General features: G+C 38.1%; 3 protein-coding genes and 1 non-coding gene across 9 annotated transcripts; 2 read left to right on the top strand and 2 right to left on the bottom strand.

The window, feature by feature from the left end:
• Nucleotides 1-1,330: 1,330 nt before the first annotated feature.
• PLPPR4 (phospholipid phosphatase related 4) lies at nt 1,331-44,923 on the bottom strand. The gene is made up of 7 exons (XM_045801709.2): nt 44,702-44,923; nt 20,199-20,384; nt 13,364-13,493; nt 11,007-11,202; nt 9,322-9,379; nt 8,402-8,575; nt 1,331-5,239 (listed from the first exon to the last, which is right to left on the bottom strand). The coding sequence occupies exons 1-7, from the start codon at nt 44,921-44,923 to the stop codon at nt 3,914-3,916; spliced, it is 2,292 nt and encodes a 763-aa protein (XP_045657665.2). The 3' UTR covers nt 1,331-3,913.
• Nucleotides 44,924-237,417: 192,494 nt separating this feature from the next.
• PLPPR5 (phospholipid phosphatase related 5) lies at nt 237,418-356,062 on the top strand. Of its 3 annotated transcripts, none has more exons than XM_045801715.2 (6): nt 237,418-237,730; nt 277,696-277,828; nt 281,109-281,359; nt 315,841-316,017; nt 324,439-324,558; nt 355,322-356,062. In XM_045801715.2, the coding sequence occupies exons 1-6, from the start codon at nt 237,494-237,496 to the stop codon at nt 355,352-355,354; spliced, it is 951 nt and encodes a 316-aa protein (XP_045657671.1). In that variant the 5' UTR covers nt 237,418-237,493; the 3' UTR covers nt 355,355-356,062. The 3 variants fall into 3 exon arrangements, with proteins under 3 accessions (XP_045657671.1, XP_045657670.1, XP_087722244.1); XM_045801714.2 differs by having other exon boundaries at nt 324,439-324,573; XM_087866118.1 differs by lacking the exon at nt 355,322-356,062 and adding an exon at nt 344,957-346,416.
• On the bottom strand, nt 332,520-540,558 carry SNX7 (sorting nexin 7). Of its 4 annotated transcripts, XR_015726359.1 has the most exons (12): nt 540,325-540,558; nt 515,697-515,879; nt 509,900-510,010; nt 509,395-509,559; nt 507,130-507,328; nt 502,328-502,527; nt 499,217-499,303; nt 469,109-469,261; nt 387,197-387,571; nt 384,097-384,229; nt 344,640-344,800; nt 332,520-340,389 (listed from the first exon to the last, which is right to left on the bottom strand). XR_015726359.1 is itself a non-coding variant. In XM_045801713.2 (9 exons), exons 1-9 carry the CDS (start codon nt 540,502-540,504, stop codon nt 387,545-387,547), a joined length of 1,305 nt encoding a protein of 434 aa, XP_045657669.2. In that variant the 5' UTR covers nt 540,505-540,558; the 3' UTR covers nt 387,115-387,544. The 4 variants fall into 4 exon arrangements, 2 of the variants coding, with proteins under 2 accessions (XP_045657669.2, XP_045657668.2); XR_006780356.2 differs by lacking the exons at nt 332,520-340,389; nt 344,640-344,800 and adding an exon at nt 380,698-382,272; XM_045801713.2 differs by lacking the exons at nt 332,520-340,389; nt 344,640-344,800; nt 384,097-384,229 and having other exon boundaries at nt 387,115-387,571.
• LOC123795458 (U6 spliceosomal RNA) lies at nt 387,655-387,756 on the top strand. The gene has a single exon (XR_006780506.1). It is a non-coding gene; the product is annotated as a U6 spliceosomal RNA (small nuclear RNA).
• Nucleotides 540,559-576,716: the final 36,158 nt, after the last annotated feature.

The following is a 576,716-nucleotide window of genomic DNA, read 5'->3' as shown; positions in this document are numbered from 1 at the left end:
AAAGGCAGGAGACACATTCAAAAAACAGAGGAAATGAAATGTCCAGTCACAAACAGACCTTTATCCATTTTCCTTTTAGATGAAACCACTTCAATTCCTCTTGATTTCCTTCAGTCACATTATTTTTATTAAATTACTCTCTGAACCACACTCAAATTTTCACATTCCCTTCGAACTATAGTAGAAATGACCCACAGATATTAAGTAAAGACTTGACCTATAAAGACAGAAATTATATGGTCCCCTAATGGTAGGTTCTTGTGTTTATGATCCAGAATGCACTCACCTGATACCTGATGAGGAAGGTACTAGGATCGGGGTTACTTGCATACCAATCACCTATTTTGACACATGTAATGAAATGGTTGGTGTAGGCTCTTTGCAACCCCATTGTCTTGCTTATGTTAGCTGTAGGATCAAAGATGACAATACTCATTAGTTAGTCATGTTAGACCAGCAAGTTATTTCCTATTCCTGACATTAGTTTTTGCTCTCTGGATAAAATAGTTAATAATTATATATAGAAATTTAGAAAAGACTTTAGGATATCTTTTAGAAATGATAGTAGATCTGAACATCCCCATTTTAGAGATGAAAAATCAAGACCCAGAGAGTCTTAATATTGTATTTCAACCATGATAAGATACACACCATTATTCATATGTTAACATCTCCAAAATCAAAGTGTTTCTGTAATAATAGCATCGTACTATGATTGTTGGCCAGGTGGCAATCATGATGTAGTTGCCTGGTATTCATGAACTTGATGGCATTACTGGAGAGCTGTAACTTCATGTTTCAGTAAGTGGGCCACTTCAGGATCGAGTAAAGCGTAATTCCCGGTCGAGGTCTAAAACTGTGTTAATACCTTCTAGTGAAACATGTATCAGCAGTAAAACTCTTCTAACAGATGCTAATGGCTTGGAAAACAATCCTGGAGTTAATAGTAAAGCATTCTTTTAAAGAAAAACTGCCACAGAGGGCAATAATATCGGGGGAAAGAGGCACATCAGCTACTCTTAGTCAAAAATTGATTCAGAACAATTGGCCCTGACATATTTTCATTTTTACACTTTATAACATTGATATGTGAGAAATCTATGTCTCAGTACATCTAAAAGGGCTCCTGTGATAAACATAAACTCAAAATTCTAAGTGATGTGGGAATATTATGGCAGAGTTTGACAAACTTTTCTTTGTGAGCGCAACACTCTTTCTTCTAAACAATTATGAATATAATCAGCTCTGATTCATTCTTGTTTCTTCAGCTGTTTTCCTAAAGCCAAGTTATTATCCATTCATACTCTGTTTGAAGTAAAATACCAAAATGTTCCAATTTTGATGAAGAAATCTAATCTTTATTTCTATGATGTTAGCACAATATACTCACACAATAGCTTTAATCTGTACTTAACAAAATACATTGTAGCACTTTACAAACTTTATCAGTTTGGAAAACATTGCATAACATTTTATTAAACACAATACTTTATATATATATTATATATATTTTCATAATTTTATTTACTTTAAAAAGATAATTACTCTCTTTATTCAATACTTCGTTTTCTCAGTAAAGCACAGCCTAACAAAGGAAGAAGTGCTCTCATTAGCAAATCAGATAAATAGAACACTAAGAATAGATACCACCTGTTAGTCTCATTTATTTTAAATTAAGGTACCAGTGGAATGTAAACAAATATTTTTTTGTAATTTTTTTTACAAAAGATGTATTATCAAATATACATGCAGAGGTCTGAGTTCTAGCGACTATCATTTTATTTCCTTAACAATGTGGTACAATTGGTTCAGTCGTTAAAAACTGTAGCCTTTGGCACTTTGAGTAGAAAAAGAATATATCAATATTTATGTAAAGAAAAAAAAACCCTCAATGACTAGAGAAGTACTTTAAAATCTTTTGTTAAGAAATAGGAAAGATTAGGAAACATCTTACTGCACCTGAAATGCTGCAGCTTTTTTTTTTTCTTCAGAGTACTAAAACCAGTCCACCTTTCTCTCTATGAAATGGCCGAAGCCAGTAGGAGTGTGGTGACGGTGGTAGTGGCGAGAAGTGGGGAAGGCAACATTTTACTCCCACTCCCCTCTCTGAGAAGGAAATTGCCAGAAGAGATATAGTTGAATCATATTTTATTGCCAGAGTTTTCAATTCTGCTGGTTTCAGCTAAATCCCTAATGCTTTTATGCTTTTAGGAGGTTGGTGACTCGAGAAAGCTTTGCCCTTTTCCTGTAGAAGCTGATAATGATGTGGTAGTCTTTATCTCTAAACAACTCCTTCTGTTCTCATGGAAAACGAAACAGATCAGATCAACCAGCTTTGTTGTTACCTTCTATCCCCTTGGCAATCATCGAGTGTATATTAGAATTCTTAAGAAATGGTGTAAAAAAGGTTTGATACTAAATTCCAAGAACCAAATATTTTTCCATACTTAAAATTTTAAGTTGGAAAACACCTCCAAATGTTTTGGTTTTTAACTTCTTCTCATTGGTAGTATTGGTTTCCTTTGATTTAGGCTGAAGGCTTTATTCAGGATAGGTAGCAAAACTGTTGTTTGCATATTAAGCACTAAAATGGTGCCTATTTAGAGATTTTGAAGAAATACATTCTTAATTTATACTGAGATATTTTCACTTATGAATTTGCTTTTTTTTCCAGATTTTTCCTGTTGACGTAAAATTAAGAGAAATATCTGAGGGAAGAAGGTAAAACCCAACTACTGTTGCTCTAATTTACTGATTATTAGGATATCAAAAACTAATAACCTGAAACAAAATGAAGATTTTGGATTACTTGTTAAGATAGCAACCAAAGCCAGCTGGCTGGAGACTTCCAAGGGTCGACTCAACCAACAGTGCTGGCAATGTAACCCACAATGTCAAGTGTTGGTTCAGATTTCTTGTTTATAAATTCACAGCGATATATTTTGCTCAAGGAATGTCAACTGTTTTTCTTGCTTTAAAAATAGAAAAACATATCCATAACATCAAAAAAATTTTAATTAATAAATAAAGGAGGAGCCATAAAATGGAAAATATGATCACAACTATTTCAAAAGACTCTAAAACAATGTGCTTTTAAAATTATGCAAATTTACTCACTAAAAAACAGAATCATTAGTAGTACCTATACTTAAATAAAAAGTAAGCAGCAAAAAAAAAAAAAAGAGAAACAACTATGTAGAAAAGTACTAGTTATTCCCTCTCACTGAAAATATTCCTACACAATTTTCGTTGTTGAAGAAAGCATAATTTTGAAGAAATGCACAAAACCTTTTCGTTTTTTGACTGTGACAGAGCCACTACAGAGAAGCTGCGGGGTGTCCTATTCTAACACAAAGCAGCCAGCATCTTCTTAATACAATAGCATTTCTTTGACAAGGAATTGCACACCACTATTTCACAGCTAAATAGAATTTGAGAGTTTACATGGTATATGTACTATAATAATCAGCACCACCCTTACTGAGCTGTAGGTGCGGATTCTGCCAAATGAATATATAATACCGCATGGCCTCTGCCGTAGGGAAACATGTGTTCTGGATTCCCACAGCTAATTATAAAGAAAAATCCCTAAAGTTGGCACATTCAGGAAGTAAAATAGTACACACTGAAGGAAACCACTTTCTTCTGGTGTTGCCTTCTGCAAACCTTTTGAGTTTGAAGATAGGTCTTAAGATTCTTCACATTATCACATTGATTAGGTTCTTGCATTGTGCTTTTCCCTCCCCTTGATGTGAAATCTACAAGCTTGAGTGTAGTAGTTCTCAAGAGTCATTGAGTGCCAGGCTGATGGTAGATGACCCAGTTTGATGAGAAGGCTTCTCAACCCGCTGGAACAGAGCACAGGTAGAATCAACACGTGGCCTTAGGGGGTCGCTCAAGTGATTGCCATCACTCAATCTTTGTAAGCCCGTGTTGGGGAGGTTCCCTTGTAGAAGATATTTCTAGTGTTTTCAGGGCTGTTACTTCTTTCAGGGATTAAGATGATGTTGCCCTTTCTCCGCAGGGTAGAGTCGCGGGAGGAAGAAATGGACAGCGTCTCTGAACCAATTTCGCTGCCCTCTACTGGGGTGACCCGGATGGTGGTGATTCCATGGTGGTGGTGCTCATTGTTATCTATATTGCTTCTCTTGCGGTCTCCAGAACCAAAACTGTCTTTCAGGGACTCACAGCTTTCTGAGTCCCTGTTGAGATCGTTGAGCTCGTAAGTTTGGCGAAGGCTGCCCTTTTCAGGGGCTTTCCATTTCCAGGAGCCGCTACCTTCGCCTTCGGTGGACGGGATCTGTATGATGGGCCTGTTGTTCTCTGGGTGAGCCTCAACCCTTACGATCCCACTGGGTTCGTGGTCTGTCAAGGTTTTGTAGCGGATGGAGCCAGTGCAGGTGACCGTGCTGCCTTCGGTGTTCTTGGGGCTGCTTTGGAGCACGCCCTGCTGCTTGGACATAGCGATTACTTGCATGATTCGGGGCTGGCTGTTGCTTCTATTACAGGCCACAGTCTTTTCGGCAGCTTTCAGCCACTTGGCTCGAGCAGAGCTGCTTTTGGGAGAGGTGCTTATGTTTTCCTGGGTCTCCTCGGGAATGTGCACTAACTGTGAGGACCCGGGGCGGGACTGAATGGACACTCTGGGTCCCCCAGGCATGCTATTGTTACACCCAGGGACAGTGCCAGGCTGGACCTTGAGGTACTGATTGCTAGGAGCATGGTGGTCTCCATTCACCCCCACCCTGGAGGGCTCTGAGCTTGACCTCATTTCTATGGATCTGGGTGGTGACTGTCCAGGCTCAGTCTCTATAACTTGCAGGGACAACTTCCGACTTTCATTCTTATTCTTCCACTGGGTGAGAAGCTGCTTTGATCGAGCAGAATCCATAGAGGCATGAATGGTGGCATTTCTTCTGACAGGGTCTTCTACGGATGGTGTGTTGGCTCTAGGCAGGGTATTGCTAAAGGTAACCATGTTCTCCTTCCCCATGGGGCTCCGTGGAGTGATGATTTCTACGTCGGCGTTTGCCCTTTTGAGGTTTGTCAACGAGCTAGCATCTCTGTGGTTCCGGTTGAGGATGCCTTCTGTGTGAGCAATTCCATCGCTGCTGCTACCATTTTTAGCGGATAAAATTCGGCTGGGGTCTTGGTTGAGGTCTGTCAGAGATCTGAGGGCGTCTCTGTGCGGAAACATACTATCTTCACTAGGAAGAAAATTCCCCACAGCATACAGGCCCTGGTGTTGAAGAGAAACAATGAAAATCATGCCCTAGAAGACGTGGTTACTAGGAATTTGTTTTAGAGGGACCACTGCGCATATAAATAAGGTATGTGCTCTCTATACACCATTGCCTAATACAAATAACAAAAAATCCAAACTACAATTACTCAGGAAATTGTTTGAAAGTTAGATCATAAATCACTGAACTAACTGTTCAGAAATAAGGAGCCCGCTATTTTTTATTAGTTGGATATTCTCTCCTTTCTCCATCCCGCTGGATGTTTTTGTGAATCTTATCCTTTGTATGTTTTGAGAAAAAAAGACAGACAATGAGAGAAATAAGGACATTCTTCTGTTTTTCAAAGCACTTCATTTTTCTGGATTTAGGAGCCTCTTGTTAAGTGACACCTTGAATAGCTTAACTGATTTATTTTACCTTCCATTTTCAATCACGCCTTCTGATGGAAAGCAGGGGAGGTGTGAAAAATATAAAACAACGAATCATTCATAAAACATGCTATCAGGTCTTGCAGTGAGGTCAGGGACAAATGTTGTTACAACTCAGATCGAGCCCAGCCCTGTGTGTTCAGCATTGTACAGAGTATCCTCACTAATTTGGAGCCCCCACGTTCTTCCCTCTAACTTGGTCTTCGGTTTGGAAGTAATATTTGATCAATTCAGTGCTAGTACACTAAATTTGAGCTAAATTTTTTTAATCTTGTCTTCATACTCAACCTAGCAATTTTTTGTTATTTTAGATTTGGGGGATAAAAATTTGGATAAGGCAAAGTTTGGATTCAGATTTTTATAGTTTTTACACATAGAAGACTAAGTCCCTATTGGATTTTCAGTTTCTGAGATGCTTAGTTTAGAGATAAGAGCAAGCAGCAGATACCCGTTTGGGAGCTAATTTCCATAGATGGTAGCCACTTTTCATATCAAACCAAAAGAATCCCATGGATTTAACATTTTATAGAGTGCTTAACGATTTACAAAAGTATGGGCTTAGAATTGATGAATTTCCAATTTCAGGGCATAGAGTGCAAACAGAAAAGAAATAAGTCCAGCTTCTGCCTCTCAGACTACTTTAATTCTTGGTTCACATTTTCTTCTACATAGTATCTATCTTTGCTCTCACTGCCAGAGTTCTCAGATGTGCAGTCCCTACCTAATGCTCTGTTAATAATTGTATTTAAAGTTGTAAGTTTGGGGAAATTATCCATCAGACCGTGTAACCTCTGCCATATTGTTGGACATGCAGTGCCTGGCACCGTGCTCAGTAAATATAGTTGCTTCATCCTTGTTATGATATGAAATATCTAGTTATTATTCTCATTTAATAAGTGAAGAAACAGGCTTCTGAGAGACTATGTAACTTGGCCAAATATAAGATCCTTGAGATTCAAGCCCAAAGCCTTCAGACTATGGAGCCCAGGCTAATTCCAGGACACCGTGAAATCACACTCACACAAAGGCAATGCATGAACTTGAGAGAGGCAGTTCTCAGTCTTCCTTGCTTATTCTGTAACGCACATTGCCAATCAACACTCCCATGGGGAACCCAAGCCAACTTTACTTTGATCACTTTCTCCTCCACTGAAGAAGGCATGAGATTTAAAGTGACAATCCTGACCACGCTAGTTTATAAAAGGGAAAGATAAATCATCGCTTGCTTCAGTGCTTTACTACTTTTTGTCATCATTGCCTTGTAAGACCTTCCACAAGGGCACCAAGATCCCATGATTGAACTGCTGCGATAGATGATTTTCATTTCTCTGTCAGTTTCTCTCAGTTTCCTTGGCAACTGCCTGTTTCTCTGCATGCTGCCGGCATGTGGGTGTTGCCTGGCTTCCTTTCATTCTTATGACCTGGCAATTTCCTATATCTCTGTAACTATAATGGTACTTCCACCAATAATGTCCATGGCTTCCAAATCTATTTCTCCATTACCGATTGCCCTTTTGAGTTCCAGATGCAACTCTTCAACTGCCTATCGATCCTTAATTTGAGCTCATCAAACCCTTTTCCTCCACCAGTCTGCCTCCTCCATCATGTACCTGGTCTGCTAAAGAAGCCACCATCTGCCTCGTCTTCCAAGCTAGAAATCTGGCCTTTATCTCTCATTCCTCCTGTTCCCTCACCTTCCACTTCCACTTGCTCTTTAATACATCCATCTTCGTGCATGTGCAGTTTCCTTGCTTGGATGTCCTTCCTCCTTTCCTTACCCTAAGAAAAAAATTCTTGGGGCGCCTGGGTGGCTCAGTCGTTAAGTGCCTGCCTTCGGCTCAGGTCATGATCCCAGGGTCCTGGGATCGAGCCCCGCATTGGGCTCCCTGCTCCTCTGGGAGCCTGACTCTTCCTCTCCCACTCCCCCCACTTGTGTTCCCTCTCTCTCTGTCTGTCTCTCTCTCTGTCAAATAAATAAAATCTTCTAAAAAAATTTCTTATTTGTTAAAAACCACATCACTTCTGTGAAGGCTTCTCTAACTTCCTTCCTTAGTGTGCTATTCTCAAAGCATTTTGTTCACACCCTAATATACCATTTAACATCCTGCAACTATCTCTATTTTTATTAGTTTTGTACTGAAAACTCCTTAAGGCTGTCTCTTATTTCTCACTGTTCTGATGCTTAGTATAGTACCTGGCAAAGATCAGATATTGAATGAGTGAATGAATGAATGCATGAAATAGGAAATCTCAGTTTCCTTCTGCTGAGAATATTTCCTCTGAGGGAAGGTCGGGCTTGAAAATAGAGTACTGCTCAAGAATTCAGTATTAGTTGGTGCTAATATATCCAGGAGCTACATTTGTGTTATTGGGCACATTCTATAATCTTCCACCAAACCTTCACTGTCATGAACTTTACTTTCACTAATATTCATTTTCCTCATCTGTAAAATTATACTAGCAAAAATAGTCCCTGACTCTTTCTGGGGTGTGTGTGTATATGAGGATAAAATGCAATAATCCTGAAGTTGCAGTCTCTGGTCCATGGTAAGGGTTTAAAATATTTTGCTAAAAGTGGGATATGTGTTTTGGCTTAGGGTAGAGATGCATTCAGAGATTTTCTCATGAATAGGAACTACATTGCAAGTAAATTATTACAGGGCAAAAATGCTCAGTGCGTGTTTTCCATTTGAACTGTGACTTGTCAATTTGGAATAGTAAATTATTTACCAAGTAAAGAGCAATTCCTCCTCCTATTAAAAAGCCACAATAGACGTCAACGGGGTGGTTCTTATATTGGGTTATCCGCGTGAGCCCGCAGATGATCCCACAGATGATAAAGGTGAAGACCAAGAGTGGTTTGAGAAGCTTGGAGGAATCCGTTAATGTGGAATTAAAGTACATCTGAAAAAGGAAAGCAATCTGGTGAGTATGTTAGAAAGGTCATTTTACTATTAAATTATAATCAAATAAAAAGTTAGACTCAAAGTCTAACTCGTACACTTGACATCAATTTTACTGCTCCATTCCCCCAGCTATGGCTAGGTTCTATACCTGAAAAAGAAGAAATACATAGCAAATTTCATCAAATAAAAAACAGATCTTCTTTAATTACATGAAAGTTTGAAAGATAAATTGAAGAAGAATTAGCCAGATAACTGTTTAGTTTCCATGTTACTTGTCACATAATCTCAGTCCACTTTTCTCACAAAAGACCTCATGGACTATTGTATTAATCAGATCCAATGAGGATTCACTGAATATCATTTATCAAGTTTACACTGACTTTGAGCTCACTGTTACATAAATACCGAAAGTAAAGCACGTATGTGTGCACTTCACACAGTTCTTTCAGTTTGAGAATTTATAACATTCATGTAGTTCATAATCCCTTGCCATGAGATATAACATTGAAGGGTTACCAGGCTGAATAAATATTATGACTGTATAGAAAATGTCTTTCACTGTAATATTGTACACAGTATCATCCAATTTCTGCTTTCGATGCAATTGTGTTGAAGGACTGCTGTGCTGGAGTTTACTGTTCTGTTCTCACACGGCTATATAATCTAATCAGTCACTTGGAGACAACACTCATTTCTCTGATATTCTCTAGGACACAGACTGATGACAAAGCGCCAGGAACTTACCGAAACGTACACAGCTGCGAAGGCAGCGAGGGTCGCATGTTGAGAAGGGAATGATTTTCTGCCAAAGGAAGATAGTCAAATTATGCCTTCTATTTCAGATCCACTGCTAACAATCATCTCAAGAACGCTGGGTGGTTAAAATGTTCAACTTAGAAGCCTCGAGGCAATAAGTGAGAACTTTAATTTCTCCTTAGTTTTCTGGAAAAAGATCTGAGTGATAAAATCAACACTGCTAATCACTATAAGAATTAAAGAATAGTAGTAATGCGCTTTGCAGTAGAAAGTGCCGGCTTTGGAGGGGATCACTTTGTTACACCATTGGAATGATGGTTGAAAGTAGAAGTGGATTGGAAAACATTATAATTGTTCTTTGGTATTCAAATTATGTCGGTTTAAAGGAAAAGCCATAAAACCTGGGATTTTAAAGCTTTGAAACTTTTCCTGTGCTCCTAAATATACGGTTGCATTTACATAAAACATTAAAAGACGAAAATATTTTCTCACAGCAATGGGTCTAAATGTAATTTTTACACTCCAGAAAACACAAGAAGTCCAATTTTAACAAAATGTGTCTCTGTATATTCCACTTTAACATAATTATCATCTTGAGAATCGCAGAGCATCTTATTTAGTTAAATAATTTAAGAAGCAAGCAGGGAGAGAGGTGGAACATAGGATATGGGAGAGACACTGAAACGGACAGGTGAAGCAAGAAAAATAGAGACTTCTTTTAATGGAGAAAAACATTTAAAAAGATAAAATTGAGTTATATTAATGTCCTCCTAATTATTTGGTACCCAGTAAAAAGGATTACCATTTAACACAGACAAGTTATGTAAAAAGATTGAGAAAGAATAGAGGACATAGGTCTTAAATGTAGCTTCAAAATTATTGAATGGACCATGAGAACTTGAATGCGTAAAATTACACACTATCAGGTTCTGCTTCTTCAAGGGTACTTATTAATGTGTTTTTGACTCTTAAATTCATCTTGAGAACTCACTGAATGACGAATGCAATTCTTACAGCAATTGCTTATTGCCCTTCGTCCTTCTCTAATTTATTTCTTTTGAATTTCCAAAACATTATCTCTTGCCGAAAAAGTTTAATTTTTACTTTATTGATTGAAAAAAACTTAATGTATTGGTATTTTCTTGAGTTTTTCTGTCTTTTATTTTCTAAAATGCAAGGTTAGAAGCTATACTGATCTTCTGGGTTTATGCAAAGAAGACGTACGTATAAAACTCTACCGAAAGGAAAATTCACATGATTTTTAAAAATAAAACATTCAATGGAGATGTAAATATATATATTTCATCTTCCACTTAAGTGAATACGGGACATATGTTGACATCCTAAAGTAAACATCCTAAAGTAAACCAACTGGGATAACCTAAAACCATAACGAGTCTAGGGTAGATCACAAAGCATGAGTAGAATTTAGTGATATGAAGATCAGTGGCAAGAATGAGAGGCTGAAACTTGTGAGACAGAGGATTTGGAATGAGCTACCAAAGAGTTTCTATGGTGTAACCGCTAAAGAAATCACTGGATTGAAAATAAAGAAAAGAAAAAGAAAACCAAAATCATGATGACTGAAAAATGTATGCCTAAAATGATATCCCACGCTATTCATGAACATTAATAATACGGACATGGGAAGTTTTAAAATCTGAATTTCTGACCTGCCGCTGTTGATAACTGTAAGGTCAGATCCAGAGCAAATATCTTCTACAATGTAGGAATTTTCTTTGCAAGACACATTCAGAGAGGTGTAGTTTGGCTTGCACACGGTCAGAAAGTATGGTGCCTGATACCCTGTGGAGAGCTGTATGATATCTGTAATGAGAGCTGTAGAGCACAGTCCAAACACATGAACACCTATACGCACAGGGAAAGAAATTGTTGTCAGGTTAGTGCTTCGTGCCGCATTGTGCCATCATCAACCATGTTTATTACATGTTAACGTGATGACCTGCAGATCTGTCATGATCATTTTCTCTGAGTTTATTTAGAGAAAATAAGGATAGGAAATTCCTAAACCCTTAAACTAGGTACTTAATGCCAAAATAAGGGCAATCAGTATCTCCAAGGTAGTCATTTGGGGTATTTTTTTGTCAGTTTGGTTAAATAGGACCTATTCTTAATATTATTACCACAGGTCACTTGACAGACACTTGGGACATGTGAGGGTGACCAACTGTGTGATCTGAGGAGGATTAAATATGAGGAATGAGGCAAAATTCAAAATAATTGAAAACTGCTGAGCATGTTTGAGCTTCCAGGACTCTCTCTCCCCAGTACTCCCTACCTCCAGCCACAGTTGTCAAGCCCTACAGAACTGGTTCCAACTCCCTACAAGCTGTAGTCATACCAGGAATGCTAATTAAAACAGAGAAGAGGGCAGGCGGGCCCTGTCACGGAAGTAATCATCATAGCTTGGGTCCAGGGCTGTGGGAGACTGCCTGCATATTTGCAATTCAGAGATGATATCCCTGTATCTCCCCATCCAGATTCTTTCTTTTGTCTTCTGGAGCCATTCTCAAATCATAAACTCACAAACTCTGATTCAGCCTTGTTCACTCTACCTCCATTCCTGCTCCAAGTCCCTTGCGTGGGAACCTAGCTCTGCTCACATACACATGATCTGAATTCGCCAGCTTCTTCTCCATTGTCTTGACACCCTTGATTCACTCAGACTTGACAGTCTGGATTCTGATTCATGATGTGCTCATAGAAATCAATACAAGAGGCAGCTGGGTAATTCATCAATAAACTCCGCCAGACCGTGATCGCTGGCCTGCCGGTTACCCTGTTTTCCACTTTCCTTTTCAGCTTATCCCCACCTAGCAAGGACTCTCCCAATTCCTTCACCACCTGATTGCCTGGGATTCAAGACATAGGACCTTTATTTCTACATTCTAATTCCTAGCGGAGTGTGGGTCCTGGAGAGGAGTACGCTTCAGTAGGGAAGCCCGTCCATGTTTACCTCTGGAGAATGGGGATCTCCAGACCCTCAGAGGATGGGGTTGCTAACTCTGCCACACTGTTCTCTAGGGTGGAATGGACCATCTTCACAGGCACGAGGCTTTTCACAGAGGTTATATGCCCCTTTGTCCAAAGCGTTTGTTACATTAGCAAATTTTTTTTATCTGAGATCTGCTATATATCCTGAAGATTTCTTTTCTTGCCTCAATTTGTGATCCTGCTAAGGGGCCTATTCTTGGCTTCCCATCTGCAAGTACCTTGATTAGTGGAGCGTAGTCTAGGGCATGGTTTAGACTAGATTTTTCCTCTGGTGGGAGAGAAGGTTGTATTTAATTATCATCTAGATATTAGATAAAATTACCTATTCTTTTGAGCTGAAAGATTACAGGTGAAGTAATTTTTTACTGACTTACTGGGAATGAATGTAAAACATTCATATTTGTGTGGTATACTGTGTTCTGATTTCTGAAGTTGGTTAAAAAACCAAAAAGGTCTGTGACTCAAACATTAAGGTGGTCCCAGGCTAATCAGAAGAGATGAAGGTTTAGATAAAAAATAGGAGGTACAGTTAGAAGATATAACCAAGGAAAAAGAGATTCAGTTCTCTATGGTGACATTTCCATGTGCAGTAACTTCGGGATGAAAACACTCCAGCAGAATTCAAATGGAATCATTGATGTGGCTAAACTAATTTCTGAAGAGTTATCCATTCATAATGGCCTGCTGACATTTATTCTCCATTTTAAAAAACGAACACACTTCCGGAGAAACCATTTTAAGGTAAATTTATGCTTCCACCACAGCTAAGACAAAAATATACTGAAATGCATGGCATGTTAGCTCTCAAAACAAGGACTATAACTGTAAATAACACATTACAGATACAAAGCCCCAATCTTAGTGTTTTAACAGTTTTTTTATATAATGTAAAACTCATCATGTACCCGAAATTATACATCTAAATTATAGCTTTAAAGACTTAATATCTGTAATTAAATATAACATTTCTATTTGAAAAAAAAAAATTCCTTTCTTTGTGGTTCCCCACACCCACCAACAAATCTGACGGCTCTTCTAAGGAAGGAGTTGAAATTGCAGCCTCCGGCATTAATGTTGGGCTCCAGTCCAACCCCATTTCTTCTTTTGGACAGGCAACAGTAGAGAATTCCTTCCCCTACCATAATCTGCAAAGACAGGATGGTGTTCAGAATGGACTCGATGGCTACAAATGAATTCTAAGTTATCTCTTAACACATCATCAGTTCAACAAGGTAAAGATATATTTTTCTTAAAAGCGTTAGAGATGTGAGCAATTTCTCTTGATTAGTTGAGTGAGCAGTGAGCAGAAGCAATCAGGGCACTGTGGGGAGCACTAGCTGGATCTTCTATGTGCCTATGTACTGGTCAAGGGTGTGATATTGTCCTGCCATATTCTTACGGTTGTAACACTCAGTCTTTGGCCCTTTGCTCAACAACATTCCAGGGATGATTAATTGATTAATTATTGATTAATTGCACAGTGACTTATTCTGTCCTAACTCTTAGAGTCTTGGCATTTCATCTCTTAAAACATAAAAACAAGATGGCTGGGGGGTTGGGGAGGAATAAAGAAAGCACCAGAGCTAGGATTAGAAAATTTTACTAGCATATTATTTCAATAAACTGATTCGGAATTGAGCAGAAGGTTCAATCCGTGGAAAGCATGCATGAGGTTACAAAGGTGCGATCTAAAGCCAAGGTGTCCAACAAAAATTTCTGTGATGATGAAAATATTTTCCATCCTGTCCAATAGGGTCACCACTACCCACATGTGGCTATTGAGCCTTGAAGTGTAGCTATTACAACTGAGGAGCTGAATTTATTTCATCTCACTGCATTTAATTCAGTATTTAAAATTTAAATCAATTTAGACTTAACACGGAAATAGCCACACATGACTGGTACCTATTTTGTTGGAGAATGCAGACTACGAGAGAATTTAGGTAAGCAGGGTGCTATTTCATAGGTGTAAGATTAGAAAATGTGTTTACAGGGGCGCCTGGGTGGCTCAGTTGGTTGAGCGTCTGACTTTTGATTTTGGCTCAAGTCATGATTTCAGGATCCTGAGACTGCACTCCGCGTGGGGCTCTGCACTAGGCATTGAGATTCTCTCTTAAGATTCTCTCTCTCCCTCTTCCTCTGCCCCACCCCTCTCATAAACAGAAAGAAAGAAAGAAAGAAAGAAAGAAAGAAAGAAAGAAAGAAAGAAAGAAAGAAAGAAAAAAAGAGAGAGAGAGAGAGAGAGAGAGAAAGAAAGAAAGAAAGAAAGAAAGAAAGAAAGAAAAAGAAAAGAAAAGAAAAAAGAAAAGAAAAAATGTGTTTACAATGAACAGAGAGCCATACTGTAGTATCAGAAGGATTCACATGTTAGAGATGTTAAGATAAAGAAAAGTGTATTTGCTGTAGGATTCTAGGACCTAGGACATCACGGAAGGGAGCCAATACATTTAGGCATCATTTCTTCAAGAAGTTATCCTTGAAACACCCTACAGCACCCTAAATTGAATTATGTCTCCTTCTTTGTGTCTTAGCACCTCAGCCTTCTCTTTTTGGCATAGCTTGGTTAAAGGACATTTCAATTGTTCATTTGTTTGTCTCTCACTAGACTATAACCCCCTAAGGGAAGGGCCATTTCTTATTTACCTTTTATTTTCACTGTCTAGCACAATGGCTGGCATGTGGGATTTGCATTTGTTCCCTTCACTGTGGGATTCTTGTTGGCTAATTACCCTGGGCATTCAGGCCGTTAGTTACGCTATACAAGAGAAGCAAGATTTGAAATTATGAGTTTTATTTATGTAAAAAATTTCAAATATTTAAGATTAGCATACTTAAGAGATTATTATGGAATGCGACATTGATTTGTAGAAAAGTGTGGAGCTGAGAAAAGGTCAATTAAGGAGATACTGGCAGTCTCTTAGATACAAGTGATGATGTCACTTTAAAGGTCATAGTCATGATCAAGGGCTCAAACAGATTTCCCAAGGGAAACTTCCCAGTTCTCATTACTAGCTTAACATTTGTTTTATGAAGTATTTAAAATTGCAGTTTTTTTAAACTAATGACCTTAAGCCCACGACCTTCTGCTTTGAGTGTTCAATCTGCTATATGTAATTCTGTAGGTATTATGGTATGTGTACAATTATAAGGAATCTTAAATTTGTATAAAAAATTAATTTTCATAATGGAACTCTACCAATAACCACACATGTGTGAAAATCATGTGGCATATATAATAAACATCCTGAAGATCAATTGTATAGAAATCATCAAAAAGCAGTGGTTTTTTTTTTTCAAATCATTGAACAGTGAGTTAATTATTTGTACTTCTTGAAAAATATCATCCTACATTATCACTTTAAGTTAGACACGGAAACACAATAGGTCCTATATTCTGCATAGATATATGTGACATGATATAACACACACATAGAATAAGATAATGGTTATCTCAAATTCATCATTTCAAGAATTAACCACTCATCCATGAAATGCACTGTTTTATGGTTAAAAGATATTGATTTCATCTTCACTTCCTCAAAAATAGTTCTGTGAGTAATTTTTTCTCCGCTTTTCAATTATATATGTAATGATTCACATTTTGTCCATGAATGCTAAATTATATAAGAATTTATTTGTGTAGTGCCTTTAGGGAAAAGTATCTTATCATACAACACAATCGTCATTATCTCAAATGACCTTGAGATTTCAGGAGTTTTATTTTAGTTGTTTAATATGCTCAAAACTCATATGTCAAGAGAGTGCTTTAATACTATTTCGCTTGATTATGGATAGAGGTTTCTTGTCATTATTTTGACACCACCCAACTGTCCTCTCTAAGAAACACATCAATTTTCTCCTCACACTTCTATTCATTTAACCTTGATCTGTATGTCATTGCATGAATTTTCAAAAGTGGTTCAATTTTGTCCAAAGATGGAGGTCTCCTCAGGGGGAGCGGAGATGCTTCGTGATGTATTTCTAAATGCGCTTGCTCGTTTCCTCATTCTGAATGGAATGCTGTTGTGTTAAAATATGGTTTCGGAGTTTAGGCTTTGACAATAAAATTATTTGTTCCTATGTCATTTGTAAACAGAAAACAGTTTCTGACAGGTATCTTTTCACAATATTCTGTTTAATCTGTACACAGACCAAAAAAGAATTTTTTTTTTTCCTTAACATCATGGACAGGTTTTTGGAAGAAATTCTGAAGTGGCTCTGCTTTGGGGGTGACACAATGAGAACTATATTTCTTTTTATTAATCATATGGGTACTGCCCTAGGAATAGCCACCACAGGGAGAACTCACAATCAAAGTCTTTGTTGGGGCGCCTGGATGGCTCAGTCCATTAAGTGCCTGCCTTTGGCTCAGGTCATGATCCGGAAGTCCCAGAATGGAGCCCCACATCTGACTCCCTCCTCAGAGGGAGTCTGCCTCTCTCTCTGCCCCTCCCCTCCACTCATGCTCTCTCTCGCTCACTCTCTCACTCTCTCTTTCAAATAAATAAGTAAAATCTTAAAAAAAAAACCTCTGTGTTGTAAAAACAACAAAAGAGGATGACAAAAAGTATAATATTTATCATAGGATCTTCAGTGTTTAAATCTGCAGTGAATGTCTTTTGGAAACCTTAATGCATCTAATATTGTACATTTCGATTGTCCTAAAGCTAAGGTTATCATCTAGGAACTATAATCAAATTCCAATAGAATTCTCCTATAAAGTTAGATATACTTATCCTTTAATAATATGTAATAGAAGTTTACTTCTAGCAAAGAGAAAATATACATTTGTTCTATTCATAGAGATTTCATGAAGATTTATGATATCCTGTGTTGTTTTCCCTGAGACACAATCTCCAAAGGACTGAACAAAATGCTTGTTTCATTATCACTTTAAAGTAAATGAAAAGTGAATATTAAGGATGAAATTTTCCAATTTAAGGGCAATTTCAGAGACATAAGAAAATGTATTTCACAGACATGAAAGGAATTTTTACAGTTTCTGGTATAAGATCACAAAGACAGGTTATTTTTAAAAGTCTCTCAAAGCATTTTAAAAAAATCTGAAAAGTAAACACTAAGTGATTTATATTTAAATGCCTGTATCAAAAATCAGTTGATCTTCTTTTGTTCATGCAAAGATTCTCTTAAAGAATATTGCTGACATGAGGTCTTTTGTTATACTTGGTCTGCTTTCCAGATGAATGGGTGAAAACAAGGAAATGCCCCTCCTCACAGAAGTGTTCTTTATTTTTTTTAATTTTTTATTTAAATATAATTTAGTTAACATACAGTGTATCATTAGTTTCAGGGGTAGAATTTAGTGACTCATCAGGTGCATATAACACCCAGTGCTCATTCCATCACGTGCCCTCCTTAAGGCCCATCAGAACTGGGCTTTAAAAACCATTTCCAAATGAAGGATTCCTCTTGCTTCCCTTCCTCCCTCACCACATCATTTTGTAACAGGTTTATGCTACCATATAGATAAAAAGAACACAGCATCCGTGAAAGTTGGCAATTAGAGTCTACTTGTTATTTTTCATCCCCAGGAAAAGAGGGGAAGGAGATTAGAATAGTAACTATGTGGTAAGATTAGAGACAGAATTATGGGTCTAGAACAAGATGACTATAGATCCCGTAAGACCAATGTTGAAAAAATGAGTGTTTTGGGAGAAGTCCTTAAAGACAGAGGAGAAAATGAAATTGGAAAGGAATCTAGAAGAAGTATGATATATGTTTGGAGAGAAAGGTGTGAAAGCAATATTTGATGTGAGCAAAGTCAAGATTTGTTTTACCACTGAGTTGGTTATCCAGAGCTACGAACCCAGTGTGGAAGAAAAGAACTACTGACTCCCTAGAGTATCATGGAGCTCTAAGTGATATGGGGGAATTTAGAGACCCCAGAATATAATATTTCCCTAGTCTCCTTCTTGTTCCATTAAGAGGCATGCAGCCACTATGGAGGCCCTGTGCGGAGACCCTGAAATTCAGTGGGTCCCTTGTGGAGGGAACTGGCACTGGGCTTCCCAGGTCCAACTTGGTGAGAGGCAGCCATGACAGATTTGCCCTGTCATCTCTCAAGCCTCAAGAAAGAAAGCTTTGGCCTGGAAGCCCCGGGAAACATGTCTAAATTGCATAATGAGAATTTATTAAGGAAATGAAGGAGTCACAGATGCAGGAACACAGTGATGAGGCCAAGGTCATTGTTCCCAGGACATGGAATAGTGTTAGCAAAGGGATCGATGGGACATAAACGGTGTCAGCAGCAAGTGGCATAATCAGACTTGCTTTCCTGACAACTTAGTAAAATGCCCTCGGGAAGAAAGGCTTCTGGATATATAAAAACATATTATTTAAATGATTAAATATCAAACATAGTCTTGCGTTAAATATTAACACAGTCATGAACATTTGTACAGAATTTTATTTATTTCAAGTATTTTATTATAATAAATTTGGGGGTTACACCCTAACGAGGAGAAATGCTTTCTGGTGTAGTAGTTTAAAGCATATATTCTTTTTGCTCTTGTCAAATGACTGATGATATGGATTTTTTAATAAGTTGTTAGAGAAATGACAGGAAAATGCTGTTATTCTGAGCAATACTGCACTTTAAATATCTTTTATTAGTTTCTCGGCTATTTCCAAGCACATCATTAATCGTTCCAATCACTCTGGAGTTAACTGGAGTTCAAATAACTCATTAATTTACAAAGTATTTGAGACCTTTTAAGTATGATAAAGTTCTATGGAATATTAAGTTCTGATTTTACCTTCTGAGAATGTTTTGTATAATCTATTTAGAGCGTAAACATATGCTATAATTATTTAATGCAGGGGAAATTTTGAAAAAACAAATTCATAGCTACATAAAAGTATAGACTTTGGAGGGTTCATGTATAGATTTTTTAAAATTGCTGATGTGTTGAACCAGAATTGACCGATTCATTAGGGAATCTTATAAAAACTCCATTCAAATACAGCTTTTCATTTAAGAACCACTTCCTCTGACATTCATGAGCATGATAAAAGCAAAGTAAGAGCTCCTGCTGGTAGAAATAAATATTATTAACCTTGAATTATGCTTCTTATTCTTTATGTGGGATTCTGGGGGCAGAAGAGATGGTGGAAAGGCTTGTCCAGTCTTACTTATTAATGGATTAATGAAAATGTGTTTCTTCATAATGTTTAAGTTAGAAAACTAAAAATAACAATGATTTAAAAAAATTCAATTCTAGTAAGTTAGGGCATTTCTTTATATTATATATTTTAAAATGCAAATGCCTGTTTTGCATCTATTTTATTTTTGTGTATGTGTGCATGTGTGAACCAACGTGCCAGGAATGTGAGTCCTGCCCTTTTTACTTTATAATTGTTGGTGCTCAGTGCTCCTAATCAATAAAAAGTGCTAATCCATTAAAAACTGAAACTGTAAGTGATATCAACATGCCTTTTGAGAAGAAAGTTCTTGGCTATATAATTATTTGTTTTTCCCCTCCAGTTTTCCAGACTTCAGATACCAAATGAACACAATAGTTAGGAAGTATATCTGAAATGTCATATTAGCTATTCAAGGGGAATTATGCAGTTACAAACATTTTTTAGAATGATTTATAAAACTGAACATTAGAGACCCATCAATTCTGCAATTATTCAATCTTAACTTTTAATGCCAGTAATTTTCAACTATTAAGTCACATGACATTTTCAAAATATCTCAAAGACATGATCTTTCCGTTCCAAGATTTCGGGTTCACTTTTTTTTTGTTTTTAACCCATTTATTACACAAATGTGGTCATTCTTAGTGTTGGGGGACTGACAAACATAATTTGGGGGCAATTCTTACCGTAATTGCAGGTCCAGCAAAAGCCAAGCTCAGCAGCATGAGGAATGGAATTGCCTCCTGGGTTGGCTCAATATACGGCATGCTAAGACTCCGGTCATAGCAGCTAAATCCAGAGTGCACAGGTTTGAAGACATCCGTCAGTTCAAGGAAATACAGGCTGACCACCGATGATGCCAATATAGGCAACTGAGAAGGAAGGATATAGGATAGCAATTTATTATTGTGCACGGGTCACACATAGGATTAGTGCGTCTTTAAGCAGAAACAAATGGCTATTTCCCCTTCTCTCACCACTCTCCTCTGATCTCAAGACTTAAAACCTTTCATAAATGCTATGGCTTCTGCTTTCAGAACATCTAATTCACCAACCTCTGTCACCAGCCTGCAATGAGCCCATGTCGTTTCCCTCACCCTTGCTCTCAGATCACCCCCTAACTGGTGTTGTACTTTCACTCTTCTCTTCCCACCCCACCTATCCATTTTCCACCCAGCAAACCAAGGGGTCTTTGGAAAATATTGTTGATCACATCCCTCCCTATCTTAACCACTCTAGTGCTTTCCATTCTACTCAAATTATATCCAAATGTCACATCATGGAATACAAATTTCTGCATGAACTGACTCTTCTTTCAGTCTCTTACATCGTCTTGTACGATGTTTATACAACTCCCCAACCTCCTGTCCACCATAATCTAATTGGTTTCCACCCTTCTCCTAAACAATCACATTCATTTCTACTTAGGGTCCTTTGCATTTGCCGTTCCTTCTTTTTGTGCTCTTCCTCTGGCTCTTTGTATGACTGGCTTCTTTTCATCATTTAATGATGATTTCCTGTCATCAGGCCTCCCAACAGCCAGACAAGGCCACACAGGCCCTTACCAGTGCCACTGGGCCCAGTGGGAAGTCAAAAGTCAAAGGGGGAAGGAATAGCCACGGTGGTGAGGCCCGCAGGAAAACAAAAGCTGGGAGTCAGAGTTCAAAATCCATGGTCCCCAAGGGCAAGAATGGTGTTGCTTCTCCAGCCAAAAAGAAGGAAAACCACGCCCCTGAAGAGGTTGTTGCCCATGCGGCCAAGGAGGGGCCCAAAGCCAAGGGCGCTGCTTCTCCTAGGCATGGCGAGTCTAAGATGGTGCATGAACCCCTGGCCAGGAAGACAGAGGCCCCCAAGGGCTCAAGGAGGCTGGCCACACCCACCAAGGCCTCATTGTCCAAACTGGCCAGTAGCAAGGCAGAGGCTAAAAACCAGAGCTGGGGTGGAGACACAGAGATCTGCTTGAGTTTTTATTCCCCAACAAACCATCACTCTATTTATTGCATTGTAACCTAAATATTTATCAATAAAGGTTTTCTCTCTCTCTCTCTTTCTCTCTCTCTCACACATACACACAAAAGAAAAAGGTCGCCCTTGATCCAGCCTTCCCTCTCTGTCCTTATCATCTTGCTTGATTTTCTTCATGGCCTCAATCATCAACCACAATTACCTTGTCAGTTTAATACTTCACCTGTTTATTTTCATCACCGTCTCTCCATCTCCCACCGAAACACACACTCCATGAAGTGAGAGTCTGCCAATGATATTTATTTATTGCTGAGTCAGGGCATAGAATTGTTCCTGGCACATGGTGGGCATGTAGTACATCATTTAATAATTTAATATTGCAATAAATACTTGTTGATAAATGACTAATTAAATAAATTAATAACTAGACTAGAGTTACCAAATTTAGCAAAGGAAATACAGATCACCCAGTGAGATTATAATTTCAGATAAGCAATGACCAATTTTTAGTGTAAGTATGTACCATGCAATATTGGGGGGATACTTATACTAAAAATTATTTGCTGTTTATCTGAAATTGTAATTTCACTGCATGTCCTTTGGTTTGTCTGGTAAACCTAAATTACCCATTTACCTTTGAGACTTTGTGCTATGGATTCAATTATTTATTCACTCAACCTACAATATGCCAGGTACTATGTGGAAGCTGGCTATAATATGGTTGAGCAGGACATGGGCTTAGCCAGCAAGGATCATAAGATTATGAGACACCTGCTCTCAGCTTGAGAAAATACTGCATGTACATTGATGGTAGGCCTTTCAGAATCTGAAAATTCAGATTAAATCACACATATATTAAGAATTGTTTAGCTTAAGGCTTTGTTACTTGCAGAGGATATAATATTTCTTTGCTAAACAGAGCAGATTTTTGATGAGGACATTATTGACCGTCCGTGATATCTGGTTGTTCAGTTAAAAAAAAATAAATTTACAAAACAGCATTATGCCTTCTATTCCCATGGGTCTTTTTATAATGAGGTGAGAATTAGGTTTATTAGAAAAACTAATTATATAGAGAGATTAATCTGGCATTGTCCCCCTGTTTTTCAGATTGATGCTTTTCAATAGGATAAAAAGTACATCAAAACAGTCACATCTCTCTCATTAGAACCCATGATCAGGGGCGCCTGGGTGGCACAGCGGTTAAGTGTCTGCCTTCGGCTCAGGGCGTGATCCCGGCGTTGTGGGATCAAGCCCCACATCAGGCTCCTCCACTATGAGCCTGCTTCTTCCTCTCCCACTCACCCTGCTTGTGTTCCCTCTCTCGCTGGCTGTGTATCTCTGTCGAATAAATAAATAAAATCTTTAAAAAAAAAAAAAGAACCCATGATCATTTGATCACTCCAAATGTCTGATCATTCCTCCTCACCGCTCCCCTCTCCTGTAACACACGACTAGGAGCTTTCAGTCTCAACCAATAAAGCACCACTTCATGCTGCATGTTCATGATTGAGATTTTTCACTTAAATCCACTTAAATATATTTTAATTCTCATTTAACTAATAATGCATATAGCCCTTACTATGTGCCGTCAACTTTCTGTGTTAGAAACCTTAAATAATTGTATTAGTTAATTTTTAACTCATTTAAGTTAAGACTTTTTATTATGATATAACATAGGTGCTATTATTCTTGTTTTGTAGGTGGATACGCCCAGTCTTCTCTAGTAAGTGACAGAGGTAGATTTTGAGCCCATGAATTGTAGCTCCAAAGTCTCATTTCTAAACCACTATTCTATGCTTTTTTTTTTTTTCCCCAAAAATGGGATTAGAGTTTCAGGATAATGAAATACAACTAGCATCAATTAATGTGGGGGCTGTTTGCTTAAAGCTCTGTTTAACTAAGGGTTTCTATTTGCAAATCTTTAGTTAAAAATATGTATCACCTTAGCATAAATAGACATTATCTTAAAGCTACTGTCTCCATAAAGTCAGTAAAAGTTTTCCCTTCGTTAATGTGATTGTTAAGTATTTCACTTTTAAACCAGATTTGATGACCCATCTTCTTTCCTCTTTCCTTGATGCCTTTAGTTCATATTTTAGGTCTTATAAAGGTACTTTGTAAATGGGAGTCAGACCTGAGACTCTTGATGCCCACACAAGTGACATTTGATCATCTCAGTTTAAGATACTAATGCTCCAGTAAAGCAAGTTTGATGTCTTCTGCAGAAAGATGAACAAAACTTAATCAACGTGACCAACTGAAAATTAAATAAATTTTCCCTCGTGAAGACATTATTTGTTATTGAATTTCGTGGATGATTACTTTAGAATCGGCTTAACTATACCAATGGAGACAGAGCCATGAAATGAAAGTTCTACTTCTATAGTGTGCGTGTGTCTGTGCATGTTCATGTGTACGTGCGCCTGTGTGTAAATAGGGAGGGACACTCTGAACTAGACATACTGTAGTCAAACCAATGAGGTCATATGGTTTTCAAGGGAGGTTCTAATATCAGCTCTTCCACTCACTACCACCAATGTGACCTTGGAAATGTTTTCCTTAAACCTCAGTCTTCTTGTCTGTGAAATAGGTACATTGACAGTACGTACCCATCATCACAGGCAGTTGAAAAGATTAAATGAACTATTGCAAGTAATTTTCAAACACCTAGAATGAAGAATAGCTTATAAATGTTAGTCTAATTATTGTTTTTTTGCTGTAACTATTAATAATATTATTAATTTTTCATAATTCATGATATGCTAATCCTTTTTGAGGGTAATTTCTTAACTCTTAATTCCCTAATACTTCTTTTTAGGAATTAAAAAAAAATTTTTTTTTTATTTGAGGGAGAGACAGAGCATGAGCATGCGAGAGAGAGAGAGAGAGAGAGAGAGCAAGCGCGCGAGTGTACAACTGGGGGAGGAGTAGAGGGAGAGGGAGAAGCAGGCTCCCCACTGAGCAGGGAGCCCAACAATGCTGGCCTCCATCCCAGGACCCTGAGATCACGACCTGAGCTGAAGGCAGATGCTTAACTGACTGAGCCACCCCTGTGCCCCTCTTTTTAGGACATTTGTATATGCTGTTCTTTTATTATAGTTATCTGCTATATGTTAGTTGGAGCCTTTGTTCTGCTTCCCAAATGAAAATCTCCTTAAAGTGAGGGCCTAATATAACTCATTTCTACATTTCCACTAATATTATACATCAGAGTGACTTCCAAATATGTATGCATATATATGAATATAATAGATTAATTTTTGAGTGAAAATAATTTTCTTCAGTAATGTTATGCACCTTAGTCATTTCAGACCTCAGCCTTCTTTTAAGATTTTCCCAGTGACACCATGTTTCTACTCATGTATTAACAGCTTTTACCGTTCTTTAGAAACATCTTTCGAGACCCTCATCTGTTTTCAAAATAATGGTCATATTTTTCTTCTTTTTGATGTTTGTTTCTCTGGGTTTTTTAAAAAAATCTTTTGTTCTTTGTATTCTACTTCAATTTGTTTTTAAGAAATAGTGATTTGGGGATGCCTGGGTGGCTCAGCCAGTTAAGTGTCTGTCTTTGGCTCAGGTCATGATCCCAGGGTCCTGGGATCAAGTCCCGCATCGGGCTCCTTGCTCAGCAGGGAGCCTGTTTCTTCCTCTGCCTGCCACTCTCCCTGCTTGTGCTCTCTCTCTCTGACAAATAAATAAATAAAAATCTCTAAAAAAAAAGAAACAGTCATTTGAACAAGATATTGATAATATTTGAGGAAAAAGAATTTTATACATTGTTGTCCTATATTGTATTTTACTACCAGACAACATAATGAATTAAATTACAATGCTTCTTTCTAACACACTTATCTTCAGAGGTATCTTTCATCTTCTGAAATGCTCATCAACAAAACTTCTTTTTGAATGGAAGAACGTTAACAGATGCTTTGTACTAATTTGGGCACAGATATAGAACTGATATATATATACATAATAAAATCGCACAGACATCTTTCGATTGCATTTAAAATGAGATTTAAAAAGAGATTTTAAAAGATCCATATAGGCAGGCACTAGGAATTTTATTCTCTAGTTATGTTGTAGCCAAGAAAAAAGTGTGAGCTTGTTATTTTTATGCAGCAATACAGAGGAGGGAAATTACCTGAAGATTAGGAAAATGATTTTCAAAAAAAAAAAAAAAAGAGAGAGATTGATTCTTATAATTACCATCTGCTAAGGAACTTGTGAGTAAAAATAATAGAAGCAATTTTTAAGAGAAAATTGCAAGCAAAAGAAATGTGTTTCAAAAGATTACATTCACTAGATAATATTGATTTTTTTGAGGACTTATTTAAAAAAAACAAATTGACGGTATAGATCAATTTTAGCAAAACATTTTATGGAATCTATCATGACATTTTCTCTAGGTCAGATAACTTACTTGCTTTTAGCGTGTTGATGATAGGAGCAAGCTTTCCTTCTCATTTGGGGGAGTTTACTCTGCTCTTGGCCTAGAGTAATACAGGTCAGTTCCATTCTTTTCCTTTTTCATGGCTGTCATGAATGTAGAGTCTTATGAAATCCTCTTAAACTGGTGGGATCATAGTTGCAAAGAGCCAATTAACGTATATAATATTAATGCCCCTTTGTTTATTTTTTTATTCAACAAATATCTACTGAGAGCCTGCTAGCGCTAGGCCTTGTTCTGTGCCCTGGGAATACAGATGGAATAAACCAAAGTCCTTGTTCTCATGAAGATTTCATTCTCGCGGAGGAAAGCGGATAACAATTTAAAAATTATAATATGAGAAAGAACATATACTCCAAAGAAGACAAAAGAGAAGGCTGTGGTAACTGAGTGCCTGGATTGTTCTTTTAGATCAGAGAAGACCTACCTAAGTAGGTGTCATTTAAGCAAAAAGCTTAACGGGGCAAGAAAGAACTAATCATCTAAAAACCGGGTAAAAGGTAGACTCAGGATGGAGACATGACATAAGAAGTCAGAGAGTTGGATTTGGGGCCAAGCTTTGCAGAGAATTAAAGGCTGTGGACGGAGTTAATACTGTGTGCAAAGTATGTCCACAATAGCAAAATCCTGGAAGGAGCCGAGATGCCCTTCAACAGATGACTGGATTAAGAAGATGTGGTCCATATATACAATGGAATATTACTCAGCTATCAGAAAGAACGAGTTCTCAACATTTGCTGCAACATGGACAGCACTGGAGGAGATAATGCTAAGTGAAATAAGTCAAGCAGAGAAAGACAACTATCATAGGATTTCTCTCATCTATGGAACATAAGAACTAGGAAGATCGGTAGGGGAAGAAAGGGATAAAGAAAGGGGGGCAATCAGAAGGGGGAATGATGCATGAGAGACTGTGGACTATGAGAAACAAACTGAGGGCCTCAGAGGGGAGGGGGGTGGGGGAATGGGATAGACCGGTGATGGGTAGTAAGGAGGGCACGTATTGCATGGTGCACTGGGTGTTATAAGCAACTAATGAATCATCGAGCCTTACATCGGAAACCGGGGATGTACTGTATGGTGACTAACATAATATAATAAAAAATCATTAAAAAAAAAATACTGTGTGCAAAGTACATTTGGAAACACTTTGGAGAATTTAAGCAGAGGTGTAATATGATTTGAAATATATATATATATTTATATATTTTTATATAATATACTTATATATTTATATATATTTTATTATGTATAAAATATATATATATTTTTTATTGTTACGTTAGTCACCTTACAGTCCATCATTAGTTTTTGATGTAGAGTTCCACATTCATTATTTGCATATGACTTGAAATATATCTTACAGACCTCACTCTGGCTATTGGCTTGAGGATGGATCATGGGTGGTCAAAAGTAGAAGCAGGGTGAACATTTAGAAGGCTCATCCAAACGCGGCAAATACTTCTTGACTACACAGTGTGCGCTAGACCCTGCTTTGTGAGCGAGGAACACAGCAGTCAACAACAGAAAGTTCTCTGCACCCAAGGAGCTTCTGTGCTAGTGGATGCGCGGCCCTTGCAGCAAGCCAGCCAAGACACGATTGCAGGTGCAGTGCTGGAGATGGGAGAAGTTGCCAGATCTGGCTATGATTTTGGAGATGGAAATGACAGGACTTACTGATTGTCTGGCCCCTGAAGGAAAAAGAATAAAGGCTGATTTCAAGGACCTGAGGCTTGAGCGATCAGGTCAGTGGCATCATTTATTGGAAGAGGGAAGGCTGAGAAGCTTGAGTGGGAGAAATCGAAGGTTCTGTTCTGGAAACATGAAAGTTGAGATGCCTCTTAGGTATCAACATGTAGCTGTCAGAAAAGAGTAAGTTGCCAATCTGGACCAAGGCTGCTGGTGAAAAGCGGCACATTATTGATAGAGGATGATTTAAACAACATCACACTCGCTTTTTTTTTTTTTTTTAAGATTTTTTATTTATTTATTCAACAGAGATAGAGACAGCCAGCGAGAGAGGGAACACAAGCAGGGGGAGTGGGAGAGGAAGAAGCAGGCTCATAGCGGAAGAGCCTGATGTGGGGCTCGATCCCATAACGCCGGGATCACGCCCTGAGCCGAAGGCAGACGCTTAACTGCTGTGCCACCCAGGCGCCCCTAAACAACATCACGCTCACTTTTGAACACTTGCACAAGAAATTTCAGAGTGAATTTGCTTTGCTTTTAATATGAATAATGGCACAAGAAGTCAAAGAACGCAATTATGTGGCTTCATACCACTCGTATGCCAGAGGTAATCTACAAGAAAAGGAACATTTTTAACTGTGAATAACAAATGTAGTTTAATGTAATTTATTTTTTTGTCAATAACAAAGTTTAAATGGGAGGCTGGGAACCAATTCTGATAAAGTATCCCTAAATCATATAAAATGTGAAATTTAAAACATTAATACAATATATTAAAATCAAGTTCAAACTGGAAGAAATATTAGCAGATCCAAGTAATTTTACTAAAGCTTGTACCACAAAGGAGGTTGTCATAGGTCAACATGGTGATGATAGACTTTTCCACTTCCTACAGTGCAACATTTAATGACATTTCTAGTAATTTTTGCCTTGTAGTTAATACAGATAAATGCTTCCTTAAAATATTGGCAATGATAATAACTAATAACAGATACTATAATATAGTACAGGGCTTTGTAGTTTACAAGGTATCTTAATTGCAGCCTATTTAGATGAACTACAATGAATCTCAAAAATAGGGGTTATAAAAAACACACTGGCATGTGTGGTGTTGTTAAGGGAAGGAAAAGATCAAGAATGAGTCTATAACGTTGTTCAAGGTCTAGGTATCTAAATTAGTTTTCACAAATAAACTAGCTGTGGTTTAGATGGCATGCATAGATACAAATTCAAACAAGGCAGCGTGATAGAATTCAGCTTCAGAGCCAGGAGAGGCCAGTTTCTCCCTCATTTATTCCACTAGCTTCTGGAATTTGAGGCAAGTCACTTAACCTTTCTGGGCCTCGTCTGTTCTCAGTGAAATGAAGGGCTACTTACTTTGCCATCTAGTTCTAAAAGTATCCATGTGCTGGCATGATCCCAGAGACATTCCACTCATTCCTTTCACATGGTCACTACCTGCTATACAATATCAGGTCTTCGATCTCTATCGTCCGCAAGATTCATTGCATCCTCCACAGTGTTTCTGGCTGATTTTTCTAGAGTTCACATCTGATCATGCCTCTAAGAGTCTCACTAACAACCGAATAAAGCACCAATTTTTTAGAATGGCACTTACGACCTTTTATATTATAGCCTAATCTACCTTTCTTGTTTAATTTTGCTCTGTACCTACTTTCCACTGTCCCAACCCACAAACAGCCTATGTTCCCATTACACTTATGTCTCAAAAGACATTTTCTAGTCTCTGTTTTACATTACATTTTCACATTCGTGTCCCATAAAAATTGTCCTCAAAAGGGTCAAGATGACATGATTTTTTTCTTCCTGAAACCTTCTCCGTGCTCTTCATTCAGAACGGAAGACTCTGACTCCTGTACTCCATATATATCTTATTGTAGGACCTGTTTGTCTGCCTTGGACTATAGCTTTTTTGTATATTACCAGCCCTGGTCTTAAGATTAAGTACTTAAAATTGAGACCTATATATGCCACACAGTGCTCTGAATGTTTTAGGTGTTCAATAAATGTTCACCAAATTTAATCAAAAGAAATCAAGACATTACTATTAAACAGAAAACACGAATGATTTCCTGACAATCCCATAGCATATGTTTTGGGGATGTGGGTGCCAGATACCATGCTTTGCTCTATAACAGATTGCTACATTCGGTTCACAACTTATAAAGTATCTATTGATATTTCCAATTTATAGATGAGAAAACTGAGGCAGATGTCAGTTACATAAATTGTCCACGGGTCACAAAGCTGATGAGTGGGAACCCCCCGATTCTACCCAGGTGCCTGAGTCCAGGAAACATGCTGTCAACTTCTTTGCTCATGGCTCTCAACCTACTTTCCCCTCAACATTGCTGCAAAGGCTGTGATTGCCAAAGGGAAAAGGGTGTTGCAGGGAATATGTGCCATCTTAAAAATTCACCTATTTCTTCACTCTTAAACAGTTTCTCTACCAACCTCTTTAGCTTCCAAACATGAAAATTTATTGTTTTTAGAAAAAAAAATATTTATTTGACCGACAGAGAGAGAACACAAGCAGGGGAGTGGCAGGCAGGGGGAGAAGCAGACTCCCCTGCTGAGCAGGGAGCCCAATGCGGGACTTGATCCCAAGACCCTGGGATGATGACCCGAGCTGAAGGCAGATGCTTAACCGACTGAGCCACCCAGGCGCCCCAGGAAATTGCTGCTTGGGCTCAAATCTACCACCTATCTTTTCTACAGCTCAGTTCACTTTCAGTTACTGAAAGTAGCATTTATTGAGCAGCAATTCATATCTAAAAAGAAAAGAGCTTTTATTGGGTTCTTATGTAGGCATTTCCCCATGAATTATCTAATTTAATGCTCATGACCTCTTTGGGAATTGTAAGATACATTTTGAGAAAAGACGTTGCCCCAGATCCGTTAAACGGCATGCCTGGCTTCTAAGTACCAAGCCAGAGCGGGGAACCTTGTTTGTTCAATTCCGGGAAGCACGAGCCCCACTCCACCCTGCTGCCACTCTGGCACATGTCACCATCTGGCATGAGTCCGGTGCTTTTCAGGAAAGAAAAGCGCCAGGCTTCTGTGGAAATGCCACTTAAGGACAGAGGCGAGAGTTGGCCATGTGTGCGAGGGGTTTCAACAGCGGCACCAAGGCTGAAAAGCGCTAGGCACTTTCAAATCACACTCTTCATCATCTGATATTCCAAGGTCTTAAAGCTCTGCCCGGTGCAGTTTCTCTAATGTAATTCTTTTTTTGGAAATATCTTGAGAACCCTTAATTATATCTTGGGTGTTTTCTGCTCTTGTCTTCACTTTCGTTTTCCCTCTTAAATAACTTCTGGCATGAAATACCAGGGATTGGGGCAGTCTTAAAGCTCCAGATGCTTTCTTGTCCTCAGTGTTTTCTTTGACTCGCTTTCTCCGACGGCACAGAGATGGACCAATGAATGCCTCTGTCATAGCGATTGTCAAATGGGATGGGAGTTGTTCCTTCACTTTTCTCTTTTATTCAATGATATGACCCTTGAGAACAGAGAAATGGTTTTATTCACTTCTCTATCCCCAGGGCCTAGTATAGCAAAGGACATACTCAGTAGCCTCAATGCGGAATAAATACATACTTGGGCAGATGGCTTGACCAGAGATGTTAAGGGTTTTACACAATTCCTGTCGTGTGGTTAATATGATAAAAGAAAAATACCCATGTGAAAAGAGCCTTGCCTACTTCTCTCACAGAACATGCTCCTATCGCAAATTTCTAGAATTATAATAATGATTTTTTTTAAGCATTGAAGAACACAAGAAACTCAAACTAAGTCCTTCAAATAGCAATGGTAGTTAATAGGGACAAGCAACCAGACCTAATACGTGTGTTCGGTTTAATGGGAAAACCCTGTTCTATGTCTTTATATCCAAATATAAATTACATCTTTATAGCTCTAAAAACACTAATTACAATCATTCAATGGTCAAATAGTAAAGTTTAAAATAATAATACATGTCTGTTTTATTACCTGAATATTGATCCAGCATTAGGCTTGGGGTAGTAAGCTTTGTAATCACCAGTTTTAACCTCAGGTTTTGAAGATCTGCTCCTCTAACATAATTAGACAATGAAGTACGTGCATTGTCTTGGAAAGCGTTTTGTTCTTTAAACCAAATTAGACACTAAGACCTGAGGCTGGGGACCTCTACCTCAATTGCTAAAAGTAATTGCTTTTAAATCTTTCTAGAGTAGTAATTTTTTTCCCCTTAGAACATATACCTGACTTTTAAAAATATGGGTACAAGTAGGAATTTAATGCACTAATATTTTCCAGGTGCCATTGAAAGTAGTTTACATTTCTGAACTCATGCAATCCTCATAAAACCTCTTACTGTTATTATTAGGTACTATTATTATCCCCACAGACGAGAGAACTGAGGCATAGACAGATGACACGATTTGTGCAAGATTATACAGCTGGTTAGCTAGATTATAAACTCCAAGAAACCCAGCACCTGAGTTCATGTTCGTGATCACTATACTTACTGCCCTTTGTTAAAACTTCCACTTCCGAACTTTGCCTTCACAAAGACATTGAGAATCAGAAAAAGTAAACTAATATAAAGTACATTTTATCTTTATATACCATGGATCCCTCCCTACAATTTCTGCTGTGATTGGTATCGTGCATGTATTTTTGATAAGTCCTAAAAAGTTAAAATTTTAATATACTTAGATTAAATGACATTTTCACTATTACTTGGATTATTTTATTCATGTAGAGAAAGCATACATATTTTCACCTCTATGGTCTTACAAGGGAAATACATAGTACATTTGGGGTCCAATATGTATTTCCTAATGTGATACAACATAGGAGTAAAAGAAAAATAAATAAACATTGTCATGCAATGTCAAGGAGATGAAATGTAACTAAAAATTACTAAAATTTTGAGATATGGAATAACAAAATCAAAATTCTGATTTTGAGAACTAAAGTGACATATAATTTTATGTTATAAACAGAAATTATAAAATTAGAGACATCAGTCTTTTGAAAATTTTTTTGAGTTGTTTACTAAATTCAGGTACCAAATTTATCGTGTAGGCACTATAAAAGTTTATACTTTTTATTAGGTAATAATTAATGATTTAAATCTTAACAAACATTTATTGAGTATATACTTTGTGGCTGATATATTTTATTTGGCCTATCAATTATCCAGCAAAGGGATTTCTAATCTATTTTTTTAGATAAGAACTTAACAATCTTGAGCCACTCTTCCCTTCAAGCTTGTCTCCTACATACTCAAATATATACTAAAATGCATATTATGAGCCCACCCTCAAGATTAAAGATTTTCCAAGGCTGCTAAGGGTTTTATTTACTTGAATGTATCTGTGAAAGATATTAGTGAATATAAAAGGAATATTGGAGGTAGAATATTAATGTGGGACAGGCCATTAATAACTTTTACTTTCCAATATCTTAAGGGTATGATTAAATTAAGTATAATTGTATCATGTGTTTCATTTTGACATGCATCAAAAAGTCAGATGAATAAATATACATGCCAAATCAAATGTAACCTGGCATACAAGTAGATCTGGCAAAGAGGCGCATTTTTTTAAAAGATTTTATTTATTTATTTGACAGAGAGAGAGACAGTGAGAGAGGGAACACAAGCAGGGTGAGTAGAAAAGGGAGAAGCAGGCTTCTCACTGAGCAGGGAACCCGACGGGGGGCTCGATCCCAGGACTCTGGGATCATGACCTGAGCTGAAGGCAGACGCTTAAGGACTGAGCCACCCAGGCACCCCGAAGAGGCACATTTTATTTTTCAAGTTTTAAATGAATAAATCTAATTACTGCTGGATTGCTTGAACAACACAAAAACCTGGGAAAGTAAGTAGTTTGAACCAAAAGTCAAAGAGCAAATGAGATCGTGTGTGTGTGTGTGTGTGTGTGTGTGTGTGTGCCATTTGGAAGACTTATTAGAGTTTCACCTGGTGCCATGCACGGATCTTTGGAAGGTGGCCCAGTAGGATGGAAATGTCTCTGAGCTAGAGGGACCGTTAGCAGTGTTGTGGCTGATGACATTTTTAAGCAACCTCCCCACACATTTCAAGATGTAGCCATTCATTAGAGATTTGGTTGACCCCTGCTCATATGCCAAGATCTGAGCAGCCTCTGATTTTGGCAACCCAACCATCTGGTCTGTGTAGCTAAGCAGCCATATCTTGCTGTTGAAGAAGGGGAGGTCCTGCCTCACTGCCCAAGCTCAGTGTCTACCCCTCTGTTATGCTTAACTGCCTCTGTCTAGCTTAGAAATTGTTGTCCTCATTATGGTTTTTAATATGGCCTGGAAAATGAAGAAACAACACAAGAGAGGATGTGAGACTGAAACACAGCTCACTAAGGTATTTGTGCTTCTTGGGTCATCTCCTATTACCCATCTTGCCTCTCTGTTATGTTGACCTCTGCAGTCTTAAAATGCAAGGGTGGTGATGGAGGAAGGGACAGAGCCTGTCGAGCCAGGTGGGCTGGGAGCCTTGAAATGAGTGGTCTGTAAAATCTTTTATAGTCCCATAGAGCAGGCATCTTCTGGGAGGTGCTGCACTTGGCCCTTTTTGGACATGTTGGAACACATATCTGGGGGATGAAGTCTTAGCAATTTCTTCCCTTGTTTCTGAACTGGGCTAAAAGGATTACTAGCCTTTGGAATCAGCCAGAGGAGACTGAGGCTGAGGCTAAGACCAAAGCTGAGGCTCAGTACAGTCTCTCTCCCCCTATCTCCATTAACTGACAGATTTCTTGACCAATATGACATTAATGCAACACAAATTTATGAGAGCCTATTATCCACTCCCTGCTGTTTCTATTGCTCTAGAGGTTGGAGTTTTTTTTAAAAAATGGAAAAAAATTAAGTATCTTAATTATCTCCTGGTCTAATTATCTAAAAAGTCACTAGAACCAATATTGTCCATGAAATAACCATATATGCACGAGACTTAAGTATCAAAGAATCTAGCAAATTGAATAAATTTCTTCACACATGTATAACATTCAACTGGAAGCTAGAAACCCAATGAGAACCTAGGGTAGAAAAGTTTCAAAAGTTCATTTCTTTCTGGTATACACTTTACAACAGATTGTTGCCTATCTTTTTTATGTGTTCCCATGGAGAAAACTCACGATCTAAACCCAAATCTTTACAGTTGGAAGCTGTGTTTTAATCACTCAAATCGCAGTTGCTACAGTACAATCATCTTCAGATCATCACACAGGAGGCAAAAAACTTGTTAATTCTTTGGGGTATCCAACTGTCTCAAAAAAAATTCCAGTGAATTTCACCCTAATAGCCTAAGTGAAGTCATTTATTCCCAAAGATTAGATTATCCTTTGATTCATTTTTTCTTGTAGAACATAATTTTTTTAATTTCATAGATGGCTGAAATGAAACATGAGAAAATACCTAATTTGCACTGGATAGCTGCTGCTGAGTTCATATATGGTACCATAGAAATCTAAAAAGATAAGAATGGGAGGATCTCACAGAGTATGGGCCTACCAACATCCTTGGAGTGAAGACTTGCAGAAGAGTGTTACACTAGTATTTGGAAGACGTTCAGTAAATGTGAATTTTCTCCCACTGACAAGGTCAAGTAAGGATACTCAAAGCAAGTGGGTTCCATTTTGTGAGTGTGTGTTTTGGGCGTGTGTGTGTGTGCCTCTATCAATAAAAAATGAGCATGCAATCCAGTAAGCTTTTTAAATGTATTTATATGTTGAAGTGGATTACTTTATCACTGTATGCACATTTAAAACATACCAAAATGTGTGATACCAAAAAATAATAATAATAATAATAATAAGGAGAACAAACTCCTTTCCGGGGAATCTAGTAAAGTCTGAAGCCACATAAAAATTTACTTAGACAAGATGAGGGGTGGGTGGGTATTGGCAAATGGGAAAGAAAAAACTCATTTACTAAGCACTCAGTTTCCATCAGAAATTGCTAGCCACTGTGTATCATTTGTACACAATCACAGTCACAAAAACGAATGTCCCCACAGTATTTTCACCATTTTGCAAATGTGAAAACTGAGACTTGGAGGAAGTGAGTTACTTGCCCAGAGTTTGCTAGAATGTGTGTCTTATGCAACTTCAAGTGTTATCTATGAAAACTAAAATGATGAGTTCTTTGTTTAAATGATACCGCTCCTTGAAGTCAAATCTGAAAAACTCCATAGGTATGCCTTAGATCATAAAATGAGTGTAAGTATAATTAAGAGCAGAGGACTCATATAGACCTTGGAGATTGATTTAATTTTCCATTGTTCAATAATTCAAGAGACAGAGCAACATATTTGATGGAACATTTATCAGCACTTACTATATAAATAAAAACGTCTCCATTAGCTGAAAAAAAGAAAGTTAAGGACAAATTTATGTTCGTGTTAGTGCTGTTTTAGTCCATCCATTCAGTGAAAATTTATTGAAACTGTACTATGGACTAGGAAGTATGCCAGTAATGGTTCCATATTATTGCCACTAACTTGACTAAAAGGCACACAATAAGCAATCAATAGATATTTATTCAATGAATAAATGAACTGTCATGAAGTTACAAACAAATTACACCCTAGTACTTCATTTTAGCACCCCTTTTTTTGGAGACTATTTAATATAAAATCGGTCTCTTTTAGGCTCTGTCCACGTGGGCCCAGTTTCTGAAGCATGATTGGGACTTCATAAAATGGCAGTTTTAGCACTAAGGCAATGACATGGCCCACTCTTTTGGTGAGGACATTAAATTGTAAACAACACATTCACACGTAGTTCCATGTTCCCACTCCCAAGTAACAATCTGCTAAACAAACTAATACCTCATTTACCTTCTCCTGTAAATACATCCTTTTTAATTACCTATATTTCTCCCTCTCTTTAATTTATACGTCAGTGGTCTAAGGCCAGTTCTGGAAAAATATACAGAAGCCATCTTGTTACAGCAAATAAGGAAGCAATTATCCCCCTTTATGTTGAGTTAACATAAATGTTTTGTGATTTGAAAACAACCAAAGAATAATGGAACTACAGGGCAATTGATTCAGTGTCTAATTACTGATAGGAAAAACACCTCCACATTAATTGTGTCAAAATTAACATTTCTGTCCTTGGCTTCCATATTCCCAAATCCACTTGACCATGAGAAAATTATTGGAAGTACATTTCTCAGCTAATTAATTCTAGAAGAAACCATAGAAGCTAAAATGCTCATAAATAAACAGACATTTCACAGTCTAAATACAAACTTCTTTTTTTTTTTCTTTTGCCCAACACAGGAGCATAGTACTACTTGGGTTTTAGGCAATTCTTGGAGTCTCAGTTACTTCCTTTGTAAAATTAATATCTACTGCTCAGTTGTATTTAAAGGATCAAAAAAAGGCAATATATGTGAAAAACTACATTACACTATAATAGAAAACTCAGTTGTTTTGTTACTGATGATGTAAATTATATTCTTATTCCTTCAATGTTTCCTCTTTCCTTTCCTGTCTATCAGAGACCTCATGTCAAAGGAAGCAATTGTGAAACTATAGGTGGGCAATTAGGCAATGAGAAAGAAAAACATCACTTCCAAACTTACAATCTTTAGCAACCATGCTTTTCAAAGAGCCTAACAATTTGGAAAAGCAGAAGATCATTCACAATTGCTTTAACACGTTGACTAACACAATGCGATGTCATGAAACGTGCACCCTAGGTCTCGAGATACAACTTTCAAACAACTAGCACAATTTGTTCACATGTAGAGTTGGAATGACCTGTATTTTAAGTGTTATAATCCAGGGGGGAATTTTCTAATATGAGGAATTCTAGAAATAGTAATAATTAGGACCGAGCACTAGAACAGGAGGCAGGAGGCTCAGGTTCTATTCCCTATCTGATTTGATATTAACCAGAGTGTGTCTTTAGGTAACTCAGTTAACCTTTTCAAGCCACAGTTTTCTCATCTTTGATAGAGGAGCCAAACCAGGTATTCTTGGGGTGCTTGATTTTATTAGACTTAATTCTGTAATACATTTCCTCACTTTCTTTTTTTAATTAGAGGTTGCCTGAAAAATAGCCTGGGCTGTATACATACCCTAGAAGGAAATCTGCTGTGCGTAATATCTGTAATACATTCCCAACATAGACACCTACAGTTGTGCCTTCAATGCTTTGTATTTAACAAGACAGCTTAGATGACCCAAATGCCTAAAGGAGTCTCCATGGTTTGTTCACATGCACTTCACACCTACTTTCTATTTTCTCATGCATCTTCTCCTAATCCCCACCACGGCCTGGCCTCTCTCTGTTTCTGTTAGCTCTTTGGGATTCCTTCTTCCACAGACCTGCAGATTCTCCTTCGCTAAGCTTTATTTCAGTACCAACCCCTCCTCTTTCCATCCCTAGCTGCTTGTTCATTTGGTCTCCATGGGAGACTCATGGGTGCCCTGTGCCTTCCCAAAGGAAGTGCCTTAGCCCATGGAATGGGAGAATATATTTGCAAATGACACTACAGATAAAGGACTGGTATCCAAGATCTACAAAGAACTTCTCAAACTCAATACACGAGAAACAAATAAACAAATCAAAAAATGGGCAGAAGATATGAACAGACACTTTTCCAATGAAGACATACAAATGGCTAACAGACACATGAAAAAAATGTTCAAAATCATTAGCCATCAAGGAAATTCAAATCAAAACCACACTGAGATACCACCTTACGCCAGTTAGAATGGCAAAAATAGACAAGGCAAGAAACAACAATTGTTGGAGAGGATGTGGAGAAAGGGGATCCCTCCTACATTGTTGGTGGGAATGCAAGTTGGTACAGCCACTCTGGAAAACAGTGTGGAGGTCCCTTAAAAAGTTAAAAATTGAGCTACCCTATGATCCAGCCATTGCACTACTGGGTGTTTACCCCAAAGATATAGACGTAGTAAAGAAAAGGGTCATATGCACCCCAATGTTCATAGCAGCAATGTCCACAATAGCTAAATCATGGAAGGAGACGAGATGCCCTTCAACAGATGACTGGATTAAGAAGTTGTGGTCCATATATACAATGGAATATTACTCAGCTATCAGAAAGAACGAGTTCTCAACATTTGCTACAACATGGATGGCACTGGAGGAGATAATGCTAAGTGAAATAAGTCAAGCAGAGAAAGACAACTATCATATGATTTCTCTCATCTATGGAACATAAGAACTAGGATGATCGGTAGGGGAAGAAAGGGATAAAGAAAGGGGGGGTAATCAGAAGGGGGAACGAAACATGAGAGACTATGGACTATGAGAAACAAACTGAGGGCCTCAGAGGGGAGGCGGGTGGGGGAATGGGATAGGCTGGTGATGGGTAGTAAGGAGGGAACATATTGCATTGTGCACTGGGTGTTATACGCAACTAATGAATCATCGAGCCTTATATCAGAAACCGGGGATGTACTGTATGGTGACTAACATAATATAATAAAAAATCATAAAAAAAAAAAAACAAAACGAAGTGCCTTTTTAGGCAGACAGATACCCTGTCATCTACACTTCCAGGTCAGGATTAAATCACTTCCTGTGACTAGGAGATAGCACTAACCGAGCCAAGTTCGGTAGCCAAATAAAAGAGAAAAACTTTATTCCACAACTCAGAGGGAGCCCCCACCAGACATCTTTCAAGGACCTGCCTTTAGATACCATGAAGCTAGCCCAGGCACGGCAGAGGCCGGTATCCCCACCCCACTACTTTGTTAACATCTCGTAGAGCATGAGTGAGTGGGAGCCGTGGGATGGCAATGCGAGAGTGAGAGCACCAGCACTCAGACCCTGGCTGCTTCTCTTCATTGACATTTAGCTCTCTGAGCTCCACTGTGCTGATTTAAAACGTAAGGATAATAATCCTTTCTCAATACGACCTCAACACAATATTAATAGTACCTTCTAGGGTAGTTCTCAGGATTAAAGATAATGTATGGAGAGGGTCTGTCCCATAAAGGAGGACTGAAATTGATTATTCTGTTTTATTACTATTGTGTTGTTGTTATTAATCTCCTCTGAGGTTGGTAGAAGCCAAATGTTTTGGGTTTTTTGTTTTTGTTTTGTTTTTTTTTTTTCCTGTTAGAGAAAAGTAGACCGCAGAACATTATGAGTGACTTGACCGTGGACACACAGTGGGATGGTGATGGTGCCCAGAACAGCACAGAATTCCCTAATAGCGGGTTCCGCATATTTACCAATACTTGGTATTTGTGGAAATGTCCTCATTTAGTCTCTCCAAAACTTAGGAATCTATTCTCTATTTCCTTCTGGTTTTTCACCAGAGGACTTTGTGCACTGTGACTGGAAGAGAGGAGGAAAAATTTGTCAGCTCATCTCCGTTGGCAGGGTTTGCAGGACTACTTTGAGCAGACTATTTCGCCATGCCATCCAGAAAAGGGAAAAGCCTCCAGCTACTATTTTGGTATGTGCAATGCAGAAATGTGATTTTGTACTTCTTATTGATGCCAAAGTTTATGGAGAAGGAAGTAAGCGAGCTATATTTCCCAGTGAGAAGATCAAATGAGTTATATAATTTTTCATACACATCATGAGCTAGAGCAGAAATCTTGTGAATTAAGGTTTGCTACAATTAAGAATCTGCGGATACTTTCCAGCAGGAAGAAAACAAAATTCAGATTAGCATTTTATCAGGACACCAGAATGTCTGGGCATGGTGTTCAGACTGACCTAACCAGGGTATCTGTGCTCAAACAAAGGCTTCTGGAAGTTCTCCAGGTAGGTCAGCAACTGAGAAACAATGGCTTTTACTCTTTAACCCACTGTCTGGTTACCAACGCTACAGTAATTAACCTGTGTTAACAAAATCCTGAAACATAGCCATTGTTAAGTACAACATTCAAACTAGCGAACACTTTCTGTATAATTTCAAGTTTGTTGTGTTTGAAATATTCTGAATCTGGGATCTTCAGATACTGCTATTTGATGCTTAATGGCAAGAGAGGATAGTCTCACTCGACCTGGGTTTGTGCCTGTCTATGTGTGCAGTTGTGTGGGTGTGTGTAGAAAAACAAGAATTTCAAAGGATCTGTCTCTGTGTCCAAGATCAAGACCTCCAGAACAAGAACATTAGATTAGTAATAAAAGTGTATGCCATAAAACAGAACATTTAAATGAAAAGAAGCTCTTTCCCATTTATTTATTAAGAACTTATACCTTTTTGGCTTAAAAGGTGTTTGTCATTTGTTTATATTACCCACTGAATTGATGTGACCTCATACCTTTGAACAGGATGACTAATGAGAGCAAAATGGTGAGTCTGAGCGCTATGATGACGCCTTGTATAAAGGAAGTGCATGAGGCACACATCAGCCTTATCCCATGTGATGTCGGGTGATTAAGCCTGAGAGACCTTTACTGATTCTAGGTGTGCTACCGGCTGCAGTTGCCACTGTAAGTGATACAACCATCAGTTGGAGAGTGCTTTGGAACTTTTAAAAGCAAAAGAAACCTTTTCTTCAGTGGAACATTCCTTTTTAACCTGCTTTTCTGTTCAACCTGATAAGGCCTTGGATAGTCTTGTTTGAGAGTTCCTTTCAAGTTGAACAGTGCAAAATTAACAAACTCGTTCCTAGAGTGAGGTACTGTGCTGGAAATCATCATGTGTTTTTTGAAATCACCATGTAATATTAATGTATTTAATTACTGTCAGCCATAAACCCTTTCATCAGCAGACAGTTGGCAGCATAAACCACAGATGTAAGAGAAATGAGTTCTCTCCATTAATTTAATGTTTGCTTAACATTGAGTTTGGTGGTGAACTGGGACAAGAATCCTTAATTTTAATGGCTGAACCACTTAACCCAGCGCCCACAAGAATGTAATTTCCACCCTCTGACATTCTGCCCCTGGACTGCCAGGGTCTCCTCTCTTTCTCTGTACCTGGTCATGGGGACTTGTTGAAGGGACCCTAGCCGCTAACTAGTGAGTCAGTATGGGGAGTGGACACTGCCCACCAACCCTGTGGGCGTAGAGGCTCCCTGTGGAGGGGGAACTCAGCTGAGGAAGTCGGTCTGTTATCAGGCAAAATGGTCATCTTTGTCGATGTGCCCTTATTTGAAACTACATATCCCTATGTTTACTAGTGGGAAACCATAGGCAGCAACTTTGCCCATTTGAATACTCTTTCAGCGAGTCGAGAGAGACAGTTGGTGCGGTGGTTAGGACCCCATGCTCTAAATCAACGCCCAGCTCTACTTCTGACCTTGCTTTGCAAACCCCGGGCAAGCTGTTCAGTTTCCATGAGTTTCTGTTTCTTCTTCTCTGAAACATAGATAATAATGGCATCTTTCTTAATGAGAACCTTTGAAAACTGAATGAGATGGTGCAGGAAAAGCATTTAGCTTACTTTATTCTTAGTATCTAATAAGTGCTTCATAAATGGTTGCCATTATTACTGTACAAACTGTACAAACAAATAGCATTCCGTTGGTTACTCTCTCCATTCCTGTCCATTAAAATAGGTCCATTTCAGGAATGCTCTGGAACCCCAACCACCTCTAGAGAGTGGGAAGGAGGTGGGGGCTTAAATTATTGTCTGAAGTTATCAGAGAAAGGCTTGAGATACAGGATTTGGGCTGATCTGTGATGGAAGATTCACTCACGCTTCACTTTTCCATTTTAATTACTAAGGTCTTGGGAAACTATGCTATAAAACAAAGTGTCATTATTCTAGAGCATTCTACTGACATGTTAATTCCTGCTATTTATTCAGCCTCCAAAGGAGATATAAAGCTCATTCTCACTGGCTTCAAAATGAGTCATTCCAAAGAAGCTTGGTAGTGAATCCTGTCAACCCCTTAAGTAATTGGTGTACTAATGTCTTCTCCAATTTTCTAGAGGCTCTTTAGCGGTCCATCATGCATTGAAGTTTCAGGGAGGTAATTTGCAATCCAATTTTTGTGGCTCTCACTTTGAAATCTGTTACGCCCAGGATATAATGTCATTAATGCTCATTCAAACTCCATGCATAGTCTTCAAGTACTTATTCTATAGAGCTCGCCCTGCTAAGGAATTTGTAGAGGGTTATCTGAATGGGTCAAAGAGAACGTAATGATTTGCGGCTATTTCCACTCATGGAAAAGAAGTGACATTTGTGAGATGTTTGTTCCTAAGACACATTTCAAATGCATTATGAGGCATTTTTACTTATAAAATTTTAGATTAAAGGATATGTATGTACCCCTGTGAAAGGTACTTCAAAAGTGCACACATAGACTCTTTAATTCTCTGGTTTGCATCCTCTTTCATAAAAGTGTTTTCCTTGAAGCCCTACAGCTGCAATCCATATGAGGTCAGCTTCTAGCTGACCTCAGGTGTGCTCCATCCTGGAGGTGGAACCCAGAAATGAACTGATTTCTCCTAGAACACACAAGGGGTCCAGACATGGATGAAAGTGCTTTAGTATAAAACCACAGTGGCTTAGCAATGCGACAAGTGGACGGACATGATTTAGCTTAAAGTCAGGGATCCCATTTTCTTTCTATTTATTTTCCCTTTTTCATCATGGAATCTTCTGCTGCCCATATTTTTCTGGAGAAAACTATTATCTTTCAACAAAATTATCTAAATTATGACCTCAAAATCCCTTGTGAAAGAGAAAGGGCAAAAATAAATGAATCCACTAATTACTTTAAATAAACAGGAAACCTCTTTTCTTTTTCTTTCCTTCTTTCTTCCTTTTCCCCCTATGGGTCATGGATGAAGGAGTCACCCATCATTTTTCTGAGACTTATGCAAGTCACATACATCTTGCTTAAAACCGAAACCATTTTTAGAATTTGGGACACCTAAGAGAAATTTGCAAATTTGTCCTCTACAAGAACAATCTGACAATGTCCCTTCCCCCAAGGTTCAAGGCAGTGGCTATCCCTCAGTACAGATAAGCCTCACCATCATCAAATACAGAATCTATCTGTACTTGGAAGTGCTAGACCTCCATATTTGGCTGAAAAGACAGCCAATGAAGGGTATTTATAATTAAGCAACAGTCCAGTATTCTCTTTTGCAATCCAGGTTTTAATTATAGAACATAATTGAATGACTAAAACCATCTAATTTCTCTAAACCTATCCAATGCATCTCTTTTCTACCTATGACTTAATAAATCTCTTTCCTAAAAAATGTCTTCCTAATGCAATGGACCACGGGGCATGGAATCACTGTACCTATCAGTCTTTGTAACCCTCCCATACAAATTGTTCCTTTCTTAAATACTGCATTTTGGTAAGTTGGAGGTTCATAATGATTACATCTGCATGTTAATTGTTTATCTGTAATACTGATCAGCACAAAATAAATGTACATGTAGAAATCATGCAAAAGCAGATGGTGTCACATATTTTAAAAATATTATACATACATATATGCATACATACACACATGTATATGTATAATTTTTGTTAGCCATGGATAAGAGCCATAGATTGATGCCTAGAGATGCAGACCCAATTTTAGAAGCAGATGTGAGCACCATAGTAATTATAATAGGGGAACGGTCTTTTTTCTTGTTTTTTTTTTTTTTTAATAAAGCAGTGAGTAATTCTAAAGCTTTATAAACATCCACTGACCTCATACATTCTGAGCATGGCTGTGTGCATTTGCATTCTTACCAAAAGCTCACAGAGTTCTAGATACGTACTTGGAGACTGAAAACAGAAATCCCGGAATATCGGCATCATGGCCCCTGTGGGCCACGGACGCTGTGCACACCGGCTGCACAGGAGGGCCAGGAACTAGCCCCACACTCACTCACACAGGTATCTCTTCCCTGCAGGCCACCCAGCAGCGACACCACCAGTGATAATCACCCCCGGCTGGCAGACACTCACAGGCACACTCGGGGGAGCTCCGGAGAAACCTAGGGGAAGGGGCGGGAGGGGGGGATGGTCGGGCATTTAGGGCAGCGGCGTGCACCCCGGCACCGTCCAGGACCCGAATTCGCTCCGGAGCCGCCCGCAAGATCTGCATTAGGCCAAGGAGCCGGACCAACTCACCTCCACGAAATAAAAGCAGGGCAAGAGGGTCACGCTGTCCTTGATCACTTTGCCCTTTGGCCTCTCCTTCGCCGACATCCCGGCCGCCTGCCCGAGTCCGCGTCCTCCCCCGGGCGAGGTGTGCACGGCGCAGCCGAGGCGAGCTGCCTTCTCCAGCCGCAAGCGCCCGGCGCCGCTGATGTCACATTCCCCGCGGGCACCGCTAGAGCCAGCGCGTTGCATGCAGCGCCCCCGCCTCTCCCCGCCCCTCTTTGCAGCAACCCGGGCAGGTCCCCTTCCTCCCCCTACCCTGGCCCCCCGCTCCCGGTTTTGCTCCACCGAGAGACGTCCAGCTCCCTCCTGCAAGCTGTTGCTGCAATGGCTTCCCCCTCGCTGCCACCCTCCCTCTGCTCTCCACCTCCCTTGCCAGGCTCCGCGCTGTCGGAGCTTGACGTCAAGAATCGGAGAAGGGGGGACGCACCCCTGGATATTGCAGCAGTGAGGCTGAGGAGCTAAGACACCCACGCCCCCTGGAAAGCCTCCTGGGCTACTGGAGGCGCTTACTTAAGGATCGCTGGAGAGCAGAAGCCCAGCTCCTGCGCACTGACCCACAGCCTGAACACAGACCTTTACCTGCGTGGAATTAGAACTTGGATCCCACACTGAAAAGCAGGCCTTGGTGGGAACTTACTGAAAGCTGGCTGCCATTCAGGAATGACGGCCCCTTCTGAGGGAGGGTTCCCTGCCTAGGCGACTCCCTGGCTCCCTACAACACCTTCCTGCGGATAAACACTGTCACCTGTCTGGGAATGGTGAGGGTTCCCTGCATCAAGGGAGGCCCCTGTGTGGGCATCCTCACTGAGCCCAAAGGCCAGGGCGTGTTCTAACCGCATCATCACACCTCCGGAGCAAAGCCAACATCGCAACTGTAATAGGAGGCACCTCTTCAGACACAAACAATCTAGAATAAGTCCTTCACCTTGTTGACAGTGAGCTTGGTCGGTCTCAACTTTGTGATTATTCTGACCAACCTAGAAGGGTCAAGTGATACAGAGGAGAAAAATAGCCAGCAAATATAAAACACTGTATATACTGTATTATACTAATAAAGATAACCCACTTCCATGATCACGTGCCCCAGTCTCTTCAAGGTCTCCATTTCAAGCATGTGACTGCCAACGCCAACATTCCCACTCCAATTCCAATTCGCTCATGACCTCATCTAAACAGTGACCTCTCAGATGCCCCTGCCTCCAAATACCATCGCACTGGGGGCTGGGGGTCAGCCTAAGAATTTTGAGGGTCCGCAGAAAGTCAGTGCACAGCACACTCCAGGAGATCTTTGGCAGCATGGAGACATCTGGTCCACCGATGTCCACACTTCACTGGCCCTACCACCGTATGGCCTCAGTTTCTTGGGTTCCAGAGCCCAGCTGTACAAACCTTCATTTCCTCCTCCCTGTGCACCACACTTGGCAAGCAAAATCCTAGCCCCAATTAAACCCGATTCTCTGCCCTTGCCAGAGCAACTGAAGGTGGGGGGAGAGAAACACACAGCCATGTGGTGTTGTGTCACATGAGACTGATGACCACAAACTTCCACCAGGCCCCGCTACTCCACAGTCCTAGCATCTTTCCATAGTCTGTTCACTTTCTCACTCTCTGGCGACCAACTCACACTTTTCTTTTTCTTCAGATCTTGTCAGTCTCAGCTAGTGACATCAACTCATTTCACTCAGAGAGTGGAAGTAATCAGAAGAGAACTATGTTACCTTCCAAAGCTGACTACTAGCCCCCTATCCCTCACCCTCCACAACTATCACCATCTCTTTCCTGGACTGGCACAATAGCCTCCTGACTGTTCTACCAGCTTCTACTCGTGCTCGCCCTAAAACCTACAAACCATTTCCTGTACAGGAGGAGCCAGAATGATCTTCTGAAAAGTAAATCCAGTGTGTCACTTCTCTGCCCAACCCCCCCAAGAGCTCTCCATCACACTCAGGAGAAAATCTAACCTCCCCAAATCTTCCTTAAAGCCCTACCCCCACGGCTCTGCCCGATTTATTGCTCTATGCCTTAATGATCTGGAAGTCCCAGTTTAGTTTGGACTGCCTCAGGGACTTTGCACTTACTGTTTCTTTGTCCGGGAATGTGCTTCTGTCAACATTGCATGGCTTAACCTCTTAACTGAATTCATACCTTTGCCCCAATTTAAACCCTTCACGACCACTCACTCCACCTAAATAGCATTAATCACCTCAGGCCTCCATTACTCTTTATCCTTACACATTATTTTGTTCTTCTTCATAGAATCTGTCACTATCTGATAGTTTATCAAGTATTTATTGGTCAATTTTTCATTGACTTTTATTGACTTTATCTCCCATTAGAATATAAGCTCTAAAAGGTCGGTAAGTCTTGTCTAGTAACTGGAAATGTGCCTGGCAAATAGGCGTTCAGTAAATATTTGTTGAAGAAATGAAAGACTCAATTAAATTAAATGATGGAGGTGGTTGGGGTATGAGTGGAAAGAAATAAACAATGCATATAAAACCATGTGACGTAGTTTCTTGCACATACAAAATGTTCAGTAATTGTTAGCGGATTCTGTTTATCAATCATCGTGCTACTAGTCGGCAATTATACTTCTCATTACTACCAAAGTTCTTTTGTGGGTGTTTCCTTTTTTCAACTCTCTTAGTAGCTCAACAGGATTTGCAATTCTTGGTAGCAGTAAAAAATAAGTTAGAAGATTTCTGAATCTATCATCCGGAAACTCAGCTTTTCTGTGTGAAGGGGAGGTAAAACAGAGGGCTAAAACTGCAGCTCTCTAATATCTTTAGTCAAGGGCTGAAAACCTGCGATAAAATGTCAGACATGCATGCTGACCACACCTCAATAATTCAAGAAATTATTGAAACATTAGGAGGGTACTTTTCTTTTCTCTCTAGGTGGTCTCACCAGCATGACCTGACCACATGGTCCAGGATCAGGAAACGCTTCAGAATTCAAAACCAGTTCTGATTGTAAATCCTTTATGCCTCCCTTGACCAGATTCTCTTTTCTTCTCTCTCACCTCTTATAAAATATTTTCTTTTCCTTCTAAAATCATTTCACAAAACAATCCCAGCTACCTTTTGCAAGCCCTCAAATGCCAAACACAATAATAATTTTACATTGGGGTAACTGTGATATATTTTACCTACTGTAACTTTTTTTTTTTTTTAAAGATTTTATTTATTTATTCGACAGAGATAGAGAGAGCCAGCGAGAGAGGGAACACAAGCAGGGGGAGTGGGAGAGGAAGAAGCAGGCTCATAGAGGAAGAGCCTGATGTGGGGCTCGATCCCAGAATGCCGGGATCACGCCCTGAGCCGAAGGCAGACGCTTAACCGCTGTGCCACCCAGGCGCCCCTACTGTAACTTTTGATGTTCAAAACAATGTAACGAACGGGACAAATTATTTCCCTCTTTTATAGAATAATCTTGTAGATGGGATTCAGAGGTGGAAAACATTAAGAAATAAAAGATTGAACCAGAAGAGAATGAAATTTGGAGTCAGACACCAGAGCTCAAGCCCAGGATTTATATTTGAAATCTGCTTTCAAGCAAGTCACTCCACATTTCGGTTCCTTTTTTAAAAAAGATTTTATTTATTTATTGAGAGAGAGAGAGAGCACACATGTGCAGGGGGGGGGGCGGGGCCATGGTGGGGAGAGGGAGACGCAGAAACCACACTGAGCAGGGAGCTTCAAACGGGCTGGATCCCAGGACCCTGGTATCATGACCTGAGCTGAAGGCCAACACTTAACCAACTGAGCCACCCAGGTGCCCCAACATTTCAGTTTCTTAATACATAAAATGAGAAACATACTGGGGCCATATGACAGCCGCACTTGGGAGCGTGAAAATATATCTAAAATGTGAAATGTGAAAATATATCTAAAAGCACTTGGGATATTATCAGATTGGTCCATCCATTCATCTGTCCATCCATTCAACCTACAAATATTGACCGACACCCCATTATGTGGGAGGTACTTTTCTTACTGGATACCCATTGGATAACATAAGAGATATGGTTCCTGCCCTCACAGAAATCAGAGTCTAGTGCAGGTGGAAGGGAAGAGACGCAGGGCAATAAATTAATCATGACAATAGAAAGCTTGCATGATACTCACTACAGATAAGTCACTGTTAGAAATGCTTTGCACCAGCTAACCTCATTTATATCTTACAACATCTTCAAGAACTGCCTACCACTGTGTCACATTTTTCGGTTACAGGACCTGAGACGCAGAGAGGTTAGTTATTGTACGCAAGGGCAACAACTGCAATCAGCTAAGATTTTGAACCCAGTAGATTACTCCAGGCTCGGTGATTTTTTTTTTTTTTTTTTTTTTGCAGGCTCCATGCCCGGTGTGGAGCCCAACACAGGGCTTGAACTCACGACCCTGAGATCAAGACGTGAGCTGAGATCAAGAGTCAGATGCCCAACCAAATGAGCCACCCAGACACCCCTCCAAGCTCTATGATCTTTTTTTTTTTTTTTTAAGATTTTATTTATTTATTTGACAGAGATAGAGACAGCCAGCGAGAGAGGGAACACAAGCAGGGGGAGTGGGAGAGGAAGAGCAGGCTCCCAGCAGAGGAGCCTGATGTGGGGCTCCATCCCATAACGCCGGGATCACGCCCTGAGCCGAAGGCAGGCGCTTAACCGCTGTGCCACCCAGGCACCCCCCGCAAGCTCTATGATCTTAAGGGCTGCTACACTCACTACCTCTCGTAGGAAACACATGATTACCTCTTGTGATGTACGCTACTAAGGAAACAATTAGGATGCAGCTGTAATTACTGTGGAGAAACTTCTTAAGGGTGGTGGCCAGGAAGGCTTTGGGAAGGGTTGACCTCTGAGCCACTTCCAGCACCGAGGCTACTAGAGGACATTCCTGAACTAAAAATGCTCCATCCCATACTCCCCATGTACGTCTGTGTTTGCAACATGTTGAACGTTGCTTCAGGTTTGCTGGTTGCAGCTTCTCCTAATAATAGTGTCATTAAAAACAATTTAATGTGCCTCACGGAACTTGAATATTTTTCGTTGGAAATCCTGTTCCAGTGCATTCAAATGAAAAACGGCACCCACTGAAAACACAGCACTCTGACATTTCCCAAGACAGAGTACTTCACAGCACAAACAACCTGGAAAAAATATGCCTGAAAATGCATGTGACATGGTCATTAAAACTGTCAGACTCCTGAGGTAAGAAAGAAGTCGTTTCCCTATATGTTGGTTTTGGGCGCTCACAGCCAAATACGAACTCCTTCTCAGCGTCTTGGCAACCATGCCATCCCTGGGATGTTTGTCTGGCATTTATCTTTAAGGTTGAAAAAAAGTATATTTAATTTAGTAATGTATTTCTCAGACATCAACCCACTTCACGGCAGTCTGGGGAGGCAATGTAAGATTTTATTTCATTTTCCTAAAAGAGAGAGGTTTAAAAGGACTGAATGTGTGAAGGAGAAAAAGTAGTGAAATGAGGAAAGTCCTGGCAGATGGGAAAGTGATGTTCTAATTCTGGCCTTGTCGTGGACTGAGGAGAATATTTTACCTCAGGGACTCGGTTTCCTCACCTAAAAATGGAATTAGAATGGTAAAATGAACATCTGTTGTTTTTGTTGGTCCGAGACCCATTGTTCCTTCTTAAGACAGGGCCTTGAATTTTCATAAACTGTCTACTCCTTCAGTCAAAGCGATAACGAAGGTGTTCAGTCCTCTCCACGCCACCTGGGGGAGTGGGGATGGGGAGCCAAGTAAAAAGGAACGGAATCAATTCCCCAGGAATTTGAATTCTGAAGAGAGCGATAGGGAGATGGAAAACTCTTTGGTGTCGATTCATGGCAGGCGCAGAGAGAACAGCAATTCGTGTTGGTCTTTCAATTCTCAGAACTGACCTGTTCCTTTCCTTTCAGAAGTCTGGGTTTCTTCTTTCTTTTGTTCCTTTGCAAATTCCCATGTCCTTTCAAGTAAATTCTTGTCTCTGTCTCTCTTTGTCTCTGTCTCTCTCTCCCTTTCTCTCATAAATTTAGCCAGAATCCACTTCGGTGGCTGCAACCAAAAACCCCTAACGAATACAAGGGGATCACAAGATGCTTATTTAGTAAAGGATTAACTTAAGACCTTTTAAAAAAAATCTGACACTTAACAGTATTCTCTGGCAGGAGATACTTTTTAGTTGAGTTTTACATTTTCCTGCTATCAAGGACTTTTGCCCACCATGGTCCCCTGTGATTCCCTCTGAGGGCGTGGTCAAAGGTGGCTTGCACAGTTCTAGTGAGCCCCATTCCACAGGAACATGCCTGAGAGCAGTGGCTATCCTAAGAAATCCCATAGCAGTGACGGAAAGAACCAAACAAAAAGTTGCGTTGCAGAGCTTTGCTGTGGCTGTGCATTGACATACGAATGCATTGAGGATAGGTTACAAATGCCCCACGAAATATTGCAGTGTGGCAGGGACTGTGCGAGACCTTCAGTGCAGGATGCTTCTGTTTGCAAGCATTCTGCTCAGGGTAGAGCATCACATGACAGCAAGCCCAAAGAGCTGCAAGCCAAAGGAACAGAGGAGGAGCATCAGAAATTGCTGCCCCACCCCAGTGCGCTGAACGGAGCCAGGAGGGAGCCCCACCACCCGGAAACCCACTGGACATACTCCCCAGACAATCAGCCGCAGAACACGTTACTGCCCAAGGGGCACTGGGCACAACGCTGGGTGTGTTGGGCTGGGGAGAGAGTGGAGAGACCCAGCGGCTTCCTTGAGGGTACAGATAAAAGCAGTGACAAATACCTCTGTCTGATATCTGTTAGTTTTGTCCATGGTGACCAATGTCTCTTTTATGGGGTGCAAATGCCCTAAAACCACACGCACATTTTGGAAATAAGAGCAAGATTTTTGTTTTGAGACATTTGATATAAAAATTTTAATTGGATTGAAAAACATCCAATTATCACAAGAAATTTAAACATGACTTTGGTCAATGAAAGCAGAGCTATTGGATTCTTTCAGTGTCATTTCAAGGGTTGTTCTATTTTCAATGATCGTAAAGCAAGGATTTTAGATTTTTATCAGCTACTTGTGGAGTTTTTTTAGTGGCAGCTATCACAAAGTTAGATCAAAATTTTTAATTGTATATAGCCATTCTCTGTACAAAATCATATTTACAACAGTAAGCTCAAGTTTCTCATTAAAAAAATAGGATAGATTTTATTTGGAAGTTTTATATTTAATGTATTCCCCTAAAATTTGATTTGTCTTCATGCTTATGCAGTGTAAAAATATAATAATTTTTGCCACCAAATTTTATATAGCTGTCCTTAATTTTCTTTTACTTTACCCTAGTGTGCTGTATTAATACACTATTCTATGTGTGAAAAGGTTGAGAAATACATGAATATGTATTTCTCTTCCTTTATTTCAGTGTCACACTGGGTAAATCGTTCTCTACTATCTTACTGGTAAGTAACAAGCAACAACTAATTAAAGTGTACTATAAACTCAACCACTCAGTCTAAAGAGCTCGCCAACATCTTGGATTTATTTATGCCTTTCATCCCTTATATTTAGTCTCCAAATCCTTTTGATTTTCCAGGGAAATTTTGTTCTTTCTTATTTGTGTCTCTGCTATTTTCACTGGCATCAATTAATACCTGGTTTCCTACAAAAGTTTGCTGTGTCCTCTGAGCTCTTTTGGCCATACAGCACCCCTCTAAATAAGGGCTCCGCTGGATACTCCTTTTCTCTGTTAAACAGCCTCATTTTCCTCTCTGCAGACTGTGTCCTCTCCTGTGATGAGCTTGTTTGAGCCATACTTGGATCATGCTCATTCTGCCTCTGAGCCCACTCACATGCTGTTCCCCTATCCTGGAACTCAGACACACCTCAAATTTCTGAGTTTCATTCATGCTACTCCATGCTTTCAGTGACCTCCGTCTGAACAGCAGTAGACCTTATTTTGCCCTGCACAATGTAGCACTTGATTATGACCTTGATTATTTTGTTTTATTTAGTATATTGTAATCTTGTATTCCCACTTGTAGGACTGAATTGGGGGAATGACACATGTCATTCCTCTTCTATCCATCCCCTCTGTTATATTTCTGCTCTCACCATTTTGTTCAAGTCTTCATTATCTCTATGATGTTATAATAGCCTCTGGGTTGATTTCCCTGGATTCATATCTTCATTTTATGATCAATTCTTTAATTTTGCAGCAAGACAATTCCCTGAAAGCACAGTTTTGATCATGTCACTTATTGGCGAAAAAATGCTCCATGGTTCTCCAGTCTCCCATCTGGCATTTAAGGTCCTTGGTCTGGCCTCCACCAATCTTGCTGTCTCATCTTCCATTGTCCCCTGTGTGGACCCTACACACAACCCTTAGAATTGTATTTCATACATTTCAAGAGTTCGGTGAATACTTATTGAATAACTAAATTCCATAATTTCTATTCTCCCCGACAGTGGTTGGTGTAACCTTGGAACAATAGAGATTCTGAGTAAATACTTTAATTAATTTAGGGTTTCATAATTTATGATCCTGCTGGAATTAGCACTCTCTCTCTCTCTTTTCTTCTCTCTCTCAACATTTTGAGCACATTGGCAATTTTCACAAGAAGTGTGAAAGGCATCTGACACACAAATAAGAACCTATTTTAATTAGTCCAGAGCAACTTCTGTTCTCTCGATCCTTCTGCAATTACCCATTGACTGAATAGCGTTATTATAATAATTAGTCCAACATGAGAATTTTGAGCCTCTCTCTGGAGCTGTAGAAAAATGTGCTCCAATAAAGCAGCTAGGCATCCTCTTCTCTTCTCCTCTCCACTCTTCTCTTCTCTTCTCTTCTTCTCTTCTCTTCTCTTCTCTTCTCTTCTCTTCTCTTCTCTTCTCTTCTCTCCTCTTCTTTCCCTTCTCTTCTCTTCTCTTCTCTTCTCTTCTCTTCTCTTCTCTTCTCTTCTCTTCTCTTCTCTTCCCTTCCCTTCCCTTCTCTTCTCTTCTCTTTCTCTTCTCTTCCCACTGTGTGGTTAACCGTGCACTCTCTTAAATACTGCATCTCAAATTCTCAAGTCTACTGAAGACTTTCTTCCCCTATGAAGTTTTCCAGCCTTGTCTCCAGGCTCTAACAGCTCCAGATATTTTCTAGAATCCAAATGTGAGCTGTCCTCTTTTTCCTCTGAGCACCTGTGAATTTAGGTGCCTTTTGCATATATCTTTCCACTTTTCCTGGTCTCCTTGGCTGTTGAACTCTTCTGTGGACTGGGAATTATATTTTATTTGTCATACTAAACTAAAATTTCTTTATGTTTCCTCTTAATTTGAATGTTATGATGATAACCGCTATATTTTTTTTATTGAGGTATAATTGACATAGAACATTCAATTAGTTTTGGGTATACAACATAATGATTCGATATTTGTATATATTGCAAAACAGTCACCATAATAAGCCTGGTTAACATTCATCCCTATACATGGTTAAAAATTTTTTGTGTGTGATGAGGACGTTTAAGATCTACTCTCTTACTAACTTTCAAATATGTAATATTTCAAATATTCCATACAGTATTTTTAACCACAGTCACCATGTTTATGTTTTATAACAAATTATGAGAAAAATTAGGACAGGAGTCCAAAAGATTTTAGAAGGAATTATTAAGAGACATGGAAAGCAATGTAAGACAATATAAATCAATGGTTCTTAACCTTTGCTGCCACTCACACCATTTTTGTTCTTGCAATATGTTCTGGAAACAGTTATGAAAAGAGCTAAAGCAAGATAGTCTTAAAATTAAGATATAACATAACTTTAAAATAAAACAAATAGAATTATAATTTAATTTTGCAATAATATATAAACTACATGAAAATTATACACTTAAAATAATTTTTACCCCTCAGTTATACCTTTGATAAAGATTTGTTCCTTGGTATTTGAAAAATAGGTATATTAATGCTGGATTTTATTTTGATGTACAAAATTAATACAAAGTTGATTTCACACAGGTATGGAGACACAAATGACAGATCTTTGCACATATGGAGATGGTACTCATTTAAATGCTAGAATTCTTAGATTTATTGGTTCACCCTTTGCATTGAATTATATGTCACTGATTTGTAATTTAGTAAACTATTATTTCATCAATTGTTTATCTTTTGTAGATTCCAAGCATTGGAAACACCTGGTGCTTTGGTTTACATCCAACCCTCCTTCTCTAAATACAGACCAATATCCCAAGGCATGGGGACCTTTACTGTCCCAGAATTCATCATATTGGTCATAGAGTGAACACATGACTGAAGTGAGACATATTATATATTATACCCTATCTCCTGGCAATGAAGATTTGCCCAGAGATGGTCATAAAACTGACAAGAACCTATCAAAGTACCCTCGCAGGGGCTTCCTAACTAGAGTCGAAGGGAGTGTGCCCTTCCCTCCCTTTAAGGTATCAAGACTATGCTGGTGTAAGTCCCAAGCTGCCCATGGTCTTGTTTCCTCTGCCAAATGAGCAAAGTCTTACAGTAGTAGAAGAAAATAAAGCTGACATTAAGGGAGAAGAATATATAAAAGATATAGATTCCTGAGAGTTTTGAATTCTCGAATTCAAATACCACAAAACCAGCTGCAACACAAGCTTCTCAGGGATTCAGCTCCATGAGTCAGTAATTACCTCCTTTCCAAGCCACTTTTGCCCAAGTTACTTTTCTTTGAGTTCCTGTCACTTATAAACTGAAAACTACTGTATAATACACGCTCTATAAGATTGATACTAATGATATGGTAAAAGTTTTTCTCTGGGAATGAAGTTTGAGGTGTTAATAGTCAGTATCTAACTGACGGCAAGCCGCAATCCTACCATGCCATCGTCATGAAATGTACCCCGGTAGACTATACATTAAACCTCAACGCAAATTGTCTACCCCTGCATCTGTCGCTGCCACCCACCATCTGCAAGAAGGGTTGACGACAAACGTGTCCGTGAACCCCTCATATGCTGTGGCTCTGAGCTTCACTCCTTGCTGGCATACGCATCTTGTCCGCGTGCGGAACTCGCTGGGGTTAACTGAGGTTGACAAATTTTGATTGGTGAACTGTGCAGATTGTGTGATGGGCCAGCCCATGTGAGATGATGCCAGAATAAGGATAAGTGGTGTACTGGCAATTTAAAAGAATCAAGATATGCAGTGTTGGTCTAATTTGCGTGTTAGATAATTTAGCTTCTATTCAATTTAGAAAATCTAGCTCTTCCAGAAAGAGCTGCTTACATCCCAAGAAAATGACCTCACACCTGAAAAAGGGCTTCTTTTAGACAGAGCTAAATTTTCTTTTTATAAAGACAAACTGCACATTCATTCTATAGACAAAGAAAGGAGTCACCTTGGAGCAGATCTCTGCTTTGAAAAGGGTTGACATAGGCAAATGTAAATTGAATAGAACCCACTGTCCTTAGAGAAGGACATCATACAACTTCTGTTGCCAGGGGACTACTTTTCTATTTTCTTTGGTATGTTAATAGATGAATCAGCTTTATAAAAGGCTAGAGTCTTGGTGGAAGAAAAAGACCCAGACTCTGACCTCAATTTAAAAATGAAGGGGGAAAAAAAATAAATAAATAAAAATAAAAATGAAGGGGGAAAAAAATTTAAAGGCGACTCTCAAGATGATATGTGATGTCTCTAAACAAGAGGTCTTCTGGTGGGAGGAGACATAAAGACTCCCAAGAGGAAACCACCAGAAGGAAAAGTATTTCCAGTTTCATGACCTGAATCTAAAACAATAGGACCCAAGGGCTGTTAAGGAAGAGCTAGTTCTGGAGGGGTATGTAACTAAGTTTGGAAGGCCCCTCTGGACTTGGTCCTGGCATGGTGCTGTGCTTTGAGAACAATGAATGTTCCAAGGGGGCAATGCTGCAGACTGTGCAGGGTTCCAAGTCACTGAGAGAAGCTCAGCAGCCTTGGGCGAACTTCCACTGGATTATGGAGGACCAGGGTCTGGCAGCAAGTGGAGCCAAGATGCCACAAAGTAAGGCTTTTGATTCTCTCTCTTCTGGCATTGAAAGTGGACTGAACCCTTCTAGCAACAAGTTAGCTCCTGGGGTCCTGGAACCCTCTTCAGCAGGGGTTGTGAGCCACAAGCTCACAGGCCAAATCCAACCTGCTTTTGTAAATGTTGTTACTGAAACGCAGCCACACACATCCTTTCTGTGCTGTCTACTCCTGCTTTGACGCTACAGCGACGGAATGACAGAGTCAAGTAGCTGTGACAAAGATTATGTAGCCCTCAAAACGTAAAATATTTACTCCCAGTTTCTTTATAGAAGACTGTCTTGATGCCTGATATAAACAGCTTTCAGAATTTCCCTTCACCCCATCTATCCTATTTCTCACTAATTCCCAATTTTAGCTTCCGTGTTTACTCTGAACCCACTTGGTTGATCTTACTGTCTCTAGGATAGACCCTGACTTTTTCCGCATATACCATTTCTCACCAATCACTCTCTCAGCAGAGTTCGTAAACAACCTTCTACCCCCCTGCAATATCTAGTTTTGACTCTTTAATGTTACATCTATGGATGTGAATTCATGGAGATAGCGAACTTGTGACATGACTTCAGATCATAGGAATAACACACACAGAATAGTCTATAGTTTATTTTTCACAAAAGATTTGACAGAAATTAAAAGTATCCCCTAATATGCCATAAAAATACAGTAGAGAAAATTTTAATATTATATTTAAATTTCAGATATCTATTTGCCTTTAAATATTATTCAGAGGGGCCGCCTGGGTGGCCCAGTCGTTAAGCATCTGCCTTCGGCTCAGGGCGTGATCCCAGCGTTCTGGGATCAAGCCTCACATCAGGCTCCTCTGCTGGAAGCCTGCTTCTTCCTCTCCCACCCCTCCGCTTGTGTTCCCTCTTCGCTGGCTGTCTCTGTCAAATAAATAAATAAAATCTTCAAAAAAAATATTATTCAGAGGAAATTTTAAACCTTAAAATGTCATAAAATGGCAAAAGCCACATTATATAAATATCTTTCATTTGTTCAACCTGTGCTGAGTTCTTTCAAGGTTACTTAAAATGGCATGCAAATTAGAGTAAATTAACCAATATTTCAGGAAAAGCAGATGGAACCTTGGTCTTAATGTCATTTGAATACTGAAACCAACTGTTGTATTGATTAGAAAAGAAAATGACGGGAGTTAATGAAAATAATGTTGTTTTCCATTGCTGATCAGTTACTCACTGACATCACACACAACACAATTTTAAAATTTGGGGAAAAAATAAAAATTTAATAATTCAAGAAATATTTGTTGAGGGGCTATTCTATACAAGACACTGTCCCAGATACTAAAGGTATAGAGATAAATGAGCACAGTTCTGTTCTAAACATGTTTACACTATACTAACGGAAGTTATGTGAAATCAACTAGTTAGAAAACAGACACTAACCTTCAAAATTTCTCTCACATGCCTTTTAAAACAATATGAAAACAAACCTTTCCTTGTCCATTTTATGTTAGAATCTTAAATTTTAAGATATTTTTAAATTCGTGAAAATGATACAATTTTGGCATGCTGTAAATATTGGTAATATTAGATAAATCTGTGAGATCATTTTAGAATGTGTGACCAGTGGAATCTAAATGCCATTATGATTTGATACCTACCTCCATTCACTAGTAATAAAATGAAAAAGATGCTTCCAGTAGTGGTTCTTTAGGTGATTTGACGAATACTTGCTGGGAATAAGTAAAAGAGCTAGACGAAGTACAGAAAATATCTTCCTTTCAGTCAACAAGTTAGTGAAAAATAACCAGTCTTGGACTAGTGAGGGTGAATACCACAGAGAGTGAAGTAGAGCTGTTAACACCAGAGGCATTTGCCCAAGGGAAGGAGGCAACCCGCTCTTCAGTGAAGAGGACTGTGTTTCGGGCAGATCTCCCAAGGTGGGGGCCTGAGCCTGAGCTCAGCAACTGTCAAAACTGGCAATAACCCATCTCTGTTATGAGCAATCACCTCCGAGGGCTGAATTCTGGAAGCAGGATGTAAAGATTGCTCTGGGGACTCCCTAGGCAGCTCAGAGATTCCTTAAACATTGATCCTGTACTGCAAGTGTCCACAGGTAATTGAAAGGGGGACATAAAATCCTTTCTGAAGAAGACAATATCACACAAAGTGACACACTTTATCTAAAAGATATTTTTTCAAATAAAATTGTCCATCAAATAATTTAATATTACAAGGCATATAATAAGATAAGTTTGCGTGAGTCAGAATCAGCAGAAGCAATAGATAGACCCAAAAGGACTCCAGACACTGGGTTTATAAGACACATACTAGGGTAAAACACTTGCTCTGTTTATAGTGATAATAGTCAAACTTAATATTTTTCAAGGGATTGAAGTATATGAACTCGAAGAGCACCTATCTGAAAATTATATAACTGAAACATGATACAGATAGGTTTAACAGCTGATTAGACCCTTATGGACCTTGGGAGCTTGTTTGGAGGTTCTAGCAGGGGAGCGCAGCTACTCGTATACCCTTGACCGAAGAACGGTCCTCCTCTATCGGGGAAGGTCGTCCTCTTCGACCGAGCGCGCAGCTTCGGGAGGGACGCACATGGAGCGGTGAGGGAGGAAGGGGACACCCGCCTAGCCAGCCAGATCAGCCGAATCAACCCTGGCGATCAATGGGGTGACAGATGTCGCAGCCAGATCGCCCTCACATCCTGATTAGACCCTTATGAAAGTATAAGGGTGGAAAAAGAAACATGAGCAAAATAACATGAAAGTCCGGAAAGAGTCAAGGTTCTAAGGTTCTTTCATTGTATTGAAGGAGGAAGAAAAGAGGAAAGGAAAATGTATCAGGTGAAGAAAAGTATATGAGGTGAAACAAATAAAAACATAGGAAAATGGAAGATGCAAGTACATAATATATAATTCATAATGTATATGCCACATCATTACTTATATATAATTGCAGGCCTTCAAGTTGACTGTTATTCAGCTAAAACATGAGGACCATACATCAGATTTAAAAATTAATTATGTCCTATTTACAGAAGATTTTGAAAATGGAAAGAAGAGAAATAATACATCATGTAAAAACTTGCCCAAAGAAACTGACATAGCTGTATTAATTTACAATGGAATAAAAAGTTATCAAGGTCTTCTAGGAATTAATCTAAAGTTTTGCAACATCTCTACAGGAAAGGCTAAAACACTTTAATGAGTGAAATTAAAGGCCTAAATAAATGGAGAGCTATACATGTTTATGGAGCAGGACACTCAATACTACAAAATTGTTGATTCTCTCTGAAACCACCTATAAATTTAGGGCAGTTCCAATAAAAATTCCCAAATATTTCTTAGAAGAACTTGACAATTTGATTCTGATATTTATATGAAAAGAATTTTGCTTATCTTGAAACGATTTGTTAATTATTTTCGATTGTTTTCTCAATTTCTTATGAGTATATCAAAATATATTACCAAGACATAGCAAAGTACCAACCTATACCTTATTCATTCAGTTAGAAGCACTTTGTCTATCAAGTGAAATTTATAGAAGAGTAAAAGGAACTCTATAAAACTAGAAATTATTTATTTTTTGAGTTTGTCCATTAACTTCAAGTAAAAACTTATATGTTTGTGCCATATCTATTTCAAATGCCACTCAGGGTACTTTATTTTTTTTTAAGATTTTATATATTTATTTGGTTATTTGAGAGAGATAGAGAGCACATGTGCACACATGCGTGAATGGGGGGAAGGAGCAGCAGGAGAGGGACAAGCAGACTCTGCTCTGAGTTGGGAGCCCTACACGGGGCTCGATCCCAAAACGCTGAGATCAGTGCTTGTGCCACCCAGGTGCTCCACCACTCAGAGTACTTTAAACTTTAAAACAAATGAACAAAGAAATGGACATGAGAATTATTACACGAAAATTGGTTAATAGCTTTTGTAGTTAAAAATGATTACATTTACAGTTATAAATTTGAACAGCACATCTTTACCCTAGGAGGATAAAATGATCTTAATTAATTGAAGCCGGTTGTTTAAATTCATCATATTAAATTCTGGTTTGCATTGTGGGATGTGATACACCACAAGAGTAAAAGTGCGTGAAAACCAGAGCTGTCTTTTGTAAGGTGGAAAGAATGGCATACTTCTTATTCTCTGGAACCCTGCTGAGCAGCTGTGTAGATGAGCCTGGGCTAGCCTGCTGGTTGGTGAGAATCACATGGACCTCTTGTGTCAGCCTATCCCCAGCCAAACATCAGAAACAGGGCCTCCAGTTCATTGGCGTCTGATCACGTACCCGTGAGAGAACCCAGTTTAAATTGTTGAACCACAAAATTGTAAACTAAACAAATGGTTGCCACAAAATTTTGGAATGATTCATTATACAGCAAAAGCTATTTCAGTTGGAATGATTTTGCCTGGAATTCTGGCTACAAAATCTTTCTTTTTTCCCAAGCCTGGTTTTCAGCTTCTTAAATAAGTTCCTTTGCTGCTTAAATCAACTAGAAATGGTTTCTGTTGCTTACACCTAAGGACTTTGACCAATACACTTGGAATAAGATGGGGTTTTGATACTATAATGCATTTTCTCATTTTCAGTAATTTATATAATCTCATGACCCTTTCTTTTATTCCAAATAGCCAATATATTATATTCTAACTTATTTGGAGAACAGATAAAATATATTGCAGTGAACTAGAAAGGCAGTTCTTGGTATAGAAAAGAAATTAAGAATGAGTAAGAAAAAGCTTATCATTTCCCCGTCTTCTCTACCACCTTTGGCACCCTTACCAAGCCAAGAGAGAGAGATTGAGAAAAATTTGGAGGAAGAGAAAAAATTAGAAGTAGACCAAAGTGAGCTTATTTACTGGTAGATCTCAATAAAGAGGCTGAGCTCTGACCCCTCACACCTAGACTGACATTCACGAGGTTGTAGGTTAATAGAAACTCACATGGTTTAGCTATCTGGGAGCAGAATATACCTGCAAATCTCAAAGGGGTATTAAAATCTCAGCATTCCAGTTGTTAACCCAGGAGAAGAAAAAGTGTGCATGAGATGGGTCTAAAGAAATAGGTCTCAGACAACCTAATACGGTCACCCAGCAACCACCAGTCCCTCATGTTACTGAAGCACATGGGTGAACTTGTGTACCAGGGAGGGCATAAGACTGTAGTTTCTCAGTCTATGAATCACAGGAGAAGTCAGTGGCTTTCACTTGTCCAGGATAGCTCAGACACGGCAGAAGAACAAGCAGGTCTTAAGAAGCCTCATCTTATTATACAAGGGCAGTCCCAGCCATGACCAGTACGGCTTCTCCATCCAAGAGTAGGGCAAAAGGCTTAATTGTGTGGGGGCCTGGATAACGTAGTTTTTAAGAGGGGCACATTGCCTTCCCCGACAAAATCACAATTCTGATCTTTGGGTGCGTGATTAGCAGTTTCTGTCAAATGTTTATGCAGGTGATTTGTGAACACTAAGGAAGAATTAAATGTAAGACAGTGTTTTTATATTTGTAAAACACGCTTTCTTTGAATCAATTTCAGGTGTATTTACTGTCAACAGGGTATAAAATTGGAAGAGAATGTAAATGTTACCTGATTCAATCTAGGAATTAGATGCAGATTTTTTTTTCCTTACCATCACTAACAGATGTTTACTAGCCTCTACTTGATAATTTCTGACATTAGGGCTAAAAAAGCATCTGGTTAATGAATTATAATATAGCTTGGCATATTTTTCAGAAAACATATCTGTGAGTATTAAAAAATAAATGATGAAATAGTGAAAATATACCAACATTGAAAGTGTTAGCAATTTTTCATTAGAACCAGGGTGAAATTTCCATTAATTGAGAAATGTAATCAACACTCATGCTTTGCCTCAGGAAATCAAGTAATTCTTCCTATTTGAAAGAGGATGGAAAGAAACTAAATTCTTCTCAACTGCGTGGTTCCAGGCTAAAGCAATAGTTTTTGTTTGTTTTTGTTTGTTTTACAAACCAAGAAACTGAGGGGCTTTTCCTTTCCTTGGATTTGCTAATTTTTGTATATCTATCCTGATATTTTTATTTCATTTAGAGACTGCAACTCCCAAAATGCAACAGGGAGAGATTTGCAATGGCGCGCTGCATCCTGGGAAATTAATTCCCCACAGTAAAGTACTGTGAGCAGAAACAGAGAAGTCGAAAAAGCCTAGATAAAAGTGTATGCTGAGGACTGCAGTTTTTCCTGGATTCAATGACCTTATTATGGGAGAGAATCAGACAGCAGGAGTTTGAAAAGTCCCACTTCAGTACAGTAGCACTGCACGAAAATGCATGCCTTGTCCGCAATGACTGCAGTCCGGGGGCCGTGCGCTTACACTAGCTACCAGCCTTCGGCTCATTCATTCATTGAGCAAATATGTACTGAACATCTATCACATGCAAGAACAGTCGAGGCACAAGGAATACAGAGGTAAACAAAGAGACTAAGTCCCTGCTCTTCAAAGGAGCTGCACTCTAATGGAAGAAAATAAACAAATACAAAAATAAATACATGTCCTGTAGTAAAGGTGATGGAATTGAAAGTAAAGGGAGGCTAGAGCAGGCCGGGCGCGTGAGGAGTGGTCACTATTTTCTATATGGGGGTCAGGGAGAGTGAATTGAGAAAGTACATTTGAGAAGGAAGTTGACGGGGGGAAGAAATCCAGCAGCCCAGGTTAGTTTGTATGCAGAGCGGAAGCCAGAGCACTTCCCACTGGCCAATTTTCTCGATCCTGCACGCTCGTCTCTAAATTACCTGCGTGGTTTCTCCCTTACCTTCTTCAGCTCTCAGGAAGGAAAAGCAGATCATCTACACACAAAAAAGAATCGGGGCACTGAAAATAGGCTTTTCAAGAAGGAATCATGTCTGTCTTCAGTTTTTGTAATTTGAGATAATGATGCTTTTGTTTCATAAATCATAAACCTAGGTTTTTGCAACCAAAAGCATTACTAAGTGATAGGGCTAGGAAGTGGTGGATTCAAAGCCACCGCCTGCCGGTCTTTGCAATGCTCTGAAGGCCATAATGCGTTCCTTTTCTAGGGCTGCCACGCTGCATAACCGCAGGGAGCACTAATCACAGCGTATTCCATATCGTGACCAGAACTGCGAGGCCACACGGCTCTCTGCCCACTGCATTATTACCCAATGACACAAACAAAGACAGGAAAGGCCATACACAGTTTGTCCTACATGTGCCATTTGTCACTCTCTCACTTCTCTGCCCGTAGCACTTGGTATCTATTTTCATAATCCACTCTAGCACCTGGGGTACAATTGTTTATATGCTATTGGTACTTCTTGTTAGGTTGAAGGTTACTGGAGGACATGTGTAGACCATTAGTCATCTTTCCCGCCTCAGCCTTATATAAATAATTGACATGTGACTCAATAAATTTGAAAAATTAGAAATTTTGTTAAGCCTCCATTTCCTTTTTGGGGGGAGGGGTCCACATATTCTTTTTCTCACACATTTCTGAGCCTAAAACATGTAACAGAATACAATTTAGCACCAATTGCCAAAACAGCTTCAAAACAGTTGTGTCCACTTATTTAGGGCATGCTTGTGAATGGCCTTTCATCTGGGTTAAGTAGCCATTCTTTTAAAAGAAGACGACATTGTAATTGTAACCATACATCTGGCCAGACACAGACACTCCATTGTTCTCCTAAGGCCAAGGAAAGAGCTTTTCGAGCCCTTCGTCAGAACCTTTGGAAGCAGAGTGTGTGAACTCCCTTTTGGGTACCAGAGGTATGTGATGAAAAAAATGCACCAAAAATTTTAATGATTCCTTTTCTAGGCATCTTATATTCTTTATTCAAAAAGCACAGGTTCAGTTAATAAGTGTTTAGTATATAAAATTTAGCAAATCGAGGACAACAGAAAAATGCACGACGCTGTGATAATTACGTATTAGTAGATATACTCTTTATATTTTGTAGGACGTTTGAGTTGTTACCAGATTTCCTTTATTTTAAAAATCTATAATTATTTCTTTAGAATTCATTATCAGAATAGGGAGGAATTTGATTATCTAGTACATCGAAAACACATTATGTAGTTTGTAGACAGTTTGGCCCACAAGATTTGGTGAACAAATGCCACAGGAAGTTATGCAGCCTCCTAAAGCCACTGTGGTGACTGGAGTCTAAGGCAATGGCTGTTTTTAACAAGCTAAGGCCCTGTGGGTCTCAGTAAATACAGTCCATTCATTCTACTGCAGCAAAAATGACGCCGTGGGCCCAGCACGCTAATAGCTCCCATGGCAAGGCCAGCTGAGACGGGTTTGAACATCAGGACGTCTATCATTATGCAGGGTTTCTATGTCTTTTTGGCACTGGTGGATGGAAGAGGTTTTGCTGGCTTTATTTCATTCTTATCTAGCACTTTAGGCCAAAACTTTATAACAGAAAGACAAATAAGATTCACATGGTGCTCAGAGCCCTAGTGCATGAGATTCAGTTAGAATCTGAAATGTGAAAGGCCAAGCATAGGTAGTTGGCCCTTAGGTTGAGAGCCCAAATTCTGTTCTTCTTTATCCTGCTTTAAACTTTATTCATGGTCAAGAAGGAAACCTTCTTGTGGAAGGGCTAACCCCTTAAGGTCTTATTCTGAGGCTCTTAAACTCAGCAGTAGTGGGCTCATGCTGGCTGTGGGTTGGATTTTAATTTCGTATGTTCTATTTATGTTTTGTTTATCAGGGGCCCAGAGTTTAGTGTTATAGTCAGTTTGGGCTGCCATAGCAAAAGAACGTAGACTGGCTGGCTTAAACAGCAGAAATTAATTTTCTCACAGTTCAGGAGTTTAGAAATCCAAGACCAAGGTCCAGCAGACTCACTTCTGGTAACAGCCCTCTTCCTGGGTTATTGACAAGCCACCTTATTTCTGTCCCCTCTAATGGTGGAGAGAGAAGGGAGAGGGAGAACTCTTTGATGTCTCTTCTTTATTCTTTTTTTTTTTTATCTCTTCTTATAAGGACACTAATCCCATCAGATCAGGGCCTTACTCTATGACTTCATTTAACCTTAATTACTTCCTTATTCCAAAACAGTCACATTGAGGGTTAGGGATTCAACATGTAAATTTGGAGAAAATAGAATTAAGTCTGTAGCATTTGGGTTCTAACACAAAGGGATTTAACAATATCAGAAAAGGGCGGCAAAAGAGATATTTTTTGAACTCAGACAGAATTAAATCAATGCAATTATTATAATCCCTGATAGACTGAGAAGGAATATAAGCAGGCTGTAGTTGGACAGTGTCTCAAGGAATCAAGTTTGCTTAGATTTTCCAGGACAAACTCGGTTGCTTTGGGGGGGACAAAAGAGGAAATTTTGAAATTAGAAGGATGGAAGTGGGTAAATGAAAAAAAAAAAAAAAAAGAAAAGAAAAGAAAGTACCTTCTTTTTTAAAAGGGTTAAAATTTTAGTGACCAGGTTTGAGGTTTGGGAGTGCCTAGGGTACAAAGTCATGAAAGAGAAAAGAAGGACCCAAATCAAATAGATGCCAAAGATGACATTTCAAAAAAGGGGAGATTGTAGCCATTGATCAATCAGAAAGAGTGCTTGGAGCCGAGTGTGGCCTCACCTAAGAGAAACAAGACGACATCTTGGAAAGCAAATGACTCTCAGGAGGAATCAGAGACAGGAAGTTATCAGGAGACATGACCTTAAAGCTACAGGGATAGAATCAGTGATAAGAATGATTGAAGAATCATCTCTCCGTGTTGGAAAACACAGCAAAATTTTATGTGGGAAGTTAAACACTGAGTGAATTTTCAGTATAACTGTAGCATGCCTTCGGAACTAATTTTATTAATTTTTCACCCAATTAAATTTCCTGAAATATTTTCCATTTTTTCAGAAGAACACAGAATTTTTATAATTAGGAAGTGGGTTTATGAGGGCTGAAACTGATCTATTCCAATAAATTCTTGATGTCTTCTTCCAGAAGGATACAGACACATTCTTGGTTAAGATATGGATTAATAGGTATTTATAATACTTACATTCAGGTCACCTTCTATGTAATAGGAATTTCATAAAGAGAAGAAAGACAAGAGAAGGAAAGACATTCAAACAAATTATAGGAGAAAAAGTGCCCAGATTTGAAAACTTGTTTTTTTTTTTTTTTTTCGGATGGAAAGAGTTGGGGAAATGAAAAGACTCACACCTGAACACATTGTTGCAAAAATTGAAAACCCTAAGCAAAAAGTTACCTACTATGTTAGTCAGCTCAGGTGTCCATAACAAAATACCACAGACCCAGTGGTTAAACAAAGGACATTTATTTCTTTGTAGTTCAGGAATCTAGAAATTCAAGATCAAGGTGCCATCAGGGTTGATTTCTGGTGAAGTCTCTCTTCCTGGCTTGTAAAGACACCAGTTTTGTGGGATTAGGGCTCCAACCTTCTGACCTAATTTTACCTTAGTTATCTCTCTAAAGTTCCTATCTCCTGCCACAGACTCATGCTGTTTTCTCAAAGATTTAGTACATTTCCTTGAAGGAATGCTTCTTCATTTGCTGTCTGTCCTAAGGACAATTTCTAGAAATTTTAAATGATTTTAAAATATAATTTTCCCTAGTTATGTTTGTTTTACCCAGGAGAGGGTTTGCTGAGCTCCTCACACTGCCTCTAAGTTTTGGGGTGTTTGTTACAAAACAAAGAGTATCAGAGACAGCTGTTATTGTTATTATTACCATGATTGTTATTACCACCATTGCCATTTATTTCACAATTAAGGTTATGCAATGGAAATAGAAGACACTACATGTATACCTACATACTTAACAATTCAGTTGAAAGATATTCATGAAATATTTGAGAAAGGGACACAGAGTTAACGAATATTTATTACAAATATCCTGTGGTGCAAGAATTTCATATACACTATTTCTTTGTTTTCTAAGAAGCAATGAAGTAAGAATAATATTCCCATTTTACATATGGTGAAAATTTAGCTCAGAGAAGTTGAATTTTGTCTGCGACTGGCTACTTAGCAAGTTAAATTTAGAGTTTGGATTTTAACCAAGGATTTACTCATCTCAGAGTCTATGCTTTTCTTACAGCTTAGTAGAGATCAATTAACTAAAAGAAGGTTACAAGCAAGTATATGATAGACTCATCTAAAATAGAAATGTAAATTTTACAGGAACGTATATTAAGTCCATTTAGAGGTATAGCCTTATGGAGATTTAATGAAGGAAATAGGAATTGAGTTGGGTTCAATGGTTATCAGTTGAGAATGGGTTGGTGGAGATTTTTTGTTTTTATTTTTGTTTTGTTTTTTGAAAAGAGCACACAAGAAGGAAAGGAACATTACTCATTTGTGGGTACTGATAGGACATGTTTGGACAGAACAGAAATTTACCTATGATAGGTATTTGACAAATATTTGGGAGTTCATGAAGTAATAGAGAAAAGGTAATATAGAGGCAAAAACAAAGCTTCTTGCTTGTCTGCGGAATGTAAACTCTATCTAAAAATGAGCAGGACGTCCGAACAAGACAGGGTGGTATAGGAATGGCAAGAAGAATGTACTGTTTAGGTGGGTTAATTTGGAAACTTGTGATGGTCGTGATGGAAAAGACAGAGCCTGTAAACAGGAGAATCAGATATCTACGTCTGAGGTTCAGAAATGAAAGAAGACTGATCAGAAGAATAATCTGAAATATAGATCAGAGTAAACAATAGAATTTTGTGACTAAGTGTAAAGCAAAGAGAGAATGAAAAGACAGAGGGAAATTTGCCAACTTGGAGGGACTTATGGTAATATTTAGATTTCCTTTAATCTAAGCCTTTAGACCTAAAATGAAGACATTCAAGAAAAGGGTCTATTTAGGGGAAAATAGCTGTTTTTTGCCTTAAAGATGTACAAGAACATCCAAATAGATATAATGCCCCGTATTTTATTAACCCTTTACAAATGTTTAAAGTGCTTTCATTTGCTGTCGTATCATTTAGTTGTCCCTAAAATCTTATGAGTCAGTCAGATATTATTATATCTATTGTGTATTTGGGGAAAGACTCCAGAAAGCCTAGTTCACTAGACCAAGGTCAGCTAATAACTACTCCAAGTGGAACTAAACAAGGTTTAGTATTTAGGTTAATTCCAAATCTTACTGATTAGAGGGCATGGTTCTGAAAATTCTCCTGCCAGATACACTTTGATTGAATCGGAAATTAAATAAGAACCATGCTTACTGCCTTCTGCTGTGTGATCCTTGGGGCTTAGAGACTAAAGCTTCCATTTGGTCAATAATTGAAAGAAGTGATTACAAATGCATTTCCTGGTAATAACAATGGGAAATAAATGTTATAAAACTAAATCAGTTGTGGCTGCTCACTTAAGTGCTTGTGGTTGTATGGTCTGCCTGGAATATGGTCTCGCTGATTTATGGTATAAATGTCTACTATTAGAGTAGAACATTTATTCCTCTGAAGGCAGCAGGGTAGTCAGGTTGTCCGGTGGAAATTCAAACTCTTTGCCTGAGCAGAGGCAGAGAAGAGAACATGGCCTTTAAACAAAAAAAGCCACTTTAATATGACATAAATCACTTGGCTTACTTGCTACTTCAATCTTGTTTTGCTAAATGGCTTTTTTTTTTGTTTGTTTTCTTGGTTTAACCTGCCACCAGAAAGATTTATCCATCTCAGACTCTCATAAGTTGACAATTGTTTGACCCTCGATTCCTAAATTCAGGGTCAAGTCTATGAATTTCCAGCGGGCCCTGGAGAATAAGTTAATGGAAGCCTAATCCGTTCATGGGAATCTGGTGGAGCAGGAGGGAACTAAGTGCCCAAGTAAATTGCTTGCCTTTTACCTGCAGGCAAGGGATTTGCTGAAATTAAATAAATATCCTGAGTTGGGGCCAGAGTAAGCTGGGGAACGAAAACATAAATCAGAGAAGGTAAGACTGAACTGTTCATCAAAAATCAAAACAGAACAGGGAAATAAAAAAGACCAGGGGACTGTGAGTAAGAGAGGAGCCTGAAGCTTGGTCTCTGGCTGCAGGGGCCAAGCACTGTGGCTAAGATTGGTTTGCAAGTATTCACTATAAAGTGATATGTGAGAAACAACGCATATAAAGCCTTGTAGCAAGAAAGAAAAACACCTTAGTGTTGTAAAATAAGCAACATTTTCTGGTAAGAAGTAGCTTAATGGAGAAACATTTCCAGTAATTAGAAATGTATTATTTTATGAAGATATCTTGCCCATTTTTGGACATACCTAACTTTAAAAATATCTGCCTTGTATTGAAATGAACTTCTCCCCGTCATTAAGTGGACCAGCTATCTGAAAGTTCTTCCTAAATGATAGATTTTCAATATTGGATGGCAGCTAGGGTGGTTCAATTTTAAATTTTCTAAGTGCTTTCTTCATCCCTTTAAATGTTTTCATGTGATGTAACTCTTTCTCTGGGGTCATTCAGTATGTATTTTTTTTTCAATGGCACCTTCCACCATAATATGCGATCAGCCTTTCTCACCTTGATCTAAATACCACATCGCACACAAAAGTAGATATAATACATGGTTAAGTTAGTGGGTGTTAGATTCAGAATTTGAAAGACAGCTCAGCCACGTGTTTGCTTTGTGTCCTTAAAAAAACCCACTCCCCCAATCCACTCTTTCCTAATCTACAAAATGTCAGTATATGTGTGTGGTCCTAAAGATTACTCTGTGGGTGCTGTTATTAATAATAATCCAGTGCATTTTTAACAGTTTAATGCCATTGATGTGTATTGGCTTAATGTCTTTTTAAACCTACAAATTTTTCATGTGACTTGCTCTCAAGCTAGATTACTCACATCCTGCACTTTTTTTTTTTAAAGATTTTATTTATTTATTTGACAGAGAGAGAGACAGCCAGGGAGAGAGGGAGCACAAGCAGGGGGAGTAGGAGAGGAAGAAGCAGGCTCCTAGCAGAGGAGCCTGATGTGGGGCTCGATCCCATAACGCTGGGATCACGCCCTGAGCCGAAGGCAGACGCTTAACCGCTGTGCCACCCAGGCGCCCCACATCCTGCACTTTTGAAATTGAGTTTTTAATTTATAAAAACAGGGATTTACCAGGTTCCTAATTCTGTTTTGTTTTTGGCAGTTAAGTTCACACTTGCCTTATATTTAAAAATTTATGAATATTGATCTATCATCTTCTAAACTGGCTATCCCTAAAACCATTATGGGATCTGCCGATTTCTTTCTTTCAATGCACATTTAGGGAGCGTCTTCTATGTGTTAAGTACTACAATAGACATGAAAGACAGAATTAAAACAAATACAATGTGATAAGTGTTAAAAAATGAGTTGTTGATGCAACAGATATTAACTGAACTCTGTACCTACAACTCTGCTAAAGATCTCCCAAGTATTACCACATTTAATCTTTCTCTCACCCTGTGAGGTCGGTGCTATTATTATCCCTTCCTCCTAGATGAGGAAACTGAGCCTATGTGCCCGACTCTAAAATTCTCCTTCTTAATTATGAAGTCCAGGGAGTTGAGGTGAAATTTCCACTGCTCTGTGGGGGAATGAGTGGCATTTGTGGCATGTATTTGGAGTACTAACTTCATTTCTGGCTCAAATTTTCTCATTTTGTCTCGATTCTTTTTTTCTTGTTCTAAATAATGTTTTCATGTTTTAGGATAGGTTATAGGCTATGTCAAATTTCTTTTTGGAACAAGAGTAAAAATAAATAATCATAGTGTCTGATTACAGTCATCTTCCCATTTTCAAGCCAGGGCCAAGAAGTCTTGGTGGATAGGAGTGATTTCCTTCAATGACATGACTCCGTTTCCTTGGTTTTCATTATTTAATCCACTACATAGCCATTTAACTCTACTATTACTTGTTTTTATTCTTCTCCATCATTTATCACAAAAGACCATCCAATGCTTTGCTGAAATCTAGAAACGTTTTAATTTCCCTCATCGACAACTTGAGATACTCTCTAAGAGAAGAAGAGAAAGGTTAATAGTGTTGGATTGCTTTTTTTAATAATTCCACAAAGAAAACAAGCTATCACTCTTCGTGTTTTTAAGATACACAAACCATCTGTTTGTGTTTCAGGGTTTTTTCCAGAAGCATTCATTTGTAGGATGATATTCTTATTTTCAAAATATGGTGTTTTGTGCTGCTTTGAACACAGTGAACTAGATTATCCTTGCTGGTAAACTTCCCTCGGGAACCAAAAGGGATACTTTGGGAAGCACCAGTAACTCTCAAGGCCTATTAGGGCACTACTTCTGAAACTGCTTCTCGGAAGCTGAGGAATAAAGAGCCTTAATGACTTAGAATAATAGTTTAGGAAATGATACCTTGGTGATCCACCAGTGTTTAACTTGCAGGCAGAGCAGAACTTACCTACCAGCTCCCTGTCTAGGAGTCAAGCTCCGTAATTTCTAGACAGACTCTCTGCCATTAACTGGTTGTGTGCTGTCGCTAATCATTAACCTTTCTAGGGCTTCATTTCTGCCTCCGAAAATAAGAGGATTGGATCATATGATCCCTGGGAGTCCCTTCCTGTTTCCAAAGTCACAATTAATGAAAGACTCAGCATTAATAGCAAGATCAAAGTGTTACATGGCAATGCTGTGTGTGTGTGGGCAGGGCAGCGTGGGTGGGTGTATATATACAAAGTAGAGAACAGGTCCATAGAGGGATATTATGAAAAAAGAGCATCTTTCAGAGGGTCTTTCTCAAATAATAACCCAACAATTGTGACAAATTATTCTGTTGTATATATATTGTGTCAAACATAATATACATGTATAACATATATATCATATGAAACATATGTAACATGTATAAAACAATATATGTGTGACACCATACATATACATAGGAATATAAAAACACAATATATTGTATAACACAGTAAATTAAGTGTCACAATTTGTGGGCTATTATATGAGACAGACCTTCTGGAAGAAGCTCCTTTTTTTCAGTATTCTCGCTGGATCTGTTCTTTACTTCTTGCTTATGTCAAGCACTTTTTTTAAACATCTTTGCTTTTAGCTGCAGTGGTAAAACAACTACCCCCCAGAAAACACTTGCATAGAATCTTCAAAGAAAGAACAGGTCCTTCTTTCACCACAGATTGGTTTATTCTATTAGTTATCATTGATCGAAGACTTGGGGGTGGCAAAGTCAGAACAGATTTGAGCCCCATGGGATGGGTATAATGCAGTCAGTAAATATAAGTAAGTATATATAAAGTACAAATAAAGTATAATGCAGTCAGTAAATAATGGTTAAATCTTAACCTCGGGAGTAACTTGACTTTCTTAGGTTTTGGGGACCTCAAGTTGACATTCTGAAAAGATTGTCCCCGCTGAAGTTCATTAACGTTGGAGTTCCTCTTAAGAATCCCCTCCAGGAAGATGCATGTGATTGAGCTTAACTCATTTTCTGTATGTGCACTCAGGAGACTCCACCATTGGTCTTTCATGCCAATGTGCGCTTTGCACTAGTTTGCACACCTGCTGTCATACAATTGCCCTTCTCTGGATAGACTGCTAGTAATACCAGCTCTGCCTACGAACATTCTGGAAGCATTGATTGTACTACCTGTATTCTACAGGTTGCCAGAGGTATTTTGCAGAAAAGCTAAACTTGATATATATATTTTTAAAATATTATCTCTATCCCTGGGCTAGGGCGTCTGAGAATGCATCAACCAGAAGCTGCTGCAAAACTCCTCTTCCCCAAGGGAGTACCCTACTGGTTGAGTCAGTAAGGGCTTTGCAGAGATTAGTTTATCAGGAAGCCCATTCTCCTGATGTCTCACAGATAACTCACACTGCATTGAAAGGCTGCAGGGATTATAAAGCGTGAAGACATACAGATGGTAATTCCAGATATGCAGATATGCCTACAATATGGTTCATAGAAAGCATCAATAATCACTCAGGTAGTAATTTTAGTAGAAATGTAATAATGGCTCCACTCTTTAAATTATTACCTGCATTTGTTGCTATTGTTTTTAATAATGACGGGAAAGATGCTTAAAGTATTTTGCATCCATAGCTGAGAATTAATACTGAGTTTCCAAATATACACTTCTCTAGGAGAAGATGATATATACTACATTCCTTTTAAACCTGGTTTCAAAGAACAATGCACTCTTTGCAAATGAATTAAATAAAAAGTAACTTCTTACTATTTCATGTATGATTTTGTCTTAAAAATATGAGAGAAGGTACCATGTAAACAAAGTGGAAATTTAACAACATCCAAGGGAGCTGCAGAAAAATACAACTTTGAATAAAATCTCTGGTGCAGTGTATTTATAATAACAGCACATCCTAACAAGATGCAACAAGGGTGCCTGTAGCAAGAATTCCATTAGTCTCTCCGTTTTTAAGTAAAACTAAGTTTGACCAAATGAAAATTTATTTCATTTGATTCTTAATAGTAGAAAATACAAGCAGGGTCTAAATCGACCAAAACTAGCATTCTGAGAACACCTATTCAATGTTCAGTAGCTTAGTTTCCATTGTAATAAAAGTTACCAACCATTATATTTCCTGGCGGTGGCTTAAATCCGCAATGGCATTGGCCATTATGCAGCTTAAGGGAAATTATGGAGTAGAATCTGTCTGCACAAATCTTGAGTAGGAGGAGTAAATGTTTCATAGCACACTGTGTGATCCATGTCCATCTGGTGTTCTGAAAAAAGAAAAGCCAGGGAGGTCCACAAAATGTGCTTGATGGCACATTTGAGAATGAGAAAATCAGAAGATAATACATATTCATATTTTTGCTTTATTACAATACCTATTAGCAAAGGACACCAGACTGAACAAGATATAACTTTATTTTGTCTAAAAAAGATTTGAGAGATACTTTTCTTCTCACTTGATAAAGGTAAACATGCTGCTTCCACATACATTTTATTTCTTAATGATAAAGAATTTTCAATTCCAAATGAAATTATGACTCTAAAGGTGTCAGGTGACCACTTTTCTGCAACCATTGCCAAAATGCAGATATATACTCCTGTGCATGATTCCGATCTTAAATTGTTTAATTCTATCAAATTACTTGTGTATATAACATTTTGATAGAAAATCCTCAATCCAACAAGAAAAACCACTTGAAAATACAGAAAATCACAAAGGAAAAACACCTTTACTCCCATTGCCAAAAGATGATCACTTTAAACATTTTGATGAATCCTTCCAGTATTACATATATTTACACATTCAAACTGTATGTACAATTCCTCCCCAAAAGGTTGTTTACATATTACTTTGTAGGCTCTTCTTTCCCTTTAGTAATAGAGCATGGACATTTTCCCATGACCATAAATATTTAGTTATAGCTTTTATATCAAATACGTTTAGAAATTAAATTTGTAAGTGGATGTTATAAACTTGATGTCCATCCAGTCATTCTTGAAACATCATTTGCTTCTTTGCTGGATGCAGCCCTACTGTTCCATCACTGGGATTGTAATCAAGAGATACCACTTCACAAGGTCTCCTCCAGGGCATCCGACGTACGGCACTGATGTACACCAAGAGCGTCTTCTTCCCCATTGTGCCCACTGGCTAACTGATGGGCAGCAGGTGGGCAAAGTCCTCACCAGGTGCTATTCCCTGAGTCAAGTTCCTGGACGGTGGGATACACCCAGGCTTGCAGAGGGACATTTCAGTCTTCAACTGAACTAGTAGGTTGGAACTCGCCTATGTCAGGGCTGTTGGGGATCCAACAACAGCAGCTGGGAGTGGGTAGCAAAAGACCAGCCCATCTGATAGAGGAGGACTTTGCAGGGAAAGTCTGCTAAGTTTTCATTTCCTGAACACTTCACTACTAGACATGGCTTTCACTCAAGAAAGACTTTTGCTGAACAAATGAGCAGCACCCACGCTTTTCTGCGTCAGAGCTTTTGCCCTAATTTTGGTGTCTATTTCCTCTCTCCTCCAGACCCAAATTCCAAATGTGGTCTAGCTGCCCCAGAATCTCTGGTCACCAGGCGCAGGCCATTTGATACTTTCATTCCTACAAAAGCAAAGTAGAAATATGTATGTTGTCTTTCTCAGCACTTTTTAAGACTCAACTTTACCGTCACCTCTCCAAGTCTTTCCTGTTCTCCACATCTCTCCTCAGTCCTCTGAAATCTTTTATTCCTAATGTCAGCTATACTGCCTGACTCACAGTAGGATATCAATAAATGTTTGTGGAACTAATGATTAAATGAATGAAAGAGAGATGTTAACAACAAAACAACAACAACAACAACAGCGTGGATTTCCAGTGTTGCTGCAGCATGCTTTTGGCTCCAGCTTCTTCCCAAAGTCTCTCAAATCCAAAATGGAGTTTTGTGTCTTATTCTAAGATCAGATCTGACTAGACAGCAGGTTTTGCCATGTCACCGAGTTGGCAGAAGACCTTAACCTGAGTAGTCGGAACCACATTATTGTTGCTGAAAAATTAAGAAAGTCGAATTTATTCTGACATTTTTTTAAGGATATTTATTTATTTATTTATTTATTTATTTATTTATTTATTTAACAGAGAGAGAGAGAGAGAGAGAGAGCAAGTGCACAAGCAGGCAGAGCGGCAGACAGAAGGAGAGGAAGAAGCAGGTTCCCAGCTGAGCAGAGAGCTGCCATGGGGCTTGAGTCCAGGACCCTGGGATCATGACCTGAGCTGAAGGCAGACGCTTAACTGACTGAGCCACACAGGCTTTATAATTATAAAATTATAATTTTTAAAATATAAAATTAAAATCTAAGGCCATTCTTCTGTTATCTGTCCCATTTCATCTAAACAGGATAAAACCTAAAGCTCTTGTTCATCTACCAGACAGGTCTTCTCAAAGAGTAAGAACATAAAAATATCCCCAAGGTTTTTAATACATAAAGCAGGGTGAGGGAATGCTAGATGCGATAGCAATACCCACCTCTTTCTCTAATGTTTTCTCCAAATTGTCATTCCAATGACTTTAGAATTGTAGGTTTTCCTTGATGGATATGGAGGTGCCCGAAGCAGTTCACACCCTCTTTCATTTACTATCCATTGATTGTGCTATGCCTAGTATCTCCCTTAATGTTTGGACAGTGTCTAAACCTTTCTACTAAGACCAACCAACTAAATGGTGAGGACTATGTCCTATTCAGTATTATTTCATCTGCTCCTAGAAAAGTACTTAGTACGTAAGATGAGTTAAATAAATTTATTTTCCTTAAATACTTTGCAGATCTCTCTGTTGCTTTCTACATAGAAGATATTAGCTCTGGGGCACTTCTTTTGAAAAGGAAAATTGCTATTCCTTTTTTTAGGTTATCTTTTATTGGAAAAAGAAGTTATTCCTAATGTTACAGTATTGTTTTCCTTTTTAAGGAATAATTAATTTGTTTTAAGATAATGAACATCATGGCATGCTTTCACTAAAATAATCATTCCATAGTCTTTCAAAAATGGCATCACTATGGTTATAGATCAACCTCATTTCCTTACCAAGAATATTTAGTTATCTTTTATCTCTCTACTCTTTCCCTCCACCCTGAAAAAAATTTTAAACATGAAATTAGTAAATATGGCTATCGATCAAATTTTAAGATACCACATGGCAAAAGTTCTTAGAGAGGATTTGAAGATCCTAGCCTAATATATAATCCTAGCAAGGTCTCCTTTGAAGACACGAAAAACCAGAGTGGTTAATTGGCTGGGCTAGGTCACAGCGTAAGTATATAAGGGCTACAAAACTAAGGCAACAGAAATAATTTTGTAAAATTTGGAAAAAGTGTCTTACGTAGAAAATTGAATAAGATAAAGATAGAGAGATCTCTTCTTACATATAACTCAACTCTACTCTCAGAAAAAGAATGCATGGGAAGAAAAAAAAGCCACAGCATCCATGTCGATATAGATTAATTTAGTTCCTACATTAATCATTCTCCATTCCATAAATAAGACCCTCAATTTGGGTATCAGAAATATGGAAAGGAGCAAAAAGACTGAATCCTGGGGTGGGGAAACATGTCTTTTGCTTTACTTTCAGATCCTGTTATTGAGAATGGTAGCTTTCAGTAGTATAGATATCCTTTGACTTGAAAAATTTCAGCAACTACTATGGATAAGATCTTAGGAACTGTCTCAAAAATTATTACAATGTATGAACAACTCTTTATCTGATGACAATACTCACTTACCTTTAGCATTCATGTAAGTTAATAAAATCTCTTGAAACAAGAAAATTTCATTGCTTTTATTTTGGTTTAGTGAAAAAAAAAAGTTTTGCCCTTCTGGATTTCAAATCTGTCCTCCTCACATTGGAGAAGAAAGCAATTTGGGGGACATTTCTCAATATGTTGCTATTTTTCATGAAAAACTATAAAATTTAGCACTAACGATGAAAAACGTTTAAGTGTAAAAGACCACAGGAGACATTTTCTCAGTCAGTCAACATCCAAGTGATACAATCACATGGAGCTTTCTGTATAATTTTCATGTAGAAGAGTCTATTCAAGCTGATTAGAGAGGATTTTATATAAAATTTAGAGGATTTTCATAACAAAGCATTTATTTTGAATAACGTGATTTTGAAAACATTCTGTTTTTTCTTTGGCAATACTACTGTCTCAGTGCTTCTTTAGGTCAAAGATTTCTGACAGGAAAACCAAACTTTTTTTAACCCCACAGATGGGCAATAATCCTCTTAATGCAGCCATGGTCCTCATGATCCTTTTAATCTAATATATATGAGATTTCCTCCACAGTAATAACATATACTTATGACCTCCTTTTTGCTGCCTACAGAGTGAATTAAACATCGATATTGTTTCTATAAAGATATATTTGAGGAATATGGACAAATAGGGCATTTTGGAATAATTTGGAAATTCAGGAACATGTGGCTAGGCACAAGTCAATAGTAGATAAAACCTCTCGTTTTAATAGATTTCAGATGCTGGCAATACATAAATACATATCAAGCCAAAACCATTATAATTTTGGACTCCAGATGGAAGTTGTTTATGAACAACTAGAACATTCAGTTTATTTATAGTACAGAAATCAAACACTTGAAAAACAAAAAGCAATTACTGTATCTCCAACCGTGTAATGACCATGTTAGGCAGAAGAATCACAAATTTAGCTTCATCATTCTTAAATCAAAAGCTGGATTGTAGAGATTATGGCTGTGTCTGGAAAATTAGAGAAAACTAACACTTTTGGAATTACAACACAAAAAGCTAATTAAGCTACTACCATTATTCTCCAGAACAATACATTTCCATTTTAGAGAAGACATAAAAGTCATCAGAGAAATATTAAAATAAATTAATCAGATGACAACACAGTCTTCTTTTTTTTTTCAAGATATTATTTGTTTATTTGAGAGAGGGAGAAGGATAGCACAGAGGTAGAGTGAGAAGCAGAATCCCCACTGAGCAGGGAGCCTGACGTTGGACTTGATCCCAGGACCCTGAGATCATGACAGAGCCAAAGGCAGACACTTAACCAACTGAGCCACCCAGGCGCCCTGACAACACATTCTTATTTCTTTCTCTCTTCCTTCTATGGTAGGTATCTTCTTATACCTTCCTTTTGTTTCCAGTTTTCCTTTTCCTTCACAGTCACAATTTCTATCGCTTTTAATTATTCACTCATTTTTTTCTTTACACATCCTTTTTCGTTGCTGTGTGATCTGCCACTATTCTTTCCCTCCCTCCTCCTCTCCCATCCTTCCTATTGGTTTCTTCTCAATTCATTCTTTTTGTGTCTGCAGAAATAAGACCATTGGAAGGCTCTGAGGAAACCATTTTCTGTTCAAAAGAAGGAAGAACCTTCTAAATCTGAGCATGAACTGAAATCGACATGAACAACTTTTCTGGTAGTGACCCTCTCACTTTAAGAGGCACAGAAGAGGATGAAGAGCCGCTTATCTGAAAAGTTGTAGAGAAATCTTACATTAAATAGAAGATTGAAGTAAACGACCTCTAAACTCCCTTTCAGCACTAAAATGATGTTTCTATAATTCTGTCCCTCGATCAGAGCAGGTCAGGGAACCTCCCCTGAGGCTGTGCCACCCAGCAGGGTTCACAGAGCTGAATGATCATTCCTATCCGGTTTCCCCCCTTCGTTTGGGAAGGTGGGAAAATCTTCCTTCAGGGCAGCTGAGCAAGTGCTTGATTGTGCTCAGGTTAGTTCCATTTTCTTTCTGTTCTGCTTTTCTATTGTATTATCAGTTCTCCTCTTTCTTCTTTCCTTTGCTTTGTTCTCTTTTTCTTGCCACGCGCCCATCTCCTCTGCTTCCCCCTCTCCTCTTCTCGCTCTGTTCTCTTTTTGCCTTTTTCCCTTTATTCCTTGCCCCATTCTTTCTCCTCCTTTTGCCTTCCTATGCTTGTCGGAGAAGGCTTGTTTCAGGACTTGGCATTCAGTCCCAAGGCTCAGAAGCTCTTAGTCATTAGAGAAGGAAAGAAGATACTCTCTGGTCTCTTTCAGAAACAAAGATGACTTCTCAAGCCTCCCTCCCTCCTACCTGTCCCCTTCCTCCTTTAAATATTGATGGTATCACACTAGCAGCCTACTAATGTAACTTTGGCTGGCATTCTGCAGAGGCAAGGGGAGCTGCAGGTCCGGTCATAGGTAAGAGACTTTAGACATCTTTTCCTTCTATCTGTTACTTGCTCTTCTTCAGTGCCTGCATTTCAAGCTTGCCAAGGACAGAAAAACCCATTGAGTGTCAGTAGATTTTCTGCCTGGGGAGAAGCCCCACTTTCCGCGTGAGCTGTAAATTTTTCTGATGCTTATCAGCAGGTGCATAGGCTACTACGGCAGCAGGAGGAAAGCTCAGGCCCTGTTCATGAGGAGGGGCAACCGCGCAGCCAAGATTCTAGGTATAGACGTCTCCATGCTTCTGAGGTGGAAAAAGAAGCACTTTTGGTGTGCAGCCCCCTGCTTTCAAATGTTGCTTATTCACACGACATCCTGATGAACTAAATCCGTGGCTACCTCGCTCGCGGGTTTGGTGGTGCCCAGAATAAGGGCAGTGTATTTTCTGGATTCTCGTGCAGCGCCATCAGGTCCTGGAGAATTATGAAACAGCTGAGTGCTTAAATGTGCACCACTTAATTATGTGCCACATGTAATTTCAGAGCAGTTCTATTTATAGTGAGACTTTATTTTTAAAAAGCTTGTATTTCAGAGTGGGAGGCGATGCAAATCATTTTAGGCCCTGTAATGAGGCTTAAAATGTGACTCAACGGAGCTGTAAAATTGGCCAGAGCTTCAAATGGGTCACATTCAGATCGAGATGGTAAGGAGGACATTAATGGCATCAAAACAAACCCAGGATGCAAAAAAATTTGAGACTTCTCCTGGTCTGTGTATTGGGTGTGTCTGCGTGCATGTTGTGGGGGTGTGTGTGTACGTTTTAGGTAAAGGTGATTATTTATTAGTAGTTAAGATGCAGAAGAAGTCAGAGGAGATTCAGGATGTCTAACAGAAAGTCAAAATTCATATAAACATTGAACAAGGTCAGATTGAGTCCAATGCACGTTCAGGACGTGAGTCCCAGTGGGAAGGACATAAAGGAGTTGCAAGTGGGAGAGCAGGGCAGGAGGAGTAAAGCTCAGAGGGCTCAAGTGAAGGAGAGGGCCTGTCTGGGTTGTCAGTTAGGAAACAACAGCTGGGGAGAGGGAGATCTCCTCCAGTAAGGCCAAAGAGTGTGTGTGTGTGTGTGTGTGTATGCATGTGTATATGGTGTAGAGAATGACTAAAAAATGACCCCCCTATTTTGCCTTCACTAAGTGAAAAAAAGAATGATTAGCATTTGTAATTAATTTTGGGGGGACCTAGAGGTGTAACAAAAAGCACATAGACCTGATCTAAAAGTGGCTATAGGCCCCATCAACTAACGAAGTGTATCAGTCCTTTTCCCCTCCTCTGTCCTCACGTGGCCCAGGCCCCACCCAGAGAAATTAACCTCAAGCTCTCACACAATTCGGCTAGAAACATAGCGATCATGCACAGCTTTAAAGTTGGCACACACCCACAAAACTGGTTGACCCTAAGTCGAGGTCTGTGTGGGAAACAGTGGTCAAGGGTCATCTGTAAAAACAGTCTCATGATAATCAGTTGATAGAATATTTTGATTTTTCTGGGCTTGGTGTTGTATTGGGGAAATATAGCGGCAATATTTCTCATCTTTTCTTAGCTGTTCTCCCTTATACTTATTTCCTACTCATTTGTGCACCTACAGCCAACCTTAATCCTTACACCTACTTTCAGGCACAACCACATTTCTTAGCCAAGGGTGAACCCTAACTCCTCCATCCCACCCACGTCCCAGTGCTTGTGCCATTATTCCTTACTCAGTGCTCTCACACTCAAGTTTGCCAAAGCGAATACATGTCAATGGCAGGATAAAATCTTTTGCTGTTAAGCAATAGCCAAGAGATTAAATAAATGTATTTTCAAGTTCTTTTTTTTTTTTTTTAAAGATTTTATTTATTTATTCAACAGAGATAGAGACAGCCAGCGAGAGAGGGAACACAAGCAGGGGAAGTGGGAGAGGAAGAAGCAGGCTCATAGCGGAGGAGCCTGATGTGGGGCTGGATCCCAGAACGCCGAGATCACACCCTGAGCCGAAGGCAGACGCTTAACCGCTGTGCCACCCAGGCGCCCCGTATTTTCAAGTTCTAATACAATACACTATGAAAATAGCAATGAAACAATTGAATTTAATCCAAGGATCCACAGCAAAATATCTCCTTTTGAATTAAAAAAAAAAAGAAATCAATACCTTTAGATGCAGTTTCAGGGCCTAGGTTGGTAATTTGAAAAGATTGAATGAAATTTTGTGGATTGATATTAACTAGTTATTTACTTACTACTTGTTTTTTTCAATACTGATGAAAAGGAGTATGAATCTGAATACTAGTTTATAAATTAAATTATTGTCATGTATATGATCTTTAGCAATAAATGATAATATTATAATAAGAATTACTACTACTAATAGTAGCATCTAATTTATTTAAGGATTATAAATTCTTTGAGGGCAGAGGTTGTGTTTAGTAGTTACTTAAGTATTTATGGAATGCTAAATGTTTTCAAACATGTGTGCCTTCGTCCTCTTAACAATTCAAGGATCCTGCCTCATTAATGCTTAAATCTTTTACATGCTTGGTACTGTAACTGGTAAACAGTGGAAATTAAGCAAATATTTGTTGGCTGAGGGAGTAGTCGGGTAGGTGTTAACATCTGGTACGTGAATTCAGAACATACACTTAGGCATGACCATTAACAGATATACCAGAAGCTTCTCTAGGGAGCAAATATTATCTAACCCTAAGATCATATATTTTACATTAAATATCAGTAAACTATGATTCTAGGCCAATCTTGGATTTTGTTATTGATAGGTCTTTCTCTAGAGAATCCTGGAAAGGTAGAGTTTTATTGTACTGTTCATATACTTATGAGCATTAAGATTGGAGAAGCCATAATTGGCTACCAAGAGGAATTCTGCCTAAGGACCGACATCTAACAAGGTCATACTGGGAATGTTTCATCAGTCTTGTTGTGGATTATTGGGACACTGCATGGAGTTTCTGATAATGTTTGCTTAGGTGAAGAGTTCCAAAAAGGGTTGAAGTTATGTAAACTATTGTTGATAAACATTTCTGTTATCCTTCGAAGAATTCCCAGAGGGGATGATGGTGCCCCTGTAGGAGCAGGGACGAACACAAACACCCGGGGACTTGCTGTGTGAGCAATCTCTTTGAGCCCTAGTGTCTTCATCAGCAAAGCTGAGCCTGAGAAAGTAAGCAGTGTACTGCCTACCTCAGATGTAACTGGGAAGGAGACCGTAAGGCACTTTATAAACTAGGAAGTGCAGTATAAAAGTTAGTAGTTGTTGTTATCTATAAAATAGAGGTCACAGTTACTCATCCATCTTAAAAAGTCGGTTTGAGAGTCGAATGAGATAGTGTGGGAAAATATCTAAGGAGGATAAGATACTTTTCAACTGCATAATGAAACGATTATTAAAATGTCCTCTTCAAGGACATCAGTATCTTTTTCTCATGGCTAAAAATGAGGGGTAGTTTTTTCTAGAGAGGTTCATGGTACCATCACAAACAGAATGATGGTCACCATTCCGCACTCGCTGATTGAGTGCTACAGCTGCTTCTCCAATATCAATTCTTTGTGAACCAATGGACATGTTATAAAAAAATGCCATCAGAGTTATAAAACCCACATGTCAAATAAGCTCCCTGTTTTCTCAGCATCACTTACACTTTTTAAAGAGTTGCTAACTGCAAAAGCTCTCTCCTTAGAACATAAATCATTGTAATTGGAACTGTGGAAATAGTAAGGTAGCTTAAAATGATGAATAAAGCACAGTTGGAGAATTTCAAGTATGGCAGTTTGTGTTTTCTCTAAGGCCTTTCTTATGAAAAATTGGGAAGTCAGACAATATCTCTAACAAACATATGTCATGAGAAATCCAATTGCATATCAGTGATTTTTTAGCAGTTAGAAAGTCCTTTCATGAATAGATTTCGATTTGCCACAAACCTAAACGACAAACGTTGGTTTGATTATACAGTATCTACTTTCGTAGCTTCCTAAGTCACACTAACCCTCCAATTTTGAGAAGCAAGTATCTGACACTGTTTTTGTAAGTAATGCTTCCATTAATGCTTCACTAGCTCTGAGCATGCTGGAAAGAACAGTTAAAGAGAATCCATTTTGGTTTCCTACTGAGGAGTTTCTGCAAGGGGTAGGAGACGGCGAGACCATGTTTCTGACTAGCTGTAGTCTCCCTATGCTACCTTTTCTCACACAATGTCCCTTCCTTATCAGACTTGGCAATAATAGGAGAGGTTGACTTCCATACTCTCTTCCTGACACACTGAGGTCTATGGTTAACAATAAAATCTGTGTTTAAGACCATGGACACTGTGGACACAAATACGGCTTAATAGATAAAGAGGTCAAGTGTCTGAAAACACTTTTCTTTCACAGAGAGCCTCCATCTCTACTACTGGTTTCTTCTAAAAGCAGCATTCAAGGGACGAAGAATACCTTGCTTCTTTAGATTTGAGGACTAGGGCCTCAACTTCCCTTTTGAGTGGCTTTCTGAAAGCAGCACAATCTCAGCTAATTGTCCAGTGCATAGTAATTACTTTACAAGTGAGTAAAATTCCTTTATGTGCACACTACATGGAAGCAGGCAAATTTAGTATTATCAGGGTTAATGTTATTATGTAAGGTTGATTTTCTTTTCTTGGGTTTGATTCTTTTAGGTAATACCTGTCACTGCTCCTTCTCCCTTTCAGGACCATTTCTGAATTGATTCCTGTAATAACTCGTGGTTCAAGCAATTGGTAAATCTCATAACCTACCCCTGACACTTCTAATTAGCTATTTTTATCTTTAAATACTCATTTCAGAGTGTCCCGAATATCTTACTTTTCTGCAGGGATTTTATTGGATCCATTTCACTGAGTCCTTTCCAAGCTTTGTTAATTCAATTTTTCCTAAGATTCAATACCTTTCCCAGATTCTCTGTTTCCCTGTCCCTTCATTATTGCTTTTCTCCACTGTGCCTTTTTAGGTTCTTTTCAAGCCCATTCACCTAAGGTACACCAGCCAGAGGTTGTTTTTCACCCACTGAAAATTGCAAAGTGATTCCATTAACATGTAAATGACTCCGGTCAGAACAAGCTAAGGGTATGTTTGCAGTGGGGTTAATGAACATATAGGGTACCAACATGCATCACTCAGAAGGGAGAACATTTATTTCTATTTATTTGTGTCCTTAATTTCTTTGAGAAACATTTTGTAGTTTTTATTGTACAAGCTTTTATGTCCTTGATTAAGTTTATTTGTATGTATTTTACTCTTTTTGATGATTCATTTTTTAAAATCTCCTTTTAGGATAGTTTGTTGTTAAAATATATAAACACAACTGATTTTGGTATGTTGGTTTTGTATCTTGCTAGTTCGCTGAATTCATTCATTAGTTCTAATGTTGTGTGTGTGTGTGTGTGTGTGTGTGCGCGCACGTGTGCTTGTGTGACATCTGTAAGGTGTTCTGCGTATAGGGTAATGTCATCCGCAAACAGTTAATTTTACTTCTTCTTTTCTGATTTGAATTCCTTTTATTTCCTTTTCTTGCCAAATTGCTCCACCTAGGAATTTCAATACTATCTTGAATAGATGTGTCAAGACTTGGTATTCTTACATTGTTCCTGATCTTAGAGGAAAACTCTCAGCTTTTCCACCATTAAGTGTGATTTAGTGGGAGTTTTTCATATATGATCTTACTAGAGGTAATTTCCTTCTGTTCCTAGTTTGTTGAGTGTTTTATCATAAGACAGTGTTGAATTTTGTCAAATACTTTTTCCGCATCTCTTGAAATGATATGTGATCTTTATCCTATATTCTATTAATGTGGTGTGTCATATTGACTGACTTGCATATATAGAACCATCCTTGCATCTTAGGGAGGAATCCTTATTGAATGCTTATGTTACAGTATATAAAAAAATTAACTCAAAATGAATGAAAAACTTAGGGGTAAGACCTGAAACTATAAAATTCCTAGAAGAAAACATAAGGGAAAAGTTTGATGACATTGGTGTTAACAATAATTTCTTGGATATGACACCAAAAGTACAGGCAACAAAAGCAAAAATAGACAAGTAGGACTGTATCAAACCAAAAAGCGTCTGCACAGCAAAGGAACAACAGACTGAAAAGACAACCTATGGAAAGAGAAAAAAATATTTGTAAGCCATATATCTGATGAGGGGTTAGCATTCAAAATATATAAGGAACCCCTACAATTCAATAGCAAAAAAAATAAATAACTTGATTTAAAGAAATAGGCAAAGAACCTGAATAGACATTTCTCAAAAAAGACATACAAATGACCGCATGAAAAGGTGCTCAACAGCACTAATCGTTAGGAAAATGCAAATTAAAACCACAATGAGATATTACTTAATACGTATTTAGGATGGGCATTATCAAAATTACAGAAAATAACAAGTGTTGGGAAGGATGTGGAGAAATTGGAACGTTTATGTACTGTTGCTAAAAATGTAAAATGATGCAGCCACTACGGAAAACAGTCTGGAGGTTCCTCAACAAAATAAAAACACTAATGCCGTATGATCCAGCAATCCTACTTGTGAGTACTTACCCAATAGAATCGAGAGCAGGATCTTAAAGAGATATTTGCACTCCCGTGTTCTCTGCAGCCTTTTTTTAAATAACCAAGAAGTGGGGGCAGGGGGAGAACCCTAAATGTCCATTGATGGATGAATGGCTAAAGAAAATGTGGTAAATAAATACAATAGGATATTATTCAGCCTTAAAAGACAGGGAAATCCTGTTACATAATGAATCTTGAGGATATTATGCTAAGTGAAAGAAGCCAGTCACAGAAAGATAAATACTGCATCAGTCCACTTATATGAGGTATCTAAAGTAATCATAGTCCTAAAACAGAGGAGAATGGTGCTTACCGGGGGCTGCGGGAAGGCGAAACGGGGAGGCATTGTTCAATGGGTATCGAGTTTCGGTTATGTAGGATGCAAATGTTCTAGAGATCTGCTATACAGCAGTGTACAATACTACACGGTACACTTAAAAATTCCTTGAGAGTAAATCTCATGTGTTTTTTTTACTACAATTAAAAAAGAGAGAAGAAGAAGAAAGGAAATATTTGATCTGAGAAATAGGTCTGAAACTGGTTGGGGTGGTGGTGGTTGTTGTGACCCTTGTTTTGTTTTAAAATCTGGAGTATCATTTGCCCAGAACAAAAATTCTATTGGCAAAAATACTTTAACAATAGCAAAGTTTTCGTTCAAAAAATTCTTCGGCTCATAAATGACTGTCCGGGTGGCCTGGGTGCCTTAGTTGGTTAAGCATCTGACTTCAGCTCAGGCTGTGATCTCAGGGTCCAGGGATTGAGGCCCAAGATGGACTCCCTGCTCAGCAGGGAGCCTCTTCTCCCTCTCCCTCTGCGGTTCCCCCTGCTTGTGCTCTCTCCTCCCTCTTTCTCTCGCAAATAAATAAATAATAAATAAACAACTGACTCTGTAAAATCTGCCCTTCAAGAGGCTAACACAGCAATTGTCTAAAGGCAACACGGAAACCGCTGGCTATTTGTACATCCTCAGGACAAGAGGAACTGCTCCGGATCTGCCCCGCTCTGAGGCGAGGGAAAAGTGGGGTGGGTTCCGGGCAGGAATAAGCAAACATTTTAGTGCTATAATCACGGCTTCCCACTGAAACGCTGGCTCCCTAGGTGGTCGATTGGACTCTACCTGTGTGAGGGAAATAGAATCAAGAACAAAATCTTCTCCCAACTCAGAAATCCTCTCCCCAAAGGTAGTGGAGAAAGAAAACACTTTTTTATTGAATAAGCATGAAATCAGAATGTGATGTGCGTCACCAGCAGTCTGCTAAGAGATTGTGAAGATGGAAAAAAATCTCCTCCCTTTACATTGCCAAGGGGATATTGCCCATTACGTCCATGTTTTCAAGCTGAACTGTGACAAATCCTCAAGTCGGAAGACTTGGCAGCACCACTTGCCACACAGAGTTCATCCTAAATTCCCCTGGTAATTGGGGTGAATGAACAGCTTTGTTAGCTAATTGGTTTTGTCCAGAGGAAAAACAAACTTTTTGTGTTTTCTGACTGCAGGTAGTTTTGTTTTGCGACCTGGAGCAAGGCACCCTGCAATTAGACTCCTAAGGCCCCAAGGAACCTGGGAGACAGAGGTCCTGTCTCCCTTGATGTGCACGTCTCAGGGATGGCCCCCACGTCCTTGGGAAAGGTGATCCCCGGTTGTAAAGCGTGCAAGAGACCCATCTCGTTTTCAAAAGCATTCTATACATTTCAAAGAGACAAAACGCTTACAATGGTAAGGTTTCTGAGGTAAATGCTCTAAGAAAACTGAGGGCATAGAAATCCTGCCCCCGTCCATTTTCAACAGGAAGAATTAATTTTTCTGATTTTTAATTTGTATTTGTTCTTACACTGGAACTGGCAACACGGAATTGTCAAGGGAACCTGAGGGCATTACCAGGGTGTTGGGGGTCATGCTGGGCCTCAGGTTTCAGGAGGGTCCGCATGCCTGGCTGGGGTAAGCAGTGAAGACTAGGCAGCACCGTATCCCCACTCCAGCCATGGGAAGCACCAGCCTGGAGTGGGGGTGGGGCAAGTTCTTGCCCTTAGCAGCCCACAACTCTTCAGCAGGGCTTTTCAGAATCTTATGCGGTGTCGGATGCTGAGGCCTCGCTGTGTTCAAAGAGATTGAGTTACATAATGGTGTGTGTGTGTGTGTGTGTGTGTGTGTGTGTGTGTGTGTGTGTGTGTGTGAGAGAGAGAGAGAGAGAGAGAGAGAGAGAGAGATTTTTATGGGGATAAACCTAGGTCTTTGGGAAGGGTTCTTTCTGTCAACCTTAACTTTTGATGGATGTGCACTGTGAGTGAATATGACCCTTATTTCAAAAAAACTAGTTTTGAATCCTGCCTGAAGCTGACTTTATACGAAGTTTGCTTTTCTTTAAAAGTAATATTTCTTTTAAATAGTTCTTTTTAAACCCAGTTTAATCAAACATTTGGTTCGTAGGCATAGGTTTTTAGCCACTTACTAGACCAGATTCTATTATTCTTTTCCAGTTAATTTGTGAGAAGAAATCTAGCTGTCATTTGAGATGAGGGCATGTAACAGCCTTGCCTCCGTCCTTTCTCCGTTACGCCACACCACGCCACCGGATCGTTGCTCATTAAAAGCATTTAACCCAGACCAAGTGATAATAGCAGGTGTGTGTATCATAAGACAAGATCAAGTTACATCACCCCCATATCAAACTCTGCTTTACTTTCTTTGGCTATCACCACGATTGGTTCTTGATTTCCCACAGATCAAATGAAGGTGAATGACAGCTGTGTTGGAATTACAATGTAAATTGCAATGTGCAAAGCCCAACTGAACACGAAAAGCTGTTGTTAAGGAGATCCGCCATTATGAAGGTCTACACTGGACTGGTTTGAATTTCTTAGTAGGAAATAAATATATGTTAGTGTAAAAATGGTTAGGGCCTTAACTACTTTGTGCTATCGTTTGTCAAGTTCATTTAGCAAAAGCTTCAAGCAATGAGCAGGTATTTAGTTACCAACAGTCTTAAGAGATAATATTCCATTTCCAAATTATGTTAGGTTTAGGCATCAGAAAATGTAATTATGTTCTTTATATTATTTCCTAACTATGAATCACTTTCATTCCTATTCATTTATAAAGTCCATCAAAAATTTATTTGCATTTGCTCCTTTTCCAGATACTCTCTCTCCTCAACACCAACTGTGTTTTTTAATCAGTGTACCCTGGACTTCTTGTGTCACTGAAGAGAAGTTTTAGCAATTCAGAGCTTTCATTCACATCCTTAGTCTTTTCCTGTATTTGATTGCCCTGCCTAATAAAGAGTTCCAATTAATTTTCAAGCAATAAAGCAATAATCTGGTAATTTTCAGACAAGTAGTAAAGGGTGAAATATGCCTGATATTCTAGGTTTCTCTTCCTATTTTGTACCCTCAGATAGATTTTAAGTTTCCTAATAAAGCATCCGCGTTTTCTGCGTCTGTCTCCCATGTGACTCATCAGGGACTTGAAGCACAGGTGGATGCCCGAAAAATGCCCTGTTGACGAAAAGAAGAAATGGGCCAGAAATAGCCGGACCGAATCCTTCATTATAACGAAAACATGACTCTGAATATCAAAAAAGTGAGATGGGAATTTTTAAGACAATTAATTCACTAAGACGAATTACATCAGCTTATTAGAGTACTTGGCAGCGTATTCTATTATGGACATAATGCATTTAGTAAAGTCATCTATAGTCTGGCTTCCCAGGAAGGACAGAGAAAGAAAAAAAAATAGCCTTTAATTACCCCAGGCTTATTTGAATTTTACTCACCTGACCATTTGGTTTTGATCTGGTGCTAATAGAACGCTAAATATTTGCCTGAAATATTCTCCTGTGTCTTTTGAGAACAGAAACCATTAAGTTGTTAGAAGAGAATTTGTTTTATTTTCGTTTTAGATTTAGGGAAAAGTTGAATGATCACTTGGGACTTTTAAAAACTGATGTCTTTACTGCATGTCGGCTCGGTTTTTCTTCCACATCCCTGAACTAAAAGAAATATCCTCACTACTTATATGTGACATTTTTCTTAATCAGAGAGTGGAAATGAACCTGTAAGCCCTTTTGGCTTTCATAAACTTGAGGAAATTGATTTAACTGGTTTTTAAGAGAGATTAAATGAAAAATGATTTTTTTTCTAATACCCCTTTAAAATCAATCATATCAAATCTTAATTTGGTTTCCAACATGTTACTCCATTACTCTAATAAATTAAAGGATGGCTCGATATTTCCAATTCTTCGTGATACATTTTATGATTTTAATGTAAAGTTCATCACCATGAGTGAAATGGTAACTCAAAAAAATGTATGTATTGTTTAATTATATTTTCTTTCTTCTCAGTATAAAAGAATCAGTGCCCAGGGTGCGTGGTAAAAAACATGTAGGCCATTGAGGAGAGAAAGAAGGTGAAGGGCACTAATATTTATTAATATTATTATTGTATTATTAGTATTTATTATCTGTGTGCTCAACCCATTGCCTCATTTAATCCTTTCCTTTCAAAATAAATTTTATTGACCCTATCTTACAATGAGGAAAATGAGACTCTGAAATTGTGTCCAAGACTTCCTAGCCAGAAAAAAGTCAGGAACCCGAGATTAGAAACAGAATTTCTCTGGCTTTCAAGTATTTCTACTAACCTATGATGGCACAAATATGATTCAACTATGATGCAACTATGGCATAAACATGGATAGGACGGGGATAATTTAGGCCGCAAAACTGGGGGAAATTCGTGCTTCAGCTTCGCAAAGACTAGATACACAGAGGATAATAAAGGAAGATCTCAAAGGACAGGTCAGGAAACACTAAAATAGGAAGTGAAGAATTTTAATTACATTTATGGGAGACAATCTTGACTGTTTAACTTTGACCAGTACAATTTTTGCTTCGACAAATATTACAAATATATCTTCAGTTAAATGCAAAGCATTTCTGAAAAGCTGAAAAAAGGAGCAATTTAAGACAGAAAGCATAGTAACTTTCTGTTGGGGCAAAAAACATAACTAAAACCGTTTATATGATTTCTTAGGTCGTCTTCAGTGAGAAATTGTAAACTCTGTTACCTGTGTTTTATTTTTCATTTAGATTTTAACTAAGCCAATGGGTATTTTACAAATGCTAACATGTCATTTTGTCCGGGTTTTGTGCTAAAAAGATGTGCAATCCCATTATACCTAAGGCGAGTGGGTTTTTTTTTTTTTTGAGAAATGATAACTTGTTCTTTTTCATGTTTCTAAAATTTTTATATAGTAAGCTGCTTATTTTGGGAGGGGGGAATTATGCTGGTAGTTCAGCTTATTTATAATGTTAAATTATTTCATCATTAATCTTTCATATAATTTACCAATGTAGATGTGATATTAGCTTTGAATTCAGAGTCTCATTGTGAATTATACTCCTACACAGGGGTTATTGTGTATCAATTTTTCTGTCTTTAAGCAAGGAATCATGATACACTTGAGAATTCCTTTATATGATATTATTTAGGTAAATATCTTCAGTAAATGACATTCAGCTTATTATTTGGTTCCTTTGGATTTCTAGGAATTCATGCATATTGGTATCACCATAACGTTTTGGAACATTCTTGGTTCCCCAGATAGATGAGTAGTTAAATTATAGTAGATCTAGAAGTGAGATGGTCTTGGGCTAATTCTTAAAGCTAAAACTGAGTCAGTTTCCCATGAATCTTTTCAGGACCAAGGATAAGCTTTAGTTAGCCCACATTCCCAAGTACCTCATATCTTTCACCACTTATTGACAGCTAACAAGACTCACCTCTATAAAATAGAAGTTCATTCTAGAACTGGTTTTGATTTCAGACTCTGAGCCCTCATATTGCCTTCTGGTAAATAACTCTATTTAGATGATTCCATATGACTTAAGACAAACACAATGATTTTTTGGTCAAATCTGGGATGCTTGACTCATGGTCAAGCCATTCACATCTCCATCTCTGAACTTGTCCTTCCTTCCTCTGGTTATATTCTAAAGCTATAAAAGTTTTTAAAAAGAATAGCAAGACATCTCAAGATTGGAATGGTATCCAATTTCAAATATGTCGCACGGTCACTCCAGCAGGCTTATGAGGAGGTCCACATGGGAAGAACTGAGGCCTCTTGCCAGTAGCTAGTGAGTGAGCCATCTGGGAAGTGGATCCCCTGGTTCCAATCATGACTTTCAGTGACTGCATCCCCAGCCAACATTATGACTGCACCCTTTTATGAGACCACTGAGCCGAAACCATTCAGCAAAGCTGTTCCTGAATTTCTGACTCACAAAAACTGTGAGGTGATAGTATTTGTTGTTATTTTTAAGGTGCTTAATTTAGGGATAATCATTTTGCTGCAATAAATAACTAATGCCAAGTTTGTGTGTGTGTGTGTGTGTGTGTGTGTGTGTGTGTGTGTGTGTTTTCTCTTCCCTATGGTGGGCTGTCTTCACTACTCTTGGAGTTTTTTCCAATTAATTGCCAGGTTGGAGGTAGGGACTGAGTTTTGAGAGAGGGGGACAGGATTAGAGATGGCCCAGGGGTATAAGTTGAAGCACATTTTATTATCATATTGTCACAAAAAAATTGATACCTTTGAAGAGATGAGAGTTATGGTCTCTGATTTAATAGGCATGACATACTCAAATTCTTTTTACATTTTGCAGCCAGGAAAATTCTTTTTCCGTATTGCACTTTATGAAGCGTATATCTTACTATCTAATTCCACTGCTTAAAACACTTTGAAGGTCAGGGCCAGAATTCCATACATGTTTGACAAGACCTTTCTTAACCTGGGCTCTGCTGATCTCTCCAGTCACTCCTACCTATGCTTCACCAACAATTTCCACCTCAGGTTTTCCTGGAGGGTGTTCTCTATGTGAGCCACGGCTGCTCCCACTGGCCAGCCTTGGTTAGGCTTTCCCCTGCCTGGAGTTCCACGTTCTTACTCTGCCTTTTTTTTTTTTTTTTTTTTTGACTCCATGTTGCCCACGAGTCACATTCAGTCTTTGTATATTTTGTTTGATCTCCACAACAGTTTTGAAAATTTTGAATGAACATTTTAAAAATACAGATTTCGTCTAATGGAACAATCAAACGATGGGGCAAGATGGAATTGTCCCCCTGCCCTGGAGACACATGATCTGTGCACTGGCCCCCATTCCAGACCCCCTTCTCTCACTGATTGCTAAAAACAATATTTTTCACAGGCAGTTTGAGTTAGGCCAGGTCCTCTAAGAAGCAGACACCAAGGGGGGATTAAATGTGCAAGAATGTCATCAGGGAAAATGCCTATATGAAAAAAAAAAATAGATGTTTTAAGGGTACCCACGATTTGTTTTAATAAGGTATGGTAAGAAACACAGACGTGGAAATGATAGTTTCCTATAAATAGGCGCCATGTCACACCACCCAGGTAAGCACTAGCATTGGTCAGGAGACAGAGGGAGCTGAGAAGAATGTGGGCAAAAGCCTTCACTGTGGTGTCCATGGAAAGGAATAGGCAGAGGCAGGGTATTCAGGTTTCAGATTGGCCAGTTTGAATCATTTCAGTGGGCTTCAGGGGCGTCAGGGACATCCTTAGTTGTTTGGCACTTGGCCTTCAGGTGACTGGGGCAAGTGAATAGTGGCCCGGAATGTGAAAGCCCAATAAGGAGGTGGTTGGGTGTAGGGCCATGGATTAGTTGGTTTGCATTTGAAAGGTAGGCTCCTGAGCCCAGTGTTGATTATCTCTGGAAATGATCTAGCCCTGGGAGGGTCATTCCCTCCAAAGTCAGCGAAGTCCCAAGACGTCAAAATATCAGAACACAGAAAACAAAAAGACACGGTTAACACAGAAGGGAGCATACAAAGGCTGGGAACCGACAGATTGCCATGCAAGTCTGAGCCTGAGAGAAGAGAGAGGGAGAGAAGTTGGGTAGAAACATCCAGAATACCAAACCAATACCAATGGCAAGGCCATTGGGGAGCTTTCAGGCCAAAATTTGCCAGCAAAGGAATCCCGTGTGCCCCAGGAAAAGGACCTAGTGCCCTATCACCTTCTGTCACTTGATGGGAACAGCACATGGGAGAAATGGCCTCAATGCCAACACAGCCATGGGTTTCAAAGTATAGCAGCAGAGACCCTCGGGCCAGTGTGCTTCCTGTAGTAGGGGGTCTGGGAGGCACATTCTCACAGCTGCCATAGGACGTCATCCTTACTTCACAGGTGAGGAAACTGCATTTCGGAAAGTTTAGGGAATGTTCTCAGAGTTACAAAGCTAACAAATGGAAGAGCTAAAAATTCAACACTAAAATTTTTGTTCGTAGCCCCATGCAACGTGTCACCCTGTTAACACACAAGTTACCTATTCATCAAATAGAGCTTTTTAAAAGCTCTCCGGAGACAACAAGGCTGTCCGTGGTAGCTTCGTCAATTTCCTTTATCAGTATAAGTAATCCTTATATTGTTAGTTGAGAACCAGTGGATTCATCATGAAACTGATGTATAATATAATTTTGAACGGTGGTTTTCATTTATCAGACATTTAGAATTTATGTGTTCAGCAGAGTTCAAATAATTTTAATATAATACATCCATAAACAGAAATATTTTCCCGAAAAAGATATAATCATAAACCATGTTCTTTATCACTTCCACATTTTTTACTCTTTAATATTTGTGTCCCCTCACCTGAAGGCTATATAATCACAATGTGCTCAGGCATTGTTAGCATTAGGATCAAGCACTCAGTAGATGAGGGCTTATGAGGCCAAGGTCATTGGCTTAACCACATTGAGGTCAAGTTAGGTTTATCTAGTCCCAAGGTCACAAACTTGACTTTTCAGGCAAGTCACACGGCAAAGGTGTACACAAGAACACCGGCACTTCTTTGCATCATATTAAGATGGATCCACTACAACTTCACTGCCCACCCCCCAGCTACAAGGCATAAGCATCTGTCAGATTCATAGGTGTCAGTCTATTGCATTGATGAATTTCACACATGCCCAGTTTATCTACTGATGAAATGTCATCCAATTTTAGTATGGTAAGCTTTTTCTGTAACACTCTGAAAAATGTAAATTACTATAAAAGTATGTTATTAATGTTGCATGACTGTAATACCGAGGATACTAATAATATTTTTCTTATGGTCTAGGCTTAGTTTGTGTGGTAGGCTGCCTCTAAAAGGAGCCCCAGTGATCTCTGACTCGTGATGTTCACAGCCTTATATAATTATCTGCTCTTGAGTGTGGGCCAGACCTAGTGACTCAACTTCAAGGAATAAGAATAGTGCAAAAGTAATGTAATGTCACTGTCGACATTAAGTTACAAAAAGACTGTAATTTACATCTTGCTCGCCATCCCTTACTCTCTCTTGCTTGGAGAATTTGCTCTGGGGAAGCAAACTGTCCTGTTGTGAAGACCTTGTGGGAAGGAAAAGATGTCTCCATGCATTGAGGATAGGAGGCCTGCCCACAGCCCCTGAAGGGAGCTTGGAAGTGGATCATCTGAGTCCTGCCTATAGTTCTGCAGTTGAGCTTGGAAGCAGTTCTGTCCCTCATCAAGCCTTGAGATGACTGCAGCCCAGGATGACACATTGTATGACAGACACCCTCAGCCAGAGAACCCAGTCAGCCATGCCCAGATTCCTGACCCGTAGCAACTTTGAGAGAATAAAGACACCAGGTTTTGGAGGTAATTTGTTACACAGTAATAGGTAACTAATATACCGGGGACACCACATAAAACATTTGGGATGTGAAGATTTGCTGTGGGTTCATGAAGAACTCAGGCGAGTTTTCAGTGATGCTTCCTCCAAAGAATTGGCACAGCCAAAAGTGGGAGCGGATACTGTTCTTCCTTATAACTTATAAAATATTCATTAAGGGTTCTCTGAACTTCTCATATTAAATTACTCCCATTATTAGCTAATCCTGTACCACTTATGTCAGAATAAACTGGAAAGGGTTAACAAGGGAAAGTATATTTACGTTGCTATGCAAATCAGTGAAAAGTATAAACCTCTATTTTAGACTCGCCAGTGAAAGTAAGAATTGTTGGAGTTTTAGTTGCCTCTGTTCCATAAATATTTTCTATGGGAGCACATTTGCTCTATCCCAAAGCATGGCATGGCATAATGCTATGCAAATACCAAATCTAGCACCCAGTAAAAGGCCATTAGTGGAATATTCACTCAAAATTCATTGATTTTGACATAGATAATTTGCACACTTAATGACCCATTCCCTATCTAGGCTCAGCAAAAATAGTTTCCCATTGCCATGAAAACCTAGAAAAATTATAAACACTTTTCCTTCAGTAAGGAGGCAGTGCAATACACCAAAAAGACCATGGACTCAAATAGACATAGGTTTGAATCCTGGTTCTTCCATTTATGAACTGTGTGACATTGGGCAACTCACTTCCCCCCTCTGAGTCCCAGGACCATGTCTATAAAGCAATGATGACCTCATGGGGTTGTCAAGAAAATTGAGTGTGATATTCTTCATGAAGCACTGGGCCAGGCGCACTGTAAGGATACAAGAAGTGGAAGTTATTGTTGCTATTATTATTGTTCAAAAACTCCCTCGTTATGAAAATTCTAAAAGTTTTTCAGAAGCAGTTGGTCACAATAACCCAAACAATCACCCCCAAATATTCACTGATCTCTTATTCCATCTGTGTATCACTTTTTGTCCACCATTGTAGCCCCCTCTCTGTTTTCTACTGCTTGTCAAACCAAAGTGAAGGGACCATAAATACCTGCCCAGATGTTAAAGTCCCCATGCCGGCATAGCCTTTCCTGGGGAAAGCTTATTTCTCTACCAGAAGACAGAAGAGAAAGAGACTTAACAGGATAATCCCTACCCACAGATTTAGGGTAAGATTTATATGACATTTTAATTTATAGGACATTAGGGTACATGTGAGAGTGATCGTGTGTATTTCACTTCATATCACTAATTAGCTCTAGCGATGTGTTGTATGTTCATGTTCATTTTATGAGAGAGATAGGAATTTTAAAAGACTAAATCGTATTTGATGTGATTATGACAAACATCAAATTTTAAGGTAATTTCGAGAGTGAAGCACACAGTTGGAGTGTGTCACTTGAGACATGATTCTTAAAGCCATAAGTAGGTAATAACATTAACAGGGTAAGATTCAGCCAGAATTTTGTAGAAATCCCCTTATTCCAAAGATGGGTCCAACAAAACTATGAGTTTCCTACCAACACCTCCCACAATCTAAACTCGGGCTTACTGTAATTCTTTTAACTGTATCTGTTTATTTTCACAGCTAACAGGTTTAAGTTTACTTTTGGATTTCTATTTCTAATGATGGTCTCTTCCACTAGCTCTAAGCTCGAGAGGATAGGGAGCTGTACTATTTGTTCGCCATGCCGTCCTCAGGGCAGTAGTCTCTTTCTTTTTTCTTTTCAAGTTTTTATTTGAATTCTAGTTAGTTAGCATACATGGTAAAATTGGTTTCAGGTGTAGAATTGAATGATTCATCACTTACATATAACACCCAGTGCTTGCCACGGTGCCCTCTTTAGTACCTGTCACCATCTAGCACATCCCCCCCCCCACTTCCCTCCTTCAACCCTCAGTTGGTCTCTGTAGTTAAGATGCTCTTGTGGTTTGCTTCCCTCTCTCTCTTTTTTCCTTCCCATAGGAATACCATATGAGTGAAATCATATGGTATTTGTCTTTCTCTGGCTTATTTTGTTTAGCATAATACATTCTAGCTCTATCCACATCATTGCAAATGACAATATTTCATTCTTTTTGATGGCTGGTTAATACTGCAGTATATCTATATATCTATATCTATAGATATAGATATAGATATATATATATCACCTCTCTTTATCCATTCATCAGCTGATGGACATTTTTCAGCCCAATATTTGATAAACATTTGTTAAATGTTGAATTAAAGGGTCAATGTATGTGTTTATGGGTTAGTTTTTGCTGATTTATTTTACATATGTTTGACATACTAATGGTGAACGTTTTGAAACATTTCATTACTTTAGGTTTGATAACTATATATATATAAAACTATATATATTTGATAACTATATATATAACTATATATAAAATAAAACTATATATATTTGATAACTATATATATAACTATATATATAAAATAAAACTATATTATATATATATATATAACTATAACTTTTCCTATATATGCTAGTTTATTGGGGAGAATTATACCTCAATCTAAAGTTTGAATAGTTTTCATATTAAGACTGCAAACTTTAAAAAAGACATCGTTAAGAATGCCAGACTGAGTCTTGAAGAGTGATAGACGATTGGTGTAGGTTTCTTAAAGACTTGGTGCCAATACAGAGGATGGTACTGCGACTGCTCATTCCACCATTGAGTCAACCCTGGGTACCACACAAGATGATTCAGATTAATGTACCCACATAGAGGCTTTGTCTTGCTTGCTGCTGTATCCCCAGAATAAACAACAGTACTTAGTGTGGCGGAGGCACTTATTAAGTGACTGTGGAATACACTGCCCAGTCAGTGTAGAGTGTTAGCTAAGCTAAGTCGAATTAATAGACTCTTCCTGTGTTTAATACAAGAATTTAACAGGTAATTTTGATGATGGCTTTTGACAGCGTTAGGTTATCTATGGATTCAAAAACGATACTCCTGGTAAATAATTTAGAGAAGGTATTATTATTATTAGTTTTCCCGAAGTTTAACAGAAAGTTGAGCAAGAGTTCTATGCACGAGAAGCTTTTAGGTATTCAGTTTGGAGACACAACAGTGACATTCCTTCATTAGAATGGGCATTAGCTGCCAATAGAAAGAAAAGATATTTAAAGAGAGTGTTCATTGTACGTAGAGAAGAATTCACAGCATGACAGGAGTTTTAGAACTAGAGCTTCTTTTAGACAATGTGCTTTCTTTAGAAAGAAAGGTCAGTCACATACTATAATTTCCCTCAAAAGGACGTAGGTAATTTTGAAAAACCATTTTGAAGGATGCAAGTCATAGCGGTCTGACTAAAATGTAAGATTTTTACCACAGTAATATTTATAGCAGACAACTCAGACTCATGCTCTTTCACACTTTACCCATCAAATCTCCCACCCCCAAGTTAAGGAAGGCTTTCACTTTTTACCTTACTCGTGCTCAGATTGTGGGAAATTGTATAGGTGTGTGTTACTTTGCCAAACATGTTTTATGTGAACTGGTATTTAAAGTCTTTAAGGACTAACATTTTTCAGTGTATCTCCTGTTCCCCATGATTGTAAATTACCCTAATGACATTAAATTTAATATTTATACCATTGCTAACTGAGAGTACTGCTAGATTTTTAAAAACTATTTTTAATTAATAAATAAGACTTAAATATATTCCTGTTTTAAAAAATTATGGTTATAGCTAAAATTCAAGCTTCATTTGTTCACCACCTCTGGTTTCAATCCCTTTCTCAGAGGTAATAATAGTTATCAGTGTGGTAGGTATCCCTCTATTTCTTGGGTTCTTTTGTAATACATGTTAAAAAATATACATATATACACCTTTAGGTATATATATAATATATTATATACATGTATATATATTATATACCCTTAGATACATACACCTACAATTTCCATTTTTAAATTTCAGTGCCTTTGACAATTTTTCCATATTAGTACTTACAGATGGAATTTAATTGAGGATTTCCTCTACTCCCATGAATTTCTAAGATAGAACTGATCAGATACGATTAGCATTATCAGGAAACCTACAGTTGGACCCTTGAAGAAAATGGGTCCTTAAGTTAGTTTCACTGCGTAAATATTAGTTGTGGCAAGTCAGAATTTATCATTGCAATGCTTTTGGCTATCCAGCATTACACACTGGGAGGCCACCTTCTTTCCACCGTAATTTCATGGCATATTTAGAAAATTTTATAGAAGAGTGATGCCTCTGAAACAAAAACAATAACAACAACAACAACAACAACAATAAAAAGAATCCCAACTTTATACTTTAGGATTCATTCTTTATTGCATTTACTCATTTATACCTTCATTTAACATTAATCTAGGTGTGTGTTACTTTGAGTATGAGACTTTCTTCTAACACCTAAGAATGAGAATGTAAATACCTAACCCCTAACCCAAAGAAGACTATAGTTTACTACAGGAAAACACCTAAATAACGAATAAATTCAATTCAATGTTTAAAAGCTGCAAGAGAAGGATAAACAATGCCATTATTGACCTGCAGATAGAAATTTTAGACAGTTAATCCTTATTTATTGACTACCTACACGTACTAATCACCATGCTAAGTGTTGCATTGCATGGACCTTTTTTCTTTTGTAATAGTAAAATATTTACCTAAATGTCTTTTAATCCTAAAGCTTTTTTCTGGGTCTGCTAGGAAAATACAGGCTAGTGGTTAAGAGCACAGGTCCTTGTGCCTAGCTGTCTAGGTTCCAACCCTTGTTCTGTTCTTTTGTGATCTTGAATTTAGCTTCTCCATTTCATTATCTACATAATGTGGATATATCAGACCCATAAGATGGTGGTGAGAATGAATACACATGAGGCCCTTAGGAAAAGGTCTGACATGGAGTCATTATTCTGTATGTATTAATTATTGTGATGTCACCTTTAGTGGCTTCGGTTTATTAGATCTCTTCAGGCATTTTCTGCTTGTCTTCAGTTCTTGACGTCCAACCTTTTTCCTTAGGGTGGATTTCATGGAGTGCCATGAAGATTGCCAGCTAGACTAGCTCACTCGTGACTTAGAGATTTCATTTGGATATCTCCAGGATGAGGAGAAACAGTCATAATCTGAAAATAGCTTCAATCAGTTGCACCTTAATAAGCACCAGATTTATTTCTGAAATATATAGTCGCATACAATTCCTTTCCTAGAAAGAAGATAAATACAATGAAGAAGACTTCAGAATAAAACACACACAGGCACACACTTCTGATTCAAACCTTGTTTGAATAAGCTCTTCAAGAAACCTCATGGTACAGACATCATAAATATAATATATATATTTTTTTAATTTAGCACTTTAATCTCTCCCAGGGGTAATGTTGCTGTGTAATTCTACTTCTTGGCACAACTGACTTTAAATCATCTCTAGCAGGAGAGGAGTGATAGGGTTGCCAGATATAGCAAGTAAAACCACAGGACACCTAGTTACATTTGAATTTCAGATTAAAAAAAAAAAAGGAGTATTTTTTTTTTATTATAAGTATATCCTATGTGATTTGGGGGACATATTTATATGAAAAACTTACTGATTATCTGAAATTCAAGTTCACCTGGCCGGGCATCATGAGTTTCCTTTGGCACCCCTGGGGTGGTGGGGGGAGTACATCTCCTATGCTCCTGGGAATGCTTCCACGTGTTGTTACGTGCCTTCGTCCCACTTCTCTCTCACCCTGCCCACTCCAACTCTTTAGAAATATCTCTCTGAAAGCATTCATGTACAGTCATTTTTTTGAACATTAAAATTTGCCGAAGCAAATAGCATAGCGCCACCCACAGTCCAATAATATCAGACTTATCCTTTCCTGCTGGCCCTTACTCTACTGCCTCCCAACCCAAGCCCATGCCCTCTGCTTCCTTTTGAAAGCTTTCTTTTTCCTTTTCTTTTTTTTTTTTTTTTAAGATTTTATTTATTTACTTGACTGAAAGAGAGAGAGTGCGGAGAGCACGCACACAAGCAGGGGGAACAGCAGAGGGAGAGGGAGAAGTAGACTCCTTGCTGAGCAGAGAGCCCAGTGAGCGACTTGATCCCAGGACCCTGGGATCGTGACGTGAGCTGAAGGCAGAGGCTTAACTGACTGAGCCACCCAGGTGCCCCTGGAAGCTTTCTTTTAATAGTTGCTTTTCTTCCGTAAACAATATGACTTCTCATATGTTAAGATTAGGTGCTGCAGCACAAGGACAGAAAACAAATATGAAAAAAGAAAACCTCTTGAGACCAGAAATAAGATATCCTTTATTTCAACCGTTCCCTTGCTGCTGTCCTCATCTTCATTTGTTTGTCCTTCCATTGTTCCCGACTGATCAAATGCAAACACTGGATCAATCCAGATATCCCCTTTTTTTTCCCCCCTGGAATCTGAGTATCATAGCAGGAACCTTTATAATGTGTGGATTGGTGCCACTATAAACTGATAGTTTACAACTGAAAATGCCTATTCAGGGCTGTGCAGTAACATTCTATTATTTTTTTCTCTAGCTTTCTGTTCCACTGTCCAGATTGGCTATTTCCAAAAAAAATTTTATTCATTTCAAAACTTTCTAATTCCAGGTTTCACCCTTCACTCTAAGTAAGTAACTTCATCTTCAGCCTTGCAGAAAAAACAGAAACCATCACCCAAGTTCTTCCTCAGCTTCCTTAAACCCCACATACAATTTGCTGGAACCCTCCTCCCCTGGTGTTTTTGTGTTTACATCAGAAGAGCTTCGTCTTTCCTAAAGTTTTGGATGCTAGGCCTGTTTCCTCAAGGATTGTGTTTAATCAGTTTTCAGCTCTTTTATTTAATTTCTTAACTTTTTTCTTGTTGCTATTTCAGTCACTGAAGAGGATTTAAACACTTCATAGCCTTTTGTATCTTAAGCAAGGAGGCAAACATTCACCCGACTATCCCCTTCACTACACTACTTCCTTTGTCCTCTTCAAAATCAAGCATTTTGAAAAAGAGAGATCTAGAATCACTATTTCTAAGTCTTCATTTAACCATTGACTCTTCTGCATGTTAAAATCTGCTTTAAAATGAAACTGCTTTCACAAAGATTCTCATCGCTTTGTAGCTAGAGCTAATGAAAATCTTCAGTTTTTATTTTACTTGATCTTCCTTTAACATTTGACCACCTCTTGAAATATTTTTCCCTTGAATTTCTGAGATACCACATCTTCTATCTCATTCTTTCGCCCTCCATTGTGCCTACAACTCCGAGAGCTTTAGCTCCAAACCGCCCACATTCATTCTTACGGACACCGTGGAAAACTACGCAAACATGGTGGCTTAAAACAACAGAAATGTATTCTCTTATGTTCCAGAGGCTAGAAGCCTGAAATTAAGGTGTGGCAGAGCCATACCTCCAGATGCCCTATGGGAGAATTTGTTCCTTGTTTCTTTCAGCTTCTGGTGGCTGTTGGCATTTCTTGGCATGATGGTTAGTTTTTTTGCGTCCACGTAGTTGACTACGGTTTCCAGAGATTTAACCAAACGCTAATCTAGCTGCTGCTGTGAGGGCGTTTCGTGGATATGGTTAACATCTACAATCAATGACTGTTGATGGAGTTTTGCAATATAGGTAAGGTTCACTGGAGTGGAGTCCGGAGCCAACAACCAAGAAAGAATTCTTGAGGTGTCTTTGGTGCAAAACGGTGGTTTATTAAAGCACGGGGACAGGACCCAACCCGTGGGCAGAAAGAGCTGCTGCCCCAGGTTGTGAGGGGTAGCTGATTATATACTATGGGGGCGGGGGAAGTAAGGAAAAATGGAGGTTGTGAAAGTACTTTCATATGTTAAAGAAGACTCACAGGATGCGGGAGTTCTCGCCATTGTCAAGTTAAGGTTGTTTAGCCCTCTAGTAAGGCATTAACATCGAGATAGCTCAGAGCTTCCAGGAGGAAAGTTACATTCCTCCTATCATACATCCTTATCAATGGGCTGCAGGTTTAAAAGAAATTCCATTTTATTTACATTTCCTTCTGCTTCAGTCTCCCTCAATTTTGTGGAGGGGAGGGTGATGTTAGAGCTTCCGGAAACTCAGTTACCGGTCTCTGGAAGTTAGGCTATTGATAAGAGAGCTTATTCCTTGTAAATCACTAGGACATGTGTAAACTGAGGGAGACTCAGGTCTTGCAGGATTGTGATCTCTATTAGTTAACTATTTGTTTTACCTTTCCTTAGCTTTAGGGCAGACAGGAGTGCCTGAGGGATGTCACATATAACCCATGGGGGCCGGGGAGGGGTTGTGGAATGTCAGCTTCTGCTTTGTCCTCAGCTTGCCTTCTGTTCCCTCATCAACTGTAAGTAAAGGAAATTATCATGCTAGTATTATATTATTGTTAATTAGAAAAATAGATTGTTAATGTAAATGAACCTTGAGAAGAAGGGAGGTGAATGAATTCCTAGGTGACACTGGTTTTCCTGCAGTTCACCAATACCTCACTATCTTCCAGTCTCCTCTGCCCTGAGGCTGTTCTCCAGCCTGCCTCCTTAATGTGCTCTTCAACTGTAGAGGACCAGGGCAAGCAACATCTGCACACTGAAATCGATAAATGCTGCTTAGAGAAATTATAGGAGGGTCAAATAAATGGAGAGGTGTACCATGTTCATGAATAATATTCATGCTAATATAATCCCAGTAAAAATCCTAGTAGTTTTTGTATAAACTGAAAAATTGATTTTGAAATTTACCAAAAAACCAGCAATACAAACCAATACAATCTTGAAGGAGTAAAATAAAGTTGGGAAACTACCAATAATTAAAGATGCAGCTAATAAGACAATATAGTATAAGGACAGGATGAACAAAGAGATCAATGGAACAGAATGGAGGATCCATTTGTAGACTCACATGTATCTGGTCATTTGATTTAAAACAAAAGCATCAATACATTCAGTCCAGAAAAGGGTGATCTTTTCTATAAGTAGTGCCGGGTCAATTGGATGCTTACATGGGTAAAAAAAATTAACTATACTTCACATACCACAGTTAAAAATTAATTTGAGATGGATTACACACCTAAATGTAAAAGGTAAAACTTCCGTTCATCAAAAACCTCCATTAAAGGAAAACATGATGTCACAGAATGGAAGGAAATATTTGCAACATATATATCTGACAAATGTCCAGAACATATAAAGAATTCCCTCAAATCAATAAGAAAAGACGGTTCAAATTTTGCAATTACAAGTATCTTAAACAGGCATTTTGCAAAGGACATCCAAATAATTAATAATTATATGAAAAGATGATTGATAGCATCACTCGTTGTGGAAATGCAAGTTAAAATAACCATATGATATTCTTCCCTTCACTAAATATCTGGAATTAAAAATACCAACTGTTGCAAGAATTCTCTGCCTTTAGTGCCCGCAATTCTTCAAAGAATGAAAATGTAGAGCAGATGGAGAGTGGTGGGCAGCAAAGCAAAGTTTATTGAGTAATAGTATAAAGCTCCCAGAGAGGGAGGGGCACCAGAGAGGATTGACCCCAGAGTTCCTAAGTTTGGGGATTTTTACAAGCTCTTTTACAGAACCATCTTAAGCAATCAGGGAGTGCTGAGTCATCCAATCAGGGCTTTGGTCTTGTATCTCTGTCTACCTATCAGGTTCATGTCCACGTGTTGATAGTCTTTTTTTTTGCTGACATCTGGGGGCTTATTTCTTAACTGCCCCTTGCCCGTGATATTGACAAATGCTTTGTGGTTAACTGCCTTATTTTAGGATGTTTTACAGAAGTCATTTCTGCAAAGGCTGCAAAGCAGAATGTCAGTGCGGTCCTGTTGAAGCTGCAAAACAGGATGTCAGTGCTGTTTTATCTTAGCTATCCTGACTCCATATTTTCTTGTTGGAGATCCTGGCCTTGACTACCTAACTGTACAACTCATTCCTAACACAACCATACCAACTGTAGATTAAGGTAACAAATAACTGGAATTCTCGTATTTTACTGGTGGGAATATAAAATGATGTAACTCCTTTGAAATATTAGTTGTTTTGCTAAATCGAAACATGAACCTCTCCTATAACCCAGCGGTTCAACTCCTGGGTACAGACTTAAAAGAGAAGTGAGCCAATACTTTTATACACACACATACACACACACACACACACACTCACACACACACACACACACACACGCACACTGAGGACAAAAATGTTTCAAGAAAAAGTAATGTTCCCAACAACTTTATTCATAATAGTTAAAAATTGGAAACTACCCAAATGTCCATTGATAGAAGAATGTAAATTGTGATTAGATCATATAATGGAAATCTACCCAGCAGTAAAAAAGAATGAACTAATGGTACACGAAACACTCTAGATGAATCTCACAGACATTACGTTGAATGAAAAAGGTCAGCTATAAAGGAGTAGATATTGTATAATTCAATTTATATGAACTTTAAAGACAGATAAAACGCATCATTGGTGATAGTAGTCAATATTATTTACTTCTGGGGTCTAGGGATAGATTGGGCAGAGACAAAACCTTAATTTGTATCTTTTTCTAAAGTGCTGGTGGCATGGAAGAATATATATGCATTTATCAAGCTTTTCATTTAAAAATACATGTTTTGTCAGCACCATACTGTAAAGCAGTCACATGTTTTACCTATGTTATTATGTTATGACTTGATTAAAAGCGTAAATACTAAAAACAAACCAACAAACAAAAACAAGTATGAAAAATATTCAAGGTAATCTTAAGTGAAATCAAATTCAGGATCTCAGACTGTGTTATTGTATATTCCTGGTGTGTAGGGGAAAATGCTGGAAGTTAAAAGAGGTCATTCCTTCATCAAAAATGTGTGCCCAAGGTGTCTATTTCGAGAGTGGCCTTTGTGAAATAACGCATTTGTTTTGATTCACCCTTAAGAAGCATTATTTGCCAGTAGGAAGTCAGGTAACATGCTTTTTGGTCTTTGTTTCATTTCAGAAGCTGATGGAAGAGTGATCTGTGTCTGTGTGTTAATTAACAGGCATTGTAAGCAGTCACCTCTTCTGATAAGACTTAAATGTAGACCTTAAGAAGCTCACATTTGGATGCATATGTAACTCACCTCAGGGAAAGGCTACTGTGTACTTCCACTCGAATAGACCAGTTAAGATTCATATTTTTGAGGGGAGGGGGAAGAATTGGTAAGTAGGTAAAAAACGGACAAGTTTTAGACTTGGATTTGGAATCAGAAGACCTTGTTTAAGCTCCAGATCTAATTCATGGTAGGCGTGTTTTCAGGAAAGTACTTCGTCACTAGTTTCTTACACATTTAAAAATCTTGTGGGGATAAAAATGAGACGAAGTAAGATGAAGATATTTTTGAACTGCAAAGCACTGTGTAGATATTAAATTATTATAACAATGATTTTTTTAAATAATGATATATTGTAGAGACTTCAACTCAGCACACGTCAGCTGTTTTACATGCTTATTCCTACGCACGCCATGTTCCTAGACCCCTTAAAATGCCAAGCCTCCTTTTTTGAGAGGTGCTCCCCCTCCCCTGCCAATGTGCTTTCAGGGAGAGTCATGTTCTTACCTTCCCTTACCCCAGTAACAACAGGTGACTGGTCCAGTCCTTGGAAAGGGACCCAAATCTGGACACAGAGAATCTTCCCTAAGAATTTGCAAACTGGACTGAGAAAAAGACTCAGTCCTTTGATGGTAGAAATATACAAATGTAAGACATAACAACCACATTTCCTTTCTAGAAGTATCCAGTCTGTGGTGATAGAATACATCTGGCCAACAAAGAGAAACAGAGACCAAAGTTGGAACAAAAGACAGAAGGAAAGAGAACAAGAAAACCAGAGAGCATGAGAGAGCAGGAACAGTTTCCACGGACAAAGTTTATGGCCTATGTCCGTTGCAGCATCTGGGTTGGGAGATGGAAATGTCTCCTCGTTCAGGCCTCAGCTCCGTATCTGCTGTTGGCAGGGACGGCGCAGCCCCATTCACTCCTAGACAAGAAGGAAGTATGGTTAACCAAAGCCGGGAAGAAACACGGCCATCTGCTGTGGACTTAGTACTGGGAAGACATTTCACTAATTTTGTCTCAACTTACCCATGAGAAAGGCGGATAATAATAATACCTTCTCTGAGCAATGACAGTGTCTATTCGCAAGTGAGCTGGATCAAAGAGCATCTGCCTATTTCTTCTCTCCATTGTCGTAGGATTTTAATGATGGTTAAAATGCATAAAGCAATAGTGCCATAGAGCCTGCATTTCGTACCTGCGAAAGTGTGGGCTGCTGGAACTGAAAGTCCATGAGGAGGCATCTATCCATCCTTTGGATTTCAGGCAGGGTTATACTTGTACATTTATAAAGGCAAGAAAAAGTGTATATGTTTATAATTTTCATGTAATTATATTCTGTGATAACCCTTGGTAATATATTACCACTTCAATTTCATCCTCAGGAATCTCAGAAATTGCCTTAAATTCAACTAAGTCTTTCACGTTATCACTTTCGTGAAAGAACGTAAAAGCTCAGATCCCATTGGTATCTTTATTAACAATTATTTTAAGGAGCAAAGGAGCCGGTCTTCACTCTCAGATGCCATATAAACTCCTGAACAGTCATGAGGTCATAAAATCCTTCACCAGTATTTGTTCTTCATTTACCAAGCTCCTGTTATGCTAAACTTTCTTGATATGTTTCATTTTTTAACCCTTTAAAGATTTTCTTTTAACCCTTCAGGAATTCTGAACAATCCCCTTCAGGTCAGAGGGAACATGAGCCCTAGAGATTTTCTCACTGATGACTAAAAATCCCAGAAATGTTTTCACAAGAGGAAGAGGCGCGCAGGGCCTGGAGATAAGGTTATTTCAGGATTCTGAGGGAGTCCCAACACTTTCCAGACCATCTGGTCAAAATCTAATTGCTAATGGAATGAACAGATTTTTTTCATCCACAAATATAGCCTAAATGGGAATTAAGCCAGGATTTTTGAGAATGCCTGGCACAAAAAAGCTGTTGTCAAAGAAAGCTAAAGAGGATAGTGATAATGTCAGTGTATTAAATTGCATAAAATACATATTTTTGTTTGCTAATGGAGGAGAGAGGTGGGCCTTCTTATGCCAAGCATTTTCAAATCTATTCCCTCCCCCCTATAATTCAGCTGCACTAATTAGAATCAATTTAATTTCTTTAACCCCTTCTAAAAAATGAACACCAGCCAAAACTCCGATATTTTTTCTTGCTGACAAAATGATACTGTAGCTTTAATTGTGCACGCAACTGAAAAGGTTGTCATGGAGATGGGAATCTGTGATGGAGCTGCTCCACTTCTCTGGCCTTGTTCTGAGCCTGAAGTGGAAGGTTCTATTGTTAAAAGAGCAGAATTCTAACTTCTGCCAATAAAACCCGTGTTTACATTTTTAAATGTAATTTTGTTCACGTTGCTATCTTTCATTTCATAGAAACAGTAAGAGTGCTCAAAATGACAATAATGAGAATGTTTTAGAATATTCCGTTTGTGATTGCTGGAGAGCCCAGGAAAGGTCCAACAGGCTCTGTGGTTCAGTATAGTTTCCTGCTATAGTTTGGAAACGTTTGCCACCTAGTGGCGGTGGCTGAGAAGTGCCGAATGAAATGGTCAATGTTTTGTTTTTGATATTAGGCAGCAGAAAGAAAAGAGAGTAAATACCTCCATAAACTGATTCTTCAAATAAATCATTATTTAATAGATTTACAGCCGCTGTTTACACCTTGTGCCTCTCTCCATGTAATTGCCTAGAATACGTTTAAGGCTCAGATCAAAAGTCAATTATTCCCCGCAGTCCGCCAATTCCTTCCTTCCCATTCCTCCTCAATCAAAATTAATTGCTCCTTCTATTGCTCTCTCATAAGTGTTTTGTTCTTACTGATCACATTACGTTATACCTAGGGGTGTGTGTATGTCCATCTTCTGCCAGATTATTAAATAGTTCCTTGAGAGAAAAATGCTTTACCACTTTGTGATTTCTCTGTACCTGAGGCATTAGTGGGGGTGCCATAGGTTCTCAATAAGTATTTACTGAATTAATTGTCTGCCTTCTATCTTTCAGCCTCCTCTTGAACCGTACTCCTCTTTGCTCTCTTTATTCCACTGACCTTCTTTTAGCTCCTCCTCAGCACCATGGTGCCTCCCACAACATGGCCTTGGCATATATATGTGGTTTCCTCTGCCTGGAATAATGTTCTTCCCTGCTTTGCCCACGCGGTTGAAGCGACTCATCATTTAGCCCTTGGTTCAGAAATCTCTTCTGGAAGGAAGCTTTCCCTGAGTCCCTGATCAGGTGATTCTCTTTATGATACATTCCCATTGTATGACATATTCTTAGTGCTTTTCACAGTTGTGATTTTATATTATCTGGACAACAATTTAACTCATGTCCATGTCCCACAGTAGCACAGAAGGCTTTTAAAGGTTGTAACCACACCAGCTTTGGTTCTCTGTGGTATCTGTAGTGCTGAAAAGAATATCTGGTTTAATTATTAATTATAATTACATTTAATATTTGCTCATGATTACATTTTAATATTTATTTATTTTCATTGAGATATAATTGACATATAGCATTGTATAAGTTTAAGGTGAGCAACGTGTGATTTGATACATTTATATATCACAATATGATTACCTCCGTAGCATGAGCTAATACCTCTATCAAATCATATAATTTTCATTTCTTTTTCATGGTGGAAACAATGAAGATTTAGTCTCTTAGCAACTTTGAAGTTTATAATACAACATTGCTGTCTATAACCACTATGCTGTGCATTAGATCTCCGGGACTTACTTATCTACTGGTTTCAAGTTTGTACCCTTAGAAAACATCTTCTCAATCCTACCCTCCCACCCCTGTGCCCCAACACCTGGTAACCATGGTTCTACTCTCTGTTTTTACAGATTCAGCTTTTGTGAGTCTATGTAAAAGTCATATACAGTATTTGTCTTTCTCTGTCTGACTTATCTCACTTAGCATAATGCCCTCAAGGTCCATCCCATGATTACATTTTTTTAAATGTTCCACAAAAATAATTCTAAAAGAAGAGTTGTAAAGTCAACTTGAAAATGTTTAACCTTGCTGAAGAAAGTGAAAAATTTGACCAAATTTACTTGAAAGGAACAGTCCTCATCTGAATACTTAAGTTATTGTAAGATGAAAAAATAAACTATGTATCCTATCTATCTATCTATCTATCTATCTATCTATCTATCTATCATCTATCATCTCTCTATCCTCATCTATCTATCATCTTCATAACACTCAGGTATGTTTCTCAGTGAGGTTTTCACAGGCTCCCTTCAGTCAGTAAATGTACAAACCACCCTGAGGTGTGTAGGAAGTACTAAAACAAAAAGAATACAGGCTCTGGAGTCAGGTCCAGTTTTGAATTGCTTTGCCATTTCCATGCCATGAGATCTTGGTGATGTAGCCTCTATGAATTTCAGTATACTATCTATAAGATGGAATTAACAAAACTGTCCACAGGACAGTTGCGGAGATCAGCATATCTTCATTTTTTAAATCATCCTTGTTAATCCTAGCTAACCAAGGTAAGTACGTACTGTGTGCTAAGAAAGCAAAAATAAATAAGATATTGCCCTGGAACTGGAGTAACTTCATGGCAGAGTTCAATACATAAATCGATGATAACAGCAAGGGGTAAGAGTTCTTCATATCAGCGGTTACAGAGGGAGGGAGCAAGAAGACGACCAGGATAATTCAGGAGCATGGGTAAGGCTGGCAGTGTGCCAGAGCATGGGGGCAAGTCCCCTAGTGCTGGCAATGGGGGACTGCTATGGGGCGGTGAAATTGTCAATTTCCTTCTACAGTAGAGGTGTATTGGTTAGTACACGCTCTGGCACACCGGTTGAGCCGCTAGCCATGCGGTTTGGGGCATGCCATTTAATCTGTGTACCTGTTTTGTTTTCTGTAATAATTACAGTAGTAATGAAAATTTATAAGGCTCTCACTGTGTGCCAGGTGTTCTTCTAAATGCTTTACTTGTCAGGACGCCTGGGTGGCTCAGTCTATTGGGTGACCAACTCTCGGTTTTGACTCAGGTCATTATCTCAGGGTCCTGGGATCGGGCTCCACGGTCAGCTAGGAGTCTGCTTGAAGATTCTCTCCCTCTGCCCCTCCCCCCACTAGCTCGCTCTCTCGCTCTCTCTCAAGTAAACAAATCTTTAAAATAAATAAATAAATGCTTTATTTGTCTTAACTCTTAGTGCTTACAACAATCTCAGTTTACAGAAAAGGAACTGAGGACAGAGAAAGTTAAGTAACAAATATCTTGCCCCAGGTCACAGGAATAATAAAAATGGCAGAGGTGAGACTCAAATCTAGGCACTCCAATTCCAGAAGTCCATGCTTATCATAACTGACTGTGCAAAGAGCAATTAGTTAATTGTTACATAGCCAACACTTAACACACGGTCTGGCTCACAGGAAGCATTCAATACATTTTAGCTTTCGTTACTGTTAGGTAATTCTAATGAGTGAAAATATTAATCTAATTAGAAGTAATTTTTAAAATTTGGTGAATTCTCAAGGAAATATTTAAAAATATTGTTTCTCTCCAGTTTTTACCAATAGATGTAGGCAGATGACTAATCACGAGCAGTATTTTTGCCTTTCAAGAGCCCTCTTGTGGAAAAGTATAATAATTCAGGGTACCATTTTTATTTATGTAAGGATTGTCATATACGTGGAAAGAAATACTAAATATAAAGAAAATCCATTAATATTTTTTAATTTGGTATCACATTTCATTTCACTGAGTGTATTTTATTATTGATGACTCTCATTATGAAATTAAGTAGGTAAAACATTGCCATGCTGTAAAAAATTAAAAAGCAATTCCATAGAAAAATTGAAATCTATTTATTTAGTAAGTCACAGAAGAGCAAACTTTCCATGACTTCAGAAGTAGTTTCTATTAATCTTTTAAATTGTCAGAAAAATTCTAGGAACGCTGCAGGTAAAAAAATCTACTTATCTAAGGAAAATAATTACTGCATTGGCATTTAGTATGAAGTGATAACGTACTTTCCTTTTGTGTCATTTATTCATTTTAAAATAAGTTTGACTAAGGAATTAACCTTGAACAACGGATAACCCTGAATACGTTTACTATGCTACAGTGTTTAGAAGGTTCTTAGAGCAATTAAAGGTATGAACTGATTAAATATTAGTGTCTGGATGAATCATTTATTAGAGGACTCGATTTGATGACTATTTATTCGATGGCTCTAATGCCTGCCTTTACCGGAGCAAGTATTTATGTGTCTGTCGTGTTCTCTGGCTTGTTATTGCAGAAATGAGTAACACAGTGACTTTATCTCTGCTTTCTTTTACAAAAATGATGCTGATATCTGCTCTCAAAGTGAGGCTACAGCTATACTTTCTAACTTGTGCTTCTGAATCATAATGAGTGGTTCTGGCCCTGTGCGTTTTTCTTGCGTTTTTATACACCTCCGCTCTGAAAACAGATGACATGAAGCACTTAAAATCCTCTCCAAATAAAAATACACATGCCCAAGCATCCTCTAAATAATAATAATTACTGTTTAAGTAATCTCTAAACTTTAACCATGTAACTTACCTGGAAGAGCTCAATGTTAACTTCTAACTGTAGGAATAGTCTCCCTACAAAGACATTTACTGAGCTTCTATGTGTTTACTCAGAGAAGGCACTAATGTTCGATGGCCATTATCTCTTATAATCTTCACAATAAGGAAGCACCATCAATCAGAGTATTTAAGTTGCTCAAGGTCCTAAAGCAAGTAGGTAACAGATCTGAGACTAGAAAAAGACTCATCTAAGCTAAATAGATTTATTTAGTTAGGACTCACATTATAACTTGGGAAGTCGCAAGTAAAATACAAAACCTTAACTGGATGACAGTGTTCTGTAGTCAAAGGGTACAGACTTTAGAGACCAAGCTACCTGGGTTCCTAGATGGATTGGAATATCTAGTTACTACTGATTTTGAGTAAATTGTCTCTTAGAGACCCAGTTTTCCCATCTAAAAAATGAAGATAATGACACTGATGTTATTTTGAGAAATAAATGGGTTAGCACATGAATTGCACCTTGTGAAGGGCTTAATGAAGATCAAAATAGCAATTCTCTGCCCTCTCTCTCTCTCTTTTTTCCTGCTAACAACAAACTTGAGTGACTCTCTCAAAATTTGAATAGTTTATTGAGAACTACACCCTAGCAACCCATTTCCTGGCATTGCCAGGTTAATTGTGGTTTCCCAATCAGTTCTCTGTGCCTTTATTTTTTTTTAAGATTTTATTTTTTATTTGACACACAGAGAGAGAGAGAGAGACATCATGAGCAGGGGGGAGGGGCAGAGGGAGAGGGAGAAGCAGACTCCCCGCTGAGCAGGGAGCCCAATGCAGGACTTGATCCCAGAACCCTGGGACCATGACCTGAGCTGAAGGCAGACACTTAACAGACTGAGCCACCCAGGCGTCCCTACTCTGTGCCTTTAAACATGCTTTTTCTCTACCCATATCCTCTCCAATGCCTCTTGTTCATTTTTGAATTCCTCTTCATACTTCAAGATCACTTATATATCATATCCTTGGAGTAATATATTAAAATGAATTAAGCACTCAGCACCGTACAAACATGTTTCTGACTTCTTATAAATATCTAGCAACAAATACTTGACAATTCTGATTTGCTCCCAGATTGTCTAACCAAAATTTACTAATCAACTGGACAAATGTATCACTGGCTGTTTATCTACTGTATACCAGGTGCCATGATAGGGGCTGGGGATACAAAAGTGAACAAGAATAAAAACAACACAAAAGGTGTGATCAAAGACTGTAACAGAATGTCCTAATTTCTATCATGAGTAGGGAATGGAGTGGTAATATTTCAGTGGATAACTGAGGCATGTTTATTTTTCCTTCATACAACTTACTATCATGTGTCCGCTTGTTTTTTGTTGAGCTCCTCCCACTAGAATGTAAATTACACAGAGGCAGGGATTTTGTCTGTCTTAGCTATCACTGCATCTCTAGCCACCCCACACTGTAGCAGGAACATTCTAAGTGCTCAATAATTACTCATGTAATGAATAAATGAGAATCTGGGATCATAGCAGGAGAGAGTTCTTCAAAGAGAGGTAAGAGTTTATGTAAAAATTACTGGTGGGAAAATCTTAGGGCCAGGGGTAGGCATGGCAGGGGCCGTGCTGGAAATGAGGCTGGTGGAGAGGCAGGGTTTTGGTGACCATGTTGAAGAATCTGGATCTTATCTCAAGAAGCTCTCAAGCAACACATTCTTGGGTCCCTTCTCTTAATCTAGTCCTAATGGAAATTTTAAAAAAATAAAAATAAAAATTTTCTATTCCTGAGAGGAAAGAAAATCCTAAACCCAACCACTCAATAATGTAAAAATGGAAATTCAAGGAGGCTGAGTAACTTAGTGAGTGCCACCCTCTGGGCTACCAGTGTTGCTGAAAAAAAAAAAACAAACAAACCAAAAAGCCCAGGAACCTGCTAAGCCCTTTTCCAGTACTCTCATTTACAAAATATGACACCATGGCTAAGTGCCTAATTACACTCATAGAAAAACACCATAGAGGCATATAGTTCAATATTGCTCTAAACGCAATGACATTGAAATTTGCTTGGGAATGTTACTGTATTTCTCTCTTTTGAAGGGAATTTTTGTGTTCGGAAGCTGTCACTTTCTTCTAGTTGCCAATGCATCTTCAAGTTGAATTTCTTTTAAAGAAGCCTTGTGCATGGCAGTTTTATTGCTTGAAAGCTCAATTTGTTCCAGGGATAACTCTCTGAGTAAAACAAATGGTATGTTTTCTGAAAAACCTCACAGCTATAGTTTTTCTTCCTGTTTTATATCAAAAGAGATAAAGCTAGAGAAATCAACAGGAAGATGACCTGGTTAGGGTGGCTTGGAAATCTTATCATTCAATGTAATTTACTACTAGCAATGGGACTAAATCCACCCAAAAAATATGTGAAGGAGGATTCATTAAACTGAGGAGTGAGGTGGTAGCAAGAGAGGGGAAAAGAGAGAAGAAACTCCACTTTTACATAGGACATCAAAAGGCCAAGCGTCCTGCCCTCCTGGGTGGGGAGAGTCCATGGAAAGCTTTGCAATTACTACAGAAGTAAATATTCCTCTTGTTCTCGCTATTAAGCATCTGTTCAGTGCTGGTATCTTTAAGCTTTGATCTTTACAACAGTGTTGCAAGCTCATTATTATTGTCTCTATTTGAAAGAAAAGAACTCTGCGACTGTTAAGGCCAAGTAGCCCCCACCGCCACAGAGCTAATGAGTGTTGGAGTCCATTGCCCATCCTCGTATCTGTTTTGTTCTAAAACCCAAAACTTTTTCCTTAGCTGTGCAGCCTCCGGAAACTGCCACGGGTGTGGCGGCCGCAGCTGCCACGATCAGCCGCAGCAATCCGTCTTCGGTGCACTACCGTAAAATAAACAAAGGACCCACGTCCTACCTCCAGGAGATGGCTCTTTTCAGGTTGTTTTTGTGCACTCTCTACCTCTATCCCTTATGAACATCTGTTACCAATGTGACCATTAGGAATTACAGAAGCTCAAATTTAACTATGACTTTCAACGCCTGGACAGGGAAATACTTTCTCTTACTTAAGAAATAAATTGTTGCCAGTCGTTTCCGGAAAAGTAACTGATTCCAGGATGGCAGACCCCTTGCAAATGCCTTGGGACGCCACAGGAGACAGGCAACCAGACAGAAACTGAAAGCAGGAGAGCTACAACTTCAAATTCTAATCACTTTCATTCACAGCAGATGTAAGGTTCAGAAGTGCAGCCTGCAAGATCCTTGTGGGTAGTAAAGATAAGATCACTCACATAAACCGTGGATTTGCCATCTGGAGTGCATTTTCTGAAACTTGTGTTATCTAAGTAAAAAATATATATATTTTCTTGGCAAAATACTTCTGTCCTGTTACCGTAGTCATAATTGCATTTTTTCTCTTTTTATCACGTGTGTGCTTTTTTTTCAACCTGACCTATTTCTGGGACATACTTTAGAAAGGGAAAGAGAATTCGAGTTGATGTGATGTAACATCTGGTTTTCCAAGATAAATAGGTTATATTTACTACCTTTATATTTTTCTTTCTTCTTCCTTTAATTATTAGTAATAGAAACTCTTTAGAGTGTGTTTTGATTTTAAATATTGGGTCAGTATATTTTGAATCACATTTATAAAATCAAATTTGGTACCCCTGAAGCACATTATCTATTAGAGTTGCTAAGGTAACATCAGCTGTTTCTGATATTGGGGGTAAAAAATATATAGGAAATTCTATTTAAATAGTTTAGTCAAATATTTTCTATGAAAAGATTTATCAGCAAATATTCGTGAAGCCTGGATTCGCTGGCTTTAGTTTGGGTTCCAAGGAATATTTATTTATTTATTTATTTACTTATTTATTTATTTATTTAGGTATGTATGTATGTATGCATGCATGCAGGCTCCATGCCAAGGAACTTTTAAAGCACTGAGTTCATTTTATTATATTCACCAGATAAACAGCTGTTAAATTTCTCAAATTCTACTGTGGGTGCATATGTGAGTTAATGTGTTCTTTGCAATTTGTTTAAGTCTTATTATTTGTCAAACTACAAAATGCCCTGTTTGAGGGAAGAAAATAAGACATAGCCATAGATAATCATATTTTAGAGATTTCTCTGTCAATGATGTAAGAAAAATAAAATCTTGATGTATACATACACACACACTCCTAATTTCTAAACAAATAAAAATCAACTCAATTGACTCTGAAATTGACCAACAAAAATAAAATTCTCAGTGATTAAAAATAATAAGAAAACAATAAAAATATTAGACCACATAAGCCAGGAGTGTTCAAAGAATTTTTTTTGTCTTTCAATATATTCACTAGGTTATTTGGTATTATATTATGGAGAAAGAGCAAAAACGTCTAGTTCTATATTTTAAAATAAGCCCTGCATTTTTTTTTAACATATGTACTCATTTGGAGAGAAAATACCTTAGCATAAACTTTGTCATATAAAAAACTCAAGTTTCAGGGGCGCCTGGGTGGCACAGCGGTTAGGCGTCTGCCTTCGGCTCAGGGCGTGATCCCAGAGATCTGGAATCGAGCCCCACATCAGGCTCTTCCGCTGGGAGCCTGCTTGTTCCTTTCCCACTCCCCCTGCTTGTGTTCCCTCTCTCGCTGGCTGTCTCTATCTCTGTCGAATAAATAAATAAAATCTTTAAAAAACAAAAAAACAAAAACTCAAGTTTCAGATTCCAGTTATGTCAACAAAGAGAGTCTAACAACTTGCATATTGTTTCTTTTAAAAACGTCAAGGTTTTTGGTCCTTTTTATGTAAATGGAATTAATCATTACATAATGAGAGTCGGACCAGTGATTTTGTTGACTTTATTTGTTAAGGTCCATTGATATTAGTAAGATTTTATCAGCAAAAAGTTTTAGTAATGCTTTGTTTTGTAATGTGAAGAAATAACAGTTAATCAATAATTATTATGTCTACTTTCATTGGAACTGGACCCCAGATGTCTAAACAAATATTTTTATTTAATCCTTAGAGAAATTCTCCAAGGTAGTTGTGAACTTTATTTTACAAATGAGAAAACTAAGCATACAGAAGTGAAGTAACTAGCTAAAGTCGTGCAATTCATGAATCAGCCCCAAGATTGACTTCAAAGCCTGTGCTTTTACCACTAAACTGTCTTTCCTGTAAGCTCAATGCTTATTTTCTGACAGTGTCAACTATTTGAGTGTTAACTTTGGGTTACACTGCATGTGCTTATGGTCCCTTCTCTGCTTGGATCAGTCAGGAGCACTAGAATTTGCTGTGGTAACCATTTTAACTCTGAACATCCATGCCTTAAGATAACCGAGGTTTACTTGTCAATCACTCACTGGCACTGTCAGATGAGCCCTGCTCCACAGGTCAGTAAAGGTCCCGGTGCGCCAGAGGCTCCACCACATCGGACCTCAGAGGTGCCACATAAGACTGGAGAGAGAGAAGACCGGGAGAGAGCAGTGCCCTGGCCTGGAATGACACAAGTCACTTCCGCTCACATTTCATTGTCCAGCACCACCTAACTGCTAGGGGCCTACTTAACTACAAGATCTCAGGGAAGACCCGTTTTTCTTAGGCAGGGAGAAAAAATGGAAAAACTATTTATTGGTGAACACTAGTAATGTCTATTATAGCCTTCCTATTATATGCTAATTGATTAGAGTCAAGGGGTCTTTAAGGTATTCATTGATATGTCTAAATAAATAATTCCTGCCAAATTATTTAAGGAAAAGCACATAGACAATATGACAAATGATAGGATGCGAACAGGCAGTGAGGAAGCACAAAACCAAACAAATAAGCAAAAGAACGAAATAGTTGAGGGAAATCAAGCCAAGCATCATCCTAAGAAGATATTAATTAGAAAGTAACACAAAGGCAGAATTAACTACAAAAAAAAATGGTATCGACTCAATTAAAGGGAAAAAAACCACAATTATAATACATGCTATGGGAACAAGTCACGCTTCCATCCAGTGAGTTAAAGTATGAGTAATTCTGTATGAGTCAAATACAGACAAAACAAGGGAGATGAAATCAAAGATGTACACTGAGTAGCGTGTGTTTTTTTAAAGAGATTCCCTCCGAGGTATGGAAGTATTAAAGTCAGTTAATTAAATGTCCAAGCCAAGTCATTAGGAAGGATCACTAAAATAAATGTGACTAAAACAACAGAAATGATTTAATAAGGGCATTCATGAATTTTGGAATAACAAGAAAAAAAAAATCAATCACAAGTTCCCAGACATGGTTCTTAGAAAACAGCAAGCAGCAACAACAATAATAATTTCAAGGACAAGAATGAATTTGATAAAAAAAAAAAAAAGCCCCCACACATCCTCCAAATTAATAATAAGAAGGTTACGTCATAAAAGATATTAGGAAAATTTTTTTTAAAAATTAGAAACTCATACTTTTCTCAACTAATAATATCTGAAATCCAGGATGAAAGGTCATTGTTAGCAAAATATAAATCATTGTATCATTTGACACAAGGAGAGAAACATATCTAGAGTTGAATAAGTGCAAAATACATTGAGAAAGTTGTCAAGAGGTATCCCTGAACAGTATTTGAAATCCAGATAACTTCAAGTGTGGATTCTTTCAAATCATCAATAGAAATAGAAGCATTCTGTTATTTAAACTGTGTCTGATCTCAGAAAAAGAAGGAACTCTTTCCAATTATTTTGTACAGTGAGAATTACACATACACTGGAATCTGACAGAGATAACATAGAATTTAAAAAATTTACCTATGAATATTGGTGCAGAAAATGACATATTCCCCAAATATTTATGCCATATAATAAAATATTTAAAAATTTTGCATTCACAAGTGAAATTATCCTTAAGATGAAGGGATAGTTTATTATCAGAAATCTATCAATATGATGAATTATATTAAGAAGTTACAAGAGAAGTCATATGATCTTATCAATAGACACTGAAAAGTATTTGCTAAAATTCAGTGCCTCTTTCTTCTTAAAAGCCATGAAGAAAATAGGAATAGAAGGATACTTCCTTACATACTAAAACTTATTATGTTTAAAAACAGCATTATATAAATGTCAAATTTAAATGATGATATACATCTCATAGTTGCAAAATGCTTTATAGTTAAGGTATAAAAGTATTCTATTAAAGTCAGGATTTAGAAATACAAAGATGCTTGCTGCCATTTCTATGATTTAATATTGTCATACGAATGCCGAAGAAGTTAGAGAAGAAAATAAAATGCGTGAGTAACGGAAAAAAAAATGAAAATACATGAATGTCCAATGATATCACTGTATCATCTTGGCTTCGAGATGCCAAGAAATTAACTGAAAAACCAATAGAAACAGTAAGAGAGTTCAGTAAATTGCCAAGTAATCTAAATAAGTTGCACAATGCTCTAAAAATCTCCTAAAATTAGCCAGACAGAAAGGAAATAAAAGAAAAAAGATGGTTAGCTATAACAACAATAATAATAAATTTCCAAGGAACTTTAAATAAATGTATAACATGAATAAATATATATAAACTACTGACTTTATTAATAGGTAGAAAAGGAAATTTCAATAAAAACAGAGATATTCTGTATTCTTCATTGAGAAACTTAAAAGACATTGATTTTACAAAATTAAACATTCCAGGCAATCCCACCAGGATGTTTGGAACTCTATTAAAATAATTATAAAGTTTCTCTGGAAGAGCAATCATGGGAAAATTTTAAAATACAATAGTAATGTGCTATGTAATAATAAAGCGGTGTGGTACTGGCCCATAATGGGCAAATCAATAGAAAGGACCAAATAAAAAAGATAAGGCTTGGTCTCCATGGGATAATTTTATCATAGAATGTATAATAAAAATGGCATTTCAAATCAGTGGCAGATAGATTATGCAATAAATAGCATTGAGATAACTACCTAGTGTAATAGAAAAAAAAAATGTAGTCTATAATAGCATGTGCCTAAAGCCTATTGATTTGGCTTTCTAGGTTTTTTTTTCCCTAGTTCCTCCTTTTCTCCCTTCATTCCTGCCAGTACCTAGGTGAAGCCATCATCAGTTTTCTCTGGAACTATTAGAATAATCTTTTAACTCCTCTCCTGAATTCCATTTTTCTGTATGAGTTATTATGTAAATAAACATCAAAATGAACAATTCAGAGTTTAAAAAGGTAGAACTTCAGAGAAAGAAATTTATATCAGTAGGAATTTTCAAAAGTTTTCCGAGACATGTTAGTCATTCCGTAATTTTGTTTATGGATATATTATAAGGGCAATTTTTTAACAACATCTCATCTATTACGTGATTTCAGGCCTAGAGTGAAATTAGAAGATGCGATATAGAAAGGCTTCTGTGTTACATTGTAATCATCCCTTGACTGTTCTCCGATTTCACAGTAAGAAATAAACTTTGGGGTGACTAATATGTAACAGTAGGTGATATAGAAGCATTTATCTTGCTTTGGGAAAAGTTATATGCTGTTTTTGGAAGTAGGTTTTTCTTTGTAATGATCACATTTTACATAGGGTCACATTAAAATTTATTGCATTTTCTGGGTGAGGGGCTAGACCTTGGAACTCACCAAGTATGGTCCCCCAGCCAGTTGTTTCATTTCCTGGGGACTTTAATGGAATATATGGAATCCCAAGCAACACCCCCAGAAACAATGAATTGGAATTGGAATTTTCATCAAATCTCCATGACATTATTTTCAAATAATTTAAGATTATCTTCTGGGATAATCTCAGTTTAATCTGCTATTTGACATTATCTTTCTACAATACCTAAAGCCACCAAGGATACTCAATTCAGTGTGTCTTTCTGCCTACCTCTTTTCTTTGTCCTTTTGCTAAATTTAGACATTACTATGTATTATAGAAAATGAGAATTGACAAATTTCCCCCTCTTCTATCATATCCAGTTTTATCCAGTATCAGCTTAATCATCCAGAATACAAATGTTAATATCATGAGAAGTAGCATATTTTTCTTCTTTCTAAAAGAAACTATACAGGCATATCTTGGAAATATTACTGGCTCAGTTCCAGATCCTCACAATAAAGCAAATATCAAAACAAATCAAGTCAAATGAATGTTTGGTTTCCCAGAGCATGTAAACGTTGTGTTTACACTACACCGTAGTCTATGATGTGTGCAATAGCGTTATGCTTAAAAAAATGTACATACCTTCATTTAAAATTTTTTATGCATAAAAAAATGTTAAACATCATCTGAGCTTTCAGCGAGTTGTAATCTCTTTGCTGGCAGAGGGTCCTGCCTCGATGTGATGGCTGCCGACTGACCAGCGTGGCAGCTGTTGGACGCTGGGTGGCTCTGGTAGTTTCTTATAAGGCAAGACTGAAGGTGGCTGCATCGGTTGAATCTTCCTTTCACGAATGATTTCTCTGTAGCGTGTGATGCTGTTTGAAGCATTTTACCCACAGCAGAACTTCTTTCACCCTTGGAGTCGGTCCTCTCAAGCCCTGCTACTGCTTTATCAACTGAGTGTATGTCTTCTTCTAAATCCTCTGTTATCATCTCAACAATCTTCACAGCATCTTCACCAGCAGTAGATTCCAGCTCAGGGAACCGCTGTCTTTGCTCTTCTGTGAGAAGCAGCTCCTCAGCCGTGAAAGTTTTATGAGATATCACGAGATACCACTTCTTCAGGCTCCACTTCTAATTCTAATTCTCTTGCTATTTCTACCACATCTGTAGTTACTTCCTCCAGAACCCTCCAAGTCATCCATGACGGAAATCAACTTCTTCCAAACTCCTGTTCATGTTGATATTTTGACTTCTTCCCACCAATCGTGAATGTTCTTAATGGCATCTAGAACGGTGAATCATTTCCAGAAGGTTTTTAATTGACTTTGCCCCCAGATCCATCAGAGGAATCACTACGTATGGCAGCTATAGTTTTACAAAATGTATTTATTAAATAAGACTTGGAAGTCATAATCACTCCTTGATCCATGGGCTGCAGAATGGATGTTGTGTTAGCAGGTATGAGAACAACATTAATCTCATTGTCCATGTCCATCACGGTGCTTGGGTGACCAGGTGTGTTGTCAGTGAGCAGTCGTATTCTGAAAGAAATCTTTTTTTTCTGAGCAGGAGGTCTCAACAGTGAGCTTAAAATACTCAGTAAACCATGCTATAAACAGATGTGCTGTCATTCAGGCATTTTCCATTTATAGAGCACAGGCAGAGTGGATTTCACGTAATTCTCACTGGGATTTTTGGAGTGGTCAGTGAGCAGTGGCTTCAACTTCAAGTCACCAGCTGCATCAGCCCCTCACAAGAGTCAGCCTGTCCTTCGAAGCTTTGAAGTCAGACATCGACTGCTCCCTAACTGTGAAAGTCCTAGGTGGCATCCTCTTCCAACAGAAGGCTGGGTTTTTTCTACACTGAACATCCGCTATTTACTGTAGCCACCTTTGTTAGTGATCTGAGCTGGATCTTCTGGATCACCTGCAGCAGCTTCTCCGTCAGCACCTGCTGCTTCACCCTGCACTTTGATGTTATGGACACCGAGTCTTAAACCTCACGAACTAACCTCTGTTAGCTTCAGACTTTTCTTCTGCTGCTTCCTCAGCTCTCTCAGCCTTCATAGAACTAAAGAGAGTTAGGGCCTGGCTCTGGATTAGGCTTTAGCTTCAAGGAATGCTGTGGCTGGTTTGATCTTCTCTCCAGACCACTGCAACTTTCTTCCGATCGGTAATAAGGCTGTTGCATTTTCTTGTCATTTGTGTGTTCAGTGGAGTAGCATTTCTTTTTAAAGATTTTTATTTATTTATTTATTTATTTATTTATTTATTTATTTATTTGACAGAGATAGAGACAGCCAGCGAGAGAGGGAACACAAGCAGGGGGAGTGAGAGAGGAAGAAGCAGGCTCATAGTGGAAGAGCCTGACGTGGGGCTCGATCCCATAACGCCGGGATCATGCCCTGAGCCGAAGGCAGACGCTTAACCGCTGTGCCACCCAGGCGCCCCAGTGGAGTAGCATTTTTAACTTCCTTAAAGAACTTTTTTTTTTTTTTTTGCAATCACAACTTGACTGTTTAGCACAAGAAGCCTAACTTTTGGCCTATCTTGGCTTTAGACATGCCTTCCTCACTAAGCTTAATCATTTCTAGCTTTTGATTAATTGATTGATTTTTTTCAGCACAAAAAAGGTGCTTTTATTATAGCACAGGACAGGACCCATGGGCAGAAAGAGCTGCACTGGGATTGTGAGATGTAACTGATTATACACTTTCTAGCTAATGGGAGTTGGGGTAGGTAAGTCCCTCAGGAATTTGGGAGGAAGGCTACCAGTGAGAGACATACCACTCTTCCTCTTGCTTGAGGACTTGAAGGCCACTGTAGGGTTATTAACTGACTTAATTTCAATATTGTTGTGTCCCAGGAAATAGGAAGGCTCAGAGAGAGAGACAGGGGAATAGCAGTTAGTGGAACAGTCAGAACACACAAAGTATTTGTCTATTAAGTTTGCCATGTTGTATGGAGGCGGTTCGCAGCACCCCAAAGCAATTACAATAGTTACATCAAAAGCTACTGATCACAGATCACCGTAGCAAATATAATAACGATGGCGAAGTTTGAAATACTGCAAGAATTACCAAAATGTGACACAGAGACACGAAGTGAGCAGCTGCTGTGGGAAAAATAGTGCCGATAGACTTGCTTGACACGGGGTTGCCACAAACCATCTATTTGTAAAAAAAAAAAAAAAAAAAAAAGCAATATCTCCAAAGTACAATAAAGAAAGTGCAATAAAAAGAGGTATGCCTCTATTTTACTTTTAATCATTTCAAGCTATATTTCATTGCTAACTCTGGACTATTTTCTTCTGTTGCCAATGGCACTTTTAAAAAAAGATTTTACAGTACAAAGCATTACACAGACGTGAAAACATTGGAACAATTTGTTTCAGTATGTCAACGTGTTACTCCCTATGACATCTACAATATCTATCAGCAACTGTGATTTCACAGTTTATGAATGACCTTGAAAGTAGTGCAAACTGGAATTATACGTCTCAGATCCTGAGAATACGCTTTAAATGCATCCATTATATTTAAATATACGTAAGTATACATATATTTTTTCTTCCCCCCAAAAGATATATTTTTTTCATTGCATTTTATCTCTTCACTCAAAGTAAACTTGGACCATAATTACGGGTGTGCTTTTGAGGGATAAGTATTTTTCTAATCTTTCTACTGCTGTCACAGCAGGAAATTGCTTGTTGGTATCATGTTTCATTTAAAAGCAGATGATCTACTCAATAAGCTGGATCTTATTGATGGCCTAACATAGGCCATATGTTGGTAGCCTTAAAAAAATTCATAAACAAAAGATATATTGTATAAGATACTTACAAAATTGTCCAAACTGCCATTATTTCAAAGGTCTGGCAAAGGTAAACATAAGATATATATATATGTTGTTCTTCTGAATCTCAAAGTACACAATGATTTTTATTTCTTCTAATGATACCTCTCTTTCAGCACTGGAGAGTTTTCTTAATGTGTTTTCTTAGACTACACAAGGGGGAGGAATCTCTTTTTGTTCCAAAGGGAAGATTCAGACTGAGTAATTCCTGGAAAGGAGGCTTCAGGACTTTATGGATGGAGGGAGACCGCGAGTGTTGCAGGTCTCCAGGCCACAGTAGGGGCCACGGGCTGAGTCCACGGAAGGAAATGGCCTCACACATAAGGCCGTCAATGGACAGTTAAATTCTACCTGCAAATGTCCGTTTATTCTTTTAGCAACTATGCATTGAACACCTGCATTGTTGCAGGCTCCATTTTAGGTGCTCGAGACAAAGCACTGAACAAGACAAAGTTGTCTGACCTCAAGAAGCTGTTGTTCTAGTGGAAGAAGACACAAATAAATGGAAAAACAAGGAAATATGTAGAATCCTAGGTAATATGTGTTATGAGGGGGAAAAAGTAAAGCAGGAAGGGCTCACAGTCTGAGGAGGAGTTTCGCTAAATACAGTGGTCAGTCACACTTCAAGAATCTGTTCAACACTATCTCATTCGGGGAGTTCCTCTCTGTGTTGTGAGATGGATGCTGACAAAATGAAAGACATGGAGTCCTGTGTTTCAAGACTAATTTCTTTTTCATTTTTTGTTCATTTACCCAGTTAGCTTCTTAAAAAATATATATGCTTAATTGTAAAATGCCTCTCTTTACAACCTTTTAAGGGTTAACTATCTTTCTTAGTGTAAAATCCAAAATCCTTACCATGGCCTACAACTCTGGTACATGATCTGATCTCTTGCTGACTCTCTGGCTTCATCGCCTACATTCTCCGTGCTCACTCAGTTCCAGCCACCACGGCCTCCTTCCTGTTCCTCAAACACACAACTCCTGTCTGAGGACTTTTGCATGGCTGTTTCCTTGACCTTGAAGTTTTGTCCTCCAGGTATCTGAATGGCCTGTTCTCTTTCTTCAATATGACATCTTTGGAGAAGCCTTTCTGGAACGCTCTAACTAGAAAATACCCACCCTTCCCAGCCACATAAATCTACTCTTGTACTGAGTCTCAATTCTATTCATAAACAGTGACTGATTACTTACATCCTTAGAGTGGATAGTCCATGTAAAATCTCTCCATGTAGGTGACACTTAGGCTGAGAACAAAATGACACAGATAGATTCAGTCATGTGCGTGACAGGAGGAATGCTTTCTAGGCAAATGGAAATTGATGCAAGAAGCCTAAAGCTTGACAGTGTTGAATTTCAAAAAGGTCAGTGTGACTGGAGCCAGGAGGACAAGGGACAGTAAGTTTTTAGATGAGGTTACAAAGGTGGGTAAGGGCCAGACCATGTAAGAACTTTGGTTTACAATGAATGGTTTAGATGTTCATACATCTGATGGGAAGACCTCACAGAATTTTAAGCAGGGTGGTAGTATGTTTAAAGGATCACTTTGGTCACTTTATAGGGCCCTTGACAGAGATGAGGAAGATGAGATGAGGCACTTGTTCAGGGGGAGAAATTAAGAATTTTCCTTTGGCCCTCTTTACTTTTATATATATATATATATATATATATATATATATATATATATATGTGATATCTATATTATATGTAATATGTAGATATGTAATATCTACATATATGTAGATATGTAATATCTATATGTAGACATTACATATATATGTAATATCTATATGTAGACATTGAGTTTGGTGTTCTGGAGAAATATGGCTAAAATATAATCTTAGTGTCTAAACAAAATGAAAGATATCAATTAAGCAAGAAGTATTTACCGGGTATCTTCTATATGTTCTTCATGACATAAGGCACAGAGGGACACCTCATACATCCTTACATAGATATCCCTACATTAGACATATTTCTTTCCCGATATGATGCAAGCTAACTGGCAGTATTACTAAAATCATAAATGAATCATAGGGTATTCAAGTGCTAAACTTGATGACTGTGCCAAGAAGAATTGGGAAAAGAGGATGATCTGTGTAAATGTTAATCACCAAATAAGAACTCATGATCATTTGCTAGTTTCTTTTCTAGTTTAATTACTGTCAGCTGTCAACTCACTCATTCTTTGTCACTGAAACACAATAGTGTGAAAAACAGTGTTCTGCTCTTCAAGGAGCTTGCAGTCTAGTAAAGAATAAAATTAAAATATTTTCTTCAAAAATCCATGACTTAAAACTGTAGTGACTATTTTTTGTAAAGATTTTATTTATTTATTTATTTATTTGACAGAGAGAGGTAGTGAGATAGGGAACACAAGCAGGGGGAGTGGGAGAGGGAGAAGCAGGCTCCCAGCGGAGCAGGGAGCCCGATGCAGGGCTCAATCCCAGGACCCTGGGATGACCTGAGCCAAAAGCAGACACTTAACAACTGAGCCACTCAGGTGCCCCAACTGTAATGATTATTATACACAAATACTCCAATGTGCTATGAAAACATTTAAGGTGCTTGATTTAATCCATGTTATCGGATGAGACTTCTGTGCTCAAGTATTATTTGCATTGAACCTAAATGAAGAGCAGGAAGAGATGATGGAGATAGGAGTAGAGGGAAAATCGTTGCATGCAGAGAAACATGAGTGAAGCCACTGAACTGGTGGAAGCTTGGTTGGTGTCCTTGAGAAATTGATACAAAACCACTGTGACTGGAAGGCAGAGATGCCACACTGGAGAAGGAGAGTCAGGCAGAAGTCAGCCTAGTAGGTCTTTATAAGCCGTGTTAAAAGCAATGGAAAATCACAGAGATTCCAAACTGGCAATGCCATGATCAGATTCTCATGTTTTAAAGATCCTTCTAGCTCTTACATCTGCAATAGGTTTGGGTGAGAGTAGGGCAGCCTTGATAGGTGCAGGAGGTTCTTTTTTTTTTTTTTTTTGGTAGCAGGTTCTTATAGGGCCCTCTTTATATGGCTATTTTATAATCCCATCGAACTAAAGAGGGCTGAAGTATAGACTGGAATGGAATGCTGGTGGTGGGGACGTTGGGAAGCATATAAATTCAAGATTCCAGAGGTGGATGGATGAATGGATAGGTTAAAACCAGCCAGACGCGGTGGTATAGGACATGAGGGCTTGAAGAAGGTGGGAGTGTCGAAGCTGACCAGTGGCTCCCTGGTTTTTGTAATCAAAAGATGATGGCGCCCTTCCCTGAGATAGGGCACTACTTAATATCATGTTGTTGTTAGAACAACAATATATTGTTCTAGTCTCTGCACAGTGACCTTATAAAGTCAAATGAAGGTTTAAAGACCACCCTGTCTTACGGGTATTGCTTATTTTTAAGGACTTTATGTTTTAGATACAGATTTTGCATTTAAGTCAGATACATTCTCTACAAACGGAAACTCTTTTTAATACTTGGCTGCCTTATTTGATATGTCTAGCAAGTTAATCATGTTAATGTCCTCACAAAAGCATATTTATCAATACCTTCCTACCATGAAAACCTTCTTCTTATCTAACAATTATAATTGATGAGGACTAAGGTTTCTTTGCCTCAAATCTAACCTCTGTCTTCTCAGTCTGTAAGCCATCTGTATCCTTGGAGAGCAAAGGGGAAATTTTATTCAATGAGTGGTACGCATTTACCGCTTTTGTACATTAATCTCCAGATAATGAAAATTTAAGGATGCAGAGATTCTTTCCTCCCATCTCGTTTTTTCACCTTATTTCCGGATAGCATGTCTTTCTTTTAAGTGAAATTCTTTTAAGTGAAAGACATTTAGTACTTTCACAGTGTTGTACAAACATCACCTCTATTGACTTTCAAAATATTTTCATCACCTCCCCCCAAAAGCCCCATAGACATTAAGCAGTTACTCCCCATTTCTTTTCCCTCCCAGCTCCTGGCATCCACTAATCTGCTTTGTGTCAATAGCATGTTACTTTAATTGTTCTTATTAACACTCACTTTGAGTGTAAAAATATTATATTTCTTCAGAATATACTTAACATTTAAAGATATGAAAATTTTGCTCTATAAAATATGAAAACCTCACCAGCATAAAATTCACATTCAAATCTAATCTGCAAAGTCTAATTGAATACATAAAATTAAATCTCTCAATTGTTTTAAATATTCAGATTCATTCAACAAATATTAACTGACACCTTCTTTATGTTAGGGATTGTAAAGATATAAAACGAATATCATACATGATCTTTACAAGCAGGGAATAAGTTTCAGTAAATTTACATTGGGTAGTCAGCTTAAATTCAGTCCACAGTAAGTTTAAATTCAGAATCCCTCTTATTTCACAAGTGGAGAAACTGAGGCCCAGATTCTAGGAAATGTTTCCAAGTCATGCATGGTCTCAACCAGAAGCTATTTGTTAATCCGGGGTGTTGGAGATTTATTGCTTGAGTCTGTGCAATAGAAAAGGTTCAAAGAATTGAATCCGCCCAGCAGTCTGCTATGAGCATGATAGGTATACCGGGAAAAAAGACTCTCATTGTCCAATAGGACAATTTCAATGGTTTAACTGGAATAATCTACATCCTAAATAAAATTTAAATGCTGTTTCCAAGAAGAGTGCATTCCAAAGTATGGGGACTGGAGTACATCTTTCTCAGATAAATAGATCGATGATAGATGTAGATAGATGATAGATTAGATAGATAGATGATAGATAGATAGATAGATGATAGATAGATAGATAGATGATAGATAGATAGATAGATAGATAGATAGATAGATAGATGATAGATAGATGATAGATAGATAGATAGATAGATAGATAGATAGATAGATAGATAAATAATAGATAGATAGATGATAGATAGATAGATAGATGATAGATAGATAGATAGATAGATAGATAGATAGATAGATGATAGATAGATAGATGATAGATAGATAGATAGATAGATGATAGATAGATGATAGATAGATAGATAGATAGATAGATAGATAGATAGATAGATGATAGATAGATGATAGATAGATAGATAGATAGATGATAGATAGATAGATAGATAGATAGATAGATAGATAGATAGATAGATGATAGATAGATAGATAGATGATAGATAGATGATAGATAGATAGATAGATAGATAGATAGATAGATAGATAGATGATAGATAGATAGATAGATAGATAGATAGATGATAGATAGATAGATAGATAGATAGATAGATAGATAGATAGATAGATAGATGATAGATAGATGATAGATAGATAGATAGATAGATAGATGATAGATAGATAGATAGATAGATAGATAGATAGATAGATGATAGATAGATAGATAGATAGATGATAGATAGATAGATAGATAGATGATAGATAGATAGATAGATAGATAGATAGATAGATAGATGATAGATAGATAGATAGATAGATAGATAGATAGATGATAGATAGATAGATAGATAGATGATAGATAGATGATAGATAGATAGATAGATAGATAGATAGATAGATAGATAGATAGATGATAGATGATAGAGATGAGCAAAAAGGGAATTCCTTTTCTACTTTGTCACTTTCGAAAAAATAAGGGAGGAGGTGGAAGAAATTTACTGACAAGATACTAGGCGTCTCCAGTATTTTTTAAAAAGCTGCCGAGTCCTCTCACTTAAACCCAAGGACTTTTAGGCTCTGTATCTCTCCTTTCTAAATGTCAAACTCCTGGGGAAGAGTTTGATTTCTTTGTCTTGGGTCAGGTGTCTGCCAATGGATTGATCGAGTATGACAAGGGTTAGAGGGACAAGGAGAACACACATGGCTTTGGGGGAATTTACCACCCAGTACAGGAATCTTTTTCCGAAAAGGGACAATAATGTCAGTAGGATAAATTGCTCAAGAGGTTTCTATTATGAAGATATTCATGTTTGTTTCATGTGCAATTGAAAAATATATTGTTTTAAAAAGAATGTGACATTAGAAGGGTCAGACAAGCCCCATTTTTCAGTTAAGTAACTTTAATCATCAGACAAGAAAAACCAAAATCAAATAGCTTCAAAGCTACCTTACACAATTACCAATTTGATCAGAGATACAAAACTGTAATGAAATTTTTCGATGCATTGTAGCTATTCTTTTTCTGTAATTAGAGTTATATATTTTAGCAATTAGAAAATAATAAAAGAATACTGATGCAAAGTCGCAGACATTGTATTTCTGGATTGAAAAATACGACTCCTAACTGAAAAACTAATCATATTCTTATCACTTTGATCTCTGGTGAAAAGTGTTCATTGTTTCTGCCTGAGCTGATATCCTACCCAGACGAGCCAGGCGGGACGACCTGCAAGCCCAGAACATCTTTCTTGTTCCTTTACCTCAAGATCTAGAGAAAGGCCTGGACAATTTCCTTTTTACCTCCTGGCAGCTGGGTGGTACCTAAGTCATGACAAGAAACAGAGGATGAGGCCCTGGACCCTGTCAATGGGCTTCAACAACTCAGCTCTGGTTTTCTGTGTTTTACTTATTGGCTTCAGCTTCAGGCTTAGCTTGAAGAAAAGGCTCTGCTGCTTAAAAGCAGTCAAGAGCATCAGGAAGAGGAGAGTCGTAGAAGTTTTCATGACGGGGGAAGGGTTTGAGCTAGGCCTTGAAAAACACAGGGATTAATAGATGGCAAGAAGGGGAGACTCAATTCCAGGCAAAGGGAAGAGTATGAATGGAAATGAATCAAGCAGATGTAGAGAGATAGAGATAGAAAGAGCTTTCCTAAACATCCACTAGTTGCCTTCTCCATCTTTTGGCGTGTTATTAATGTGTTTCCTTTTCAAGAATAGTACCTAGGATTAAGAGAAAGGAAAGTAAGTAGGGCCTGGAGTCAGAAAACTAGGGTTGATTTATGGTTGCACTATGCAATGATGGTGACATCTGACAAATTATTTACCCTTATAATCCTCACTTTTCTTATTTGCAAAGAGATCTTATAATAACACGTGGTTTATAGGGCTGGCATTATAGAGCTTACACCCAGTAGGGAATAGAGGCAACAACAACAACAAAATAAACAAGTAAATGTATACCATGCTAATTGGTGATAAGAGTTGTCAAATAAAGGAGACTGAAGGTGGTTTTCTTGGGCAGAACCATGGAAAAGGGTGTGATCAGAGAGTCTCCAAAAGGATGGCATTGGACAGAAGACCTCAGTGAAATCATGGACCAAACCATGCAGTTTTCTAGAGAAAGAATGTTTCCAGCAAAGGGAATGGCAGAGAAAAAAAATCCCTGAAGTGGCAGCACATTTGGCACAACCTGAGAACAGTAAGGAAGCCAGAGTAGCTGAAGCAGAATGACCGAAGGTTGAAAATGGCATCGGAGAGGAAGTTGAGTTGGGGATGGGGGCGATAAAGGAAGGTCTTACAGGTTGTGGTGAGGACTTTAGATTTCACCATGAGAATACTTTAAATTTAAGAAACTATTTGGGCTATTCTATGGACAGTAGATAGCAGGGGTAGAAGAGGCAGGGGGAACAGTTGGAAGGTTATTGCAACAATTCAGGTGGAATGTAATGTTATTCCACAAATTTTATTTGCCAACTCTAATATGAAATGTTATCGTTGTATTTTCCTTTTTCTCCATTGCAACCCAAGAAACTCAGGTTAGCTTTGAGAATTTTCCCCTACTTCTTGCTAGATCCAGGAAAAGAAGGATAAGAGAGAATTGGCCCACAGAATGCAATTCCCATTAAAACCGACTTTTTAGAAAACTAACTTATCCAGGCTCTGGTCTGTCCTCCTTGACAATGATGCATAGTTGCTGGTGTTTGAAAATGGCTGGGACGCCAGAAATCACAAGGAGGTATTTTAAATTTTGCTTTTTTGTTTCACAAGTACAGAGTTTTCTTTGTTGGATAGAGGCAAATAAAGAAACAATTTCTCCTGGGCCAGATTCCTTTTATGCATGCCTCTGTAGTGAGAAGCACCTTGCTTAGGAAGAACTGTGACCTTGGAAAACTACGAGAAAAAAAAAAAAAGCTGGGTTAAATAACAGTTTATTATAAACTTTCTGAAAACATTATCAGTTTAAGAAAAACATAGTATAAGGTGATAATTTTTATTTATTTTTTTTTTTAATTTTTTTTTTTAAAGATTTTATTTATTCGACAGAGATAGAGACAGCCAGCGAGAGAGGGAACACAAGCAAGGGGAATGGGAGAGGAAGAAGCAGGCTCATAGCGGAAGAGCCTGATGTGGGGCTCGATCCCATAACGCCGGGATCACGCCCTGAGCCGAAGGCAGACGCTTAACCGCTGTGCCACCCAGGTGCCCCCAAGGTGATAATTTTTAAATAGCATATTAGTCCTTGCGCTACTTGGTTTTAATAGGTTGTCGACGACATAATCATAAACACATGGAAGCCATAAGCTACAGCGTTAGGTTGTTTCTTGTAGTTATTTAAATTTAAGAATATGACAACTTTTATAGAGGTTGCTCTGTCTCCTTGTCTCTAAATATTTATTTTCCTGTTCAGTGTTTTGCAAAGGTGAACAAGGAAAGGATTCTTCAGTTGTTTCTTTATCTGTCCTTAACATAGATCCGATTTAGGACAAAAGCTTTGATCCAGGGCTGGCTTAAACGCCACATATACCCAAACCTGTGATCTTCTAAAGTTCCAGGTTCAGGGAAAGCCGCAGTGAAGAATATTATTTTGGACTCAGTTTCAAAAACTGCAAATAGTTCTGTTGTTACAAAATAGAATCACCTCATTTGCCCTTCGTTTTAAAAGAAGCTGGTGCTGATTTTAGAAGTTATTTTCCATAGCTAGTCAGTGCTCATTGGCATTCATCCTGCCACTTCATCTTACAATATTTGCCACTGAGACTTCTACGTTACAGGAAACCACACTTCCAAAAAAATTGCCATTTCCCAAATTTCACTAAAATGACGCAGTGACTGCCTGAGTTTTCGGAGTTTGTTACCAAACTGCTCTCATTTCTCTACTATCTCCCTTTTAATGAAAATTGGAGCTGCAAATATTCCATTTCTAGTTCTATTGCTTGCCGAGTAATTTTTTTGAATAGACAGTTACTACTCCAGGTACTCCACAATTTTTCCAGTAAACGCAATTATAGATTATATAGGCATACAGATGGGAGTGGGGAGGGAGGGTAGGGGTATAAAAGTAGGAATCAAGGGGTGCCTGGGTGGCACAGCGGTTAAGCGTCTGCCTTCGGCTCAGGGCGTGATCCCGGCGTTATAGGATCGTGCCCCACATCAGGCTCCTCCGCTAGGAGCCTGCTTCTTCCTCTCCCACTCCCCCTGCTTGTGTTCCCTCTCTCGCTGGCTGTCTCTATCTCCATCAAATAAATAAAATCTTTTTTTTTAAAAAAAGTAGGGATCAAGGTAGAGATAAAGATCAGTAGAAAACTCGGTATAGGTCTGTAAACTTCTGTTTCTGTAGTTCCTATAGAAAAAAACTACCATAGAAAAAGAATCCATTTTCCAATAAATGAAGCACCCAAACTGGATGAAAACACAACTGGAAATACAGAATAACCTTTCCGTTCTTTGGAAGGGTTTTTGAGTAACAAAGGTCAATATTATGGTAAGTTATCTTCATGTGTATAGCCTATGTATATTATTGAATCTGCTAACTTGTCTGAAGATTTCTGGTTAGAAAGAGAGCATAGGATTAGAGCAAAAAGATAGGAGTTTAAGCCTAATTGTATGACTTTGGTTCATCATTTAAGTGTTCATGGATTCTTGGTCCTTTATTTTTATTTTTAAACATATATAAAGTTAACACCATATAGGTATATATATATGAAATGTATGTAAGTATATACATATATCTCATAGGACTGATGTAAGATTCACACGTATTATAGATGTGAAAGCCTTTTGAAAACACCAAAATACTTAATATAAATATTTTGTCTGTTTATTATTACCTTAAAAAAAACTAACAAATGACCTTACGAAAGGAAGGACAGAACTGCCACAATTAAGAAGGATAAAAATTTTATACATTGTCTTCTGGATTTGATTGTATAATTTGTACACAATTTATTTTAGTTCTTTCAAGCATATTTCCGTTAAATTAAGCCTTCTTAAACTAAGGCACTTAAAAAAAGAGATCTATTTATCTTTCAACTGTGGACAGAATAGGAAAGAGAAAAGGCAAGCCTCCTGATGAATTATTCTTCACATTAACTGCATCAGAAGCAGTAATTTATCTTCATACTTCCAGGCGGTATATGTTATTGTCCAACAAATATTCACTCCCTGCCTACACCCAAGACCTCTATGGAGAGAGCATTTCCTTAACGCTCCAGCGTCGCCCTGGCCCACATACTCGTTCCATCCAACTGGCGGGAGTGAGAGCGCGAGCTCTGAGCCTAGTCCTTAAGACACACAGCTCTTCCATTGGCCTTGCAAGGAGCTTCAATATGGGAAGTACACACACAGGTGTTTGCTGCTCTTCCTGACTGGGCCCAGAAGCTGACGCGTGGAGCGCGGCCCCTTTCCCAGCCTATTTGCCACGTGTGAGCATGAGGCTGAGTGGCTGTGGCCGCAAGCTACAGATCCGTAGGGGGGTTGTCAGGCCGCATTATTACGGCAGCGGCTAATTAGTGTACCTGGTGACGACCACCACTTACTGAGAAAACTTTTGGAGACTATGAGACCCAAGTGGGCCTGCTGACTCCTTCCCAATCTCATCTCTCCTTCCCTCATCGAGGGTAATTTTGAGTCTCCGAGCAGAACATTAGTACCCACATCACTCACTTATCTTGTCGGGGAGCAAGAGGTAAGGGAGTGAAGGAAGAGGCTATTAGCGTTTAAGGACCATCCTTCTTCCTGGAAACTAGAAAATTAGAGTTGCAACACACAAACACACACATGCACACACATTTTGTGTCCTTAATACGTTGGACTTAGCTATTAAGTCTATGGCCAAGCAGGGTGTGGCAGTCTCGCTTTTAGCGGGGTTCGGGAACACTACCCCCAAACAGGGCACACGGGCATATTGAACACTTCAAGCTGAAAGAATTTGGGAAATGGCAGGTGCAGGAAGGATTTTTCTGATCTTCTCCTGAAGCAAGTCATGAGCCCCCATGTGAGAGATGCCCTCCTTGTACTTGGAGGAAAGGAGCATCCTTATCTCCAACGGTGGAGGGCCACCAAAAGGAAGGGACAGGACTTGCTGTCCCCCCAGTTTACTACACCTCACTCAGACCCTTTTTCATCCTAGCACATTTTTTCATGACTCTCCACTCTTCATCAAAACCGACATAAAAAGAGTCAGGTTTCTTTAGGGTTTCATTTCCTTGTGAAGTCCCTCCTTTTGCATAAAACTTACATTGAATGAATATGTATGCTTTTCTTTGGTTAATCTGTCTTGGTACAGGGGCCCTAGCCATGCCCTTAGAAGGGTAAAGGAAAAAGATATTTCTCCCTTATACCTCCACCTTCTTACAGCCATTCCCCTGCATGTAACCACTGCCCCTCCCTGGAGCTTTCTGGTGGGCAGTAGAGATTTTGCCCAGGAAGACTCTAAAATGAGTCACTACTCTACATACATTACACCGAACCCAAGGTAACGCTGTGTTAAAGCCAAAAGCTTTTTCTTAAATCGCATTTCAGACTATAACCATCCATACGATCCAATGTAGTAATGAAATTAAGATATTCCAATAATAAATAAAAACATCCTAGAGGTGCTGTGAAATTTCTACTATAAACCTTGTCATATTACCAAATTCCTGGGGAGAAATTACCTCTAAAGTTGGACTCTTTTTAAGTGCAAAGTTAAAGTGTAAAATAAATCCAAGTCTGATATAAAAGTCTCTTGTCGAATGAATAAAATATTCAAAGAAATAAAAGTCTCAAATCCATCCTCTAAAATGTCCTGTTTTGCTCAGGCTCAGCTGGGGAAGTTTTCCATGTTGGGTGGAGTTGGGGTCCTCCCAGCAGCTGAATCCTGAACTGTCCCTTCATGGAATGGGAAATTATATCATGGCCTCAAAAGTAAGTATATAGTCACTGACATTAGTCTAAAGGAGCCCAAAGATTTAAAAAGATGCATAAGATTTTATAGTCGTGCTCCTACACTCAAGATTGAAAAGTGAGTGCCTCCAAGGGTCGCTGAAGGAGCTCCCCCAGCCAGTGCTGTGGCCTTATCCCCTGCTTGTTCTGGGGTGGCCACAATACTAGCCTAGCGCAGGCTCGGTGGTGTCTGGGCAATTAGTGTTCAGGGAGGGGGGTGCAGGTGAAGAAAAATCTTGATTTTAGCCTTATTTTATACCAGTTTGCCCAAGTCGATGACCTGTGATCTAAAATTTGTTTGGGAAAAATCTAGAAAGAGATTCATCTGGGCAATTCTCATCTTTAAAAAAGAAAATCTCCTTTGTGGAAAATTCTTTAATTTCCCCTTTGCCTTTGAACGCTGAGTTTCTGGCACATCAAGACACCCGGATGGTGAGTTCTATCTGCACAATCTCTCACAAGTATTTGCAGTCCTTTGTCCTTGTGGCTGTTGCCCACCCCCCACCCCACCCCCACCCCCGCCTTTTTGCTGTAGATTCTCTTAGGAAGGTTCCTGCTTTTGTTCAAATGGAGAAGACCCCTCCGCAGATTCCTTCCTGAATTGTAGCTGCTGTGAATGCTTCTGAAGTTTCTATCCCTGAGGGCTAGAAGGGCCAATACCTCTGTCCCAGGCTCCGCTAGATTGTATACAAATTGGATTTGAGAAACCTAAAGCCGGGTCAGAGTTTATGTAATTAAGGAATCCAGACCAATTAGGGACCACAAAGCAAGAGGTGACTCTGGAGCCTCTAAACCGGTCACACAAACCCAAGATTTGTCCCTGCCCAGGGCCCCAGATGCAGAACGGAATCTGAGTTTTCTAACACCGCCTCTCTAGGTCCAGCACCAGCGATGGAAGCCAGAAATTCACTGGTTCATGGGGACATCCACCAGCTTACAATTAAAAGTAGCAAATATTACGCCGCCTATCAGGGCATGAAAGCAGTTGAATCCCATGTCAGCCTTCCCTGCAATGCCAGGCCACGCTGTCCCCAGGTAGCTCAGAATCAAGCAGCAACAGCCGAGGGCCTGTGAAGTCTGCCTGCTGTTTGGTTTAAGGCCACTTATCTCTGGGCAAACCTGATGTAACCTCCAGAGGCACCAAGGTCGGAAGCCTGCATGGCTCAGCTGCTCAATGTCTGTGGCTTAAAGCTATTGGCTCAGGCCCCAGCCATTAACAGCCATGGCTACACCTGTAAAAATACAGCGTGATACACACCAGCACCACCTACTAGGGTCAAAAACCCCCGTAGCCTACACTTAGTCAAGCAACAGCAAAGCTTGAAGACACTCGCTCTAAATAGACTAGAAGTCTGCTTTTTTTTTTTTTTAAGCTAAATGCCAGACCTTGTTGATCTTTCAGGGATATTGGCCAATGTATCAAAACACTGCTTATTGATGAAACTAAAGTGGGTTTTCTACCACTGAACAACACCCTTCCACACTGTCTCAAATTAGAAAGGCTTCCGCCCCATCCCAGAAAGCATCACCAGACAGTGGATGCCTCCTAGACGGACATAGGACTTAGTAGAAGTTCGCCGCATGTTGAGAGTAGAGCAGAGACATGCTCTCTGCAGACAAGCCAATCCCAGGGGAAAAGGAGAGAGAAGCAAGCAGAGCTAAACCCATTTCTTGCTGCCCAACCCACGGATGACCGAGAGCAGGTGTTGTGAGCACAGAGTACTTAGGAAAATTCAGAAGAAAGGGAAGAAGTGTTATGGATCACTCAGTGTAAGGGTCCAAAGTGATTTATTTTCTTCCTAGCATCCTCTGTTAAAAAACAAAACAAAGAAGTTTCTCCCACTGACTGGAAGCTCTATTTCTTCCATTACCAAGTTTACATTTATTCGTGGGCCTGCAATTGTCTATCCATTCACCAATTGCAAGCCAGTTAAATCACCGAAGTGTTAAGTATTGTATTTTAAAATATGTAACTAGATCATTCTCCCCTCTTGCTCTTTTCCTCACATTATTTGAATGGTTTTCAATATGTTAATTTGCCCAGATTTAAAAAGAAAACGTTTTGCAGTATTTTGTTTGGGATCACATTACCAATTTGGCATGGAATTCTAATACAATAAACAAATGCTTCATACCATTTACTTATTTGCATTTTTTTCCCCACAGCTTCTAAGTTTGGAGGTCCAAAAGGGCAAGGACCACTTCTTTTCACCTCTGCATTTCATTCAACAGTTCTTGGATATGTTAAGTGATATTATATGTTATTCTTACTTTATAAGATCTTATTCTTTTTATTATATATTATTATATAGATTGTTACTATATTATATATTATTCCTATAATATATTATATATTATTCCTATAATATATATTATATATATTATTCTTATTTTATAAGATTTTATTTATAAGATCTTATTTTATATTTTTATTTTATACTTATATATTATAATTATATATTATATATTATAAAAGAATAAATATATTATTCTTTTTTCATCAGTGCTTTTTTTTTTAAAGACTTATTTATTTGTGTTGGGGGAGGGAGCACGCACGCATGCGTGGGTGGGGGAGGGGCAGAAGGCGAGGGAGGGACTCTTCAAGCTGACTCTCCCGTGAGGAGCCTGATGCAGTGCTGGATCCCAGGACCTAGAGATCATGACCTGAGCCTAAATCAAGTGTCTAACACTTGACTGAGCCACCCAGGTGCCCCACATCAGTGCCTTTAAAAAAAAAAAAATTCTCTACTGAGACACCTTATCTGTTCCCATATTTGTTTATTCTTCCAAACCCACCTAAAATATAACGTCCTATGAAAAGCCTACACTTAACACCTGCTTGGTTAGTGTTAGTCTTTCCTCTCTGTCTCTGTGTACTATCTATCTGTCTCTATTCTGCCCCTACCATCTTTTATTGTGTATTTGTCTCTTCTAGACATATCAAGTTAAACTTCTTGATAGCGGGACTTTTTTTTTCCACTTGGCATATTTCTTGATAATATAACATGGTTTTCAATATGTGTTTGGTAAATGAATAAATGCAATGAATGTAATTTGCTTTTGCTTTGTATTATTTATCCTAATTGAAAGTAATTAAATTTTTTGCGTAATTCTTTTCTTTTTTTTTTAATGAATGTCTTCCCCATTAGATAGCAAACTTTGCAGTCAGAGACCATGACAGTCTTGTTTACCATTGTATCCCAGGGTCTGGTACAGAGTAGCTAGTTAATAAATATTTATTGAATAAATTAATATTATTATAAATTAATAATATTATATTAACATTATGATGAGACTATATAAAATATTCATATGAAAGGTTCACAAAAAGAAATTGCTATACAAGTGATCAACAGATATTTCAGGAAAAGAAATATCATTTTATGATGTTTTGAGGATTCAAATTCATTCGTTTAAAAGTCATCAGGAGACTGTGACCACAGGAGAAGATGTCCTTCAGCAACGTAGTAGCTTTATTTTGCTCTAAGTCAAAATATGATGGGAAATCTACCCATAAAACATTTATATGGTGCATACAAATAGGCTGTTAGCAATAGAAATAGCAGCCAACAGGTTTACCCTGTCAACAGAAATTTATTAACATGGCAAATAGATAAAATAACATATAAAATGAACCATAATCCTGCATCATTTTCATTTCAACGGTCACTTCCAGAAAAAACTTTGCCATCATTGCATTTAAATGTTTATTTATATTTAGAGTTGAATGTTTATAAGTTATTTTTAATAAAGAGGGGTGTGCAGAATCATCAAGAATTTTTTAAATGACATTCCAGGGAAATATATCCAGGGCAGCACATTTGAAGAGAACGTAATTCTGAAAATATGGAAATTACAGGCTCTCTGTAAGACAGAAAAGATGTAGATGCCATTATTGAATAATGGACTAGCCATGAGTCATCAGGAAGTCACTGTTAATACATTATATACTGTACTCAATATATGATCATATATATGATCCTTGTATGATTACCTGCAAGCATAGATCCTAATAGTAATATCCCAGCAAACATTAATTTGAAATAAACCTTTCTAGATCCTATTAAGAATAAATTTGAAAACTAAATCGTAAGCCCTCTTCGGAAAACTTCGTTAAGATTCATTAATACTAATCATAGTTAATATTTATTGAAAATTCACTGTGTATCAGGCATTGCTCAAATCAATTTACACACGTTACATCATTATTTGATCTTTGTTATGACCTATGATATAAGTACTGCTATTATCACCCTCTGGTTGAAAAGGAATCTAAGGCTAATGTTGGTCCATGACAAGGCCTGTGTTAGAAAAGTCAGCAAGTGGCAGAGCTAGAGCTTAAAATCTGTTTTGACTGTCACAGTAGATTTTAACCACTGTGCTCTATTCCGTAAAACAAACTGTTAGTGTAAGGAAGAGATCTGGCTGAAATCTTCATCAGGAGACTGTTAAAAATATATTTGAATTTGAATACATTTTGGCATGGTATCACTTTATAGCTCCTTGCAGTTTTGCATTTTTCATTCTCTCTGTTGCCTGATTACCCAGATGATTTTCCTTGGTATTGATAGTTTATCTCCCTGGCCACCAAAGACATTTGATATTGAGACTCTTGTTCTATCACATCAAAGACGTCCAGGAGAATAATCGATGTTGGAGTCCAGGAGGGAAAATGACAGGGCTTCAGATCAAGAAGACTGGTTGAAAATCCTACTCAAGTATCCCTTTAAGGCTCTAAATAACGTCTATGTTTATATCTGTGTATGTATCCATCTATTAACCCCTCCACCTAAATTGGGCTTTAGTGTAGACCTCATTTAGTTTTGACAGTGGTAGCGATTTTTGTATGCAGATACCTCAATTTGGGATTACAGAAAATGGAACTGATTTAAAGGACACATAGGCGTTTCGTGATCTGGATTAGGAGACATCTGGTAGGGAGCAACTGAATAAAGGTACTATAATAAGAAATGCAAGTATAATTTGAGATACAGAGCTTGAAAGGCTCAGGATTTGGTATCAGGATGACCTAAATAAAAATCCCAGAGTTTCTATTTAATAATTCTAACCTCTGGGAAACACCTTAACCATTCTGTTTTACTTTCGGCTTATTGAGGTATGAGAAGAGCACAACATTCTTTTTCTTCTAGGAAGGGTTTATGGAGTGCTGAAATTTAGTTCATTTCATTTTTTGTACTTTAACTTTTTGGTGGGTGTAAAAATTATGATTTTGTAGTTCACTGGTCTTTTCTTTTGAATTGTCCTTTCTGCTCTTAAGCACATGAAGTGACTTTCATTTTCAATATTCTATTTTCCAGTTCTAGAATTTTCATTTAATCATTTGCATTGTTAATGTTTTTGCTTAAATTCTCTATTTATTTATGCTTATTGTTCACCTTTTTGGCTAAACACATTAACATATTTATAGTAGTTATTTTAAAGTTCTTTCCTGTTGCTTCTAATCTCTGGAATATCTTCGGGTCTGCTTCTATTGACCATTCTTTCTTTGGAGAATAGGTCACATTTTTGTGCTTCTTTGCATGTCTTTTATTTTATACTCTAGGTATTGGTACAATAAACAAAGAGTAGTAGAGACTGAAGAAATGATATTAACCCCCATTGAAGAGTATGCTCCTTCCTGTAATCTGTGATCGAAGTGAGTTCTGGGAGAGGTTACAGTTTGGGTAAATTTCAAGATACCCCTGGTTCCAAATAATTTGAAAATCCAATTAGAATTCTTCCTTAAGCAGGGCTTGGGATTTAAACAACAATAAAAATCTTGTGATATCTCTGGGCTTGATAGTACTGTTTTTAGCTCACCAAAAAGCTTTCTTTGCACTCTAGCCCACTTTTTATTATTCCAGAGATCTCTCTGTCCTCTCTCTGCTCCTAAGCCTTTAGTGAGCTCTGCTGTGCTCTCAGTGAAATCTCCATGAAATTTTGGGATTTCTTTAGACCCTTCTGTTACTTTCCCAGCCTCTGCCCTGTGGTCTGGTGAAAATCCCATGGGAAAGAATTGACAGATGGGTACAGACTCCCTCTGCCTCTGGAGCTCCTCAAGATTCTCGTCTGCCATGCCAACCTATGTAAAAGTTTGGCTTTAAAAGCCTTTAAAAGTTTGGCTATTTTCTCCTTACCCTGCATATCTCACCATCTATGTTGGACTTACATCTTCTCCGGAGATGAACATAATAGGCAATTTATTGTCTCTTAGGAGGGGCTTATGAAGTTCCAAAATTTAGTTCCTTTGATGTTTTTGTGTATCTTGCCTCCCTTATGGTTATTAAAAAACTATATAATTTTTGTAACTTATCCTTTTAGTTGTTCTGTTTGGAGCAATAAGCTCATGATTTTTCTACATTTTGAGTGACGAAATCTTACCTTAACTCTTCCTAGTCACGCTATGGTCCTCTTTGGAAAGGAAAACTTTGCGAAGATTTACATATAGCATATAAAAATTACTAAGTATGGTGTCTGACATTGGTAGGTACTTGACAATTATTAATGTCCTTTCTCCATCAAGTTGGGAAAAAAGGAACAGCTGTGTGGGTTTTGCATGAATAGCCTTTGAAAGGGGTTAAATTTTGAAGACCTAGAGGACAGATTGACAGGAGGAATAATAAAAGCTGAGTTTTTGTCTGCTTCATTTATTTCTTGAAAACCATGTTTACAGAAGGCTTACTTAGGACTGTGCTTATGGTAGGGATTATTCTTCAAGAGACTTCTAAAGCGGAGATCTTGTGCTCCTCTATTATTATATTTTTTAATCCTAGGAATGTAGCCACTAAATCCTACAGAAACAAAGATGGTTATTTTCACTTAGGTGTTTGAAAGGAAATAGGAGATGAAGTAGGGGTTATGGAAACATAACAGGATCTGCTAAAAAGAAAACTGAACTGAGGAGCAAAATAAGCACAATCGGTGACAAATTAAAAGAGGAGGACCTTCCACAGTCAAGGACAGCAGACAATCGCTGACAGTGTTTGTGTCTCAAGGAAGGAAAGGAATTTATAAACACCTTCTTGTTATGGACGAGAAAGACCTACGGATGAGCGTTAGGATTCACGTCAGTGGTCCACACCTGGATGGATGAATTGGCTTACTGAGAAGTGGGGGGAAAGATGAAACGGGGAGGCTGCATTGTCAGTTACATCGAATGCTGCCTGCTTTCTCTGGAGGGTGTGCTTTTGCTCAGCCCAAAAAGAGTCTTTTTGTTCAAACTGCTTTTCTCTCACCGGGAGAGCCAGATGGGTGACCCCAATAGGAAGATGAAGCAAACCTTTATGTATTGGGTTGTTGTGGAACGAAATAATTACATTTTGGGGTGTGTGAATTTCATGTGGTCCAGCTTCATTGTGAATACACGATTCACAGGAACCAAAGAAGGACAGGGAAAGAAAAAGCAAAGGAAAAAAATGAGAAGAGAATCTCGCACATTTTATTTGGGTCAGTAACAAACTAAAAGCTCAATGAATTGAAATCCTGGGGGAGTGGGAGCAGGACAGAATCTATCCATTTGTGATCCTGACCTATCAGCTCTCACGTGAGGTTTCCCAGCTGCGGGCGAAATCGGTCCCTGCTCTCCAGAGGCAGCAGCTGGGCTCTCATCATCCCCTCTACAATTTCCTGTTCAATCTGGGAGCATTTGATTAAAAAAAAAAAAATTGAACAAACCTTAAAGTGTATATGCAGGCCTGATACTTTATCTGAAAGGCACTTTTTTTTTTTTTCTTTTTTTCCCCATGCCTGGAGTTCTGCTGTGTCATCCTGCACTGCAACCACTTTATATCCTTTCCCTCCTTCATTTCCTGTGTCTCCGTGGAAGGAACATTCCGTCAGAGGTCTCATCTCTGTGTAACTCCCTAAAATTGGGAATTAAGAGTCTCTTGATTGTATGATTTTCTTTGCTGAATATCGCACCACAAAGACTCTTTTAATTACACGTATTAGTTCTAGTTAGTGTATCTGAGGCAATCACTACTCTTAGGAAACAGAAATACATCTTGAGAGTTTAACTTATGTGCATGTTACTGACCTTGGTAGCTAATTCATAACCTGCCTTCCTCAGTCTGTTTGAAACCATACTCCCCAAAGCTTACCTGAATCCCAACCCTTATCACATTGCATTTTATTTAATTTTTTCTCTCTATTTTTAAAGATTTATTTATTTATTTGAGAGAGAGAGAGAAGAGCGCATGGGAGCATGGGGGGAGGGGCAGAGGGAGAGACTCCCCAAACAGACTGGCACGGAGCCTGATGTGGGCTGGATCCCACAACCCATGAGATCGCAACCTGAGCCAACACCCAGTCAGACGGTCAACCGACTGAGTCACCCAGGCGCCCCTCACATTGCATTTTAGCAGGGAGATGGGATGTTATAGTAAAAAGTCCATGGGCTGTGTTAACAATACCAACTCCGATATTGTTTGACACTTGGCAAGTTACTCTAAGATTCACTCCCTTTACTTATAAAATAGGCATAATAATAAGGTTTCTGTTCCACGTTTTGGCCATCATGGGAATGGAGTTCATGCCAAGCAGAAGCAGATGGTACCGGACTGGCTGCCTTAGGATTTTTCCTCTTTATCTGGATTCAGTTTCTTTCCCATATTAATTTATCAATTTCTAAGCCTCCTATGGGCCAAACAGGGCATCATTGTCATCCTGTCTCTCAAGACAATGCAGGTTAGTCACCATCTCTCTGGTGCATACCTTCCTTATGTTCTCAGATTGGTGCTGGTTTAAATATTTGATAAGCCCCGATCTTTGGAATTTATAAGAGCCAAAGAGCCAATCTCTTGTGATCTGTGAGGCTTGGATGAGGGACACCTGAGAAGATATTTTATGTTATTTCCCAATTTAGGGTCTTCGGTGGATATTAAATAACCCCTGCCGGTGGCTGTGCCATATTAGAGACCCAGATGGAAGAAGTGGTGGAGTTTATGAATTTCTAAATGAGCAGATGAAGAAGAATGAAACTTGCTACCTAAAGAATGTCGTTTCTACTTAAACAAATTTGAAGGAAAAATGAAATGAAGTAATCCCAAATGCAAAAATCCCAAATTCCATACCTATAGAATTTCATGTACCATTTTAATGAAATGTCTCTGGAAAGTCTGCCCCATTTCCAGAGAATCCTGGCCTCTTGAACGAATACTTATCAATCAAATACCAAGCCCTGGTCATACGTCAATATGGTCTGCTTTATTCACTCTGTATTTAAATAGCACGTAAAAAGGAAATGATAGATAGTAATTAAGAGAGAAAAAGTCCTTAAAGGAACCAGGATCCTAAAACGAACAGTGAATACACCCTTACGAGTTTCCCGAATGAGAGACAGAGTGTTTGTGGGGAACAATATTGGCAAAGAAACACTTTAAAACACTCGATTACTGTCTTAAGTTTCGGCCCCTAATTCCCATATAGTTCTAGGTCTTCAAGCAGTTAAACTTTTAGTGTAGAACCCCAACAAGTCAGTGGCCTCCTCCGCCTTCCCCAAGTCTTGCATCTTACTATCCCAACAGCAAGGAAAAAGAAATCCGGAACACACACATCAGAGAGGAAAGAAAAAAATGTTGACCCCGATGTCCGGGATGAGCTGTCCGAGGCTCTCCCAGGACTGCCTTCACTGGGCAGCCACAGAGGCCCCAGAGCCCACCTCATTTGACCAGTTGTGACTTTGGAAAAAGGAAGCTTAAAGAGAGGGTAATGGCTGGCTGGACCTTCTTCCAAGAAGTAGTGGCACTGGCCAGCTACTTGGAAAAAACTATATCTAAAAAGAGATCTGGGGCCTGGACTTGAATCTATTTCTCCTTTGAAAAAAATCTCCAGTGATTTGTATTGTAGATCCCCATTTTCTATTCCATGTATCTATTTAATCTCTAATCTTTTTTATTTCTGTCTTGTAGAAGAACATGCCAAATTGTCCTCTCAATCACTGAGTTGCCTTTACATAGCCTCAGTTCCGCTGGTGGTGACCTCAATTGTGAATTTAAATTGTCCATATTTCATCTTAAGTTTTCTAACATTTTAAATTAGCCCACTTATATGTACTTAGCAATCATTAATGAAATTTTAAATTATTTTACTGCCCTGATATTGGATCTTGGCCAATTCTACTTGTGAGATTATATACTTGTGGTAAGCAATGACTTAAAATTTAATGATGATAAAATGATGTTACTTGTGCAAGTTACAGCACCTAATTTTCAATGTCTATCTGGACAAAAAGGAGTATAATAACTTATGCACCTCCTCATTGCAATGTGATGTTTCTACAATACAAAGATAGTGAATGAGATAGAAGAAAATCTCCAAGAACACAGAGCACGAAACATAAAAAATACAAAAGAGAGTGATGTGACATGGAAAACCAAACAAAGAAGTCCAATATATATTAAAAAGCATTTTCAGGGAAAAACAAAGGAGACATTAATCAAAGTAATAATATGAGAGTATTTAGTAGAGATAAGAAAAAACACAAATCTTAAAAGTATCAAGAAATAGAAGTAAGAAAAGTCCCAGAGCTAGGTACATAATCCTAATTTTTTCCACATCAGGAATAAAGAGAAGATTCTATAAACTTACAAAAAGGGAAGAGAATAAAATCAACTACCTACAGAGAAGTAAGAAATGGAATTACACTTGTTTTTCAACAGCAACACTGGATGATAAAAGACAGTGGGATTTGCTTCTTTGAAAAAGTTTTAGAATATTAGGAAAATGAAACCTACATGAGAGTAAGGCAATGCCTTACTTAGTAAAGCATCAGCTACAAGGGGATGTTTTCAGCTAAGTTCCTAAAGAAGAATTGACTTTCCTTTAAAAGGTGGAAAATAAAATCCCCTCATTCAGTTGCCAGGGAGAGTGTAGTTAAATAGACACTATATGGATGGCGTCTCAGCCAGAGGTGAACACCCCAGCATGCACCCAGAACAAAAGAGAGAAAGACAGTTACTGCTTTACACGATCCATTACCAGTGAACTATAAATCAAAATGTTGGTGGAAAACAAATCTTTTCACAGACTTTATGTATGGAAATCATCATAAACATATAAGCAAAGTCATAAAAGTTTTAAGCAACTCAAGTCAAGGTGATGTACCGCCATGGTATGGTTAGAGGCGAGACCATGATGGAGCACATAAGAAGAGGGCCAAGAAAGCTGGAGCATCTCCAAGTATCGAGAATCCCAAGTAATTTGCAAAGAGTTTCCCTTCACAATAGTATAGTATCATAGTTGCCAAATAATGTGCGCTTAAGGTAATGTGGAATAAACATATTGGTTCACAGTTTATATGCAGTGAAGAAATCTAGAAGAACGTACAACACAATACTAAGAGGAGTTATTTTCAGATGGTAAAATTATGAATTATTTTTCCTTTCTTTGATTTTATAAAGAGAACGAAATATTTTTATATTCAGAAAAAAAGCAGCTTTTTTCAGTTGATAAAATAGAAATTAGAATGTATTAATAATGGCAAATACATAAATGCATGCTGCCAAGATGACCAAACTCCTTAGCATAGCCAGAAGCACTAAGACTAGTCCAGTTTAGACCACAAGAAAGCTGGAATGATCAATAACAAGCTACACTGTTTTTTTAATCCTTACAAAGTAATGTAGCCTAAGTTTATCTCACAGTTTTTGTTCTTATTGAGAAAAAAAACTAAAGCACTTATACGACCACAGCTCTAAAATGTGCAGTGAGGGGCACCTGGCTGGCTCAGTTGGTAGAGCATGTGACCCTAGTTCTTGGGGTTTTGAGTCCGAGCCCCATGTTGAGTGTAGAAATTACTCTAAAAAAATCTTTTAAAAATGTGCAGTGAGATCTCTGTTTCACTCTAAAGCACCCAGTAAATACTGCTGTGTATCAGCCATCGTATTCTGCTCTGTCGGCTGTGGCTATTGATTTCACATAGACCCTAAAGACGTGGCTTGATTTTCCAACATGGTATTTGCTGAAGTCCCAGGTTCATAGTTTCTGAATTAAGGTCTGCAAAGGAAGAAAAGATCGTCTATTCATTCATGTGGCAGAGATTACCGGTCTCCCGACTTTGTCCGTATATAAACAAGTTTCACAGGGCACGTTTTCCAGCCTCCCAGGCAGGGTCTCCCTTAGCCTTTTAATTATGTTCTGACCGATACAATAGTGATCTGCACATTTCCTCTCCCAGTCCTTTCCGCCTTTCTGTTTCCTAGAAAGCAGACTGGTGAAAAGGGGCCATTGGGGACTATGCGGATAAGGGCGATGCCTTGAGGGCAGAGCCACATGGCAGGGGGAGCCTGGGTCGTCCACACCGTGCAGCTGTCTTCTCAGCCCCAGCCAGCGGATACCTGCACTGTAACAGCTTCTGAAAATTATGCCGAATAATGCACTTCTGTTTTCAAAATTGATGGAATAACAAGGAAATCGCCTTTTCCTGGGATGGTCAATTTAACCACAGATATAACACATACTCAAATGCGCATTTCACATGCTGCTCCCTCCCCTGCTAGGAAGCTAGTGCAGTCACTCATTATTTTAAAATCTCATAAACCTCATTATTTAAAAATCAAGATTAGAGCTTGACAAAGAAAAGCCTTTTTTTTATATTTATATTTTCCTTTTGTCTCAAATCTTTAAGAAAATGCAGCATATAAACTACCAGTTAAGTTACTGAGGGTTGGTGAAAAGACAATTTACCCAAATATTCCCTGAAATTAAACATAACCCATTATGACAGTACCCTAGGCCCCACAAAGTTATTGTGTTATGGAAGATTTTAATATCTTTTTGTGAAAATTTTCAATAGAAGCTGCAATCAATAGTCAATGCAGTTATTATCTTCTGGAGGGTGAGCTTGTATTTATGTACTGCTTGCGGCACAAAGGGACAATAATGTAAATCAATTAATACAGAATAAGGTATTAAAACAATATATAAATGGTAATAAAATGTAGAACAACATTGTAAGGATCTCTGGCAATAATAAAATACATTGGTACACACAATTATATTAATTTTGCCTTGAAAATATTATACCAATTTTTCCACTGATACTCAACGTGCTTTAAGAACACAATGATATTACAAAAGTAGTAACAATGTCTAGTCCCCTCTCAGTTTTTTGCACTAGTGATGAGTAGATGTGGTAAAGTGAAGTCAGATTTCTGATTGTCCTTAAATCATGTCTGATGGGATGCATTATTTGGTTTGAGAGAAAATGTAACAGATTTACCTTCCTAATTATGTTTCTGTGAGACTAATATTAACATTAATTAGCATTCCATTTCCACCCACAAGGAAAATCACTCTAGAATTTAAATTTGCCACAGTTAAGCCATATTCAAATTAAGTAGATTTTTTTTTTCTGTGTACGTTACTTTCCTTGTGAAAAATTTAAAAATTTCCTGAGTGGGGAAAAAAACTTTCAAAATAATTTACATATGAATAATTCTTTCAACTTTTCAAACTATTTGAGAGCCATATAGAAATTTTTCCAAGATTATATAGTTCTTAAGAACCCCCTCAAAAAAATCCAATAATCTTTTCTTGCCACAAAACTGCTACTCAGATATACCCGCCAGTACTAAGTCTATATAGCTAAATGATGATTGAATCTGAAATAGCTTGTGAGATCCCACTTTAGCACCTTGCTGGTTATTATCTAGTGAATTAGCTTGCTAGGGCAGGGTGGCTTAAACAACAAAAATGTATTTTCTCACAGTTCCGAAGACTAAAAGTCTGAGATCAAGGTGTTGGTAGGGTTGGTTTCTTCCAAAGCCTCTCTTCTTAACTCGATGACCATCTTCTCTCTGTATCTTCACAGGTTCTGTTTTCTTTCTAACAAGGACATAGTCCTATTGGGGATAAGGTCCACCGTAATGATCTCATTTTAAATTATTTACCTCTTTAAAGGCCCTATCTCCAAATATAGTCACATTCTGAGTTACAGGGTGGTAATATTTCAACATATGAATTTTGGGAGACATTACTCAGCTCCTAACACCTAGAAAATATAATCTCTGCTTTCTCTTATCACAAAGATCCCAAACATTGTTTCTTTAGATGGAAGAGTACAACCTGTCCACTTGGTTGGGATTTGAGGGCGGGAGAACCAGGTCCCGTATCCACAGTCCATTTGGACTGAATAGCACTTCCTAAAGTTCTCTTCATACAATATTTCATTTGATCCTCAAAAGCAAGCTTTGTGCTATGTATTGTTATTACACTTATGAAATAGATGAGAAAATTGAGATCATAAGGGCTCAATGGCTCGTACAAGATTATACAGTGATTGACAAAGCCAGAATCATCAGACCATACCACCTGCATGGAATTAACTAACCAAATTCCTGAAACAAAAGAATCACTTTAAATATTGACTTCTTATTTTGCTGTTCCATGAAGAAGTTAATAATGAGTTGACATTTAAAGTTAGGTGTTCCCTTCCCCAAGACAGATAATGTTTCTTTACTAAAACAAAACAAGCCAGCAAAAAACAAACAAACAAAAAAAGCAAAGTATACCAACCAAACAAACAAAAAACCTTTTATCATGACTGTTATCTATGTGCAAATAAATCTGTTAATGCTTATAACACTTATCTTGTACTGCATAAAAAACTACTCCAAAATTTGGTGGCTTAAGATAACACAATTATCATCTCACAGATTTGTAGGGGCCAGAAATCTGGGAGTGGTTTAGCTGGATGGTTCTGGCTTAGGATGCCTCATTTTGTAGCTGATGGGACTTAGTGAGAGCTACAATTATAGGAAGGTTGGTTGTGGATGGAAGATCCACTTCCAAGATGCCTCACCCACTTGACTATTGGCAGAAGGCCTCAGTTCTTAACTGGCTTTGGGCAGGAGGCCAAATTCCTTGCTACCTGGGCCTCTCCTCATGGCATGGTGGCCAGCTTACTCCAGACCCAGCCTCTAAGAGTAACAGGTCATAGTGCTTTGTATGACCTACTCTCTTAAGTCACAAACCATCCCTTCTATTATATTCCACTCGTTAGGAGTGAGTTACTAAGTCCAGTGAGGGAAATTAGTTTCTACCTCTTGAAAGGAGGAGCATCAAAGAATTTGTGGACATGTTTTAAAACTACCACACTATATATATGTAGGGTCACGAAGCACTCAAATGAAGGGTCTATAGTCATTGAAGTTCAATCATAGGAATTTTTAGGCCTTAGCCTTGTACATATATGATGGAATCCATTTAGTAGGTTAACTAAGCATTAAACACTTCTGCAAAATAATTTACAAAATGGAACATACCAGTAGAAAATTGCCTTGGCTTATTTAAAAGATCAAGATATTTTGGTTCCTAAGCACAGTATTCGTGATACAGCATAGGTCATTCCTTCATGGTTAGCTCACCTGTAACTGCCATAGTACAGTTCTATCAGCTTCTGACTTTATTTAAATTCCAAATAATTGATAACTTCAATAAAATGCAAATAACATGAGCAGAAATGTATTAGTTTAATGATGAGTATGACAAATTAGCATATGATATAAATTTGTCAAACGCCCCTCTTTACCTTCACTCCTAGTCTCCAAGGAAGAGCACCAAGAACTGAAGAATAATGTCTTCATTATGAAAGAAAGACTCTGGCAACTTATACCAAGATTGAAAAATGTTTTAAATGAGGCTTGCAATATGCCATGGTAGTATTAATGATTATTTTCCTTCTAGTTTAATAAAGATCACATTTCCTTTTACATCACTCATTCACTGTACACTTTAAACTTCATAAAGCATTACCTTATGTTATATTTGGAGAGGGGACGGAAATGAGTGTGGCAATGGCTGCTCCAGGTAAGCCCTCCGGCTGGTCATGCTTACAGTGTGCTGGTGAGTAAGTGCTACATGACCGGCCATGGAAGCCATAGTCCCAACCTTCAGCCATCGGCTTGTCTCTCTCTTCCTTTCATTCTCCTCTTAAGTTTGGCGGATCTCATTTAATTTGTTTTTTGTCATTGTCAGTTAGGACTGGTCTTTTGTGGCAGAACTAATTCACAGTCAGCTTTGATTTTCTCCCAGGGCTCTTGGCAGGAAGCTCAGAAACCCCTCCTCCATCCACATGCCCTCAGCCCCACCAGATTCCTCCCTGCGCTCTCTTGCTGCTGGGATTTCCTAGCCTGACATGGTGGCTCTCTCAGGTGTGGTGCTGGCAAGACCGTCCTACGCCCTGCCACCTTCTTTCACGTCCCTTGTCCCTTCCTCGTCAAATGCGGGGAGAGTGAGGTACTTCCCTGTTCCCTGCTATCCTCAGCCTTACCGTTTCTTTTCAAGACTAAAAATGTCAGAGTAAAACTGAAAAGCATGTGTACCCCCAAAATAAATAATTTGAATATATAATTTTCATCACAAAGTTTCTTTAAATCATTATGCGAAGATCAATGAGATTACTGCGTGTCATGAATCTCTACCAATTTAACCCACACAATGAAAACCTTTTAAATGAAATGCTCTGTGTAAGTAAAAATTTTTGTAACGGCGAAACAATGTCTTTATTCCATTTAAGCTTCCGTATCTATAATAACCTTCTCTGAAGTTACCAGAATTTTCACATAACTTGTTTTGTTTTGTTTTGTTTGTATTATTTCAACTAAACTGCAACGGACATATTTAAAGTGGGTACAAGCCAATGGGACATTGGAAAGTGGAGCTGGATGTAGGAACGATTCTTCATTATGTGTCGAGCTGTCCTGTGCGCTGCAGAACATGTGGTAGCATCTCTGGTCCTCGTCCCTAAACGCCAGCAAAGGGTCCGACCCATTCTGACAACTCAATTTCCATAAACAATTTCCAAATACATCTTGATATGAGGCATTCTCCTGAAAAATACTGAACTCTGGGGAGAGTGGAGGTAGGGGGCTGGTTTGGCTCCCCTCAGTAGGGAGGCAGCCCCCAACTGTTTAAAACAATTCAACTTAGAATATGGAACATATCAATTTTTGGGCTTGATCCTGATATTGCAACCCAGGGGGAAAAATCCACATTTCACTACCACTTCAGCTTTATCTACAAAGGAATGTAAAATTTAGATATTTCTTCTGTCTTGGATGAGTTATTTATACATATTTATTTTTGCATATCATTCTCTGCTAGTAATTCCAAATAAACAGTTAATTTTGATTCTATAAGACCTACACTCTGTAAGTTTTTGCCTTCTCAGCTCTCTGAAGGAGGTTTAACTCAATCAAATATATACTAATATATACAAATATACTAATTAATAATTCTCCATAAACATTTCCACTGTTTTGACTCATGTATACCTAATAAGGTAGTTTTCACATTGCAAATTTTTTATTCTGTAACTTTTCCAAGCTAGGTGGTGGGGATAATGTGGAATGTTCTTGGAATTTGAGCTCCTGCTACAGATCAGAGTTCAGGACATCTTCATCCTTCACCATATTCCTGGGGTTAGGTTAGGAGTATCTTGTCAGGTTATTGACAAAAGGTCATTTGCACAGGATTGGGGAGTGACAGGCACAGAGCCGCAGGAAAGGTGTGGCTATGGAGCCCATGAATTTCAAGGCACTATTTCTATGGTCATAGTGTCTATCTCTCTGACAGAATCAGATGTTGCGTATCTGATTGTGCCTGCCCCAGGGTGGAAGTGAAATGTTTGATGATCTCCCAAGCCAGAGGTAGCATTTACAAGGAAGGATCCTTGTGGATGCCAGGTGCAATACAAGTAAAAGATATTGATACTTTCTAACATTTTAAACAATAACTCAGGATGCAAAATGTCCATCCCTGGTAAAAACAAAGTTACTTTTATAATGGAAATTTATAGAGTTTCCACAGAAGATATACCATGTACAAACCGATTTCAAAATTATTGTATTCCATATTCCAACAGGAAAACATGTTTCCGAATCATCAAAGCCAAGAGTTTAGGAGCTACACAATTTTCCCCTTCTTCTTCTTTGTAGAGGTAAGAAAATTCTGGAAATTCACCTTTAGAATATATATTATTTTTAAAAAATAAATGTTATCCTTTCAAAAATTACTCCATGTATCCTGCTCTGTACGCATTGAAACTAACTGTAGGAATCTGTAACGCCATTGGCTTCTTTTCATCTGCAATGTTTCATGGCCATAGAGATTACAAACATGGGTGCCATGTTTGTGTCACGCACAAATGTCTTTCTAGATGCAGAGTTACAGTTCCATTAACTCACCGGTGCATCTTCTTTTCTCAGTCCCCATTTTCTAATATCATCCCCAACCCCCACAAGCTTTTCCTTATCCCAGGACCTCTCAGCCTTGTTCTGGAACTCTGTGGTGTTGACTCCACTTGATTGGTTAATCTAGTTTTAATCTGCCCCTAAATTAGCCGGAAAACCCTAAGGTTAATGTCAAGAATTTCAGCAATTCTTGGAATCAGAACCGCTCACCTATTTTGGTTCCTTCACCTTCTTTTATCACCTTTTCCCCCCATCTACCTTGACAAACCTCTGGGCTCTCACATGCTCTTCTCTCAGACTCATTAGGTTATCAAGGATTATGAGGACATTGAGCTGATGGGAAATCAGGGTACATGGCCAAGATTTTCATGTCACACAAGATAATCACGTGCTCCCATGAAAGAGATTTCATGGCATCTGGATGAACCATTACTTATATTGGCCATTTTGAATTGTGTGTACATAAACAACATACCCATAGTGCATCAACAATGGTAAAGGGACACTCCCAAGAGGAACCTGTTTGGCCAGCCCAAACTGCTGCTCTATATTTAATTTTTTAATTAAGTATATATACAATATTAGAAATATCACAAATATATTTCACAGTGACTTCATCTTTATCATGTATATAATTTCCATGTTATAATGAATAAAATTAATATGTTAATTGAGCCAGAAATACTAATTTGGTAATAGCTTCTTCAGTGATGGCTTTAACAAGATTATGGCTTAGTGCCTAGACATTGCAATTGCTTTTTTGGAGTCAACCTCCTTTTTTATGATTGCAGTGAAGGCTTTCAGTGTTCCTCTATAAATGATTCAGTGCAATCACATGTAGTGGGAGGCAAGGTTATCCAGATATTAGGGGAGGGAGGATGATGGAATAACCTGGCAAATGGGTTCCGAGTCTTTCAGATGTTTCGATCATTTAAAAATATGCTTTAAAGCTTTAGAACTACAACAGGTGTAACTGCTTTAAGCAACTAGGTTTTGAAAAAAAAAAAATCCAGTAAAAATACAGAAGCATGATGGGCTGAACTATGTTTAGTATTTATGGCAAAGGACTTGAGCCCAAGCAAGAATATTTATATAAAGAAGCTAACAAGTGCTGACCTAGAGACAATGCTTCCTTTATAGTTGGGTGAGAGATACACAACATGCTATTTCTAGCAATTTTTCTTTCATGATCTGGAAAAGAAAGATCAGGGATGGCAGTAGGACCAATCGGAAATCTCAGTCAGACTACAAGGAAAACAAGTAGAAGTTCCAACCAAGGAAACTAAATAGGGCTGGTGATGGGAAGCACAGATTGGGTTTATCACTCAAGTTCTCAAGATTATATAGCGCCAGGGAACGGGAGCACAGCAGGGCAAATAACAGCCTCTGAAGCCGAATCACGGTGTTCTTGACACTGAAACAATTCTGCTGTTTGGGGAGCAATGGATGTGCTTTACAAGGATTCTAACACCTGGAAAAAAAGTGCTTTAGGGTGAGTCGGGGACACTCGCTGTGTGTAAATCTGTGGAATAAATCTCAGGAAACAGACAGTTAAGCAGAGATAGCAGAGTGGAGGCTGAAGGAGGGAAGGCATGAATGGCAGGTGACTAGATGCTTTCAATTAGCTGTAAATGGTCTTTCAACTGACGTCAGTAGATGAGCTGAGATTGCTGGTCTATTGATATACCTGAGGTGGTATTTATTAACTTGTGCTTCAGTAGAGTAAACTAGAGACTAGAAAAAAAAATATTTTGCATAGCATCCATTAATCTACTTACGTTTGCATAGGTAAGGGAGAAAAAGCCAGGCATGTGCCTCCTTTCCCCATCATCTTGTCAGCTCCATTCACCCTCTATTGAATTAGATAGGTCAGAATTGAAAATGATTCTCAGAATTCAGTTCTCAGAATTGAAAATGGTTCCTTGACCCTTTGATAGCTCAACGCCTGTGCTTTCACAGGCTTGAATGCAGTTTTCGTGCCCCCCGTACTTGGCTTCAGCTCTTTTGATCTCTCAAAGCAGCAAGACAAAACCACCTTTCCCAGCTTGACTATCCACTTCGCTCACCTATTTTCTTCCTAGACAGCATTTTTTTCTTGCTCTTTAAAATGGAAACGACTTCTTTCTTTTTTCTGAATTTAAAGTAATCAATGTTCACTAAGTTTAAAAATAGGCATTTTTGCAAAGTTCTGAAAATTTCATTCATTCATTTCTGTGTACTGAAGTTCTTCTATGTAGCAGGCATTGTTTTAGGTTCGAGGGACACAGAAGTGATGAAAATAGATAACATCTCCTTCCTCCTGGGTGTTACATTCTAATAAGCTGGCAACACAACTAACACATAAGTGAGCAGACTATTTAGAGTATCAATTGTGGGTAAGTGCTATGGCGACACTGAAAGTAGGGAATGACGATGGGGTCGGCTGATAGTGGGCAACCTCATAATGTTCCTTATAATGTTGCCTTTCACAGACAATATCTGTTAATACTTTAGCATATCACTCCCCATAAATTTTCTCTTCTTAATTCATTTCACTTTTTATCTATAACTACAAGCACATAATTAAAAAAGTTAAAAGGTGTTAAAAAGTTATAACAAAAAACTGCTGTGTACTAATTGTGTCCCCCTGTCGTGAAGTAATTTTTTACCTGTTTCTCCAAATAATATATGTATACTGCTGTGTTTTGATTCATAAATTTTAGATATCATTGATTGACTTCCTCTTAAGGGACTGAAAACTTCAGCTTTTTGCATTGTCTACTCTTTTCTTTCTCCTTAAATTCTCCTATACTAGATGTGTCACAGTTGTTAACGAAATCTATTCACAACATTTTCATCATTATTATGGCTATGTAGATTCTATTCAAGTAATGTACTATTGGTTCATTTCCTTTCTTTCAAAACTTTTTGCTTTTTTTTAAGTTAATAATGACTTCCTTATTTATGTAATTTTATTTAAATCTTGGCACACAATATATTAGCTCTGTTAAAAATGTCTTATTCCAGATAAATACCCAGCAGTGGAATGACTGGATCATATGGTAATTCTATTTTTAATTTTTTGAGGAATCTCCATATTGTTTTCTGCAGTTGTCTGTATCAGTTTGCATTCCTGCCAACAGTGCACGAGGGTTCCTTTTTCTCCACATCCTCTTCAACACTGTTTTTGTGTGTGTGTGTGTGTGTGTGTGTGTGTGTGTGTGTGTGTGTGTTTGACTTTAGCCATTCTGACAGGGGTGAGGTGATATTTCATTGTGGTTTTGATTTGCATTTTTCTGAAGCAACCCAAATACCCATTGATAGATGAATGGATACAGAAGATGTATATATGAAGAATGTACTATTACTCAGTCATAAAAAAGAATGAGGTCTTGCCATTTGAAACAACATGGATGGATCTCGAGAGTGTAATGCTAAGCGAAATAAGTCAGTCAGAGAAAGACAAATACCATATGATTTTACTCCTATGTGGAATGTAAGAAACAAACCAAACAGGGGAAGAAAGAAACAAACCAAGAAACAGACTCTTAAGTACAGAGAACAAACTGATGGTTACCAGAGGGGAGGCAAGTGGGGGATGGGTGAAATAGGTGAAGGGTATTAAGACTATACTTATCATGATGAGCACTGAGTAATGTATGGAACTGTTGAATCTCTATATTGTATATCTAGCACTAATATAACACTGTAGGTTAACTATACTGGAATAAAATTTTAAAAAATTAAAAAAGAACACATAAAAATGTCAAAATTAATGAATATTTTTTAAAGATTTATTTATTCATTTTAGAGAGAGAGGGCGCACACAAGTAGGGGGAAAAGGAGAGGGAGAGGATCTTCCAAGCAGTCTCCACGGTAAGCACAGAGCCCAAGGTGGGGCTCAATCTCACAACTCTGAGACCGTGACCTAAGTTGAAACCAAGAGTCTGACACTGAACAGACTGAGCCACCAGGTACCCCTAAAATTAATGAATATTTTGTTACAAGAAGTAAAACTAACAATTTCCTTAGAAAAAATTCTTACTACAATTTTCTACGTGACCAAGGGTATCAGATAATCTATTACTCTTCCCTCAAATCCCTCCAGGCGTGTTTCATTCTCTTATTTCAAACTGCTGTATTCTTTGGGCCTGGTCCACAACAGATGTCTTGAGGTTTCCTTTGCCACAATCTTGGATATTATCTTTCCTTCCTCTCTCCTGTGTTGTAGCAGTGCCCATTTTCTGTATCCCAGGTCTCCTGTTGTTGATTTATTCTCCTGTTTTAGTGGAAAACATCTTGCAGTTTATTCTCCAAAGAGTATATGTGCCAATTTTCTATTGTTTTGTACCAAATCACTACCAATTTCATGGCTGAAAATAACATACACTTATTATCTTGCAGCTACATAGATTAGAGATCTGACTGACTCAGATCACATTGGGCTAAAATCAAGGTGGGGCGGGCTGCGTTCCTTCCTAGGGGTCTAAGGGTGAACCTTTGTTCCAGTTTCTAGGGGCTGCCTGCATTTCTAGGCTTGTGACCCCCTCCATCATCAAAGTCAGCAATGGTGGGTTCAGTCCTTCTCACACTGTATTGATCTGACCTCCTCTTCTGCCCACTCTTTCCACTTTTAAGGACCCTTGTGATTATATTAGACCCATCTGGATAATCTCCCTATGTTAAGATCAGCTGATCAGTAAACATACTTCATCTACAACCTTAATTTCCTTTTGCCATGTAATGGAACATATGCACAAGTTGCAGGGATTAGAACACGGACATCTCTGTGGGATTTATTAGCCTGCCTATCTCAAGATACATGGGAAACACGTCTTAAAGTCTTTACTGTACCTGGACATCTGATTAATAGATTGGCTGGCTATAGAATTCTAGGTTTAAAATGATTCCACTCATAATTTATAAAACATTATTTCATTCTCTTACAGCCTGCAAATGTCTCTTCAATTCAGATGAGATTCTGAGTTTCAAAAAGTCTTAAGGACCTTATTATTTCTGGTATTACAAAATCATATAGTTATGTGTGTTAGTTTTATATGTTTTATTTTCTGTTCTGGGCACTTGGGCAGAGTCCCTTCACTTTAGAGACACATATGCTTCAGTTCCTTTTTTTCCTAATTACTTGAAATATTGTGTTCTTCCTCATCATTTTTTCTATTTTCTTTATTTGGACCTCCTATGATTTGGATATTGAACTTCCTGCGTATCATACACACATGAGGAGACATCACACATACAAGTACATAAAAGAGAAAATAATTTTTAAAAATCCACCTTTTTCCCCCTCTAATTTTCAACGTGGGTAAAATGAATAAATAATATAAAGATTCTTTTATTGACCAAACTCTACTGAGTCTCCCTTGAGCTCTTTTATAACCAGGCCTTGACTTTGGGACTTTGGTGTTCATTTCCACATTGTTCAATTTTAGCAAGAGTTCTGCTAAGTCAGTTTAACAAGAATCCCCATCCTCCATATTTGATCACTTGATATCCAGATAGGTTTCTCCTCCTTCCCCGTCCCTCACGTGGTGTCTGATCACGGGGGCCTGCTTTTAGCAAGCGTCCTATCAGATAGGTGTAGCTGGAATCTCCCCTTTAGCCCTGATGTTTCTTCTTACTAATTTTTCTCTTTTTGTTTTTGTTTTGTTTGTTTTTGTTTGTTTTTGGCATTGAATGGCTTATATTTTTATTTTACAAAATGAAAATGACTTTCTTGGGTTTTTTTTTACTATCAATATATTTGAGCCAAAACATATTAAAAATCATAAACGATGTTCTTGAAATTCCCTCCCTCCCCCGAGATGCCATCGCTGTTACCAATATCCTTCAAGACATCTGTGTATATTGCATTGCATTTATTTTTTATTTTATTGTTTTCCTCTTACTAATTTTTGACCCTCCATCCTGCTCCTTAGCTGTCAATTCCCACTTGCCCATGCTATGTTGGAAGCTGAACTCAATCTCTCACTGTAAGCCCCCATTGCAGTGGTTCCTATACCTGTCAAAGTACTCCCCACACCTTAAATAAAGTCCTCCTTGCCCTCTCCAGCAAGTACCAGGACTAATATTTTTTCCTTACCAAGTCTTACGGCCAAATGTCATTAGCCCCCACCTAATTAATACTTGCGGAATAAGCACCTAAATGTCATGGAAAACTGTAGATTAGTGTATGGGCACCCCCACAGTCACCCCACAGCAATGATGAACATCATCAAAATACCTATTAACTGCACCAGGTTTGGGGGCACAGGCGGATGGAAGACCTTTCTGTGGCAGGCAAAAGATTATAATTGATTGGAAGGAAAAGTATATGCCCCAAATGGCAAATGCTGCCTTAGGTCAATATTTCATTTCAGGACTTTTATTAAATCCCAATCTTTTATTTAAAACCAAACTCTAACTAAAATTGTCTCCATATGTCTACCAGCGAAACCTTGCAGATCTTAATTCTTCAAAATCATCAGGACAGAGGAATGTGTAAACAAGTAAAATAAATGAGGAAATGGTGCAACATTGCCAACAGACTACTTTCATGCGTTTGAATTTGTCTTATTTTTACACAGTTTACCAGGTAATGAGAATGCATACTGCCTCAAAAATTCACCATGAAAAGTAGGTAATGCTTTTTATTAGAATTTACTATAGAACAATAGGACATTTATCTAATTCACATTCCATCTGACACATTTAAACTCAGTTAGCTCTAAAATTTTGTGTGGATCCTGCTGATTCTTCACCTCTCCCTCTCATGTTTCTTTTTGTCTGCTGAGACGCACATTTTTTCAAAAGTTCCTTCTAAAGGAACAAAGCAGTGCCGTTGCTGTGTACAATACTCTCTCCATCAGACAATCTCAATTACTTTGGGAACCTGGCAATTTACATTCACTCCCTTCGGGTAGCAGTCAGATTCCACAAAGGCATCTTCCCCAGCAGGCTGATTGCTTTTTTCATTCCTATAGAGCCTTGTGCTGAGACAACTTCAGACCCAGGCCTTCCCCCCAGTCACAACTCCTGGACTCAGTAACGCCCTGCTGTGATTCTTATAAGCCTTGCAGGGCAGCGCGATGGTGGACATGGCCAACTTTCCACAGGACAAAGAACGGAAATGTGTAGAGCATTTGGCCTTTCAAGTCTCCGTAACAGTTGTCCAGTGAAAAATAACTATAAAAAACAGCTTCTACACAAAAGCTTTTCTTCATACTGATGAAAGGTGTTAACAGTCCACCTTGTGAAAACTGCCTCACCAAAGAAAAGTACTCTGTCAAGCCTCGTATAAGTAGCGGGTCGCTAGATATTCTCCTGAATGCTTTAGGTTCATTTTTAAGCAGAAAACAAAGAGTTTACTTTGACTGAGGCTACTAAATACTAATACAAATGATGAACAGACAGTGTGGTAGAGAGAAAAGCCGCTCAACGGAGATGCTCATGATCCCTGAGAAAACTGGGCCACTTGGTGCAGAATAAGTTGTGTTTAGTGGGTAACCATGTTTTGGAGTCAGATCCCTGGGATCAAGTGCATCCCTAATAGAAGGAACAGCTTAGGAATTTACCTTTGCCTCTCTCTGAGACTCAGTTTCCACATCTATACAATGGAAATAATTAGAGTAGTTACTTCACGGGATTGTTGTGAGAAATAATTAAATGATTTTACATAATATATTTAGCACAATATTTAGTACATATTTGGTTCTCCATGTTAGTTGTTAATGTTTTTCATTTATTTAACAAATGTCTATTATGCTGTTTCTACGTCTTGACCTTTTTTTGAGATTTTCAGACTGAGCAATTCCTGCACTCAAGGACCATGCAGTTTAATAAAAGGCATAACCTAATAGTCATGTCATTTAAACTAGCAGGACCCATCCTTGGGAGCCCAGGAAGTTATATTTTTTTCCATAATCTTGCTCTTTTCAACAGGTGATTGTATCAGGAGTTGATATTGATTCAAGTGAATTAGTCAGTTTATGACTTTGGAGAATTTGGAATTTTGATATTAAGAGAGACAAATTAGTCTCTGAAAATTGCCTGAGTGGAAGACAAGCATATCCAGGAATTACGAACATCATGGTTAATTATTTACAAAACAAATCCAAGAAACCTGTTGGAGGAAAATGACTTTACTCTGAGAGAGGAAAAGACAGAGTACAGCTGCCCTGCTTCCTGGGCTTTTCCAATTTCTGACCCCCCATTTTTTTTTTTTTTTGTTTTGTTTTGTTTTGGTTTTTTTGTTCTTTTTTTGTGAAAGCAGGTTGGACTTTCTGCCTATGGAATACATAAAAAGTCTATATCTTAATTTTTTCTTTTTGTTTAAGTTTGTGGATCTAATTTCCGTTACTTAAAACCTAAGTGCTTAAACTAAGAGCCATGATTAGATATGAAAGAGTGAGCTGATATTCAAAGATCTGAAAAACAATGTCAGACCTGCTGAAGGCTTTGTTGTCAGTGACAGTAACAAGAGGAGCAATAGAAACAGAAGGCTGAACACTGAATTACAACTGAATCGCAAGGGTAAAGCGTGCCCAGGGCCCTAACCTATTTGTATTGAATGTGTTATTGTTTGGTCAGCAGATACTTATCCTCAGTCAGTCCTTGCAAAATCGGAGCCTAAGGTACCTTGAAGGAAGGCGTTGTAGGACTTCTAATAATAGATCACAGACCTAAATGTATACGCTAAAACTCGACTTCTGTAAGAAAACAGAAAATCTTAGCAACCTTGGGTTTGGCAGGGATTCTTATAAGACACAAAAAACACAAGGTTTCTAAGAAGTAAACTGAACTTCATCACAATTAAAAATGTTTGCTCTTCAAGAGATGCTGTTATAAATATGAAAAGACGAACTGCTGACAAGGAGAAACTATTTACAAGATGGATAGCATATATATATGAAGCATTCTCGACTTAATAAGAAGAAAATAAACAAACAAAAAGCCAATAAAAAAGGAAAAAAAAAAAGATTTGAAGAGACACTTCACCAGAGAATATGTATGGATGGCAAAGCACATGAAGAGATACTTAAAATCATTAGTTGTCAGGGAAATGCAAATTAAAACCACAACAAGATCCTATTACCTATCCAATAAAATGGCTGAAGACTGACCAAATTCAGTGTTGGCAAAGATATGAAACGATGGATACAATCATTTTGGAAAACAAGTAAATCAAACGTCCCTCAACAAGTGAATGATAAATTGTTGTATATCCATATAATGTCCGGCTCCCCAGCAATAAAAAGGAATAAATTACTTACGAATGTAACAAAACAGACACATCTCAGCTGTGAAAGTGGAAGAAATCACAGCGAAAAAAAGGCTCTTTCCTATATGAATACATTTGTATATATTTCTAGAACATGAAAAATAATTTATAGTGAGAGAAAGCAGATCAGTTCTCACCCCAGCATGGGGAGGAGGGGGTAGCAAGGGGAAGAAGTGATTTATAAAAGGCATGAGAAAACTTTTGAACCGATGGATTTGTTCATTAATTTGATTATGATGATAGTTTCATGGGTATTTTATCGCCCAAACTTATCAAATTGTATATTTTAAATACGTGCAGTATATTGTATATGTTGCGTATATATGCAACATACCGTGCGTGTGTAGTAAAGTTCTATCAATCTTACCTAATACACCTGCAAAATGACTTTGAAAAAAAGCCTTTTGAAATATTAAGTATTTTAGCATTTTTACATTTTCAAGTAAAGAAAAACAATCTAGTCCAATTTATATTAAAACACTTTTAAAAAATCTTGTCTGCCTTTAGGTGGAATGGAAATAGTAGTTATGTTATTAACTACATATCAATACTGTTTCAGGGTAATAATTATCTCTAGCCCTAAATTATCTATAATATTTACTGCTTAAATCTATGTTCCTTACTTCTTTATTATTTACATACAAAATAGCATAGTATTTTTAATTAAAATTGATCAAATACAAATCATCATGGAAATGTAGGTCAAAAGCACAATGAGATATCACCTCACACCTGTCAGAATGGTTAAAATCAAACACACAATTAAGAACAAGGGTTGGCAAGGAAGTGGAGACAAAGGAACCCTCTTGCACTGTTGGTGGGAATGCAAACTGGTGCAGCCACTGTGGAAAACAGTATGGAGTTTACTTAAAATATTAAAAATAGGATTATCTTATGATCCAATAATTCCACTACTGGGTATTTACACAAAGAAAATGAAAATACTAATTCAAAAAGATATATGCACCCTTATGTTTATTGAAGATTATTTACTATAACCAAATTATGGAAGCAATCCAGGTGTCCATGGATAGATGAATGTATACATTCATCTATCTATCTATCTATCTATCTATCTATCTATCTATCTATCTAAACACATACCATGCCATTATATATATATGCTCTATCTATCTATCTATCTATCTATCTATCTATCTATCTATCTAAACACATACCATGCCATTATATATATATGATCTATCTATCTATCTATCTATCTATCTATCTATCTATCTATCTAAACACATACCATGCCATTATATCTATCTATCTATCTATCTATCTATCTATCTATCTATCTATCTATCTAAACACATACCATGCCATTATATATATATGATCTATCTATCTATCTATATCTATCTATCTATCTATCTAAACACATACCATGCCATTATATATATATGATCTATCTATCTATCTATCTATCTATCTATCTATCTATCTAAACACATACCATGCCATTATATCTATCTATCTATCTATCTATCTATCTATCTATCTATCTATCTATCTAAACACATACCATGCCATTATATATATATGATCTATCTATCTATCTATCTATCTATCTATCTATCTATCTATCTAAACACATACCATGCCATTATATATATATGATATATCTATCTATCTATCTATCTATCTATCTATCTATCTAAACACATACCATGCCATTATATCTATCTATCTATCTATCTATCTATCTATCTATCTATCTATCTAAACACATACCATGCCATTATATATATATATGATCTATCTATCTATCTATCTATCTATCTATCTATCTATCTAAACACATACCATGCCATTATATATATATGGATATATCATATATATATACACACATACCATACCATTATATATATATGTGTGTATATATATATACACATACCCACCATTATATATATACCTTTGTGTGTGTATATATATACACACACACACATATATATAATATTACTCAGCCATAAAAAAGAGTGAAATCTTGCCATTTGCAACAGCATGGATGGACCTAGAGGGTATAGTGCTAAGTGAAATAAGTTGGTCAGAGAGCGATGAATATGATTTCACTCATGAGAGGAATTTAAGAAAGAAAACAAACGAACAAAGAACAAAAGGGATTCTTAAATATAGAGGACACACAGGTGGTTTCCAGAGGGAAGGTGGGTAGCGGGAGGGGTGAAATAGATAAAGGGGATCAAGAGTACCCTTATCTTGAGCACTGAGTAACATACTGTTGAACTGTTATATTGTCCACCTGAGACTAACATTAATAATACTGTATGTTAATTATACATCAATTAAAAAAACTGATCCAAATAACCAACCGATTAGATAAAGGCAAAATATATTTTATTAACATGCCATTTATTGATGAGGTTATACATTTATATATTAGATATTATAAGCAAAAGCTTCCTTTGTCTTTTTTAAATCAAATTAGAACAATTTACTTAATTTTATGAATACTGATGAATGGAGAAATAAAGCATAGTCCATCTCCTTATCATTTTCCATTTAAAAACTTCTGTAGGAAATGCATAGTACTCAGCTTGGTACAATAAATGGGGCCCTGAACATAAAGGACAGTTTGTTTCAGATTCTTAATCCAATAACTGTCATGTATCCATACAGTAGAATACTGTTCAGCCATAAAAACTACTGATACATACAATACCATGGATAAATCTCAAAGACATTATGCTAAGTGAGGAAGCCAGTCTCAACAGATTACAGACAGTATGATGCCATTTTTATGCCATTCTGAAAAAGGCATAAATATGATTATATACATTAGGATTCCATTCATATGGCATTCCGAAAAAAGGCAAACTATTGGGTCAAAAAACAGATCAGTGGTTACCGGAAGTTCAGGAGAGGCGGGATCTGACTACAAAGGGTCAGCAAGAGAGAAATCTCTGGGGATGTCAGAATTGTTCTGCATTTTGTTCATGTGGGCAAAAAGCTTTCTTTCAAACTTCTCATGTTTTCAACTAATGAGTTTGAAAAAATGCTGACAGTTTCATTACTCAATTTGTGAATTAAGAGAACCATTTTTCAAGTCAGTAAACTGTCTCAGAAAACCGTACTTAATTAATAAAGAATTTGCTTTCATATTGATAGCATGAAAATTTTAGTGGTCTATTATAAAGTGTTCCCTTTGAATTCTGCAACTTTTCATAGTGATCATTAAATCTACTGTGACATTTTATCAACATGTTCAGACGCTGCCTTTTGTGGATAATACAAATGTTGTGCTCTATCAACCTGTCAATGCATTTGGCTTTTAGAGCTACTACTCAAAGAGATTCATTCCGTGTTATCTTGAGGTGCAGTGCTTATAAAAGGTTATCAGTGGGGAAAAAAAATTACCCCTAAAGCCTTAGCACCTCTCTCTTACAATAAAGTAGCTATCAAAAGGATAGAGTAAAAGAAAGGGTGATAGTTGATAAATAACAAAATGGGAAATGTAGAACTTTTTAAGAATATAGAAACACATACACATAATGTGAGTGAATACGTAGAGGGTCCATCTGTCTACATAGATGAAGATTAATGCAGGACACTGCACAGAACGCGGACTTATCCCCTACAGACATTAAGAAATTTAAGACCTCCTGATCTTGTATTTGAGTAGGTATCACGATTTTTCATAATTAATAAAATACAATGAGGCATTTGCTAGTGTAAAAGAGAGCACGACCTCTTTAACAAGGAGAGAAATAAATCTTGTTAAACAAAATTGACGAAAGCGTGCTATTTAGCTACTCCACACACTACTGAAAGCAGCGACTCTTGACTGTAGTCATTCGTTAGGATCACTCCAATGTATATCTATGACATCAGACCCATCTTCCTGGAGAAAGATAGACATTTTACTAAACGGGTACTCTCACATAAAAAGGAAAATGACTTTCTACCAACTCACTACCAGTCTGTTGGTAGTGGCTGTCTGGAGCATTGCGGTGACAAGAAATCTAAAGTCAAGATTGGGTTTAACATGAAAGAGCAAGATTTTTGTTTAAAGATTTATTTATTTATTTATTTTAGAGAGAGAGACTGAGAGAGAGAGCACAGGGAGAGAGGCAGAGGGAGAGGGACAAAGAGAATCCCTCAAGCAGATTCCCTGCTGGGTGCAGAGCCCGAGCTGGGGCTCGATCTCACGACCCTGAGATCATAACCCGAGCAGAAATCAAGAGTTGGACACTTACCCCACTGAACCAACCTGGCGCCCCAAGCAAGATTTTTTTTAAAGTTTTTATTTTAATTCCAGTTAGTTAACATACAGTGTTATATTAGTTTCGGGTATACAATAGAGTGATTCAACATTTCCATACATCACCCAGTGCTCCTCACAAGTGCCCTCCTTAATCCCCATCACCTGTTTCACGCATCCCCCCACCACCTCCCCTTGGGTAACCATCAAATTGTTCTCTATAGTTAAGAGTCTGTTTTTTGGTTTATCACTCTCTCTCTTTTTCAAATTCCCTTTGCTTATTTGTTTTGTTTCTTAAATTCCACAGATGAGTGAAATCATGTGGTATTTGTCTTTCTCTGACTGACTTATTTCGCTTAGCATAACACTCGTAAGAGCAAGATTCTTCGTTAGCAATGTCTGCACTGGCTCCGCAGGGGAACTGAAGGTTCCTATACTGTGCATTCGCCAGTCCTGGGCTAGATTTTAAAAGATGAAGAGATTCAGATGCAATTTTCTAATTCTTCCTTTTGGGAACTGATGAAAATCCTCAATTAAGGGAATTATTTATCTTCAGTCTAAATTTCTTTTCTTTCAGGTTCTCTTTATCCTTCGTTGTTTTTTTTTTTTATCATGTTATGTTAGTCACCATACAGTACTTCATTAGTTTTTGATGTAGTGTTCCATGATTCATTGTTTGTGACTTTATCCTTCTTTCTAAAAATGTATTTAGCTCCTGTCATTATTTCCCCATGTAGGTTTGCACTGAGTATTTTATTCTTGCAAAAAAAATACCTTAGTACTTCTTGCAGTCAATTTTTGGTCTTAACTTCCAAATTTGCTTTTTCCTGCAATAAATTGCTTTTCCTCATATTTTTGTTTTCTTGGTATTTGATCTCCTTTCCTATGCTCTGTGAATTCTCTATGCTCTGTGTAGGAGTCTTGGTCTTCGCGGTGGGTGGAGTCCGCTTCCCATTTTAGAAGGCTAAATGGCTAGATGCTCATTATCCCAGATTCTTGTAGCACGGGTGTAGGTAGTTGACCTAGGTTCAACTAATCAAACTGTAGGCATTTAAACAGGACTCAGAGTGACCAATAGAGGCAGATGATATGGAGTTTGTGATGGTAGCAACAATAGAAGCAGCCGTCCATTTCCAAGAGCAGCTATGGCAATAGTTCCAGCAACAGTGCCCAGTGTCTGGCACTGGGCTTTGGGGCAGAGGCATGTGTAAGACACACTCTGGCATCTGGTAGCTAGCGGCGGAAGGAGCGGTGCTCTGTAATATGGTGCTGGCAGGAGTCCTTGCTGCTGCCTGGCTTCCTTCGCTTCTGCACATTTTTCAAGCCTATTTCCCCAGCCTTACCAGAAATTCTGCAGAAAATCCAATACACTTTCAATGAGTACTTTTTCTGCTTAAATGAATTAGAATTGGTCTCTCGTGTTTACAGCTAAGATCACTTTATAACAGATTTGTGAAAAGTGTTGGTGATACAACTGGGTGAGTTTTGCCTCTTCACTTTGCTCTGTAGCTGCTTTGTTACTTGGTAAACCTCAGGAAGGGTTTTTCTGTCTCTCTGTTGAAATTTACTCCTCTCTGTAAGCTCTCTGTATGCACCATATACTGTGGTTTCTTCTATCTTGAAGCAATAGAGCTGATAAATTTTGTACCTTTTGGCAAGAGGAGTCTGAGCTTAAAGGAGAAAATCCATCTTTGGAAACATGGATACCATGAATTTTTTGGCATAGTTTCTAATGATGACAAGAATTTATTCCAAATCCAACCAATTCTCACATCTCCACCCTGACATTATCACCATCATTTCTCCAAGCGTGACTCAATAGCCGTATTACTGGTCCCCGATTCCTCTCCTGCCCATCCTACCCAACTCCACATACACAGACTATCTTCCAAGCAACTCTTCACGGGCATCTCAGCGTAACTTAGGGGAAAAAAATCCAGAATCTTCACGTGGTTTACAAAGCTCTACATTATTTTGCTCATGGCTACCTCTCTCACTTCATTTCCTACTACTTCCAATCTTGCCACCTGGCCCTTTTTGCTGGTCCTTTCCCAAGCCAACAATGCTCTGTCTCAGAGTATTTGCATTTGCTATTCTCTCCGACTTGAGGATTCCTTTTTCAGATACTCCCATAACTCATCTGCTTACTTAATTTAGATTTCTATTCCAGCACCATCGCCACAGAAAGGACTTTTCTCACCAACCTTTCTGAATTACTACACTTATCATTCCTTAATCCCTATCCTGTTTTAATTTCTCCCCATAATCCTTATTACAGTCTGATACTACACAATTTTATTGATTTATTGATTTATTTAACTACCCCCCCCCGGGAATGTGAACCTCATGAGGAAGGCAGAGACACATATATATATACATTCATGGCTTACATTGCCGGTCCCTGGTCAAGTGCCTGACATATATAGTATTCAGTGAAGGAATAAACCACAACAGTTCAGAATTGGGTGTCAGGTGAGTGAGAAAAAGTGTCGTATAGACTCTCAGACTTGCTTTCCTACTATTGCAGCAAGTTGTTTTATTGGAACTGGACTCAAACATAAAATCTTGGAGAGAAGCCTAAGCCCAACACACGAAAAACTCTAAAATGTTTGTGCATTTGTGAGTGAGTGACTACATAATTAGTGACAAAAATATTTTATAAAATTATTTAAAAATGATCAAATGATTAAATAACTGAGTGATCAATATGAATTGGACAGTGAGCTTGGAATCCTCACAAACATAGGAATGTCTTTGGTGGTCTCATTCCTAAATTCTAGGTTTTTTTCCAGGATTTTATGTTTTGTATTTGTTCCACTGGTTTAATAAATCTTTTTGCGCTTTGTGTTGAATCAGAACAGCATGCACATTTTAAATTATTTTTAAAGTTATAGCTGTTGTTTGGCTGGTATGTATGGCTTTTACAGAAATTCAGCTAAGCAATTCATTTGTCATCATTTATCATGAGTGTACAGGTCAATGTTATTTACTTCATTCCAAGAATATAGTGTTATCTGGTGATTGGTTCATGTCAATTAAATTCAGAGCACAGTGCTAGGAAATGTGGAGATTCTCCAAAGAAAATGACATATTTCCTGCCTTCAAAGAGTGTGTCAGTTCTAACATTAGTACAAATTGGGTCTCTTTCTGGGTATGACACTTGGTCTGTTTCCAGCTAAGTCAATCTTCGTCTTAGTTTCCCCGGATGAAAAATAAAGCTAATAATATCACTGTCAGAAAAAAATAGTGAAGAATATTGAGGTAATGTTCAGAGTTCGAACTTGTTAGTAAGGTACAAGTTAGGTCAGTACATTCTAGAATGTTTTCATTGTGTGAAACAACAAATTTAAAAAAATAGAGTTTCTTCTAATATCTATTAGAGCTATAATATCTATTAGAGCTGGAATCCCAACAATCCTAACAAAAACAACTAACAGTGTTTTCAAACTTTTAAAAAATTGGAATCACATTTAAATGAGATCTTAAGCAAAATATAAGCAAATAAAAATTTTTAAAGTGGAACTATATACCTACCTGTACACTGCTTAACTAGAATTTGACATCTCTGAGACCCACCTCCTGGGAATCTGTCACATGGATACGACAGTCTGATGGTTTTATGGGCACTGGCACTAATTCAGATACAGTTTTCCCTTTGGCGCCATTAGAGAGAGATTACCCATTTCCAGAACAGCAATATAAGTAAGCCCAGCACATAGAGTTAAGAGCAGGACATTTACCCGCTTTGGTTATAAGAGCTCTACTTTTCATCTCGGCAATCTCCTGTAGATATTTTGAACTATAACCAGCGCTCCTTAATTCATGGTACCTCATCCTTGTATTTGTAATGTCTCTTGAAAAATTAGGAACCCATACTTGCCTAAGACTTGCCTCAGGTCTGATTATCTGCCAACCAAATGTGCGTACACACACACACACACACACACACACACACACACACACACACACAATCTAATCCCATTCAAGTTGTTGGTCACAACCCAAAGCGTACTTGCCCGTATCTTTCTACCAAGAGAGTGTGGACAGAGACCTTGTAGATCTCGTTCGCCATCATATCTTAAACATCTATCACACTGTCCATATTCATCCATGCATGCATTTATTTATTTGTCATTCAATTAAATACATTCATACTTTCTCTTATCTGACACTGTTCTTAACACAGAGAAACAATGTTGACAGAATTGGTTCCTGCCTTCATGGATCTTACAGTCCTACTTACAGTTGGTCCTCTACAAATACATGTTCAGTTAATGAAAACAGCTTCTTTGCAGGCAAATAAACAAAGAACTTATGACTAGGCTTTTATAAAAAATAAGCTTTATTTTTTTTAAGATTTTTTAATTTATTTTGAGAGCGAGAGAGAAGGGGGGGCAGAGGGAAAGAATCCCAAGCAGACTCCTGTTGATCGTGGAGCCTCAGGAGTGGCTCAATCCCACCACCCTCAGATCATGACCTGAGCCGAAATCAAGAGTCCGATGCTTCACTGACTGAGCCACCTGAGTGCCCAGAAAAAAGAAACTACTTTTGGAGCAGATATATGTTCACAGCAAAATGGAGCAGAAAGTAGAGAAAGTTCCTACAGACTTCCCACTCCTCCACCCCCACAGCTTCCCCCACTATCAACATCCAGCACTAGAGTGGTACATTTGTTACAACTGATGAATATACATTGACACATAATTACCACCCCAAGTCCACAATTTACACTAGGACACTCGACCTGTTGTATATTCTATGCCTTCAGACAAATGTATAATCGCATGTATCTGCCATTTTATTATTATACAGAATAGTTTCACTGCCCGCAAAATCTGGCGAGACTTTTAAAACTTTACCGTAAAACTTATAGAAATTAGATTGAGCAAGCATCTGCTTTCAGATTTTCTGGACAGAAGTCTTGGTTTAGATGATATCTGTTTTTCTGAGGAATCAGCCCATTCTGGCTGAAATGTGCTTTCAGATCAGATGATCTCACAAACATGTAAAAGATATGGCTTCTCATCCTCTCATAACAAAGCAGTTGCTAGAGAAGTCATCTTTTTTTTAACGATTTTATTTATTTATTCGACAGGGAGAAAGCAGGAGAGCACAAGCAAGGGGAGCAGCAGAGGGAGAGGGAGAAGCAGGCTCCCCCGCCACCCCCCCCCCCCATCCTGAGCAGGGAGCCTGACACCGGGTTCGATCCCAAGACCCTGGGATCATGACCTGAGCTGAAGGCAGGCACTTAACCAACTGAGCCACCGAGGTGCCCCTTGGAGAAGTCTTAAGGAATGCAGCAGGGCATGGAATGAAAACAAAATCTCTGCCCTTATCATTACTAGGCATGAACATCACTTTGATAGTGTTAACTTTTTTTTTTCTCCTGGGAAAAGAGCCTCAATTGGCTAATTTTGTTTTCAGAACCTGCAAAATCTAGAGGGGATTATTTATTTATTTATTTGTTTTTTATTGTGTTATGTTAGCCACCATACAGTACATCACGTGTTTTTGATGTAGTGTTCCACGATTCATTATTCGCATATAATACCCAGTGCTCACCACCACACGTGCCCTCCTTAATTCCCATCACCGGGCTACCCCATCCCCCATCCCCTCCCCTCTGAAACCCTCAGATTGTTTCCCAGAGTCCAGAGTCTCTCACGGTTTGTCTCCCCCTCTGATTTATAAGTCAGAATTATGTCTGGAATGAACATGGTCACAACACATCCATTAGGCCAAACAGAATTGCCACTGAGACTTGCCTTCTGTGCTTGACCCTCACAAGTGGGCTCTAGACTCAGAGCTTAGAGAGTCTCAGACGTCAGAAAACAAGATCAGTTGCACACTGTACCCCCTGCCCCAGCGATTCCTGGGCAACCAACACAACTTGAAAGTCATATTTCCATCTCCCTCATTTTTAAAGAAGGAAACAGAAATATAGAGAGTTGAAGTTACCTACCTGCTTTAGGTCAGCTAGCTGAGTAGAGGCAAAGATTATGCTAGAATAGCAGGATCTGGACCACTTGTTCCAAAATTATTTCCGATGCTGTGTATTAGTGACATATTTTCTGATGAACGAACTTTCATCAGTCAAAACCAACTAATCATAAACCAAGATTTACTCAATCTTCTATAGAGATAACATTCCTGATTTAGTAAAACATTTTGTAGGAAGATTAATCAAAATTTCCCACTGAGGAAACAGCGCTCTGAAAGCCGAAAGACGATGTTTGTGACCCTGGGAATCTTTCCTTGTCCTAGAAATGTTCAAGACATCCATTGGTGACACTGCCCCTTCCTTCCTGAATTCCATGTGTGGGGCATGAGAAGCCATTTGCAGGGCAGTGGATTTCTTCAAGCTCTATCATTTTGTTTAGTGTGAGTGCTATGAATGTGAGAAACATCATTACTCTACAGACACATTTGTAAATACACACATATGAGAATTCGACTCCATCGTTTGAACTTAAGTGTAAATATGACCAACACAACTCTGCAACTGCTGTAATGAGAAGGGAAGAATGTCTTAAGCAGCTGAGATCCCCGGGAACCTTAGGTAAGCCAAATAAAATTATCCTCTTGGAAGTTGGCCCTGGCATGAGAATAGCCATCATCACCTCAGGGAGAATTGCATGACATTTTTAGTAAGAGGATAGAGTAAAACATTAGTTTCTCCTTCAAAAAAATCATCACATTTAAATCCTTTGAGAACAGTGCAAGAGTTCACCACTACTTCCATATGAATATCGAATTCCAGAATTTTTCTTTTGAAATAGACAGAAGCTGACAAATGCACTGAGCCAAGGGCGACAGCTTCCCTCAGGGTTTCACTTGAATACTCGTAACAGATGGATGTCTAGACTGTTTTTGAACACCCCAGGGACAAATTCCACACTTTTAATTATGAAAACCATTTATATAATGCATTAATATGCCTGTACATGATTTTCCTACTTTATATAGCAATATGAGGATAAAATGAGATAACACATGCAAAATGTTGAACATAGAGTCTGGAACATTACAGAATTTAATACATTTTGCTTTTGCTTCTTTTTCTGCCACTGAAAGTAAACTAAGATAAATAAGATAGTAAGTTAACTGCATGTGTACTTTCTTTCTAATAGATTCTAAGCCCTTAGAGCAGACACTATCCTATTTCTTCCTGCACTCTCTGTGCCTAGCTCAATGCATTGCTAAATAGTAGGAAAGAGTATGAGGTGAATGGAGAAGGGAGGGGGAATAGGAAGGAAAGAAGGAAGGAGGGGAGGGAGGGAGGAAGGGAGGAAGGAAAATAAACAAAAGAAAGGGTACGAAAGAGCAAACAGCTATAGGCTTTTATTTCTCCAATAATTTCCTGACACTTTCAGGATAGACAGACATCCAATTTCATAGCTTGGTTTCCAAGTCCATTCTTTTTTTTTTTTTAAAGATTTTATTTATTTATTTGACAGAGAGAGACAGCCAGCGAGAGAGGGAACACAAGCAGGGGGAGTGGGAGAGGAAGAAGCAGGCTTCCCAGCGGAGCAGAGAGCCCGATGCGGGGCTCGATCCCAGGACTCTGGGATGGTAGACGCTTAATGACTGAGGCAGGCAGGCGCCCCTCCAAGACCATTCTTGCTTGCCCTGGCAACCCCTGTAACCTCAATAAACATACCTCATATTCAGCTTCAGCCACACCCAATTCATAGGATTTCCTCAAACGCACAGTCACAGCCCTGGGCCTTTGTATACGTTACACTTCTAACTAGAACATGTCCTCCCTTTTCTGTCTCCTCACTTGCCTAGCAAACTTCCCCTCATCCATTAAGCCTCAGCTAATGAATTTCATATAATCACAGCAAGTAAATTCTCCCAATTCTTTCCCCTTCTGTCTCTGCCTGTTGCAATAACATGCTTTGTCATTTTTTGTCATGCATTCAAACATGATAGCACATTTGCTTTCCCGGAATATACTCCAAATATTTTTTTTGTTTCCCATCCTATCCAATTCATTTATACCAAATCCACATATAAAAACTCTAACTATAATGCGTGTGACTGTCTTCCTCCTAAATGTTGCTGGTTCCCTTCCAGTCTTTCCCTGCTCTGCATTTAGGAACAAACCTTGCACCCTCCTCCCTTAAGTAGGTGATATCCCTTTGACTTTGGAACTCTGGAATACTCTGTAGGAGAAATTTTTTTTTAACCCTGGTGTTACTTTAAAAATTAAACTTTTTATTTTATATAATTGTAGATGTATATGCAATTGTAAGACACAGTATGGAGAGATACCTAATACCCTTTACCTAGTTTTCTCCAAAAGTAATGTCTTTCAAAACTCTAGTACACCATCACAACCAGGATTTTAATATTGATACAGTCGAGGTACCTAACAATTCCATCACCACAAGGATTCTTTGTGTGGCCTTTTATGCTACAACCACTTACCCCAAGTTTCCCAGCCATACCCCTGACAGGTGGCAACTACTGATCTCTTCTCCATTTCTTAATTTTGTCATTTCAAGAATGTCATAAAAATGAGATCACACAGTATGTGACTTACCAGGATTGGCTTTTTCACTCAGCATGATTCCCTGGAGATTCATCTAGGTTGCTGCATATATCAGTAGTTCAGTTCTTTATATTGCTGTCTAGTATTCCTTGGTGCGGACACATTATGGTTTGTTTAACCAGTCACCCATTGAAGGACATCTAGGTTGTTTCCAGTTTGGGGCCATAACAAATAAAGCTGCACATTCATGTATAGGTTTTTATTCTACATACGTTTTCATTTCTCTGGAATAAATGCTCAGGAGTACAATGACTGGGCCGTATGGTATCTCCGTGTTTAGTTTTATAAAAAACTACCTGTTCCATTTATAGCTACAATGTTACTATCAGCAACATTTACATTCTCTCCAGCAACAGCATAGGAAATCCAGTTCTTCCTTATCCTCACCAGCATTTGGTGTTTTCCTTTAGCCACAGGTGTATAGTCATACCCCTTTGTGGTTTTAACTCACATTTTCCTAATGCCCATGATGTTAAATATCTTTTCATACGTGTTTGCCATTTCTTCATGTGCTTATTTTGCCTCCTATATATCCTCTTTGGTAAACTGCCTCTTTATGCCTTTTGCCTGTTTTCTCTTTGGATTTTTTTTTTTTTTACTCTGAGTTTTAAAAGTTCTTTGTGTTAATATTCATTACTGCATTAGTAGTCATTGAAATTAATTTGTAACGATGCTAGTATTTTGTTGGTTATGTGGTTTGGAAACATTTTCTTCCACTCTGTGGTAACATTTTCATTCTCTTAATAATGTCTTTTGCAGAGCAAATTGTTTAATCTTGATGAGGTTCAATTTATCAGTTTTTTCTTCTCGGTTATTATTATTATTATTATTATTATTATTTGAGAGAGAGAGGGAGAGAGAGAGTAGAGAACACAAGTAGGAGGGGCAGAGGGAGAGGGAGAAGCAGACTCCCTACTGAGCAGGGAGCCCAATGTGAGGCTGCAGCGCTCGATCCCAGGACCCTGGGATCATGACCTAAGCCAAAGGCAGATGCTTATCCAACTGAGCCACCCAGGAGCCCCTGGGTTATGTTTTTGATGAAAAGTCTTAGAACTTTCTGTCTCACCATAGATTTGAGTATTTCCTCCTATTTTTCTCAAAAAAGTTTTATAATTTTATGTTTCATGTAAATGCATGATCCATTTTGAGTTAATTTTTTAAAAGGTGTGAAGTGTAGGTCAGGTTTTTTATTATTATTATTATTTTTTTGCCTATGGATGTCATTGGCTGCAGCATCATTTGTTGAAGAGGTTACCTTTCTTTCATCGAATTATGTTTGAATCTGTCAAAAATCAGCTGAGCATATTTATGTGAGTCTATTTCTGGGTTGTCTATTGTGTCCTGTTGATCTATGTGTTTATCCCTTCACCAGTACCACACTATCTTGATTGGTATAACTATGGAGTAACATTTAATATCAGACAGAGAAACTGCTCCCACGTTATTCTCTTTTTTCATGATTGTTTTAGCTATTCTAGGACCTGTTCTTTTTTATATTAATTTTAGAATACATTTGTCTGTGGCTACAAAAAACCTTTCTGGGATTTTGATAGAAACAGCCATAAAACTATAGATCAATTTGAAGATAACTGACATCTTTATGATGTTGAATATCCCAATCCATGAATATGGTATGTCTCTCCATTTGTTTAAGTTTTCTCTAATTTCTTTTACCAGCATTTTGGAATCTTTAGTATACAGTTTCTGTACACATTTTGTTAAATTTATACCTAAGTATCTCATTTTCTTTGAAGAGATTATAAGTGGTATGGTGCTTTTCATTTCAGTTACCACATTTTCATTTTTAGTATATAGTAAAGCAATTGATTGGTTTTTATTGAGATATAATTCACATATTATAAAACTCATCATTTTAGAGTGGCATACATTTCTTTGAATTTATCTTATTTGGGATATACTCAATTTCTTGAATCTGTATTTCTATTTCTTTTGTCAAATTTGGTACGATCATTAACCTATTATTTCTTTGAATACTTTTCCAGTTCCATTCTCTCTTCTCTCCTTCTAGAATTTAGATGATACGAGTATTAGTTCTTTTGTTACTGGTGCATAGGTCTTTAAGACTCTGTTCGTTTGAATCTCAGTCTGTTCTCTCTCTGTTGCCCAAATTGTGTAAATTCTATTGATCTGGCCTCAAGTTCACTGATTCTATTCTTTCATCTCCATTTTACTATTAAGCCCATCCAGCTCTTTTAAAAATTTGATTACTACATTTTACAATCCTACGTTTTCATCTGGTTCTTGTTTATGACTTCTATTTCTTTGTTGAGATTTGTAATTGCTGCTTTTCAAGCAAAGCAAATAACTAGCAAAAGTAGGAGAAAGCCATATGCAAAACTTTAAATTTCAAAATCACCCAAATTTCCATTTTAAGGAGTTTATCTCTGATGAAATCCAATGAATGTTTTTGGCTCCAGTATCATGTTCACATTTGCATTGTCAGAGATCCTTATGTCTGCTAGGGTGATCCATTAAACAATGGAAGATAATGTCCAAAGTTTGCTCACTGAATTTCTCTTTTCTGCATTGCACTTTTCATTCATTCATTTATTTATTCACTCATTCATTTGATCTGTATTTGTTGACTGCCTGATGTAATCCCCAAAACTGGGGATATACAGATAAAGATACGTTCTTACTCCAATTTTCCCACGTGGTTTAAGAAATGACTTTAGAATTTACTCAACAGCCCTCTTCAAAAATTTGGATATCATCTTTGACTCCTCCCTCTTGATTATCCCCACTTCCATCCAATCTATTAACAAATATAAAATTTTCCCTCCAAAATAGATCTTGAATCCATCTAATACTCTCCATATTTATTGCCAATCTAATCTAAGATGCCATCATCTTTCTTCTGGATTATTGACCCACTTTTCAAGCTGATCTCTCAGCTTCCTCTCTTACCCAGCAGCCAAGTGATCTTTTAAATATGTAAATAGGAACATGCCAGTGCCTTCTTTAAAATCCCCCAATGGCTTCTTATATATGAAGAAGAAAATGCAAATTCCTCATCAAGGGTTTACCTACTTTCCCCACTCCATTTTTTACCACTGTACTTTCTTTCTAATTTCTATACTTCTCTCACTTGCTCAAACTTCCAACCTCCTTTCTACCCTGACTTCTCTTTTCACATAGTTCTCTTAGGCTGAACAACATTCATTCTGTAACCCTTCTCCATCGAATTTTCAATTCAGTGTTTTCCAGCTCTTCTTGAATACAGAATCTCAAATACTATTTTTCAGTTTCTTCATAGACCTCCTTTTACCCCCAACCTAAATGGGGGACTCCCAGTTATTCCCTTTTGGTTCACTCTGTTACTTTTCTCAGACTTTTTACCTCAATTTAGAGTTACAAAGTATTCTAGTGCTTGGCACCCAGTAGGTGCTTACTACATATTTTTGAATAAGCAGGGGGCAGAATCTTGTCTTCAATTTATGATCCAACTAAAGAGAGATATCTACACAAAAACTAGGTATTCTGAGCGTTATGTTTCCTCCTTTCTTCCATATAGGCGTATATCTTCCAAATATATGGAGGATGAGAAGGTAGCAATTGAATAATTCAGTTCTCCCATTCCTTGTGCATGGTGAGTCCTTTTGCCCAATGTCTCCTCTGGGTCTCTATGTTCTAACTGCTGCCAACAACCTCTGACAGCCCATTCCTCTAGCCTTATTTCCCTGAAATCCCTCAAGGCCTTCAACAATTAATTTATTGGACACGTTTATTCAACAATTATTTATCAAGCACCTCCTCTGTACCAGGCACTGTGTTTGGAGCTGGAGGTCAAGCAATAGACACGATGAAGAGACAGAGTCTTATCTTTTATGGACTTCATATTCTGTTAATAAATACAGACAATCGATATGGAAAAAAACCAAATTAATACGATTTCATAGTGGTAAGTACTATGAAAAATATAATACAAAGTTATGTGGTAGAAATAGGCTGGTGATATGTGGTAAGATGGAGTTGATTTTGATTAATGGATTAGATAGGATCTTTCCAAGAAAGTAAGATTTGAACTGAGATGAATAGTTTGAAGGAACCAACCATGTGAACATCCAGAGAGGAAGGCATTCTGGGCAGAGCAAATAACCATTCTAAAGATAGATGAAAAGTAGGTATGTTCGGGGAGTAGATGGAAGGCCATTATGAACTGTGGTGATTAACAGTGAAGTTGTGGGGATAGGCAGAAACCAGATCATGCAGGACTATTCAGTCCATAATGGGCATTCCGAATTTATTCTGAGTGTGAGGGAAAGCCACAGGAGGGGTTTAAAATAAGAGTGACACAATTAGATTTTTATTTAAAAAGGTCACTCTGGCTTTGTTGTGGATCATAGTTTACAGGCAGGCAAGAACAGAAAGAAGCCAGTTATAAGCTATCTTCATAGTCTACACAAAAGGTGATGACCCTTGGTGGGGAGGAGAGAAGAGAAGAGGTTTATTACAGTTTGGAGGTCATGCCAGCATTCCTGAATTCCCCTCATTCCTCCTCCAGTCATAACCCTCTGCCCTATAGGGACACTATTATGCTGATTTTTAACAGCATAGACAGGTGTTTGTTCTGTTTGTAATCTATGTAATTAGAATCATGTAGTAGGTACTCTTGTGTCTTTCACTCACATTTTTCCATATTGCTGCATGCAGTTGTAGTTTAATCTGTCATATATTTTTCTGTTTTGTGATTCTATCAAAATTAATTTTTTCATTTTTCTGCTTATGATGTATGGGTGATTTCCCACATGTGGAGCTATTACTAGTAGTGCTACTAAGAACTTTCTAGTGCATGGTACTTGGTGACCTGCAGTAGAAGTGCTAGGTTTAAGATATACATATGTTTGACTTTAGAAGATGGTACCAGTTATCCAAAGAACTTGCACAGACTTACATTCCCACTAGCACTTGCTAGCAATTCTAGCTACTTGGTGTTTTCTGTGTTTTTATTTTAGCCATTCTGGTAGATGTAAGAGGTATCAATTTCTATTTTCTTTGATATATTCACTCTCTATGTATACTTTTAAAACATTTTTAGGCCTTTGACTTGTACTCTATTTCTTTTATGTTTAGACAGTACCTTCTAAATTTGAATATCTTTCCTTTCATTGATAGGCTTTCATCCTCTGTTAGTCTATGTTACCAGATGGAAGACACCACTTGCTTTCAGTTTTTGCCTTCGTATGTCTTCTTATCATTGAAATACAAAAATATTTCCTTTTTAATAATCCCACATTGTCTTATAGTGACCATGGACTCTAATCATTATTCTATGAATTCCATGAGAGGAGTTTCATCAATAGATGGTTTCAAAGTCCCATATCTTTGCTATTATTTTATTGGAATAATTTTCATCCTTCATTCTTTTTGTGATCCCATTTTCCCTTTGGACCAACCTGTACTTGTTTCTGCCTCCATGGTGTTTGTTCCTTCTCCCTCAACCCACTTTCACCTAGTCTAGGATCCCAAAGCAACTCTTGGGTGTTTATTCTACTTTGATAGGAAGTTATATTTTATACATGAACTTAATTTCCCAGAAATTTTAGAAGAGTTATTTTACTTAGAGAAAAGTGTCATAGAATGACAATCATTTTTAAATGCTTTGAAAAAAAGAGGTATTCAACAACCAAAGAAATTCAAGACTATCTTCACAAATATGGTGGAGTCATGGCCAACGCAAGTCCTAAAGTAACTTACGAGTTAAACAAGTCCTTATACACAGTAGCCAATAAAGTGATTAATGTTCCTGGAACTTTGCTAATTGTGGCAACATGTCAGAAGGTTAATTAGTTCAACTGAAAGTTATGGTCACAGTAATTTAGGATTGGATCTGAAACTCTGTTTGTGGGAATAGCCATTGACTCAGAAAATAAAGGGCGATAAGGATCTCCTAGTAGTCCAATTGAATTTCCTTGTACATTTGTCTATAACATGTTTTGTGTGATATTACTAGAAGTTAATGAGATGCTGAGCCGCTCTCTCCTGAGTTCCTGTTTCTGCATGATTCTATGTTCTACTTCAATATGATTATAAGCTACATAGCAGAATTGATGAGTTGGCTCCAAAGAAGTCAAACTATGAGCAGGACATTAAGAATTGTATGGAAAAGAATTCATTCCAAAGGAAGAAGAAGCCAGGCAAATGGCTTAGGTCCAACAACAAAGCCTTCAGTCATCAGAGGAGGAAGAACTCAGTATAATGTCATAGTCAGTACTTGATTTCATCCCAGGCTCAACCTCAAGAACCTATAAATTAAAACAGACTTCTTTTACTAAACACTAATACTCTGTGGCATAGACCATCATTTTCACCACTGTAACAAAAATTTGTTTAAAAATATTCAGGGGAAATAGGACTACTCCCAAGCCTCTCCACAGACCACACACAGCTTCGTTGTGACTGAGGGCTCAGAGTGGACTCTCACAGGCCTTGGGCATCCAGGAAAGCTACAGGAAAGACTCTTATAACCATTGTAGCTGTGTGGGGGTCAGCAAGCTCTCCCCGAGAGCAACAAAGGCCAGTAGTAGGGAAACTGTTGTGTTGGTGGAGCACCGTGTGGAGCATACGGTGCCTATGGAACAGTACGGATGCTGTTCGTTAGAGCCTCTTCCTGCCAATTTGTGAGATACTTCCATGGGTGGGGAATCTCAGAAATGTTTGTGGCCATGTATGTGGAGTTGGGAGTAGGAATGGAGATGGTAAAATGATGGGAGAAAGGATTTTGCAAAAGTTGGATCTTCTTATACTTAGCAGGTCAAGGCCAGAGGCAGAACAATTTAAGTTATAAGATAACAAATTTTAAATTCTCTTCATTTTGAGATTTTTCTCTGCATTAGACCAACCATCCACCTATATAGACCTGCATGAATACATTTTATCCATATTCATTGACTGCCTTTTTTTTTTTTCTCCCTGTGAAGCCAGAAACAACAACAAAAAAAATTTGTCAGTGTTGTTTGGCTTGTTAGGAAATTTCAGCCATTTTTTGGTTCTTTGTCTCTTGTTCATAAGCTTAACTTTTAATTTTTTCTTAAGTTCCTCTCTCTTTTTGGTTGAATTTTGAAAACTATTCTTTGAACCCTGAGGTAGCTATATAAAAATTGTATCAACAAAAAACCTAAAAAATTAAAAATGTATTAACAAAAATGGACATTTTTTTTGTATAAATTGTTACTTATTAAACGCTCACCATCTTTCCCTCCTGGTTCTAGTTAATGGAGAAATAAAATCAAGGGGCTAAGTAAGGAACAAAATTAAGTACCACCTTTATTACTGGTAGATCTGGATTGAGAACCCAACCTGGGTCTGAGGCCAGAATGGCACTTCCTATGGCCCCTCCTGAACTGACATTCCAGATTCGCAGGGAAGTATTGACTCATGCACAGGCAGAGATGCTGGATTAGAGAGAGCAGAGGACAAGTGAGACCCACCAAAGCCCTTTCTGGTTTAGTGACCACAAGGGTGATGGGAGTGCAAGGTGCTCAGGCTTTCAGCATTTGAGGACACGTGGATGATTAGAATTGGCATGTGTGTCCAGGGGATTACTTAGCAGTGCGGCATTTCAACACAGTGGCCCTGCCTCCCAGTAAATGCAGTCAACAGATGGTAAGCTCTCTAGGAGCTCACCAATCAGATATTTTACCTCTGCGCCTATGCGTGGAGTACGTACAGACTGTCCTCTCTCCAAGGAAAAAGGGAGAAAGAACTCACGTAATGAGATTTCTTCCCTAATACTCCCAAACTTTGTGCTCATTTCATTGTTGGTGTTTAACAGCCAAGGCTGTGGTCAGCAAAGGTTGTGGCTGTATCTCTTCAGAGGAAGGACTAGCAGAGTATCAGAGACACCGCACTCCCCATCACTGCCCCTCTGGGCCTCTTTCTGCGTGAATAATGAATAGTTCAGTTTTTGTACTCAGGAAGTTCTGACAAAGCTCAGAATAACCATTAATTGCTGTAACTCACGGGATACAATGTACTCATGGCCCCAAACTCTGTGCCCATTCAATTTCCAACCTCAAACTATGCCCAGCTTCATTGTCAAGTGTTTCTTATTAGAAACTATACCAAAAAATCCATAGAAAAGCAGAAGTACCTCCGATAATGCAGTATAACTTTATAGTATATCCCACACTTGAACAACATGAAATTCTTCCTATTATTACTTTCTCGGAAAGAAATTAAAGACTGAAAGCAAAATCTGATTCAAGTTAATTAAACTTCAAGGAAATCATAAGTCCAAAATCTTGCCTATTCAATATATTTCTCTTTTTATTTTTGTCAAGAAGGATCTCAGTCACATGCAGTCTGGTTCTTTGAGGAGCGGATTGTCCTTTTTCTATGGGTATAAGTGTAGTCCCTTTGGCAACTTCAAAATTTAATTACTCCAATTTCAAGTCACATTCATGTGTGACATGTTATCAGACAAAGAATCCAAAGAGTCTATAGGACATGTAAAATGATCTCAGCTGCAGCTCTCACTCATACAATTTAAAAGAGACAAGATAATTTCAATCCTCCCACAGCAGTCACCCCCATACGTAATATAATGTCACAGTGCAATTGCTAGCATTGAACCGTAGCAGAAGAAAATAAGAGTAGATTTGACTTCAGTCTTGCCAGAATGCCCAGTAGTCTGGGCCAGTCTATTTTGATACCTTAAACCATCAACTTAAATTCAGTTATGAGAATGCTTCTATTAAGAGGTTAATTGTGACATTGTTTCCCACACTTGATATATTTCTACATTTTGCAAAAATTGTAAATTTGCTGTGATAGCCTCTCCAGCCTCCAGGCCTTATTTGAAGCTCTCTCCTTCCCCTTTATGTGCATTTCACCTCTTTTCATTTCTGTATCTTCTTTGAGCTATGCGATTCTGGCATGAATCTGGCATCTGCATGCTGAGGAGTAAGCATGCCGCCCGGGGATACAGTCTCCATTTCCCCTTGAGAGCTGGGTGCCCTACATTTTAAAAGAGCCAATGCTCCAGAGTTCGTTGCCTGACATTCTCCACAATGTCCATCTTCTGCTCTTTTTCTGGATTTCTTCAAATTCAGAAATATCTAGAGGCATGTCTTAGCCGTGTGTCATTTGTTGCTGCTGCCTCTTCTGGAATTACTTGAGCCTAGGAATCCTATGTGTTAGGGGAATCTTTCCTCTGTCTTCACATTGGCCTCAGCTCGAGACTTCCCTTCAATATATTCCGAGCTGAAGCTGCTGTTGGTTTTTCCAATGTTTGTGCCCTTAGTGAATTAAGAGAGGACAAATATATCTGTTCCATGTGCGCTTCATCCAATTCTGCATTCCCAGGGTTTTGGGGTTGGTAGCACTTGAATCCTTTATGTTCCTTCCATAGCTTCCAAACACTGCTCCATGACATCTCTTTTCTAGCCATTTTCCATTTGCCTCCAGTGCTCTACTCCTCTCTGTCGTTCCCCTACTCCTTCAGCCAAGCCGGGCTGAACTTTTAAATTTCTACTCATTTCCTAAACTATTCTCTTTCTTTCTCTAAAGCGACAACCTTGGTATTAATTATAACAACCAACATTTATTGAATACTTATGAGGTGCCAGATCCCGTGCCAAGATATTTAAAGATATTTAAAGAGAGAAAGAAGGAAAAAGATGAATTATCCACTGTAGACATTTCAGCAGAACATCTCTATCCCGAATATGTGTGCCCCAAGTTCCTCACCTTTCCAGTCAGTTAAATTACTCCTTCTTCCATAGAGAAGAACAAGTGAGGGGGTAGAGATTGTCAGGAAATATTTATTCCAGTGCTGGAGAAAGGTAGTGTTTCCTTGTGATCAGGGGCCCAAGACTCCTAACTGAGTTGCTTGTAGAGAATAAGTGATTTCATATAAGTCAGCTCCTATTACTGAAATCAGCAATTGCTGCTCCTTTCTCAAGAATGTTGCAACATCTTCTCTCCTCTCTAGACGTGAGGAAGAGGGACTACTTGTGTTCTCCAGTAATACCCAAATTCAGGACACTCAGCCAAGAGTGTGACTACTCACCATTGGAGTGGAAAAAGAACTCGCTGTTTTGTTCACAGTGTATTCCTCTCTATCCTACAGCATGGAGAAAGAGCGTGCTGATTAGTACTTAACTTGTGCTGATTATGTCTCTTTCATGTTTTATGATAATAGTGCTTAATCATTTATATTTGCAGTGTGATATATAAACCTTAAGGATTTTTTTTTCTAAAAAATGACTTGATTGTTTTATTACAAATATAAAGCATGTGGAATTTAAGAAATGAAACAGATAAACATTAGAGAAAAAGAAAGAGAGAGGCAAACCATGAAACAGACTCAACTATAGAGAACAAATAGGCTTCCTGAATTCGGGGGCGGGATGGGATAAATGGGTGATGGGTATTAAGGACCATACTTGTGTTGAGCCCTGGGCATTATATGTAAGTGATGAATCACTAAATTCTACTCCTGGAACTAATATTATGCTATAGCTATTAAAAATCCTGGGACATTTTCTGATACATATAAACTTTATGTATCTGTCAGAAGAGACATTTATTGAGAACCCACTTTGTTTGCAAAGCCAAAGAGAACTCGGTCAGGCATTGCTCCCCAATTCAGCTTCACGAAGCTTGTAATTAGCAGAAATCTTATAAGATTTTGGAACTAGTTTGACTGTAAACGTTGTGTCCAGTGTCATTATAAACCTTTTTAAACTTTTATAAACTTTTCAATTATTTCGGTGCTTTCATTTGTTTTTAAATTTTTTAAATAAAAGTATGCTTTTAAGTAGAGAGAATTACAAATAAGGTAACATGTATAATGATGCTTTGAGACACCGTGTCTTTAACTTCACAAGAACAATCGGTTATATTCTATAGCATTTTTCTGTTCTGTTGGAAGCTATGTCTAGGTTAATCAACCACTAGTTAAAACGATGAGGTCGAAAAGAGATTTTTCTCCTGGATTGTGTTACAAAGAAGATCTCTATACTTTTCTTTTTTTTAAGATTTTATTTATTTGAGAGAGAGAGAGAGAGCACAAGCAGTGTTCAAGAGTTGGACACTTCACCGACTGAGCCACCCAGGCGCCCTGAGTATGTTCCTTTAATTCTCAATTTTGATCCCTTGTGTTTCTAACTTCAACATCCATATTTCATTTTTTATCTATTCAGTCAGTCAGTTAATAAATACTTATTGAGCCTTTATTATAGTCCTGGTTTGATTACGGGTTTTGGAGATGCAGCAATAACAAAACAGGAAGAAATTGCTATCCTCACAATTAATCCATGAAGGTTTTGTGATTCAGTAACCTGGCTCCAATATGCCTGGGTATTTAATGTATCATTCAGATCTTTCTGATTTTCGAACATAGTAGGGTTTTCTGACCCCCTCCAGACTTGATAGTTTGGTTTTTATGTTTGACTCCTGACTGCCCTAACGTGGACAAACCCTGCCATGGTCATGGGTAACAAAGACATGACTACTTTAATAGTGCACTCCATCAGTGTAGACGCTTGCAAATGAGTCCTGATTTACACCCACAGAAGATAGACTTACTTCCAATAACCGATGATATCTTTCTTTAAAACCATCTTCCGGCTTGCTCTCACCAGTTTTGGGGAGCAAAGAAAATATAATTTGGTCTAATCCAGTAATTTATATTAATCCAATAATTGAAACTTTTTCTTTAAGTGAGAATCTTACTCAAGTAAATTCTCCATCATTCAGATTTCCTGTCTTTGTCCCAGATATATCCAAGATGGTCTGAAGTTGCAAGATACGGAGGATTACATAATCAACAGTGATTGACAGGAGGGGAGGGACAGCTCTACATACAGGTTCTCATAGCTGCTGTCACACTATGCTAAAGTTTGTGGTCAGGGAATTTCTTGCATCCTCTTTGGTTTGATCAGGACTAGAGATTCTCCTCTCCTGACTCAACTTACCTTCACTTCCTGGTGCCAAGTGGTCTTGGGCATGGCTGCCCCCTACTGTAGTTGGCTAAGCTGGACACAATGCACTCAATCCCAGTCTCTCTCAGAGATCCTCAATCTCTGTGGAGCTTCTGGCAGGTAGCACACCTGGACTCCCTCCCAACTACCTCTACATCCCCACATCATCTCCACCATGACGATATATGGTATTTTCCAGGTCCTTCCCATGGCACATAGGAGTTTGGAGTGCCTTAAGGGTTTTGTCTAAGGCTCTCATTCTGCCTAAACACTGAGGGGGATAGGAGGGACACCATGCGGCTATGTCTTCTTCAGGGTAGATTTGTTCAGACAGTTCTTGACTCAGGACTCAGTGCCAGCTGATACATTTCTCCATCTTACTATAATGTTTCCTTTTTGGTGTGGCAGACACGTGTATGTGTGTCAGGTATGGTACAAACACCATATTCCCAGCTTATGCCCCAATTGTCTGATTTTCCTTGGGATTTTTCCATTTAAAAATTGACCTAGCTTAGTGAGGTACATAGGATAGACAATCTTAAGTCACAGTCCATAAAGCAGAACTACCACCACCAAGTGGTTACAGAAACATTTGGCTGAAGCTGATGGGGAGCTTGATACAAACAAGTGTAATGGAGATATCCTTTGGCAGGTGAAAAGGTATCTGGACCAGCATTACATTATAAACGTTGTTGCCGGTACTCTTTATTTTCTCAAGTCATTCGCAATTTTAGAGATGCCCAGTTTGCACTAAAGCATAATGAAGCCCATGAGATTTTAACATTGTCGGCCCAGTTTTAAAATGTGGTTAACTGACTTGTTAATGTAGTGTGAGTTCCGAGGACTGCATTAGGCCAATCAGTCTAATTAGGTTGCATGCCCACTGGGCATGGATTGTGAGTGCTTTACTAAGTTTTTCTTTAAGGCTTGTGCATTTTTTTATCTCAATAAATTTCTTCCCACTAAATTTCAAAAAGTGGCATGCAAATCGCCACTTAAATATTATAAAACTAAAAACACATGGTTTGTGGAACTAATACTTGCATTCAATTTGAAAACTGGTCTTTAACATTATGAAAGTGTGTTGGGACCATTACATAATTTTTTTCAAAGCAATGAAAGGCAAAATCTAGTGACACATATATATACACTATATAGCTGTCAGGCTACTGGATCCTGTAGGATTCTATAATTCTATATGTATACAGAAAATTAAAAAAAAATTATTCTGTATTATTTCCATCCAAAGTTTGGTAGACAGATTTATTAGCTGTTCAGCTGTTTAATTAGTAGCTCAAGATACACTTAGGAGTTTCCACTCCTTGAATAGTCTGAACTAATACAACACTGGTCAATGTAAATTTAACTTTTGTGCTTCATTGATAGCTGGCTTTTAAAACTTTATCAGAATGAATCTTTTTCTACTGTATACAGCTATTTGTATTATATATATATACTCAGAGATAGAATATTCTTCAAGAAAAACTCTCTAACTATATGCCCGTATTATGGTATTGAGACGAGAAGATTCATGAGGGCACATCCAGGTCTTTTCCATCTTTGTTTTACAACACAGTCTGGCCATGACAAGGACACAACCAAATATGAATGCATAAATGCCTTGTTGAAATCTCCTAGCAATAAGGAACACCCAATCATGTGTTCATGAGCTATCACCCGGAGAAAGAGAAAGAACAGTGACTCTAGGAAACTCTGCCTGTGAAGATTCAAGGGACTCCTAAGAACTTCAGTCAGGAGAAAAACTCATTCAAGATGGAAAGATCTGTATAGGTAAACATTCCCTTGCAAATAATATGCCTGAATTTGGCTTTGGTCATTGCAATTTTAACTTCTTTGAGAATAGCCTGTAGGTCTCACAGAGTCTATAAGATCCATTTGAAGAGCACAAATGAGAAAATAAACTCAACATCTTATAAACAGTTTACAGTATCAAGGAATCCAAGAGTTGAGAAGAATCTTTGAAGTCATCAGACCAAGCTTCGACCAAACTTTAGGGACCCCTTCCTAGACCTAGAAATCATCCAGCCTGATCTCGTTCACTAATACAGGAATTATGTACTTTGTAATCATAAACTTATATGTTTGTGATCCAGACTAAACTGATCCAGCTCTTAGAGAAATGAGTGAGTCTGAAGAGAAGAACTGTACTTGTGGGACAGAATAAATGGTTCCAGATATAACAGAAGACAATTTACCTAATTAGGAATAAGACGTACACCTGGATCAAAGGGAAACATGTTCTGATAGCCAAAATTAATTAAGGAAGCCAAAGCTATACATATGTTGGGAAAATTGTAATTTCAAAGATAAAGTATCTTTTAGGCTGTATCAGAGACTGCTAATTGACACCCTCAACTCGTTATTATTTCTCATCTTCATCTGTATCACGAGTACTTTAACAATAAATGTGATAACTTTAAAAGTAGAATAATCATTCCCTTTTCCAGCCTCTCTTGAATCACAGTGTGGCCATGTACCAGGTTCTGGTCCAAAGGACATGAATAGAACTTATATATGTAACTTCCAAGTCATACTCTTAGTGGGAAGAAGCATATTCTCTTTGCCCTCCTTCCCTTTCCATCTGGCTGAGATGTGAGCATGGTAATGAGCCATCTTCTCCCAGAAATGGCAGAACAGCGAGATGGAAGGACCTCGTATTAGCCCTGGATTGATGATGCTTAGACTATTACAAAAGAGAGAAAGAAACTTTCCACTTATTTAAGCTCCTTTTATTTTAGGGTCTTACTTAATACACAGTTCTCCAGATTGACAAATTGCAAAGTATCAGAATCTAATAATATAGACATAAATTAGTTCAAGTGATATATAAGAAACTTAAGCATCTTACAGCAAATAAAATACTTTCTCTTTAAAGCTGATGAAATATTTTCAAATATTATATAGTCACAGAAAACTCCTTAAGCCTACAAAAAGCAAATTTGTACAGATAGTTTTCTGTGATCAAGAAAACAATAACAACAAAAAAAGGAAAATAGATAAGCCAACAAACAAACAAGCATTTGACTACTCAGAAAATTTGTAAATACACCTCTTAGGTCAAAGAAGAAATTGAAGTTGTAATTATAGACTATTTAGAAAATAAATGATAAGAAGTTTCTTTTAAAACTTATGAACTATGATCCTAGCACTGTGATTATGGTCTCTGGTTGTCACTTTTTACTGAAAGGATCCAGGACTCACTGCAGAAAGCTTATTTTAGGCCTGGGTCAGGAAATGTACAATATGATCCCAGAACATTTGTCATACGGAAAGTAAGAAAGCTCTCAAAACACACTGGATTCATGTCATAATGAATCAGGAACAAAATGAGATTTCCACTGGACAAAAACGAACATTTTGAACAACAGTAAGAATAAAAAAAATCAAATATGTCTAAATCCATGAGTTCATAAGGATAAATGCCTTCCCTACTACCCTCTGCCAAGCCAAGCCAAGCCAAAAAACAAAAAACAAAACAAAACAAAACAAAAACCCCCACGCAACCCTTGGAGACCTATGAAGGTACTAGGGAACCAACTCAATATTTTAAAAAATGTAAAAAAAAAAAGAAAATAATTAATCAGTCATTCCACCCTTCCCATAGGAAATGTACCTCAGAACAACAAAATAACTGATGAATGGAAGTTAGTCTTTATGGAAACTTTGCAGCTAATAAATGAAAAAGAAATGAAAAAAGTGCAAATCGCCGTTCTGCAACCCCTAACGTAAAGCTAACGTGAGCAATCTGGGCAATGATCAACAGCAACTGCTAACAGGACAAAGAGACAACAGACACTATGTGTCTCTCGATGGAAATGCGTAACTCCACCTTTGAGATGCAATCTGCTCTGTTAAGGACCAATTTACAGGGAAAACAAGAGACAGAGAGCTCATGGTCAATGATACCTAACAAAATCTAGACTTGGGAAACTGTAGAATAAAAAAGTCAGGTTTCCTCAATAACAGGGGAGAGAGAGGTTTGTACTTAAAAGACATACCAAGTTACATATGAATACTCATATTTAAGAAGTTCTTGCGGATGAAATGATACGAGGTCTAAGGTTTACTTCAGAACTGCCAATAGTGGAAGATCTCGCTGGAGATCTACAAATGAAAGGAGACCAGCCATCTGTTAATACAGTGAAGCTGGTAATCGGTATACATGGGACTTCACCACACTGTTCTACTTCTGTATATGTTCAAATAGTCCTACAATTAAAAAGTTAAAAAATTATGGAACAGGAACAAAGTATTTCTCAGAGAAAACATCTTAGTCATGGATATAGTCATTACTAAATAAAGCATAAACCAAACATATGGCTCAAGGGCTTCAAAAAGAATAACAAAGCAAACTCAAGGAATATAAGGCAAATGAAAAAAATTAAAGCAGATACTAAAAATTTCAAAAGTACAATGACTTCTAGGTCAAAAATATTCTTCAGTACAATTAATTCCTCATTTCCTCTCTAAACTGTGTGAGGGCAATTAAATCAAGCAGTCTTAAAAATCTAGCTTAATAACAAAAAGCCTAATGGAATTCAGTCACAACAGCTTCCCCTCTCTCCACCCACATCCCTCATTCCCAAGAATCTGTGGACTTCTTGGGAGTCCTGGTGTCACAGAATCAGTAGAGGTGATGATAATGACTTCTTGCAAGTCAGTTTTAAGAATCCCAGTGTTTCTGGGACCTCATAGCTATAATCCTAGGACTATTGATTCTCCTCTGACTGGAATTCTTGCCAATTATTCAAGTGATAACCCACTGTAAGTGCCCCAGTCCCCAAATTCTTCAAGAAGGATTTCTAGTCATATGCTATATGGAGCTAACGATTTCCTTCCATCCCACAGATTGCTTTCCCCACTTTCCCTACCCCAACTTGGCCCCAACCTCCTTCCCCGGAGCCTCTCTTGCTACCTCTATACAGGGTACAGACTTCTGGAAGACAAGCTTTTCATTTGATAACTTTCTTCTACGCAATCATGATCGATTCTCAAATCAAAATCGGCCTACAAACATCAGAGGGTGATAGACTTTTCCATTTACAAAGACCCTGAAGTTCGGGGGGTAAAGTGTTTGATGCTGCAGTCACTTCACAGCACGCTCGATAAGTAAACAGCACATATACAGTCACTTTGAGGGTCTATATTTTCAATCTACGGAATCATTTTTTTTCTTTAAAATTTTCTCCCTCAATTTTGGACTGGCTGTAGCTCATGTAGCCATTATTTTCTGTATCTACGTATCTAATTATTTGCTCAAGGATCTACGCAATATTGAAAAAATACTTTGCTTCTCTGAGGCTGAATTTTTTCATAGATAACACTGAGATAGCAACACGTCATCTTGATGTTCTGTGAAGTAAATAAGACAACAATTTAGATGTTCAACATAGTGCCTGATGCAGGGCTTACACCCTGGATAGCTAAGATTGCTCTTAACAAATAGAAAAAGACACACATTTAAATACTAAACATAAAGTCCTTATGAGTTGTTTATTACTGTGACATTACAGTGGTAATACTAAGGCATTTGGGCAATAATTCTTTGGTCCTTCCATTCTCGCTCTGCTTTAGTCAGAACATTCATTCCACTCATTGTTTAGAAGGAAATTTTAGAGAAAATCGTTATAAAAAATACAGTTTAAATATTTTTTCTCACAACTTCATGACAAAGAAATGATGCACGACATGCACCCAATAGAAAAATAAATGTCAAATAAAGAAAATCAAAATGAAGCTATTAATGGTGGCTTATCCATGGATTATTGATTATGCGGCTTTAATTACACACAGGTGTAAGACTGGAGAATAAAGAAAGAGCGAAAGGACATCAGTGCAATTCAGGGCATCACATTCTCTGTAGCTGGGAGTGTTATTCACTTTTAAGGGGAATATACGTCCCAACAAATAAAATCATAACTGTATTTGTCCTTTGTTGAATCATTTAGGAATAGAAATTTGACAAAATTCCTGCTTTCTTTATTCCTTTAATGGGATGGGGTGAGGGTGGAGAGGTAGGATAAGAAGAAATGAATTAGAATATGGCTTTAGGTTCCTGTAAGGCACAAGCCAGCAGTATTTCTGTCCTCTACAGTATCAAATAGAGAAAGTACAAAAAGCATTTATTTTCAAAAACAAAAGTAGAAGAAAAATAAACCTACTGGAATGCATCTTTGGTCACGTAGTTTCTTAATTAATATCATTTTCTACTGCTTTATTTTGTTTCCTTCAGGGAACTCTAAAAACTGAAATCTTGCCCAAACTGAAAAAGATTTTTTTCAATCTTAATTTAGTTCTTAAATTTAGTGCAAGTTTTCAAACCCAGAAAAATGTTTGTCTAATATGTACATAAGGGGTGCATCCAATAGGATTTTCTGTCGCAACAAAAGTTTGCAATTTTTTCATGTGTTACGTAAGACAACAGTTAAATGTCACCAAAGTTCATTCCTTTCCAATCCGTACACCTTTTTCTCCCTTCCTTCCTTCTTATCACCCCAAGCAGCTGAACCTGGCTGGAAGAAAGCAGACAGCCTTGCTGATCAGTATAATTCTAAACTGTCCCCAACACTCGCTTCAAGTTACAACCAGTTCCACCACGTTTCCTCGGTTAATCACTTTCTTAGATAAAGATTTCACGTTCCCCTCTCTCGTAAAACTCCAACAACCCCTTTCCTTCTCTCATTTAATTTCCTCGTTCTTAAGTCATTGAGAAAATATGATCAATGAGAAGAAAATTTGCACATGCTCTTACTACTGAATTTGTCCTCGAATTTGTATTCATAACCAGCCTTCCTGCCTCCAGCAATGGTGAAGTAATGGTGCCTCTACCTGTGAATAAGCCCTTCCTTTGTGCATGGGATTCCATTCTTCTAATTTACTCTAGGGTGTTACTCCTGCAACTGGTCCTCTCTCTCCTGCATTGTCATTTTTCCTCTTTTATTGAATAACTTTTATCAGCGTAAACAGCTACAATATCTCCCATATTAAGAAAGAGCCTTTATTTACCACACATCCCCTTCTAGCTATTACCATAATTTTCTGTCCTTCTTTACAGCAAAATCACTCAAGTAAATGTGTCCATCCTCCCCCAGCTTCATTTTTCCTTGTATTCTCTCTTGAAATCAAAAACGTCATCAGAAAACTGGTTGACTTTACTTTCAAAAGACATCCAAATCTCAACAACTGTTTGCCACCTTCACCCTTTTCAAGAGAACCAGCACTGCTTACCTGAATTAGCGGTTCTGCTTCCCAGCTGTCTTCCTACTTCCTTCATTGCCCCCCCCACCTGCCGTCTGAGGGATAGATTTAAAACAAGTTAGTTAGATCATGGCACTCTTCTGCCTAAACCCACTAGGGGTTTTACATCTAACTCAGAATAAAGTCCAAATCTGCAACGTGGTCTGAAAAGCTCCCATGGTCTGGCCCTCCACCAACTCCCCGATGTCATCTCCTACTTATTTCTTGTTCTCACCCCATCTCTTCCCAATCATTCTGCTCCAGCCACATTGCCCTGCTTGGAAATTCTTGAACACACGGAGCATTATCCTGCTTCAGAACTTGGCACTTGTTCGAGAAGGTTTATTCCCACATGTTTGCTTCTCCTTTGCTTTAGTCTCGCTCAAATGCCACTCCCTGATCAAGAGGGCTTGGTTAACCACTCCGTTTCCTCTCTATCCCTCTCTCTGCCTTATTCTCATTTCACCTCCTGAATATTGCACAGGTATCTGTTTGTCATTAGTTTTCCCCTGCTAGAATATAATCCACAACATACTTTGTTCAAGTCTCTATTCTCAACATCCAGAACTGTAGCTTTCATGTAATTGTGCTCAATTAATATTTATTGGCTAAATAATAATAGCATATGCTTGATCTTCCATTATATAATTTATTATAACTTGTTTGTGCTATTTATATAATACATATATATGCTTTTGTTTCCATATACATAATGTATTTTCAGAGTAACCAACGATACCTAATACTGCACTTGCATTGTTTTTAAAGATTTATTTATTTACTTGAGAGAGAGAGAGAGAAAGCACCCGCATGAGTGTGTGCGTGGCAGGAGGGGCAAAGGGAGAGAATCTTCAAGCAGACTCCCTACTGAGCACGGAACCCATCTCTGCTCGATCTCAGGTCCCATGAGATCATGACCTGAGTCAAAACCAAAAGTCCGAGGCTCAACCAACTGAGCCACCCAGGCGGCCCAACTGCATTTGCCTTTTATGCACATTATCTGCTTTAGTTCTTACAACTCTTAGATGAGGGTTATATTATCCTTATTTTTAGATAGGAAAAAATCCGAAGAGATGACAACTGCTGAACGTGGTTACCATTCACAAACCCCATTCCCAACTTCCCAAATGGAAGGCTTTCCCTATTACTTTACATTTGAATTTGCTTTTGTAACATTTAGTCCAAACTGTGCTATTTGCTGAAAATTTAATTCAATTAAGTAATAGGTCAATTAAATGTAAGTATCACTTATATGCCTTTGAAACCTGGATCTGTAGAATAGCAGTTGAATTAACTATTTGGCAAGAACTTTTTTCCCATTTGCCTTTATTTTCTTTTTATTTTCTTCATTCGTTAATGAAGAAGTGTTTAAATTCCATGAAATAATGGAATTGCCTAAACCATTGTACATGAAAGCCTGAAAAATGTTGTTCAGCTCAGTAGGACACGGATATTTCTATTTTTAGAAATATTTTTGGCGAGAATAAGGCTTGATGAAGTATATGAAAACTTGAACCTAGATGTTTTATTCATCAATATAAATTTTTAAAAATAAACCAAACTTTAGTATTTTTTTCATATTTATTTTTATGCTACTATTTTTCTATTTCTTTCTACTCATGTTCCCATAGCCCTCATTCAGGCCTTTATATTTCTAATTCCTACAGATATCGTATAGGCTGGAACAAATGGAGGAGGGGGGAAAGTAAAAATTTGCCTTACTGTAATTTTCTAGGTGTGTTTCCCTGCTCCCAGATTAGCTGCAGTTCAGGAAGTGATGCCACTAAGCTCCAGCATCACTGCGTGAAGCTGCAGACATTTGAAAGAAGCTGGACTCTACAGAGTATCTTTTCTGCACTGCTATGCCTCTCCCTGTCTTGTTCATCTCTGCACATGGTTATGCCATCCACCCAGCGGCAAGATGTCTATTTCTACAATGCCTGGAAATCACCCTGGGTGTCTCTTTTCCCTCTCTAGTCTTTCTGTCCTCCATATCAAATCCATCACTAAAATCCTGTTGACTTTACTGATGTATGAATTTTCCGATGTATGAACTTCTCCCCCTATTTATTCTCACAATCCTGGTCCAAGCCTCTGGCTTATGGCAGCAGCTTTCAAACATGTCTTCCAGCTTTCAAACTCTTTAAATAAACAGCCAGTGTGATCTGTGTTAAACAAAATCAACTCCTATCTATGTCAATGTCTTTCCATGGCATTTAGAAAAAAAAAAACACATCAACTCCTTTCCATAAACTACAACGTTCTTTGTGATTCAGCCTGGCTAACACCACCGTTCCTTTTACATTTACCACCCTGCACGTGGAACTCCATTGGAACTTCGAAGATAGTCTCTTCCCTTTGGCTAGCATGCTCTTTCCCACACTCTTCGTGGCTGGCTTCCTCTCACTTCCAGGTCTCAGTTTAAATGGCTCTTCCTCAGACAGGCTTTCCCTGACCACCCAAAGCGAAGTATTTGTTCTTATTATATTATCTGTCAAAGAACAACATTCATTTTCTTTCACTACTTTTTGTAATCACAATGATGTATTTACTTATTGATTTCAAGTGTCTCTCATTAGATTGTAAGTTTCATGGTGACAGAGACAAAATCTACATTGCTCTCCAGTGTACACCCAGGGTCTAACATGGTGCCCAGCATGTGGTAGTTTCTCAATAGCTGTTGAATGAATGAATGAATGAATGAATGAATGAATGAATGAATGAACGAACACTCTACTACTACTTGAATTGTTTGGTGAACTTAGCTAACCAACATTATTTGGTTCAGATTATTTTACATGATGTTTAAGCCAAATAAGCTTAAATATAGATAAAACAAAAATACATATAGTCATATTTTTACAATAGTGCTTTACATTTTTTGTAGTACATGAGTAAATTTGTCAACAAAGCATTAGTTATCAGACAGACTGAAGATGTTGGGCTCCTTAATTAAAAGTGAAGGTATATCTGATTCAGCATCGTGAGTGCCTTGTTCTCACAATGTCTCTCATGAAAACATCTCCTTCAGTGTATGCCTCTTGGCCCTCTCCACAGGGCTAGGATTTATTTATGTTATATTTACGTTGTAATACTATTCTGGGAAAAGGACACCACACTGCCCACCTCCATTGCCCTCAAACTCTGCCTCATTCGAATCATTTCATGCAAATAGATGTCTGAGAGCAGTCATGTCTGCCTACCATCTCAGCAGATACATGTGTATCTTTGTTTAGGGTCAACCAGATCCCATATCCAGATGGCACAAAAAAATGGCGTTGTTTTTTTTTTTTAATTTTGTATTTATTTTATTTTTTAAAAAGATTTTATTTATTTATGAAAGAGAGAGAGCATGCATGAGCTGGGGGGAGGGGTAGAAGGGAAGGGAGAAGCAGACTCTTCATTGAGCAGGGAGGCCAATGCAGGGGCTCAATTCCAGGACCCCGAGATTAAAACCTGAGCCAAAGGCAGACACTTAATAGACTGAGCCACCTAGGCATCCCTGTTTTTTTTTTTATTTATTTTAGAAGGGAAATTCTTTAAACTTTAGTTTAAAGCACAAGATACAAACTATTGTGGAAAAGAAATTATAGGAAACTTGACTACAAACTTGAAAAGTTATGTAATAAACTAAAAAATATATATTACAGTAGAAATAAGATAACGTTTAGGCTTACCATCTATTCACTTTTCCAAAATATTGCTGAATTCTGGGAAGAACATGTAGAAAATAATAAGTCAGACATTTTTTGAACTCTTTGTTAATGACAGATAGTTTTCCAAGCATTTTATATATATCAAATCACTTATGCTTCACAAAAATTCATTGAGGTGGGTAGTATTATTCACCCTATTTTACAGATGAGTAAACATGACACATAGATATTTAAGTAACTTGTACAAATTCACACAGCTAGTAAGTGGCATGAATAAGATTTGAATCTAAAAGCCACATTCTTAAATATTATGCAATACTGACTGTTAAATTATATTTCAATCCGTTCTTAAAGAACCTACATATTAGTAAAATTAGAAGACTTGTGCAGAAACAAATTACTAATCCTTTCATACAATTAATATTTTTAATTTCCAAAATAATTTCAATATATTATTACATTTGTTCATATAGGTAAAAAAATAGCATAATACTTGGTATATATTATATGATCAAAATGTGCTCTTCTTCACTGGATCCTAACCTCAACTCTGTGAGATAGGATGAAATAAGCTATTCATGCTTATAAATTAACCCTAAAAATCCCAGTGACATATTCAAAAGTTTATTTCTCATTCATGAAAATTGCCATGTGGGGCTCTTCAACAAGGGCTCTTTTTCAAGCACAAATCAGAGAGATTAAGTTTTTGGATCATGGTTGTCAGTTATAAACCTCGGTCTTAGCTCCTCCATCTCAACACATGGCTACTGAGGGAGGGATAGGGTACAGCCAAAGAGACACAGCAGCTAACAACCCCCTTCCTCTAATTCAATACAAATGTTCACATTTTCTTGATCGGAACCAGTCACATGATCTGAATGAAAATCCAAGAGAAGTTGGGAAACGTTTTCCTGTGGACCCATAAAAACAGTATAATGTAGTAAGTATTGCTATAAGTACTAATATTCCCCTTTATCAGATCCGTATAATGAGGTACATAAAGTTACGGTGATCATGGGCTGCCTGTGTGGCTCAGTCAGTTGAGCATTTGGCTCTTGGTTTTGGCTCAGGTCATGATCTTGGGGTCCTGGGATCAAACCCTTCATACGACCAGCTCTACACTCGCGTTGAGTTGGCTTGAGGAGTCCCTCTGCCCCTCCCCCCGCTGCCCCTCCCCCTCTGCCTCTCCATTCTGCTCCCCAGGGTGAGAGCCCTGCACCACGGGCTCATTCTCTCTCTCTCTCTCAAATAAATAAATAAATCTTTTAAAGAAGGAAAGTACAGTGACCTCCTCTTGCCCACGTAGTCGGTAAATGTTGAACCAGAGCTTTAAACAGGCTTTACATATCTCAAATTAGTAGTCATTATGCTGAGTATCATAACCACGTAGCTAAAATTTTACAAGAAAATAATTCTTTTAGGTGAGATTTATGGAAAGCCTTCATGGAAGAGGTGTCATCGAAATTATTAGTAAAAGGTAGATAGAATTTATGTCTGGAAAATGGGGTAGGGAAATCCTAGGCAAAGCCACATGAGCAGAAGAGTAGAAAGTATGTACAGGAAATAGGAATTAATTCAGTCAGGATATCATTTTTATGTGCATAAGATTATACAAAGTAAAAAATTTCACCTTGATGTGATTGACACAAAAATCTAATTGCTCAGTTGATATGGGCATTAAGACAACTTTTTATTTCATGGTTTGATCACTTTTCCTACTTTTATTTTTAATCTTGTGTCCTGAAATGTACCTATGATACTTGAAAACTCATAATTTATTAAAGTTGGCTAGTGGCAAAATGCTTCAAAATATTCCCCCAACTTCAAGTATGGTCATTAATGATTAAATATTGGTATATATCTGCAAAAACAATCTGAAAGACCATATGTAGAAGTATTAAATTTAAACAAAGTAATTCACATTTATTCACATACTCATTTGACATTTACCTGCAAGGAGTTGTGACATCCAGGCAAAGTACTAGATGCAAGTGAGACATAATTGAGATAGGGTCACTCACGTTCTGTTCACTAGAGCACTCGGCATAGAGTTAGAATCGACACGATTTGAAATAATAAAGACATGCTTTATAAGTACTTGTATTTTCCCCCTTTTAAAATAATTCAAATGTTAAACCAGCAATAAAATTAAGTTGGGTACAATTATACTGACATACAAAAGAATAGACTTTTATTTAATCATACCTGGAAGGATTTAACGTAAGTAGAGCAGAGGATCAGCTTTCTCTCTTTCTGTGTACAGTATCCTGAATGAAGGGGATATTCTGAAGCTGTGGCAGTGAACTTGGTAAAGAAGCTTGCAATACCTCCCCAGGCAAAGTCCTAAAAGGACTGACACCTTTTATTTGTATGAAGCATCCTATATGTGATATTATTAGAATGAAGTAGCCAAGAGCAGAGAAAACAATAAAAAATAATCCGGCTTTCTATTTGTGTGCCTCTTGAAAATTAGGCAAAGAGGGACCACTCGTGGGCATACATAAAACATGGCACCTGTACCCAATTAGAGAGCACTTTAATGTTCAGATTCTTTGGTCTCGGTGGTTACAGGAAGCTGGGTTACATGAAGATTGGCTTGCTTTCATCTCTCTCACAAAGTGAAGGGAGGTAGGCAGATATTTGCCCACGGTTTTACCACATGGGGTGTCAGGAACGAGTAGACTGAGTATCAAGGATGACAAAATATCACCACAATTTTAAAAATTTTCAAAAAAACCAAATTTATTTTAGGATCTTTGGCATTGGAAGATAATGGGCAGATCTGGGGACGACTTATATAATGTGTTATAATTTAAAACTATGTATTCTAGAAGGCACTGCAGGATTAAAGGAAGTTCCAACATTGAATAAAAGAAAATAACCTAAATAATGTAAGTATTCTCTGGGGTTACATTTTTATAACTTCATTATTTAGCAGAATCTTCTGACGTAGGAAACCAGATTATTCACTGGAGATAGATGGTGATATGTGGAATCTATAAGAAGGGGAATATTTCAAGTGGGGCTTCAAGGTGTAATTAGAACAAGGAGGTCAGCAATTTATAAATCCAAGAAAGAGTCACCAGGTTTTCTGGCTTAAAAACATAAACAAAAAAATGTATCCACAGTCAATAGACTGATTTTATGGAGCCCTTGTTGCAGACAATGAGGGATATTTAAAAGAGCAGGAGAGAACTTTATGCCTGTTCTCAGGGGACAAAGATACCATGTGATGAGCACTGCTGTTTGTCAGTACCGAGCTGGAGTCCTACCAGCGGAAGCAGGACTGGAGACGGACACACAATAATTAAAGAATGACGTAAGCTGAGATAGAATAAAGATCTAAATTTTTGGTTTTCAATCTTCATATTATAGAATTTTGGAGAAAAAGACTCCCTCCAAATATAAGGTTAGACAGGAAAACTTCAGGAGGAAAGTGAGGTTTGAGTTGAAGCTCAAGGAAGGGGAAGGGAAGATACTAAAAAGAAGAGGGAAGAGAATTCCAAGACAGGGGATCAGCGTGAACAAAGACATGGGAAGAAGATGGCGGAACTTGGGAGTCAGCAGCAAGGAGCCGTGGGAAGTTTTTGAGGTAACTTAAGGAGGATCAGACAATGAGATAAAATTTTAGAATTGATATGCTCAGTACAGAATCCATTGGAAGTCATTTTATAAAAAGTGTGATGTGATAATTATGCCCGGTGTCTTCTGAAGAGTAGTCTGGAAGGATTAAAAAAAGACATATAGGAGGATGAGATAGGAAGTCAGGGAGACCACAGATTGTACTAATTCAAGCACAAGGTGATAAGGCGCCAGGAATCTCTACGTTATATGAAGGGCAAGGACGTTCTTCTCTGACGGCTAAAGTTAACCCACCCACCATTACCTTCCCTAATCCTCTTCATGCATTTCTTTTTTCACAGCTTTCCTAACCACTCTGTTTTTATCTATTGTCTATCTCTCTCCCTTATAATAGGTAAGCTTTTTTTGTGTGTTTTGGTTTTCATTCCCGTATTTCCCGCCTAGAACAGTGCTTGACGCATGATAGGTGTTCAATAAATTTTTTTATCATAAATGAATGAACAAATATAAAAATACTGAAGGAAGTAACACTTAGGAACAGATTGAATATAAAAAATGAAGAGAAAGAAAAAACTAAAATAATAATTCCAGATAATAGTGCCTAGAATATATATATATATATATATATATATTTATTTTTTTTTTTTTATTTTTTTTTTTTTTAAATCACAGGGACAATTGGAGAGTTTTTTTCCAATGGGGGAAATTTAGAGTTGGTTTTAGATTGAAACCTAAATCATATAGGAAAGTATTATTTGGTTAGCACTGTCTTTTCCACACCCAGCCCAATGCCTACAAGGTTGGTGTTCCATAAATAGGCTTTGAAAGAATACTGCTATTAGAAGACTGAGAATTAGTAAATGTGTTCTGTTTGGAGTTGGGAAGGTAGGACTGAAGAACCGGAAGATATAGGAAAGGTAGATTTGAGAAGTTTCAAGTTGGAAGCTAGATGATCTGGTGTGGCTGAGTTTTCAGAAATTGGCAATGCATAAATAGTTCAACCTGTTTATGCAATTTTGTATAAGGATGGCTATTCTCATTTGACTGAAAACATGTCTTAGCAAATTAAGAAATTAACTTGAGGAATTTGCAACCTAGAGGCAGAGCATACAAATGCTAAACTTTTGGATTAATTTTATGCATACATGTCTTTTATTCATTAGGTAAATTTCTGAAAAGTTATGTGCAGATCAAATAAGGACAAATCTAATTACAATGACTTACAGTAGAAGAGCTATTTTATTTGCATTTCTGATTGATTTGCAATTGGCCGTCTCATAACACCTTCACCATTTCTCTGCCCTTCAAGATTCTCTGTGAATTGGTTGATGGACTGTTAGCACTTAAATCCACTGGGGGCTTACTATTTAAAGGACGCTTGTAATAAATGTTTTAGTTATACGATAAAGGCATATTTGGATATATTGAACTTTATAAAGAGCAAGGAACATGTATCATAATGTCTTAGAAGAGATTTAGTATCATAACTATAAATAAAGCACAGAATGTGAGATACGAGTTGATGTAACTGAGTTCGTTAAAGTGTAAGAGCGAGGTATGTAATGTCTTATTTTTTTTATTGTTTTAAACATGAGTCTGCCGGACTTTAGGCACTAACTCTTTTCCAATATAATTCTCTTCCAAAGCAAATGAATTTCTCATGTTTTTCTTCACCCTCTCTCAGCTATTCTCTTTTTTCTCACCAAAATTCACGATTTTGATGCCGATGGCCTAAATTTCTTTCCCTAGACTTTCCTGCTAAAGATACAGACAGAACCAGCATGATCTTCCCACTACATTACTGTTCAGATCTTTGATCTTCCCATGGATTAAATAATAACTAGGGATGAGCATAAATTATGTAGGGGAAATACCATCTTTTAATTCTCACAAAAGAAAAGATCCTGATTATTATTCAAGATAGACTAGAATGTGTTGCAGTAACAAAAATCCTTAAAAATCTCAGTGGCTTTCAGCAACATAAGGTTTGGATTTTGCTCGTTTCCTTGTTTGTCTTCCCAGCTCCTGCAACATATCTATCCCAGGTCCATAGTGAGCTCTGGCCTTTGTAGTCTTCGCTTAGGGGTGCAAAGTGACATTGTTTCATGTTGAGGGGAATCAGCATTAGCTCCTAAAGACTTCCACCTGAAGGTGACATGCTCAGCTTCCCTTCATGCTACACTGGCCAAAGTATGTCATATGACCCCGGCCAACGTCAAGGTGCTGGGAGTGCAGCCCTGTCAGGTGCCTGGAAGGGAGAAAATTACAAATCACAAGTGATCTTGTGACTCCCTCACCCTGAAATAAACACAAGTTATGTACATAGAACTTATTTTTAAGTATACATTTTCTGCTTAAATTAGTTCACATGCATTTTGGAAAGTATAAAATGCAATAGAAATACAGGTGTTATAATTAACCTATTTTAGGTAATATAATCATTAGACTGGAGAATTTGGTAATTACAATAAATAACTAGTTTTAAAGTGTCCCTTGATTTTTTTTGCATTCATAAAGAATTTACTGAGTACCTCCTATTTTCCTGGTCCTAGGTACATAGAGATAAACTACACACACGAGGAAATAACAATCCAACAGAAAAGAGTCACTAGTAAATCAACGCTTTTGATAGATTGCATTAAATGTGATGGCAGAAACACACGCAGGATGCAAAGAGCATACTGAAGGGAGAAATTTCACAAAGTGAGGTCAGAATGACTGTGTACCCAAGAGATTACAGAGTGAGGACTTAGATAAGTTTTCAATCCTGAATAGAAATTTTTATGGATAAGAATCGTCCGGACCAAGGAAATACTATCTCCCAAAGCACAGGAACGTGAGAGTTTATATGATGAGGAGTAATTGCAAAGTGTTCTAAGTGGCTGGAGAATATATTTATAGGGGCAAGGGGTCCACGCAGCAAAATAAAAGGTGAGAGAAGTAGGCAGATATGTGTGTGCCGTGCTAAAAATAAAAATGTCAACTTTATCCAAGAGATAATGGTGAAACACAGGAGTTTTTCTGCTTTAGAAAGAACATTCCATTGGAGAGTGAAGAATAAATCTTCACTGCATAGTACAATACCTGGTACGTATTGGCACTCAGGAAAAAATGTTGAATGAATGAGTAAATGGTGGCATGGAGGGTAAGGTGAGATCATCTCATTATAATACATTAAACAATTTCTGTAAAATTTGGAAATATCACACATTCGAGCTATTGGTAGTATTTACGTCCGGTGCTTCTAAATGAAGTAATGATTCAGAAATGCAACCATTCATTCATTTATTCATCCACCAGTTTTTTTCTTTGATTCATTTATGTAACAGATATATCCTCTATGCAAAACACTATATTAAACGACATGAGAATCAAAGATACCTATCATACAGATTTTTTTCCTGCAAGAACTCTGGAGCCTAACAAAAGGAGTAAGACTTGTACTCAAATAATTGCTGCAAGGTTGTCCCTGGAAACAGGGAGAAAAGAAAAACAGATTGGTGTTTATTGAGGTCAGTGGTTGTAAGTGGTTTCTGGAATAGGTATTTTTTAGGTTGGCTTCTTGAAAGATTTATTGTGGACTTTCAAAGATAGTCAAAGTAGAAGTAAATAGGGTAGGCAGCTATACCTATTCCAAGCAATTTCTTCAGTTTTATCTTTATTGTTATTGTTTAATCGTCAAAATTATGAGACAAATTTTAACTAAGCAACTGATTCCAGTAATACAGTCAATCAGATAACCTGAATAGGTTTTGCATACAAATGAGCTCTCAATGCATCAGCTATTCATATTTAGTTACCTCTTCTGACTTGTGGAACAAATATTGACAGTCTGTTTTGTAATCACCGGTATTTCTAGAGAATTAAAATTTAGCAACATTCCAAACACTTTTCAAATTTTATCTTTTAGAAGAGAAGTGATAAGAGAGTGATTAAGTGCATGTACATATTTTGCAGAAAATATATTACACTTTATAATCCAAAAGTTGATAAAATGCTTTCATCCTATCACCATATTTCATTAATTTGTTAACCACTTGAGTATTTATTATGTTCCAGAAAATGTGCCATATGATTAATAATAATATTAGATTCATTAAGCCTCTGGTTTTCGAGGCAGCAAACTATTTGCTTTGCACACCTTATCTTATTTAGTCCTCAAATTGACAATATGAGATAAGTATTGTTATCCCCATTTCACAAATGAGAAAATTTAAATGTAGAGAACTTAGGTAACCTGCCCAATGTTACATAAAATAATATGTGGGGATTATGCTAAGTGAAATAAATTAAATCTGACAGAAAAAGACAAATACCATATGATTCCACCTGTATATGGAATCTAATAAACAAAACAAGCAAATCAGAAATAGACTCATAAATACAGAGAACAAAAAGGTTCAGAGGGGACAGCATTGTGGGGATGGGTGAAATAGGTGAAGATGATTAAGAGGTACAAACCTCCAGCTATAAAATAAATAAGACATGGGGAAGAAAAGTACAGCAGAGGGAATGCAGTCAATAATAATGTAATAACTTTATATGGTAACAGGTGGTAAGTATGCTTATAGTGGTGAGCACTGCTTAATATATTCAGTTGTGAATCACTGCGCTGTACACTTGAAACTAATATAACATTGTACATCAACTATACTTCAATTTTTAAAAAGTAGAAATACAAGATTCAAGCTCAGATCTGTCTTTTCCGAAATCAGCGTTCTTAATGCTGTACCGATTAAACAGATTATGGTAAGAAAAAATCTGATTCAACCTTAAAGTCAATCCAGGATAAACAAGATATAACAGAAACAACAATAATGTAAAACAAGTGTGGAAATTGGGACTGAAGTTCTGGGAGGTAGAGGCTGTCTTTTCCTTTTTGAAATCCCAATGCCTCATCTTGTTTGTTGGTGTATAGTAACTGCTTAGGAGACATTTGTTGCATGAACAAATAAATGGATGATTACAAAGAGATACAAGGAGGAATTAGAGCAAAAGGAGACCTTTTTGTATAAGAAGAAATTAAGAGGTTAAATGTCCACCCCAATTCCAAACATCTATCTAATCGAAATGTCTGAACTTCAGCCCACCATTCAATTCTAACTCTATTCTTTTCCATGGTACCACGCTGCCTATCTTTGGTACTGTTTCAGGAAGATGGCACAAAGACGCAGGAACAACACCTATAATTGACCGAGATGAAGCCCTTGAACTCAGGTTTTGCCCTCTCTCTCCTCTGAAGCGTCAGTGTGCTATTGTTTGCACCGGGAGACAGCAGGTAGTGGGTGAGACTGTGAGTTCTTGGTCAGGCAGATGGGGTTCAAATTTAGGTTCTGGCCTTTGCTACTTACTGTGTGATGCCAGGCAAGTTGCTTAACTTCACTAAACCTCAATGTTATCATTTATAAAATGAACATAATAGTAACCAACCGGCCGAACTGTGAAGATTGAATGTGGAAATCCATGAAAAGTGCTTCGCACAGCATCGAATGCATTAATCATATGGTCCGAAAGAGCTGCCTATCTTTTGTATCACTAGTTTCCTAGGGCTACTACCACAAAGTACCAAAAAAAAAAAAAAAAAAAAAAAAAAAAAAAAGACTGAGTTGCTTAAAACAACTGAGACTTATTCTTTCATAGTTTTGGAGGCTGAGAGTCACAAATCAGGGGGTTGGCCATGCTCTGTCTGATGGTTCTAGGGGAGACTCCTCCTTTGCCTCTTTTGGGGTTTATCGGCAATTTTTGGCATTCTTTGGCTTGTAGAATTATCACTCAATCACATGACCATCTTCTCCCTGTGCGTCTCCACATCATCTCCCCTCTGTGCATGTCTGTTTCTGTGTCCAAATTTCCCTTTTTTATAAGGGTACCAGTCATACTAAACCAGAGTCCACTGTAATGACTTTTTCTTAAATAGTTTACCTCTGAACACACCCTAATCCTAAATAAGGTTACATTTTGGGGTCCTGGAGGTTAGGACTTTACAACTTCTTGAAGAGGACATAAATCTATTTATCTATAAGATCAGGCATCTACTTTTAATATTGTTTCTTAAAGGAGCCATGTGAGTTGAAATCCCCTGACCCAGAAGAGCATAAAAAAGCACTTCTCTGAGAACTGTCCCTTGTGTGTCCCACTTTTCTTCACCTAGCTTCTCAGCCATCTCCTGACAGCCTCAATTGAGAGTTGCCTCTTGGGTCTGGTTTCACTTTCACTCCTGGTCTAATTAGGGGAGCCACTTGCTGACCTGAAGCTTCCATCCCCAGGAGGCCCTGAGTTCTGCTTTTCCTGCATCAGTACCTGTCTCTGGTGATAGGATTGCCTCCCCTGGAGGCTGACCTTGTCCTCGTTTTACCATCGGTAATCCTCTATTGACGTAGAAGATAGCAGTCACAGTTTCTTGAAGGCTCTTAGGAGTCAGGGGTGATGCCAAACACTCCACAGGCATTGCAGCCTGATATGGTAGGTTGGCCAGTGTACAGATGAGGAAACTGAGGTTCAGAGAGGTTAAAGTGCATGAAATAGATGAGAAACAATGAGGTTTGAACTAAGTTGGTGGCTGAGGGAACAGAGAAGGAGAGGCTTTCAGAGAGAGCAGGTATAATCCATTGCACTTGGACATGACATAATGTGCGTATGAAAGAGGGTGAACAATGAAATAACTTCCAAGCTTCTGGTCTGGTGTTTGGATGGATGCAAAGTGATACTTCTCACTGGAATAGGAGATGGGAAGGAAAACCAGGTGTGGGGAGGTGGGAGGCGACCATGGCTTCCTTGCATCTGTGTTGTGTGTGACACTGTAGATGCGAAGATGAGGCAGATAGATACATGAGCCCAGAGTTCATGTAGAGGGGATCCCTACTGTCTCTTCCAAACTGGTCTCCCTGCTTCTGCCTCTGCTCTCCCCCATCCTTCCCCAGTCTATTTGCTACACAGTTACTCTGAATTACTTTTCTGTTTCCTAACAATGGTTTTCCATCTCATGCAAAACAAAACCTAAGACTTGACAATGACCCACAAGGCGAGACATAATCTGGTGCTCTGTGGACCTCTGCCCCCTCTTGCACTCCACTCTAGCCAGGCCAGGCCCTTTGCTTTTTTTCAAGGCAGGCAAGTTCTACGTCAGGGACTTTACACTTGCTATTTCTTTACCTACAATGTTCTTCCCCTCAGATGTATGTATGTATGGCTAGTTCCCTCACTTCCTACAGATCTTTACTCAAAAGTCTTTTTCTCAGTGGGGCCTTCCTTGACCACTGTATCAACTCCTACACACTAACATTTCAAATCCTCTTTCTCAGCTTTATTTTTTCTCCTTTATACTTATCACTATTTAACCTACACTAAAATTTACTTATGTACCTTATTTATCTGCTCAAATGTAAGCTCCATGGGAGCGGGGCGTCTGTCTGTTTTGCTCAATGCTCTATCCCCAGTGTCTAGATGATTACTGGAACATAGCAGGCCTGCAATAAATGTCCATAAATAAATGATTGCATGGAAAAATTGATCAAAATATAGATTTCAGGGGTGTCACAGTGGCTCAGTGGCTCAGTCAGTTAAGCATCTGCCTTTGGCTCAGGTCATGATTCCAGGGTCCTGGGATAGAGCCCCCCATCGAGCCTGCTTCTCCCTCTCTTGCTCTCTCTCACCATCTCTGTCTCTCTCTCTCCAATAAATAAATTAAATCTCTAAAATATGTATATCTCGATTTTCTTCATTCCCCCCAAAATTATTTCTTGAATATCTGTATCGTGTGCCAAACATTATTCTAGGTTATGGAAAATAACAAAATAGATCACATGTCTGCCATCATGGAGCTTACTTCCTAATTAGAAAGAGCAAAAATAAGCAGTTAATTAAATATACTAGATACCAGATGGTGACAAGCTCTATGGACAAAAATAAAGTGAACTAAGGAAGATGGATTTCAGAATCATGAACATAAGATGTTGGATCATACATAGTGTGTGATATGAGGAAACATAAACACTAAAGGGGTAAGTACAGGAAGAAGGGAAGCCCGTGAAGAAATCTAAGAGGGAAATGACAGAGAAATGGAAGGAAAGTCAGGACAGTGTGGTATTTGGAAAGTCAAGGAAGCAGAGAACCTCAAGAAGGAAGGAATAATGAATAATGTCAAACATCTAATTTGCAGAGGTCAAGTACTATAAGGACAAAATGTATTGGTTAGAATTTGGCACTTGGGTGAATTTACAAAGATTAGTTTCAGTGGAGCAATGAAGTAAGTAGCCAGATTATCATGAGCTAAAAAGAGAACAGGATATGATAATATCCATAGAAGTTGATCTGACCCACTCTTTTCAAGATGCTCTGCTTTAAATTTAAAAAAGAAAGAAAAGAAAAAAGAACTAAGTAGATCACTAGAGGGACCCATGAAAACTGAATTAGAACTATTTTGGATACAATCAGGAACTTGAAGACAGCTCACTTTCTCTGTCTTTCTGTCTCTGTCTTTCTCACTCGCACACACACTCTTCACATACATACACCCCCCCACACACACAATATTCCCATTCATTAATAATCTTAATTTTCAAAGAAAATAAAATTCCCAGAAGCTTGCATATTTATGAAAGTTTGGTCCAGGATTCGTGCTCGGCAAGCAGCAAGTTGAATTTTACCCATAGATTTCATGAAAACATAGGTCAATTACAGTAAGAATAATAGCAGCTAACACGGGTTGATTACCCACTTGGGGTCAAATATATGACAAGTGTTTCAAATTATTTGTCCTCACTTTTGACATGTGGAAATGAGGCTCAGAGATGTTAAGTAATTGCTCAAGATTATAGGGCTTATAAAAGCAGCGCTGAGATTCAAACACAATCTGACTCTGAACTTTATGATTCCACTACAGCATACCCCCTGACCTACACAGTGCTTTAGTGTCTGATGCTAACCCAACTTGTGGGTAACTTCCCAGTGGGTCAGAGACCAAAATGTAAAATTTGAAGCCATATAAGTACTAGAATGAATCCATGAGTAGGTTCTTCTATAACCTGGTAGTAAGAAACCTTTGCTGTTACCCAAATTGAGAAAAATAAGGGGAAAGATTGAAAATTTTGAGTGTATAAAAAAATAAACTAATTTCAAACTGGGAAAGTACTTAAGTTATAGACAAAGAGAGAGGAACTCTAATGTATAAAGAGCTTCTAAAAATAGCAAGCTGCCAACGATCTGATAGAAAACTGGGCTAGACGTAGGAACAAGAAAAAAAGTGCAGTGTATTAGTAGTCTATTGCCAAGTAACGAAGTGTCCCTAAATTTAGCAGCCTAAAATGATGAACCGCGATTATCTCACGGTTTCTGCAGGTCAGGGACTCAGACACAGCTTAGCTGGGCCCTCCACTCAGGTTCCCACCCAAGGTCGATCAAGGTATCAGCTGGGGCTGTGGTCACCTCAAGGTGTAATTGGGGAAGGATTCTCTTACAATTTATTTCATAAATAGTTTATATACTATAAACCAAACCAGAAGGGAAAAAGTAATCTCTAAAACCTCAAAATGAAATGAAAGAACCTAACTAGGAATCAAGGTAGTGGTATAACCATATGGGGAGAAACTAGTTAAAATGATTTTATTTTTTAAAATTTTTAAAAAAGATTTTATTTATTTATTTGAGAGAAAGAGAGTGAGCGAGAGACAGCACAAGCCGGGGGATGGGCAGAGGGAGAAGGAGGAGCAGACTCTCTGCTGAGCAGGGAGCCTGATGTGGGGCTCTATCCCAGGACCTTGGGATCATGACCTGAGCCAAAGGCAGACACTTAACTGACTGAGCCACCCAGGCGCCCCTAAAATGACTTTAAAACACAGGAACTTGTCTCTACAATTGGTGGGAAATACCCTAAAAACAAAAAAATTCATAAATAAAACTGCCCCTACCCTGAAGAAAAAAAAAAACCAACAGAAACTTAACTGTTTTCAGGAATTATATTGTTATTGGTAGTGTTGAAATATACATGTAATTATGCAGGTGTGCTCGTGAAGCAGGAATTTCAGTACTGAAGACACGACGTACAGATGAAAGACCAAAGAGGTTAAATTTAAACTCTGTGTTCCTGACTCAGAATGGGATCTCAGTATGAATTTGTGGTGTATTTTCTCTAAAAGAAAAAAAAAAAAAAACTAGCTTTATCCATTTAAAAGCCTATAAACAATGACCCATCTGGTGGCAATAAAGCAACCTTTATTGATCAGATTTTGGTCTCTAAGTATCATTTCCCCCTAAAAGGAACCAGCTAGAAAAATAGCTGGTTCTAGGTCTAGGGCAAAACATGTATGAAATGATTCTGGAACATTTTATCATACCAGAAGTGAGGAAACAAACCATGATAAATAGAGTTCCATCAAAAGGATGTGTGAAACTAATGCAAAGACAGTCCTGCTGGCCAAAAATAAGGTAACTGGAGTAGAAATAAGAATAACAAGCATCAAATACCCTTAAATCCATAAGTTTATAATTATATAATTACATAATTATATTATTATTGTATTATATATAATATAATAATATCTAATAGTGCATATATAATCTTAATAACATGTTGTTGTAATACCTTAAAATAGTATTGTAGGGGCGCCTGGGTGGCTCAGTTGGTTAAGCATCCGACTCTTGATTTCAGCTCAGGTCATGATCTCAGGGTTGTGAGATTGAGCCCTGCATTGGGCTCTGCTCTAAACATGGATCCCGTTTAAGATTCTCTCTCTCTCTCTCTCTATCCCTCTGCCTCTCCTTGCCACACCCACTCACAGTCTTTCTCTCTCTAGAATAAAAGAATAAAAATAAATAAAATAGTATTGTATTAATAATACGACTACTATATATTAATATTATGTAGGTAATATATTTTAAACTCTCATTGTTCTCCTTTGAAATATGCTAAGAAGCCAATTCATGGTTGTTGGTTTTTTTAAGATTTTATTTATTCATTTGAGAGAGAGAGAGAGAGACAGAGAGAGCACAAGCAGGGGAAGAGGCAGAGGGAAAGAGAGAGAAGCAGACTCCCCACTGAGCTGGGAGCCTGATACGGGCGCTTCCCAGGACCTGGAGATCATGACCTGAGCCGAAGGCAGCCACTCAACCAACTGAGCCACCCAGGCGCCCTGCTAATTCATGCTTTTAAACTGGTAAATAAAGGGAACTAATCAAAAATTCATCTTGCTTTTCCTACATAAATTGTACTATTGAATAATTAAATAGTTGATTAGGTGATATTTCTCTTTATAAAGGGATTAGAGCTAATGAATAAAGATGAAATGATAAAATTAATATCTTTCAATCCCTAAAAGAATTAACAAATCTAGGTAATAATCATCAATGGTTGATAATAGCACTAACAGAGAAAAACTAAACAAAGCAAATATCATGTACTTCCTAATGGAAGTACACACAAAAACTTGTGAAATATTCTTGCCAAAAAACCCCAAACTTGATCTACCTTCCTATGTCCAGAAATATAGGGTATAAGAACATGTTAATTGACCCTACAGAGATGTAATTCTCAAAATCTAGATTATAGGGACTCCATGGGGTTAAACGACTGATTTCTTTAATAAATTCAAAAGAAGAAACTAATGGAAAGGAAACTTACAAATTAATATAGAAATAAGAGGTATAACAACCAATTGTAAACTTTAAATCTTATTTGCATTTTTATTTGAACAAACTAAAAAAAATAAAAATGACAATAGGGGAAATCTGAACACTGAGTGGACGGATATTGGATGATATTAAGCAGTTATTAAGTGTGATTATTCTAATTTTGTTTTTTTAAAAGCACTTATTATATGGAGATATATACTGAATTATTTTTGGGTAAAATGACATGTTGGCAATGTGCTTCCAAATGATCTAGAGGAATAGAGAATTAAAGATAAAACAAGATTGAGGTGATAATTATTGAAGGTGAGCAATAAGTACAGAAAGTTTTATTATACTATTCTTTTTAATGGTATATACTTATAAAAATTTCCATAAGATTTTTTTAACCTGAGTGGTAGTGGGTCCACAGGTTTTATAATATCATTTTTGTACTTTTCTGAATGTTTGAAATGTTTCATAATGCAGAAAAAACAGAAAATTGGGGCTCTTAAAATATCCTGAAAGTAGCCAGCACCCCTCTAGAACACATTTTATTTATGGTCTTATGTAAAGAAGTTCATTTTCAAGTGATACAAGTTTGCTGATGATTCCAGGGAAATCATTGATTTATCTTATTTATTTCTTTTGGCCCCCCACTTTCCTATGTTTTAAATGGGGACAAATGAAAATTGTTAATTTATAAACTTGATTTTTCTGTGCTTCAAGTTCCTTGAAGAAAATCATCATTAAAACAGAATAGCTTTTTACGTGACCAATCCTGACACCTACTACAGTGACTTTTTGTTTTTAATATAAAATTCTTTTATTGTATATTTTGAAACATTATCATCTTTCTCACACAGACAAGAGGGTAGTGTAACACATTACTGATTTTCACTGACAAGTGCTGGACCATGTGCAAAACCTTGTGGGATTAATTTTCTGTTTTGCGTTTTTCCCATGCTGTGCTGATTGGACATGTCCCATGACTTAGCTCAGCCCCAAAACATGGCACCAGATCAGTCAGTGGGTTTGGCACAACTTTAGTTACTCTGGTATAGGATTCATTAAAAAGGAGTCATATTCATAAGATAGTTTAACTGCTAAAAGAGAAAAAATAAAAGTGTTTTGTGTCCTTGCTGGGTTTTTTTTTTCCCCCAAAGGGAAAGAGAAGAAGGGGTGTAGGGGAATAGAAAGCATCAAGGGAGTAGAAGCCATGTTTCCTGGAACCTTAAGATCTGCCTCTCAACTTCAAGATTAAGCTTTGTTCTCATAGGAGTTTGGCTTTCCAAATTGGGATGCCAAGGTCCTTCGCACACAGATATATCCTAAAACCCTGCTTTTCAACCGTGTTCATGGGTTCTACTTTAGAACACTTCTAGCTCACTCAATAATCCAAAAGGGGAACTTTGATACCAGAGCTGAATTGAAGAGGAAATGGTGCTTGTTTTCAGATAAAGTGAGAGTTACCAGCCTTCTTGAGAACATTATATTTTGATTGATCTCTCCTTTCTCACTGGCTCTTTTCTCTCAACTTCCTCTTGATAGAGGATCTCACCAGGACCTCACCAGGTTCTCATCCCTGTTTTTCAATGCGTTGCTGTAGCCACCCTCACCCTCCCATCTCAGTGAAGGAGGATGGCTCCACGAAGGCTGACCCTATTGCCCACCTCGCCTTCTCACTCCCTGGTCTCTTTCAAAATCTACCCCCCGTGAGTAGGTTCTCCCTGCTCTGGCCTCCTCATTCATTCGTACCTGTGTAGGTTCTTACTCATCAAGTGTGTGCACTGATCTTCCCTTTACTTGAAAGCAAAACAGAACAAAACAGGCTTTATACGTTGCAACCTCCTCCAGCCATTATTCTATTACCCCTCACATTACTGCTCCTCAAACTACTACAACAAATAACCTGGAAGTGCTGCCTCTGTTTCCCTACTGCCTTCTGAAGTCTCACTTCCTCTTTGACCATTCAGTGTCGAACAAAAGTGTACAGGTCACCAGGTACCTAATCACCACATGCAGTGGCTCAAACATTGCCCTTTGTCTGCTTGGCGGATTTAATCTGTGCTCCTCTTGCATGTCCTTTGTGAACTTTTCCTCCTTGGTCTCCTTGACACTGAGAAATCCTTGCTATCTTCAAACAATTTCAATGATGACTTCTTTATTTCACTGGCTGCTCTATTATCCTTCACACTTCTGCTTTCTTTCTAAACATTTCTAGAATATTGGGACTCTTGGGGGCTAACATATAACATCACTTGATCCTACTGCATAATATTGAACCAACTGGTTCAATAAAAACTAGACTAAGAAACCAGCAAATGGATATGAACTATTGCTATAGATCCATGGCCAAAAAAGGATGCTAATATTCTCTGCCTCTCCACTTATACCAAACTCAGATTGAAAGAACCTATTTAAGGAGACAAATTAGACTCAAAGAGCAGACTTACCCAGAATTGCTATTTCCCCCCACCCCCCAAAAAGAGGAAGCTCAGTCTCCAGATCTTTTAGCTTTTAAATCGATAAGATTTACCCAGTGGAAAAACGTGATCCAGTGAATGTCATTGTCAGTTGAAGACAGATAAATCACTGCTCCTGCTTGGAGAGAAATGAGTAAGACACATCACGAGTGTTACTCTAAGCACAGGAAGCTATATATAGACACAAACAGTGTGGGATAGACTTCATTCTTAATCATCATCCTTATGTAGATAATTCCCAAGTCTGTGTCTCTGAGTCTGATGCATTTCTAACCTTCACAATGTTAGATCTACCTGCCCTCCTCCACCTCCCGTTCCCCTCTATTATGGTCAATGGCACTACCATTCCCAGTCACCCAAACAAAATGACTAGCATCACCTTTGGATCACCTTTGAATCATCACTCGCCTTTGTTTCTATGGGTTCTTCTTTTAACATGCCTGCCCTACTCTTCAATGCCCATCCTTTCTCTTCCACTTGTACCTCTACCACCCTATTCTACTCCTTATTTATCATGTATGCCTTCAACAGCTACTTATTAAGTACCTACCAGGTGCCATGACATTTTTTTTTAAGGCGGTGGAGACGTAATAGAAAGATGAAACCCTGACTCAGCCCAGGTGCTGAGAAGAGTGGACGAAGGGCTATCAATTATAATTTAAGCAAACGTATAACCTCAACATTGCAGACAATCGCAATACCTGAAGGGGACCTGGTGCTCTGTGAGCCTGTAACAGGAGGAGATAGCGTCTCTAGGAGATGACACTCACACTGAAATACGAAGTGTAAGCAGGAGTTAGTTAGGCAAAGAAGGCAGAGAGGAACATTCCAGGCAGCATTTTATATGAGCGAATGCCTTATGATTGGAGGTAGCAGGCGGAGTAGAGGTTGCCAGAAACAGTGTGCAGATTTGGGGTAATGTGGTACAGAATAGGGGAGCTGGAAAGGTAGTTAAGGGGTTGTGCCATGGAGGGCCTTATACATCATGTTGAGGAGTATTTGTTTTGAGATCAAAGAAAGTCACTGAAGTATTAAACAACAGGAATTAATATTGATTTTGAAAAGATCACTCTTGTATTTTAGATCATTACCTTTGCTTCTCAATTGATCATTTGTGTGTCTCCCATTCCTCCACCTTGTGAATTATTATACAAACTAGTGTCCAAATAGTCCTCATTATGTGCTGTTTGAAACTTACCTGCTTCCTAATCAAATGGTGTGGATGATGCCCCATTATTTTTAAGATAAAGCTCAGACTATTAGATCTGTTTGTTTGCTAAAGCTTGCTCCGTCTGGGTTCGGTCTCCCTGTCCAAAATAATTTCCCACTTCTCCCCAATACTGACCCTCTCCTCTAGCTAAGCCAATCTTCCAGAACGCACCAGCCTCACTCCTGCCCTCCGTTTCTTTGTGAAAGACATTTCCTTTGAGACTTTGAAACTCCTGTCAAAATTGTCCTCTTACTAAAATCCAGACATATTCAGGATACCAATGAAATCCCACCTCCTCTGTAAAATGACCGCTAACTCGTCTGCACCACAGTGTGAGTTCACTCCCACTAAACTCTGGCAGTATTTGTGTAGTTGTGACAGCTGAACAAGAATGGCATTGCATAGGCAATTTTCTTCATGGGACATGATTCATTTTTCATTTTAGGCATCATCATCTTGGCTTGTGTGTTAATTTAGACCTTGAGTATAGCCTTCCCAGTGATATTTTTTTGTTTTGTTTTTCCACTATAAAGTGATTTTTTTTTCTAAAGAAAGATATGGAGTTAGAGAAAAAAGTGGGGCATAATAAAAGAGTCTGAGTCTAATTCTAACAAAATATTTTCAGTGTTCTTAAAAATTATTTGGTAATATTTTTCTTTGCTGAATGACATACTTACTATAGACTTGCTGTTTCTTAATTTACTCAAAAGTGCCCTGTTGCTGGAGATTTAACTATTTCCGTTTCATCGTGTTTTAAATAATGTGGTTAAACCATTATTTCTATTCTAATGTTCCACTTATTTTCCTAGGATAGATTTAAAAATACATAATTACTGGGTCAAGGAGCCATTTTTTGTTACATATAAGCTAAGAGGCTTCCAATGAGGCTGTACTATGAGTAGTGTATGAGAATGTTCACAACACATTCTTATTAGCATGGGTTTCTATCACTGCCTATATTTGTAATTCAATGTTAAAAAAAAAAAACTCAGTGTGGTGTTGTTTTGATTTGACTAGCTGTCACTAATGACATTTACCATTTGCTATCTGAGAAAGTTTTGGGGAAATTACTGCAAAAAGGTGCAACTGAACCCCAATAGCTGGAAGCCTTTTTTTTTTTTAAGATTTTATTCATCTATTTGACACAGAGAGGGAGAGAGCACAAGTGCACAAGCAGGGGGAGTGACAGGCAGAGGGAGCCAGAGAAGCAGACTCCCTGCTGAGCAGGGAGCCCAATGCAGGGCTCAAATCCAGGATCCTGGGATCATGACCTGAGCTGAAGGCAGACGCTTAACCAACTGAGCCACCCAGGCGCCCCTGGAAAACTTGATCTTTCATTTATTCTACACATACACATGCAGTGCCTGCAAGTATCAAATGCTACATCCTATGTCAGATCAGCCATAAAGTAGTGGTTCCCAGATTTGGCTATTCATTGGAATGACCTAAGGATTATTTTAAAAAAATGACTATTGCCTGGCTCCCATCTCCAGACATTCTGATTTAATTGGCATGAGGCGTGACCTGGGCAGCGAGAGTTGTAAAAGCCTTCTAGGGATTCCAGTGTGTCGCAAAGTTTGGGAACGATGTCAGAGTAAGGAAGAATGGAGTTACAGAATGCGGTCAGGGATGCAAGTGCTGTGAAGTGTATAAAAAAGACGCACACACACCCACCCACCCACACAACCACATTGTTTTGAGTCTGGCAGACTTCCTCTGCACTAGGTTACCTCAGACAGTGGTTTTGAACCGTCCTGCTCGAATGACCTCAAAGGGATAAGACTAAACATTGGGCGGAACGAGGCACCAATGATAAAACAAACAGCTATTTACTATCTCAGTCTGGTTTTTAGTTTTCATTAGAGAAACCTGGGAGCTGCAAATGCATCAAATGTGCCATCCTCACTATCCCTCGTGAATCAGTTGGGGAGAAAGGAGCTCTGCCCAGGAAAGTCATTGTTAAAACAGAACTCAAGCCTTTACCCAGGATGCCTATAAAAGACATTAGTGTGCTGTTGTAAATATATTTAATATTTTGATATAGATGAATTATGTCATTTAAAAATAGTGAATACTTCCTTATTCCCCCTCTGAATTGCTCATTAGAGAATCTCTATCTCCTGGAAAATATATGTAGAGTGTGAGCCCCGGTTTTTATCCATCTCGTCTTGATTTAGTTATCAGAACATACAACATCTGCTAAAGCTGAAGCCCACAGTCTTAGAAATTTTTCTTTCATTGCGCTCTCGGTCTGCACATCATTAGTACAATTCAGATGGAAATTCCGTAGAGATGCAATATTGCTAACAGATTGTACTTCCCTGGAAAATCTGACCCCCCAAATTTGATTTATTTAACATATTTGCATTTTAATGGATTTTCCTGAAAGGGTAATCTCATCAAGATGGGATACTGTGGTTTTACTGTAATTCACAATTTTCAGCTCATTTATATGTGATCATTAATGTGCAGTATGAATATTTGCACAATGTGCGGGCACATATGGATTATGTCCACCTGAAATGCATGTTTAAAAATTTGGAAGCCTGAGCATTTGGCACTTTGGTTACCTTAAAGATTAATCCTCTAGTTTAATATATTCCATTGAGTCAGTCTCCCAGCCTCAAGGTTAATAATAACTAGTGCTTCTGTGGTACCCTACAATTTATAGTACTCTTTTCACATACATTAACTCATTTAATAACAGGCCCGAAGTCTTGGGAAAGCACGGGAACCTTTAGAAGCTACAGAAGAACTGCTTAAAGGGCCAGTTCCTCCCTCCGCAGCCTCCCTAACCTTCAGGGATGCAAGTTCCTAAGCCCATCTTGACCAAGCTGTTAGTTTTTGATATAGCGAATGGTGTGGTCAGTGGATATGGCCAGAGGATGACCTGCTACCCGACGTGACCACATTAAATTCTGGCACGCTCTCCTTCCACCAGCCCCAACCTCCTCCCAGATGCCATTTTCTAGGCTTAATTGGCACAGCTGTGTTTTTTTTTTCCAGTATCTCTTTCAAAGTTCTCTAGCTTCCCCGGGAATCAGTAGGCTTTCTTCTCATTACTGGGACAGAATGCCTATTTCTGCCACCAGCTATTGTGGGAAGGGGCTCTGACCGAAGGATTTATCTACATTCTTCCCTGCTATTGGATGGGATGTTCCTCTTGATACATGGAATTCTTATTTGAAATGTTCACGTTATTCCATAGGATACAAAATATCTATACCAACTCCAAGAAGCTTGAAGGTACATATCCGTCTCCATTATTCCTAAGCATCATATGTTGTCATCTTTCAAATACAGGTTTGTCAGAATTTATACTTTTCTGTAAGGGGATACAAACTCTCACAAAACATGTGTAAGAACAAAACTATAAAAGTATCAGGTCTTATTAATATAGTGATGTTTTTTTCTACAATTTTTCCACCCTTCAAGTATTTCCTTTATTTTTTATCGATGTTTTAGTGTATAGTTCTATGAATGACAGCACATGTATAGTTCAGGTAATTGCCACAACTGGGATGCAGAACAGTTCCATCACCCCCCAAAGAACTCCTTTGTGCTATTGTTTATAGTCATACCACACACCCACGCCCAGTCCCTGGCAACCACTGATCTGTTCTCCACCCTGTAGGTGTGTCTTTTCAAGAATGACATATAAATGGAATTGCGTAGTATGTAACCTTTTGAGACTGGCTTCTATCACCCGGCATAATGCCTTTGAGATTCATCCAAGTTATGGAGTTTTATTCCTTTTTATTGTTGAGTAATGTTCTCTAACACGGAGATACCACCTCTTGTTTATCTATTCAAATATGTATTTTAATATATTTGTATTAAATATAGATGGTATTAGTAGAATTGGTGCAACATATTAAAAGTTGTCCATATGAGGGGCGCCTGTGTGGCTCAGTCAGTTAAGCGTCAAGCTTCGGCTCAGGTCATGATCCTGGGGTCCTGGGATTGAGCTCCACATTGGGCTCCCTGCTCAGAGGGAACCTGCTTCTTCCTCTCTTCCCCATTCGTGCTCTCTCTATCTTTGTTGCTATCTCTGTGTCTCTCTTTCTCTCAAATAACTAACTAAAACCTTAAAAAAATAAAAATGAATAAAAAATAAAAATTGTTCATACAATACAATAGGAATTTCTTGGGAGCCAGGCAGATTTAGACTCAAACATCAGTTCTGCTACTTATTAATCCTGGGCAAGTGAGAAAATCTCTCTGAGATTCAGATTTGGCAAAGTAGGGGGTGAGTGATACTTATTTCATAAGGTTCTAGAAGTAATTAAATAAGATTAAAGCATGAAGAGTGTTTAGCACATAGTAAATAATCAATCATGTCTGTTTTTCCTCCCACCTTCCACCCAGTTAAGGTAGCACAATATATATTTTTGGAAACTTTTATTCTCCTGATTTTCAGGTGTGGAAACTCGTAACATTGACTTTCTTACAATCTGTTTTGTGAGCAGATGGAGACAATCCATTGTACTATGCCTGGGTCAGAACTTTGCAGAGTGTAAATTCTTAATATGTCTCTAAGTAAGTGCAAAACACTAGTTTGCATGTTTTTCTAGAGCAAGGTTATCTTATGGGGTGAGTGTCTAGGGGCCAGTTATTTGGGAAACATATTTTGAGCAGCACTAGCAGAACTGGGGGTCCATGTAATCGGATGATGATATATGATGGATGCAGATTTCCTCTGGTCCTCATCGTGCAGTCATAGCCAGCTGGAAAGAAGGAGGTAATACTTAAGCACAAAGAATGCTTGGGTGATTTTAGACAGCCCTGGTAAGCCTTCTGATGAAAATGATTCCTAAGCATCCTTATCTCACTTGATACTGGACTCCATTACTTGTCAGTAATTGATTTGTTGCAATTCCTGGAGCGTAGCGTTCGGCTTCCTTATCTGTATGAGCAAGAAGAAGCAATTACATTTCTTACCCAAAGACAAAAAATATGTGTGTGCTTAGCCCAAACTCCCCATATTTTATTCATTTTATACTTCTGGCTGCTCAATTGAATAAGACTGTCCTTCAATTTTAGTATAGTTGTACTGACCAAGTAAATCGTTAAAGTTATGTGCTATTGATTCCATTTTAACTCATGCTTTCTGACTTTTACAATGAGGTAATAAAAAATACACTTGGTCTCAAACTTAACTTTAAAGAGTTCAACTGGAAATCTATCATATTGGGAGGCATAGATATCATTAAAAATGAATAAATATAACTTATTATTTCCTAATGTTATAATTTACGGGACAATCATCTGGATAGTTCAGCAACCAAGTATATTTGTATTAATCTTGTATAGGTTGAGCCTCTAGAAGGTGCCAATAATCCCACTATTTTGCACCTGTAAAATGGCAAGTTCGTATGGTTCAACCTAATAAAATATTCTAATATATTGAATTAGGACAGCAACAGGATACTGTTCTGGACTGAATTATGTCCCTCCCCCCACCCCCCGCAAATTCATATATTGAAGTTCTGGCCCCAGATATGACTATATTTGGAGACAGGACCTTAAGGAGGTGACTAAGGTTAAACGAGCTCATAAGGGTAGAGCCCAAGTCTGATAGGATTGTTGCTCTCACAAGGTGATGAACAGGCACCAGCGTTCTCTCTCTCCATGCAAACACAGAAGAAAGACCACGTAAGACCACAGTGAGAAAGCCCAGAAAGGGAGGTCTCACCATAAACCAACCCTGATGGCACCTTGATTTCAGGCTTCTAGCCTCCAGAACTGCAAATATACAAAGTTCTGTTGCTTAAGCTACCGAGTCCACGGTGCTTTGCTGTGGTGGTCCACGGGGACTGATCTAGGTGCCAGTCTCCAACTTCCCTGGGTCTTCCAGTCCTGGGTCAGTAAGTAGCTAAACTGGATTACCCCATGGTAAAGGGATGTGTGGGCATGTATTCCTCAAGCCTGTGGTCTCACTTCCAGGTCCACTAAACACCAGAATGAAACACGGTGTCAGTCCAGAGCAGCTTCCATCGTAGGCTGCTACAGAATTACAAATAGGCATCGTGGTGAGTGAAAACCTGATTTATTCCATTTGGGCTCCACACACACTGAAGGCCTCAAGTAAGCGGAGCAGTTTTGGTGGTAGAATCTACACACGACGGTTTGGAAGACAGGCAAGCTAAGACCGACGCTGTCATCCCTCAGCAGCGAACTGGGGGGAGGGGTGAAGACCAGAGGTATGTGACTAAAATACCGCCCCTTGTTTCTAGCAGAAGGTAGTCACTCGAGAAACAGTTTTGTTGTTTCAATAAAACAAAAACGTATTTCAAGAAAAGCCAGTACTGGGCCTGGAGTTTCCCCAAGCAGGCAGGGGGATTAATTCACAGCCAAGGCTGAGGATAGCTCCTGGCCCTTCCCAAACAGACAGCCTGTTTGGAAAATGGAGAGCAGATTGGAGTGGCTTCTCCCTCTCCCAGGGAAGGGAACCACAACAGAGTTCCACCTGTGGAGACACTGTGCAGAGTGTCTTTTGTCCCCACCTGACCAGAAGGGCTGGAGGGAACTACTGGACACTCTGTGGCCCAGCAGCCCTCAAGCCAAGACGCAGGCAGGCAGAGCTGAGAGCCTACAAAGTGCAGCCAGTGGTCTGTTCAGTCAGGGAATATGGAGGTGCCAGTCAGCTTGAGTGAAGACAACAAAGAGCTTTACTGACTTTACAGCTGCCTCCCCTGCTACATCTGGGCAGGGAATCTAATTTGTAGCCCCACGCATTGCTGAATACAGCAGTCAGCCCATCCAACCAGGGGCCCTAACCTAGAGCACACCGGAAGCCACACAGCCTCGTCTACAGGCCTCTATACAGTGCCACTTGCAGAAAGCACAGCCCCTGGCTTCCCTGTTACACGGAGCAAAACATCATCTGACCATGGAATTCAGTGCTCACTCTGATCCGATCCATGTTTCCAGACAATGAGCTTTACAGATCTTGGGTCCTGTCCTGCCCACCTGCCGGTTCAGGGAAGCTAATTCATAGCCCCATTTACTACTGAAAATAGTGCCCAGTGCCAGCCATCTAGTAAGCCTGAACAGAGAATCCAGGAAAATGTGGAGCCGATCCTAAATTTCTCTTAGCTAGAGAACCAAGCCAGCCGTCTTACCCAACTATTCTCAAGTGGCACAATGACCCCCTCCCCAACCTCAGACTCAAACTTTTGCCTCACCCAAAAATAGACCATAATAGCAGCCTCCACCTGCCCAAAGACACGACCAGAAGACACCCAGAAACCCAAACTGATCTGACTGGTGAAGAGCTGTCTCTGTCAAAGCAAACTTATAAAGTCTGGAATAAGAGTCCAATTACTCAAATGTGCAGATACCAACATAAGGAATCAAGGATCACAAAAGATCAGGTAAATAGGACAACACCAAAAGAAATTAATAAAGCTCCAACAACTGACCCAAGCAATGGAGATCTATAAAGTATCAAACAATTCAGAATAATTCTACAAGGAAGTTTAGTGTATGATAAGAAAACACAGACAACTAAACAAAGTTAGGGAAATGATGCATGAAAAAAAAATGAGAGGTTTGACAGGGGAAGAGCAACCGTCAAGAAAAAAAAAATCAAACAGAAATCCTACAGTTAAAAAATTAAGAACTGCATTGAAAAATTCAGTATAATTTCAAAAGTAGACTCAACCATGCTGAAGACAGAATTACCATCTGGAGAAGAGGATATTGAAAATTACCCAGAAGAGCAAAAAGAGCAAAAAAAGAATGAAGAAATCCTATAGGAATTATAGGATACAATGAAAAGAAACAACATTCACATCATGAGAATTCCAGAAGAATAAAAGAAAGAGAAAGGGTCAGAAAATATATTTAAAGCAATAATGGCTGAAAACTTACCAAACCTGGGGACATTTCTGGTCTATGAGGCCCAAAGGACCCCAAATAGGTTGAACCTGAGTAGGGAAATACTGAGACACATTATAATTAAATTGTGAGCAACCAAAGAAAGGTATATATACTATACAGTTACAGTCATCAAAACAGTATGGTACTGGCATAAAACAATGAAGAAAAGACAGTATCTTCAATAAATGGTACTGGGAAAATGGAATATTCACATGTAAAAGAATGAAACTGAAACTATCTTACCCATCACAAAAATGAACTCAAAATGGATTAAAGACTTAAATCTAAGACCTGAAACCATGAAATTCCTAGAAGAAAACATAGGAATAAACCTCCTTAATATGTACCTCAGTGATGATTTTTTGAACATGATACTTTAAGCATAAACAACAAAAGCAAAAATAAACAAATGGGACTTTATCAAACTAAAAAACTTCTGCACAGCAAAAGAAGCCATCAACAAAGTGAAAAGACAACAAATGGAGGAATGGGAAAAAAATATTTGTAAACCATGTATCTGATGAGGGGTTAATTTTCAAAATATATAAAGAATTCATACAACTCAATAGCAAAAAACCGAATAACCCAATTAAAAATAGGCAAAGGACCTGAATGGACATTTCTCCAAAGGAGATATACAAAAGACCAACAGGTACATGAAAAAATGCTCAACATCACAAGTCATTAGGGAAAGGCAGATTAAAACCACAATGAGGTGTCACCTCAGGCCTATTAGAATGACCACCATCAAAAAGGCAAGAGATAACCGATGCTGGTATGGAAGTAGAGAAAAGGGAATCCTTGTGCACTGTTGGTGGGATTATAAATTGGTGCAGCCACTGTGGAAAATAGTAAGGGGGATCCTCAAAAATTTAAAACTAAAACAACCACACGACCCAGGATTTCCACTTCTGAGAATACATCCAAAGGAAAAGAAACACCTACCTTGAAAAGCTACCTGCACCTCCATAGTCATTGCAGCATTATTTACAATAGCCAAGACATGGAAACAACCTAAATATCCACTGATGAATGAATGGATAACATTTTGTGGAATATTATTCAGCTATTAAAAAAACAAAGAAATCCTACTATTTGCAACAACATGACTGAATCTTGAAGACATTATGCTAAACAAAGTAAATCAGAGAAAGACAAATGCAGCATGACCTCACTTACATGTGGAATCTAAAAGCAAGCAAACAAAAAAAACAACAAAAAAATAAGCTCGTAGAGGAAGAGATCAGACTTCTGGTTACCAGAGGTGGAGGGTGGGGAGAAGGAATTGGAAGAAAGTGGTCAAAAGGCACAAAGTCCCGGGTAGAAGATAAACAATTCCTGGGAATGTAATGTACAACAGCTAACACTGCTGTGTGATACATAGGAAAGTTAAGAGAGTAAATCCTAAGAGTTCTTATTGCAAGGAGAAATTTTTTCTTTTTTTTCTTCCTTTTCTTTTTATTGTATATGAGAAGACAGATGTTAGCTCACCCTATCGTGCTGTCATTTCACAATACACGTAAATCAAACCGTGATGCTATATGCCTTACATTAATACAGTGATGTAAAACTGGGGGAAAAAATAGTTCCTCCAAAACACGTGAAGGGTTTCTATTAATAAAAGCAGTAGTTCCCCAAGATACCCTATTTTATGAGACTTTTATGAAGTTAATTAAGGTTTTACTATTCATGTTCTTCTATTTTTATTAGAGATCCGTATGAGCCAGAAGAATATTAAAGCAAGTCATCAGTGAGTGGAAAACAAACTTGAATATTTTATTCTTACCCATGACATTAAATTGAAGACATCATTACATTTGAAGTGTTGCTTACAATAATAAGATCGATAGAATAAAATATGATGAATCAATACCTGATTTAATAACAAAAAGTGATAATCAGAAGAGTTAACATAACAATACAAACACAGTGATAATGTTTCTCCTCCAAAAACTTCCCCCGACTTTCTTTCAAAGTGTTACAACATATGAATACTTATATTTTAGAGGTAATGCTTTCTGCTACTTGTTATCTTTCAATGAAGTAATTAAAACATTATTTTCTTTCCTTGGCCAAAAAATTATTTTCCTTGCTTATTGTTATAAGCCCATAGGGTGAAAAAAGTCCAGTAATTTAATAATCCATTCAAGTGTGATGAAATTTACAGCAGAAATTCATTAAGCCAGAAGCCTTTGTGCCCTCACTAAAAATAGCATTCTGAAAATTATCTGATTCTAAACTAGTCGTTGATTATGGTCCATATATGAACATAAGGAACCATTTTGAATGTCTAGTTTCGCTGTCTTTGTTTCAATCATTATCTAGCACACTGAAGGACAACCAAACAAATGCTAATTACCATTCACAATCTGTATGGTTGACAAAGGACCTGCAGCTGTCATCGGCAGAGTTCACAGCACATTTTCCAAAACACCTCTAATGAAATTCCGTTTCTCAGTGTTAGCAGGATTTGTGATTTTGTTTAGGACAGTCCTCATTTATCACAGCACAAGTAACGACTTTCAGGTGTCTTCAAGCAACATGCAGTTACATAGACAATTCAGCAAGATTTTATGCAGGCACATTTCCAAATGGATCAATGAAAGTTTTGCTGATCCAGCAGTAACAGGATTAATTACACCAGAAGAGTGCTGATAACTGTGAGGATCATTTATTGCCATGAATGGCCCCGGCTCTGGGCTGCATCTTGGTGAAGCAGGCAACCTTACACTACCTTTTAGGGTACTAGAGAAACTGAGAAATTAAAATGACTTCACCGAGTTCCCATAATTACGAATCTACAAAACAAAAGTACCTGTTGAGTCCTCAGTCCTTGGGCTTAACCACCACTCCACTGACATTCCTATGTCCTTACCTTTGATAACTGTTTAAAGTTGTTCTCAGGGAACTTGAATATTTTGAAACTTCCCCTCATAATGGATCCACCGACTTACATTTTATCAAGCATTGTGGGGTTTTTTAATGATTCAAACATATAATAAATAATCTAATATTCATTGGTGTGGAAACAGACTAGACAGCAAATAATCTGAGTTTTTTGAGATGGAACAAGTGCTAGGAAGAAAATTCAGCACCCACTTAGATTAGGCATTTTCTTCTCCTAATTATGATATATTTCCTTTTTTAAAAAAAGATTTTATTTATTTATTTGAGAGAGAATGAAAGAGAGAGGATGGGGGGAGGGTCAGAGGGAGAAGCAGACTCCCCACTGAGCAGGGAGCCCCATGCAGGACTCCATCCCAGGACTCCAGGATCACGACCTGAGCCGAAGGCAGACACTTAACCAACTGAGCCAGCCAGGCGCCCACAATATTATTTCCTAATGCAGACTTGCCCAGTGCTTTGATATTTCCAAAGCGTTTTGTAAATATAAGCCTTTCAGTGTCTTTGTAAAGATTCACTAACCCAATTTTATAGATGAGCAAACTGAGATTTAGAGAGGCTGATTGCCACGGCACACAGTATGATCAGCATGTTTCAATTAACTTTTGCTACCGCAATAATTTAAAATTCTTATTTTAATATAGGAGTTCAATTGATAACATATTAAATTTTTCTATTCTTTCCCAGCCTTAATGCGTTATAAATTTTAACTCTTTTACTTAGTCTATCCATCTCATGCCTATACCTTGAGTGAAATATAACTAGATTTAATATGTGCTCCAGTAAAATGTGTGCTTGGTTTGTGATAACTGTTTTGAAAGTGAAAACTTAAAATAATACTGGAAATGTAGAAAGAATACAATCAACTGTAATGCAGTCACAGAGTAAGGCATTTCAAAGATATCTCAGAGGTTCTAAGTGGAGATACATACTGCTTGTCCAGATCAGAAGTTTCTGGCCTCTGAGATAAACATCGTATCACAGCTGGAACCTCAAAAACAGACATACACATTACTACACTGGTTGTTTTCCGTCCTGTCTTCTTTAGAACGCAACTGCCTCCTACATCAAGCACTGAAGATCTTTATGTGAAGATACAGTGCACTCTGATGTGCATAATAAGAGGTCAAGGTGTGAATTTATATGAACACATTGAAGCACATTTCTTGCGTTAACTGGTCCTACAACTTATTCCTTAAGTATCCGATGCTCTCTACATCAAATTGTTTGGCAGTTAGTAAACTAGGGTATTTGCTCCTTCTCAAGATGCAGTTCAATGAAGACCTGTCAAGATATTGCCTCTTGTAGTTCAATAATTATTAGAATGAATTACCAGATGCCTTTACTTATTCTGAAAGCAATTACCTGGCCTATTAAAAAAAAATCTCTTTCCAATCTATTCCCATTAGATCTTCCACCAATCTATATGTTAATATTTAAGTTCCTCATTAGTACAAAGTCACCTAACTTTTCTTTTCTTTTTTTTTTTTTTTTTTTAAAGATTTTATTTATTTATCCGACAGAGATAGAGACAGCCAGCGAGAGAGGAAACACAAGCAGGGGGAGCGGGAGAGGAAGAAGCAGGCTCCCAGTGGAGGAGCCCGATGTGGGGATCGATCCCACAATGCCGGGATCACGCCCTGAGCCGAAGGCAGACGCTTAACCGCTGTGCCACCCAGGCGCCCCAGTCATCTAACTTTTCTACTCATGAATCTCCTCAAACATTTACAGCTCAGGTTTAGCTTTATGAGCATTTTTGTTGTTGTCTTTGTCACTGATTTTGTCATTGCTGTTGTCAAAAGGAGGGTTCTATTCTTTTCGAGATGTTTCCCTAGTTTGTCTTACGTGAAGTCTTCTGAACCCTTCATACCTCACCATCTCAGCTATGCATTGAAAGTAATGTTATTTTTTTCTGTTTTTACACCATGGAATGAGAAAAGTTCAGGAAAATGCCTCAGCTTACCTCTGAGTTACTTGAAATACATGGAAACCCAATACTTAACATCTGTATGTTCATCAGTTCTTGGAAATGCTCAGCCATCTTTGCAAAAACCATTCCGTCTATAAACTAATGAAGGCCAAATCCTTAGATGTTAGTGGGAAAATCTCAGTCCACCACTCTTGCTATTCACAGATTTATTGTACAGAACCCAACTGGTAATAAACTTGAGGAGCTAGGTACATCTCCAGTTCCCTTCCAGCAAGAACCTTAGATATTCAAAGCTAAAGAAGGACACATTCATTAATGTAGCTATCCACAAACAGTCAATGCTTGGCTTCCCAAAGACTGTTCATTCAGTTGGTCTTTGCCCTGCTATCAGCATAAAGATCCACCCGAAATTTCATGCATTTGTCTTTGTCTGTGGATGAAAAAGTTATAAACCATATAGACAAGGACTATATTCTCTCATGCTGGTCTAGCACCTTACTAGTTCAGAACATAAGTATTGAAGTGGAAAGATGAGAGATACTGGAATTGATAAATGACTCCCCCCAAGATTTGTTTCAGTATTTATCATGGGTCATGTTTTATGGGTGAAGAAACAGAGTGAGATCAGAGTGGTTGTTAAGACATGTGCAAATAAATATAATATGAATCCCTGGAATTTGGAAAATAAAATTTATAAATGCCATAATTTTGACCTAGGTTATCCACCTTGGTTGGAGCTGAGATGGGGAGAATTTGCAGGACAAGACAATGTTTTCAGAAAGATTGACTGCTATAATATATTTGAAAGCACAATGAGGTGCCTGAGAATTAAATTAAATTAAGAATTAAGGCAAGGATTGCAAAGGATTAAATATGAGCAGTGCTGTTGTTTATCTAGAAAGAGTGGAAGGGTAAATTAAAAATTGAGGTAGGATTCCCAAGGGTTTTTGAAGCTGAAAAGATGTATTTTGGAAAAAAATTAGCTTAAATAATTTATAAGAAAATAAAGTGAGAAAACATACTAAACAAGTACTTTCTTTGGACTGGGTACTTTACATAGTCTCATTTAATTGTCAAAATAAGCCCAGAGGTAAGAAAAACTAGTTCATTTTGTCCCCCAAAAAGCTCAGACTCAGGAAAGTAAAGTAACCGGCCCAAGGGCACATAGCTCATGCTCTTTCATCCACTTCACATCATTTCTATGAATAACCAATGTGCTCAAATATTCATGGAAGTTGAACTTAATGTTGGTATCTTTATAATGTGAATTAAGATTCAGTATTAACTTTGAATTTCAGCATTGTATCATTAGTCAACCATGAATCAGTCAACAAGACTATTTGACTGTCTATGTCTAATTTGAACAAACGATGGGGATGTTGAAGGAAATAATATCTTATTCCCAAGATGGATAGCATCTGAAAGAGAAGACAGAATGTGCATTAATCTATAGAAAAATCTATACACCTACAGAAATATGGATATACCCAGACTCACTTTGTAAATCAAAAATTAGAAGGAAGTGACTGGTGATAGATGTTGGAGCGACCTGAGTTAAGGTAGTCTAGATACGCTTATGTCTACAAGTCAAATTTTATAAAATTTAAATATGATATACGTGTTTGCTGTGTGCCAGACATAACTGAGCATCATTAATCCTCCTATCAACCTTGTAAAGTAGGTACTAATATTATCCTGATTTTACTGGTGATAAAAAAAAGTCCAGCATCTTGGCTAGGTTTCCAGAGCTGGTAAGTGGTAGAGCTGGGATTTGAACCGAAGCAGTATGAGAGTTGCTGCTCTTACATTGACCTTATACCTTCAATGTCAGTATGTCATGTAAGTAGGCAGTCTATGTTTACCGTAGGACGTAAAGATTATGATTCCTAACCCTTGACATATATCTTACATGTGAACATACTTCACCATTGTTCTTAGAGGAATAAATTCATTAATTTATTCAACAGATATTTATTGAACACCTACAAAGTGGCATACACTGCTCATGCTGGGGACAGAACAGTGAACAGGACAGACAAGGACCCTGCTTTGTTACACTCACAGTACTAGGCACTCAATACATGTTAACAATGCAGTATTTGCATTTTAATTTCAAAAGTAATGTATGTTTTCATTGGCTCAGATCGATTACCTACATCACTTTCCTTAATCCAAAGTTACCCTTAAAATCTACCCTTAAAAATTAAGACCATTTTTCCAAAAATTCTATTAAGTAGAAAGGTTTGAGAGATTCCTATGTGCAACCAGAGGAGCAGTTTAAACAGTCTTACAGTCTTAAAATGATTCTCTGAATGGGGCATTAAATCATGTACCTTTGTAATAGTTACATTTTCATAATACGGTAAACTACTCTTGTCCATTAAGGAACCGTTTCCTCCCACTGCCCCAAATTGCTTATTATACATGTTGTTCAGTGTCTTTTATCTAGTAAGTAGTTATTAAATGATGTTTAATAACATGTGGCAGATAAGGTATCCCTCATTAAAGGCAATTCACACTGCCATTACTTCCCCAAAATACCAATCAGTTGCCAAATTTAAATGGCCTTATTAGCCTACCAATGTTGCTTTTTCCTGGTGATTAAAACCCACCTCTAAAAATCACCAAGTACAACCCATTAAAATGAATGAATATTCTAGAAACCTGCTAAAGTAATCTACATTTTAATGAGACAGGAAGGGCTCTAGGAATATTTTCTTGTCTCTAACATACGGTTCTTTACCTGCTCTCTAGAGTGGAGGATGTGAGCAGTGTCAGGCTCTGCTAAGGTCCTCCCCCACCTCCACCCCCACCCCCCAGTTTGCTGTCTAAGCTTGCACGCAGGGACCCACATGGCATCACGAAATGGGTTCTTTACATATATGCAGCTACTTACAGAGCTATGCACATGCGTGTATGCCCATGTATGGGTGCGCTTCGTACGCATGTGGTGTGAGCCCACGTTGGTCTCCCTGTCCTTTCACCTGACCCGTAGGGAATCCCGGCAATTTCCCAGAACTCGGGGAATAGCGAGATGAGGCAAATAGCCCTTTTCCCTGGTGGCAGGCACCGCTGGCTCCCAGGAATCTGCAATGCCTCCTCTCCCAAGCAGCTAATAAAGGGAGACTGACTGAAGATGAGCAAGTGGAGAATACATGAAGGAGGAAGGGGCCGTTGTACAAAAGATGATGCTTCTGGAGCTACTGAACTATGACTGTGTTTCTACATACAAAACCCTAGGAAGCTAGAGAGGAGGCAGAGAAACTCTGAATCTGAAATGCTCTGAGATTATTTTTCTAACAGTGCCTAGAAACCACCGCTTGGCGTGTGTCCTGCGCGGGGTTAAGGAATCCAAGGGAGAGCGGGCTGAAACTCGCAGCGCGGCATCCGGCACTTTGAGCTTCGGTGGGGTTTGCGCTCCGAAGACGCGTCCGCGCACCATTTTCCCAGGCGTTGTGCGGGTTTCTTAAACAGCCCAGCTGCTGCCTCAGAAAGGAGTTTCTAGAAGCTCCTTCTCTGCTGCCTCCCCTCCCCCCCCGCCACCTTTTTTTTTTTTTTTCGCTTTTTACCCCCGCGAGGAGCTTCTCCAGCTCCACTGCGTCCGCCCTCCGAGGGGCACAGGTGCCCGGCTTCTGCCGCCCGGTCCGCCGACGCCGCCTCCTCCGGGCGGGCCCGGGGGGCTCCACCAGCCGCTGCTGCAACGAGAACGGTCTCTTGCTGGGCGCTGCGGCCGCTGCCGGTCGCCCGGGACTCCCCGCCCTCCCGCGCGACCCCGCGCCCGGGCGGGCGGCGCTTGCGGCGGGCGGGGGGCGGGGAGGGGAGCGGGGGCTCGTCTGGGGGTAGCCGCCTCCTCTGCAGCCTGCTGGCGCCTCGAAACCCGGACCTGCCTCCGCCTCTTCCTCCAGCGACTCCATCCCTCCTCCCGCGCTTCGTCGTCCCGCCGCCCCCGCCGCCGCCGCGCCCCCGGTGGCTGCCTCGGCGGACCCGGGAGGGGGCCCGCCGCGTCCGCCGCCCGCTCGGCTCGGCCCGGCCCGGGAGGCGTGCATGCCCCTGCTGCCCGCGGCGCTCACCAGCAGCATGCTCTATTTCCAGATGGTGATCATGGCAGGGACGGTGATGCTGGCGTACTACTTCGAGTACACCGACACGTTCACCGTGAACGTGCAGGGCTTCTTCTGCCACGACAGCGCCTACCGCAAGCCCTACCCGGGCCCGGAGGACAGCAGCGCCGTGCCCCCAGTGCTCCTCTACTCGCTGGCCGCCGGGGTCCCCGTGCTTGTGGTAAGCCCGGGGGTGCCCGCCCTCGCGTCGGACTCCCTTCGGTCGCCCCTCACCTTCAGGGTGGAGACCCCGCTGAGGGTCGGGGCGCGGCAGCCTTGCCTTCTAAGTTCCTCCAAGTTGTGGGCAGCCCCTTCCCCAGAGGACATTCTTCCAGGGCGCGTCAGGGGTGGGTGCGAAGGAAGCCGCATCTCTCCTCACACGCCACCCCCGCACCCCCTGCCGTGGCTGCAGCGTTAGGGTGACGGGGAGGAGGATGGGAGGGATGGGGGCTGTGGGAGGTGATAGGTGGGGGTCGGGGCCGCGGAGGAGGTAGAGCCCTCGGGTGCATTCTTACTTCCTCCCCTCTGTGGCCTTGCTCCGCCGGCCGGCGGCCCCCAGATTGCGACGGGGAGCGGAGCAGCAGCCGGCCGGCGGGGAGGAGAGGGCATCAGTCTCTGGGGTGTGGAAGGGACTCCTGCTTCCCGAGTCTGGGAGCGTATTCCCGTTTTACCGCCGCCTTCCCTTTCAGATGAAAGTGCCAGTGGGACTAAGCTGACCAGGGAGCAAATTATCTAAAAAAGAATTTTGAAAACTGCTAAATGAAGAGGTTCCAGCAGCAGTGCTTGCTGGAAGCAGGAGCTGTGTCCAAATGACAAGATTTCATTTCAAGGCTGCTCCACTCTCTGGGCAGCTTAAATCCTTTCCTCTGATAGCCTCGCTTAGAATGCCTTGTGGATTTATGGACTGTGTGTGTGTGTGTGTGTGTGTGTGTGTGTGTGTATACAGACGCACGCACACACAGATATACATATGTAATTATTAGGATGGTAATCACATAATAATTTACATATGTGAATATGGTGCAGTTATTGGTAGGAAAATTGGTGGTGTTTCTTCAGCAAACATTATGGTTCCTCTGTTATTGTCAAAGTATTGGAGGTGTCCTTCCAGTGGTACCGCTTCTCTCTTCCAACTCTCAACAGATAACAAGTAGGAAATTAGGAAATGAAGAGGAAAGGGAAAAGGAAGTTTTATTTCAGTGGTTGAATGTGTCAGTTTCAACAAATGAACGTTGAGAACATCAGTGGTATCTACCGGGTTTGGTTATTCATGTTTACTTTGATTTTAGGGGAAATGATTTCATATTTTTCCAAATAATGAGAAGTTCCTAACACACATAATGGAATTCCACCAAGGAACGTCCTGATAACTTCAAAGTAACTTCGTTTATCACAGATACCCTGGTAGTTGACTTTGAATTCGGCTCCAGTGTACTGGTTTGAAAAGTGTTAGACCTTGCACCGGAAGATGTTTTTTGTTTTTTGGGTTTTTTTTTTAATATTGCAATTTGTTAAAAATCCACCTTCATGTTTGTGTTCTCGCTCTTCCATTTGAAAAGCTGAAGGGGGAAAGAAAATTTAGTCATTTTAAGGAATTTTTTTTCCTTTCTGCAGATGTTGGGTTTTCAGACACATGTTTTCTGGGAGACTGAATAGCTCAGGGATTTTTCTGGGATTTTATTTTATTTTTTAAAGAAAAAACCCTGTCACTTTCAGGTCACTGGTTTGGTTACAACCATAATCAATAATATCTGTAACTTGTCCCTTGGTAATTACCACTCTGTGTCTTATTTAAATGAGGTAGCACCTTTCCAATCCTAACCATCCATCCATGGTGGCAGGTGCCAGTTAGAGATGAGAACATGGCCCTGAGATGCTGATTATTTCTCACTTAGGGGGAAGCTCGGAAGAGAAAGGGAAGTAGTCATTATTGAGTGCCTACTCTGTGCTGGGCACACGAGCTGTAACTGCATTTATTCTTCAGAGCATTCCTCTCCAGATAATATTTAAGGACACTGAGAGTCAGATAACAAAATGGAAACACTTGAAAATAAAAATGGTGGGCATGGTGTTTGTATGCCCCTGGGACTGACGCCTAATGCCATGCTACTTCTACTACTTCCAAAGAATATGTTCTCTGAAAGGGAACAAGAGATGGCTAAGGTGGCAGGCACCTAGAATAAAAATTGAGGGGTTTTAAAAGGGAGGATCTGACTTGCTTTCCATGTTTTGACTTTCAGTCCTTTAGTTGTAAGACAAGGATTTGGGGGGTCCATCTGATGAGAAGCAAGTGTTGGATTTTAGAGGCTAGTGGCACTGCTGGCCCTCCTTTCCCCTTCTGCTTTTCTGAGTAGTATGCTCTCACAATGCCAAAGGTTGGTGACAGTAATGGCAGCTCTTCCTTTCCATTCCTCTCAAGAACTCCGGCTTAGCATAGTCACTTTGCGTAAAAATAATATTATTAGTAATAATAACACCAGTCGTGCCCATCATTTGTTGAGTTATATACCTTATACCTGTCTAACATTTGCCTTATCTATGAAAGCAATTGTTATTATTGTCACCTAATATTTGCGAAAACTGAGGCTTACAAAGATAAAGTAACTTGCCCAAGGTCTAGGGAAAAAAATCTTATACCCAGAATTTTAGTCCTACTTTGTCAAATTCCCAAACTGGAACCTTTTCTATTATAACATACAAATGCAGTTTACTAATAAGTTATTCTTCTAAATAAATGCCCCAGACAGTCTCTTTCCCCATCTCTTACATTTCTTGGACTGTAGTGATAAAGGTTCCTTCATTTGTATATTTTTTAACCTTCAAAAGTCATTTTTAAGTCTTTAAATTAATTTACTAATTTACTAGCTCTCCTCACTACCTAACAAGCTGTGGTTTTGTTTCATACTTGCTACATTCACTTATCTAAAAATCAAAAACAATATATCCTTTCAGTTTTATCACGTTTATGTAGTGTTGATTTGGAGCCCAGGTTTGGAATCTAACAAATTTGGATTCAGATCCAAAGTACATCCTGCTGTTATGTTAACAGTTGGGAACCCTACTTGCTGTGTAACCTTGAACAACTTATTTAAGCTGGTTAAGCCTCAATTTTCTAAGTCACCGGATTTTGAATATTCTATTAGATATAATACATAAATGTCATCCTTGGCCCATAGTGGATACTCCATAAGAGATAAGAGATCAGTAAATCATTAGCATTATTAATGAAATGATAATTCAGTAAATGTTTATTGAATTCCTGTGTTGCAAGCATGACATCAGGGTAGAGGTTATAAAGGAAACTTCAGAAATAAACCAAACTCCTGAGGAGTTTACAGCCTAATTTGGGAAATTAGGTAAATATGCCAAGGTCATAATATAAATCACCACAATAGAAGTGTGTGTACACACACACACACACACACACACACACACACACACGCCACAAAGACCTCTGGTGGTTCAGAAGAGGACAAGCTCGTTTTTATTTGGAGAGGTGAGGAAAGGCTTCATGGAGAAAATGGTGGCATTTGAGATGTGACTTGTAGAAGAGGCTGGAATGGAGTTTGAGTCAGGACATCACAGAAGCAACTACACGGACAGCCGCTTGGTAGCAGAAAATGCAGGCTGTACTCTTGAAACAGCAAGTGGTTTGTCTTGTTTCTAAGAGTGGTGTGTGGGGAACACAGAGGGTGTACAGCTGAAGAGGAAGATTTGGGTCTCACTGATGAGTCCTGGAATGCCAGGCTGAAAGGTTTTCTCAATTTGTTGGGAACTGACTAGGGATGTTGTCTGGTGGGTGGTGTTTTAGGACATTTTGGGGACAGTAGTGTAGGGCTTTTCTATTATTAAAATACCTATGCAAGAATTTTAAACTCTCGGGGCGCCTGTGTGGCACAGTCATTAAGCATCTGCCTTCGGCTCAGGGCGTGATCCCAGCGTTCTGGGATCGAGCCCCACATCAGGCTCCTCCGCTGGAAGCCTGCTTCTTCCTATCCCACTCCCCCTGCTTGTGTTCCCTCTCTCGCTGGCTGTTTCTATCTGTCAAATTAATAAATAAAATCTAAAAAAAATAAAAAGAATTTTAAACTCTTTATCCTTAAGTCTATTTTGTGTTGTGAAATATTGCTTCAATTGTGTTTTCAGAAAATGCCTGTAACTTGGGCTCATTTAAAAAAGACGACATGTTTTATAGGCTCCTTGAAAATGTCCTTGCTCAGTGTGATCTGTGTAGCATTTGCCAAAGCACCACATACATAATTCATAGATATATATTTAATTAGTGATCTTTGATTTTTCATTGATTAGAAGAACTGGTGATGACAATGTATTCTGCGCTCAAATTTGGATACAGTGGCTATAAGCAGTTATCGTTCCTTAGATCATTAAGCAACACAGGTGATTGGAAGGAGACCAGAGCTAGAACATTCATCTTCATAGAGCCAGAACCAAGGCAGAGAAAACCAGCAGAAAGCGGGGCAGATTTGAGTGTTAGGGAACATCTCTGATTCTTCATGTCTGCATCCTCAGGAAACTCCCTCGGGACTCTGAGACTCTGAGGGACGCAGCTGCTGCTGCTGTCCTAAGGGTATGGAGTCACTACATGTGGCGGGAGTAGGTGATGGCAGAAAGCAGCTCCTATCTAGAGCACCATCTTGTTAGATCAAAGTGCCTGAACCTTTCCCATAGACCTCTTCTGCTGGGAACCTCATCTTGAGTGCTCCCTTCTCGTTCTACTCCTGGACCACGTGCCTGGGGCATGGTGAGGAGAAACACAGATATGGGTGTCAGACAAGCCTGGATTCTTATCTGCATTTCTCTCACTTACTCTACGTGTGACCTTGGGCAACATTTTCTTATTCATAAACTGGAGATAAAAATGCCTGCCTCTTGAGAGACAGTGCATCGAGAGGTTAAGATCACAGACTCTGGAGTCAGACTGCTTGGGTTTGAAGCCCAGAGCTGCCCCCTTCCCGCTGTGTGAACCTGAGCCAGTCTTTCTATGCTTCAGTTTCTTCCACTATAAAATGGAGATAATAGAAGTATTGGCCTCACAGGATTATTCTGAGCATGAAATGGGTTCACATAGATGTCGGAGGAGTGCCCAGCTAAGTATGTGTTAGCTGCCATGAACACAACCCCCAGGTTGTGACGATTAAGCAAGATAATCTATTTAAGGCACCTAGCAAAGTACATTTGTCGGTGGATTCCAGGGCTGATAAAATGTTAGAGGTGGACAGAGGCCACCTGGTTCAACCCCCTCACCCACAAAAATTGGGGACACTGAATAGTAAAAATTGGACCTCTGTTACTGGCATCACGTTAGGGAGTCCTACTTCTGATGACTCCTCTGTTTCGTCAGGGAGGCTAACACCAGCTGACATTTGCTATGCAGCAGCGGTGCTAGATACAGTCAGCGCATTACTTCATTCGATGCTCACCCTCGTGGCACGTTTATTAAGCATACGTGCTATCATTAAATCCACTTATGCACAAGAAACATGATGTTTAGTAACATTATGTGTCAGACGTGTATTAAATTATTTAAATCCATTAATTAATTTTCACTTCAGCTTCTGAAGGAAATTTGGATGTGAGGAGGTTGGAGTGCCAACCCGGAGTCCCACATCGACTGTGCCAGAACCCTCAAAGCCTGCGCCTCTAGTTCTTCTGTTCCATACCTTGATCCTAACCCATTAAGCAGATCTTTACAGATTTTTGGTCATAGTGATTCAGTACTAGAGGTGTCAGAATTGTCTCGCGTCTTTTATCCTCCATTTCAGGTTTTCTGGTCTGATCGGAAGCTTTGTGCTCCAGTGTAGATAATGGTTTCAATGTGTGGTGTGGGAGATTGTTTTGTTTCCTGTTAAGCTTGAAATGTTGTGGCGAGGTGGGTCGCAGCAGAAGGGATTCAAAGATATTCTGCTATTCTGGTCGGAAGCCATGTTCTCGTGTCTGTAGCATACACTGATAAGTGCCGCATGCAGCTGCATTTATGTGGACCCGCCCTCTGGGGCTAGATCTGCACACGACAGTGGGGGGCCTCTGTTTCTAAGGCATGTTTCTTAAAAGGGACCTAGCACCAAATCTGGGGTGTAGTGAGTGTAGTGAACACACTGAAATTGTGTATAAATACTATATATATATATATATATGTATATATATATATATACACACACACACACACACACACACACATGCACGCATGTGCACACGTGCACACATTTTTCTAGTAAGAGCCTCCATAGCTTTATTGGATTGTCAGAGATATCCAAGATTCCCTAAAAGTTAGAATCACACTATGTCCTTATGTCTCTTAGGACCTTGCTTCACTTAAATAGTCTCATTCATATTCATTCATTCATACTTTCCCTCCCTCCCTGCATTCTTTTTTGTCTTTCTTTTTCCAAAGATCCCCTCCACTTTGCATACTGGAGATGGTGATGCTGAGGGGAAAGCAGGGGCTGGTCTGAAAACCAGCTAGCGTTCCTCTGCTTCTCATCTCTCTTCCTTTCTTCCTCTGGCTGTCTTCCTCCCCATCCCTTTCTCCCCCTTTATCTTCCTGTCTTCTTTTTCCCCCTCCAACCTCTATCACTGGGTTATCCCTGTGGCTTTTCTGAGCCAGTTAACTTATCTGAAAAATGAGGACTTATTTCTTCCTACTTTTCAAAGCTGTTGTGAGAATCAAATAGGTGAGCATGTACTTTGGAGACAATGTGAAGAAAACATAATGCAAGCGGATTACATGGGTTATATACCCAGCTGGTCATTAGAGATGGTTAAGACCGCTCACAGCATGACTACATTCCCATTCACTTGTATAGTTGGAAACAAAATAATGTTTCCAAGGAGGAATATTAATACCATCTGTTAAGTATGCACTGTATCATATTAATTTTTTAATTTGCATTGTTCCAAAAGGCATTATTTGTAAAAGTTTTAAATGATGATAATGCATCTATTATGTACTAGGTAGAATGCTGTTGCTTGAATTCGTATAATGAATAAAGCATATTAACCGCCCTTTGAGAGCTCAGACATTATACGTGAAGCTATAGCTGCAAACCTTCGTTTTCTTGCCTGTGAGAGTGAGGTAATGATACTTAACATGATACCTTATAAGAATTAACTACCAGCATGCATCAAGTACTCAAAAACTGATAGCTGCTCTTTTAGCATAAAAGCCAATAATATTGACAGTGCACAGCGAAATGACATCAAGTGTACTTACTCATTTCTGTGGAGCAAATGAGGCAAAGCACTCGCTTTTCACTTTAACCCTTTCTATACGCACTAAGACGTCTAGGGAGCTTTAGCACTTCGCTCCAGCTGGTAAATGACACATCTAGGATCTGAATCTTATACTTCAAGTCCAGTGCTCCTTTGGCTGCATGCAGTTTCCCATTAATTTGATTCCCAACGTAAAATGGCGACATTCCTAGAAGACAGAGGTGAGTCAAAGCATATTGATTATGTATCAGTGTGCTGTTTACAGTATCCGTATGTTTGTTAATCTATAGGCTCAGTTACAACCACACATGACAAGAGGATGTTCAAAGACATGTTCAAAGACCAAACTTCATTTTTTCAGAACCGGTGGAATGGCCAGTAGAATAGCTCAACATTTCCATTCATCAAGTCGAGAGGCAAGTTCTGATCTCAGAGATCTTAACCAATAGTTAGGAGAATCTTTTAACAGACTTTGGAAAATCGTAAAGAATATCATTTAGATGGAAGATATTTTAAAATATGTGAAATGGAGTTCTACATTCAGTTGGATTTAAACTATTTCTGAGAATGCCAGTTTTCACTCAGCAGGCTGGTTATTTTTTTAGTCTTATTATGACAGATGTAGTTTGAAAATCACTGTCAGTAAAACCACCATTTTTTGTTGTTGTTGTAAAAAACAGAATCTGAAAGATTTTTTTCCAGACCAGGTTCATTTAGAACTCTAAACACAGTCTTTTGGTGGATATTTCTCAGTGAGTGAACGTGTGAGTGAATGTGTATACATGTGTATGTGTGTGTAGTGTGTGCGTGGACACACACACACACACATATATATTTGGTCTGTAATAAACTTGGAATTTCTTTTATGGATTAATTCTTATCTCCCTTGCTTCTAACCTCTTTAATGCTCCCCCATCCATCCCTCCCACCCCCAAAACCCCAACTTTCTGGAACATTCTTCTATATCTGTTTGGACTTCGCACCAACTCCTCTGGGGAAAGCTCTTGGGCTCCCACATTCTCCTCTATAAATCCTTAGCCTCTCTAACAAATTGTGGTATTAAAATAACCTTATATTGTGCTTTATGTTGTATTCATTTTTACTCCTGTTTCCATCAGTAGACTTGCGAATCTCAAAGTTAGGGTATTGTAATCTGACTAAAGCTGATTTCATCATATCCAACTCTTCAGTTATTTTTGGTAGATAAGTTATCTAGGCACCAACTAAGTTTGTGATGATGAGGTTATAATGACCAAACTCTGATAAGCATGCAGTTACTTAATAACCATTCATTGAAACAGGCAAGAAAGTCCATACGCCCTGTTCTGTAAGCTCAGTGAACTGGCAGCTCTTTGTCCTTGAAGGTGTTTTAAGTGTATGAAAGGTTCATCACAGAAAAGGTGGGATTCTGTGCCCTTGCACTGACATGCTTCATGCAGAAAACCTCTTAAACCAATGGCTGGCCCTGAGATCCATTGAGAACAAGTCATTGGGGTATAGGTTACAGACCTCACTGGAGTCTTATGGTTTATTTATTCAAGGATGGAAAGTATCCCCAAACTACTTTAGTCAATCCACGTAGCTTGAAAATATTTAATTTCACCAATAAAGATTCTATTTTTAGCATTCATCGTGCTAATTAAAAGTCATTACTTTCATCAATAAAAATTATTTTTATATCCATAATGCTAATTAAATCAGTTATCAATTAACATACAGATAGCAAAAAGACTTGTAGCAGCTTGTTCCGATTGGGCTTTTCCTGATAAAATGCTAGTGACTTCCCAGGACTTCCTTCCTCCCTGCCTTCCTCATTCCTTCTTTTCTTGAACAAATATTCAGTGAGCACCTCCCATGTATAGCATACCTTGAAAATAAGACTCAAAGAGCTTACTTGACTTGCTGCAAATCCCAAAACCAGGATTAAATCCCATCTTTCCCTTCTTCAAATCTTTCAGAGCAACATTATGAAATAAAAGACTTATGAAATCATAGGTCAGTTAAATACAAATGTAGTCCTGCCATATCTACGTATTACCAAAATAACTTGTGGCATTTCCTGTCTAAGGCAAGCAGGATTTGTTTTGATAGAACCAGAACCTCTATTCTGAGTAAATTGTGTATTGTGTTTCTTGTGTGATGATCCCCTTTTTTAAAGAGTGCTTCCAATAACACCAGCAAAAACTGTACTTTTCTATTAGGATTTTTTATTGAGATTTCAGATTTAGCTTTTTCTCACACTGGGGTGCACAGAAGCACTTTTCATGCTGGGAAACATCTTATATTTTCAGAGATCTCATCAAAGCAGAATGCCAAGTTTTCACAGACACCAAAATTGAGCAGTCTTGGATAGAGATAGTGCACCTGGAGCCTCATCTTGTAATTTAAAATAAATTCCTGATGTTTCCAACTAAAAAACAAAATAATATCGTTGGATTGGTGACAATAACCTTTTCCTTCACATGTGCCTTAAGTGTTGGGTTTGCTAAGTTACTAAACTGAATGAAGAGACTTAGTCAAAACTACGTTGACAACCCTTTTGGTCTTTCACAGAGAGACCTTTGTTTCCTTTTCTCTCTGGCTCCTAATCACATGATTATTTGGGGTCCCCTTTTTATTTCTCTTGGGGCTAAGTCTAGAATACGGATATAGGAATCCAGTTGACACTTTATTCAAGCCACACTATCAGGCTTTTTCTGCCATTCAATTTTTGGAAAAGATTTGTGAATCCAATGTTAGAAGACGCTTCTTTGTAGCTGGGATTTGTTAGTCATGAACGTGGCCTTAGAAATCATTTAGTTTCATCCCTTGATTTTCAAATCAATGGCCAGAGAGATCAAGTGACTTGCCCAAGGCCATGCAACTAATGAGAAATGACACAACAGATGTCGTGTGTGGGCACTGAGTATATATCAGGCATTGATGTAAGTATTTACACATATATATTTTTAAAGATTTTATCTATTTATTTGACAGAGAGAGAGACAGCCAGCGAGAGAGGGAACACAAGCAGGGAGAGTGGGAGAGGAAGAAGCAGGCTCCCTGTGGAGGAGCCCGATGTGGGGCTCGATCCCAGAACCCTGGGATCATGCCCTGAGCCGAAGACAGAATGCTTAACGGTTGAGCCACCCAGGCGCCCCAGTATTTCCACGTATTAACCAACTGAATCCTCCGGTCATGGGAGATACAGTTGTTATCTCGATTTACAGATGACACTGAGGCAAAAAGGATTAAGCAAGTAACCCATAACCCCGCAGCAAGAAAGTTGAGGTACGTCAGCAGAATGCCAGATACGTGCTTTTAACACTGGGAGGGGGTTGGTCCCCTTACCAAATTTTTTGCCATCTCCTGCTGGACCTAAGCCCACCTGCACGGAGTATTAGTTGGGAGAGAGACGAAGAGCATACGATTATTGTGGTAGCTTTTTCCTTGTGGCTTTTAGACTGTTGACCGAAGAGATTTCACTGAATATTATATTTACAATTGCACTGTCTGTGACAGTGAAGAGGTGGTGGCAGATACGGAAAAAGAACATTTAATTCTCAAATTGTTTGGTTCTATGATGTCTTTATGCTTCTAACATCAAATCTTTTCAGACAAAAAGTAAAACTACATTTGAAACTTGCTACAAGTTTCAACCTACCCATTTTTGATGTATAGTTTCCAAATTCTTACAGTGTGATTTAAACATAACACAATATAATATAATTATAACACTATATATAATTAACATATAGCATATCTACTGCACCCAAGGCAGAGTCATTATGTTAAGTTTGGCAACTAGTTAGAGGCATGGAAAAAATAGTAGTGTGTGTGTGTGTGTGTGTGCACATGTGTGCGTGTGTGCGTGTGTGTGTGTGTGTGTGTGTGTGTGAAGGAAAAGCATAGACATTTATATATTTGTATATTTTGAAGTCATTTTTGTTTTTGTTTTTGAAGGGACTTACGGATACTCTTAAAAGGATTGCAGAAATTTTTGGTCCAATCCCATAGTGCCATATTCTGAGAAATAGCAGTGACTTATGAAATCAGTTTTCTCCTATGCTGTGCTTTATGTTACTTTCCCTACTCTTCATTTCCATCTGCTTAAATACTTTCCAGCCTTTACCTTAGGCAACTCCAATCCCACCTCTTTCATAACTCCACCTTCAATGCTCCTAGGCAACAGTGATCTACCTTGCCTTTAAAATCCTTTTTGAATAATAGTCTGTCCTCTTATATACTTTCCATAAAAGTGTAGTTGTGGGTATGGGATGGGGAGCTGGAGAGACAGTGAGACCAAATAAAAGGAACAGTAGCAATAATGTATTATTGTCTGGAAATAGTGAATGCTATTGGTAGGATTCATAATAAATTTTGTATATGCAGACTTTATGATGATCTGAAATTAAGAGGAGAGAGAGATTGGGGAAGGAAGGAAGGAAGGAAGGAAGGAAGGAAGGAAGGAAGGAAGGGGGAGGGAGGGAAGGGGAGAAAGAGAGAAAAAAAGAGGAAGGAGGAGGGAGGGAGGCAAAAGAGAGAAAGAAAGGAAAGGAGGGAGGAAGGGAAGAAGGAAGAAAGGAAGGAAGGGAGAAAGGAAAAAGGAAGGAAGAGGAGTGACTCACTGGCCCGACTGGCAGTGAGCTTTCCTCATTACCCCGCTGCTTACTGCCTTTGAGACCTTGAGAAAATCAGGTAGCTTTCTGGCCTCTGTGTCATTAGATACCTGGTTTGGAAGGGTTTGAACTCCACCTGCGGCGGGAAACTGACTGACGCCTGGCTCTTCCATAGCCTTTTATGTGTGTGAGACAAGGGTCACTATTAGGACGGTGAAATAAAGTCTGTCTCTCTGAGTTGTCTGCTTCCAGGCCTCTCACCATTTGAAGCCATATAGAACACTCTAGATGGTCTCCCAATATATGATGTTATTTTAGTTCTTTGACTTTTAGTTTTCATGTTCACATGGCATGGATTTGAATCCATTTTGCCATTCTGGCTCTCGTGTCTGACCACACTTGAGATGTGCTGTTTTTAAGGCATGGCACGAGCCGCCCTGAATAATGTGTTCCCAGTGTACTTTCACCCCTGGCAAATACGTCAGAAGTTCTGCATACTGTTTTCTTTAAAGCATTAGCCTTGGGGTCAGTGGAAAGTCTCCTTGTGGTTAATTATCTCATCTGCGAAGGGAGTAGGTTAAACTTCTCTTCAAGTAGACAAAAACACTGCGTGATGGTATACACTGTCTCCCTTCCATGACCACAGCAGACATTGCTAAGAGATTGTGGCATCTTCTTTCCAACCGAAACTGATCTGGGTTTTCAGTCCTTGAGGCAGAACTCCAGGCAACATCTTCTAATCGGATTTGCTGTCTTGCAATCAGATGACTGTTAAAATGCAGTTGTATGTCACAATACACAACATAGTATACTACTTATTGATGTATTATAGTTTAGTACATGTAAGTATTTTGGTCATCATAAGATTACAAATTCAGCAAATTTGTCTTGTATATCTTTGCCTCTTGCTCACCACATAATGCCTAATACAATGCCTTTCAAATGGTAGATGTAAGTAATTATTAATGTGTTTTAAGAGAACGCAATGGAAGAAGCAGGAATTAAAATTATTTGGGGTACCCATTCCTAGATACTTATGTTATAAAGTCCAAAGTATTTCTCTAAATCCCAATTCTTAATGTTTTATTTTAGTTACCACTCATCCCTGATTTCAGATTTCTTTTTACCCATGTACGTTCACTTACTTTTTAATTTAATCAAAGTTATCTAAAATATAGTTCAAAATATTTACTCCAAATAGAGAATATTTCAAACACCTATCATTCTGTTTTAAAAATCTTTAACATCATCATATTTTTGCTTCTGTAACCGCTATTTCCGCCATGTCTTTAATTGTCCATAGCACAAACTTTTATAACTTTAAATTGTCACTCTGTAAGCATTTCTGTAGCATATGCTCTTTCTTCATCAGGTGTGACATATTCTATATTCCGATACTCCCACCCCCTATTTTTTTAGAATGAATTAGTGAATTTAAAGAGCACATCATCTTCCATTCGGTTTTGTAAATCAAATAGCCAATACATTCTTCATTGGAAGTTCATCTACTTGGTAAATTAGACAACTTTTTTTTTGGTCTTCTGATATAGGATTCAGCTAGCTGGCAGAGTTTCTTTCTTTCTTTTTTTTTTTTTTTTAGATTTTATTTATTTATTTGAGAGAGAGCGCGAGTGGGAGTAGGGACAGAGGGAGAGGGACAAGCAGACTCTGCCTGAGCACAGAGCCCAAAACAGGGCTCTACGTGGGACTCGATCTCACGACACTGAGATCATGATCTGAGCCGAAATCAAGAGTTGGATGCCCAACCAACTAAGCCACCCAGATGCCCTGCTGGCAGAGTTTCTAAATGAAATAAGTCATGACTTTATAGTCACTCAGATCTCTGAATCATACTCTGTACATTTTCATTAGTAATCCTAAATTAAGAGTTGAAACACTTGACTCAATACATGAAACTGTTTTTGAGAAGAGTTTGTTTCCTTAGAGAGTGATAAAAATTAGTGGTACTTTAGAAAATGACATTAATGAGTAAAGAAAGATTTAATGCTGCTTGGGCAGGCAAATCACTTACAACTTCGATTAACTTCGGAAGGAACCAGGAAAATGAAATTAGGATTTTATCGTTTATGGATACTTTTCATTAAAATTCAGGATTTCCCAGTTAGAGCGAAAAATCAGTCAAGTGCAAATTAGCTCCTCACCTTATCCAATGGATGCAAATGAAATCACCTGCTAACAATCACATTGAAATGCAGTGATCGTGCCTTTATTTATCCATTCAGTAATTCGTTCCTTTATTTATCCATTAAAAAAACAGTTACTGAACTCTCCCTGGACAAAGCTTTGTATGTGTAATGGTCTCTACATATTTGAAGATGGAAGAAAGGATCCTTGTTCTCAAGGAAGTCAAAGTTCATTGTCAGTGAAGAGTTAAAATACACTAATCCGGAAAACTGGCCTGGGGGAGGAAGGTAGACAGAATGATGAGAGAGATTGCTGAAAGGAGGTGACTTTAGCTAGTCAGAGCAGGGAGGGAAGGGCAAGAGCATACATAAGCAAAACTCCTTTACGCTGGAAAAACCTTCCCAGGTTGAAGGAACTTCAAGAATGTCTGTAACGGAAAGGTGTACAGCACAGAAGTAATTAGGTTCAAAACATAAGGATGCGTAGTAGAAAATACATTACAATAATACGTTACAATAATATGCAGGGATTCCCAGCATGAAGAGGTAAACCTTTGATACACATTCTGATCTCTTAGCCTCACCATCTCTGTCTGCAAAATGGGACATCTAAATCTGCCTGTCTTACAAGTAACTCTGTTTATGTGATTGAATTTAATTTAGTAAACCAAAAGAAAAACATTAGAATATTGTTTCAGCGTCTTAAGGAATCTAGGGAAATAGTTATCTCATTGATCTTGGCTGCCGGGTGTGTTCCAGGGTGCTTACATTTTCCTACTTTAAAATAAAAATATTGCCATGAAATAAACTTTTAATTCGATAGTTACTGAGAAGATAACCCCTCTGACACGCATATTACATGATTTTCAATCATTATTTGCAACATGGACAATGCTAAAACATCGATATTAGTACAATTATGAAAGCTTATGCTGATACACACAATGAAGATTTAAATTGGCAAGGACATTGTTGTTACCATTGCTATGTTTTGCTTCTATAATTAGGACATCTTGACTTGCATTTTCTAAATTAAATAACAGGTGTGCTCCCCTGTGTAGTAAATATCTTTAATCTCCTGTTTTTAAATTAGAAATATATACATCTATATGTTGCTCTAGAAATTTGAGGGCATGCTATTCCAGTTCTTTTAGAAAGCACGGATTGAAATTTATGTGAAACCCAACAGTACTATTCTTGGTAGGTGAAATTCATATTTTCCAGTTTATGGTATTAAGGATTAAATGTTCTTGGTTTTCTTGCAAGATGCTCTATCCTTCTAAATTTAGTCATCTAATTAAGATTTCCATTCATGGGAAGTGACTTTAAAGAGCACATAAGACAGGCTTTTATACAAACAAGCTTTGATTGGATTAATTGGATTTGCATAAATTTTATGATGTGAATATGCTAGTGTCTTGGCTTCATTCACTTAGAAGGGAGAGCTTAAAGGAATGAGAAAGAGGAAACACATGACAGGTTGCAAAGGAAGCATGTAGAAGCAGTCAGGTTAACGGCATGGCAAGAACAAACCAAGGAGCTGAAGCAGTCCAAGCTTTAGCAATATATAAACTGGCCAAGCCCAGAGATCTGAGCATAGGGAAAAAAAAGATGGGAGATTCAGACAGACCACAAGATTGGAGTGTTTTTTTTCCCCCAGAAGATGAGTAGCCTTTGCACCTGACATGGGTTTGATGACAGGGGCTAGGAAGCTGGTGGTACATTGAGGACTCAGAAGGCGAAGGCGAGGATGGCAGCTTGGACTGTGGGCAGCCAGGCTTCGGGCAAGTAGCTCTCATAGAGGGTCACTTGGTCATCAGAGGCCAGTGCTTCCCTAGGGTCACCGAAGAAATAGCAGCCCGGAACAGGGACACTGAGAAGTAGGGCAGAGCAGGTCCGTATTTAGGAAGCAAAGACGTGTGCGGTCTCGTGAAGGTACATATGAGTAAGACAGCGCGAGCTGGTCAGCACAGGCAAGTCCGCGGGGGGCCGAGGGACAGAACAGGGTGGTGAGATGACACCCCAGGCTCCACGATCCTGGGGGTTAGCAGTGCACATCCGGATCACCAGCAGCCAAGACCAGGAAGCCTTCCCAGCAGACAGCCATCAGAGCTCAGAAACTGATTCTGAGCAGAGTCTAAACAACAGATACAGGGGAATGGAATTAAGAAAGCATTGGTGTGGAACCAAACTTTGGACCTTACAGCTGCTAGTGCAGAAGTGATCTGCAGAACATTCATTCTGATATTCATGCATTCATTAATAATAATGTGACATCAACAATAGCTACAACATGACCCCTTACATTTGTGTGAAGCTCTGTCATTCGCAGAATGGCTCATAATAATCATGCAACATGGATATTATGATCATGTTGAGATGATAAAACCCAGGCTCAGGAAAATTAGATTTGTTCACAGTCTTGCAGCCAAAACAGTGGCAGAGCTTAGATTAGAACATGTCCCTGGTGTTTTGAACCGTTGTTTGTAAACTAGTTTTGTAGTGAATAAAGACAAGGGTAACCAGTGTGAAAATAATGAGGACTCCTGACTTCAGGAGGTTTACAGTCTAGTCAAGGATCGAGGCTCATGCAGAAGTAACCTTCACATTTCAAAAACTTGTCCAGGACTAGGAGAGTGCCTGCGATTTAGGAAGCGTTCAGCCACTGTGTGATGTATTAATGAATATCTAGTGAAATGCTGCGGTAGCCTAGCAAAGAAAATAATCAGTTTGGGGTGCCTGGGTGGCTCAGCTGCGTCTGCCTTCGGCTCAGGTCATGATCCCAGGATCCTGGGATCTAGTCCGTGTGGGGCTCCCTGCTCACCAGGGAGCCTGCTTCTCCCTCTCCCTCTGCCAGCTGCTCCCCCTGCTTACACTCAAATAAATAAATAAAATATTTAAAAAGAAAAGAAAGAATCAGTCTGGACTTAGCCTATAGAGAAGGCTTCTCTGGGAACATGGCATTTTAGCTACTCAATGACAGGATGCTTCCACGAGGGACAGGTATGTTTAGATTTGGTTGGAAAGGAAAGAGAACTAATATTTATTGAGGTAGATTTAGAATCAGCCTTTACTTGGGTTTGGGTCCTGAATCTACTGCTGACTTGTGCAATATGGGGCCAGTTACTTGACCTCGTTGATTCTCAGCTTTCTTGTGGTAGGCGCTCATTGTATAGAAGCTAGTGCTTTTGCACCTGTTAATGTTGGGAGAGGCTCATGTAATTTTCACAATTCTATCATTTTGTATTATCATCATCCTTTTGCAAAAGAAAAAAACTGAGACTCAAAATACTCAAAAGTTAATTTGCATAAAGTTAAGTAATTTTAAACCAGAAGGGTCTTCTTTGTTCTAAAACCCATTCTTTTTTTTACCACCCTTCAGTGACAGGCAAGTGATGTATTGAGGGGATCCAGGAGGAGTTTTTCTTCTATTTAGTCCCTTTGACTGCATAAGGAGTTTGTAGCAGGACAGAGTTAGGAACAAGTGAAGAGAACAATAATTTATGTGTGATTGGAACAAGTCTGAATGCAACAATGAACCATCACTGATGGAGCAAAGGAACTTAGGGGATGAGATAAAAATCCCATAAGAACATCAAATAGCTGAGACGCCAGTTGAAAATGTAGCATTATAAAGTAAGGTGAGGTGGGTCTAACAATATAAACATATTCAGCTAGTGAATCAAGATAATACTGGGTTGAAATAAACAACCAGAAAAATTTATGTCTTATGGGTGTTTTGAATTAGAGAAAACAGCTTAGACCAATAAGATCATTAAACAGGATGGAGATAAAAAATATATATTGTGTGTTATAATATTACCTGGGGTCTATTTGTATTTAACTGTCTTTTCATGTCTCCTTTTTTCAATTCAGCTTTTCCCAAATGATTCTTAATTGATGTAGGATCCCAGATAAACAGAAACGATAAAAATGTAAACGTGAGGGCTGTGGATTCTCATAGCACCATAAAGAAGGAAGCTGTCCTGCCACTGGTTATGTGATATGAATAAAGATTTTTTAATATAGTAAAGTATTAGCCAAGGCATGAATTCTGAGCCATCCGGATTGTCTGCATATGAATGTGTGGTGGGGTGAGGACACACTGACACCAAAGCACGGCCGTGGTGTCAGGCACACAGGTGTCCCAGTCAGATCCTGCACTTGTCATAGCTAACACCGTTCATTCGGGTGGTAGCTATGTTGTTTGTGAATCAACCAAGCCAAGCCTCTTTTCCTTTTTCCTATGTCTCTCTTCTTTCCTCCCACTCTTTCTCCTTTCCTCCCTTCCTTCCTTTCTTTTTTCAGCAAACCTTCATTGACCGTCTTCTCTGTGCCAGGAAAGTAGGCAAATTCTGGCAATTTAAAAATAAATAAAAGAGTCAAGAATTCATAGGTGAGACTTGACCATTGTAGACCTTAGAGGAATTTAAACTCATTTCTGCTTTTCTCCTTTTGCTCTTGATAAACAAAAATTGGGGGCAGTCGAAAGATTTTACAACTTTTGTTTCAGGTTCTATTCATGACCTAGTTCATAGCCTGTAAAACCAGAGGTAGTTTCGATTGAGTTTTGCATGGCCATTTTGAAAGAGCATTCCTGCCCTTCTGCCATGTGCTTATCATCTGCTGTCTTTGGTTACTGGTTTACAAGACTGATTTACTGGTACTTTCCAAAAGCTTCATGCACTGCAGTATACATATATACTATATATGATGGGAACGTTCTGTAAGAGCCTCGTCTACATAAGAGGACAGTTCCCTACCAGAGGACATGCCACCTCTCCTTAGCAAATTGCCTGCGAGCATTAGCCGCTGACTGGGAAACTAACCTGATTAAAAACATACCAGGAAGAAGGTATGCCAAGAAAAACCACGTTAGAAATTGTAGGTATATTAGCACATGTCCATAGAAACATTAGTAACATTGCTTTCAGAAAGGAAAGCAGCAAAAAAACAAGCAAGGTACAAATTTTGTGAGTTGATTCCTCTGATCTGTTTGTTTTAATCAGAATATGTAGGAATAATGGATAGTAAATGGGTTGTTGCAGGTTAGACCTCAGTTGTGATTGACATGTCAGAGCTCTAATTCAGGAACATGACGAATGACAGGACAGTTGATTCAAATACCCATACACTACAGTTTCACGTGTATTTATTTAATCCATCCACAAATGTATGCTCAGTCGTTTAGCGGAGTCCCTATCATAGACCATTTTATCTTTTAAAGATTAAGACACTGTAATAAAGAAACCTGATGGAAAGTTTTCAAAAGCTCTGCTCGTGTTTGATATTATATTTCTACTTTAGAAGACCAGTCAGTTATGCATGCTAAGTAAATGCTTAAAAATCTATACCCATGATGCCTCTGTAGCTCTTCCCTCTGCTCCCTCTGAAAACCCAGGACCTATTGAGCCATCTGCAATAATGATGGACCAGGGGATGTAAAAATAGAATCTAGCCCCATGAGATCCAATAGAAATAAAACGCAAACCGTATTTTGAGTTTTATAGTGGCCACAATTTTTAAAATTAAAAAATTAAGAACAGATGAAATTTTTTAAATAATATATATTACTTAACTCTATATATCCAAAATATTATTTCAGCAGTAATCAATATGAAAATTTACCAGTAAATTATGCCCCATGGCTTTTCGTGCAAAGTCTTTGAAATCCAGGGCGTATTTTACAGTTATGGCACATCCCAATTTGTACCAGCCAGCTTCTGAGTGATCGACAGCCAAGCACTCAAGGCTAGCGGCAACTGTATTCACAGGGCAGAGTTAGACTTCCCCCCCTGTTATTTTAAAGACACTTCCTCATTTCCTAGTCTACTTTTTCTCTAATTGTGGGGAATAGTGTTGAAGTGATATGCACCATTTTGGTCTGTACTTACCGAACACACCTGGAATAGATTTTTGAAGATGTTTCCTCAAATTAGCAAATGTTTGGTTTACTATAACCATTTCAAATATGATTTTTAAAACACCTTTTTAAATAAAATACTCCTTTTCATCAAAGTTGGGAAAGATAGAGGGATATGAAAATCTTAGAGTACTTTTGAAACTTAAACTTGAATCGGGGCATTTTACAGATTTCCCTTCCATATTGTCTTGCTGTGGGAGGGAAAGATTCATGACTGTGTGCGGATTCTCCCCGTTTGCCAGTTCTTCGTATATGTTAATGGAGTTGCGGAGGAAGGTTACTCAGGGCACTATTTAGGCATTCTTGCTTTTGCTTTTTTTAAATAATAGGATTATGTCTTTTCTCCAGCACACATAGTGACAGCAAGTGCCCTAAAGACTGTAGTTCTATCACAGTCATGTATACCTACCTACCTTTCTCCTTTCTTTCTTCCTTCCATCCTTCCTTCCTTTCTCTTTCATTCATTCATTCATTCATTCATTCATTCATTCATTCATTCATTCATGCACACGAGTCTTAGTGAATATCTGTTACATGCTAGGCAACTTGCTAGACATGGAGGTTAAATGATAAAAAGGATCTTGCAGTGCAGTGGGAAAATTGTATAAGAAAGTGACAAGCATTATGATGTCCATCACCATCCTCAGGAAGACATGTTATTTATTTTTGTTGGTGTGGTGGAGCTTTGGCCCAGGTGTCTTGGAAATGGGGAAGCATTCTTCTCTTGCTTCATTTTATGAAAGGTTCTGATTATGTTACTGTTCCTGGGTTCCAGCCAGTCCTTTTCCAAGCAAAGCCCCTATCAAGAGAAGCTTCTGTCAGGGTGCCTGGGAGTATCTACCTTGGGCTCAGGTCATGATTCCAGGGTCCTGGGATTGAGCCCTGTGTTAGGGTCCCTGCTCAGCAGGGAGTCTACTCCTTCCTCTCCTCCTCGCTTCTCCCTCTCCAGTCTGCCTCCCCACCCTCGTGCTCTCTATCAAATAAATAAATAAAATAGTTAAAAAAGAGAGAGAGAGAATCTTATGTCTGTTTTTGTGTTCAGTTACCAGAGGCATCAGATCATGTCAGATAGACATCCGGAGAACTTAACACTTTATTGTTTGACATTATGCATGGGCTATGTTTGTACATTTATTTCAAACATTGTCACGAAAATATCATTGTTGACAACTTTATTCATACTGCAAATATTGGCAACAAATATGCTGCTGCAACCTTCAGGGTATCTGTGTTCAGGATCAGCGCTTCTCTTGCCTTCCTGTATCTACAAGCCCATGATCACATGCCAGGACTTTTGTTAATGGATGAGGATAGTGCAGAGTCTGTTTTCTTCTAGTACCGATTTACAAGTGCTCCCTCTTGCCTGGATGCCCTTGCAAAGGTGAGATTGGATACAAAACCTATTACCATGTATCAGGTAACCCAATGGAATGGATTAAGTCAAGAGGAGCTGGGGCATGAAAACAGTTGAAGAATGGACACGGAAGGGTAGACACCTCTGACAGTACTCTGGGCATCTGGTCCTGCAGCAGGACATGGGCTGTGGAAGGAAAAGTTACAGAAGGCAGGGATTCTGGGAAAGTGTGTCAAGGGAGACCCACGGGGAGTAGTGGCTTGTTCTGGTATGGGGTATAACACAGCTCCTGGGAATCTAGGAGCCGGTGGGTGTGAGGAAAATCTGTTGCCAAGTAAGAGAATAGGGCTTTCACCGCTGCCTAGAGTTAAGCAGAACTCCAGTGCCTGGAAGACAGATAAGAACAGAAAATCTCCCCCTTGGGGGATGGGGTTGCTGACTAGGTGACCAAAGCCGAGCCTCAGGAATAGAGCTCAACCAGCAGAACTCAGGCACAAAGTAGAAATTGCATTTCAGAAACAATGCATAATTCTCATTATCAAATATAGGCCAGAATGTTCAACTTGAATTAGCAGCAGAGACTTGATACTGAATCACCAAACTTGGGCTGTAGCTGTGTAAATCCTTCCCCCCGAAGGTCAGAGTTTTCAAAGATTACGTAGGCTCAAGCTGAAGGTTTGGGGACCAAAGGGATAGAGAGTGTATTTCAGTGACTCTGGCTTTGTGAAGAGGATGATGCAAGAGAGATTGAAGTAGGATGACACACCTGTAATCCATGTCAGAGCCCCACCTTCTATTCACCAAATCAAATGGATTTCATTATTTCAGTTGAACCCACTGTCAGATCTTTGAAGGTTAGATGGTTTGGGGAATTGCTGCACCGATTCAACTGACAAGGTTTTCTGAAAGGCAAAGAAAATGTGAAAAATTTTGTCACTGTCAACCCCTTTCCTGGAGCTCACCAAAAACAACTTTCTCGCTTGGACATTCACTTCTTCTATTCTTTGTTTCACTGAAGCACAGATCAAGGACCACCTCCCCATCCCTCCTTGAAATTTTCTCCTTTCCTGGGTTCCTTGACGTGATCGTCTTCTTCGGACTCGCAGACACTTCCTCTCTATGTCCTTTGTTCACTTCTCTTTTTATTTCCCACTCCCCAGTTTTAGGCAATCTCAAAATTAATCCTTAAGGCTTTCTTTCCATCTGCTCTTCTGTCCTCATTATTGGCATGTGTCCCTCCACTTTCCCTCTGCTATAAGCCTGGCTCCTTACCTGGAAGAATTACTGAAATAGTGACTTACTGGACTTCTCCCCCTCTTGCTAGTCTCCTCTGCTTCCAGATTGATTTTCCCGAAGCATAGGTCTGATCACACCACTCCCCTGCCCAGAAGTTTCATAGCCTCCCACTGTGAATGAAATGAAGTACAAACTTCTCGCTTGGATCTCAAGGCATTTGCATCACCGTCCCAAGGTAATCTCCCATCAGCCCTCACATCCAGTCTACATTCCAACCAAATTGGGCCACTTACTGTCTCTCAAGGACATCCTATACTTTCCCTCCTCCAAGGTTTTATTTGTGTTCTCCTTTGCTCTATAATTGTGGCAACCATGTGTCCTGGTTTGCCTGGGTCAGTTCCAGTTTATTCTTATTGTCTTGATAGCAATATTACTAAGCTTTCATTTCACACTCCAAAGTGTAATAGTTTGGGTGATAAATTATATTGTCACCCAACCTGTAAAGTTCTTTTTCCTATTCCTTCTCTCAGTCTTATTCCCTAGTCTGCTCTCTATATAACTTTGCTTGTGGTAAACATAGCTCTATCCTTTTAAGCCATGTGCCATATAAAAAACATCAACTTTCATGAGATTTGCTTTCTGCTGTCTACCTTACCATCACCAAGTTCAAAGTCATATTCTTTGTATCAATTAGATTGCTTTCATCTGTACATAACAGAAAACTCTGACTTAACCATTTAAACAATGAGGAAAATTTATTATGTCACATAGCAGGGAGTGCTGTTGGGATTGCTCAAAAATGACTAATTCAGTACCTGAACGACAGATCAAAGATCTAAGTTTCTCTTTTCTTTCCACTCTGACATAACATGTGTCTGCTCTGCTCTTGGCTGGCTCCTCTCATGATTGCACAATGACCACCCTTGTTCTGGAATCACATGCAAAGTTGATGATGTCTAGCAGAAGAATACTTCTTCTGTGAGTTTCATTTTTAAAAGCAAGAACCCCTCTTTGGAAGCACCATCCCTAGCAAAGGTCTCCTCATCCTCCTTGGGTGCAACTTCATCTCATGCCCAGGCCTCAATTAGTCACAGATGGAGACACCAGGACTCGACAAATATTCATCCTTTGAGGCTGAGGATGGCCGTTGACTCCCTGAAGACCGTGGCCAGTAAGAAAGAAGATTGATAACAGAACAAAATCAAGGCTGTGTGAGGAAAATGGACAGTTAGCATTGATTAGACAGACAACAGTGTCTGCTACATGTAAGTTTGGGTTCAATCAATGTTTATTAAATAGGGGTCTAGTTTTCTTTCAGATACGAAGAATTTTAATTCACTTGAGTATTCTAATGCTGTCATGAATGATAAATACTGATATAAAATAAACATTTAAAATGATCAGCACTGCACATAACAGGTTCATTTCAATACTATTTTGCTTGAGTTCATATGGAGAGATTATAATTAAGATTTTGAAAGAAAACTTGATTGAGATTTTAATAGCCATCTAAAACCGCCGGCCAGCAAACTGTGCTCAGAATTGCTCATTAAGTACAATTGTTTCCTGTTGCTTTTTGAGGAAATGTTTTTCCAAGTATTTGAGTCCTGTATTCATTGGACTCCAATCTATATTCATTGAGTCATTTATTCATAGGACTCAAATGTTCACAGGATTTCAATTACCTGCTACAAGTTTACCTTTTGGTACTGAACTGCAGAATTCTCAAAATGTTTGCCGGTTGCGAAATGTGATAAACAATAGGTCAATGTGATTTTGAAATGCACTGTGGCACCAAGGGAGGCTTGGAAAGAAAGACTACTCACTGAGGATCCTCTTCTCTCATGCCCGTGACGGGACTCTCATTCTTCCCACTCAGGGTCTATTCAGGCCCGACACCTCCCAAGATCCTCGGTGGGAAAGTCAGAGTCTGGAGCAGTGCTTGTGTACTTTGCACGGCGGTTAGTAGTGTACCGTGCAGATGGGGCTTTGCTCTACCTTTGGAAGGCTTGTCACCAGTCCACCACACAGATAGTCCCCATGGGGGGGGACCCCAGGGGACCCAGCAGCCCCTGGGTCCACATGAGAAGGAGTCAGCTCTATTAACATGAAGCTATTCCGCGCAATAAAAGGATCAGTAAGACTCATTTTGTTTCTGAATGAAATAGAGCAGAACAGAGAAATACTGTTTCTAAACCCTTCTTTGGATATTGCTGCTCAGAGTTCTGGACCTTGGTCCCAGAGGGCGTGGAGTTGGCATTTAATGTTTTCGGCAGCACTCTTGCTACCTGCTGAGATGTGATGACTCTCAGTATTCTGACAGCCCCAGAGTAGGACTCAATAGAGAAGCAGAACCTAAGATTACGCATGGTTTGGACATTCGAGCAAGGTTTCCAAAGGATGAAGGGGCTGGAGAAGATTGAACTCCTTCCAAGTGTAGAAGTCAAGGAGTCAGTCTTACCTGAGGGCAGCTGTTTGCATGCGTGTTCAAATACCCGTGAGAGCTAATCTGAATCTTGCAAGGAGAGGTGGTGGGAAAATCGCGTGGAAACTGAGTAAGTTATATATGGAAGAGAGAGTGGACTTGAAAGTCATACTTCTTTCCCCCCTTAATAATTTAAACCAATAGAAAGGCTTTCTCATCAGTTCTATAGCTTTCTACTATTCTATTCAACTTCTGCAAATGAATATTTTATCATTATGCTTCTGAGAAATAACATAAATCTATAACTTTTCTTCACAATTTTATCTTTCTTAAAATGAACTTCCGGTTAATATTATCTGAACGTCCCATCAAACTACCCCATCACCAGGTCTTCCAAATAACATTTTGAGGTAACAGGCTGATTCTAAAAATAAGTTGCTGCAGGTTGGGGACACATTTAGAAAATTAATATTCCCAGCCTGACTGCACTCTGCCAACCCATATAAACTCTGTCCTCTACTCTTTGTTTGAATAAATGTTACTGTTTGTTGGAGTGTCTTATCTATAAGCTTTATTTATCTAGATGTTTTTTTTTTTTTTTTTTAAAGAACAGATTCCCGTATTTGTGCTTTATGTAGAAAAGCATGTTGGGGGAAATTATATTCCTAAGTACAGAAATTCAGATAAAAAGGCTTTAACTGCCAGACTTTTCTTCCTAAAATAAAGCAAACTAATAAAATATTACAATGTCAAGATTGATATTGAGTGATAAAGTAAGTTAATGTGTGTTTCTTAAAGCATTTTGACTCCATTCCTGAACAAATCTTTGATGATGAGTATAATATTAAAGTTGGAGTCACACTGCCTGGGTTTGAATCTCAGGTCTGCCATTTACTAGTTGTGGGACCTTGGGGAAATTACTCAAGCTCTTTGTGTCTCAGTTTCTTTATCTGTAAGAAGGAATAATAATACCTCTCTCATAGGGCAGTTGAAAGGACCAAATCAAATTAGTATACGTCAAGTGTTTAGAACAGCACCTGGTCCATGGTAAAGGCTCTATGTCACTTTTAAAAATGACAACAAGGGGAATATATTTATGAGTTTATATAATAAATAATGTATGTATTGTAAGCTTAAATTAAAGGCATTTGAGATCCTAAGTAATCAGTTTTCTAAAAGATATTTCCCGTTATATATTGGAAACCTTTAAATTGGCTTGCTTAATAAATTCAGCCGAACCAGAGATATCAGGGTTTCACATTTACATTATAATTATACCTTTTCCTAATACACCATGAGCAGTAAGCTGGAAAGTTGCACTCATACCAAAAACAAATGAGACCAGACTGCAAAATGAGTTTATGTTCCAAGATTCATCTCATTCATTTATTTTTGGGTCTCAATCATGCTTTTCTTTGTGCGTTCTCATCAAACATTTTTAATGGCTTAGTAAAGTATAAGGATTTCCTATGTAATCAACATTTACTCTTTCTGTGAAAGTGTTTTAAAAATAAAGTCCTTCAAATGTCTAGTCATTTTTTTCCAGTAAAAATGAATGGCCTTAAAAGACATTTGTTCTGGCAGTCCGTTTAAAGATGAGAGAAATGAAAGCCAAGAAAACCGGAAGAAGATGGCCTCCAGGGAAAGATCTGTATGATGAATTGGAAATTGCAAGGAATACTATTTCTGCTTTCCCAGGCAGAGCTGTCACCTCAAAAGCCTCTTTCGATGAAAAGAAGTGTTAACCTGGACTATCACAGCATAGTCTGTCGAGTGCATATTCCCTTAATGCGGGTGAGGCACTTGAAGGTGACCACTAATAATTCAGTCCTGTTGTAGAACAGGAACTTCTATTTTGATACAGAAGAAATCTCCACCATACAGAAGAGATCTGAACCATACAACAGTCTAGATTTTCTGAACTAGCAAGAAAATAAACATTAAAAATGAAATAGAAAAAAAGAAGTAGAATTACTATCTGCTACAAGGCAATTATGAAGAGCTACTGCACTGGCTCAAGTCCTTCCATAATTCTCCCCAGACTCAGCAGCCAGCAGACGCCCCAAGGAGGTCCAGTGGGGAAAAGTATGATTCTTCTCTACTGTAGGAAAGGAAAGTGATTCTTGGATTGGAAAGGTCAGGTAAATCCCACTATCGTTCCCTGGCCACTTTCTGCTGCACAAATATCTCAAAGTGCTACTTAAGTGCCTTTTTATTTCCCACCTGTGTCACTGTTTAGAATAATACCTTCCTCTCTCATCGTGTGAATTAATACTTGTTCTCTTTTCTTTGAAGTATTCTTTTCTCCTCTTCCTAATAACCAGGGAAGTGGTGAATGAGTTTGTCATCACTTTATAAAGTTAGCCTTCCTCACCTTTCCTTTTTCTTTCTGAAGAACCCAAATTTTTTCAGTCAGTTATCATAAATAACTATACTAGCTAACCCTTCCTAGTGAATTTCTCCCTTCTAAAAAGGAAGACTTGCTTTTATTGACTCTCCCTAGTGTTTCTGGGATACCAGCTTTTCCAAATATTATGATCGTGCCTGGAACATAGATTTCTAAAATCAAATAAGTTTGGGAAACACTGGGCAGTAAAGTTATCAGTTTTCTTTAACAGATTGTCATGATTTTGGTCATATAGGAAAGCTAACTGGGAGAAAATTACCCTCTTAAATGCAGAAGTTCAGACAAGAAAGCTTTGATTGCCAGATGTTTCTTAAAATAAAGCAAAATTAAAAACACATTATAATGTCATGTTGAACTCCAGAAATGATACTGCATGGGGTTGAATCCTGACCTTATAACTTATTAGCTAATGACCTTAGGTAAGTCATATAATCTCTCTGTGCCTTAGTGTCCTCATCTGTAAATTGAAGACAGTGAAGTAATGCCATCGAGGGGCAGCTAGAAGTTATGGATCTTAATGTGCTAATATGCACTGTGAATCCCTGGAAAGGATTACAGTTTGTAGCTTTTAGCTGTTTTTTTCGGGGGGGGAGGGGGCACCAGGAATATCTCCCCTCCCCCAAACCCACTTAACATCCTGCTGAACATAGTTTTGGAAGCACTGACTTAGGGACATTTAATTATTACTTGTGCTTCAAAGGCTTATGTCTAAAAACCCCATTATCTCAAATTCCCGAAGAATATTATAAGTTTTATCATGCTTTTTTAAATTGTTGATAAAGAACAGGGGAAATTAATTTGAACATGTATTTTAGAAGAGGTGGAAAGTAAGCTAATAAACTGTATACCAGTTTTTATTAATTATGAATTAGTTCTTTTGAGGAATGACAGGTACATTAGAACGGTACTGGCCTACAGTAGATTCATGAACATGAAGAATTTGACCTTATATATTAAATTATTTTAAAACTACAAGTACGCAAAATGACTTTGAATTATAGTGCTCTCATAATTCATTTTTCTTATAGCTTATGTTCACTACATTTATGTGAATGGTTGGGCAAATATAAAGATCTTATAAAATTTAATTAACTAGGAAAGGAGTTTTTTAATGGTTTTCACAAACTTTTCATCATTAAAAAAAAAGAATATGCATAGTGTAAATCTGTGCCTCGTCATTAGGGAGACCATGCTTTCTTTTTGTCTATGATCATGCTGCTTGCCCACACCCCCTTTCACCCAGCCACATACACAAACATGCAGGCACACACACACGCACTACAAAATTAGTGTCAGGACTTTCACATTATCCCGACTTGTCAAACTACTCTATTATCCTTTTCCAAGCATCCCAGATTTCCTTACCATGAGCACTAACCCATCACAAATCTGAGTTGGATAGAACCTTCAAGATCTTCTGATCATAGCTAAAATTTGCACAGTGCTTAGCCTGTGCTAGCTCCTGTTCTAAGAATTTTGTAACAGTTAACTCACTTAAGTCTTACAGTAGCCTATGGTGGCATTATTTCTATTATCTTCATTTTAAAGATACAGAGGCAGAGGCAGAAGTTCATACTATACTACTTTGGAGAGACAAATAGGCCTTTCCAGTGCTTAGAGCAAAAACATTCTACGTAGTACTTCTCCATGCTGTGCTCCAGCCAGATCCTCAGGCTCTGGAAGGGTTTAATATTGACCCCACTGCTTAGACGGGGTTGAAGAAGACTGGATCCTTTCTGTAAGAATATTCCATAAAGGACACTAACCACGTTTGGTCACTTGCATGTTCAGTCCTCAGTCAACACTTATTCCTTATCTCCTCTCTTCTTTATTCATTCACTAGTCCAATTAGTGAGTGTGTCTGTGTTGGCAGCTCTGCTGTAAGTTCCTCTGACGCCTCCTGCCTTTCAGCCAGAGTGAGAAGTGCAGGAGACGCTGAGCAGGAGGACGAGCATGTGCTGGGGTGCTGAGCACTGAGTGGCTTGTCAGGACACTTCATCTCTCCAGGTCTCGCTTAAAACACGTGGAAAGTGAGAGCTTCGGGTTTCTTTCTATTTTCGGTTTCATTGAACCGTACCTTCTAGAATCCCACCAGAATCCATTCTAGGCACTACAATGCCTAGAATACCTCTTGCACGGTACAAATATTTAATCATTATTTGTTCAAATAAATATCTAGAAATTCCTTTAAAAATATCTCTGAAAAATTTAAAACGTGGTAATCAGGACTTTTAGACCCCTCGAAACATCCTGTAGAGAGCTTGGGTGGGCTTATCAAAACACAAAGGCTGGACCTCGCACCCAGAGTTTCCGAGACAGTAGGTCTGGGGCGAGGCTTGCAAGTTTGCGCTTCCGTCAAGTTCCCGGGTGATGCCAGTGAGGCGGGTCTGGGGACCGCATCTGAAAACCACTGTCCATAGAGCACTCTGAAAATTGGCATATGACTATCCTATGGCTTCACAATTAAAAAATGATTTACTAAGCTTGTCTGGCCCAGTGGTGGGGGTAACAGCTTCCTGTGTTTCTTATCCCTTGCTGTGTGCATTTTAACAGGAGTCTCCTAAAGACTGCAAACCTTCACTCAAAGGAACAAATCCAGTCCCTGGCCTCATTTCCTCCTACGTAAGCTGCCTTTGGACCCACTGCTTCACTGAAACTGTCCTACCCGCTAGGTTATGGGGGCCTTCTGGGTGCCACCTGCCTGCGGTCCTAACCTCCACTACCGCCATGTGCAGATTAAGAGCGTGAGTTCAGAGGCTGCCTCCTCACTCCACACCCAGCCCTAGTAGTTTACTTCATCTGTGCCTTATTGTCTTCATCTGTAGTTGGATTTTAATAACAATACTTACCTCATACGGCTGTTTTAGAGATTAAATTGGTAAGTATTTGCAAAGCACTTAGAACAATCTCTAATACCTAGTAAATACCATGTAAGTTGGTTTTCTTTTCCATCTTTTTTCTCCCCAGCTTTATAGAGATATAAGGACATATTACATAAGTTTGAGGTATACAGTGTATTGATTTGACAGATTTATGTATTGCAAAATGATTAACACCATTGCATTAGCTAATACCTCTGTCCTCTCACATAATTACCCTTTGTGTGTATGTGTGGTGTGGTGAGAACATTAAAGATCTACCCTTGTAACAGTGTTTATACAGTAGAGTATTTTTAGCTATGATCGCCATGCTGTACATTAGATCCTCAGAACTTGTTAATCTCATAACTGGACGTTTGTGCCCTTTGACCAATTTCTTTCTTTCTTTCTTTCTTTCTTTCTTTCTTTCTTTCTTTCTTTCTTTCTTTCTCTCTTTCTTTCTTTCTTTCTTTCTTTCTCTTAAGATTTTATCTATTTATTTAAGAGAGATCATGGGAGCAGGGTGGGGGCGAAGGGGAGGAGCAGAGGGAGAGGGAAAAACATACTCCCCACTGAGCAGGGACCCTGACTCAGGGCTCGATCCCAGGATCTGGAGATCATGACCTGAGCCGAAGGCAGCCGCTTAACTGACTGAGCCACCCAGATGCCCTGACCAATATCTTCCTATTTTCTCCTCACCCCCCCACCCCCCGCCCGCTGGTAACCACCATTCTGCTTTCTGTTTCTATGAGTTTGACCATTCTGCTTTCTGTTTCTATGAGTTTGACTTTTTCTTTTTGTTCCTTTTTTTTTTTAGATTCCACATATAAGTGATACCATGGCCTGATTTATTTATTTAGTAAAATACCTCAAGTTTCACCCAGGTTGTAGCAAACAGCAGGATTTTCTTCTTTCTCATGATCGAATAGTGTTCCATTGTATATACCACATCTTTATGCATTTATCCATAGACAGACACTTAGGTTGTTTCCACATCTTAGCTATTGTGAACAATGCTGCAATGAACATTGGAGTACAGATATCTCTTTGAGATCCTGATTTCAATTCCTTTGGATACACACCCAGAAGCAGGATTGCTGGATCACATGGTAGTTCTAGTTGTAATTTTTTAAGGACCCTCCATACTGTTTTCCATAGTGGCTGTGCCAGTTTATGTTTCCACCAGCAATGCCCAAGGGTTCCCTTTTCTCCACACCCTCAGCAACACATATTATCTCTTGTCTTTTTGATGACAGCCATTTTAACAGGTGTTAAGGTGGTATCTCATTGTGGTTTTGATTTGCACTTCCCTCATGATGAGTGATGTTGAGCACCATTTCATGTGCCTGTTGGCCATTTGTGTGTCTTCTTTGGAGAACTGTCGATTCAGTCCTTTGTCCAATTTCAATTATTATTTGTTTTGTTTGCTGTTGAGTTATACAAGTTCTTTATATATTTTAGTATTAACCCCTTATCAGACATATGATTTGCAGAGGCTTTCTCCCATTTGATAGGTTGCCTTTTCATTTTGTTAGCGTATTGGGTTTTTTTGCTGTGCAGAAGCTCTAAGTTAGCTTTTGTTATATGTTAAATATTTCCCAAATTTGCCTCTCAGGGTTTCACCTTCACAATTTCTTTGTTAGCCTACATACCATCTCAACTATCACTGATTTTTTCTTTAAATCAATCCACTTTACTAACAAATTGTGAAAGAAAACATATCATTACCATAAATGAAATACCAACATCACTCAGAAATAGAAGGTAACCATAAAATGAATATACTGAAAACCAGTGTTTTTCAATTCTAGGCAGATATTATTTTCTGCTGAAAACTGAGCCCGAGACTCATTCCTTCTTTATTGAAAAAAAAAAAAAAGGAAATTAGCAAGTTCTCACTGTTGTTAACAAGTAAACCCCCACATCTCACTGGTTTCACACATTAGAGTTTATCTTCCACTCATGTGACAGTCTAGTGCAGGACTACTGACTGAGGGACTTTGACTCCTTCTGTGTTATGGCACCAACAACTCCTGGGCCCAGAGAACTCCCTGCTTCCACGCAGCAGATGGAGAGAGAACATGGAGAAGATACACATGATTTTTCCTCCTGGTCTGATACTGACACACATCATTGTACCTGACCTTCTTTTGGTGTAAGTCACCACCTAGCACCAGGCGTGCAGGGAGTGCTGGTCTGGACTAGGTAACCACTTCCCAAGGCAACTTTATAATATGAAACTAAGGACACAAGTTTCTGTGGTCAAATTATGAAATATATACACTTATACCAAAACATAACCATAGTTTCTTACCTGCTGGGAAGGATTGTGTATCACTGACTGTATTACTGTTTATCACTAACTATATTACTTCTTCAGTAATTCTCCTGAATTCATTTAATTCTCTCTCCTAACCTCAATTCCACTCCGAAGTTATGTTTTAAGAAGTTAGCAACACCTTACTTAGCAAAAGTTCTGGAATACATATAGACACTGAAGAAACCTTAATTTCTCATATCATGATACAAAGTTAATGAGATAGTACCCAGAGTAGCTTTTTACCTCTTGGTATAGCTTAGAACCTTCTTTAGCTAGCTTGAAATTGACGATAGGAAATGAGCTCTCTCTTTATAAGTGCCTTTATAATAACCAAGAATGCACAATGTGTTTGATAGGAACCTAAATATAAACCCGGTGCCTTCCTACATTTTAAAATTTAAGTGTGTCTCATGACTATACCTTTATGGATAAAGTTGCTTTTCAGATATTATTTCACATATATCTGAAGTGTATGAGGCATGCCAAATGCCATCACACTGATTGTGTGACCTCTACTGCTGCATTATATCTGAAATGGTTTTCTTGTACCAATTTCAAACCAATGATGCATGGATATCTTTGAATCATCACCAGTTGAAAGAGAGGAATTTCTAATGGGTTTTTATAAATGAAAACATAAAGCTATTTGGAGTTTGGCTTTTGATGAAAGTCTACAGTGATTTCATCTGTCTGAGAAGACTTACTTCAGTATTTTGTCATTAAGGAATATATATACTAGAGGGTCAGCCTCTGGGAATTGAGGTATGAGAGCAACATAATGTGCTTATAACAAATATTTAAACATTTATATTTGGGGATTTATGATTTGCACCTGCATTTTTATAGATTGCTATTCATTGGCAAGATGGGGCTTTTTACTCACTGCCAAGCAGGGTAATGGATAAGATATAGGGCCCCTACCAGTTCTAAATGACATGGATAGGTCATTTAGAAAGGGGGTGCATGTAGGTCCAGCTTAATAAGCAAAGTAGGGCTCAAGGGACTTCATAAAGTCAATACTGAGTTCAATAAAGCATAATGGAGTCACTCCATCAGAGGATGGGGTATAACAGGAAACATGGTACTCCAGCTTGAGGAGACCTGTGGAATGTAAGGCTTCCACTTACCTGGTGAGTTGAAGTTCAGGAGCACAGCTCTTGCCTCAAGCACATAGATTGTCAGGTTTCAGTGAGGAGGGGACTGTGACTCAAGGAACAGCACAGTTGCTCAGACGCAACTCTGGCTGGGTAGGTAAAATGATGAGGGCCCTTCAATACCAGCTCTTGAACCCTTCATGGGCATTGTCACATTCCATATCAGATTTACATGGACCATGAATAGACACAACCAACCATCCACAGGGGTTGCTTAAGGGTTTCCTATAGAACTGAGGATCGGGCAAGGGCTTTCTCCTTTATTGGCAGAGGAGGAGTGGGGGTGGGATGAGTTAGTGAAGCCAGATGAAGGGAACTGGAAGGCAGATGCAAGAAATGAAGTGAGGGTTGACTCCTATGTACTTACTGTGCCAACCTACACTTTCTCTTCCAATAGAGTCTCTCTCCCTTTCCTTTTTCTGTTTCCTTTATGACCCAGGGAATGAAAAGCTTTTGCTAAGGTGGAGGAACTATGAACAGCGGATCCATGGGAAGCCAGTGGTGGATTCACCCCACTGGGGCTACAGGTGTTCTTCTTCCTCATGTTCTGCTCCCTTCTCACTCCGCTCTCTGTAGACAGTTGGAAGCTGAGGCAGGCAGAAAGAGGTGTCATGCTCCTTCTCAGCCCATCTCAGTTAACACTGCTCCTCACCTCAACTCTCTCTGGGAAAAGCTTTCATTTATTAGTTCACAGAATACAATGTTATCAAGAAGAACTACAGAGTGACAGGCTTTTAATCTCTGGATTCCATGCCCTGTACGTGTCGTGTTTCCCCCTCTCCCACTCGTAAGAAAGAAAGCAAACCAGTTATGCTCCTTACCCAAGGGCTGCTTTGGTAATCTAATGAAAGCAGCATCCAGTAACTCCAGATTAAGAACTCCTTCTCGATGATGGTGAGAAAATAACCAAACCACCAGGTCTTCAATTCCACATAAGAACCAAGAGTATGCGAAGGGAACATGAAGAAATTTCACTGAAAATGGAATTTCAGAGAAATAACCGCAGAGTTAGAAAGGGCAGCACATAACTCCTTTGGTGTTTGTTGGAAGTTTGTCATGTGTGTCAAAAGGATCGGGAAAGTACTTTTCAAAACTCAGTTCTCTTATGCCTGGAGACCCTAGGATGGTAGAGGTCCTGATGATGACGTGCTTTGTGTCCCAACACTGTCCCCTTAAAACTGTAGAAATGCTAGGAATGTGGTGGAGCTCCAGGATGCAACCTGGATCTGGGGAAGTGTGAGTAGGGAGCCGGGGGCTGTGGGGGCGGGGGGGGGGGTGAGCTGTCTTAACCTGGAAAAGTTGGAGGAAAAGCTTAGAAGTTTCTAAGCAGAAGCTATGGTCAAAATAGTTCTGAACTGGGATTCAGATTCTGGCTGTGCCAGTAACTGTGTGACTCAGGCATGTTAACTTCTCTGTTTCTCTCTGGATAAGTGTCCTTATCTACAAAATGGGCAGATTGAACTGGATTTCCATCGTGCATAGGGCCATTCACATATATTGCCTGAGAGTCACTGTGCTTTAATATAGAAGTATAAAGATAAACATTATACAGTCCCTGCATCAGAGAAGCTCTCAACTGAGTGGAAAAGACCGATGTTGCTGATAGTTATAAAATCATGTGAGAAGAACCATAATAAATGCACAAAGTGCTACTGGAACACAGAGAAGAAGGAATGGGCTGCACCAGGAATAGACATAAGGAATAGGCAATATTTAAATTATATCTCAGGCACAGAACTGTGCCTTGCCTACCAAGCTATACTAAGTGATGGACCAAGTATAAAAGCACGGATGTATGGAAATGCCTGGTATGTTGGAAGAATTTAAATGTTTAGCTGTGGCTAGAACATGGCGTGTGTGGAGGCTGTTCTAAGAGTTGAAGAAGCTGAAAAAGGTGGGTTTAGGCTCAGCTGTAAACAATCTTTTGTGACAATTCCTGTTATCCCATTGGCTGTGAAGACACGCTGAAAATTATAAATAGGAAATTTGGATTGCACACATTTGTTTTCAGTATGTCAGTCTGGCAGTAGATGGCTTGAAGGCCAGAGAAAAATGGTCACATTTGAAATATAATTGAGATATAAAAGCAACAAGAGTTAGCGATTGCTGGAGAGAGGCAGATGAAGGGGACAGAGGTGTCAGCATCGTGTGTAATGGTGTGAGCGTTCTAGCCCGAGTGTCCAAGTGGAGGATGGCGTGTTACCCGAGATGGTGACATGGAGGGGCAGGAGGCTTAGGGTGGGAGACATGAATTTCATTTTGGATGGGAAGGCTCTGAGAACTTCAATATGAAGATCTGAGCATGTTGAGATGTTGTTATTTAATAGGTGGTTGGGGGCCTGCCTCTGGAGGGCAGGGAAGAGAGAAACAGCTAGGATTCCTTAGAGTGGCGGGGGTTGGTAATGCCTTTGGGAAAATAAAGTCCTCCATGGAGACTTCTGACAGGACAAGAGAAAAAGAACCAAAATAAATTACCAGGGAACATAGAATTTAGGTTTATAATTCGGTGACAAGAGCTTTGCCTCCAAGGTGAACTCAATCTACTTTAGCTTCTGTTCAGGTCACGTTGAGAGCTACCAGGAGGAGGGTCTACCTCCACTCCTCTTTCACCACTACGTTCCTGGGAAGGCCTGTGTCTATCCTCTTCATCCAGCTGATAACATCTGTCTACCCTTTCTCTAAGACTAATCAGGATCACACCCTGTCTTTCTTTGATGCTATGTTATTTTAAATTCTCCTAGCAGCAGGTACCAAATGTGATTAGATATACAAAAGACTTATCAAGAGAAACACCTGTAGAAGATAATGGTTTGGGGCGGGGTGGGCCGGAGAAGACTGGGAGAGCCCTCAGACTATGCCGGAGGTGTGACCTCTGTGAAAGAGAGGGGAAAGTAAGGGCACTGGGTAGCAAGCACCTCAGAATACAGTGCAGTTTCAAGAAAGACTTGGCCAGGCTGATCGGCAGTTTTCAAATCAAAATTCTCAATTGGAGGTATCCCACATCTCAGCAGAACAGGCTCCCCTGAGTGCCCCCACCATACTTAGTCATTTGCTAGAAGGCACCCCAGGAAGTGCGGTCCCAGTGGAAGAGCAGCTGGGCACATGAGCTGGAAAGCCTCCCTGCAGCAGGAGAATCTGAGTGGCACCATCTCACTGCGACCACAGATACTTCCAGTGACTCACCAATATCTCTTCCTAAATGTGCTCCTGGCAGTTTTCATCCAAACCAGTTAAAACTCAGACTCATACCATTATTCATTATTTCCTTTGTGTCCACCCAACTAGGTTATAAAGCTTTGTTTCAACAGCAGTGCCTAACATGGAGTCCTTAACTCAGGAGGTATCTAAGTATTCATCATAATAAAAATTGTTCTGTTTTCTTTACATGAATCTGCTGATAGTAGTAGACAATGGGAGTTTTGACTTTGGAAGTTGGGATGGGTGGAGAGGTTAAGGGAGAGTATGATCTGGATGAGGAGTTCCACAGATATCACAGTGAGGGGGGAGAAGTAGAGCACATGAAGATGCACCCACAAGAGGAAAGCAGATACTAGGGTCTAGGTCTACATTTGATGAGATGAAGTCTGAGTAGGCACACAGAACATGGTCTCCGGAGAACATGGTGGAAAGGGCTAGCCTAGAGAAAGAGCTGGCATGGGGCTGGGGGGAGGTCTAGCAAGATGGGATGGATAAGAGTAGAAGTAGACATCATCGCAGCTCCCTTTTGTTGAGAACTAGGCTTTCTGTCCAGAAAGGGAGTTTTCATGCACCATGACACACCTTCTTAACTTTGGTGAATTGGACCAGAAAAGAACCTGTCCCCGACTGAACCCCCTGGAAATTTGGAGTTGGGGTGCTGTAATTCTAAGTAGTTGAACTTCCCCTGAACTGAACTGACATGTTCAAAACAGGGCTCTTGGAAACTGTTGGGACAATCATGTGCGCTAAGAAGAAGGAGAACTGGCTTGCAGAATGACAAGAATGAGTCAGGCATTCAGAGAAGAGCTGAGAGGCAGTGTGACTGCAGAGACAGGGAGTGAGACGGAGGGAGTAGTTGCCTGGACTCGTGAGGAATTTCCATTCCTAGACCTGATTTTGAGCCCCATCCCCTGAGTTCTGAGATAACCCTCCAAACCCTAGAATAAATGCCCAGTTTTGCTTAATCCAGTTTGAGAGAGTTTCTTTTAGCAGCAGCCAAACAGTATTGATTGAGACAGTATTTTGGCAGATAGGCTGGAGACACGAATAGGGAATTCAGAAACGTGCAATGTGCTGACATGCGGCCAGGCAAGAGGTTAGCATTAGGAAAACCGGGAAGCAGAATCCTAGGATGAGGGGCCCAGCCAAGGCAGGTCTTAGTCTGGTAGGAATCTGGTAACCAAACGTATTATCCAGTCAGGGACGAGCAGACAGGATCTGGTTACAGGAAGGAACTAGGGCGTAAGATAGAGCTTTCATCACAGGAACAAGGCAGAAGTTGGTTATTAGGAGTCAGGCAGAAGGTCGGAAGCCGACTGAGACCCTCGGATCTAATGGGGATGGAATTCACGCACGTATTTAGTAAGAATCATTGGGTATCTGTTACATTCGGAGGAGTTTCGTGTATCGTGGATTAACAAACCGAGTTGGGGGGTCAGTGTACTAGGGGGTGGAGCCGGCCTGGGGGTGGAGACCCCCTGGTACCTGCTCTGGAGGAGAGAAGGCTTGGGAGGGCAGAATCAGGCAGGGAGCCAGGCAGTTCGTGATGTGGAGAAGGTGATAGATTCTTCGAATTTGGAACATTGTAGGGCAAAACAGACCTGGAAGAAGCTGCAACTGAAAATTCAGAAAGTAACTTCTTGCAAAGAGCAGCAGAAGAGTGATTCAGAAAGGAAGATGAGAAGATGTCAGGCACACAGCTTGTCTATTTGTCAGCTTCTCCTAGGGCCCTGGTGGCAGCTGATGAACCCATAGAAAATACCTCTTGTGCGTCTTTAGGCCGGATGAACTGTTCCATCACACACCTGCTCTACTTTACTGAAGTTAAAAATTTCAGAAGGATTTGGGAGGCTCTAAACTCCAGCCTTTCTTAATTCAATCCAGTCTTACCAGATAGGCAATACTGGATTCCTTTAATATAATTCCGCACAACATCTTCTGGTTTAAACTTGAACCTTGACTTCCTTGGAAGAAGAGCTATAGTAAGAAAAGAGGAAAAGTTGGAAAGAATAAAAATTAAGAAATACTTTATAATCTGTTACTCATTGGAGTAAAACTAGATCAGACGTTTAATCTCCTACGAACTCTTTCTGTATCTCCCACTTATAATTTTGAATATCCTGTAATTACAGATATTACCTTTCATCAAGACCCCAAAAGCATTTTTCCAGGCAATGTCAGGGACTCCCTGTGTAGTATGTTACTTAACCTAGACAAGACGTACTGAAAACTAACCTTAATAATGACAAATTAGGCAACATACCATTTGCTCCAGTTTCTTTTCTCTTAATCATATTTCTAGTGGGGTTGATCAGAGTATTAAATAGAGTCAAAAGATCTGGGGCTGAGTCAGCAATCTCTACTTGGTTTCTGACTGGCTTGATGGGGAGCAAATTTTTTGACCTCCCTAAGCCTCCTCATTCATGGAATGGAATATTAACACATGCTCTAATACCTTGCTGGGTGATTTTAAAGGCCATGTATAAAAACCACTGAAAATGGTATAAACACCAAGGGAAGATAGGCAGGTCCTCTAATAAATCAGCATAGTAGAGCAAAGAATCTGTACCAGAATCTAATTTTTCTCTTTAGTAGTTCTGTGGCTTTGGGCAATTCATTTGGGTTCCAAGTCTTGGTTTTTTCAATTATAAAAGAAATATAATATTTTCTGATTCATTTTTTTATGAAGATTAAAATGACATGTATACTTGAATATAAAGAATATATTAATGACTATAATTTTTATACTGTCTCAGAATAAAATAATGGGATTTTGGCAAAGGATAATCTGAAGGCCAAACACATGTGAATTGATTTTGTTTCCTGTTGTAAAAGTATTAATGTAATTTGACTTTAGGATGTCTTTATCTGATCCTTTCAAGAATATTTTCATAGAAAATTGTTCTGATTTCTGTGGCAGTGTCAAATTTAAGTGAGACATAATAACTTAAAAATAAAACATGGAATTCAGTTAAATACCAAAAATAAATCATCGCATCCTTAAAGCAAAGATCCTTTGTAAATTTTTTTTTTGAAACCTTTCAGAAAACAAAAATGGTATGGTCCATTTGTATTCATAATTTATTAGTTTAATACTCCCTTGAATTGAGAAAATATGGGTTGTATACATAGGGATAAGGTTCTAATAAAAGGGCTTAGTTAAGCAAATATGATTCAGTTTTATATTGAGATCGTTACCACTCAAAGGAGTTACTTTCTTGCATTTTTTAAAAATAAAATTATTCTACATTTATACTGCTTAAATTCTAATGTTCTTTAACCTTTTATTTCCTTGCAAGATAATAGTTGGAGAAACTGCTGTGTTTTGCCTGCAACTGGCCACACGGGATTTTGAAAACCAGGAGAAGACTATTTTAACTGGAGATTGTTGCTATATAAACCCACTGGTGCGGAGAACTGTACGATTTCTGGGTATGTGTTCATTGAATTATTTTTATTGTTGCTGAAATCATGTTTATGTGTAAGCTAACCCTTAAAATGATCAGCATTTTAACTGTATGCAAATATTGGATTATATTTTATTTGAAATTTTGGTTTTAAAAATAGCATTGCATACTACTTTCTCTCATAGGGCTCCTCCTCAGGTGTTATTTCCATATTATTTTAAGAAAAAAAAACACACCACACTTGGATGTTTAATATTCTTTAAGAAACTAAAAATTACATAATTAAAATAAATGATTTATTGCGTTTATGAAATTTCAGAAACAGTGCTTGGGGAGAAATGATAATCTAGTTAGATTGTTGAACATCATGAAAGACAAGGAAAATAGCTTCGCAAAGAAAAAATATGTTGTGTTTGTTAAAGGTCAGATGGAGCTCTCCAGCACTTCCTCTGAGCTTTTTTCTTAATGTGAACAAAAACGTGTTAGTGATTTTATTAGAGGAAAAGATGTACTATCACTATTACTATTATATCGTACACCTGAAGCTAACATAACATTGTACGTTAACTGTACTGAAAGTAAATTAAAAATTATTTTTAATTTTAGAAAAGGATTTACTGAACTTTAACCTTCAGTCTGAAACTTTAGCACTAATACATATAAGCATTGATGAATTATTGCAAATCGTTTCAATTCAGTAGAAACTTGGCCAAGACAAATTTTTTAACTGACACAATAAAGTCTAATATAAATTAGCATTTCTTGTATTTTTCAGATAAAAAAGTATGTCTGTATATGCTAAATAAAATTTAAGGTAAATTTTTATCTATGTTTAGATTGAGATTAAGGTCCTGTGCCCTTCAATGTATTTCTCATATCGGTGGGATCAAGATGAAGACTTCGGAGATATTATGCATAGATCAGCTAATCTATATATAAACCCACTCAAAGACTAATCAAATGTCATCTTGCCTTTGAACCTCTCTAAAGACAAATGGTCTTCTTATCTAAGACTGTTCTTTTTATTGCCATCAAGTTATACATCTCCAAAGCCCTCATTTATACTGTTGAAGTGATGACAAATTTTATATGAAAGTTTAAAAAGCTATTTTTTACATGCATCAATACCGTGTTCTTGACTCATTTATATTTGCATGAGTCATTTAATAGCAAAATAAGCAATAATATACTCAAAACTAAAAATGATAAAATTGACACTTTCCAAAATACTGTTAAAGCAAATTTTATCATGCCTACTTAAGTAGATATTTTTTTGCGTTTGCACAATTTCTAAAAAATATATGGCACAAAGTAAAGCATGCTTTAAATCTCTGTATGGTTCTCACTATATGATCTTATAAAATATTTAGGAGTGTTTGATTTGTTTCTTTTCCCTTGTTCATTATGATTTGGATATTTCTAGTTTGTTAAAATGAGAAGTTTATAAGCAAAACATTACATACAGCATAATAGAGCATCATTCTTTGTAGGGACTTTATCCTGGCGGTCAGCACCACAGATGCATTCATGGGATCTCACTTTAATAAGTATCTTTGTAGCTGCAATATTGGCCTTGGGCCTGATGCACTGAATATTTCAATTCAAAGGCACATTTGGGAACTTTACAAGTATCAAGAGACATCCCCATATCCTTATCAAATACTTCTCTCTGTTTTACACAGGAAAACTTATTACAGCAGATAAAGAGAATGGTTTGGTTAAAGAAAATGAGTACATTGTAGCCTAGAGTTCAAGGGAGTAGAGATGAAGACTTGCCATTTAGGTGTCCGTGCTGGGCCGCAGTGTTTGGAAGGAGAGGTTACGTGCATGAACATTGTATTAAGCTCCTCCATTCTCTTTCATTTCTCTGCCTCTCCTAAGTTTCTGCTTTTGATAACATTTATGACTCATGAAATGCTGGGAAGAGGTAAAGAAAGAGCTTTTTATTATTTCCTTTTAACATTTTTAGGTAAAGTACGAACTAAGGTCTTTGTTTTGTTGCCATTTGTATACACAGAGTTTTGCTATGTGCAGGTACTATGAGCCTTTTATAATCTTATATAATATTTCACAAATCAAAAGAATAGCCATGTTTCTGATGCCAAAAAATTATTTGATCCTGCACGACTTCCCTGGTGACTTCCTGCCTAACAGCCAATAATTACATATAAAGGTTTAGCAAAGAAACAATCAAGAAATTTATGACTAAGAAGAGAAGTGTCTGATTATTATCATAGAACTAGATGACTTTTAATGAACAAACTGTTCGGGAAGTACTCTCCTGGTATATGAAAATACCTGATGGAATTTTATTTTGCAAAATTGAGAAGAATAGATTTATTCACATTGGTACCACATCCTCAAAGGTTGTATCTGTCAGTTTCATTGAAAATGGTGCCAAGGAATTTATTTTGCCCGCTCTACCTAAGGGGAAAAATAAATTTTGGTTCTAATGACCAATGATATTGAATTTAGAAATTTTTTTTTAATTTGAGTAAATTGTCACATTCCTCACAAAAGGAGACCAAAAAACAAATATGTGTATACTTAATTTTATACCTTCTGGTAACCCAAGCACATAAATTTGAATGCTGTGAAGATAATTGAAAAATTATAATTTTGATTGCATTATTATTTATGAAATTGCCCCAAATTTGATAAGTTAAAATCCAACCATAGAATATAAGGTGGGACTAAGTTACTAGCTGTTATGTGACTTTTTAAAATGTATTCGTGAAAGCAGGGTAGAAATCAATCTGAACCATTCTTCTTTACTTAAGATTTTCCACGATATTTAAATGAAAACTAATGGCATTGCACTTTACTGCTAATTGGCACCTCCAGCAGAGTTAATATCAGTCTGAATGGGTTTAAGAGGCATAATCAAAGGGAGACAACTGCTTTGCTTTATGCTTGTAAGATGCAAAATATTTTCGAAATAGGGAAAAATCAAAATCGCTAACATTAGTAGGTGGGAGACTGAGCCCTTTCCAGAGAAACATGTCTCCTTTTTAAAAATCAAGTTACCCCAACACAATCTTAGAATATATCTTCTTTTATCTTATGTCTTATAAACCTGCCATGCATAAGACTGTAGCCAGTGGTAGACAGCTCGATATGTTAAATAATGTAACACTCCCACCGCTCCAGAAAGCAAAGAACTGGAGAGAAGTGAAATGGAAGGAACCATATGTATGAACGTATGAATTATTTTATAGTTTCTAAAATATTTCCATGTTGGCTTATCATCAACTGAAATACAAACAAAACAAAACAGAGTTACGAGGGTTTGTTTTCTTCCTCAGGTATTTATACATTTGGGCTATTTGCTACGGATATCTTTGTAAATGCTGGGCAAGTAGTCACAGGGAATCTGGCTCCACATTTTCTTGCCCTGTGTAAGCCCAACTACACAGCGCTTGGATGTCAGCAGTATACACAGTTCATCAGTGGGGAAGAGGCCTGCACAGGCAACCCGGATCTCATCATGAGAGCAAGGAAGACGTTTCCATCCAAAGAAGCAGCTCTCAGTGTCTATGCAGCTATGTACCTGACAGTAAGTAAGGATTATTAACCAGTCTTAGTCTTTCTGTTCATTCTCCCAATGTAGAAATTCTTTTTCTCTGCCATAATGGAAGTCACATTAACAGCTTTCTGTAGGCCATTTAATTTATTTTTAATAATAGCTGTTTGTACTGTGGATAAAATTAAGTCAGTTGACTCTCATGAGATTATGTGTGGGTAGTTAGTTGCATTAAAAAATATAGCCATTAGCATTTCTATTTGAGAATATATTTGTCTTTATGTTAAATAGGGCTTAATGGAAACAAATTTGTCCCGTAGCAGTCCCCATAATCTTGTAATAGACCAATTAAGAAAACTATCCAGGCCTCTTAGCTGCCTACTCAAGCTCTAACATTCTCTGGAGGAGGTCGGGAAAGGGGCATTTTTTTTTTTTTCAGAAAGTTTTTTTGTTTATTTGGTTATTGGTAACTATGTCATTACAATATCTCAACTACTGTTTCAATATTTTTGTATAGAACTAACCAAAATGTCCTTATAAATTATGTTTTTTTCCCTTTATTTTTGAGTCTTTGCCACCATTTCGGTGGTGAGAGCCAGGCCCCTGCTGCAGCTGTCCAGGACCTCTGGGTGGAAGTAAATGGTCATGGTCGAGCACATTACTGATTTGCAGGAGTAGAAAGAAGGGCAGCCTTGACAGGCAGCTCTTGGCCTCAGCATTCCTGCCATCAGCCCTTCCCTCTCTTACCAGGCTCTGCCTTGTAGCTATGGAGCTGGACTCCTAAAGTGTGCTCTGTAGGCTTTTCCATGGCTACAGTAAAAAGTTCAAAGAATTTAAACGTCTTTTGGGGTTCTCCTTTCCAATAGTGTCAATACCTCCTTTCTTCTGATTTCAACTCATCGACAAGAGATCTCAGGACCTATTTGAAACCAAATCTGTTCATTGCCGATGACTTAAAAAACCCAGAATTATTTTTACCTTCAAGGAGCTATTTGATTATGGAAATATCTCTGATATTCTTAATGTAATCCTGTCTGCTTATCTCTAAAAAGCAGAGAGAATACACAGTAATACCCTATGATACCTCTACTTGAAATTGGAAACAAAATTACTTAATAAGCAACAATTTAGGAGGGAAAATATAGCACTATACATACCACTCACAATGGCAGGATAATTTTTGAGGCTGTAAGTATATGCATTTTAACATTTCTAAAGTTTTCAAGCCGAGCTAATTCTATCCCTCACAGGCTGGACTTTTAAAAATCCCATCAAAAAAAGTTTTATAGAGTTAAAGATCAAATCCCATCCTATCCATTTTCTCCTCCACTATCTTCTGACTTCTGTACAATTTGTCAGTTACAACTCCCTTCTTCCCCTCTCAGTGTGCTCCCAACTCCACTCCTCCAATTTCCGCTGATTTCTTTATCCCATCAGCTTTGATTTCTGCTTCCCATTCTAAGGCACTGCAGACTTGATATAAAATCTGTTTATCTATGCATATTCTTTCTTATTCATTAAATTGCTTGACTACATGTCCCACCTCTCTTAGAATATGAAGCATTCAGCCTTAAAATGAAGACTTAAAACTTGAGTGAATCAGAAGTGACAAAATACTTTTCATTCATTGTCATCACATCTAAATCTGACGTTGTTATTTGTATCCGAGAATGAATTGCAAATATCTGCATATACATATGTGATCAAGCCAAGGACTTGAGATAAATTCCAGAATAGTCTCTGAACCCAAATCCTGTTACATGATTATTTTAGCACTAATAGATGATTGGTTTTGCTGTCTAACCAGGGTTTGCCAATGGTGATGAGTGTGCTAGAATTATAAATACTTGATCTTTTTGTTCTGCCAAAGTCAGGTTTTCAAAGGCATTGTTTTGGGAGAAGGTATTATGCTTTTAAGACCTGGAGAAATCTTAATGTCTCGTCTTGCCTCTGGTCAGCTGGCAAGTGTTTTAGCAACTTCTTATATGTATGAAATATATATGTAATTATTATAGCAAACTTTCATTGAGCATTTACTATATGTCAAGCACCAAGTGCCTCACTTTTACTGATTTATCTAATATATTACTAATTCTTATTGATGTATTAAAATTGATTCTTTGTAGATTATTATTACTATATATGTAGTAATTGATTATTTGTACTAATACGTTGAATCTTCATAAAAACTCCTTGAAGTATGCAGTATTATTATGCCCATTTTACGGATGAGGACACTCAGAAAGTGAAGTAACCTGTCCAGATCCATAGAACTGATGTAGGAAAGATGTTAGGGTTAGAAGCCGATGTCCAAGAAAGAATTCTTGAGACATCTTTGGAGCGAAAAGGTGATGTTATTAAGGCACTGGGACAGAACCCTTAGGCAGAAGGAGCTGCACTGGGATCATGAGGAGTGGCCCACTTTATACTTTCAAGTTGGGAGAGGCTTAATGATAGCATAAGTCTCTAAGGAATTTTGGAAGCAAGGTTTCCAGGACTTTGAGGGGGCTAGCTATTGGTGGGAAAATGTTATTTATTACTGTCTAGTAAAACCTTAGTCATGAGACCTTTCAGATGTATATCGGTGGGCCATATTCTTGGGGGGTTTAGCAATAAAGGAAGTTTCCAAAGGAAATTTTATACGTTAAAGTACACTTACAGGATCCTGGGGCGGGGGGGGGGGGGGGTCAGGCTAAGATTGCTTTTTGCCCTTAGCAAAGTATTCACGTTGAGGCAGTTGAGTCCCTAGAGGAATGTCACTCTGCCTGTTTCAAGGACTTGTCAGTGGGCTGTAGGTGGTAAGGAAATTTATTTTATAATCTGCCTTTGTTTCCCACATGAGAACCACCCATTTTCTTGGCTACAGTGATTCCCAAATATTCCAGAGAAGGAATATTAAATCATATTAGTTCTAATGTGTGCATGGTCAGCTTAATTTTCTCCTGCTGCCACATAATCTCAGCATCCAGAAAGGTTACGGCTGAGGGTTCAGATGGTAGATATGTTTAGAGAAAAAACATTTAATGACACTCCAACACTCGGAAATCTTCCTCATTAAACACTGGTTCAGACTAAAAGTCAGGATTCCTATTTGTAATTACATTGCAGGGTACCTCTGTCTTTTTAACAATAGATTCTGTTCTCTGCGAACCGCTTTTCTCTCTTCCCCACCACCCCTTCTGAGTGTGTGAGTGTGGGCGGCTGCCATGGCAACTCTGAATATAACTCCTGCCGCAAATGCGGGCATTACAGTCAGGTTTCGCTGTTATATTTGAACCCATATACATATATATATCTCCCAGCTTCACTAGAGACACCTTGGGAAAACTTTATAATAGAAATGTTGGGGTGTTTCGAACTAATACAGTCTCATGAAATGCTTGCCAGAATTTTGATGAGTAGGGAAATAGGAAAACAGCCATATTCAGTATTTTCTGTGGAAACAGGCTTATTGCTGTACTTAGGTAGAGATAAATTTGTTTAATGTGGTGGAGGTGTCATAAACATATGTAAATATATAAATAAAAATAAATAAGCTCTATTGTGAAGTATATGAGTAAGAACTGAGGCATATTTTTCTGATGTTTCTCCTTGTGGATTAGTCAGTAAAATTAAGGAACTTGAAATCTCCCTTAGCATTTGACTTTAATTAAGGCTTTGGGGATAATTTGATAACAGAGTTGCTCTCTTTTGCTTTACTGAGAATTTATTTTCAAGGGGGAAAAAAAATCCCTATGCTTATTTTTGCAAATGTTGCTGGTTTCCCAGGAAAAAATTGTGAAGGTTATTTAACCTTCAACCATTAAATTTATAATTCCGTGTTAAGTCACATTAGAATAATATTTAAATTTAGCTTTGTGTTACTCATTTCCTATAAAATGAGCAGTTTTTCTAATTAAGGTCCAATGAACTTCAAAGTTGAGAATGAGAAATAATGTTTGGTGACTTTCCAGTTAACCTCATAAATCAGGGAAACAGAAAGACATAAAATGATCTCTTTAGGTTACTTCCCATTCTGGCCTTAGATTGATTTTTCTGAAAATCTAGAAAGAAAGACAAAAAGGGTCAGCTACACTTGGCGTTTTTTCATGATCTTTTGCTGTAAAAAAAACCTTAAACCACTAAATCTCAAAACAAGAACTTACTATCTTCAGGATTTTGTGGGGCCATCTGTGGTTTTACTGGTAGTCAAACCTTGCTTCTGTCATGGGCTGTGTTTAGCTAGGGGTAGATGGGGCTGGGACAGCTCAATAGCTGGGCCTTGCTCGTTCTCAAGAGATTTTCCCTGAGAGCTGTCTTCCAAGAGAGCAGAGGCACAAGCTACAGGGCATCTTGAAGTATAGGCTTTGAAACTCGTTCATTATCCCCATTTCTTTGCTCTGTTAGTCCAAGGAAATCCACAAGGCCAGCCCGGATTGATGGGGGCAGAGACATAGACTCCACCTATAAATGGGAGGCTGAGTGCAATCAGATTGTAAAGAAGTGAATACACCAGGAAGGGAGGGATTTGTGGATATTAAACTGTTCACTGCAGTCTTTTCCCAGAATATCAGTGGAAGGCTTTGCAATATCATTCCTCCCCTTGTTGGTGTCCAGTCTTTGGCATTATCCTGCTCTTGCTTCCCACCCAGCCATCTTTTGTAATAATCTTAGAGGTCCCCTGTGGTCATGGGCTGCCAAACAAGGGTTAAATAAACACAACCCACTGGTATCTGTTTGCCTCTCTTCTAGTAACATTTAAACTAATTTCTGGGTTCTTATTCCGGGGGACAGGAGTTTGCCTGCAGCACGTGATGCCATGAGACTGGTCAGGGATTGTGTTTGGAGGAGAAACGTTAGGGTGGGTTAAAAGAAAAGCTCTGGGCCACCTTCATGGATTTGTCTGGAGTGACTGATGAGATCTGGCTGCCATCAGAAAGCCATGCCTCTACATCTTCCCTACCCAGAAGTAATTTAATGCTGAAATGTGTAAGATCCCTGTGCTCTAGATTTCAGATGAGCACATTTGTGTCTACTAGATAATCTATCAAACAGTATTTATTGAGCCCCCACTTATAATGCGACTGCTCTCTTATTACTGTGACTACTGCTGCTGTCACCACTGTTATTCGTCGACTGACATTTGTCCTGCCAGCCTTCAGCTAAGTGTCGTAGCAGGTGGGGAGGTTGCTGAAGACATCTGCAGAGTACCCACTGAGTTCTAATGTTTTCATTACCATGGACCGCTTATATAATTTACCACCTTCTTGTCCCACACTCCTCCACGAACTTTATATTTCTAAATCTTCTATCTAATAAAAACGTTTTCCCATCCCAACTTAGGCCCAGATATTGAACTATGGCCCATAATAATAAAAATATAATAGTGTTGTTTGGAAATGATGCACATACAGTTATTAAAATTGCACACATACAGCTATTAAATAATAAGCAGTAAATGATTGAAGACACATGTATTCTTGACCTTAGTTTTCCCTGGCTTCTGGAAGTGACACTTATAACTGGGTATTCTGTGATTGACCCATGGCTTTATAATGGTGTCTGATTCACTAGTCACATCCCAGAAATTCCTGTGTCTTCCACAGTGTATTAGAACCACTCAGCAGCGTGAGATCGCCAGTGTTGCCAAACGACTTCATAAGTAAAGAGGACTGACATTTTAGTCAGTGCATGTGGACTTCTTGTGGGTAAATATACTTTTCTGTTAAGCTCTTTGAAGTATTGAAAAAGATGTCTTAGAATGCATGAATACATCTGGGGTTTCTTAGGTGTTAGCAAACTCCAGGTTGCAGATTCCTGGCAGCACTTGCGCATTTAGGAAAACAGGACTCACTCTCTGGACAATATAAGGTATAGTCAGGACTGCATTAGGACTTTTGTAGGCCCTAGGCACTCACTTTGCTTTCAGGGCCTCTTCTTACCTTTGAAAAAAAATGTATAAAATGTATAAAAGCGAGTTTATAAATAACATATATTAATCATGTTCTTCAACCTCAATGTTCACCTTTCCTTCTGTTTTCAAAAGAAATGAAGACAGTTTTATTGGACCCTAGAAGTATCATGGGCCCTTAGTACCATGCCTACTGGATAAGTTTGCCCTGAAAAGAGTGCATCATAAAGTTCTCAATGGAATACGATTATTAGTCTATCTGGTAATGACCATGAGAGCCACTCAGTATCCAGGAGGTGAAGATCAGTGTTGCCAAGCACCATGGGAGAGTGCTTCAGAAGTAAGTGGTACTTGGGCTGGGTTTTGAAGATGAATGTGATTTGAATAGGTAAAGAAGAGGCATTACAGGTAAGGGGACCATGAGAGCAAGAGGCAGCAAGCAAGAAACAGCAGATAGAATTAGGAACTAGTGAGGGGGAACCTCCAATGGGGAGCATACGTGGGACTTAAGGATTAGCAAGAATAAATAAATCAGGAACAACTTGAGGCTTCACATTTAGGTTAACAAGGAATGCGGAGTTGAAAAATGACATTACGGCAGTGTTTCAAAATGATTTTATTTAATGCAATTCCATAAATATATATGGACTACCTAGAATGCATCAAGCCTGTACTTGCTGATGTAAACTCCTTCTGAGGTTGATTTAAAATGGTCTGATAGAATGTAAAGACACAACTAAAAAGGAAAGAAACTCAAAGTAAAGGGAATATTTTAAGTAGATTGTCAATGAATCTCAGACATGAAATAAGGATTTGGATTTAGCTGGTTCCCTTAAGATTGGGAGCCCTAGTGTTGATGAGACCAGAGTCAGATGAAATGAAGTGACATGACATGAAATGACTAGTTTTTGAGAAATGAAATGAGCTTGGACTCTATGAGCTGCCAAGAGCCTGAGCCATGGCAGGGAGAGTATAGATTTGAGCAGCTGGGAATCCCTAAGCATTTTCTCTTGGAGCGCAGGAAAAGGGAAGTCTGACCTAGACCCAGAGCCAGTGCTCCGGTGCGCACTGTGGGGTTCACACACCATCACCAGTTTCCTTCGATGCTATGGCTAAACTGAGCCACGTCCCTGGCCGCCTGCTCCTGTATTGCACCCTTCTGTCCCCCAGCTTCCATGTATTGGAAAGTAAGTCTGGCCTCATACTAAGTACCTAATAGTCCTCAATCTTCACAGTGGCCGGAAGGAAGAAAGTATGGCCATCTTCATTTTACAGGTAACAAAACTGAAGATACAAGAGGCCAATTAACTTGCCCAAGGTTGTATCACTAGTATTTGTTAGAACCAGAAATATGATGCAGGCCAGTGTCCCTCCAAAGCCAGTATTTGGTCTCTTATATTGCACTACCTCCTGGCATGTGCCCCAGTGGAGAGGAGAGAGCTGCAGGCTGAGTGATCAAAGGGCATTGCCTCACACACAGTAGGTGAAGAAAACTGGTCAATGGATTGTAATTGAAAGTTGCACAATATGAATTAGGAAGATTGTTAAAAAAGTGTGTACTCCATAAATTCCTGTCTCATGTCTTATTTTCCAGGCAGCCAAGTAGCTCAAACACTAAAAGTCATATAAATGGTCATGGTGATTGGATTTTAATTGTACTTTTGATTTTAAGTGAATGAATATTTTATTCTTATGACCCTTAATTTTTATATCTTATGTTCTGCACATCGTTTGAGATGTTAAAGAACTTCGATTGTTTTTAAAAATGACAACTTCTAAGTTACCTTTTATTTCTTTACCGTGTACAGTAATTGGATACATAATTACCTAAGTGGCATTGGCAGAGCTTAATGCTCACGAGACCTCCGTGGTGGGCACTGTCACTTTGACCAGATCCAACAGAACCTAGATGGCAATGGGCAGCTCTAAATGTGTGATCATTTGACATTTCATTTCTTCCATGCCCAAGTCCATTTTTCAAAAGATGCATCAAGCTCTGCTGCAGAAGTCATGGGCTTGCTCCTGAGTTACAGGAGCCAACACTGATTCTCACAGGAGGGCCATTCGTGAGCTCCAGACTGTGTTTTCCACCAGTGACATCTCAAGCACCACAGGCCTGCTGGATCCTGTGGCCCAAGCAGCAGGGCTGCTTGCCTGTACTTGCTGTCAGGGCCCTTTTCTGCTCCAGAACCCACTTATAGCTGACAGCTTTTCATGTCACCTGGTCTGTAGGCCAGAGCAGTCTTCATAGGTGTGGGACGTGTGTCCCCAAGAACACAAATGATCTAAAGGTGCTCTGTTTCTTTCTTTGTGGTAGGGGTACAGGATGCAATAATTTGTCTTTGACTTTGGAGGGGATGTGTAGTATGTCCCTGGTCAATGGATCCCTAAAAACTTGATTGATGTCCCAAGCCCTTGGATCTTACAGGGTTTATCTCCCATGATCTGCAATGCACATGTCTTACCAAGGCCTCCAGTGCACTGACCATCTCTTGTTTACCTGCTTGATCAGCATGATGTCTTTGATGCAAAGAATCAATATGATGGTCATGTCAGACCGTGTGGCAAAGTGCAGGAGGGTTAATATAGCAATGACATAAACCTCAATGTAAAAATTTGCCTATTCCATGTGAATGTGAACTCTTTCTCATTCTCTTTCCTGAACAAGATAAAAAAGAATGCATTTGACAAATCAGTGGTCACTACTACTTGGTTGAAGATTCAGTGGTCTACAGTCATTCTCCAGGATCTGCCCAGACTGGTGAATTAAATGGAGATAGGATAAGAACCACTATCCTGGCATTTTTGAGATTCTAAGTGGTGGACGAATCTTCGCCATCCCCTCACCTTTAATGCAGTATTGTTTTTGATTTACTATCTTGGCAGGAGTTGGGAGGGTATAGTTTCATAAGCTTCCTATTGAATTCCCCCAGTATTCTACCTGCCAATGGGAAAATGATTACTGGATGTGTTCACAGACTGAGTAGACTTTGGCCCATATTCACTATGTAGTCCCCATGCAACCCTACTCTAGCAGGGGCAATAATGATGCTAATTCAGGTCTCTAGGTATCGATGTCCCGTTAGACTCTGTGTCCAATAGTCCTTAAAATATCTGGATATTCTCTTCTCCCCAATAATATAGTCACCTGAATAAATGGTCTTAGGTCCTATTAGGAAAAGACTGGGAAAATCATTACATTATATACTTTCTGTCACGTTGCAGGGTCCTTCCTTCTGGGGACCAGCTGCCTCTTCCGTTAGTGGATTTCATTTCAGTTTGGTAACTGCACAAAGGATTAAAACTTTTTATTGGGGCATCCACTTTCAACTCTGCGTTCTCATTATCTTGTGGTTATAGATTAAGTATTCTTCTTGGCTCCTCATCTATTTGCCTCTAGGAAGTGCTATGTTCTATAAATCAATTCCAAAACTTTCTGGTCACATCACCTTGGCTGTCACTCAGGCCTTCTGCATTGTTATGATAATTCACACACACACACACACACACACACACACACACACACACACACACACTCCTGCTTCTGATGGTTAAGCACCGGTAAATAGCTTGTTTCTTCAGGCCCCCCATGATCTGCATGGATATAAAGGCTCCAGCTGTGGAATCTACCCTACCATCAATCCTGGCCTTCTGTGCCCTGCTAGTGTCCCTCTCACTAGCACATTCCTGGTGCCTCAATGAACCGTGTGTCCATGAAGTCTCCCGTGGTACATCATCCTCTGTGGGTCCTTAAGGCTTATATTATATGTCCATTCCAGCAATGCCACTTCTCTGAGGCTTCTAATTCCTTCCTCCACCATCTGCCAAAACATTTCAGGCATGTCAGCTTCATCGAGAGAAAGTAATCCGTTTCTCCAGGCTTTTAGGAGCCCACCTGGGGAGGGGGGGTGGCGGTTACTGTTCCCTGGGGACCTTGCAAGAATATCAAATCCCACATCCCCAAGAAGAGTGTCCTCATGTCAACAAACACTCTTTTATCCTGTTTATATTTCAGCCTCCTTGATAAGGCACCCTCAAAATCCAGCCACATAGTTCTCCCCAGGCTTCAGCTGTCAGGTGTCGGCTAATTCTTACAGCAGTTTTGGGGCAGAGGCTCTGTCCTCCCTTATCAGGTTCATTTCATCCTGGGCAACTAAGCCCTAATTGTTGGCCTGGCAGCCAGAAGAGGTCGAAGTAGATCTTGAGAGGGCCTCAGAGAGGCTTCTCGCTCCCCTACTAGAATAGTTTGGGTGGGGCTGGGAGGAATGCTAGCCCTGAGTAGGTAGGGGTGGGCCACATCTGAAGGTTCAGAGGGTTTAGAGGAGCTGATGAACCATCATCTTCATGTACATCCACTCAGAGGTCCCTGTCCCTTGTGTCAGGTCTTAGATTTTTCTAACCAGAGTCTTGTCTTGGCATAATAGACCTGCCTTACCTGAGCATTCAATCATCTTTGAAGATCCCTGGACTCTTAGCTATAAGAGCCATGAGTCTGGCCTTCAGGTTTTTTTACTCTGACATTGCAGAAACAAGGGCTTTTTTTGTAAGTTCCCAAAGAGGCACTCCAGCCATCACAGTCGATTTTCATTTGTTTGTTAACTGTCCTCAGTTTTCCATTTTCCTTCTGGAGGGCACCAACACAACTTAACAGGAGCCAGTCAACTGCATTATCCTTCTAGGCATTGCTTCCATGGACTTCTCAACTTCCCATGTCATTGACCTGGTTAGGGAATTCCTCTCCACCAGGGTGACCAACCATCAGACTTCAGACTTCCAGTGATAAAATCAGGAAAGTTTAGTGTAAACCAGGTTAGGTTGGTTACCCTATCCCATCCAGAACAGTCTCCCAAGTCACTACTGGTGGGTTTTAGCAATTAGGTTGCTACCTGGTGGACTATATGTGCCTCATTTCCAGCAAGAACATGTCCCCAGACCGCATCTTATCACCTCTTTTCTTAAATTATCCCAATTCTGTTAGGATCCTCCAAGAAGCAGAAACTGAGAATTAAGAGTAGTATTAGAAATAAAATTAGGAACCTGAGATTTATTGGAGGATTAGAGGGGGATAATACTTATGAAAGAAGGTAGAAGTAAGATTCGATAGGGAGAGTCTAGACCATGGTGCAGATCTGACAGAGTCTCTGCCGATCTTGACCAGAGGTTGCCCGTTGGAAGAGCCCCACACTGCATGAATGGCCAAACCTTAGTACCTCACTGTACTCAGTCACTGGCTGGGGGCTGGCCAGGAGGGTTGTGGCCTCTGCTCAAACACTACACTACAGGTGGACACTCAGCTCACTGCTGTCCCTAAAGCAGAATAGCTGACTCTTTCCGGAGGGGAGATGAGAGCAACTTAACCTCCGTGGCTTGCCACGCTGCTTTCATCTAGTTCTCACTCAGAGAGGACCTAATAAGCTAACGCCCAGCAAGGGGTTAATACTGTGATGTATTATCTTCTTTGATAACTCCCCGTGCCAAATATACGTGCACTTGGAGTGCCTTCGCATATAGGAAAAAATTATGGCACTGTAATTTCGGTCATCAGACCCCCTCCTAAATTGAGGATATGCTTTAAATCAAGGAGATTCTTGGCACCTTTCTCACTGTATTACAAAAGAGGTTACCTTCTATGAACACAGTCTGATTTGAGCCATTTGCTTGTTTATGCCATTTAAAGAAAATCTTGGAACAGGAACAAAGGATTTCAAATAACAAGGAGAAATCCTTCTATAATAGTACAGAAATTTAGAGTATAAAAATAATAACTATTATTACTGAGTGCTTACTGTGCTAAGCACTTTACATACAGTATATTTGTTGCTTTCTCTCCTTTGTCAAACATATTAATCAGGCATCTTTCTATATATAAGGATGCGTGCCTTTTAGTTTCTGTAGATGTAGAGAAATATGATTTCCTTAGACTTGCTAAAATTTCCACTATCAAAGAACAAAACCAACAACTACACAAAAACCTTCCATTAATTTGAGCTACCATTCCATCTCTGAAAGAAGCATCTAGAAAGATTAGTTTATATTTCTTCACCTTATAAACCAGTTACAATATGGGTTTTGTTCCCCCTCCATCCCCCATCCCCCACCACACACACTCTACCAATACTACTCCTCAGACTTCATCCACAGCGATCTTATCAAAAGCCTCTTCAGATCCTTGTCTTGCCAGCCGTCTCAACAGCATTGAGACTCTTGCACACCCCCTCCTACCCCAAGTTTTCTCTTTTTAAGACTTTGAGAACATTGAGTCCAAATTTGCTTCTTCCCTGATTAAGTGCTTTATTGCAATGTCAGAAGACTATCTACTAGTGCTTACTAAGTCTCCGCTCTTGACCTTTTCTTCCCTCTGTTATCCCTCCCAAGGGTGATCTCATCCCCTAACACCTCCATGTCTTCAAGTGAACCCCAAATTCCTTCACTGGCTGTAACCCTCTCTCCTGAACTCCAGACTGTTCTTAACTTGAACATATCTATGTGGTGTTCCATCAGCTCTTTAAACTCAACACTTCAAAAACCAAAATCATGATCTTGCTCCAAACGAGCTCCTGCTTTTGTCTCTTCTGATTTGATTATTGGCATTCCTATCCTCCCAGTTACCCAAGCCCGAAATCTCTGAGTCACCCTCAACCCCTCCCACTTCTACACCCCCACATCCAGATGTCTGATTAATTCTGTTGGTTCCACATTTGAAATATCTCTCAAATCCAGACTCTTCTCCACCCTGTGCCCCATACTTCTACTGCTCGAATTTGACTCCTTTGTATTACTGGCCTTGACGACTACAGGAGCTTCCCACATAGGCTTCCTGAGAAAACCCTTCCCTCATCCCGTCCCCTCTACACTCTGCCACTGGAGTTAACACTCCTAAAGCATGAGCATGAAGACATTCTCTTTTTGCACAAAAGCTTTCCTTAGTGGGCCCTCACCAACCCTTCGGGGATCACGCTCCTACCTGTAGCATATGACGCCCTCTCGGTCCTGGCTGAAACTTGTCCTTTCTTATGCTATGGACTGGATTATGTCTCCCTCCCACCCCTACACCAACTTCATATGTTGAAGCCCTAACCTCCAATTTTGGTATTCGGGGATGAGGTCTTTGGGAAATAATTAGGTGTGGATGAGGTCATGAGGGTGGGGTCCTTACGATAGGATTAATGTCCTTAAAAGAAAAGACAGCGGAGAGCATGTTCTCTTTCTCTTTCTCGGCCCTATAAACACATAGCAAGAAGGCAGCCATCTGCAAACCAGGAAGAAGGTTTTCACCAGAACCTGACCATGTTGGCTCCTGAACTCAGACTTCCAGCCTCCAGAACTGTGAGAAAATAAACGCCTGTTGTTTAAGCCCCCTAGACTGTGGTATTTTGTTACAGTAACTGGGGCTCGGACACCTCTCTTATTTCGTAATGCCCTCTTTCATGAGCTCAGTTCTCAGTTCGTGGGAACTCTCTTCACGGGGGACCATTATCAACTACGAATCACAACATTTTCTTCTACTTCAGTACTTGTACTTCGGCTATTCTCTCCATCTGCAGTATCTCTAGTACGGGCAGGTACTGCTCTCGTCCAACTTCTACTTACCTTTTATGGATTTGTCAAAATTCTCTACTCTAAATAATAGAACGTGGGTCTGACTTGGGACAAAACGAAGTGAAAGGACAGGCTTAGAGCCTGAGTTGAGGGAATGAGCAGGAGCTGCTGGAGCCTGGGCAGCCGGAACCCCGGTCAGAATCAGCCCACAGCAAAGGTGTGGTGAGGGTGTGTTGCTCCGTCCGCAGGACCCCAAACACTACTGCTGCCACGCCTCCTGATGTCCCCACCAGCACGGCTGCCCCACGGCTGCCAGCGGAACGGATGTTTCACGTTATCCACTTCTTTACGTGATTTGCAGACACATCCAGTTGACTGAGTGCAGATCATGTGCCAGCAGCAGCTGCTGTCCAGGGCTTTGAGGAAAGACACACCTAACCTTTGTGTGGTTTTGGTGGTGGGATATATGCTCCTGATGTGGGAGGCATACCGTGGAGTATTTCCCAGTTACAGTAAAGGATTCAGATACTCTGTAGTGAAAAAAAAAAAATGTTCTTTATCTTTGTGACCCAGATCAAGGTTGATCTTTTTGAAGTTTTGTGCCATCTTTTTAAATTGAAGTTCATCTACTCATCTTCAGTGGCACACCTGGTATATTTGACACCAAAGCAAATAATTTTTTATATCTTTTCCTCTATATGGAAAAAGTATTTTCAATGATAAGTATGTGATAACAGTAAAAATCATTTTATTGATTCATATTTCAGTTTTAAAATAAATAAGAATAGATTTTAATTTTAAAGACATAAAAATTTAGAACAATATTTCACATATTTCTAAAATTTACACTTAGCAACAAAAATACTATACATTTATATTATTTCATTAGTTCATGGTAATTCATTGTTTCATTGTATTATTTCATGGTAATTTCATTGTTTCATTGTATTATTTCCTTAAGTTAAACATAAAAACTCCAAGTAGTCACAGATTGGCAGGGTTGAAATAACTCAAGTTCTCTTTCTTCATGTTTATAATTACAGTCCTGTTGTGGTTGTTTTCCCTCTCAAGTCTGTTTATTTATTTATTTTTTAAAAGATTTTATTTATTTATTTGACAGAGAGAGAGACAGCCAGAGAGAGAGGGAGCACAAGCAGGGGGAGTGGGAGAGGAAGAAGCAGGCTCATAGCGGAGGAGCCTGATGTGGGGCTCGATCCCATAACGCCGGGATCACGCCCTGAGCCGAAGGTAGATGCTTAATGACTGCGCCACCCAGGCACCCCTCAAGGCTGTTTAAATGTAGCCCCAGAGGAGCTGGAGATACTCTGTGGCCAAAACATGCTTGACTGGCTCCCAACCTTCACAAATTTATTCTCTGAACAGAATATATGTACCTGAGTCCACATGGCAGAAGTCAGATGTATAGCTGGGAGTTCTTCAAATTAATTTCCCTGTACAATAAAATAATACTTATTAGAGATTATGTAATAAAATTTGCGGATTTGAAGTTTACATTTGTGTTATTAACACTCAACAGTAAGTGCAGCAATTACTTCAACTTAGACCAATTATTGTTCCGTAACAAATCACTCCACACTTGGTGACATAAAACAATTTACTGTGCTCACGGATTACAGGTCAGATATTTGAAAAAGACACAGCATGGCTGTCTTGTCTGCTCCGTGATGTTGTGGCTGCAACTGGGAAGACTCAAAGGCTGACTCAAAGTGTGTCTTGATATCTGGGGCACAGAGTCATCTGGAAGATTGCTCATGTGTATGTCTGCATCTGGTCTGGGACTTGAAGATGAGGGCTGCCCACACACGGCCTTTCCATGTGTCTTGGCTTCCTCCCAGCATGGCCCACCCTAGGTGGTCTGGTTTCTTACAAAATTCTAAGCGCAAATGTTCCAGAGATCTAGGCAGAAGTTCATGGGCTCTTAGGAGTTCATAGTGTCACATTTTCTGCCTTTTATTGGTGACAAGCAAGTCGCAAGACTGCCCAGATTCAAAGGGAGGAGAATTTGACTTCCTCTCTTCGTGGGGGCATGGCAAGGGAGCCAGGGGTTGAGAGACTGGAGCAGCCATCTTTGAAGGATACTATTAGCTACACCAACAAAAGTTTCTGGGGGGCAGACGCGTGTAATTTATTATTAACACTGTTCAGAATTGCCTGGCAATCATAAAGAGCAGAGAGACATTCGGTGGGCTTTATTATTGCATCCCCTATAGCTTGCACCTGGGACCGACTGCGGCCACTGCCCCACACCTAGTGAGCCGCTGCCCTGCCCCTAGTGTGCTGCTGCCCCTGTTCCAATCTGGGAAGGCTTTAGTAATGTTGCATTTAAAATGGGTAAATACCTCATTGTTTTATTATTTATGTATTTCTGCCTCTAGTAGAGTATAAATTCACTGAGGTTACAGACCATTTCTTTATAGTACCACGGTGCCAGCATAACATGAATATAATACAGGCTTAGAAAAGTGTGTTGATTGGTTCAAACAACTACAACCCTATCTTAAATGCTCATTATTTGTAACTAGGAGATTTAAGTAGATGCCTTGCCCTTGTCCCCTAATAAATCTATAATCTCAAAGTATAGTAATGCAGAAAATGATACTCAGACTGAGAGGCTATGCCTACTCAAAGCACTGGATCGATTCCTCTGATGAATGGGGCTAATTCCTTTAAATAAATTAAGCTTCTGCATTTTCTATGGCAATTTTATTAAAGCCAAGAGAGAAATGGGGACACCGCTTGGCATTTATATAAGGCCCACAAGCCATCCCGCTGAGGCTCTTTTCCATTCTAACTTCAGCTGGGAAAACCTTTAATCAGTCTCATAATTGGAGACGATGCCTGAATGGGATCCGTGCACATTGTGAGGGTGGACAGGTCCTGCTGCATGCCTGTAAGTGATCCCAGGTACCTGTAACTGCCCTTGGACATGGAGACAGCTGGATTGGATTCACAGAGATGCTGGCTGGTGAGGTCCCTGTCCCTAGCTGTGTCTATGGCTGTCCCTGGCTGTGTTCTCACCATCCTGCACAGCCCTCCTTTGGACCCTCCAGCAGCCATTCTAGAATACACCTTATTCACTCTAAAAAGCCCTAAAACTAAAGACCCTTTTGACTCTCATTTTCCCTAAAAAAGGGAGCCTGTATTTGTGTGAACAGCTGAAAATAAGTAACATCCTTTTACTATGTGTACTGGTACTGTGCTAAGTACTTTGCACAGATTTTCTTGTTCAATCTGCACACCTGTATGCCATAGGTACTATGATAATTTGCAAGTTAAAGATGAGAAAACTGGGGCTCAGAGAAATTTAATAACTTGCCCAGAGTCACGCAGCCAGTATATGCTGTAGCCAGGATCTGAATCCAGAATGCCTCTTCAGTATGCTTTCAACTACTGCCTTCGACTGCCTCCCCAGGCACTAAAGTACACACCCCGGAGCGCTGACAGTGCAGAATTCGAGGTCTCTTAACCTTGGTTCTGCATGGCTAACGTCTCTGTAGTTTCCCAGGAGTAGAGTTTTGACTCACATCAGGGTCCCTTGCTGCTCACATGGTAGTGGCACAATGCCGTGTTCTAGTGCTGTTGGCTTCTTGGAGTGAGCCAGAAATCTCAGTGCATTCATCAGATAAGAAACACTGAAGGGGGGCACCGCACATAAATCAGGCATATTTCTTGTATTTAAGTGCTCTTATGCATTCATTGCTATTATGTTTAATTTACAGTGCTGCCCACTAATTCATCTGGGCCATTTTTTAGCAGAGAATCACAGGGCCTTTTAACTCAGTCCATAATTGATTTTTCTTATTCCATAAAGTTTTCTTATTGGGTACTTTTATTTCTTGGAGCTCTGCGGTGTTAAGATTATAGCTTTGGAGCCATTTGTGAATAGAAATAGCATAGGGGAAATTCAATAGCAAAATTAGACAGTCCTAGAAGGCATAACCTTAGCATCAGCAGACTTCACTCCCACTTCTACGAACTTGGTTCAGACCCTCATCATCACTTGCTTGGATTATTGATGAAATTTTCCCAGTAGGCTGTCTTCTTGCCCATTGTAATCCACTCATTCTTCCAGTAATTTCCCAAGTAACTTTCTACACTGGGAATCGTAACAGGCAGAGCCAGTTTCATGGGTGTATAACCCGTGTTGTCACACAGGCCCCATGCTCGGGAGGGCCCCACACTTGGTTTAATGCTCTGCTGTCATCATCTTGACATGCTTAATGATTTACAAGTGGCTTCACATTTGCATTTTGCACCGGGCTCTGCAAATTAGATAACCTGTCCTGGTAACATATCATCATGGAATCCACCCTCCTTCCCCCACTTCCCTCCTCATAAATGCTCTCGAAGCTCCCCTGTGAATTTCCTAAGAATTCATGAAATACAGTTTAGAAGATTTGGATTTTAGGTAAACTTCCTTCTTTTATAATTCTATAATACTACATCAGTAAAGTACTTTACAAATGTAATTATTAACAGATGTCAGAGATCTAATATTTACACAAACACCTCAAAAATTGACCCAGTGCTAATAAATGTAAGATGGCATCGAGTTTTCTTTATTTGGTTTGATTTGTCTACTTTGTTGTTTTATCAGACACATCACAACGTTGACTTGTATTGACCTGGTGGTCACGTAATCCTCAGGACATTTTTTTTTTAGCACTGACCTTTATCTTTTCCTTTAAATTCACAGACCTAGATTGAGTTTTTCAGTAATTGTCAGTGTCATCAATTATCTTAGTGTCTGATAAGATATGTCTAAAAGAACTCAAAATAAAAGAATCTTGATTCACTCCATTTTTATCTCAATTCACAGTATGTGTACCACATTTTAAAGAAGAAATTTAGATTAAAAAAAAATCAAACAATTATAAGTTGGCTTAATTTCAGAACATTGAAAATACCAACTTGTTCAATTATGTATCAGTCCATTTGGACACCTGTGGTGTTTTGAAGATTCAGAGACAATGACACTCAGCCCCTGATCCCAGGGCGCCTGCTTAACACTTGATGGGGCTGGGAGGTGAAGAGGTATATTAATCTTCTAGGGCTGCCATAACAAGATACCACAGACTGGGTGGCTTAAACAGCAGAAACTTATTTTCTCTGAATTCCAGAGATCGAAAGTGCAAGATCAAGGTGCCATCAAGGTTGGTCACTGGTGAGGCCTCCCTTTTTGGGTTGCAGACAACTTCCTCCTTTCTGTGTCCTCATATGGCCTTTTCACTGTGCTGTGTAGAGAAAACTCTCTAGTATCTCTTTCTCTTCTTATAAGGACACCAATCCTATTAGCTAGGGCCCCATCTTTATGACCTCATTTAATCTTATTCTCTCCCTAACAGCCCTATTTCTAAACATCATATTGGCGGTTAAGGCTTCAACATAAAAATTTTGAGGGGACACAGTTCAGTCCATAATGAACAAAGTACCCCACCCTACCAATAAAATGTGTACTAAGTGCTTTCATAGAAATGGACTTAGGGTGGTGGGGTGGCCAGAAGGTTTCCAGGAAACAAGTGATTTCTCAGGGAAAGAGAGCCAGGCAAGGGTGGTAGGTGGTCGAGGAGTGTATTAGTTTCCTACAACTGCCATAATAAATTGCCACAAACTTGGGGGTTTAAAACAACAGAAGGGCATTCCCTCATAGTTCTGGAAGCCAGAAGTCTGAAGTTAAGGTGGCCAGCAGGGCCATGCTCCCTGTGAAGTCTCTAGGGGAGAATCCTTCCTTGCATCTTTTAGCTTCTGACAGCTCTAGACGTTCCTTGGCTTGTGGCAGCATAGCTTTCCTCTCTATCTCTGCCACCACATGGCCTTTGCCTGTGCATATCCCTTTCATATCTGCCTATGTCTACTCCTCTTACGAAGACACTGGTCTAATCTCAAGACTCTTGACTTAATAACATCTGCAAACACCCTGTTTTCCAAATAAGGTAACATTCACAGGTTCCAGGGATTAGGACTTGGACATATCTTTTTAGGGGTCACTATTCAACCTACTACAAGGACTTGGAGAGATGGAATGACAGAGAATATGGCGAGGATTATAAGCAGTTTAGCATGGCGAAAGCATAGCTTCTGGGAAGGGAATGAGAAGATGAGGCTGGAGAAAGAAAAAAAGGTCACGTTGGAGAGGGCCTTACACGTCAGTAAAAGTTGGAGCTTTATTCTGAACACAGTAGAGTTATTTAACGACTTGTCCCCACTCTAAGCTTTCCACACTCTTGCTTGCCCATTTAGGGATGTGAACTAGCAGCACATGACTAATCCAATTAGCAGATGTGTCCATATCTGTCTAGTGTATTTTTAAAAATGTAATTACTTCCCCTAATTTTTTAATTGGAGATTTCCTATTAGAACAATATATCTACTTATTTTTGAAACACTAGTGCTGCGGTAGCCCTGGACTTATATTCACCAATAACAATGACTGGTTGGCACCGAGCACGGCTCCCCACTATAGAAGACAGGTGTTCTCTTCTGTTGGCCTGAGTCCCTCTCCTTCATTGTCTTCTTGGCATAGGCTGAGCCCATTTACCTCAATCACCGTTGCTGTTGGCTTTTTCTCTCCTCGGTCATCTTGGCTCATTATATTACCGAACTTGCTCTTCAGGTAAAGGAACTTGGAACCTCCTCTTTGCATAAGGTATCCTCTCTCTTTCTCTGCCTTAAATTTTCTTCCTCCCCCCCTTTCTTCTCTTATCTCCTATCTTTCAATCATATAAAAAAGCCCCCAAGGGAAACTGCCTGGCTCTCCCTCATGTCTGGATTGTTGCTTCAGTTTTACTCAAGGCAAGCAAAAGGTCTTACGTGTCATTTTATAGTCAGGACCTAGAAAATACTAGTAATCAATTCGACTTCAATTTTTTGTTCTTTCTGTGGTTTGTGCCCCTGTATCCACACCTCAATTACTCTTACTATTGACTTGTATTATAATGGTCTTTTTACATGTCTTTCTTCTTAGAGTAAGAGGTCCTTAAGGTCAGCAATGAAAGCCTTCCCTATCTCTGTATCACTAGCCCAAACACATTGTGCAAGATGCAGTAAAGGCATATAAATGTTAATTGAAAATGAATAAGGAAAGGGGCCCCTGGGTGGTGCAGTCAGTTGAGCTTCCGACTCTCAGTTTCAGTTCAGGTTGTGATCGCAGGGTTGGGGGATCGAGCTCCCACCCCCCACCCCGTTCAGCTCTGTGCTCACCATGGAGTCTGCTTGTCCCTCTCCCTCTGCTCCTCCCCTCACCCTCTCTATCTCTAAAATAAATACAGAAAATCTTTTAAAAAGAAAATGAATAAGGGAATAAATGAATGAATTCTATCCACATCTCTTTCCTTCTCTTGAGGCCTTACATCATTTTTAAACTTTTACTTAATAACTTTTTCTGGCATATAGTGTGTTTTTAATAGAATTCTAGGAAATCTTTTCTTGCCTATCCAGAAACATAGAACCTGTCTTCTCTTCACTGCCATATTTGCCCTGGGGGGATAACATGCTTGCCAGACACCAGCTCCTGTCCATCTATAAGCACACTTCCGCCTACCTGTCTACTCCTTCCTCTGCCCCCCTCAGCTATGTCCTGTTGCCACCCAAGGACAAGTCCCAGCAAACCAAAAAAGTTCGGGAAACATGTGTGTGAAATAATCTCCTGTTCCCACTGAGGTTTATCCCCTGAGTATGGTCAGATTTCCATGTCTCTGGTTTCCAAATGTCATACCCCTGCTTCCGCTCAAGTCGTGAGAGCCAGGCACCCCTGCCTTCTGTCTTCCTTCTTCCCCTGTAGCCTCTGCTGTACCACCTGCCAGGCACATCTTCCTCTAGCACCTTCAGCACTTAGGATTCCTATCTTCTCTCCTCAGGCTGAGTAACATATCCCTTCACGTAGCTTTCAAGGCCAGACTAGTTTTCTCAACATAATTCTTGAACTTTATCCAGATACACCTGCTCACGCGTGTGAGAGCCAGCCTTACCCTCTACCCCTTGGTGCCTTTGCTCGCTTCACTGCAAGCACCAAAATGCACCCCCAACTCTGGCCGTTCCTTTACAGGAAACGGCCTTCCTAAATCATCCAATATAGTTCCACTATTTGAATGGTCAGTGTGTTTTTAGTACTTCCTCATTTTTCAAAGATGGATGGGAACCCTTCCATATTAGTCACAGCCTTTCAACTGCCGTAGTTGGAATCACCAAAAAGTTGGAGCACTGGCTTTGGCTCATTTCCTCATCTCTGCCTTGGCCATTAGTCATATCATTATGCATCTGATTCTGGTCTTCAAAATACCTCATAATTTCACAGTCCTTTTTTTTTTTTTTAAAGATTTATTTATTTACTTGAGAGAGAACACATGCATGTTGGGGGGGAGGGGGTCAGAGGGAGAGAGAGAGAGAGAGAGAATCTCATGCAGAGTCCCTGAGCTCAGCAGACTCTCAGGCAGACTCCATGCTGAGCACAGAGCCCCACACGGGCTCCATCCCATGACCATGAGATCATGACCTGAGCCAAAATCAGGAGTCGGACATTTAACCAGCTGAGCCACCCAGGTGTCCCAGTTTCACAGTCCTTTATCATCAGTTCTGAATTCTCCAAAACAAAAACAAAATACTGTAAAAGCAAGGTTATTTTTTATTTTGTGTGTTTTTTTTTTGTGGCTGTGATTCTGTGATTTATAGCACATAGATATCCGGTCTTCTTCCACAGTTCTTAGCCCACAGCTCTGAAAACCCTTGGAATTTCTTGTGATAAATGTGTCTTTATTATGTAATAAGGTCACTTTTGGAAAGCTTGTAGTTCAGGTCCTGAAGTGGGGGGGAGAGGCAGTCTTGTAGGACTGAGCCCTTCACATGTGGAATCTGGTGCTCTCTCTGGGTAGATAGTGTCAGAATTGAGTTGAATTCTAGGACACTTGACATCTGAAGAATTCTTATTGTTGGTATGGGAGAATCCCCCTGCTCGCTCCTCCCAGCCCCGTCCTTGGAATTGGTGATCAGACTTGAACCTTTTTAAGGGCAAACCTGATCTTCCCTGAATTAATTCAGTGAATTATTGTGAAGCTATTTATAGTCTTATTTATTCTCCTTGCTGTGAATATCCATATATTGAAATGTAGAAATGTGAATATGTTTCATTCTGGGGTGTGGCATCTGACCCCACTGAGAGCATCCTGTAAGGAGAAGTACATGCTTCACTTTAACTTTCTAAAATCTGAAGATATTCTGAATTCTGGAACACTTCACAACACAGTGGTTCATATAAAGGATTGCATTGTTACTTTTCACATTTGACCAATGATGGAACTAAGGCTCAGAGAGGGTAGGTCACTCACTAATGTCAGATCCCCACTCTACAGGAGGGTTAGGACTGGAAGTCCAATGCTCTGAGTCCAACCAAGGCATGACCCCCTCACGATGGCCACCAAATGCAGATGCTTCCTGCAAGGTGAAGATGGGAGAGAAAGTAGATTCTTTTATCACAGCCATTAATTTTTCGGAAAACCAATAGAATTCTGGAAAATAGACAGCTTCTTGGACATTATTTCTGAAATATAAAAACTACTACATACTTCAAGAAATAGCTAAAGTAACTCATAAGGTAAAAAAGTCAGAGTTAGATTAGTTATGGAATAATATTTGTGGAATTTGCTGTAAGTTTTGCATATGTTTTTGTTCTAGTTAGATGCTCTCAGTGTAATATAGACACAAGTCTAGGTTCAAAAGCATTCATTCATTCCTTCATTCAGTGCTTCTTATATTCCCAGCTCTTCTTATGTTCCCAGCCCCTGTGCTGATGTGCATGTTGGCAGCCATGTCCTACATGGAGTTTTGGTACCTAGGTCAGCCTTCAAAAGTCTGTTTAACTCATTAATGCACTTACCATATAGTACTAATAGTGCTGTAGGACTACCATGGAGAACGATGTTGCCGTGAGAAAACAGGTAAAGCATTTTGATTCTTGGTGTATACGTGAACATCATTATCCCTCCAGGTGGGTATCTAGATTTCCTCACTATAACTTTTCTGTCAGCTGTTGAGGCTCGGGACTAGTTACACGTTGCTCCTTACTCACCTTATTTTCCACCCCACCAACCTCCACTCAGTTCAAACTCATCCACTCAAATGCACGTGCACGCACGTGCGCGCGCGCGCGCGCACACACACACACACACACACACACACACACATCTAATTAACCAATGAGTCTTACCAATTTAACTTCCTGAACATTTATCTAATCTGTTCATAACTGCAGTTCAGGACAGGACAATCCAACACCTGGAACCACTTTAGCCAAAGTGACACTTTAAACTCGACTATGCTCCTGTCATTTCCTCCTATCCCTGTAACAGCTCACCATTTTCCTCTTACTAAAAACCCAAACTCCCTCACTTGACCCACAAATCCTTTGGGAACCTGGCCCCCGCTAACCTCTTTATCTTAATTTTCTGCCACTTCCCTCTTGGCAGGTCCCTCCCAGGGCTCACCCACAGCCCCACCCACAGAGCCTTCTGTCTGGCACTTGGAGTTATTTTCAGGTCCTCCGGTGTCTCCTTTGTATGGGCTCCCACCTGTGTTCAAAGAACTCCTCGAGCCCCACCCGCCCCTCACAGACTGAGGCAGAGACCTCTCTATTCATACAGCCTCTCGGCAGTCAGAGAGAGCATGGACTTCATAGTTCAGCTGCTCGAGTTTGGATCCCTGCTTCATCACTAGTAGCCCTAAGTCCATGGGCACGTAGCTCTCCTGTTAAGTTCCAGTGCCATGGGATTATTTGGGTTACATAATTACATGTACAGCACTTGGCCCGGTCTTTGATACACAGTAAGCATTCAGTAAATTTTAACTTGCATTATGATTAACTAGCTATCAAGAGTGAGTCATGCTGGCCACTGAGGTGACAAAGAAGAAAGGGTATTTCTATCCCTCATAAGCTAGCACAGGAGAAAAAGATCTATTGTTTCAATACAAAAATGATGTCTTTTCCCAGTACTTATTATATAAAATATATTTTATATATTTTAGCAAAATGAAAAGGAGATCACTCCCCCAACAACTGGGACGGAGGCTGAGAATGTGACTTGCATCGCAGGGCTGGCACCCGGGAGAGAGGGATCTTTTGACATCTGACAACTTGGTTGCCCCAAACCCAGAATGTCTTGGGGTGAGGGGTAGAAGCTGGAGGGTGTGGAAGAAGAGTGGCCAGACACGGGGGCTCAAGCTTTCCACTTTCCTTCTGCGTCTTGAGGGGTAGTGAGGTGAAAGCTGAAAATTGGGGTAGAGTACAGTGGGGGTGAATCTAGGCAGCTTTTAGGTAAATGAAAATTGAGGGAGTGGGGGAGGGAAATCTCCAACCCTGAGTGGGGGGGTGGGGACGAAGGTACCTCCTGAGACCCCTGGGTGACCCCATAGAAATCACCCCCATGATTTAGCTACAGATGAGCATTAGGAATGAGGTCAGCAGTATCCTATAAGCACCCAGTTCACACCTCGAAATGTCAAGCTGTGGTTAATATTTATAATATTTATGATGTTTATTGAAAATTACTGTAAAAACGATAAAGCACTTTGCTGCCGTTTGCAAACCTATATATATATAGTCAGTTCACATATGGCCACAGTGACTACTACGAGACTGTATGTGTGCGGGCCTTGTGGCACACATTTCTCTTCCTCATTGTGATAGGACATTTATCCTTTGAAGCTATGAGTCTTTTCCTGTTATTGTATAATTTAAGACGGTATCTCAAGATGTGAATCCAGTTCTTAATATTTAAGTTTTTTCTGATTCTATACATTCTATGGAGATATATAGTGCACGTGCTACAGAGATCATGTCTATGAATAATCACATGCTCATTAATTACAGTTTCTTATCTGAAGACAGTCTAAGAGAAAATGTGAATCCTAAGATTTATCAACAAATTCCAACAGTTCTGAGGGTGAGGCAGAGATATTTGAGATGTGCTTTCACCATTTTACTACTGATTTCTTATACCTGACATTTAACTTGTGTATTTTAATAGCTTCACGGGTTGTATTTTCTTCATTTGCCTTTAAGTTAAACTAAAACTGATTCCCAAATTCATCTAGCAGTCAAATGCACATTTGTGTAGTATTTAAAGATCTCCAGATCCCTCTTTTACATATTAATTTTAGTTCCTTACTTGCTAGTCAGCAAACTTTAAATCTTAGAAATGACAGAGTTCTTAAAATCATAGGAATCAAGTATCGTTTGCTTGCATGTAACACCCCAGCCAGCGCATAGCTTTCTTTTCCTTGTATCACAATCAGAAATAAGACAGCAGCCTATTTTTACCTAAATATTATCTAACTTCTTATCTGGCCTATGGAACACAAATGTTAAATGGTGACTATGTGTGGTTCTTGATTTCAGAGGTGACAGAGAAAATGTCAAGTAAAAGTGTTTTTATTCTTCTAGCTGATAATGAAGTGCCACGCATACAATATATTTATCAGGGGGTCATACTGGAGAGAAATGGGCTCCATGTTAAATCAGCCACGGCTGCACTTCGGGGATAAGGTAAATGTGTCAGTGATGAAGGAGCTGTTATTTACAACCAAACCATCAATTGGCCATTGTGCTGGGGGCAGCTGAGTCACTGAGCAAATTCGGATCTTAACTGCACGTACCAGCTGGTCCTGAACACTGAGGGTGTTGTTACTCACATCACATTTGTGACTCCCTACTGTTGCCCATTCAACGACGTCAACTACATGATAAATTCTGTGTTCATGATTATGTAATCTTTTGTTAGGGACCCACGAAGTATATTGTAAGGAAATGGATGACTACTCTTCATTTTTCAACTACAATATGTTTAAGGACCTTTATCCCCATGCCCACATGCTAAGCAATTGATATTATTAGTTCTCCCAGCAAATATATAGTTTTAATCTAAATAATCTCTTTTTAATCCAGTCACAAAGTAAACAAAAATCTTCCTGGTGCCCAAACTTGCATTCCTTGCACAGTTTCTTATGCTAAAATCCCACAAAATATTATTGTCATTTTCATTTTATAAATGATATCAAAGTAAGACTCAGAGAAGTCAAGTAATTTGTCTAAAGTCACAGAACTAATCAAAGGTAGATTGACATTTTAACCCAGAATATTAAACTCATAATTTGAGCTCTTCTTGCTGGTTTATACCAACTAAATATGGAATTTCCCAAGGACCTAAAGAGTGTCAATAAAAAACAAAACAAATGATTAACTTTGATGAAGTCAAACATTAAAAAGCAGATGTTATGATAATTAGAACCTCAAAAAAATAGACTAACTCTGACTCTGAAAATTTTAAGTAATTCCAAAATATCACTTTATCACATTATGTGTTATTTAAACTGTAATATATGAATAGATGTAAAAGACAAATATAGATAAAAAAGATGTAGATAACTATTGTCTGATAAAGCACAGGTGCCCTAAAAAATGGTTTTAGGTTCAGTGCCCAACTTCAACCAATATGACAATTAAATAACAAAATACCGATAAATGGTGAAATGTGTACAATCTTTTTTTTACAATTAACTGATATATTTTTCATTCCCCTTAAATCACGATGCTCTTATTTAGGTCAGCATTATCCAATAGATTATTTAGATTATCCAGTAGAAACATGGAATCAACCACATTATTTGATTTTTAATTTTTTAGTAATCACATTAAGAAAGCTTTAAAAAGGTGAGATTAATTTTAAAATATATTTTATATGACTGAGTATATCCAAAATATTACCAATTCAACATCTATCAACCTAAAAATTATTAATGAGATATTTTGCATTCCTTTTTTGGCAAAGCTTTTGAAATCCAGTGTGTATTTATTTGATACCCGCAGCACATCTCAGTTCTGATACTAGATTTTCATCTGAAATACTTTATCTGTATTTAGATTTCATAAAATTTACAGTGTAAAAACTAGATGCACATACCCAATTTGTTCCAAACCTATTTAAAATGTTTCTAATAATCAAATCAAGTACTAGTTTTGAAATTTAAATTAACTAAAGTTATCTAAAATTAAAAATTGAAACCCTTGGTTCCACTAACTACATGGTAACTGCAAATGCTCAATTACTGCACTAGCTAGTGGCTACCATTGGACAACATAGCTCTAGGATTTCTCTTCCATTATTCCTTTGCCTTAGAGAAGGATGGCCCGTAAGAGAAGGGCTGACATCTCCCCATCTCCGTTTTCCCCAGTTCCTGGCAACCACCACTCTATTCTCTGCTTCTATGAGTTTGACTTTTTTTAGACTCCACATTTGAAAGATCATGCAGTATTTGTCTTTCTGTGCCTGGATATTTCACTTAGCATAATATCCTTCGGGTCATCCATGTTGTCAAAATGGTAGCATTTCCTTTTTTTTTTTTTTTTTTTTTTTTAGGCAGAGTAGTATTCCCTTGTATATGTAGTCTATGTATCACACGGAGGTTTAATGTTCAGCAGTGGGACTGTAGTTAGCAATACTGTATTGGATACTTAAAATTCGTTAAGAGGGCAGGTGGATCCCAAGTGGTCTCACCACACACATACACACAAAATGGTAACTCTGTGATGTAATGGATATATTAACTAGTTTGATTGTGGTTTGATTACTTAATAATGTATACATATATCAAAACATCAAGTTGTATACATTAAGTATATACATTTTTTATTTGCAAATTATACCTCAGTAAAGGTTGGGGAGGGGCTAGGAAAGAAATGAGCCAGTATCAATCAAAAAGGAAGACACTATTTAGTTTTAATAATCAAATCTCTTTTTGTCAAAAGAGAACAGGAATTTCTAGATCCCAAAACTACCTTTATATACCGAAAACAAAATTTGAAGATCTGAGTATCATGAGCCAATAATAGAACACAAGATATAATGTAAGAGGTGGTACCGTCAACCTAGGCAAGGAGAAGGTACATTTCTGGGCCTGGGAAGTGGGAAGATTGGAGGAGAGCAAAGAGCAGAATAGCAGATGTGATCATTTCAGTGAACACCCTGAGGTTAGAAACTCTGAGAAGGAAATTAGTCACCAGATAATAGAAACTCCAGAGACGTTGAAGAGAATGCAGAAAATAGATGGGCTTTACCTCATTTCTGGCTTGAAACTGGAAGAATTCCACCTCAGTGCACCCCAAGAGCAGGTAGGGCACACAGCAGAGAAGATGGGTGTGATGGGAACCAGGGGACCCTGCAACAGAGCCGGAGAGGACAGGCAGCCCATCAGGGGTTAGAAGGAAGATGTGCTGGAGATTCAGAGGATTTTTATAGCATGTGAGCCTAGATGGAACAAGTCTGCGTGGGTTCACAAGGACATTAGTAGTGACTGTCAGTAGGGCATACCGTGGAGACCAAGTGGGAGAAGCATAGGGCTGTGGAAGCCAGCAGAAATGAAGAGGTCACTCTGTAAGACAGCCCTGTGGCTGCTCTGAGGTTGCCTCTCCACTTGGGCAGACCTCCAATTGGACCCCAGTGCCATTTTGCCAGAAAGGGAAGAGTGAGAAACTGAGAACAACTGACGGCTTATTAAACATTCCTCCCTCCCCTATTCTGTTCCTGTTCAGTCTTGGATGGGTGCTCGTGATGAAGTTTAGATCAGTTATGGAAAATAAAGTAGCTGTGTGCTCTATACAATCTAGATGGCAGTGTATAAAACTTATGACTTCAATATACTGCTGTTTATTGCACTGCCCCCTCACAGCCCTGAAAGCTCTGAATTATGTGACCACAAATCTGTCTGGTACAAAGTCTATGGTCTTTCCTCTATTGTATTACCTCCCATCACCACTCTGTTACACAGCCTATTAGACACCTTTACATTGCTGTTTGGCAAATCTATGAATGTAGCTAAGTATGGATACAACAGTAAGACTTTCAGGACATTGTGCAGCTGGCTTAATAAATGAACCTAAAAGATGGTGTTCAATGTGTCTGTACCAACTTGCATATAAATCTCTAGTGGAGTGCCATGAAGCTCTATGTCTGAAGCTGTACGGAGCTAACGAGAAGCTCAGAGAAAGAACTAAGATGATAGATGTCATCACGAAAGTTCAAAATGGTCTTCACAGGGTGAAATATTATTTTGAAAACAATTATGAAGTTTGATTTTTTTTTTTTTTTTAGTAATTCCAGGAGTTCAAAGTAGGGGAATTTGCTAGGGCATCAGTCCAAGAGAGGAAATCACAGACACTCTGACCAGTAGTGCTACGGAGTTATTGAAAAACGAGAACCAAAAACTTATTCCTTTTTTAGACTGTATTAATCAAAACAGTCAAAACTTGGAAATCAGCCTAAAGATGACCTAACTGTAACAAAATTACAAAATACAGATCCATGAGTAAGACCATAGGGTGCAATCCAGAAAAGTTACAGTTATACTGTGAGCCAGGGGGGCTTCATTTCAAACTCTACATTTTGGGAGGAGGACTAGAGTATGTCAAAAGCACTAGAATGTCACGTTGCTGAGGAATCTGGCCACTGAGTTATTTCTATACTGATGGGTGCAATTGAGGTCAGTTAGTCTGTAGGAAAGACGAGGCAAAGGATAAGAGTAGGTGGCAACCACCTGCAAAGAAACAATTAGTGGCTGTCTTTAGACAGAGAACTTAGAAGAAAGAAAACAAAAACTGCAAAATGGCATCAGGAAAAGGTGAAAGTAGCATAAAAACAAGAGAAGGAACCAAGTTTTCCACATGCTCTGCCACGATGCTACCATCTACCTAATGACCCCCATGCACCAGGCGCCATCTTCACGATCACACAGCACAGTAGGTCCTGGGCTTCTGTGTTCTTCAGCCTGGCCCTGACCTAACCCCTGCAGTTACCCGGCACTCATTGTGGGCCAAGCTCTGTGCTGAGAACTTTCCCTGTATTATGTCTTCAGTCTTTTCAGTACTGTGCAGTGATGCTTTCATGATCATTTGCATTTTATACATAAGGAGACCGAGGCTTAAACAGATTGGATAACTTGTCTACATGAGTGGCAGAGCTAGGAATTAAACCAGATCTTATTGGTTGCAAAGTGGATGAGCTAATCATTAAGCCACAGTTATCTCCTCCGTAGTTAGGATCAGTTTTACAAATCCCCGTACATTTCATTATCCACACACTGAGCCGATATTGATTGAAGGTAGTAGTTTTCTTTTGACACCATGACAGATTACCACAAACTTAATGACTTAAAATAATCCAAGTTTATTATCTTGCAGTTCTGCTATTCTAAAATCCAACATGGGTCTCCCTGGGATAAAATCAAGAGTTCAGCCCAGTTGCTTCCTTTCTGGAGGCTCTAGTGGAGAATTCAGTCTTTGATTTTCCCAGCTTCTAGGGTCTATCTGAATTCCTTGGCTTGTGGCTCCTTCCTCTGTTTCATAGGATTCGTGCGTGGGCATCGGAAGGAGCTATATTCTTCCTATGCTGGGTGCCTCCCTTGTACCAGGTATTGTTCCAGGCAATGTGAGGTAGACAAGGAGGAGAAAGACAATAGCGAGCAAACAAATCCATATGCCAGACAATTTGTGTGGCAAAAGCAAAAAACAATATAACCATCTCAGTAGCTACAGGAGAAGCATTTGACAAAATTCAACAGTCATTCCCCCGCACTTCCCCTTTGCTGGGAACTCTCATACTCATCTTTCTGGATCTCACCTTAGATGTCTCCTCTTGAAGAAACGGTTTCAGGTGTATAGTCAGTGCTTAACAAACACAACTGTTTGCCTGTTTTTATTTTTATTTACTTATATAATAGTATTTTAAAATCATACGGTGCTTTCTCAACTTACCCAACAGACGGATGTTTATTATCACAAGTGAGTCAGTTCACATTCTGAATACCATGGGCATTGTGATTACATTTTAGTAAAAGCAAACAAGTAAGCAAAACCCCTTTGTATGTGTGTCAGTCGTTGTATATATTTGTATAAGCGAGGAGAAAAATGTGGAAGAATATATACCAGGCTGTTAGTGGACAGCGGATGATCAGCTTTGGTTTCTGCATCTTTGTGCTGATAAATACTCACGGAATGGACGAACAAAGACTGCTAATAACGGTTAAGTAATGAGAGGGTTCTGTAAGGTAATGAGCATCCACTGACCCTTGAGGACTGAGTGGATATCATCTTGCTCAAATCATACACTTCTGTTTGTTTTATTTTAGCTACATTTTGACATCTGGTTAACCTAGATGGCTTCATAAGTGAATTAAAAAACCAAGAGAGCATAAATAATCAATTTCTGTACTGTATCCAACTTGCTTAATAGATTCTTATGCCATAATTTCCTCTTTTGCAAATTAGGAATAATAGACTTTCTGTAAGAATAACACAATTAGACTGGTTAAAAGGCACTTATATTCATAAAGTACCAAAGAGTTGTCGAGTGTAAGTGAAAACTCTCTAATTTTTCTTTTGTGACATCCATGCCAACTGATTATGCTCTGGAAAAATATATGATAAGGTGCAGCTATGATCTGCCGTAAAGTTGAATGTATTTGAACAAATGTCACCCTTTTTCCATAACCCTTAAAATTCAATATTCTTCCTTTCTGGGTCTGGACATTAAGGGGATCTGGTGGAGGAAGAGCCAAATCCCAGGCTATTCCTCATATAGAAGCTTTTTCATGAGTTTGCATTGTGGCCAGACTAGATCTTTGGGCTCCTTATAACCAATGCTTGAGTCATTAAAGAACTGGAAGAAACATTCAAAAGAAACTTCAGAATCATCACCGAAGCTTATAGATTACTCTAAGCCTACACAACTTGGACAAGTATCTGAGATGGCCTTTGAGGATGAAGGGGAAGATGAATGCTTTCCAAAAGCAAATAGATTCTGTGGGAGATTTTCCACACAGACCATACTTGTATTACTTCTTATTTCTCCCTAACAGCAGGATATAGATGTAGCCTCACTCTGTGATACTACAGCAGCCGTCTTTCTCCTCTCTTTGATTTCAGCTCTCTTACATTCACTGATACTCAGCTTCTGTTCATTGGCCATTTTCTCCATTCAAGAAATCAATGAAGAAGAGAGAGTAAGAGGTGCTTTACTTCTCATTTACATCTCTCCATTCTCAACAGTACCACCCCCAACAGCCAAATTGTGTTTTCTTCATAATAAGCTTTATCTTGATTCAGCTTTTTCCTCTATAAAATAAAGGTAATGATGAGATCTGACTTATACAGCTATTTTGAGAATTTAATAAGATAATGTACATAAGATGCTTAGAAGATTGCCTTGAACAGCGATCACTCATTAAATCAAACCTATAATGAATATTAGCAATAATAATACTCTTCAATTATCATTCCACATTTATTTTGTGGACAGGGTATGCTTAGAGTTCTGACAGATGTGAAGAAATGCAAAAGCCAGAAAGAATTAATCGACCTTATAGCTGTGTTAAAGAAAATCTCACTAGCAGCCCAAATTTCACTCCCTATTCATAGGCACTAGTCAGATAAGGAATTACTCCATTAGATACGTCCCTGGCAACCTGAAGTGGTGTGATGCCCCTGCCTTGTTATTCGTGTGGCCAGAGCTCTTTAACACCTCTCAGAATGGCAGAAACAGGATTTTCTCTCTCTCATCTCTTCTTGTTCCCCCCTCATGTATACTTATCCTTCGTCACTGAAATTATTCAGCTCTTCCATACCCAGGCTTAGAATACCCAGGTCACAGGCCAAAGATGAAACAATTCAGCTTCCCCCCCCCCCCCGGACTATTAGGACTTGAGAGAGATGGGAAAAGGCTAGAACTTGGATAGATGGAAGCCTTGTATCACATGGGCTGTTTAAATATCCATGTGGCCTCTTCTGGCAGCTAACAGGGCTGCAAACTTTGCCCAGGAAAAAAAAAAAAAGAGGGGGGGTGATAATTACTGAATTTGATAGCATTCTGAAGTGGCTATTGTGAAGGAAAAACTTAAGTGCTGGTTTTTGGTTTAATCTCTCAGGCAAATGTGTTTTTTTTTTTTTTAATTCAACGCAGGACAATAAGCAAGTGATTAAATGCATTTCTAAGTTTTTTTTCTGAGCATGTCATGAGTTTTAGATACCCACTGACATTAATACCATAAAAACGTATTGAACTGTCAAAGCCACCTCCTTTATAATTACTTTACTAATGACTTGAAATATTAACGGACACACTACCCTTGCAGTCAACAGCTTTGCTTATGTAGTAACACAGGTTTAAATGATCAGCAACTGAGCAATAGAATAAATCAGAGTGGGAGAAAGACCAAATTATTCTTGAGCGTGGTGGCTGGCAATGAGAGGACATCATTTAGTGCAATCAGTTGGCGCATATATATATGCTCTTCATTAGCATATGTGAAGACACCAAAAATGTAGGTATCTATTCATTGTTTTGTTTGTTTTAAGGAGACATTTCCCCTGATTATAATTAAGTTTTCTTTTGTTGTTGTCCTAATTCTGGCTGATAAAATTTAATTGAAACAAAGTAATTTCACAATTTCTGAAACAACGTAAAAGCAAACCTTGTCGCTGCACTGAACCTCAAAGTCCTTCCTCAAAGTACTATCTATTCAGTGAAAATCAACTTTATTTTTTATAGTTACAGTCACAAGTTCTGACCTATCAATTATGCAGCCCCCCAGTATGGCATATTTGTATGTAGGCAAATGTAGGCATTAAAAACATTCCTTCATCAGTTTGCCCCTTCTAACACTAGGGATCTAAGATATCAATTCAGAAAAACAATAGGTACATTAATAGCTAAATATTAATAGTTTAATAGGTACATTAAAAGTTTAAAAAAATCACATGGCATGTCAGTGCTCAGTGTTTCTAGATGATTCATATTACATAAGAATTGGCCATTAGTAAATATCAGGTAAGTAAAATTAAATAATCACCATTCTTAAATTCTACTTCTAAGAAAGGTCCTTCAAAAAATTCATAACTACAGTTAATTATTTGAACGCCGTAGGAATAGATATGTCTATAAATATATATGTGTACATATATACAAATATATTGGATATATATCAAGAAAATAGCTTCATGAAAAGTTTTATTTTTCATTTACTGTTTCAGATGTACATTACCAACACAATCAAAGCCAAAGGAACAAGACTTGCTAAGCCTGTTTTATGTTTGGGCTTAATGTGTTTGGCCTTTCTTACTGGACTCAACAGAGTAGCAGAATATCGAAATCATTGGTCGGATGTGATAGCGGGCTTTCTGGTTGGAATATCTATAGCAGTATTTCTGGTAAGTACAAATTTATTTGAATTTCACTGCATTTTTAGTTAACTTCTATAATCACCTACAAGAAAATACAAGTGTGAATTACCGGGTTTCTCTACACGTGATGTAGCAAATGATAATATGTATATTTTAAGTCATTCATTTCTTCTTCCTTCCTCATTTATTCTGCCTAAAGGCAAATTTGGGAATGAAAAATGTATAAATTCTACACTTAAAGGTGAACAAAATATTTTTGTGTAAAATGGAACAGGGCTAAAACACTCAGTCCTCGTTGGATAGTTTTTAAGACTAGGTTGCTTGGGTGTTTTAAAAATTTCCTCAGGTCACTTTTCATCCCAGAGTATCTAGAGCACCCCAAAGTCCCCGGGGCGTCAGCCTAGTACCCTCCATGTACCACCATGTCACAGCACCTGCTAAGAGGTAAACCTTATTTGAGAGATGAATTGGTTCCCTTCAGTAACTAAAAATCCGTGGATGGTTTCCAAGACTATACGTAGTGATTTCTAATGAAGTAGGCAAGCCGTCTCTATTCCTTTTATAAAATCTCCTGGGAATACGACTACAGGTTTCGGTTGGTGGAAAATATATTTTAGTCTGGCTTTAGAAATAATCAATCCATTATAAGTTTGAGTATATAACATTTAACCCAGATGGAAAATGTGCAGACTATAAATCAAAACATATTTTTGCATTGACACATTATAATAAGAAACAACACTTTATTTCCATTTTGATTGCATTTAAATTGCTTCTCACGCTTAACTTCCCCTCTTCAGCTCCTTTCCCTAGTTCATAACCAGTAAGCAAAAACTTATATGAACCTTTCCGGCTACCAATTTGCATGCCAGGCATTTTAAATAAGCTATGTTCTATAGAAGGTCCTGTGTAGACTGGTGCATATGACCTCACCCCTGCCCCAGGCTCTGGGCTGTTTTCTTCCTGATGTCACTCCCTCTGATTCCCCGGGAGCTCGGGCCCATCTCTCTCCCAGAGACATCTTATGGCCCCAGGAAAACTGGGACCCAGGCTCGGGCCAGAGCCTTTTCCTTTTCTTGACTCACCACAGATGAAGCACATTGAAACATTTAAAGCAAAACAAGACAAACACCTTACATAAACCCTAGGAAAAGAACTATCAAAAGGGAACATTTCAAAGCATTCGTGTCAGATGTAACTGTGTTTCAGCTGCCTGGGTTCAGAGCGTCTTCACTGGTATCTATCTCATCAGTCTTTCTGCTTGTCTTCCTGTAGCTGTTGTCAACTTCCCTTCACTTCCAGCGAACATCCTGACAAAATCTAGAACACTAATATCTTCCCAGTCACTTCCTCATCTGAGGACCATGTGGTGAATGAGTTGGACTATGGATTCTCCCTTGGGCTCAAGCCTCTGATTATGCATATTCAGAACATTCCACAATGGCCCTTCAGACATTCTCGCACACCTGGAAAATGACCTTCTGAAAAGGTCACGTGAAAATAGTGCTTTCACTGTAATAACTAACCAAACATTTGTGCATTCATGCACAACTATTTCCGAGTGTGACTGCCTACAGGTGCCAGGCACTGTGCCAAGAACAGAGGATGCAGGGAGGCTCAGATAAACTTGATCTGTCTCCTGGGGGTTTACAGTCTGGTTCAGAGGTCGGACAATAATAGGTTATTCCCTCAACTATACCCTTCCTCTCTTCCTTCATAACAGAAGCATTTACTGAGCCCCTGTTATAATCCAGGCACTGTGCTTGGTGCTGCGGATTAAATACATGAAAAAGATACAGTCCATGTACTCAAATTGATCATAAGATAGACACAAAGAGTTTTAGAGAAGGTTAAATGTAGTGATATTGGTTTATATACTCAGGAGATCTCTGTTGGGACTAGGGACAGTCGGAAAGGGGAGGGGACATACAAACTTGAAAGGTTTGTAAAACAGGGAGGTCTAAGGTGGGGCATAAGGAATGCGGGCCAAAGAGCACAGTACGCAGAAGCAATACAAAATGCTTCCTAAAACAGGCATTTCTGGAGCCCTTAGTATATTGTAGGTCTGGGCCCAGCGTGCACACATGGGGAAGTGGCATCGTGGAATGGCACCAGGCATCCAGTGTGAGGGACAAGAGTGGGACATAGAAGAACACAGGGGTAATTATCCTGAGTGGCCGTGCAGGTTAGAATAATCTGGGCTTTTTTCTTTTCTTTGAGAGCCACTGTCAGAGTTCAAGTGAGTTAAAGCTGGTTGAATCTCAGCTTCTTCGTTTACTCAATTTGTGCCAGTCTGCAATTTACCTCATTTGTGCCATTACCAATGTACCTTTCCGAGCCTCGGTTCTTCCTCATTAAATGAGGCTAATAACAGCCTCCTGAAAGCTTATAAGGACTTAAAAGTTTAAATGAAATAGTGTATTTTCAATGAATGGACACATGAATGACTGAAATAAGTTCCATAAATGATAGTTTGCTTCCTTTCAGCCCCTTTTACTGTATGATACAATTTGTGCCTTGAAAATAGGTTTGCTGGAAAGTAAAACTCCAGATGAGGCTAGAAGAGGCAAGTGGTGCAGAACCAGGGCAATAAGATGGCACAAATCAGGCCTCCGTGGGCACAGAGAGAAGAGAGGGTATCCGGGAGGTCTGTGGAGATGAAATGTTTCGAGCTCGATGGCACACTAGGGGTGACAGAGACAAAGAAGAGGGAGCAATCCGTGATGGTTCCCGGGCTTCTCATTTGGGCAAGTAGAACATTTATTCTGAGCAGCGACTACAGCTCTGGCTTGCAGTATCTTGGGGTGTCTCCAATTATCCTGCAGGGTGTGCAGAACTCTGAAATGGTTCCAGAATAAAATGAGCACTAACGTACTCCAAGACTCTGTGTCTCGGTTAAAGGCATCCACATCCCCCAGTCACCCAGACCCAATGTCTAGCATCTGCCTTTGACTCATTCTTCTCGTTCATCCCCCACACCCGGTGATTCATCTGGTCCCGGTGTATTTCCACTACAAAATGTCTCCTCCACATTTCATATCTTGGCCATTCTGACCAAAATGTATACTGTGGGACTGTACTCGACTTTCGAGATTAGTGCTTTTTCCCTTTCTTCTATCTCTGGATTTCTAACTGCCTCCTCACTCAGATTCTCCACATACCTGCCATTCTGCCTCTCTTCTTTAGAACATAATCCATTGCTAATAACAAAACAAAACAGAAAACAAAAAACAAAAAACAAAAAACCCTCATTTCTGCTGCATTAAACCCAGATACGTCCACTGGGCTTCTGGGATCGTCAGTAAGCTGGCTGCACTCTTCACAGCCAAGTTTATTTTCCCTCCTTCCTTGCAGTGGAATCCTATACTATGTATCCACTTGGTTTCCTTTCCCTCACAGAGGGTTCCCTTCCCCTCACAAATCCTATACTATGTATCCACTAGGTTTCCTTTCCCCGGGTTCTATCCGGCGTTTATATTTGCCCCAGCGAGAAAGCCCATTCCTCTATATTTTAGAGAACAAAACAGGGGTCTGGGAGCCACGTGAACCTAGATTTGAATCCTGCTTTTGCCACAAGCTGTGTGTGTGACCTTGAACAGGTCTCTTCATGAGGCCTCCCTGACCTGTATTTAAAATTCCTTCCCCAAAGAATCCTTTCCTCATTGCCTATACCCTTGCCTCCATAGCATGTTGCGACTTTTTCCCCCCGAGATTATTTATTTATTTATTTGAGAGAGGGAGAGAGAAAGACAGAGAGAGAGCACAAGCAAGGGGAGAGGGGGAGGCAGAAGGAGAAGCAGATTCCCCACTGAGCAGGAAGCCCGATGTGGGGCTCGATCCCAGGACCCTGAGATCATGACCTGAGCCGAAGGCAGACGCTTAACCGACTGAGCCACCCAGACGCCCCAGCATGATTCAACTTTTAATATACCACCTACAATATATTTTTTTTTGCTGTCAAACCCACTAGAATGTAAGCTGCACATGGAGAAGGAAAGCATTTATTTGCTTTCTTCACCGTGTACTCCCACTATGCAGTACGGTGCTTGGTAGATAGCGGGTTCTCGGGAAATACTTGCTGGATGGATGAGTGAATGGGGAACTGTTTTGTTACTTCCCAGAGCTCTTTTGAGGGTTAAGTGAAATCCCGTCTGTAGTAAGCGCAGTTGAGTGTGTGGTGCAGAGAAGGTGCTGGATATCGTGGTCCTCACCTTTGATGACTACTCAGATCCTTTTTGCACTTGAGATTTTGCTCAGGCAAGTCCCAACTTGCCCAAGAAGTGTCCCTGATTACCTGGTTCTCCCCTTTTTCCTGAATTTCCACTGCCCTCACAATCTGGCCTGTTATATTCTAATGAGGAGTTATATCCTGTGCTGTTTATCATTCTCATCTCATGAGCATTTTCTTTAAAGTTAGAGAACAGAATCTCCATGCTTAAGAAAATGCAAACCAAATACCAGTTGAACAGTAGTTGTAGATCGGTTAGTATTATTTAACAAATATATGCTTAACAAATGTATGCTTCAAAGTGTTTCCAAAAAAGATGCCCAGGGTCAAGTCGAGTAGTTCAAGTTTACTGAGCCTCAGCAAGAACTTGTCGTGTTATCATATGTAATATAAAAACAGTATGAGTTATTTGAGTAGTCTTTACTATATTAACTCAATCTTCACAACAGCACGATGAGATGTGGTTATTAGCATTCTCATTTTTCAGGTAAAAGAAGCAGGTCTAGTTATATTGAGTTATTTGCCCAGGCTCACAGTGAGTAAATCAGAGAGCCTGGCATTAAGGCCTAGCCCTGTTTGACCTCCGAGAGCCTATACACTTAGCCCCAAGCAATACAGATGTTTTACTTGCTACAAGTGAAGAGGGAAAATGACCACAAATAGATCAGATTAATTTATTATCACCACTGGCAAAAGAACACAAAAATATATGTGTAATGGTACCTTATTAGTGTCATTTTTGTAGGACAGGGTAGAATTATACACATGGAAGCCATTAATGTAAAAAATGGAATATTTCAGAGGAATGTCACTTTAATTTATATAGGAACATCAGAAAATTTGAGAATTCTCAGCCTGGACACATCCTCATTCATTAGTCTATCCAATCACTGTGGCACTGGGAATATAATGGTGAGCAAAAAAGAAAAGAGAGAGAGTCTCTACTTTCATAGAGCTTACAGGGAAGCTCTCTAAAGAAGAGATTCACATCAACCAAACTATTATGCTAACAGATGTATAATTTCATTAGAAATAGGTGCTTTGATGAATAGCATCAGGGATTGTGTGATCAAGCAAACAAAAACAGCCTGGGGCCAGAGAAAGCCAGTGAAGAAGTGATACTGAGATGAGATACCACAGATAAATAAGATATGCTGCCCAAAGAGTGTGGAGTTGAGTATTCCAAACAAAAGGCAGTGAAAGGAAAATACAGAGAAGGAAGGCTGCAAAGGTGGGCAAGGTTTACACTGTAAGAGAAATGGGGAGCCCAGCCACAATAATTTGAAGAAGGCTGAGATGATCCAAGTTGCATTTTGGAAAGATCATTCTTATGTCACTGTAGAAATGGATTGGACTTAGGGAGACTTTAGAAAGCTAAGCAGGAATCCAGGCAAGTGGTGGTGATTGCTTAGTCTTTGGAGTTGGTGGTGGAGATAGAAGAAGCAGATATAAGAAATGAAAATTTTTAGGAAGGAAAATTGAGTAAATTGAATGACTGGTTGTGTATAGGAGGTATAAAGGATAAATCCAAGTTTTCAGCCTTATGCCATTAGAGGAGAGGGCATGTGGGGACTGTTTTCCTGAGAGGATCCAGAAAAAAATCAAGCTTTATAGTGGGGTCAGGAGATAGGCAGATCTTAGGTTTCACTTTGAACATTTGTTGAATTTTTCCTATCTTTGACAAACAAAGGAATGGACTAACTTGATAAGACATTGCAACCTGTTCCCTTACAAATTAAGAAAACTCAGACTAGAGGACTATCCAAGAACATATAGCCTTGGGATCAAAAACCAAGCCTCTTGCTTTTACCTATGAGCATTTTTCTTTTTTCTTTTTTTAAGGTTTTATTTATTTATTTGAGAGAGAGAGAGATTGAGAGAGAGAGAGAGAGAGAGCCAGGGGAGGAACAGAGAGGGAGGGAGAAGAAAACTCCATGCTGAGCATGGAGCCCAATGCGGGGCTTGATCCCATGACCCTGAGATCATGACCTGAGCTGAAAGCAAGAGTCAGACGCTTAACCGACTGAGCCATCCAGATGCCACCCCTGCCCCCGCCATGAGCATTTTTCTAATAGGAAATCAGTGCCATACTTGTGAATGTTAGCAGGCAAGACTTGTTAAATGTTTGAATATGGTTCTAAGGAAGATTTGGCAATTTCCTCCCTTATAATTTAAATAATAACAGTAATGAAGAATAATCATTATGCTAATAGATACTATTTAATGAATATCTACTATCTGTTAGGTGTTTAAATAGTTCGCATATGAATTCTCAGCTGCTTCAGTGGTGTTGTCCTAACCCTCAATTAAGGCAAAGAGATAACTGATACAACCTTTCAGAGTTTACCAAACCTAAATTATACTAATTTCAGAAGCCCATATTAACTCTAGATGAACTCTTCTTCATCTCGTGACTTCCATATATCTACGTACATAGTTATTTCATTTCAACAAATTTTGCTTCACAAGAATTTGTAGCAATTTTTTTCATCTGCCTAATTTTTCATTAATTTGTAATATTAATGAAAATGGAAATATGTGTGTATATTTCATGAAGTCATTGTGGAAACTGCTTGCTTGTTATGTTGCTATTGGCTAAAATTCTTGATTATATACTTCGTACTGTAGTCAGTGGTCAGTTGGCAAACTATAGCCCTTAGGTGAAATTTGGCCTACTATCTCTCTTTTTTTTTAAAAGTTACACTGGGACACTGACATGCCCATTCATTTACGAACTGGCTATGGATGTTTTTACACCAAGATATCAGAGTTGAATAGCTGCTGTGGTGATTGTATACCAGCAAAACCAAAAATATGTACTATGTGTCCCTACAGTCAAAATTTACTGACCCTTTCTATAGAGCAATCACTATTAGTCTTTTGTGGAGTCATCATTTGATACTAAGTTTATCAAGTACCCATCTCTAAGCCTGTATCATCCCTTACATTGAAGATCTTGATGGCAATGATAAAGTTGATGGATCAAATTATCAGGATTTGATCTGTGCTTCTGATCCATAATTATTCAAGGAAATGGAAGGATAATAAGTATTCCACAGCTAGAGAAATATTTTTTCTAAGATAAAGTCTCATAATATGTGTTATTATTTTGTAGATTTATAAATTTTATTTAAGAACTGGAGAATAACCAAGATCTAATTGGCCCTTGAAAATATTCAGTAATGAGCCCTACTAGAGAAAAGGCTTTCCAATGGAGCATTTGTGAAAATCTACAATGTAAATGTGTAATTATATATTAAGCATTTATCTTTTAAAAATGAATGGTAGGTTATAACTGCAAGTTCTCTGTTTTGGCTTGATAATAGACTATAAACCCAGAAAAAGAAGGCTCAAGAATATCTTATCCACTGCTTAATATAAGCAAATAATAACAAGTAATTTTCCTGTGTTGTTTAATTCACTATTTCTTAAAATATGATTCACCTGCATCAGACGCTTCTAGAATGTATTTCAAAAAAGTGGCAACTCCTAGGCCCCATCCTTCATCTACAAAATAAGAATCTTTAGGGGAGGGCTTAGGAATATGCATTTTTAACAGTGCTACGCCTCTATTTTTATGTAACCTGCAGTATGAGAACCTCTGGCTTTGTTCAAGTGCTGTCACCTACGGGATATAATCAGTTGAAACAAGGGTCAATTTCCTTTATGTAAAAGGTCTTCTATTTCACTGGTAGCCCCGGTAAGCTATTGTTGAAATGCCAAGTATACATGGGGTACAATAATGAACAATAAACTAGGTTAATGAAAGGGATGCTACTAAATTAGAAAGTGCCAATTGTAGAAGGGTTATTATGAATGTAATGATCTGGAAGCAATGCAAATAATTAGCATTTAAATTAAGTTGTAGGTTAGCCACATTAAGGAAAGGTTAGCTTGCTATGAATTTTCATAAGGCTATGATGTTATGTATGGATTGATTTGAACGTTGACTACAACCTAATTTAATGAAAATTTGGGAATAATGAAATTGTCATTATTAACTGAGCTACACATTATTTGATACATTTCCTTGAACTGGAAATAACTATTATAACTATTATAATTTATACAAGATAAACCTGGATGTGAAGTTATACATGTAATACTTAAGTAATTTTAATACTTTTTTCCATGATCAGATTTATTAAGCTACTTAAAAGGGTCGTCGTCACAGGGAGTGTGGCTTTGCTTCAACTGCATTTTTTTCCCTGAAATTTTAGGTTGTGTGTGTGGTAAATAATTTCAAAGGAAGACAACCAGAAAATGAACATATACACATGGATAATCTGGCACAGATGCCGATGATCAGCATTCCTCGAGTAGAAAGTCCTTTGGAAAAGGTAACATCTGTACAGGTGATTCATAATTTAAATTCTCACATGTGATTGTTATCTAGAGCAAATGAATAATCATCCCTGAGAGTTCCTGCACAGTCATGTTTGATTTACCGAAACAAATTTAGAATCTAATGCGGTATTTAGCAAGAATTTAGTCACCGAAGACATCGTCTTAGAAAAATGCATATCACATGGAAAATAATTCTTTGAATACCTCATGCTAAACGCTGAGTATCTATAGGGAACATGTTCTGTACTTTGCCATGATTTTGAGGTAAGCAACACTGTGCAATGATGGTCTCATGCATGGGTGAAATGATAAGGTACTTTTGTTTGAGAATACATGCCTTTCTTTTCATAAAATATATTCCACTTTTCCCATCCTGTATGTATGTGAGATACTGCTTAGTATAATACCTAGGACATAATAGGGCTCAATAAGTTTTGTTGAATCTCATTATATAAAGATCTGGCAGCTCTCGTACGTAATCGGGGAGGTCCTGAGGATCAGGTTGGGCAGGATGGAGCCGAACCAGGTAGCACTTCGAACAGCAGGTCAAGGCTTCATTGGGCCTGGCAATGAACACAGAAGCTAAGTATTCTACAAAAACTTTTCCTGAGACGTCTTCTAGAGACTTACCTTGTGAACTAGAGAGGGTAATATTTCTTTCTTTTTTCTTTTTAAAGATTTTATTTATTTATTCGACAGAGATAGAGACAGCCAGCGAGAGAGGGAACACAAGCAGGGGGAGTGGGAGAGGAAGAAGCAGGCTCATAGCGGAGGAGCCTGATGTGGGGCTCGATCCCATAACGCCGGGATCACGCCCTGAGGCAAAGGCAGACGCTTTACCGCTGTGCCACCCAGGCGCCCCGAGAGGGTAATATTTCTTAAATGGTGATGCAATTGTGTACATTTGTAATTGGTTCAGTGATTGCTCAGAGGGTTATTAAAGGCTTCTCATCAGTCCTGTCCATACCCCCATTTTGATCGATATGTTAGATAAAGAGATCAATTATATGCTAATCAGGGGCTTAGATGGTATGAATCAGTGAGGGATAATTAATACATTGGTTGAAAGAATAAAAGTTCTTGAGAGATTAGATACAATTAACAACTAGAAAGAAAGCAAATGTTTTGGATTTGGATTTAAAAAGAAGTCCATGTAAGGTAGGGTACATCTAGGATAACTACACAAACAAAAAAGGCTCAGAGGGTATCGTAGGTTATCATTTGGCGTGTGTCAACAGCATGTTATAGCTGCCAAGAATTATATGATCTTAAGTTCCACTTCGGGAAAATAATATCCTGAATGAAGGGATTGATGGTTTGCTCTGCTCAGACTAACTTGAAACACCATATGCTGCCCTTGCTGACACAGTTTTGAGGTGGGCATCGATAAAATAGAGTAGTCGGTACTCAAATATTTGTCAAATGCATGAATGAATATGTCCAGGACAGTGAGTGGACTCAAAGTCATGGATTAAGAAAGAAAGTTGAAGGAATAAAAAGTGATTAGAGAAAAAGAAAACCCACAGAAGAAGCAATAACTTTCCATGCATATCTGAAGGACTATTGTATGGCAGGGGGATGTGATTTGTTCTGCCAGCACCTCAGAGGTCACAATTAGGATGAAAGAAAAGACAGGGTGAGAAGACAAATAATGTCTAGAAAGAAGGAAAAACTTTCTCAAAATGGGATGCCTTCCTTAGGAGCAATGAAATTTCCTTTAAAAAAAAAAGTTCCTTTTATGATAAGGACTCAAGAATAGTTAAACTATCACTTATCCATGATACTGTGGAGGGAATTGAAGTGAGGACAGAAGGACTAGATTGTCATCATCAGCATCAAAATATTAATAGTTACCATTTAGTGATCATTCCATATGTGTCAAGTACTATGCAGATTACTTATGTAAATTCCACAAATACACTTCTATGCTCGGAAAGTATAACTTCATTCCTTACAACAATTTTTAAAGCTGGTGTCCTTATAGTGGCAAATGCTGCTTAGTCCACCAGTATCCCTTCTCCCCTTCTGGATTTTAGTAACTGAATTCCCCAATCCAATTTTAGCTACATCCACCACTGCCCAACCATAGTCTATAACTCCCAGCTAGCATTGCAGGTAGACGTGACCATGCAGCTAAGTTTAGACAATGGGATGTAGGAAGCAGAAGTGGTCAGTGCAAGCTCTGGTTCATCGCTTGAAGACTCTTTTCTCTGTCTCTCCTCACCCTTCTCATCAAGTGCAAAAGGTATGACTGGAAGTAATCTTTAACTTTTTAAGAGGACCGATCTACTTTGATAGTCTAAGTTCCTGGATGAGCTCAGGGAGCAGTCCACAGACACACTCTAGATGGTTCTGAAAAAGAAAACAGCTGCTTTCCTCTCTGAACCATTGGATTGTTTTCATCTCTTTTCCGCAGTGGCTTAGCTGATGCCCAATTATAATAAGTGTCTGCATCGTACAGTTAAGGAAACTAAACTCCCAAGTAGTTAAGCAATTTGCAAAAGTCCACATCACTGATAAGCAGCAAAGTTATACAATGTGATAATTCCGGATACATGTATTTTGTTTAAAACTGAATAATATGTACAAATTTATATCTTTTTTAACTCAGGAAATAAAGATAGAAAGCAACAGAATTTAGGAAGAGATATTAGACATATTTTTAAGACAATGGTCAGGGTAATAATCAGTCTTCATTTCTGAAGTTAACTTGAACAATAATCACTGCCTTCTGTTTTTTTAACATATTTATTTGTGTAAGGATTCCTTGGTGGCCTCCTCGCATTGCTGAATATCCTGATATACCATTACAGCCTTTTATGTGTAAAATGATCATAGATTCCTGTTGTTGAATTTATGCAAATTTATTTTTATTTACAATGAGTTTTAAAATATCAAAACAAAGATATTCTATTAGAATCTGCAGATTTCCAGACAACAGTGTGTATTAACTTCTTCCATTAATTGTTTTGTTTATGACAAATTCATGCGCTCTGTTTTTACTTTGGTAGTTAGGGATAAAGGTGATTTGAATCGGACTTGGTCCTCCCCTTTGCCCACCGAAGGGCGTCAGCACACACCTTGCGGAGTTCCGACTTTGCTCCCCACTTTTTTCATCCTGTTCCAGGCAGAACGCTGTCTGCACAGTGCAGGGTCTGCTCCTGCGTCACGCAGACCACAGGAAGATCATGAATCGAGCTACTGGGGACACATCTCACGCTTCCCTGTGGAGCTCTGTTGCTGAGGGGACATGTGTTTGTGCTCATCAGCCAGAAAGGGAGGCCATCACTTATGGGAAGCCCACAGTGGCTTTCTCTTTCTTTTGTGATACGGAGTATTTGGAGTAAATACACTGCTTTTAATCCTAGTTCACGATGGGCAACAAGGGAACGCAAAATTCTTCCCAGTATTTGATCTTAGTAATTAATAGTTGGAGAGTGGCATTAAGTTCTTGAAATTGGCCCTCCGAGGAGAAAAAGGGAGTCCAGTACGAAAGTTTGGTCTGCAGACATCGCCAGTAGTTTGAGCACGATGATGTATTAGGCCAAGCTATCATTTTCTGCTTGCCGGTTTTGTGTGGAGAAGGCAAAGGGTCTCTTTTAGAAGTTATGTACTTATATAACCTCCTATGTTCAAAGTACATGTTTGATAAACTGTAAGCTACAGAGTAATTGCAGCATGCCAGCATTCTTTATTTTTATGCCAGCAATTTATCCCTTAATTATAGGGAGTTTGTCATACAGTTAATTACCATAGTTTATGAGGAAAAGTCATGATTTTTCTGAAAGCTAAGTAAATCTGAACATTCATTACATTTGGTTTTATGAAAAGAATTAATCATCCATGGAAACTGGCCCATCATATCTCATAGTCCACTAAATATTTAAGTTGCCAGTAACTTCATTACAGCTGTTTGTAATATCAAATCAAAAAGTCTAACTGTGTATCAGTAGTGAATGATTAAATCAACGTTACATTCCTATAACGGAATCCAGGTCATTATAATGTGGTGTTTCAGCCCACAGCTTCTAGAGGTAGACTGGCTGAGACATTCGGGACAATTTTGACCTTGGGCAGCTTATTCAAATACTCTGTGAATTTCTCAATCATAGAATGGACATTGTGAGAGTTCAGTAAGCTGATAGTAAAGCACTTAGAACAGTGTCTCGAACCTGTAAAGCCCTTAATCATTGCCAGTTATTATTACCGTTTAACAACAGAAATGGATGGGGGTAAATCAAGATGTGGAAAGTTTTCTGATATATATTGTAAAGTTTTGTTTGTTTGTTTGAATTTTATTTATTTGAGAAAGAGAGAGAGCTCACCCGTGAGCCGGGGCGGGGGGGGGGGAATGGGCGGGGAGTAGCAGATGGGAAGGGAGAGGGACAAGCCACAAGCTAACTCCATGCCTGCTTAGCCCTTAAGCTCTTGGATCAAGTTGCAGGGCTGGATCCCAGGACCCTGAGATCCTGACTTGAGCCAAAACCAAGAAGTCAGTCAGGTGTTTAACCACCTGAGCCACCCAGGAGCCCCATAAAGTTTGTTTTTTTTTTAGTTGATATATATATATGGTGTGTGTGTGTGTGTGTGTGTGTGTGTGTGTATGATGAAGTCAGTTGTGCAAATTACCACACAAGATAATTTCTTTCTAGTAAGTTAGAAAAGAGCATGTAGATGAGAAAGAGAAAGAGAGAGAGAGAAAATAGATAACAATCTGAAAGCAATCGGTTACGGAAGGAAGCAACTGAGACAGTGGACCAGATTTCTTTTCTTTCTTTCCCTTCCTTTGTTCCTTTGTTCTTTCATTCTTTCCTTTCTCCCTCCCCTCCTCCCTCCCTTTCTCCATCCCTTCCTTTCCTCTTTCTCTTTCTTTTTCTTTCTATGATGAATAATTCATGAATAATTGTGTAACAAAAATAATTACAATTATGCTCTAAGGAGGTTCTGGTTATGCTTCCTAGAATTCACTACCAATATGCTCGGATTTACCAAAGTGCCTTGGAAAGATTCCCTCAGAGTAATTTAAATCCCCATGCTTCCTCCTTATGAATCACAAGGATTTAAAGGATCCTTTTTAAAGTGTTTGGTCTATTTTTCTCTGCTGAACTGAGCATGGAGACCTTGGTTGTGGCTCCCAGGCCTTCATGCCATCGTGCCCAGGGTCCAGCTTCCCTTGGAACACCTGCAGCCATCCCCATTCCAGGTCCCATCTGTCCTGACAACCTGCACACCAGCCTCGTGCAGGCGCCTCTTACTTATAGCACCCACAGAGTTCCCACTCCACCAAGGCCCCAGGGAGTCAACTTTCTTCATAGGTCACACCACTTCCTTTCAGACTCATCCTTTTCTGGCTCCTGCCTTCGACGGTCCATGCATCCCAGATAAAAGCTTTGGTGGTGCTGGCTTCAGGATGTCTCCAAATACTATTAACTACTCTTGGGAGTCCAAGAAACAAAAGTCTGACTCTCTTCTGGAAAGTGGAGATGGAGACATTTACATATTCATTATCTTAAGTTCCTTATTTTAGCAAGAGTAAAGTAAGAATTACTATCTTACTAGCTGTGTCATGAAGAGTAAAAACTAGATAGAGTAAAAATTTAGCCATTTCTACTAAATATCATATAAATTGATCCGGTTTGAAGGATGTCACCAAAGAACAATTAAAATGTTTCTATGCCAATAAAGAAGTTCAATATTGTGGAATTGGCTAAAATCCTATAAAACCCAGTAGTACACCAAAATTTCAAAGAGTAAAGATAGAGATAGGAGAAATCCCTGAGAGGAGGAGGAGTCTGTTCTATTTAGAGTACATTTCAGCACCTTAAATCAACACCATTTTGAGACAGGGTTAGCAAATAGGCAAACACATGACAAAAGAAAGGCTTCAGGCAAGAAGTTTTCCCTCTGATCATGCTTCTTATTAATATGGGTTCATAGCAAATGAGGGAGTTCTTTTCCTTAACTGAATGGGTGCTATAAAATGGAATGGAGAGTCACCTTCATTCCAAAAAAAAAAAAAAAAAAAAAAGCAGCTGGCTCCAAAGACTGCGTCTACCTGGAGCAGAAGTTAGGCTGAAGAGACTAGCAATCTTTCTAATGGTCCAACAACCATGAGATGAAACTGTGTGGAAACAAAGTGGTGCTCCTAGAGTCTCAGCTCCTTCTCCCACTCCACTCATCAAACCATTAAAATGATGTTCTAACACAACATTCACCATCTTTTCGGCTCAAGATCTAATGGAAGGATTCCTTGACTCTTCATGGAACAATTTGGGGATCTCTGATGAATCTTCTTCTTGTTTTAGGAAGACAAACTGAGCTATCTATTATGATTCAAGTATAAATAACTAGGACAATTATTTAAATTCTTTAAAATGATTTCATGACATAGATGGAGAGATAGACAGACTTCAAGAGTTAGAATATGTCTTTGAAAAAAAAGATTAACTACAAGAAATTTAATTAAACTTATTATAGAGAGCATCTTCTTTTCACTGTCAAGGAAATTAAAGAAAATACGTGAAATGAGAGATGAAACAGGTGGCGCAATGTCACAATTAGGAAACTAATTAAGAAAACAAGTAACATTGTGGCAGGATGGAAACCAATACTAGAAACTAGAAAGAACAAAATCCACACTGGAGAACGTCATAGCAGTTATATTAAGGATAGGCTTCAGCATATGTAGTAAAAGAACAAGAAAATAAAGTTGATCTGAGTAAAGATAACAGATATGGAAGACATACGACAATATGTCATATGAATCATTGTAGATGATGAATCATTGTATCCAGAAGAAAAGGATAAATAGCAATATTCAGAGATATATATTAAGGAGAATTTTCTTTCAAATAAATACCTTTAGTCTAGAAGGGTTGACTAGATATAAGGTAAAATTAAGATATATACTAAAACATAGATGATATTTCTCAGTGAAATTTCTGAATTTCAATACTGAAGAAAGAGTCCTATAAATTCTGTGGGAGATGTTATTATTGTTCCCAATTATTAACTTCCCCCGTCCTTAGGCAGAGTAACCTTTCTGCTCCAGTTATTTTGGATGGTCAGTAACATGTGAATGAACCTGATTTATGCCCCATCAATCAGAAACTTGTAGAGACATCAAGAGTTTTTGCCAACTTTATTACTCCTAGGCCCTTTTGCAGGAATAGTCCATGTTCCAGATAGGGGCTGCTCCCTCAGCCTGTACCCAAGAATGGGAATACATGTGAAGCAGAAGAGCACCCAGCCACTAGGCTGGAGCAGATCTGTCAAACCTGACCACCAACATGTGGCGTGAGGGAGAAATACTTATTTGTTTTCGGAAGCCACTGCGCTTTTCAGGTTATAATACGGTATACCTAGTGAAAACTAACACACATGCCAAGACAGAAATAGTAGTTACCTATTCCAGACTGACAGCATACTGGCCTCAGACCTCTATCTCCATAAAGGTAGATGCCAGAATAGAAAGCAGTAATGTCTTCAGAGTTTTCAAAGAAAAAAATTGTGACATAAGAATTTTATTCCCACTGCAAAGGTCATTTAAGTATTAAGATAACCATAAAATATCAGATATGCAAGAATTCAGGAATTATGTTACTCATGAAATATTACCAGAAGACGTTTACCAGCTACCTGAGCAATACACCAATATCTGGAGCTTTCAAAGATTTTATTTATTTGTTAGAGAGAGAGAGAGAGAGAGGCAAGCAGAGGGAGAAGCAGGCTCCCCACTGAGCAAGTAGCCCAGTGTGGGACTCGATCCCAGGACCCTGTGATCATGACCTGAGCCAAAGGCAGACACTTAACTGACTGAGCTATCCAAGTATCCTGATCTGGAGCTTTCAAATTGGCAAAGTCATGATATGAATGAATTGGCAGAGAGAATGGAAACCATTTACATAAAGAATTAATTAGAATTGGCTATGGCAAATACAGTAACAAAAACAGAAAAAATTATACAATTTATTTAAAGAGAAGATATGTAAAAAAGAAAATAATACAATGACAAAATGAGACAGACATCCTAGATAATACCAACAAACATAAATTTATGATAATTTCCGGATTTTATAAAGGAGAGACTCAGTATCGCTGTTTTGTTTTTGACATTGCTAACTAGAAAAATATAGGTTGAAGCATTTTTAACAGTTATCAAAAGTAGTTAAAAACAACCTATAAAAGTCCAGTAACAAACTACAAAATATCAGCAACACGTGTGTCAAAAGGTTGATGTCTGTACTATATGAAACACCCTAATTGGAAAAATGGGCAAAGTTCATAAATATGCAAATTATTAGAGATCAAATGCAAATGAGAAATAAATATACGGAGAGTATTCTCTGTCACCTTTTTCCCCTTTTTTCCTTTTTTTTCCTTTTTCTTTTATGGAGGTATAATTGACATAAAACATCGTAGTACATTCAGGTGTACAACACAATGATTTGATACTTGCATATATCCCAAAATGATCACCACAATGAGTTAACCCGTCACCATGTAGTTACAATTTTTTTTCTTATGATGAAGACATTATTTATAGTCATCATACTGTGTATTATGTCCTTGTGACTTATTTTATAGCTAGAAGTTTGTACCTTTTGACTCCCTTCACCCATTTTGTCCATCCACCACCCCTTGCCTCTGGCAATTACTGATTTGTTCTCTGTATCTATGAGTTTTGTTTTGGTTTTTCATATTCCACCTTTAAGTGAGATCCCATGGTATCTGTCTGTCTTTGTATAACTTATGTTACTTAACATAGTGCCCTTAAGGTCCATCCATAACTGTTGCAAATGGCAAGATTTCTTTCTTATTTACGGTTAAATAATAGTCTGTTGTATAAATATTTAGCACATCTTTTTTATCCATTCATCCATCAATGAAAATTTAGTTTGTTTCCGTATCTTTGTAAATAATGCTGCAGTGAACATGGGAGTACATATACCTTTTTAAGTTATAGTGTTTTCATTTCAGATAAATACCTAGAAGGGGAATTGCTGGATCATATGGTAGTTCAATTTTTAATTTTTTGAGGAACCTTTATACTGTTTTCCCTAGTGGCTGCACCAATTCACATTCCCACCAACAGCGCACAAGTGTTCTTGTTTCTCCACATCTTTGCCAGCACTTGTTATTTCTAGTCTTTTGATATTAGCCATTCTAATGGGTGTGAAGTGATAGCTCTTTGTGGTTTTGATTAGAATTTCCCAGACTCTTAGTGATGTTGAGCATCTTTTCATGTACTGTTGGCCATCTGTATGTCTTCTTTGAAAAAATAAAATTCAGATTTTCTGGCCATTTTTTTCATCAGATTCTGTTTTTGCTGTGGAGTTGAATGATTTCTTTACATATTTTGGATATTAACCTCTTATCTGATAATATGATTTGCAAATATTTTCTCCCATTCAGTACGTTGCCTTTTTGTTTTATCGATGGTTTCTTTTGCTGTGCAGAACCTTTTTAGTTTGATTTGTTCTACTTATTTATGTTTGCTTTTGTTGGTTTTGCTCTTGGAGTCAGATCCAAAAAATCCCCACCAAGATCTGTGTCAAGCAGGAGCTTACTGCCTAGGAGTTTCATGGTTTGGGGTCTTACATTCAACTCTTACATCCATTTGAGTTAATTTTTGTGTATGGTGTAATATATTGATCCTGTTTCATTCTTTACATGTGGCCGTCCAGTTTTGACAACACTATTTCTGAAGAGACTCTCCTTTATTGTATATTTTTGCCTCCTTTGTCTTAAATGAATTGACCATATGTTCATGAGTTTATTTCTGAGCTCTCCATATTTTATTGATATATGTAACTGTTTTTATGCCAATACCATACTTTCTGATTACCATAGTTTTTTAATATAGTTTGAAATCAGAGAGTGTGATACCTCCAGCTTTGTTCTTTCTCAAGAGTGCTTTGGCTATTCAGAATCTTGTGTTTCCATACAAATTTTGGGATTGTTTGTTCTGTTCCTGTGAAAACTGCCATTGTAATTTTGATAAGGGGGTGCCTGGGTGGTTCAGTCGGTTAAGCATCTGCCTTCTGCTCAGATCATGATCTCAGGGTCCTGGGATTGGGCCCCATGGCAGGCTCCCTGTTCAGCAGGGAGTCTGCTTCTTCCTCTCCTGATGCCCCTCTCCCTCTACTCGTGCTCTCTCTCTCTCTCAAATAAATAAATAAAATCTTTTTTAAAAAAGAATGTTGGTAAGGACTGCATTGAATCTGGAAATCGCTTTGAGTAGTATGGGCATTTTAACAGTATTGATCTTCCAATACATGAACGTGGAATATCCTTCCATTTATTTGTTTTTTTCAGTTTCTTTCATCAGTGTCTTATGGTTTTCAGTGTACAAGTCTTTCCCTCCTTGATTAATTTTAAGTCCAGGTATTGTATTCTTTTTGATACAATTGTAAGTGTGATTGTTTCTTAACCTTTCTTTCTCATAGCTTGTTATTAATACATATTAATATATTTTATAAAGGATATAGATATATATAATATAGAAATGCAATGGATTTCTGTATCTTGCAATCTTACTGAATTTGTTTATTAGTCCTAAGAGGTTTCTTGGTGGAGTCTTTAGGTTTTTCTATATGTAACATTATGTCATCTGCAAATAGTGAAAGTTTTACTTATTCCTTTCCATTTTGGATGCCTTTTACTTCTTTTTTATTTTTTTGCCTAATTGCTCTACCTAGGACTTCCCATACTATGTTGAATGAAAGTGGTCACAGTGGCATCCTTGCCTTGTTCCTCATCTTAGAGGAAAAGCTTTCAGCTTTTTTCCATTGAGTATGATGTTAGCTGTGGGCTTGTCATATATGCCCTTTATTGAAATACATTTGCTCTGTACCCACTTTGTTGAGAATTTTTATCATAAATTGATGTTGAATTTTGCCAAATACTTTTTACGTATCCATTGAGATGATGATATCATTTTTATCTTTCATTTTGTTAATGTGGTATATCATACTAATTGACTTGTGGGTGTTTAACAGTCCTTGTGTCCCTGGAATAAAATCAACCTGATTGTGCTGAATTATTCTTGTAATGAGTTGTTAAATTTGGTTTGCTAAAATTTTGTTGAGGATTTTTACATCTATGTTCATCAGGGATATTGACCTATAATTTTCTTTTCCCGTGGTATCCTTTTTGGTTTGGGTATCACAGTGTAATGCTGGCTTTGTAAAATATGTTTGGAAGTGTTCTTCCCTCTTCTATTTTTTTGGAGTTTGAGAAGAATTGGTATTAACTCTTTTTAAAATGTTTGGTAGAATTCACCCATGAAGCTTTCTGGCCCTAGACTTTTGTTTTGGGGGAGGAAAGAAGATTACTGATTTAATCTCCTTACTAGTAAGATTTTCTATTTCTTCATCTTTCAGTCTTGGAACGCTGTAAGTTTCTGGGAATTTTTCCATTTACTCTAGGCTGTTCAATTTATTGGTGTATAATTGTTCATAGAAGTCACTTAAGATCCATTGTATTTTTGTGGTATCAGTTGTAACGTTTCTCTCACTTCTGATTTTAATTATTTGAGCCCTCTCCTTTTTTTCTTGATGACTCTAGCTAAAGGTTTGTTGATATTGTTTATCTTTTCAAAGTTTTTGTCACTTTTGATGAAAATTCATGAAGAATTTTTATGGGATGCTTACAAAGTTGGTTCTCACCCTGTAAGCAATGGGGAACCATTAAGGAGTTTAAGAAAGGAAGTGGAATGTTTAGAATGGAGAATGAATTAAAGGAGAATAAGACTGGAGCAAAACAAAAGCCAATCTGGGAGGTTATTGTAAAAATCCGGATAAATGATAAAGATGACATAGACTAGATCTCAATACAGCACTGTCATGTCATCTTGGCCGGCCAGGCATCCTTTGGCAAAGACTGATGTAGTCAGATGCTGATTCTGATCCAAGGACTTGCCTCAGTCTGTTCAGGCTGCTACACAAAGTGCCATAGGCTGGGGCCATCAACAATAGAAATTTATTTCTCAAAGATCTGGCAGCTGGGAAGTTCAAGATCAAGATGTCAGCAAACTTAGTGCTTGGTGAGGGCCTGTTTCCAGTGTCCTCATATGACAGAAGGAGTGAGGGAGCTCTCTGGGGTCTTTTTTATAAGGACACTAATCCCATTCATGAGGGCCCCTGCCCTCATGACCTAATCACCACCCCCCCCCCAAGCCCTTACTTTCAAACAGCATCACATTGGGAATTAGGTTTCAACATGAATTTGGGGAGGACATAAACATTCAGTCTATGGCAGGGGTTATCTAACTATGCCAAAGATTTACAGTGGAAAAGGGCTAACTGCTAGCCAGGCTGTCACTAAGAAAACTGTCCCCTTACCCCCACCCCCAGAAACATGCTGACCTTTCATCTGTGTCATTGCCTGTTATCTCCTCAGAGATTTATTTTGTCTATAACTAATGAACAAGGAGTACATTGACATTCCTTCCAGGGATCCTCCTGGGTCAAGTTGCATTCATCACAACAGCAAAGCACTGAACACTTTTGTCCTTTTCTTCTCTCTTTCCCTCTGCTTATTCTCACTCTAAGGCAAAATGCTGGCATTCAGATTTGCATAGGTAAGCATATGCAAATAATAATGTGTGCATATGCATTATTGATTTTAACTGATGCTATACAGAAAATCTAAGGAAAGGAATACTTTAACAAAAGAACGAAAAAATTCTTAAATAAATATGAAGATAGGAGGGATTTGATAGAAAGTGGTGTATTTCTAATAGATCTAAGAATTCGTATCTACAGTTTTATTAAGGCAGTTAAGCCACTGTAATCACTTATAGCTAATTTGGGATAATTTTGAGACTTAACTTAGTGAATATAACCAGGTATAAAAGATGCTTTTTGAGAAAATAATTGTTTCTATCTAAACCTAGGCATTATTTTTTCCTGGGTTTACATGATCTAATCAAGTGAATCAAAGGGAATTCCCTTCTGCCAACAACAGGAAAGGGAAGACAAGGATAGGGATAATTTACAAGATTACAGGTTTGTATTTTAGGTAAGGGACTTTTCACCAACCTGTAGCACCCGAGAAGTTCATAGTGTAAAAGCACACCCTAATTAACAGAAGTATCACCTAAATGAAAGTGGTAAGCAGTGATGTCAGTTCCAAAAATCTAGAAATGTCATAATGAGTGTGTATTATTACAGATGGAAATTACCATCTTTAATCCCCATGGCTACTGCAAAGGAAAATAATATGCATAGAAAAATCCTAAGGGAATTCACAATGACCCAGAGAAGAATATGCTTTGACCTTTATATTTACTGTTTTGCAGATTATAAAATCACAAGGGTCAAGGAGAAGCCTTAGCTGAAATTAAGGTAGAGTGGGGGTGGGGGCAGGAGATGGAGAATGGAGAGCCAAGCTTTTGAAGCTGGAAATCCTGAGTTTGAAACCTTTTTTGGCTACATAATAACTAGGTGGGATTAAACAAATTACTCCTCCTTACCTGAAAAACTGGTACAATAATGATTCCTTTGTCGGGTAACTGTTGGAATTAACAGATCACGAATAAACTTCTTGGCACATTGTAGGTGTGTTAGTTCCCTCCTGCAACAATATGATTCCCTTAATAGGATTTTCATCTTATCTCAGACTAGGAAACCCCAATAGATATATTTCAAGGACATAAAAGTTTATACAGATTGTCTATGTCATACATAGCACATGTGGCAGAAAATATTCTAGTATAAAATGTTGCATACATTAGTGTCATAGCAATAGCAAAACAATCCTGTGGTTTCTTGCCAAGACAAATACGATTATACATCACTGTGCGCTCTGTGATAAATTCCTTGGAGGTCTCAGAATGCTGTGCGTGAATAACTACGGCAATCTATTTAAGATTTAGTTGCTTTTCTATAATGCAGATCTTTGTTTTACAAAACTGCTGAACTGTAATACAAATGTTATATAGGACTTTGTCAAAACAACTTTATTAGTGATCAGAGACTGGAAGAGTTAGTGGAACTAAATATATTCGTATGTTAGGCATTTTTTCCGCAGTCTAAGCTTTGAGCACTTATGAAAAATATTTGAAGTAAATGAGTGTTTACATGCTGCACTCTGTTCTCATTTGTTAAAGTTAATTTTGCTTAAAAAAAAAAGTCAATTGAGAATGGAAGCTTAAAAATTCCAACATTTGAGGTTAGAAAAACTAGCGCATTCTGTTATTATTTTGCCGTATGTCATTTTTCCTATTTATGCTCCCATATATTTAGTATTTGTTTTTCCACACTATTTATAAGTCATAATATACTACACAAAGAATAAAAGCCAGATTCTTTTTTCAGCTATCTAAATGGCCTTTTATAAAAGCATCTTTTCAGTAAATTACTTTTGAGTATAAACATGCTTCATCTCATTTTTGTGAATAAATATAGGGTTGATGACTGCATCTTTAAATTATGTGATTCTTGCAGTCATCAGTTAAGGAGAGACTAAAACAATGATGGATTGAAAAATCATTCCTGATGCACACACAATTAGTTACCCATTCACTCCCCTCTTGTCTCAGACTCGTTCCTGAACCGTGCGCTGTCCTAGAGACACTTACAGAGGAGGCCTTCAAAGTCAATCAGGAGCACCATGACACTAGGAACATATTTGGTAGAGAAAATGTAAAATTTTATTTTTTTAAAACTAAGAAAATAAACAATGAACTCATTCACAGTCTTATGAAGCAATCATAATTTTTCATTGTTTCTATTAAAGAAACAAGTAATTTGTGTATATTGTTTAAAATGTGAAAGTCTGGCAAGCAAAACAGACGTAGATGAAAAATATCCATATCCCACCACAGTAATCACTGGGCACTTTTTCTTTTTCTTCTTTTTTAAAAAAAGATGTATTTATTTATTTATTTGAGAGAGGGTGTGCACATGCGCGGGGGCGGGGTTGGAATCTCAAGCGGACTCTTCGCTGAGTGCAGAGCCCATTGGCTCAGCCCTAAGCCATTCTCCATCTCAGGTGATCATGACCTAACCCGAAATCAAGAGTCGGACACTCAACTGACTGAGGCACCCAGGTGCCCCTGGAAGCACTTCTTAAGCTGCCTTGATGACCCCTTAATGAGTGTATGTGTGGATTTATGTATAGTACAGGATCTTCCTGGATGTTCTTTTCTGTAGCCTGCTTTTGCTCGGACAACAGCGTATCAAAGATATGGTTACAGATCAATAAATATAATACTTATAACAAGCATACGAGTAAAAGCTAATCTTTAGGAGAGCTTAATATGTGCCTGCAATGAACTTCACACATAAAATATCATTTTATTTATTTATTTTTGATTTTTTTAAAGATTTTACTGATTTTTTTGAGACAGAGCAAGAGAGAGCACGAGCTGCAGGGGAGGGGCAGAGGGAGGAAGAAGCAGACTCCCCATTGAGCAGGGAGCCCGATTTGGTGCTCTATCCCAGGACCCTGAGATCATGACCTGAGCCGAAGGCAGATGCTTAACCAACTGAGGCCACCCAGGCGCCCTCATTTTATTTTTTACAGAAACCATTTGAGTTTATCTTACTATTTCTGTTTTACAGAGAAAGAGACATAGAAAGGTTAAGTAACTTGCCCAAGGTCACACACCTGGTATGAGTTCTGAAATAAGAACACAGAATTGTCTTTTCTGTTTTCCATTTCCATGTCCAAATATGTTTCGTATTTATCACTTCAGAGCTTAAACTCATAATCACTATGCTATATGATATTACACAATTACATTGAAAAAGTTCTAATTCATATAAATTAAACATTACCTTTGTTAGGCATAAAGGATTCTTTCCACTTCCGATTTCCTATAATTATAAACAATATTAGGGTAAAAATTTCTAAAGCAGTATCTTTGCAAGTTCTATTAATAATTTATTTAAGATATATTCATAGAAGTGGAAATGTTGAAAAAACAAGGATGAGTGCTCTTCAGGCTATTGGTGTGATTCATATCTTTATGTCCTCTCCAACATTGGAGAATATTATTTTTAATGATCTTCACCAGTCTTATAGGTTAAAAATAAATGTAGTACTTCATTTAATTTGTATCTTTTAAATATCCTTCAATACATTTATTTTATATTTTTCTTTTGAAACAATGAAATATTGAAGCAATAATTCAATAATTGACAAACCAAACTCTAGTGCCACTTGGCCTTTAGACTTAATTCATATTGTAGCTAATGGCCTCAATATTTTGGGGGGTGGGTATTAAAGGCATTCTTTACATTCTATAAAATTCTCTTTTTTTTAGCATACAGTTTTATGAGTTTTGTCAAGTACATGCCATCATATAATCATCACCATAATCAAGTTATAGAACATTTCCATCACCCTAAAAAGTTCCTTCCTTTCCCTTGATGGTCAAACTCTTCCTTGAAGCCCAAACTCCTGCAAACGCTAATCTGTTTTCTGTTCCTATAGTTTTGCCTTTCCCAGAATGTTGTATAAATGGACTCCCACAGTATGTAGCCTTTCGAGTCCGACTTCTTTCACTTGGTGTAATGCATTTGAGATTCATTCATGTTATAACCTACATTGGTAGGGTTTTTTTTTCCTTTTTATTGCTGAGTAGTATTCTGTCATATGTATGTACCACAATTTTTTAATCCATTTTCCAATTGAAGGACATTTGAGTTTTTCACAATTATGAATAAAGCTGATATAAAAATTCATGTACAGGTTTTTGTGTACATACATATTTTCCTGAATCTTGGATAAATACCTAGGAATAGGGATAGTGGTTTTATGGTAAATGTGTATTTACCTTTACAAAAATTTTCCAAGGTATCTGTGTCATGGCTCATGGTACTTATGGTTTTGAACGGTTCTGAAATGAATCTTGATGTAGCTCATCTAAATTTTTACTTTCTGTTGAAAATACACAAGTTTTATTTATTTATTTATTTATTTACTTGTTTATTTATTTTAAATGTTTATCTTTTTTTTTTCAAATTTGTATTTAAATTCTAGCTAGTTAACATATAGTGTAATGTTGGTTCCAGGAGTAGAATTTAGTGATTCATCACTTACATATAACACCCAGTGCTCAACACAACATGTGCCCAAAAAAGGGAAGTTTTAAAATGAGTTTTGATCAGCTCCTGGTTATACAAGAATTTGTCGTGCACTTGATCCATTACCCACATCCTCTGATTCTTCTGTCAAGTAGCAGTGGGGTGCTTAGTTAGCAAATGTAAAGCATTTTAAGAAGTTAAAGAGCAATGAAATACACAGGAATCCAATTACTTAGGTAGATTAAAATACCAGTATAACACAAGTCCTGGGTACAATTTATGGAAGAGTTCCCTTTCTTATCATCATTTGTTATATATAGTATATATAGTATAATATATATATTATACATATGTAATATATATATTATACATATATTATATATAGTATATATTTTTATTTTTATATATACACTCTATGTATATACTATATATATATTTCATAATATATATAGTATATATATTTTATTTGTAATTAGATTTGTAATATATGAGCTATGTAACAAATACCAAATAAGAAGCACTATGGTGCATTTCCCAGGGTTCATGAGCTTACAGTCTAGTGGGGAGATCAATAATCTCATAAGCCAATATGGAACGGGATGGTGATGGTTATGCTGGGGGAGGGCATAAAGGGAGACCTACCCGAACTTAGCAATGCTTGCAGCAGCCTCTGAAGGGACATCTGAAGGACCGTTAGCCAAGGGAGGAGGAGAGAGAATGTTCCAGATGGAGGAAGCAGCTTGCGTGAAGATTTTGTGGCAGCAGAGATAAGAGCACAGAGGCGAGAGACTTGGGGGTGCCATTAAAGAGTGTTCAGGTGAGGTCCAGAACGAGGGTAAAAGAAATAGAATTGAGAAGGGGCAAGAGGGGCTGGAGCAGAACAGATTAGTGGTTGGGAAATTTCAAAAATGGTTAAAGAAACTTTGTAGTACGTAGGAGGTAGGACGGGAGGTAAATTGGGGTTTTACGTTTCTGATGTCGTCGGTGTCTGGGAATGTAGTCGTGAATGTGTGCTACAAGCGTGGTGGACAGGTCATGAGAGTTAGGGAGGTTAAGGAACCACAGATAGAGAACGTGGATACCCACCAAGTACACAAGTCCATTAATATTACTAGACTCACACGGAGCTTCATGTTGTGCTGGGAAACTTTGAGTTCCAGTAAAACTGAGTCTTTGCTGTGGATGTCAACACCGTTATGCACAGTGACGCTCTAAACAAGGAATATAATGTGCAGTGATTCCCAGAAATTTTTGAACACAATGATTTTATTTTGGGAGGAGTCGTTCAGGATTACTGCTTTCTAAGGCAGTGCTCTTTTTACCAGAGGAATGGTAGCATTTTTAAAAAGACTTTATTTTATATACCTGACAGTGTTTACATTGCTAACCAATCACTTTACTACACCTTTAGGCAGTGCTTCTCAGATTGGTGTACAAGGGAATCCGTTGCTTACAGCATTTGCACCAAGTGCGCATTTCTGGGATACGCGCCCAGAGACTCGGATCCAGGAGGCCTCGGCAAGCTTGGGCCTCAGGATCTGTAGCGTATTAGCCACTCAGGGGACGTGGGTACGGAGCCAGCAGTTGGCCTGCATCCAGCTGGGCCTGCAGACCTTTCGAAACAGTTTTCAATATTGACTACACGTTAGAGTCATCTGGAGAGCCTTTAAGACTTCCATTGACCAGGCCAGGCCTCAGACCGATTAAATCCAAGTCCCTGGTGTTGTGTCAGTGTTTTTTTAAAGCCCCCAGGTGACCCCAGCATGCAGCCAAGATTGAGAACTTGTGCTCCTAAACAGCCACGTAGAAAGACTTAAATCCGGGGCTCCTCGGGACTTGGAAATACTTCATAAGATCTATAGCTAACGCTCCCTTAAAAGCCCGGCCCACTCTGGTTTAATTAGCTTATCAGTGAAAGCCGCCGAGAGAGTTCTCTTTTCTCTAGAGCCCTACGATTCTCTCACAACGAAGCTTTTAGCCCCTGTCTCCAAATAGCACAAAAAAGAAATTCCTGAGCTAATGTCAGTCTCTGAACTGAACAGAGAACCACGGTAAAGGAAGACATGGTTCAAAACAATCTTCTTTCCCAAGAGAAATTTGGGGTTTATCACATTTCAGCGTTTATGTCTTCATCTCCCCAAGTTCTTAAAACATGAAATTGTTGAACACGAATTTTTCAATCTGTTTCACAGCCTAAATTTGAAGTTCTCTAGTAATTTCTTCTCAGGCGGATCTAACATTGTTTCTCTCTCACTGAAACTACCTCCTACCAGGAGGAGCACTGAATGTGACAATGTAGGGTCCTAGGGCACACACTGCAAGCCTGACTCCTTTGACTCCTTCTCTCTCCTGCTCAGTTTGTCTTCCTCAAGGGACACAGGAACAAACAAAGGAAGCAAATAGCAAAATATAGAGGGCCGATATTTAGGAGTACGGCCTTCATCTAGCCTCCCCTGGTAAAATGTAGGCTGCCTGTCTACAGCTTCAAATCGTTATTAGAGGGTTCCTTATCCTACACTTGGTGCTAGACTTTTTCAGGCTTCAAAATCTTTCATATTTGAGGGGAAAATACTATGTATTCAGTTACACAAGCAGGGTCTTGGGCAGAGCTTTGTAATCAAAGATGAATATTTCTGCAGCACGATATAGAGGATAAATTACCTCACAGCAATTCAGGGTGGGTTTCGCCACCAGAAGAGTTTGCACCAATCTTACAAGAAACATTTGGTTTTACAGTTTGTATGGATGTTAGAACCGTAGACAATAGCATTGTGAAATTCCAACCAGTTATAAGGTACATACATTGATTTCTTTCTCTTTGTACTTTTTCCTTCTCTTTTTTCTTTTACTTTTTATCTTGCCCTACCTTTATAGACAATTATAGATGTTTGACTAGAGACAAGGACCTTGGTGCATATAATCTCACTAAATAAGAATCCATTGCCAAGAGATATTATTATTTCCATTTCACAGATGAGAAAGCGGAGGCTCTGAAACGTTAAACTGCTTGTGAACATTTCAGTTGCTATGGAACCCACCTTCCATACTGACATTCATACTACCGGCAGCAGCGTCCACTGTACTCCACAGCCTCCTTACCAATAGAGCCAAAGACAGAAATCACTGAATTGAAGACACTGTAGGCACAGATCTCCTTTTATGTTTCGGTTAAACACCTCAGCTGATTGCTGGCAACCTCCTATTAAAACACAAAAGCTGTTCATAGTCACCTTGAAAGAGAGAAACTGGAGTAGTATTTAACCTCAGCATCGAGAACTTTCAGTAAACTAGTCCTTTGTCCAAGTAAGTCCGTATTAAATAAGCATTTAAATAATGAATCAAACACATTTTGTAGGTGTCCCGAACGCAACCTATTGAGAATGGTCAAGAAGAAAATTCACAGGGAAGGTCCTTTAAAGACTGTCTCGCAAGGCTCTTCAGCTGGATACTGGGAAGAAGCCACTGCGAACGTCTTCGATTAAGGCAATAAACGTATGAGCGCCAGAGCGCACTGGTGTTGCAGTTGGGCTGCGAAGCTAAGCCAAATACAGAAAATGTCCTTCTGTGCAGGTTTCTAGTCCACCCAAGACTCTAAGTGCTTGATCGTTGTTGTTACTGTTATTAGTTTACCTTTCAAATGTTTTTTAAATTTTTTTATTGATTTTTCACTTAACGGAAATTTGTCATTCCTCAACCAAATAGCCCTTAATAATAATGGCCTTTTTGTTTTCCCAGTTGAAGTGCTCTTTTTGCATCTCCCTTGTATTTTTTTTAAAGGGACATGGTGCGTGGCATGTCTTGTCAGGTGACAAGTCATTGCCGCATTGTCGTAAGTTGATGATAGTTTTGTTTTAAATAACATTTTTAAAAATAACAGTACAATTTCTACAAAGGGAAGTATAGAATAAATAGTAAAATAGAGACTTCTATGTAGAACTTAGAGCTTCAAAAATGGACATGCTATATAAACATTAGAATTTACCAAATTTAAGAATCCAAAACTACTTTTCAGAAACAAGTACTCGTTTTTCCATGGGCCTTCTGCACTCAAGGACTGGATTCAGTATTTTGCACCCTGATTTGCTGTGGACTTGAATGAACACTTTCTAATGGATGTAGCACATTTTAATCTTCAACTCTTTGGGCTCGAGCTCTGCCATCTCTACTATAAGCCTCTGTATGTGTAGTTGCAAAAAGCAGTAATTGCACTGATCAATTATCTGACCACTTTCTTTGTGTGACTCTGAATTAAACTTCTATGCATGAGTTTTTAGTTGGCTTACTACATGTTTGCAGTATTATCTACTAATAGGATTTAGTATTGGGAGATTAAGTATTCAGCCAGATTAAAAAGAGAAACCTCTTGTTACCTGGTTTGCCTCATAAGAAGTCCATTACTCAAGACAGGTGACCTGAAAATAATAAATACAATGCTGGCTTTTTGTATTACTGAGAAAAATGCTGATGGGAAGTGAGCACTGCCATAACTTCCTGCATAAGAATTACGTCATTTGTATATTTCAAATTATGCATTTACATATGTTGATAATGTAATTTTTATAACATAGAATCAGTGTCTTAGGGATGGTAAGAACCTTAAATAATTACCCTTGTTTTTTCTCTAGATTCCTTCAGGGGAAATCACCCCAATGCTAGAAGAGAACTAATCTTAGTTTTTAAATCTTCCTGAGATAAGTAATCCATCTCCCTCATTGTATGGTGTGGGTTCATTTGCTCTTAGACAGTGAAATTAATGAACAGATGGCCCCCGTGCTCTCTGTATACTCCTTTCATGTACTTAAAACCTATTATTAAATTTCCCCTTAACTTTCTCTTCCCTTTGTACAGTCACTTTAATGTTTTATTTTCATCTGTTTAATCTCTCTGCTAACGCCAACCTTAAATGATAAGCCCCGAGCAGAATTGTTCTAATTCCAGTCAAATAGAAAAAAAAATCATCTCAGAAGCTAAAACTTAAGTGTGATGTGAAACCAAAAGGGTGCTAATTGGAAAAAAGTGGGAGACTTGGGATCTAAAAATGGAGTCAATCTGGAAACGGCGGTTTAACTTGGTAATGACTTGGCATAATGGAAAGGGTAATATTGTCTGGACTCAACGGGTAATGAAAGGAAACCCTAGTGGCCACCGAAACATGACTTTAAACGCCCAGACTGACCCCAGTATTTCCTAGCACACTTAGAGTTACACACCCAATGCCTTATTTCTAGTGCCCTTATGTCCCTGTTCGGGACAGTCCCAATTTCAGTCTGTTGTCCACTGTGTATTATTAGCAACCCTCTTTCCTGGGTTAGATGATAACTTGCAGGTTGCCCTCCGGTCATTGCACATTCTTGGTCACTCTCTTCCACTTGCACTTGTCTCCTCGCTTTTCCTCTGCTTCTGTCCTGCTTTCCATCAACTATTAGTGATTTGTTTCTGATACTTTCCCTGTTCTATGAAGGTCTTTTAATATTTCAGTTCCACCTTCGAAGGTGACGGTTGTCTCCTTCACTTAGGCTCATCTTCAGCAAATTTAATGAGCTATGTGGACACTTGATTATCTAGGTCAAGGGAACACTGACACTTAGGTCAGTGGCCTACAGGACACCATCTATTTTCTCTCTTTTTGTCTTCTTTCCTTTATATCTGTTGTCACTTTTTCACTCCTTCCCTACTCACCGCTGCCACTGACTGGTTACTCTTCAATTTATATCTTAACATCTTTCCAGCAACCACTATGTGCTAGGTCCTGTCCAGAGATATGACGCTCCTGCCAGGTTTGTACTGAAACTCTGTGTATCGGGTTGTATTTTCTCAGTCCACAGGTTTCAAGTCCCTATGGGGCCACTGGAAATAAAATTATGATGTACTGTTTGCACAGTTCTGATGGCTTTTATTCTATCAAAGCACATCATAAAACTCTGACAATCTTTTTTTGTCCTAAAATCATGCTTGTGCTTTTGCAAGAGAAAATCAAGAAAACTCAGAGATGAGTTGCCGAGTTCCCCACATTTTTACCATGCGTTTTTAAAGTGAGAAATTACAGTTTCTACAGTGTTCTTGGTAGTTAGTGAAAAAGACAGTGTGTTCTGCTCACTACTGATTCCTTATGATACTGTTTTTCTCTAGGTTTCAGTGGGTCAGGCCTGGAAAATAATGCCGGTAGCACTAGTCAATGGTGTTCTTCTACTTCTGGGTTAATATGCCTAAATTCAGTGAAAATGAGTTTTCATTTCTTAACACACATCTTGTAGGTGTTTTAACTAGTTAAGACACTTTAACTTGAAAAAAACAACACACGTGGAAGAAATCTCATGGCGTCCGTTCATTACATGAAATTCTATTCATGATGTCTTTGACTTATGAGGAGTCAATACAGAAACTACTAAGAAAAACACTTAAAGCAGGTAATCTGATGGTAAAATCCTTTTATAAGGCAGCTGTTGTGGGCTGGGGCTGTCAAGTATGTTACATCTTGACATAACCCTATATGTAGCATTATTAATTATGTCATATCAATTTTCCACTGCGGTATTTCAGTGGCCATGATTTGGCCTGCTGCATGTCTAACTCCATTTACATATCAGCCCTTCCAGAGGGTTTTTTGGTACATAGCTTTTTTGCTTTAAAGGAGGTGGAGGAGGAGGAGAAGGAGGAGGAAGAGGAGAAAGAGGAGAAAGCCCTGTAAGGCATCCTCTGATTGAATTAACAACAGAGATTGTGGTCTGTAGTCTGGATTCATGAATTCAAAACTGAAGTGTTTGGAGTGATGTCACCATGATGACAACACAGGTTGCTCCTGACTTTGCTCCCCCCAAAAGAAGAACAACTAAGACTGTTTAAGAACAAGACACCACTGAGAGAATCCCAGAAGACAAGACACCACTGAGAGAATCCCAGAAGACAGGAGTGAGGCTGAAGCACCCCCCTGTGCCACAGAGACCGAGACAGACTGTACTACAAGCGTAAGGGAGGCAGCGACATGTTGGCCCTGTTGCCCCTTTTGAAGGCAGCACAGCACCACCTGGAGAGCTCTCCCCCGAGCCTTCAGTTCCTCCAGTGAGCAAAGAGAACCCGAAAAGGACAAGCAGCTCCCGCCGGCATTGCAGGTGGTTTGTAGGAGTCCCTATCCTGATCTCACACCATGGAAATTGCAGGGAAATCGGCAGGCTCAATCACTGATGGAGAAGCGGGGAGGGGCTTGCAACAAGATCTTGGCAGACCGAATTCATACCTGCAATGACCAACTAGTTATCCCAACCAGCAGTTTTACTCATCCACGCGACCACATTGGGGTGCACTCTGACTAGGGAACTCGGCAGCGTGCGAATCTGCCTAATCCAGACCCTCAAACAAGGAGTTTTGCCAGCCCCGGAGCCTGGTTTCCCCACACCCAGGTGACGAGCTAAGTCACAGCCTCACCTACTATAGAGAGTGTCTTCCAGCCCCCTCAGTCCAGAAGGGCTGGCGACAACCCCCGTAAGCAGTGTGGCCCAGCGGTGCTTGAGAGGTGGGCAGGCGGAGCAGACAGAAAGCCAACGCTGGGCATGGAGCGTTCCTGGGCTCTCCGCAGGCAGGGGGGTTCATTCATAGTTAAGACTTAGGGTAGCTCTGTCCCTCCCAAGCAGAGAGCAGGTTTGAGAAATTGAGAGTGGCCTGCAGTGCCTCTTCCCCTCCTGTCCAGGCCAGGAAGCAGCGACATAACTTCACGGGCTGTTGAGAGGGTCATTTGGCACTCCAAAGAGTGTCTTTTGCCACAAGCAGAAGGACTACAGACAACTGGAAGCTATGCAGCCCAGCAGCATTAGAGAGACAAGAGGCAGGCAGGCAGAGCTGATAGTCTGCAGAACAAAGCCACTGGCATGTTAGGTGAGGGAACTTGGGGTACAGGTCAGCTTGAGTTAAGACAACACATAGAGCTTTACCAACTACAGAGCTACTTCTCCTGCTGTGTCCAGGCAGGGAGCCTAATTCATACCCAACTCATCACTGAGTACAGCCTTCAGCCTGTCCCACCAGGGACGAATGGCAGGCTCCACCTGTCCAAGGACTTCACCAGCAGACACACCGAGAAACCCAAACTGAGCTGACTGGTGAAGAGCTGTCGCGGCCAAAGCAAACCTGTAAAGTCTGCAAGAGGAGCCCAATTATTTAAATGCACAGATACCAACATAAGGAATCAAGGATCACAAAAAATCAGGTAAAAATGGCACCACCAACAGAAACTAATAAAGTTCCAATAAATATCTAAAGAAATAGAGATCTAGGAGCTGTCAAAGAATTCAGAATAACCCTCTTAAGGATGATTAGTGAACTACACATTATAATTAAATAAAGTCATAGTTAGATTCTGCAATATGGTAATAGTGGTATATAATTCACTTAAAACCCTAGTTTAAAAGTTAAAAAAAGAACATGGTAAAAATAACCATAATGACAATAATCTGTTTTTACAAAACATAAAACATGTAACTTGTATTAGCGGTAACCTAAAATGTAAAGGAAAGGAAAAATAAAAGTGTAAAGTTTATAAATTCTATTCAAGTTAAGTTGTTACCAGTTTAAAATAAGTTATAAATTTAAGCTATTTTATGTGTGCCTCAAGGTAACCACAAGGGAAAATTCTGTAGAAGTTACACGAAGGAACACAATAAAGAAGTTAAAGTGTACTGGTACCAAAAGGCATCAAAACACAAAAATGACAGCAAGAAAAAAAACATGAAACAATGGATCTATTAAAAAAACAACAAAATGGCAATAATAAGTTTTTACCTATCAACAATTACTTTAAAAATAAACGGATTAAGTTCTACGATTAAAAGACATAGAATGGCTGAGTGGATTTTTAAAAAAATAGATCCAAATAGATGCTGCCTATAAGAGATTCACTTTAGCCTTAAAGACACTCATAGACTGAGAGTGAAAGGGTGGGAAAAAACATTTCAAGCAAACAGTAATTTAAAAAGAGCAGAAGTAGCTCTGCTTACATCAGACAAAATAGATTTTAAGCTATAAGTGGTAAAAAGGGACAAAAATCATTATATAATATAAAGGGGTAAATACATCAATAAGATACAACAATTGTAAGTATTTATACACCCAACATCGGAGCACCTAAATATATAAAGCAAAAACTAATAGAGCTAAAAGTAGAAATAAACAGCAATACAATAATAGTTGGGGACTTTAATACTCCACTCTCAACAATGGATAGGTCTTCCAGACAGAGAATCAATAAGGAAACAGGAGATTGTAATACTAGAGACCAAGTGGACCTAACAGATATATGCAGAGCATTTTATCTGACAACGGCAAATTGCACGCTCTTGTCAAGCACACACGGAACACTTTCTAGGACAGACTATATGTTTGGCCACAAAACAAGTCTTAGCAAATTCAAGAAGATTGAAGTCATACCTTGTGTCTTCTCTGACCACAATGGCATGTAACCAGAAATACATATAACCAGAATCAATAACAAGAAGAAAACTGGAATTCATGGACACATGGAAATTAAACAACACTTCCCAGAACAACCAATGGATCAAAGAAGAAGTCAAAGAAGGAGTAAAAAAGTTTCTTGAGACAAAAGAAAAGGGAAATGAAATATACCAGTACTTGTGGGATGCAGCAAGAGCAGTTCTTAGAGGGGAGTTCACAGCAATAAATCCTTACATTAAGAGACAAGAAAAATCCCAAATAAACAACCTCTCACTTTAAAGAAGGAGAAAAGGAAGAATGAACTGAGCCCACAGTTACAGAAGATTGGAAATAATAAAGATTAGAGCAGAAATAAATAAAATAAAGAACAGGAAAAACAATAGAAAATATTAGCCAAATTAAGAGTTGTTTCTTTGAAAAGATAAACAAAATTGACAACCCTTAGCTAAACTAATGGAGGAAAAAAGAGAAAGGACCCAAATCAACAAAATTATAAATCAAGAAGACATTACAATGGATACCACAGAAACTTAAAGAGTTATAAGAGCTACTGTGAATAACTGTCTGCCAACTTACGGAGACTGAATCGGGGGAAACAGAAAATCTGAACAGACCAATCATTAGAAAGGAGATTGAATCAGTAATCAAAAATCTCCCAATGGTGAAAAGCCCAGGACCAGATGGTTTCACTGGTGAAGCTTACCAAACATGTAAAGAATTAACACTAATCCTCAAATTCTTCCCAAAACATCAAAGAGAAAGAAACATTCTGAAACTCATTTTATAAGGTGAACATTATCCTGATACTAATCAAAAAAAGATTAAGGCCAATATCCCTGATGTCTACACATGCTAAAATTCCCAATAAAACACGGGCCTACTTCATTTTATTGTGCTTCTCTTTCTTGCAGTTCTCAGATACCGTGATTTTTACAAATTAAAGGTTTGTGGCAAGCCTGCATCAAGCAAGTCTATCAGTGTTGCTTTCCAACAGCATTTGCTCACGTCATGCCTCTGTCTCACATTTTGATAATCCTCACACTCTTTCAAACTTTTTCATTATGATCATATTTGCTATGCTGATCTGCAGTCATGCTATGACTCACTGAAAGCGCAGAGGATGGCTAGCATTTTTTGGCAATAAAAGTATTTCCTAGTTAAGGTATGCACGTTGTTTTTTTAGACATAATGCTCTTGCACACTTAATAGACTACAGTATAGTATAAGTATAACTCTTATATATACTGGGAATCAAAAACATCATTTGACTTGCTTTATTGTGACATTTATTTTGTTGTGGTTGTCTGGAACCAAACCTTCAATACCTCTAAGGTATCCTTGTACTAGTAGTACATTAAAAGGATCATTCACCATGAACAAGTGGAATTTATCCCTGGGATGCAGGGATAGCTCAACATATGCGAATCAATCAGTATGATACATCACATTAATAGAATGAAAGAAAAGAATCGTATGATCATTTTAATAGACACAGAAAAACATTTGACAAAATTCAACATCCCTTCCTGATAATACTCTTAACACATTAGGCATAGAAGGAACATATGTCAACGTGATAAAGGCCATATATGCCAAGCCCACAGCTAACATCAGACTCAGTGGTGAAAAGTTGAACATTTTTTCTCTAAGATCAGGAGCAAGACCAAACACTGTTAGATCTAAACAATGAGTTTAGTAAAGTTGCAGAATACAAAATTAACATACAAAAATAAGTAGCATTTCTATACACTAGCAATGAACTTTCTAAGAAAGAAAGAATTCAGTTCTATTTACAATAGCATCAGAGACAATAAAATACTGGAATAAATTTAACTAAGGAAGTGAAAGATCTCTACTCTGAAAACTATGAGACACTGATGAAAGAAATCAAAGAAGACACAAATAAATGGGCAAGTATCCCATGTTCACAGGCTGGAAGAACTAATATTATTAAAATGTGAATACCACTACCAAAAACCATCTATAGATTCAATGCAACCCCTATCAAGCTTCCAAAGTCATTTTATATAAACTAAATAAAATTTATATGGAACCACAAAGACCCCAAATAGCCAAAGAAATCCTGAGAAAGAAGATAGCATGAGACATAAAAACAAACAAAAAGACCAAAAGAACAGAATCAAGAGCTGAGAAATAAACCCAAGCATATGCAGTCAACTGACATTTGACAAGGGAGCCAAGAATACTCAATGGAGAAAAGACAGTTTTTTTTTAAATAAATGCTGTTGCTATTATAATTGGATATTTGCATGTAAAAAAAGAATGAAACTGGACCACTACTTAACACCACTTACAAAAATTAACTCAAAATGGGTTAAGTACTTAAATGTAAGGCCTGAAGCCATGAAAATCCTAGAAGAAAGCATAGAAATAAATTTCCTTGAGGGGTCTTGATAATGATTTTTTTAATATGACACCTAAAGTATAAGCAGCAAAATCAAAAATAAGTGGGACATCAAACTAAAATCTTCTGCACAGCAAAAGAAACCATCGACAAAGTGAAAAGACAGCCTATGGAATTCAAAAAAATATTTTCAAACCATATATCTGATAAGAGGTTAATATCCAATATATATAAAGAACTCATACAACTTAATGGCAAAACACAAATAACCTAATTTAAAAATGGGCAAAGGACATGAATAGACATTTATCCAAAGAAGATTTATGAAAGGCCAACAGGCATATGAAAAGATGCTCAACATTGCTAGTCATTAGGGAGATGCAAATTAAAACCACAATGAGATATCACCTCATCCCTGCTGGAATGGCCATCATCAAAACACAAGGCATAACAGATGGTAGGATTGTAAATTGTTGCAGCCTTTATGGAAAACAGTATGGAGAATCCTCAAAAAATTAAAAATAGAACTATCATGTGATCCACCAATTCACTTTTGAGAATATATCCAAAGGAAACAAAAACACTAACTCAAAAAGATATCTGTACCTGATGTTGATAACAGCATCATTTACATAGCCAAGACATGGAAACAACCTATGTGTCCATTGATAGGATGGATAAAAAAGCTGTGGATTGGGGCGCCTGGGTGGCACAGTGGTTAAGCGTCTGCCTTCGGCTCAGGGCGTGATCCTGGCGTTCTGGGATTGAGCCCCACATCAGGCTCCTCCGCTATGAGCCTGCTTCTTCCTCTCCCACTCCCCCTGCTTGTGTTCCCTCTCTCACTGGCTGTCTCTCTCTCTCTGTCAAATAAATAAATAAAATCTTAAAAAAAAAAAAAGCTGTGGTATATGTATATACAATGGAATATTATTCGCCATTAAAATGAAGAAATCCTACCATTTGTAACAACATGGATGGACCCTGAAGGCATTACGCTAAATAAAATAAGTCAGATAGGGAAAGAGAAATACCATATGATCTCACTTATATGTAGATTATAAAAACAAAAACAAAAACAAACCCTAAACTCATGCACAGAGAGAAAAGATCAGACTTGGGTTATCCGAGGTGAAGAGTGTGGGGAGGGGGAATTGGAGGAAGGTGGTAAAAAGATACAAAATTCCAGCTCTAAAGCAACTAAGTACTAGGACTGTAGTGACCACCATGATGACAATAGCTAACACCGCTGTATGACATATAGGAAAGTTCTTGAGAGCGTAAACCCAAAGTGTTCTCAGCACAAGGGATTTTTTTTCCTTTTTTTTTTTCGTTCTTTTAGTTGTATCTATACAAGAAGATAGAGGTTAACTAAACATATTGTGGTCATCACCTCACAACATGTAAATCGAACCATCATGCTGTATGCTTCAAACTTATACAGTGATGTATGTCAATTACTTCTCAATAAAACCGGAAAACAAATGAAGTGTTTAAGGAGATCTTTGTCAACCAGCAAAAGCCTTTCGGTCAGAGCATTTCACTAACTGGTTGTGTGCCATCTGTCTCACAGGGAGCAATGAATCTGAATCTGCAACACGCAACATTAAAATTCCATTACCAGTGAGCAGAATACTAACATGTGTGGGATTGCCATTTTCATCTCTCCAAATTGCGGTGTTAATTGTGACTATCACATCTTAATCTGTTTGGTGAATTAAGAATATTGAATAAAATATATCATTAGCAGTTAAACGTATGTAATAATACATAGAACTTAAACGTATGTTTCTGCAACTGAAACATCAATGGGCTACAGATTTCTATTAAGCTAATGATCATCTGTAAAAGCACTAAATACCTTCCAGAGCCAATTTTCCCGGGACTCTGATGTTGCAATTCCTTTCTCTTTTTCAGAACCATATCACCGCCTTTGCAGAGGTCACATGATATTGACGCGGATGGTTTGTCACTGCATTGGACATCGTCCCTTGTCACCATCCATTCATAACACCCAAAGTTTGTTTGATGACAACAGAAGTTTATAAAGTTGTCTAATAATTTTTATAATTTTAAAATCAGTGTCAACTTATCTGTTCCCCCCACTAGACTGTGAGCTCCTCAAGGGCAGGACTGTGTCTTTCTTCACTGTATCCCCAGCACCTACAACAAAGCCTCGCACAAAGTAGGTGTTAAATAAAATGTGACGACCCGATGAAAAGATGAATTCTTAAATAAAACATTCACATTAGTTTCTCACAGAATCACCGGTACTATGTGAAAGGAAACCTTTACACAAGTCATCTTGTATAAGAAATCCTTCCATTTGGGGCTAGTTAAGCTTTTTAGTTTTTCCTAGATCTATTCAGCAGTATATCACATTTCATTTGAAGCGGACTTTGAAAGTCATGGGGGTTTTATGTTACTATTCAGCATGACCTATTTCCATTCTAACAGATTTCAGTGTGTGAAATTACTTTACTTTTAGAAAGTATGTTCTATACTAAAATAATGTTTGCACATAATATTATGCTATATTTCACGTAAAATACCATTCATACTATACATTCTAAGACTGGTGCTTCTGCTTTTGAAGGGGAAAATGCCAATTTTTACTGTAATAAGTAATGTATCATAATTAAAAATTATTTATTTGGACTTTTGTTCCTGACAATTGTGGTTTAATTGTTGACTTGTAGCTTTGGAATGCAGGCAGTGCTTAGGATATTTTAAGTGACAAAATCTAGCAAAGGTTCCTATGTATTGTGCAATTTTCCCTGATTAAAGTGTCTCAAGAGGGGGAAAGACTCCATTCTTAGGCTTTTTACTCATCAAAATTCCACATAACTTAAACAGGAAGGAACCACACTCTGACACAGAAGTCTATCAATGCCAGAAATGCGGTTAAAACTCATTTTACTTTGCATTTGTGTAATAATTTATAGGTTACAAGATACATTTTCATTTATAATTTTACTTAATCCTTACAGTAACCCTGTGTAACCACTGAAAATGGCTTTAAATCAGAAAAATAAAGCCAGGGCAAGGTAAATAATGTGCCCAACTCCATACAACTGGTAGGAGACGGTTAAAATTTAAATTCAGGTTTTCTGATCCTGAACTAATATTCTCTTCTAATACACCACAACTATCATATCATTTTGGACACGTTGAAATCTTTCAGAGGTCAGTAGAGTCCTGGACAACTACCTATGATTTTAAAAAATGAAGAAATACCAAAATAGAGTTATAAGAGTTATGGTATATTTTAAATATTTATGTTTTAAGAATGAACACTTCTCAAATTTGCAACTGTATGGTAACCTATTTTTAATTTTCTTTAAAAATAATGTCAAGAGTCTAGATGTGAGGTCTTTTGTAAAATCCAAACCTAAGTCAGGTATCTCTTCTGCAGCCCTCACCCCTATATCCTAAACCCCACCCCTCAGGAGACGTACCTCACACTGAGCATATGAAATTAAGGATGAAACCATGTCAATATTTGGAAGATGAACCGGGCTATGATTTCACCATTAAATGTACTCTTCTACCATAACTTCACAATCTTTAAAGCCACCCTGAGTAGCTTTGTCTTATATGAGCAGTAGTTAATTGACAGAAATAAATCTTCCTCACCTTGACAATAAAAAAACTAAACTTTAAATTTTCTCTATAATTTCAACAGAAATTAGCAAATAAATATAACCAAAGACTTGTCCATTATTCCCCAAATAGATTTTACTTGCTCTTTGCCATCACTATGGGAGTTAAAACACTTTTTGAAGGGCCAAAAGCAGAAAAATCCATATTTCTACCAAATCAGACTTCTATAGCAATTCAACTCTGTTGGAAATTTTAAACACGAGAAAGGGTAGAATGCCTTGATCCTCTTTAATGACCTTCTTAGGCAATAACAGTAGTAGGGAGTTCACTTACAGGGAATGGAGGTGAAAAGGATGATTATAATGTCTTCGGAGGCAGGATTCCCAGTAAGACTTCTGGAGTTAAATTAGTTCTATAGGTTCTAGAATCCGTTTTCCAAGGAGCCAATTTGGAATGTTTTTCCTGTTGGAAGCCTTAGATATATATTCATGTGTAAATGTTGTGTCTTTGCACCTTGTTAAACCAGGTCCAAATGTAGGAGTTATATACATTCCCCAGAAACCCAGATTTGATCCAGGATCGGAGTAAGGTCATCTCTAATATTAAATGTCATGGGCCCAAGATTGTGCATTGAATGATCCTGCCATGACGGAAATTCAGAATAAAAAGATACACACGCATAAGGCAAAAAGCCAGCAAAGAGCCCTGAACCATGATGCTATAACTGCGAATAATGAAAAACACCTTTAAGAAAATATGAATCTGTAAATATGTACATATCTAGTCTAGTAAAAGCAGGCAAACACCTACTTTTCTGATAAAGACATCTTTTTATTCTACTTACTCGGGGCCCAGGTCAGTATAAATTGGTCAGCCTGAAAATTTTAGTAGTCTCTGTTTGCATGGCAGAAATTCTGCACATGTTTTATCTGATTCCTAAGATAATTTAAAAGGCTCTTTTATGTTAAAAGAGAGGTGAACCTTCTTTGACAGACTTGGTCTTTTCCACTTCTAACTGGGCCTCTCTTCTCTCAGGATCTATCCTAGCCAAATATCACAGTTACATTTACCATACAGTTTCCTTTGTGAAAGAGCAGTAGGGGAGGACATAATTCTCTGCTGTGTATTGTATTTTTCAAATAAAATTTTAAAAATTAAAAAAAATTGTTTGTTGTTTTGGGGGGGTAAATCCTTTCTTGGGGTAGACGAATAAATAACACTTGTGTGATGGCGAAGGATTGTCAGAGTGACTGGAGAACGCTTGCAAAGGAATCACATTGGTTGACATTAGACCAGTTCTCTGGGCACCTATGTCCCATGGGCCGTCCTGGGATCTTAACAACCTCCATATTTGCAAATCAGAAGCCGCTGAAGCCACCTGGGACACCGAGCAGGTGTACCATCTACTACGTAACCTGCCTCTTCTGGATCAGCAAGGTGCTGAAGAATGGATGTAAATGATCTCGTTCTTGCCTCTAGGGCACCATTTATTAAATTTTGAATGCATGTTTCAAAAGGTTCCCTGGACATATACCAAATGGTTCTGTTTTTACCTTAGAAACATGCATCTTTGCACAATTTGCCAGACATGGGCTTTGAAATGAAGTTTGTGACTTTGGACTCTTTTAAAATATCAATTAAGGACATTTCTTCCAGATTTTAAGTGAGTGATTTTCTTCTAAAAAGAAAAAAATAAGAGTATTTATATTCTGCTTCGCTATCCCCTTTACTTTAGATTACAGCTGGTTCTTAGGCTGATAAACCTTGGGACATGGTCAAGGTTTAATAAAAGAAAAAAAAAAAAGTATGTCTTTTCGCCCCGCCCCAAGCTTTGTGTGCCATGGATGGATTACAGGATCTAAATTCTAAACACAGACCGATATTTTCAAATCTGTGCCCTTGCTCACAAGGGCCTCCAGATAAGAAAATATACAGGAGTGGACATACAACCACCTTTAGCATTCAGCTGAAAATGCGAAGTTCACGTCTCAAAGATGCCATCCGTAACAAGGGCGATCCTAACACCATCCTGCGCCATTTACCTTCATATTATTGCATTTATAAATTGGGTCCATTTTTCACTTTGCACTGAAACACTATCTCTTGTACAAAAGAGGAAAAAATGTTCTCTTCCCAGGAGGGAGAAAAGGTATATTTTTAAATCAATATTAGAAAAAGAAAGAGAAATCTTTCCAAACTAGTGAGACACATTGAGTAGTAAGTAATCAGGTTTCCCTGGAGGTATTGCTCCTACTCAGGAAGGTCCTTCAGCCTTCTTTCATTCAACAAATTTACTGATGGGTTCTGCACACCAGCCACTTGGCAATGTGCCAACTAAACAGTGGCTAGAAAGACAGACACGGTCCCTTCCCTTTCAGATTAGACAGCTCAGCAGTCCCAACACTGATAGTACCCTAAGAGGTCTGTTTAAAGTTAGGGTGGGAGAAGTGGCTTGGGGTTGGCCAGCTACCTACTCTTGGGACAAAGCGAAGAAGGCTTTTGTGGATTACAGCAACAGGTAAGGTTAACCAAAAAGCATTGCCTCCATAAACAACATGGTATAATTTGACGACTGCTGAATTTTAAAAGCCCTAAAGTGCTAAAGTAATCCTCACAAATCTGTGGTTCAGTGGAGCACTTTTTCTAGTCTCTGTATATTATATATAGAAGCATATACAGACCTTTATAGGGATATATATGATATATATATATATATGTTTGATATATATATGTTTGATATATATATGGATATATATGTTTTATATATGGATATATATGTTTTATACATATATATATAAATCCCTAATATATATAATATATCAAAGCTTTCTTTTTAAAAGAAATGTTCCATGCTTTATGTTATAACACAACATAATTGTCATCTCATATTTGTTCACTATTTTATAGATCTCTTTTTATTGCAATTATTTGGTCACATATTTTCTCTGGTCAAATTAAGAAATATTCGTCTTATGAATGGATAGAAATGTCTTTGTATTAGAGTGCCATCTCAGCTATGCAGACTATTCATTAGAAGGAATAGAAGAGAGATCAGGAAAAGCAATTTTTTTTTCCAAATAAACTCAAGCTTAATACTGTAAGTAATCTCTCTAAATTATCTTGCAGCTATTCTGGCTCAGTACATAAATATGCAGAATTTAACCCACTCCGCCTTTTGAGTATGAATCATTTTTCGGTGCTCTAATAAAGTAAAGCTCTTGGGAGTTATAATGAGTTATGAAGTTATATAGGGGGTCTGTTTCCTTGATCTAAGGATTATTTATTTGATTTTTTCCTGTCTACCTTCTTAGAGCTTTCTCTGCCCTCTGCTGTTAATTCTCATTATTTCTTGTCTTGAAACCTCTCTTAGCATCCTTCTGACCTGTTTCCAGTATGTTACTGTATTAGTCAGCCTAGGCGGCTGCAACACGGTACCACAGGCTGGGTGGCTTAAACCACAGACATTTATTTTCCAACAGTTCTGAAGCCTGAAAGCCCAAGATCAAGGTGATGTTTGGTGAGGATTCTCTCCTGGCGTTGGAGACAGCTGCCTTCTTTCTGTGTCCTCACGTGGCCTTTCCTTTGTTACCTGCAGAGAAAAACAGCTCTGGTGTCTCTTCTTCTTGTCACAAAGACACCAGTTCTATCAGAATAGGCCCCCTCTTATGACCTCATTGAAACTTAGTTACTTCCCAAAAGGCTCTGTCGCAAAATACAGTCACACTGAGGGTCAAGGCTTCAACATATGAATCTGGGAGGGGGATGCAATTCAGTCCAAAACAGCTATGCACTCATTCCCTTAACATTTTATCTTCTATAGTTACAATGTCCTACCGAGTAACTGAAGGATGCCAGTGGAACACAGGTAAAAAGGGTGTTATCAGATGTGAAACTCAGTCGATTAAACAGAAGGGGGAATGAGCCACAAGAGACTATGGACTCTGGGAAACAAACTGAGGGTTTCAGAGGGGAGGGGGGTGGGGGAGTGGGGGGATGGGCTAGCCCCATGATGGGTATTAAGGAGGGAACGTATTGCATGGAGCACTGAGTGTTATACACAAACAATGAATGAATCATGGAACACTACATCAAAAACTAATGATGTACTATATGGTGACTAACACAACATAATAAATTAAAACAAAAAAGCAAACAAAAACAAAAAAACTCAATTAGGATAAGGTGGCCTCTACTCTCTCACGAAATAAAATGTATGGGCTTTGTGATAGATGTTTCCACTGCTGTTACTCTGAATTATGTGCTGTGCTACTGATTTCAGATGGCCTTCAGTGGTTCAAATTAAAGCTATCTGATCCTCAAACATGTGGCCATGGTTATATTTGTTGTGGGTAAGTATACTGAAGGCAGGGTATTTTTTTCCCCACTACTGAAAATAAGAAAGTGTAACATGAGATTTCCAGGTGTTATCTTAAGGCATGATCTGCGAGAACTCAAATAGACGTCAAATAATTGTATTTGCTCTCTTAGAAAATGCTTTTAGTCTATGGTACAATGTTGATACCATTTTATTATAAATGAAGTGTTCTTTTGAGATCCTAAATGTCAATGATTGAATGTAAAACTTCAACGCTGTGAAAATTTCAGCTGTTTTAGCTAGATTGTTGTCATTGTGATCTGGTGCTTTGTGTTAAGGAAGATCAACTTGTATATCGGACTAGACAAGCCAAATAATATAGACCTGGTGTTTTTTAAGTCAGAAATTCATAAGACATATGGTGACAGCATCTGTGATCGTATCCATACTATTTTAGATGCTTTTATATTTATTCTGAATACTTGGTCTTAATCTCAAAATACGAAAGACATATGGACATACCAGCTGGGCCACCATCAATTGAGACTCTAACATTGTTCACTTTAACAATATATATAGTTTAAAAAGATAGCATTGCTATTTTTCAACTCCATATTCCTCTCCATTATTACTGCCTCTTCTAATTCAACGGATTTCCAGGAACACTGTAACAATAGCAGAAGCAAGAGTAAGCTAAATTCTCTTCTCTCCAGGTTAATCTAGATGTAGTTACAGAAATGTTATACACTGTTTATACCCTGATAGATAAGTGGGTGCTGGGTATCAAGGAGGGCACCTGTGATGAGCACTGGGTGTTGCATGTAAATGATGAATCACTAGCTAAATTCTGCACCTGAAACTAATATTAGACTGTATGCTAACTAACTGGAATTTAAATAAAAATTTGGAGAAAGAAAAAAATAGTAAAATGTATGCATTTCTAAATAGACAAATAAATCCATAAACTCATGGTAGATTTTTGTGATATATGATATATATCATATAATATATTACATATATAGTTTATATACATATAAATTATAGAAATATATAAAATATTAACTTTAATATTAAATATTATATATTGTATGTGTCATATATTATAAATTTATATGACATATAAATTTTATAAACATTAACTTTAATAATATTAAATAAGTATTATAATAAATGCTAATGTTTACATATAAAAATTCAATATATATATAATTTCATTCTGGATAACAGACCAAGCAAGCACTTCTATTCCTATTGTTATGGATTGAATTGTGCCCGTCTAAACTTACTGTGCTGAAGCCTGACCCCAGCATCTCAGAAGGTAACCTTATCTGGAAATAGAGTAGTTGCAGATACCAGTGATGAAGATGAGGTCCTCCTGGAGTAGAATGTGCCTCCAATCCGACATGATAGGCATCCTGAGAGAAAGGAAATCTGGACACAAGCACACACAGGAGAATACCAGGCGACGACGGAGGCAGAAACTGGGTGATGCTTTTACCTGCCAGGGGAACCCCAGCATTGCCACCACACTGGCAGAAGCCAGGCAGAGGCATGGAACAAACTCTCTCTCACTGCCTTTAGAAAGAACAAGGTCTGCTGACATCTTGATTTAGATTTCTAGTCGCTAGAATTGTGCGAGAGTAAATTTCTCCGAATTCTACCACCCAGTTTGCAGCACAGAGCCCTAGCAAGCCCACAGAACAATTTACCCCCTGTGGTGCTGTGCAACAGGGGCAAGGCAAAGACAGAAAGGCTTGAATTTTCACGTGTCCATGGCCAGTTCTGTGGGTTAGTCCCCCTTATTTAAACTTACTAATCTCTATACCGTCAGGTTACACTAAATTTTACCACAGAAACAGTCAACCCCCAAATCTCAGCTCAAAGGAACTATTGTTAACTTCCGCTTCACACATGCCCACCAAGGGTCACGTGGAGGCTCTGATTAATTGAATAACCACTCTAAAATGAGACCCAGGCTGGTGGAGGAGATGCTATTTGGAATGTAGGCATTAACTCTGGCAGAGGGGAAAGGGACCAGTGGTAAGTGTGCCTGGCTTTTAAATAGCCCACCCCCAAAAGACGCACATCACTTCTACTCACTTTTCATCGGCCAAAGCAAATCAACCATTGCCTGACTGCAAGAGAGTGAAGAAGTACTTAGGAGAAACAGCACCAAATATCTGTAAACAGTCCCAACCGCCATCTGTCAGCTTTGATATGACCATAAATTGAGATTAGCTAATTAAATCCTTCACATTTTCATTCAACAATATTTATCCAGGCCCTACTGCACGCTAGCTACTATCCCAGAGAGCTACACGCAAGATCAAATCCCAGCCCTCAACAAGTTTTCATTTTATTCGAGTTTATAGTGAAAATAAAGAAGGATGTCAATGTGTGGTACAATTTCAAATGCTTATAAGTGTTATGAAGAGAAGTGACGCAGGGCAAGGTTACTGAGAGAAAGAGGGGGAAGGTAAGGTCGATATTTGGGGCAATGAGTACAAATTCCCTAGCATGGTCCATAGCGAGTGTAGGCACCCAAGAAATGTTTTTTTCTTTCCCCCAACAGCCTAGATCATTGGCATCAACAACAGAAGACTCAAAGTGAATTTTGTGACTATTAAATTATAAAACATAGAGAAAGGATTAAAATGCCCAATTCTGGCAAGGATGTAATGTAACCAAGACAAGCATGTATATCTGCTGGCGGTGTAAATCCCTTTGGAAAGCAATTTGGCAATACATTTCATGATCCACTAAAATGCTCATAACCCTGACTCAGTAATTTCATTCCATGAATCTGTGTCCAAAAGTAATATAATTTAATAATCACGAAGATGATTATTGCAGTGGTATTTGTGATATCAAAAACAACATGAATATGCAGCAATAGGGAAATGGTTAAATGGATTATGGCTTACCAACTATATAGAATATTATGTAGTAATTAAAATGATAATTATGCACATTATGTAGCAACAGGAAAAATGTTTATGATATAATTTTAATTTTAAAAAGGATGCAAATTATACCCTATAATTATGCGATGTAAAAATCATATATGTAAATGCATAAAATTTAAAGAGAACATGGAAAAGTGAAATCTAGAAGGTACAAATTTGTAGTAATTAAAAATATATTTTATTCATTTTGTTATCTTTATCAAATGTTTCACAAGTACTCCCACACTATTGTTTATATAATGGATTCAAAATTCTAGTTAAAAGAGCCATGGAGAACAATGATTCCCCACTCAATGGATTTGCTCTTGACTGAAATCTTACTAGTTAGGTGTTCTCATCTGACTGAACCTTATCCTATCTTAAATTGATAATCCTCAAATTACCACTTTTGTGATTTCTGTATTAAATTGATATTGTAAATGACGTACTACATCTTAAACAAATAGATCCTAAAATTGAGTAAATGATGTAATTAGCCAGAACTTATTTCCGAGACATTGCAGTGGAATGTGGATTTTAAATTTAAAAACATTTGATATCTTGATTGCTGGAATTTGGGGTGGGGGGTAGTATCTGTGCCTTCGTTGCTGGAAAGCAGATTATGGACTAAGTCCAGTAGTTCTCTAACAGGGCTCGATGTTGTCCGCCAGGGGAATTTTGGCAATAGTTAGAAACCTTGTGGCAACTTGGGGGAAGGACTTGTGCTGCTGACATCGGGTGGGTAGAGGCCAGGGATGTGGCTAAACATCTTACAACATACAAGACAACTACAGGACAGCTCCCACAACTAAGAATGACCTGGCCCAAAATGCTCTTAGTACCCAGGTTGAGAAATCTTAGAATAGGCAGTGGGAGGAATGCAAGCTTGACAGTAAAGAAAACCAACTTTTAATTTTATTTTCACTGCTAAAATGTTGACCTTAAGCTAGCCACTACATTTTATCCCTCAATTTATTTATTAGCAAAACGAAGGTAAATAATATTTATCGTACCTCAGGGGATGGTTCTGAGAGTAAAATGGAGATAATGGGGTAGTGCTTTAAGAAATTAAAGTGTACCATATAAATACTATCATTATATATATTTCAAAAATCTCTTTAAGTTGGTTACCACAAAAAAATAATGAAGGTAGAAACAACTATTCAATAGCTTATGAGTAACCGCTTCCGACATTTTTAATTTGCCGTGTTTCCCTGGAGAATATTAATGAAAACCATAACAAAATAATGCCACTTCACTGATATTTTCCAAATAAAATAATCTAGTTTCCTTAATCAATTGTCTTCCCCCATCCTGTGCTTTGAATTTCTCTACTGTCATTGGGTTCTTGCCATTAGCTACAGATATGCCCAGGATCCTTTGGGGGGCCATCTAGGTTCCACTTCAGGGTATACCACTTTCCCTCTAGCCATTTATTATTTGTTACTACCAATTTCTCACCTCCATTTCACTCCAATGCCAACTGGTATATAACCCATTCATTTCTTCATTGTAACTGCTCAGATTAACTTCAACTTCCCTTATGGAGTTCCAGTTGCTAAAGAGAATGCATAGAAACAATGACATCTGGGTAGCAGAAGCACACTCAATGCATACATCTTGGTTTTAATACCAACTTCCAATAAGAGGACCCAGGATTCCTCAGAGAAACAGCTGATTCTAGGACTGGGACACAAAACATGCAAGATGGGCCTGGGGCATTTTATAGTCCTAGAAAGAAAGGAAGTGATAAACAGACAAACACACATACACACACACACTGAGTGATGGAGGTATGTTGAAGGAATATAGGGGCCAACTAAAAGGGCTCCCAATGGCCAACGCCAGAACAATTCAAGTAACAAAATGAATAAAGTAGTATTGGATTATAATCCAAAGTATAAAATGAATACCAATGATCCTATGCTGATATAAATACATCACTGAATTAAAAAATGGAGGAGAATAGACAATTCTGTGCAGCATATGTGTAAATAATTTAGACAGATACTTCACCTCAGGGAGATAGAGCATGACGCCCGACTCCTTAAGTGGGGACTGAGTTGGGTGACTTTCATCCAAAGAGGACAGTATGGAAAGGGAAGAAAAAGAGTGACTTTCCAGTGAAGAAAATTGACAAATACTACCTCAGCCAGATGATCAATATTAATATCAACAGTCATAAATCATGTTTATGGTATGTGCCTTTGATTTGATGTGATGAAAATGGCACTTTACCTCTTCCCAAAACCCCTTAACCCAATCTAAACCATGAGAACAATATCAACAGATCTCCGTTGAGGGACATTTTACAAAATACCTAATCAGTACTCCTCAAAGCTATCAAGATCATTAAAACAAAATAAGTCTGGAAAACAGTCATAGCCGAGAGGAGTCCAAGGAAGTATGACAAGTAAACGCAATATGGTAATCTGGAACAGAACAAGGACATTAGGTAAGTACTAAGGAAATCAGAATGAAGGATGGACTTGAGCCAACAATGTAGTACTGTTGGTTCATTAACTGCAAAAAGACGCCATACTAACGAAAGGGGTTAATAATAGGGGAAATTGGGTGTGGGTACACGGGAACAGTTCTGTACCAGCTTCACAGCTCTTCTGTAAGCTTCAATATTCTGAAATACAGTTTAAACTTAAAAATAATGTTTTTTTAAAATTATTCTCAGAGATTAGTCAGTGCAATCTTCTTTGCTGGACTACCTACCCAGAAATTACAGACAGGAGATGAGGCCCATATTCATTACTATTTAGACTGTGGCTCCATCTATTTCCCATTACTAGTTAGTCATGGTATAACTAATGTTTACTTGGCAGCCTCTCTATGTATAGTAGCCTACACATCAATTAAGAACTAGAGATACTTGATTTTTTTAAAAAGAGCAATATTGAAGGGAAATAAGCCTCATGCTTCTTTAAAGGAACAGAACTTACTGGGGTGGGCTGCAATGGGGTAGCTCTGACTGTGGTAGCGGGGCTAGGGGAGCAGGCATCTTGTCTACGATAGAAGGCCATTCTGGGAGGTAATAATACAGTAACGTTCCCAAAACGGGGAAGTAGAAAACAAGAGGTCATCTAGTACATTGGTCTGTCTCAGAAGGGCCCAGTGTGGAGCACTATGGTTTGAAGCGGCAGAGAACAGGATCCCAGAGTAGTTGCTATTGCAGATACGAACAGGCAGCTGCCGTTCAATGAATCAGGACAATGGTTCAGAAACCACTGAATGAGGTGGGATATTGGGGCTGTGCCTCTGACTTCCGTCTCCTTTACCCCTGCCCTGTTTCTGAAGAAACATGTAAAGCAAACCTTAGTCCTGAAATGTGTTTAGTAGGCTTGTTATCAAAATGGGCATGAAAACGTGAGAATCAAGATAAGACTTTGATTCCCAGTGGAAATACAAGATTAGGATCAGATACTGGGAATGAAGCAGAAGCTCGGGTTTATTTAACAAACACTTGTAGAACACTTATGTGTCAGACTATTCTAAAGCACTTTGAAAGTATTAATTGATTATATTTTTAAAAGAGAAGATAACTTTTCATTACCACTTTATTCTCAAAGTCCAGGGCAGAACATGGTTCATAATAGGCCCTTAGTAAATGTTTTTCATAAAGAAGTAAAGAAAGAAGGAGGGACGGAAAGGAACAAAAGGAAGGAAGGAGGGGGAGGAAAAGGGGGAGAGAGAGGAGGGAGAAGAAGGGATAGAAGGGAAGGGAGGTGGAGGGAGAGAAGGGAAAGGGAGAGAAAGGAAGGGATAGATTACTACCCCTATAACTCGGGGTTGAATATAGTGAAATATCTGTTGTCCAGATCAGGATTGGTTCTAGGGAATGAGATAGAGCAGAGAATGGAGCTGGTGAGGGGATTAAGAAGGCTATGGAATCTTTGAGGAGGGAAGGAGAAGACAGCAACGACAAAATGGCTAACATTTATTGATCACTCGCTATATGCCAGAAACACACGTGTGATCCTTACGAATCACTTTTATTATTGATATTATTATCGCCCATTTTACATATAAGGAAAGTAACACATATTTAATAATTTACTCTAAGTAACACAGATACTAAGGTACAACGATGAAACCCAAACCCTAGTTAGAGTCTCTGCTCTCGGCACTGTGTAAAATCCAGGCCAGGAGCAGGCAGACCCTGACAAAGTGGATCAAAAAGTGGGCCCAGTTCTGAAGCAAAGTGGTACCTGTTTGAAGCAACCATGTCCACTTCTAAGTGTAAGAAACATGTTCTTCAAAGTCAATATCGTCAGCATTTGTGAAAAGGAGTCACAGTAGTGTAAAGAGACACGGCACATGGAAGGGAGGTGTTGGAGGGTAGAGAGGATAAGATAAAAGGCCTTGGCATTTACATCCTCTATATAATATCTGCTTTAAAATCCTGCTGATGACTCTGAAAGACCAAGGGTATTAAATAAACCCTGTGATGTAAGTGAGATAGATACAACAGCAAGTAAAATAGCGTTATTTAAAAAGTCAGTTTATATGGCAGGAATTTTGAGAGCCATTCAAACAATTCACACTTGTATGCAAATTATTCTTTAGTCAAAAAAATATATATATATTTTTGTCCTCAAGTAATACATGCACCTGAAAGGGGGAAACATTTTAATAGTAAAATGCTAAGGGAGCTCGAAATGTCAGATAGTATAAAGTCTCCTTTAGCCCTGAACCAAAAGCATCCTCATTTTTAGGAACTTTATTCAGAGCATTCCATCTAGGTCTCCAGATGAGTTAATGGCAACAGAATCATGAAGCTCAGGAAACGGGCTGTGCTCTGACTTCTTGTAACCTTGTTCTCGAACTTCAGCTCTTCTTCCATCTCTGTTCAGTCCCAGAGCTGGGTCATTAGCCTCACTCTTTTGAACTTAGTGTAAAAATTGTGCTATCTCGGAATCTGGTCTCAGACCAGATATGTCAAATGAGTTTCCAATCAAATCCAGCCCAATAGATCAGTAATTGTTGCCTTTGTTCTTCGGTGACGAGTGTGAAGCAATATCCAGGCGCAGCAGGACAGAATCCAGTGATCAATGAGCCCCGTAGGCAGGGACGCTGAGGGGACAACTGTGGGACTGTGTGCTGTATTTGGCCTCTATGTCCCGTGGGGCTTCCATTTCTAGCACAGCCTAGATAGGACTCACGTGTGAGATTCTCATTCACCTACACTGGAAACAATGAATAAGTTAACCAACCCTCTGGCAGCCCTAAAAACCTGCTCTTCCATGCAGAGACTGGGAGTTCTTGTCACAGCTGTTGTGTGACCCCGACCCCCGCCTCCCCACGCTGCCAACTCAGTCCCAGTTGCTTTTCTCCGTGACATTAAGTCTACTCCAAGATCTACCAAGTGTCCTGGGCATTGGCCTGAAAACTCGCTTGGCTCTTGCTACTCTTGCCCTAAACATATAGGTTAAGAAACCTTTAAAGGTAGCTTTACGATAAATCACTCTTGGTCCATTTTGCCAAACTTTACCTTCCACTGTCCGTTGCTCCTCCCCCAACCAATTTTTCATGGCAGACATTGCTAATCCATCACCGAATCAGCTTCAGAATCAGGCTTAACTTGGCAACCCAGAGTGGGATAGGGAGGGCACCGTCTACTCAGGGCTAGGAATCAAGTGCATCTATGCCCCTGACCACCAAGAGGAGCAAGGATCTATGAGACGTGGGATTCACTCTGATGACATTACATCTACTACGGGACAGGAAAATTAATTCTAGAGATGGACGTCTCAAAGCCTGGATATCCTGAGCCATAGCCAGGACTGACCTCAGACAAAATTACCAAGGAGACTAAAATTCAAATGTCTTTTCACATGTCCACCTTTCAGTTTCTTCACAATCCAGACTGCCTAGAATCCCTCACCAGTTCCTCCCCGTGATTTTTTTTTTCTTTGAACGACTTCCTCCACCTCAAAACTTAGTAGTTCATTCACTAAGCTCTTAGCCTGAGTGCTTTTTAGGTATTTAAGAAATGCTGGCTGGCTGACTGGGGTGGGGACAGGGAAGGGTCAAGGAAAAAATGCCCATTAGATACAAGGGGTTCTTCCCAATAGGTAATGAATGATACTGAACCGTGTGAAGTTTTGTACAGCAGTACAGGGCAGATGTGACTGCTTGGATCAATCTTACATGCAAAATGGGTATGAAATAGTTAAACAGCAAATCCCAGCTAGGTGGCACTGTGTTTTAAGTAAATAATTTTTAACCCAACTGCAATAAGCCTGCTGGGACGTTTGCTACACTGATAATGGCTTCCAAATAGCAAGGGGCAATTATTCAAGCTATAGGGCCTCCTAAAAACAAACAGAGCTTTATGGGCATAAGGTTGCCAGATTTAGCAAACTAAAATACAGATGTCCAGCTAGCTGGGAATGTCAGACGGACGATGGATACATTTTAGTCTAAGAATGCCCTATGTCATATTTGGGACATATTTACAGAAAAAAAATTATTTATTATTTATTTGAAATTTAAAGTTAACTGTGCATCTCGTATTTTATCTGGCAACTCTATAGGGACACCTCTTGTCTATCTGGCATAACATTAGGCATTACACACACATTTTTCTATCTCTTATACCCTTATTCAGCTCCCCAGCCCTTTACTCTCCAACCCCTAAGTTTCTCTGGAAACCTCCAGCCTGCATTTCCTATGTGCGAACAGTCAGTTACTCTATCACACTGTCTTCTCTCTTTCCTTCTCTCCCCCCCCCCCCCTGTCTCCCTCTTTCTCTCTCTCTTCATTGCTTTTTTCTTTTGCCAGGATAGTCTGGCCGCAACATCAGGGCAGTAATACTGATACCCCACTCTTGTCCAGGGCCACCACATCTCCTGGGTCCCACCCTGGTCCTTAAGTGGCTCTGGCATCAACCCCTGTCAGGTGAGTGCCTCCAGGTGCTACAGCAGCCTCTGCTGAGGCGTGTCACATCCACCAGGAACCATCTCGTCCACCTGACTTGGCTCCTTCTCTGGGGAGTGCCATCTAGTGCCCAGTGTATTGTCACTTAAGTCAAAGCATCGAAGCCAGCCATGGTCTCTGCAGAAATACACAGAAGGACTCTCCAGACCTGTAGATCTCTGCTTTCTCACAGTGCCCCCCAAAACTGTTGCTCGTGTTCTAATATCTTAAAGGGTTGTGAGTGGAAGTAAATAGCACTTTTAAGTTGCCCCACCACCATCATTCCGCACGCTTCACAGTAGTCAGAAATGAGTTAGATATGGGACTGAAACTGGCTGACTCCCACTCTGTGCTCAGACATCTCTCCCCTCTCACATGCAGGAGGTATCCGTTACTGGGTGAAGCACGTGTACTTCTTCCTTCCCCCAGAATGAATTTGCTCCCAGAAAGTTCCACAATTAATCGCGCAGAAATGTGGACTATTTCTAGAGGTGACTATTTCGTCCTTGATTATATTTAATCCTCATACAACCCAGCGAGAGAGCTGGTATGTCCCTCATTTTACAATAGGAAACCTGAGATCAGAAGGAACTTACAGATGTGAGAAATGCACCTCCGTCATAATCACCTGCCGCTCTCTTCCGCTTTCACTCTGCTTTTAGAACATATCAAGGTCCTTCTTGCCTTTATATTTGCTGTTTGCATTGTCCAGAAAATAACGAACCCCAGGCTGATTCCTTAACGTTCAGTTTCGGTGCAGTGTCACCCTCCCAGGAGGCCTTCCGTGACCTGACTTTTTATAGCCACTTTTCAGCCATTATTCACTCTCCCTCCTCATCACCCTTGGATGCTTCAAAGCTCTTACCAATATCCATATTTATTTATTTTGTTTATTTTTATTATTTATCTGTTATTTTTCTTCTCCACTAGAATTTAAGCTCCAAGAAAGGAAGAACCTCAAACCTGTTTTATCTCCAGGAACTAAATAAACATTTGGTGAAAGAATAATCTAAAAACCCCACGCCTTAGATGGTACCCCCAAATTAAAGCCAGTAATAATTATAAAATCCCATTCTTCTTAGATATTTTATAAATGCAAACACGTAAATACACACACACATGCAAATTTTACAGAAGACATTGAGCAGACCCAGCGATCTGGTGATATAGTCCAATGTTGAAGAGAAAGGAAGGGACAATGGGAAAGGTGGCTCTTTTGGCCCCTGATAAAATTTGGTCACTTGATAATTTTGCCTTAAATAGGTCCTCATCAGAAAATCTAATCTAATGCAATTGAGAGCCTCCTTTCTACATGAAAGACTTCATGCTGAAGACATTTCTAGAAACATTTCATTGTACTTTTCACAATAAATAATCCCAACTCCTTTAGCTTTCCCTTAGGGGTCCTATTGCTTTTCCTTTATTAGATCCAGATATGAAAAACTCTGGCACTTGTGACTTTACTTGCAACTTAAATCAAGTACTGAAAACTCAAATGCCTGCAAGGCCAGGAAGATAATATAAATGAATGATCCTTTGGTCTTTATGTCAACATGTTTACATTGTATAAATAAGGGGTGCATGACTAGAGAAAGGGCTGGTGGCTGCAATGTGCAGCTCCTGTCAGTGACTGCCATTGACCTTGAGTCACTGGATCTTCCGATATTTCAAGAGAAGACAGAAATCTGGATTTTTATGAGAAAACTTCTAATTTGGGGTTTATAAACCACTTTAAGCTATATATGTACGTCTGTGTATCCAATGCTAGGAGTTGGTCTGTGACTCTAAGATAATGATTCTCTGGTTGTTTTTCTCAAGACACATGCAGCCTTTGGCTCTCTAAGACCTTTGGCCATCTATGTTAGGACACATTATTCTACCAGACTGTGGGGGAAGCTACGTGTCATGTGGCGCCCTCTATTAATAATGATTACGGTCCTTTCTCCGAGCTCCTGCCTAGGGCAGTCCTGGCTATCGACAGTACTGAATAATATTAGAATAACCTTGCCTTTTTCTGGGTTATACATTCACTTTTTTTTATATTGGGGTTTTTTGTGTTTATTCTTTCTTATAGACCTCCCTGCTTCTTTGTAGCTTATTGAGCCACCAATATAGCTCAGTCATATCATCAAATAATGATCCTCAATAACCTAATGGACGGAATGTTTTTGGTTTTTTTTTTTTTCCTTCAGGGTTCTCCTTAACTAGTAATCTAGTAATCCTTAACTAGTAATCTAGTGTATTATGTTTACTTTGGCCCATGCAGTGTGCTTGAACAGCATGCTATATATTCAATACCCGAACTATGGATTATATAGTCCAGAAAAAAATATATTTTTTATATATATATATATATATATATATATATATATATATATATATATATATATATATTATCCAGCTCTTCCCTTCCACCAAATCAATTCTTGTTAGTTTAATTCCTCTTCTTCCATTACAGTAGGCTTTCAATTACTTCCCGACTTCAAGTTTCATGCCCATTTTTCCAATCATTCACACTGCTGCGCAAATAAATATTCTGAGACTGGGGTTTTACCATAATCAGATAAATATTCATACCTAATTATCTATCTTTCGGTGTTCTCCCAAACAACCTAATATTTAGTCTCAGTTCTTCAAAGACCACTTGCTTTCAACCCTCTCTGGCTTTGCCAGACCCCTTGCACCTTTCAGACTCGGATCAAACATCTACTGATTTCATGCAAAACAAACTGAATATAATACTTCATGAGAGTCAGAATGATATCTGTGGTCAGGCAACCAAGGGAAACAAACTAGCCTGTAAAGAAACTAAGGGAAGCTCTATGTTATAACCAACTTAGCTACTCAGCCCTCTGGCCATACACTGCGCTGGAGACCGCTCCGCATAGTAAGCTTGTGAAAAATGCCCTTAGCCAAGTACTCAGGTGAGAAAGAGAGAGAAAGGAAAAGGAAGAGAGAAAATAAAATTCACCACTCTATAGGAAAAAAAAAAAGATGGAAAAAACACAAGCCTACCATTTTATTCAAAAATTATATCTTCAAGGAGAGCATAAAATAGCTGATATGAATCTGATCTTCCTTCAGTCATCATCCATCTCCCCTCCCGGTGTGAGCACTAAGTGGGATCCAGTGCTTAAAGATGTCAGTTTTCTTACAGCAGCCAACTTCCTCATCTGGTCTCAAAGAGGTCGGGTTTCCTGAAAGGTGGTATGTACATCTCCATTCTAAGGAGTCTTCAATGATAATTTGGAAGATAAGAGGTTGTTGTTTTACAAGCCAACTTTTATTTTTTAAGATTTTACTTATTCATTTGATATATATATAGAGAGAGAGCAAGAGAACACAAGCACGGGGAGCAGCAGAGGGAGCGGGAGAAGCAGGCTCCCCACTGAGCAGGGAGCCCGATGCGGGGCTCCATCCCAGGACCCTGGGATCATGACCTGAGCTGAAGTCAGACGCTTAACTGACTGAGCAGGCACCCCATTCCATGCCAGCTTCGGAACTTACCTTCTATACACACACACACACACACACACACACACACACACACACACACACACTACCACCATCAACATTTAAAATGTGATTCACTGTATTAATTACTCATAATTTCTGCAGCACATATTTTCTTTTTTTAAAAGATTTTATTTATTTATGTGCTTATTTATTTGAGAGAGAGAAATCGTGAGAGAGAGAAAGCATGAGCAAGGGGAAGAGGGAGAAGCAAACTCCCTGCTGAGAAGGGCGTCCAATGGGGGGTTCCATCCCAGGCCCCTGGGATCATGACGTGAGCGGAAGGTAGCGGCTTACCCCACGGAGCCACCCAGGCGCCCCCTACGGCACATCTTTTGGAGACTGAAAAAAAGTATGCCATTTAAAATATTTTTCCTTAGGGAAAAAATTAAAACTCTATTGAAAATGTTTGAAAATAACGATATCATGATTCAGTTCATGATCGAGGAGTTAGTATTAGATTTATCGTCATGAAATACAAAATTATGAAACCGGGGAAAACAATTCTTAAAAACTGATTTCAGACCCTGAAACATGGACAGTACAAGGCTGTGATCCTTGAAAGAAGGCTCATGAGGCCAATTTCCCATTCTTGCTGGCTTTCTGTCTGGGAGAGATTTCCAAGTCATTTCTCAGAAAATTGAAGAAGTAAAAAAGAGCTGTATGACTGAATGGAGGAAAAAGTTAAGTGTGTAAAAGAAATGGGTATTAGGCTTCGGGGATTCTAAGGCGTCGGTAATTGTTAGGGCGGGGCCCTGGAGAGAGGAAAGCACTGAGAGGAAGCCTGAGAAATTAGCATAGCTTCCCCTGGAGTCGTTGGCCGGCTTCTAAGTTGTGCCTGTGCAGGGCAGGAGTCTGTGAGGATAAGCAGAGAACAGCTGCTGGGGGACTGAGAGGTGAACAGAGATTTCAGAGCCTCCGAGTGCGGGGGAAACATTGGCATGCCCTCCCAGCCAGATGGAGAGATGCTGATGAATAACTTGAGCGTGCGGTTGAGAACTCAGAAAGCCTAAGCCTGAGCATTTAGGCCCGTAGCCTAAGATCCTTCCGCTGAGAACGTGCTAGGACTAACAGCAAATGAGAACAAAGTAACCTGCCACGAATTTAACTGTCTATCGGGACAAAACCCCTCTTTACAGGAAAATGACATCATCCAGAAGCTCTATGAGATATCATTTATAATGTCCAGTGTACAGTTAAGCTACCAGATATGCAAAAAGCAAGATGACTCATGACACCCATGTCCACAGGAAGTTGGCCAATAAAAGATTTCATAAATGGTTCAAATATTGAAATAAGCAGTGAAGGACTTATAAGGACTATTATAAATATGTTAAAGAATTTAATAGAAGATATGGGCAACAGGTATGAACAAATAGAGAATTTCAGCAAAAAGTTGAAACTCCAAAAGAGGACTGAGTGGAAATTTTAGAACTGAAGAGAAAGTCTCTCCAAAACAAAGAATTTATTGGAATATTTAATGGAGTTGAGAAGGCAGAAGAAGTGTGAGTAATCCCAAAATCAGTGATCTCAATCTGTAGAAACTTTCTAACTCACCTCCAGAGAGGAAATATAAAAGACTGAAAACTGCTGGCCACAGTTTCCACATATGTGGGCTAATGTCAAATAGTTTAACGTAAATAAATGCAACTAGAGTCCAGATGGAGTAGAGACAGAAAATGGAACAGAATAGAAAATATATGAAAAGATAGAGGCCGGGGTGCCTGGGTGGCTCAGTCATTAAGCGCCTGCCTTCCGCTCCGGTCATGATCCCTGGGTCCTGGGATCGAGCCCCGCTAGGAAGACCACACTGGGGCACATCAAGGTGAAACCGAAGATGCGGCCGACTCTTCATTTCGGCTCAGGTCATGATCTCAGGGTGGTGGGATCAGCCCCACATGGGGCTCTATTCTGGGCATGGAGCTTGCTTAGGATTCGCTCTCTCCCTCTCCCTCTGCCCCTCCCACCCTGCTCCCTCTCTGTCCCTCTCTCCCTCTAAAACAACAACAAACAACAACAAGGACGACAAAAACAAAGTGAAACTGAAGCATACCAAAGACAAAGAAAAAAATCTTAAAACCAGCAAGGGGCAAAAACCACATTCTATTCATGAGTACAACAATAAAAATGCTACTGTTCTTATCAGAAAGAAATGGAAACCAAAAGAGAATATAAAGACATCTTTCCTGACATGTCCAAGGACCTAGAATCATATATCCAGCAAAAATAGGTATCCAAAAATGAGGCAAAATAGAGAGCTTTCAGATAAACAAATGCTTAATGCATTTGACACCAGCAAACCCACGCCACACAAACGCAAAGGAAGTTCTAAGGTTAAAGAGAAATGTTCCTAGACGAAGGTCTGGACCTCTGGGACGTAATGAAGATCACTGAAAATGGTAAATATGAGGGCAAATACAAAAGGTTATTTTTAAATTTTTTCTTTAAAGAACAGGTAACAGATGGGATGTATACACAAAGCAAAGAGTAAAATAGTAAGCTTGAACCCAACCATATCAGTAATTACAATAAATCTAAGTAGATTCAACCACTCTATTTAAAAGACTTGCCAGATTGGAAAGAAAGACTCAACTAAATACTGTTTGTAAGGAATCTATTTTGGGTGTAAGGACACAGCTATGATTACACAAAGAGAACATGCTATAGGATTCAAAGTCAATGAGTATTAACGCAGGGAGAATTCTTAATGATAAATATCAATTCACCAGGAAGATACAATGATCTTAAATATATTTAACTGAATAACAATTTCAAAGTACCTGAAAAAAATGAGGAAAAAAGGAAAAGGAAAAAAAATAGGTAAATCCACAATCCTACTTGGAGATTTTCACATTTTTCTCCCAGTGACTAATACACGAGGCAGACAAGAAATTCAGGAAGGATATAGAAGAATGGAATAACACAACTAACTAACTTGACCTAATTGACATTTACAGTGCACTATGGCCAACAGCTGCAGAAATTACTTTCAAGTGTCCATTGTCCCGTTTATACGAACAGATCATATGCTGGGTTATAAAAATGAGTCTTAATAAATTTAAAAGATTGAGATCACACAGAGTATGTTCCTTGAACACAGTGGGAATTAAACTAAAATAAATTTGGGAAAGTAGAAAATCTCCTGACATGAAAATTTAATAACACACTTCCAAATAACTTATGGATCAAAGAATTAATTGTATTGGAAATTGTATTGGAAAATCATAAAATATTTTGAATTCACCTGACTACTGTGTAAAAATGGACAAAGGGGAGAGGGAAAGACCAGAAACAAGGAGAGCAATTAGGTGGTTATTACACGTGTCCACGTGATAGACGATGACAAGGTGTCAGTGGTAACAGAGTGGGAGAATTGGTCAGGTTCTGAATATGTTTGAAGATATAAACAATAGAAGTTGTGGATAGACAAATGAATATATGTATGTATTCATATTTATTTAGTATTAATATATTAGTATTAGTATTTTTAGTATTATTAGTATTTATTTAATGTTAAGTAAATAGAGGTAACTATGAAGAGAAAGAGAGAAGTCAAGGATTCATGTGCGATTTTAGCCTGAGTATGCAAAAAGATGGAGCTGCCATTAACTGAAATGAGGAAGACTGAAAGAGAAATGAGTTGAGAGGAAATGGCATGAGCTAAGTTTTGATCACAGACACTAGTTTTAGATGCCTATCATCAATTTTAGAGATATCCAGTAGACAGCTGGTGTCTGTTACTCAAGGGAAAGGTTGGAACTAGAACATACATTTTAAAAACATATGAAATAATTTATATCTGAAATAAATTCAATACTGTATGCTTGCATACTAAGATCACTAGTAGAGTTAAGACTTGGCCCCAAGGCACCCCAACATTAAGTGTCCAGAGAGATAAGAAAGAAAGAATCATCAAAGGAAACCAAGGGGTGGCCAGTGAGGTGGCAGGAAGACCAAGAGTGTGAAGTTCTGGAAGCCAGGTGAAAGTGTTTCAAGGAGAAAATGATCAAACTTGTTAACTTGTAGGTCAATAAGATGAGAACTGTGAATTATCTTTGATTTAGAACATGTGAGTCGGCTGGTGACTGGAAAAGACTAGCTGAGGGGGAATGGTGTGGGTGAAAACCTGACTGGTTAATTCAAGAGAAAATGGACACAGAATAAAATATGGACATAGAGTAATACAGAGTATATAGAAATGGCAAGAAGTGTGAAATTCTCTTTTGATTGCTTCATCAGGAAGATGAGGAAGGTGTTGGCGATCAGAAGTGTGAGGAGAGAAGAGGAGCTATGAGTTAGTTATTGGGGAGGATGGGGAAATGAATGGAGCAGGAAACGTGGTATTATCATTAAGCGCATTAACAGCCCATTAAAGTCATTGATTATGAACTTAAGTGAAATCAATCATCGTGGCATGTGTTCTTCTCCAGACATTTTCACCTGAGCAGGTATAGGGACCAGACAGACAGAGATTTAGGTTTAATGAGGATTGGGACTTTGCCAAGTAAATACAAGATATGTAGAGGTGTATTCAAGGAAATGATTATAATGATTGACAATGGAATCTAAAAAGGGGAGGGAGGACATGAGGATAAGTAAAAAGCTGGTAGAATCAATGAATTTTAACTATGAAGGTATTGAAAGAGTATCAGAACAAGAGTATGAATGAGCAGAAAGAGTAAGAGATGTTGTTCAGAGACCGCAGTGCTTGGATTTAAGTTTATGGAGGGATTTCACGACTGGGGCCGTCAGTGAGAATGAGTCTCTGCAGCGGTTTAGAGGGAAAAAAGTCATGGAATGACAGCAGTTAAAGAAACTGAAACTTTTGGGGTTTGGGAAAATAAACCAAGTGAATCTTGAAATCACCCACTGTTATGACAAGGGTAGTGCTGGAGAGCGTGACAGCAAGCCAGGAGCTAACATCTTCAAGGAATAAGGGGATATTGGTTGGCAGATAGATTGGTAGTTGGGCTGCATATGGGCACAGTCTGTTGGCTTAGAAAGGAAAGAGAACAGTCTAGAAGGTACAATAGGAGCACGAAGGATTCCTGCCTCACCTCTAGTGCCTGAGGTACTACAAGAGCAGGAGGGAAGAAAGATACCCTAAAGGATATCCACCCCCAGAAAGATTGTCCTCAGTGGAGAATCGGGTTTCAAATTTGTTCTTAATGACAGAACAATCCTGGTTTCTAGAAATAGCCCAGGAGAAAGTGGCTGTCACTAAAACTGCGTTTCTGGCTGCTGAAGTGTATGCTCTATCTTGACACTTCCTTTGGTGCCATAAGGAAGTGTTACTGCTGAATGTCTGGCAGACTCAACCAACCCTCAAACCACTCACAACTTTGAAGATCTCACGCCTTTTGACAAAATTAGTTTCCATGTGATGAGACAGAGGTTCGCGCGGGCGCTCTTTCTCGTCTTTTAGTGGGGAGCATAAACGAGGAGATGATGGGATACTTTAAAGTACATTTGGCTACAGTTAGAAGCAGAAGGTAGGAAAACTATAGTCAGAAAACACCAAATATAAAACTGAAGTATGCAATTTGTCAATACTCTGTAACACACTCAGTGGGATGTGGTGGATCCTGAAAGCAACCAGCGAGAGTTCTGACAGGTGAACCCTCCAAGCTGGGAAACTATCAGACAGAAAATTATATTAAAGAAGAAAAACAATCAATGGCCAAATGCTCATCTCTCTCAAAATGCTGCATACATTTAGGTTGCTTTCTTGGCAGAGGGAAACTGTTCTTACGGGTTAACTTACTAGATAATTAGACTACAGGCAGGAATCAATTCCTAACATCTGATGAATCACAGGAGTGCTTATGCGGGGGAGGAGAGTCAAAGGAGCTGTGGGAGATGTGACCACGGAGGCTGAGCTTGGAGTGCTGACAAGGAAAGACCTGAGGAATGAATGCAGACTCTAGAAGCTGAAAACACACACACACACACACACACACACACACACACACACACACACACACGGAAATTGATTCTCCAGTGAAGCCTTCAGGAGCAAAGCTCGTTGTGGTGACACCTGGCTTTCATTCTGACCTCCAGCTTGGTATGAGGATACAATGTGTTGTAACAACTTCAGGACAATTTGTTACAGAAGCAATGGGAATCTGAAAGGGTAAACTGATACTATGTATGCCACAAGGAAAGAAAAACAAAGAGGAGTCAAAACAGTGGTTGATGTCAGGACTTTATCTTACAAAAACCTCCCTGAGCCTAGTGGAAAATAAAGAGGGTCAAGACACTTTCATCATTTAAGGACGAAACACATCTGATGATGCCAAACCTTCTGCACTTTCACCCAAAATGCAAATGAAAGAAATTGTGTTTCCAGCATGAATTCCATAAATATTTGTTGGCCATGCTATAGAGCAAAATTAACAAAGAGCAGTTTTGGCAATAAAGTATATTTGGGGATCTTTGGGTACTTGTTCTTTCCATAAGTGAATTTTATGCAATCTGACTAATGGCACTGATTATCTTTCTTTCTTTCTTTCTTTCTTTCTTTCTTTCTTTCTTTCTTTCTTTCTTTCTTTCTTTCTTTCGGAGTACTTATATGGCCTTCCACAAAATGTTTTGCATACATGTCTCGGGTGATCATCCCCACATTCTTAGGAAGTGACTGAGACTTTTACTGTTGTTTTTTTTACATTTATTCATGAAAAGCCAAAGTTTCAAGCAAGGTTGACTTCTCAAATGTCATCCAGCTATGAAAGACAGAGCAACAACAGATAATCCCTCATTTAATTATAAACACTGTATAGCCACATGCCTCTTCATTTTACACTGTGCTTTTCTAGTGTAAATTTAAAAAAAGACGAAGTGCTCTTAGCAAAATACCTGGATAAAATGTTTATCATTCTAACTTTCTCTTTTGACAAATATATATGTTCCAGGCACCAGGTCTACCACTGTGAGGAAGATGAAATCCCTGTCTTTAAGAAGTTCATTGTGTAGTAGAAGAGATAAGCTGGTAGATTGGTATTTGCCCTTAGGCTTGGTGGGGGCCATGATAGGGGTAAGGAGCAGAGAGCAAGGCACACTAAGATGGGACTGGGGACACCAGGGAGGGTTTCTCAAAAGTGATAACTCGAATTTGTCAAGTTGAGAAAATTAGCCCAGCAAATGGGAGATGGGGGTGCGGGAAGATGTTCCAGGAAGAATAAATAAAGAGGGGCTGAGAATGAGTTTCCAAGAATGTTTCAATACAGCAGAACTGCCTTCTCTCCCCACATTGGGTAACACACTTACTATTCAACAAAGGCCACTATCCAGATACCAGTGACACAGCGCTGAGTCTGCTTGTCCATCCAGGAGGCCATCTGCGTAGAAATAATACTTCTTTCTTTCCTTATTTTTCTTAAGAAATTAGTAAAACTGTTTGATATCAAAATGTTAATTTGTGCACTGCATATCTAAAATGGCTGTTTCCTGACTCCTTCGAGGACAATTCCTAAAACACACTTATCTTTTCAGTCTTTGTATCATTCTTGTTAGCTCCTTCTTGTCCATGAGGATATCCTTCCCTGAATCTTGCCAGTTTCCCTGCCCTGGAAAGAACAGATGTGGTAAGACCATCTTAAAGTGTCATTACTACACCACTTGGCAAGTTGCTTAACTCCAGAAGAATCAGGCCTAGACTGTATAAGGCATTTTAACAGCTTTGGAATGCAAAATTAATGCAAAGCAATGTTACGTTACATAACAGTTAATTGGCCTACCATGTTGTATGTTACATCATTTAACAAACAGCCCAGATGAATTCACTAAGGGTCATGCTGAGGACCTAAGAAAAGAAAAACTCAATAGGTTTTCTAACATCCCAAATTTACCCCTAGATGGTATAAGTTTATTTGTTAAATATAGCCAAAGAATTTATTTATTGTATAGGGTTTGGAAAATGGGAGACACCCCGTTAGCTGTTTAAAATATGGGATTAAAATGTTAAAATAATTTATCAAGAAAATTCATAAGGAGTCCAGTGGGGTGCAGTACGCAACACTTTGGAGGAGGCGGTGCGGTGAGACAGCCTGCCATTCGAGCAGAACCTTATCCGCCCATTCATTGCCTACTCCCCCCCCCCCCACCTACAACACTGCCTGGCACCCAGTAGATGCGTAGTCATTTTATATTCATTAAGTGAACGCATGAATACCTGTTACAGTTTGAATTATTGTCCTCCCACCCAAATCCATATATTGAAGTCCTAACCCCAAGTACCTCGAGTGTGACCTTATTTGGTGACAGGCTCTTTGGAAAGGTAATCAAGTTATAATGAGGTCATCAGGGTAGGCTCTAATCCAATGGGACAGGAATCTTGATTTTAAAAAAGGGGGATAAATTAGGAGGAAAGATAAACACACAAGGGAATACCACGTATTGATGAAGGTGGAGATGAAGGTGATGTTTCTACGAGCGGAGGAAGAGTGAAAATTGCCAGCCAAGCACCAGAAGATGGGCAAGAGGCTCAGAACAGACTTTCTCCGAGCCCTCAGAGGAAAGAAACCCTGCTGACATCTTCACCTCAGATTTTATAGCCTCCAGAACGGAGAGACAATAGATTTCTGTTGTTTAAGCCACCCCGTTGTCTAAGCCCTAACAAACTAATATGGCATCTTTCTAGTTAAGTCTTGAATATCCAAGTTACAGGCTGTCTTGATTTTAATGTTCCACTCAGACTTGTGTGAGTTCTTCGGTTGTGTTTATGTCAGCATTGGACACCTAACGACTCTGTAAATAGTCAATAAACCTACGAGCTTTGTGTTCACATATCATAAAACTGCTCACGGTGCAAGTGCTCAAAAAAGTGCTTAAGTGTACACAAGCTATAAAAGTCTTGTCTCTTCTGTTAGGGAGCTCCTGCATCGGCTTGAAGATTAACTGCGATGATTTTTGCAACATACAAAGATGGCGCAGAGATAGCCCTCGGTAGATGAAATTTGCAAAGATAATAGCTTAATTTAGTGTAAAAGAAATATGTGTTACACTTAGACATTATGGATTTAAACTTTTACTAACTGTACGACCTTGAGCAAGCTATACAGTCTGTCTGTGTTCTTGGGGAGGTTACATTTCTTTGTGCTCTCTTGTAACGATTTTGGGATAGGATGTAAAGATGATTGTGTTCATATATGAAAATCTCTTAGCATAGTGATGACCACGTAGCAAGAACTCAGTAAAAGATAGTTTTATTGTTACCCATTGAACACAAAAACACTGTGCTAGACACTGCATAGGAGTTGGGAATATAAGAAGTTTCAAAAGTGAACAAGTCAGGTTTACTCCTTAGTAAATTCAAAAAAGCATATGAAATTACCATAGTTAGAAAATGCCAGCTGCTGGAACAAATAAACCACGGAATTTCCCTGGCTTACCTCCACAGAGGTTTCTTTCTTACTCATGCAAAAGTCCAAGGTGGCTGTTCCTGTTTGGCAGGTGTGTCTCTCCTGTAAGCAACTAGACTCCGTCTGCCTGGGACTCTGGATTCCCTTAGGACCTCATTGTCATCTGCCTCCAGCCAGCAGAAAGGAAAAGGGAGAGAGTATGAGAGAGATTAGAGAAGCATAACTACTTTTCAAAAACCGGGTCCAAAAGGGACCATCCCACTTCGGCTCATGTCTCATTGATGAAAATCATTTGACCTGGATGCAAAAAGTCTGGAAAACATAGTTTCTGGCCCAGAAGAACTGCCAGCAATAACTCATACCATGAAAGTGGGAGATGTAGCTTTATCTGTCACAGAGAGATATCTATATACAGTGACAAAATGGAGTGAGCCCAGGATGAGGAAGAAGTATATGGTCTGGGTGTGAAACCAGCCATTCTCAAGGCTCTACGTTAGAACTCTGGAGTTCTGAGTACTTGTAAACCCACTGTCTGCCATATAACAAACAGTAGAAACTCCTCCTTGGTGGTAAAAGCAGGAGTGAGGGGAAATGCTATTAAACCCTATTTCAGGAAACTGATTAATATTCCAGGATTCCAGAGTTATATTTTAATGCAAGAATTTAAGTTTACGGTTGAAGAATTTGGACATAGTTTTATTTCCAAATAAAACTGAGGTCTGATCTTATGAGGTATGATTGAACTTTCCAATTTTGGCTATTGTGCTTAATAAAAGATCAGTAAAACAAAGGTAGCATTCAGTAGCAGCACTTAGCTTTTCAGAAGAGCTTTCCCCAAACTAGCCAGGTCGGCAGCACTCCTGTACAATGTGCTGCTGCCCAGCAAGAGCTTCCAAATCCCCATGCTGAGAGAGTCAGACATTGAGACGCAATGCATACTATAGAGATATGTAAGAAACCTTCCAGGTCGCGAATGCATTTTCAAAGAACTAATAAACCTAACCGAATGGCTGATGGCTGATCTCAGGCTGGAGAAAAAAAAAAAAAAAGCTATCCAAAGGGAAATGTGCACCGACTAGCATTAATTTATTTGTGAGCCAACTGTTCCATATTAAAGGCAGTCAACAGAAAATGCTTTCCTAGAGGACTTAAACAGGCTTGGATTCAATTTGAAAATAATTCCTTGTGTTAATTTCTTATTAAAATTATGTCCTCATAACAGAAGGGTGGAGTTTACTCTTATTTCACTAGTAAATTTTTAAAGTTGCATAATTTAACAATGTAGAGTTGTTTCTCTTTAAATATCCATAATGAGTGATGAAATCACAGTGTGACATATACTTGCTGCGGCTGAAGAGTTTCCTCACTTGTATTCTCTAAAATGCTATTTTCAATGAATAATGATTAAAAAAAAGATATCTGTAATTTTATCAGCAAATAGTAGGGCTGTGGGTCAAATGATACTGAAGGAACACATGAAATTTCTATGTGCTGCTTCTGCTTTACAGAATATTTTCCTATTTAATGGTAGGGTCTCCTTAAAATATTCAGTATTGATGGAAGTTCTAAAGCTATTTAAATATTCCACTAAAGTTCATCAAAGAAAAATATGATCACTATAATTTAGTACAAAAAGGTAGCTACTAATACATGAAAATTGGCATATCAAAAATAATGACAGTGATGCAGTTGCTTATAGGAGATAATGTTTTAGAAGTTGCATCAAATGGCTCGCTGTTCTATTTGCTAGGTCAAATGGGACAAGTCCAATTTATCTAATGCTGTTTGTCTCTTACAGCTAAAGGCTTATGTATTAAGGAAGGTATAGGTTTGGGCATTAAAGCAGGGGCCTACCTACATGGGCTAAGACAGTTAGTGAAAGTCTACCTTTTTTCCATGGCAGGAAAAAGAAGACTTCTTACCAATAGGGAAAATCTACAAGATAGTTTATAAATTACAAGGAAGAAAATTTAGGGTCTAAGAATGAATCCTCTGTCCAGCAGTAAAAGGCAAAACAAAACAAATGAAAGAGATTATCACAGTCAGGAGGGCTTTAACCAGTAATTTCACCAGTAATTTATCCCAAGAGCTCCAAATATTCAAAATATTTAGTTCCTAGGGACTAGAAACTAAAAGGAATAGAAAGGAGTATAATAGTTTCATGGTCATCACACATTTTAGTGCTAACTTTTCAAATTGCTTTAATTTTTTATTACAGAAGAGCTCCATGGGAGGGGGATTGGTTGCTGAACCTGGAGACATTTAAGGTGTGACTTTGGAAAAATCATTATGCACCCTTGGCCTCTATTGCCTGAGAAGTAAAACAGCAGGTTTTAATGTTCAATGACTCAAATCTTTCTTTTGCTCCAGTATTCTGAGGCTCTTTATCATTGTAGTACTGGGGCTCCCAGTTCAATGACATAAAGAGGGAAGAGGCACCTCTTTCAAGCTAGGGTTGGTCCAGCAGTCTGGAGGTTTCCCAGAGACTCCACATTTATGGTCCAGAAAGGGAGAGAAGAAACACCAGCTGGCAAAGTAATCACTGAAGCAGGAACTTTTAAAAGCATCTAGTAGCCCAAACTCAACTCTGAAGGCAGGCAGAGCAGCAAGGTGACATCATCATAAGTGATCCCTAGTTCCATATATCATTCTGCAGTTTAGATTCACCAAAGACTCTTTCGATCCCAGCAAGAAAAATTAACCAAATGTTGAGAGAAACTCTTCATTACTGAGAACAGGTGATCTTTTACAGAGCTGAGTGATCGGCTTAGCTGACATCTCATTTAGTCTTGCACACCATCATAGAGTGACAGTTTCCCAACACACTGCCGGCGTGTAAGCCATTAGTTTCCAACTAAACCAGGAGACCTGTTTGAAAAATGAGTCTGAGAAGGACCATTTCAGATTATATCATTTTTTTCTTGTGCAATAGAGTAACAGGGCTTCATATTTACCAAACTCATTGTGTCAGAGCCGAGAAAACTAACAAATAAATTGCTATTCTACCATAAAATTCATCTTGAATGAAGGAATCCAGGTGGTCGTAAATAAGCATTTTCCCAGGCTTTATTCCAAAATCAAGAGTGAAGTTTGAGATAAAGACTAAACTTACAGACGCCCTACCACCTACCTCGGTTCAACGTGTTTCAAGAGGCTGACGTAAATAAATTGTAGGGAAACTACACAGCTGTAGTACTCATTGCCTCCGCAGGAAGTCGGGCCAGGTCCTGTTAGGAGATGAGAGGGGTTTTGCCGAGTTGAAAGAGAATTTGCAAACGTGTCAGGGAGCTCAGCTTTTCCTCTCAAGCATGACTGGTTGGCACTAAATTATTGGGTCCTTTGTCCCAACACAAGCATCCTTCATGACCACCATCCAGGCTTCATAGCTGGTTTCCTTCCTGCAAAACGGTCTTGATATCCCTTTCCAGGGATCTCTCACAACAGGGAGTTGAAATCATATAATTAGAGTCTGGCTGTTTCAGGTTAGGCAACTTCCTCTTGCTCCCTAGAGAAAGGAATGAAAAGTTACTGATAAATGCATGAATTCATCATGAGTGTATATATGAATGGATAGAAAACAACCTTCCTGTGCTCGCTTCAGCAGCACACGTATTAAAATTGCAACAATACAAAGATTTGCATGGCCTGTACAAGGATGACACGCAAATTCATGAAGCATTCCATATGTTGGGGTGGTACAGGCTAACCTTAGGGAATGAATAAGTCATGGGAATAAAAAGCACAGCATAGGGAATACAATGGCATTGTAATAGCGTTGTATGGTGAGAAAGGGGAGCTACCTTTGTGATGAGGATAGCGTAACATATAGAGAAGTTGAATCATTATATTGTACACCTGAAACTAATGTAATGTTGCGTGTCAACTACACGCAAAAAGTTAAAAGAAAAAGAATCTTCTTAAATCCTCTGAATTTAGAATCCTCGATAGCTCTATGTTCTAACCCAATCCCGCTCCTCTGTAAATGAACTAACAAGTAATTTAGAGCTCCATCCCTGAGAAGCTGCTGAATCAAAAAGGACAGATTTAAACTGAATTGCTCCCAATCCTTACCACCCCACCCCAGCTACTCCACTGACAGGGATACTGATTAGGTGAAACTATTAAGAGAAATTATATGAATATAATAACATTGATCTCAACTTCTAGATGAAATCGTAATCTCTCAAAAATATTTTCCACTCAGGCTAGAATATGCTGGCTCTCAGTGGATCTCAGCTTTTCAAGTCAAAACAAAAACAAAACAAAAATGTTTCATTCATCGTCTTTTTGTCTGTGGCAGTTTAAGAAAAAAATGATTGGAAATTTCTTGATACTGCTCCCATGGAGGAGTCTGCTCTGTGTCCTCTCTCTCCTTGAATGTGGGTAAACCAGTGACTAACAGAACGCAGAAGTGACTCTGCATGACATCCAAGGCTGGATCAGAATAGATAACACGGCTTCTGTCTTGTCCACTGGTACACTTGTACTTGGGGCTTTGAACTGCCATCTAAGAAGTCCTATTACCCTCAGACCATTATGGTGGAGAGACCACGTGTAGTCACTTTAGCCAAGAGCCCAGTGAGGGCTCAGCAAACAGCCAGCAATTCACATTCACTTGAGTGAGCCATCTTGTACATTATGCCCAGTCGGTCCTTCAGATGACTGCAGTCCCAGCAACGGCTGACTGCAACCACGTGAGACTCCTCAAGCAGGAACTGCTGGCATGAGTCTGTCTTACATTCCTGACTTGCAAAAAAATTCTGAACAAAGAAAAATGGTTATTTTAATATGGAAAGTTTTGAGGTACTTTGCCATGTAGCATTTGTAACCAGAAGACTTTTTTTCCTGAAAATATTTAAGGCAATTTACAAAGGTAGAAAAACAATAGGGTGGCATATATTAAAATCTATTTTCATCATGTTATGCTTTTCGTTTTTGGATTTAATGTTCATGTAACTTTTAGAAATGCAAACGAAAATATTTTGCTTGTCACTGGATATCAATATATAGTATATAATGTATAACTTTCTAAGATGTCCTTATTGCCTAATTTGTTTGCATATTTATTGGATGACAAATAAAAGGACAAATAAAAGGACTTTGTATACAAAATTGATGAGATACGACATGTGGGACATCCCCATAATCATAGGCCAACAAAGATATGGAGTATTTCAACCACTCCAGAAAGTTGCCTGTGCCTCCTTTTGGGTCAAACCCTACCCACCACAGGTAACCAATGCTTTGTCTATTATCATACAGATTAAGTTTGTCTGTTCTAGAACTTCTATAAGTAGACTCATACTGTCCATATTACTATAGCTCATTAATATGTGTTCTCAATAGAGGTATCATCCCCAAAGGGGTGAAAATTGGTTCTCAGTAATGGGTGAAAAAAATCTCGGATATTACAATGGTGAGTGACACCCTAAATTTCAGCCTTACCTGACAAAATCTTTATTTAAGTTGTAATTTCTCTTATTATGGAGAATTTTAATTTAACTTTCTTCTGAGAGAGGGGAGGAATCATGAAAAAAATGTCAAAAAACACTGATCTATAGTAAAGCCATATAGCAAGAGTCTTCCAAATTTGTTCTTTTGCAAGATTCTCTTGGCTATGCTAAGTCCTGTTAATTTCCATACAGAATTTAGAATCTCCTCAAATTCTATGAAAAATAATTTTGAGATTTTGTTTGGCATTACAGTGACTCTGTGAATCAACTGGGAGAACTGCTATCTAAACGATACTGAGTCTTCTATTCCATGAACACAATCTTTCCATCTAAGTCTTCTCTAATTTCTCACAGCAATATTGTAGTTTAAGTCTAAGTTTAAGACTTGCATTTCTTTTGTTAAAGTTATCCCTATGTATTCCACATTGTTAGATAGTATTGGAAACGGTGCTCTTACATTTCACTTTCTCGTTGATAACTGCTAGCATACAGGAATAAAATGTATTTTTGTAAACTGACCACACTTATTGGTTCGTGTGTGTGTGTGAAACGTAGTTTAAGATTGTTTATATAACCAACCATATTGCCTGTGAATAAAGATAGCATTACTTATTTGTTTCCAATCTTCATAGTTTTATTTCTTTTTGGTGCCATATTGCATTGGCTAGGAACCTCCCGTACAATGTTGAATGAAAGTGCATTGTTCCCAACTTTAGGGGGAAAGCATTTTATAGTTCTTCACTAAATATAATGTTAATTATAGAGTGCTCATAGATGACCTTTATCAGATTGAGAAAATTCCCTTCTATTCCTAGCTTGCTGAGAATTCTTTTTTTTAATCATGACTAGGTATTAAATCTTCCAAAATTCTTTTCCTGCATCTATTGAAGTGATCATAAGATTTTCCTCATTTATTCTGTTAATATGAAGAATTACATTGATTGGCTTTTGAATGTAATCTAACCTTATATTCCTGGAATAAACTTTACTTTTTCATGATATTTCACCTCTATAAACTTCGATGAATTTACTTTGCTAATTAAGAAGTTTTGTATATATTTCTATGGGGAATATTAAAACAGTTAACTCATACATTATTTAGAAATTAGTGTTCCAATTTCTAAATATTTAGGGGCTTTCTAGATGTCTTACCATTGTTGATTTTAATTTATTTCTACTGAAGTCAGAAAACACATTTAGTAAGAATTAAAGCATTTGAACTTTATTTAGACTTATTTTATACTCCAGCAGACAATCTATCCTGGCACACATGCCATGTGCATTAGACAAGTCGGTTTTCTGCAGTTTGCTGTATTCTACAAATATTAATTGGTCAAGTTGCTGAAGTCTTCTATGTCCTTACTGATTTTTGGTCTACTTTCTCTAGTAGTTATTGGTAGAAGAGTATTAAGTCTCCTTTTGTATGTGGATTTGCCTACTTTCAATTTGATCCGCTTTCTTTCATGTATTTTGAGGTTTTATTATTGGGTGCTCTGAAATCCCAGTCCCTCAGACCCAAAATTGGGGGTCGTCTGGGCTAATTTCACTACCTCATGGCACACATCCGCCAACCCAAATAAAGAGGTAAACTGAGGCTAGCTCAAAAAGATGAGCTTTTTTGGGAATAGCAGAGGAATTGCAATTTGGGACATGCAAAATGTAGCAAGGTACAGGTGAGTCTGCTAAAGTTTGGGGCGAGGCTGTATTTATGGGCAGGGAATGTAAGGAGGAGAGAGATCAGTAAAGTCTGTTAAAATCAAAACACGTGGAGACCAGCTTTAAAAATTTCCCAAGGAGACAAAACCTATCCAATCATACAAACAAAAGTTCAGCTGGTTTTGTGAGACCCACCCGACCTGGGTCATTTCTTGCTCTTGCCTCTGTAAACCATGAGCCAAAATTTCCAAGGATGATATGAGGCAACCCCTGACCAGTTCTCTATCATTTAAGAAAATTCCAAATATTATCAGTTTTCTATAAATCAGGCATTTATGGCCATCAGTTTCTCAGTCCTTAAGCCTTGCAATTCTGAGAGCACCTCAGAGTGAGATTTTCCATTTTCCATCCTCTGGTTCCATTTTAGATTGAAATTCTTTATACATCCCAAAAACTGTCAATACTGTTATTCCAACCTTAAAATATATTCAGAATCCAATTGTCTCTCACCCCCTCACTGTAATCGCTATGGTTTAAATCACGGTATCCGTCACTTGGATTATTGCAGAGCCTCCTGCTGGGCCCTCAGTTTCTGTCCTGGCCACCTTACCATTTTTTTTCTATTCACAGTGAGCTCTTTAAAAAGAAAAGCAGGGACGCCTGGGTGGCACAGCGGTTAAGCGCCTGCCTTCGGCTCAGGGCGTGATCCCGGCGTTATGGGATCGAGCCCCACATCAGGCTCCTCCACTGGGAGCCTGCTTCTTCCTCTCCCACTCCCCCTGCTTGTGTTCCCTCTCTCGCTGGCTGTCTCTATCTCTGTTGAATAAATAAATAAAATCTTAAAAAAAAAATAAAATAAAATGAAAAAGAAAAGCAGCCCTATGTTAACGCCCCTGCTCCAAATACTGCATTGGCTTTCCATCTTTTTTATATAAAATCCAAATTTCTTACAATGACCCACAAAGTCCTACATGATCTGCTCCCTGTTCCTACTTCATCTCCTGTTACTTTTCCCTTCACTAAATCGGCTCCTACCAATGATCCCTTGCTGTTCCGAGAGTACACCAGGCATGATCCGGCTTCAAAGCTTTTGTATTTGACTTTTTTCTCTCCAGAAGGCTCTATTCAAAAATATCAGCATGATGTGCTCCCTCTCTGTTGCTCTCTGTTTCTCTCCCATCTTCTTCAGGTCTTTGTTCAAATGATACACTATTTAAAATGGCAATATTTATCTCCTTTTCTATTCCCCTCCCTTGACTTTGTTTTGTTTTTCCAGTTTCACTTATCACCATATTCAATATTATATTTGTTTATTCTTTGTCTCTTCCACCAGCTTGTAAATACAATGAAGACAGATATTTTTGTGGTATTTACTGTGGCATGTTTAGCACTTAGACAATTCTTGACACATAATAACCATATAATAAATATTGTTGAATGAACAAACATACGTTTTTCTTATAGTACAGTCATTCTCAGTCTGGTTCTACATAGAATCCTCTAGGGACTTTTCTAAAAATATTGATTTTCAAACTCAATCTGACTCTGGCTATGGTATGGATAAGCTTTGAAACCTACTCAGGTGTTTCTGATATGTAGCAGGGATTGAAACTACTTCTCTAACGTGATGCCTAGTCCATGTTAATTGGTCAGGAGACATTAAATATTGATCTGAGTGTATGCACTGGATCTCCCAGTAAATTTGTTTATAAAGAATCTGAACCTCACTTTCTCTGTAAAATAAAAACAATACCTCCCTCCTACCTCAAAGGATTACATAAGATAAAATGAAAAATGTCTTGTAAACTATAGGGCATCCCCAAAAGGCAAGTTATTTGATTAACTCTCATTTTATTTTTTAACGAATTTGAACTGGGTGTCAAGCAAGACCAAGATTCTATTCTTGGTTTTCTGGGTATAAGACTTTGGCCAAATCATTCACTTCTCTGGGTCTCAGTTTCTTAATTGGAAAAGATAAGAAGACTGAAGATCTAGAAGATACTTCTGGTTTAGAAACTCTATGATTCTATAATGTATCAGTTGAGTATTATAGTATTCTTACATCTCTCAGTTTGATTGATGAGACTTCACCTAGAATTTTCTTACATACATCTGTAAAGTCCATGCTGACTCAGAGAATATGAGCAATCTGAGGATGGATAAAGCAGGGAGACGCAAGGCATCCATGACTCTTTCCCCACAAATAGTCTGCATGTATTTAAAAATGGTAGTGAGAATCTGTCATTTGTTTTCTTATATAAGTCATACACTATGTTATTTCAGTAACAATTTCTTCATTCCACTCTCCTTGTAGGCATACCACATTGGACAAAATACAACCCAAAACAACAAAACACACACACAAAACAGAAAAAAAAAAAGTGGCTGAAAGGGAGAATAAAGTCCTCAGTACAAACCTTCAAGTTGGTATGCATAGTATTATTAAAATGCTACTCAAAAGTGTTAATAGTCATTTCAGTATAATGTTGCAATGGTGTGCTTTTCTTCTTAAGTCATGTAAAAATATACTGCTCTTGTACATAAATTACACCAAATATTTGTTCTGGCAGATCCTAGTCTCTTACAGGCACCATGAAGAGGAGATCCAATTAGAAGCTGAGAAACATTCGCTCTCATTGATTTCCAAGTCCACAAATTCCAGGTGGAACTCAATTTTGATTAGTAAAGGTCAAAATTCTTGAATACTGGTTGTTGTCAACAGAGCACATCCCTTGCCATGACCTCATTCCCTGAGTAAAAGTGCCAGATAGTGTCTGGCTAATATACTTCTCACCTAGAATCAGGACACATGTTCTTTTATGAACTACTGTGATTCTTGATTTTCAGTTAAAAAATAATGCTGCATTTTTATCCAGATTTTGACTTTGCAACACACTCTCTCATTTGACCTTGGAGGATACTTTAATGATAATTTTTCATAGCTATGGGTTTAGTCTCCACCTTGCCAAACTCAAAGTTCCAATTTATTATATATGTACCTTCTAAATGTATTAATGCACACTTGTATTTTTAATTCTATTTATTTCTTCTCTTTTCTGGTCTTAACTGTTTCATACTCTTAAACATTAGTATTCATGATATTCCAATCAAGCTTTTGCACAAGAGAAACAATTTTTAAAACTTTTTATGAGAGAAAGAGAGCACAAGCAGGGGGAGTGGCAGAGGGAGAGGAAGAAGCAGGCTCCCCACTGAGCAGGGAGCCTGATGCGGCTCGATCCAAGACCCTGGGATCATGACCTGAGCTGAAGGCAGACGCTTAACCAACTGAGCCAATCAGGTGCCCCAAGAGAAATAATTTTTAAAAATAAAGTCTTTTTAACATTTAATGATTTTTTGGTTGATAATAAAATAAACACACTATTATTTTAGAAAAATTTGAGGACATAAAGGCATAGGAAAAAATAAATAAAAAAATAATGATCTTATGGAGGTTCACTTTATACACTGTTAGGGAGGAACTATTTTAGTTTTGCCCTTAATCTTATGAGAATCCCTTCATTCTGGTTATGTTCTTTTCTTCTAATCTGTGACCTCTCTGTAGTTTCCATGGAAACCCCAACATGTTTAACAAGCCTGTCAGGAATCTGGGCACAGCTTAGCAGGTTACATCAGGCTCATTGTCTCTAATGAGGGGGCCGTTGGCCAGAGCTGTGGTCTCATCTGAAGTTTCAACTGGGTGGGTGCACGAATATCATCCATTTCTCAATTCACTTCTATGGTTATTGTTGACCTTGGCTCCCCACTGCATGGTCTTTTTCCCAGAGCTACCTCCTCACATGGCAGCTTGCTTCCCCCAGAGTCATGAGTCCAAGGAAGAGTGGGAGTGAGAACTGGCCCCCAGTACAGAAGACCCAGTTGTTTTACCACTTATATTTGGAAATTATATAGCATAATCTCTGCCATATTCTACCTTAACGATGGAGTCATTAAGTCCAGGCCATATTTAAGAAGAGGATTACACAGGAGAAGTGAATACCAGGAGGTGGGAATCGCTAGCAGCCATCTTAAAGATCGCCTATCACACCGTATAAGCTTTTATAATTAATATAACAACATTTTGTCATTGTGTGCCCATTTTCAGTTAGTTAGCTTGACACATTCTTCTCCTCACAATAACCCAATCAGATTGGCAAAACTAGTTCAGAGAAGAGAGTCAAGATACAGACGGTTTTTGTGACTTTCCAGCTAAAATCGCACCTTTGATTTTCTAAATTCTTTCTTGTATAATCAAAGCATAGCACATTCAGAGGGCAACTCTGTCACCTTTTTCAGATCTCAGCTGAATCATCATTTTCTCCAGAAATATCCCCAGTTCTCTAAGACTAAATTTGGTATACACTTCTGTGTTATGGTAAGTCTCTGGTGTTGCCTTATTACAGTAGTTAATACACTGTATCGTAACTGCAACATACTTGTCTGAATAATAACTATACTACGAGCTCTTTGAGGGCAGATATGGTGCCTTTCTCACTGTTGCATGTCTTTTTTTTTTTTTCCTAGCAATCTACTGGGAAGAATTTACCTCAGGGTCGGTCAGAAATGTTGATTTCTATATGCCTCAGAGGATATCCTATCTATTTTTTTAATGTGAGGATAAAAACAATACTGAGGGTTGATGAGAAAAGAAGAGAACAATAACCAGTGAGTGGTATAAAAAGATGAGAGAAAAGAGTAGGAAAAAAATTTTTTTAAAGACAGCTTGCTTCTTTGTAACACTCTTGTTACCAGATTTGCTCACTCGCTGGCCTAAGGATTATTTAGTCTTAAAATATATTTCCAAAATGAAATGGAAATAAGAATGGTAAGAACAGGTTGCACATTAGTGGGGCAGGGAGTCAGTGCACTGTGGTCTCTCCTCAGTTCCTGGGCCTTCCTGCTGGGGTGATCCGAGAAGCCATGGCAGGCATTGTTTGACACTCCAGGAAGGTCATTTTTGACAGTCAGTAGTTAATTTTCTGACTTAGAGCACTTGCTTTTTTTTTTTCTTCTTTCCAAATCCGGAGATGATGATTCTTTTGTATACTTTGGCTTTTCACTCATTAGATTCTCTAGGATTGCCAGAGAGGATTGTCGAGAGTCTTTTGAATGACAACATTTCAGCACTTCTTCTGAACATTGAGGAATATTGTTGCTGGGGCTTTTGGAGGATGGATTATTTTCTTGGCAGGTAGTATGGCCTCCACAGGGCTCATTAGACTTTCTGTTGGGAAGATCTAAAGTGCACAGTTGAATACTGTCATAAAAAAAAGAAGTGGTTTGGGTCTAATTCCTAATGGAGCTGCAAAGACTACAGCTCCTTTTTGATCTCCGAATTCCAAAGTAAGCCTTTTATAGTTGTCATATTATTGACTGCTCATTCCAGAGCCATGGTTCTTTTTCTTCCTAAATCTTTTATGCTCAGAATGTTATTTTGATGCTTAGTATACATGAGCAGATTTGGCACCCTTGTGTATTTAATAATATCAACATTTCCTCCTAACCGGTTGTGTGTGTATTTCTCACAAAAGGGCTCTTTTTTTTGCAGGACCTAGTTTCTCCAGGTTAAGCAGTCCTACACCAAACTCAATTCCTTTTCTCTCTATTCCTTCTCTAAGCGCTAAGGTACAATAGCCCTCATTTGATCACTGACATAGAAATTGTCATGAATGATGTTCTTTTGCTGGTGTGGATGGGAGGAATGATTTCTCATTTTTAGTATAAAGGTTATTTGCAAATTTCTTGAGAATAAAAGTTCAGGGCACTTGCACGTTCTAGAAGATGACAGGGTTGCAGAGAAAATGACAAGGTCACTATACATGCAAAGCTTTCATTTCTTTCCCATTTACAACTCTTTCATATTGTTTCAGAAAAGATGTAATTTCAAGAAAAAATAGTTTTATTCCACTCATGAAATAAATCATGTGTCCATTATTAGTTTTTCCTCTCTGTTGCAAATAACCAATAGGTATGCATTGAACCACACGCATGAGTTCAAGGTTTATAATCACAAAACAGTATTATTTATATCCATGTCACAAATCAATAAGTATGTGATGAGGGATAACATTTTAAAATGTTGGATCTTAAGAGGAAAAATACAATGTAGGGAAGATTTTTTAAATAATATCAAAACATCATTCAGTATTTACTTGGATTAATAGATCCGATTGGAACTATTTCCTTCTCATTTTTGTTAATCATTGTTTCTCTTTTAGTCCATTCCAATCTTGCAGTGTATCTGAATACCTATAACCTATAGCTCATTTTTGTTTATAACTGTTAAAAATTAGACTTGCTTGGATTTAACAGTTTGTCATAACAAGAATGAACGAGGAACTTTTTTTAACAAGAAGATAAAGGTAGTATGAAGTGAATCCCTATACAAGGAACACAGAATAGCGTAGCAATTTCAAAGACATCATATCCACTCCTGTAAAGTAATCCTAAGCTGTGTGTTCACATTTCCAGGATGATTGTTTTGTCTTATAACGGGACCAGACTATATTATGTATCTTCCCTACTTAACATAGGGAAACAATAATGCTACACCAGTTTTGAATGTCATTTTGTAAAAGGAAAAATAGTCACTTAAAACCCTAAACCCTAACTAGCTATTCTAATTCTTGCACATTAGCTTCTAATCTTTATATATTTCCATCCACATTTTCTACATAACATATATTCCACTTTAGGTCAGATCCCATACACTTCTTCATGCTTTTGAATAATCTCCGTGCTTATAGTCATGTGAGTATCTTTTCAAAGGAGACTGGTTATAATGTTAGCTAAGAAGTTTGTGTTTCCTTTTCTTAAAGAAAACAAAGAGAGGTACAAAGTTCATACCAATTAGCTACGAGAGCACTGCCGCAGTGCTGCTGGCAGGATGAAGAGTTAGGCAGACAAATACTGAATTGGCTGCGCTGAATTGGGACTTTTCTTCCATCGGTACCTGTAACTACAAATGCCCCATTCCTGTCCTTGCAGGTTCCTAAAAGTAAATACTGCAACTCAAGTTCAGAGTCTGTGAAGATCAAAGGAGGTTTTCTAACCTGAAGTCTCTTTATTATCTTTAAAATTTTCTGGACGTGTTTTGAATTATGATGATGATTATTACGATTATTATTTTATCACTAGCCAAGGTACAAATCAGTAACAACCACAACAACAACAAAAACAAACACATTTTCCTTCAACATATTTCCTACAACATGAAGAGTCACTTTGAATGATTTAACATTATTAAAAATGTATCTATGCACTTGTGGCGAGGAGCACTGGGTGATGTATGGAAGTGTTGAATCAGTACATCCTACACTTGAGACTAGTATAACACGGTACGTTACCTAACTGGAATTCATTTATTTATTTTTAATTATTTATTTATTTATTTATTTGCAAGATAGAGACAGAGAGAGAGATTGAGAGCAGGAGTGGGGGTGGGGGAGAGGCAGAGGGAGAGCTAGACTCCCCACTGAGAAGTCCCACGCCCGGGCTCCATCCCAGGACCCTGAGATCAAGACCTGAGCCAAAGGCAGACGCTTAACCGACTGAGCCACGCAGGTGTCCCAACTAACTGAAATTTCATTAAAAACTTAAATAAATAAAACATAAATAAAAACGAGGAGCACAGCATAAAGTATAGGGATAAAGAATCACTATATTGTCCACCTGAAATTAATGTAACATTGTTTGTGAACTAAAAGAATTACCAAAAAAAATGTTTCTATGTGAAAATGTATAGTTTTTGTAAGTGACTTTATTATTATTTCATAAGTAAAATAGTTTCTTGTACTCTATTGGTAATGAAACATGATGTTTACTCTATAAACCTAGTCCTAATTAGAATAAAATCCTCATAAAATTAGCTATAGAGCTGTCTAGAAGACAAAGAAATAAAATGAAATCAATGTAAATCGTTCATTCATGTATTCACTCCATGAATATTTACTGAACACCTTTTTTGTGTGTGGTAAGAATATAACAAAGACCAAAACTGTGTCGATCCTTGCCCTCGTAAGCTCCAATATTCAAAGTGAAACACTTTGGAAATTGAAGCCTGTTAGGAATCACATTGTTCTGCTATTTATTATATGATTGAAGAGAAAAAAAGAAAGGAATGGAATAAATATTTAATTCCCTGTTTCCTTGTGCAGAGTATAGTCTTTCTTCTTAAGGCCTGTCTAGAAAATTAAGAGCTCGGGGTGTAAATATGTAAATGGATTATCTTCCTCAGTGGGGTTGGATAATCTTAATTTAACAAGAATTTCGACTCTGTGGTGGTGCTGAGCTCCCACTGAGATGTTCCTTTCGGTGCCAGAGTGATCCTCTCTAACTATGCCAGCGCAACGTGGCTCCGTTTGGGGCAGATGGTGAATATACCTCATCTGCAGGTATGTGTGTGAAGACGCTACTTCGGGGACATGCCACGTGCACTTGCAATTTTAACAAATATCCTCCTGCCATACGTATCAGCACTGCAGCTCCAATTATGGGCAAGAAAGCTCCGTATCTATAGTAAATGTAGAGTCAGTAATATCTTCTCTTTAGATATTGGCATCTTATACCATAAGGTCGAAGGATCAGAATAAAGCTTTGTTCTCTTTCTGTATTCATGTCAAAAAGACACTGTACCACTTGCAATGTTTCCTATGATAAACATGTTTCACTAACTTTCAAATACGGGGATCTTTAATCCATCTTTAAAGGATGAGCCTAATTATTTTGAATATTTTTCCTGCCAGATTAATAGCTGAAAGATAAAATCACATGGAACTCCTCCTCCAATCAAAATCACTGTTGGGGGGGCCCCTTCATCCACTTAATCCATACTTTTGTTATTTTTCTTCCCTCTGCTAAGTAAAGACATTCAACCGTAAATATATACCAAAGCAGTTTAGTAAGATCAGGGAATTACTAAAAAGATAATCTGAGAGATAGTAGATGTACTTGTTATAATAATGATTTCCAAAATTTAGTTTTATTTTATATGTGTGTCCCTAGAACTCCAGCTAGAAATAAAATGAAGTACAAAATGTGATTTCCCCAAATAAGTTCAAATTTTAGCTGAAAGAAAGATAAATATACATTTCTCCAGGTGTCTTATTTAAACCCAAACTGAAAGTTTGGTAATTTGTAACATTGGTGAGTTGGAAACACCTCCTTGGATGTGGTTCCTTTGTTGAGTCAGAAACTCCAGTGGAGACAAGTTCTAGATGGAGCAGGTAGAAAAAATCTTGAAAATCCATCTTCTAAGCTTCCTAATACTTCTCATATTACCCTCTGACAGAGCACTACACATTCCTGTTGAGTTTATCACGATAGTCACCTGACTGATTTCTGCCTCTGAATTCATCCCATTTCCACCTGAATCTGATCTTTCAAACAGAAGCTAAAATAGTCTTTTTAAAATGTGTCTCCTGGGGCCTGGGTGGCTCAGTCGGTTAAATGTCTGCCTTCAGCTCAGGTCATGATCTCAGGGTCCTGGGATCGAGCCCAGTGAAGTTGGGCTCCCTGCTCAGCAGGAAGTCTGCTCCTCCCTCTCCCTCTACCTTCTGCCCCCTGCTCATGCTCTCTCTCTCAAATAAATAAATAAAATCTTAAATAAAATAAAATATAAAATAAAATGTTTCTGATTCTTAAATTGCCCTGCTTAAAAATTTTGATGAATCCCATTGTTCTTAAAATAAAGTCAAAACCATGAGTATATTTTCTAGGCCTCTGAATGATGTGGACACTGCCTATATCTCAGCTCGTCTCTGTCCAGTGCCCCTTCACATTCTAGCCTCTGGTAGAAATGGGTTCCCGAGAGCTCTTTTTTTTTTTTTTTTTAAGATTTTATTTATTTATTTGACAGAGAGAGACAGCCAGTGAGAGAGGGAACACAAGCAGGGGGAGCGGGAGAGGGAGAAGCAGGCTCCCAGCGGAGAAGCCTGATGTGGGGCTCGATGCCAGAATGATGGGATCAGGCCCTGAGCCAAAGGCAGACGCTTAAGGACTGAGCCACCCAGGCACCACCCAGCCCCCAGCCCCCCGCTCCCCACCCCAGAGTTCTTTGAATGCATCATGCTCACTGCTGTACTTGGGCCTTTGGCTTCTCCCACGCCCTGACACATCCTCCGACCTCGTGGACCCTGATTAAGCATGTCCTATTTTAATTTCCAATTTACCCGCCCGCTGGTCTTTCAGCTTTGTGGGGAAAGGTGCCTTCATGCAATGGTGACCCGGGGGAAAATTACTGTACAGGCAGGGTAGTGCGGTTAATGAACTGCACGGCTGGCATTAAAGGTTTTGGGTGATGAGGGTACTTGGAATTCTGTTCTAGAAGAGATAATTGAAAGAATAGAAAAGCAAAGCAACGAATCAAAGGTTCTGGGAAATTCAACCAGTTGAAAAAATAATCCCACGTGCTCTCCTCTCTCCCCTCAATTTCGCAGAGTCCTCTACGGGCAGGTTACGGTCACATGACTAAATCTGGCCGGTGGGTCGAGCTGAGCCGTGTGTGTCCCTTCAACGACGGGGCAGTTAAGTTGATTGCTGTTTCCATCTCTTTTTTCCTCCGTCAAAGTGATCCTGAGGGCCACATATTCCAGAGAGCCTAGTTTACAAGATTCAGAAAGGCATCCTGACCCGCGTGAGAAAGAAAGAAGCCTCGATCATGAGAAGCCACTGAGATTTCGGGGTTTCTCTGATACGGTCACCAGAGTTAATTACCCTAATACAGGGAATAATGAGTGCCTTCAAGTATTTTGAGAAGCTAGTCATGTGAAAAAGTAACAAATCCCCAAGGAATAGAATTCAAACACAAGATAAAACCTATGGAAAGAAATATTTTTAAAAGACAAACCATTTTGCAATCATCCGAGGTCTACAAAGATGAATTTGACCCTGTAAGAAGTAAGCACACTGGAAACCCTGAGGAAGGGATTGAAGCACTTCACAGATGACTGGACCAGCACTCCAACAGAGAACCGCATCACCCTGGAAGAGGCAGTCGTTTTTAAGAAGAGGAGCGTCCCTAGCAAGACTGCCTGGAAGGGTGTTATAACTTTTTAATGGCGGCAAGAAAATACTAGTCACCTCTCTGGAAGCTGCTGCCACCCAGCAATTTACCTCTCACCTCACCACGGCCTTTGATGAGCTTGGAAGCTACCTCAGCGCCAGAATATCCCTCCAATCATTCCTTTGCCAGTGCTCACGGCTTCTGACCCTTGCCTCTCTAATCAGCATCGTTTCTGCATTTCTTTTTTTTTTTTTTAAAGATTTTATTTATTTATTTGACAGAGATAGAGACAGCCAGCGAGAGAGGGAACACAAGCAGGGGGAGTGGGAGAGGAAGAAGCAGGCTCCTAGCGGAGGAGCCTGATGTGGGGCTCGATCCCAGAATGCCGGGATCACGCCCTGAGCCGAAGGCAGACGCTGAACCGCTGTGCCACCCAGGCACCCCCGTTTCTGCATTTCTGTTCATACTTGCACCACTACTTTCTGGAGCCCCTTATCCATTATCTTGCAATTTCCAGTCATGAACATGGCACCTTAAAGCAATGTGACCTTGTACCTCCCAGCCGAAAACTCGGATTACCTTAGGTGCTACCTGCCAGAAATGAAATGAGATGGTTCGGTGCTCTGATTTGTTCATTTTTAACTTACTATATGCTACAGTGACAAGGGAAGAACTGCTCTGAGGCAAATCTGCAACTGCCCTTCCAGGTAACATCCTGTTAGGAAGGTAAGTTCAGTTGTCACCCATTTTATTGATTCTTAGCTCAATACACTTTAAAATGGACGGACTCAGCAGGCAGCAAGACGACAATCACTCAATTATTCAAAATGTATTTATAGAGCACCTACTATGTACCAGGTATGCCAGAAGTATACTTGCACAGGTGTATTACAGAGTTCCTACCTTCTTAGAACTTGCATTCTAAGGGGACTGTAGAAAATAATAAATAAGATTATTATAAATAATAAATAAGGGTGGGGTGGGAATAAGAGATAAGTGTTGACAAGTAGTATGAAGGAGATGTGTACAATGCTATTGTAAATTCAGACTGATGTACCTAATTCATTCTGGGTGGGTTGCTAATATCCCAGTTAGGCTGTTGGATTCAGCCAGGGACCTTAAAAATTAAACTCTTCATATTGTCCTCAGTCTATCTCACAAGCTGCCATATTTTATCAGACAATTACCACCAAAACCCCAAACAGAGGGATGCATATTGTTGGATCACAATCAACTAGGATAGCAGTCTGGAAAGGAAGAAAAGATGCAGCATCTCTCTTGAAAAAGGAAAGCAGAAATTTTGCCAATGCAACAGCCAAATTCGAAATTCAAGAAATTTTCAGAAAAAGGACAAAACAGAGCTGTTCAACCATAACAGCTTATCCCAGGCAGAGAAAGGACACAGATGGACAAGGGATTACTGCCATGTGCAGCCCAATGCCACCACCGGGTCAGGGCTCAGCAGTGCTCTGAGCCGCCATGCAGGACAACACCCAAATGCCATACGCCATAGGCAGCCATATGCAAACTCCACTGAAAGGCCGGCTGGTTGTCTCTCTACTTTTTAAAACTGGCATTTAAAATCACTCTGGCAGATGGAAGAAAAGTATGTAATAAAAGTTGACATTTCATTTTACTCTGTATGTTTGTTAAGTTAATTCTGTTATCATTTACTGGGAGATCAGTACCGAATGGAAATCAGACTGTGACAGCTTGGCGCTAATGTAAAGACTATACAGTTTGGAAGGGCCAAATGGATATTAAATAATAGGCAACAATTAATCACAAGCATGTCATTACCTTAAGAAGTTCCAGGGTGACATAAAAGGTAAAGACAAAGGTATTATGGGCTAAATCTATGCTTGGTCATGTATATTTTACAACAGCATTTTCTTTGAGTTGTACATTTGAAGAAAAGAAGGAAGGGGAGAGGGGGGGAGTGAAGGAGGGATGGTGAATTTCCGTTTTTTTCTTTTGGCCAGAACTCTCATATCTCTCTTTCAGCACCTGTGCTGGGGAGGGCTACCCTAGTGTGGCCCACTGAAAATCCACCCAAAAAGGAATGTTCTAGGGGAATAAACAAAAACAGACAAACAAAAAAGACATTGGCAATGGATATGATAGATAATAGGCTAATATTCTCAATATACGAAGCACATATACCAATGAAAAATAAGTCAAATATGAAGATTTTTTAAAAGGCAATAAGTAACTTGCAAGTGGCCCGTAAACAGGAAGACTTTTTCAACAATACTAGTTGTAGCAAGCTGGTTTTTTTTTCCCCAAGAATAGCTGTAATAATATCTCCCATTCAACACGTTCTTCCAACGACATGACCTTGATGTTCCTCAAACAATAGATTGCCACTGAAGTGATGTTACGTGACTTCTGAAGGTAGGTCATAAAAATGTCATGCACTTCCACCACACTTTCTTGGAATGCTCAGCCCTGGAAGCCAGCCATCATACTGTAAGAAGTCCCAGAAACCCACAGAGAGACCCACAGGAAGGGAAATTAAGGCCCCTGGCTGACAACTCTGGGGCAACAGCCTTGACTGAGTGAACCATCCTGGAAATGAATCCTTCAGGCCACAATCAAGGCTGTCTCATTCCATGCTGCCTGGAGCAAAGATAAACTATCCCCATAGAGCCCCACCCAAATAGCAGAGTTGTGAATAAAATAAATGATTGTTGTCGTTTTAAGCTACTATGATTTGGAGTAATGTGTTATGTAACAATCAGTAGTCATACCTAATTTGATATCTGGAAACAAAGACTTAAAGTCTGTGGTATTGGCTTGGGGCTGCAGCAGGCATAAACGCTAGAAGGAGCCTGAGAAGATGTAGTCAAATCTTAAATGGATTGGATGAGAGAGTTAACAGGTACATAAAGGACCTCAAAGCCCGGACACTGTTGGTGAGGATTTAAAGGAATATAGGAATGCCATGAATGAATAAGAATGAAATATTACTGGAAGCTACAGAAATGGGTTCCTTGTTATGGAGAGGCAGAAAGCTTGGCAACACTATTGCCCACTGATATGTGAAAAAGTAGAAAATGTACCCCATTGAACATCGCGCTCTAGCTAAGGGGATTTCCAGGCAAAATATTAAAATTACCACCTGGCTTCTTCTTCTAGCCTTTGATAAAATATAAAAAGAACAAGTTGAGCTAAAGAAAAAAAGAAACTGTTAAATATCTAAGATTCAGGACTTGTTGGGCTTGAAAATAAAACTATTTCTCATTCCCAGCCTCCCCAGATGGCAAATGATTCTCGAATTAAGTATCACAGGAAAGACCAAATCCTGGATTTGGTTGACTTCAGAAAATTCTAATATAGTGTCTTATAAAAAAGAAAGTTCAGACAAACAAAAGGCCCCTTAACGACCTTAAGAGAATGTCTTGTGAGTCCACCAAAAAATAGGGCTTGTAAGAATATAAATTGTTTTGTCATTTAGCTTCTTTTCAGGGAGCCCACGGTAGAAAAGAGCCAGTCATAAAGATACTTGTTCTTGTGACTTTTGTGTACAGGAGGCAACCGCAACAAGATTTATAGAAAAGTCATCAAGATTTTCAAAAAAAGGATTGTTTTGGCATAAGCATTGCTATCATAGATTGAAAGGGGGCAGAGACAGTACAAAATGAAAAAAGATCCTGAATGAAAAGAGATGGTACCAGCACCATCTTATAGGCAAGAACAAGCTAAGAAGTTTTCTCAACTGAAACCACAGGCTTTTTCTTGTGAAAAAGGAAGAACTCAGGGAACAGGACCAAGAGATTGAGAACTCCTATAGAGTAAGATTGAGCCCTGATCAAAGAACTCACAAAATGTTTCTTGCGGGATTTCAGAAGTGCTGTGAGCCAGTGAATACTGTGTGCTTTTCACATCCCCACTTTTGAACAATTGTCTTATTCCTGTACCAGAATTGTATGTTTTGGGGATAGGGAGCTGGAGGACATCATTTGTCTCTTTTAATTCTTAAGTCTTTAGACTGAACTCTACCAAGTTGCTAATTTAAATGATGAAATACTGGACTGCGAGCTGATGCTATAATGGGATAAAATTTTGGAAATTTTGAGGCCAGGGTAGATATAATTCCCATGTGAAAACTATGTGAATTGTTATGACCAGATGGTAGACAGTGGTAGATTGTATTCTGCAAAGATGGCTATCATCGGTATCTCTCATTCCACGTGGTCTTCTTACAGTATCATCCTGATGTTCCTCCCACTGAGTAGTGAGATCGATGTCTCTTCCCAGGGAACAAGGGCAGACCTTTGTGATTGTCTCAACCCACCGAGTACCATGGAAGTGATGCTATGTGACTTCCAAATCTGGGTGATACAAATCTTCCTGAAGAAAGAATGTATTAAGAGAGGTGGATATATCATCATGGCTCATAGGAAAATGGAAAGCAGAAAATGTTTTGGCGATATTTCCCCAGCACTTTCTAAAGAAAACAGACAAGAAATCTGACAAATACATTTCTTACTCACTGGAGAAGTAGAACCTGTTTTGAAGCAGGGGAGGTTGGTAGGGCCTCACCATGGTTCAGTAAAACCATCCGTAAAACATTTTACTTCTCTTTCTGTTTCTGTGTCTGCTGAGGAACATGTCGGTTGCCAACTGAACAACCCCAGACTCTGTCACTGGAGAAAAACTGACTTGGGTAGAAGGATATCCTAGTTGCTGGGAATGAAAATTCCTCAGGCTCAGTTAGTGAAATAGCCATCTGGTTTACTTAAATTTGGTTAGTATGAGTTAATATTTAGTATGGCCAATGAACTGTGGTTATGTCATTGAGTTACTGGATCTCAAAGGTGAGAAAAACACTAGAATGTTAAAAAAAAAAAAAGCACTTGGGAAACCCATTTGACGAGGCTTTTTGCCTTCCCTTTCCATCTTTTCATCTGAACATTATTCAGTTTTTAGACTTCATGAAATGGATTTAGAAAATGTAGTGTTTATACAACAGGCTGAGTTGAAATCACAGGCAAGGGTAGATACAGGCCAATTAGTAGGCATTTATGATGTTAGAGACCTTAAATAGTGGTTTAAATATTTTCTCCAAAGGCTTTTGCAATAAAAATAAGCATCTAAGTATGTAAATTGTATTTGTTATTTTAATACATTCATTACCAAAAACCTGTCAGATTTATCACTCCAGCCTCCTTTTGGTTGGACATTTCCTACAGTCTTTGGCAAGTGAAAATTGTCTTTGAACATCTGCTAGAAAAAGAAAAATAATTAAATCCATATGGTCTGAAACCCCATGAGAAATTTTAGGATTTAGAAAATAGCACCTAGATCTAGTAAATATATACTCAATTTTTTTCTCTAGCATTTTGTGATCCTACTCTTTCCTCTTTGCCTTATCTGCCCTTTCTCAACTTTTATATAGACATACCTTAGAAAATGACCATTAAATGTCTTCAAAAACTTTCTAAATTCAAATCCAGAATCAGTTACGCAGTAAGGATATTTGACAGAAGAAAACCACGAATTTGCGTATCAGCAAATGAGAGCTGTATCTCTAGCACCAACCCTGCCCCCACCCTGGGCTCCATAGCAGGTAGCTGCATTCCCCAAGCACTCCACACTGACTCCCTTCCCTGTGCCTGGGAATACCCTGGTACCTGCTGGTCTGCTTGAGAAACTTCTGCACCAGAATGGCTTAGTATGGCATGTACTATTCTTTCAAAAGGAGATAACCTTAAAAATACTTTGTGGAAAGTTCCCAATTACAGGTTAATACCTGTTGTTCTTTTCCTTATCTTCCAAAGTGAAACAATATGAACTTTAAGAAATATATATAAAGAATTGGCGTTCATATTTAAACTCTACGGAAATATCATGATTCCATTCCCCAAATCTCCAGATGACAATGGTTCCTTTTTTACAACCATAGTACCCACCATACGCTCTTAGCACATCCATAATGTTCCATTACTGTTCATTAACTCCCTTTGTCTCTTTCAGACTGAAAGTTTCTCAAAAGTAGAAACCATGTCTTATTCACTTCTGTTTCACATGGCCTACAACGTACTTGACATTACTAAATATTTTATGAAGGAACGGAAATGAAGAGAAAGCAGAATAAGAGCCCAGGGACAGTGCAGAAACTATTTTATTCTACACTCTATATCTTATAATCCGGCCAATATAAGGAGTATTGGCTTAGAATTATTTCAGCCTTGAATGAGTATAGAAGACTTAACCAGTTTCCAGAATATCCCAGAGAAATGGCCATGGTGAATACTGGATGATTTCTGGGTCACTCAGAATTGTGTTCGTCTTGGGTTAGTTTAGCTTACAGTTTATTTTCAACCTGGACTACTTACTGTATGGATGAAATCCCCAGTGATAGGAATTTCCAATTAAATGTCTGATTTCAGATGAAAACTTAAGGTGAAAAAATGAATTTATTGATTTAATAAATAATAATTAAGCACCTACTCTTGAGAAGGCACTGAGACATAACAGAGGCTGAAACAATAAAGGGGAGTCCCAGTCCCTCCTCACTCTTAGTCATGGCCTGGGATTATCTGCTTAGTGAGCAGACTGGGAAAGTAAGAAACAGCCGGCATCGTCTGCTCCCCGTCCACTTAGCCCCAAGAGCCCCACTATTGAAAACTGATAAGTCAGCTGGAAAAGGACCTGTCAGAAGGTTTGGGGTCATCATGCAAGGATAAGACTCACTTATATGTCATTCAAGTTGTCAAACTGTTGGTTATTTACAGACACCTGTTTTCTGTTATCTAAGCAACAAAAATTACCCTTCTTCAACTTCCAAATAATGCAAAAAATAAATCTGTGTTTGAATGCCTTTAGAATGGATGACAAAGCATGCTGTATTTTTTGATCAAATATGCTTTTCTGGACATTACATATAAGAAAGCAGAAAGCCCCAGTTTATCATCCATCACCAGAAAAGAATGTCTCCTAATTCACAAAGGCCCTTCTAAGACCAAGTTTATGTTCAGGAAACTGGAAAGGACTTAAAGGTCAGTCCCTGCATTCTCCAACTTTCAGTCTGGCATGGAATTTTCTTCTGAGTGGCAAAGAACTTGCTCGTGTCCTAGTTTATGTGTTTAGAGATTAAGAAAACAGATGTACAAAAGAATGAGAAAAACACCTTTTGAAAAAATTTAATATTTCAGAAAGTATCACAGTAGTCCTCAGCACACTAATGAATTTTGCCACGTGTATTTTAATGACTCCTATTGTTTTTATTTCAAGTTACCACACTGAGGGCTTTCAGATTTCAGTTAGATGCTGGGTAGTGAAGAAAACAGAGCCTTGTGTCCTCATCTGTAAAGGGAATATATTTTGACACACTTGGGGTTGGATATCCAGCCCCTAAACCACCCCTTTCCCCTATGAGTTACCCTTAGAGGACTATTTAACGCAGGGCCCCACCTCTTGCTCTATTTCATCCATACAGGGCATTTCACTTCCTCTGCTCCTCACTCCCACCCATTCCATTTGCTCCCAGGGATTTTAAATTGGGATTCAACAGCATCTAGTAATTTGCTAGAACTGCCAGAAGTAGAATTCAAGAGAGAGAGAAAGCGGGGTTGGCGGGGAAGTTGGAGGGAGATAGAAAAGCTATGCAAAGCAGTAGAAAGAGGCATGTTTTACCAAAGGCTTTCTTCTTTCATTTCAGTACATTATGAGACCTAGCCATACAGCCTGCCTTTCAGTTTTCTTAGACTTCCTTTCTCCTTGTAATAAATCTCCCTTTACTTCATCTACTTGAGTAAGTCAGGTCTCTTGCTACCAAATAATCCCTAATTAAGGCAGGATAAAAAATATCTGTTAAACACAGTTGTAAGACTCAAAGGGAAATAAAGCTTGTTAAAAGATAAAGCACTACTAAAATTGTTATTAAATATTTGTGTTATTAATATTATTATTAAAGTTTTGTGCTTCTCCATCACCTCTTTTTAAAAACTGGAGTGGTGGATTTCTACTGTTCTCATTATTATTCCCATTATAATTAGTTGGTCCTCCCAAGAAGAGAAGGTTGCATATGCTTTTAATAGTACTCTCTCTCAAAAAAAAAAAAAAGTATGTGAATATTTGTAAATACAAACACACACATATATACAAGCACACAGTTTATTTTAATCCAGATCATAGCCGGAGTGCCCAGGAAAGGACCCCTCTTAAGTGAGATATCATAAAACTGGAATTCTGAAACCACATTTAATAGGTCATTCATATGTGTCTCTTTTTTTGTTAAGCAAAGCTTCACTTAGCCTGCAAAGGAAGTTCTATGGTTTCAAGAATATAGGAGTTCCATAATTTCTTTTTTAAGGAGCTCCAAAAATGAGGCCTTTATATTCTTCAATAAAGATTTAAGGGTCTTATATCTGATTAAAATTTTCCACTCACATTTTAAAATACTTTTATTTTAATCAATGCCACCAGATCATGCCTCATTTTTAGTCATTTCTAGGGTGGATTGAGTAGAATCAGTCACAGTAACCATGAAAGAGTTGAAATTCAAACATTAATGTAGGAATGTTCTTTCTCTTGCTCCCTTTTTCTTTTTCCTTCTTTGCGTGTGCGCGTGTGTGCGTGAGCGAGTGTATGCGTGTTAGAGTCCTTCACCTTTCATTAAACTCTCCAAATAATTCAAACACTTTATAATTCTCATTCACAATGTCTGTGTTTATTTTATGCATTGTGTCATCGAACTGATCATTATTTCTCAAATCCGCCCACCTGCGTCAAGCCCAAGGCTATGCATTCTTTCATTTTAGGTCACAAGCAAGAGTAGAGAACAGGTGTGCCCTTGAAAGGTAGCCTGCCACGCACCCCACCACATGGGACCAAAAGATACAGTTCCACACATTTCGAAAAATAAACTTTCCTTAAACGTAACCCTGCAGATGTACCAGGAGAAGGAGGATACAGGTACACAGGTGTTCCAGAGTCGCACCCACACACTCGGGCAATGAATGAACAGGAACCTTCTAAGATGTTAGGAAATTGAGGATGTGCACTTGAGACACTCCCTGACACATAAAAGGTGTTCAGTACATGTCGGTTGGTAAAGAGAAACATTAAATACTCTCTCTCATTTTTCTAAACATATTAAATATGCTCATTTTAAATTCTGATCTGCTCAGCCTAGTACTTGCGGTCTTTGGGCTTTTGACTCTGTTCACTATGGTGTCTGCTGTCTCCCGGTGATGGCGGCTCGTTTCCTTTTGTGTTGAGGGGAACTTTACTGGGACAGTACTTTGAGGCCTCTCTGCTCAGATAAAATTTATGTTCACTTCTGCTAAGTCCCTGGGGCCCTGCCAACCATGACCACTTTAAAATGATTCTTTGGTGTAGTATTTGGGGAGCCACACAAGAGCGTTCCATACTCTGGATCCAGGCTTGTGCATAAGAAATCCTAATGAAAACTTCTTTTTCTTTTTCGATGCACCCAGATAGCAAGTTCACTCCTGCCTTCAAGACTTTGCATCAGCTATTTCTTTTGCTCTAGATCTTGACATGTTCGGTCTTTCTTATCTTGCACGTCATAGCTCAAATGTCACCTCCTTACAGGGGCAGCTCTTTTCATCTGATTGAATTTCGTCCTTCACACCAGTCACTCCATGAATCCGTAGAAGTACACAGTGTAGGTACTCCAAACACATTTGTGTAATCGGTTAATTAATCCAAATAAAATTAAATTTCTTTCTGTGATTACATCCTTCAAAAAAAGACACGAGGATTTTCAGCGCACGTAGAGACTATGTTAGAGATGAGGAATCCACATTTATGGAAAGTGACATATGCAAAATGAACTTTGTGGAGTACACTGCCTTTCCTTTTATCCAGGATGGATTATCAGCATCTCTGTTACTAGATACCTAGAATACTTTATTTCTTATCCAATTTAGGAATAAAAGCGGAGAGGCACCTGGGTGGCTCAGTCAGTTAAGCATCTGCCTTCAGCTCAGGGCGTGATCCTGGAGTCCTGGGATCGAGCCCCACATCAGGCTCCCTGCACAGTGGGGAGTCTGCTTCTCCCTCTGCTGCTGCTCCCCCTGCTTGTGCTCTCTCCCTCTCTCTCTCTCTCTCTCTCAAATAAATAAATAAAATCTTTAAAAAAACAAAAAGAATAAAAGCAGAGACAATTTATGTAACTCCATAGCAGGATATCATGAGCTCCCTGACAGGGCCACACCTGGACATATGATAAGCTGGATGAGCTAATGACAATTGCATGCATATTTAAACCAATATTTAAAAAATATCTACCTAATAATTATTTATTAAAAGAGAAAAGTGCATTTTTATGCCTCTGTCATTATATTTAAGAGAATTCAGTCACATACACCGAGTGCAGTGTAATATTCTGACTCAATTTGGAATCTTCTCTTCTTCCGTAGATTTTCCTCATTCATTGCTTACGTGCACAAGCATAGACGTAACTTACAAGGATACATTACCAAGTCCTGTTCAGGATATCATTGAAAGTTTTCTCTTTTTTTTTTTGTCCTTTATGTCAGCAGAAAATATTTTCACTTTCTTATTAGTTCTTTCATGTTTTAGTTTCTTTTGGAAATTTCTTAGAAAACACCTCAGCAGGTATACTAAACGGTTTCAAGTTTAGGGGAAAAAATGACTAGTTCTCACTAAGCACAGTATCTCACACATTTTTCAATTTCAGCTCTAACTGCTGACTTGAAGCAGCTGGGAATTGGCTGTTCTCAGAGTAGTTGTCACCAGCTGAAAACATCCTCAACAGATATCTGTCAGAGGTGGCAAGGAGGGTTTTGGTTTGTTGTAATTTTACTGCAAGATGCAGTTCCATTTGGCAGACACTAAACTATGAAAGAAGCCAACTCCAAATGGAGTTGTGTGCAGAAACTTGAATTAAATGACACCTCGTCTTCGATGCACTCTAGTTGTTTTAGAGTCACTTTCATGTTGATGCCCCAGGCATCTTCATGTTCGGCCCTGCCCATCAGCCCTTGCCCTCCATCCGTAAAGGGTCCACAGATGACCTTCCTAGCCAGGCAATATCCTCCTGTTTGACTTTCTCCAGAATCTAAGCAATGCATTGAGCCATTGTTGTCTCTTCTCCATCAGCAGTGAAAATACCAAAGCATCAGTGACCAATACAAGGGCACCAACTTACATCCACATATTTAATACCTGGTTGATTTGGAGTTGGGTCTAGTGGCATGGGGAAAAGAGAAATAAGAATGGGCAAAGGGTCTATGCTAAAGGAAGAGAGAAAGGGGGGTATATTTATGTGAAAGCTTACAATCTATCCTCTGAGGAGTTAAGCTCCAGATCCTAGAGCCAAGCTACACTGTATTATCCAATCCCCTCTTTCCTCCCACACCCTCCCACCTTCTTTCCTCCAGCAGTCAGGCTCATTTATTGAGACCCAACCATGTGCCAAGCACTGTGCTTTATCTGTAAGCTTATTTTATTTTAATTTTTTATTTTAATTTTTTAAAAGATTTTATTTATTTATTTAAGGGAGACAGGGATAGTGAGAGAGAGCATGAGCAGGGGGAGGAGAGAGGAAGAAGCAGACTCCCTGCTGAGCAGGGAGCCCAACACTGGGCTCGATTCCAGGGACTCCATCCCAGGACAGTGGGATCATGACCCGAGCCAATGACAGACACTTAACCAACAGAGCCACCCAGGCGCCCCATGTAAGCTTATTTTAAAATACAATGCCATGACTTAGATATTTTTATTCCCATTTTAAGGATAAGAAAATTCATGCTAAAAGAAGATCTTTCTCAAAATATCACATCTAGCTGGTCTTCAAATCCATGTATACTTAGCTAAAAGAATGAGACATCTAAGAGTAAAAGAATGATGACCACACATTTTGAACCAAAAGTCCACAATGTTAAAATAACTGAGGTAGATTTATCATCAGAATCAAAGTTGTAAATAGGTGGAGTATGAGTTCAGGGGAAATAGGAAGATCTTCTTGTCCAAAAAAAAAAAAATCTCTGGAGCGCCAGGGTGGTTCAGTTGGTTGAGCATACAACTCTTGATTTTGGCTCAGGTCATGATCTCGGGTCATGAGATTGAGCCCTGTGTCAGGCTCCAAGCTAGGTGTGGGGCCTGCTTGAGATTTTCTCTCTCCCTCTGCCCCTCCCTTCCCACTCTCTCTCTCTTTAAAAAAAAAAAAAAAATGGAAAGAAAGAAAAGAAAAAAAATCTCCTATGACCAGTGATGCCCAAATTTGTTTAGTAAACAACACTGAAAATAAAACATAGTAAAAAAGCATAGAAATTAGAAAAAAAAAAATAAGCACTGGGACTAAGGAATAATAATGGTCCCAAACACGTATTTAGTCCTGACCATGCACTAGAGACTATGCGAAGTACAGTTACATGAATTATCTTATCTGTAATCCTAGTAACAACTATGTGATTAAATTATTACTGTTTTACTCATTTAAAGATGGTGAGAATGATTATCAGCAAAATGGCCACATAAGATGCCTTCATGATATCCTTCCTCGACAACAACAATCTGGCATCCATCCGTGGACAAAAGTCCCTTTGTGGATCTGTGGGATCCAGCGCCACCCACCAAGTGACGGGGTAGCCTCTTGCCCAGGCCTCCATCTAGTAATAACCACACAGACTTCCGTCCCAGCTGTGGGTCCTGATGTGGCCCGAGAACCAGGCGCTTTTGGCCATGGTCTGGGAGCCCCTGGAAAACACTGTCTTAGACAGTCCCCCACAGACAAAAGAGACTTTGTGGAAGGCCGGCAGAGACGTTCCAGCACACTAGTGGAGCAACATAACCTGAGACTGGACACATTGGAGTCAAAAGGAATTGTTGGACCTTCCCAAATCACCCCTCCCCCAAGGCCACACAGTTTAGGGCCAAGAGAGTGCCTCTCGGACCTCTGGTTTCGCATTTGAGGAAAAGCAAGAGCGTGTGAGGAAACACCTGGCTTCCTCAGCTGTTCAGGAAGCTGTCAAAGAGGCCCATCTGTCTCTTGCCTCGTTCCGAGTTCTAAGTCATGAGCTGCATGATGGGGTTGGGGTGGGGAGCAGTGAGGGGCTGGGAGAGTGGCAGCCAGGGCTTGCAATGAAAGAATCAAAGGGGCGCAGACCCTCCTACCGCAGTACAGATTCCGTCAAGAGGTCCGTCCACAAGCCACTGGACCACCTTCAGATCCCCCCAGCTGGCCTACCTGGTACCTCCAGAACCCCAAATGCCTCACCCACACACCCACCCCGTGGCAGGTTCCCCGTGCATGCTCCCAAGAGCAAGCTGCTGCAGATAGCTAGCAAGCATGCTCAGAAAGCCACTCTGATTCTGCAGGCCTGGGAGACAACACAGCCTGAGCAGTTAGCACCATCCTTAGGAAAGCAAGAGGAGGGCTGGCAGCATTCAGCCCCTGTGCTTTGCAGGATCCGGAGACTGCATTCAAGAGGGAGCAAGAAGCATGGAGCAGGTGTATCCATAAAAGGTTTGAAAAAGCCTCAGAATCCCTAGCAGGGCTAATAGAAGATATTTTTCTCCTGAAAAGAAATCAGTAAAGACTGGAGGAGGTGTCTGCTACTTCAAATGCAAAGACAGCAGTGCAAGACTTCAAGGAATGTGAAAAATGAAGGAAGCATGACATTACCATAGCATCATAATAATTTTCCAGTAACCAACCCCAAAGACATGGAGATCTGTAATTTACATTCAACGTAGTTGTTTTAACGAAGCTTAATGAGCTATAAGAAAATACAGAAGGACAATTCAATGAACTCAGGGAAACAAAAGCAAAATAAGTTTAACAGAGATAAAAATCATAAAATTGTGGTTATTGAAGCACTGTTCACAATAGCCAAGGTATGGAAACCACCTAAGTGTCCATCTGTGAATGAATGAATAGAAAAAGGATGCCATAATGTATATATTTATATATACATATATATGTATATTATATATAACATTCCCTTACATATTATATACAATATTCCATTATCTATTATGTATAATTTCTATTATATATGAATAATATTCCATGGAATACTGGAATATTATTCAGCCATGAAAAAGAAGGAAATCCTGCCGTTTGCATGAACATGAACAGCCCTTGAGAGTATTATGTTAAGTGTTTCTCAGGGGATGGGGGATGGAGAAAAGGGGGAGATGCTCAAAGGATACAAACTTTCAGGTATAAGATGAATAAGTTTGGGGCATTTAGGTACAGCATGGTGACTAGAGTTAACAGCACTATTATATAATTGAAAGTTGCTAAGAGAGTAGATCTTAAATGTTCTCATCACTAAAAAGAGTAATTATGTGAAGTGATTGAAAGGTTAACCTATTGTGATCATTCTGCCATGTTATATGTCAATTATATCTCAATAACACTGGGAAAAAATAAAGATCATTAAAAGTGAGGTTTAACAAGGTTAAATAAACTTCCCAAGGTCGCAGAATCACTAAATGTCATAACCCAGGTCTGTATGACTCCAGACCCAGTGCTTCAAGCAACTGAGCTCAACTACTTCGAGAAACAGAACCAATGACTACAGCATAGGTGACCTAAGTTCCTATCTACCTGAGCTGGAGGCCAAGCTCCACAGAAGAGGATTCCCAAGATTAAGGGAACACTCAAAGGATCACGTAATAATATCAAAAATAAATACCATTTATGGAGCAGTGCTAACACTCTACCAGACACAAGCTAAATGCTTTATCTGGATTATTTTCTGTTTGGCTTGTAAGAAACCTAAGTGATAGGTATTAATATTATCCTTATATGGAAGTTGAGGAAATGGAGAAAATCGGTATTTTGCCAGCACTTAAATCCTAGACGCTAGGAATCATATATTTCTAATCACTTTATACAATCTCCAGTACCTGTGTGGAGTGAGAGCCTAACTCCGCCTTTAACAATGCTAACGCCTTGGTACCCTAATACTTGAGTGTTTTGCTCTGGAATCTGAACCAGGCTTGGGTGAAGGTGAGCAGAGCGGATGGAGTAGCCTCCAGCTCCCCCTAGTGGCTCGAGTGGCCACTGACATTTTCGGAAAGGTTTTAAGTAGTGTGCACCAAAGCAAACCAGAAAACACCAGCTTGTGGCTTTGTCTAAAGGCCTGGTAGGCACGAAACACCTGCAATCAAACCCACCCTGAGCCTCTGAGGCCTCATTAAATGTCTGACATCTGGTAAACACCAGGGGACTTTAGCAAAAGGGGAAGAGCATCACGCAGATTAAAATGATAAAATTATCCCCAAATTAGTTCGGCAGATGTGGAGCAGAGACACCAGGAGTTTTGTTTTTCAGTTTCTTCCTTGCATTCCACAACAATAAATATCAATGCTTGTTATCCCAGCTAATTACACAGTTCTCCAGCACCAAGGAAACTCCATTCTCCTCTCAGTTCTGACACACAGCACTTAGACGCATCTCCGCTAATGACCTGCTTCTTCCTCTTTTAAGAACAGAGTGCTACAGCCATCCAGCTACTAATTCAAAACGCAAAGCTATTCCAGCCTCCAACCCGTATTCTTTTTAGGGTTAATTTTTAAGGCATACCCTAATTACAGGAATTTACAGTCTTTAAAAAGTGGCTATTTTCAGACCTGTTTACAAGACCACAATCTGAAGCATCAGTCAAAAACAGCTTGAACTGATTGCATCCTTCTCTGGAACAGAACATCTAGCAGCAGAACATCCATTTGTAGCTGGTCCATCTGCCCTGTAATTAAGGTTGCATTGCAGCCCTGCTCCAAACTTATTTCTGCAGGAGAACAGCTGAGATCCCTTAGATAAGATGTCAGAATATGTGCTACTGGAATTGCATCCAATTTGTTGGTTAACATTATCAGAGCCAATTGAGTGCTGAGTTTAAATCACCAGAAATGTTGGTGATATGGCAACATATATCCACAGTAGCTTTTGTAAAGTCAGTAATCACTGCCTTGCTCTCCCAGGAGCCACTTGAAAATCCTCTTCATAAGACCCATTCAAAACTCAGTGAAGGAAACATATTGCTGTTGAATGAAAAAAACCCATGACTCATTATGTACATCAACTCTGTATTGTGCACTTAAAAGCTATAAAAACCAACCTTTCCAAAATCACAAGTCATTTTTAACCATGAGTTCATTCCCGTGCCATTATTCACACAGACAGATGATGTAATATGCATTTTAAAAACAAGAAATCAAGTTTAGGGCTCAAGCTTCTCAAGGATGAGAACAGTGTGGCCCAAAGGACTCAATGTCTCCTCTCAGATTGAAGTGAGAAACTCTTGAAACGAGAACATTAATATCAGGGGCAAAACTTGGAAACTATTTCTTTTTTCATTAAGACAGTTTCTATGAAAACAAGCAGCAGGTGTTTTCAGAGGTTGGGATATTTACATTATGTAAACCATATACTGTTAATATATCTTCATGTGTTCTTTTCTCCAAAAATATAATCATTAAACAGTCCCAAAGAATTCTTCAACGTAAAAATAGATGGTATAATATCAGACTGACAAAACTTGCTAACAACCGACTATGTGTAAAGCACTGTTTTGCTCTGAGGTACACAGAGACATAAAAATTTGGTACAAACTGCCCCCTCCTTGTCTGTCTACTATTAGAAAATTCTCTCCCTTAAAATTTGATGCCTCTCCTCTCTCCTGGCTGACAGCCTTACATTATCCCTTACAGCTTTGAGATTTAGAGTCAATTTTTGAAGCACAATGCTACCAAGGGAGATGTAGGTAAAAAAGATGGATCCCGTCTTAACACTCATGAGCATGTCATGCACTCATGCACGGGTGTGAACACACACACACACACACACACACACACACAAATACACATTTTATGAAATCATTTCAAAAACCCTTAGAATATTCAGATAAATTGGCTTTTCCATTTAACTCCCTCTCTTGAAAAATATTTTAAGAATCTAGCCCCATGCAAATGCTCTTTGTTTTCTCCCAAATGCAGGACCTGTGAATGAGCATGATTTCAAGTCAATAGAGACATACATAATTTATAAGGGGATTTTTAAAAAATCATGCATTTCCAAACACAGTCGTTAAGGTTACAGAAAGTAATAAAAATGCAAAGAGCATCTTGCAGTAGAGACAGGCATTGGGAACACCCTACTGGCTTAGCCAGAGGAAAACGACCCCACTGGTTCACTTAGCAACAGCTGTGGGATCCAGATTACAAATTCCTCCCAAGGCAGTATGAATATGAGCTTTGAAATATTCATCTCTCCTCCCAATACAAATTTGCTGATGCATTGCTGTCTCAATATTTCTATAAACTAAAACACCCCACCCTCAGAGCAGAGCAAGTTGAATTCTAAATTTTTAGGAAATAAAATGTACGATGCTCAAGAAGGCACATATGAAAAGATTTTCCTTTGGAATCTAGAAATCAGTTGGCAGTGGGTAGCAAGACTGAACACGGAGATAAAAATCAAAGATTCTATCACTATTTTAGGTTTCGAATCCAAAACGTAAACATATTTGTGGTTGGATTAATAGTTTCCTCTTGGGAGCCATCTCCAGTGAAATGCAGGCACATTATTACATAATTTAGAAGAATATCTTGTGTGTTGATTTACAAACATCACTACAGATTTGGACAAAAAACCATCCAGACTAAACTATATGAAATCCAAATTTCACAGTGACTGGGAAATGCCTCAAGTGGCCTAAGGTAAAATTCTGAACTCCTAGCCTTAATTGAAGTTGTGATAAAAGTTGAAGAAAAAGTGACTTACCCAGATTTTTATTCTAATTTCGGTTCAACAAGTATTGGATATAGCCTGTGTTCCTGACAGTACGTCAAGCGCCAGAAATATAAGGATGAAAGACACACGTCCTCTCCTCAGGAAGCACAGTCTAACGGGAGACATACATACAATAGAGTCTATTGTGATTCTAATGAAAAAATCTGCGTACAGTAAGGACTCCGAGGCTATAGGTAAAGGAATTTCACCCGTTATTGCATTAGCCACATTTTAAAAACGATAGGCTAATATCAACTTAGCTGCCATTTTCGCGTTTAATAATTTCCACCATTTTATTGACGATGTTCTTTAACATGAACTATTTTATCTAGTCTTCACAACAGTTCTATCAAATGAGCAGGTAATGAAAAAACAGAAACACCCATATACCTCAGATTTGGAAGTCATGTTTAAGGGCTTTCAAGTACATCTGTTGGTATTGAATATCCATGGTGTAATAGTAAGGATCCCAAGGTCATGTTGAGGCCTAATGGGAAAGAAAGCCGCAGCTGATTGAAAATGTCTGTCGGGGCACTCAGGACAGGAAGTGGTGGCACAAGTCTTTATATTTGCTAATCCTTTCTGTCCTTTTCTCAGCTGCTTTAAAAAACTACAATGAGATATCACCTCACACCGGTCAGAGTGGCTAGGATCAAAAAGATAAGAAATAACAAGTGTCGGTGAGGATGTGGAGAAAAAAGGACCCTCATGCACTGTTGGTGAGAATGCAAACTGGTGCAGCCACTGTGGAAAACGGTGTGGAGTTTCCTCCAAAAGTTAAAACTAGAACTATCATATGATCCATTAATTCCACTACTGGGTATTTACCCAAAGAAAATGAAAACACTAATTTGAAAAGATATGTGCACCCGTATGTTAATTGCAGCATTATTTACAATAGCCAAGATTTGGAAGCAACCCGTGTCAATTGACAGGTGAATGGATGAAAGAGATGTGATATGTATACACACAATGGGATATTACACAGCCATAAAAAATAATGAGATCTTGCCATGTGAGACAATATAGATGGACCTAGAGGATATGCTAAGTTAAGTAAGTCAGAGAAACGACAAATACCATATGATTTCATTCATATGTGAAACTTGAAAAACAAAGCAAATGAATAAACAAAAAGCACAATCAGACCCATAAATACAGAGAACAAACTGATGGTTGCCAGTGGGAAGGGGGGCGGGGGAAGCACAAAATGGGTGAAGGGGAGTGAGAGACACAGGCTTCCAGCTCTGAATGAAAAAGTCACAAGGATGAAAGGTACAGCATAGGGAATATGGTGAACGATATGGTGTGGCACGGTGACAGACGGTAGCTACACTGTGGTGAGAACAGAATAACATAGAGACTTGTTGAATCACTGTGTTGTGTAACTGAAACTAACGTACTATTGTGTGTCAATATACTCAAATTAAAAAAGAAAAGACTAATAGTATTAATGGCCCCTTACTACAAAGCTTCAGCTGCATTCTGAGTACTCAGTACTAAGTGGTACTTAGTGGTCTTATGTCTCTCCCACCCAGATTATTCGAAGCCCGTACTGCACAGAATAAATTCCAGGATTTTTTTCCTTAGCTCCATCCTGTCTACAGTGTTAGCCATTCAAAGTGAATGATCCCTCTTTTAAACATTTTAAAACATTTCACAGTAGTGAACCAAAGAGTGCTCAATTTAAGTTTTATTTGTCTTTTCATTGATATCAATATAACTTTATTACCCATAATGTGTTTGTTCAGCCAGGGTTTTAATTTGCCTCTGGCTACTCTTTTGCTCTCTCTTTGATCTTCTGCTAAGTAGTTCCTAGTTCCCTACCCATCAACACTAATGGTTTCTCAAATATTTCCAACAGCACATTTTCCCGTAAATTTTTTAATAAAATCTGAACTTTGTGGAAGAAAATTCCAAATACATTTTAAAAATAAGGCTGGTGATGGGTATTAAGGAGGGCACGTATTGCATGGTGCACTGGGTGTTATATGCAAGTAATGAATCATGGAACCTTACATCGAAAATGAGGGATGTACTGTACAGTGACTAACATAATAAAAATAAATTTAAAAAATAGAAATAAAAAATACTGACACCATTTTTATTTTATGACATTCTCATAGAGAGAGAGAGAGAGAGTGAGAGAGGGAGGGAGGGAGGGATGGGGAGGGAGGCTTTGCATACTAACATTAACAAACTCAAATTTTTAATTTGGTTTCATCTCAGAAACCATCATTAAAATCAGAGAGGTAGACATTTAGACATTTCGACCCAAGCCATACCAAGAAGTGGTTGTTATTTAGCATGTGAATGTCTGGTTCAAGTTAAACTGACAGCTGTGGAGGACCACTGAGAAAACAGGCAAACCCAGAGCATGAAAGATGTCCTGTGGCAGAACACATACAACAAAACAAGTTACGTTTCAGGGGAGTCCAAAGTTATATGTGGATTTTTGACTGTGCAGGGTTGGCACCCTTAACCCCTGTGTTGTTCAAGGCTCAAGTGTAATTCCATTCCAGAGACACTTCTCCAAGAAAACATTTTTATGTAAAAAGGTGAATGCCGCAATATTATTTATAATAGTAAGCCATTTAAAACTATGTAAATGTCTAACAACAGATGGGTGATAAACTATGGTAAGTCTAAATGATTGAATTTATGATAGCTATTAAAATGAATGTTTAGTACAAAAATGACTTTTTAAATATCAAATGGAAAAAACAGGATACATGATTTTATATAGTATTATAACATGTAAATAGGATTTTTCATTAAATAACACAGGTAAATTACACCAAATATTAACAGTAGTTGTAACTATATGCATACATAAATGTTCATTTTATGGTATTTTTCTAAATTTTTCTCTAGGAAGGATGGATTGCTTTTTATAATGAGAAAACTATTTTTCCACAAAAAGGTTTTTTTTTAATTTAAAGATTTTATTTATTTATTTATAAAGATTTTATTTGTTTATTTGAGAGAGAGAGAGCCCACGCACACACAGCAGGGGGAGGGGCAGAGAGAGGGAGAGAAGCAGGCTCCCCGCTGAGCAGGGAGCCCGATCCCAGGACCCTAGGATCATGATCTGACCCAAAGGCAGCCACGTAACTGACTAAGCCACCCGGGCGCCCCTAAAGATTTTATTTATTTAATTGAGAGAGAGAGAGAGAGAGCAGGCAAGTGGGGGGAAGGGCGGAGGGAGAGGCAGAGAATCTCAAGCAGACTCCCCACTGAGTGCAGAAAGGGAGGATGGGCTCCATCTCGTAACCCTGAGATCTCAACCCCAGCCCAAACCAAGAGTTGGGCGCTTAACTGGCTGCGCCACCCAGGCACCTCTCCACAAAAAGTTTGAAACTTCCCCAATGTAAGAATAATTTCTTTGGTAAGAGCATGGATTAAATGATTTCAGTGCTGAAGAGAGGTGCACAATGAAATGCTAATTGGTGAATCATCACAGAGTGGGATTTTCTTCTATGGGTTTCCAGGACTGAGATGAGGGGAGAAAACACACCTAGTTATTGGCAAAACAGCCCCAAAAGAAACATCCCATTGAAGATTTCTCCAATGTTGGCTAATTGAATTTAAATAAAAATAAAAAATAAATAAAGAGGATTTCCAAAATGATTAAAATATTTATATGCAAAGATATTTAGTCAATCATTGGTATCATAGAATAAGATAATGGTAATGTCAATGGAAAATACATATATTTTTCACATTTTGCTGCTTGTGAAATGCACTTCACCTTTCAAGGCAGCTCACTCCGAGTGTTAACAGGGGTGGCGAGGGACAGAGTAAGGTATTCTCTCCTAAGTGTCCTTATTTTTTTAGACTGCTTTATTGATGTAAAATTAACACACAACAAATACCACATATTTAACATGTAAAATTTGATGAGTTTTGACATATGTATACACCATGCAAAATTAATACAATCAAGGTAATGAACATTTTCATCACTCACAAAGGTCTTCTTGTACCTTTTTATAAATCCTCTCTCTGGCCTCTTCTGATTCCACCCACATACTCTGTACCTGAATTAGTTTGTCACTACAGAATATAGATTAATCTGTCACTAGGGATTGGTTTGTATATCCTAGAATTTGATAAAATTATACCAAGTACTCTATCTTTACATGCAAAATTATTAGGAGATTATTTCATACTGCAGAATATATCGATAGTTCATTTTTATTGATAAACAGTATTCCATTATATAAATTTTGCATAACTAATTATACTATACATATATGTATAAAATATAACAGTTTGCTTATCCATTCACCTGTTTATGGGCATTTGATTTGTTCAGATTTTGGCAATTAATCTTAAAGCTTCTTTAAACAGCCCTGTACAAGTATTTTTATGGACACAGACTTTTAGTTCTCTTGAGTAAGTACCTAGTTAAAGAATGGCTGGATCATAGAGTATGTACAACTTTTTAAGAAACTGCCAAACTTTTTTCAAAGTGGCTGTATTATATTGTTTTTCACATTCTTCTTTTTTTTTTTTTAATTCTCATCAGCAATAAATGAAAGATGCAGTTCCTTCATATCCCTGTCAACACTTGGGATGTTCACACCTTTTAATTTTAGCCATGCTAGTAGCAGTGTGCTATTTCATTGTAGTTCTAATTTGCATTTCTTTAATGGTGGATGGTGTAGTGTATGGTTTCTTTTGCTTATTTGCCACAGCAGTATATCTTTCTTGGGCTATTCAAATTTTTTGCTCATTTTTTAAAAATCGGTTGTTTATATTGAGTTTGGGGAGGTTTTTATATATTCTGGATATTTGTTCATCATATACATGATTTTAAGAATTTTCTCTTTACTACTAGTTTTTAACAATTGGATCAAGATGTGACTTGCAGTTGACTTCTTATTTCTGGGGCTTGGATTCATTGATCTTCTCGGATCCATGGATTCATAGGTTTCATCGAATTTAAAAACCTTTCAGCTTTTCTTTCATCGAATATTTTTTTTTCTGTCCTTGTCCCCTTCTTTTGGCTGCTTGGACTAGAAGTATATTCACCACTTTTCAAGTTTCAGATTTTGTTGTTCCATAGCTCATAGATTCTGTGTTCATTTAAAATAAAAATGTCCTTCAATTGTCCTGTGTTTCATCTTCATAGTTTCTATTCCCAAATCTTCATGGTTACTAATTTTATATCCACAATGTTGCATTTGTCATTAATCTCATCCAGTGTATTATTCACTTCAAACATTCTAGTTTGCATTTATGGAAATGCAATTTTTGTCTTTTTTTATATCTTCCATGTCTATACTGAATGTTTGAACATACTGAGTTATGATAACTGTTTTAATATTTTTATTTATTAATTCTAACATCTGTTTCGAATTGTTTGATTTTTTTCACCTTCATCACTAGTCATATTTTTCTACTATTTTGCCTAGTTAGCAGAATTATTGATTATTTTTTATTTGAATACCAGGCATGATAAATTTTACTTTGTTAGATGCTGGATACTTTTTATCATCATATATATTCTTGAGCTTTGTTTTGAGTCCTAGTTAATTTACTTGGATATTGTTTGAACTTGCTTTTAAGATTTGTTAGGCAAGAATAGAGAAGTGTTTAAAACTAACTATCTCCTATTATTGATAAAGACACTTCAGCGAGCTCCACCTGATGCCCTGTGCATCACAGAAGGGGCTATTTACAGCTCTGTGTCACTGCCAGGCACTGTCACCTTTACTTTATTCAGGTGGTTCTTTCCCTGGCCTTGGGTAGTTTCCTCACACAATGTACTCATTGACACGATGCTAAAGACATGGAGAGCCCTGCTCTGATCTCTGGAGCTCCCATTCTGTGCAACTCTCTCCTCTCCAGTCCCTCGCAGAGGCAAACTCTAGCATTTTTTTGTCTCCACACCCTCAGCTCTGCCTCTTCAACTCAGGGAGTTGGTCAGGCTCTGGCTGGGTTCTGCCTCCATATTCCATGACCTGGAAACGGTCTCAAGGCAGTAGTAAACTAGGGAAATCATAGGGTGCACATCATTTCCCCCCACCTTTCAGGATCATTGTCCTATGTTACCTGGGGCTAGTGCCTTGTTAACTCTTATTGCATATTTTTGTCCATTTGTTTCTTTTTTCAGCTTCAGTGGAAATTCTGTTCTGATAGTCCACCTCCGTTGAAAGTGGATACATCTCAATGTATTCATTCTGATCTTAAGTGACAATCTGCAAGGCTCAGCATTCTGACTAGTGAATAATCAATTATAGTGTCCATACAATCATGGAAACTCAAATATTTCTCTGGGAAATAATTCTCATGAAAAGAAAAATAAAAATAGCTTTCATCAGAATTGTTGTCATTGAATGGCCATACATTTCAGTAAATGTTTTGTACTTTATCTTTTAAAAATTGCTTTTTAAAATTAATATTTTTCATACTATTCTTGATTAGCTACAGTTGTTAGAAGGCCATGTGTTAATTTTATTTTTCAATGCCAACTTAAAGCTCTTCTTAATAGATTGTAGAGATAAATCTAGAAATTATTCATTTTACATTTCTTTTTAAAAAATTCAGAATGTTTCCATGTAAACTTAATTTTAGAAGCATATACAGGTAAAAACATAATAAAGCAACAGGAATATTTTATAATATGGAAAACATAATTTTTGTGCGGCTAAAACATACCAACTTATGGAACTTCACATCAATCACTTAGACTATACCTACAGGTAAAATCACTTTAATTGCTTTGCTTGAGTTGATTACTTGGTTGTTTCAAACTCCCTGGCAATTCAGCTAAATTGGTTGGACTGTTACATAAGATGAAACTGACACATTGTTTCACTGAACTGACTCACCATGTCAATCAAAAATGGTTGAATTTGTTATACGTGGAGCCATAAGACAACATGGGAATAGCAGTCTTATGTTGGGTGCTATGGGTTCTGGAGAGCACCAAGAAAACATATTTGAATTATTTCTTTTTTTGCAATATTTTTATCAAAGGACTTTGAAGCTACAACAGTATTAAAGCGCCTTAGATGTAAGGTGTCTTTGTCATTTGAGGGAAAATGGTAGTGATTACAAATAGTCTCTGGCATGCATCATTTGCACAAAAGTACAAAGTGAGAAATCACAAGGAGAACTTAGAATAACCCCCTGCTCACATGATGGAACACTCATATTAACTAAGTTAAACAAACACTAGTAAGAAACTGGCCTAATATTTACCCGATGACCACTGCAAAACTGACAGAGAAACCTCGAGTGATACTCAAGAAACAGATTAGTAATTTATGCTGTATTTACAAAGTGTATCGTGGCACCTCTTGTCATTAAAGCATTACAGTAACGATAGGCCTTGCTTAAAACTTCCTCCTAATAGCAAGGTTTTTGAGGTTTCTGCTTAGAATGTTATTTTGTGGATTAAGAGACGTCAACAAAGATTAACCTGGAAGAACATCAGTTTCTTTGAAGTCTTGTATGTGAAAGTAGCGTTGACACTTTCATATTCACTATTCTAGTTCCCTCCTGAGTCTGCATGCTTTCATGAAGAAAGAAACGATACAGGCTGAACTGAGCATTAGAAGGGAAATCACATGATCTAAGATGGAAACTGGGGTAAAGGTAGGGGGATCTACAATCTGAATGCAATGTCGCATAGACTCACATCCTTTTAGAGGTAGAAAATACATTAACAGTCAGCTAATACATTCCTGAACTTTGCAGATACTCTAGAAAGTGAAGTGACTTCACGCAGAGACAGGATAAAGGCCAATCCACACAGGTCAACTGTTAGTTCTCCAAGTCTTAACTGGTAGATCACCAAATCTGCTAACATGGATATTTCCTCCTCTCTGCCACAGAGCAGGGTTTCTAAAGGTGAGACACATTTGCTGTGGTTGGCAGCGGTCCCTCTACGTAGTGGGGTTGATACCCTCCCCTTTTGCAAGGGACTTTACTGGGAGAACTCCACTGCTCCCACCCCATACATCTAATGATTCAGGGAAATGCAAAATGGTTTGTGTTTATTAAAATAAGTGGGCGCCTGGGTGGTTCAATCGGTTGAGCGTCAGACTCCTGATTTCTGCTCATGTCATGATCTCAGGGTCGTGGGATCCAGCCCTGAGTTGGGTTCTGCACTCAGCATGGAGTCTGCTTGTCCCTCTTCCTCTGCTCCTCTTCCTCTCCCTCCCGACCACCCTCTTGAATAAATAAGTAAATAAAATCTTTAAAAAAAAAATAAGCAAAAGCCTGGAGTTCTTAAATAGGGAAGACACTTTAGGGTAGTAAAGAGCACAGACCTTTGGTGTGAATCACAATAATTGTCATGTGAGATTGTATAAGCTATTTGACTTTTCCACGCCTTACTTTCTTATCTGTAAAAATGTAATAGTTATTTTGGTCTCATAATATCAAGTCAAGACTAATCATATTTAAAGTGTTGGACACAGAGTCTATCAAAAAAATACTCATTGTTACTATATAATCAAATAGGATTGTTCATCCCCTCTGTTTCTTTTCCTGGAAGAGCACTGTACTCTGGTAGCCCTTTGTTTTACTCAAGATTCACAATGGGGAACAAATGATATTTTGATAGCTTACAAATTTATTGAGGCAACCACGTTTTCACGTATCAAATATAAAGTATTATAAACACATCATCTCAGAATCAATACCAAATCATTACCCAAGTTCTCTTTCAGATTCATCTGCGGTCTCAGGTTTCTCGAAGGAAGATGGGCTTAGAAATACAGCAGCAACGGAGCTTCAAAGCCAGTGTGCCGATGAAGGCAGTCACCCATGAGTATTTGGAATTGATGACATAGTTTTTCCACCTCTTCAACCCCTTTTACACCCCTTTTTTTCCTTTCAGGCAAGCTGAATTCAAAGGACTGGGACCCATGTGCCCAGCTGATAACAGCTGCTGAAAGCTCAATGTAGCTGTTAAGTCAGGGAAGAGGAGGTAGGAAAAGGAAAGTTTGAGAATCACTGAATCCATTTACTGTCAAGTGTCTCTTTGCTCTTTGTACTAGAACCAGAGAAAGTTATGTTGAAATGGTATATAAATAAATTGTTTTCCTCTTATTTTAAAAGATCTTTTGATGAATGAATTATCAAGTTAATGAATGAAGGTAAGGAAAGTGGAACGAATTTATTCTTCTCTATAAGTTTTGTTTGGACATGCTGCAAAGTGAGTGGCTCTCAGCCTTCAGAAAGAGAGCTCTTCCCACACAGTGTGCCTCTTTTACTGCTCTGCCACATGTGACACCAAACACAATTAGCCTTTCAGTTGGGCTTTGCATTTTTCTGATCTTCTAACAACTGGGTGTCAGATATCTCAATGTATAACCACCCACTCACAACAAGATTATACATTAGATTCTTTGTTATCTACTTTTATGAAAGATTTCTGAAAGCTAAAAGGAATAAATTAACTTTGCCAAATCTGCGATAAAGTTTCTTTTTCTGATTGTTAATGGTATTTCCATGACTGTACAGTTAATCCCCATCACGGCCAAGATACTTACATTATCCTAAAAGTAGGACCCTGAAAGTTACATGGCATACATTGGGGGGGGGGGGGGACATAGTCATAGTTGTTCTAGACTAAATATTAACAATAAATAGCAAGCTGTTAAATAGCAATTAGAGCAAATCTGTCCTAATGTAATATAAACATAAATCAAGAATGCAAAATCAAATATAACACTTTTATTTAAATTTCTCAGATTTTAATGATCTTACAACCAAGTTTACCTCCAGGTGGGTAGTTTAGTGTTAACACTCCTGTGTTCATACTTTGTAAAATGTGGGGTCTGGTGAATGCTTGTGGTCAGAGATGATGTTTATCTTTTTCACCATTAATTTCACAAATAGATATTCAAAAGATGCTTGTTTATTACTGAATGAAACAGTACAGGAACAAACACAAAATACTGACATTCAGAAAAGTTAGTAGACATGCCCAAGGTCACACAGATAAGAAACGATTGATTCAAATCCATGTCTTAACCTCAGAGTCCTCACTCTTAACCATGAATTAAGAAAGCATTTGGTTCTCTTCTCTGAATAACTAGATGCTGAGGACTCCTGAGGTTTTGATCATATTCAGCCCATTGGGTGATCAATACCTAATAATTGGTGATAAATGTGTTGATCAGTCTCTTTAGGATTGTCAAGCAAATTAATATCTAGGTTGTACCAGGACTTAGAAATAATTGCTGTAAGTTCAAGAAGAAAAAATGAGTATTGGCATTTATTTCTTGAGTTATGTAAATATGTGAGAACATTTTTGAGACATTCTTTATAATAAGGAAAATCTTAAAAAAACTTCCAGGGACTTAGTAGTTCAAGTTGGCCCATGTGCTGAGACTAAGTTTCCCTGCAAGACAACAATGTAAAAAGTGAGCACAAATGGATGATAGATAGATAGATAGATAGATAGATAGATAGATAGATAGATGATAGATAGATGATAGATAAGCAATGGAATATTATTCAGCCTTACAAAAGAAGGAAATCCTGCCATTTGTGACAACATGGATGGAGCTGACAGAGAAAGAAAACTACTGCATGGTATCACTTATATGTGGAATCTTAAAAAAAAAAAAGAAGGAAAGAAAGAAAAAAAAAGCCCAAACTTAAAGAAATAGTAGAAAAGTTGCCAGGGGTGGGAGGTGGGGGAAATAGGGAGAGGTTGGTAAAAAGGTACAAACTTTCAGTTCTAAGATGAATAAGGTCTGAAAATATAATGTACACATGCTGGCTAGTTGATAACATTGTATTGCATACTTGAAATTTGCTAAGACAGAACTTACACCTTCTCATCAAAAGAAAAAGGAAGGGGTAACCATGTAAGGTGATGGCTGTGTTAATTAACTCAATGAAGGGAATCTTTCACAATGTATACATATATCAAGTCATTACACTGTGCACTTCAAATATCTTACAATTTTGTCAATTTTACCTCAATAAAATTTTTTTTAAATAATTAAATAAACCTAGCTATAAACTGCTATGGAAGGATAAAAGGAAGAGTGACTTGGAGATAATAGATTAATCAAAGTTTGGGTAATATTAAGGTCAGTCTTAAAGGATGAGTAGAAGTTTGAAAGGCAGGAGGGAAGAACTTACCAGTATAAAAAAAATGAGCAAAATTACACAGGTATGAACATCTACTAAGTGCTTGGATTGGAGAATGCCAGTCAAGTGCATGTAATTGGAATTTAGAGTGGGCAGGGAGAAAAGCCTAGAAGATCATACAGACCAGCAGTCTTCATAGCCTGGGGCTGCAGAAGAAAATTCTCAAGAGCTAATCTGGCATGGGTAAACTTTTTAGTAACCAATATCTAGATACTTAACTCCTAAATATAGTCCTTTCTAAAACTACGTGAGACTGTCTCTGTTTTCTAGAAGTCTTTTCTTATTTTCTTTCTCATCTTCCCTTTTACAGTTGACTTTCTTCCACTTTCCAAAAGAGAGGTCTTTCTCTTACACAACGTGAATTTTACTATGCCTAATTGCCCAGGGGTAAAAGACACTGGTCACTAAACAAAGAGACAATTGTGTGTGTGTGTGTGTGTGTGTGTGTGTGTGTGTGTGTGTGTGTGTGTGTAATTTAAAATTCTGTATTCTTGTCAATGCTGGGAATTTGGGCTAAGGCAGGATTATTTAATTTTTATTTAATGACTTCATCTTATCCATCTCAGAAGATCAGAAAAAAATGCATTGCTCCAGTGAGCAATGAATGCCTTTCATGAGCAAAGCTAAGAGTCCATATAAAAAATGCTAAAGGCTGTGATGGTTTATTTTATCCAAATGAAAAACTAGCAGCAAGCCTGATCTATTTATTTATGTATGCACCCATCTTCCCATGTATCACTTATCTCTCCATGTAACTACCTCAAAATTCAGAAGGGAAATGATTGTCATGAAAATATGAATTTATATATTTCTTTGAATTGAACAAGACAGACAGACTTTGGGTTATATGGCAGGTGTTTTCCACAAATTGAAAAATCTAAGTCTATAAATCCAAAGTTTTGACAAAAAATATATTTAAAATGCCTATTGACAAAAAACATATTTAAAATACCTAAGATTAGGGGCACCTGGGTGGCTCAGTCTGTTAAGCATCTGACTCTTGACTTCGGCTCAGGTCATGATCTCAGGGTTGTGAGATCGATCCCCGCTCCCCCCACCCCCCCGTAGGGCTCCATACTCAGTGGGGAGTCTGCTGGAGATTCTCTCCCTCTCTCTCACCCTCTGCCCCTCAACTCTCTCTCTCTTTCTAACATAAATAAATCTTTAAAAAAATACCTAATATTAAAACACTTTATCAAAACTTATTGTAATGGCAAAGTTTACTAAAATTAGCAATATTAAAAATTTCCCAAACCCTGTTCTATAGAACAAGGTGCTTCTATGTGAAAGAATAAAAAGAATAGTAATTGTCATTGAATAAGTTTTGGTAAAATCTTTCTATACTTTCCAGAAGCTGAAAAGCAGAGAACGACTGTATGACAACCACACAGACAGCAGCTAAGTATGTCACCTAGAGAGAGAAAACCGGCCACAAGAAGTGTGGTCAGAAGGCAGCCTCCTGCCCCCACATACTGGGATCCACCATGATGTTCAAGGGGAGGTCATGCTTTCCCCAGGCTGTTCACAGCCAACAACAGTCTGGTAGAGGGACTACAGCCAGGCCGTTTCCACCAATGCAGGACTCTTCTAAATTGTCATCTTTGCTCTGGGGCTCCCTCCCGGCACCAGGACTTTCTCAGGGTTGTGTTACATCCTGAGGCCCTTCCAACTGAGACCCAGTTTCCTTTCCTTCCACCTCTCCTTTCTCAGGTTCAGATCTGCATTGCAGGCTGAAGCTTTTCCTTTCTCTGCTCCTCTCCCTTTTATCTTTTACAGATATATCCTACATGAATCTTGGACATTTCTAATTTTATCTCAGAGTCTGCCTTCTTATCAGATACTCTCTAATACTAGGGTATGAAATCCTATCTGATTCTTTGCTTTCAAAAAAATTGAGAAGGATCTAATCAAATTGTCCAGTGCTAACTAATAAAGAAAAACAAATTTTGATAATAAACCGAGGAGTAGGCTAAATGGAATAAACGTAATCTCATTCCCTTGGGGGTGCCTGGGTGGCTCAGTTGGTTGAGCGTTTGCCTTCAGCTCAGGTCATGATCCCAGGGTCCTGGAATTGAGTCTCCCATCAGGCTCTCTGCTCAGCGGGGAGTCTGTTTCTCCCTCTCCCTTTGTCCTCTCTCTCTTGCTCTTTCTCTCTCAAGTAAAATAAACAAAATCTTAAAAAAAAAAAAAAGAGTAATCTCATTCCCCTTGTTTAAGATTGGTTCAGGAATTCAGGCCTAGGCAAAATGTTGTACAAAACAAAATCGTCATAGGGATTGGTTCAAGATGGACAAAAATTCCAATTTGGAGAAATGAGACACAAGGAAAAGTTTATTGGTTATTCTGGAAAAGAATTTTCCTTTTTTTTTTTTTTTAAGATCTATGTATTTATTTGCGAGACAGGGAGACAGAGGGAGAGGGATAGAGAGAAAGTGGAGGGAGAGGCAGATGGAGAGAATCTCAAGCAGACTTCCTGCTGAGGACGGACACCCCCCCCCCACCCGCCGGCAACACGGGGCTGGATCCCAGGACCCTGAGATCATGATTTGAGCAAAAATCAAGAGTCGGACCAGACAGTCAACTGACTGAGCCACCCAGGCGCCCCAAGAGTTCTCCTATTCTTAAAAACAGAATCATTGGAAAGACAGTTTCTAGCTTCCTCTGGATATTGTGTGTGTGAATTCCAACCAAAAGCCATCATTTTCATGCTGTGAGCAGAACAGGCAGAGGACAGGCCAACAAGATAAACACTCAGGGACTAAGTTCTGCAGAAAGGCAGAGGTGGGAAGGTCTGATTAAGCTGATCCTAAACCACCCTCTCCTTCTGGACCTCCTAGTTAAGTGAGGATACATTTTCTCCTTGTTTAAACCTCGTAGAGTCAGCTTCCTACTTCTTATAGCCAAATGGATCCTACTTCTTGGTCAGTGTTAGCTTTCCGTTCCTCTGATGACATCGGAACCTGTCTGGCATCCCACACGGGCCAGTTCTCTCCCGCATCGAGTGGACCTTTCCTCATACCTGGGCTGCTCTGCTGAAGCCTCCAGATTCTAATACTTGCTCTTTGGAATGGGACCGGTTTGAATGTGATTACCAGCCTGAATCAAGTCCAAACTGTTGGATTTTCAGAGGGAGAGGACAGAGTTCGTTTCCCCAGCTACATCTCTGTCTCTAGCCTCTATACTTTCCCCATTGGCCAATGCTGAGATTGATGCGTGCATTAATTGAGATTTAGTCATGATTTATGTATGGTGCCTGTCTCCTCCTTAGACTTTTAGCTTACTGAGGGCAAGTTAGGTTTATTTTATTTAGCATTTGCTTACAACAGGACAGATGAGGGTGTCTGGCACCTATTAGCAGTGGAGTATTTATGGAATTAGTGAATTACTGCACGAATGGATGCATATATGATGATATTTGAATGCAAAGTGTTTCAAAAGATTTTAGAATCTCAGGTTGTTCAAATAAACCACTTAGAAGCAATAATAATTTAATTTTAACATCAGCAATCATAATACTTCAAGTAGGAAGAGAAAATCTTTTATGCATAATTATCAAATGCCTCATTTAACCAACTCTGATTAGCTATTTAAATTGCATGTTCTGGGATGATTTCTCTTAAAATGAGAAAGCATTGTTCTTCTGATCTTACCAAAAGATCACCCTAACTGTCATGTTTTAGAAAAAAATACAAACAATCTCTTTAATCTCCATGACTTCACAATAAGAGAAATATAAACAGGAACTGTGGAAGTTCATTTTTCCCTCTCCAACAAATGCAATTATAGCCTTAAAGAATTACACATGCTAACGTGGCAGCAAGCACACACCAATAGTTTTCCTATTTTAAAGGATCTCATTGTATGATAACCTTATGAACATCAACACAAACACACTTTCCAACCTGGGGGAATAGTAATACATGAAGAAAGCGAGGAAGATAAGTAGTAGTATGCATGCAGTCGGCTTCCAGCTCCAATTATTTTTAATTCATATGTCTTTCCACTAATTACACTGTACATTCACACACTATACAAGCATACACACACTCACACACACACACACCCCATGTACGTAAATATAACTTAAATATATATCTACATCTATTTTTATTCACACACATGCATCACATTCTGAATCTTTTCTACTGTAATATACCTTATCAACTATGACCATTAGCTTGCCTTATCTCAGGATAGCCTAAATTCATGGATGGACTGTAAGTTTTAAGTATATGGGGGTAACGAGGGAAGCTGATGTAAAATTAAATCCTTTTTTTTTTTAAAGAAAGTAGTAAAAGTCAGCTGGGTATAATTTATTCTTGTACTTCCCAGCAATGTAGATCTTGGCAGATTAATTCCCCCTTTCCACAGATGGGAAATTGGGGCCTAGAATACTTAACTAACAAGCTCAGAATTTTAAATGCTAAAATGCCTTTTTTTCTTTTTTACAGTATGCTCAGAATTTAATTCTACCTCTAACGATCTAAGAGTTTATCTAAAGCCATTATTAAACACACAAGAACATTATTTCTACATTTATAAGCTAGATGTCAGAATTGGGTTGCCAGAAAGAATGTTTCCAGATAACTTTTATTTCTCTCTGAATTTAGGTTGCTCATGGATCACACTGTTATAACCCTACATCTGGTTAAAAAACAAAAACCTAGAAATTGGGAAGGTTTTCTTGATTAGTATAATACCTATGGGTTTGTCAGTGCCTAATAGTTCCATGTTCCTATTTTAGATTATGTAGCATTGAAATTGATTTTTCCATTTAGGAAGAAACCTATACTGTAAGATCGATCTCTCTGGGAAAACAATTATATCCTCCTAAGATCCTCTTATTTTTTATGCTTAACTTGTGGCCTGAATATACACTGACCTTTCTTTACATACGTTATTTTATGCAATGTGAGATTAATTAGGTATTATTATTAGTCTTTCTATAGAACATGTAAAGGAAATTTAAGTAATTTCCCCAAGGGCACAGAACTGTAAGTGATAGAGCCAGACCAAAGAGTGACTCTAAGTCTCAAGTAAACAGAGGATTTTGTACACATCGTGTAATACATTCTCACAGTGTGCACCTTTCCAGTGATGACATAACCTTGACAAGTAAAAATGCAGGCTTTGGGCTGGAAGCATCAGCATCCAGCAAGCTGTCAGCATCAAGCAAGTGCGAGCTTGTTAGAAATACAGAACCCCAGATCCTGGTCAGACCCACGGAATCAGAATCTGCATGTTGACAAGATCCCCAGGTGATTCTAATGTACATTAAAGTTTGAGAAGCAGTGGTATAGGACACAAGGACATTGAGAGGAGACCTGGGTTATCCTCCATTATTTCCTAACTTGATCATAATGGATAAATTAATTTTTCTAAGATCCTGTCTGCTCCTGAACAACAGAGATCATAGTACCTCTGGATCTGAATTGGTAGGAATGAGAAAATGCAGGGAAATCGTGACCAAGCTTGCCTGACACATAAAAGGAACTTAATAACTGGTAACTATTATTAAATATCTTAAAATTGCACTTAATTTATGCTTCTGATAGGTTTGGAATTCCTGAAAAGATCATACCTCTTCTTTTAAAATAATTAATCATATAGTGGGACAATACATTGGAATACCAATCAAAATATTTCCTTCCATTGTACTATTTAGCATCTTCTCAACGTCACTTAGACTGTCCAGGCACTGATGGCCACAAGAATGAGATTATACAGTCGGCCAGCGGAGAAAACTCTGAGTGCAAAAGGTTAGGACCTGATGGGTTTAAGGCAGAAACAATAGATATAAAGGAATAGAATCAGATTGATAAAGTAGGGTGGAACAGAGCATAGATTCTGGGCTTTTGGATTTCACTAACTAGTGAATTTAAAAAAAAAAATAAGAGAAGACAAAATGATAGTACATTAGTCAGGGTTCTCCAGAAAAACAGAACCAACAGTGTGAGTGTGTGTATGTGTGTGTGTGTGTGTGTGTGTGTGTGTGTGTAGAGAGAGAGAGAAAGAGATAGAAAGAGAGAGTGTGTTATTATAAGGAACTGACTCATACATTATGGAAGCTGACAAGTCCCCATCCGCAGTTGGCCAGCTGGAGACCCAGGAAGACCCAGTGTTTCAGTTTGAATACAAAGGCATGAAAACAGCCAATATCCCAGTTTGGAGACAGTCAGGCAGCAGGAGTTCTTCTCTTAGTTTATTTGTTCTATCTAGGCATTCAACTCATTGGATGAGGACCAACTTACTTTAAGGAAGGCAATATGCTTAACTCAGTCTATGGATTTAAACTTTAATCTCATCAAAAACACTTTCATGGAAAGACCTAGAATAATGTTTGACCAACTACCTGGGCACCCTGAGGTCCAGTCAACAAAGAAATAATTACAGATAGTTAAACTTTTATTTTACCAAGTTAAGGACATTGCATTACCAATACCTCATAAAAGAAGAGGCACATTTATGACTTTAACAAAGACCCTGTTTCTAAACAATTAATACACTGAATTCAGTTTTGTTGTATGAAAACTACAGTGCGTTGTCCTTAATTTTCTGATTTTAATGTGGCCCAAAGAAAACTCCGCCAGGATGAAATGAGTCAGAAAACTGTGGTTTGGGGGCGCCTGGGTGGCACAGCGGTTAAGCGCCTGCCTTCGGCTCAGGGCGTGATCCCGGCGTTTCGCGATCGAGCCCCACGTCAGGCTCCTCCGCTATGAGCCTGCTTCTTCCTCTCCCACTCCCCCTGCTTGTGTTCCCTCTCTCGCTGGCTGTCTCTATCTCTGTCAAATAAATAAATAAAATCTTAAAAAAAAAGAAAAGAAAAGAAAAGAAAACTGTGGTTTGGAGACTATGGGGAGAGAGCCTGCAAGGGAGTAAAATATTAAGGGGGGATGCTGTTAAATCCAGGAATGATGGGACAAAGACCTGATTTTCTGTTAATGAGAGCATGGAAGGAGTGATGAAATTGTTAACCATAAAAATAAAACTGCTAGTATTATATCAGAAAAAAAAAGATTTATTCAGGAAGAGCGGAGAATTACACTCTGGGACAAGCAAGCTACAGCAAAACCATAGGGCAGTCTGGAGAACAAAGGAAAGGAAAACTCTTTTATAGAGGAAAAGGGGGAAGTTGAGAAGGCTGTTATAAACAAAAAGGCCATCGAAGTAAACTGGGAGTTCAAAGGATAATGGCTTTTCATTGGCTGAGTTATGGCAGTCTCTCATTGCTGGGCTGTTGCCTGGTTGAGAAGAGAAACCTTTCTTCCTCCTGCTGGAACAGTAACATTGTAGCTAAAGCTATCTACTTGCAAGGTAAGGCTCTTCCTGTTGGGTCTGCACATGATGGCAAGTTGTAGGGCATGAAAGCTACCCCTTCTGGCCTCCAGACTTCATCTTAAATGAGGTTTCCTCTTATTAATTTTTACAAATTACAGCGGGCAAGCAACTAAGAGTCATTATACTCCTTGAGCTTTTCTTTTCTCATATGAGAAAGGTTGATTGAGATATTATTAAGATCTGGTTGTCAAATGTCATGATTCTAGATGTCCAAATGAAGTACACCTGCCAGATGACAGAAATAAAACCATATATCAAGAGCGTAAGCTTCAGGGACCTGATGAATGATGGTGTTATGGACAGAAAATTGTGAAGTCATACTATTCCTACCAGAAGGCTCTAGTCATTCTAAGAAAATCCATGATTTGTTCCTTTTATTTTCAGAAGAGAAAGAAAATAGGGCTTGATCTTATCTTTTAAGAAAAGCAAAACAAAATAAAACAGCAAATTAAGTCCTTTGCAAAAATCTGTAGGGAAGGAAATAAATGGGCGCAATACTACTGCTTGAGCTGTGAAATGTTTTTTAGATACTATGTATTTGTGCAAGTGCCATTTGAGACATAATGAAAAAATTAGTTGCTTTTCAAATGGACCATCATCCATTCTATGTCACAGGTTGCCAGAACAAAGCAGTACACTGCTAAAGGGGGTAATCATATAACATGGTGAAAGAGTCCAGGAACAGACTGATTAATTACAAGATCAGTTACAGGTGTCATCCCTTACATTTAAATTAAAGGTGCCTACCTGCCATTTTTTAAGTGCTAACCTGGTTTAAAATACCTGGTTATCTCCATACAGTAGATTAATTTCATTATCCTTAAATTTCAAATTTTTATGAAACAGTGAAAATACTGAATTGATCTTTAGTGAAATTGGGTGTAGCAGTCCCTCAATACTCCTTTCATGTAAGATGATCATGTATTTGAACATATTTATAAAAGAATCACAGCTTTGTCATTCAATATATTCTTCACATCAGTGTACTTTGATGGAATCTCAATGCCTATTTCAGCACAGGAATATTCTTTATACACTGGGCTCAATCAAACCTAATCTAAAGGTTGTATTTTCAATACAGATAAATGCACTGATGACTCTAATTTCACAGTCTTGTGCTATTTCTTAGCCAATAAAATTATGATTGACTTCCTATGTAATTATATATGCTGGACTAATGGTTTATTTACACTTGTAATCTCTAATTTATGTTCTTTGAAGAGCTATTTTTACTTTAGTCTTTTCTCATTGAAGAATTTCAGGCATAAGAACAGAATATTGTTAATTAAATAAATGTATAGAAGTTGAAAAATTCTAAATGAATAAAATCATATCTTCATTTTAAAATGAGAGTGTGGACATATATTATTTTATCTTCCCTGATATTCTGCTTCCTTCTGCATAGAGTAGCTCTTTTCTTTTGGCAAGTGAACATCTAATATGTGGTCTGAGTGAAAGCTGCCATCTTCCTCTGGTCATAACCTCCTTGCCTGCTGTAGTTTGTATAAACCTGAGAACCTGACCTAAGCTGTGTTGACTGCAGTATTTTGGTTCCTAGCCACAAAGATTGGGCTGCATCAGGGCTGAGGTGGGTAGGCAGGCATTGGCTATATCCCAAGCCAGGTCTTCCCTAGGAATTTTCAACTGAATTAAAACTGGAAGGGAAGAGCGCTTTCCTTCCTTGTAGATAGTTGGGAACTTATGATCTGGGAGCTACTAACTAGTAGACATTAACGTAGCCCAGGATTTCTCAACCTCAGTAGTCTTGACATTTTGGGTCAGATAACTTCTTGTTGTGGAAGCTGTCTTGTTCACTGTAGGATGTTTAGTAGCATCCCTGACTTCTACCACCTAGATGCCAGTAGTATCCTCCCATAGGGTGGCTTCCAAAAATATCGCTAGATATTACATTATATTAATTATATTATATTATATTATATTATATTATATTATATTATATTATATTATATATTATTAGATTTTGCTAAATATCCCCCATTTGAGACCCACAGAATGAGCCTCATGTAAAGGTAGCAATAGGAGTAATCAAAGTCAACCCTTTCAAGAGAAGTAGGAAATAAAGACAGAGAAATACACCTGTTCAGGACCAGTTATACCCAAATATAGCCTTTTCCTTCTCGGTTACAGAAGTACATCAATTCCCTGTGATCTAAAGTAGTTTGATTTGTTCTTTTGTCAAGTGGGATGATAAAAATTCTGAAAAAATAACAGGAAAAGACAAATGGAGGAACAGAGCCAAAGCGCGATAAAAAAAGAAATCAACCTATAATAGGGCTTGATCAAGGCATAGATTCAACTGTGAGCTTTGAAAAAAATATAATAACTTATAAACCTGTTTAAAGCAAAGAGAAGATAAAGAAATTGATTATGAAATAGATGGTCAGTAACATAAGTGGACTTATCTTCACTTCAGAGCCTCTTATCTTCAGGGTAGTCGTGGCATGAGGAAAAAAGAAAAAAGAAAAGAAACAAACACAGATTTTTATTTGTATCTTCCTGGGATTATACACATGTCCAGTGATGATTTCCTACTTAAAGTATGTGTCTGTGTGTTTGTAGTTCTCTAAAAATGGAGCATATATGTTTCCTATCCAATCAACTGCCAGTAATACAAAAAGAGAAAGAAAAGTACAATCTGTGGACCAGACAAGTAATATCTCCAAATCAGACCTCATACCTGAGCCCACTGACTCCAAAGCTCACGAGTCATCCTCTATGATCATGACTTGATCCAAGTACAACCTCATTTCCCTGTAAACACAGGAAGTAAGTTTCTTTCTCCCTAGGATTTCAGGTCAAAATGACAGTTTGAGCATTGATGTTTCTGCTTTGAAGAGCCAGTTGAGGTAAAAAGACTTTTAATTTCCCCTATGTAACTGGAATGAAAGGGGTGGATGGAGTGGAATCCTCAGGGGGGGAAAAAAAGAACAGTAACACCCAGCTACAAGCAGTATTACAAGATGGACTTAAACTATTTTCAAAACATACTAAGTCTATTACCAATTCTATACACCAATTCTATATTCAGTTACTGGCACATCCACTTAAAATCCTTCTTTGTCTTTTTTTGAAAGGCTATATGACTCAGAGAAAATTAACTGAAAGCAGAAAATGTGTGTTTTGGAAAGCAGTTATTGAAAGAAGGCATGTGTTGAATGAACAGTACACGTAAACGTCAGGGGAGAGCCTTCTTTTAAGTAAAAATCAAATGAGTTATTTTGTTGTTGTTAAGAAGTTTTTTATGATGAAGTATCCAGTAGTCATATTTCCCTATTAATAACAACCACCGTCACAGCACACATCACAACACCAATTCGAAAGCTATACCACGTGTTCCACTTCTAGGATGACAACATGAGGAGCTCCAGGGACTCTTGTTCCCCAGTGTGAAACTTATAAGACAGCTTCTTCAGCAAATAGTGTTGGGACAGCTGGAGAGCCTCATATAAAAGAATGAAATTGGGCCTTTCCCTCACATCATATGCAAAAATTAACTCAAAATGGATCAAAGACCTAAATCTAAAAGCTGAAAGTCCTAGAAGAAAACATGGCGGTGAATCTGCATAACCTCAGATTTGAGAAGGGATTCTTAAAAATGACACCAAAAGCATAAGCAACAAGAGAAAAAAAACCAGAAATAACGACCTTCCTCAAAATTAAAAACTTCTTTGCTTCAAAGTGCATTACCATGAAGTGAAAAGAAGTATCTGCAAATCATAATCTGATAAGGGACTTTTATCTAGAATATATAAACAACTCTTAAAGTCAATAATAAAAGGACAACCTCACCTTAAAAATTGGCAAAAGAGCCGAATAGACATATTTGCAAAGAATATATACAAATAGCCAAAAAGCACATGAAAAGATGCAAAAGGAAATACAAATCGAAGGTACAATGAGGTATCACTTCACCAAATAGGGTGGCTATAATACAACAAAAACAAACAAACAAAAACAGAAAATAACAAGCATCCATGAGGATGTGGAGAAATCAGAACCCTCATACACTGCTGGCTGAAATGCAAAATGGTGTAGCCATTTTGGAAAACAATCTGGCAACTCCTTATATGGTTAAATACACTTGTGATATGTAAAGGCCCAAGAGAAATGAAAATACATATTCTCACAAAAATGTATACACCAATTTTATAGCATTATTATTCATAATAATCAAAATTGAAAATAACCTAAATGTCTATCAATGAAAGAATAAATATAATGGATAAACAAAATGTGGCATATCCATACAATGGAATATTTTTGGCCATTTTAAAAAAGAATAAAGTACTGACAAATGTTACACTATTTGTTGAGGACATGTTAAGTGAAATAAGCCAGTTATTAAAGATCCCATTTATAGGATACCACTGATATGAAATAATGAGAATAGGCAAATTTATAGACACAGAAAACAGATTAGTGTTTCCTTAGGCCTGGAGATAGGGGAGGGGGTGGCGGTTAGAAAGTGAGAGCCAAAAGGTACAGGGTTTCTTTTTGAGGTGATGAAAAACTAGAAGCAAAGTAAATAACTATAAACAAGAAAATGTCGGCATAAATTACTACATAGTCACACCATGGTATATTGTAGACCCATTTAAGAAATGTATTAGAGCTATTCTTGACTTTGAACATTTCCACAAGGTATTGTTGAGTGACAAAATGAGAGGCAAAACAGCATGTATAATAGGACTTCATTTTTATAAAACAAATTTTAAAACTGTGTTTGGGAGTGTATGTATGTGTGTGTGTGTATGTTAAGTCTGTACCGAATACTACGAACATGGGAAAATGTAGGGAAGGACACATACTACTTAACAAGAGTTAGCTGTGTGGTATGTATGGGGGCTGGCAGTCACGTGGACAGAAAGGAAGAGAGGAGGATGCAAAACTAAAGAGGAAAAAGAAATGTACTGTATCTAAATATAAAGCATTTTTATGTGATTCCCATTTAAATAATTAATGATCTTATTGGCTACCATTTCTCTGGCAGGTATTCTTTCTCTCCCCAGTTTTACTGAGATATAATTGACACCTAACATTTCTAAGTTAAAGGTGTATAACAATGATTTGATGTATGTATTCACTACAGAATGATCACCACAATAGTTAAGATTCATCACATAAGCAAAGTTACAACTTTTTTCCTTTGTGATGAGAATTTTTTTTTAAGGTTTTATTTATTTATTTGACAGAGAGAGAGACAGCCAGCGAGAGAGGGAACACCAGCAGGGGGAGTGGGAGAGGAAGAAGCAGGCTCCCAGCAGAGCAGGGAGCCCAATGCGGGGCTCGATCTCAGGACCCCAGGATCACGCCCTGAGCCGAAGGCAGACGCTTAACGACTGAGCCACCCAGGCGCCCCGAGAACTTTTAAGATCTATTCCCTTACTAACTTATAAGTTTACAATACGGTATTGTTAACATATAGTCATCATGTTGTAACTAGAAGTTTGTACCTTTCCACCACCCCACCTAACTCCCTCACCCCCAACTTCCATCTGGTAGGTGTTCTAAGTTTACTATATCATTTTAACAACCTGTGAGTTACAGATTATTATCTCTATTATCTCTAGGTAGGGAAAACACAGTTTGGAGTAGTAAAATAGCTTGCAAAACAATATGTTTGGGGCCATCCTAATAAACAGGAAGGATTCTCACCCAAAATTGGTGTTAGATGTCAAGGCTGGTGATGCCATAAACACACTGAGAAGGTATGAAAAGCTTTATTACTTACATAATGAGGCTTTCTGGGGAGATCTGGGCAGGCCTCTCAGGCTGTTCTGAAAATGGTTTGAGAGAGCTGGAGAAGGAGAATGGTTTGGGGTTTTTATGGTGCATCAGGGGATGGGTTCCTGCATGCAGAGAGAGGGTCATATGGTTTGAATTTTGTGTCAATGCCAAAGGAGGGAGCATTTGGGCTTTCTTAGCAGCCTGACCAGATGTGGCAGGAGGGGAAGAGGGAAAGTGTGGTTAAAAGCTACCAGCAGTCTAACATCAAAAAATGGAGTCAGACTCTTTACCACAAATGGTTTAAAAATTATACATGCCAATATTTATGAAAAATGTTTAGCTTACATCTGCATTTGTGTATCTATTGTTTTGATTAAAACAGATGTCTAGGTTGTTTTTTGTGACACTTATTTAAGGCTAATACCCAAATGAAACTTAAGGTCCTGTATGTAATGTAACATCATGACCAAATACCTCAAACTTTAAAGTCTTGAGAAATAGCTCTTTCAAAAAATTAGCAAATGTTAAATAACCAACATATGCAATTTCTAAATATAGCCATTAGATAAATATGAAATCACTTTGTATGGTCAGTATCGCTTGATTACTAGGTTGCACAGGATCACTAACTAGTAACTCAAAGAATAATGTAAATCTGTCATGGTAATTTTTTTCAATTGTGAAAAACAATTTCTTTACTCTTACCAAACCAACCTGTGAACAGTTATCATTAACGTTCAATAAAACTAAATTAATTTTTATATATTTACTTCAAGTTCCCAATGTCAAAGTGAATAGTATTTTAGAGAAAATTGTGACGAAATAAGGTGAAAGCATAGTATGCATGGTAACAGATTGAATTCTTGTCAGAATCTGCTTCAGAGGCTTGAGCTACTAGTACGAAAAGAACACACCACAGCCAGTCATTTCATATTAAACTTTTTATTAAAACTGAGTCTTCATAATATATTTAAAACGACATGTTCCACAAACAAATATTTGGGCAAAAATTTCTATATGTACTTATTGGCACACAAATTTAAAATAAAAACTAAGCTGAATACATACATATATTTACATATATGTATGTATCTCCAAATTCATATCAATTATCTGGAATAGCTGAGTTTCAAGCTGTTGGTTTTCCAGATAGTGTGAAACATTTTTCATCCACTTCATAAAGGACACAGACCATCCAGAAAGAATAACTTTGGTTAATAGATGCTGTCTCCCAAAGATCACACAGAAGTCCTCAATGGGATTCAGGCTTATCTTCAGAGGTTTCTTCCATGTGGAGGTCAGTCTGTGATGCAAGGAAGGATTCCCATGTAGCAAGGCACTGAATAATGGAAATATACCACGAGGAGATCAACAGTAGTTAACTTCCAGAGGTGAAAGGATTAATAAATCCTTATGTATTTGTTTGTAGAGCAATCTGCCCTGCTCCCGTCTCCCACCAGCAGGCCAGAATACTTGCTGTTTTCTACATATTTTAATTTCTAATGACAGATACTATTGCTAAATAAGAGGAAAACATAAAAGGTTTAAAAAATGAGCATGGATTAGTTTGTTAAAATAATCCAGTATTACCTCACTGTCAGGAAAGGAAACCGCTAAATTACGGAGGAAAAGATGGACCATCTGGACCCTAGGAGGTAGGCATTAAGCATCTGGACACAGGAGCGAGGATATAAGCATGCCTCCATCAGATTTGAACCCCACTACAAGTCTGAGTTTGGGCAAGCTGATGAATTTTTATTACAGTTTCTCAAGCTATAAATTAGATTAATGACAGTACTTACCACTAGGACAACTGTAAAAACCAAAGTTCCATAATCTGTATAAATCTCTATGCAGAATGCTTAGCACAAAGTAAGTGCTAAAAAAATTAGAAATTATTATATTATGATGGTCTCTTGGGACTAGGTGGTGAAACTTGGTTATTCATGTGCCACAGGAAATGAAAAAGGATCACAGGAGACTGAAGGTGGTGGGGGTACACCAACAGGAATGTGGCCACCTTCGTGATGTTGCCCAGGGCTGAGCTGCCTACTAGCTTCGTCTCAGCTATCTGTATGAAGTATATCCACAGTATAAATTTAATAGTTTGCACATATTTAGGATTCTTCTAAAACATACTTACTCTAACATATAGTTAGCACTAGCTAAAATTAATTAGAAAAGAAATCATGTTTTTTTTCCAAATGTGGATAGATTGCTATATACAAATACATATATATGTATTTTTTTATATAATACACTCTAAAGTTGGACTGATTAACACTGGTTTACTTGCTGAAACAACTTTCACATCACTTTTTTATCCTCTAATCCTTTTATAGCTTTAATATGTCCATGTCTGACAAGTACTAAGTGACAGACCAGCAATTTCCCAAACACAATACAAACTCAAAATTTTAAACCTCCCAAACTATAAATGTGCTGTGTTCCAAAAAGTATGTATGTATGGACTTACGTATGTGAGTGTGTGTGTGTGTGTGTGTGTGTGTGTGTGTGTACAATATTTTTTCAAACTGAAGATTTAGAATATGGAAAGCATTTTGCCAAATAAGGTTTTTACAAAGGTTATATGCAGTGATTTGATTCTGAGACAGTTTCAAAAGCCTAGGAAATGAATAATAAGGCTAGAAAATTATATATTTGCATGAGAACAGTAGAAAATACTGTTGAAGACTTAATTGCCAAATTTTTAAAAAACTGAGTAAATTACTGGGTAAAATTTGAGTATTTATTTTGTTATACATGTATTTTGAAAGTCAGGCTTGGGATAACACAGGTCTCATAAGAATAATTAAGTCTATCAAGACTTTAAGGGATATTTTGATTTAAAAACTTTAGAGACTGGACGCCAGGTCTAAGCCACGAAGCATAATTTTAGTCACTGTGATGAATCAGTTCTGGGATTTACCTTTACTCTTTGTAAGTTACTAACTCTCTGATTTTCTACTTTGGGTGTACAATAATAATACCTATCTCATTGGGATGAAGAAATAACAAAATAAGATAGGTAAGGCTAAGAAAGGAGAGGGCAGGGAAAAGAGAGAAGGCCAAGTAGCTATGACAGGGATCTTGAGGCAAGAGTGCCTTCTCTGACATGGTACAGAAGAAGAAATAGATGTCTTTATATCTAATTGCTTATACCCATGAAAGGGCATTAAAGATAAACACCTCACATTTGATCTATGTTTCAACTTTTAGACCTTACGTCTTTTGTAACTGTCCAAACTATACATAATTTGGGAGGTGGGGATTGACAGAAAACATCCATTCACTCAACAAATATTTTTGAGTTCTTACTATGTCAGGCACTATGATAGGTTCTGGGGCACAATCCTTGGCCTCATGGAACTTATGATTTAGCAAAGAAACATAAGTAAGCAAATATAAGCAACTTCAGGGTCTATGAAGTTACAGGGTATGATGAAAATAAATAGTAGCGGGATCTAAATCAGACTCGAATGAGTTAACGAATGTTTCCTAGTAGGAGTAAGCCCATAAATCTCTGTGCATGTCTGTGGAAGGGCAATGTAAGGAATAATGTTTGGTACAGTGGTTAAGAACTTGCGCTTAGGACTTCTGTTGCTGGCCAAGATGGTGTAATAAGGACTGGATTTACTCTTCTGCTAAAAAATAAGATATAGATAGATAGATAGATAGATAGATAGATAGATAGATAGATAAAGAAAACATATATGAAATGACATATTTCAAGACCCTGAACATCAGGCAATAAAGGACAGTGATCCCTGAGAGACATGATAAAAACAATCTGAGCTCTATGATTACCCTACTGTTGTGGGCAGAACTGTGTCTCCAAAACTCATTTGTTGAAGCATATTCTGAGATACTTCAAAATTCGCTTGTCAAAAACAGAGGATCATAGGGGAAGAGAGTAAAAATAAAACAAGATGAAACCAGAGAGGGAGATAAACCACAAGAAACCTTTAATAAGAGGAAACAAACAGGGTTGATGGAGGGGAGGGAGGTTGGGGGATGGGGTAACTGGGTGATAGACATTAAGGAGGGCATGTGATATAATGAGCACTGGGCATTATATAAGACTGATGAATCACTGACTTCTACCTCTGAAACCAATAATACATTATATGTTAATTGAATTTAAATTTAAAAAGTAATAAAATAAATACAATAAATACAATAAAAAATTCATTTGTTGAAGTACCATAGAATGTGAAATAATTTGGATATAAGGCCTTTAAAGTGGTGATTCAGTTGAAATGAGGCTGTTAAAACAGGCCCTAACCGAATCTGACTAGTAGTCTTATAAGAGGAAACTGGTTATAGAAAGAGACTATAGGAATGACAGCAGAGAGAAAAGACGATGTGAGGACATAGGGAGAAGGTTAGCATCTGCAAAGTCAAGAAGAAAGGCCTCAGAAGAAACCAAGAAACCAAGCCTGCCAATATCTTGATCTTGGCCATCTAAACTCCAGAACTGTAAGAAAATAATATTTTTTTTTGTTTAAGCCACTTAGTCTGTGGTATTTTGTTATGGCAAACCAATATACCGATTTACTGCCTTAAGAGAATTTCCAGGCCACGGTGGAAGAAGGTGAACTTAGATGTAGTCAGGCAGATTCCCGGAGTTGAAGAGATGTGGAGCTAAGAGTCTATGGAAAACTAATGCAGGAGAGTTCATTGAGCAGAGGACCAGAGAAGAAAGAGTGCAGAAAGAGCACTCTGGAGACTTGTGGTCTCCCCCCTTGGGTTTTCAGTGGAGTCCTGATCAGTACATGCATGTAGAAAACTACCTGAGGCCTGGGAAAAAAGCCACTAGTGAGGATTAGAGTGAACACTGCCCACGTTCTCCCAGGGACTAGAATAGCACAGGATCCCACCAAAGAGATTGGAAGGTCCCACAATTCATGAGATATTCGGTAGGATACAAACAACGATCTTGCCTCAATACTGGGAAATAATTTGCCCTATAATAAAGCTGCTCAAGTATCACCTAATAAATCTTAAAACTAAGACCCCAAAGGATCAAATTGTGTCCAAGCAACTTAGTTAAGTGCTATACGAATACAAAAATATTCAACATGCAACAAAATTCATAATATCTGGCATCTAATTAAAATTACCAGGATAAAAAGAAGCAAGAAAACATAACCCAAAATAAGGAGAAAAATCAGTCAGTTGAAATTTATATGCAATGGAATATTACTCAGCCATAAAAAATAGTGAAATCTTGCCATTTGTAATGGTGTGGATATAGCTAGAGTGTATAATGCTAAATGTAATAAGTCAATCAGAGAAAGACAATTACCATATGATTTCACTCATATGTAGAATTTAAGGAACAAAACAAATGAACACTGCGGTGGGGGGGAGAGGTAAACCAAAAAACAGACTCTTAACTATAGAGAACAAACTGAGGGTTACTGGAGGGGGGAGGTAGGTGGGGGATGGGCTAGATGGGTGATAGGGATTAAGGAGGGCACTTGTCATGAGCACTGGGTGTTGTATGTAAGTGATAAATTACTAAATTCTACACCAGAAACCAATGTTACACTGTGTGTTAACTAAGTAGAATTTAAATAAAAATTTGGAAAAAAAAAAAAAAAAGAAAAAGAAACTGACCCAAAATTGACAAAGAGATTAGATTTAGCAGACAAGGACATTAAACCAGTTATTACACAAGTGTCCTAGATGTTCAAAGAGTTAAGTAGAGGCATGGAATAAATGAAGAACAGACACAAATTACCCTTCCAGAGATGAAAGTTACTATGTGTGAGATGAAAAAACATAATGAATGGAATTAATAATGTATAAGACCAATGCAGAAGAAAAAAATTAGTGAACGTGAAGGCATAGGAATGGAAGTATCTAAAAGAAGACGCACAAAAAAGTTAAAGAGAAAGAAAGGAAAAGAGCATCAGTGAGCCAGAGGACACAGCCTGCAGTAGTATAATACATATGTAATTAGCATCACTGAAAAGGTGGGGTGCACAAAAACTTTTGAAAATATAAAGGCCAACATTTTTCCAAATTTGATGAATTATAAACCCACAAATTCAAGAAACTCAATAAACTCTAAACATAAGAAACATGAGGAAGAATGCCTCAAGCCACTTTATAACCAAACTGCTCAAAATCAGTGATAAAGACAATCTTTAAAGGCAGAGAAAAATGATAATGTTACATACAAAAGAAGGAAAAACAGGGATGAGTATCTCATGCAGATAATGTAAGTCAGAGGACAGCAGAGTAATATTTTTAAGGTACTGAAAGAAAAATATACTAAAAAAGATATAGGATCCTATGCCTAGCAAAAATATCCTTCAAAAACAGGTGGAATAAAGATATTTTCTGACATACAAAAGTTATAGAATTTGTTGCCAACAGACCATACTACAAGAAATGTTTTTAAAAAGAGAAAAATTTCATCAGGCAAAAAGAAAATGAGACCAGATAGAACTATGAATCCATTCAAAGGCATGAAGAACACAGAACATGGCAATGACATGGAAATGTATATATTTTTCGTATTACTTATATTTATTTGATATATAATTGACTACTTAATTATGAATAATAATAGTAACAAGATCTTGTGAGGCTTATAATACATGCACAGATAAAATCTAGGACAAAAAGAGCATAAAGGCCAGGAGAAAGAAAATGAAGAATATGATTACAGGTTCTTAAACGATAGGTGAAGTGGTAATACTACTTGAAGGTAGACAATGATAAGATTAAGCCACAAACAATAAACCTGAAAATAACCACTAAAAATAAAAGGTATATCTAATACACCAACAAAAGATCTAAAATGAAATCTTACCAAATTGTCTATTATCCAAAAGAAGACATAAAGAAGAAAATGGGAGCAAAGAACAGATGGAACAAATAAAAAAAAATAGCAAAATAATAGACTCAAACCTAGTCATATCAATAATCAATTTTAATGTCAATAAGCTAAATACTCCAATAAGACACAGATTGTCCTATTAAATAAAAAACAAGACACACCTATATTCCGCTTATAAGAAGTACACACAAATACATTTAAATTAAAAGGGCAAAATATATATATATATATATATATATATATATATATATATATATATATATATATGCCATGTAACACATGTCAAAAGAAAGCTAGAGTGGCTATATTAGATAAAATAGATTTTAGAACAAAGATTATTATCATAGATAAAGGTTATTTCATAATGATAAAGGCATCAATTTCTCTAAAGGGCATAATTTAAAATATATATATAATGGGAGAGTTTTAAAATACATGAAACAAAACTGATAGAAATATAAGGAGAAAAACAAATCCACAGTTGCAATTGATCTTGATACAGGTCTCTCACAAGAATTGATAGGATATATGGACAGAAAATCAGCAGTGATATAGAAAACTGGAACACCATTATCAATCAAGTTGATTTAATTGATAACTATAGAAAGGAAAATACATGTTTATTCTCGTGCACATATAACATTTACCAAAATAGACCATATTCCAGGCTACAAAAGAAGTCTCAGTAAATTTAAAAAGAGTCAAGTCACATGAAGTCTGTCCCCTGAACATAATGGGATTAAATTAGAAATCAGTAATAGAGAGATATGTGAAAAATCCCCAAATATTTGAAATCTAAACAGGAACCTTACATACATAATAACCCCTGTGTCGAAGAAGAAATCAGAAGGAAATTTAGGAAGTATTTGGAATTAAATGAAAATAAAAACACAACGTATAAAAAATTCTGGGATGTCACTAAAGCAGTACATACAGAGAAATTTATAGCACTAAATGTTTAATAGCAAAGAAGAAAGGTTCACGATGAGTACCAGGTGATGTATGGAAGTGTTGAGTTGTACACCTGAAACTAATATTATACTGTATGTTAACCAACTGGAATACTAAAATAGAAACTAAAAAATAAATAAAAGAAGAAAGGTCTTAAATAAATGATTTCAGGTTCCACCCTAAAAACTAACTGGAATTAAAATAGAAACGAAAAGAAAGAAAGAAAGAAAGAAAGAAAGAAAGAAAGAAAGAAAGAAAGAAAGAAAGAAAGAAAGAAAGAAAGAAAGATCTTAAATAAATTGATTTCCGTTTCCACCCTAAAAACTAATATATAAATAAACAGACAAGTAAAACAAATTAAACCCAAACTAGGGAGAATAAGAAAGAAAGAAAAGAAAAAAAAAGGAAAGAAAAGGGAAAAGAAAAGAAAGGAAGGAAGGAAAGAAGGAAGGAAGGAAGGGAGAAACGGAAAAGATCAGAGTGTGAATTAATGAAAGAGAAAAGAGAAAAAAATATAGAAAAATCAATCAAACCAAATGTTGGCTCTTAGAGAAGATTAATAAAAGTGATAATTACTAACCAGACCTAAAGAACAGAGATGACACAAATTTCCAGCTATTAGGAATGAGAAAGGTGACATCACTCCAGATTCTACTAAAGGAAATAAAGGAATATTACGCAAACTTTATACCTATACACTGACAACTTAAATGAAATGAACCAGTTCCTTTAAAGACACAAACTACACAAACTCACTCCAGAAGAAATAGATAACCCAATGAATTTGAATTTGTCATCAAATATCTTCTCACAAAGAAAACTCTAGGCCCAATGGCCATCACTGGTGAATTTTATCAAACATTTAAGGAAGAAATCATATTAATTCTACACAAACTCTACCAGAAAATTGAAGACATAGGAATGCTTTCCGATTTACCAAAACCAAAGACAGTGTAAGAGAAGAAAACTACAAGCCAATATCTCTCATAAACACAGATACAAAAATTCTAAACAAAATTTTGGCAAATCCAGCAATCTATAGAAAGAATTACACATCACGACCAAAAGGGGTTTATCCCAGAACTGTAGGACTGGATTAACATTCAAATATTGATCAATGTAATTAACTGTATTAAATGTAATAGCATCTCAACAGACACAGAAAAGGCATTTGTCAAATTATAATGTCCATTTCTGATTCTAAAAAACCTTCAGCAAATTAGGAATAGAGGAGAATTTCCACAACCTGAGGAAGAACACCTACAAAAACCCTAAAGTTAACATCATAGGCAGACATGCATTAAGTATTAGCCGTCATTAGTATTTTATTTCTTTTCAATGCCGAGGGAAAAAAGAAAGTAAAACTCAGCTTTACATGTACTCAAAAATCTCCTACACCAAAATTTAAGTATAAACAAAGCAGGAAATAGAAAAATACCAAAATACAAATCACTTTAAATCTCTAGCTACAATATCTACAAAACAAGGAAAGTTATTAACTGGGACCGATGGCCCAATAGACAGCAGACCCTACTTTGCATCTGGGAAGAGCCCCTTTCCCTTGTGAACCTCATTTCTACTAGAGCCCTCTGGCCTCCTCTGCAAATCCATACACAATTCTACTACTTGGTAACCCTGCAGGGCAGCCCGAAGCAATTACTGCTTTCAGGAGATATCACATCTTTTTGAGAACTCTGCCAAGCTATCATTTGAATAAACTTCTGAAGTCCTCAAGGTAAAACTCAAAATGCAATTCTGAGCAGTCTGCTCTATTTAGAATTCCTGTCAAATAAGTGATCCAAATTACACCAAAGACGGCATTAATTCTCCCGTGAAGAAGCTTCTATTGTCATATTCTGCTTCAACTATCCTAGTTTAATAAATGTCTAAGGAAGATATTCAGTAGGCATCCACACTGATTAGTGTTGCGAATTAACATTTTCATTTCTCAACTAAGTCTTAAATGGGACAGTGAAACTTAGTAAAAAAGACAAATTAGCTATGGAACTATCTCCTTATCATGTACCACACCACAGGAAGAAAAACAATTTATGTATTTTGAAATATGAGTTATAGAACATTACCACAGAAAAACAACAGAAATAACATGACACTTGCAATACATATCAATATGAAGACTTGCTCAGGCATTGTAATGGTTGCTTTATTATGTATTACCTGCATATTACCACCTTACGATGACTGTGAACATATCTTATTTCACAGATGGGAAAGTTGAGGCACAAATGGTTAAGTACATCTGTGATATTACAAGTCTGGCAAGTAGTACAGCCAGTATTTATTCATCAACAAATGGAAAGTAACTAATCTCTTGAATGACCACCAGGATACACTCAATAAGTCACTGGGCCATCAGGATGAGATACCTTTCTTTTACCTAGTGGGAAAAGGGCAATTCTGGAAGGAGAGGTGGGTAAGAAAATGCATGACTGCAGGCGGCATTAAGCCAAAAAAATTTTAGGAAAGTGTATATATGCTGGTTGAATGTGCAGAAATTGATTCCCTACATACCTCTTAGAAATTCTTTACGTATTTCCAGGAGCACACACACCCTTTGAAGAGGACCTAGTTCATACATGCCAGGCATACATTAAGTACTCAGTAAATGCAGATGATGATAGAGAAGGAATGTATTGAACTACGCATACGCGGGTCGTTACAAAAACTGCAGTTTTCAATCTGAAAATTAACTGACATGGTAGCTCCTGATGTTACCAGAACTCTTTTGGAATTTTGATAGATTTTTTCTAAATAAATATGTCAACTGTCTCCTCCTGCCAATAGTTAATATTACCCTGTTACCTGATATTTGCACATTTATCCAATTAAAGTACATAAATCTATTTTAAGATAATAAGAGATAATCCCTAAAACTTTTTAAAAAATCTTTTTTCTCTTTTAAGTATAAGAAACCAAGTAAAGACTCAAGAAATGGATTGCTTGTACCACGTAGTTAAGCAATTTAGTTCAGTATCTACTGTGTCCAGGACTGTGATAATTGGAGGAGATAAACAGTCATTGAAACAACAGCAACACAATCTCAAAACCTAGTGTGAGACTTGCTTATAATTATAAATCATGTTTTTTTAAAAGAGATTTCTGTTATTTGGCTTCTCGTTGCTTTCTCTCAAGGAATTGATTTTTTCCACTTTTAAAGCATTACAATTAGTGAAGCAAGCGAATACCTCTCAAAATTAGAGTAACAATCGAAAATACCCAGCATCACTGTCGGCCTGACCTTTAGCAGTACCCAGCAGCTCAGTCTAGTTTTAGATTCTCGTATTATCGTCAGAGAATCGACAATAGGAATTCCACTGTGAGCTGAAGAGTGTGTCATAATCTTCCACACAGATCATTTTACTTGATACAACAATACTTGGACAAAATCAAGGAACTGCACCTTATAGTTAAGAAAACTGTGCCTCTAGATTTCAGTACTTCTTCCCACGGCCTCTTGCGCCTCACTGCAGTAAAAACCAGCCAGTCAATCCTCTGTGCACGCTACTGGGCAGCATGTTGGGTGACCAAAAAGTAAATTTATCACAAATCCTCATTAATTGAGAATCCAGGGCACGTTTTCTCCAGGTGGCCCCAGTTTGTAGCCAAAGGCCAAAAACGATAGCTTCTCTTTGAAGGGCAGGACTGGAAAACAAGGCTGTACAGTTAGGAAGGTGAGCCAGGGCCGAGGGGAGACAGAGCCAACAGGTAAACAAAAGCCCTTTTGTTCCTATACATGTGCTGAAAAACTTCTCAAACACACGGACAGAATATCTAGAAAATAAGTTTTAATTCCAAACCTAGTTTTGAAGGAAATCTGTTGCTACTTCGGCAAAGGTGGTGATGAGAATTCGCCATTAGAAAAGATACATTCTCTTTATCAGTTCTCATCAGCGTGTAGTAATCCTACAAGCAGATGTGACCAAGTTTCCCAGAGAATGAGTGATGACAAAAATGGTGTTTCTACAGATACAATGTAGCTTCCGATGAAAGCTTGCATATTCAAGAATCAGTATTTTCTCAAGCTGGTGGGGTAGGAAGGGGTTCTGTCCTACAGTGTGACTGCAAGCAAATCTCTTCACTGCTCTGGGCTTTACTCATTCATAAAATAAGGGTTTTGGACTGTACATGTCCATTAAATGTGAGCCTAGAACTGAAAGTGAATGCTTCCAGGGGCTAACTGTAGCCAACAAGAAGTTGGGAAATGAGATCGCACACAATTTAGAAGTCTGTCTTGCTCTCCTTGGCTTGACACAGTGTGGAAATGCATCAAACATAAAATTTTACCTCTTTCCTCAGGATTTGATATTTGCAAGATAATTATCATTATAAATAGTTTCCAAAGAGATGATTCATAAACTGAGAAATATTTTCAATTACTACTATTGTTGCTCTATTGGTACTCTACATTTATTGAAACCTTATTAGGTGCTAGGCACTAAGCTAAGGACATCACATGTATTTTTATCTATCTATCTATCTATCATCTATCATCAGCCTTGTAACTTATTTCTTATATTGGCAATTTCAGCCTCAAGTAGAGTAAGTTATGGCTTAAGGAATAGCTGCATGAGATTCCTAGAAGGATGTTTATGAGTATAAAAGCTACAAAATAATTTATTTTTACTGACTTACAGGGAATACTGAATTTTGCTTCTAGGAATTTTCTTTCATCTTTCCTTGTTCCATTCCATACATGCATACACACATACATACAGACATATTTTAATACCCAAACAAATCTGTGATGGAGATACTATTATTTTCAGCACTTTATAGAGAAGGATGGATACTGAGGCTCACTCAAATACAGTCTTCGAGGTCTCTCAGCTCAAAGTTACAAGTTGTGTCTATCCGGAGCCATGCTCTTGGCCAACATGCCATGTCAACATAAAGTTTAACGTCTCCATTGGTAATGCTACCTCCCGGTTTGTGGAACAGCTAATAGAAAATTTAGTTTCATCCCCATTATCGCATAAGTCAAAATAATAAAATGTTATTTATATTTATATATCTCTATGATAATAGATAAAATAACTATAAATTTGCCTAAAACAATAACAATGAAACCTATCATTATGAAATATGATAAAAGCCAAAGTTTACCATATATTTTTTAAACCAGAAGTCTCTACATTAAGCCAAAAGTTGTTGAGCTTCTAGTTTTTTCCTCCTAATCTAAAAATATCTTTTAGACAGTACTATGATAACTGCATGTTTTTTAATAAATTAAAGATGAAAAATATGACTGAGTGTCCTCTAAGTATTTTAATGCTGTCTCAAATGATCTTGGGTGCAAATGACATCACCTACATTTGAGGAAACACTGAAGCTCAAATATGTAAACATCTCTGTACTAGGCCAATTTTGCTGCAAAATAAATCATTATAAAAATTGTAGATCATGCCTAAAATGACGGTAATGGGATGTGTAACATTTCAGTAGTTGCTTTTTACCACCTGAACCTAAGATTCAGAACACTATTGAATACTTACAGGAACTGCATATTTTAAATTGTGAATGTAATCAGTCCAGAAAGAAATTAGAGATGATGTTGCTAGAGGAAAGCAACTTCTATTATTTTGTAATAGCTCGAAGTGGCTCATTACATTTCATTTTTGGAAAAGTCTAAATTCAGCTTCTAAGAATCATCAGCCAATTTATAATTTTAGAACTATCAACAACTTTAAAATAACAGAATTTGCATATTTTTCTAAAAATTACTTTTACATATCTCTCAAGAATATAAGTGATAAGCTTGATTTATAAATCCTGAAAATACTTAAAAGACTAACAGAGTTAATGCAAAAGGACTCATTAGCTACAAACGCCATCTTGTGGTCCACGTTTTTATTACTTTGTCTTATTAGTCTGGATCTCTGACTCAAGATCTGAAGAACGAACGAACCCTGGATATAATTTATTCCCTTTCCCTCATTTTTACACATGGGAAAATTGGAGCTCCAAAAGGTCTAATACATTGGAAATCTTTAGAGGAAGAATTATTACAAGAGCCAAAATTTGAATTCAAATCTTTTCAACTCATACTTTTTCTATTCTTTATCTTCATTGTTTTCGACCAATAAAATGCATGGTGTCCAGTTTACTTCCAGACACTTCAAACACCAAGCTTATCTGCGTTTGTTTAACCATACCTTGAAAATACAGCAAACTATAAAGAAGAGCACCTGTGAACTACTGAAAAATTATCAAGGCACAGCTATGATGTTTCAGTGCATTATTTTAAAGCATTCCACACATGTGTTCTAATTTTATTCTGCTAAAGATTTATGAGGGCAGTGTGTGGAGAGGGGTGGAGAGGGGGAGGATCATCAATACCTCTACTGACAGATTAGAGCAATGGGTTTAGAGAAGATATGATTAAGACTTTACAATTAGTTACTGGCAAGCATCCTGATACTCAACTTTAATTTTTTTTCATTAGTCAAACCACCTTTTTTCTCCAAGACGTTATATCATGCAGTGTGTACATGTGCATGTGTGTGTCTTAAATCCCTTCCTTTTCTTTATGGGAATTACACAGTTATTGGTCTGTAGAATATAGTCTATCACTTACAAAGCACAATAAGATGGAAGTCCTTGATTCAGAAACTAGAAACTTTTATAAATTATAAATATGTAATCTTGTATTCAAACACGTGATTAGCTTAACAACAGAAAAACTCGTCTAATCCAAAGGACGGGAAAGAGGTACAGATGGTCTATGCTCTAGCATAACTGTCCATTTCCCACCTCAACTTAACTTCATTTGTACAGATAATTGAGAATTAATATCACAGAATATAAGAGATTAATGAGAATATTTTTAAGAGATTTTTTTTAAGAAAGCAGAAACCAGAAAACCACAAAAATCTTCAAGACTTATACACACATAATAAAAGATGTCCATGGTTATGCGAAAACATGAACTGTAGCTATGGGTTTTGAATGTACATTTCAGACAGAAATTCTCACTTAATAAAATAACAGGGTACAGCCGACCCTTGAACGACAGGTTTGAATATGTGAGTTTACCTATCTGCAGATTTTTTACAGGACAGTATTGTAAATGTATTTTCTCTCCCTTATGATTTTCTTAATAACATTTTCTTTTCTTCAGCTTACTTTAGTGTAAGAATACAGCATATAATATATATAACTTACACAATATGTGTTAATTGACTATTTTACTGGTAAGGCTTCTGGTCAACAGTAGGCTCTTAGCAATTAAGTTTTTGGGGAGTCAGAAGTCGTACACAGACTTTCGGTTGCCCGAGGGATTGGCGCCCCTAACCTCCGCATTGTTCAAGGATCAACTTTAGTTAATTACTTACTTTAGAATTCTAAAAATGACAATTTATTTTAAGGTTTCCTTAGAAGTAAATAAAAATCACGGCCTGTTGCATTTAAACTTAATTCTATAATTGACTGTGTTTTATATACTTTATATAACACTTGAATATTAAATAGATTATAAACTTCTAAATGAGAAAGGACACTATGTTAAGCATAAGAGATGAGCAGACTCTTAGAAAAGAGATGGAACTTCGGAGCAGTGCTTCTCAAACTATTGATGGTGAAGAACACAAATTTCTTTCAATCTCCAAGGACCATTAAGTGATCCTACTGAGCGTGACCAGTCTGCAGTGCATGCCCCATGAATCACCACAACAGCCTAACAATACCGACCAATACTTAATCAACATAACAAGTCTACCAATTATCTACATGGATGTCATGGCGACATCTAATTGCTCTAGAAGATTTTAATTGATTACTTTCAACTTCTGATTTATCTTGTTATGAATCTGTAATAAACAACTTATGGACTGGGCGTCAGTCCATACTTCAAGTAGCATGACTTTAGAGATCAACATAATTACCCAAGGTTTCCCAAATTGTGTTCCACGACATGTTAATTCTGCAAGAAGAAATGCTGATCTAGTCAAGGAAATTATATCCTCAGATTCACAAACCATGTGAGCCCATAAACTAGGCTAAGAACTTCTTTAGAAAATAAACCTGTTTAACTTTATTTAATTCAAACTTCTTTGACTACAGAAATTTTTCTTTCAAAAGTTATCACTCATTAACATTACAAAACACTAATTTTCTATAAAATGCATTGAGAGACGCTAGCATTGACAGAATTACTGATTTATATTATTCAACAATTGCTTAAAAATTCCCAATGGCAAGGAATTTATTTCTTTACAATGCAATTTAATATAATTTAGAAAATTATAATGCATAGGAAATAGTTTTGTGTGTGTGAGTTCAAGTTAGACAATTTCCAAAAGTTGGTTTTAGATATATTATCTGAAGCAATGATAAAACATGTTATCCTTCTTCCATGACTGCCCTCCAAATACCTTTCTTCTTTTCTAATTTTCTGAATTAAGATGCATTTCTAAGACCATTATCATCATAACCTTATTCTGATTACATCTTAGTTTGTCAATGTTACTTTCAAAATGCATCATTAGGACTGAATTCAGCATTTTGAATAGCTAGTGAGGGATGTAGATAATTACTTTGCTCTATTTTTTTTTTTTTTGTCAGAAGTATCTTCTAGCATAACAAGACCTTAATACGGCTCTCATAAAACTTAAATTTGGAAAAGAGCAAATTTCAATGCGGTCACCAAGATAAAGACCTAGTGAATTAAAGAGCTGACCTCCACAAAGTATACTATCATTTCACATGCTGAAGACAATTTTACTGCAAAATAATTTTGGCTTGAGTATAAAGACTCCTTTGGAAAAAAAAAACTAGTTAGAGGTAGATTTACGACTTGGAATATGAAAGCAGGACCCTGTCATCAATGTAGAGGATAATATTTACTTTCTTATTTGCAAGAGTAGGGGAACATTCACCTGTATCATCAAAAACCTGTATCAATTTATTGAGGTATAAATTCAAAACGGAGCAGTCTTTTAAGCCAAGTAGAATTGAAATTTACTCTACGAGCTCACAGTTACCTAAACTTCAGACGGTTTTAAAATAAAGATTCTAATGAGCATTAAAGGTTTCACATCTGTTAGTTCCCTAAGTCTTTTCTAAAGAATATTTGTTTATTCCATCAATCGCTTCTGTGAGTAAATAAATCTGAGACATTAAACAAAGGTGAACAGGTTTTTTTTTCCTAAAGAGTTTCTTGGAAATGTGAATGTGCTAATTGCCAACCTTGTCCAATAAAATGAAAACAGCATAACCTAGATGGAAGGCACTTGGCTATTCAACTGTCATAACCAATGATAGCCAAAGTAAAATCAATGGAACTAAATGACAGTTGATCAACTGTGCCCCCAAATATACAACAGTTAAGAGATGAAAGAACTATACACAGGGACTTCCTCTGATATTTGCAATAGTCAATTTTAAAAAGTTATTTATAAACTGTCTTTAATGTAGTTTTCCCTCAGCTCAGAATCTCACCTCTTCACTTATCTAAGAATCCTGGTATAATCTATCAAACTGAGAAGGCAGCTTCCTGGCCTCTGTGGTAGCTAATCTCCAAAGATGCCCCTCGCCGCAAACAACTGATAATAGAGAACTATAATAGCCTTCCACGAACATTCTAAGGTTTTCACTGATGATTTTATTTCTGTAATCAATGGTGAAGCCTCTCATCAAACTGTAAGAATATAAAGTTTTAAAATCTTAGGATAACACAGTTACTCATCTCTGTTTTCCCTGCTCTGATCATTATTACTGTGTACCTTTAGATTCTATTTAAAACAGGAACTGATTGTTCACCAAAAAAAATGATTTCCATGGCATAGATAGTAAAAAGAAAGATAAGACGAATCATTAAATAATCAGTAGTGTTGGTCTCTATACTAAAAATGCAAAGGGAAAATTCCTAGGTATTCAGTGGATAACCATTTAATGGCGGTAAAATGAAAACTTGGTGTTTTCTTTTTGATGAAGATGACCATCCCTAAATAAACTGAATGGTCCATAGAAAAGTGGTGTGATGCAGCCTGAATTTGCTAATCCAGACATTCAGGCCCCCAGTGAGTGACTTCCAGTGAGTAAGAAAGTAGATAACATGGACACAAGAACGTAATGGATTGAAAATTTTAACTGGTATAAAAATGGTTAGGCTGATTAGAAATCTAAGCATCTTAGTCTCTCAAGATGGGTGTGTTTGCTTTCCAGAAAATCTAGCCTACATACAATGGGAATCTGTTCAATCCTGGGGTCTATATAATGTAGTTCTAAAACATTCTTCAAAGAGTTTCAAAGATATACACTCTTCTGAAGGACTGTTTTAGCACCATCAAGAATCTGTCTTCTTGGCTCCTAGGGATCAGGTTAGGTACCAGCTTTAGTAAATGGTATGAGGCATTAACATATTTTTTTAAAAAATCCCCTCACGTGATTAGAAAATTCCTGTCCAAGATAACTGAATTATTCCCAGCTGTAGCCAACTTCTTTGTTCTATGACTACGGAGTTGAGACACATTAACTTTGAAGAAAGTATCTGTTTACTTGGTTTCATCCTAAGAGACTGTCAATATAAAAAATAATTTAAATGGTTCAATATAGACCACTTATTATGCCTCTGTCCCAACATGTCAAAGGAAAGCTCAAAAACTACCTGTCACTCCTTGGGGTCAAAATTATATTAAATAACTCTCTCTGGGTAGATCTTCTTGTACTCCTATGCTTCTCTCTCTGAGAAAGGCTACTCACAAAGACTTGAGCAGTTATTATGTGATTGTATATGGTATATACCAGAAATGACAGAGGTTAACTATTTTAGAAACAGGTGTCATTGTTCCAGTATTTCCCAAAACTTTCTCTGAAACTAATTTTAGTATTTACCTAGGAAAGAAAAGCAGTCTGCATTTCTCCTGGGTAAGCAGAAGTCTGTTGATCCTCAGAATTAAGGGCTACAACTAAGGCTTTGCAGGCGCTGCTTTTGGGCTGGTAAAGGAAGGGCTTCTGCATTGCTCACTGGCAAAGTGAATACACCCAGACTTCTCTTTTTGTGGAAATGGATGGCTGTTGTTTTATTATCTCTTCAAATATACTGGATTTTAGTTATCTTTTATTTCTATTTGTCTAAATCTTTCAACTTATACTTTCATTCTCCTCAATGGAGAAAACAGGAATGAAATAGAATTGAAGTAGTTCTATTTTTTTCAGCTTTCATAACATGGTTTCCATTAGAGAGTCACGTTACCAATTTTATTAGAGCTTATTAATTCCTAGCCTTCTTGTATCCAAAGAGGCTCCTCAACACCCACTTCCATGTGACTTTGCAGCTCTTTGGAAGTCATTCACTTTTGTCCCCCCAAACCTCACTTTTTCGTGAAATGTGCCTCCCGACATTGTTTCCTCTGTCTTCACCTTTGACTGTATCCCTTTGCGTCTTTGCCTTTCATAGTCCATGGTCCACAGGTATAATCATATCTGATTCATTAACTGCTTCACTTTTACTTTTTGGCATTGTTCATTCTTCTTATGTCATATTCTCTTTGTCACTCTGTGACTTTGTCATTACAACTAAATTTTCTGTAACTTTTTAAAACCACTTTACTAAATTCTAGGGAATATGACCGAAAATGGCCAGGGTTTCCTTCCTTTGCTCTTGCCTCCCAGAATTTGAAAAAGGTACTTTCTCCCCAGCTTTCTGTCATGTTACATAACAGTTCCTCTTTGTTGGATAGAATTAAGTCTAGGGAAGCTAACCCCCCTCATTGCTTCTTCTCATTCAGTAGATGAGCACGCAGTCCATCCCTTATCTGATGCCCAGTTTTTAAAAGAAGAATGAAATTTTGTACAGAAATCTAAATGAAACCCAGAATCCTGCTTATCTGGCAGTTTTATAATCATGATCAATATAGATTAACCTCTTCAAGTCACAGTGCTTGGGAGCTGTCTTTACCTGGACCAAGGTGTTTTAAATTTACAAAATTTACAACATGTTCCAAAACTATGTAGTACACCCCTGAATTGAAAACAAACAACTCTTTTGCTAGAATTTATTTTACCATTCCCCAATATAGCAAGGAATACCTTTTCAAATAAATACAACTATACTTGAAGAACTTCTAGGATGTTTAACGCTCATCCATTACTTACTTTGTAGAACTACTATAACGTGTGTGTGTGGGGGGGGTGTGTCTTTTTTAAATTTCTCTAATTTTTAAGTGGTCCATAAATAACTGGACTTGAATTTTAGGAAAACATTAGCTGTATTATTCATCTGGCTAGATGCTATACTCTTACAATGATTTTTTTCTTTCTTCATTTACTTTCCAGAAAATGGTCTATGTTAGAATCATCTTTTTTGTTTGTTTGTTTCCTACACTTCCATGTTGACACATATATTTGTATTATTCCGTAGTGATAGAACCCTTCAATTAAATCTGTTCATTACAATTCAAGTAAATAAAACTAATTTAAATACTCTTCCATTAAAATAAAGCCATAGGAATCAAGTGAAAAATACATATACTTGCTATTCTTCCCCAGTAAACTCTAAGGTCCTAATGGCAAGATTCAAAGTTTGAATTTGGATGCTCCACAGTGCTTAGCACAGGATTTTTATGTTAACAGAATCTTAAATGAATGATTTCACATGAGGCAACAGACATTCTTAAATAAGACTGATATAATTTGAAATGAAATGTCCGCTGACCTGCTTATTTCTTGAAATTCTTATCCGGAAAGTTTTTAAAGTCTAATGTTCATAATTATTTATAATAGTATTATCTGTGAGAGCAAAAAAATAACATAAAGGTTCAACTATTTGTTGTTACCTTTGCTAATAGAAGTATATTAATGTGATTGTATTATGTTAAAATTATATCATTATACAGAAAAGTAAAAAAATGAGAAGTATGGAACTCAAAATAACACATAGTCATTGTAATCATCATGACACAAAATAAATATGTCATCATGTTTTGATGCAGACACATTCAGAAAGGGCCATGTAGAAATCTTAAAATATTTTGATCTGAACATAGCAAATTATTTTTCTATAATTGTATTTAAATATGCCACTCTCTCTAGGAGAAAAGGTTACAGGAATTCTTTATTTTTAATTTATATATTAGTGTACCTAGCTTTTGTTGTTGTTTTTCGTGTGCATATATATTAACTTTATAACCACGAAAATAAGACTATGAAACAAGGACTTCCACACATTAATATTGTAAAGTAAACTGTGCCAAGGAATAAATTTTATTACTTTAAGTATTACAATCACTTAAGTGTTACATTCACTTAACCTATAAACTGCTTTATTTGGCAAAAATTAACACTATGTGAACTTTTCACTATGGTATTAAAACGTGAACTTTCAAAGAGTATACACTTTCAGTTTGCAATACCTACCAAGGACCACTTCCTGTCAAATCCCTCCGCCATCACCACCATCATCATCATTACCATCAGCATAAACAACCACACAAACAGACATTCTTCTGTACCTACCAGAGAACAATTAGAACATGTCCACGCACTTAATCCAGCATGCCATGTTTTATGGTTTTAGCGTCCCTCCACATTTTATCAGGAAGTATTTTTCTTTGGTTATTTGGGTACCAATATATTTTGAAATTACCCATGTTCAATTGGAATTTTGCTGTAATGCTTTTTAAATCTTGCTTTTAAAAATAAGTGAAATTTATCCTTAATTATTGGTCATGTAGGACAAAATGGAAATAGCTTCATTTTACTTATTTAGAGTTCACTTGGAGATACCCGTTTTGTATTTGGTGTCAACTGTCTTCAAGTAAATTCACACGTCTAAGTATTACAATTCAATATGATAATAGCTGGCTTCTGATACAGACCCATCTCTCATATTTATAATCTGATTTTCCCCTGTTACTTTGATATTTAAATTTTAAGTCATAAACAAGCTGTGACCATTTCACTTCATAAAACAAGTCCAAAGGCAAATGTTTATACCCCAATTCATCTATCATACTAGGAACAAACCCCTTTGGGGATTTATATTTGCAAATGTTGATGAAAAGAAAACGTATTTCCATAAGAATGTGATTAAATTAAAAAGGAAATGGAAAGATTCTGGAACATTTCACTTCTCTGTATATCTAAGATATTCTGAAGTTAACAGATAACAGCAGACTGCTACTGTTTCAGGCCACACAGTCTGTGCGCTAATTAGGAAGCCTTGATTATTTAAGGGCTCCAACTTCCTGATTATGCTTGGACTGATATGGCAAATCAGTTGAAAGTTATTCACTCAGGGAAAAAACAATAAATAATTGAAACTGTGGGGTTCTTTTGAATTTAAAGAAAACCAATGATTCTTTCAAAGTTACATATTTAAGATGCAGTGCACTTGATACATTTTAGTAAAATTCAGAAATATAATTCATTTGGAGGAAAGAGTTAAAACATACAGATATAAACTGCTGTGAAGAACAAAATTGGCAATATGGCACAGTGAGGCTAATTTAACTGTTTCTAAGAAAACAGTATTTTATATAAACTGAATTCGGTCCATGAGAATGACAAAAATATGAATTTATATGACAGGTATAGTCAAAATCCAGACATTTTAGTTGGAGTTCAGTGGATTTGCTATGAACATTTTCCCTTAAAAAAATAAAGTCCAAACTTAGAAAAAAAAAATTTTGCAGATCCTATCATTTAAAGGAAAATAAAGTCCTCGCATTTTTCATGTGATTTTTATACCCTAATATACTTATGTTTTATAATCATAATCACTTATAGTATATTGCATATTTTAATTTTCGAGGCATTTTCTTATGGATTATTTTGGTTCATTGTCCTAACAATTCCGTAACATCAGAATGGGCGGTTCTAATGTACGGGAGTGAGAAGTTTATTTTTGTGGGTTTAGTTAAGTGGTAATAAAGGCTATGGTGGTCAATGTACTTTATTCAACAAAATATTTTAAACCATTTCAAAATCTGAGACTTATGGGAAAGTCCTCTGAGATCCTTGAATTTACTTAAGGTTGTTAATGTAGAATAAAAAAAATTAAGAAAAGAGAGAAAATGATCTTTTCAATCAGTTGAGGCTCTAGGCCACTGCCATGAAATACCTGTGTCAGGTCACATCTCTGTCTGGTGCCACAACAGTTCCCTAACGATTAGGTCTCATCACGTCCAGCTGTGTTGCACTCTGACCCATAAAAGCCAGAGTGACCTTTCTAAAAGGCAAGTCTGATAGATATTGTCGTTTCCCTGCTGAAAACTCTTCTGGCCTTTCCTATGTCCTTTAGGATGAAAAATAAAAGACTTATATTAGGCTCTCTTCAGCCCAGTGGGTTACATGGCAGCGAAATATGGCACCTGGCCATATCGAGTACTTCACGCTGAAGGAGTCTGAGACTACAGCAGGGGCAGGAAAATCACTTGGACCTTTCACAACCCTCATCCCCCAATGCAGGTGATAAAAACTTCATATGAAAGGTGCCTTCCTTATATCCAGAGGAAAGAAACGTCCTTATCAAAGGGAAGGAACCCAAAGAAGACACCTAACAAACAGGACTTGTTACGTTTCCCTGGTTTATTATACTTACCTCATACTCCTTAATCTACCATATTTCTACACAACCACCCACCCTTCATCAATCCTCGCATAAAATACTCAGCTCTGTTTCTTCCAGACTCTATGTCCTCAGAAAGCCTCCCATGTCTCAGAGAACTTACATTAAATCAATTTGTATGCTTTTCTCCTGTCAATTTTCTTTCTCATTTTCATTTTCAGACCTAGCCAGGGACCCTAAGAGGGTTCAGGAAAACTCTTTCCTCCTCTACAAAAACCTCGCTTTTCAACTCAACACGACCTCTACTTCGACCTCCAAAAAAGAACCTGTTATTTGAACATGTTCTCTCACTTCTAGGATTTTCTGCATGTATTTTCTCTGACAGGAATTCTTTCTCACATCTTTATCCACCTACCTTATTCATCATTCAGATCTCACACATCCCCAGCAGAACCTCCCTCATTCCTTCTAGGTTAGGTTAGATGCCTTCATAATGTTTTTCTATGCTAGAACGTCTTATACTTTATTATGATCTTTTGTATTAATTGTCTGGTCCCCTTGGTGACTGCGCCTCCATGAGAAAGGCACTGTATTTGTCTTGCATGCTGTGGTCCCCCCAGGGCCCAGCACAGTGTCTGCTGGAAGTAGGGGCTTAAGAAACTCTTGTTAAATGAAAATATCATTATCAGTTAATCTTTCAAAATATATAATATTTTATAGTATTAAACTGACATGCACTACAGACTAGAAAAGCACAAAATAATATTCTTAATGTACCTATTTCATATAGTCATTAATCCAGCCAGAGATAAGGTTAAAGATGTATGTTTAAAATGTACCTGCTAGGAAGAGTATGTTTAGAATACGCTAGATTAAAAAAAGTGATAGTATAAAATTCATTTAAAATAGTAATTACCTTGGGGAACTGTTAGTTGTAAAAAAATAATAAAAAATAATCATTTGAAAAGCAAAATGATGACTAGGTTCTATCTTGAACTAAAAAAAAAAAAAAGAAGAAGAGAAAAGCTGAACTAAACTAACCAAACTAAACTAAACTAAACTAAACTAAACTAAACTAAACTAAAATAAAATAAAATAAAATAAAATAAAATAAAAGAGCATGCTCTTTTGTTGAGGTTTTGAACAGCTACAGAAGGCAAAGTGGAATTGGCAGGGACACAAGATATAGGACCCGAATTGATGTTTTGCTCATTCAAACTTCTGGTCCTTTTCTCATGTTGCAAACCTTTCTAACATAAGAGACGGAGAGGAAGAGGAAAGAAGATAGGAGAATCAGTAGGAAGCATTACCGAGTGCTTTTGAAAAATTCAAATCCTTCCCAAACAAGAAACTGTGGGGAAAACAAATAAAGCAAAATGCTATCATATTTCTTTCTCACATCAAGGCTCAAATTAGGCACTTGGGGCATGCTGTGTGAGAAGGAAGACTTTCACCCTTCCTCCACATAAACACATTTGTTTCAGTGGGTGGGTTCAGCATTACTCTACTGGCACTGAGCCACCAACGAGGCTTCTGAATGTGACACTTGGTTCCTTAATAGACTCTTTCAACAAAGGACACAACAGAGAAAAAGTTAAAGAGAGGATAACTTTCACAAAATGAAGCAATATCACTTATCGCTAATTACCTGTTCATAATAGTGGATATTCTCCTCAGCCATATCTGTAAATGCTGACTTGATATCATTCTGCATATTGTGTTTCCATCTTTCCCAATCTGCTTTCAGGGCATTATTAGCGCATTCCACTTTATCTTCCAGTTTTCCAATCTCTTCTGTAAGCTGAATTAGATCACAAAGAGAGATGCATCGATCTACGTATTCTTGTTACTGGATGAATTCATCAAATCTAAGCCAATCATTATATCAAAACAGCTGAAGAATAATTCTTTGTTTGGAAAGTCACCAGCATTTACCCTTTGTACAAACCAGTTATAGGAAAAAGAAGACTGGATTCAGTCAGAGATGCTGAGTAGAGTTCTAAGGTCTGCCACCAATTAGCATTTGACCTTGGCTAAGTCCTTCAAACCTTGGGCTTGGGTTTCACTATTTACAAAACAGAGGAAATTGAACTACAAGTTATCTCAAAATTCTTTTGCATTAAGTCCCATAACCACTATCGTTTATGGTGATAATATTTATGTTAAGAGGTATGGTTTCATACCCCAGCTTCCCATTCCTGGTCCTCATTTTTCAGTTGTTCTTAGTAGAAGGATCAATTAACTGACATGTTATAACATCCATTCAGATTATTCAGTCCAACCTGGAGGCCCAGGGTATTAACCTGCCAAATATCACTGAGATAGTAACAGAGGCAGGTTTATATCTCAAGACGCCTGACACCTAGTCCATGCGCCATCAGAGAGGCTTAGTGTGATATTTATGCCTCCTCCCATCTCACCCAACCTCTGAGCGTGTAATCCATCAATTTATTGTTTTATGTTTGGTGTATTTACATATAAATACATATATTTATACATACTTTATTTATGTACAGTATTGATTTGTATATTCAGCATATGTTTATTAAATGCCTTCTCTGTACCAGGCATTCGTCTAGGACTTGGAGACTCAGCGTGAAGACAACAAAAATCCCTGCCTCTACCAGAGCTTGTACTCAACCGAGGAGAGACCAACCAAAAGCAAGATAAATGAAACAGGAACTATCTATTGAAAATTAATGCTAAAAAGAAACATGAAGCAGAAAGGTATCTAGGGAATGTAGGACGATGTGAGTTCACGTAAGATGACAGGGGCAAGCCGAAATGAGGAAGCGACATTTGATTAAATATCTGCAGTCAACGTGAGAGTGAACCATGAGCCTCTCGGGAGAAAAATCATTCCTGGCAGAGGAAACCACAGGGCCCCAGACTGGAAGTGGAAGCACGCCTGGAAGGCCCAAGAACGTGGAGACTAGCACGGCTGTGGCATGTAGTGGAGCGAACAACAAAGGGAAGGTTCTAGGAGATGAAGTCACAGAAGGAACGGGTAACCAGATCCTACTGAGCCATGCAGTTTGGGGTAAAGTTCATGGAGTTTATCGGGTGAGATCCAAGGCCAGGAAACTTCAAGCAGAAATGACACCATCTCTCTCATGTTTTCAGAGGGGCATCATACATTACCACTGCGGTGTGACTGAAAGTTATCTGAAAGAGGCGATTACTTAAGAAGATCCCCATTTCAGAGCCATTAAAATGTGAAAATGTCTTAGAATCAAAATATGTTATTTTGATTCAAATGCTCATGTGAATTAGTATCCTTATTAATTTTATTATTCTTATTAAAATAAATCTTCATCACCATCATTATGATTTTTGTTATGGAATTTCACTTTTCTGTCCTTATTTCATTGCAGCTATATTTGCTTTTATTTCCTAAGAATAAACATTTGGTATTTTATAAATCTTCCGTTACCAATAGGAGATCTATTTCAATAGTAAGGTTTCATGTTTTTTTGGGGGAGGGGATTTTTTTTTTTCTTGTTTTATTTGTTAACTATCTCAGTGAGGCCACTTATTACTTTATGAGTACATGTACTTTTTGGGGTGATTATTTTGTTAAATCTTAGAGAATCCATCTAATGATTTGTTAATGGGATATTAATGGGATGTCTCATGGTGGGCTGTGAATGCTAGGGGGTAAGCTAAGAGTAAATTGCTGAAAGTCCAAACGTTTAGCACAGGATCTGGGTCTGCTGGAAAAAGCTCAGGGGCAGGTTAGAGAACTTCACTCTTCTGGGTTGTTCGATGAAATTGTGCCATTTTCATTGCCAGATGGAAATTATCAACAAAATGTCCTTCTTACGTAGGATCAGGAGGTACCCACACCAACTGTAAGCACACTATTCCCCTCTGCTTAGCTTCTGCAGCCTGAAACTGCTATGCACTGGGGTGGGATTACTGGCAGACTGTGCTACTAAAATTGGCTTTAGGAAACAGAGTATCTAAGCCATATATTCTATCTTTCTCCCCTTCCTGGCAGTTTAACATGATGTCCCTGCCATAAGGGGTTTATAAGAGCTTTCCCTTGATCAATCTGCAACTCCCCCTCATAAAAGCCCTTGGAAGTTGTGGTCTGGTGGGTTGGTGCTTCTGCTCTGGTTGAGAGCTACTGTCCTGAGAAGTCCTGTCCTGTTCTCTGACCTCACTCTCACCTACAGAAAGGCTTGTAGCCTTAACAGCACAGCATTGGGATTAAGAAGACTGATGACAGGTTAGACTGACTTCAGTTTAAGTCCCACTTCTGTTCCACATAAACTATGTGACATTGGGTAAGACTAGCTGTTGAAGCCCTAGTTTCTTCAACTGTCAAATGGATATAAAAATAGCAATACCTACACACAGGGATTTTAAATGCATAAAATAATGAACACTAATTGTCTTTCACAGTGCCTGACAATTTGCCTACTGAATGTTACATATTACCATCACACCACTGCCACTATGACCACCACCATCACCAGCATCATCGGTAGCAGGAGCTGGTGAAATTTTGATTGATTCCCTCTCCTTTTCCAGTATTTTGATCTCTGGAAGTGCTGCATTCCTCTGCCAGGGTCTTGGTCTTCAGTCAATTTCTAGGGCTATTGCTTAATCTGTTCTCACCAGGGTAGATGATGATGCATATGCTTTAAATACGTATGATCAATTCTTGTCATTTTTTGTAGCTATACATGAGTAATTTTTCTTTCTTTGATGATTTCATCATTATTTCAGTTGGAAAGGGAGAAAAGAGACATTAGGTATTCCCCCACACTGAATCATCTTCCCATAATTTCAATTCTAGGAAACTCGAATTGATAATAAGCACAAAGCACCTAATTCAAATAAAGAATGAGCTGGACTCTATCTTTCCTAATAATTTACAAAAGCATAGTATGTCCTTTCCCTTAGTTGACTTCAGTTTTAGGAAGTTCTTTGGTATTAGGAGCTGTGTGCATTTGGATGGTGCCATCCGGGCTGAGGACGATACACTCAACCAAAGTCAACCGAAGTGGGAGAGTAAGATGTGCCAGAACCCGGCAGGTCAAAGAAGCCTCTTGGCCACACAGCAGGTTTCAATAACTCTAAAAGTAGGAAATTCAATTCATGTTCTCTACAATAAAATAGCACAGAAAAGACTGAATTAAAAAGGATTAAGGCTTGAATAATTGTTTTCACAAATCCTGGAAGCAATTTGGCCCTCCGTTAGTGAAAAAACAGAAGAAGCAAGCAACCCTTTTGGCCAGGAAAATGTTGTAATACCAGAATAAGTAACACAAGATTGTAAGATAGTGGAAAAAAAAAAAAGGGAAGATTTATATTTAACAGCAAGGCTAATGGGTAATTTCTAGCTTCAGTTATATTCAGCTAGAAATTAGCCACACAATTAAATGAAAACCATTAATACTAAGAGCTCAGGCAAACAAAACAAAGCCTTAGTCCAATTGTGACTCCCTACTATAGTACCAGTAACAGCAAGGAGAATAATAACCATTTACTGCACTTCTGCCGTGGGCCATTGCATGAAGCTATATACTTTACATATATTATTTCATTTAATCTGCATAATAATGTTGCAAATTTGGTATTATTATCTTCCTTTTACAAGTTAGGAAACCAGGAGAAAAAAATGAGAGATCACACAGCTTTTTGTGGCATTATAGAGATTCAAACCACAGTCTGCTTAAGTCAAACCCCATGTTTTTTCCAGGCTGACTACATGGCACCAAGCTAGCTTGCCTGTGGCTTTCGAGGTTGAACTGATTCAGCTTTAACTCAAGGAGTTTGTAATCTATTAGAATATATGTATGCAAAAATGAAATAAAAACCCTAGACTATAATACGAAGCAGAATATGATATATACCAAAATGGAGGAAAAAATTAAAAGTGATATAGGAGGACACGGAATGGAGGATTATTTCTGATTGGAGCAGGGGACATTCTGGCCGTCAATTCTGTAGGCAGAGACTGGGAAAGAAACACCTGGATGAAGGTAAGGCATAAACAAAACCACAGAGGTGGCATGCTACAGACTGTGATAACGCAATGGTTAAGAGGTAGGTTTGGAGTCTGGAGGTAGACAAGCAGAAACGAGAAATGGTGCTGGACAGGCTGATTGAAGATTCACTGCTTGAGGGTATAAATGATATTAAGCATGAAATGGATTCTTCAGGAAATGGTAAATCACTAAAAGTTTTTGACCAGGAAAGAGCTGTATTTCCTAAGTCAGAGATACACAGGGATGGTTAAAGAGAAAGGAAGGAGAAGAGGAAAAAAGGAAACCAGCTAACCTGCATTGGCATCATGAAAAAAACAATGATAAGGAGGATCTGCTTCATCCCCACTCACTCACTCATCCAGCAGCATTCATTCAGCATCCATCTAGTCTGTGTTAGGATTTAAGATAAAGGGCATCTAAGACTGCAGTATAGAAAGACCCAGAACTCACCTTCTGCCATGGACACACCAAATCTATACCTCTACACAGAGCAATTTCTCCTGAAGAACTGAGGGCTGATTGAATAGCCAGACAAAAATATCACAAAAAAGGAAAATTACAGGCCAATAAACCTGATGAATATAGATGTAATAATCCTCAACAAAATATTAGTAAAACAAATTCAAAAGTACATTAGAAGGATCATATACCATGATAAAGTGGGATTTACTCCAGGGATGCAAGACTGGTTCAACATCTGCAAATCAATGTAATATACCACATTAAAGAGACAAAGGATAAAAATCATACGATGATCTCAGTAGATGCAGAAAAAGCATCTGACAAAATTAGGCATCCATTTCTGATAAAAACTTTCAACAAAGTAGATATAGAAGGGATGTACCTCAACATAATAAAGGCTATATATGACAAACCCAGAGCTAACATCACATTCAATGGTGAAAAGCTGAAAGCTTTTACTTCAAGATCAGGAATAAGACAAAACTGCCCACTATACCATTTTTATTCAAAATAATATTGTAAGTCCTAGCCACAGTAATTAGGCAAGAAAAAGTAATAAAAAGTATCCAAATTGGACAGCAGTAAAACTGTCACTATTTGTAGGTGATATGCTACTATACATAGAAAACTCTAAAGACTCCACCAAAAAACTATTAGAACTAATAAATAAATTCAGTAAAGTGTCAGGATACAAAATTAATATATAGAAATCAACTGTGTTTCTATACACTGATAACAAACTATCAGAAAGGGAAATTAAGAAAACAATCCCATTTATAATTACATCAAAAAGAATAAAATACCAAGGAATAAATTTCACTAAGGAGGTGAAAGACATGGACACTGAAAACTGTAAGACACTGATGAAAGAAATGAAAGACAACACAAATAAATGCAGAGATAGTCCATGCTCATGGACTGGAAGAATTAATATTATTAAAATGTCCATCTGACTCAAGTCAATCTACAGAGTCCACAAAATCCCCATCAAAATACCAATGGCGTTTTTCAAAGAACTAAAACAGATAATCCTAAAATTTTGTATGGAACCACAGAAGTCCCCAAATAGTCAAATCAATCTTGAAGGAAACCGAACAAACAAACAAAAACAAAGCTGGAGGTGTCATGCTCCCTGATTTCAAACTATATTACAAAGCTATAGCAATCAAAACAGTATGAAACTGGCACAAAAAGAGACATAGATCAATGGAATAGAATAGAGAGCCCAGAAATTGGGCCAATTAATATACAACAAAGGAGGCAAGAATATACAATGGGGAAAAGACAGTCTCTTCAATAAATAGTATTGAGGAAACTGGACAGCCACATGCAAAAGAATGACACTGGACCAGTATCTTTTACCACATACAAAAATAAATTCAAAATAGATTAGAGACTTAAATGTAAACTTGAAACTATAAAACTCCTAGAATGAAATAATAGGCAGTAATGGTCTCTTTAACAATAGTCTTAATGATATTTTTTTTGGACCAGTTTCCTCAGGCAAGAGCAACAAAAGCTAAAATAAACACATGGGACTACATCAAATTAAAAGCTTTTGCACAGTGAAGGGAACTATCAACAAAACAAAAAAGGCAACCTACTGAATGGGAGAAGATATATGCAAATCATATACCTAACAAGGGGTTACTATCCAAAATATATAAAGAACATTACAATTTAATATAAAAAAAAACCCAAACAACCTGATTACAAAATGGACAGAGGACTTGGACAGATATTTTCCCAAAGAAGACATAAAGGGCAACAGGCACATGAAAAGATGCTCAACATTAGTAGTCATCAGGGAAATTCAAATCAAAACAATGAGGTATGACTTCACGCCTGTCAGAATAGCTACAACCAAAAAGATAAGAAATAACAAGTGTTGGCCAGGATGCGGAGGAAAGGGAACCTTTGAACACTGTTGGTGGGAATGTAAGTTAAAATTAGTGCAGCTACTATGGAAACAAGCATGGAAATTCCTCAAAAAATTAATAATAGAACTGTATAATCCAGCAACTCCATCTCTGAGTATTTATCCGAAGAAAATGAAAACAACTCAAAGAGACATATGCACCTCTATGTTCATTGCAACATTATTTACAGTAGCCAAGATATGGATGCAACTCAAGCGTCCATACATAGACGAATGGATAAAGGAGATGTGGTGTATATATACAATGGAATATTACTCGGCCACAAAAAGAATGAAATAATGACATCTGGGACAACACAGATGGACCTCGAAGGTATTATGCTAAGTTAAATAAGTCAGATAGAGCATGACAAATACTGATGATTTCACTTATATGTGGAACCTAAAAAACAAAACAAACAAGACAGAAACTGATTCATAGATACAGGAAACAAACTGTTGGTTGCCATAGGGGGAGGGGGGGAGGGGTTGAGGGTTGGGTGAAATAGGTGATGATGATTAGAAGGTAGAAACTTGCAGCTATAAAATAAATAAATTATTGGGATGCAACGTACAGCATAGGGAACACTGTCAATAATATCTTAATAACTTTGCGTGGTGACAAATGATAAGTAACTAGATTTATCATGGGGATTGCTTTGCAACGTATAAAAATATTGTATCACTATGATGTACACCTGAAATAAAGAGGATATTGTATGTCGATCGCACTTCATTAAAAAAAAGAAAAAAAGAACAAAGATGAAGAGTGAAGAAACTGACTTTGCCCCGAAGGACTCATGCCTAAGGGGAGAGATTAAAAAATCAACCTGATAAAGAAACGTGAAAGGCATTTCAGGTAGAGCAAATAAATAGCAGTTTACAGTCCTAGAAGCATGTTTATACCTGGGAGTATCTGAGAAATTACAGGTGGTTCATTAAAGTTGGTACCTAGAGCGTGAGCAGGGGGATTGCAAAAGATGGGGAAAGAGAGGCAGGCAGCTGCCAGGTCCCCAAGGGGTTTCCCTTAATAGAGGACAAGTAAAATCACTGAAGGAGGCTGAGGAAAGCAAAGGACCCGGGGACGGTAGTAATGATCAGATTCCTGACGCAGGGGCACTGAGATGGGAAAACTTAAATGCTAGGAGACAGAATCAGTAGGTTTTGTCAACTGACAATATGTGGGCATTGGGAGAAAATTCTGTTTTGCTGTGAAGATTAACTAGAAGAAGGGATGGGGTAGGGTGAGATAGGAAATGAAGGCCTGAAGGTGACAGCAATAGTCTTACAGGGTGAGGTACGCGTCTATGTAAACATTCAAAACCACTCAGGTGTATGGAGGGCATCAAACAATTTTTGGAGGTCAACAGGAGTCAAGGTCACACTTAAGCTTTGAAACTTCCAAAGTGGACTTTGCTGTAGTAATTTGGGTAGTTTGGGCAAGGAGGGAGGTGACAGAGAAATACCAATTATATGCAAACACAGATGAGTATTTTAAATAACAAAAAATGAGAGTTATATGTTTGTGGAGGAGAAGGAAAACTACAAGGAAAATACCCAGAGAAGTGGTCTGCATCTCAGCGCAGCTGATGCATACTCCCTGGGTTTTGGGCAAAACGAGACTTCTCTTTATTATCAAGGTTTTTAACGTGATATTTTAATGATGCTTAAATTGCCTTAAAATTCTTCTAGAACAGAAAACAGTGATGTGGTTCATTTGAAACACCTGTTTCAATAAAATGGCTGCCTAATCCTACTCATTAAAATACACAAATAGATAAATCTGGTTCTATTTTTTGGCTATATCCTCTTTTGATTCAATCAATTATTTCGTAGCACTATGCATTCAAGGTTCTCAGAAAACTGTGCAACATTTTACGGATTTGAAGTAAGTAATTCAAATGTCCTTTACGCTGAATATCCTCATTTCCAGAACATTTCTGTATGTCCAGTGCTCTGCTGCATGTGGGGAGCAAGACACGTACCTGTTACAAGGGAGAGTGACCTGCCTAGTGACAAGATGTTTTTGTGTCTAGATTGACCCAGATTCCACATGTACTGTCCACTGAGGCAGTGCCACTCTGAAGAAGTAACCTTTTGTGTTTCTTCAGTGCCTTAGGGCATTAATACATTGGTTTGGGCTCCTTCTCTTTTCCTGAATTTTAAAAATTTCATAATCACATGCATGTATAATAGGCTCCTTAATAGTTAAGTTTCCTCATCTGTAATATGAGGAGAAAGAAAGTCCCTACTTAATAGGATTCTTTTGAATACCGTGTTGGTAAAAACCCTGGGACTTAAGCATTTAGCACAGGTTAGGGATAGAGTGGCACTCCAAAGTGACCACGGAAGGATTGGTGTGTCAGAAATGTCCCGAAGGAAGCGGCCCGCTCACTCATTTGTACTATCTTAGAGAATCCTTATTAAGGACCCACATAAAAAAAGGAACGGCAGTCATAGGGAAACAAAGAGACACTTTATCAATAGCTCAGAAAGCTATTAATAAACCCCAATATACCTGAGACTGTTGGTGGCCGGACTGGACAATGCAGCCAGGCCAAAAAGTCTATGTAAGGCTGTTCTATCGGGCCAGCCTCCAAATCAGAAAAAGTCCAGACATTACCACCATTTTAAGGAACTAGGCTGCCATGTCACTTTAACCAAGGAATATTCGTATCTTGTTAATTATGGAATAAAATCCTAAAACAAAAAATGCAAATGGACCTTTTGCTCCCCTGACTCTGAAGGCACGTTAGAGTATACTTCCTAGTAACTAACAATACCTGTTCAGCAACTTAAAAAGATCCACCATATTTCCAAACATTTTCTTAGGCCTTTAGTTTTTTTTGGCATACTCATTTCATAGAGACAGATTTTAACCTAACATCAGAAAATTCTCTCAATTCTGATACAATTTCATGATGAGACCAATATGGAATACCTTAATCTATGTTTCTCAGATTGGGATTCCTATATCCACATTAATATTCAGGGATGGCCCAGAGAATTGCTAAAGTCATGAATAAACACGGCATAATCTTTTCTGATATTTTATGTGGATAGATACTTTATGGAGATCATATACAAATATTTTTAAACTAACACAAACACAAATCTATTATGGAGTAGCAGAACTCAAATGAAACTTTAAAATAGAAGAGCTTAAAAAAATGTTGAGCTTACATTGGCGATTAATGGGTTTCTCTCAGACAACTGGGGTATATGTTTCAACTTCTCTATATCGAAGAAAGTAAACTCTTTTGGTAAAAATGTTTGAATTACACACTACATTAAAATATGTGTTAGAAGCAAATCTGCTTGACTGCTGAACTATATATTTAATAAATAATTAATATACTTTGGCATGATAATTCTAGGGGAGTTAATTGCCATGATTACCAACAATTTTGTCAAAGTATCATTTATAAAAATTACAGATTGAGAAAGCAGCTTCCTCACAGTCTATTTCTCTAGGAATAGCTGCCAGGATGATGGAAGAAAATACCAGTCAAACTTTTTTCAATCACTGTGGTCTATCACTGCTAAATAGTAGTCTAGGGGGGATTTCACTGACCTCTCTAAGAATCACCGTAGCTGACTATTCAATCACCCATCTTTCATTGCTTATCTCTTACATTTTAATCTAGAACTAGTGGCAAGTAAACATCCCTTTTCCTCACCGCATCGGGGTCCCCGTTTGCAAGTACAGTAGTAAGGACATACAGACAGCACAATTAAAACTTCAGAGTCTCTCCAGTGTGATGACTAAGCCCCTAACCTAATATTGAAACAGCTCTTGAGGGTCTGCTCCAAAAGTGTTACTATAAGAATTTTTTCTTCATTAACAAACAATGGCAATCTCACAAAACTCAGTCCAAGATGGAACAATTTATGAGGTTAGCAAGACCTTGATATAAAAACTGATATTCTCATAAGCAATTGTAATTACAAGTCATTCTTTTTCTTTCCCCAGTTTTACTGAAATATAATTGACAAATCAAATTGTGTATGTTTGAAGTATACAAGATAATGATTTATCATTCTTATTTAGAAATATAGGTATAAAAGTCCTAAAACACTGAGCAAGCCAAATCGCCAATGGTCAAGTTGAATTTGCCCAGGGATCCAATGATGGTTAAAATGAGAAAAATCTCTTAGTGTAATACACCACAGTAAGTGGATAATGGAGAAAAATCATACACTTATATGAGTAGATGCAGACAACTATTTAATAAAATTCACCACCCACTTATGAACCAACTTCTTATCACAGAGAATAAAAATTATCTGAACCTGATTAAAAATATGGGATGAGGGGGAATATAGCACACATCATTACTAATGAAAAAAATCTTGAAAGCATTTATGGTAGAATCAGGAATAATACAAGAATGTCCCATCACTAATAACATTATAATGCATTTTTTAGCCAGCTCAGTAAGAAATGGGAAAAAAAAGAAATATAAAGTATAATGGTTGACTATCAAATATCAAGTAAATAAACAAAACTATCAATATGCACCCATGATAGGATTTTCTACATAGTAAATCCCAAAGAATCTACAAATTATTAAAATTAAAACTAATTTACAAGATTGCTGGATATAAGATAAATATGCTCAAGTGAATTACATTTCTGTACTCAAGCTGAAAACAAAATTGTAAAATAACATTTTTTAGATTTGTAACTTAAGATAAATAGAAACAAAAAAATAAGGTTCTTAGGAATAAATTTATCACAAAATATAGAAGAACTTTTTGGAAAAGACATTTTTGAACTTTACTGAGAGATATCCAAATAAATGGTGAGTATCTGACAAATCATTCTATTTTACATCTTCTAGCTAGTTCTCTTTCCTCTAATTTCAGCTTCAATGTGTTTCTCAGATAATCCTTTCCAGAAAAGCATTTATGTACAAAGTAGGTTCTTTTGCAATTGTCTATTTCAGTCCACTGTTCATTTCCTTAACATTGATTAGAAATAGCTATTATTTTTATTTCCTATATTGAAATGTAAGTTGTACCATGAGGACTATATGTCTTTTTGACCATTTTACATCCCCAGTGCTTACACTATGTGGGAATTTGATAATTATTTGTAGAATGGATGAATGATTTCAGAAAAGTGAAATATTAGTAATCAATCTAGGCTTGTTTCCCTACTGCCTTTCTAATGATTATTTCTTTACACTTTTAAATACCACACAAAATTAAAATGAGCCTGTACCTAACCCTAAAGTAGTATTATCACCCAAATTTTGAACAAAACAATACAATTTGAGAATAATAGCTATTCTTTCTTAAAAATATCTTCATTGTTTTCTTTTAAAAATGGCTTCTCTATTATTTCCTTTTATGGAAAAAAAATCAACCATTCAGTCTATTTATTCAAATGCTAAAAATTTCTCTTCATCAGAAAAGCTGGGAAATTATCATTTCGAAAAGTTCTTGAAAATAATATACCTAAATAAAAAGATTTAGATTGCCACTCCATCAGGAGACAATAGAAAATTCAAAAATCCAATTCTAATCTGACAGCTACGTCTTCTTAACAAGTATTAATTAAATTGCAGGGGAGAGATAAGAGGGCTCTTAACAATAAAATTATATTATTTTCTGATTCGTGAGAGAGGTAAGATGTGTCTGGAGAAATCAGATGCCTGATTATACAATGCTGCTCAGGCGTACATATGATTACTAAGTAGTACCTTTTTTATATACTTTGCAATACACACATTTCTTAAAAAGTAGAAACCTTTCTCCCTGAAACCCATTGACAATTTTGTTATCCAAATGTACATGTTCAGGAAACACAATGCATTTTCTAAAAATGTCAATTTGAGTCACAAACGCCCACAAATGTAGTTGACACATCACCTTTCAAGTCAGCATCTCCAGCACCACTAACATCCCTCAAATAAAGAATATGATTTCCTGTAACATTGGAGGAAACAAAGCCAATTCTTTAAAGGGTCCTATTTTTTAAAAAATGTAGTGATCTCCTTTGAATCTTCTGCACAACAGAGGCATAGTAAATATACATTGGACTAAAGAGGATTAATTGCTTTCTAGGTGTTTCCATGAGTCTTGCTCATATAAACCTCTTAAAAAGGAATCATGTGTCTCCTTAAAAATTAAAAAGGAAGTCACGGTCTTTGACTCTTTAGATATAATAATTTCCTGTGTTTGTTTCTGAAAAGCATAATCTAAGCTTAGAAAAGCAATATGCTATATTAACACTAGGTTTTACTGACGTTAAAAATCATTTCAAAGCAAAATCCAAACATGTCTTTTACAGGCCTTTACAGGCTCTACAATTTTCTGTCGAGAGACTTTTATTTTACTCACTGCTTAACCAAACAATATCTCACATATTATCTCATTTAATTCTCACTCGTAAGGCAAGCCTTATTTTTCCCATTTTACCAACCAGAAAAAAGTAAGGTTTTTGAGGTCTCAGTGACTTTTTTATAACTTCTTCCTGGAACCCAGGTTCTCTAACTTGTGATCCAGTCCCAAGCACACTACTCAACTCAAAATGGGCCAGTGAACTTCAGAGCATGAAAAAACAGCTCATAGAGCTACACACAGGAACTTCCATTTTATATGTAATTTTTTCTTTTAATTGACATACAATATTATATTAGTTTCAGGTGTACAACATAACAATTCGGTATCTGTACATACAGCAAAGTGATCACCACAATAAGAAGTCTAGTTAACCTCCATCACCCCTCAGAGTTGCACATGTTTTTCCTTGTGATGAGAATTTCTAAGACCTACTCTCTTAGCAACTTTCAAATAGCATAATACAATATCATTAACCATAGTTACTGCGCTGAACATTATATCCCCATGACTTGTTTTATAACTGGAAGTTTCTATCTCTTGACAACCTTATATTCAACTCTTACTCAACGTTTTTAACTTATTTCCATAGTTTATAATACAGGTAAAATATGTGAATTTAGTAGTATGAGTTGATAATTTGTGAATTGAAAATGAACATATAGTGGGTGGTGTGCTCAGAAATATTTAAGTGATGAAACGTGATCAAAAAGTCTAGTGACTACATGTTATCTTTGCTGAAGTACTGTTACATTTCACTTTTATTCAAGTGAATTCTCTTGATGTTTCCTTCAAACATTCATCTCTTTTCCATCTGAATTCCTACCAAAACTAAAACCTCCACTAGATATGACCTTTCCTCTTTGACCCAATCAACCAAATTACCATACCTCTAAAACAGCTCTTGCAACATATTCTAAAACAGAGCTAGCCAATAGAACTTTCTTAATGACGGAAATGCTCTATTCCGGAGTGTCCAGAAAAGTAGCAATAGCCGTACATGACTAGTGAAATATAGTTAGTTCAACTGAAGAACTGAATTTTAAATTGTATTTAATTTTAACTAATCCAAATGTAAATATGAATAACCACATGTGGCTAGTGGCTACTATCTTGTTCAGCACAGCTCTGGAAAGCTATGATTAATATAACTGGAATAGCAGTTATGTTCAAGTATGTAAGTTAGAGGTTCTCTCCCACAAAGGTATCCTTTAATAAAGCTCTTACTTGTTTTCCTAAAAAGCCTCTTATATTATTGAATATTTTCTGAATTACTTCTTTTTAAAAAAATGATAATAATTTGGAAGAAATATTAGCTTGAACAAACTCAGTTAATGGTACTTTTGGATATGTATATCCACTAATAGTCCACTAATGGAATTAGGGTTTTATTTTGTGTTTTTTGAAGATGACAACACAATAATTATTTCTAGGAAATGACTCATAATTCAAGTGTTTGATTATCACTACAATAAGTATTTTAAAGTCTACTTCTTAAAAAAACTGCAAATAGACAAACAAAAAGAGCAACGAGTGGAGACAGCCTATTCCCATCACACATGAAATACATTCTAAAACTTGCATTATTGAAACAGTAAGGTTGTGTGCTTAACCAACAGGCAGATCAAAGGAACATGCAGAAAGTCTTAGAATAGGCACAAACGAAAACAAAAACTTTCAAAGGTAGTGACTTTCACAGGTACCATCAAAAATTACCGGGAAAACATGAATATTCAATAGATAGTTTTGGCACAAGAGGACAGTTATTTAGAAAAGAAGATAGCTGAATCCACACCTCACAGTCATAATCAGAATCAATTCCAATGGCTCAAAGATTCAAACATAAAAAAAGAAAACCACAAAAGTTAATAGATGAAACATGAGACAATTCTTTTATTATCCTGAAGTAGGGGAGGACTGTGTCACATGTACTTAAAACTAAAATCCTTTAGAAAAAGATAAATTTGACTTCATAAAAACTCAACATTTCTGCATAACAAAAATCACTCTAAAGAAAATTACAATACAAATGACCAAAAAACCCCAAAACAAACCCTAATAAGATTCCCTAATAAGAATCTTCTAAAAATCAGGGAAAGACCCAGAATTAACAGAGAAAATCTAATGATCAAAAAATAGAGAATCATAAAAAAAGAAATCAATTTTATATAAATAAAATGTAATAAATTTAATACAGTTAAGCATATAAAAATTCTTAATCCCACTCATCGTAATAGAAATGCAAATTAAAACTACTCTTCTTCACTTATCAGATGGGAGCATTCTAGTTTAACACTGACCAACCTAGGGTGGAGGGTACAGGAGTAAACAGGCAATCAAAAACATCCTGGTGAGAATGTAAATAGCTCTCCTGGTGGAAAGCAATTTGGTGGTAATAATAATAACAACATCAACAATAACAACAACATCTAATTCTATTAACCCTTCCTTTGTACCAGGCACTATTCTAAGTACCTTACATATGTTAACACATTTGGCCCTATGAGCTGGGTACTGTTATTTCTATTCTACAAACTAATAAACTCAGTCAAGGACAAGAAGTTAGCTCACTTGTCCAAGATGCCACATTTAGTAAGGAAATACCAAAACAGAATAGCCTGTGATTCAGAATTTAACCTCTAGGTATTTATTCTATAATCTACTGGTACATTTACAAAATAATTTTGTATGAGGTTATTCACAGAAGCGTTGTTTATAGCAGCAAAAATTAGAAGTAAACAGGCCCTGTAGGAGTCAGATTACATCAGTTCTGACACATCCATACAATGGAATACCACGTAGCTGTGAAAAGGCCAGTGACTGTAATGCTGTCCAAGATACTGTATTTATAAAGCAAAGTGCTGAAAACTTTATAGCATATTACTACATTCATTAAGGAAAGGGAAATCAGGATGTATATTTGCATTTGTTGTACATCCAAGAAGAATCATCGAAGGCCAGAAAAGTGACTAACAACAGCATGTACTTGTAATGTGGGTGGTGGGAGTGGGGGGACCTAGGATTTGGGGATGGGAAGAAGACTTTTCATTAAATGTGAGTTTTAAAATTTATAAATTCCGAACCATGTGAAGATATTATCTATTCAAATAAATCATTTTAGTTTTTTTTTTTTTTAAACAACATGCTAAGTTCTTATGTTAGAGATCAAAACTATATGTTTTTGGGAGAAATGAAATGTTGAAGTTTCTTATGTCATATAAATGAGTTCTGTAGGGAAATATCACATAAGGACTCAAAAGTAAGGCACAGAAATAGAGTATCTGGGCTCCTTTTTCCTGATTGTTGAACTGTGTGAATATATAACCTTTTCTAATGAAAAGGGACGGTTAGGTAACTCAAAAGAGATGTTGAAGATGCATATGAGTGGAAAAAGGTGGTACTTCTACACTAATATATTATTTAATTTATTATTAATTCTAATATTATTTAATATTAGAAACCCCACATTCATACATATATGTGATCTTAAATGTGTATAACTGAGTTAATCTAAATGTTATAACTAAAAATTTGACATTGGACAAAAACCTCGTCTTTTAGTGAGCAATCTTCATTGGGAACCTTGTGTCAGGGGAGCCTTACATTTGCATTTCTACACGTGATCGTGATGACCAGGTCTGGTGTGTGTGCACACCCTTTCTGCATTCTCGTTTATGGACTGTGCATAATGTGCCCGGCATTTTCCTGGTGTCAGGTCTGCGCCAGCTCTTTTAATACACGGAAGATTTGTTTTGAATGCATTTCTCTGTCCTCTTTTTTATTCATTTTAAATTAAAATCTTCTGGATCAGAGGGTCTCCTGGCAGGGCAGAACCTCTGGAAGTTTGTATATTTTGAAAATGCCCCATTGATCCTGAACTCTTACCCCCTCCTCAAGCCACACTGCTATTGAGAACCACTGACACACCTTAGGGAAGAAAATGTGCCCCCTTAATTCATTTCACACCCTCTTTTTCCTGAGAGATAAGCAAAGCAGGTCAATTTACTCTAAAATTAATACCATGAAAACTGCCAGTTCACTGTGACAGAATATTTCAAAATCACCACTAATGTTCTGCAGCAGGAATGGCAAATAGAATTTATCACACATGCAAACTCTAACTGATTGATATTAGTTGTCTGAAGCATGTTGATAAGCATCTGTTCACATGTTGCCCTGGAAAACAGTTTTATATCTCATCTAATCTAATTGGAATACAGTTTAGAGCACACTTTCTGGAGTCCTGCTTTGACAACTCCAACGTGTACGACATTGAGCCAGTAACTTTATGCCTCAGTTTTCACATTTGTAAAATGAGGAAGTAACAGTACCTACCTCACTGTATTGTGTGAGACATAAACGAGATAGCACATATACAGCACTCTGAAGCTCTGAAAGTGCTTAAGAAATGTCAGCTATTACCGTCATCATCATTATCATCAGTTAGTGTTAGCATAACATACAGACCTGGTAAAATAAAATTCCATATAGTAATTCCTTAAAAAAGAATTTCAACTTTCTGAGACCATCAACAACTCTGTATGTTCCAAAGTGTTTTCAAGTTGCAATTTTTTTTTTTTAAAGATTTTATTTATTTATTTGACAGAGAGAGAGACAGCCAGAGAGAGAGGGAACACAAGCAGGAAGAGTGGGAGAGGAAGAAGCAGGCTCCCAGCGGAGGAGCCTGATGTGGGGCTCGATCCCATAACGCCAGGATCATGCCCTGAGCCGAAGGCAGACGCTTAACCGCTGTGCCACCCAGGTGCCCCCTCAAGTTGCAATTTCTAATGTATCATGATTTCTAAATACAATTTTTTGGAGGGGTAAAAGGAAAAGGCACTAAACTCTTAAAATTCCTTTCTGTTTCGATTTTAGTAGAAAATAATTGTTATTGTCTTCAAATTTTCTGGGCTTCTGACCCACCCATCAGGAAAAAAAAAAGTATTTGCAAGAGCCCAGGGTGTGCAGTGCCAGGTTATAGGTCTGGCTCTGCTGGTAAACTAGCTGTATAACTGGGGAAAAATCACTTAACCTTTCTTTCTTTCTTTTTTTTTTATTTTAATGTTTTTTTATTATATTATGTTAGTCACCATACAGTACATCCCTGGTTTCTGATGTAAAGTTCGATGATTCATTAGTTGCGTTTAACACCCAGTGCACCATGCAATACGTGCCCTCCTTACACTTAACCTTTCTTATCAAAATCTCCACAACGACCACGTTAGTGTATGCCATCATCATCTTCCTACCGTACTGGACTCAGCAGGTCTTGTTTCCCATGCAGGAAACAGAGTGAGCATCTGAAAGTGACTGCAAGTTCTTCCCTTTCCCTTTCTCTTCCTCAACAATCCAGTCCTGAAACTTATTTGGTGGGGCGGAGCAAACCTGGTTTCCATGCTGGTGGAGGAAGGGAGGCAAAGTCATGGTGGCCCAGAGCAGGATAGCAAAGCATTTGCAAGATGAAGAAGTAGTCCCTGCAAAAAGTTGTCTGGAATGGGAAGTTTAACAGCCCAAGCAGGGTGAAGAGGGTGCCTTATGGTGGGGGGGAGGAGGAGCTGGCATGGGGAACCAGATCCTAGAGTATTAAGATGCTCTTGCATGGGTGTGGCCCAGCATGGGGCGCAAAATCCCATGTGGAATGAGGTACTTCGGAAAGATGACAAGACCTATGTAAGATTAGTTACAAACTGAGGATTGATCAAATAGGTAGATGTGAAGGATAAAGGGAACCTGTTTCTCATTGTCAGAAAGGGAACTAAATAAGGAAAGAAAGAAAACTAGAGTGAACCTTTATGATACCGAATTTGAACTAGAGACATTGGTACAAATTCTGTTTTTAATATATATAATTGAACAAATAAATATAGATATAAAAATATGTATGTGTGTTATTACACATAGATATATTCCCTATCTCTATCCACTCAGGTCCTGGAATTAGTGATACTTCAAAAGCAACAAACATTTCTAATGCCAAGATACTATATTCCTTTTTTTAAAAAAAGATTTTATTTATTTATTTGAGAGAGAATGAAAGTAAGAGAGATCACAGAGGGAGAGTGATAAGGAGACTTCCCGCTGAACAGAGAGCCCGAAGCAGGGCTTGATCTCAGGACCCTGAGATCATGACCTAAGCCCAAGGCAGATGCTTCACTGACTGAGCTACTCAGAAGAAACCTCATGCCAAGATACTGTATTCTAAATATGATTTTTTTCTACTAAAAGTAACGAGGGCTTGTTAGAAAAAGGGCTGATTCCAGGGCTGGGACAAGAAAAGTACAAGAGCCTGGAATGTTTTCTTATATGAGAAAGAATGGTGGGAGCATGTCAAAAGGGGAAAAAAGCAGCTTGAAGATTTCCCTATTAGTCAAATTGGGGGCAATTTGCATATCAAAATGCACAGCGATAGTAAGAGACCTACTGACTAACACAGAAAGCACACACATACAACACACATACACACATACACGAATCGACTGGAAGTTTAAAGTATGATAAGGGATGGTATAATAATTTGTCTCAAAGTAGCTCTGCACAAAGCGTTTACTACCTATGAAGGGAAAGGAGTGATTTTACAGTGGAGAAGCTGGACAGACTACACCTTCACCAACTGATCGAAGAGGACATTGTCATTAATGGGCCAAAGAAAAATCCTGTGCTACCTGACAGACATCAATGAAAAGATCACAGCATCACTTGAGCAATATTCCTGACAAAGACTGATAATTTAAATCTGATCATAAGGAAAAATCACACAAGTTAGTACTGGAGGTGCTCTGCACAATAACTGGCCTCTGTAATGGTCATGAAAGTCAAGGAAAGATGAAAGACCTGTTGCAGACTGAAGAAGACATGTAACTAAATGCTCTCAGTAACACTACAGGACACTGGCAAAATCTGAATGGGGTCTGAGCATTAGATGAAAGTCATGTTTCAATGATAATTTATCAATAGTGCTAGTTGTATGGTGGCTATGTAGGAGAGTGTCCTTGTAAGAAACATGAACTCTCAAGGAGTCCTGCAATTTACTTTCCAATGGTTCGGGGCGGGGGAAAGATTTTTGAGCCGTACTTACAATTTTTCTGTAAGTCAATTCAAGATTTAAAAAATACCAAACTTAAAAGCACACAACATAGCATCACATCATAAGTCTTCCCTGCTTGGAACTTGTCAGTGGCTCTCCAAGGCAACTAGAATAAAACCCAAGACCTCCGTGTTCTTCTCCTGCTTGCTTGGTCCTCATCCCCAGCCTTTACAAACCCTTTGTTTTCTATATTCCAGCTACACTAGCTACAACTAAGCTCCCGTAACATGCAGAGCTCATTCCCATTTCAGAGCCTTGCATGGAGTCTTCTTAGAACACTTGTGTCCAGATCTTGGAATGATTGCTCCTTAACAACATTCAGCTGTCCTCTCAATGTTACCTTTTCAGAAAGGCCTTCTCTTCCCTTCCTGGTATTCTCTATCATATCATCCAGTTTTAGTCTCCTCATAATTTATTAAATTATTTAATTTAATTTAAATTTACTATTATTAAATGTATTTATAAAATTATCACAGTCATTTATTATATTTATTTTTTTCCTTTATTTTCAGTATCCCCCAACTAGACTGTAATCACCTTTAAGGATAGGGGCTTTGTCGGTCTCCCTCCCTACAATTTCCCCACAGCCAAGTGCTTGGACAGGGAAGGACCTAATAACTCTTGACTGGTTGACAACCTCAGCCTCGATTTTCTCATCTACAAAATGGGAATAAACCATTACAGACCTTAGAGTATTGTACATTGAATTATATAAGCACATGATTAGCACAGTGTCTGGCACACAACAGGTACTAAATAGATGCAAAATATGCATATACAATGGAAAGCACTAGTTTGGGTCTAGAACTTCTTTGAAGGTTGAATGGTGCTTTGAAAGGGTATCTCCCCCTAAACCTACTGCCCTATTGACTATCATTTAATGGAGAGAAAATGCTTCCTTTCCAAAGCCTAGAAATATAACAAATCAAAATGCACTGAATTTTAGTGATACAGCACTGTGCTGGCAGAAAAACTACTGGTTCTATTCTTTGTGGAAATATATATATATTTTTTATTTTTAGAAGTGCTATTTAAATGATTCATACTTTAAATAATAGTTTTATAATACCATTATATCTTCCCTAACATATTATTCTTTTATACTTTCTTCCTCTAACTTACCAAAATTTTTACTGACACAAGCTCTAGATTTATAAACATTAATTCATCTTCAAAAAAATTTTCTTCAAAGTAAGCATTATTTCTGCATGTTCATGGATAAAGAATAATTAATGTCTGATTAAGGTCACAAGTTAAGTAAAAGTGAATCAAAGCCCTCTCCAGGCTTCAGACTCCCAGTGTGTTACTGCTCTATGCATAATCAAATATTTATTGAGTGCCCAGGCAGGGCCGGGAGTGAAAAAGATATGTAAGACAGACCCTTAGGACACATTTCTTATTAACAAAAAATCTAAATTAAAAGGAAATTGAATCTATTTTGAGTTTCTATATGGGACAGCTATTTAAACTATTATATCTATGGTGGGCAGAACTCCACAGACCAAACCACAAATCCACAAGGACACCGTAAGTAGAATTTCTTAAATCCTGAGAAGAAATGCCTAGAATTTTAAACCACTTCTTTCACTTATCCATTTGTTACGTTTTCTGTTGCAGTTAAGACAGTGGGGGAAAAATGTTCCTAGAGAAAGACACAGAGCTAACAATCTTCCTTTAGAAAACCATGTACAACAATGTTATACTGCCTCTGTTTTTCTACAGTCTTCCATTGTCTCCTTCCTCCTTCTACCCTCACCCACCACAAGCATACACAAGCCTTATTCATCAAGACTGTAGGTTTATGTGTTCTTTTTTCCCAAAACAGTAAACATTAAGATGTACTACATTCCCTAAGCAAATTTCATAGGTAAAAATTTCTGGAAGTAATACAAGTTTTTCACTTCACCTTCAAATAGCTCCTAATTTTCTTGGTAACAGTTAATATGAGCCAGTCAGCATTCAAGTTTGCGTTTACAACAGGCATGCTAGTGTTTGTGGATTCCAAAAAAAAGTGACTAAAACACGGTTTTTCATCACAAATATGTGATAAAAAAATGTGTTGATCTTTTAGTTGATTTGAAATACTTTAGTTCTTTTTATTGATTGTTCCATATTAGATTTGAGATGGCTTCAAAAGTTAAACTCTACAACTAGCTTAAACCCAGTAAGTAGATAAAGGCATTAGGGCAAAGGGAAAATAAGAGCAGGGAAAAAACACGGTTAAAGCCCGGGGTGAGGTTGACGCACAAAAGACACACTTACTTGCCAGGCAGAACTGGATCTGAATTGGGGCTCTTAATAGCCTAGTAACCAATGTGAAGGGTGGGATAGGATCAGGTGTAAAACCTGATGTGTATATGCTGAAAAAAAAAAAAGTTAATGGCTCAGGAGAAATTAGATCCTATTGTTGATGCTAAGACATAAATGAAACTTTTCTCAAGAGTCCTCATAAATGAAAAATAAAATGTAGTCAGTGCTGTTGATGCTTATCATAAAGGGATTGATGGTTCTCCTTCTTAAAATGTCCTTCATTATAAACCAATAGCATAATACCAAGTACAGTTTAATTAAAATAATCCTATGGAGTCCAAAACACAACTTTTTGATTGTACAAATTCAGGTACATTTTAAAGTATCTATTCAATTACCTAGAGTGACTAGGTGGGGTCACTGGAAACCGTCACTTTCCAGCCAAGCTAACTGCTGCCGCTTTTTTTTTTTTTAATTTATATATTTTTTGACATTGTGAAGGTCCGAGAAGCAAAATTATAGCTACCACTTAAACTTTGCTCTAGGAGAATGAAACATCCAATATACACTTCAAAGAAAGCCCTCTAATATTGATTATAAAAATATTTACAACCTAATACTAGTTAGGCATTGGACTAAGAGTTTTCAGATGCTGATTTAACAACACTCTAGGGAAGATATTCCCCACAACTGTTACAGTTGAGGAAATTAAAGCAAGGAAAATGTAAGTAACTTGCCTAAAACTACAGAGGAGCACAATGCTGTGGCTGAAATTACATGCAACACTGCAACTGGGTTCGAGACCTTGTATGAAATACTTTGCAGGGACTGCTCTACAAAGAAGTGCCAGGAGCATAAAAATAAAGGTTAGAGGGGGAAAGTAATATGGTACAATTTCAAATGGAGATCCCAGGCTCAAAAGACTCCCATTCATAGGGTGGACATGATGGTTTACCATTGACTCAAATATCCATTAGCTTCCTTTACAAGTTTCTATAAATAGGAGTTCACCCACCCACTCAAACCAACGATGCCCTGAATGAGAGGCCTGTCAATGAAGGTATGAAAAGGAGAGGAATTCTAGGCACTGCCAGGGACTTTGTTCTGGGAGGAGAAGCGGCTGAGGGCCGTTCTGATTACAGCCTCCCCCACTCTCTGTCCCTAACTCGCACCCAGCTACGGTATACTACTCCAATATGTGCTACACTGTGTGTTTTGTGGCACAGATCTATCAGTTGTTTACGCAGAATGCGTTCTCTACTCCCCTTACTACCACCCGACAGAGCCTTGTTTTTCTTCTGGTATTTGCATCAGGGGGCATATTGTTGGCTTATCTAAGTCAATACTGATGGCCACATTCCCACTCCAAGTCACCGACCCGATCATGGACTTTTCACAACTCTGGCTAGTGAGAAATGAGGAAAAGTCTGCTGGCTGGATCCCTTCTAGAATAAATGGATAAAAGGAAAAATACAAGAAAAAATTCCCTTTTCCTTCCACTGGATCGTGCTGTGTCCTTTACTGTTGGATGAGTGTGGTCTATGCACATGTGTGTACCTGTGTGCATGTGAGAGACACAGATGCAAACAGACAAAAAAGAAGTAGAGAGAGGAAACCAGATACTAAGAAGTAAGGCCTAGAGAAAGGAATACACTTGTAAAAAGGTCAGGGGAGAGAGGTAAGACAATAAACATCTGAGAACAGGTAGAGGTGACCTCTGCCCTCCCACACACACAAAAAGTTATGTCAATACTATTCATTTCCTAGAAGCTTAGAGGAAAGCCAGTCTTGCTTTGTGTAGCATTGAGTACACTACCACGAGCATTTGAAGATTAACAGCCACTATTTGAGGACAAGAGTAAAATACTGGTTCAAAAATAGCAAGTCATACAGAGCAAAGACCAGCTTGAATAAATTTGGTATCTGTTTGCATCTACTGAATGTGGCTATATGCAAATCCAGATCATAATGATCTTATGAAAATGCATTTTTTTTTGCTCACATAAATATACTGCTAAACAGCTACGGCATTATACCTAGATCCAACTCTCAGATTCTATGCACAGATTGCTAAATGTCAAATGTATTCATATTCATTTATATTTGAATGCTGCTTTGAGTGGAAAACTATAAATCACCCATTCAAAAATAAAAACAAAAATAAAATGGATATGCAGCATTATTTAGCACCACAGATGAACCTTATTTATCTTGCAGTTAAGCAGCGAAGTGAATAAGCATTTTCAAACAGAAGCTCTGACTCTGAAAACTTAATAACTAAACTGCAAAAACCACAAGTTTCTTCAAATATCTGAAATTTTGTCATACTCTCAGTTATTGTTATACCTTTAACTCCATAGTCAGAAAGTCTCTTACGTTGAACAGTATCTATTTCATTGAGTATCTTCTTTATTGGGGCAAGTTTCTCTTGAAATACTTTATTATCTATACTTACCTTAATTATTCTGTATCAAGTTGTTTTTATAAATGCCTTATAAATGGAGAAGTGGTTAAAAAGTTGAATGACCCTAAACAAATCTGTTGAGTTCATTGCGTTGGTTCCATCATTTACCAACCACCCGTCAAAGCATATAAATTTCCTTTCCTTCTCCTCACCAGCTATTCTTTCTCTGGTTTTTAATATTGGAATATGCCATGCTCAGTCCCATTAAGTCCTGGGACCTCTTTTTTTCTCATCCATTAGTGACCTCAGCAAATCTCATGGCTTTATATACTATCTGCTAACATCTCCCAAATACGTATCTCCAGCTGGATCCCTGACCTGACCTCTGGATTTTTATATGTAACTCTTAACTCAAAATCTCCACTTGGATATCTGATAGGCACATCAACTTTAAATGTCCAAATCTGATTTCTTCATCTTCCCCATTAATCCTGCCCCTTCTGAAGTCTTCCCCATTTCAATTCATGCCAACTCTTACCTTCCAGTTGCTGACTCCAAAAACCTTGGTATCATCCTTGCCCACTCACAATCTGCAGATGTGCAAATAGGAAACAGCTCTATCTTCACAATATATTTGGAATCTGAGCACTTCACACCACTTCCTCCCTGGTCCAAGCTTTTATGTCTCAGTGGGATTGTAAGAGCTAGTCTCCAGCTCTGGTGTTCTCCTGTCCCATGCACACACCACATACACACCATCTCTTGTCTTTCCCAAGCACAGCAACTGTTTCATAACTTACATCTGATGGTGTTACTTCTCAGTTCAACTGTTTGTTCTCTTCCTATTTCACTGAGACCAGATCTCATGATCTGACCCCTCTGACTTCATTTCCTATAAGTCTTTCACTTGCTCATTCCACTCCAGCAATGCTAGCCTCCAGGCTTTTTCTGAACCATGCAGGCATATTTACCCTTTTTCACTTACTGACTCTACCTGAAATGCTCTTCTCCCAGATATTCATGTCATTCAAGACCTCACCCCTTTCAGGTTTTACTTAGTCACCTTCTTGGTATAAGACCTTCTCTGATCCCCAACTTTAAATTTCACTGCTCCCAAACACTCCCTCTTCTCTACACTTCTCCCTTCTTACCATTACAGGACAATCAACTAAAACTTTAATGAATTAATTGTTTACTATTGTCTCCATCCACTAGAATGAGGCCCTTCTTTTCTTGACTGCTAATCCCCCACTGCTTGCAGTAGTGTCTCTCTTATAGTACGTCCTCAACAACACTTGTCGCCAGGTTTCACTGAATACCTCTACCTTATAGGTCATCTTATCATGACATAAAGTTGTACATCTTTCATTTTCTCCTCCATTTTATATGCTATAGTTCCCTCTACAGAGCCATTCATTATCTGCCCTCCTTGCAAGTTAGAAATGTGAAGAGTCACTAACAACCTGAAACATTGGCTTCCTTTCATTCTTTAACTGCTATGGATTCTGTCTTTCTCCTCCAACTCTCTCAAATTTACTCCCCCCTGTAACACCTCCACTACCTCTTCAGTTCAGGCTCCCACTGGATCCACACTGCCCAAAGGATCAAGTCTATGTTCTTCATCCTGACAGACAACAAGGCTCCCTTCCTATCTGTGGCCTACTTGTACAGCCCCATCTCTTCATCTCCCCTATACCTGCTCCCTACACATCAGCCTAGTTTCCTCAGCTTAGCATGCTTTTTGAGATTTTACTACTTTTCATAATACTGACTATACATGAAATACGCTCCCTGTTTCTTAAAGGAACAATTCTGAAGTCATTTTACAGGAGCCATCTCAAATATTACTTCTATAAAGTCATCAAAATACAGCTAACAACCACTGAATGCTTATTAGGATTCAAATAATTTACTTTGCATTGTATCACTTAACCCTTAAACAAATCTATTAGAAAGGTACTAAATAATTTCCCCCCAATTTATACATGATAAAACAAGGCTAAAAGAAGTTAGGAAACATGTCCTAGGGCACAGACTTAATAAGCAGATGAGTTAGGATTGGGTCCTACATCTATCTAATTCCAAAGCCTAAATGTCAAAACTCCAAATAAACAGCTGAACTGACCTTCAAATGGGTATTCTGAAAGTCTTTACTGAGTTTAGGTCATTTTAAAATGCTGTATTTTATTGCTGTGAGATAAGAACTACAAACCACAAGCTCTAAGAAGCTGCCACTTTACAACTCCCCAGATAATAAATCAAAGAATTCACTCTACAGCACTGTTTTAGTTTGCAGGAAAACACATAATTTTTGTAGGCATATTTGTGTGATGAGAAAAAGTAACAATAATGCCATCACTGTCAATTTACAGCATTTACAAAATTATAGGCAAGGTGAAAGTCCAGAACCTTGTTTTTGTATGCCACGAAGCCTACATAACGGTCACCTGATACATCTAAAAGGACCTCTGGAATGTTACAACTCTGCTAATTTCTACCCAATAATTATAACTCTCCTAGTTTTTGCCTTTCTTGGTAAAGCTTCATTTCATGGACCTTTTCATTATGAGTTGCTTTGCTGGGTTTGCATATAGCATTCCACCCAAAGGTGACTTTGATGAAGCCTCTAAAGACAGCCCCGGCAGGTCTCCATAGAAATGGCCCCAGGGTTGTCTCCAAAGTGGCCCTGCTTGAGTTGCCATGGTAAACAACCAGGCTAGATTGCTATATTCAGTTCTCTGCCAGGGTCGCCATGGTGACTGCAAAGGATGGCTCCTTAGAAGGACCTCACAAGGGCGCGTTTCCATGGTGACCCTATCCTGCATATTTCTAAGCAACTTCCCTCCGGTTGTTCTGTGACCAATCATGGCAGGTTCATTTTGAGAGTCACCCTGGAAGGTTTCTCCCAAAGACACCATCATAACACATAGGGATTTGGAAGTGAGGTCTGTAAACAAATAAACTGCTTGAAAATGTAAATGGTACCATTCATAAATCATTAAATTAGTCCCTGTACGTTTTAGGAAGGATCTGTTTTGATGGGTAACAAAAAAAAACCCATTTGCAACGTCTGTTAAATGTGTCTGTTTCAAATCTTAATTTAAAATATCTTATAGAGTATAATGCAGATAATTAAAGTTTCGAATTCCTCCAATCTTAAAACACAGCAGATAACTAGGTAAAAAATACTTTATAGTGGATATGACACATACACACAAAATGAAATCATAAATACAGATGGATCATTAGGTTATAATGAGATATCAAGGAAATTTTTATAGAGCAAAAGACAAAATATTTGCAAGTCAAATGGAAAAAAAAATGTGTTTTTTTAGTTGAGTTGGGAAAGCCTAGCCATATTTGGGCCCAAGCTATTTTTTCCTGTATTTTTGTGGTTGGAACAATCTCAATTACTCTTCCTTTCAATTTAAAATATGAATATAAACCATTCTGAACAGATGCTTGGTTTTTAAGCCATTTAACTATTCTCCGGAAACTTTAAATTACTGTACTTTATCTAGTATTTAGTCAAGGGCAAATTTTATCTAATTGCTAATTTCAATATCTTTAAAAATTACTTAACAAATAAAAACAGTTCAAACGATACAATTATAATTTCTGTACATGTGCCCATTCTTTTTTGTTCTTTCCAAGTGACTCTTTAAATTTACACACATACACACACACACACTCCTTATTGTGAAGAAAAGGTTAACCTTGGGTTTCCTCTTTTTTCTTCTCATCTTGAGACAATGGCAAACATGATTTTTCCCATTGAGCATTAGTTCTACTGGTTTTACATTTCCCATGATTCTCTCTCAGATGCCATTCTCCTAACTCTGTCCACTGCAGTCAACCACTGCCCATTCACCTTCCAACCAGGAGAAAGAACTTGAGTTTGAAAAACAAAAATAGTTCAAGGAAGATGAGGATAACTCATAGTCACTTCTTGGTGAAGTCTCGATGTTCCACACAAAGTCTGAATTTGTAGAGACTTCTTGCTTTAAACCTCTATTATGTTTTTGTGAATCAGAGAAATCACCGCATTTTTCATTCGCTCATTTATTCACTAAGTATTTCTTGAGAGGCTACCATTTCTCAGGCACTGTTTTAGGGGCTGAGAACACTTCAGGAATCAAATAAAAAATTCCTGCCCCCTCAGGTGCTTAGATTATAGACAGGGAGAGAGAGAACGATAGTACAAAGAAAACCAGTAAATACGAAATCACATCTCTTATTAGAAAATGATTAAAGTCAGGAAGAAAATTAAAGCAGAGAAGAGGGAGGGTGACCCCAAGCCAGGATGGGATGGGGCTATGATACAAGGATTAATGGGGGGGTTTCAAGAACTCCCCATGCACCTGCCATAAGCATACTCAATATTGTACTCAATACTAAACAAAATCCTTAACATTAAAAAAGGATCATAGAGTACTCAGTAGAAGTTAACGGAAGTAATACTCAAGTTTTCCCACCTTCATACTTGCCCTCTGGGAGGCATCACAGTCTTAGGAGGAAAGTGACACCACCTCTGAGCCTCCTTGTGCTTCAAGAACTACACGAACCTGGGGAAGTCACTCCACTTTCAAAGACTCTTTCTCAGTTTTAAAATGAGAATAATAATTCCAAGCTGAAAGTAATACTCTGAAGATACGCAAAGACAATAAAATATAAATGCTAAAATACTGTGGGCGATACTATAACGTCTGGAGTTAGTACAAGAACACTTCAGAAAAAAGAGGAAAGAGACAGGTGAAGAAAGGTGGACAAAATGGTGGAAATTAATGAAGCCCAGTGATGGGTATACGAGTTCATTATATCACTTTTTATGTTTGAAATTTTCCATAAAAATCTACTGCAAGGAAAGACGAAACTTGAAAACGAAGACACTTCCTCTATAAAGATTTTTACAAGAACTAGAAAAAAGTGTATACAAACACTGACTTATTTTGTACAAACACCTTATAAAACGAGCAAAAAATGGATTTGTCTACCAATCTTCTTGAACAATGTTAGGTACTTTCCATACTTTCTTCTAACACTCTAATTAAAAAAAAATAACTTCATACTTTACTCATCATAAGAGACAATATAAGATGGAAAAGCAGAAAAGCATCATTGTTTAGCTTGCAGACTCACTGAGTACTCAATGTATAATCGATTTTTAGACGAAAGTTTAGTATCATTTGCTGAATCCTTAAAAACAAGCATGCAATGGAGTTCTACGCTGCTAATAAAAATTTCAGACAATGAATTCTATATGATTAATATTAAGAAACTCAAAAACTTACCAGATCAGTATCTGCCTTTTTATACATCAAAGCTTCTACTTTGGAATCCAGTTCTGCTTGTATTTGGTCTCTCCTTTTCATAACGCCCTTCATATCAAAACACAAGGACGGGAATAGGTTGTACTTAGGTTTAATAATATTTGTATGACAAAAAACATGCACTTTAGAATCTAAAGAACATCTCTTCCCCAAGTCATTAGTCATTTGGGGATACAATGACTTAAAGAAATTTTTTTTTTAATCTCTAAAAGCTAAGCTGAAAGCAAGCATTTAAGAGAGATTTTTTTCATGAATCTTTTTTTCATTCTCCCAATACACATCTTACTGGGTTAGGTATTTTATGTACAACTCTTGATGGAACACTCCACACATATACAGTTCTTCAAAAAGAGCAAAAAAAAAAAAAAAAAAAAACCAAACCAAATAATCAAATTTTTAAAACGGTGTAAAGTGGTTGCAGCTGGGACATCACACGGGCCACTCACCTAAAAACGTCTATAATAATTGGCAGCCCACTTATCCGATTCCAAAGGCATGGTTAATCAAAGAGTTAATTATAGTGGGGAATCAGAAAACTGAAGTGCACGCTCACATTTTGAGACTCTGTCTTAGCTTAAAATATATCAATATTAATCAATTAGCCAAGCTTTTGATGAGAAATCACAGCCTCTTCTCTGACTGAGAGGAGTTCCATCTTGTTTTCTTGAATAACCATGATTTCATGTTTTGGTGTCCTTAAACTTTAAACACCCTTGTGAAGGAATTTGAGTGCAGAATTCACCTTCACCTTTTACAATGTTTGCCAGTCTTTTACAATGTCTTTCCCTGAGTGACTCGCTTTCCTTCCCAGACATGCTACTTGGGCTTTATGGACCCAAGGACTCTTTTTATTTGTACTCATCTTTCACTAGTTTTCACAATATTAGTTTAAACAATAAAATTGTGATAATGAACACAAGAGGCCTAAACAGTTTAAGGAAAAAAATAAAAACAAGTTCCAGGTAAGTAAACAACTAAACTAGAAAGAGTAGAAATGCAGGACATACAAGAAAAGGGCCTTAAGGAGGCACAGGTCTTTCAAGGGTTTTCAGAGGAAGGGAAGAACCTACCCATACTGTAGTTAAATGGAGACCAGATAAGATGGTCACAGTACTTGGGAACTGAGAGGCATTAAGGATAAAAAGCATCCTAAAAACTACTCAGTTTAGTTTTGTGCCTGATGGAATCACTCTTAAAAACACTCAAAAGTGAGAGGCGCCTGGGTGGCTCAGTGGTTAAGCATCTGCCTTCAGCTCAGGCCCTGATCCCAGGGTTCTGGGATCGAGCGCTGCACTGGGTTCCCTGCTCCGTGGGAAGACTGCTTCTCCCTCTCCCACTCCCCCTGCTTGTGTTCCCTCTCTTGCTGTGTCTCTCTCTGTCCAGAAAATAAAATCTTAAAAAAAAAAAAAAACAACACTCAAAAGAGATAAACATTTCTACTACTTTCAAAGAAATCAACAGAAATTCAGCTAATTATCACAGATCTTTTATATTTATTTCAATGTTTCATTACATTAATATCAGGAACCCCTTCCTTTCTCTAACCCAAATGACATGTACTATAATTTAGTCTCATTTATTTAAGGTCTGTTTCCATAAATATGAAGTAACTGTGCTTCACATAGGTAGAAATAGTTTAAGCAAGAGTTTGCTTCAGAAGATAATTGGTAAAATTACACAAACTTAATCATTTTGTCAAGGCATTCACTTCATTATGTTAGCTCACACTGAAGAAAACCTTCCAATATAAAACAGACCAGAACTGTAATATAAATGCTACTGATTATACCTTAGGAGTCTACAAAATAATATAATCAAATGAGAACCTATAAAACAATTCTTTCTGGTTACTATTATAATTTTTCCACACCTATAATGATATACGACTTAAATTACATAATTTTCATCTTGACATAATAAAGAGAAAAACACATCTAATTAAGGGAGAAGAATCTACTATCTTTAATTATACAAATCGGATCTCTTTGAAGAGCCACACAAGGAGGATATCAATAATGAAGCAAAAAAATGAAATGTAGCCAAGGAAATTGATGGGGACAAGGAGGAGACTCCTCCAAATGAAACATTAGAGGCCTTTGGGAAGCAAGAAGGATCTGTTTATAGAAGACCCCAATAAAGGCAAGTAACAGCAACAACCTGAAATAGCTACAAAATATTTAATGACTCTGAAAGAAAAACCTAAATGTGATAACCATGAAAAGGGCAAACCTCATGCTGAAAGGCTAAGAGAGCTTTTCTTACCAAGATAGAAGCAAAATTAAAAAAAAAAAAAATCCTCCCAAACCAAGAGTACGTGAAAACATTGGCTCAAATTAGAAATGGCAAAAGAAATGGACTATATCTGAATGCAAGCAGACTCCTTCCCCCACTGCCACGCTAAAACACCAGAACCCTGAGGGTACCAGTCTGTGCAAGGTACTGTGAGCAGAGGATAATACAGGATGAAAAACATTAGCTCTGCAGATAGCATTGCTAAATCCCAAATATCTGGGATATTAACTTGAATTGAGGAGGTTAAGTGCAAAACTTTGATATAAGAGGAATAAAAGCCTTTGCAAATAGTGGAAGAAAAACATTTTAACTTGAAGGATTTCTTTTTAGAAGCATCCAGAAAACAGAACAAACATCAAGATCCTACTCAAGTACTCTGTACATAATGATACTAAATAAATTGCTAAATCAAATGTACCTAGAAGGGGGTAAGCCACTCTTTCATGAAAAGAAATTTCTAAAGCACTAAAAATTTTTAAAGTAAAATTTTAAAAGCTTGTAAAAACTAATCATATTCTCTATGTAAATTGTGACTGAGGGAGTTTCAAATGTATGTGTAATCTTAAACATCACTGTTGCTATTGAGTATTCTGCCTTTTATTAACATATTCTACTATTAACTTACTCACACAGTGAACAAATATTTACAGAGCATCTGTATATGCGAAGTAATCTGCTAGGACAAGAGGACAGTGGTGAAAACACAGAAATAGAAACTGCCTTTGTAAAACTTATAATCAGGTCCGGGACTGAGGTGAAAGTGTAACGAGGCGTTCTTACCATTAACATTTCACTATAAAGTACATACTCATGGACGACAGGAAGCAGGGCCTCCGAGAGTCCAGACATCCGTTTTTCAGTGGCCTTACAGCATTTGTCAACGCAGCTGGCAACCCCTTTTAGAGTATCAACCAGGTCTTCTTCTGACGCCGACCACAGAATATGAATTGGGCCATATTCTCTCATTTCATCAGAATATTCTAAAAACAAAAATTAAGCTCTTCAATTTATAGAAGTTTTGAAAATCCCTATATTAAAGGCAGTAAGAAATGTAGTTTTCTCATTATGCATATGTTCTTCTAAATGAACAAAAGAAGATGGATATCATCTTTCATTAAATTGAGTGGTCATTCCAATCCACTGAGGTCAGTTCTTGAATGACTACTGTCCAAGAGTAATCAGTAATTGCATCCTTTTTCATTCTCAAAATTATCCTGGCTTGGAATATAAATTGTACAATCACCATTATCTATCAGGGACCTCTGCGTACCAAATAAACTATACCTCAGTGTCTCGTAGGCAACATTACCTAAACAGACTTGCCTTCTTCCTCCCCTTCTCCTGAATACATATCCTATTAACAGTAATTGTTTCTAATGATCTAAGCAAAAAACCCAGGTATCATCCTATATATAAACCTGCACAGAGCTACTCAATCACTAATTTCAGTATTTCTTGATATCTATTTATCCATCCATCCATCCATCCATCCATCCATCCATCCATCCATCCATTTACCTACCTATCTGTTCTTGCTTCCACTGTCCTCAGCTCATCAGCATCTGTAACTACACTACTGCAAGGGACTTCTAACTATTCTCCCTCTTTTATTTTTTGTCACAGTACATAAACATTGAAGCTGCTTAACTGAATTAGAAAGTCCTTTATGATCAGTCCCTACATTGCCTCTCCAGGTCCTACTCTTGAGATTCACTGCCAAAGATATTTTAATTCAGGCCAAAATAATCACTCATTCATGAATATCTCATGATTTCTCCTCATTTAAACATTACACATATCCATTTGCCTTGCCCTTTGCCATTTCTACCATCTGACAAACTACTTCTAATCCTTTAAATCCTCGCACAAATAAATTCCTTCTGATTCTGTTCCAAAAGATTTGTAGATGCTTTGTCCTCAATGAGCCGATCATAATTTTATACTCCTATTAATGTCTATCATAATTTTCTGCTTGTATTATCCCATTCTATTATAATTGCTTGCATAAATCATATACTCCTAGGCCATATGCTCCTTAAAACAGGGGCTGAGTCTCATTATTTTCTTTTATCTCGAAGCCCGATACATACTGTGTTCAATAAATATTTTCATATTAGTGAGAGAATGAATGAACAACAAAATATTATTCAGTGCTTGATAAGCCATTAATTCAAAATTTTGGAGTTCATTTTAAAATCTGAATATTTTTACATTTTTGCTTTTATACTATCATCTTTCAATGATAGCTTTTTATGGTGGAGAATGTATAAGCAATGAGCAATTTTTTGTCTACTATTCATTAAATACAATGAAATTCTCTATATTTTATCAGCTTACTACTCATTAGGGTTAGTTGAAATATGTCATATTACTCTAAATTAAGCTATTAAAATATCAAAAGTTCATATGATCAAGTAAACTGAAAAATATTTTTAAAACTTTAAAAACAATGGAAATATTAGTTGTCACTGAATAAAGGTATTAGGTTTCATGACCACTAGAGCCTTTCCAACTGTACCCTCCTGATATGGGCCTATCCTTTGTTTTAAGTAAAGGCCACACTAAACTAACATTTCTAGCAAAGAAAAATGTTCTTCTTTATCTCTTCTCCTCAATTTTTGTATACATCAGTGTGTATCATTAAACCCTGCAATATTTATGCTTATATAGAGAGCTTTCCTAAAATTCTACACTGTGCTCACACAGCACTCAGATCACATTTATATGCAAACAATGAGTTGCACTGTAATGTCTATTAATGCATCTGTTTCCCCAACTAGACTCTGAGCTCAAGGACAGGTACCATCTTATTCCTCCTTTAGCCTCCAGCACAGAGAAGCAGCACAGCATGTGGTCAATACGAATACGGCAAATCAACTGGGGAACATAAAGGAAATCAAGATCAAAGAAAAAAATTGAATAAAAAAAGTTCTAAGATTTTATTTATTTATTTGAGAGAGAGAGACAGAGAAAACACGAGCGGGGGAGGTCAGAGGGAGAGACAGAAGCAGACTCTATCCCAGGGCCCTATGCCAAAGGCAGACACTTAACTGACTGAGCCACCCAGGCATCCCAAAACTTGAATAAAAAATTTTTAAAGAGAAACCACTAGTTATGAATACCAAATTTTCATGATTTGAATATGAATGAAATGTCCTATATAGCTTAGGCTCCCCAGGCTACAAATGAAAACATTCCATCATTTTGAATAGAATCGGACAAGTGGGCTTCACATTGGAAAGACTAAGAAATCCCTCAAGTCTGGGCCCGGGGCAATCACTCCCTGAAAATCAGAACTCATATTTGTAAAGTCTACCATAAAATCCAGCTTTCCTTCTGAGCATTTCACAAACTTTAGAGTATACCAAAGATTTAAAAACTATTCCCTTGCACCAGCAAATGTGAAGCAGCACATTGATATTCTACAGAACTCCTACATCTCAAGAGTTTCCAGGGGCTTCTCTGAATTGCTCTCCCACTTAACTATGCATCAAGAATATACTTAACAGAACTGGAATCACAGAACCCACTCAAAACAATTAGCCTCTTGAGATAAAAAAAAAAAAAAAAGGTAAATAACAAGGGCAGACCAATAAGTCTTACCACAATGACATCAAGTATCAATGCATCCAAAAAAAAAAAAAAAAAAAGATGAAGGGAAATGTACATTCAGCTATAAAAAATTTTTCTATATTTCTTTTAATAACCAATCAATTCTTGATAAAGCAAATTTTCCTACCACCAAATGATATGTTAAGTCATTTATTTTTTCAATCACTGAACAGGTTTTAGTTGAGCACCTACTATGTGTTAAGTACTATCTAGATATAGAAATAAATCTTTTCCCTTTTTGGTCCTGATGGAATTTACTGTTTAATGGGGGACCCAGAAAATAAAAAAAAATAATAATCAATATAGAGACTCTCAAACCAATTTATATTAGAAAGTAATATAAATTGACTTAGCCACTTACTTTTAATGTAGTTAAATGCAATTAGAAAATTAGCAAAAAGTCATCACGGAATTGGAAAAAAATCATCATGGAATAAAGTCTAACTTATAAACTGAAAAAAAAAAAGAAAATTGAAAAAGGAAATGGTGACAGAAAATAGGAAGAGGGACCTAAGTTCCAATATATAAATCTGTCTGCCATGCTGCGATAGGCCTAACAGAGAGCACTTGTTCCAAAAATACCACTAGAAAATGTGGAAACCCTATTTCCTGAAACATCAGTTCTTTGATTTTAAGCTATGATCCATGTTGTACATTTGAGACCAACTTCATACAACTACATTCAAAATCTGAAGCTCAGGGCTTACTTTGCCACTATTATAAATGGGAACAAGAATAGCTAGTGATTAATTAAAGCAAACGGAGACTGGTCATGACTACCTTCGAAATCGTATAGAAATCAAAAATGTTCTCAATAAGTCTGGGCATAAGCCACACTTGAAGGGGAAATTCTAACTTAATGTTATGTGATTCCTCATGTAAGAAGCTTAGAGGTCGCTACTCAATCTTAAGTAAAATGCTGAGTAGACTGAAAAATGAACAAGCTTTCTTGAATCTGTAAGATAGGAGAAGACACAGGACACACCATTGCCCTCGAGGTTGGAAAGACCGGTGAATACAAGGAATCGTGGGTTCCTGGGCATACCCTGAAGAGCGAAACCACCTCCAGCCACCCACTGCGGGGGTTGGGAGACTGGAACTGTGATTGGGGAACTGCTGGCGGCTTAGTGTGGACAACTGTAAGAGCTAAAACCTTCGGGAGGACCCAGTTCTGGGGGCCTCCCACAATATTGTGAGACTTAACCCGAGTTGCTCAACTAGGTTCCCACAGTAAATACTGAATAAAAACTAGTCCTGCTTCCTGCAGAGGAAAATGAACCATTTTGAAATGGCCAGAGTACTCTGTTCTCAACAAAGGCCTGCCCTCAGGGGAGACTAGTTAACCAGAGAAAGGGAGACACTCAACTTCAGCTCACTCTGGCCATTCTGTCCCAACTAAGCAGAGAGGGAAAGACAGAAACTTTTGTGCCGTTCACAGTCCAGAGTCACAGGCTCACTAAAAGACTGAGACCTGATCACAAAACTCTAGAACGGTTCAGGTATAACAACTTTTTCTATATGTAGAACTACAGAACTCTTCCATGTTTAAAACTATAGAAGCTTTCTCCCCCCCCACGCCTTAGCCCATTACTAAAGGCCTGTTTACAGCAGTTCCTTTTACCCAGTATCATGTCTGGCTATTAAGAAAAAATCACAGGGCATATTAAAACACAAAAAAGATAATTTAAAGAGACAGAACAAGCATCGGAATCGGACATGGCAGGGACCTTGAAAAGATCAGACCAGGGATTAAAAGCAACAATGATTAACATGCTAAGGGCTGTAATGGAGAACGTCAAGGGCCGTCAAGGGCGTGCAAGCGCAGATGTGGGCTATACGCAGACAGACGGATATCTCAAGAGAGAACCAAAAAGAAATGCTAAATTCCTGTGGCTTTCCTACCCCAGCAACTGTGAAGACCCACCAGAAACTGAACAACTTTGCGATCACATTCCAGTGACTCTACATACCTCTTTGTTCCTTGTAAATTCTCTGAGATATTTTATCTATCAAATTTATTTTCTGGCTAAATAGTTCAATAAAGTTATTCATTTCCATGAACTCCTCTGGGCGGCTTTTCACTCCTCTCATTGACAGCGCAACGGCTCTGACGGTCTGCCCCATCCTGCTGAGTAATCCAGGCCCTTGCTTCTTGTGAGAAGAGAGTTCCTAGAAACAAACAAACAGACAGACAAATGAATGAAATATTTGTGGTGAAGCAAATATCCTAATATTCCCAACAAAAGGAAATCTAATTGGAAGGATAGAGAATAAAAATGCTTCATATACTCTTTTTTTTACATGTAGTTTGAAGCAGCTGAGTTTTATTGGGGTATAGTCTGTCTTCTTGATAATATTCTTTCCAAAGTACTTGTGTAAAACATATATACATGTTTCCTCTCAGCACGGATCTTTAAAAGAATGAGGTTTAACAGAGGGAATCGTGCTTAAGGGGATAGTGGAGAAGATAAGAGGATAATATGAGATGCAATCTATATTTTATAACAGGAATTTAATGGAAAAATGATTGAGAGAAGATTTCTTAGGGTCTAAACTACTCTCTGGGAAGAAAAAAAAAAGGAAAATTTCATTAATTCTTTGGTTATAATAATAGCTAACATGTATTGAGAGCTTAGTATGTTCCAGGCACTAAACTCATATTTTTTAATCTATAACTCACAATAACATTATGAGGTAGGTTCTATTACTACCCTCATTTTACAGAAGAAAATACAAACACAGGAAAGTTAAGGAGCTTGCTCTAAGTCCAAGAGCAATTAAGTGGTAGACAAGGATCAGTCTGACTCCAGAGGCTTCGCTGCTAAGCACTAACTGGCTTTGTCTTTGTGATGTTTCTACAGTAGTTTGTAAACAGATACTCCCTGACCATGGCTCTTCAATCAACTGAAGTTGGGTAAACTGTGACACTACCTCTACTGGCTGGCTGGCTGGCTGTAGAGAAAGATTTTAAAGAACATACGTAGCAAGCTGTCTCATAGTTAATCTGGGAGGGAGGGCTACAGACTTGCAAAAAGAAGACATTCAATAAAAGGATACAGCACACAAAAGTAACCCTTTAGACGTACAGCATATTAAAAAAGAACACCAAGAAGATGACCCAGGGATTCTGGTGATGGTTGTAACACTTGTAAACATAGGTTTGGGATCAAATAAAAGTTGATCAAATAAAAGGTTACCCACAAGAAAAAAAAATCTATAAATAATAATGCTGACTACCAAATCCACATATAAAAATATTATTATGTATTATTCACCCAAATAATAAATAATATATTATCTTTATCCGGATTTTCTTTCTTGAAGGTCTTACACAGAAGAATACATATAAAGTAAACTTGCTTATTTCCAAGTCAGCATGATTTTATGTGCATGTAACGACAGATGCCAACCTTGACCAGGTAACACATCTCCCAGGAGTGCTACAGGGTCACTCGATAGAGTCATAGCATAGCACAAGTCACAACTGGCAAGCTATTACTGCAAATGTTGACTACACAGAATGCTTCTAGCAGCTTCTAAGGTTCTGGAGTCAGGCCACAAATTCATTTCACAGAAGTCTCAAAGGGCTTCCAAATAATAGTACTATCTGTCAAGACTGAGATGAACCACTTTCTAGCCTCTATCACTTTGGCAACAACTGAGAGATATAAAACTCAATACTGGTCAGCAATCATTTAATATGGACCATTTTCCCTATCCATTATTTTTCTTGGTGAGTTATATTTTCATAGGTGAAAAGAAAAAAGAAGAAGAACATATGAAGTTTCTGCATTAGAAACAGATACACTCACCTTTGTTAGGTAACTGAAAGAAAAATAAGAAAACTGTAATCTCTTTCTGGCTATCCATCCAACCATCTATCCATTTAATAAAGACTTTTATTTTAACTTGAAAAGTCCTAACCCATTATAAAAATATATTTGTGTATGTTGTTCAATATTAGCTATATATGCAAGGACTACCCTGACATTAAAAAAAAAAAATCAGCTACCAAGAGAAATATGAATATGTCTCTGTGAGGAAGACAGAAGATGTCTGAGATGTTTACACGTAGATCTGACACAGGGTTAAAACTGAACGATATCTCTCCAATGTCTGATAATCCATCTTAATTCAAGGGTGCTGCTGCCTAATTTAGAAAGGTCGACAAGAGGAAGCATACAACCTACTGTACATAAAGACACTAAAGGATTATACAAATCAAAATTCTTTACCCAAGCTTGTGCAGTAAGAAACACTTTGAAGTCTTCATTAAATGTTAAAGTTGGATGATCCGCAATTCGGTTCAGGAATTTCTGTAGTGCCTTCCTTCGCGTCTCGATGAAGTCATCATTAAAGCGTTCCACCATCCCTTTCACGATAAACTTCTCAGGCAATGGCTGAGGCAGAAAATTTTTTAAACGTATATGAGCATTATGTGGCATGGGATCATAAGGAATTCTACGCTCTTCCTTTCTGGAAGACTATTCGAACATGTGATGATTTCTTATAAAAATAATTTTTCAAGATTCACAACGCCACAACCAAAACCTCCGAAATCTTAACATATTTAGAATAGTTTAGAAAAACAAATCTGTACATAGATTGAATGTTTAAGAGCAAATGTTTCTCAGATCAAGGAGTTACACTGAGTTTAAAGGTCTGACATTAGGTTTTTGGCATTCTAATGATTCGTAAGACAAAATGGTAGCCACCCTATGGAACAAAAAGTAGACTTACTGGAATAATCAGAGTGGGGTGTGCTTCTTCAAGTTTTCCTTTCAACCAAAGGAAATCTTGATAACGTCTCCTAACTTCAAATTCACTGGAGTCAAATTCCCCACGAGATGTCTGAAGAAAGAAAGAGAAAATAACAGCACACGCAATATAAGACGGAAGACATTTGCCTAATGTTATTTTAGACATTCTGAAATAAATGGGTCTCTAAGAAAAATTAACAAATTCTAATTATTCAGTGTTTGTCAGCCTGTACTTTTTTTGCAGTCATCAATTCATGTAGCAGATGAAACAAAGCAAACTTTCCAGTATTTCCAGAAAGAAAGCAAACATCATGCTCAAATTTAAAATCCAAACTGAAAAATCTGTCTTAGAGCAGCCATCTGCCTTCCACAAGATTTTAACTACGATTATATTTGGCATGACTTTCTTGCTAACAAGAAAGTGTGTTCTGAATTTAGGTTTCAAATATATTTTTCTCAAGATGATTAGAATTCAGAATTTGAGGAAAGTTCTATTTTTGTAATTTGGAAAATAACCTGAACATAACTGAGAAAAAAATGTTTTCCTGGAATTTGCTCAAATGAATTGCTTTGGTAAAATTTGCTTTTAGTATATGAAAATTCTAACATTTTACAGAGTGATTTTACCACTGTTTAAAAAATGTTATTAATGAAGATTTGATGTGAAAAGAAAATCTTCCTGTCATTTCTCAAGGGATTTTGAGTTATATGCCTAAACTCCTAAAAATTAAGCAAATAAATTAAAATATCTGTTCTCAACAAACCAAAAATCTACGCCAACACATATGACAAGAAGAACATGGGTACAATATCAACCTCACTTTCACTGCATGAATCCCAAGCCAAATAAAAAAAGATTATCTAACGTGCACTCACTCACACTAATAATCTCATTAACTAAAATTTTTGCATATTAAAAATTACACACAGTAATATTAAGGTTGAAATTTTCCTGGAGGAATAATGATGGAATAACACATTGCATGCATATTTCACACTCACCAGAAATATCAATCACCCACATAGTTGAATGCAATCGTAAAATTAAGGAGTTCAAGTCATAGATGCAATCTTAATTGTCACGAAATTGTCATGAACTTTTCATAAAAGTTATACTTTCCAAGGTTTATTCTTTTAAAATGAATGTTTAGAATATTATGCAATATATTTTATCAAAACATTTCCTTTTTAGTGGGAAAAAGTAGAGGTAAATGAGATGCAGAAGTCTAAAGAACTAAATGTTCACAAAACACTATGAAATCTTAACTATGGGTACAAGTTATAGAAATGGTAAAAATAGGAAAACTAAATCTAGTAGAAACACAGTTTAACAACATATATACGAGTTGGTATGTATACATATATATGCAAATACACACATATGCATACATATATACGCACACAAAACATGGTTTATAGTCACTCATTAAAAAATACTTATTGAACACCTTCTTGTATGCGGCACATATGTATAGGTTCACTACCAATTTCCAAAAATATAAATTGGCATAACCAACACTAAAATACTCAGAAATTGGGCAGTGAAGAGCTTTATATGTCCTCAAGAATTTTCAACACTTGAAGTAAACATAGAACAATCTGATATAAATTCTGGCAAAGGGAGTATGTAAAACCAAGTCAAATAATTGCCTGATTCTGTCCCCATCACTCAGTCATTGACTTAGAAGAGTTTGCTAACATACTGCACTAGCAGAGGAAGAAAACAGAAGATAAGTACAAGTCTCAAAGACAGCGTGATGCTTTCATGCTACTTGAAGAATTTATTCTATTCCCGAAGAGTTATAAGACTAAGATATGGCAAGGGAAACAAGTATTATCAGCTGGGCTCAGATCACGGTTAATTTCCCAACAGCAGGGCCAGAATCACTGTCCCATCTAAAGTGGCCAATTTTGGTCATTAGAAGATAAATAGAAGCTTCCAAACTGTAGGAATAACAGGGTTTGATGACAGACCTCCAACTTAGAAAGAACATGTGTTCCAAAATAAACTTGAGGCACAAATAATGCTTCTGATAGAGAATACAGTTTTCCATGGAAGCTATATTGTAAATGGTGTTTAATTTTTCATGTCTAACCTTAAAAGCTTGGGTACTTGAAGTTTAGGGTGAATGGACTCGTGCAATCTATACCCCAAAATGCACTCATTCAACAAACACTGACCTTTGGTCAAGGGCAGTTACTCTAGCTCTGAGGATTTAGAAAGCTGTTTTTGAGGGAAAACGAATCTTAGAATCAGGAGTAGACTTTAACCCCTACTCCACACTGGCAGACATTCCAGAGTCTGTCTTCATGATGAGGATGTGAGAGAGCAGACCCTTGTTAAATCTCTTTGCTCTTGTTTCTCTGTGTATTAAAGGAAGGCACATCTCTTGATCTCCAAAAGAGAAAGTTCTTCTTTAGAACAGTCACTTCAGATATTTTTACCCACAAGGAAAACAGATGCCAGGAACGTGGGCTTCCTGACACTCACCATTATGCACAGCCAGGTCACGCTTAAGTGTTCCTAAGTAGATACTGTCAGTGTGCATGTGTTTGCATGTCTATGTGCATTTACCCTGATAATCTTAATGTCATAAACGCGAACTTTCATAAAACTAACACTTTCTCAGGGAAGCCACCTCTGAACCTCCAAACTAGATGGGGTGCCCATGCTCATAAAATCCTGTATTTTTCCTCTCATAGCATTTATGACTATAATTAAATAATTAAACATGTAATTGTTTAATATCCATCACCCCCTAGGTTGAAAGCTCCATGAAGGTATGTCTGCCTTGATTGCTGGTGTTGTCTCAATATACAAGCACAGTACCTGGGGCATAACTGGCATTCAACGAAACTTCACTGAATATATGAGAAAGTGAATAAATGACAAGTGAGTAACAAAGAAAAGACTATTTCTGATAACATAATATTCATCTACTAAATGTTTAAATATTTGGATCTGCAAGGCATATTTTAGCATATATACGTACAGCCTAAATCCTAGGATGTAGTAAAAACAATCAGAAGTAGAACAAAGGGACTTATTGTATAATAGTCTAGTTCATAAAAGTGAAATGAAAGACAGTTTGCCATAACCATGTAGAGGTGCACAAAAATATAACAGGAAACACATACAGTATGAAAGTAAACGGTCTGGATTTAAATCCCAGCTCAGGTAATCATATGGTGTATAACCTTTGGCAAGTTACTGAGTTTCAGCGTTGTCATGCACAAAATGGGGGTAACTCATAACATCTAGGTCCTGGGATCATTGTTAAGTTAATATGTATAAAGTGGTTAGAACATTGCCTGGCACTAAGTAATCACACAATAACTAGTAGTTAAGCACACCGTAATACTATCACTATTACACCTATTTTAAGAGCAGTACATTTAAAGTATGATGTAAATTTGGATAACTCATCAGAATTACATGTCTGTGATTATTACAGTAAAATTCACAGGGTGGCTTACAAAAAAGTGTCTTTCTAAGAGAAACAAATAATGACAAGAAAATAATTCAGTTGCACAAATTCTTTGCTAGGAAGGATGATAACAATGGGTGCTTAGAATTAAAATAGTAATACCAGGAGGAATCTGATTCTATTCTTGGCAGTATGTCTGTATAAACACATTAAATAGTCACAAAGACCCTACAAGGTTAGTACAGTTATCTTATTTACAACTGAGGAAACTAAGCATAGAGAGGTTAATTAAATTGCCCAAGACACATAGCAAGAAAGGGGAGTAATCAAGATTCATTTCCATGCTGTCTTGCTCCACAGCCTCTTGATAGAGGTATGATACCATAAATTTCTTCACTCATCCATTCACTGAAAAGTTAAATTGCTTACTTACTATATCCTAAGGACTGTGTTTGGAAATATGGATATCTGAAGATACAATTACCTTCCTTAAGAAGCTCACAGACTTGTTAGGAATAAATACAAATAAACACATAGTTATCGACTTACCTGCAGATAGGCAAGAACTGAACATTTAGTATGTGTCAGGCATTTTGCTAAGTATTTTACATGGATTACCAATCCTAAATCAATTCTTACAGCAACCTGCAGAACCAGGTTCGATTATCATTTCTGTTTTATAGATTAAAAAAAAAAAAACAAAACAAAACCTGAGGCTTAGAAGGATTAAATATAGACCTTTAATTTCTTTGCTATACTGACTCCAATGTTTTATAGTCTTCAAGAATTCAGTTAGAACAACATGAGAAAACAGAAGAAAGAAGACTTCCAGCCTGCAGGTGCAGGGGATAAGGGGGAAACAGGCCTCATTTCGAGTTGCTGAAAAATAAACAGTTTTTTCTTCCTCTAGAAGAGGGACATAGCAAACAAGGAAAAGTATATGCAAAGTCATAAGAGTAAGAAATACCCTGGAGGGGTGCCTGGGTGGCTCAGTCAGTTAAGCATCTGCCTTAGGCTCAGGTCATGATCCCAGCGTCCTGGGATGGAGTCCCGCATCAGGCTTCCTGCTCAGCGGGGAGTCTGCTTCTGTCTCTGCCCCTCCCCTCCACTCCTGCTCTCTCTCTCTGGCTCTCCCTCTCTCTCAAATAAATAATTAAATCTTAGGGGAAAAAAAAAGAAAGAAATACCCTAGAGTCTTCAGATATTCAGATAACAAAAGTAGTTCTAGATAAGTGGAGAGCAGTATTAAAAATGCGGAGTTAGGAAATGAGTCTTATATGGTAAGCTGGCATCAGACTGAGAAGTTCTTTATATGTCACTGAAAGGAATTCGCACTTTGTTCTATAGGAAGTGAGGAACCGAGGACGGATTTTAAGAATCTGAGTGAAGAGATCAAATAAATTTTTTATGAACTATAACTAGCAGCAAGGTGGAATTTGCATTGGAAGAAGTGATTACAGGAAGATGGTCCAAACCCTTTTCAGCTACAAAAGAGATGTACTACAAAAGAGATTAGGGTGAGGCTTCATAAAGAAAATATTATAGGGGCACCTGGGAGGCTCAGTTGGTTAAGTGTCTGCTTTCAGCTCAGGTTGTGATCCCAGAGTCCTGGGATCAAGCCTCGCACAGGCTCCCTGCTCAGGGGGGAGACTGCTTCTCCCTCTCCTGCCTGCTGCTCCCCACTCAGACTCTCTCTCTCTCTCTCAAAGAAATAAAATCTTAAAAAAAAAAAGAAAGACAAGAAAATGTTACAACTTATGAATATAATTCTTAAAGGCTGCTATTACATAAAGGATTTAAAAAAAAACCAGTTATGCTATTTGGTTGTTTTATTCTGTCAGAAGTAAACTGTCTTTTTGCAGAGCCTTGTCCTAGGATTAAGGAGACTTGGGTTTTAGATTTACTCTGCCTTTGAATTATTGGACAACTAACAGTATCTTATAAAGGGGCCACTTATTCTTATTTGGAAAACAAACAAAATTATATTTTGTAATCTTCAGAAGAAATGCTACAACAAAATATTATATCATGTTTTTAAATAGTTTTCTTTATTAGCAAACTGAGGCTCTTCTTTTCCAAAGATACTTCTTTATAATTTTTGAAACTAAAACTATATGTTCCTATTTCAAGACGCACTAAAAAGATGAGTGACTGTTGTAATTGGAATTTCACTGACTTCATACAGAACAAGTGAAGGATAGATTAGATACAATGTCTTACCCAAAATGGTTGAAAAAAATAAGTCAATTCAGCTAAGATTCTCTACTGTTGAGAGTCGTAGTGAACAAAAAGCACTTCCAAAAGTTCAGAGAGCAACTGTATTCAAGAAAGTGTTCATTAAAAATTTACCTTAGTAATAATCCTGTAAGTAATGAAAGTCTCAATCGTGGTAACATGGCTTTCAGGTTCATCAACTGTAATGAAGAGATCTTTCAAATCTGGCTCATCTTCAAACTTGATTTGGTTTATCATTGACAGAGGGGATGTTGGCATCATAGGGCTGAAGGAATTCATGTCCATCAGTGAGGCATCCTAAGGAATAAAACACATTCAAAAATTAACATCTATAGAAGAAATAGTTTAAAATCCTCTTTTTCTTAGAAACCATGAATACTAATGAAATATGTCAAGAACAAAAAGGATGACTGGACTCCTGGTTAAATATGGTATGTTGAACATGTATTTTTATCTGCACTTCCTCTTAAAATCCCACTTTAAAAATGACAGCAAAGAAATAAATTAAAACAAGACAAAAAGGCATAAAAAGGCATAAACCCCCAAGGTGATAAAAGAGAGAGAGAGAAAGAGAGTAAGCAAACCAAAGCAACAACTTTTTGGGAACTGGAAATCTGATTGTTGAGGGGTAACTGAAACAGTAGCGCAGAGAAAGCTGAACAGTAAACCTAGGAGATAATGGTAAACTCAAAAGGCATATTTTTAAGAAAGAATCCCAGAAACATTTAAGAATTACAGGCAGCAGAAACCTGTGAACACAGAGTGCTCGTAGAGCTAAAACCAGAGGACTGGTTGAAGAGCTGATTTAAAAAAAAAAAAAAAAAAAAAAAGAGCACCTCAGATTCCCTCACGTACCCCATGCCATCAGGTGACATTTCATCCCCAATTTTGCAGAAAACTGGAAGTTTATTTTCTGGAGTGTGTCTGAACTCAAGGGTGCCAGGCAGAATGGAGGAAGGGATAGCAAGGGAAAGTCCTATAGAGTAGATGGGAAGATAGCCAGCCCTCTTCCCTCATCTGGCCGCAAGGATGCCGGCAGCAATGTGCAAAATTCCACAGAGCGGTCAGAGGGTTCCTCTCCGCTCACAATTCCGAGAAAAAGCTAACAGTTGCAGTCCCTGAGGAATTAGCCAGGTCTCTGCATAATCACCCTGCAGTGAAGCCCTTACCATACATGCTGAATATCTACTCCACTTTTTATTACCTGATGTAGAGACTACAAAATATCTAAATACGCCGAAAGCCTCTGATGTGAAAGACTCACAAACAGAAGACAGGAAGCAGTTAGAGAACAGAACGCTTACAAAAAATAGATGAAATCATCAGAGATAAGAATGATAGCTAATTCATGAATAAAAACAGGAGTTATATTCTTAAAAGATTCAGAGAACAGCAGCAAGACAATAAAAAAGGAGGCTCATGAAAATTGAAATATGATAATAAGATAACAACTCAACAGGAAGTTTGAAAGCTAGAAGTCAAGAACTAAGTTGAATTAAAAGAACAAGAGATGGAAAAGGAGAAGGAAGTGTTTTTAAAAAATTAAAGGATCCAGGCAGGCAGTGCCTTAATAAAACTAACTCCATAAAATGAAGGAGGAAAATGTGCTTTGAACTGAAGTGTTTCCAGGTTGATAGGGGCCTCTCACACCTCCTCCAAATGTATGGGGCGCAGTGGTGGGTGCAACCATCTATTACCATGACATTTCATAATAGAGTTTAGCTTCCAGAGAGAATATAAACAGGTAAAATACAATAGGAATCTCAGGAATCCGAATGGCTCCAGATTTCTTAATGGTAAAACAGGAAACTAAATGACAATAAAATATCTTCCAAATTTTGAGAGAATATCTTCTACCTAGAACTCTATATAGCCAAATTGTCATTCAACTATACACATAGCTTAAAGCCATTTCAGATATAAAGGATTCCAAAAACTGACTTCCCGTGCACCCATTCTTTGGAAGCTTCTTTAACTTTCCAAAATGAGGGCATAGAGCAAGAAGAAATAGGATCTAGAGGCACCTGGGAGGCTCAGTCAGTTGAGCGTCCGCCTCTTGGTTTGGCTCAGGCCATAATCTCAGGGTTGTGGGATCAAGCCCACCTTAGGGCTCCATGCTCAGCAGGGAGTCTGTCTGGGATTCTCTCTCTCCCTCTGCTCCTCCCCCCACCCTTCAAAATAAGTAAATAAATCTTAAAAAAAAAAAAAAAAGGAGAAACAGGATCTAAAAACAGTAGATTCAACAGAAAAGAGAACCAGAAGAAATTCTTTTTTTTTTTTTTAAAGATTTTTTATTTATTTATTCGACAGAGATAGAGACAGCCAGCGAGAGAGGGAACACAAGCAGGGGGAGTGGGAGAGGAAGAAGCAGGCTCATAGCAGAGGAGCCTGATGTGGGGCTCGATCCCAGAACGCTGGGATCACGCCCTGAGCCGAAGGCAGATGCTTAACCGCTGTGCCACCCAGGCGCCCCCAGAAGAAATTCTTTGAATGATTGTGAAGGAATGTTCCAGGCTGACAGCTCTGCAGCAGGACTAGAGAACAACCTATATAGACCTGCTCAGGAAGACAGAGTCACCAGGGAGGCAGGGAGATGAAGGGGACAAAGAATAAAGGAAGAGAGGGAAGAAGGAAGGAGGGACAGAAGGAAAGACACAGGGGAGTGAGCAAAGGAAGGAGGAAAAGAAAAAAAGAGAGGAAAGAAAGGGAGGGAGGAAGGCAGGAAGGGAGGAAGACAGGGAGGGAGGGAGGAAGGAAGGAAGGAGAGGAAGGAAGGAAGGAAGGAAAGAGAGAAAAGAAAAGAGAAGAAGAGAAAAGAGAGGGAAGGAGGGAAGGAGGGAGGGAGGGAGGAAGAGAAGAGAAGAGAAGAGAAGAGAAGAGAAGAGAAGAGAAGAGAAAAGAGAAGAGAAAAGAGAAGAGAAAGAGAAAGAGGGAGAAAGAGGGAGAGAGGCAGGTGACAGGACATGTGATATGTTTAAACATAAGAGAGGAAGCATGCCATGTGAGATTTTGTAGATGAATTGAGATGGGTGCAGAGAAATCCAAGATGGAGAGAAAGCAAGAGCAAGGGATAAAGAAGAAGAGGAAATGAATGAATGAAGGAATAAGTGAATGATGAACTCTCAAGAAAGCAAAAGGTGTACAAGAATGAAAATGTAATCCTAGTTCATTATATGGCTTGACTGTGAATAAATTGTTCTTAATCCTGAATTTAACTTAAAATGGTGATGTAATTATACTGATCAGAAGAAAAATACAGGTACTGTATATGTTTGAGGGGAAGAGACATTGCCTATAAAAGAGCTTCAAAAATGCAATTACTATGATGGAAAAAAGGAAGACGAGCAACTGTTCCAGACTGAAGAAGACCGAAGAGACATAATAGCTAAATACAACATGTGACCTTGGATTGGATTCCATACCAAAGGAGGAGAAGCTTTGTTTCTTCTCTCTAAACTATGTTATTGGGACAACTGGAGAAATCTGAAAGGGTCTGTGGATTAGAATGTAGTACCGTGTCAATATTAGTTTCCTGATTTGGATATGTATACTGTAATTTGGTAGGGAAGTGTCCCTGTTTTCGAAAAATACATGCAGACCTTTTTAGGAGTCATAAAACATCATGTCTCCAATTCACTCACTAACACGGGGGGGGGGGGGGGAGTTGTGAAATGGCAGTCATTGGGAAATTTAGGCTCTTTGTGGTATTCTTGCAACTTTTCTCCCAGTTTGAAATTGTTTCAAGATAACAAGTATATTTATAGTTTTTAAAAGTTAAATAATTCTACAAAGCTTAAAATAAAACAAAACAAATTAAAATTTAAAAGCAGCTTCCTCTGCTCCAGAATTGCTATTCCCAGCTCATGTTCCTCAGAAGCAAACGTAGAACTCTATTAGCAGTCCTTATTTCAAAATAACATATGTATTGCTTTTTTTTTTCAATTTTGACATTATCCAACAGGTTTCCTACTAAGGAGAATAAAGAGTATTTATTTACTATATTAATTATACAAGTATAGACTCAGATTCCTATGTTATTCAGTGGGTTACGATCCATTATTATCATAATTTACTTTGATGTTTTAAGTGTTCAAGACCCACTAGTGGCACGTATGTATTTTTTATTTGTCTTCATTATTCCTTGAACACTTTATATAACATAACTTGGCAGAATAAGGTTTCTGGTTGATCTTATATTTTCCCTGAACCAGCGATGGAATCAGACATTTCTCCAAGGAGCTCTGGTTCCTTCTAGAGGAAACTGGAATTTGGAAACCAAGATACAAATGATAGGAAATATATGTATAACACACACACGCACATGCACATCTGGATCTAGATATATACAGATAGATATTAAATACCATGAGTTCACAGCGATTCCAACTACAATTTGACACCATTTGACTGTTCTGGCCTTACTTCTTTCCATATTTGTAACTCTTTTCTCCAGCAGAGAGAAGCCTGGCTCCCAGTATCCTGAAAATATTTACTAATACGCTCAATCCCCCGACATGTAACCAGCCTCCCAACCAGGCCAGCTGTCTCCTCAGCCCTGACCACATGAGCCAAGGCAGTCTTATTCTCATTCACAACCACACTGGTTCCCTCCTCAGCCCCAAGCCCACTAGCTACTTCCTTGGACATACTGTCTCCTCAGGCATTTTCAATAGTTTGTTTTTAAAGAAAGGGCTGCATGTTATTTTTTTAATAAAAATTTTTAAATGAAACAAAAGGATAATATGCAGTAAATTCTACAAGTAATGTTTTATTCATGTGCAAAGATAAAACTATCAATATGACATTTGAGTTATTTCTTCAGTAGTAATAATGACTTGTTTCCAACTCTCTACTTTCTCTTTTAGATACCACCTTTTTCCTCCAAAATTAAGAATACAGATGTCAGAATCAAAAATTTTGTCTGTTGTTATGAACAGACTGAATTTAACCAACACACTTGGAGATGAATTCAGCAACAAAGTCCATCATAACTTAGCAACAGAGTCAGCCAGTCCTAAATGAAAAAAAAAATCATTACAAAGGAGGCCCAAAACTGGGTTCCAGTCCTTTCTCGGCCACTGACTAAGCAGATAACTTTGAACAATTAATTCAGCCTTTCAAGGTTAAATTGAGGATTTGGAGTTGAAAATCTGCAAAATCTCTCCCACCTCAAAGGCTAAAAGTAGAACTTCTAAATGTATTAATATAGAAAAATGTAGCAAACCCCTGATATTTTAAGAAAAGGAATGCTTTTTAGTACTAGGAATGAAAGAAAGATTGAAATCATAATACTGACTTATTTTTCCCCTCAAAACAAATCAACTTAAATCCTTCTGAAGCTTCAGTAATATCCAGAGTACTATTCTCAAGGTTCTTCCCAAACAAAAAGTTATGTGAACTGTAATACAGCATTTGGGTAACCCCTCAATGCAATAATACAGGAGACATTATGATAAGACACACCAGTTGAAGAGATAAGAACAATAATGGTTGTTTAAATTAAGAAAGTTCAGGTTATTGTGATTACGAAATGATTTGTGAAAGGAAAAACATTTAGGCATGCTTTAGACCAAGGAATAGAAGACAAGTAACAGTTGTATTAATAAGACACAAAAACAGAGACAATAAATGTCTTGCAATAAAAGCTTAGCAAAATAAATTATGGTATATCCCTATTGATAAGCTACAATAAAGTCTATCCATGTGATAGAATACAATAAAGTGATTAAAAGTAATATTCTAGAAGTAACTTAGGATACAGTATGTTGGAAAAAAGGCCATAGTATATTATTAAAAGAGAATAACAGGGTATAAAATTTGTGTACAATTAGATTCTTATGTGTGTATGTGTGTTTGTATGTGTGTAAGATAGAGAAGGTAGGAGAGAAAAAGTGAGAGAGAGAGGATACAAACTTATAAACTATACCAAAAAAGTTAACAGAAGTTATTCCAGGTGTTGGGATTGCTGTTGAGTTTAATATTTTTCTATGAGTTCCTGCATTTATATATAAATGCAGAATAAACATACATTGAAAAAAATATTAAAACTGTTAGTGTCAACACTGTGCATAGTATGTTCAAAGGCAGTAAAAACTACTGTAATAAGTTAAAACAATTGTCTGGGGCCATTTGGGCAAAAGACCTCGGATTACATTCGATTTTTTTCCTCAACGCATCAAAGTTGCATAATTAAATAGGAAATTTTAAAATGTCTGGAATCACAAGGAAATTGGATTGTCAAGATAAATCATGGAACGCTAACACAATGGTCACTAAGGAGCCACTAAAAACGTAATTTAGAGGTTCCAAATGAATATGCAATCAGCACGGCCAAAAATATCTCTCTGTATAGTATATATTGCATATAGTATAGCCGCTTCACTACATAAGAATCTGTTTTTGCAATCCAAAGAAGATTTTTACTCTTATGAAAAAAGGTGAAAAGAAAAAATAGTGTTCAGCAACTGTTCTGCAGCAAGCCCTTAGAGAGGGGGCGTGTACCCCAAGCAGTAAGAGTGGCGCCACCAAGCTCCTTCCCCAGGAACTACACTCAGCATCATGGCTTGAACTGTGTCTGTGAGCATCTGTGCTTTATTCCCATTGATTTGGTGCATCCATTAGCAAAATGTGTCCTAAGGTGTCAGAAAAGCCTAAGAGAGGTTGTGTTTTGGGTCCGGGAATGCTCAGAAAAATTTTCCATATAGATTAATGGTAACTGCTCCTTCGCTTTACACCATTTCAGCTTACAAAAGGTTTCATAGGAATGCTCTACTTTCAGATGGGGGGGGGGGGGCGCTGTAGTAGCTTTTTAAGCCGACAAATTTTAATTTGACAGGCAAACATACTTTTAAGTTTCCCTGACACTGCACACAACCATGTGCTTTGGTATTCTTTGTAGTCACCCTCTTAACTCACCACAACCCACTTCTTATACCTACTACATAATTTAGCATTCTATTTCTTCTGCTTAAAATGCATCCTTTTGTAGAGCGGGAAAGATCTGCATGAATTTACAAAGGCTCACGATTCCAATGAGCATAGTGTGGTGTCAAAAATATGCTTCAATATCGAGCAAAGGAAGAAAATTACAGGCTGAAATTTAGCAACATCCAAGATTTCAGTAGAAGGATTTAAATTACTATGAATCACTCAAAAACATTCTTAAAACCTCAATAAAACTGACTATCCAAAGAGTTTTATATTCACTTCAAAAAAGGGAAAGAAAATATAATGACAATGCTTAAAAGATTTACATGAATAAGAGGAGAAAATAAGTGTTTGAGAAGATCCAAAGAAGCAATTAACCAAAAAGCCCTCCATTTAACCTTTTGTGGTGGCTGCTTTTCAGGAGAAATGGATCATTAAAATCTGTTCTTTCCAAACAAAGGTCTCACCTCCACAATAATGTGCGCTTCTTTCTCCTGTTATCTCTCTCTTTCTCTTTTCTCTCTTCCCGCCCCCACCCCTGAACTTTATTTATACATTCATTCATTCTTAGCATTTGGATAGATGTCCATTATCTTCTGATCTTTCAGACGATCAAAGTACACCGTTTCATTTTCTTTCTTCAAGACATTAAAGCAGAAGGGAAATGATCTGTGTGGTATATCTCTACTTCTTAAATAACATTGACTACCTTTCTTATAGCTAGCGTAGTGAAGACACACAGGCACACACACACACCAAAAATCCTGGGATGGTTTCAAGCCTAGATGTGAACATGTATTAACAGCAAAGCCAAATTATTGCAAGAAGTCACTGTCTTCTACCCTTATTCCAAACCAACCCATCCATGAGAGAAACCACTTAAACGACTTTACTGAAATAAATGGACATTAGAATTCTGTTAGCATGATATTGAAATTTATTGACACCATCACTTACAAATTTAGTCTAAGTTTTCCTTTTTGTTACATTTGGTTTAGTATAAGCATTTGTTATGGGTTAAATTATGTCCTTCCAAAATTCATATGTTGAATAGACCTAACACCCCAGACCTCAGAATGTGAGAGAGGGTCTTTACAGAGGTTATTAAGTCAAATTGGGGTGGGTCCTTATGCAATATGACTGGTGTCTTAATAAAAAGAACAAATTTGGACACAGAGACATGTATAGAGGGAACGCAATGTTAAGAAACATAAGGAGAAGACACCCATCTCCAAGCCAGGTGGAGAGGCTGGAACAGATTCCTTCCTCACTGCTCTCAGAAGGAACCAAGCCCACCGACACGTTCACTTCAGACTTCTGGCTTCCAGAACTGTGAAAAAGGTAAATAAATGTCTCTTGTTGCAGACATTTCAGACACAGACACCTCGAGTATGGTGTTTTGTTACGGCAGCCCTGGCAAACTGACAGCATTTCTACACGTAGAGTTGTAGACAATAAAAATGTAAGGAAGGAAGCAAGGGTGGAAAGGAAGGAATTATGATGACTGCATTTCATCCTTGCTCCACTCCTTCATTTTCTTACAGGTTAACAGTCAACTCTAGTAATTTCTGAGAAACGTTTTTGCCTCCCTCCTTTAATGCTCTTCCGTGGTTCCAAGGTTCTACTACTGAAATAAATAAAATACATCACTGAAATTTAAAACAAACAATGGCCTGCCAATATTTGAGTACTCAGGAGATAAACACCAAAAGGAACAGGTTAAAAGGTGAGATACGACCTTTCTAAGAGGTGTCCTTCCTGAATATCTCCCACTAAAAGGCTACTTGGAAACATCTCATAAATATAACATGAATTGCTCTTATAATACTAAATTGTATCCACCATCTGTGCACAAACAGCTATTTTCTTTTTACAAGTAGAGGGGGAAAAATCAATGTGAGAAGTGTGATAAATCAGAACGGTGGCATGAAAAGGCCATGCAAATAAAATTTGCTGATGCGCAAGAAACACGCCCGCCAAGAGACATCTGGTAAAAAAGCAACTTAAAGTGGAAGGAGTTTGAGAAACTGTGTTATGAGGGACACTCATCCTGATGGGCCTAAATTTAGACTTACCAGCTGTGTTTTGGTTTACAGCTCCTTCCAATCTGCCTGCTTATAATAATAATAAAAAATCAGAAAGGCCTTCTGTGGAACACTGTTGAAAATGTGATTGGGTGAAAAGCCAGCCTGTGTCATGTTCTATAAAGGGGCATACAACACTCTAATCTTGTTTGACATAATTTCCAGGGCTATGTAGGATATATCCACTTGTATGCATATATGATAATTTATTTATCCATTTTTCTGTTTCTAGCATTTCTATTTTCTAACACTGTTGCCTTGAATGTACTTGGACTTCCTCAGGTTTTGTGCACTACAAAGCTATGTACTAACCATAGTAATTTTTCACATCATTCTATTTGACAGAACATTCCCTTCTGTCCATCTCCCCCAAAATGTAGTATATTAAAAGAAAAAGTCTCTGTAGTCAGGCAGAGAGGTCATATCTCACCTGGGATCACAGAGGTTACGGAGAGGAAAAAAAAGAAGAAGAAATGTGATATACACATTATCTGCTTAAAGGTTTTGTATGAATTATCTTAGGTAAACCTTACCACAACCCTGCTGAGTATGTTCTATTTCTCCTCCCTACCTTTTTTTTTAACCAGACAGCAATACTTACGATTTTTGACTTTACAACAGTGAGAAAGGGACACATGTCCAGCAGAAACCATACTTTGATTTTGAATTTTGATCTTTTCTTGGGCTAGCGATATATACGCAACACAACACTCTTTCTTAACGCTGGATGGCAGTGTTCCAGTCAGCCACGTGATCACAAGGGTAAACAGCCAATACACTTACCACCATGCTGCACCCATGCAATCAACTTGTTTTTCACTTTCAGGACAGTATTCAACAAACTCAGTATCGCAGGTGAATGAGATAGTCACCACTTTATTATAAAATAGGCTCTGTGTTAGATGATTTGGCCCAATTGTAGGCTAATGTAAATATTCTGATTATGTTTAAGGCAGGCTAGGCTAGCTATGATGTTTGCTGGGTTAGGTGTATTAAATGTATTTCAACTCACAATATTTTTAATTTACAATGGGTCTGCCAGGATGTAACCCATCATAAGTGAAGGAAGATCTGTATATTTTTTTCTATGCATGAAAATACTCAATAATAAAAAAATTATTTAAAAACTTATAAAAGGGGGGCACCTGGGGGGCTCACTCTGTTAAGTATCTGCCTTCAGCTCACGTCTTGATCCCAAGGTCCTGGGGGATTCCAGGGGTCCTGTGTCTGGCTCCCTGGTCAGCGGGGAGTCTGTTTTTCCCTCTCCCTTTACCCCCCCACTTGTGCTCGCTCCTTCTCTCTCTCTCAAATAAATAAAATCTTTTAAAAAAAGTTATAAAAGGTGTGTTCAAACAGGATAAGGATAAATTCTTGATTACTGAAAATGTCCAGTAATTTTCTTTTAAAGTTTTCTCATAAAACTTAGAAATAAAAATAAAGTCCTGTTGACAGTTCATAGGTAGGCAAAGGTAAGTGAGTTCCAGATTTTTAGCATTTGTATTATTTTAAGGGCCTCTTTTTTTTTATACTCAGACAACACACACACACACACACACACACATCAATGCTCTTATTCACGTCAGTAAAGATCACTGCGTATGTAAGCTAGGACGAGTAAATAACAGGTAAAATGTTAAGGCTGAAAGACAGACAAGGCTCCCACACGAAGTGTGTCCTCCAAGCCACTGGTACAGTTCTATGTACGCCTCACCAACAGGTCACGTTACTGCATGCCAAAGACATTTAAAGCCCTTAATGTTAAATCCACAAATGACAAAGGTCTATTAAACTTGCCTCAAAATAAGTGTGGGCTACTGGATACATGTATTAAACACAGTATTCAGTCAACTACCTATTACAGATTCAGTGATGACTAAGTAGGAGCAGAGCAAGCCAGGAAAAAGAATTACTCTAACCAGAACTCCTGAAGAAGTTGAAAATATGTTCTATGGGCAGACAACACTGCAGACCGAACTTAGGAACGTAATAAAATTAAAAAAAAAAAAAAAGGTTCCTAAGGAGCACAGCCAACTGACTGTACACTTAATAGGCATGACTAAAATGGATTCTGGCATACAGTAAATTATAACTACTCCCCTAAACCAAAGTTTCAACTTACTAGATGGTTTCCAGGGAAAAGGCTGAGTTGCCTTGATATCCAGCCACACCAACGACCTTAAAAGCATTCCTAAGAGACTTAATATATACTTATATCAAGAAAACTAGTAGACAGTTAAAACAGCTATACCAAGAATAATCTTATCCTCTAGTAATTCAAATAACATGACAAATACTACATATCATGAATCATTCAACTGGGGAGCCATTTACACACGCAGGCACTCTGGAGATATTGAGGGCTTGGTTCCAGACAACCACAATACAGGGAATACTGCAATAAAGTGAGTCAAATGAATTTTAGTTCCCAGTGCGTAGAGAAGTTATGTTTACACTACTCTCTAGTCTCTTAAGTGTGCAATAGCATTATGACTAGAAAATGTACAGTACATACCTTAATTGCAAAACATTTTTTTGCTAAAAAATGTTAACCATGATCAGAGCTTTTAGTGAGTTGTAATCTTTTTGCTGGCAGAGGGTCTTGCCTCAATGTGATGACCACTGACTGACCAGGGTGGTGGCTGCTGGAGGCTGAGGTGGCGGTGGCAGTTTCTTAAAATAAGACAACACTGAAGTTTGCTGCAAATATTGACTCATCCTTTCATGAACGATTTCTCTGTAGCGTGTGACGCTGTTTGAAGCATTTTACCCACAGCAGAACTTCTTTCACCCTTGGAGTCGGTCCTCCCAAGCCCTGCTGCTGCTTTATCAACTGAGTGTATGTCATGGTCTAAATCCTCTGTTGTCATCTCAACAATCTTCACAGCATCTTCACCAGCAGTAGATTCCAGCTCAGGGAACCAGTGTCTTTGCTCTTCCATGAGAAGCAGCCCCTCAGCCGTGAAGGTTCGCTCCTGAGATTGCAGCCATCAGTCCCATGTCCGGGCTCCACGGCTGCTTCTAGTCCTCTCGCTGTTCCCACCACACCTGCAGTTACTGCCTCCACTGGAGTCCAGAACCCTCCACGTCATCCATGAGGGCTGGAACCAACTTCTTCCAAACTCCTGTTCATGTTGATACTGGGACCTCTTCCCATGAATCATGAATGTTCTCAGTGGCATCTAGAATGGTGAATCCTTCCCAGAAGGTTTTCAATGGACTTTGCCCCCAGATCCATCAGAGATATCACCATGGCAGCTATAGCCTTATGAGATGTATTTCTTAAATAATAAGACTTAAGAGTAGAAATCACTCCTTGATCTATGGGCTGCGGAATGGATGTTGTGTTAGCAGGTATGAGAACAACATTAATCTCATTGTCCAGCTCCATCAGAGCTCGTGGGTGACCAAGTGCATTGTCAATGAGCCATCATATTTTGAAAAGAATCTTTTTTCTGAGAAGGAGGTCTCAACAGTGGGCTTAAAATACTCAGTAAACCATATTGTAAACAGATGTGCTGTCATCCAGGCTTTGTTGTTCCATTTATGGAGCACAGACAGAGTAGATTTGTAATTCTTAAGGGCTCTAGGATTTTCAGAATGGCAAATGAGCACTGGCTTCAACTTATAAAGTCACCAGCTGCATGAGCTCCTAAAAACAGAGTCAGCCTGTCTTTTGAAGCTTTAAAGCCAGGCACTGACTTCTCTCTAGCTATGAAAGTTGTAGATGGCACCTTCTTCCAATAGAAAGCTGTTTCTTCTACACTGAAAATATGTTGTTTAGTGTAGCCACCTTCATTAACTATCTTTGCTAGATTTTCTGGGTACCTTGTTGCAACTTCCACACCAGCACTTGCTGCTTCACCTTGCACTTTTCTGTTACGGTGATGGCTTCTTTCCTTAAACCTCACTAACCAACCTCTGCTAGGTTCTAAGTTTCTCCTGCAGCTTCCTCACCTCTCTCAGCGTTCACAGAATTGAAGAGTTAAGGCCTGGCTCTGGCTTAGGCTTTGGGTTAAGGAAATACTGTGGCTGGTTTGATCTTTTTCTCCATATCAGTAATAAGACTGTTTCATTTTTTTTACCATTCACGTATTCACTAGAGTAGCATTTAAAACTTCCTTTAAGAACATTTCTTTTGCATTCACAACTTGGCTGTTTGGTGCAAGAGGGATAGCTTTTAGAATACCTTGACTTTCGACATGCTTCCTCATGAAGCTTAATCATTTCTAGAACACATACAACATTTATGTATGAAGTCTCCATCTCATATGGGTGCTGTTCGTGGCACCCCAAAGCAAATTACCATAATAACATCAAACATTACTGATCACAGGTCAATAACAAATATAATAATAGTTAAAAAGTTTGAAATATCACAGAATTTCCAAGATGTGACACAGAGACACAAAGTGAGCAAATACTGTTGGGAAAATTGTGTCAAGAGAATTGCTTGACACAAGGTTACCACAGATGTTCAACTAGTAAAAAATGCAATATTTGCGAAGCCCACAATAGAGGAAAGAACAATAAAATGAATAAGCCTATGACATAGCATTTAAGGGGCAATACCAAAATTCTGATAGCACTCTCAATAGTAACTAAAAAACATATAGGAACAAAGGTATGTCTGTGAGTCTCTGAAGATCTCATTACAAACTGCAAAACAGATGCATCTACAACTTAGAAACATTAGTCTTATGTACCACAATAGCAAATACTGCGATTTTCTAAGGGACAGGGACTGTGTCTTGCACCACCATATACTTAACATTACTTCATTTACTCCTGTCAACAACATGATGGAAGTAAGTGCAATCATCATCATCTGCATCTTACAGATAAACTGATAAATCTGTGGCATAGGGATGATGATAATTCTCCCCAAATCACTTATCTCAACAGGCAGAGCCAAGACTCAATCACCACGACCATCACCAACAGCCATATGCACACACAAAAAGCACCCAGTGTAGAAGCTTTACTTCATTTTACAAATGTTCACTGAATGTCAACCATGTGTCAAGGCACTAGGTTGGGGCTACAACAGCAGCCAAGATGGCATGTTTCCTGGGCTCTCACGAAGCTTACACTTTGGTTAAGTGGGAGGGTTGGAGATAATAAACAAGTAAACACAGAGAAAAAACAAGAAAATTCCAGATTTGAATAAATATTGATAAACAAGTTTATAAATTCCCCCCAAAAGTGGGGTTGCTTGCTGGGGTAAGGGGTTAGGGCAGGGAGAAAGAGAAGCGCTCCTGATAGAGCTACCAGGGAAGCTGTCTTTCAGGAGGTAATACTGAAAATGAGCCAGTCATGAAAAACACTGAGGGAAAAGGATTCTAGTCTGGAGAACCAATGAAGCCTATGACAGGAAAGGACTCAGAATGTTGCAGGGACCAGAAAGGTGGCAAATGGCGGGAACACAGGCTTTGGTGAAGGTATGAACAACAGAACTCATTTTAACATTTACTGTGTCAGAATCATAAGTATTCACATTTTCATCTTACAGGTCTTGTAAAAAGGGAGGGGAGAACTCCATGATAAATGACTGTTTCACCTAAAAATCCCAAAGTGAGACATTTGTTGTACAGCTAGAGGTTTTTTTAAGGCTCTGTATGGTCTTACTCTGACAATCATTAGCATTAGCCAACTGGAGACTAATAATCATGACTAATGCTTTTCTATTTGTCTCAGTTATGCTCCTTACCTAGTGAAAAAAATTTTTTTGTATTTAATACCCAATAGAAAAAAAAAATGTTTTTCCTTATTCAGAGAGGTCCAGCATGCCATTTGCCTCTGGCTCTGCCACAAGACCGCTGTGGGAGATGGTAGGATTGTTCCCAGTAGCCCTCTGTCTTCCGACAAGAGGATTTTATCTCCTGGCTAACTGCCAGGTAACTTTCAGTGCATCCTTACGGAAGGAAAATAGTTTCCCACCGCAATGGATTTGATCAGTGACTTAGTTTAGATAATGGCATGTGTCTGTGCAGATTTGGAAGCCATTGCCTGTTTCCACCAGTGCTATTCTGTTCCCTCTGCCAGAGGAATCACATGTCCAAATTAGGGGTCTCTCCTTCAGTCTTGATCCCAAAAGGAAGAAGACATGTGAAACAGACTCAAAACTTGGAACAGACTCATAGCCCAGTTACAGCTGACAGGTTCATGAAAAAGAAATAAGCCTTTATTGTAGGTAAGTCACTGAGATCTTGTTACTTATACTACAGCATAATTAGTGAAAGCCAATGAAAACATTATTCAATGTTCAATTAGATTAAATATATAAATACATATTTATATATGTGTGTATTAACACACACTAAACTTTCTTAGAGTTAGTACAAAAGAACAAATTGGGGATTTTTTTCCCCCAATTTTGAAGATTCTTATATAAAGAGTTTTCCATTTGCTTTTGGTCACACATAATAAGGCTTCCATTTCAATAGTAAACAGAATTTCTATCCCCAATATTTCATTTCAAATGATTAAGCTCTGTTTTTCATTTCAAAATAAAAACTTTCTTTCTTATACCAAAAAATTAAAGCCATGACTAAAAAAATAATAAAATTACAAGAAAAATGAACCTAAAAATATTATGTTAATTAAATGAAAGAAACCAGACACAAACGACCACATATTGTCTGATTCCATTTATATGAAATTTCCTGAAAAGACAAATCTGTAGAGACAGAAAATAGTAGATTAGTGGTTGTCTATGGCTGGGAGTGAAAACAGAGATTAATTGTAAATGATGTCATAGATTTTTGGGGGGATATAAAAATGTTCCAAAACTGGTTTACAAGGATGGTTATGCAACTTGGTAAATTTAATTAAAAAAAAAATCACCTCTGGATGAGGTTTATAGTATATAAATTATACCTCAGTGAAGTTACTTTAAAACAATAAAAAAGAGTATTTCATACCAAAGCATTTTCAAAATAAAAAAATATATATGTATCTATAATTATTTCAGTTTTAATTTTAAAAATTACTGGTTTAACCCTCCGTTCTATCGTAAGAGCATTTTACTGATTTTTTATGTCAGTATTTCCTAATAAATTTGATTTCCAGACTTTATCCTTTTTTATTAATACTACAGATAGCAACACTGTGTTATCCAGAATGATTGGTATATGCAGTGTCAGAGTTAATAAAATATTCTATGTAAACCAGAGAAAATCTTTCAAGCATGTAACTTTTCCTTGGTTTATTGAGAAAACTTTAACATACATTCCTAAAGTGAGTAACTATGAAAGTTTACTTTAACTTTTAGTCTTCTATCTTCTTTGGAAAGTGTGGGATACAAATAAATATAAGAATAAAATACACTTTGAACAATACAACCACATAGCTATTGAATCTGTGTTTCTTTTGGATCACACTAGCCATTTGTAACAATGGAGCAGGTTATCAGTTAAGAGCTGTACCAGAGCACCCTATCGGAACCTCAAGGATACAGAAATAAAATTGCACCTTTATTTTTTTTTTAAAGATTTTATTTATGTATTCGACAGAGAGAGAGAACACATGCAGGGGCAGCAGCAGACAGAGGGAGAAGCAGGCTCCCCGCTGAGCAGGGAGCCCGATGTAGGACTCGACCCCAGGACTCCGGGATCATGACCTGGGGGGAAGGCAGACGCTTAACCGTCTGAGCCACCCAGGCGCCCCCAAAATTGCATCTTTAAAACTCAATAAAGTATTTTTTAGATTTTTTATTATGTTCAAATCTGGTGCCTTTTGACATCAGTTTCCCAAAATATTTTTAATAATATTTCCCATTGTCATGGATCAATAAATAAATACTGTTGTCCACATAAAAACCTTTCCTAAAGGTTCTCATGGATTTTTTTTTCTTTCGGCTATACAACATCCAATCCCCTTTCCAAATACAACGTTGACTATAGTTTCTACTAGTGCTTATCCCTTTCTGCACCTGCCATCTCCAGCCTTCACATCGACTTTGTGAGTACCTACTAGGCACCATTCCATTCCTTTCCTGCAGGAATAAGTTTCCACTGCTTGCCACCAAGCTTTCTGATTGAGATAGGTGATATTAGCTCTAAAAATTATTTTTCCTAGTAAAAGAAGGTTCTTAAGTGATTCCTTGGGGTTGTTGGGGGTTTTTGTTGTTGTTGTTATGTTTATTGTTGTTGTTTTGTTTTTTGGTTTTGTGTTTATTTCTTCTAATACAATTCGAAAAGGTGATTTTGTCCAGGACGGACATTCAACATAGCTCTGTATCATCCAGCAATAACATTTACTCACCATTTATTAAGACAATTTGTTCTAATTCCATTTGGTTTAGTCTCCTGATAGGAAGGACCAACACAATATAAATTGAATTTACGGAAAACAGATCATTAGCAAATTACTGTAATAAATGGGTCTATACATAGGAAAAAAGTCATAGGCCATATCATTCATTAACATAATTATCCCATAAATATTTAAAGTTCCCACTCCCCTACCACCAAGAAGTTTAATCTATTGGAGAGAGACAAGCAATCAAGGTTTTACCAATGAGAAATAAATACCTATTCGTAAGGTAATGTAGTAAGTATTACAAGATTCAAAACAGAATCATGGGAAGCACAGAGTGGAGAAATTAATTCTAGCTGAAGAATGAAGAAGTTCTTAAGTAAGAGGTAGCTTTACATTAGGCCATAAGAAACACAAAAGGAATTTGCTTTGTCAACCCAACAATAATCACGCAGAGGTAGAAAAATCCCAGGCAAGCTCATGTCGTGGCAAGGGAACCAACTTAGATCAGTGCTTCTAGATCAGTACTTTTCAAACTCTAAGGTGCAAACAAATCAATGCGGACTCCTGGTAACATACAGATTGATTCATCTGGCTTGGAAGGTGGGTTCTGAGACTGCAACCCTAATGAGCTCCCAGGTGATGCAACAGATTCAGGGACTCTGAGGAGCAAGGCTGTAGAGGACAGAGCGCGGAGGCGGGGAGAGCTGCAGGCGGCAGCCGGATCAAGCATCTTGAATGGCAAAATGTGACCGATAAGATCAGAACTCTGTGCTCTGGAAACATCAGTGTGCTTGTGAGCACATGGGATAGACTAGAGGCAGAAGAGAAGACTGAGACTTTATGAGACTATTTTAACGGTTCTCAGAAGTAACTGTGTAACAACTCTGATGGTAGCAGTGGGAACAGAAAGAAGGCCTGGATTCTGGAGACACCAAGAAGATACACTGTTGGGGACTTCTTAGATATGGCAGACACATGGAGAGAGACTGAAAGGGATAAATAGAAAGTAACACTAGGCATTTTATCCTGGCTATCTAAGAAGTTGTCACATCATTAGCAGAGAATCAAAAGGAAACCATAACCAATGTGGGAAGAGAAGTATAAAAACTAGGGAATGGCAGAAGATAATATGATTTGGAAATTAAGTTGAAGAGACGAGTAGGACCATCTAATTAAGACTTTCCACTGCTCTTGTAGTTAAATTTAGTATAAGTTAAAATTCCACTTGTAACAGCAAAGGGACAGTCCGGTTGCCACACCCTCCTCTCCTCTGGGACAGTTAGTCATCCAGCTTGTGCTCGAACATTTTTCGTGACAGAATTCATGGCCACGCTGAGTAATCCTTTTCATTTTGGAACCTTCACTGAGAAAATTCTTCAATAAGTTGACCTAAAACTTGTCTCCTCATAGTTTTGACCTAGCAATTCTAGTTTCACCCTTCAAAACTACAAACATCTAATCAACCTAGATCATAATAACTCTCCATAAAGAATTAACCCAAGTCTTTTCCAAGCTAAACTACTTATTGTTCTTCCCCAGCCTTTCTTCATAGGCCATGGTTGCCAAAACATATCATCAGTGAAACCCCTTTGTTTATTCTCCTTCACGATGGCAAATGTGAGGCAAGACTGTTGCTGGGGCCGCCCTCCCCACTGCTCAGGCTAGTGGAAAGCAGTGTAGATGGACCCAAGCCCTCTTTCTGCGGAGCCCAGACAAGCTCTCAGGCTCAATCTCAATACGGCATTCCAAAGAATCAGTAACAAGCGACTGGCATCTGCAGATGAGATAACATTCCCTTCCCATTTTCTGATATAATCCATTCCCCTTTAAAATACAGAGGATATGGGGTGCCTGGGTGGCACAGTCAGTTGGGCATCTGACTCTTGCTTTTGGCTCAGGTTATGGGTCTCGGGGGTCGCGGGATTGAGCCCCGCATTGGGTTCTGCAATCCTGCTCGTGCACACACGCTCACTCTTTAAAATAAATAAATACATTTTTAAAAAAACAAAACGGGCCCGGAAAAGGTCTTCCTAAACTTACTCTGAAATTTCCTTATTTATTTAAATTCTATTGTTGACCGTATATGCTCACTCATAAGGAGAACTTGAGGATTTTTTAATCTTCTCTCTACTTCACCCCACTTCCTCATCTGGCAGGAATATAAGAGTACTTAACATATAAGAGGCCTATGATGGCAGCTAGTGGAACCGCGAGTGGTAGGAGGTTCCTCTTTTTTTAACCATCAAAATGGTAAGACCCACCGAGGCAGGATCACGATACAGACCAGGAAAGAACACATGACCTGAATGCTGAAATCCAACACATGACCTGAATGCTGAAATCCTGCATTCTAGATTCTAAGTGAGTTGGACAGTTGAGCACACACACACAAATATTCACATACCTTCATGCTCGCACACTAACACACATAATATAGACATAAGTACACATCCATGCATGAACACACTACACACACATGTGCACATATGTGTGTGCACATGTTGTGTACAGTGCATGTGTGTATTTTATATAGTTCAGTGCAGATCACCAAGGGAACTACTCCTTCATTCAAGAATCCTTCTCGAGTATTCATAAGTCAAGCTTGTAATGAAATAAAGATTTGTTTAGACTTCTGCTCAAACTGATAACCGCTAGCCACAGGTGGCTACTTATGTTTAAATGTAAATTAATTAAATACAGTTAAAAGGCCAGTTCCTCAGATGTACTAGCCACATTTCACGTGCTCGAAAGCCACATGTGGCTAGCGGCTGCTACAGTGGACAGGCAGATCCAGAACAGGTCCACTGTTGCACTGCTTCTTGGACAACAGAATCCTATGGTGTCTGTGCATAGCTGATCAATGGTCCAGAGCCTTTACTAAAGGGCAGGAACTAGTCACAAGCTCTTTATATATAGCAACTTATTTAATTCTTGTATTTATTATCTGCCCTCATTTTACAGAGGAAGAATCTGAGGCATTGAGAGGTTAAGTAATGTGCCCAAGGACACAAAGCTATCAGGCGGTGGAGCCAGGATTTCAAATACAGACATTTCTTACATATCAGCTCGGAACGGTAATGGTACAGTGTCCCACTGGACAAAGCACAGCCTGCACCGCCTTTTGTCATCCAGCCCTGGAAGCTGCACGGTTTCACTTCCACATGCCTTACTGGTTACACAGTCACAATCCTATCCAGATTCAAGGAGAGGGGGAGAGACCCCATCTCTCGTTAGGAAGGTGGCAGGTCACTTTACAGAAAAGCATATGGAATAGGAGACAGAGATGTGCCTATCTTTATCCAAAGCTACTGGCCACACTTTTGTACCATGTATTATGCTAGTTATTCTTTATTTTTGCCCCTAATCTCCCAGCTCCCACCATCTACTCTCTGTATGGATGACCTCACCTGAGCCGCTTGCCCAGGGAGGGTCCCAAGCAGGCGATCCAAGAGCAGCAGAAGAGGAGCTCCGGGAATATACTATTTCTTCCCTGCGTTGACACCACATTGCTGGCAGGGGTACACATCTACAGACATCTCTCTGTACATACAGCTCCCGTGGAAGTGGCCCCTTCCCTACAGGTCCAGTTTTCACTGGATTCCAGCGACACTCTATTTCTCTTCCTATTAAACTCTGGATGCTAATGGCTTTTTTGCCTCTGCAAGTTTCTAAGTACCTCGGTACCCCTTGTTTGTTCCTGAACCCTGCCCAAAATCCTGTAAGTAGTTCTTGCATTAAACACTCTTGGTTTAAATCATCGGAGAGAATTCTGATTCTTAATAGGGCCATGACTGATACAAGCACACAATAGGAGCTAAATAGAGACAGTTCGGGGAACAAATATGAAAAATTAATAACCAAACTTCCAATATCGCCTACTAAGTATCTGATATCATTGTTGAATTGTACAATTCTGTCCCTCTATCACTATGTCGGGATTAACAGAGATCCAATATAGATAGGAGCTGGATGTCTCAACAGCTATATTCTACTATTCCTTCGAAAACAACCTTTTTCACAAAAATGAGTGATTCCTTCAAAAGTGTTGTTCAAATAAACATACTTATTGTTATATTTCTGATTTACCACAAAACTATTTTCTATCATTGTTATAAAACCAGATCACCTCTTTCTTTTCAAAGTGGTTATAAACAAAATACTAAATAGTTCTATAGGTTTGATAGCTTCACTGGAGATTGAAATTAAGCCTGCCCATACCTTCCAGGACTTTTTTGTCCACTATATTAAAAAAAAAAAGAATTTTTTTCTTTTTTTAGTTAATGGTGCACCACGCCTACAATCCTTTTCCCTTCAAACATGACTAGTGGTGATGAGGATAATTATATCTGTAAATCCCCTGTTTATCCTAGATGATACAGATCTCATTTTATGGTCCTGAATACCTTTTAAAAAGACCAATAACAAGATCTATCATCTACCGAGTACCAGATAAGTACCCCAGTGTTTCACTGTGACCTAGTTACCTTTGCTATGTTTCAATTGCTCCTCCTTCTACACATTACAGTGTTTAATTAAAATAAAGGCTATTTTATTTTAATATATTATTTCCACAAAAAGAACTTTTTTTTAATATAGAGAAACTGGACTCTTTTCTCTAAATTTTTTGCAAGTCACACGTTCTAATACTAGTCTTACACTATTGTTATAATTGTTATCCTTTTTCTTTTTTCTGTTTTTGAATCATCGGTCAGGTTCCCCTACCTTCCAACATCTATATTTACTCTTTTAAGTCAATATCCTCTGCATTCCCTATGGTCTCTTGAGATTTGGTATTGTTTTCCTCCCCCTGGCTTACCTGAAAACTTAGAACAATACTTTGTTTTGTTTCCCATCTCTCTTGATTTGTATGGCCATTTGGAGTTTCTGTCACATCTTCTACCAGGACTCCAAGACTGACAGCAAGAACTGAATCACGTCTTTCTTTTTTCCAAATAGTTTCTTATACAAAAATATGTAACATGTATTTGCTCTGTGCTTTTAAGGTATTGTGGGAAGAAAAAAATCAGTAATAAGCCAAAGATTCTACTCTTTAAAAAGCTTCTGGAGGGGATTATGATATATAGTCCCAAATAATCTAAGGGAATAAGGAATGACAAATGTAAGCTGAATATTAAAGCAGTGGATCTCAAAGTACTAAAGGGTAGTGACAGTATACTTTAGAAGAAATTGTTGAAAATATCCCAGGGTAAACTGCTCAGTGGGAGAGTTCTACAGAGGAGCAGGTTAGAAAGGGAGTGGAAGTTGACATTATCAGCTGGGATTAAGAGAATCTCCAGAAGTTTCCCTTTCCAAACAAAATTTTGGAAATTGGTTCAGTGTTCAGTTTCACATTTCATTTTTCTTAGTAAATGGTCACAAGGAGAAATTAAAGATTGTCATTTATTAAAAAAAAAAAAAAAGAAAAAAGAAAGGGAGTGGTAGAGAGAGCAGGCCAAATGCAAAGGACTTTCTTAAATCTGCTTGTCTAACTAACTGTGGTTAATGGTTATAAAATTCACTTTATACGCAGGCAGCTAACTTAAAATTTTTCCAAGTATTGTTTTCAGACTTAAACTAACATTACATCTTTACCTTAATCTATGTGGCCAGTCTCTATAGAAGTGGTTCTTAACTTTTTTCTAAGCATCCAACACATGGAGTTACAAAGCACCAACAGGTAGAGTGGATCCAGGTGTACGGAGCTGAAGCTTACATCCCTTTCAAAAAGAATACAAACTTACAAAACAAAATCAGATAGAAAAACAGATTTAGAATGAGAAAAGAAATCTCAACAACTCTTTGGAGCCTTGGAGATCTAGATGCCTTTCTTCTGAGATTGCTTTAGGCAATTTACCAGAAATGCTAACTTAGAAATGCTGCTGGTCGCAATCTGTCATTCCCTTCCCACCTAAAACAGCAACAATTCCCAGTAACTCTCAACATTTCCAGAGGCCTAAGTGCATAAACATCTGAAGCTTCAATTTCATTAGCTTCATCTTAGATCAGCCTCTGACCACAGGGCCCCATTAAAACAATGAATCTCAGGAGGGGACTGGGACTTAGAATCTGGGAAAAGAGAAAGCACAAGACTAGGTTAAAACAATCCTAGATGATTCTGATAACACAACTGCCACTCCCAACACTCTCCCTCCCCCACGCTGGAAGTTTCACAGTGCAGAGCCCTACACTAATATGCAAAGACTAACAGTATCTTAGAAGGCAATGTGAAGGATAGGGCAATTGTCCTCGACCTGAACATAAAGTACGTGTGGAATACAGAACAGCAGTGTTAATTTTTTTTACAAGTGAACATTAAATAATTCCATTGTTTTACGATTTAAACACATTGAAAGGTCAAATAACTTTCTGAAGCACAAAACTGTTACTCCGTCTGAACATCTAGAATCTGATTGTGCCTACCATTTCATTTAATCCTAAAGTTCTGAGAAAGGAGTTTTACATAGTCCTCTGGGGCCAGAGTATGCTTGTTAACTTTGTAACTTCGGTTCGCTCTCCCAGAATATACCCGTGGTTAGGAAGGTCGCTTTACCTAACACCTCAAGATAACATTTAACTACTGCACAGGCTTCTTATTAATTAATACATTGTTCCCATCTCAATCTTCTACCAGCAGCAACGTTAAAAAACTGGGTTGACATTTTAACAGCCCTGCAAGAAAGGTATTTTTCTTTTCCAAAAAGAAATTACAGGCACCAGTCACAGGCACCCCAAGTCTAGCATTAACCCGAGTCTATTTCTCTCCAAACTCTACTACAAGTTAGGAGGGCCCTTCGGTCCTGGATTTCCCCAGGGCAAGGAAAAACGAAAGCGGCTGGCGGTGGGTGGGGGGCAGTAGTTCCCTGAAAAATCCTGAACTCAGCAGACGTGCTTCCTGTTGGACACAGGACCCGTTTACTCCTGAAGAGGGGATTCCTTTGCCACCTATCCTCACTGGGCTTGAGGCTCACCTCTGGTGTCAGTCAGCCCAGTCTTAAACCCACAATCAGTACCACTAAATCACGAGTAATTTCTCTCGACTAGGGTGATTTCTCTCCCGGAGTTCTGGGCTGGCTGCGCCCGAAAAGGAGAGGCTAGGGCGGGGGCACTCTCCGGCCACCGCCTCCCGGGGTCGGAAACTGTCCGGATGAGGTGTCTGCGTCAGACCAGAAACGAGAAAGAGAAAAAGGGGGGGGGGGATCACAACTTTGCCGACTCCACAGACCCATGGCCGTGCCGAATGGAAGGTCAAAGTGCAGAGGAAGGCGCGGCTGCAGTTCGCGGCCCGGCCAGGACGCAGCCCTGGGTGCGGCGAGCCGCCCGGCGGGGTTGGGCGGCCGGGGAGACCCCACCCACCTCCCGCTCGGAGCCTCCGCAGGGGCCCGGCGAACGCGCTGGGGGCGGTCGCCGCAGCACGGTGCCAACTCCTGGAGTTGACTTGGAACTTTCCCGGGACGCGCCGCCGCCGCCCTCACCTTACTGAACACCTCCAGGTCGTCCTCGTCCTCGTCCAGATCCAGCACCTCGGCCTGCAGCAGGGCGGAGGAGCCGCTGCTGCCCAGGAGGGGGGCGTCGACCCCCGGGCTCTCCCCCGTGGCGCCCCCAGCCGGGAGGCCGGAGGAGCGCCCCTGAGATGCCAGGCGCTCGCCCTCCATCCCGACAGTGCGCGCCCGGCCCGCCGCCGCTGCCAGCCCGGCTCCCCCGAGCGTGCCCATTGGCTCCCGCGCATCCTGCGCCTCCCCGGCCGGCCCCGCTCCAGCCCCTCGCCCGCTGCGCAGACGCGGAACTGCCGGGGCCAGCGCGGGGCCGGCTCGTCCCCACCTGGCGTGGGGCCTGCAGGAGACGCGGGAGTGCGGCTCGCGGGCCCTGGCTAGGGTGGGGAAAGGGCCGGGGTCCGCTGGAGGAAAGCCAAGCACTCGAAGGTAGGAGGAGGGCGTCCTCGCACGGCCCTGGCTCGGGGACTGCAGAGCGTGGGTTCCCGCGGGGCGGGGGTCTGGGCACAAGCGACAGAGCGAGCCGTCAACTTCGGGGGATCCACAGCGAGGCTGGAAGGCAGCCGACCCATCCCGCCGAGAGAAAAAGCCAATACTGTATTTCCTGTATTTTAAATGGTTGTCTTTCTTCTTGGTTGTGGTTTTGGAGTCCGTTTTTTACTAAGGCTAATGCAAAAATAAAAGACCTGAAAAGCTCCCTCTGTTTTTGTAATTGATTTTTGACCCAGTGACCAGACTGTGTGGTCATCTCACTGTCAAGCCTGGGAAGTTGGATTTAAAAACTATTTTCAGCCACTTTCAAATGTGCCTTTACTTCTGGAAGTCTTCCTGAAGTTAATGAGGAGGAACGTTTCTAAGAGCCGAGGACAACGAGCAGGACTGGACCTTGCCACCAAGAAATAATCTTCAATCTTTGCGCTGCCGATGCCAAGCTATAAGTAGTTATTCACTGCTTAACACTTAAAAAAAAAAAAAAGTTAAAAAAAAAGGAAAATTGAATAAAGCTGTTTTTAAAAAATGAAAAAAAAAAGGAAAATTGAACACAAATTGATATATTTTGGGACTATCTTCATGTTTTACTATTTAACTCCCCTCAGTCTCAGCCAGCTTTTTTCCATTGGCCCTGGAAAGAATATCTAATAAGTTTGCACATAGGCAGGGAGGAGGCTAAGTCAGAGTTGACTCCTGGCAAAATATTTAACCCAATGTTTAGAATTCTTAATAAAAAAAAAAGATATTTATAAAGATATTTGGGGAAATAGAGCATTTCTCTACTTCTGATTAGAGAACATGGCCCTAGTAATATGTTCCCTCTTAACCATTCAGATGTACCTCGCCTTGCTTTCAGTTCACATATGCGCATCTTTAGTCAGGCAGGTCAGCTGCCCTGTGAATATACAGTCTTCTTCCTACACTCTTTGGTTCCTGTACCCAGAATACCATCTCCTGCTCATCCTTCAGGAAGTAACTATAGTCCCATCTCTTTCTGGAAGACTTTCCAAGTTAACACTGCCTGTTCCCAGTTTAGCATTTAATTTTATGCCATCTGATAGATTGTATTTATTTCACGTAAATGCCTTATATTTCTTAGCAAACTAACATTTTAAGGTTAGGGCTCACGTTATTTATTAATAAGCCACAGTGTCAGATATACTCGCTTAAAAAGGCTCTGTGCTAATGTCTAAAAGGAATACAAGTTATTAAAAGACTATTTTTTTCCCCTCTCTAAGCTCATTCTGATTAGTGAGAGATTCAAGGTTTTCTAACTGCAGTCTGAACCAGGAAATTCTTAAGGATACTGTGACTCATACGATTGCCAGAAAGCGTAGAGAGAGGTTCAGAAAATGGGCAGAACAAACCGGGACTACACAGGTTGGATCACAGCCAAAACCATGCCACAGAAGTAATGTGCCGTTGCTGCCACCGTTGCTGAGCACTGGATGCCCCAGGACCTGCACGTCCTGCCACTGACACTGATGTCACTGGACTTGGGGTGCCGTCACCAATATCAGTATCACAGATGCCTCTGAGAAGCACCTCTGCTATTACTGCCACAAAAATGCCCCACAGTCCTCTTTCTCAATGTTCATAGTTCCAGTTTCAAAACCCTGAAGGAAAGATCTGCTTGACCCGCCTGGCCAAATCCCACAGATATTTCTAAGGCAAAGAATTTTCTAAACATAGAAAGGCCATATTGATGCTGGTCAGAAGGAAAAAAAAAACCCTACCACTAGAGTTCACTCCTTTGACTGCCTAACATTAATATCATGTTTCTTCACATACTTTCTTCCCCCCACCTCCATTACTGCTGAATATAGTTCAGCTATGCCTCAAGCACTGGGGAATATAGTTCTTACCTTCCCAAAGGAAGAAAACCCAAATCTATTCATTACGGGTGCAGCTCCAAGTCTAATAAGTCTATTCCTTCTGCAACTTATGGACTAAATGTTTGAATTTAATCACCAACATGCCATGCTTGCTTATTCAACGGCATGAAAAATCCTAAACTGCCACGTAACAGTCTAAGCTTCCCATTAAATGGGATCATCACTGGGTTCTTTAATGGAAGAATTCTTATTTGGGTACTAAAGCCTCTGAACCAGCATGGTTCAAAATTTTAAGTACAGGTGTACTATTAAGAGGAGTCCTACCCAGTGCTGTCCCTTGGTTCCTGGACTCTTATTCTGGTTATAGGAGAAATAGTATCATATATTAAATTTTGGTTCTGAGAATGTACATCTTGTCAAAAACTTTCCTCTCGCTCACCCTTTCCAGTTGGAATCTCCTGAGACCATTACTGAGTCTTTAATATTACATTTGGCCATCCATAAATTTAGCTGTTTCTGGTAATGGGATTCATGATACGATAGGCCACCCCTTGGGTATTGCCCAATGGTTCTACTTCTTTTGCTGGAAGATGCTTTAATTGAGTAGAAAAAAATGTTACGTATAAAATCTGATGGGAAAGCAACCGGTCAGTGAGTTCATGGATGATCATGTTGGGAGAAACTGAGCAGGAAAAGCAAACCCAATGTATCTTTGCCACTAAGGACAAATCATGGCATCCTCCAGATGGGTAGCAGGGGGTGGACCAGAAGTAGTTGCTGCTGTGGCAAGATGAACACTTAGTCATGGACATGGCCAGTTGTCCTTTAGTGTGTGGGAAATCCCTGCTGTTAAGCTGGTGCATAGCATACATGATCCCCACAACCATGGCCATGGAACAAGCATAGGAGTGCCTGGGAAAGCAATAGTATTAGCATCCACAGAACAAGAATTCTTATCAAACATACTATTTGATCATATAAATTCATGAAATGGAGGTTTGGCAAAACATTGCCATGGTCTACAAATATGCTTTTATTCTGGGACCATTCCAAGAGGCCAATCCACATACATTTTCTCAAGCCTCCTTGACTTCTAGATCCTACCTGTTCCTTCTAAGTCCCACCCAACAACCCATTTAGCCCGTGTCCTTGGAGAAATATAGAATCTTCATCCCAGCCTCTCTCCTTTGAAGCATAGTGGGCGTTGTTAAATACCATGGCGAGGATTTCTCTATTCCATTGCCCTTTTTCACAGCAGTACACTGATTCCAGAATATGAAAAAGAACCATCTGTAACCCAGATTTGAAATTTTTACCCCTTAGTTAACTGTTCAAATGGAACTCCCTGTGAGATCCTAACAGTATGCCTCTTGGTAGCAAGAGCCAAATGCTCATGCGATGTATGTTTTTAGGACTATTTTTATATACACCATTTCCACATGAGTATGGTTTGCTGAAGGCATATCTAATTTTATGATTTTTTGTTGATATATTATGGCACCTATTTCATGATGAGCTGCTCAGGTCACATAGCCACATGATGTCCCATGCTTAGGTATTTAGTACTTGTCAAAACCCCATAGCAAGCCAAGGGCTAGTTTCCTAAATGAAAAAGGAGGACATGTTTTGCCTTAAAACTTAGGTGTTTTTGATTCCCTTTCAGAACTTGTCACAGGTTCCAGAGAGCATCCTGTTTCCACAGGCTCACCAATAATATTAGCAATGGTAGCTAATTGGTACCTACTTTGAGTCAGACAATGTTATTTGTACATTATGTATGTTCACTCATTTAATTCTCAGAAACACCTTATGAGAGGTGTTATTATTAACATCCCCATTTTATAGATGAGGAAACTGATGAACAGAAAGGTTTAGTAACTTATCCAAGGTAAGTAGTAAGTGGTAAATAATTTATAGCTCACTGAAAGACAGTGTTATGTGTGTTGCCTTAAAAAAACAGAAAAGAGGAATTATAAGGATATTTGGGGATTCTTGGTTCTTGAGAGAATGAGACTAAACATTTCAGCTGACGCTCTGCCTGCCCCCAGGATGGGGTGGTAGGATTGGTCTCTCTAATCTAAAAGCTTGAATTGTCATGGAAGAATAATGGAAGTGAAGGTTTGTAAAATATGCACTCAATAACAAAACTTTTCTCCATCAGCCTTGACTCTATGTGGGAAAGATATCCCCTCACCCAAAAAAAAAAGTTCCTAACCATGGCCTAGGAAGTCAGACTTCAAAAAATTCCAAATGTCCCTGGGCTAATGATATATACCTGGAACCTCTGACACAACCAAACACAAAATCTCTCTTCAAAACACTTCTGACAGGGTTTCTACAGATAAAACTGTACTGCAGATGAGATCACAATTCAAGTTAAAAATATTCAAGGAAACCATCTACCATGTGCCAGAATCACTATATAAAACTATTGAAAGGATTAGAGCCTAAAGAATTTTAAGCAGTACATAAAAATATAAATTATTTAATTTAAATAAAGAGTGAAAATAACTACAAGATGCTACAAAAATAACTAAAAATTGAGAAATGAAAAATACAGTTGTGCTGACGGTTGATTTTTTGCCTCTTCGCTCCAGATCAGCTCTTGTTGTCTGCTCTGTAATGATGGCGCTGGGCCTTGTCAATACTTCTGCTTCGCCACTTAGCATGATGTTACGCCTTGTCAGTGGAGGGCCTGGACCCACTGGAGGAGGAAGGATTTTCCTCTTCCTGTTTCTGGTATGCTATCTTACCAGTGTCCTGTGGAGAGCTGTTTTTCCTCCTTTGTTCAGCCCCTACGCAGTTCCTCTAGTGTAAGGTTCCTACAGGGCACAGCTTTGATGGTGTTTTACCCACCATCAAACTCATATGGCTGTGGTGGAATAGTCTAGAGACCCAGATAGCCTGCCCCCAGCCTAGGTTGCCACACCCCATACCCTCTCCTCAGTCCCAAGCATGGACATACACCAGGGGAACTGGAGGTCTGCCATCCCCTGAACTTTGTCCTGCACCCAGCCCAGAGCCAATCCAGTCTGAATTGAACATAGAAGTGCACCAGACTCCTGAAGAGGGGGACCTCTCAAGCTCCTGACTCCAACAGTGTCTAGCAGCTTCTCTTGGTGCCTAATAGGTTCTAAGGCTTAGCACATCCCAGAGGGTAGATTTCCAGCAGGTTCCACTAATGAAGCACTTTGCTGACTTTGCCATTCAGGAATCCAATGTGGTATTCTTTCCATTGATATCTGGATCTTATCCCTAACAGTGGAGGACATTTTCTTGGTTACCTATCTCAACCCTAGGGGTAGTGGTCACATCTTTATCTGCTATTCTTACTTTAGAATTCTTTGAAACTCTCCTTCAATCCCTTTCTAATAAAGCTTTATATTAAACTTTCCCTTTTTAAATGATCATGGGTCCTATCTCCTGACTGGACCTTGAACAACATAGAACTAGTACTAGGAATGGTCCTAGGAGATAGACCTACAAAAATGGCATTCTGGGAATCTCCTTACAATCAGCTGACTGAGGAAAAAATAACCCTGAACCTGGCCTACAGATGAGTCTTTGTGATATGTTAGTAGCTAGTAGTACCTCCAAGTAGCAGCCGCAGCATTATAGCCCCACTTAAGGGTGAACCCGAAGAACAGTGGTGAAGAAAAATCCTCTCAGCGGTCAGAACTTCAGGTATGAAATGTGGTCATCTACTATATCTGGAGTGAGAAATGTCCAGAAATATAGGTCTGTATTAATTCAAGGGTAGTTGTAAATGGTTTGGTTAGATGGTTAAGGACTTGGAAAGAATATTGGAAAGCTGATGAATAGGGAGCTTAGGGAAGAAATATGTCAATGGACTTTCTGAAGGGGCACAGACTATGACAATATTGGTGAATGTGAAATGTCTACCAAAGGACTTCTATTGCAGAGGAGGTTCTTAATGGTCAGTGGAAAACTATAGACTCCAGGAATGTCAATCATCCTTTCTCCCTAGCTATCACATTCCTTACTTAATGGGCCTGTGAACTGAAGTGGCAGTGGTGGCAGGAATGGAGTCTACTCATAAGCCTGATAACATGGACGTACCTTTACCAAAGCTGACCTGACTAGTGTTGCTGTTGCATATCAATTTGCCAACAGCTCAGACCAACATCGTATCCTCAATGTGGTACCATTTTGGGGATGTGCGATGGCAAGCCAGTCATCTGGTGGCAAGCTGATTACACTGGATGTATGCCTTCATGGAGTAGGTAGAGGTTCACCCTCATTGAAACAGAAATTCTGGATGAGTTTTCCTTTCCTGCCATTGTTTTTGCCAACACCACCATTGATGAGTTCACAGAGTATCTTATTCACCATCATGGCATTCCATATAGCATTCCATCTGATCAAAATGAAAAAACTTATTTTACAGCAAAGGAAATCATAAGCTCATGCACATGGAATCAACTATTCTTACATATACCCCATACCCTGTATGCTTTTCATCCCATCTCTTCTGGCCCAAAAATGACTCATGTCTCTTTTGTTCACAACAAATTGGTCAGACCCCCAAGGGGGTCATGAAGTACAATCATATGTTCAATAGGCAGAGGGTCAAAAATACTTGATGAATAGCACAAATGACAGTTACAACCTATATGTGGTTAATTCTAGGTAATTAACATGAGGCAAAGACAAGATGATGGAAAGCAATAACCCAAGTCTGTGATTAATACCCATTTATTCTGCAAGTGTACAGTTCTTTAAAGAGAATTCCTTACTGGCTTAAAAAATTCAAGCAAGTATTTTAAATTATTAGCTTCAGTTTTCTCATCTACAAAGTGGGGATAATTAGTATATACTACAAAGGCTATGAGGATCAAAGAAACTAATATATGTGAAATAATTTGTGAAATAAAGACATATACAAATCTTAATTGTTTCATTACTATTAATATTATTAATATAAGCAGTAGCCTATGATTGCCATATTTTCTCCATAATTTCATTTAGACACCTAAGTAGTAATGTCTGGGTTAGTTCTCATAATGTAACATAATTTTTTGCAGTTTGATTAGGATATATGGGTTTGGTTTTTGTTTTTAAGGTTTCCCTTACTTATTAAGGAACACTGGCAATTTCAAGTCCTCTGTCATTAATTGTGACAAAGAAACAAATAAATGTGTTAGAATAATAAGGCAACATGATTTTAAACATCTTTAACTCATCAAAACCCAAAGGACATGGAATATGCATGTAATTCCCTGACCGATAATGGCCTGCTTTTCTGTTGAATGTAAAGCAATGACCCTACTACCAGGAAAGCTAGAAATGATTTTCATTGAAAACAAGAAGGAAATTTACTATCTAACATAACTAGAAATACGGAGGTAAGAGGGATGAGAAGGCCGGCATAGTAAGATAATTGTTCAAAAATTGTTACCTAATTAACTGGATGAATGAACTGATTTAAAAACAGCTTATTATTGCCAAACTTGCTTTTTAAATGATGTTTTGGGGCGCCTGCGTGGCTCAGTTGGTTAAGTGTCTGACTTCAGCTCAGGTCATGATCTCCAGGTCCCAGAACTGGGCCACATGTGGGGCTCCCTGCTCCATCTCCCTCTCTATTTCCCTTGGCACCACCCTGCACACCGCCGCTTATGCTCACCTCTCTCTCAAATAAATAAATAAAATCCTAAAAAATAAATAAGATGCTGATGTTTAACAAATTTTCCGTTTCTCAGATCTACCATACTCTTTTCCTATGGACAGACCCATTAGAAAGACATTGCTATCATGGAATTTCATTTAAGTGATACCTAGTATAATGGGAATTTATCTCCAGTTCGTTTCAATTCTAGAAGAAAAGTTCATTTGAAGATATTTGCTTTAGGGAAACTTTAGAAAAAAATTTCCAACAAGTAATATGTCCTTGGTAATTTTTTTTTTAAAGATTTATTTATTTTAGAGAGAGGGAGAGAGAAAGGAAGTGCTAGCACAAGTTGGGGGAGGGGCAGAGGGAGAGGGAGAGACTCTCAAGCAGACTCTTTGCTGTGCTTGGAGCCAGCGGTGGAGCTCAATCTCATGACACTGAGATCACGACCTGAGCCAAAATTAAAGAGTCCGACGCTTAATCGACTGAGCCACCCAGTTGTCCCGTGTGCTAGGTAATGCTTGTAAATGAAGGGGTTATGTAACAGAGAAGCCATAAAAGTGAGACTCAGATATTTTCTTTCTCTTTTTAAAAAATTAATAGCTTTATTGAGATACAATTCACATACCATACAATCCACCCATCTAAGTTACAAAAGTCAGTGGTTTTTATATATTTGCATATATACAAAATTTCTATCATTTCTATCATCCCCCAAAAGAAGCCCCTATACCCATTAGCAAGCACTCTCATTTATCCCCAGCTCCCAGCCCATGGCAACTACTATTTTTTCTCTATAGATTTGCCTAGTTCTGCACATTTCATATAAGTGGAATCATAGAATAGTATTAAATCTTCTATCCATGAAAATGGAGTGTCTTTCCATTTATTTAAGTCTTATTTAACTTCTTTGAACAATGTTTAATAGTTTTTAGCATGTAAGTTTTGCATTTCTCTTATTAAATTTACTTCTAAATATTTTATTCTTTCTTATATTCCTATAAATGGAATTATGTTCTTAATTTTATTTACAGACTTTTCATTGCTATTGTATAGAATTATGATTGAATTTTTGAATTTTGTTTCTATTATTAATTTTAATTAATTTATTGATTTATTACTTATTTATTTTTTATTTATTTATTTTGAGAGGGAGAGGGAGAGAAAGAATCTTAAGCAGGCTCCACATCCAGCTCAGAGCCCGATGTGGGGCTCATTCAAGAACCCTGAGATCATGCCCTGAGTCAAAATCGAGAGTCAGACACTTAACTGACTGAACCACCCAGGCACCCTGAATTTTTTTATTTTGATCTTGTGCCTTATAAGCTTCTTGACTTGATTATTCAGTTTAATATTTTTTTAGTGAATTCTTTGAGATTTCCAATATGCACAATCAAGTAATCTTCAAATATAGATAGTTTCACATCTTTGTTTCCAATATAGTTGCCTTTTATTTCATTTGCTTGCTGTATTAGTCAGGGTTCTCCAGAGAAACACAACCAATAATATAATGAATAATTGGCTCACACAATTATGGAAGCTGACAAGTCTTAAGATCTGCTATCAGCATGGTGGAGTTCCAGAAGAACCCATGGTATAGTTCCAGTCTGAAGAGCAGCAGGCTCAAGACACAGAAAGAGCCATCATTCCAGTTCAAGTCCAAAAGAAGGAAAAAGCCATTGTCCCAGCCTGAAGGCAGTCAGGCAGGAGTTCCATCTTACTCAACTTTTTTTTTTTTTTAAGTCCTTCAACTGATTGGCTAAGACCCACTCACTTTAGGGAGAGCAATCTGCTTTACTCAGTATACCAATTCAAATGTAATCTCATCCAGAAACACCCTCACAGAAATATCCGGAATAATGTTTAAGCTTATATGTGGACACCCCACAGCCCAGTCAGTTTGACACATAAAATTAACCATCACAAGTTCACTCCTTGTCAATCTGGCACCCATTCACATCTCTCTTTTTTAAAGATTTTATTTATTTATTACAGAGAGAGAGGGACAGTGCATGCACGCACAAGTGGGGGGAGGGGCAGAGAGAGAGGGAGAAGCAGGCTCCCTGCTTCACAGGGAGCCTGATGCAGACTCTATCCCAGAATGCTGGGATCATGACCTGAGCTGAAGGCAGATGCTTAACTGACTGAGCCACCCAGGCACTCCCATTCACATCTCTTTAAGCCATACTTCATATCCAAATCAAGAAATAACAAGGTCATAATTCTACCCAGCATGATATAACTATCTTGCATACAACCCAAAATGCTCCTGTCCCAGAAGAAGAGGTGAAGTCCTTGGGTGATGTTTACTGTTTTCCTTGATATTCCATGACCTAAATACTATGATGTAAAATTAACAATGCTTAACTACTATGATATAAAGTCAATACATCTTATGTTACATGACAAGGGAATAAGAGAGGAAAGAAATGGCAAACATCTTTGTCCTTTTTATATATGTATATACATGCACACACATACACACCCATACACAAATATATCCATAATAAAACAAGGAGTAAGGATGAAATACTCATAACAATTAGAGTCATCATTTCTGTAACAGGTCATGTGTTCATAGCTGACACTTATAACTACCATCTCTTTATTACTCATTCTGTATTCCTTTTGCCTTCAGCAAGCACCCCAGCTGGTCATGGTTCTTTATGTGATGGAGCCACCCAAACCTTCATTCCTGAAGAGTTTGGGCCATTACTAGTCCTGCCTCGTTTGGGTTGCTCTAGTTTGCCATTGATTTTAATGACAGAGCATGGCAATGCTGAAATGTCCTAAGGGATCTCCCATATTCCATATATACTCTTCCTTACCTCTGTTGTGGAGTAGCAGTCCTATTTCTCCTTGGTGACAAGGGTGACCAAGGGAAGAGGATGAGTGGTAATTACAGAATGGTCATCCTCTCCATTTGATTGTTAAAAGTTCCTCTGCGAAGGTTGCCGTTTGGTGAACATTTATGTAGGACACAAATATCTTCACCTAGTTTGCTCATTCAGAGAGGTCTAGCTACATATCTTCTGCCCAAATTTCTTTGTCATCGATATTCCAATCAAATTCCTTCTAAGTCCCTGACCATTCAACTAAACCACCAGCCAGAGGCAATGAATTGGTATATAATCATATCCCTGGCCATTGCTCTTTCCACACAAAATGAATGACCAGCCGCACTGCTTGAGTTGTGCCCACTGGGAGGATTTCCCTCTTGCTTAGTCTTTTTGTTCTATTCAGGCCTTCAACTGATTAGATGAGGCCCATGCACATTAGAGAGAGCAATCTACTTTACTCAGCCTACCAATTTGAATGTGAATCTCATCAAGAAACAACCTCACAGACACACACAGAATAGTGTTTGACCAAATACCTGGGCACTTCATAGCCCAGCAAGTTGACACATAAAATTACCCTCACACTTACCTAATTAACCTGGCTAGAAACTGCAGTGGGTTGACTAGACACAAGACAGCAGACGTCCTTGTCGTGTTTCTGATTTTAGAGAGAAGGAACTCAAAATTTACCATTAAGTTTGATGTTAGTGTGGTCTTAATACATGTCTTTTATCAGGCTGAGGCAATACCTTTTTGTTTCTAGTTGAGTGAGTGTTTTTTTTTTTTTTTATCATGAATGTGTTTCGGATTTTCTCAAGTTTGATATGCAAGATCACATAGGATTGAAAGAATAATGGGGATTGAGAGAATAATGGGGATTTTGTCCTCCTGGGGTGAAAATTCTGTCCTGTGACTGAGCCACAGGATTATCGCAGCCCAACATTCTTGGCCTGTCATGACTACAGTAGAGCCTCCACCTATGTGTGGGAGCGGGTGGAGGAAAGGACCCCTGTATGTTCGTTGATAGCACTTGCCTCAGATTTAACCTCTGGAACATGAGCGAGGGGAGGGGAGGAATGGAAACGCTGGTGCCTACCCCTCACAGGGAGATACTGAAGCTCTTAACTATAGCTGGAGGAAGAAGGAACCTTGTCTTCTGAGGTACACTCACCTAGAGTAGAGCTTCCATCACCATGCGCTGGGAGGGAGAAAAGAGAGAGCAGGTTGTGTCTCAAGCCAACGGACTCTCACTGTTCTGACAGATTTTAGATTTTCTTGAATAAATGTTTCTACATTTCCTACATGCCCTTAGGTCAGTTACCATTTATGGTTGTCTCTCGGGAGTGGGGGGAGCAGGTCTGCAGAGCTCCTCATGCAGCTATTCTGGAAGTTGTCTCAAACGCTTACTTTCTGTGAATAACACAGAGTCAAAAAAATTGCTCAGAGCAAGAGTAGTTTTCACCCCTTTTCATTACGATGCAGACTTTGGAAGACATGAGTAGTGTAATGCAGCATGATCCCAGGGTAAACTTCTATTTCTTTGATTTTTCTTAATTAAAATGGCATTTTTATTTCAAAAGGGAACTTGTCAAGCAATTTCCTTAGTATCAGAACTTAGGATCAACACTTCGGCCTGGAGAAATATTTTAAAATATCTATATTAGATACAGTTTAAGAAAAAGTGTTATTTTAAAAATCAACTCTTTAAATTTTCTACTGGGTTGTAAATAATGATGATGCAAAGTAAGTATGTAAAAAAGACAAAGAAGTACATTAAAACTCCCACATTTAATATCTTCAGGAGAAAGGAAATGTGCAGTGAATATTTAATATACTTTGAGAACAGAGGCAACAGTTTATGTTCTTAAGTATGAAACGCCAGTTTTAACCTCAGCCATCTCCTCTCGAAAACACTCCAGTTGTCATTATGAGATGGAATATTGCTTCAAACATGTCATATAGATGTTTGATCTTACAAAGTAAAACTGTCTTGTTTTGTTTTAAAAAGATAATGAGAATTTTTTATGTAGAAATCTAAAGTAAAAATGTTTCTCTCTCTTTCAGATGGCTACATCCAAAGAATGATTTAGTTGTGACAATATGGGTGAACCACCGGAGCGCACAGCCTTTGAAGGTAGAAACCCTGGCATACCATCTTTCATAAGAATCTAAAGAGTATTTGTTTACTATGTGATCTTGCATATCAAACTCCATTGAGGCGTTTGCCATTTGGATATAGCATACTCTCCCCATTCTTGTTAACACCATCTACTTACTTTTCTATTGCTCCTTTTAATATAGAACATTTTTGGCATCAGGTCCGCTGCCTTTCTTTATATTCAGAATCCTACACTCATCCTGAGTAAATCTATTCCACATGATGACCTACCTATAAGTTCCTTCTCTTCTTCAACTCTAAAGGTTTCCTTGGCTGTTTTGACTCAGTCATTTCTACTGTCACAAAAAAATAAAAATAAAAAACATCATATATATATATATATAAAACTTGATTTTAAGCCTATAAAAAGACACTCAAATGCAAAGATAAAAGATACAGATAAAATTCACAGTAAGTTCCAGTTTTTTATTTATATGATTGTACAAGATCTCAAAGTTTACTTTTTCAAATTTTATTGCTTAGAGAATTTGATAAATTTGGTAAAACTTCTTTGGAGAGCAACTTGGTGGTATTTATCAAATAAAAATTCTACATAGATGTTATGGCTAAATTGTGTCCCCTCCCCTCCCCCACATGACTGTATTTGAAAATAGGGCCTATCAAGATGTAATAAAAATTAAATGAGGTCACAAGTGTAGGGACCTAATCTGATAAGACTGGTGTCCTTAAAATAGGAGGAAAAGACCCCAGAGCATTCTCTGTCTCCACATGGGCACAGAGGACAAACCACTTAGGAAATGAGAAAGACGCTATCTACAAGCCAGGAGGAGAGGTCTCACAAGAAACCAAAACCCTGACAGCACCGTGATCTTGGACTTCTGGCCTCCAGAATTATGAGAAAACGCATTTCTGTTATGTCACTCAGTCTGTGGTATCATTTTGGCAGCCTGAGCTAACTAACACAATACCTTTGACTCAGAAATTCCAGTTATAGGTCTTTTATCTAGATAAAGACATGGGGACACAATTGGGAATGCTCATTACAGCATTTTTGTAATTGCAAAGAATTGGAAATAATTCCAGTGCTCTTCTTCTGTGTTAGATATTGTGAATTTGCTCATTCAGGTTTCATTTTACCTCCTCTTCAAATTTGGAACACCAAGAACTTTATTTTCTGACACTATTGCAGCTGGGGCTCTGGGTACAAATTGGGTCAACGACTTTGATGCATTCGTGTGGCATTTGGAAGTGAGGTGGACACCATCTTCTTGTTTTTACCTGGTAATTTCCGAAGGTCAGCAAAGTAGTAGAAATGTGCAGTCTTTTTGCTCTTGCTCTGGTTGGTTGATTGTTCCCAGGGCAGCAGCATTCCAGGATCCATTCCCCAGCTTCCTGGGTGTCGATAGGAGGTTGTGGCGGAAGCAGCAGAAACAGGGCTGGCATCTTGATTTTGGTACAACTTCAGAGGTGGTCTCAGAGGTAATAGCTACATTAGTTGGTCAATTCTGTACTGTTTTGGAAGATATTCCTGATGGGCCCACTGAGAACCGTCTTTTTAGCCTTTCTAATGATTTCGTAAGTCCCAATTCCCTATATGTTATCTCTACCTGCTTAATCTACATACAGCTATTTGTTTCCCGAACTGAACCCTGACCAATGTACCTCCAATAAGGAAATGATAAAATTAAGTATAACATATTCATATAATGAAATGATCTATGTTAGTTAGAGGAATGAACAGCAGCTCCACGTATCAATAAAGCCAGATGCGGTTGTTAAATAAAACATCATTACATGAAAAAAAGTAAGCAGCAGATTGATATGTATATACAACAAATACATAGCCACCTAGCTCTATACATACACACAAACCAATAACATATATTCTCTGTAGCTAGGTATGTTTGGACATGAAATAGACATCAAACTTTTATTGTGGTTTACCTTTGCAGAAAGGGAGAGAGGATGTGGGTAGCCAAAAATGCTTTAGCTTTTACTCAAATGCATCAAAGATTTTGGTTTTTCTCCAACATTTAAAGGGGAATGCATTCATGTTTTCATGCTTTATAAAGAATTAATTTTTAAAAAGCTCCTCTGCCACCAAAGCACTAATTCAAGCATTGTGTTTCCCGAGCAGAATCTTCTATTATTCTAGCTTATTCTTTCAACTGCTCCCTCTGTGATTATTCTTGTGTCTCAGTGGGCCCTCAGGTCATTGCTCTCACTACTTCTCTCTAACACATCACTGTTCAGCTCAGATTTCCTGCTCCTTCATTTCAGTCATTCTAGTACTCAGTCCCCTCATCCCTTTTTTCTTCCTTTACACATGCCTCTACTACCCTCAATCTGGATAATTACAGCTATTCATTTTCTCAGTATTCACACATGAGTAGCTGAGTGAGAATTACTGAACATGACAAATTGTTCTCAGTGTAACTTCATAATCACCTACCTCAACTGGGTCCTCACCGATACCCAGTTATTCTAGTGTTTCTTTGTTCCACTCCTCTTCTTACTCCCCGCGATGACTGTTTCAAAAGTTGGATAGAACTCAAAAGTTCAGAGAAGACTCTGAACCTTGCTTGCATAACCTCCCTCCTTACTCTCAGCAGGTGACTTTATCTCCTACTTTATAAAGAAAATAGAAGTGTCAAACATACAGACTCACTCACTTCTGCCTACATGCAATCCTCCTTCCCTCTCCATTGGAATACTTGCCCAACTTCTGAAGACCTGGAACTTGTTGGTTCTGTATTTGACATCTGGAAATGTTGAGCCCATTTGGGGACTACAGGAGGTTTTATCCTGAAAACGAAACCAACACTATACAGTTAACAGACAGAGATGAGAAAATATTTGGATCCATAAAGACAGTATTAAGTTTTTATCAAGCAAAGTTGGCAGTGTCCTTATCAAAGATTCCATGGTTGTACATGCAGATTGAAATGATAGATGTCTTAATTTTAAGTTATTTGAGTCACTCTTTTTCCCTACATTCTGAAAAAAATACCAAATTCAAGTTGACTTAAAAATGGTTACATGGAGATTCCACTTCCAGTCTACTCTTACCCACACAATTATTATGGAATGTGAGAGGGGTGAGATGGGGGCTTTTGTTAAACCCCCCGTATTATATAGGGTGTGACATTTCTTATCTACTCATATGAGACTGGAAAGTCTAAAGTTCTATACTTCTGGATTGCCAAATGCCTTCAAGACAAAAGCATATTTCACGTTTTGAATACTTAATTCAGTACTTTTTTCTGATAGAGAAGTTGATCTGAAATACCTAATCTACTATTACTGGATATAGATGCTACTATGGCTTTTAAAATTTGGATCAGATTTAGTTAGGTATAATTTATAGCAAATTGCACCAAATTTAAATGTACAACTTGATAAATTTTAACAATTACATGTAATAGTGTGACCACAACCATAATCATGGTATAGAATATTTCCATCCGTTAAAAGAGTTCATTGGTAGCCATTTGTCATACATAAAACCTGGATTCACAAAGTTTAACTGAAAACTATAATACATTCTTCATATGTACCTATTCTTTAAATTTATCTTATTTGTTAATAATTTTAAACAAATAACAGAAAACAAAAGATTAGACAGGAAGCTAGGTGACACTGAAATGGAGATGGGTAAGCACTGCCTGACTTAACATGCCAAAGAAAGCAAGTTTTCAGGACTTGGGGGAAAAGTAGGAAAAGGTACCTAATTTCCACTTCATAAACATTTAGGAATTAAAGGCCTCAAGTATTTTTGACTGAAAATGTGTGGGCTCAGGAATGGTTAGATATGCAGATGCCTTTCCTCTGCCCTGGAGCCAGGTGGCTACAAAAGAAGACTGGAAATTAATCAGACCTGCTGCTGTTGTGGGCACAGGTAGAAACTACTCTCCTAAATACCAGTGGGTAGATAAATTATTGCACTACTTTGTGAAAGAAATCTCATGATATACGCTAAAGTATAAAACTTATCTATTGAAATGTCTATTAAAATTTAAGAACTGACTTCTGGTCCTTAAAGCAAGAGAACCAGTCTATAACAATTTTTAATTTTAGCATTAAATATGGTGGCTGAAATTGGAAAGGGTTTGAATGCCTATCTATAAATGATTAGAAAAATAAATTGTGAAATGTATTCTGGAATATTATGCAGCCAGTATAAGAAATGAATTCCAGCCATATATGTTAACTTGGCAGGGTTTTCCAAAGTATTGTTATGCCTATAGGTAAAAATAGGACTATAGAAAAAAGTATAATTTATTTCATAAAATAATGATTTAAAAAACCTATATTTGTATATGCATATGTATTTATATTTAATATTGTTTGGATATGATCATGTGATCTTAAAATGTTTGAAAATGAATTAGGGAACTAAAGGAACAAAGTGATTTGCAGAGAAGTGACTGGGGGTCGGCGGAAACAGCTTTGCAAACGTGAATAGAGATTTTAAGTGTGTCAGATACAGGGCTAGCAGTGTCATTCCAAATATTCTGTCAAGATAGAATACTAAGAAAAGAAAAAGCAAGACTCAGTGTACAGGAAATGAAGCAGATAGCTGAAGGCCGAGGAGGCTCCTACCGTCCTGGGAGAGACGGCAAAATGAGACATGTCAGGGACCCCGACAAAAGAATCCAGCAAGACAACTTAACTGTCCTACAGGAATTTTGGTAGGAAACTGCCTGAATTCGTTGCTTAAGCTTTAGACTTTCGGATCAGTAAGAGTGATGACAATTTGCAAACTTTGCTATTATTAAGTTGAACAGCTGCATGGTCACTGCCCTTAGAAGAAGAAAATGGTAGCTGAATGTCACTTGATTTGGTTTGATTTAAAGGTCAACATACTGGACAGATAAAGTGAACTAATTTTATTCTCATGCCCTTTAAAACCAATTTTTGAAGTTTTTCACATCAGTGTATTCCAAAATGACAGTTTACATTGTGATTATTAAAAAATCTTTATCAAAAACATTTTCATGACTTACATTGTTATTTAAAGCAATTATTAGACGTTCGTTTGTATTTCAAAAATAAATTTTCTATAAATGTTTTATTCGTTTTTTTAAAAAAATCAATTTAGACTACAAAAGCAGTGACATATTTTATCTTGATTTTATTTGCCAGTTTAGTTGACAATTGAATAGCTTTTAAAAAGTAATTAATGTTAGTTCTTTAGGAATTGAAATATCATGGACAGATCATGTGAGAGAAAGTGAAGTGGTCCTTTCAATAGGATCTACAAATGGGGGAAAAAGCAGAATCTGAAGGTGGTACAAACTCTAGTATATAAATATATAATAATATCAACGTCTTTGAAAAATAACAGCAGTCTTTTCCAACAAATTTACTTTTGACCATGGGATCATATTTTAAATTCACAAAAGAAAAAAGGTATTCAGAAAATTATGAAAGTTTATGTATCTATATCAGTTATTAATATATAGACAATTTCAATTTTCCAGTGTTAATAAGTTTGATAATACTTCAATAAAAATAGTTTCAGTTTAGTGTTAGAATCCAATTGTTTCTTCCAACTTTACAATGTTCTAACAAATTCACTTTGTTTCAAGCTTACAGCGACATGCAAATGACTACATTCATTCCATTTTAACTCATAATGTAAAAATGTTATTTATTCATTCAGACATTTAGGATGAAAATATCCTTCCCCACAAGATAGTTTAAGAATACCTTTGTGTTTTCTTTTTTAATCTTTCAAGTTTTTATTTAAATTCTAGTTAGTTAACATATAGTGTTATATTAGTTTCAAGAGTAGAATTTAGTGATTCATCACTCATGTAAAACAACACCCAGATCTCATCACAGGTGCCCTCCAAGCATTCAGCCCATCCCCCCACCCGTCTCCCCTCTAGCAACCCTCAGTTTGTTCTCTATAGTTAAGAGTCTGTTTTATGGTTTGCCTCTCTCTCTCTCTTTCTCTTTTTTTTTTCTCTTTTCTTTCCCCTATGTTCACTCCTATGTGGAATTTAAGAAACAAGAATACCTTTTTGCAGGAGATACCAGAGTATAGTGATTAAGCATGTGGGCTCTGGATTCAGAATGCCTGCTATAAAATTCTGACTTTATCCCTTACCAACTGCGTGATAATTATTTGACACCTTCAAGCCCTCGTTTTCTCATTTCTATAGTAGAGTAATAGTTGTGACAACTGAATGACATAACCTATAAGAAACGATTTGTAAAATGCCTTGCAAATAGTAAGTACCAAATAACTATTAGTTCTTACTACGAAAAAGGGTACCCTGCCCATGTTTAGAGGGCCCTCTGGGAGCATGCTATGATCTGACAGAGCTATAAACACTTTCTGCCTCCAAACAGCTTTTGTCTGCAATAAAGACCACATGGTATATAAAGAATACATTGGATTTTACATTAGAATGTAGATGCTAATGGAATCTGTCTCTCACAAGCTATATGACTTTGGGACACCCATTTAAAATACTTACACAGGTTAATTTACAATGTTATTGAAAAGATCAAAGCAGATCATATATGAGAACCAGAAAGGATTTTATTATTAATAAGATTGAATACAATGGTCACAGACATATTCCCAATCAGGTTCATTCATATTTTTGGATTAGAGTATTACTTCTCAAACTTTATTTTTGTAGGCTGAAGAATTCCTAGTTCAAATGAAGTCTTACAATACTGCAATTAGAAGTAGATCACTGTTCAAATGAAGTCTTACAATACTGCAATTAGAAGTAGATCACTGTAAGTCTTCATAAAGAAGACTTAGCAAAAAGAACTAGTTACAGAGATGTTAGGGAGCTGGCAAATCAAAACACAGGCCATGGGTAAGGAAGAAATAACAACTGCAGGAACACCTTGTTCCTGTTTTGTTAATATCTCTATTTTGCCACACAAAGGCTGGGGAACAAAGGGAAGAGGTTGGGGTTATCAGAACTAGAAGCTCAGAGGTAAAGTCCTATGGAGCTGAGCTTGAATCCTTCTAAGGAGGGAGTCATGGCTGCTATTGATGGCTCCTGTAAAGGACCAAGATAAGGATGGTTCTAGGAGTCTTGAAAGAAGCTGCTCTCTGAAACCAACTACTCCTGGCTGTGGCATCACTCCATGGCTGAGAAACACTGTCAAGATCAGCAAGGAGACCACAAAGGAGGAAGCCCCTTCTCCACCTCCCCTTGCCACAGTCCCAGTCCCAGAGTCACAGAAAAAATATAAAAGACTGAGTCTGGATCTGAGAGATAATAGCTAAAAAACTTGCACACCAAATTAGTTCTTTTTTCCTTCTTTACGTGCTGGTTCTGCAACACCTTGTTCCTGTCTTGTTAATATCTCTATTTTGCCATATTATATCTCTGGATATGTTACTCACCTACTAGACTCAGTTCAGTATAGTTTACATGAGTTCAATCAACACTTAGAGAGTGGCTATTACATTATAACCAGACAAATGAGGGTGATATAAAGAGGACTATGATGCAATTCTGTTCTTATAATCTTGGCTTATAACCTGATATTTTCAGTACAAAGAAGTAAACACAATGATTACCTAGACACCAAGAAACCCTGACGAGGAGCAATTAGTGAAGCCTCCAACAGATATGAGAAAGGGATGATATGAGACAGGGATGCTTGAATGGGACTTGACCTTAATCTTGAAAGACAGGAGAGATGTAAACGTGAATAGCCTGAGCAATGTGATGTTAATAGAGCCCAAGACGTGACCTAAGAAATGACAAGAGATAAGATTGAAGAGCTAGACAAAGGATTGTGCCTTATTTCCACATGTAACCCCAATAATTACTGTAACACCAGGGACACAGTGAACACTCAATAAATACTTGATGAACAATGGAATAAATGAGGGACCATTTATAGGATTATAGCTCACCATTAAGTATCTAGGGAAGCAGACAACTAAGGAAGTATAGTGGAACCTCAAACATAAACTTCAAACAGAAATTCTTCTCATAATGAAATTGCATAAGAGATAGCTATGACTAGTTTCCAGTCAACTAACATCTGGATGGTGATTTAACACTAAACCTGTGTGTTCAGAACAGAAAGAATAAACAAGAAAACAAGCCTTAAAAGCATGTGAGGAAATGTTCTTTTGGCATTGGCTCCAAGTTTGGCTGAGGCTCCAGGTGAAGACTGATGATACCTTAGACTGATGCCCACTAAAGAAGATGAGAGAACGGAGAAGTTAAATTGACCTGCTGCCCCATGAACCCCTGACAGATAGATCTGCCTGTATTTGTCTATTTCACACGTAATACCAATGAAAATGAGAATGAAAATTATTTTAGGAATGTCTCTTTAAAAATAGCATATGTTTTGAAAATTACTCTCCACGTGGAGATCACGACCTGAGCTGAAATCAAGAGTTGGTCACTTAACTTACACTCTGCCCAACTATTTTGTAACATTTAAATAAAAGACATAGACAAAGGGGCCCCTGGGTGGCGCCGCTGGTTAAGCATCCAACTCCCAGTTTCAGCTCTGGTCATGATCTCAGGGTCCCAAGATCAAGCCCTGCATCAGGCTCTGAGCTCAGCGAGGAATCTGCTAAAGTTTGTCTCTCCCTCTCCCTCTGCTCCTCCCCACACTCTCTCTCTTTCTCTAAAATAAATAAATAAATCTTAAGAAAAAAGAAAAATATGTGGACAGACTGGAAAAAAATGAGAATGTAGTAAATACCTAACATCTCGTAAAGGCTCAGGCTAATATTTTTATCATGAATGAATAAAAATGAGTAATATTTTGTATTCAACTTGTTTTAGTAACTTTTTTCTTTTAGTTCCAATATATTTCTCTGTTAATTAAAATTTTATCTCCTGATGAAGTTGTTTAACCTGGTTAGCTGATCAAAGGGAATTAAATTTCTCCAATGACTAAAGACAGAAATTTCCTGAAATATAGTTAGGACATATTTAGGCTAAGAATAAAATCAATATATGAAAGTGAGAAAATTTAATTACTTGTTTTGAAGAGTCAAAAAAAAAAATACAAAGATGATAGTATCTTACTATGAAGCCCAGGAATATTTTTAAAGTCAAAGTGGATTGAATCATGAAAGATAGTGCATTTTAATAGAAGTTAAATACAGAGTAATTTTTATGAAAAATTTCTCTAATGCTTATTCCTTTTCCATCTCCAGAAAAGACAATAAGCTTAGGTAAGAAGGAGAGAAATCTATAATTGTTATCAGAAAGAAAACAGTTATAACATCCAAAGTATAAAAAAGATTTGAGTTGATGGCTTTTCTAAAAAAATATATTAAATTAAGAAGACACATTTTCTGATTTTATATTAATGGCATTAACCCATTTTCTATCAGATGAATTGAAGTATTTTTTTTCCAGAATGCAGGTGACTTTTCACTTTTGCTTTTGGTGGTCTCTGGTGTAAGATCTTTACTGTTTCTAAAGCAGATCTCTTTTTTTACTCAAAATAAATGGTAATGCTTCTGTTGTTCCACTGTAATGGTTAAGCCGCTTCATAGCCTAGTTCTTCCATTTATTTTCTGTTTAAAGTAAATTTTAAAAGCAAAGCAATAACTTACTTTCTAGTGTTGAAATGATTAATTGAAATAAATGCCCAATAAATGGAAGAAACTATTAAAATTACTCTTAAATATGATTTCACCATTGGGAAGAGTTTCCTTATGTTAAGGATATATTCTTTAATACATACTTTTCAAAGCATTTTATTTTACTTTTTAAAATGATTTATTTATTTATTTGAGGAGGGGGGAGAGGGGATAGAGGAAGAGGGAAAGAGAGAATCCCATGCAGACTCCCCAGTGAGCACGGAGCCCCATGCAGGCTCAACTCTTGACCCGGAGATCATGACCTGAGATGAAATCAAGAGTTGGTCGCTTAACTGACTGAGCTACCCAGGCACCCCTCAAAAACATTTTTAAAAATAAGCCGTGGCTGCTGAGTGGTATTGAATACTTGTTTAAGTACAATCTATTAATTATAGAAAACTTTCAAAACAAACTGCTGAATATATTTTTTAAATAATTTAAGATGTATAACTCTTTATGTAAATAAAGTTGTGTATGATTTTTTTCTGCAATCTTTATTGATTTGGATTTAGTTATCCTATATCTGTCTGATTAATTGGGCAGCTCTTTATCATTTTCCTTAGCCTGGAATAAATTATACTAGAATCAGAAAATTCTATTCTTCAAAATATTAAAAACTCATGTCCACAAAACTACATGGTCCAAAACATTCTGGACAGTGATAATTATAATCATTTAATACTTTTCCCTCAAAATTTCCTTAAATAGTATGTTTAATTAATAGCTAGTTTTGTCAATTATGATACTTCTTAAATTTCTACAAAAATATCTATTTCATTGAGATGCACTAGCTTGGGTTTGCATATAACATTCTTTTAAATTAAAACAACAACCTACTATTGTTAACTTACTTGCTTTTGCATATTACTTCTAAATTTCTCAATTTTTACAAGTAAATTTATCTTTTTGAGTTTTTCCAATATTGTTTGACAAAGTAGTAATTCCAACTTTTTCATGATTTCTAAAATAAATTTTAATTTATTTTTAAAAATTATTTTCTCTAGAGACTTTTTACATTTTAAGAATAAATATATCTTCCTGAATATTTATGAATACATTTTTTCTTTTTTTTTAAGATTTAATTTATTTATTTGAGAGAGAGAGAGCATAAGCAGGGGGTAGGGACAGAGGGAGAGGGAGAAGCAGACTCCCCACTGAGCAGGGAGCCTGATTGGGGCGGGAGGGGCTCCATCCCAGGACCCCGGATCATGATCTGAGCTGAAGGCAGACACTTAACCAACTGAGCCACCTAGGCTCCCAACTTTTTTTTTGTTGTTGTTAAAAAAGAAAAACAAAAGAAAAAAATTGAACCTTATATATCTCTATTTCTGTATGGTATTTTATATGGTTTCTGTCTTTGATCTCTCTAGAAATTGTTTTGATATAAGGCATGAATTAAGGATCTATTTTTTTTTCTAAGTGCACCAAGGAGTGGCAATGCTATTTATTCAAACACTAATTTTCTTCATTGACTTGAAACACCACCTTTATATATAAACACCACCTATATAATAAAATAATGACATTTATGGTTGTGTGGAATTTTTGTGCCTTTTTATCAGCTTTTTATTTTATTCAATCGATATATCTGACACCTATACCACACTTGTAATATTTGTGCCTTAGTATCAATATTTGGAATCAGTATTGATATCCTTACACATTTCCTTTTTTTTTTTTATCTTACTTAACTTCTCAGAATCAGTCAACAAATTATTCTCTTACAGTCTTGAATAATCTACTTTTTTGACTTTAATTATTTCATGTTCTCTTGGTTTTTTACTTCTGTCCTATTATCATTTTTAGTCGTCTGCAAATGAATTCATTCTATGTCTAACAAATGTATTTTCTACAATAGACATATGTGAAAGAAACTTTTTTGTGATGACAATAGTAAATAAAAAGTTATTCAAAATGCCCATACCTCAGAAGTACCTAATTCAGATTTCCACTTTTGGCTATTAAGAGTTAACTTGTATTAGACCAAAATTCCCACAATGGACAATTGTAAATGATTTTAGATAAAAAATAAAGACTGTTCATAATTATTAGGGAACAACCACGGATGGCATTCAGAACCTGAGAAACCAGGATCCGAGAGTGAAGGAAAATGCATTGAGCTTAGCCTAACATTTGGTGTCACTATTCCCCTTGAAGTGTTTTTGTTTTTAAGTTGTAGCTAAGAGTGAGAAGTCAAGCAGAAAGCAGCAACTAAAAAACTGAGAAAACTAGCAGAATTTTCAGCACTCATGGTATGAGGAAGACAAACTTCAAGTCAGGACCTACCAAGGATGAAGCCCCTAGAAGTTACCTTAGATAGTCTGTTAAGTTTCCTTAACAGTTACATCCTACAAATACATATGATAGACAGAAAGTCCTACAAAGGATAAACAAAAAAATAGATTATCCCTCACAAAGATTGAACCCAGTTTTTCAACAGCTCAGTCCATACTGGATTAAGGTGATACACTGCCATATCAGGCTGACAGCCAGAAACAAATGTAAATCTATGAAGAAAGAGGACATCATCTAGACTTTCAATGTGCATACGCGTTATCTGGCATTAAAAGCAAAATAAGACAAAATTCCTGTAAGATGGGATAGTGTATTAAATAATTGAAACAACAGAGAAATAGGCAGTATAAACAGACCCACAGGTGATACATATATTGGAGTTACTAAACTTAGACTTTAAAATAACTTTAATATATTTTTTAAATATATCACAAAACATATACTTCCAGTAGGTTGCTGGAATCCATAAATGAGCAAGATGGATATCCTAGAATGCACAAATAAGATAACTAAAATTAAGAAATTAATACATTGATTAATAGCAGATAAAAGACAGCTGAGGAGATCATTAGTGAACTGGGAGAAAAGTCAATATAAAATATCTGGACTAAAGCATGGAAAGGGCAAATAAGATGAAAAATTCAGAAAAGAGCCTAAAAGATACATGGAAATGAATAAAATAAATTAAAATATTTGTACTAAAGTCTCCAGGCAGAGGGGAGAATGAGAAAGAGTCAATATTTGAAAGAGATAATGGCTAAGAATTTTACAAATTGGAAATTGAAGTCATCACTGATAGATTCAAGAATTGTTACAAACACCAAGCAAGAAAATACAAAGGAAATGGCATCAAGGTATATCAGACAAAGAGAACATTGTAAACTGTCAAAAGGAAATGGAGTCATTACTTTAAAATAGAAAAATAAGACCTTCAAGACAAGCAAGCCAAAACCCGAAGCAGAGTATTAAATTGCTGCAAGAAACCAACTGCTAAACAATGAAATTATTTTCCAAAAATGAAGATGAATTTAAGATTTTTGAACAAACTAAAACAGAGAATTCTTTTCTCATAGATTCACACAAAACCACTAAATTCTGTAAGCCAAGGAAAATGCTGCATAAAAATGTTGAAAAAAATTTTTCATTACTACAAACTGTGTCATTACATGGATGAATCATAATTCATTTGAACACGGCTATGAATTGAATTTTTATGTGCCCCCCGCCCCCACAGTTCTTATGTTGAAGCTTTACCCTCCAATGTGATGGTGTTTGGAGGTCGAACCTTTGTGAAATAATTAAGTTTGGATGAGATCATGGAGGTGGAGGTAGAACCACTATGGTGGGATTGGTGCTCTTATAAGGGGATGAAGAGACCCAAACTCTTGCACTCTCTTCGATACGTGAGTAAATCCAGAAGAAGGCCCTCACCAGAGCCTGGCCACATGGACACCCTGATCTCAGACTCCCTGGCCTCTGAAATAATGAAATAGTGAAAAATAAATGTTTGTTATGTAAGCCACCTAGTCTATGGTATCCACTTATAGCAGCCTGAATTGACTAAGAAACCACTGATGAACATTTATATAATCCAGGGTTTTGATGTTAAAAACAATAATTCAATAAAGTTGTACACATGTCATTTGGCAATTTCACCAGTATAACTGTAAGATATTACTCAAAGTTGAACCACTAGGTAAAAGAGCGTGCACATTTCTAATTTTGATAGACATTACAAAATTGATCTCCAAAGAGTTTATGCAATTTATACTCCTACTTGGTTGTGTCTGAGGATGCCTTTTCTCCTATCTGCTCTCCAACAGTGTGAGTTTTCAAATACCTGTGCATTTCTTAAAATAATAGGTTAAGAAGTGATATCTTCACTTTCATCTAGCATATATTTATAAGATAAAGTAACTTTTAAAAAATATTTAAACACCTAATATTTTTCATTTTCTGAGAACTGTCCTCTGCCCATATTTTTTGTTGTTTTTTTCTTATTGATTTGAAATATCTCTACAAAGATGAAAAAAATTAGCCATTTATCAAATGTGTTGCACTTTTTCTCTTTTTGTCACAAGACTTTATATGTTTTTATGCAGATATTTTGATTTTTATATGGTAAAATTAATCATTCTTCCCCTATCATGTCTGGGGTTTATGCCTTATAAAGCATTCCTAATGCTAAGATTATTGTGGAAAAATGCTCCCATATTTCATTTTAGACCTTTTATGGCTTTACTAAATCACTGATATTTCAAACCTAATTTGATAAAAGGAATGTGGTGGTGCTTATTTTAGTCCATCCATCTTTTTTCCACCTTTATTGCATATAGTTTTATATCAGCAGAGTTTTAATTGCTGTGACATTATAATGTCTGGTAGAATTAGTCTTTCTTTATTTCCTTTTTCAAAGTTGCTGGCTATTCTCAGTAACTTGTTTTTTCTATATAAACTTTAGAATTAGCTTGCCTGGTTTTAAAATTTAAAGAACTGCCATATTTACAATATTGTCTCCTCTTACCCAAGAATATAATAAATCTTGGCATTTATTCAGATCTTTTTTAATGTCCCTTAGTAGCATTTGAAATTTTTGTTATATAAATACACTACCCTTCTCATTAAGTTTTTTCTTTAGTGTCTCACATGGAATGTTCCTTTTAAATTTGACTTTTATTTCCATCATATTTTCTAACAGGTTGCTGTTTATATATAGAAATGTAATACATTTTTATATATCTAGCATACTTACTGGTTTCTTTGTGTCTAATAACTTGACAGATTATTCTTTTGCTTTTTAAAGAATAGAATAATACTTATCTACATTAGTGAAAATACTGCATTCTCCCTCTAAATGTTATGCTTCGTATTCTTTCTCTTGCTAAATACCTTGGCTAGATCTGCCAGAATAATTAATGATAGTAGCAATAATGAGCATTTTTCTTCTTTTAATATGAATGCTTCTATTGCTGAAACATTCAGTCTGATTTTAGCTTTTGGACTGATGTGTATACAAACACACACACACATCCATGTTAGTGTTTTACATTATATATATATATTCATCATAATAAGTAGATATCTCTGTGTTCCTATTTTAATGGGAATCTCTTAAATGGATGTTTTAAATCTTATCTAATACTTTTTAGTCTATGAAGATAACAATTTTCCTCCCCTCTGGACATACTAAATGGTGGATCTTAATAGATTGCTTTATATTAAATCATCTTTCGACTCCCAGCAAGAGCCTATTTAATCACGGCAAATGTATACTTTCAATTCTACTTACTAATATTTTATTTAGAATTTTTTTTGCGTTGCTATCCCATGGTACTATCAGTCCTTACACTTACTGGGTCAAGCTGGTTTGGGCAATAACAAAAGGAAGCATTTTCCCTCCCTATTTGCTGTGAATGGAGCAGTTCCACACAGATCAATTTGGTATAATTGTTTTTGTGTGAGGCAATCTGGTCATCACCCTTTGTTTCTTCTAAAAAGAGGAGGGTTGGTGGGAAAGGCCATCTTGCCACATATCATTTACCTCCACTCTCCCATTCTGCTAGTTTGTTTTTGGTGGAGCTGATGCTTCCTTGAATTTTCTCAATTATGTCAATCTCTCTCATCTCTCCTGATATCAGTTATTTATTTTTATCACGTGTCTATGATTTTACATTTCTAAGTGCAGACCTAGTTCTGTTAACCCATTCCCATTCCCCTGCATTATTTCTCTTTCAGCCATATGCCTTTTCACTTCTGCCTTTACTTTCAACTGCTCCTTGATTACGGTACATTGTGAAGATGCCTATTGGAGTTTCAGAAGATATGAAGTATATTTATAAAATCTTCTTCTGTTTCCTATGTTAAGACATGTTCAAAGTTAGTGTTTTCTTTTCAGTGTCTCTTTTCCTTTGGCAGCAAAATGTTTTTCAAAGGCTCCATATTGCTTTTCTTGTTTCTATTTCTTTATTTCTCGTTTTCAAATAGAAGAGATCTATGCAGGTGTCACATTACTTGTCAGATAAGGTAGACTCAATTTTCTTACAGATAGCCCTTTACATTCTGCTTATTCAGTGACATACTTCACCTTCTTAGATCTAGGCCCAGGAACTAGGCTGATTTTCACATATAGTCAGTTTTTAGCTAAACTTCGAATGTCAGAAAGGTAGGGGACAGGGATTATTTGAGTAGAAGACTTGGAAACCCATAACACTTTGTATAGGAATGTCCTTAAAGACACACACACACACCCCCTACATGTGTGCTTGAAGAGAAAGAGTAAACATAGACCTTCTTTGGGAATTTTCTACTAGCATCATTTTCATTGGGGATTTTTTTTTTTTTAAGAATAAACTAGTAATATGTATGCTTTTCATTCTGACCCAGAAAAGAAGTATTGGCCAAAAGAAGATATGTAAAACTTTGAATGACCTCTGGAGATAGCATGTAACACTTGGTTGTCCAAGTCATTCTATCAGGACTTGAGGTGAAATTTCATGCATAAACATCAGTGTGCTTCCCTTGCCTTTATTCCTTTGCCACACCAACATCTAGTCTCTTCCTTTGCTTTTTTTCCCTTACTACACTAGCATCTACTCTCTTTCTACATCCATCAAGAGTTACAATTTCAAGGAAGCAAATGCTGGAAATAGTGGATGATGGGCTGTGCATTATGTTCTAGAAAATGTAGTCATATTAGGAAAAGTGCTATTGATGGACATCAAGAGGAAGAATCCCTGTATCCTTGAGAGATAGGTGGTTCGTGTACACACACACACACACACACAAATATAAGTTTAGAACTTGGCCTTCATTTATTAATATGTCCTTACAAAAGTGAGTATTTTTTTCTTATTTGAGAACATGGTGTGCCAATGTTAGAAACGTCCAGAGTTGAATAGAAAGAGCACATTATACTTCATTAAATTATAATTCCGAGAAAGAAGTTGTTAGCTTAGTCTATGAAATCTAAAAATAATAAACTTATTACATCTCCTAATTTTGTGTGAGAAGCTAAACTACCTCATTCAATCTCCAACTTCACATTTTCTTCCAATTAAATGGAGATGGGAATATTGAGCTAGATCACTGGCAAGTGATGAGACAAAATTTAGAAATAATTGCATAGCACCTTAAATATATAACTTAATATAAATGCTATGAGAAGCTGAAAACAATAAATAATCCATAAAGAGTATTGGGTTTATACTTCCATTAAAGACTATGTTCCCTCAAGCCTTAAATAGTCCATGAACGATTCAATTAATCTTTAATATACAGCATGCACAATAAAAGTCACTGACACATTGTATACAAAGCACTTCATAAAATAAGATTTTAAAAAATTACCTAAATTATATTTTAGCTCAACTTTTCATTTTCAAAAATTAGATTTTGGCTCACCTTTTCATTTTCAAAAAGTGATAAGTGCAAAAAATGAATTATTTTTTTCACATATTATAATCTAGTTTTAGTTTTATGTATTTTTAAGACAGTGACAGATGAACTCACTTTAATCTATTATATATCATACTTTTCTATCTTTTATATTGTTACCCAAAAGTAAAAAAGATAAGTATAAACTTTTATTTTCTAAAGTGCACTGGTCATGTCAACAATTTCAGTCATTCTCCTTTCACCTCCTCCTCTTCATCCCAATTCTTAATGACCTTCAATCATAACTTATGGGTGCATTTACTCATTGGTGCCTCTTGTCAGGGGTTCTTTTAGCCATATGAAAAGAAAAATTCTGTGGTCTGGTTTTATGATGAATTTGAGAATGGAGATTACTGGGGAGCTTTCAGGCAATAAAACTGAAGGTTTTCTGCATCAAGGATGGACATGTTTCTGTTTCTATATTATAAATATTATTATCCAGTTATTTATATATGGATACATACAGGGGCAGTGGTGCCCAGAGAATCAGGAGTAGACAGCGGCCAATGTGCTTTGGTTTAAATTATAAATGATGGCATAAAATAAAGAAACACCAAGAAACATTAAATTCTACAGAGATGTATTTGATTGCTTCCAATGGAAAAAAATAAGTATCAGGTACTGAGGACATTTTAATCAACATTTCATGCTAAAAGGAAAATCTATATGACACAAATTTTTCATAGATGGCTGAAAGATTGAAAATTGTAATACAAAATATTTAAAACTTTACAGGATTAAACTTACAATGATCTTCTAGTAACATTTTGGAAAAGAAAAGCATTGTTAAAATAAATATCATTGGTCAAAGAGCAGTATCTGAAGCAGAGTATATTTAAATCTTATCTACTGCTATAAACGTGAGTAATTTATTCTTTTTGCTTCAGCCTCCTCTTCTATAAAATAGAGGCAATAACCTTACCTACCTCAAAGGTTGTTATGAGGATGCAATTTGCTCAGTTATGTAAAGCAATGAGGACAACATTTGAACACAGCAATGTGCGAGTCAACTGGAACTGGGGTGGCAGTTTTCACTGGCATGCTCTTATTATGGTCAAGAACGGAAGTACTCAGAACAAGTAGAACATGGGGATGCCTCTAAAGGCCTAGATACATCATATATTCCACTGGCCAAAACAAATGCCATGGCCAAGCACAACCTCAACATGTCAGAGAAATAGACAATTCCCATGCGATTGCTGGGGAAAAGAACAATTATTTTGGAAATATCAAACATGCTATACTTGGTAAAACCACCATTTACAAGATTGGTTTTTTGGGGTTTGGTGTGGCTGTTTGAGTAAGAAAGTCAAGTTTTTTGTGCATAAGCTTGGTTTGGGATAGTTTAAAAGAAAGAATCATGAAATCATTGGCCTTTGAGGAAGTGAAGCATAAGAGATTTTAAGAAGTGTGATTTTGATCTGTAGGTGTCCTTCAGTTTTCGAGAAAGGCAAAAAGAAGAGTTATTTTGGAAGTATTTTTTGCTTGCTGATTCTTTGATTATGTCATCAATCTGGGCCTGTAATGTACAAATAGTAACAACCAAGTCACTATAATGCCATAAGCTTTTTAAAAGAATTTATAAGGTAATAATTTTAATTCATATTCATTTTGCCATACACATTCATCATGCATATGTAACTGCTGTTGATGATTTGGCCTATAACCTTGTTAAGTTTTCTCTAATATATGCAAATAGAGCTAAATACACATATTTTTATATGAGAAATGTGTACACATTTTTATATAAGAATATTATATTCATATACAAATATATATTGACATATATATATAGCTACATATAGGTAAAGTATTCATTTAACTAAATATGTCGTATTTGTCTTTATAGGTCATTATGTGTAGATCTACTTAATTCTTTATAATAACTGAATACTATTCCATGGAATGAATGTTCCATAATATATGTGTGAACTTCCCCTTAGTAGAATTGCTTACATTTTTTGATATCATGCACAATGTTGCAATAAACACTGATGCATCTTTATATACTATTTCTTTAGTTTTTGAAGGAAGAATTCCTGAGAATGGAATTGCTAGATTAAATAAAATAATTTAATGAGATTTTTTTACAAGTTTGTTGCCACAGTGTCCTACAAAACAATTTTTACAAATTTGCGCTCTTATTGTGTTTGAGATTATATGTTAGTACTACAAGTACTCAACTTTTAAAATGTTTTCCAATCTAATAAAAAATATAGTATCTGGTTTGTTTTATTTTGCATTCATAATGTTTTCAGATGAAAATGATCTTGGCATTTACTACCATTCTTTCCCATTCTTTTCTCCCTTATAAACCTAGATTGGAATTCTGAGAATTATCTTTTTCAGAATCCCTTGCCAGAAGCATTCCAGTTAAAATTCTGCCAATTAGAATTTTCTTGCAATATGTGGAAGGTGTAAGGTAAACAGAAGTTGTTCTTCCTCTGTCGATGGTAGGCAAATGAATGAGATTAAATCAAAGTGAGGGGTGTAATAGTAGGAAGACCCCAGGCTTGTCTCATCCCTCAAACACAGCTAGATAAATATCAAATCATTCTGAATACCCAAGAAATCAATCTGAGGAATGACAGAACAAACTACACAACTGGAGGGAGAGAAGAGGCCACATCATGGAAGGTAGGGCGTGCAGAGATGTAATTTGAGGGAGAAACAGATCTCTGGTGCTGCAGAGGCAAAGGAGCCCTTGTCTCGGATAGAAGCCACAGACAGAAAGGAGTGCACAGGGGATTGCACAAGGAAAGCATGAAGGATCCAATCCAAACAGATATACATAATATGACTGATCAGATTTTAAAGCAACAATCACACGGATACAAACTGGGCTTGAGAAAAGCATAGTAGACACCAGGGAGTCCCTAACTGCAGGGATAAAAAAGCTAAAAACTAGTCAGGCTGAAATAAAAAATGCAACAACTGAGATTTAAAACCAATGGATATGATGACCACAAGGATGGAGAAGCAGAAGAATGAATAAGTGATCTAGAAGATAAAATTATGGAAAATAATGAAGTGGAAAAGAAGAGGGAAAGAAAAATACTGGATCACAAATGTAGATTTAGGGAATTTGGCAAATCCATAAAGCATAATAACATTCATATTATAGGAGTCCCAGAAGAAGAAGAGAGAGAAAAGGGGGCAGGAAATTAAGGCTGAAAACTTCCCTAATCTGGAGAAGGAAACAGACATCCAAATCCAGGAGTCACAGAGAACTTCCAACAAAATCAACAAAAGCAGGCCAACACCAAGACATATTGGATTTAAATTTGCAAAATATAGTGATAAAGAAAAAAAACCCTAAAAGCAGCAAGACAAAAGAAGTCCCTAACTTACAAGAGAAGACAAATAAGTTTAGCAGCAGATCTCTCCACAGAAGCTTCGCAGGCCAGAAGGGAGGGATATTTAACATGCTGAATGGGGAAAATCTGCAGCCAAGAATACTCTATCCAGCAAGGCTATCATTCAGAATAGGAGCGACAAAGAATTTCCTAGACAAACAAAAACTGAAGGATTTGGTGACCACTAAACCAATCCTGCAAAAAATATTAAAGGGACACTTGGAGTGGGAAAGGCCGAAAGTGACAAAGACAAGAAAGAAACAGAGGAAATCTCCAGAAACAATGACAAAAATGTAATAATATGGCACTAAATTCATATCATTCAATAATATGGCAATAAATTCACATCTATCAATACTCTGAATGTAAATGACCTAAAGGCTCCAATCAAAAGAAATAAGGTGTCAGAATGGATAATCCATATGCTGACTACAACAGACTCATTTTAGATCTAAAGACAACTGCAGGTTGAAAGTAAAGAGATGAAGAAACATTTACCATGCAAAGAAAGCTAGAGTAGCAATACTCGTATGAGAAAAAACTAGATTTTAAACCAAAGACTGTAACAAGAGATGAAGAAGGGCATATAATAACAAAGAAGTCTATCCAACAAGAAGATGTAACAATTGTAAATATTTATGGCCCCAACTTGGGAGCACCCAAATATATAAAACAATTAATAACAAACATAAAGGAACTCATTGATAATAATACAATAATAGTAGGGGACTTTAATACCCCACTAACATCAATGGACAGGTCATCTAAGCAGAAAATCAACAAGGAAACAAGGCTTTGAAGGACACACTCACCAGATGGGCTTAACAGATATATTCAAAATATTTCATCCTAAATCAGCAGAATACACATTCTTTTCAAGTGCACATGGGACATTCTCTAGAACAGATTACACACTAGGTCACAAATCAGGCCTCAACAAGTACAAAAAGACTGAGCTCATAGCATGCATATTTTCTGACCAAAATACTATGAAACTTGAAGTCAACAACATGAAAAAATCTGGAAAGACCACAATATATGGAGGTTCAAAAATATGCTACTAAACAATGAATGGGTCAACCAAGAAATCAAAGAAGAAATAAAAAAAGTACATGGAAACAAATGAAAATGAATACACAACAGTCCCAAACCTTTGGGATGTAGCAAAAACAGTCAAAGAGGGATGTATACAGGCAGTATACAGCAATACAGGCCTACCTCAGAAAGCAAGAAAAATACCACATACACAACCGAACCTTACAGCTAAAGGAGCTAGAAAAAAAACAAATAAAGCCCAAAGCCAGCATAAGAAGTGAAATAATAAAGATTAGAGCAGAATAAATGAAATAGAAACTGAAAAAAACAGTAAAACAAATCGATGAAACCAGGAGCTGGCTCTTTGAAAAAAATAAAATTGATAAACCCCCAGCGAGGCTTATCAAAAAGAAAAGAGAAAGGAGCCAAATGAATAAAATGACAAATAAGAGAGGAAAAAATCACAAGCAACACCACAGAAATACAATTATAAGAGAATCTTATGAAAAATTATATGCCAACAAATTGGGCAATTTGGAGGAAATGGATAAATTCCTAGAAACATATAAACTACCAAAACTAAAACAGGAAGAAATGGAAAACTTGAATAGACTGATGACCAGCAAAGAAATTGAGTCAGCAATCAAAAAACTCCCAAAAAACAAAAGTCCAGGGACAAATAGCTTCCCAGGGGAATTCTACGAAACATTTAAAGAAGAGTTAGTATCTGTTCCTCTCAAACTATTCCAAAAAATAGAAATGGAAGGAAAACTTTCAAACTCATTTGGCGAGGCCAGCGTTTCCCTGATTCCAAATCCAAAGACCCTGCTAAAGATTACAGGCCAATATCCCTGATGAACATGGTTGCAAAAATAATCAACAAAATACTAACAAATCAAATCCAACAGTACATTAAAAGAATCATTCAATCACGGTCAAGTGGAATTTGTTCCTGTGTTGCAAGGGTGGCTCAATATTTGTAAATCAAGCAATGTGATACACCACATTAATAAAAGAAAGGATATGAATTATCTGATCCTCTCAATAGCTGCAGAGAAAACATTTGACAAAGTACAGCATTCATTCTTGATAAAAACCCTCAACAAAGTAGGGATAGAAGGAACATCCTCAACATCATAAAGACCATATATGAAAGACTCACAGCTAATATCATCCTCAATGCGGAAAAGCTGAGAGCTTTTCCTCCGTGGTCAGGAACAAGACAGGGATGTCCACTCTCACCATTGTTATTTAACATAGTACTGGAAGTCCAAGCCTCAGCAACCAGACAACAAAAAGAAATAAAAAGTCATCCAAATCAGCAAGGAAGAAGTCAAACTTTCACTATTTGCCGATGACATGCTTCTCTATATAGAAAACCTGGAAGACTCCACCAAAAAGTTGCTAGAACTGATAGACAAGTGCAGTAAGGTTGCAGGATACAAAATCAACATACAAAAATATGTTGCATTTCTATAACAACAATGAAGCAGCAGAAAGAGAAACCAGGGGCGCCTGGGTGGCGCAGTCTTTAAGCGTCTGCCTTCGGCTCAGGGTGTGATCCCAGCGTTCTGGAATCGAGCCCCACATCGGGCTCCTCCGCTAGGAGCCTGCTACTTCCTCTCCCACTCCCCCTGCTTGTGTTCCCTCTCTCGCTGGCTGTCTCTCTCTGTCAAATTAATAAATAAAATCTTTAAAAAAAAAAAGAAAGAGAAACCAAAGAACCTATTCCATTTACA

The sequence above is a fragment of the Ursus americanus genome, chromosome 12 (assembly GCF_024610735.1).
Source record: "Ursus americanus isolate L20-20 chromosome 12, mUrsAme1.1.p, whole genome shotgun sequence".
Classification (NCBI taxonomy): Eukaryota; Metazoa; Chordata; class Mammalia; order Carnivora; family Ursidae; genus Ursus; species Ursus americanus.
This window is presented reverse-complemented; position numbering and strand designations above follow the sequence as displayed.

Coding starts and splice junctions, on each gene's coding strand:
- PLPPR5 (XM_087866118.1), top strand. CDS start 237,494: ATGCCCCTGCTGCCCGCGGCGCTCACCAGCAGCATGCTCTATTTCCAG. Junction 281,360..315,840: donor ATGCAGCTATGTACCTGACA/GTAAGTAAGGAT, acceptor TTACTGTTTCAG/ATGTACATTACCAACACAAT. Junction 324,559..344,956: donor TAGAAAGTCCTTTGGAAAAG/GTAACATCTGTA, acceptor CACATTTTGTAG/GTGTCCCGAACGCAACCTAT.
- PLPPR4 (XM_045801709.2), bottom strand. CDS start 44,923: ATGCAACGCGCTGGCTCTAGCGGTGCCCGCGGGGAATGTGACATCAGC. Junction 20,385..44,701: donor CCTGCTTTTATTTCGTGGAG/GTGAGTTGGTCC, acceptor CTTCCTTCTCAG/TTGCCTATATTGGCATCATC. Junction 11,203..13,363: donor AAGAGCCGTCAGATTTGTTG/GTGGGTGTGGGG, acceptor CTGTGCGTATAG/GTGTTCATGTGTTTGGACTG.
- SNX7 (XM_045801712.2), bottom strand. CDS start 540,504: ATGGAGGGCGAGCGCCTGGCATCTCAGGGGCGCTCCTCCGGCCTCCCG. Junction 510,011..515,696: donor CTTACAGGATTATTACTAAG/GTAAATTTTTAA, acceptor TTCTTTCTTCAG/ACATCTCGTGGGGAATTTGA. Junction 502,528..507,129: donor AATTTACAAGGAACAAAGAG/GTATGTAGAGTC, acceptor TTTTGTTTTTAG/AATATTCTGATGAAATGAGA.